Below are 504,824 nucleotides of genomic sequence, written 5' to 3'. Positions count from 1 at the left end.
AGATGCACGTTCTCAATCTGGCGTATCGTCAGGAAAATAGTTTGTAATATAAGAGAACATGCACGTAACTACGTGCGGAGCGAGGCATAAAACTGCTCTGAGAGCCGCCATGACGTAACGTGGCAGCTGTTGACCTGCTGTGCTCCTTAAGCTAACAGGTCAGCATCCCATAATATAAACACGCACCATCCCCCTGTACTGACTTGCATCCTGTCCACATGTACAGTGTCAATACTGCTCTGTTTAGGGGTCACGGTTATATTCAATTAACTTTGAGAATTTATTGTTGTAGAGTTTGCAGTGATGCAGTGCACTGCGTTTGTGCGTAAATCGGGCCGCATTGTAGCTGAGGGATAATTACGGTGTGTATTTGTGTGCAAAATATTTTCTATACCATAACTAGAAAAGAATCAAATACAAAACACTAACCAAAGCTGCGTTGCAGTAAGAGTGTAGTGTATTAGTACTTTATATTGTATTCTCACATCAAACATGCGACATCATGAGGTGGTTTCTCCCTCTTTTGTTTCATTTCATTTTGTTTCATCAAGAATCAGCATCGAAGAGAACCCACTATCATTTCAATTATTCCATCTGCAAAAAAAAAACTGAATTTGCATTAAAATGTATTCTAAAATCATTTAAACAGTTTGTCAGGACTCGTGTATTTGCGATTGTTTCATACCAAATAACATATGCAATATCACACTACAGGGAGTCTTGTACTATATATAACCACTCATCGTGTCCTGTGAAACTGTCGTGGGAGTCAGAGCTAACTGTTGGATACTGCAATACAGTACTAAATCATTCATCATGGAAAAAACTACCACCTTCACTGTGTTCACTAATTTGGGACTTGTGGCGTCATCATAACCCATATTGAAGAAACAAAACATGAATAATACAGTAGAAGGCTTGAAATAAGTATTTCTTTGTGGACCGGTTTTGCTCATCAGTGGCCTAAAAATGAGCAGTTTTCCAATTCAAAGGAGCACATTTTCGCAGCTTATTCCCAGAGAAGAATTTAATTTCACTCTTTTGAAATGCAAACTTTTAATCAGAGATGGCTTTGTGAGTTGTTAAATATGTTTTGAATGCTAATTTCTAAAATGTCTTCACTTTTGTTTTTAAACACATGAGGTTTTAAGATACTGTGGATTTTACTATGGATTTCTTATTTTAAGCTTTCTTCTTATGGATTTTGTTAAAGGACAACTGACGTCACTTTTTTGTTTTTTTAACTGTCATCAGAAAAACGTTTTATAGCATCTAAAATATCCAAAACACGCAATATGATATTTTTATTCAAATGCTAAACACCAATAAAAATGACTTAAAGTGTTCAAAATCTGCAAAAAAATGAGCTGCGAATTGGGCATTTTCAGAAATTCCCGCCCCCAGTTTGTGATGTCACACCAAGACATCTTGCATTGCTGGAGAATAAAAACAATGGCTTTAGATTCGGAGAATATGCTTTCTTGTTACACATCCAGTTATCAATATAATTCAAATAGTTCTGAAGAGGAAAGCATCCATGTTTGCAATCAATCAAAGAATTTATTTCGTGCCATTTTAAGGCAACATTGGGGGGAACTGTCTCACCCAAAAAAAGAGGCACAAAATGGCGACCTCATGTGGCCACCTCCGTTTCCACAGGCTGATAAATTCCTTATATGGAGCTTGGACGCCCTCTTCTGGCGGCTTTTGGGTGCAAAACGAGGTTGTCAGACCAACCAAGTACAGCAAAATACATTGACGTGATGGAAGGACTGCTACAATGTGTCTTTTTTTTCGGTCAGGGGCGTTCCTTTTGTGACGTCATGTACGGACTCGTCCCCAACTCAAAAACAAGACTTCCTGAATATTCAGCGCGAGTCTTAAAACGTAAAATATAGCTATATGCGGTGGAATCTTATTAAAATACGCTCAGTAGAAGTCATTTGAAGCCATTTTACAAATTATGGACACAACTTGTCCGGAGACGTCGGTTGTCCTTTAAATGAGCTCTCACTCATAAAGTGTTATTCAAACGTATCTAATGAAATGGCTGTGACAATATACGGACTAAAGATCCATATAAATATTTTTGTGTAGGCGGCAGCAGGCATTTTGTGCTATATTGGCGCCTACGTGTTCATCACCTATGACGACTACGACCACTTCTTTGAGGACATTTACACTCTGATCCCAGCCATCGTCATCATCGCCGTGGGCACGCTTCTCTTCGTCATCGGTCTGATTGGTTGCTGTGCCACCATACGCGAAAGTTCCTGCGGCCTGGCCACTGTGAGTGCGCAGCAGCGTCAGCTTCAGTTGGAAGGACCAACTTCATGATCAATTATTCAATATTTTTTCCCCTTTACTTAGTTTGCTGCCATCTTGCTGCTGGTGTTTGTAACAGAATGTGTGGTGGTGGTGCTGGGTTACATCTACAGAGCAAAAGTAAGCTTCTTGATAATATTTCAAAGCAGTTTCAATTTGCTTTCACAGTCACTGTTATGCATGTCAAATTAAAAAAAAAAAAAACGTTGAAAATCTGCAAATAATCCAAAATACTTCCCAAAAAAAGATGAGATTGTTTGAGAAAGTATGTGTGTTGCAGGTGGAAGATGAGGTGAACCACTCCATCCAGAATGTTTACAATGAGTATAACGGCACCAACACGGACGCTCCCAGTCGCGCAATCGACTATGTGCAGCGCCAGGTGAGGGCTCAGTGACCTAAGGACACTTTACAGTCACAGACAAGCATAGGTACTATAATAAATAAAATATAATCACAAAATAGAATACAATAAATAAAATACAATTATAGATAGAAACAAGACAAAGAGCGACACAGATAATGCAATTTTAAATAGGTGGGTTTTGAGATGGGATTTGAAGGTGGGATGAGAATCGAATGTTGGAAGGAAGTGAGTTCCAGAGTTTGGGACACCCAAGACATGATGTATCCGCCGTTGACTACTCCACAGATATGTGAAAATATTTCTTATTTGTATTTTTAGCTTCACTGCTGCGGTATCCACAATTACTCGGACTGGAGGAATACTCCTTGGTTTAAAGAGTCCAAAAACAACAGCGTCCCTGTCAGCTGCTGCCAACCCAACATCAGCAACTGTACTGGCACCCTTGCCCGACCGGCAGATTTATACCAAGAGGTGCCAATGATTTTTTTTTAAACAAACACACACACACACACACACACACACACACACACACACACACACACACACACACACACACACATACACATATATATATATATATATATATATATATATATATATATATATATATATATATATATATATATATATATATATATATATATATATATATTACTTATTCACTGCCATTGACAAATGTATTCAGGAATTGAAAATATGTTTTTACTTGTTTGGGTGCCGATAAAGCGCTGGCCGTGGCCTCTGGCAATGCTTTTTTCTTTTCCACAAGGGGGCAGCATTTTCCTTTTTTCCATGTTCGCGCTTTGTTCCAGCTTCAGGTGTATCTAAAGCGCTATATAAACCAATATGTATGTATTGCATTGTATTTTGGACAGCTGCCCTCATTTCAAGCTCATATAACTCCAGACCCATATAATTTAGGAATTAACGCTTTTTTTTTCTGATGAAAGAAGAGAGTCTAAGGTTTCGAATGCTGCATTGAATGTTTATGTAGTCGTCAAACCCAATATTCTGTGGGTCCTGGAATTCGAGTGACAATGACAAAAACCCTGGCACTGAAGTGGACACATTTTTGCATGTCTGGAAGTGAATGAGTCAAACCAACAATTCTGTTCTTTGAAGTTCTTCACACATACTCGTTTTATGTTATTCTATTATTGTTATTATTTTTCCTTTAGGGTTGTGAAGCTCTGGTTGTGAAGAAGTTAAAGGAGATTATGATGTATGTCATTTGGACTGCGCTCACTTTTGCATCGATACAGGTGAGGATGACTCATTTTTCAAATTTGCATCTCACTCATTCACTGCCTCTCCCGAATTTATTCTGGAATTTGAAAAGCATGACGTGGAGCGCCATTCCCGAATTTGTTCGAGTTTTGTTTTTACTTGGTGGGGGTGCCGATAAAGTGCTGGTCAGACCTCTGGCAATGTTTTTCCCTCCTCGAGGCAGCATTTGCCTTTTGTACAGCCGCCTCCATTTTAAGACCAGATAACTCCAGACACATATAACTTCGGAATTAACTTTTTTTTCTGATGAAAGAAGAGAGTCTCAGGTTTTTTACGCTGCATTGAATGTTTATGTAGTTCAAAAACTCAATATTTTGTGGGTCCTGCAATTTGAGTTAAAATGACAATAACCCTGGCACTGGCGTGGACGCATTTTTGCACATCGTCTGGCAGTGAATGACTTAAAGGTGAAACCTTGGACTGCAAAATTGGATAACCCCGCCTTGTCCGTGTGATCGCAGATGCTCGGCATGCTCTGCGCTTGCGTGGTGCTCTGTCGGCGGAGTCACGACCCGGCGTACGAACTGCTGGTCACCACCAACAGCTACGCTTGAAGGACTCGCGTGGATCGCATTGGAAGGCAAGCATTACCATGTCATGCACCAGTAGTTCTATATTTAAGCTTAGGTATATAAACTCAAGCACACCTTGCACAATCCAATGAAGTAGCAAAACACTGACGACGTGGTCCCAACACGAGGAACCGCCTATTTATTCTTATTATTGACATGCTTTGTGAGCTTTTTTATTTTTATGTTCTTTCCCTGACATGATTTCACAAGTTTGCCGTGTGAATGGCTATTAGCATTAGTTCGTCTTTTCAAAATAAAATATGCTTCATTCAGTCAGAATGACAATATAAACAAATAAAGAAAATAAATAGATGCTGATGTAAAGTGATCGCTGGAAATGTATGAGGATGGGCCAAATGAGTATTGCAAGTATGAATTTAAACACACAAAAATTACTTGATAGATGCACATCGCTCTTGAGTGTAAATCGCACTAGTCAAAAAACAAAACATAGAAAGTCAATACAGAGTACGTCTGTCTCTTTTTCAGGGGAATTTATTTGATAAAAACCAAATCCCAAATGACGCCAAATCTCAATGCGCTCTCCATCTCGGAACTCAAAATGCTCCTAGAACGCTGTTATGACACTCGAGTGAATTTCCAAATGCACGAGCGTACTAGCTAGATATCAAAAGGTTTTTCTTTGTTGGAAAATGTACAGTGATACCTTGGCTTACGAACTTAATTGCTTCCCAGACAGAGTGTGTGTAAGGCGAAAAGTGTGTATCCCAAAAATTAATTTCCCATAGGAAACCATTAAAATGAGAATAATCCGTTCCCAGGTCCCCATAAAACATAATTTTCTACTTTCTAATTTTCTAAGCCTTAAAACTACACAAAATATACCTTATTGTATGTATAATAAATGCACTATTCTATTATAATTAAAGAAATGAACTGTACTGCATAATAAAGTCGTTTTATTGACCTTTGTGATGGTCGTTGATGGCTTGATGGAATGGAGTGGCCGGTTTCATCAGCATCAAACACTTAATGAGAAACTTAACCTTCTTTCACCATCTTGAGGAATGATCCCTTGTTGGTGCTTTCTCTGTGATCATTTTATCTAGTTCCTCATCAATTGTGTTCTGTTTAGCTGTGTTGATATCTTTTTGCATCAAGTGTACAGGTGGCTTGTGCGGGTTGTTTGTGGAGCCTGATTGATGGGATATTTTAACCTTGCAGTCTACACTCTGCCTTTGAACTATCAAAGTTGAAACTCTCTCACTGTCGTCTGCCTGTCTCTTTAATGTTTAAACCACCCCCCTCACTGCTGCGTTCTTGACCAATCACATGGCTTTAACCGAAGATTGGGGGCCGGGAATAGAGGACAAGCTGCCATTTTGTTGTTAGAAGAATCGTCTCTCATTGAGGCAGCGCAGTGTACGAAAAAAGTTCGTATGCCAACGTAAAGTTCTTATGCCCAGGTAAAATTTTCATAAATTTAACATTCGTAAACCGAAAAGTTCGTAAGCCAAGGGGTTCGTAAACCGGGGTATCACTGTACATGATTTCATGGAACAAATGTTAACATTTAAGCCAGCACAGAAGATAAGCAAAATAAAACAAAACACAATCTTAAAATTAGCTAACTACTGCATCCAGTAGCTAGCCAATAAATACGCGGTTAGCGCTATCAGCTAATATCAGTGGTTTGACTCTGCTAACTGGATTTCACCACATCTTCTGACTTCTGATTCAGAAAAGCCCTTTTTTGAGACTTTACTCCTTTGAGAGCAATTTAGAAATATAAGTAAACCCAGTTAACAAAGCGGAGCGACATTAAATGCTATTTTTTTTTCCAACCAAAAAAAGCCCCAGTTTTCATTTTAACCCTAATTTGGAGTTTTTTTTCTCCATTTTTTTCCCAATGAAGTTGAAAAAAAAGGGGTGTTTGAGATGGCCATATTTGGAACGACATCTTCATCCTCTTGTACAAAATCTCACGAAATATGTGTGCGAACTGGCTGTGTGTCGTGACGATTTTCCTTATGTGCTACTTTGTACTGTGATTGGAGCTTTGAAGACATTATGTGGTTGTTTTGATGAAAATCAAACAAAAGCCAATACAGTGTTGTTTTTTTCCCCTCTTAAAAATATAATTTAGCAGCAAAGCCGATACTTTATATTTTCCTTTTTGTTTTCATCCTGTGAGTTTAGTTCAGAATCCGCTTCATTGTTGAAGCACTGAGCCAGTTGGATCCCCAATGTTGTAAGTGGGTGTATCTGTATTAAGCCTCTCTTTGTATTTTCATCTTTTTAGTTTAATCCTCAATATACTCAATCGTAGGAGTGCTGTGTTTTACAATATATATAGTTATTTTTTTGTGTGACAATTTGCGATGTTTTCATTTACACGGCATAATTACGTCAAACCCGAAATATTTTGCTGGAGCTGCAGGAGAAAAAGAGTGACAACAATATTGTATATAGCTTTGAAGAGGAAGCAAATAAAATCGTACATTTCAATTTGACTGCTCCTTTGTTCTTCTTTTTCATTCAAGGTCAACAATGCCACTTACTTTAATGTAGATCATCGTTGTCAAACATACGGCCCGTGGGCCGGAACCGGCCCCCAAGGAGGTTTGATCAGGCCCACAGGATAATTTAAAAGTGGAAAAAATTCACAGATGGCATGGAATTTAAATTTTTAATGAGGTGCAAAGATTGTTCACTAGACTGGTGCTGTTTCGATCAACGAAGAAGAAAACAGCAGCATTTTTTTTTTCAATCACATCTTTTTTTTCTATCCGCGGGGTTTCAACACCCTCATTAGCCAAAATGTCATTATCTACCGGTCGAAATCTAGCGAGAAATAATTGATTTGCAATGTGATGCAGATTTGAAGGGCAAATTTGCCTCCATAGGTCTGGACAATTTTTTTCCGTATCTACTACACGGGTACCCCAAATGAACAGCCGTGGCTGCTAAGGTTTTGTGCATATTTGGAACAACTTACTGTGATGTCACGAGAGGCTGGGAAACATATTCCCCTAAAATGGCTCCACCCAGAGAGAGTTTTGGCCCCATCTGGTAGGCAGCAATCCAAACCCCCCACACCTGTGGCTGATCACGGCTTGATTGGCAAGCAAGGCTTTTAAGGCAGAGAGCCTCTGAGTGTGGTGGCCGGATGCTTGTGAATGCCCCCTGAAACCCTTTATTAAAATCTTTGTTTGAATTCAAACCTGTCGCCCATTGCGCTCCTTGTCCTGCCCCGCTGACAGCTAGCCTCACGTGACATCACGCTACCTTTATGAACACATCTTCTCAGTAATCAATATCAATCAAAGAAAAATGTGTTCAAAGCTCACAAACAAGCACTTACATGACATTGTGAAAGTGTCAGCTATAGTGACACCTGGTATTGATGCACTTGTACAGGCCCAAAAATGCCAAATATCAGGAGCAAAAACAATGGTTTAAAAATTCCTTTCTTTATACATGTCATTTAAAATTAAAGTGCATTACTATATTTTTCGATACCAATTTATTGTTAAAGTTTTGTGCCGTTGTAGAATCATTGGTATCAGTTGCAATGCATATATGTGAATGATAAAAGTAAATTGCACATTTGCTCATGAAACGAAATGTTGTGTAAAAGGAATGCTCATTAAATATCATCCTTTTCCTAATGTTCTTGTGCTTCTTTACACCAAAAACTAATGAAAGACATGATATTTTGGTTATTAATAGCATGTAAGGCACATATGTCAAAGTCAAGGCCCGCGGGCCAAATCCGGCCCACCACATCATTTTTTTCGGCCCGCGAAAGCAAATCAAACTGGTTAAATTCCTTGATGATTGCTAAAATCTGAGCCAAAATTTCATATTTTTGGATGTCAACCACAATAAAAGTCATTATTCTTGACTTCAGATTTGAAAACGAGTTATTCATTAATTTGCTGTGTGCTCTATATGTAATATTTGAAGGGATTTAAACATTCTATTGGGTTCCCCAAATTCCTCTGGTGTAGATGCACAACTACACTTTGTTCATATAAGGCAACAAAAAGCATGTTTCTCAAACCCCCATTACCCTTTAGTGGCCCGTCCAACTCAATGTGAAGTTTTACATCCTTTAAAAATGTTTGAAACAGGTGAATACATAGTTAACTAATAAAATAAGGGTACAGGTATATTAATCCGATTCGATTTACAGTGTACGTGGAGTCGCCCCTTTTGGCATGTGTCTCACTAAATTTTCTTTGAGCATATTCATAGTTTTCCCAGATAGTTCCCAGGCACGATTCCTTCCTGTCTGTTTCTCTCCACGGTCCACCAGCCATCTTCACCGCGCTCTTGGACCTGAACAACGTCACCTCTTTGGACCGTCAGCTCGTCTTCCACCTGAATCGATCATACAATAAGCATTACCGTAGGTATGTTTAATACTATTGTGATTGATATGTGATAACATGGCGGGGCAGACATTAGACATCTATTCGTGCGCCCAACTTTTTTGGTCGTGATGTCAAAAAGCATACTAATGCCGGAATTTTCAGTTGGAAATGAAGGATATGAAATGAATCCTTTCCAGAGCACCTGTGCAATGTAGTTGTAAAGTGCAATATAGGTGTCTTCGTCCACAGCTGGCTGCTGGAGCCCCAGCAGGGATGCATACGACCCATCTGAAGAAGTCACATGAAGCAGAGAAAGAAGTGAGCACTTATCTTTTCATCACACCATAACCGTAAACGACACAGGACTGACCTCCCTCACTAGAGGGCAGCATTGAGGGCCGACTATCAACTTTGGTCTCCGGAGTAGATTCCAAAAGAGAATTTGAGGTCATCCTCATGAGGTCTTCTCCGCCCCCTGTTAAGCATACTCGGTCATTTCCGTCCCTGGACTTGGTCTCCGTCTGGTAATAGTTTTCAAAAACGATGGGCTCTGTGACAAGTAAACAAGAAATTGTTTTGGTGCAGATGGGGGATTAAGAAACATTGAGTACAGTAACTACTACATGAATGGAAGATACAGTAAAGTGTAATCATATTTGATGCCCCTTTTGAAGGGTTTAGAATTATGTCCAAATACAAAAACCGGGACTATCGATATATCCGACCCTGTTTGCATGTAATTTTCTCTGTGCGTGCATAGAAATAGTATCGATATAACCGGGACTATCGATATATCCGATATCGATATAACGAGACTTTACTGTATATATATATATATATATATATGTGTGTGTATATATATATATATATATATATATATATATATATCGTTATATATATATATATATATGTGTATATATGTATATATATATACTATATATATATATATATATATATATATATATACACAGGGTCGGATATATATATCACACATATATATGTGTGTACTCCCTATATATATATATAACGTGACTATATACTATATATATATATATATATATATATATATATATATATATATATATATATATGTATTTCAATTTATGAGGCTTGTGCCCCCAAACATACAAATGATATGCACGCTAAGTTTGTAAGACTTAAATTTCCCCATTGTGGGACGAATAAAGGTTTTCTGATGCTGATTTTCAAATAGGGTGAATGTAAGTGTAAAGTTTTTTTTGTCTCTTGTAATAGTGCATGTTAGGAAATCACCTGGTGGATGCCAGCCTGTCCTTTTCATCTCGATAAAACAGTTGTTGTCTGTGGTGATGTCACAGTGCTCCAGGTACTTCCTTACCTCCTCAAAGAACTGAGATGAGACCGTTCATTGGATATCACGGGTTATAATTATGCAATGCTTGCAGAAAAAATAGTGTTGGTCATTAGATTTCTTGCACATGTTATAAAGAGTGGATGGATTTTAATGGTTTCAGGTTATGCCTACCTCATCATCTTTGACACATTGCATGGAGATGTGATTGCAGTGGTCCCACAGGGTACACCTGAGCAAACTGATACGATCGGCTTCCATTTGCTGGAAGACCTACAAAACCACGTCTGCATTTTCAGCAATGGGATTTTGTTCCACTTTTAGCTGATTCACTGCACAATGACTCGCATTTCCCCACACGAGACGAAACGGTGTCGAGAAAGAGGAAGCGGTAGGAACTTCCTGCTTGTGACAGTGCGTAAAACTTGTCAAGTTACCTCGCACGTGCTTCTGTGAGTTTCCTCCCAGTCTTGGCGAATATTTTCCAGTTGGTCGATGTTGGTCAAGTACAATTTCTCTGTGAAAAAGTTTGGAGGTCGTTATACAAAATGCAGAGGATACAGAAAGCTTTTTCCTCAGAAATACTTCAAAATGGCCGTAACTGTTACATTTAAAAGAGCAACATTGTACCTGCTTCACACGCTGCCTGCCTGCATTGCTTGGCCCTGTGGCGTACCTGTCAGACATATTTAACAACAAACAAACATTTATTTTGCATAACCTGGTGCATCTCACAAAAAATAAATGCCATCCAAAAATGAGCCTTCTTTTACCCAAAAAGTAGTTGCCAGCTAATTAAAGGCGACACGTTTACAAACAATCATTAACACCAAGGGACAATTTAGAGCACTGGTGTCAAAGTCAAGGCCCGGGGGCCAAATCTGGCCCGCTACGTCATTTTATTCGGCCCGGGAAAGCAAACCAAGCATGTCAAGTTTCATGATGCTCGCTAAAGTCCGAACTAAAATTTCAAATTGTCCCATGTATACCACAATAACATTCATTATTTTTTACTTCAAATTTGAAAACTAGTTATTCACGAATTTGTTGCCATAGCAACAACACAAGCTAATTTTGAAGCTTTAATGGCCTTGTAACATATTTTATATTATGACGTACCGCATTTATGTTTTTTTTCTGCCATGCTTCCCGCCTGCCCATTGCGCAATGTCATACATTCAAGCAGTGTGATCTTAACACTGACCTCAGGTCGGCATTCGTTAACACATTTACTGCCAATGACGGCAACATACGTCAAATATATCTTTTAAGTTAGCATCGTACCTTTTCACCATTTTTGCCCACAATGGCGGACTTCTCTGATGTGTCGTCAGCCTCCTTGCATTTTGCCTCGTAGTTTTTCTTTGACTGTGGGTTGGAGAGACAATTTGCAGTGTTTTATTTTGACTCATAATACCATGAGCTGCTTTTAATATTGTTCAATCCTATCAAGATTTCTGGGTCAAACAATTCGATGATTCTGCTCCTCTGAGGTTTTATTTGATACGTTTTGACGAAAATTTACAAATTTACATTACATTTACATTATTGTCACACAATCAATATTTTTTTCAATATTAACACAGTAGTACATGAAATCAGTAAAAGAAGGCGCTGAAAAGGGCCGAGTTTTGATTGGCTGGTCACATGATTGGCTAGTCACTAGGATCACTCGCTAGGTGATAAGAGCATACTGGCCAGAGCTAGCACACTATCTGTAGCAAGCTGCATCAGCAAATATATTGTTGTGTTGATTTAATAGCGGGTTTGTCAACCCACAATGGCTGAAGGAGGAGCAGAAATAGATGTGGTTGCAGATTTACTGTTAAAGCCATTTTCAAGACGTACTTTTCAACAATAGATGGACATCATTAAGGTTGGACAGCTCCGAAGCTGGCAAAAATAAATAATATTGCAACTTTATGAGGTTATTATGAATCCACACATTCACAGTAAAAATATTAATTTAATGACAAGTCACAAATAGTATTCTGGCCAATCGCACCCTCTAGTGGACGTGTAGTAATATTACACCACACTCACACTGCTGATTGATTCAGACTTAGCACTACTGAAGGCCCAAGAGTGACATGCATGGCCCGCCACTAATGTCCTTACCTCCATTGTTTTCCTAAATAATGACACCTTCCTCTTCTGCACTTTCTCCATGATGCTTTCGAACTGGAATGGGGGAGAGGGAACATGGTTGATTAGAACTATGGCCTCTCGTGTGGGATATTGACACTCATCTTTCGTAGCAATTGGCCACGTACCTTCTTCCTCTGCTCTTTCTGCCTCTCTCTGAACGCCTCCACCTTTCTCACCTCCTCTTTCATTGCCTCTGACAATTGGATGTGAAAATTTCCCATGTTCTCTATCTCTGCAACCACAAACAACACGCAAGGTACAGTATGTAAAGCACGTGGCTCATTCCATGAGATAATTTCATCCATCGCTGGCATTTGCTATTTATTATCTCAACTGTAGAAAATGTCAGGTCTTTATTTGAAGTAGAAATGTTTATTGTCAGAGATAGAAAAGTATTGTGATAATAGATGAACTTACGTGTTCTTAGTTGTTCAAAAGAGTCTTTTAGAGTGCTGTAAAGGAAAATTGTACGACGAAATAATTCAGTCGTCTTTCATGATATTGTTTTCCTTCACGAGTGGACTAAATGTCGAGCCGATTACCTGATCTCTGCGTGTCCTCCAGCTTTGCGGGCGATGGTCATCAGTTCCCGCCCATATTTCTCCTCTGCTGATGCCCTGTGCATGAAACACGACCAAAGTAAACACTTAATTATTTTGCAACATTTGGAAAGTCACAGAACGATAATCAGTTGTATCCCCCCAAAAATTGCTCCATGATGAATATAATCATGCACATTTTTATATTGATTTAGACATTTGAGGACTCATTTAGGACTAAATTTTTTAAGCAAAGGTGAACGCCGTTGTGAAATTGCAGACGTAAGAGCCAGTCAAAATGTTTTCCATTACAAGAGGTTTTAAAAAAAAGTACCTTTCCAATTATGAAGTGCCAGCCACCACCAAGAAGTATCAATGTAGTATTTGCAGTATCTTGTAAATAGCATCTCCAACTATTTTATTCTGTTTGTACCTTAAAGGAAAAGGTTTATTCTAATTACTTAACGCATTCACTGCCAGACGATGTACAAAAATATGTCCACTCCAGTGCCAGGGTTTTTGTCATTTTCACTCAAATTGCAGGACCCACAGAATATTGAGTGTTCGGACTACATAAACATTAAATACAGCGTTCAAAACCTTATACTCTCTTCTTTCATCAGAAAAAGAGTTAATTCCTAAATTTTATGGGTCTGGAGTTATCTGAGCTTGAATCATGGATAAAAGGCAAATGCTCGTAGAAGGGAAAAACATTGCCAGAGGTCTGACCAGCGCTTTATCGGCACCCCCCGCAAGAAAAACAAAACCTGAACAAATTTGGGAATGGCGCTCCATGTCATGCTTTTCATTTCCCGAATACATTTGGGAATGGCAGTGAATGAGTTAAACTATTATTTTACTGTTTATGTCGAATAAATGATGCCATTATTTTTCCATTTCTAGTGACCTAGTCCATCTCTGTCACGATTTAGAAGGTGGTGGTGGTGCTGGACCACAAAAAAGCAGGCAGGAGCGAGGAAAAGGGCGTATTTGACAAATTGTATCAAATAAAGTCGATAGGAACAAAATCTCAAACAACAAAGTCATCAGAACAAAATGGTCCAAAGTAGCAAACAAAACCATGCGTAAAACATGAAAAGATGAAACAAACCTGATAGGGTGAAACAAACAATGACCCGACACTGAATGATCGTGACGGGAGTCCTTTTAACTGCCACTGTTTCAAATGACCAATAGTGACTTTAATGTGACCTTGAGAGTTTTGAAAGACGCTTATAAATGACATGTATTATTATTATGATGATGATTATTATTATTATTAGTTAGCTAGTTAGCTTTCTATGAGTGGGTTGAGTGAACGCTGGCGTATGTGGCTGCCACTGCTCACCCACAGAAAAACTTATCCTGTGACTGTAAAGTGACCTTGAGAGTTTTGAAAGGCGCTTATAAATGACATGTATTATCATTATTAATACCTGTATAGCTGCATTGTAGCTACATTGCCACCCGTTGGCGGCAAACGTGAAAATCACTCTCCTTTATAAAAGTAGAATATTTCTGTTAAGTACACATGGTATTGCTTCCCCTTCTTTTTGAAACTCATTCAGATGAAGTTTCACATGGTGCATGATTCTGATCTGCACAGTTTGAGGGGCGCTCTAGAAGTTTCATTCCATGTCTATTGCTGTGCATGTTACTGTGTAATGTGCATAATCATGTATTTTCAGGAGATAAAATCCGTACCTCATCTTTAACAGCTCTTCCACATCTTTACACATTTGTCTACCATCTCGAAGGCGTTGCACCAAAGCTTCATAGCCAGCGTGGCAGGTAAAATCGGACCCCTGTGAAAAACGGACAACGCGTGCGGTTGCGTAAATACACCGGCGCAATGATGAGCATTGCTCAACAGCTATTGCCACATGTCTTTAAAGTAATTCTGCACCCACCATTGGTTTAAAAAAAAAGCAGAACTTGTTTTTTCCAGTACCTTGGAGGGAGTGATTATGTTTAACTGCTTAGACTAATAAGATGAATATAAACCAGGGATGGGCAAAGTATATGCTGCAGGCCACAAACAACCTTTTCTATTTTATCCAGACTATCATTATTAAAGGAGAATAAACATTAAATGTTCTTTTTAATAGTTCAATTATATTAATTTTTGTTAATTTCTCACAATACTTGCCAGCACCCATTTTACTACTTTGGAAGCAGACAATTATTCATATGCACCACTTTACTTTTTGTGACATAGTTTCAAAAGACCACTTTTACAACACTCTAAGGAAATCACAATGTCTAATTCCTTGTACATGTCTTATTTTTAGCACAGGTCCATGCACCCCATATACCTGAAGACTACTATCAAACGTTCCATTCGTTTAGTCCAACTTTTCAAGGATGAAACCATAAAATATGACTTACCCAGAAAGCATCTCGAAACATTAAACGTGTCATTTTCTAGTTCCTTAAAAAGTATGTAATATTCTGCCTTCAAGATTTTCTTACAAAACAATTAAAATATTATTGGTTGAAATTGTTGAAAAGTGTAGCCTGAAGTTTGATGATTGAAGGTCACTGGGCTCTTGGTCAAGTTTGACTCCCTGACAAGTCGTGAGTCATTTTGAATGAGGAAGAGCTTCTATCCCATGATGTCACTAATCACGTGTTAGGTATATTTGGCTTCTTTCAGCACCTCATTTGAGGACTGTTTGCAGTCTGTGCAAATATTAACATTGGCTAAACGGCATCAGTGAAAATTATTTACTGATAAATGCTAATCACTAAAATGGTCAGTGTTGTAGCAGTTGCAATATGCAGTATTGTTATAGGCGCCTGAGATTCTTGGTTAAAAAATAAATACATAAATAAAATAAAAAGTCTGCCGGAATAGGCATCCTGTGCACTGCAGGGGTGACCCAATGGAGGACATGTATTGTAGAAAATGGCTTGATGGATGGTTGAGAGGATCAACACCATTTTTGGTAGGACAGTCCTGCACTAGTTTCGACTGCAACTATTTAGCTCAGCTTTAGCGCATCTGTTTTCCATGTTGTTGAAAAGACAAGTACCTTGTCGCATTGACCCACCCACCACTGTGACCTGGCTCACTAGTTTTCTCCTCACTGATGGCAAATTCACAGTCCATGTTTATCTATCAAACACTCACTGGAAACAGGAGCCCATTTGTGCTATACAATTGTATCGTTTGGTGCTGGCCACTAAGCGAGCTGGTTGGTTTGCTACTTGGTTGGTGAATTGGATTGGATTTACTTTTAATCGACTCGCAGTGGAGAAATTTACATTTCACAGAAGCAAAGTTATGAAAGGAAGGTGAAACTCGACTCTCACTCAGCAGGATGGTGTTTATATGGTTCTATTAGCGCAAAAAAAAAATCATTGAGCCACCTGCAATGTTGGAAATATACTTTTCCCGGACCTCAGGTTCCTGTGATAGCCACAGGAGGGCGACAGAGACCTAAACATAGTTTTCTTCAAGCGAACGTTCTACTCAGAAATAGTAGTTGGTGGTAGTCGGGGTGTCAGGTTCAGCGCAAAAGCCCCAAATCACTGCATGCAATTGGGATGAGCAGCACCTTGTGCCTTGGGGGCTCTTTGGGAGGACGTGTTGACACATCACATGGCACAGTGAAAAATGTTATTGATTTTAAAATGGAGGAGAGGAGAGCATCTCAACAGCTCCTGGATGGCCCATAACGCCCTCTCTCTCTCTCTCTCTCTCTCTCTCTCTCTCTCTCTCTCTCTCTCTCTCTCTCTCTCTCTCTCTCTCTCTCTCTCTCTCTCTCTCTCTCTCTCTCTCTCTCTCTCTCTCTCTCTCTCTCTCTCTCTCTCTCTCTCTCTCTCTCTCTCTCTCTCTCTCTCTCTCTCTCTCTCTCTCCCATACCCGTACCCATATTGTACACAAGCTCTGTTTCACACTAATATTTACGCCTATTTACGCCACCATTTTGGACAAACCTTGTCCTCACAGGCCCGACCTTTTTTGTTGGTTTTCCGTATGGAAAGTTCTGCGTTGACATGTTGACCGTTACCATGACCCCGTTTGAGCCCTCTAATGGAAGGACAAGCTTTGGGAATCATCTGTGCACACAAGCAGGGTTTTAGTGCACAAACGCACACACAGACACACACACTTCACAGTTGGATCCACCCCCCTCACACTCCCTGGAGTGGCAGTCATTGAACTGTGACAAACGAGCCGTGTCCGAGCAGACCCCCTCCCTTACACGGAAAATTGGCTAAATAACCTTTTCATTACCCAGCCCACTGCCTATAGGAGACCCCTCAAAGCCTCCCCAGATAGAATGGCACACACACGCAGCCCATTTACGTCAAGCAGTGACACAAGTGGTGCCACATGTCACTGTTGAATTCCCGAGAACTTTGATCCCGCAGGCGCATTTGCATCAAAACACAGCATCAATGTGAAAAGGATATTTGTATTCTGGTTGTATGAACACTAAAAATAATAATTTTAATAATTTGCTGTTGTGTCTATAAGTGCAAGTTACAATTTCCATCGTGCAAATTGCAAGCACAACCACATTGCACGTGACAGAAATCGAAAAACACTAACCGTTTTTATGTGAAGTAACAAGAAAGAGTTTTCAAGCGAGCGAGAGCTTTTCCACTAAGCAGTGCCCAATAAGTCGATCGCGATCGACCAATTGCTTGTGGATTCATTTCAAATTGATGGGAGGAAACGCCCCCCCCCCCCCAAACAAACGTGTGTCTATTTGCATGTTATTTAAATGACATATTTTTGTGTCAGTACACACATTTCGCAACCCGTAATCCTTAAAAAAGTATTTAAAAAAAATAATTACATAAAAAAAACAGCTCACCTTTAACCATGTAAAGGTGTGACCCGCAACGCCGGAAGTTGTTTGACGTCAAAAGATTGGAATTACAATTTGTGATCAATGATATCATTTAATAATAAGAATAATAATACATTTTCTTTGTAAGCGCCTTTTAAAACTCTCAACGACACTTTACAGTGACGGGATATTTTTTTTTTCTGCGGATGAGCAGCGGCTTTTATTCGCGCCAGAAGCTAAACCCGGAAGTAACACAAACTCACGCCACGAACATTTATTGTTGTCATTTTCGTCCGAAGTTTCATGTACAATTCACCGAATACCAAAATGATTTTAAAACAATACACGTGAGCGTGCCATGGCTTGCGGCAGATGACAACTCAGGTAGGCAACTCAAACTTTTGTGGATACTTTGTGGTTAGGATTCGTTCATTTTAGTGACTTTTATCGCCATTGTTCATGATAGCATGCGTTTGTAAGTGTGCGTGTTTTAACGCGTCGAACGGGAGAGTTTGGTTGATCTTTAGTCAAAAAAGGTTGGGCGCCTCAGCTCCAAATGTACTGATAACTCTCAATAGCACCCTCGCATGATTCCGGAATATGATTTGGGTGTGCAATTTTGATTGTGTGTGTGCACGAAGAGTTTGATGTTTCTCTTTATTTGTAAATTGCTAGTTGTCAGATCTCCCAGGCAAGTGACACGCAGATGTATCCCAGAGCTTGATCGTGGCGTGGAGTCGAGCAAGTCGTGCTGTGAACTCCGCCCGACGCTGTGCTGGTCTCTGCGAATCTGCGTGCGTGTGTGTCTGAGTCCGAGTGAATCTGCCCTCTGTCTCGCGACGGCTACTTTTGCCCTCTGTCCTGCGACGTATACTTAGAAGGCGCACTTCAAATGCGTACACATGCCTGCGCCGCGGTGGCACCTGTGACTATGACGCCACACACGGATGCTCCAGTGTTGATGCGCTTGCGTATATGGCTTAATTGCTCGTGTTTTTGTTTGTCTATATGTGCAGAATGTGTTTACCAGCGCTGGTGTGTTTTTGTATCTGCCCCATTTCACATTTGCTCGATTGTCAAATGCAAAAAACACCATCTTAAACGTCATCACACACTTCTAAGGAACAAGAAGAGGACGAGAGAGGAGAGAAATTATGGGATTTGAATAGAATAACCCCTATTGCATTTCCATAAGTAGGCAAGTGAAGGGCGAACTTGGCTGAATGAATGAGAACCTGTTAGAAAGTTGAAAGATGGTAGTCTAATGATGTGGAATACTTGACGCTGAGGCCATCTGTACTCACCATCATACAGTTGAAAGGCAACAGCTGAAGAAGGAGGTTTGCAACTTTGATCCTGGGTCGGCCTCAAATGAAATAAATTAGCCTTCATCCTCGGTTTTAGTGCAGGGAGGACACGACATCAATCAATTTCATTCCCATGTTTTTGCTTTTACCACATCTCAACACACACGGAAAGCCTTTTTGATTACTGTGTCGTAGTATACGTTCTACCCTGAGCACACACTGCTATGTGACCTGACATGGACACTGTGAAAATGAAGCTTAACGAGAAAATGATTCTCCACGTGTAGATAACTGGTACCCCCTGCATGACCACAACATGGGGGAATATCGATATTATATTTTTTATGAATTGTTGGTTATCAGTTGTCGCCGTTTGCAGGCTGCCAATAACGTTGTATCTCATATTGAGGCATTCAAAGTCCCTGAATGTGCATTTTCTTAACACATCCGTTCTTTGCCTGGATGGCCATCTTGTTTTTCTATCACCTCTCGGGCCTTTCCTTTCCACTAACTGGTTGCTCTCCAAGATCTTCATGTTTATGCGTGTGAAAGTCTCAGGCGACCGGGCTTTTCCCAATTCATGCTGCTCACTGGTGATTTGTGTGTGTGTGTCTGTGTCGATGAGTGTGTTGTAAAGGCAGTATGGGAACCTTTACTAATTTGCTAAATGGATTCATCCATCTGACAGAGGACAAAGATTCTGCTTGGCTTCACTCGTGTGATCCAGCCCACGAGGGGAGTGCAAGTGGGCCCAGTTGAGGGTCACACCGCACGTGGCCGTGTGGTGTGGCTCTGCTTTGCGCGCACACACACATTTTGCTTTGTTGTTTCTCTTCCAAAGAGTTGTCATTGATTTTTTTTGGAGATGTGCTTCGTGTGCACAAGTGAAATGTGGCCTGTGATTTTTATATTTCTTTTGTCATCTACCCACTTAAAACATCCAGCTTGTCCATTTTAGATTTTTTACAGTTTCCATAAATTACACAATTTTGTATTTGCAGTGAAATTCAGATTTTTTTTTAAGTTACATGGATTTCCTCATTTTCAAAGACGAAACAGTTTAAAGATGAAACAGTTTAATTGTACACAGCTTGACCATTGCTGTGTCACATGGTATTCATATTACAAAAATGTATTGGAAAGGTATTGTCCATTTAAATGGGTCATCTAATTAAATTCTGTATATATTCTCTATTGTACTAATTGGCCCCGCATCATTTGGTATTGGATACAATCACAAAAGCCTGCTTTTACAAAGAAAAGTCTATTTTGACTGAGTTTACCAGAGCATAAATTTAACAATGTGCATTGAAAAAAAACAATGCTCTATTGAATTTACTCAATTGTATATAATATTAATACAAATATTTAAAATACTATTATTTATTGTAATAATTATAAAATTGTAATAATTATAGTAATAGTAATGATAATAGTTATTTTAATGATCATAATAATGATAATAAGGATAATAATGATGATGATGATAATAATAATAATAATAATAATAATAATAATAATGCAACAACTACTACCACTACTACTAATAATAAAAAATAATAATAACAACAATAATACATATTATGTAGTTATTATTTAGTTATAATTGTTTTTTTTTTCATCAACAATTTACCGTATTTTCTGGTGTGTAAGGCGCACCCACAATGAATGGTGTATTTTCAGTCTTTTTCCATATATAAGACACACGGAGTATAAGGCGCACCTTCAATGAATGAAAAAAAGTGTTCCAAATATAATATATAAATATATAAAAGTTTTCTAAATATAAGGCACACCACATTATAAGGTGTGACAGTAGAGGCTTCTTCTACAGGGGGAAATGGAGTTGGTGGCTGCTGACTGTAGTTGCGAGACCTGCTGTGGCTCAATATTACTTCACATATAAGGCACACCTGCATATAAGGCACAGGGTCATCATTTGAAGAAAATGAAGGCTTTTAGTGCGCCTTATACACAGACAAATACGGTGAATTTAATTTCACTTGTCATCATCCCGAGAAGTGAGATCGACGTTACACAGAAAAAAATGGTGTCTTGAATTTACTAGAGGTGGTTGGACACAATACACCCACCTGATCATTTTTTTAAGTAGATGCAAAGTATAATTCAAATATGCAATGTGTATATCAGGATACTTTTATTTTTTGCAACTAATCATAATAGTATAATAATAATAATAATAATAAAATAAAATAATAATGAAATAATAATAATAATAATAAATGAAATGAAACCAATCTCCAAGGTGATTTTTTTTTCCGTTATATTATTATGCTTTTTTTTTTTTACACCTGCAACAACATGGCAACATCGTACATGAACTGCAGATGGGGGTGTTGAGCTTCTGTTTTTCCTATAGTGTCTGGATTCTCCAGCAGCTCACTTAGCTTTTACTCTGTCCGCATTCCTGTTTTTTTTTCTTTTTTCTGTTCAGTCTCAATCCAACTTGATGAGGCCTTTTGACAGAATTATCACCAAGCTGCATGTCCGTCACACACACATGCATTGCCTCTTGGCCAAAGTCAGCTGGGATAGCCTCCAGCTTACTAGCGACTAACAGGAAGCGCCATCAAAAACAAAATGGACGGCTTTCTTTGGGATTTACTCTAATTCCTTATCTCTAAACTCAAAGAAAGCATTTTAACATACACGTACATCTATTTTCTGTCACGATTAAGGCCTATCTGTGAATGTTTTGACACCAAAGCCTTCGATTGAGGCTGAACCTGTGGTGCAGACGTAACTGAACGATGCTTTCCGTAGCAGTGGGTCTTTGATGTTTTCTCTGCAGTCCTTACTTGTAGGTGATTTGTCAGACATTTCACTGCCGCTTTTGAAAAATGAGAATAACTCAGGTTTTGCAGGATTCAACATAAACTTCACTCTTCATCACCTGCTACCATCACTTCATAAACATTTAGAAATACTGTATATAACTTGAATAGTGTACTGCAGCCTATACCAAGGAATCATATGTGCAAATATATTCAACTCTTTCTGAGGCAGCAGGCCACTTCTTGGTTCACGGTGGATGACTCACGGCAGGGTGGTGCCACCCTTTTTCTGGGGGGTGGAAGCTTTCAATAAGTGTCATTTGATGATGAAAAATTAGTTTATCCAGATGGTCACCCAGATCTTGGATTAATGGTTAGCCTGGCTGCTTCAGCCAGTGTAGCTGGTTCTTTCTTCAATATTGTCTTGGTTCATTCCACATGCCACAAACACTGCGTGTTAGGTTAATTTCCAATTTTAAATTGCCCATAGCTGTGTTTCAGTGTCCAGTGTTAAGGTGGAAACCATTCTAGGTTCTTGTTTGAAATATTAAAACGTCAAAACCTTCCTAAAATAGTTTTTCAGCATTTCTGGCCACGACATTCATCAAGGAGGAGATTGTGCTGAGCGATTGCAGCATGAATATGCCTGCACTGTTTTTGATTTGGAAGGAATGTCAGCTCTGGGGCGATTGTATTTTTTTTGCGGCTGTAATGAGCAGCATTTTCACAGCCCCACTTTGTTCAGAGAAAAGGTCAGTGCTGTTGGACCATCTACGGCTGGATGTATCCATGACTTGATGAGCCGAAAGGAGCATCCGCGCAGAGCGCCGATGCGTATGTGGAACTGTCGCGGCTTTGAATTGAAGCAGATTTACATGTAACAGGAGATGTAAGACAATTTCCTTTCGTGGATGGATGCTACAGCTCAGTGTTTGGTTTCAACATTTAGCTTGTAGGCAGACATGCACATTCCACCATAACATCCCTGATCCACTGGTGAAAAGGACACTTTGATCCTCTCGTCTTTCATCTAGAACTGCTTCATATAACAAAGATTGAATGAGTGTCCTTTGTGTTGTGTCACATTATTTGTTATTTAGTTATTTCTTGTTCAAGATGGCCCCGCGAGAGTGGCTGCCTTTACAGCAAGTCCTGTATTTTGTTTTTCTACTTCTTTCTTTCCTTTCCTCATCCCTCCATCACTTTGCTGTTGTGAAATGTACATTTCTCCACTGCGAGACTAATAAAGGCTATTCCAATCCAATTCAATCCAATCCAAAATTGAACAACTCTGTTTTAAAGCACTTGATGCTGGAACGTGAACTACACCTGTGCGGTTGGATGATCACATGTCACTCTGCTGCACTGCTAATCACTCATCTTTTAAATCCAATGTCATGTCATGGCAGTGTCACGGAAAAGGCAATGGCTCGGAAGTCAAACACTGTTTTCCAGGGCATCCTCTTTCTCCCTTATCTTGAAAACATGTCTATCCAGGCAAGCCAATCACTTGAATGCCACAGTTGCTAGGAAGCAAATGCTCTGAATCTCACTCTAATCTCTTTTTTCCGACTATTAATTACTATAAACGTGCGTGTGGCTCCATGCAGGCGTGTTTGTTTATGCAGACGCTACCGGCCCCCAGGTATCAGCGTTACACTGGTGTTGGTCTGCGTTGCGACTTGCATGATTATCGACCGACGTGTCATGCAGGATAAGACCCAGTGTGCCTCTGTTGACTGCTTTGCGGTCACCACTGCAGGGAGGCAGGATTGTGGTTAGACTGCACGCGGCCCAGGATGTGGAAAAGGAACAGCTGTGTGTGTGTGTGTGTGTGTCTGCGTGTGTGTGTCTGCGTGTGTATACTGTCTGCCTGCGCATTGTCTGTATATTGTTGGGCGGCAGCTCTTGATCAATTACAGTGGAAACTTAAAGGGTGAATACAATATGTTCCAAGATGAGTTTCAATTGGTTTGGAAAAAAAGTCAATTGGATGATGATAGGAAAAATAAATAGGATTAGGGTGAGAGCCTAATGAATAGCATCCTTATCGACGTGCCCTTCAAGCAATGGACGTTTGAACAGAAATGGTGGCGCAAGATATGTAGACGGCAATAAAATAATATTAACTCGAAGCAATATTTAAATAATATTAAGTTGAAAATTACATTGATTTTTTGATTTATTTTTCAAGAGGAGAGAAGAAGAACATGATGAAAAGTGGGGGTGTGGGGTATCATGGCAGAGAACATGACATTTCCGCAAAGGCAAAAATACCGACAACTGTCCTCCAAGGATGCCCATTTCGTGTTGCATCATATTCTCCCAGACATTTATATATGACATTTTCTGATGTATTAGGCACCCAAAACACTTGATTTTATTCATAAGATGACCTTGCGCCTTATATGCAGGTGTGCCTTATATGGGAAGTCGTCACAACGGGTCTCGTAACTCCTGTCAGCAGTCACCGACTCCATTTCTCTCTGTAGAAGAAATAGTGTGTGACCCCAGCCTCTACTGTAGAGCCTTATAACGTGGTTTGCCTTATATTTGGAAAACTTTTATATGCTTGGAAAACGTGTTTTCATTCATTGAAGGTGTGACTTATAGTCCGCTGCACCTTATAGATGGTAGTTTGAAAAGTTTTGATGAAAATACCTGTAGGGGTGCACCTTATACTCTGATGCGCCTTATACACCAGAAAACACGGTTGATGGATGGTAAAAAAAACCAAACAATAATTACTAACTAAATATTTATTATTATTATTATTAAATACAATTGAGTACATTGAATAGAGGATTGTTTTTTTTTCAATGCATATTGTGAAAGTAATGCTCTGGTAAACTGGTAAAATACACCATTCATTGGGGGTGCGCCTTATACTCCGAAACATCCGGTAATTGAAAGCTGAAATGAACCTTGATATGAAAATCATCCCATCCTCTGCCGGAGATAACATGGCTAGACATTCAGGTTCTTTTTTCTTCTCCATAACCAGACACAGGCAGTTTTTATTTCTTTATTTTAAAGACACTTCCGCCTTTTGGATACGCCTTAGGCTTAGCATCCGTGCTAAAGTTCCTGTTGCGTGACTGACAATACATGCGCATCGGCAGGTGCAGATGTTCATATCAATCCAAAGCAATTTTAACCCGTATTGGTTGATTGTCTTCTTATTATCATCCACCTGCATAGCGTCCGCGACGAGGAGCGTCTGGAACTAATGGATGCTTCTCCATAAACGCTTTTGCGATGCCGAGACGCACTTTTGCCATGCTCTGATTCACCTCACTCACTTCCCCTCCCCATGTCTGACGATAGAAGCCTTCTTGAGAGCCTTCATCAATTCTGCATGGGCCCCAGCTACTAAGCACAAACAATATCTGACAGAGGTTTTGCCTCAGGCATGCCCCGAGAGCTCCGAACCTCCTCCTGGCTCTGTCCTCTCCCACTATGTTTGGCAAGCTCCACTGCTTTCCCATAGAAGGGGGACATCACATTCGACATCAAGTGGAGTGTTTGATGTGATGTATTTAACCTCGGCTCCGCTTGACTCTTGTCAGGACAAGACGCTATCGATTATTTTGCCTTTTGTTGTTATGGAGCATGCACGCAACGCTAAGCTTTCCTATTTTGTGATATCGTGATTGAGTGATTTCACTCTGAAATTACTTGAAATCAATCTGAGCGCCCAATGGGACAAAAAAGTGTTACTTTTTTTGTTCAGTTTTCTAAATTGTTTCTCGTATAGGAAATAATAGAAAGCAAAACAATCCGTTTCAATGTCCACTTGCCACCTTTATAAAAGCTTCAGAAACTGTCATGGCATTCTTATTTTTTATAGGCAGGTGCATTTCAATACATGAGAGGAGAGGTGTCAAATTCATTTCTTGCGCGTTACGGTTTCCTCTCAAAAGCCGTTATGAATTTGGAGAAACCATTAGAATGTTTCATCCCTTCCACATGTTACAGACAACAAATTGATGAATGAATACTTTTCAAATCAGAAGTCAAAAATAATAACTGTTATTTTGGTTATACATACAACAATTTACATTTTTGTTTCGGACTTTAGCAAGCATCATGGAATTTCACAAGTTTGATTTCCTTTTGCAGGCTGAATAAAATGATGTGGCGGGCCAGATTTGGCCCCCGGACCTTGACACCTGTGAATTACAGTATTATGGACCTTTTTTGTTATGTAATTAAAAAGTGAATTTAGAATCATATGTACTGTATACATACCAAAAGACAGAGTGAAATAGTTCATGATTTTGTATCATTTTAACTCATTCACTGCCATACATGCAAAAATGTGTCACTGGGTTTAGATCTTATTAGAGTTATAAAATTAAGTCAGTGTGATTAAAACTCAAATTTTAAGAGCTGTATATTATTTTAACTCATTTACTGCCAGACGTGCAAAAATGTGTCCACTCCAGTGCCAGGGTATTTGTCATTGTCACTCGAATTCCAGGACCCACAGAATATTGAGTTTTAGGACTACATAAACATTCGATGCAGTGTAAGAAACCTTACATTCTCTTCTGTTATCAGAAAACCGAGTTAATTCCTAAATTATATTAGTGTGCAGTTATATGAGCTTGAAATGAGGGTGGCTGTCCAAAATAGATATTACAGTAAAGTCTCGTTATATCGATATCGGATATATCGATAGTCCCAGTTATATCGATACTATTTCTATGCACGCACGGAGAAAATTACATGCAAACAGGGTCGGATATATCGATAGTCCCGGTTATATTGATATTTTTTCGGACTCCCTTGAATATCGATATAACGAGACTTTACTGTAGTTTATATGTAGCTCTTTAACAACAGCTGAACGAACAAAGCGAACATGGAATGAAGGGAAATGATGCCCCCTTCTAGAAGGGAAAAAAAAACATTGCTGTAGGTCTGGCCAGCGCTTTATCAGCACCACAGCAAGAAAAACCAAAACCCGAACAAATTCAGGAATGGCGCTCGATGTCATATTTTAAATGCCTGAATAAATTCGGGAATGGCATCGAATGAGTTAATCAGCACATGGGGTCAATCACAGGAACATTTGTCACAGTTGATTAAATGACTGGTGTCCACTACAGCGGGAGTAACATTACCTTCCAACCTGTTCCGTTTTTACATTGAGCGTAAGCGCTGCCTTGATTGCGGGAAGTTGAATTCGGAGCAACAATAGCGATCTCCTCTTTTTGAAACTGTTATGATCTTTTAATGGTCTTCCATTACACCGTCTTTATATCCTAAAAGCCGGCAGACACCGTTTCGGGCCTCACCTTTCATATCGCTTTCATTAAAAGGCTTGCAGTGGCCGACGAGTCATTTGCTGAGAGTTTGTGTAAACGCGTGTGTGTTTATGTGTGTGTTTATAAAAGACTATGTCTGAGATGCAGTGTATTTTTATCTGGTGCATCGATCTGTTTCGTCCTCCTCCACCTCCTGCTTTTCTGGCTGTGGAAGCTGTGACCTTCAGTGTGGGAGGTAGCACTCAGGCGCCAACATACACTCACGCACACACACGCACGCACACACACACACGCTTGCACACTACTTGCATGTGTCTTTTTTTGTTGGCAGTATGTTTGGTGTTGATTCTGTCATCATACATACAGATCTAGAACATGCTCACGCCAATGTTCTCTGTGCGTGACATGTCCTTTGAGTATGCAGGATATGCAAAAGCTAAGATGTGCTCCCTAATACAGGTTTAGATTTGTTCAATGTTGTTGTCGTTCATTCACTGCCATTCCCGAATTTATTCTGGAATTGAAAATATGACGTAGAGTGCCATTCCTGAATTTGTTGGGGTTTTAGTTTTTGTTGCTGGGGTGCTGATAAAGCCCTGGCCAGACCTCTGGCAATGTTTTTTTTCCATTCCACAAGTGGCAGCATTTTCCCTTTTTTGCATGTTTGTACTTTGTTCCAGCTTCAGCTGTTGTTAAAGCGCTATTTCAACCAATATGTATATACAGTAAAGTCTCGTTATATCGATAGTACTGCTTATTACGATACTAATTCTATGAACGCAAGGAGAAAATTTACATGCTGCAGGATCGGATATATCGATAGTCCGGTTATATCGATATTTATTCCGACTACCGAGAATATCGATACAACGAGACTTTACTGTATTGCATTGTATTTTGGCCAGCCGCACTTATTTCAAGCTCATATAACTATCGACCAATATAATTTAGGAATTAATTCTTTTTTATGATGAAAGAATTTCTTCCGCTGCATTGAACGTTTATGTAGTCCTAAAACTCAATATTCTGTGGGTCCTGGAATTTGAGTGACAATGAAAAAAACCCTGACACTGGAGTGAACACGTTTTTGCATGCCTGGCAGTCAATGAGTTAAGTGTCTTGCATACACAGTATGCTTGGCTATTGAAAAGCGGGAGCAAAAACAAAAGTGTGACTTTTCAAAAAAATATTTTGTGCACAGACGTGGAGTCTGCTGACTCGTGAATGTTGGAAAACTCCACAGTCAGCAAAAGCGTCACTTGTTATCACAAGTCAAGTGTGCTACTTTTGGCCTCTTGGATATCTATCTCAAGGGCATTTTTCTCAGACACAAAAAAGTCCCCCAATTTTACAGATGGGCTCATTGTGGAGTTGGGTGGCTTTATTTAGCAATGTGACAAGATTTGACAGGGTGTCAAAATGCTGAGTTTGGTTGGAATAATGGTCTCAATTGTGTTGAACAACACCCCAGGAATGTTGAAAAGATTTTCAGTCAAGTCAAGTATTTTTTTTGTGGTGTGAATCTACCAATGGAATCCAGAAAAAAAATATATTGTTTGGTGTGTTGGAAAACAAACTTTCTGTGGAATGTTTTTGTGAGGTATGACTTTTAAGAAATATGACCAAAAAATGCTTTCAAATCGGAATACTGTGATCCCGTACTACTCCGTGGTTTACTTTGTACAGTTTCAGTGCATTGCGGATTTTTTTTCAGGGAATAAAAAAAAAAATCCTTAATGAATCAGAGGTTTTGTACATGGCTGTCACTTATTTGCTTCCCAGCGCTGATGTCACCCAATGACAGCACGATATCCCATGATTTACAACCATGTGGATTGGCTGTGCCTCTTCTCAGCGCCGCCCAGCACCCTCTTCTGTGTTATCACGTGGGTTGTTATTATATAACTCGACATGGCGGATTTTAATCTGTCGCGGGTGGTCCTGGCCCCCATTAACCATGAAAAACGAGAGAAAATTGTAAAACTGTATCCCTTCTTTACAGACGTAAAACAAAACCCTTTCTGTTGTATTTTTAACACATTTTTGAATCTGCCTCAAATTTTGTGGAATCAGCTTCAGTTAATGAGGAGGAAGTTTTATTTTGTCAATATGTTGGAGCCATTTCTCATATTAAATAAAACTTTTGCCAGTTTTACAAAATTTGTTTTTCAATCTTAGAGGTTTAATTTGTTCCCAATTTGTAGGACAGTACTGTGTTAAGCTTCCCGTCACATATCTGGCACACACACGCACAAATGGGAATCATCTTTGTGGTCAGGACCATCTCAGACTGTGAAGGTTTCGTCTACAGTAAATCAGCTCTGCTGAAAGTGGTTCGTCTGCGAGGGTTTTTGTGTCGCGAGTGTGTGAAAGATATTGTGTGTCGAAATGTGTCTGTGTGAAGGGGAGAAGCCCGTTTTTGTTGCTGTGTGTGTGTGTGTGTGCTCAACTGTGGGGCCATGGATTGATGTAAAATGCCTCCCCCTCGAGGACCAGATCGGCAGGATTGTGTGTCAGTAGGACAAAGGCATGGCGCCATCCGTCCTGCTCCACGGGCCAGTAACTAGAATTAATTACAAACCAATCGAATCGGCTGCAGCCAATTGGCAAACTAATTGGTAATTTCAGCTGCCCGTCCAGTCACCGATGGGTATCTCGTTGAGGATGATGTGGTTACGAGGTTGGAGTATTGTCACTTGGTGACTCGACGTCATCCAAAAGAAGAACATTCAGGCTCTAGTTCAATAGGAGTTGTTTCAGCCATTCACTGGGTTTGGGATCTTATTAGAGTTCAAAAAATTGACTCAGTGTGACTGAAACTCAAATTTTAAGAGCTGTCGACTATTTTAACTCATTCACTGCCAGACGTGTAAAAATGTGTCCACTCCAGTGCCAGGCTTTTTTGTCATTGTCACTCGAATTCCAGGACCCACAGAATATTGAGTTTTAGTACTACATAAACATTCAATGCAGCGTGAGAAACCTTAGACTTTCTTCTTTAATCAGAAAAAAAGTTAATTCTTAATTTATATGGGTCTGGAGTTATATGAGCTTGAAATGGTTCCGGGTTAAGTGAACGCTGGCGCGTGTGGCTGCCTCTGCTCACCCACAGACAAAACTGATCCTGTGACTGTAAAGTGACCATGAGAGTTTTGAAAGGCGCTTAGCAATGTCATGGATTATTATTATAAATGAGGGCGGCTGTCCAAAATACAACGCAATACATACGTGCATATTGATTTCTATAGCACTTTATCAACGGCTGAAGCTGGAACAAAGCGCTAACATGGAAAAAAGGGAAATTCTGCCCCTTGTGGGAGGGAAAAACATTGCCAGATGTCCGGCCAGCGCTTTAATGACACCCAAGCAAGAAAAAACAAAACCCAAACTAATTCGGGAATGGCGCTGTACGTCATATTTTCAATTCCTGAATAAATTCGTGAATGAGTTAAATAATAATAATGTGCGAATGTCACTTTTTTGCAAGTATTTCAGGTTGAGCAGCATCACCTCTCGCAGGCGACAGCCAACTGCTGTGGAGAACGTAAATTCCACATCACGCACACAAGTGCCACACTCGATAAAACCCTTCAGCAGGAACGTTAATCGAAACAAACGTGAACTTGAATAAATTAAGGCAGCTCTTAATGCTTTGTAGTTAAATTTGACATAAAAACACATGTACATTCTTAGCAACTGCATGAATTTGGTTAGTAGAAAATGGAATTCTCCTGACGGCCAACGTGATTGAAATGGTCATATTCCTGTCTGTCCAAACATTGCTGTTGATTCACCCTCTGTCACTAACCTCGGTGTGGAAAAATAATTTTAAAGGTAGACGGCGCCAACCTGTTTATGCTCCACTGGACTTTGTGCTTGTTGCTAAGGTTGTAAGAAGTGTTTGCAACTGAGGGCCATATAATGGCGGCAACCCCTCCACCCACATTCTCTTTAAAATATTCCCCAGGATTAAGCCCATTACTTAATACTGATGACAACGCACCCCCATTCTTCCAGGCTGATCAAGGATGCACACGTTCTTTTGGTAGCTTGGCGAAAGGAACAGGTAACCTTTTGCCTCCTTACGACCTCCGGTGTCATCTTCATCTTCCTCAAAATGCCGAGTGGCTTTCTCTGTTTCAGCGAGCCGTCATCATGTCTGGCTCGCCCCCGTTTGGGAGGAAGTGTGCGCGGAAGACTGAAAGGCTTGTCAAGGTGCCAGGTTTCTGAAGGGGCATCAATCTCTCAATTATGCCTGAAATAACCAGGCCTCACCTGACACTTCCTATGTTGCAAGATACGAGAAAGAAGATGAGTGTAAAAAGGTTCAAATGAAACCCGCTGAAGGCAAATGTGTTCTGTATGTGTGTGCGGGGCGTATATTTGTGTTGCCGTGTTCCACTTCCACAGAGGTTGTGGTTAAAGAATTGGCTACATCTAAAACCATATTTTGGAATTAGGGATATAAAAACTGTATAATTCAAATGCCCTTTTTTGTGATTTAAAATTGTGAGACCCAAAAAAAGTAATTTCACAATGTGTTTTACCAAACAATACAATACAATACAATACAATACAGCCATCCATCCAGCAATATCGACCTTTAACAAAATCACAGACTCATTCCAACCCACGTTTTGCATAAAATAGTCGCAAAAAACAGAGTCAGCCCAGCATTTAAAATGCGTCAATGTGATGAGCCTTGTTGTGTTTCAACTCAAAGGACTCAACCTTGCTTCTAATGGAGCAGTATAGGTTTTAATCCTAAATGAATGGATGACATGGGTGGAAGTCAGAGTATCGAGAAAAAACTCACACAAGTACCAAGAGAACATCCAAACACCTGAAAAGATTTTGCAGGCCGAGATTCGAGCCGCAACCTCACAACTGTGGGCCTTTTGTGTGAAGCCCTTGTCGACTCGACCACCGGTTCTCCCCGTTCATATCTCAATGAAATACCTAATTTGAATATGCTGACATTTTTTTTCTTCGAATGCGTACACTGAATGTTCTGCCTGTGGTGTATTAATCCTTTGAAAATAAGAATTAAACATTCAGCTTTTGAATTAGACATTATAATTCATTAATAATAGACAACATATCAAGTGTATAGTTGGTCCAAGCATACTGTATAGGTGAGATATGGATGAAAACGTGACCATTTTGTCTCAATATGTACGTGCACACGTACTGTGAACTGCTTCATAAACACGGCTGCTCAAAGGGCTAAGTAGTATTTTAAACTAATTCTTCCATTTATTGGCTTCAACAGAATGAACAGTACACCAATAAATTGATTGTGTCATGAAAGTGCGAGCTTTTAAGTCGGTGGCCCCTCCCCAAATTGGTGCTTTTTGCACTAACCAAACATTGCGCTCACAAGCGCTAGGCATCACGTCTGGCCTTTTTGCTTCCCAAAAGAGCAATAACTCAGTTTACAAATGTAAAATGTATTTTACATGAGCTTCTGTGTAGTAACGTTGAGAATCCCTGTGGGGAGATAGCATGAACTCTCTCACACACATTTGCAGTAGTGCCAACTACGCCGCTCGTGAATGAGGATCTTCTTGATGGAATAGAATTCTTCCGAAAACCAGCGGGAACCTTCAACACAACACATTTTCAATGTTTTTTTATTTTGTTCTGCTTTTGCAAATACTAATCTCAAAGACTCCTGGATTTGCAGTGCTTGACAAACTGGACCTTTTCATGAAATTCACAAAATTAGCACCCACATCAATGACTCCGGTGTCAGGGTGCATTTTCTTGAGCTGAGAGCAGCAGCGAGATCGAGAGTTTCCACCAATTAAGTTAACACTGCTGATCTGTGCAGGATAAACAGGAATCACAAACCAGATTAAAGGCACATTCCCTTCTCAGATGCCCCGCCTGTGCTGTTAGGATCTCCCAGTTAGGCCGCCAGAGCGAGATGGATGATCGATAGCTTGGCCAAAAATCGTTTGTTTAATCGTATTTGCAGGGATTTTCTCTCCTTTGGAAACAGTGGACGGCAGGGTAGGGTGTGGTGTGTGTGTGATGGGAGTCTGCTGAAACATTGGTTCAATATGGACATTATTCTGAAACCTGAAACTGCAGGAAATAGATATTGACCATGATGACCATTTACTCACTCTCTGGGTGGTGTGTGTGGAGCCAAGCTAGATCTTCGATGAAGATGCTGAGATGAGGATCGGGTGCACAACTACATTCGAAGCTTCAGTCAATCTGGTAATGTGCTGCAGTATAGCTATTCATTCACCGATATTCATTTTGAAAGACCCTGTGATGTAAAATCAACATTTTGTTGCTAAATATCCACGATATTTCTTGAAAACATGTCAAAAGACTTGTGTACAGTCGTCTTGATATGTAATTGTGAAGTTAAAACTTAAAGGTGGGCCTCTCCCCATAATTCACTACACAGTATAAGACCTTCTTTCGCATTGTTGATAAATGAGGTTGACTTCCTACAGTTAGCTAGCTAGCTAACCCTACAACACAGGTGTCAAAGTCAAGGCCCGCGGTCCAAATTCGGCCCACCACGTCATTTTTTTCGGCCCGCGAAAGCAAATCAAACTTGTTACATTCCATGATGATTGCTAAAATCTGAGCCAAAATTTCATATTTTTGGATGTCAACCACAATAAGTCATTATTCTTGACTTCAGATTTGAAAACGAGTTATTCATTCATTTGCTGTGTGCTCTATGTGTAATATTTGAAGGGATTTAAACATTCTAATGGGTTCCCCAAATTCATAACGGCCCTCGAGAGGAAACCATAACTACAATGTGGCCCGCGGCGAAAAATGACTTTGACACCCCTGCCCTACAACATGAAAATGCTTTATCCCTTTAATATGGCCACTTTAAAGCTCCTTTTTGTCCGCAAGTGCATGAACGTCTGGGAAAGAAATATTGGATAGTTAGAAGGGTCAAAAAAGTAAGCAGAAACAGGCAAATATTGGATGAGGCCCTTGCAATGGTCTTGGTGACCTCAAAGTTTGACAGCAGTGATTATCATCTACAATGCCGAGAAAGAAGATGTGAAATGAGAAATTGTCAAAAATGAATTGTTTGGATGAAAAATTATGTATTTTCTATCAACATTTTTTTCTGACCATCTCACTCGTGGATCAGGAGCATGAAATGTTCTTCGTGTCCTGCATGTCTGTTTTTCATGGAATTCCTGAAACGGGACAGTACAAATATTATATACTACTTTTTTTGATAAATACATAAAATATAATCTAAAACAAAAATAGCAAATACATATTCCAACTGTAACCAACAAAGCTGTGGCTTGATCAACCCACACTGCCACTCTGATGTCATTGTGAAGTTCATAATTGATGTATTATTCATAAGAAAAAAAGTATGTCCTTTTTGCCTCCACCCATCCCGTTTAGGGAATTCCATCCAGCATCGATCTGAATAACACACACGCAGGACATGTACAAGACATGAAGAACAAAGCAGGGAATTCTAGAGGCGTTGTCTCAGTTAAGACTGTAAAACGTTTAGTTTTGAAGACCTGATGGCATTGATGTTCGAATCAGAAAGAGCGGCCATGTGAGAGAATGATATCAACGATGCAAATCAATAGTGCGTGTGTGTGTATGTGTTTGGTGGTGGTGATGTCTGGGGGGGCGGGTGGTTGTTTGTCCTGTTTGGGTTCTTCATTTGGCTCACGTCTCCTTCTGAAAGCTGAGAGTGTGTCTGTGTGTGGTCTGAGAGTTACCATGGAAGACAAGAATGGCGCTGAATGGGGGATTCCCGGGGTCAATGTTGCCTCTAAGCTGCGCGCCTAAGCAATTGCGCACTTCCCTCACCCTCTCTGCGCAGATGGTGCGCACTACTCACACACTACATTTCTACATTTCTTCCTTCATTTTCATACAGCTTCAATCTACAAGCATGTTACCAGACTGTCCCCACTTCCAGCTCCTGTGTTTTGCTTTTCTACTTTCATTTCTTTCATAACTTTGCTGCTGTGAAATTTTTCTCCACTGCGAGACTAATAAAGGCAAATCCAATCCAATTACAGTTTTAGTCGTGCGACCGAGGGTGTGCATTCAGTCGTTCTATGATATTTTAATGCATACACTAAGGCAGGGGTGTCAAAGTCATTTTTTGCCGCGGGCCACATTGTAGTTATGGTTTCCTCTCGAGGGCCGTTCTGAATTTGGGGAACCCATTAGAATGTTTAAATCCCTTCAAATATTACATATAGAGCACACAGCAAATTAATGAATAACTCGTTTTCAAATCTGAAGTCAAGAATAATGACTTTTATTGTGGTTGACATCCAAAAATATGAAATTTTGGCTCAGATTTTAGCAATCATCATGGAATTTAACAAATTTGATTTGCTTTCGCGGGCCGAAAAAAATGATTTGGCGGGCCGGATTTGGCCCGCGGGCCTTGACTTTGACACCTGTGCACTAAGGTCACATTCATTTTAGTATTTTACTAAAACAATTTAAGTTTAATTTGCCTCATTTCATAAGCTAATGTAATATCTAATATCTAGGAGCGTTTGCTAAACATTTATTATGATTATGTAGCTCAAATCTCACGTAAGTCAAATTTCAGTTTTTCTGATGTACAACATTTGTAATTTGTTTGAAAACAATTACCCACTGGTGAAATTTAAGACACTGCAAAGCACTGCATGAGCACTCCACTGGTTTCTGCGGCCAATTATGACCGTAAATGATAGCATCTTTTAAAACGTATGGTAAATGGAGTCTCACGGCAAAGTGTTTATAAGCAAACACCTTAACCACTCCAGCGGAGGTTTTCTGAACACAGAGATATTTTAGACTGAATTGGGTGAGAGATGAGGTTCGCACAAGTTGGGAGAGTAGAAGGAGTGATGGGGTGCGCTGTCTCTCACAGGAGACGGTGACGCCTAAACAAATTCGATAAACTAACCTTGTTACCCCCAAGGCACATGGCGCTGGCCTTCATGCTACCCCATTCAGTCTCTATATGAGGCCAGCTTGTGCATAATAGACACACTGATATATGCACAAAGAAAGCCACAAAGCAACATAAAGAATGAGTGGTTGTCAATGGATGGCAGTGTGCACTTAGCTCAGGGCTGCTACCGGTCTTCGCCCCAAGTACCCACAGATGATGAATTGACAGCAGCTTCTAGGAGTAGCTCACAGGTTCTGGACAGCGGCAGAGAAACCTGGGGAGGGTATGACTACAGAAAGAAGATGGTCTCCAGGAGGGATGGAGAAAATGCGAGAGGGAGAGAGATTGAGAGTGGGAGGGAGGGAGACAGACAGACAGAAAGAGAGACAGACGGAGAGAGAGACAGACAGAGAGAGAATACTCTCCATAGGGATGATGATGAAGCGTCCGGCTCAGGTTTCCTGTCTCTGATGTAAGACCAACCTGGATCGATGACTGCATTGGGGCCCGTCGAGCACGCTCCAACCCGCCTGCTTTCTGATACTCTCACCAGGCCTTTGTCTGTCTCCTTATCTCCTTTTCTTCTCTTCTAACTTCTGTAATCCGTCACACTGTTCCTCTGCTCTGTCCGTCCATCTCACAGTCCTCGTCGGCCATCATTGGTCATGGTCAAAAGGAATTGAGCTCAGAAAGATGGATGGATAGAGCAAATGGGTAGGATTGACTGGCTGCAGACAGAGAGACGTGAATAAGAAGTCGGGTTGCAAGATTCTATAGATAGGTGGGTTGGCTTTGTAAACACATTAGTTGGGTTTACAGGATAAACAGATTGGGAATTGTTTTAAAACCGGGAGGGAGGAACTGAAGAAAAAATAGGCAGTGAGGAAACTCGGACAGACACAGCATGCACTCGATCTTGGGGAGAAGTTGAGGCAGATCAACAGCTACTGTACATAGGTTGGTGAGTTGGTCTGACTGAAAGATGTGACGTAAACTTGGCCATTGGTTATATGGTGGCAGACGTGTGTAGGTAAGTTAAGGAGGCAGTACCAAAAGCTGTACTGGTTGCTAAAATCCATGAACAGATGAGTAGGTCATACCTGCAAATGGATTGGAATGGAAGTATGGAGGGAGATCCTTGGTTGGTTTGAAGGCCTGACAGGCAAATGTGTTTGAAGGATCAACGCCAGTCGATTTGGAGGAAGAAAGATACCTGCTAACAGTCATATAACTTTGCTTGACAAGAAGAGATAGAAAAACGAAGGTTGGTTGTTTAAGACCTGAAGATGATGGAAAGACTGGTACGTATGGATGTGGAACAGGTGTGAAGACAGATAGTCCTTTGGTCAAATGGACAGACGGAGAAGAAAAGTCAATCGACATGAAGAACAGACCCAGATTCAGGGCTCTAGCTTGGTCCAATGAACAGATGGACAAAAAAGACAAATAGGCAAGACTGGCAGACATGTGAGTAAGTAGGTATTTAGGGTGCATAGATATTTAGGAAGAGAGGTAAAATCTACCTCTCCCGAAATAGAAAGTCATCGAGCTAGACTTGACAGTCACAAAAGAAGACAGGCAGGACCTGTGGGCAGACAAGCAAACTGATATGGATGATGCAAAGGCAGACAGATGGGTCGGGACTGCCATCGTTAGCTTTGTAAGATATCAGCTCCACTGAAGGTTGGTGTCTGCTGCTGGTCTTCAGGAAGAGAATCTTGAGGGTTAACACTTTGACTGTGTATGACTGGCTGCCATTTGTATTGAGACAAATGGCTTTTTAATAGCCTTCAGGGATTGATGCTAATCTAAGGTGTCTGCTCTGAATCTTTGCAATTGGTGTGGATTTGGACACCCAATCTGTTGTCCAGGGCAAGCAGCTTTAAATCAAGTGTCTTCTCTGTCGTAAGTACCACCCATGTACAATTAATAAGTAGAAGGAATGTTTACTTTGTACAAAATGAGCACAAGCAATCAAGAGCCCATGCGGATTTTGATTTCTGGTGCAATATACTTGGAGTAAGAGAGCAAGTTTCAGATGATCCGGACTTGCTCCACGGTTGTCCTCTATTTTGAGTCAGTCTCCATCAAAATTTGTGAGACTACTGCTCTATATCACAATAATAATTGCTGATTTGATTTTGAAATATTTCATCATTTGGTTGTTGCCACTAAATACTCACATAAAAACGCTTAAAAAGTCACGGTGCTGAAGGAGGGCAATCTCTCCTCATTAGGATCCATTGCAGCCACTTGGTTAGACACCAGACGAGAGAAATATTGGAGCCTAAGCAAGGAAGGAGGGATATGATGGGGTGGGGGAGAAAATTTGGGGTTATCACCAGATCAACTCCAGTCTCTTCTGTCAACACATGGATAAGCGTTTCACAACCAAATCGACAGAGCTCTGGCAGCAACCCTCCAAAACACCTTTGGAATTTTCCATAACCACATAATAATAAATAATAAAAGTAATTAAAAAGTCCTGACTTGGAAAAAACACCCAGTTATTGCTACTACTCTGTGCAATTTCTCCTACTTGCTAATCAAGTCTAACAATACCAAATTACTGGTTTGTTAAGTGATATGATACCAGGAAGGAAAATACCCATAAGAAGGAGCCAAAGTCCAGTGTCGTTCCAACTGACTTAGCAACTTTAACACTCCTTAACCACTGTGATGTAGTTCTAAAGTTTCACCAGCAGCAGTGATGATACTTGGCGGGGTGCAGCATGATGAGATGGCCTATCTCTTACTCTCGGTCTGCAAGGAGGGCCTGAACCAAAGCATTGTGACAGGTAACATAACCATAACTGACACGACAGTGCTGATAGCCCCGTGAGGGAGCAGTCAGAGCCCATCTCGAGCAGAGACCTGCTCCCTAGAGTTTGCGGTCTAGCTTCATACCCCCCCCCCCCCCCCCCCCCCACACACACACACACACACACACACACACACACACACACACACACACACACACACACACACACACACACACACACACAGTAGTGTAGTGTGTGTCTAGCCTGCAATAATATAAATATTTGAACAACAAGAAAAAAAAAAGGAACATACGTAATTCAGACCATCTGCTATTAAACATGCTACGTTCCAAAGGACTTCCTGGTGTCATAGAAAGACACGAGAAGAGAGACTTATATTTATTCTGTGATGATTCTTCTGTGATGTTCAGTGCTCTTCGACATGTTGAAAATGTGGACCAGTGGCAATTTGCGGCTCACCTTGTGTTTTTAGCGTCCTGTTGCCTTTACCACAATAGATTTTGAGACTGTTGTTTAACTTTTTCCATGGGATGCCCATCACCACACCTACTTCTGGTGGCATTTGTAATAATCTAAAAAAGAATATGAATAATTTGTTACATTAACTAGAAATACAGATCCTGCTGACTCTTTTATGTCCCAATGCCACATTTTGCAAGACTTCATCGTGAGTTGGGTTTGCCCTGTCAAAACATTTGAACTTTTGTTCTCAATTAAATGTCATTGGAATGGCAGTAGTGGTGCAAGTGGCAAATGAGGTTTTCACTTGTACAGCACTTTTCTATCTCAGCTACTCAAAGCGCTATAACAATTTTTTTGCGTGTTACTGTAAATACATAAAAAGTGAAGTACTGGATGTTAGTGGTTCATGCATGCTTCAATCTTTCCTAGTTTCTTATTGGTAGACCTATTTGCCCCGAAACAAATAATCCAGTGCTCAAGTGTGTAAAGAAACCGAATGAGACAAAAAAAGCGGCGAGGGAGTCGGCCGCATTGGCGTGGTGAAGCGTCGGCCGTCCATGAGCTTGAGTGGCGGATAATTGGGGAGGAGAGGCTTACACAGCACTCATTCAACAGCAAGCTGGCTCTGGTGGATGCTGGACTAGTTGCCATTGAGGACTGTGGACAAGGTCTTCTTTTTCTTGGGGCCCCACTAAATTATTGAATCTTCACGTGTGCAATAATAACACCAGTCAACACCAGTCAGAAATCATCACAGGTGAAACGCTACTGGCTATTTTGTAATTCCTCTTCCAAAAATCAGATTGCCACTCTGAGCTGTGAAGCGTTGTGAGGCGTTGACATACCACAGTGTACCTTTAAAAAAAAACAAATATTTAGCTCTTTACTACACTTTGGAAAGAGGCTTTAACATGAGGCGATACAAGATGCATGTGGGAAGAACTTGGATATGTGCCACCAACATCACTTATTCTAAAAACAAAGGACAAGCCCCAAGTGCTGTTAGGAGAGGAATAAAATCAGAAGAGTACAGTCTCGTACAGTTGTTGGAACAAATTCATTCACGAATGTTACATAATTTCCTTTGGGGAAGAAAATAGCTATCCCTCAAAATCTAAAGGGTTCTTGTTTCTCTGCACATTTAATGGACAGTGCAAAAGGTACCACCTACTCCATGGATTTTGTCCTGAAACACTGATATTTATTTTCACCTCATTTCTCCCTTCTTCACCTCGCAATGGATGCTTAAAGGTCAACCGACGTCACTTTTTTGTTTTTTAACTGATATCAGAAAAACGTTTTATAGCATCTAAAATACCCCAAACACGCAGTATATTTTTATTCAAATGCAAAACACCAATAAAAACGACTTAAAGTGTCCAAAATTTGCAAACAATTGAGCTGCGAATTGGGCGTTTTCAGTCCCGCCCCCAGTTCGTGATGTCACGACAAGACGTCTTGCATTGCTGGAGAATAAAAACAATGGCTTCAGATTCGGATAATATGCTTTCTTGTTACACATCCAGTTATGAATACGATTCAAATAGTTCTGAAGAGGAAAGCATACATGTTTGCAATCGATTAAATAATTTATTCCGTGTCATTTTTAGGCAAACGGGCGGGGAGGAATGTCTCACACAAAAAGAGGCAAGAAAATGGCCACCGAGCTGTAAGGAATGAATCAGCCCGTTTCCACAGGCTGATAAATTCCTTCCATGGAGCTTGGACTCCCTCTGCTGGCGGCTTTTGGATGTAACATCAAGGTTTTCAGATAAACAGTACAGCAAAATACATTGACGTGATGAAGGACTGCTACAATGTGTCTTTGTCGGTCAGGGGGGGGGGGGGTTCCTTTCATGACGTAACGTGAGGACTCGTCACCAACTCAAAAACAAGACTTCCTGAATGTTCAGCGCGAGTCTTAAAACGTAAAATATAGCTATATGCGGTGGAAGCTTATTAAAATACGCCCAATAGAAGTCATTTGAAGCCATTTTACAAATTATGGGCACAACTTGTCCGGAGACGTCGGTTGTCCTTTAAAGTAAACAAATCCTGTCCTTTTCACAATAACACGCACACACATTGAGAGAAGCTCAGGGTAGCAGCTCTGCCAGGCAGAAATATCCCGGTTCCTAATGCGTTCCAGTCAGGAGAGCGAGGCCAGCGGAGCAGATAATCACATCATGTGAGTGAGACCTGCACAGATGGCGATGCTGCTGATAAGACCACTGTTGCGTCATGTACACTGTGTATGGTCACAATATTTGTTCAGTCTGCGTCAATATTTCTTGCTCCCTCTGCTGGTATTTATATGCAAAGTGTGTGTGAAATATACGCTGGCATGTTTGTCAGGGAGGATATTTATTGGCAAATATGTTCCACCCTTCCATATGAAAAACATCTTTATTGATCTGAGTAATCATTGCACTGAGCTTGAGTGATGACCTAAGCATCACTTACCAGGAACTTGAGGTATAGATGGTGAAAATCGAGGGCTTGCTGTGACGGCAGATTACTTACTGCAGGTGCTGTCCTTGATTTGTGAAGGCCAACATGATTCTGTGTGAGAATTATTGTGGGTTTATTCTATTTTGAACTCAAAATGTATTTATTTATTTATTGGTTTAATTTGTAATTTCCATCTGAAACACGTGAGTGGTGATTCAATCGGTCAAATCTGTTCCGTGTACACATTGTGGCTTATAGTACATAATAATCTGGAGCAGCGAGCGAGAGATTTATAGTTAAATATATTGGGTTTTGGCATACGCATATTTAAATGTGTATTTGAATACATTCAAGACAACGCAAAGCAGTCAGGATGATAAATGAATTGACGTTTACTAGTATGGAGGAGAGACAAAGGGCTACAAATCAAAACGTGCGAGCCAGTAAAATGAAATTGGTGACAGAATGAATGTCACTGGGCATTTTGTTGATTAAAGCTATTCTGGACACAGATGAGGGAGCCAGAGAGACAAAGAGAAGCATGAAGGGGGGAAAAAAATCACCTGACAGTGAAATATTACTGGACAGCATAAGCTGAAAGAGGCGAGGAGAGCGCAATCGAAAAATCTGTGAGGATCAAATCTTGTTAACACTGTGGCATGACCTTGGCCTACAGCCGACACCGGAGATCATCTCGGGGTCGCAGGCACTGAGCCACTCTGTTTAATTGACATTAGCCGCCATTTCGGAGAGGGGTCACATCGCTGGTGATGTGGACGTTCACCTTCTTGACTTTTATTTTTGAAAAATTGCAACCGGAGAACAAAAGGCCCATGCAAACAGAAAAAGTGAATACATTTAGTTCAAAGCGCCAAGTTTGAGCAAGGGAATCACATTTGGCCACTTTAGTAGATATTGTGAAAATATTCTGTATGCCTCACTTTGAGACTAGATAGTCACTTGATGGGAAATGCTCGTCTTAACTGATGGAGTCCAAACAGGGTTCTGAGTTTATGAGGTTCCCGACAGGCAGTTTCAAAGTTACAAATGGAGTACAACTAATGTGGTTGATGCAGCAACATAAGAATAGGTCATGACATCAAGGCCCGCTCACTATAATGTTTATCGTTGGATTGGTCATCATGGCTCAGAAATGTTTCTCATGCCATTTACTGTATTTTTGACTGTATACAAAAGACACAAATTCATTTTTTGTTGCTGTGCGACTGGATATCCACCTTTATAATCACATGAATTTCCCAAAAATAATAATCAACACACTGTCATGCCCACCTATGTATTTATTCAAATATCCAAAGTAAGGATGTCCGCAAAGTGGGAAGAACGATCTACTGGTAATTGACTCTAACTCATTTCGTCAGCTGTGGTCATTGTCAGAAGAAATGACATCACAAGTTTGCCTGATCGGGGAAGTTTACTCAGATGCCACCAGTGTTATTTATGACTTTGTCATGTGGTTGTGTAGGGCTAATGTTTCACAGTATGACTAAGACTGTGCATGTGCCCGTAAAATAAAGCAGGCTGTCCGGTGAAGGTCTTATTGACTAAATGTGAGTCAGGGTGCTGTTTGTCTCTCCTATCAGAGTGTGCGGCGAAGATTCCTGGAAGCTCAACATCTTTTAAGATTGCACGCATTTATAGGAAATGACTTATCGAAGGGCAAGCAGGAGAGCTGGGCCATGTGTAGATATTTCATTCGGTTTCAGAGTTAAAACCAATTTCAACTCTGCAGTCCCATCATTTCAAATTATGTCAGTCTCTTGCCAGTGTTGGACAACTTTTCCAGATGAAAGAGTTAAGAATACACTTTGTAGAGGATGGATTCTTGATTAAGTTGATCTTGGAACGACGGAGGGAACATTAGTGCACTTCTTGGTTGCAATTAACTCTCTGCTGGTGAGGATGAAATTTATTTGAATTCATTTAGATCATGATTGGTATTTGTGAATAGAGAAAGTGGAAGACAAAATAGTATATAAGGATAAATATAAGCATATTAAAAATGGTTGCTTTAGGGGTGAGTGCAGGTTTTCAGTTCTATTTATGAGACTGACACCAGTCGGCAGGAATGAACGGCGATGCTTCTCCTTTGTGCAGTGCCGATGTATCAGTCTCTGAGTGAAGGACTGCCCTGTGTAGTCTGGATGACCCGGAGAGGCTGTGAGGGTCTGTCTATTATAGCGGTTACAATCACAAGCCCCAATTCCTCCAGGGAGCACCCCTGGACAGAGCTGGCCGCCCCCCTGACCAGTCGGTCCAGTGTCTCTGTGACCCGGGAAGCCTGACCATTAGATGATTATGCATGGGTAAGGCCACCACAGGGTTCTTCCCTTATTTGCTTTTATCTTATCATGACTTGTTTATCCAGCCCTACAATTTACCTGCATATGCCGCAAGTACGAATGCATATTGGGAAGCGATTTTTGTCTGTTGTGTCAGTCACTGTTAAAGCACCACCTATTGGTATTGATGACACTTAGTACAATCATTGTCGCTGTAGTATGGTATTTAAAAATATACAGTGATACCTCGGTTTACGAACACCTTGGCTTACGAACTTTAAATTTACGTTAAATTTACGAAAATTTTACCTTAGCATACCAACTATTTTTCGGGATACACACGGAGCTGCCACAATGAGTGATGTGTCGTTCGCGAACAAGCCCGTTCTCCTAGCGAAAAAATGGCAGCCGGCTTGTTTTGGTCTTCTCTTCCCCGCCCCCAGTCGTCGGTTAAAGCCACATGGTTGGTCAAGAACACAGAGTAATATAAGTAAAAATAAGTAATATTATGTGTAGTTTTAAGGTTTAGAAAATTAGAAAGTAGAAAATTATGTTTTATGGGGACCTGGGAATGGATTATTCTCATTTTAATGGTTCCCAATGGGAAATAAATTTGTGGTATACACACCTTTTCGCCTTATACACTCTGTCTGGGAACCACTTAAGTTCGTATGCCAAGGTATCACTGTACCACAAAAACTGAAACTGACACTAAAATCAGACCCGGGACATAAAATAGTTTGACATCCCTGTGATATTTTACAGTAAAACCTTCTTCATTTCTTCTCCATCTTGCTGTTCAGGAAGCAGATCTCACTGCTGGCTGAATAAACACGCTGAGGTTGCCTGACAATTGTCGCTGCAATATGCCTGACCCTTGGCCTCACTAGCACTCCTCGGCATGGAGCTCTCTCTGCTGCCTAATCTCTTATGTCTTCTGAGCTCCACTTTAATTCATTACTTCCTCCCCTCAGTTAGCCTACCAGGTCATGACCACGTTGGACCTTGTTAAGAGCACAGCCCCGGTTTGATCTAAGGAGAACTGGTTGCTGATGCGAATGAGACATGAGGGCAATTAGGGACAAAAACGTAGAACAGAGTTTTTCCTATGGCGCCAGTCTTTTGAATTCTGGATGTCCCATTAAATTGTTAGATTAAACAACCATGGATATCTTGTATCTACTTCTTCTGAAAATGAGTGTGTTTGCACTTCCAAGCAACTGTTATGTAACCGGTTCAATTAGCCAGTGATGACTTGGTGCATGTGTTATCCATTTGAAGGCTGTAAAATGGAGGGATAACCTCCATCTCTGGAGGTTGTCTCAGAGTCAACCGGAGACTCCAATAACATCACAAAACGTCACGACCTTTGTGGCTTATCGCTCATATGTTTTTAAATAGTTGCAAGAGCACAGGTGTCAAAGTCAAGGCCTGGGGGCTAAATCCAGGCTGCCACATAATTTTTTTTGGCCCGCAAAAGCAAATCAAACTTGTGAAATTCCATGATGCTTGCTAAAATCCTAACCAAAATTTCAGATTTTTGGATGTAAACCACAACAACAGTCATTATTCTTGACTTCAGATTTGAAAACTAGTTATTCATTAATTTGTTGTGTGCTCTATATGTATTATGTGGACGGGATTAAACATTCTAATGGCTTCCCCAAATTCATAACGGCCCTCGAGAGGAAACCATAATTACAATGTGGCCCGCGGCAAAAAAAGACTTTGACACCCCTGTGCTAGAGGGTTTGTAAAAGTCGCTAAATATAGTCAGACTTCATCACATGCCCCAACTAGCTGGCAGTCATAATGTAATGTGAGTTTTATTCTGCTAACGCAGAATCTGCAATTGTGCAAAAATATGACGGATTATCAGAATCACCTTTATTGTCTTACGTCTGTGTAAACTCTCAGTCGTACAGGAGTTGTCTTAGTATTTCAAAACCTACAAGGCATTTGTCTCTGGCAGTTGGAACCACACTAATATAAGTCTCTTACAAAAAGTAAATTGAGGATGTAGCGCATCATATTTGACTGTTTACTGATGTTGGATAATGAAGAGGTATGTCGTTAAGATTGGTAAAAGTGAAGGTAACAATAGCTGTACTCAAGATATGTATGAGTTATGATGTCAGAGACAAGGTTCTTCGATCTATTAGGAAGAAGGATGCAGTCTGACGAGAAGTCTGAGAACTTGAATAAAGATTACAATGGCCAAAACCCGAACGGGTGTTTTGCATAGCTCAAAGCTACTATAAAAAAGTGACATCCAGTTTTCTTTTATGCCCATGCGTAACATCTGCATTTCAGATGTGACATCTCTTGGTTGTGCTTTGTGAAGTCATCTATAAGAAGGTAAGGTGTAAAGTTGACAGACTTATAGCCAGGTCAGCCTTTTGTGTCTCAAAATCATGAATGGATTTGCAAAAATAGTCATAGTCACGGTGATGTGTTGGATTACAGTCATTTTTTGTGGATTTTTTTTCAACTCCATCAAACGCAGACATGACATAATAAGAAATGAGATCAGTTATTCATTAATTCAAAGATTATTATCGTGTTTGATGGTTCTTATGACTGCATTGTGGTATGCGTGATCATAAAAAATATGATGTAAATTTTACAATAAATTTAAAACATTAGTGTCTTCAAAATCGAAAAAAAGAAATAAAAGCACAGACTTTACACTTCCTTTATATATGTGATTTAAAAAATGTTTTGCTGAGCTAACAGCTACAAAATTGGCTACAATCGAATCGTGAACGTTTAAAAGTATTTGACTTCATTACATTAATGGACCTTGATAACTCGCAGAGCCAAAATTGGTAAATGTAAAATGTACATTTTAGGGTCATTTCAGCTGGAATTTTGTGCTTTGCCATTGCCTTCCATTTTTTTTCCATAAAAAACAAACAAGTGCGTTATTTGAAATGAAATGCTGCTTAATATAGAAGTGTCGTCAAGGTTTAAGGAAGCCTGTTGTGAAGTGTGTGACGTAAATAAAATTCCATTGTAGTGTATTGCATTGAATTGCATTAAATAAACTCAAAATTTTCACAATGCTGTACAGTCAAACTTAAATTGAAGATTTTTTTCAGGTTAAATTAAAGTGCAGATTGCCAAAGTCTGACAGTGGCTTTTGGCTATACAATGAGCTATGGTTAACGACATCATGTCTCATCATTTCATCTCAGGTTTCATAGTTTTAATCAAGTCGGACACATGTAGTGCACGACGGCTACCTCGGAGTCCCTTTTGAGCAAATCGCATGCTGTCTCACCCATTGGCTTTGGCCGTTGCTTACCCATCATTTGTTATACGATATTTCACTCGGAAGCTGCCAGAGGCCTGAGCGACGCCTTCCATAATTCTTGGAGGCGTGAAAGATTTTTAATTAAAATGAAGAAAGCTGGCTGAACCGTGCGGACGTCACAAATAGTTTTACTCATCGAGGTCTCGGGTATCAGATTGTAGGCAATTTCGTCTTGTTTGAAGAACTTGTTAATCACGTCCACTTCTTAATTCGATTATCAACAGGCGCAGATTGATGCATCCACGGATAGCGAGAAACAGAGAATTCAATCGCTCTCCATCGGCTTATGGTGTGTCATTTGTCTACTTCCGGTATTATATATTGATATGCCGCTGACCCCGTGCATTTACTGTATTGGATTTTTTTATTACTCACCTTTTGAACCTCTGCTGAAGAATAACCACTGACCCCACAGTGTGGGGTCCCGAATATGTTTGCGCCTTTATGATTTTATTCATATTCCACACAGGCGTTTTGCAAGTGCGTCAAACTCGATTTGTCATGTCAAGAGTCTGAATGAGGGTGTTGGTTTGATGTGGTTTTGGGGTGCTAAAGGTCTTCCAGGGCTAAGAGTAGGAGCTGGAGAGTTGGAAGGTCACGTTCATAAATTGTTGCCAGTGTGCCGGGCTTAATTGAAAAGACTGCAGAAGGAATGAGACCCTGTGATCTGAGGCCCCACGCTCCTCCCTAGTGACCCCACCGGGCCTCCACTCATCACACCGCACATCTGTCTCGCTGTCTGTACGAGGAGAGGAAAAGTTTACGTATGCTTTCACACCTTCTGCGCATGTATTTTAACAAGCTTTTCATTTTCCAACAGTCACTTTTTTGATGAAATGCTGTTGTGATGTCTTTCTATAGTTGCGCCACAATCTGTTTTGAAATTTAGAGAATATATTTCGCTGCTGAATGGTACACTCATTATTACCCTTGCCAGATTTTTTATGTGACTTTAATGCACACTTTCTGAGTGGCAGTGATTACAGTTTACCATGTGCCGATTAACTTCTTTTTACAGTTCTGACTGCTGCCTTAAGCAAGCTTTCCACCCGTGCTATCCATGACTGTCAATTAAAATTATATGATGGTGACAGTTTGACCTTGGAACTGATTATTAGCATTTATTGTGACAATTTTATTTGTTTCCTATGAGAAAAATACAAACAATATATTATGTTTGACTTTCGAGCTTCCATTGTGCTCATCAGGGAAAGTAAGATACTTGGGTTGTTAACTTTTGTACAGTATGCACCTCCAATTTTATGATCTTAAAATTGGAATTGTATTGAAATTATGATTTTTTTGTTTTTTTGGCCCCTCAAATCATATGGTTTTGAATGCGGTAACCCATTTGTCTACCATCAGAATTGAAAATACAGTAAAGTCTCGTTATATCGATATCGGATATATCGATACTCCCGGTTATAACGATACTATTTCTATGCACGCACGGAGAAAATTACATGCAAACAGGGTCGGATATATCGATAGTCCCGATTATATCGATATTTTTTCGGACTCCCTTGAATATCGATATAACGAGACTTTACTATATCTGCTGACCTAGTTATTTCATCATTTTTCAGGTATGATATATATACTGACTTGATCTTAGAAAAAATATATATAGTAATTTAATTCCGATCATTCACTAAATTAGATGCATTTGTTATTACCAGTCGGATTATTTGACGGCTAAAGTTAAATTAGTTACCAGTAACTCCTGGATAATCTTGGATGGGTCTAAATTCTAACAGTCCGTCTGGATTCAAAGAACCGTTGTCAGAGTCGGAACTTTTATTCATCTTATCGACTAATTTCACTGTTACTGCCATGTTGAATTCTCACTCTACTCTCATCTCTGTTAAAAAAAATCCTCACAATAAACAGTTATGAGCCTATATCAAACAAATTATAGTTACCATAATTTGTACTAGTGTCAGGAACAGATTTCATTTGCCGAAATGTCTTCCGCGAATTAATCTCGCAAAACAAAGGTAGAAAATATTCCCTGAAGTCAAGGGGGATTTGGTTCTTTTGTGAGACACCAAAGGCTCAAGAATGAAGCAATTAGTCATCCGTCAATGACACAACAACCTGGTGTAACATAATACGTTCTTCCATAAGTACAGTGTCGATATGTCACTTTATTGATTATGATCTCACCCCATCCATCTTTTAGCTACTACTTGAGATAACCACGCTCCTGTGTTGACAAAGCAACCGCTCATTTATAAACCCGGGGTACCCACCTTGTCGTCCTTTATGGAAATCTGTCCAGGAAACAAAGCAATCATAAGCATGAATGGAAACACGCTGTGAAATGTTATATTTGACGTGTCTTCACGTTCCACACATTGACACGGATTCGCCACCTTTTGAAGCGGTGAGCTCAAGGGGGGGGGGGGGGGGGGGCTCTGTCATTTCACACGGGGAGGAAACTCATCCAGAGTTGCTATTGTGCCTCATAATAGGCAGGCCGTGCTTTAACATATCATTTTGACACGTTTGGGCATTGTGACACGGATGGTTTTGCTGTCGCCATAGGTGGAAGTGAGTAATGAAACCGCTCCTCGTGTTACGCTGAGCCGAGCCACAAAGAGATGAAAACGGAAAGCGATCTCATACCGAATCACCGGCACCTTTGTTGGTTGCTGTCAAGCATTGTACTCCATTTTGCTTGTTGCAGTTGTTTTGCCCACTGTGCTGTGAGAGCAGGTTTGATGTTTTTTTTGGTGACGCTTATCCTCATGAAGTTGAGCTGGAACTTATCTCAGATGTGTTGAGGAAATTCACCCAATTCCGTCTTCAATGACATTTTTGGAATGTGGAAATCCAGGCGAGCAATGAAAGGCAGTCAAGTGAACCACATGCAAATATTTACTTCCTGAAAACAAGGTGTTCAGAACAATAAAATGCTCTTCCACCATCTGGACGAAGAAGAAATTAACCTGCGTATGCACCCATTATCCATCTATTATACAACAACATATCAATTTGTTAAAAAGGCCCAAATTTGACTCATTCACTGCCATACGATCTGCAAAAATGTGTCCACTCCAGTGCCAGAGTTTTTTTGTCATTTTCACTCAAATTGCAGGACCCACAGAATATTGAGTTTTAGGACTATACATAAACGTCCAATGCAATGTAATGAGCCACGGACTGTGGTCTTTCATTAGAAAAAAAGAGCTAATTCCTAAATTGGACAGGTATGGAGTTATATTAGCTTGAAATGAGGGTGGCTGTCCAAAATACAATGCAATGCATACATATTAGTTTACATAGCGCTTTAACAACAGCTGAAGCTGCAACAAAGTGCTAACATGGAAAAAGGGAATTGCTTCCCCCTCGTCGAAGGTAAAAAACATTGCCAGAGGTCTTACCAGCGCTATATCGGCACCTCTGCAAGAAAAACAAAACCCGAAGAAATTCGAGAATGGTGCTCCATGTCATATTTTCAATTCCCGTATACATTTTGGGATGGCAGTGAACACTTACTCGATTTGCATGGGCATTTATCATGTGCAAAAATATGAAATTTATTTGTCTGGCTATCTCGCTGCTAGCTATCTAACTTGCTATCTATATGCTGGCTATGTAGCTGGCTATCTATTATCTTTATAGCTATCTGGCTGGCTAGCTAACTATCTAGCTAACTCTCAATTAGCTATAAGCTAGCTAGCTAGCTTTTTATCCGTTATCAGAGTTACCTGGCAAGCTAGCTAGCTTTCTATCTGTTACCAGAGTTACTCCCTGGTTGAGCGAACGCTGGCGCATGTGGTTGCCGCTGCTCACCCACAGAAAAACTAATCCTGTGACTGTAAAGTGACCTTGAGAGTTTTGAAAGGCGCTTATAAATGAAATGTATTGTTGTTGTTGTTATTATAAATATGATTTTTAACAGTAAACAATGAAAAATGTTATACATTCTTACCAGGAAACACAATCTGGTTCGGTTAAAGATAAGCACAGACAGGAATCGTGCCTGTTCTTTCAACTGGAAAAAAAGTTGTAGCTCATAGTCCAAACTTTTCTTTCATCCACAGTCAATAGCACACGACGGCCAGAAGCCTTAAAAATAAATTGACGGATTGATTATAATGACATCAATCGTCATAGATATTTGACATTCCATGTAAGCAATGAGGCAGAACCCTACCAACCTCAAACGTTGACTCTCCCAAACTAAATAACGGGAAGCAGAATCAGACCGGAACAAGCACCCCCACCCCAACCCCCTGTTTTCCACTGTTGACCTGCTGATTTCAGGTTAGAAGTCATTTGTAAAGCCGTTAATCAATTAATCCAACAAATGCTCATTTCATGCCGCCCAATGAGGCAGCTGTTTGACAGCACCTGACAACGTATTCATTCGCGGCCATAATCAGGCGTCCATATGTTGGAGGGTCTTCACATTTTTAAAGCACTTGGCAACCATCTCATCTCACCACCCCTTGTCAATATGTCAGCCATCTGTTTGAAGACAATGCACTCCACGGGGGAGGGGGGCTCACCGCTGTTTTATGACTGCGAGGTGTGAACACTCTTCGCCATCTCCGCTTCCTCGTTCCACGCGTGGTGTCCCGTCTCCCGCTGTGTCCACCTGAGGTCCCAGGACAGCAGTTACAGAGGTTGGCCACATCGCGCGAGCCTGCCGGCCGCCTCTTCTGGAAGGTGTAACAGAAACAATCCCACTAAGTGGCGGATCGCCTTTCACGCAGATTACTGAGCATCTGTCACTTTTGCTGGAGGTGGATGGGGGGAGTGGGGCAAGGTCGCTACCGCTGTGTGCGTACAGGCCGGCAGGAAGGGATGCAACCATGCACACATTTACAAATAAGCGAGAAGCAATATTATCATGTTGCTAAAATTGTGGCAATTTTATGACAGTGCAATTTGGTTCTCATCCAACTTTTGTTCAACTATTTTCAAAGAAAATGTGTTTTAGTCTCGACTGATGACATTTTAACTCATTCACATGCCAGACATATGCAAAAATCTGTCCACTCCAGTGCCTGGGTTTTTGTCATTGTCACTCGAATTCCAGGACCTTCAGAATATTGGGTTTTCGGACCACAAAAACATTCAATGCGGCCTAAGATACCTTAGACTCTATTCTTTCGGCAGAAAAAAGAGTTAATTCCTAAATTACATGTCTGAGCTTATATGAGTTTGAAATGAGGGTGGCTGTCCAAAATACAATGCAATGCATTCATATTGGTTTATATAGCGCTTTAACAGCAGCTGAATCTGAAACAATGTGCTAAAATGGAAAAAAAGGAAATGTGGAAGGGAAAAACATTGCCAGAGGTCTAGCCAGCGCTTTATCGGCACTTAAGGAGGAAAAAAAACAAAACCCAAACTAATTGGGGAATAGGGCTCTTTGTCATATTTTCAATTCTTGAATAAATTCGTGAATGGCAGTAAATGACTTAATGGACGCTACATGGGATGGAGCAGTGTTTGAAATAACGTCTGCCCGGAGGCCCAGGGCGTACAATATTTACGTCGGGCGTACAACATTCAAAACGTCTCGCCCCGGGTGGCCAACAACTTCTTCAAGAAAAAAAAAAGATTTTTTTCAAATCAAACGTTTGTTTTATTCAATAAAGCAAAAACTACAAGCAAATTGCTACAATCCACGTTGCCTCCTCTTTCTAAGCGCCTTTCAAAACTCCCAAACGAATGTTTGTTTGGCAATTTGCATACTCTGCACGGCAGCCCATCAGAAGCCTGTTTCGTGCTTCGGACTATACCGTGACTGTAAAGTGTACTTGAAAGTTTTGAAAGGCGCTTAGAAAGAGGAGTCCACGTGTCTTTGAGCAGACAACGCAACGCAAACATTGCATTGTGCACCATGACGACAAACGAAAACTGGAGCAAAATCTTCAGCAAGGGATATTTACCATAAATTAAGCAAGGGAGCATTTGTGGTAGGTACGTCCTTAAAGGACAACCAACGTCACTTTTTTGTTTTTTAACTGACATCAGAAAAACATTTTATAGCATCTAAAATACCCAAATGCAAAACACCAATAAAAATGACTTAAAGTGTCCAAAATCTGCAAAAAATTGAGCTGCGAATTGGGCATTTTCAGAAAGTCCCGCCCACAGTCCGTGACGTCACGCCAAGACGTCTTGCATTGCTAGTGAATCATAACAATGACTTCAGATTCAGATTTCTTGTTACACATCCAGTTTTGAATATGATTCAAAAAGTTCTGAAGAGGAAAGCATACATGTTTGCAATCGATTAAAGAATTATATGTGCCATTTTGAGGCAACATTGGGGGAAACTCTCTCACCCAAAAAAAGAGGCACAAAATGGCGACCTCCAGTGGCCACCTCCGCTTCCACAGGCTGATAAATTCCTTATATGTAGCCTGGATGCCCTCTTCTGGCGGCTTTTGGGTGCAACACAGTTCTCAGACCAAACATGTACAGCAAAATACGTTGACGTGATGGAAGGACTGCTACAATGTGACTTTTTTGGTCAGGGGGCGGTCCTTTAGTGACGTCACGTACGGACTCGTCACCAACTCAAAAACAAGACTTCCTGAATATTCAGAGTGAGTCTTAAAACGTAAAATATAGCTATATGCGGTGGAATCTTATTAAAATACGCTCAGTAGAAGTCATTTGAAGCCATTTTACAAATTATGGACACAACTTGTCCGGAGACGTCGGTTGTCCTTTAATTTTAGAAAATCCTTTATACATCGCATCTATGTGTTTTTTTTTTTTTTTGCGATTAGTCGTCTTATTGTATTTCAAGTTGTGAAAAAGGGGGCAGGCAACTTTATGGCCGGGCAGGCAACTTTTCAGAGTTGTCCGCTAACTTTTTGTCATAAGTTTCAGACACTGGATGGATGCCATTGTTTGTTTTCAAATTCAGTCTATTTGAATGATACAATTGTATCGAGGAATTACAGCAGCAATGTCAAATTCATTTTTTTGCCACGGGCCAAATTGTAGTTACGGTTTCCCCTCTAGGGCCGTTATGAATTTGGAGAAAGCATTTGAATGTTTCATCTCCTCCACATATCACATGCAGAATGCACTCCAAATTAATGAATAACTATTTTTCAAATCTGAAGTCAAGAATAATGATTTATTGTGGTTTACATATGACAATTTGAAATTTTGGTTTGGACTTTAGCAAACATCATGGCACTTGACATGCTTGATTTGCTTTTGCGGGCCGAATAAAATGATTTGGTTGGCGAGATTTCGCCCCCGAGCCTTGACTTTAACATCCGTGGATTACAGTATAAAGATGTGAAGTTACATAAGTGACTATCAAGACAAACCACAACAAACAACCTTATTGAAGTGTATGATGCATGACAAATTACAATTTAATGACGAAATGAAGAAGCAAATATTGATAGTTTTCCACAATTTTTTAAACACACACACACACACATACATATATATATATATATATATATATATATATATATATATATATATATATGTAGAGAGAGAGAGAGAGAGAGAGAGAGAGAGAGAGAGAGATCTGTTTTGATGAAGCTAATTATTTTTATTGTTTCTTTTTTATTTGTTGAGTTGAAATCTCTACGTGATTACTTTATATACTTGTTGAATTTTTTTTCAGTCAAAAATATGTTGCTTGTGTTACAGCAGAGAGATGAGATACGGAGCACACTATCAGCTTTGAGCCATGTACAAAGACACCAGCTTCCTTATGTAAGAAGGCCCCTCAAGTTCTCCGTTTGTAACCTCAGTGTCATCTCTCCGTGTCTCTTCTACAATGTCTCCGTCTTCTTTGCGCAGGCTGCTTTTCTTTATGCCACCTTGTGTCTTTCAGCAGCCCACTGGATCTCCTCACACAGGCCCAGCTCGTTTGTTTGGCGGGTGTTGTGTTCTGGTCTCCGCGGGGCTCGAGGGGCCCGAGCGTTGCCGCGTCACATTCACGCCGGGTGAAAGGTGAGTACTCTGAGAACAGAGCGTTCGGGTCTGCTGGAGACGACCTGCCTGCTCCTTTCTGCATGCTTGACTTTGGACTAAAGGGGGTGGTGAGAGGCAAGTGTGAATAAAAGAGGAAAAGATTAGTGCCACTGAGCAGAGTCAAAGACATTGAAATGAATGATAAGGAGGTTGTTCTTTCTTCGAAAATAGTCATTTAAAAACAACATATCATCACTCGCATACATTTTAATACCTTATTGTGGAGGTGAGTCAATGATGTCGTTGGTTCTGTATGGAATAAAGTATACATGCTATCCGACGTGTTGCTTTGTAGATGGTTATGTGAGTAGGGAGAATGTTAAGTAGGAGTACAATTGGACCTTTCCGGTTGGTAATACAGCGCTTTCCTGTAAAATGCTCCACCTCTGATTTGATATGCAGATTAAAACCAATTAAGGATCAACAAAGGTACATGTGTCACTTCTAAACGGATTCATTGTTTTTTGATTCAGTTTGATTCATATTTAAGATATTTTATACATTGACACTTTTTTGGGGGTTTTCGGATTTAAACTGATTGAAAATCCGGTTAAACTGTTTGTATATGAAGGCTAGATCAACCAAAATAGCTCATTTTTGCATGAATATCTGTGTAAACATCAGACGATTTATCAAGATGGAGTTGACTATTTAGCACAGTTGTCACATTGATTTTCCACTCTAATTAACTCATTCACTGCCAGACGTGCAAAAATGTGTGCACCGCAGCGCCAGGGTTTTTGTCACTTGAATTCCAGGACTCACGGAATATTGAGTTTTAGGACTCCATAAACATTCAATACAGCGTTAGAAGACTTTCTTCTTTTATCAGAAAAAAAGTGTTAATTCGTAAATTATATGAGTCTGGACTTATATGAGCTTGAAATGAGGGCAGCTGTCCAAAATACAATGCAATACATACATATTGGTTTATATAGCGCTCTCACAATTTTTTTCTGAAATTTTAAATATAACATAGAGCGCCATTCCCGAATTTGTTTGGGTTTTGGCCTCTGGTATTTTCCTTTCCTCAAGGGGGAAGCATTTCCCTTTTTTCCATGTTAGCGCTTTGTTCCAGCTTCAGCTGTTGTTAAAGTTCTACATAAACCAATATGTACTCAGTACATATTGGTACAGTACATTGTACTGTATGTATTGCATTGTATTTTGGACAGCTGCCCTCATTTCAAGCGAATACAACTTCAGACCCATATCATTTAGGAATTAACTCTTTTTTTTTCTGTTTAAAGAAGAGAGTTTAAGGTTTCTAACACTGTATTGAATATTTACGTAGTCCTAAAACTCAATATTTTGTGGGTCCTGCAATTTGAGTGAAAATGACAAAAACCCTGGTACTGGAGTGGACAAATTTTTGCACATCTGGCAGTGAATGAGTTAAAATATCTCATGTGTGTGGTGTCACGCTGTCATCGCAGTGTTACGTGGCACTTGTCCTCTCTGTCCATATTTCACGCAACTCACAAGTGGGACTCCTGGACAGAGCGAGGGATCCCACGAAATAACAACCCAAAAAAAAAAAGAAAAAGTTGCTCCCGTGGAAACAAAACAGATGCGCAGTAATTTATAGCCACTTTCTGTGATTAGAGAAGAAAAAGCACCATCGATCCAAGCAAGGCCTCTCTTTTTCACCTGTTAAGAGCTTTCCACCTAATTGGCCATCTCCATCACGGCGACTGCCAAAAGTGCGGCCTTCTCTAGCGCACACTAGTATGTTCAAGTACGTGTAAACTGTGTCTATTTGTCTTGCGCTCCTGCCATTGATTTTTAAATGAAGTATCAAAGAAAATCAATAGTAATCAACAAATAGAAGGCAACGCGCCGTCGTGTCAGATCTAGGGGCGCGGCTTAATCAATTTAGAGGCCTGTCACAACGAGCCTGCAAAACAAAGTTTGAAAACCCGTTCTGAATGGAAAGCAGAAAAACGCTTGAAAGCATGTGTCATTTGTCACCGGGATGCTACACGGGCTATCGTTTGATTTTTTTTTGGGGGGGAGTATTCATGTAAGGGCAGTTACAGTTTCTCGAACCCAGGATCACGTTACGTCGCTGCCAACGCCGTTGCAAAAGAGGCTGTCCAAAATGCTTCATCAATCTCCAAGTGAACTGTGAAACGGTCGCTCCACCTGCCACACACTGTCAACACCTCGCCGTCGCTCCACGCTGCCTTTCTGGCTTGCATACCTGAACGTGATAGGCCAGTCTTGCCCTCCACTCGTCCCCCTACCGTGCGCCTGCCCCAAAACCCCTTTCAAAGACCCTGATTGTGGGTTTTTTTTTTTCTTTTTTTTGATAGGTGAAGGAAGACGCACATGGGGGCCAGACAATGGGCCAGGTATCAATTTCACATTTTTCTTGTTCTTTGATTTTTGTTCTTTCTTCCTTAACTCCCCTCCTGAAAATACCTTACACGGTTAAACGTCTATTTCCATACGACTCTTTTGATGCCGTTACTTTGCTTTCACAGTTAAACAACCAATAAAGTTCACTTGTAAAACCAAGTTCAGGGTCATTGAAAATCATGTGGTTAACTGCTTCACATTTAAATAAAATGTTTGTTACCAAAAATGAATAATAATTTACAAATTGATTTTTTTGAAATGGAAATCTGTTGAAAGATTTAAGTTTTCTAGCAAGATGTGGATGCAAAATGATTCATCAGCAATTAGACCTATCTCCGTCCGATTATTCTTAATCAGATGAAGACTTGGTTTTAGTAAATACAAAAAAGAAACACGATTGTCACATCTGTACAATGCACCAATGGATGAATAATGAGAATTTAAAAATACATGACAACTTGATAGATGACATCTTTTGGTCTCTCAACCCCCTCTACTAAAAGAACAAAATTAATCTTATAAAGTATATTTTCATCGCTGTTTTTCGCTGTTTTCTTTTCATGTTACATTTTATGGTATTTTCCCATTATTATCTGTGTGATTTTTTTTTATTTAACATGTATACAGTCAGGTTCTTATTGATATGATTTTGTTATTTTCATCTTATCATTTTTTTACATTAGGATATTTTCCCATCATAATTATCTGTTATTTTATTGATTTAACATTTATACAGTCATTTGTACAGTGAGTACATTAGAGGGACAACTCATATTAGAGGCTTTGGAGAGAAAGTCAGAGAGGCCAGACTGAGATGGTTTGGACATGTCCAGAGGAGAGAGAGTGACTATATCGGCAGAAGGATGCTGAGCCTTGAACTGCCAGGCAGGAGACCGAGAGAAAGACCGAAGAGGAGATTTATGTATGTGGTCAAAGAGGACATGAAGGTAGCTGGTGTGCGAGAAGAGGATGCACAAAACCGGGTTAGATTGAGGACATTGATTCGCTGTGGCGACCCCTGAAGGGAAAAGCCGAAAGGAAAAGAGGAAGACAGCCACCTTCTTATTGATACTATATGCGTATTATATATTTTTTCAAAATGTATTTATTTTTAATTTCACGCATTTTAAATGCATTTAAATTGGATTTTTGATTTTTTTTTTCTTTTACACTATCATACCAATATATTACAATATCAGGCTAATTTATACCATTTCTAGCAAAATATTTTGTTTCATCTTGTGTGTGGGCGAGTGCAAGTGTCCCGAGTCAAATAAGTCTTCAATAATAGCCGACAGTTACATGACAGAACCCTGCCGAAATATATCTTTTGCACTGTGCTGTCATTTATGGCATTGTGCAAAGTGGAACACATTCACTTCTGCCCTCTGCAGTTCAAGTACTTTTCATATTGTAAAGGTACAGGAAACACAAGAGTGGATCAAACGACATCTGGACAATGTTCTCACAAGGATGAGATCCTCTTTGGTCAAATGGTGATCAAATCTCATCAAATCTTCATTCTCTTTGGAAAAAAAAGGCCAGCCGGCTGTGCCCCTCTGCCTGCAGGCAACAACACTCTCCATGGATATTTGAAACTCTGGTCCAGTTTTCTGGTCTGTGGCACATGCCCAGACCTCCTCCTTCCTTCCTTAGTGCTGTGCCAGGCCTCCCTCCAGGCTGAGAGCGTGATGGCATAAGATCCATTCTGTTGGCTGTCACTCACAGCCTCGGGCCCACTGTTAAATGGAAGAGGCTTTTAGCGGCTATGAATGAGCGCCGTGAGAGGAGAGGGTGGCTGCTCATAGTGGACATTTCAGTGTACGTTCGTGTGTGTGATTTTGTTCTTGTTTTTGTTGCATGAGTGCATCCGGTGGGTTCTGTGAATGATCAGACTTTTATTGTCTGTCTTCAGACTCAAAATTTTTATATAGATTTTTTTTATTATCAAATTGTTTTCCCCCTGTCAATCAGAATAGAAAACCATTTTTTTGGAATCCAAAAGTATGCATGTGTGTGTCTCTAAAGTTTATAAATGGCAGAGAAGAAGGCTTTGGTTGTATGCTGAATGATCTGAATCTCACTCCACAACACCCCCCAATTCAATTGGCATTGCAAAGCCAAACCGATTTCCAATCCCATACTCAACCTCAAGGGTGCCAAAGTCATTTTTTTTGCCAAGGGCCACATTGTTGTGACGCTTTCCTCTCGGGGGACTGCTATGAATTTGGGGAAGCCATTCGAATGTTTCATCTCCTCCACATATTACATCTAGAGCGCACAATGTCTTAATGAAATAATAATTTTCATATTTGATGTAAAAAAGACTGTTATTGTGGTTTACATGGGACAATTTGAAATTTGGATACGGACTTTAGCAAGCATCATGAAATTTCACAAATATTATTTGCATTTACGGGCCGAATAATAATGTGGCGGGCCAGATTTGGCCCCCGGCCCTTGACTTTGACACCTTTGCTCAACCTGATGCATTTTCACTGAACTATGAATTATGATCATTTAAAATATCACACTGACGCATCCAGTCTCTGTGTCAGATTGCGTGTTAAAACATACAGTGTATGTATGTACAGTAATGAAAATGTTACTTTAAAAAAAAAAAAAACTTTGTGGTCACCATGCTAAGAAAAGTGTTGTCCGTGAAATATTTTGAGGATTTACGAGGCTGGAATGTGCAATTACATACAATCATATAATTTAGAATGATTGCGTATAGAAAATTGACCTTTGAATGCATTGATTCAAGATAATGTGATAGAATTAAAGCTCTATTTATCATCTGTGAAGTATAATGTTCTGATTTTGTGATCGATGGCCTTTTTTTTCAGGCTTTGGCAAAAGTTATCTTGTTGGACATACTGTACGGTATCCAAGAGGCTAGTAAAATACGGTACTTGGGAGGAAAGGAGACAGACTATAAGTTAAACAGTCATGTCTTAGATCTTTATCTCTAATATCAAGCTGTTTGAAACTCTAGATATTTTTGGGGGCCTTTTTTGTTGCAACGTAATGTTTGATCCTCGGTTATAACAAAGGGCCTTTTTTTGTGTCACCTGTCATCTCTGTTGTGGCTGACTGATATTCTTCATGGAGGCTCATTGAAACTGCTGCAGAAATACACTTCAAACGTTACTCGTCGCACGTCGGGGTCACCAAACATTGTCTGGAATGCTTTCCACTTCGCATGCCCTCACCTTGCATTTTAAACAGATGTCCACTGTCGGTGCTTGGTAAGCAGCAATAAATAGCAAATTCCTCAGTGATCTCGTTTTATGACAAGGCTTGTGTGCGTCAAATCACACACAGGGGTGAACGTAGGGACAGTTTTGATTCATTGATCATTAGTTCGGCTCAGAAGCCTTGTGTTTTCCCCCGAATGATTACTAATATTTATAACCGGCAGCCCATTTAACTGGGAACATTCTAGGGGTAATATATCGGCGTGCAATTGGTCCTCATTTAACCTTGAGGATTGTAAAGCTGTCGTGGGGGGGGAATAGTGTGATATTCACCTTCATAAGGGGGGAAATTATAGTATAGCGCTGGGGAATTTGTATCTGTAAATTTCATTGCATGTTCGCAAAAAAAGAAGGATTGCAAAAACCATTGCATCGAGTTTCAAATACAGTACTGTATTTCAGACCATGTGATGGCGAATGCATGAAATGCATGAAAGGTCACCAGACCCGTTGGATGTTTTATTGCCTGTTGTATAATATCATTTTTATTTCTGAAAAGAGTTGGCAGTTGCTGAAAAGAAAATGTCAGTTGTAAATTGATTTTGGGATTAAACCCCCTGTCCGATGTGGGTAGAAGGAGCTCTGCTGAATTATTTAGTGTTATGCAGCATGCAGCTTCATACACAACGTACATGCAATAAAATAAAATAGGTGGACGCCATCCAGCCAGAAATTCAACCGCTGTCACCTCACACTTCAAGGTGACTTGGTGAAATTTCACATGAATTTGACAAAAGGTTTACATTACGTGTTTAGTTAGCCTATTTAGTTGAGGTTTAAAACTAGAATTATAGAGTGCATCCTTGAAGGCTGAGCCACCGTTATTTCTACAGTAAAGTCTCGTTATATCGATATTCTCGGGAGTCGGAAAAAATATCGATATAACCGGACTATCGATATATCCGATCCTGCGGCATGTAAATTGTCTCCTTGCGTTCATAGAAATAGTATCGTAATAAGCAGTACTATCGATATAACCGATATCGATATAACGAGACTTCACTGTATTTTGAATTTTCCTGCAACATTTTCCAAAACTGCTGGGACATGTGCATCAAAAGACCGGGAAAGTTGTGGAATTTGCCAAAAGCACAAGTATTAGACTGGCCTGCCTGCAGTCCAGACCTGTCTGCCATTGAAAACGTGTGGTGGGTTATTAACTCATTCACTGCCATTCACGAATTTAGTCGGGAATTGAAAATATGACGTAGACCGCCATTCCCAAATTAGTTCAGATTTTGGTTTTTTTCTTGCTTGGGTGCTGATAAAGCGCAGGCCAGACCTCTGGCAATGGTTTTCCCTTCCACAAGGCGGTAGTATTTTCCCATTTTTTTCCATGTAAGCGCTTTGTTCCAGCTTCAGATGTTAAAGCGCTATACAAGCGCTATATTTCTCCATAAACTCCAACTCGTCCAAAATTCTTCAGCCCGGATCATCACTAGAACCCCCTCCTTTCACCACATCACCCCTGTCCTCCAGCAACTCCACTGGCTACCTGTTAAACATTGTATCGAATTCAAAATACTTTTGTTTACATTCAAAGCCATCCATAACCTTGCCCCTCCCTATCTTTCTGACCTGCTTCAAATCTCTGTTCCCTCTCGGTCCCTCAGATCTTCATCCTCCCTTCACCTCTATGTGCCCTCTGCCCGTCTCACCACGATGGGTTGCAGAGCTTTCAGCCGCTCTGCTCCCAAACTCTGGAATTCTCTTCCACCCAACATCCGCAATATTGACTCCCTCCCTATTTTCAAGGCTCACCTCAAAACCCACTTGTTTACAATTGCTTTCAATGTATAGTTCTATCTGCTATTTTATTATGTATCATTTTACTTATGGTTTTATTGTTATGTGCTTTGTTTTATTGTTTTTATTGTGAAGTGTCCTTGGGTGTTTTGCAAGACGCTTGAAATGAAATGTGTTATTATTATATAAACCAATATACAGAGAATATAATGAGAATGGACAGCCATTCTCATTTCAAGCTCATATAACTCCAGACCCACATAATTTAGGAAATAACTCTTTTTGTCTGATGAAAGAAGAGAGTCTAAGGTTTGTAACGCTGCATTGAATGTTTATGTAGTCCAAAAACCCAATATTCTGTGGGTCCTGGAATTTGAGTGACATTGACAAAAACCCTGGCGATGGAGTGGACATATTTTTTAATCATGTCTGGCAGTGAATTAGTTGAGTGTAAAATAGGACAACGGAGATCATGGACTTTAGTGACTGAAGTTGTAAGTTGTAGATTCCAAACACTTATACGCGCAATTAACCAACTTCATTGAAATTGTGGTCAATTGAATGCACCATGGCGGAGGTAATTAGCCAAAGTCAAGAATGAACCCTGGCTGTTGTTTCTTACTGTGTGGTCCATCTGCCATACCCGCCATCCTCATCTTTATAAGCACTCCACCAAAATTCAAGCTCTTCTTCCATAAATCAAAGGAAAAAGGCCAAGCAAATTCCTTAACACTACATTGGAAACGGGGAGTTTCGGTGGTGACAGCAGGCGATGGATTAACTGTGGCGTGTCACGGCGTTGTCATCGGAGAGTGTGATGATGGCCGACTGAAGTGTCTCACCTGTCGCTGCTGTGGGCGACGGCGAGTGGACGACTGGCGCCGGCCCAGTCTAAACAGGAGTCGGCCCTCGCTGTCTCAACAGGTCTGCATCCCACTGAGAGAGGCCGAGAGACAGAGAAGAAGTCCAGACATACGTACATGCACGCTACACACACACCACTCTGCCGTGCGACACACATGCAGAAACTGCAACTGTTCATGAGACCCCCCCCCCCCCCCCCAATTTTTCAACCCTGCATCCTCGCTACCACCCCCTTCTCGGACAGCTTGGCAGCTCTGCAGTGTGATCCTTGTGTATGTGTGTGTGTGTGTGTGTGTGTGTGTGTGTGCGTGTGAAGGTGATGGCGGAGACAAACCATCTGCTCGGCTTACAAGTGTGTGTGTGCGTGGCTGCTCCGATGCCCTGCAGATGTTTTGGTTGTTTTTAGGCGCCGCTTTGTTTTTGGTTTTCCCTGGTGTGTTTAGAGGCAGGAGGATTACAAATTGACCGCAACAGGGCATTTTGAAGGAGTGTTAAGATGATACTGTAATATGGTCTCGATGCCAAATGCTGAAATGTTTTGGTCTGTTGAGGTTTTCGATTCAATCTGTAGTTTATTTTTAATTTGAAACTATAAAAAGTGAATTGTTTTTATTAGTGGGATCGCTGTGATTTGTTTGTAGCAGACATGGTGATATTTTTCAGATTCTCTTCTTGCTCAGCATGGAGGGATGTATGACAATCTCAGTCACGCATATCGTATTTTCCGGTGAAATGTGTATTTTCAAACTTTTTCCATTGACTGCATACCAGACTATAAGGCGCACCTTCATTGAAAAAAGGTATCCAAAAATATCAATCTATCTAAATATATAACAGTTTTCCAATTATAAGGCAAACCACATTATAATGCGCTACAGTAGAGGCTGGGGTTACACACTATTTCTTTTACACGGCAAAATGTAGTCGGAGGCTGCTGACAGGAGTTACGACACCCGTTGTGACGACTTCCCATATAAGGCACACCTGCATATAAGGCGCAAGGTCATCTTATGAATAAAATCAAGTGTTTTGGGTGCCTAATACATCAGAAAATATGATATCTAAATGTCTGGGAGAATATGATGCAACACAAAATGGGCATCCTTGGAGGACTGTTGTGGCCTAATATTAATTCACGTATAAGGCATACCTGCGTAAAAGGCGCTCAATCATCTTTTGAAGTAAATGAAGGCTTTTGGGTGCGCCTTATACACCAGAAAATGCCGTATATCGTTATAGACTCAATCTGGGCAGTTTTCATTGCGTTTATCGTATCTATTTGTCGAGGTCAGTTATGTTTATTCTGGCTGACATTGCACCCTACAGTATTTTAACGCCCCCCAACCGAGCCAGAACAAATTTGCCAATTGTTGTTCTTGTCAAAGCAGAGTAATAAGCCCACACTCGCCCCATGTGTTTTGAGTTGGCCTGAGTGGTGAGCGAGCCAGGTAGTATTGAGTCTCGGCTGAAAAAGTGGCCTTGATCCGCCCGTGGTCACTTCCAGGTCGGGCGTGAGGAGTGTGCATGCAGTGGGGGGCAGGCTTGGAAGCAGGATATCAGAGACAGGCCAAATAAACAAAGCTGTCAGCCGTAGCATGGCCCTCTGACCTGCCCTGTCCCATCTGTTTTCTTATCTGCTCCAGCGCTAATACTGAGAACAAGTGACACCTCTCTCGGCTAAGCGCTCGCTGTTTTCCTTCCACTCCAATGTTGTGTCATGCCTTGCCTGGGGTGGAGCCATCTTGACAGTTTGTCATTGTCTCATTTTATGACACTGGTAAAAATGAAGTAATCCTTATGCATTTTTAGGGATGTTGTCCGAAGACTCCTAAAAATGTTTGATTTGGTTGAGGTCAGGTTCATCTGTGCAATTTCATCAAGCCACGCCTTTTACCACTGTCGGTCGAAAGAGAAAGAGGCTTTTGGAAATTGTTCCCATAAATTTTAGAAGCATGAAATGATTCTTGGTATTGAAGTGGGTTAATTCACAAGGATGCTGAGTTGTTGACTGGATCTACTTTACTGCCTGAAGGATAGTTTAGCCAGGCTGTGTTAAAGGAACAGTTGGAATTTGGGAAGTTGTTGTGGGTTTTAACTCTGGTAATGCAAATGAAGGGAACACTGGAATTTTTCTGATCAGGAAATTATTTCTTCCAGACCTCTGGGGATTAGGCAGACCAAGGCGGCTTTATGACATTTCCTATGTAAGGCAACTCAATATGCTTCACATAAACGTACAGCATTTAAATCTGCTTACCAACAAGAGATCCAAAGACATTTAGTCAAGAAGCATTGAAACATTTCAATCATGACAAGGCGGTGGGCGGAGTGCATGGATCTTTGATGGTGCCAATCATTGGAGAGGGTGGGGATGACATGGACAGTTAATGAGTCTCCCCGGGGGATTGAAATGGAGGAGTCTGAGTGAAGGGGCGGACCAGCAAAAGTAGAGGAGGCGTGTTTGGGTTATCTGTGTCCTTTTTATTACAAAATCCCATTCACATTGAGCCTGTACAGTTAGCGCTGACAGTTGTTCTTATTTATTATCACCTATTTCTGGAAAAGCAAATAAAACACTAACCCCATGCACTGTGTGGCCAGTTCCCAAAAAAAGTTCACAATTTTCCGTAATTCCATTTACATGTGGCTACATCACAGACTATTCAATAGACTGACAGCAGTCGGCAAGAACCAATCCTTTTTGCAACACTGCTGTATCAGTCTATGTCTGAAGGAGCTGCCCAGTGCTGTCAAGGAATTATTAAAAAGAATCAAGTAAAACAAAACATTTTAAGACCCCCTTTACAGTCAAAACTGTGTGAATGGTCTTGTGTCATAAAAATGGGCGGGGTGGCTAACAAGCTGTCACCCTACAGGAAAGTCTGCTCCAGTAAGTCACATCTGCCAATGGGCATAAGGGCCATGCCCGAGGGCTGGGGGTGGGGTCAAAGGGCGAGGCTTTCCCCAGCCTCTTACTCGGATCACATATCCACTTCAGTCAATAAACTGGCTCCTGTCACTGTTGCAAATGCAGGGGATATTTTTTCTTATTTTACGATTGATTTCACTGCCCAAGAACATACAATGTCTTCAACTAGACGTTGCTATGCGAGAGTCGACATTTTATAAGCATCCACACGTGTATAAAATATTCACTGCTGGGTAAACCAAATATGTCAGTGGCAACCAATGTTCAAGGCCCTTTCACAAATGAAATCTTCTTTTGCACTGCTGTACCAGTAACGCTCTTCAAATTACTGCATTTTCCGGAATATTGGGTATTACAAAGCGCACGTTCAATGGATGACATATATTAAAACATTTTCCATATATAAGGCACTCTGCATTATAATGCGCTTGGTCAGCTTTTGAAAAAATTGAAGGATTTTAGGTGTGCCTTATAGTGCGGAAAATACGATAACTGTGAGCCATAGTTAGTTTTTAATCTTACTTGACACCAAATTTTGTCATCATCCAAGGCTATTTCAGTATGCTTTTAAATCAATTATCATCAAACCTCCCGGGATTATGGTCTTGTGTCAAAATAAGGACCACATAGCATCCAGTCATGCAACCATAGTTATTTTTGCACAATATCTGACACCACACGTTGGAGGTAGCTGAGGTCAAAAGTCAACTCACTAGGTAAATTTCATTGCAGCGCCAGACTCGGAGCCTCCTCAATCTCAGAGTTTCTACTAGTTTGGCCCAACGGTGTGACCTGGCACTGCCGCTCCCTCTGTGACCACTAATGGTTTATTTTGTGTCAAAGTGCATTTTGGTTCCCTCTGAGCTCCATTTTTTTTTTCCTTTTTTGAACAAATTCAGCCGTGGCCATGCAACTGGAGACAGCCATGAGCTCACGTGTTTACAATGCAGGTCTGCCTTTGTTTGTCACACCTTTCAAATAAAAGGTAGCCAAGATGGACAGTGTTTACTGGATGCTGGGAGCTGCCCGGTGTCCACTGGGATGGTGTTCCAAGGTGATTTTTGACTCCCTCTTCTTTCTTGTTGCTGTCAAGGCAGTTCACGGTCACTGCGTGGCTTCTATTTTTGTGTGAGAAACCATTGATAAAAGTCTTTTAGGGCTTTTAAACCGGTCGATTTCATACTGCAAAAAAAGTGAGAATGAAAATGTCATTTTCTTAGCTTCAATTTATAAATCAAGAGTGGAGACAATGGAGCTGGATGGGGCTGTATAAATAAATATGATAACATTTGCTTCCAATTAAGCATAATAGTTGGTTATAAGCTGGACATCGTCACTTGGAAAGTGGTGGCTCAAGGCTGTCTTTTTGACACTTTGGTGCAGTAGAGCCTTTTTGAAGCTCCCTAGTTAAAGTGAGGAAAGAGCGAAGGCTGATTGTTTGTGGTGCTCAATGTCAGCCATGTTTCACTGCTGCTGTCACAATGCTAAACCCAGCCAGGCCCACTTTAAGTCAGTGACTGATAGCAGGTCATTTTTCATTGCTCTTTTTGTTTTTCACCTTACTTATGCTTAGAAAAACGATAATTTTTGGGGGTAAAGATGGACGTGACACTGGGAATTTATCACAAAGATCAGGTTGGGCAGTCGAGATTTTGACTGCACACTTTTTTTGGTGAAGTTGAAGTCGTCACCATGCCAATGGTTTTTGTGTTTTTATTTTTATTTGGCTTTATGTGGACCAGGTTCAACATGGCGTCTGAAGACAAGAAGCTCTATCATTGAAGTGGTTACATGGTGTTTTGTTTATTTTACTTATATTTCTGCTTGAATGTAAAGTTATGACTCTTCAAAAAGAAACAAAAATAATGCTTTCACATTATATTTGTATGACAGTTAAGTACTGAATTTTCCGGTGTATAAGGCGCGCCCAAAAGCCTTGATTTTCTTCAAAAAATGACCGTGGGCCTTATACGCAGGTGCACCTTATATAAGTAATATTGAGCCACACCATGTCTCTCAAGTACTGTCCACCGGCTCCATTTCACCCTGTGGAAGAAGTAGCGCGTAACCCCAGGTTCCACTGTAGCGCTTTATAATGTGGTGTGCCTTATATTTGTAAAACTTTTATATATTTGTATATTTGAAAAAAAAAGATCTTAATTGAAGGTGCGGCTTGTAGTCCAGTGTGCCTTATATATGGAATAAGTTGAAAAATACACAATTCATTGGGGGTGCGCCTTGTACACCGGAAAATATGATATGTCATGTTCAATATTAAAATGTTACTTCAATTCATGACCATTTCTTGACACGATGGGTTGTGTTCAACCACACATTTGATAAATTAAAGCTTTTATGCTAATCGTCAACCGATCCTTTGTGTTCAAAAAAATGGTGATGCAGCCACAATGGTTTCGGTGCATTCATAATTTAGGCTATTGTGAATGCAACAGTCGGACTTAAAAATGAGCACTCGAGGGCGTTCATCACAGCTCCACTAAGCATTTTTCAAGTTACATGTATTCTGAAATACCAAAATGCCGGTGACTCACTTTCCATCTCACTGTGTCTATTTTTGTCAAGATTTCTGTAACAGTAGCAGCAACCCCCCAGGCCTCCACACACACGTTTTGCTTTTCACACTTGTGCTCCATCTGTTGCCTCAAATCTTCACCTCTGTTCTCCCGTTTCTCCTCCTTCCTCCCTTTTCCTCCTCCCTCGCCTTGCCTCCGCTCCATCCTCCACCTTCCATGTCGGCTAATTAGTGGGGTGAGGAAAGGGCAGTACAAAGACCCCGTCTGGCCCACCCACTGACCTTGTTCCCTCTTTTACTGAGCCATCATTTTTAGCCATTAGACTTGTCCTAGTCTTTTGATTAGGTCCATGAAGGCCCGGAGACAAAGGGCTGACCATGGGATCCAACTGGCTGGGCCGTGTCACTCACCTCTTCCCGTCCCACTCGGGTCACCTCGCTTGTTTGTCTTTGGTGTGCTGCTCAGCTCAGCGACTTAGCCTTTAATTTAGTTGCTGGTCAGTCGGGCCAGTGGTCTGTCATTAAAGAGATACTGTCTTTTGGGCCTGCTGTATGATTAGATGTTCTTTGTGTGTCTGTTCGAGAACGTCCTGGGGCTATGAGAACATTGACCTTGTGGGTCAAACAACTGGACTTTTCTTTGCTGAGATGGATCGATTGATGCACATTATTTTTTTTTAAGTACGTTTATGGGGAGCTCCATGAAGACTTATGAATGAGCAGATGGTTAAATACAAAGCGGAATGAATGACTGATGCAAAATGAATGTTTATCTTTGAATATTTTATCACTTATGTTATCTCTGATGTGTTTGTTCATCCATATATTCACTTTTATGTGCCTTTAAAGGCCTGTTCTCGCTCGCCGTTTGCATCGAAGTGTGACCAAAAACAAAAAAAGCGCTAGAGCGTCACTTTTTAACATACAGGGCTGTTGCCAATCCACAAAAGGCGATGACGTGTCTTTGGAGAAAGTTGAAGTGTCCTGCTTATGGACTGTTTGTCATTGTGAGGGGGGTGTTCCACTCATTCATAACTATATTTATTCATTCGGTTTCTCTTAGCGTCTATAAACTAGCCAAAGCATTTGAGATGGTATTTGTAACACTGAAAAAATCATTTGCAAGTCCTGACAAAGAGCTCTTAGGATGGAAAGTCCTGCAAACTGGTTAAGTATGTGAGCAATGTAAAAGGATCATGTAGCCTCTTAGCTACTACCACAGCGAAAGTCCGGCTCCTAGCTAAGCCCGTTGAAGGCGGAGGGGCTTAGTACAAGTTTCACTCATTCAGTTTTATCCTTCTTTTGGCGGGGGTCCTCCTAAACTTTTTTTTTCTTTCAGAATAGATACAAAATCTTTGTTGGCTATAGAATCTCCCTTTAGTGTTTAAATATTTGTCATCATCTCTTGTACTTTTCCTGATAATAACCTTTACCCCATTTAACCTTTTCCAACCCTGCAGGTTGTATGAGGAGCAATTTCTAGGACTCAATTGGCCAGGTTTTCGAACATTCTAAACCAATAGATACCGTTTGGGGGACATGAGTTGCTGGAAAACAATCCTGTTTGTCTCCAGCACTAATCTTTTTTAATACAGTTTCCTATCAAAATTGTTGATGCATACATGAATACATAATAAGACAAAATGTGACCCACAGTAGTGAATATAACCCTTTGTTTGCTGGACTAAATAGTTAAAATCAAAGAGTCTCCCCTTTTTTCCATTATTGTATTTTCCAATGTTTGCTTCTATTTGGTCGTCATCCTGGATCTGAGCAGACCTCCCTCACGGGCAGACCTGCTTCTTCTCAACTCCTTCATCTCACTTCTTAGCCCTGTGTGTGTGTGTGTGTGTGTGTGTGTGTGTGTGTGTGTGTGTGTGGTGTGCATGTATGCGTGTGTGAGAGAAAGCATGTTGCTGCGTGTATGGGCATTTAGCGTGTCTCAGTGTTCTCTTTTGTGCGACAAGGGGCATTGGCAGCGTGGGCTTTTGAGATTAAGTGTTTTGGGACGGTTGTGTTTCAGATTTCACCTTTGCTCTGGAAGTTGTGGCGTAACGAAAGGGGTGGGGGAGAATGTGACTAAACAGGGGCAAGGTGGGGGTGGGGTTGAGGGTTCGGGGGGTAAATCTCTTTGTGCGAATCATTTGATCCGCGGCTTGTCTGGTTGATTCTTGACTGTGTCTTTTTGAGTGCATCAGTGAACAATGCAGGCGGGGTAACGTTTCAGCCCTGATTTTGCAGACAGGTAAGCCCCCCTCCTAACCCCAGCCCCTTTCTGCTCCCCTCGCATCATTCATTTGTTTCTCCTCTCCTTCACGCAGTCAGCAGTACAATTCATGCGTCTCTGATGCCCTCATCCCGTGTTTAGTTCTCATTGTATTAATCCACCCTTTTTATCCCCTCTGGCTCCAGTCAGTTTGTTCATTGGGACCCCTGGATACTACCTACCGACCCCCACCCCCGCCAACTCATTTCTCTGGGCTTGCATGACACATATGAAGCCCAAACCACCAGTGGAACCTGCTTAAGATCAGGGTTGAATCGCTTGTATGACACTCTTTGAGAAATACGTTTTATAGGATCTAAAATACCCAAAACACGCAGGTTGATATTTTTAGTCAAATGCAAAACACCAATAAAAATGACTTACAGTGTCCAAAAACGACTTCAAAATGAAACCGGAAAAAGCATGTTTCAGAAGGTCCCGCCCCCTTGTTCGTGACATCACGCCAAGACATCTTGCCTTGCTCGAGAATCAAAACAATTTCTTCAGATTCGGAGAAGATGCTTTCTTGTCACTGATCCAGTCCTGAATATGATTCAAATAGTTCTGAAGCGGAAAGCATGAATGTTTGCAATCAATTAAAGGAGACCTCCCATATCAATTCGAGCCGTCAATGACAGCAATGTAGCACCCAGAAAATGTAGAAGATGGCGCCCAAGCTCTGTTGGAAATGGGCTGATTTGTCTGCTGGGAATTTGTGTCAGCGAATATCAAATAGTAGTCTTGGTGCAACACACCATTCACCATCGCGTTATTTATGTGTTTTCCTTCTAATTTCGCCATCAACACGGATCAACACGAAGTTTTCAGACCAAACAAAGTAGCGCAAAATGCATTGTGTGTCGCTTTCTCGATCAGGGGTGTTCCAGATGTGACGTCATGTCAGGCATCGTCATGAACTCAAAAACAAGACTTCCTGAATATTCAGCGCGAGTCTTAAAACGTAAAATATAGCTATATGCGGTATAATCTTTGTAAAATACACTCAGTAGAAGTCATTTGAAGTGATTTTACAAATTATGGACACAACTTGTCCGCAGGCGTCGGTTGTCCTTTAAATGGTTTAAAAATGTTTTCCTCTTGTTTCAATACAATCAATTGGCAAGGAACTGGTGAGCCATTTTCTGTTTAACATCATTCGTTCATATCATAATTCAACAATCTGTGAAAGTTGAACGATCTGATGAAAACAAATAGCTTTTCATCACAGACATTGTTTTCAATTGCTGTAATAAAAAAAAAAGTCTCCATCTTTTTGCCAAACAGAGTAAATCCCGGCGCAACTTTTCCAACAAACATAATATCGTCTAACTTTTTGGAGCATCATAAAAGCTCTCCTCTTTCATATCTCCCATTAGGAATCAGATCCTCAAATAAATTCAATTTTTCATGCAGGCCGCAATAAATACATCCCCCGCCACTATCCTCGCCAATGTACAGAGAGTCCATTAGCAGCATTCATCACAGTCTGGCTGTGTGTGCATTGTGGGCCCGTGTGGCCCGTGTTGTTTTTTTAATTTTTTTCTCCCCCTCCTCGCGACAACACCATCATTTCCCAGTGCTAAGAGCTCTTAATGGACTGGAATGGGCACTCTGAGGCTCATTAGCATTAGCCAGCTTCCTACTCTCTATTAATGGAGAAATGCTCTTTATATTTATAATGCTTTTACAAAGGGCTAGAGGATCAATATCATAATCTACACATTTTTTTGCTACACATTAAGACCAAAGTATTGGTTTGAGTTGCAAAACAAATGCGGTTGCCGCATGTGGATGGGTGACTGATGCCACAACAATAGACTTGATTCTTACGTCAGTAAAAACATCGTGAATGGATCAAAAGGTTTTTGATATCCGTAAAATCCAGTGGTGGGCCGTGGATTTCATCATTAGGCCTTCAGTGGTGCTACGTCTGAATCAATCCACACTAAAAAAAAGTGTGGTATGATTTACTAGAAGTTCACTAGAGGGCACCATTAGCCAGGAAATAACTGAGCGACCTTTCTTAATTATGTCGATTTTTTTTTTCTTGAAAAGTCCATCTTAAAAATGGCTTTAACAGTAAATCTCCAACCATTTCTTTTTCTCCTTCAGCCATTGTGGGTTGACAAAACTGCTATTCACTCAACACAAAAATGTATTTGCTTATGCAGCTTGCTACCGATATAGTGTGCTAGCTCAGGTCAGTATGCTCTTATGACTACCGGCTAGTGATACTATGATCGGCTAGTGACAAGCCAATCATAGTTTGCAAAAACTCTGATGTTTCCAGTGCCTTCCAGCAGGCCTTGGGTTGCCAACTCGAAATCTGATTGATTTAAAGCAACAGTTTCATCAAGATTTATTTTATAATCCAGGGCCTGCAGAACTGATTGTGAAGGCGTCCAGGTAGATTTCTGACCTCGGGAACAAATGATGGCTGAAATGTGATTGGCCCAACAGTGGAAAAGTAATGAAAGGAAGCTGAGAGACAATTTGGAATTAGTTAATAACAATTCACAGAAAAAAATATAATTAACATCAGTCCGTGATTCAGATATTTTTTAAGGCAGCAGAGAAGGCTTTGCAGGCCTTGACGGTCTGCCACTGGTAAAATCCCTCATCTTGTTGTCATGTCATTTAAAATGTATACGAGTGAAAGAAGAAAATTATTGTAAGGGTTGCAAAATCATAGGAAAGGCGCTGTTGTTTCTTGACTGTCTTTTTGAGTGTTGTTTGCATTTTTAGGGCGGGAGGACGTCACAGGTGTGTTTCCCATAAGGAAGGTGAAGAATTAAGGACTGGTTTGCCTTACATTACAGAGGCCCTGGGTTTGATTCCGGTTCTGGGGTTTCCTGGATGGAGTTTACATGTTCTTTCTTTTACATGCCTACGTGGGTTTTCTCTGGGTATTCCAGTTTCCTCCTGCATTCCAAATACAAGCCTGGCGAGCTGATTGAACTCCAGTGACAAGTCCTTCAAGGAAAGCTGCTGTTGTTTCTTGATTGTGTCTTTTTGAGTGTTGTTTGCATTTTTAGGGTGGGGACAACATCACAGGTACGTTTCACATAAGGATTAACAAATGTGAAGAATTAATTTGCCTCACATTGCAGAGGTCCTGGGTTCGATTCCGGTTCTGGGCCTTCCTGTATGGAGTTTACATGTTCATTCTTTTACATGCCTGTGTGGGGTTTCTCTGGGTATTCCAGTTTCCTCCCGCATTCCAAAAACATGCATGGCAGGCTGATTGAACTCCAGCGATGACCCATTTTACCCCTACAGCTGTTTTTTTGCCTGATAGTGTAAGCGTGCACAGTGGAAGTGACATTCCTCATATGTCAGGTAAATTGATTTAAGTTTCCTCTCCCCAAATGTGGAAGTCCCCTTCTTGTGAACAACCTTAACTGGTTGTCCGCCAGAGGTATTGAGTGATTTCCTCTCTTGCACGCATGATGTCCAAATGAAAATAGACCATAGAGGTTTTCATGTTGAAGACAGAAAACAGAGCTGATCTGTGTGTGTGTGGTTGTGTGTGTGTTAGATAAGAGTGGGTTTCCCTGCACTTCTACTTCCTGTGTGTGTCTGTGTCTTTGTATGTGAAACATCTCCACTTGTGCTATCTGTGGTGTTGAGGAGCGCAAGCCAGGTTCAGACTCCGCCGGAGGCCTGAAGATCTGACACATACTTGAGATGGACAAAACTTTCAAGGCGCACACCTAGTCAATCACAAGTTTGACATTTTCCTCTTGAATCTCAATTTTTCGTTTTGCCAAGGCATTTTGGCCGTACCTCTGCATAACTACCGTTGAAATCCTCACTTGTTCTACATCACGGAACCTTATTGGAATACTGCTGTGTTGGGAAATTCATTCAACCGTAATTTTCTGGAGAATGTACTTTTCTAATGAGCATACATTTTGAAATTTGTTCAACGAGGATTCTGACTTGTCTTTCCATCTTTCCATTTCATTTTTTGAGAAGTGGCTAGAATATGCCAATGCTTTTCGTCTGTCTTTATCCTCATCCACACACTCACGCAGTCTATACAGTATAAAGAAACGCCAGAAAGCTGAAAATAGCCAAAATGGCAGTCCGATGGGGACAGTCTAATTCCTGGATTAGTTTTATAATTGAAATATAATCTTCTTCTTATTATTATTATTATTATTATTATTACTATTATTATTTTATCATTATCTTATTTCAAAAATTAGTTCAGTAATGGATCACTGGAAGGTCCCAAATCTCCTAATTCTGACAGATTCATTTTCATTCATCCATTCAATCATTTTCAAAGTAAAGCGGGATTCACACTTAAATATTTTGTACATTTTAAAATGTCCAAAGTCCCACCACAAAACAAACGACACTGACAACCTACACTGTGTGCATGGTGTACTCCAAATGACCGAAACAGCATCACACACCACAGGATACTCACTCCTTATTGTTATTGTAGACAGATGCTACACAATCACGCTGTTCTTTATTTTGATTGGACAGGATCGAGGGGAAATCTTTTTTAGCACACTAATAACTTAATTCTTATTTCTTTTTTCCTCTCTTCACTTCTTTTTATTTATCTAGCTATCCATCTGTCTATCTAGCTAGCTACTTAGCTAACGATCCATTTGATATCTAGCTGGCTAGCTGGTTATCCAGCTAGATAGCTAGCTATTAGCTATCTATTAGCTAGCTAGCTAGCTTTATATCTATTTGAGTTATTTTCGGGTTGAGTGATCGCCGGCGCTTGTGGCTGCTCACCCAAAAAACTGACTGTTAAGTGAACTTGAGAGTTTTGAAAGGAGCTTATAATTGAAATATAATCTTCTTATTCTTATTCTTATTCTTATTCTTATTCTTATTCTTGTTCTTGTTCTCTTCTTCTTCTTCTTCTTATTATTATTATTATTATTATTATTATTACTATTATTATTATTATTTTATCATTATCTTATTTCAAAAATTAGCCTATTTATCGTCTCCACATTCCATCCATCCATTTTCCGTCCCGCTTATTCCTCATTAGGGTCGCAGGGGGTCTCCACATTCCCTACTTTCTTTTTCCCCCCTTTGTCTTTGAAAATGTATTCTGTCTGCTTTGATGTTTACTTGTTTTTCATTCACAGTCAAATTTTTACATGTCACAAATATGAAAATCTACTTTCTTTATTGCCACTCACATTGCTATGACGTGTGCATTAACTTTAGACTTTCTTCAGCAAGTTTACCTCCGTAGCGTATTGATTGGCAGCGCTTGAGTGAGTCAGACCATTAACCGAAAATAGATGATGCCGGTAGAAATCAGCCTGCCAGGTGGACAATGCAGTTTCCTTTCAGCGAATCTCTGGGGCCTGTTAATCCGGTTACTTTGCGTCAAGGTGCAACCTTGCTCTGTTTTTTTTTTCATCATTAATGTGAGGTGGATCTTTGTCGAGATGATAAATCAGGACCACATGACATGAGCTATTTCTATTTTCTTTTTTAGTATGTGAAAGCAAAATGTGCCTCTGTTGCAATATGTATGATTGTAGTCAGGGATTAGGGTGATCAATTCTTGCTAACAGCCTCTCAAAATACACTCTATCCATTTTTTCTTATTTCTTTTTTGTCTTTTCTTTGTGACTACCCACTTCTTCCTTGACCATTGTTTTTGTGGTTGAATAAAAGCAATATAGTTCAGTACATGTTATCCCGAACATCAAGTCGTCAAAGTCAACTTTATTGTCAAATATGCTCATATGCATGACATACAGCACAGATGAAATTACTGTCCTCTCAGACCCAGCGTGCAAGGCACTTATAATGACTTAACAAACATAATAAACACAAAAACGGCAATTTGCCGGGAGAGAGAGATGAGCCGCTGCATGTTCACGCGCCGCCATCATGATACCAAGTTCATTTTCCAAATGTAATATCGTGTGTAACATTTTGTACAATTCCCTACTTTACTGTTAAGTTTGCCATGTTAGCAATCAACAAACCTCTATGTCCGCTCACTACTCGGCATGTGACGAGTGCACGGAGACAACCGCTGCTGTCTCCATAAATAACCAGCTAATGAACTTGCAGCAGGGATCCACTTGTAATGTGCATGGACAGCCTCCAAGACATTGACCCTGATTGTCCTCTAATAAATAATGACAAGCACACTACATCATCTTTACATATGCGGTCATTCATATTCTGTGATCCACTTTTTTTTACTTCAATATGCGCAATAGAAAAATGAATAAACATTGATTTTATTTTTTTATTTTTTTTGTCATGTCGCCCCCACCCGTATTTCCTTGAAGTGACCTCGTGAAATATTGCTGTCATCTGATAAGTACATGCCATGTTTATGCCTTTTCTCCATTTCTATTACGCTTAAGGAAAATATGAGTTGATATGGCTTTTGTGGTTGATGCATCAGTGCTTTGGAAAGCTTTACATTTTTTTATTTCCTGCACAGTATGGTTCTAACTCATCTTCACCATCTCCTGTTTTCATTCCTTAAACGGTCCTGTCAGAATTTCGTAGATAGGACATTTATAGAGTGGGCTTTTTCGGAAGCAAAAGATCTGTCTTGGCTCACTTGTACTGTTTCTCCTGACATGGTTATTAATTTAACATAAAAAATGATTAAAACAATAAAACTCGAGTCGGTGTACATTCCAATAATTAAAGCAACAAGTTTTTTATGCTTTGTACTTTTATACGCGTATTTCACATGTACTTCTAATAATTAGAAATTATATACACACACACACACACACACACACACACACACACAAAACACATTTGAAAACCTTATACCAGTGATTAAAGTAAAAAGGAAGTGTATTACATATTATGAACGTATTTTACATATTAAGAACGTAAATATGATAATACTATCCATATGTAATAGAAGTAAAATATAGATTTTTAACATGTGCAATCCACATTTGGTTTCACAAATGACTGCTCATTCTATGTTACACTTCCTAGATTATTTTGATGGCTATAAGTGATCAACTGTAATTTCCCCCACCTTCAATACCCCCCATCCCCTGCATTAACCCTGCTTTGCTTTTCAGACTCAGTAGCTTCACATTTCCTCCAGTAGGTGATGCTAGAAAATAGCTACGCCAAAGTGCACGCTTGCGCGTGTCTGTGTTAACTTCCACAATCTGGGCTTGCCACCAAACTCCTGTCAGTGGTCCTTACCGCAAATCAGCACGTTTCCAAGGAAACCGTGGCGGAAAAAGCCACAGTAACAATGCATTGCATATTCATGTCAGAGAAACATTTGGAAAACACCGCTTTGTCAGCGCTGTTGTGGAAGTTTAAAGAGAGACAAGAGAGAGGGTGCCAATCAATGAATCCATCTGACGTTGACCAATCCATCAACTGTTGATGGATTGTATTGATGTATCCAATACAAAGCCAATGGGGCGAGACTATTGTGTTCATCGGTGAGTGAGGTCACACACCTTTTCTCGCTCACTTTAAAGAGAATCCGTACCATTCTTCAGAGCTGTTTATTTGGGGAGGTGTCTTTTATTTATTTAGTTTTGTACACAGTTTTGGAATAGCCATAAACAATGTTACCGGCACATTATTTAATTTATGGCGAGTGGAGAAGAAATTGAGTTTTAAATGGAATAAAATGATAATATTATCTTATTTTATATGAGGAAAAATGTCCATATAGCGAAAACCAAAGCAAACCTGGTGGGTGGCGTCAGTGGCGTAACTCCCTCGATCATAATCACGTGCATTATTGTCGAAAAACAGTATTAGATTAGATTAGATTAGCCTTTATTAGTCTCACACTGGAGAAATTTACATTTCACAGCAGCAAAGTCATCAAAGGAAGAGGGAAGGAAAGAAGTAGAAAAACAAAATACAGGCGCTACTCAGAGGTGTACAACGATGACAGTCAAATGGCACCGCTCAACTTCAAATTCATTAGTGGCAATTTATACCACCCCCCGCAACCTTTTTTGCCCCACAGACCAGTTTACAGGGACTGGCCTTTAAGGTGTGTTGAAGACCTCTGATTTATACCATGTTGCTATAACGTCACATCAAGGCTTATCATTCCAAATCATACCACTGCAAATTGTTTTATGGCCAACTGATCTGATCCAACATCTTATGTCTATTTATCGCAGAGGGGGGGAGGGGGGGTCGTGGTTGAACTCTAGGATCTGAACTTTGGATGCACACCCCTGATTCAGTTAATCCCCATTGATCCGTTGACGCAACAGGGACCTTTTTTTGTCTCTTTTCCATACGCAAATGACCTTATAAAGTGGCTTTAAATACATCAAATCGCATATCGGGCGTCATGTTTGACACTGGAAACATTTGCATGTTTTAAAAAGGCGTCTCTTAAGTACAAATAAATGAGCACCAGATGAGTATATTTGAAGTGGTGTCTAAAGTTTAAAAAAAATGCTTCCTATAATCCTCTTTTCCCCCCTCACTCCCAGAAACCATCTGTCCTGGAATTCCAACTTGACTGCAACCAAAGTTAAGAAAACCAAATTCCTCCAAAACATCACCATGTCACAGTCTCAAATTTTAATGATCAAGTGTAGAATTGTGAAGCACGTTTAGAAAGCTCTCACGGGAACCTACTTTGCAATAACATTTCTACCCTTGTTTGCATCTAACCTTCACTGGCCCTCAAAGATTTATAATATCTTCAAGAAGCCAGTCTTCCACCAATAGTCCATTTTCACCTTGGTTGTCACCCTTTCACTCTCCAATTCCAACCCCTTCTAGCATACAGTATAGACGCTCCCCTACTTCCGAACATTCAAGTTATGAACAACGGTACATACGAACATGTTTGTAGTGATGGAAGGACTGCTACAATGTGTCCTTTTTTTCGGTCAGGGGCGTTCCTTCAGTGACGTCACGTACGGACTCGTCACCAACTCAAAAACAAGACTTCCAGAATATTCAGCACAAGTCTTAAAACGTAAAATATAGCTATATGCAGTGGAATCTTTGTGAAATACCCTCAGTAGAAGTCATTTGAAACCTGTCCGGAGACGTCGGTTGTCCTTTAAACATACATTCCATACAAAATATAGCACTGAAGCAATTTACGAACACATTCACCTTACAAACGACCGTTCTGAACATATCTCGTTGTTAAATTGGGGAGCATCTGTACGTACTGTTTGCTTCTTGCATTGGACAAGCCACATGAAGCTGGTGTGCGAGCAGTAGTTGTTAACCCTTTGTTGCCTCATTTCGGGGTACCACTGGACCAGCAGCCACTGAGGGTTAAGCACTTTAGGAAGAGGTGAAGAGATTATGCAGTTTATTATCTACATCTCTCTCGCTCTCTTCTCTCTCTCTCTCTCTCTCTCTCTCTCTCTCTCTCTCTCTCTCTCTCTCTCTCTCTCTCTCTCTCTCTCTCTCTCTCTCTGCGCCTGCCTCCCCTGGCTTTGGCCACATGGGGCCTCTACGAAATTTAATACCTCGTCTACAACAAGATAAGGCTTTCTTATGGACAGATTAACAATATGCCCATTGTTTGCTGGCCCCTTGCAGCCTTACGAGCACGCGGCGTTGTCCATTGTGGAGTTAAGAGAGGAAGAGACCCTTCGAGTATGAGTGGCCGAAGGAAAAGACAACGAGAAAGAGAAAAGAACTCAACCACCTCCGATTGTCTTGCATGGATGAGTTGAATACGGCATATACTTCCCCCGGTAACCGGAGACCGAGGGAGGCTTGTCAGCGGCCAAATTGGCCCTCAAGCCCACTGACAAGGATTGTCAGCAAATAGGGCGGAGGGACCCTCACTCGGCATGTCTCTTGCCAGGGTCAGTCGCTGGCAATTACGAGGGAGGAGGAGGAGCAATCAAAAAAGCGCTGATGGCAAAGTTTGTGTTGGTAGTGTATGTGGTTGTACAGTACTCAGTATGACAACCTCCCGTGGCATTAACCAAACATTTATCCAATAAAAATATCAATACAAATACTTTTCAGCTAGCACCACTCTACTAACTACTAATGCTTATCCTTTGGCAAATGAATAAATAAATAAATAAAACGGGTACGACGATGTACAATTTCCAGCATAGTTTCGCTCCAAGAGAACATCTCTGCTGGCACTGGACTACATGAGCATAGCCAATGACAAAAATAAGTGCGAAAAATAGCCTGTTTCTGCGGCTGAGCTACGGACATTACACCGCACAATCTTGACTTCGATCCCACTTCCATTTTTTTTCCTGAGACATTGTGTTGAACGCAATTGTCAACAACTCATTTCCGCATCAATCCTGATGTCGTTATCTAATTATCTGATTGCGGGATGCCAATACTGACATTTGCATCCGTATTCATCTTTCTAATGTGTACACGATGCTAATGTGAGACGCTACCACAAACGTCTCAACCATAAAGACAAATGAAAGACGGAGACAAAAACAAAGCGGTAATATCCGTCCGTCTTTGTTCCGGTGCAGTTTCACCACACAGACGCACTCAGGTTCTTTTCTGGAGTCGCATTGGTGACACTTGACAGCTGTTTTGGATTTAATAAGATTTAGCTAAAGAAATTAGTTGGACCCTGCCTAATCTGTCATTTAAGGGAGGGGGCCACCTGGGGCCGGCCTTATCCCGTCCGCCCTGAATTGCCTAATCAAAGAGGGTTTCATTCATATACTCATAATAGGATAGAAAAAGGTTTTGGTTCTAAATAGTATTTTATTTATTTTAAGTCATATAAGATCCGTTTATTTAAATTCAAGAAGACTATACACTGTTTTCATTATTAATTAAATAATACTTTTCCGGATCTATATATCTCCATCTCAATACATGCTTATCCAATGTTGTAACCGTATACTGGTAAATTACAAGGATCCTTTAGAACACAGGTGTCAAAATCAAGGCCCGGGGGCCAAATCTGGTCCGTCACATTAATTTATTCGTCCCGTGACAGCATATCAAACTTGTGAAATTCCATGATGTTTGTTAATGTCTGGACCAAAATTTCAAATTGTACCATGTAACCCAGAATAAAAAACTCGTTATTCATTAATTAGTGTGTGCCCTATATGTATTATGTGGAGGAGATGAAACATTCTAATGGCTTCCCCAAACTCATAGAGGAGACATAAACTACAATGCAGCCTGCGACAAAAAAATGAATTTGCCACCTTTGCTTTAGAATTATCACTTGATAAGTCCAAAACCAAAGATGTTTCCCCATTTTTATGACAACTTCTTAATGCCTCTAATTAAAGCCACAATTACATCCCCGCGCAGGTGTACGAATATGTATGGTAAACAAGCTAATTTCAGCTAGCTGCTAAATTGCTAACATAACTTGTTTCAAAACACTTGGGGCTGTTTCTTCGTCAACGCTGTAAATCCTGCTCGGTGTGGAGGCAGGTGGTGGTCATTTCACAAATGAGCACAGGCTGACGGATCAAAGTAGAGGTCCTGGCTGCTGTGAGAGCGGTCACAGCCGGCTATAAGCATGACCAATCAAAGCGGCTCCTTTCATTCTCTTTTTATGTGTTACCTTAAGTCTTAACAAGGTGGAGCAAATGTTTGCATAAGAAGATACTTGGAGATGGTCTAAGTAGGCCCAAGTTTCGATCTACTTCCTGCCACCAAAATATCACTTTGACAGCTGCATCTCCATGAACACTTATTCCGACACAGTCTACTTGTCCAAGACTGGTCTGCCAACTTCAAAAATAGTAGCAAGCGATTGACAATCTAGTCACCTTCTGTTTACAAAGTCTCTGGTTGTCTATTCTTGTCAATGTGCAGGGGCTTTTAAAATCATTATTAGAATTCAGTTAGTTATGTAAATTGTTTGAAATGAGAGAGAATTGATTTTTTTTTAAAAGATCTTGTGACATAAGGTCGGACAGGCAGTTTTAATATGAGAAAAACCTCTTTTGGTTCCTTTTTTCTATGAATTAATTTTAACTAATTCATGACCAGACAATGTGCAAAAATGTGTCCATTCTGTCACGTTTTTACGAGGTGGTGATGGCGGGTGCGGATCCCAAGAAGCAGGCAGGAGGGAGCAGGATGTTGTTTGACAAATTGTATTAAATTAAAGGTCAGCAGGAACAAAATGTAAAACCTCAAAATCATCTGAACAGAAAAAATACAAAGTATCAAAAGAAGACCAAAAGTAAAAGTCCTCCAAGGTTAATCAAACACATGCACAGCATACACAATGCATGCAACAAACATGCAGCAAACAATGAACCGACACCGGATGGTCGTGCCGGGTGTCCTTTTAAGTGTCAGTGATTAAAATGACCAGCACCTGCGAGGCTGCAGGCAGGGCTGATGTCGCTACCCGTTGGTCACCAATCTGATCGGGACAACCAGCACCTGTGCAGGTGCAGGCGGGGCCGACAGCGCCCCCCCGTTGGTCGCCAACCAGATCATGACACATTCCAGTGCCCGGGTTTTTTGTCATTTTCACTCAAATTGTAGGACCCACCGAATAAAGAAAAAGTTTTGAGACTTCATAAACAGTCAATTCAGTGTAAGAAACCTTAGCCTCTCTTCTTTCATCAAAAAAAGTATTTCCTAAATTATGTGTATCTGGAGTTATATAAGCTTGAAATGAGGGCAGCTGTCCAAAATACAATGCAATACATACATTTTGGTTTCTATAGTGCTTTAACAACAGCTGAAGCTGGAACAAAGCACCAACATGGAAAAAAGGGAAATGCTTTCCCCTCGTGGAAGGGAAAAACATTGCCAGAGGTCTGGCCAGTGCCAATTTGGGAATTGCGCTCTACTTTATATTATAAATTTGTGAATGGCAGTGAATGAGTTAAAAAATGATTGCTATCAATTTTAACCAAAATATTAACTGTCCTTGTAATAGATGATCTGCCCTCTGATTACTTCTGATGACTATAATAAATATGATAAATATGGAAATATAAGTCTTATATAATATAATATAATATAATATAATATAATATAATATAATATAATATAGTCTTTATTTTAGGATTTGACAGGAGGTTGTAATTACAAATAGTTAACAAATATTTTTCGTTTTGTGATGTAACTGCTGAACTGAGTTGTGTGCTATTGAAATTGTAGCCACTGCTCCTTGATATCTAAAAATAGACATCAAACATGTCTTGCTGAATACAGTAAATTCTATGTACCCAGTCTTACATTCTTTTGCATTGTGGATTCAGAATTTCAGGGTGCTTGATATTTATTGCACATGTTTCCAGGTCAGGAGGCTGCGGCAAAAGCCAACAATAACGAGGAGATGTTTGGGGGTTTTTTTTTAAGCGTAGAGCGCTCTGGCACAGCTGCACAATCGGACCTTTCTACAGTGCAAATCAATGAGGCAGCCCCGGGCTTGGGCCGCTGCCCAGAAAGCACAGTTTGTGAGGGAGTCTCACTTTACCCTTGTGCAGCGGCTGAAAGGAACCCCTATTATCACTGTACCGCACTCACCCTGACACCTTTGCTTCTTTTCTTCTTCCTCCTCCTTGCCCTCCTGTCACCTCCGCCGGCTTCTCCCTTTCCACCTTTTATTGTTTCTCCATTTTGTCTTCTTCTTCTCGATCCACTCCCTTCAATCCAACCAACCGCCATCATGGGCTGCGTGGCCCTAAAATCAGTTTTGACAGTTTCCTATTACCTGCTCAAAGCCGGCGGCGGCCATACTTGAGCTTCACTCGGATCGCCTCGATCTGAAACGTCCCCTAAAGGCCACGTTTGGCGTCTTGAGGCCGATGCGTCGGCGTGGTTGTGCCCGTCGCCATTTTTTTTATCAGAGAAGGAAGGCCAGATGGAGACAATTATCATGGATGTTGAAATGTTTATGACAAGGTATAAACAGGGCCTTGGTTGAGAGTAACTCCACAAATGTAGCTTGATGCTATCACGCTGGCTCTCCGCTTGCAAGAATGTTCGTATTTCTGGTTTGGATTTTTGAGGCAGGGGGCTACAACAGGCAGCATTTTGTGCTGATTTATTCTCAATGTACAAATTGAGTTTTTGATTAAGATTCTTAATTTTGACTTGATTTTGAACGATTTAAGTTTCATGATTTAAAATCATCGCAAAAAAATATTACACTGTGGATAATTTTGACAATTTGACAAAAAGACAGTTTATGGTCAGTTAAAGAATGAATATAAATATTGCTGTGGTGGAATAAGATATTGGAATAATATTTAAGAAATAACACTACGTACTATTTGAGGTTGTGGTTTTAAAGGGTGACTTCTGAAACCAGTAATTGTTTTTTTTCTATCAAAGAAAGAACCCTATTCAATTTTTTTTCAAGCCTCTCTCGCTTAAGATGTTCAAGGTTATCAAGGTCAAAAATCAGATTACTGGTTGCAGTGCTCCTTGTGGTTGCTCTGCCTGGCACATTTTCCAGATGTGTTTCTTTAAACATTCTCGATAAAGTTGAAGTACTTTTGGTATTCGCATGACAAATGATGCTAAAAGGCGTCTTGAATGATCTGCATCCATCTTCTTGGCACAATTTTTGGATCATCTTTTGATTTTGCGTTTCGTAGCTGCCTTCAAAATAGATGCCATGTTGTTCAAATTTGATTCTTGGATTGGATTGGATTAGCCTTTATCAATCTCAGTGGAGAAATTTACAGTTCACAGCAGCAAAGTGCTGAAAGTAAGAGGAAAGGAAAGGAAGAAGTAGAAAAACAAAATACAGGGCCTTCTGTAAAAGCAGCCACTCTCGCGGCGCCATCTTAAATTCAAAACAAGGACAACAAAACTACAACAAAAAAAACAAACAAACCTAAATAAAAAATAATGTGAGACACCAAACAACACAGACAGTCATTCAATTTTAAGCACCCTCTTTGTTGTATGAAGCAGTTCTAGATGAAATAGGAGAGGATCAAAACATCCTTTTCACCAGTGGACCAGGGATGTCATGGTGGAATGTGCATGTCCGCTACAAGCTAAATGTTGAAAGCAAAACACGAAGCAGTCGCTTCCATTGACGAAACCTGACTGTCTCACATCTTCCATCACATGTAAATCCGCTTCGATTCCAAGCCGCGGCAGTTCCACATACCCATCGGTGTTCTGCGCTGACACCTCCTTTCTTTTCATGGGTTCGATCCATCCCGCAGGAGACCCGACGTTTGCACTGAGCAAAGCGGGGCTGTAAAAATGTTTGTATGGTTGAATGATTTTCGCATCAGAACTTGCGCAATATATTGCTACTTATTATTTTTATGAGGGGAACTCCACAACAACAGTTTATGTAAAGACCCTTCCTGTGTCTGCTTTCTTATCTGTGCGAACAGGTCTTGGGGCCAAAGAGATTAGATTGTTGGTTGCAAGGTAGAATTTGGCGAGTAAGTGAAACAGGTTCCTCTTCTCTCTCTCTCTCTCTCTCTCTCTCTCTCTCTCTCTCTCTCTCTCTCTCTCTCTCTCTCTCTCTCTCTCTCTCTCTCTCTCTCTCTCTCTCTCTCTCTCTCTCTCACTCTCTCACTCTCTCTCTCTCTCTCTCTCTCTCTCTCTCTCTCACTCTTCACTCTCTCCCACCACTTCCTCTTCCCCTGCAGCACCTTTTACTTATTTTTTCCTTCCCCCTTGTCAACCAGTCAGCCCACTAGCGGACAGTTACACGAATGTTACTTGTGGAATTATTAGGAGTGTGTTTATTTAGTATGCAAGTGGAGTGCAGAGGTAATAGAGTGCAATATTTAACAGAAAAAACTCATTCATTGGTTTAATTACAACATCAATTTGAATTGTCACAGATATCAACTGGATTAATCTGGTCTTTTATTGTTTTTGTCGTATACAATTGGTTGACACATTTCTCGGTTTCCTTATTTAATGACAGCTGACCCTGATTGTTTAATTTTTTGTGCTTTCAGGTATAATTGGAAATATGTATCCTTTAAATGACAACCGATGCCTCCAGACAAGTTGTGTCCATAATTTGTAAAATCACTTCAAATGAGAGACATTCTACTGAGCGTATTTTACAAAGATTCCACCACATATAGCTGTATTTTACGCTGAATATTTTACGCTGAATATTCTACGCTGAATATTCTACGCTGAATATTCAGGTTGTTTTTGAGTCACGGAGGGAATGCCCCTGACCGAGAAAGCGACACACAATGCATTTTGCAGTACTTTGTTTGGTCTGAAATTAGAAGGAAAACACATAAATAACGCAATGGTGAATCGTGTGTTGCACCAAGACAACTATTTGATACTACTTGGCACAAATTCCCAGCAGACAAATCAGCCCATTTACAACGGAGCTTGGGCGCCATCTTGTGCATTTTCTGGGAGCTACATTGGAGTCCATATACCTCAAAATTATACGGAAGGACTTCTTTAATCGATTGCAAACATTTATGCGTTCCTCTTCAGAACTATTTGAATCATATTCATAACTGGATGAGTAACAAGAAATCATCTTCTCCGAATCTGAAGCCATTGTTTTGATTCTCGAGCAAGGCAAGACGTCTTGGCGTGACGTCACAAACTGGGGGCGGGACTTTCTGAAAATCCCCAATTCGCAGCTCAATTTTTTTGCAGTTTCAGCACACTTGAAGTCATTTTTATTGGTGTTTTGCATTTGACTAAAAATATCAGCCTGCGTGTTTTGAGTATTTTAGAAGCTATAAAACGTTTTTCAAAATAATGGTGTCGGTTGTCCTTTAAAATGGACTGTAATTCAGAATCAGAAAGCCTTGAAGAGTCCCACAATGGGGAAATTAGCAATTCATTCAGCAATTTATTCTTACGTTAGGAAAGCGAGAAAGAAGTAGCTATATAGTCGACTTCAAAAATGCACCTGGGTTCAGGTGCATTTTATTTCATGCAGCCACTTGATGTGATAAAACGCAGTACATAAATCCTACAGACATCTTCTTTCAGTGTGCTGTTGATTTGGTAGCTGTGTACGAGAAATGATCCGCCTCTATCCTAAATCACTGTTGTCCCGGGTTAAGTTGCATTGTGATCCTAACCCTGATGGATGTTTTATCACAGAAGCTCATTTTGTTCTCTTTAATATTTACCACAAAGCCGCTTGAAGTCAGTGTCGATTAAGAATACAGGTGAAGCTTTCCCTCCCAAGGCTGCTGGTGACCTTGCTGCTGGTTGGTGTGGAACGGTGTTTGCACAAATCTCCCGAGCCGGGCAATTAGTTAATTGAAAAGTTATGTACTTGGCATGAATAATTGAAAGCAAGAGCTTTGGAATTAGCACCGTATGCGCAGATACAGCCCCTGCAATGCAGGACACAATCTGTTTGAGGGGTTTTAATGCAATATGAGACAAATAAATATGTTTTAAAATGTTTTTTTTACGATGATTCAACCTGTACAAATGAAGTCATGTTAATGACAACCTTTCCAAAATATCACTGTTTTCACTGATAACTTCATTAGTATCAATAATGTTATTTTTTTTCGCCGCATATCTACGCTCTTGATCCATAAGATGTTGATTTTGTCACATTGTCATGTAAAGTGAACCGTGCAGACTAAACAACGCTCGTTCACCAGAATTCGGCACACATGGTTCGTGTTTAAGGAAAAACTGCCTTTGACCTTATCACTCTGAACATGTGCAGTCACTGACATCAAGACATCCATCGTGGGTTAAATTTGACTTACAAAAATATCTCCCGTTGGATCAGATGATCACTGGCATGTACTGTATGTAGGCCGTGAGGCTTGAGAACATTAGTCCTGATTCAATGCTGTATATATTTTTAAAAATATATGCTTTTTAAAGACTCAGAAAAAAAGACTGGGCTTGTCACCCCAAAGTTATGCCATTTATAAATGTATTCAGGAATTGAAAAGTGTGACGTTGAGTGCCATTCTTGAATTTGTTCCACTTTTGGTTTTTCTTGCGCGGGGTGCCGATAAAGCGCTAGTCAAACCTCTGGCAATGCTTCCACGACGGGGAAGCATTTTCCTTTTGTCCATGTTAGCACTTTATTACAACTTCAGCTGTTGTTAAAGCGCTGTATAAATCAATATGTATGTGTTGTATTGTATTTTGCACAGCTACCCACATTTCAAGCTTGGATACTTCCAGACACATATAACTTAGGAATTAACTCTTCCCGCCATTCCCGAATTTGTGCGGGTTTTGTTTTTTCATGCTTGGGTTCCAATGAAATGCTGGCCATGCCCTCCTTTAATGCTTTTTTCTTTTCCACAAGAGGCAGCATTTCCCTTTTTTACATCTTAGCGCTTTGTTCCAGCTTTAGCTGTTGTTAGAGCGCTATAAGTATAAACCAATATAATAATAATACATTTCATTTATAAGCACCTATCAAAACTCTCAACGACACTTTATATTTGTATTGCATTGTATTTTGGAGAGCCACCCTCATTTCAAGCTCATATAACTCCAGACTCCATATAATTTAGGAATTAACTTATTTTCTGATGAAAGAAGAGAATAAGGTTTCTTACGCTACATTGAATGTTTATGTAGTCCTAAAACTCAATATTCTGCAATTTGGTCGTGCAATTTGAGTGAAAATGACAAAAACCCTGACACTGAAGTGGACATGTTTGCACATTGTCTGGCAGTGATTGAGTTAACATGCCGTTTTATGTGTCTGTCTGAGATTTGATCCGTACGCTAAAGCCATACATTACTCTGTGTTACTCCCATCGCTGATCACGGAGATATTCATTTCCAATGTCGATCATATTAGCATTCTGCTGAATTAGATCACAAATGCTTTCTGCCTTGAGTGTATTGTGTCATATTGTTAATAATGTAGACCACGAAAACAGTGTAACACAAAACTGTCCTGGATACAAGTGTCCTTAGACAGTGTCATGCCCGGCCACTCGGAGTTTAACGTTAAACTCAGCGTGCTTAATATGACGGAATAAAGTTATATCGTCCTATGTCGCGCTACCCGTTCACACCATGATGTTGTAATTGTCCTCTGGAGAGCCAACTCATTGAACATGCTTCATGCTTGGCCTCCGTGGTTATCTGAACAAGGCTAACATGACCTGCAAGGCTCTTTCACAAACACTTCCGAGACTTCTCACTTCACCTTCATTTGGCAGCCGACCACAAAGCATCTGTCACGGCGACTGCTGGCGATCGCCCTTAGCCCGCAGCTGATAAATAATAAAGGGAAAGGAACTTGTATTCGGGGTGCCATGCTATGGCATTCCTTTTCCAAATTAGATTTCAGTCCCCTGACATTTCTATTATGCTTAGAATACTTTTTCACCCCTCCTCCCACCTTCTTTCAAATTGCTGCTGTGGATTGCAAATTTCCCGATTGTGAGATGATTAAAGACTTTCTGATTCTGATTCCTATAGACTTAATATAATATCAAAACTTAGACTAAATAAAGTCAAAGACACTGACTTACAGATTTCAGTTTTGCCTCATATTGAATAAGTAGGATGAAAAACATTCACATCCACTTTTACTTAACATGCATAAAAATAAGGTTAAAAAAATCTAACTGTATAAAAATAGAAATTACTTACCACTCACCTTGACAAACTGGAAAGGAAACTAGAAGGAAGATTTTAGCAAAGTGTCGTTGCACAAGTTTTGCTGGAATGAAAATATATTTTACTTTGGACTATGATGCCTTGACTTCAGCGTTAGAAACCTTAGACTCTCTTCCTTCATCAGAAAAAAAAAGAGTTAATTCCTAAGTTATATGGGCCTGGAGTTATCTGAGCTTGAAATGGGGCGGCTGAACAGGCAAATGCTGCCCCCTCGTGGATGGGAAAAACATTGCCAAAGGTCTGACCAGCACTTTATCGGCACCCTCCGCAAGAAAAAGCAAAACCGGAACAAATTCGGGAATGGCGCTCAATGTTACACTTTTCAATTCCCGAATAAATTTGGGAATGGCAGTGAATGAGTTAATATATGCTAGAAAGATAGTATCCTGCGGTAAAGAATTAAGGAGTAATAATAATAATACATTTTATTTATAAGCGCCTTTCAAAACTCTCAAGGTCACTTTACAGTCACAGGATAAGTTTAGCAGTGGGTTAGCAGCGGCAGCCACACGCGCCAGCGTTCACTCAACCCAGAAGTAACTCAAATAGATAGAAATCTAGCTGGCTTGCTAATAGATAGCTAATAATAATAATAATACATTTTCATTTATTAACTCTCAATCTCACTTTACAGTCACAGGAGAAGTTAGATAGCTAGCTAGATACCTAGCTAGCTAGATATGGCTAATGGATAGATAGATGGTGAGTATAGTTTTGCTTTTTTGAATGTTGCTGTGCCAATGACCATTTTGTGTTTGGCAGCCTTTTACGGAGCGAGTTGCTTTTTCTGTAGCCACAAACGCACATAAGTCTTCTTGTGCCGGTCCCAAGCCCGAATAAATACACAGAATTGTGTCAGGAAGTGCATCCGACGTAAAAGCTTGGCCAAAACAAACATGTGGATCAGACCTCTGAAGATGGAGGACACTGATTCGCTGTGGCGACCCCTTGAAGGGAAAAGCCGAAAGGAAAAGAAGATAGCCAGCTAGATAGATGATAATAATAAGAATAAAAACAATAATAATCTTGCATTTCATTATAAGCGCCTTTAAGAACTCTTATAGTTAGAAGTTAGATTGCTAGCTAGATAGCTATATCGGTAATAGATAGCTAGTAAGATAGCTATACAGCTAATAGATGGCAAATAGATAGCAAAGTCAAAATTGAGGACTAAACAAGAAATTTTGTGAATAATTATCATACTGTATATGCTCCAGAATAAAACATTGTTTTGAAGACAAACTGAAACCACTATGAAACTCCAGTGCAGTAAAGTAAATGGATGGAAAGAAACTGGCATGTCTACCTGAAAGTAAATTTCATTCATTCAATCTTTTGTCAATGAACAGGGGCATGGGTGGATACATTTCGGAAACAATAACTTCCTTCAAATGGGTGATCACTTAATCGTGACGTCTCAAGTAGGAAGACAGCTTTATGTTTGTGTTACCTAATAGCGTCAGTGTGTCAGACCGCAGTCGTTTACATTGTCGCACATGTCCGCCCCTTCGCTCAATTAAAAGTCCCTCATGAATATTTATGGCTATCTACCAGCCTGTAATTCATATAAACGATGTTTCCGCTTGTGAGAACAGATTGGTCACATTGCCTTGTAAACACAACTCAGTCACGGGACTGTTGCGCCGCAGTCATTCCAAAGCTGGTGTGAATCGGGCCTCGGGCCAAGGCCTTGCAACTTGGCCACGCTAGCAGTGATCAGTTTCGTCAAAGAAGCATAGCGCCGACTCATCTGTCGCCAGAACCCGGAGGCCGTAATGATTGACGAGGAGTGCCGGAGGGGGAAAAAATAAGACCGAGGTCAAACGTGTGTTATTCTGCAAGTAAATTTATAATGATCAGTTGTCATTTTGATGTAGTAAAAAGGTGAATGGGAGAACACGTACAGGTTGTATGGTAGGGATGTGTTCCAACATGCTTAAATCACAATGGAACTGTTCCCACCTCAGAGTGAAAACGTCATCATCTTTCATGAACTAGGAAGTAGCCAACTAACAAAAGGGACAATCAATGCAAATCTGGTCGAAGTTTGCGCATGATTATGTAACCTTGTCATTATAAATGTACATGATTTTCACACTGAAACTTTCACATATTCTGGATAAAAAATCTCCCAAAACTTGATCGTAAACCATCATCATGTGTGACTCGGACTCTGTAATCAAATCAGGATTCATTACCTGAATTTGGATCTTTTTTTCTCTATTTATTATTTATATTATAAAAGGGTACCATTTACAACAAAGATAAAATAGTGCAATGAGAATGAATTCAAAATAAATTATAATTAGGAAAAAAAAAGATGAACTCATTCACCGCCATTCCCGAATTTAGTCGGGAATTGAAAATATGTCGTTGAGCGCCACTCCCAAATTTGTTCGAGTTTTGGTTTTTCTTGCAGCTGATAAAGCGCTGGTCAGACCTCTGGCAATGTTTTTTTCCCTTCCACGAGTGGGCAGAATTTGCCTTTTGTACAGCCGCCCACACTTGTACCTCATATTACTCCAGACCCATATAATTTAGGAATTAATTATTTCTGATGAAAGAAGAGTGTTAGAGCAATTCGCTATACGAACACATTTTAAACATCTTTTCATTTCCTTACAGATCGTTTTATTTTCTCAGACTTCCTGTCATGGCGTCACAACCTTTACAAAAGCTCTCCCAAACAGCTCCTCCCTCTCCTCTCGTCTCTTCCCCCCTCGGGCTGCCTGCCCTTCAGGGTCGGCAGTTACATTTTGTGCCTCTCTCAAAGGACAACCGACACCATTTTTTTGGTTTCCTAACTGATATCAGAAAAACGTTTTATAGCATCTAAAATACCCAAAACACGCAGGCTGATATTTTTAGTCAAATGCAAAACAACAATTAAAATGACATAAAGTGTCCAAAAACGACTTCAAAATGAAACCGGAAATGGCCGGTTTCAGAAGGTCCCGCCCCCTTGTTTGTGATGTCACGCCAAGACGTCTCGAGAATCAAAACAATGGCTTCAGATTCGGAAAGATGCTTTCTTGTTCCTCATCCAGTTATGAATATGATTCAAATAGTTGTGAAGAGGAAAGCATAAATGTTTGCAATCGATTAAAGGAGTCCTCCAATATCAATTCAAGCCGTCAATGACAGCAATGTAGCACCCAGAAAATGCAGAAGATGGCGCCCAAGCTCAGTTGGCTGATTTGTCTGCTGGGAATTTGTATGAACTAGTATCAAATAGTAGTCTAGGTGCAACACACGATTCACCATCGCGTTGTTTATGTTTTCCTTCTAATTTCGCCATCAACACGGATCAACACAAAGTTTTCAGACCAAACAAAGTACCCAAAATGCATTGTGTGTCGCTTTCTCAGTCATGGGCGTTCCAGACGTGACATCACGTCAGGCATCGTCATCAACTCGAAAACAAGACTTCCTGAATATTCAGCGCGAGTCTTAAAACGTAAAATATAGCTATATGTGGTGGAATCTTTGTAAAATACGCTCAGTAGAAGTCATTTGAAGTGATTTTACAAATTATGGACTCAACTTGTCCGGAGGCGTCGGTTGTCCTTTAAGGTTAATTATTAAAACTAAGGCATAAAGTGCCCCCAAAATGTCCATGGCTGTATTTGGCTAAATTGTTCTTGTATTAGTAGCGGAGGCGGCATTACCTGCAAAGCGTAATTAAAGCCATCGCACTTAAGCTCGAGTGTGGCCGCCAGCACCTGAATCCAAGATTCAATGTGGCGCCCATAGTCGGAGGCCGACAAATTGACAATAGTGAAAGCATTTAATACAAGCATGTCATAACAACAAGCTTAAGTCCCGTTGACATGCGGAGGCTGCGAGGACTCTGAGATTGGAATTATTGTCATGAGCAAAGTCACCAAACAAAGACGTGAAAGAGGAACGAGCTCAGCGGAAGGTCACTCCTCACCAGACCTGACGGGATTTGTAGACATTTACATGGGGTGGGGGTATGATTTGACAGATCATTTCCCTGTCGGAGAAGTGAACCCTTGGGCGGGGGTTGACATACCTGAGCCCCTCAGACAAGGTGAGACGGGTCCCCACCGGCCTCACTGAGCTGTTTTAAAGCGGGCCTGGCGACAGAGTAATGGGCCAATTACCAGTCATTTGTACTGAATGTTTTAAGTCGTCAGCACCAGACAAATTAGTGATATCCAGCAACTCGCATCGTGAGGGGTGGTTTAATCCTCCCATATCAAATATCAACTTAGTTTTGCTTTTTTGATTATTTTGGTATCTCCCTGAGGGAACTAGAAGGGCTGTCAGTCTCTAATGAATCTTTGTGGAACTGATTATTTTATTAATTCCTTGATCAAAATATCCAATAATCCAGATCGTCTGTGACCCTAAACTGGACGAGCGCTGTAGAGGTAAAGTATATTGTACATTCCACTATCTTTGTGACTACTTTATTTTTCCTGTATATGATAGCTGTTCATGTTAAGTGTTTTGTTACAGCTTCAGCTATTGTTAAATCGCTATATAAATCTAAATGTATTGTATTGTACATGGCTATGACCCCTTACTTGCTCTCAATGCTTTTCTGTTGGAAAATAATACACAAAATACTTATTCTCGTACCTGGTCACCAGGGTTTTACAAATATGCTGAGCTGATACTACAGTACATGGGTGCAGTAAAACAATGCATCCATTTTCTAATCCGCTTATCCTCTCAAGGGTCACGGGGGGTGAGAATCTATAGAATCTATCTTCGGGCAGCAGGTGGGGGACACCCTGAACTGGTTACCCGCCAATCACAGCCAATTACAGAGACGTATGAAGTTTTGTGCTCATAATCACGCCTAGGGACAATATAGTGTTTCATCAGCCTGCCATGCGTGATTTTTGGAATACCACAATACCCGGAGAAAACCCACCGAGGCATGTAGAGAACACGGATAGGTCTGGAATCGTAATCAAAACACTGCACTTCTGCACTGTGTAAGCTCTAAGTCGTACAGGAGTGGTCCATCGATGTAAAGGTTTCTTCAGCCGTCATCTGTACTTCTTTGAAGGTGTCATACGTTTCGCTCCTCATCCGAAAAGCTTCATCAGCGAACTAAAAAAAAAAGTTCACTGACGACGTTTTTCGGATGATGAGCGAAACGTCCGACACCTTCAAAGAAGTACAGATGACGGCTGAAGAAACCTTTACATTGTCTGCACTGTGTGGCAGGCATGCTAACCAGACATACTGTATGTCACTGCTTTATAACATTTGGAGATACAAAGAACACAACTACACGTGTAAAAGTACCCTTTTGCTGCGCCCAGAGTGGATGTCAGTAAATTCGCTGAAAAAGTCCAGGTTGGGAAATAGAAAGAAGACAGTTTTCTTATAAATGATGTTTTCCACAGAAGCCGTAGAGGTAGTGGAGCCTCGTCTCTTATCACCACGGCCATCAGTTTGGCCGTGCGCCGCCGCCATGTCAGCCCCAGCTGCTCTGTTTTAACGACAGCCTGCCGTTTGATGCTCCGCATGCTTGTCACTGAATATGTGTGAGAAACCTGTGACTTGTCACCTCATTCTTCCCACACTCCCACCAAGTTAGAAGTCAGTGAATGTGCCTTCGTTAGAAAAAAATGCACCTAAATAGTAAATTTCATCAATCGGAGTAATAGAACATCGAGCAACGCGTACCCTTCAGGAAACCTTCTGTAGTCTCTTTAATGCCACTTTACACACCCTCGCCGAGTATTCATGATGCATTGATTTTACTGAGAGGAAGGCGAAATGCGTCTTCCTTCATCCTCTCTTCTTGGCGACTCCCAAGACTGGGCAGCTCTGTGGCCGTTTTGGCATGCCGTAGAGAGAGCAAGAGTAAAATACTTGAATCTGGTATTTACACGAGGAAGTGTACCTCCCGTTTGGAGCGGAAAATGGTGCAAAAATTCCCAAGAAAAATGTTTGCCGACTCATTAGAAATCCTCACAGGGATTTAACGGCACGGCGCTCTGAAGCTGGTGTTTGTTGGCGTGAACAACTTTGACATTTAGTGGATTGAACTGGCAATTTTAAGCTAATTGTAATTACTTTATTAGACATGATCGTGTTTAATATGTCTTTCGCATGCATGTACTGTAGCCTTTCATCGGGGGACAAGACGTTCAGTTCAAGGTATGAACTGTTGCTTCCTCGGGATATGACCTGACAAGCTGCCACTCATTTGGTCTTCAATGTGCCGTCTATAGAAAATAAACATCAATCTATCCTATATAATAAAAAAGAAGTGCTGATGTAGGCTTTTTTTGTGTTAAAAGAATTGCTGATGTAGGCTTTTTTTGTATTTGTTCTATAACCTGAAGTACAAAACGTTGTTGGCATGCAGTATTTTCCCCTGTAGCCTCAAAGTCATTAGAATGGGCCGTTTCCTCCGCGAGAATAAACTTGCGTGACCGTTGACCCTTGTTAATTTATCAGAGCGACAGACAAGACAAGGCCAGTGGTTTGTGTCGGTAGCGCAATGGACCTGCTCCGCTTGATGTTATTCAGATATAAATATGGATACCAACGCAATATTTTTAGACAATGGACTACATGCCCCTCCTCAACGGTTCACATTGTATTAGTTCTCTGCTCTTATCATCATAAATTGTTTTACCTATTGCTTGAACCATTTTGTGTGAATATTGCAAATTTCCTTTTACTTAAAAGACAACCAACGCCTCCGGACAAGTTGTGTCCATAATTTGTAAATTGATTTCCACTGAGCGTATTTCACAAAGATTCCACGGTATATAGCTATATTTTACGTTTTAAGACTCACGCTGAATATTCAGGAAGTCTTGTTTTCGAGTTGATGACTATGCCTGACGTGACGTCACGTCAGGAACGCCCCTGACCGAGAAAGCGACACACAATGCATTTTGGGTACTTTGTTTGGTCTGAAAACTTTGTGTTGATCCGTGTTGGTGGCGAAAATAGAAGGAAAACATAAATAACGCGATGGTGAATCGTGGGTTGCACCAAGACTACTATTTGATACTAGTTGATACAAATTCCCAGCAGACAAATCAGCCAACTGAGCTTGGGCGCCATCTTCTGCATTTTCTGGGTGCTACATTGCTGTCATTGACGGCTCGAATTGATATTGGAGGACTCCTTTAATCGATTGCAAACATTTATGCTTTCCTCTTCACAACTATTTGAATCATATTCATAACTGGATGAGTAACAAGAAAGCATCGTCTCATAATCTGAAGCCATTGTTTTGATTCTAGAGACGTCTTGGCGTGACATCACAAACAAGGGGGCGGGACCTTCTGAAACCGGCCATTTCCGGTTTCATTTTGAAGTCGTTTTTGGACACTTTATGTCATTTTAATTGAACAGAGCTTGGGCGCCACCCTCATTTCAAGCTCATATAACTCCAGGCGTATATAATTTAGGAATTAACCCTTTATTTCTGATGAAAGAAGAGAGTTTAAGGTTTCTAACGCTGTATTGAATGTTGATGTAGTCCTAAAACTCAATATTCTGTGGGTCCTGGAATTCGAGTGACAAAAACCCTGGCACTGGAGTGGACACATTTTTGCACCTGGCAGTGAATGAGTTAATCAGATTCGACATGACTTGTTGGGAAACATGTTTCGCGGCGTGTATACCTCGCCTGATTGATGATATCAAAGTTTTACATTCAGGTTTCAGGCGTGCTTATCTTAAGGAGAAAAGGGGAGCCACCAAGTAAACAGCGGCCTTTCCCTCGTGCGCTTTTACAGTAGATAGATGTGAAAATGTAAAAGAGACAGCAGAGTGGCTGTGGGCGCTGTGTATTGTGTTCTGCGAGTCGTCTCAACATCCTCACTCAAATGTACTGCTCCTTTGATCCCTCGCTGCTCCTGACCCACTGATGTTCTGTCACGCTGACATGTTTAACAAATACTGTCGGGCCCGAGCAGGATACATCGGGGTGTTACGGAGATGTTGTTGTCCCTCTGTTCACAGAGTGATGGACGATATGGCGCTGAAGCTTCTCTTATCATTATCTTTAAACTCACACTCTCGCGCATTTCATCCATGGAGACCTCACAACTCGCTACACACGTTGAAATATGACGTTGACTGTTTCCGCCTCCCCCCCCCCCCTCTGAGGGCGACTGGCTGCCTTTGAGGTCTTCCCCTTCAATCACTCGGCACAATAGCAACAAAACACGCCTCTGTAAATATTTCAGTGGCTTCGGCACCTTGTGCAAAGTCCCGCTGCTCGCTGTCTGCCGGCCTTCAGTCTGACTCATGGTGCGTTCAATGGCACGGTTGCTCTGTTGTCCGAAGGCAACGGTGCCTGTATGCATGCAGGAGCTGAGCCGAGGATTACAGTCCATGTTTTTCCTTTCTTTTAAACTGGCTACCGGGCTTGCTCCGTTGCCTTTTTTCAGTAGGAATTATTCTCAAAAAGTAGTTGTGCTCGAGGGCACAACTATTTATGACTAATATTGTGCTACTACGGTCTACTTGCGCACTATAAGTCAACAGGATGTCATGGGATGGCCACCGATACATTTGAATTTTTGTTACAGCATCTGTTGTGGTTTCTCTCACTCAACATAAACATTGTTCACAGTATTGGAATGGATTTACCTTTATTAGTCTCGTATTAGTTTGACAGCGGCAGAGTATTTTAACCTTTCAGATACAGGTACTGTCATCTTTAGCTGTTTTCTCCAAATGGGTTCCATGATGCCTAAAAGCGCACAGATATGTAGTTATTTTCAATATCAATATCATTCTTACAAAAATGACAAGACAGGCCGCATGTTTTGCTATATTTCATTTCAATTTTACCCATATAAACACGGTAAACATGACTTCTTTCCGGGTTTGGAACTTCTTAGTTCTATTTACATTCATCTTAATGAAGAAAATGCTTTAGTGTATGACCAGAGTCTCACAACAGATTTTGTTTGTGAAGTTTAACTGTACACGAGAATGCTGAAGTGAGATACTTCTTGGGTATTCCATTGTTGTCATTGTATACAAAATATACAGTATTGACACTCACATAGACACGCTGTATATTGAAATACACAGAAATATTGCATGTTTACAATCATTCCACTATTTGCATAGACAACTGGTCGGCCCACGAAGAGCGAAAATCTATCTCTAATTGACACAGTGAAATAAATGCATGAGGGAGGGTACATTTTACCTTGGCATACAAACTTTTTCGGGATACACACGGAGCTGCCACAATGAGTAATGTGTCGTTCGCGAACGAGCCCGTTCTCCTAACAAGAAAATGGTGGCCACTCTTTTTGTCCTCTATTCCCCGCCCCCAGTCTTCGGTTAAAGCCATGTGATTGGTCAACAATGCAGCAGTTGGGGATGGGGTTACAGACAGAGAGAGAGAGAGTGAGGCCGTTCTCCAGAAAACAAAATGGCGTATTCGGTTAAAGCCACGTGATTGGTCAAGAACCCAGCAGTGGGGGGGGGGGGGGTGTTAAACATTAAAGAGACAGGCAGACAGAGAGAGAGTGAGAAAACACACACATGAAAGGGAGATGACAGAGCTTGAAACAAAAAAACAAAAGTGTGAGAGTGTGAGAATAGTGAGAAAATGGATAGAAAAAATATCCCATCAATCAGGCTCCACAAATAACCCGCACAAGTCATCTGTACACTTGATGCAACAAGCTATCAACCCAGCTAAACAGATCACAATTGATGAAGAATTAGATACAATTATCACAGAAAAAGCACCTACAAGGGATCATTCCTCAAGATGGTGAAAGAAGAAGGTTATGTTCATCATCAGGTGTTTAATGCTGAGGAAACCGGACACTCCATTCCATCAAGCCATTAACGACCATCACAAAGGTAAATAAAATGACTTTATTGTACAGTACAGTTTATTTCTTTAATCGTAATACTATAGCACATTTATTATACATAAAATAAGGTATATTTTGTGTAGTTTTAAGGCTTAGAAAATTAGAAAGTAGAAAATTATGTTTTATGGGGACCTGTGAACATATTATTCTCATTGTAATGGTTTCCTATGGGAAATTAATTTTTGGGATCCACACTTTTCGCCTTACACACGCTGTCTGGGAACCAATTAAGTTCGTAAGCCAAGGTCCCACTGTATATAACGTATTTCAAAAATCACTTAGAAAACAGTGTGATGCTGTGGGAGGTTGTGTGCTTCAAAGTACATTTGTGTAGGAGGATAAAATGACTACAACATTATTTAGTAAGAACACATCTCAAAGTATTAACTCATTCACTACCAGATGTGCAAAAATGTATCCACTCCAGTGCCAGGGTTTTTGTCATGGTCACTAGAATTCCAGGACCCACAGATTATTGAGTTTTAGGACTACATAAACATTTAATGCAGTCTAAGAAGCCTTAGACTTTCTTCTTTCATCAGAAAAAAAAAAATTCCTAACTTAAATGGGCCTGGAGTTATATGAGCTTGAAATGAGGGTCGTTGTCCAAAATACTATGCAATACATACATATCGGTTTGTATAGGGCTTTAACAACAGCTGAAGCTGGAACAAAGCGCTAACATGGAAAAAAGGGAAATGCTGTCACCTTGTAGAAAAGAAAAAAAAAACAATGCCAGAGTTCATGGCCAGCGCTTTATCGGCACCCAAATAAGACAAAACAAAACCCGATCAAATTCGGGAATGACGCTCTACGTCATATTTTCAATTCCTGAACAAATTTGTGAATGAGTTAACTTGGAATGTGGAATTATGTTGCAAAGTCTATTTTGTTCACTTAGATTCAAAGTAAAGTCATTCTCACCAGTAGCGAGTATTAGAACAGCTTTGTGGTTTGCAGAATCTTGTTAATGTCCACATCCCAAGAAAATTACTATGATATCATAAATGGGGGAGGGGGGCTGTTTTAGGATAGATTTACCCTTGATAACGGCCATGTTGGTCGCCACTCCCCCGAGCGAGTCTTTAGGGAGCGCTTTCCAATAAGCGTAATGTCCCCCTTGTGCACGGCCACCCTCGGCACAATTTACGGGCAGATTACACATTCTAATAAAATTTTTGCTACCCTAATTAAAGAATCTGCTCCCTATTTTATGGTAGTTCAGTACCCCAACGCCGCTTGTGTCCAATTTAATTATTCAGATGCGGATAATTAGCATGAGCGGGCCATTGTTCATCTCATTTGCATATTATATTGGATAATTGAATGAGAGTGGCTGATGATTAAATTAAGCCGAATGACACATGATTCAGCTTTCAATTCGGGAAAAGTTAACAGAAGGAGCAGACTGGGAATACGACGTGTGCCTTTTGAATATTTATATATTCGCCGGCGCTTCAACGCCCCTTCTCGCCCTTTGGCACTCTGCTAATTTAAAAATATGAACAGCGGAGCGCCAAGGCCGAACTTGTTGCAGGATGCTGCCGATGTCTGCGCTGAAAAAGGCTCGAGCATGATATCAATGATATTTTTTCATCTTTTAAAAACGCCATCGTCACGGCAACACGTTAGCACGTTGATAAGAAAAATGAGGCCGGTGCGGCTAAATTGGTTTTTAGGCACTTGCAATGTAAACACAGACTGCTGGTGCCTTCCTGACTGCCTCATCATGGACAAGCTCAAGCCTGCTGACGAAGGCTGTCGAGGAGCACGTTTGACAGAAAAATGACGTCAAACGTCTTTTTCTCGTACTTGGCAAAGCGCATCTTATTTCATGCTTTCTCCCGACTAACTCGTTTGACTTTCCATTCATCGCCCGGGCTAGCGTGGAGTTTTTCCATGCGAGGTTCGAGCAGGCTAAATGTTTAGAGGGAATATTTGGAACAGCTTTAGTCTTTCACATGCTAATGTAAGCACTGGCGGCACAAGAAAGCGAGCCTGACCCGGAGGCCACACGGTGACACAGGCTGCTGATTCAGTGCCGGCAGCCCTGGCTTTGTTTATGTGTGTGCGCAAGAAATAATGCATGTCATAAAACGGGGAACTTTGAAGGGGGAACCACTAGCACACATGATAAATGCCCCCTCCAGATCGTCCGCGTATAAATAACTCTTCCCTATAGTAAAAAAAAGACATCGCAAGAGCTACTATAAAAATACTGTGTTTTTTTTCTTCAGGACATTACTGAATCATCCACTGGGAATTTGGTTGTGGCAAATTTTTGAAAAGTGATAAGTCAACTAAAAAATGTTTTTTTAATATTGTCTATCTTAACCCTTGTATTATGTTGAAAAAAATCACATTGATTATGTCGCGGGTCATTTTTACCTGTATGTAAAAATCCACACAAAACAGTCAAATAATAGATGACATTAGCAACAAGTCTTTCTGGGATGTTATGCTTTTTATGGGATGTTATACTTTAAAAGAGAGACAACATATTTTCAATCGCATTGGGATATTTTAGAACATTTTTGAAGTCTGGAAAAGTAAAGGATATTCAGTGCTTTCGTCAACACAAAAATTGAAACTGATCAAATTGACCCCTTAACATAATATAAGGGTTAATATTGGTGAGAACGACATTCAGATTCTCACTGTCCTTTCTTCTGACAATGAAACGGCATACAAGCTGGCAGATGACTGTTTCTTCTTTGTGTTTGTGGCCAAAGATGATTGTGCCTCATTCTGCCTAGCAACAAGTGACATCATTTGCTTAGGTTGGGGGGTTAGAGTACGGTTTCGGTTAAAATTGAGTTTGGATTAAGACGTTGGGATTATATGGTTGAAATGAGATTTAGGGTTCTGATATACAGAGTGCTGTTATAATGTTTCATTTCCTCCACATATTACTGTATTTTCGGGTGTATAAGGCCTACCCAAAAGCCTTGATTGTCTTCAAAGGATGACCCTGCGCCTTATACGTAGGTGCGCCTTATATGTGAAGTAATATTGAGCCTCAACCGGTCTCGCAACTAAATTCAGCAATCACCAACTCCATTTACCCCTGTAAAAGTAGTGCGTAACCCCAGCGCTGCTCTACTGTAGCGCCTTATAATGTGGTGTGCCTTATTTTTGGAAAACTTTTATACAGTAAAGTCTCGTTATATCGATATCGTTTATATTGATAATACTGCTTATTACGACACTATTTTCATTTACCGTGTATATTCAAATATTATATTTGGAAAACCTTTGTCATTCATTGAAGGTACGCCTTATACTCTAGTGCACAGGTGTCAAAGTCAAGGCCCGGGGGCCAAATCCGGCCCGCTACATCATTTTTTTTGGCCCGCGAAAGCAAATCAAACTTGTGAAATTCCATGATGCTTGCTAAAATCCTAACCAAAATATCATATTTTTGTATATAAACCACACTAACTGTCATTATTCTTGGCTTCAGATTTGAAAACTAGTTATTCATTAACTTGTTGTGCGCTCTCTAGGGGATTAAACATTGTAATGGCCCTCGAGAGGAAACCACTACAATGTGGCCCGCGGCAAAAAATGACTTTGACACCCCTGCTCTAGTGTTACTTTTATACGGAAAAAGTTTGAAAATACACCATTCATTGGGGGTGTGCCATATACTCCGGTGCGCCTTATACAATGGAAAATACAGTATACTAAGTAACAAGAGGTGCGTAGCAACATGATCTATTACCTCTCCTACACTTGTGGATACTACACTCAAGTCACTTTATAAATCATTTTGTATCGTTATTATCTGCTCGACAAAGCAGCATATGATTTAAATGAGACAGGTTACATCTGGAGACAGCCTCATACCACAAAGGGGGGAGTTCTTTTATCTTTACCTCTCACAAAGATGTTGTAGTAGTCACATGAATTGTGGAAAATGTCTTGAAATTATTGATTGTGTTTTTTTAATACAGTAAAGTCTCGTTATATCCATATCGGTTATATCGATAGTACTGCTTATTACGATACTATTTCTATGAACGCAAGGAGAAATTTTACATGCCGCAGGATCGGATATATCGATAGTCCGGTTATATCGATATTTTTTCCGACTCCCGAGAATATCCATATAACGAGACTTTACTGTATGTCATATAAATCTGGCATTTTAACAGAGATGTGCCATTTTTCATACTTAACATTCCTTGTATCGGTGTGCTTATTGTGCTTGGGGCTGAATTGGCCTCACATTTTATATTGTAATGGTTTTGTTTGATAATTTTTTCCCCATTATTATTGTCCCGGTGTATTATTCGTCAATTAAAAATATGACGCAGAGCGCCATTCCCAAATTTGTTCTGTTTTGTTTTTACCTCTTTATGTGCTAATAAAGCGCTCGCCATGGCCTCTAGCAATGTTTTTTCCCTTGCACAAAAGGGCAGCATTTACCTTTTTTCCATGTTAGCGCTTTGTTCCAGCTTCAGCTGTTGTTTAAGCGCTATATAAACCAATATGTATGTATTGCATTGTATTTTGGACAGCCGCCCTCATTTCAAGCTCATATAACTCCAGACCCATATAGTTTATGAATTTACTGGTTTTTTTTCTGATGAAAGAATAGAATGTAAGTTTTCTAACGCTGTATTAAATGTTCATATAGTCCTAAAACTCAATATTCTGCAGGTCCTGGAATTCAAGTGACAATGACAAAATCCCCGGCACTGGAGTGGACATATTTTTGCGCGTCTGGCAGTGAATGAGTAAAACAAATAAACACACAAAAAAACATCAGAATTTACTCCCAAATAACTTGAGTAGAGTACTCTTACTTGGTTACAATTTTGGCTGCTCAACACACCACTGACAGCATTCCAGTTTATTTTTTAGATGTGTTGTTTTATTTGTATTGTAATCTAAGAATTCATCCAAAACAATTGTGGACAGATGTTGCACTATTTTTTTTCAACACCAAGTACAAACTCCGGTGGGTGGAGATCAATGGATTTGTAAACTCTTGGAATCAAAGTCATGAGTGTTCAATGTTGAAATGAGACCCGAGTGAATCAAAGTAGAGTGTCATGCTTCATGAGCTTACTTCTAGGGTTGTCCATTTTCAAACACACGTTGCAACACCTGAAACTCGTGTTTGTCTTAGTCGCGGGACGCTTGTAAAAAGCTCCTCTGTTCTCAGCATTATAGTACACAAAGTGCCGTCTCATTGTCTGCCCGGAGTCGTTTTAAGGCGGCGGGTGTGGGGGGGGGGAGCCCGGGGAAGGAATTTACACAGTCCTGGGGATCTGTCAGTAGGTGGTATAGGAAACTGTAAAGATAAGTCCCTGCCGCAGCTTAAGTCAGTCCACCCGAGAGCTTTCGGCATGCGTCAGATCTCTGAGCAAGATAGAAGCCGTGCATGCCCTCTGTTCTTATCTGAGACCCGAGCATGCCCACTTCCACAGGAAGCCTGATTGGTCATCTCCAGATCTGCCTTTGTTTTGTGCGGAGACAGACGTCTCGCGAGGGTGGTGTTTGGCCAAAGTGTCCGTTTCCCTGTCACATATCGGAGTTTCCCTGACAGGGAAGTGGCTAATGATGTGTCACTTCCGATAACCACATACTCACAATATACATACCTTGTCATGGAAATGATTGATTTACTTCCAGATCCCATGAAGTCAGTTTTTAAAACCAAATACAGTGATACCTAAACTTACGAACGGTTAAGCTTACAAACTTTTCGCCTTATGAACATTAAATTTGCGAGAATATAATCTTGGCATATGAACTCGTTTTCGGGAAACACACGGACTAGTTTTTGAACACCAAACCACATGGTCGAACAGTGCCACGGTGGCTGGCGGATTAGTTTTCCACACCCACTTTTTTGGAGACGTGGTGTGTTATGGAGTGCATACTTTTGCTTTTTTGGGACCGAAAAAACCACCACAGGCTAGTGTTAAGCCGAAGAGGACACAAAAGAAAATTACGGTCGAGCAGAAGAAACATGAACGAGGTGTGCGTTTGTGTGACTTAGCATCACACTACCAGTATGCTACCAGTATGCTAAGTCGACCATTGCTATGTGTGGCTAAGGGTGTTTCTGTGTTGTCTAAGCAGCGGTCTCAGGCAATAGAAGAGGCTGAAAAACTTCTTTTGATTTGGATTAACGAAAAGCAGCTAGCAGAGGACAGTGTGTGTGAGGGTATTATCGCAGAGAAAGCACGGCAACTTCACTCGGATATCATTAAGAGGCAACTACATCAACGACCATCACAAAGGTAAATAAAACGACTTTATTATATAGTACTATTTTTTCTTTAATTACAATACAATAGCACATTCATTATACATAAAATAAGGTATATTTTGTATTATAGTTTTAAGGCTTATATAGTCGAAAATTATGTTTTATGGGGACCTGGAAACGGATTATTCTCATTTTTAATGGTTTCTTATGGGAAATAAATGTTTGGCAGGCGATCTTTTCGCCTTACTCACACTTTCTGGGAACCAATTAAGTTCATAAACTGATGTATCACTGTAAATACAATGGGTAAGAAATCGCTAGGTCACGGGTGTCAATCTCATTTTTTGCCGTGGACCACATTGTAGTTTCGGTTTCTTCTTGAGGGCCGTGATGAATTTGGGGAAACCGTTAGATTGTTTCATCTCTTCCACATATTACCGTATTTTCCGGTGTACAAGGCGCACCCAAAAGTATTCATTTTCTTCAAAAGATGACCCCGCGCCTTATACACCGGTGCGCCTTATATGTGAAGTAATATTGGGCCACAACAGGTCTCGCAACTACTGTCAGCAGCGACCGACTTTTTTTCCCCCCATTGAAGAACTAATGCGTAACACCAGCCACTACCGTATTGCCTTATAATGTGGTGAGCCTTATATGTGTGTATATATTATTTTTGGAAAACTTTTGCCATTCATTGAAGGTGCGCCTTATACACTGGAAAATACGGTACATACAGAGCCAAAACAAATTAATGAATAACTAGTTTTCTAATCTGTAGTAAAGAATAATGAGTGTTATTGTGGTTTACATACTACAATTTGAAATTTTGGGTCGGACTTTAGCAAGCATCATGGAATTTCCCATATTTGATTTGCTTTCGTGGGCCAAATAAAATGATGTGGCTGGCCAGGTTTGGACCCCGGGCCTTGACTTTGACACCTGTGGCATAGGTCTTTGATTCTTCATAAAACGCTAACTTTTAACAGCTTACATCACTTTAGATCATGTTTCCGTTTGAAGAATGAAGTAAAAAACTGACATGAAGTGAGCCAAATATTGGTTTCAAATCTCAACATTACGCGGTGCACATTCTTCTATTTTTTTTTAATGTCAAAATGGTTGGAAAAAAAAGGACAGAAAGCTGATCACTGTATTCATTTTCACAATCCTATTACGTTCTAGACACAAACATCCAACGTTCCGCATCGGCTGATAAATAAATAAAAAAACAGAAAGGGTGTAAATCATACGTAGCTTCCTCTTTTCATTTATTTGTCGTGCGCTGTAGAGGAGTTGCTCTACTTGCAACCTTTGCCTTTCCTTCTGGCGTCCTCCCCGCTGCGAGCGCTTGATGAGAGGCAATTTGTTTGGATGTTTAATGCCGCGGCGCTGCGGGTGGAGGATTATACGAGATGGCCCAGTGATTTGTGGCGGCTGGTAGTGAGTGGGTCAGTCTCAGTGTGTGTGTGTATGTGTATCAGTTCCAGGTATTCGCCCTAACACAGACGTCAGTTGTCTTCTTACAAGTGCGCTTTATCTCCTAAGGCTAAAAAAAAAAAAACTCCCCTTGCGTGTTTTGTCCAAGTCTAACATCCGCTGATCGGTGAAGAATTAATAACTTAAAATTTGAGAGTTTTTACACCTTGCGTGACCTTATTTTATTTTACTTCCTCGTGATTGGTAAAAATCCAGGCAAACGATCGGAATGAAAGTCAACTTGCCGGGTCCATACGCGAGGTTACTGCTAGCTAGCCTGCACACGAATCAATGAACGGCCAGTATCATCCAATCAAAATTGTGCTTTTTGCCAACTTAGGTCAGTATCATCCAATCAAAATTGCGCTTTCCGCCAACTGTAGCCTCTAACAGGAAATGAACTGAGAAAAAGCGAGAATATGTATTTAGTTTTATCGGCGAGCCAAATGCAATCATCAAAAGAGCCATATAAGGCTCGCGAGCCATAGGTTCCCGCGACCACTGGTATATACAGTGGAACCACAACTTTTTCAATCCAATTTGTAAAAGTAGTCCAAACAAACCTGTGGGACAAAATATCATTGCACGCATTGTTTAAGCAAATGTTCTTCTTTCCCAAACACTTTTGTTTATCCCTCTCAGCATCCACCTTCACTCCATCTTCTCGAGTCTCAAAATGCCGGCAGCAACATCAAGCGACCTCTTTGAACACACATCACTCTCCTCTTTGAACACACGTCCCCCTCAGATGATAAAAAACAGTGAATTATTGGTTTGTTTATCGTGCTCTTAAAGCCTAAAGTGCATTATTAAACAGAGAGCACATTAAACGGAGAGTATTGTTAAAAGTGTTTTAAAAATCTTGTAAATCTCCATAATTTATGTCAGCGCGGTCACGGAGACTCACCCCGGACCTTCTGCTTTTAATTTGGTGCAGAGGTTCGTACCTGCGCTTGCTGCAGGCTGACCGACGTGACCTCCTCTTGTGGGGCAGCGCCCGGCTGACACTGACACAAGACAGTCAAGGCGACAACATGGGCTACTTTGCAAACAATTGCATTGGGAATCAGTCACTCATTCTCTGCTCCCTCATCACCATATCACCATGCCGTGAGGTACAATTTTCATTTCTACCTTGAAACACTGCAATCAAAATTTCCCATTTTCATCATCTAGAATTGCTTCATACAACAAAGAGAGTGCAGGAAGTGCTAAAGATTGAATGACTCTCTGTGTTGCGTCATATATTTGTTATTTTGTCGTTTTGACAATCAAGATGGCTCAGTGAGAGTGGCTGCCTTCACAGCAGCTCCTGGATTTTTTTTTTCCATTTCTTCCTTTCCTTTCCTCTTACTTTCATCACTTTACTGCTGTGAAATTTAAATGTCTCCACTGCGAGACTAATAAAGGCTAATCCAATCTAATTAAATTGAACTGAAATTGAATTTATGGATATTAGCCCCGCCCTCTAAAACAACAACAAATTTATTTGTATGATGCAAATTATTTTGTCATTGTTCAATATTTCCTATTTTCACCTCTTCTTAATGTAGTCCTTTTTTCGTCCTCGTAATAGTTTTTAAGTCATTTACTGCCATTCTCGAATTTATTTGGCAATTGAAAATATGACGTGGAGCGCCATTCCCGAATTTGGTTTCTCTTGTGGGGGGTGGGGGGTGGTCAGACCTCTGGCAATGTTTTTCCCTTCCATGAGGGGGCAGCATTTGCCTTCTGTACAGCTGCCACCATTTCTAGCTCAGATAACTCCAGACGCATGTAACTTGGGAATTAACTCTTTTATGATGAAATAAAAAAGAAAATGGGTTTCTAATGTTGCATTGAATGATTATGTAGTCCTAAAATTCAATATTCTGTGGGTCCTGCAATTTCAGTCAAAATAACAAAAGCCCTGGCACTGGAGTGGACACGTTTTTGCACATCGTCTGGCAGTGAATGAGTTAATTGTTTTCCATATTTTATTTGAAAAATGATGATAGAATCCAAAAGTATTGGAGGTGGCACGAGCTCCCTGGAAGGAATTGCGTTCGTAAGACTAATTGCATGCACTGTGTTCCAAGTGGACTATCCCTCAGCAACATGAGCATCATTATGCCTTTGGGAGCGCTGTGTACAAAAACCACAGAGTCAGGCACCCCCTTATAATCCTACTGCAACTCAAGGCACGTGTGAAAATAGATTAAAAATAAAAATACGTGCAATAATAATTACAAATGAGAAAAAAAATGTGCAGAAATTAAAGGACAACCGACGTCACTTTTTTGTTTTTTAAAAAAATTTTATAGCATCTAAAATACCCAAAACACACAGTGTGATATTTTTAGTCAAATGCAAAACACCAATAAAAATGACTTAAAGTGTCCAAAATCTGCAAAAAATTGAGCTGCAAATTGGGCATTTTCATTTTCGGAAAGTCCCGCCCACAGTCCGTGACGTCACGCCAAGACGTCTTGCATTGCTTGTGAATCAAAACAATGGCTTCAGATTCGGAGAATATGCTTTCTTGTTACACATCCAGTTATGAATATGATTCAAATAGTTCTGAAGAGGAAAGCACACATGTTTGCAATCGATTAAATAATTTATTTGGGCCATTTTGAGGCAACATTGGGGGAAACTCTCTCACCCAAAAAAAAAGAGGCACAAAATGGCGACCTCCAGTGGCCACCTCCGCTTCCACAGGCTGATAAATTCCTTATATGGAGCCTGGATGCCCTCTTCTGGCGGCTTTTGGGTGCAACACGGTTCTCAGACCAAACATGTACAGCAAAATACATTGACGTGATGGAAGGACTGCTACAACGTGTCTTTTTTCGGTCAGGGGGCGGTCCTTTAGTGACGTCACGTACAGACTCGTCAACAACGCAAAAACAAGACTTCCTGAATATTCAGAGCGAGTCTTAAAACGTAAAATATAACTATATGCTGTGGAATCTTATTAAAATACGCTCAGTAGAAGTCATTTGAAGACATTTTACAAATTATGGACACAACTTGTCCAGAGACGTCGGTTGTCCTTTAAAGCATAATACATTCTCAGGAGGACATTTCACGTCAAAATTGAAAAGCAAATATGACATTTACTCAGACAATCTGGCACGGTCAAATGCCAAAAATGATATTGGAGTCAGTGTGTGATGAAAATCCAAATAATAAAATTCAAAAAAAGAAGCAAAAGTGTCAAGGGGGCGCAAGAGGAGGAGTTAGGGCCCCGGCTGGTGATTTGGTGGTCGCTGCCACTTTAAGAAATGAAGCAATATCATTAATGGAGCCCTTGCTGGGTTGACATCCTGCTCCAATTCAGCGGACCCCGTCCATCACGCCATTACGGTGGGCCCGGCAGTATTAAAATTCAATCACTCCTCCGGCTAGTTTGATTAAGGAGGGATGCTCACAAAGAGGCCCGCTGACCCATTGTTGCCTCTGCCAGTGAGTCCCAGGAGGCAGGCTTGCTTGCCTTCCTGATCCTTCCTTGCTTGCTTGCTTCTTGCGCCTGCTCAAACCGATCCGATTTACACACTTGGACCTGAAAATACTCTCACCAAGACTGAAATACTTTTCTGAAGGAAAAAAAAACGTTTGTTATTTTTTGTATATTGTTCACGTTTAGTTGAAACATCCTTTGTTTGTGTCATTATTATTATTATTTGAGGGTGTAACACTGACTAGTCGACGGTGGCTCAAAAATAAATTACAGCCAATGAAATAGTGGGATGCACTGAAATTTAATACGGAACTTTTGCCTTTGAGCATTTCCATCTACGCAATTATGGCCTCCCCCCCAAAAAAAGATGCATATATGTCTATGAATGCATTAATTATGGTGAAGGCTGGACTGGACCTAGAATAAACCAGCACCTCCGCTTGCCCGCGAGTGTTCTAGCCGTCATACCATCCACAGTCAGGGTTTCATTAAAAAATATGCATACATATCCGGAATCTTGACCAACATACTCATTATACATCCATCCATCCATTTTCTAAACCGCTTACTCCTACGAATATTGTGGGCACACTGGAGTCTATCCCAGCTGTCATTGAGGTCCATCCTGAACCGGTTGCCGGCCAATCGCAGGGCACACATAGACAAACAACCATCCTCGCAAACACTCATACCAAGGACACAAGAACTTTTCCAACAAAAGTTATTTTTGTTATATTAATTAATGTTCCAGCTTCAAATGTGTGATATTACAATACATAAATAAATACGTTCACTGGCAAATACATACATACATACATACATACATACATACATACATACATACATACATACATACATACATACATACATACATACATACATACACACATACATACATACATACATAGTACATAGGTTCCCTCACAAATAAATAAATACATTATTTCATAGATTAATAAGTAAATAAATACGTTCATTGGTTCCATCGATAATAAATAAATAGATACATACGCTCATTGTATCAGAGGTTAATAAAAAAATACATAGGTTCACTAGCAAATAAATAAATTATTTCATAGATTAATAAGTAAATTAATTGCTAGCTAATAAATACATAGACAAATAAGCTAATTGTTTCATAGGTTAAAAAATAAATAAATAAATAACTAAATAAATACATGAATAAATACATAAATACATAAAAATATATTAGTTACTTGGTCGGTTAACTAGCTAATAAATTAATTATTTAAATAAATAATTGTTTTGTGGGTTAATAAATAAATAAAGTGATTTGGGCTTAACAAATAAATAAATGTCTACATATGTAAATAAATACATATTCAACATTCAGATAAAGAAGAAAAAAGAAACACATTTTCTGTATCATTTTGGCTGCCTTTCCAGCAGCTCATGTATTTTGTTTTTCTACTTTCATTCCTTTCATCACTTTGCTGCTGTGAAATGTAAATTTCTCCACTGTGAGACTAATAAAGGCATATCCAATCCAATCCAATTTTTTTCTTTTCCAATTTCAACTTTATACACCTCAATAATAATATTTATTTCAGGCATTATAATAGTTTTAAAGGACAACCGACGTCTTGACAAAGGATGGACAAGTTGTGTCCATAATTTGTAATATGGCTTCAAATGACTTCTACTGAGCATATTTTACAAAGATTCCACCGCTTATAGCTATATTTTACGTTTTAAGACTTGCGCTGAATATTCCGGAAGTCTTGTTTTTGAGTTGGTGACTGGTCCGTATGTGACGTCACTGAAGGAACACCCCTGACTGAGAAAGGACATACCTTGCATCAACTCAATGCATTTTGCGGTACTTTGTTTGGTCTGAAAACTTCGTGTTGATCCGTGTTGATGGCAAAATTACGTTGTATGTTAGACCAAGACAACTCTTTGATATTCGTTGTCAAAAATTCCAAGCTGAGTAATAAACCTATTTCCAACGGAGCTCTGCCGCCATCTTCTGCATTTTCTGTGACACTACACATTGATCCGTCAAAATATCCTGAAGACCTTCTTTAATCGATTGCACACATTTATACTTTCCTCTTCAGAACTATTTCAATCATATTCATAACTGGATGTGTAACAAGAAAGCATATTCTCCGAATCTGAAGCCATTGTTTTGATTCTCGAGCAAAGCAAGACGTCTTGGCGTGATGTCACAAACTGGGGGCGGGACTTTCTGAAAATGCCCAATTCGCAGCTCAATTTTTTTGCAGATTTTGGACACTAAGTCATTTTTATTGGTGTTTTGCATTTGAATAAAAATATCAGCCTGCGTGTTTTGGGTATTTTAGATGCTATAAAACTATTTTCTGATGTCAGTTAGGAAACATAAAAGTGATGTCGGTTGTCCTTTAATGTCATGATTTCAGTGTACTCTTGAATTATTTCCCTCACAAAATGGCTTTTTGCCTTTTTTTTTTCAATGTACATCATTCGACTGTAATTTTTCATTTTGTCGTAGTGTCATATTTTTTTTTCTTTGTGGTATTCTGAATTCCCCCTCCTTTCTAATCTGACTATTGTTTTCTGTGTGGTCCCAAATTCTCCCCGATTGCAGACAGACACCGATTGCACACGGAACCTGAATGAAAAGGCGTCCTCCATAAAGTCGCTGTATGTAATTCATTGTGCCGGCCGGGAGCAGCAAAGATGACACGCGTGAGTTACGACGTTGTCTTTTGACGGCCGCTGTAAATCTCCGCCGCCGTTCACATCCGCCGCTGCAAGCGTATCATTAAAGTTGGTGAACTTGTGAGTCAGAGGCTTAATTGAACTTTGGCACTAAATCTAAAAAACTAAGACTTCCTCGAGACATTCTTGAACTCGTGACCGAGTGAAGCCAACGCCGCCGAGTCTAGGTCTTGATTCCTCAACCCTCGCTTCTATTGACACATGTTTGTCTTGCCATCTCACCGAACGACTTGCTTGGCGGGGCGGGTACAGGTGGAGCCCGGCGGTGAGTCATTGTGCCAGGCTCCGTCCTCCTAATGGCGTCCGTCGCTGTGTTGTTTTTGCGACAGATTTACGTGTGGGTGTGGTGACGTGATTTACACGCACAAAGAGCTCACGCGGGCTGGCTTTGGTTCTCTGTATGTGTGTGTTTGAGATCGTACAAGTGTGACGCCCCGGGCTGCTACTTCTGTTGTCATTTCCTCTCGCAGGTTCACTTCAAGTACACGAGCAGTGATGAACTGATGTTGAGGATTCAATTCAAAAATGTTCCTTTTTTTTTTTTTGCCAAGTACTACTAAATCAGTCACCTTTGTTTAGCATAAAGGAAACAAAATGTTTTTGCTGGCTGGAATTCATCTGCAGTTTTAAAAATATCCGCCAATGACATCATTTAAAAATTTCCCCTTTGACATCATACCAAATAAACCTTGTAAATGTGTGTAAACTCTTGTCAAACGTTTTGAAGGACCAACTTTTGTTTGTGAAGTCTTTTCCTAATTTGTAAACACGATTTTCTCACATCAGCCATGTATTTAAATTTGCTTTTGCTAATTTTAGGTTTACATGTACAGTGATACCTCGGTTTACGAACACCCCTTGGTTTACATTCATGAAAATTTTACCTTGGCATACGAACTTTACCTTGGCATACGAACTTTTTTCGTACACAGAGCTGTGGCAGAGAGTGGCGAACGACCCAACAAAATGGCAGCCGATTGTTTTTGTCCTCTATTCCTCGCCCCCAGTCTTCAGTTAATGCCACGTGATTGGTCAAGAACGCAGTGGGGGGGGGGTAAACATTAAAGAGACAGGGAGACAACAGTGCGAGAGTTTCAATTTTGATAGTTCAAAGGCAGAGTGTAGACTGCATCCCATCAATCAGGCTCCACAAACAACCCGCACAAGCCATCTGTACACGTGATGCAAAAAGCTATCAACCCAGCTAAACAGAACACAATTGATGAGGAACTAGATAAAATTATCGCAGAGAAAGCACCTACAAGGGATCATTCGAAAAGAAGGTGAAAGAAGAAGGTTACGTTCCTCATCAAGTGTTTAATGCTGAGGAAACCGGACACTCCACTCCATCAAGCCATTAACGACCATCACAAAGGTAAATGAAATGACTTTATTGTACCGTACAGTTTATTTCTTTAATCATAATACTATAGCACATTTATTATACATAAATATTTGGTGTAGTTTTAAGGCTCAGAAAATTTGAAAGTAGAAAATTATGTTTTATGGGGACCTGGGAACGGATTATTTTCATTTTAATGGTTTCCTATGGGATATTATTTTTTGGGATACACAATTTTTGCCTTACACAGTCTGGGAAACAATTAAGTTCGTAAACCAAGGTATCACTGTATTTGTATGATATGACAATATAAACATGAGTAGTGTCTGTATTTTTTTTGGCGTGTATTTTTTACAATACATCCTAATTCATATCGCGCTTTCACAAGCGGTTGTAACAAAGCGATTCACATAATAGTCAACACAGAGCAAAATAATAAACACAACAGAAACATAAAAACATGAACAGTTTTTTTAATATCATTTTTTTTATTCAAGTCTGCGACTGGATGAAGGCATGGCTTGAGGAGTTCGCAATGAGAAGAAAGAAGCGTCGGCGAAGAGCGCCGATGTGTATGTGGAACTGTTGCGGCTTGGATTTGAAGCGGATTCACGTGGGACAGAAGATGTGAGACTTTTTGTCAATGGATACGACAACTTTGTGTTTACAAAACTTAGCTTGTAGCAGACGTGCACGTTTTCACAATGACGTCCCTGATCCACTGGTGGAAAGGACAATTTGATCCTCTCCTCTTTCATCTAGAACTGCTTCATACAACAAAGAAGGTGCAGAAAGTGATTAACTCATTCACTGCCTTTCTCAAATTTATTCGGGAATTGAAAATATGTCATAGAGCGCCATTCCTGAATTTGTTCTCACGAGGGGTGCCGATAAAGTGCTGGTAAGACCTCTTGCAATGTTTTTCCCTTCCACGAGGGGGCAGCATTTCCCTTTTTTTTTCCCGTGTTAGTGCTTTTTCCAGCTTCAGCTGTTGTGAAAGCACTATATAAACCAATATAATAATCATAATAATAATACATTTCATTTATAAGTGCCTATCATTAACTCTCAAGGACACTTTATGCATGTATTGCATTGTATTTTGGACAGCAGCCTTCATTTCAAGATCATATAACTTTAGACTATATATAATTTAGGAATTAACTCTTTCCTGATGAAAGAAACGAGTCTTAGTTTTCTAACGCTGCATTGAATGTTTATGTAGTCCTAAAACTCAATATTCTGTGGCTCCTGGAATTTAAGATAGAATGACAAAAACCCTGGCAGTGGAGTGGACACATTTTTGCACGTGTCTGGCAGTGAATGAGTTAAGATAGGAGACTGTTTGTGTCTTTTGTTTTGCGTCACATTATTTGTTCTTGTTTTCTTTTGTTTGTTTGTTTGTTTTTTTTACTTCAAGATGGCGCCGTGAGAGTAGCTGCCTTTACAGCTCCTCCTATATTTTGTTTTTGCTGTTGTGAAATGTAAATTTCTCCACTCTGAGACAAATAACGGCTCAACTAATCTAATCTAATACACACTGAACTTCAATTGGACCTGGTTCGTTGTTTTTTATGATTATTATTGATGGTGTTTTGTTGATTTTTACTAATTGATTGTATTGCATCCACAGCACACCAATGCTGGTTTAGGGCATACATGTCCATGTCGCACGACTCATTTTTACAAAATGTGTTAATCTCCTGTGGAAATTATCCACATCATATTTTTAATCAGCGCCAAAAATAATCGGAGGTGGTTTTCTTCCAAAAATAGTAATTGTCGCTTGTAATTGTAACTGTACCTTCAGTGGTATCAGGAAATTTTCAGGTACGTGTTAGTATGCGTCGTATCCTTCTCAGTAATTGAATCAAGCAGTTTTTAAACATGGCTTAAAGATACGAGTTGGTTTGATTCTTATGCAGCAAGTGCATGTTTTCCATTTTAATCAATGTCTTTTTTTTTAAATGCCTCGTGTTTAAATCCTTCCCCTCCCTCCCGCAATGTTGTCTGGGATGCTTTTAAGCTACGATGAACCAATGTGGATATTTACTCGTTGTGTCACTTTACCATAAAAGCCACGTTCAAGATCGATTGTGCCCACGTTCTCATTGTGGCGGTAACTTAGGAACTGTCATGATTAAATCTTTGTTACAGCACGTTAGTTTTGCCATTTCGCGGTCGCCATGAATGGATCCGTAAATTCAACACGAATAAACACCTGCTGAGCTGCCATTACTGCAGATGTTAAATCATTCACTGCCATTCACTAATTTATTCGGAAATTGAAAATACAGTGAAACCTCAGTTTACAAACCCCTTGGCTGACGAACTTTACGAATGTAAATTTTTGCCTTGGCATACGAACTATTTTTTGGGATACACACGGAGCTGCCACAATGAGTGATGTGTCGTTCGTGAACAAGCCCGTTCTAACAAGAAAATGTCCTCTATTCCCCACCCCCAGTTTATACAGTTTATTTCTTTAATCATAATACTATAGCACATTTTTTATACATAAAATAGGATATATTTTGTGTAGTTTTAAGGCTTCGAAAATTAGAAAGTAGAAAATTATGTTTTATGGGGACCTGGGAACGGATTATTCTCATTTTAATGGTTTCCTATGTGAATTTTTTTTGGGGATACACACTTTTTGCCTTACACACTCTGTCTGGGAACCAATTAAGTTCGTAGGCCAAGGTCCCACTGGATGACAGAGCGCCATTCCTTAGTTTGTTCAAGTTTTGTATGTTTCTCGTTTTGGTGGTGATAAAGCACTGGTCATGGCCTCTGGCAATATTTTTTCCTTTCCATAAGGAGGCAGCATTTCCTTTTTTTTCCCCATGTTTGCGCTTTTTACAACTTCAGCTGTTGTTAAAGCGCTCTATAAACCAATATATATGTATTGCATTGTATTTTGAACAGCTGCCCTCATTTCAAGCTCATATAACTCCAGACCCATATAATTTAGCATTTAACTTTTTTTCTGATGAAACAAGAGAGTCTACGGTTTCTTACACTGCTTTGAATGTTTATGTAGTCTTAAAACTCAATATTCTGTGGGTCCTGGAATTCGAGTGACAATGACAAAAACCCTGGCCCTGGAGTGGACACATTTTTTCACATGTCTGGCAGTGAATGAGTTAAAGGACAACCGACGTCTCCGGACAAGTTGTGTCCATAATTTGTAAAATGGCTTCAAATGACTTCTACTGAGCGTATTTGAATAAGATTCCACAGCATATACAGTAAAGTCTCGTTATATCGATATTCAAGGGAGTCCGAAAAAATATCGATATAACCGGGACTATCGATATATCCGACCCTGTTTGCATGTAATTTTCTCCGTGCGTGCATAGAAATAGTATCGATATAACCGGGACTATCGATATATCCGATATCGATATAACGAGACTTTACTGTAGCTATATTTTACGTTTTAAGACTCGGCTGAATATTCCGGAAGTCTTGTTTTTGAGTTGGTGACGAGTCGACGAGCCGAGAATGTGTGTCATCTGCGAGGGGAAATGTAGCACCGAAGAAGGCGACAAAGCTCAGTGGAAAGCTCCGTGGATACGGGCTGATTGACGTAGGGTGAGGACTCGTCACCAACTTAAAAACAAGACTTCCGGAATATTCAGCGCGAGTCTTACAACGTAAAATATAGCTATATGCGGTGGAATCTTTGTAAAATACGCTCAGTAGAAGTCATTTGAAGCCATTTTACAAATTATGGACACAACTTGTCCGGAGACGTCGGTTGTCCTTTAATGCTCATGTGGGCAATCCATAATCTCGCTGATCCTCAAATTCATACATGTTGATGCTTCGTACAAGTGTGACAGGAAGAGGTTAGGCATTCAGTTTTTGGTTTGTTTTTTTTTTCACTGAATTCAACACTCTGCCTGCATTCTCTCTTTTTCAAATATGAAAAAAAACACTGCCACTTGAGTGGCTGCATTAAGTCAGACTGTCAGGATGATCCCCGGAGAGTTTTTCTCTCTGCTGGTGCCCCCCCCCCCCCCCCCCACTCTAAGGACCACCAAGGTCACAGTGCAGCATGAACCTTACTTTTTAAAATTGTTGTCGTGAACCATCTAAAATGGTGGGGGGCGGACATAGCCCCCCCCCCTTCCCCCCCTCAGAGCATTTTACTCATGTGATTCGAAATTGTAAGTAAAACATTGTCGGAATAAAAAACACTGAACAGAGGATGCTCGTATGATAAAGTTTTGAAAGGGGTCAGCGACCCTTTTTGAAATGAGAGTTACTTCTTGGGAACTGGGCAGAATAATGCGAAACTATTGTCAAACACACTTGATGATCACAATTTGCTTCCCTTTTTTTTTTGTCTGTGCAGATTGTCAGTCATCAGGTCATCGTAGTAAGGTGCAAACATTAACTCCAGACAAGTAGGTTCTCCTTTGTCTTGACATGTGTTACCTTGTTACTCGGAAATATTCAAATATGACTAACAACTTATCTGAAGGCTAACAATTTAGCGATGGGTGTTTGTATTTTGCTGTTCCTTGTTTATATATTAATTCTCTTTTATTTCTCTTTTATTTTTTTTCATATATAACCAAAAGCGCGTCTCCTCATTTAAACACAGGTTAGTCATAGCTTGTACAGTTACACCAGTGGTGTCAAACATACGGCCCACGGGCCGGAACCGGCCCCCAAGGAGGTTTGATCAGGCCCGCAGGATAGTGGAAAAAATGCACAAACGACATGGAATTCATATTTTTAATGAAGTGCAATTCAATGATTGTCCACTAGGGGGGAAGAGTGGTGCTGTTTCACTCAACGTAGAAGAAAAGAGCTGTGTTTTTTTTCAAACACGATTTCAACACCCGCCTTAGCCAAAATGTCATTATCCAAGCGGAGAAACGTAGATAAGGAGTGTAGAATTTTCAATGAAAAATGGACCACGTCATGTTTTTTTACAGAGATCCATCCATGGGAAACCTTTGTGCTTGGTGTGTTTTCAACAAGTTTCGGTATTTTGATTATTTATAGCATGTATGGCACAGGTGTCAAAGTCAAGGCCCGCGGGCCAAATCCGGCCCACCACATCATTTTTTTCGGCCCGCAAAAGCAAATCAAACTTGTTAAATGATTGCTAAAATCTGAGCCAAAATTTCATATTTTTGGATGTCAACCACAATAAAAGTCATTATTCTTGACTTCAGATTTGAAAACGAGTTATTCATTAATTTGCTGTGTGCTCTATATGTAATATTTGAAGGGATTTAAACATTCTAATGGGTTCCCCAAATTCTTAACGGCCCTCGAGAGGAAACCATAACTACAATGTGGCCCGCGGCAAAAAAATGACTTTGACACCCCTGATGTATGGTATAATTTTGATGGTCCGGCCCACTTGACATCTACCAAGGCAATATGTCACCCCTGAGTTACACTATATTTAAAGTTGTTTTTATTTTTTGTGCAGTTGTACATCTTCTGACATTTTTTTTTCCCGTACATACAATTCTTTGTTTTATCTTTTGAGGCCCCCCTCCAGACCACTTTCAGTTTTGCTGCTGTATATTGCAAATGTCCCCCATTGTGGGAGTACAGTATAGGCTTTCTGATTCTAATTTTGTAATCAGAATCACAAAACCTTTATTCGTCCCACAATGGGGAAATTTGCAGTCCGCAGCAGCAATTTGAAAGGGAATGGGGTGGGGGTGGGGGGAAAGGATAGAAAACAAGATATTTTAAGCATAGTAAAATAAATATGTCAACTGTGGACTGTAATTGTGCAAAACTGTTTCATAACAAAACTTGACATAGTGTAAATATCAAGAAAGGCATATTGATGTATATGTAGCTGTATTGCATCAACCCATATTTACAGTACAAGTGTCCATTTTTTTTATATTTTGTGAAATCACTTTAGCTACTCTTCTTGACTGAATTATGGATACATTGTAGGCCCACCTAACAGCTGTTTAAAATGCATCTCAAAGCTTGCCAAACCAGCAACATTTTATTGTTTTAGTTGAAGTGGAATCCCCCCTGCAGCATATTTGGTCCAATGTTATAAACGAATATGTACATAAACAATAATACGTAAGACCGTAAAATCGTGCACCAATGTTTTGGAAATGAAATATGTGTTCCTGCTTTTTTTTCCCACCTAAAATTGTTTGGGGTAAGTTGACAAATCAATTACATTTCATTTACATTTAATTATTGCCAATAATATTATTGAATTTAGTTTTTCATATTTTTTTCATGAATGCTATAGCTGACCAAAAAAAAAGATTCATGTAATCATGTGACACAAGAGAAGAGTGAGGATAACGCATGGGTGGGTGTGCGCGTGCGCCTTTGTGTTGGCGTGTGTGTGCGTGCGTGATCTAATTACCCACGCCCTTTTGTCAATGACGTCATACATAAATCATTCATAAGGTCGTGACGTCACAGTGTTACTGACAGTTTCGCTTACGTGGTGACGTCATCGAGGTGAAGCCGGTTACATTGTGCAAATTAGTAACAGAATGAAGCCGTGTCGAATTGTTTGTTGTGATTTTATTTATTAATTAATTTATTATTTATTTAATTAACACGAAACGCCCACTCTGAACAAACGAAGATTAACAAATTAAAATCAAACATGGCGTTGGTTGAAATTTCAATTTTAAACTCAACAATTTAGCTGAATGTAAATTGTAATTTGATTTCGGCATTCGAGTAGTTTATTTGGAGCCTTTTTTTAAATGTCCTGTGTTTTTTTTAATAATGCTTTTATAGTGTTTTCAGCATCAAATTCGACAATATAGGATTTTGAGGTTAAAAAAAATCTGTCAGCCACCAGGGAATTTAAAAAGAATAATTACGTTTAAATGTTATAAGAACGAAACGTATTTGTTCCTACGAAGGAGCAAAAAGGTGGGTGCTGTGGGCAAGCTGTTTCAAAATAAATCCATGACATTTGGATTGTATTTTTATTCATAGCGTTATTGGTTGTTTAATTATTCATGTAAAAAAAATGTCTTTGTTTAAAACAAAAGCAAAAAAATGTAGCTTATCTGGAGGTGGAAATGGATGCTATTGCTAGAATCCATTATCATTTATGAAGGCTAAATTTAAATGATTGGTGTCTTTTTCTTTGAGAATTGAAGTACCGGTCTATATATATATATATTGTTTTAGTTTTAAAAAGCGTGGCATACGATGTGTTTTAAAATAAATGTCAATTCGAAATTGTTGTATCAAGCCATTGCACGGGCGGTTGAACAAGCTTTTGCATTCTTTGCTTTCTAACCACCATTGTTGTTATACTCTTATCTGCTTTATCTTAATCCAGCTGCATTGTTTACTTATCTTATTTTGTAGGGGGGCGGGCGGGGGAGGGTAATTACACGCCTCTTATCAACCTCTCTGTCTTTCAATACCATCTTTAAACACGGAGATTTTTTTTTAATCTCCCTCACGATCGGCGATGTTTATTAAACGCGTTTCGGTGTTAATGGTAAACGGTCCTTGCTTTTTGCGCTTTGCGTTTTATTTACGCGTTAAAAACAACTTTTTATACACATTCCTGGAAAAGAAGGGCAATGACTAAAAAAAAAAAAAAGAATAGACAACACAGGAGTGACTGCGGTACTCATGCGTGCATGTGTGTGTGCGAGTGTGTGCGTGTGCGGTTAGTTTTGTTGCGAGTCTCAGTTGATTGTGTGCCATCTGATGCCAGAAGCAGATAAGCCGCGCTGGCCGCCGTCTGCACAGACCAGAGAAACTGGACCAAGCAGAAAGCTTTTTTTTTTTTTTTTTTTTTTTTTTTTTTTTTTGGGGGGGGGGGGGGGGACGAAAGTAAAGGAACAGCTAGGTCCACAGTTCCAAAGAGGCAAAATGGAAGCAGTAGATTCGAGGTACAGCATTCATTGTTATTTTTAATGTTTTGCTAATGGGGGTGGGGGTTGATTGGGTGATGGAATAGAAATAATAAAAATGAAAATAATCCTGATAATTTGTGTGATTCATTTAAATGCAATTCAAGCCCCCCTCCCCTAAAAAAAACTCAAAAGAAATGCACCAACACATATTTGTGGATTTTTTTTTTATTATAATCATGACTTGGATCATAGTATTCCCTTTACGAACGGCCCTCCTAACAATAAATAATTTACCAATAATTTAGTTCTTCTGTTTGTCCGAGGAGCTCAAACAACCTTGTATTTTACAACACGAATAAATTGATTTTTTTCTTGTTTTTTTTTGTTTTTTTGTTTCTTTGTTGTTCATGCTCAGCGTTTTAAGACAGAGTCCCATGTATAACAACAACAAAAACAAATAAACAAAGAAAAAAAAAGACTTTGAGGAAACAAGATGACACAAAAAGATCACAATAAAGGTGACAGATGTCCATGAAGTGTTTCTGTAGTGTTCAAGTCTCATCATGGGGAAAGGGGGGGGGGGTTGCTTGTATATCCACATTGAAAGGCTCTGTACATCTTTCTTCGTGCAACATCATCGCCGGTTTGTTATCCATCATCCCCTCCACGATTGGGAATTTTTTATTGATATTGTTTTAAATAATGGTCGATGTGATGTGCTGCTCACATGCAAGAGGGAATTAAGGGGGGGGGGTCATGCTGCAACATTTGCAGGGGGTTTGGGGGGGTGCCTTGGCGGGGAGGTCATTGCTTTCACGTCTCCACAGGGCTTGGTACCATACTGTTGGGGGTGTCCGGTAACTGAGAGGATAAGGATGTGACGTCACTTCCTGACGAGTTGCCCAGAGAGCCGGACTCTGAGAAAGACACCTACAGACACAAAAATTGGAACTCATTTATCACATGTAGTAAAAATTGTCATATTCTTGTAGTCACAACAACAAATAAAAACACACCATCTCAAAATACACCATACATATTGAGAAATAATTAACATTTAATTTTAGGTGTATGTATGTTTTTTTATGTGCGTGCGTGTGTGTGTGTGTGTGTGTGTGTGTGTGTGTGTAGAGAGAGAGAGAGATTTTTATTTCTTCAACTGCTGAAACAATTGTTTGTTTTGGTGTTTTCTACCATTTTCTAATTTATTGAGACATAATCTATAGATGGGCCCGAGAGAGAAAATGAGAGGAAATGAGAGAGTGAGACAGATACAGAAAGAGAGAGAGAGAGAAAATGAGAGATACAGAGAGAGAAAATTATATATATATATATATATATATATATATATATATATATATATATATATATATATATATATATATATATATATATATACTAATAGCTAGCTAGCTAGTTAGATAGCAACTAGATAGCTTGTTGGTAGCCAGCTAGCTAACTAATAGCTAGCTAGCTAGCTAGTTAGATAGCAAATAGATAGCTTGTTGGTAGCCAGCTAGCTAGTTAGATAGCAACTAGATAGCAAAAATATAGCTAGCTAGGTAACCAGCTGATAGCTAACAGCCAATAGCTAGCTAGATAGATAATATGTTTCCCAACTCAATTAGCTAGCTAGCCAGCCATATGGCTAACAGATAGCCAATAGATCGCTAGCCAGCTAGCCAGCCAATAGATGGCTAGTCAGCGAGTTAACAGATCTATGCAGTTATCCATTTATTTTTATGAATTTATCTCATTATGTATTTATAACATCTATCTTGTGTAAGTTTTTACAGCAGTTTTGAAAGGTGCTAAGAAATGAAATGTATTATTATTATTACATAGAGAGAAAGAAAAAAGAGAGAGACAAAGAGAGAAAATGAAAATAATACACAGAGAAATGAAAAGAGAGAAAGAAAAAATGAGAGAGAGAGAGAGTGAAAATGAGAAAGAGAATGACAGGCCGAGACAGAAAATGAGAGTTCTCTCTCTCTCTGTCTAGAGAGAGAACATGAGAGAGAAAAAGATACATGAGAAAGAAAGAAAGAAAGAAAGAAAGAACAAACAAAAGAAAGAAAGAAGGAGAAAGAATGAAAGAACAAACAAAAGAAAGAAGAAAGCAAGAAAGAAAGATAGAAAGAAACAAAGAAAGATAAAAAGAAAAAAAGAACGAAAGAAAAAGAGAGAGAGAGATAAAAAGAAAGAAAGAAGGATACAAAGAAAGAAAAAAAGAAAGAAAAATAAAAAGACGGATAAAAGAAAGAAAGAAACATAAAAAGAAAGAAAGAACGAAAGAAAGAGAGAGATAAAAAGAAAGAAAGAACGAAAGAAAAAGAGAGAGAGATAAAAAGAAAGAAAGAAGGAAAGAACGATAGAAAGAACAAAAGAAAGAAAGAAGGAAAGAAACAAAGAAACAAAGAAAGAACGAAAGAAAAAGAGAGAGAGAGATACAAAGAAAGAAAGAAAGAAAAAGAGAGAGATAAAAAGAAAGAAAGATAGATAGAAAGTAAGAAATAAAAAGACAGATAAAAGAAAGAACGAAAGAAAAGAGAGAGAGATAAAGAAAGAAAGAAGGAAAGAAGGAAAGAACAAAAGAGAGAGAGAGATAAAAAGAAAGATAAAAAGACAGATAGAAAGAACAAAAGATAGAAAGAACAAAAGAAAGAAACAAGGAAAGAAAGAAAAAACCAAAGAAAGAAAGAAAGAACGAAAGAAAGAGAGAGAGATAAAAAGAAAGAAAGAAAGATAAAAAGAAAGAAACAATGAAAGAAAAAGAGAGAGACATAAAAAGAAAGAGAAAGAACAAAAGAAAGAAAGAAAAAAAAAGAGAGAGACATAAAAAGAGAGAGAGATAAAAAGAAAGAAAGATAAAAAGAAAGAAAGAACAAAAGAAAAAGAGAGGGATAAAAAGAAAGAAAGAAAGAAAGAAAGAAAAAGAGATACAAAAAGAAAGAACGAAAGAAAAAGAGAGAGATAAAAAAAGAAAGAAAAAGAGAGAGAGATAAAAAGAAAGAAAGAAAAAGAGAGAGTGATAAAAAGAAAGAACGAAAGAAAAAGAGACACATAAAAGAAAGAAAGAAAGAACGAAAGAAAAAGAGAGAGATATAAAAAAGAAAGAAAGAAAGAAGGAAAGAAATAAAGAAAAAGAGAGATATAAAAAGAAAGAAAGAAAGAACGAAAGAAAAAGAGAGAGATATAAAAAGAAAGAAAGAAGGAAAGAAAAAGAAAAAGAGAGAGATAAAAAGAAAGAAAGAAAGAAAGAAAAAGAGAGATATAAAAAGAAAGAAAGAAAGAACGAAATAAAAAGAGAGAGATATAAAAAGAAAGAAAGAAAGAAAGGAAAGAGAAAGAAAGAAAGAAGAAAGAAAAAAATAAAGAAAGATAAAAATAAAGAAAGAAGGAAAGAAAGAATGAGAAAGAACAAAAGAAAGAAAGAAAGAAAGTAAAGAAGGAGAGAAAGAAAGAAAAAGAGAGATAAAAAGAAAGAAAGAAAAAGAGAGAGAGATAGAAAGAAAGAAAGAAAGAAAGAAAGAAAGAAAGAAAGAAAGAAAGAAAAGAGAGAGAGATAAAAAGAAAGAAATAAATAAAAAGACAGATGAAAGAAAGAAAGAAAGAAAGAACAAAAGATAGAAAGAACAACTGTGAGACTAATAAAGGCATATCCAATATCCAATAAAAAGAAAGAAAAAGAGATAAAAAGAAAGAAAGAAAGAAAGAAGGAAGGAAGGAAAGAAAGAAAGAAAGAAAGAACGAAAGAAAAAGAGAGAGAGATAAAAAGAAAGAAAGATAGAAAGAACAAAAGAAAGAAAGACAAAAAGAAAGAAAGAAAAAGAGAGAGAGAGAAACTGTGTGTGTGTGAGAGAGAGAGAGAGAGAATGTGTGAGAGGAGAGAGAAAGAGAATGTGAGAGAGAGAGAATGTGTGTGAGAGAGAGAGGGAGGGAGAGAGAATGTGTGAGAGAGAGAGAGAATCTGAGAGAGAGAAAATGTGCGAGTGACCCACCAGTTGTTGGAAGGCAGGTTGGTCGAGGTCACTCTGCAAGGCAAATTCACTGAGGGCCTTCCAAGGTGGCTGGTATGTCTGGACTTCCACCGGGTTGCCCTGCACCGTGCTCTCATGCCGGATGGGACTTCCGGCCACCAGGGGCGTTCCCGTCAGACCCTGCAGGTTCTGATCAACCATTACAAACAAACAAACAAACAAAAAGACTGGCATTTGTATTATTTTTGCAAGATTGCACAAGAAAAGAGCTGCAGCGCATTTGACCCAAAAAGTCGAGATTTGACATTGAACTTCAGAAAGACATTTTCTACAATGATCAAGCCCATGCTGGATAGGACAAAATGTCCCATGATGCTAGTCAAGAAGCATCAAAGTCATTCACTCACACTTTTTCCTCTTTTCATTGTAAGCACACCATCTACATCAGGGGTGTCAAAGTCCAGTTATGGTTATGAATTTGGGGAACCCATTAGAAACGTTTAAATCCCTTCACATATTACATATAGAGCACACAGCAAATTAATGAATAACTCGTTTTCACATCTGAAGTCAAGAATAATGACTTTTATTGTGGTTAACATCCAAAAATATGACATTTTGGCTCAGATTTTAGCAATCATCATGGAATTTGATTTGCTTTCGCGGGCCGAAAAAAATGATGTGGCGGGCCGGATTTGGCCCGCGGGCCTTGACTTTGACACCTGTGATCGACATGCAAACACCAAAACGTGTCAACATGGTGGACATTTTTGGCTTATGTGCATGAAGCATTTCGGTGGCGTTTCTTTCACTCTATAGTTAGCAGACTGACTGTAGCAAATATCTGAAATGGTTTTTAGACCAATTGATTTATCAATTCACAACAGCTTGACACCACCCAATTCTTTCTTTTGTTCTTACGCTCATTCACTGCCATTTTTGGTGGGGGTGCCGATGAAGCGCTGGTCAGGCCTCTGGCAATGTTTTTCCCTCCCACAAGGGGGCAGCATTTGCTTTTTGTCCATGTTAGCGCTTTATTCCAGTTTCAGCTGTTGTTAAAGTGCTATATAAACCAATATGTATGTATAGCATTATATTTTGAACAGCCGCCCCCATTTCAGGCTCATATAACTACAGACCCCTATAACTTAGGAATTAAATCTTTCTTTCTGATGAAAGAAGAGAGTCTAAGGTTTCTTACGCTGTGTTGAGTGTTGATGTAGTCCTAAAACTCAATATTCTTGGGGTCCTGGAATTTGAGAGAAAATGACAAAAACCCTGGCACTGGAGTGGACACATTTTTGCACATCGTCTGGCAGTGAATGAGTTAACAGAGTAGTGTGTGTGTGTGTGTGTGTGTGTGTGTGTGTGTGTGTGTGTGTGTGTGTGTGTGTGTGTGTGTGTGTTTGTATGAGTAGTCTTGTGAGGACCACTAACATTTTATGCCATACGTAGTGAGGACATTTTTGACAAGTGAGGACCTTTTGGCCAGTCCTCAAAAGATTTTCGTTCTAAAGGCTTCTATACGGTCTATATATGCATCTGTTAAAGTTTCAGAGAGGTCCTCCCAAATTCACCCAAAATGATTTTTTTGGTGTGTATTTTCATTTCACTTGGATACACACGCTTTTTACTCACTGTGTTTATATATGTGTGTGTGTGTGTGTGTGTGTGTGTGTGTGTGTGTGTGTGTGTGTGTGTGTGTGTGTGTGTGTGTGTGTGAGTGTGTGTGTGTGTGTGTGTGTGTGTGTGTGGTTAATGAGAAGAAAAAGTTAATACCACAAAAAGTAAAACAATATTTTTACCAAATTCCATACAGGAGTGAGGACTTTGAATGCACCAATTCAGAAACCGCACTCCTGCTGTTATTTCAGTTTAAGGTCCAATTTTTATTTATTTGTTTTAAAAGAAGTTGAAGTGGGAGGTGGGGTGACATTTAGTGTTCAAATGTAACACTAGTTCTTCTCTAAACATATCAGCAACGGTGGTCGTCACTCCTTATCTGGAGTTATCCGGACCTCACAAATAGATTGAAACAGGAATGTGTGTGTTTTTGTGTTTTTGTGTTTTTGTGTGCGTGTGTGTGTGTGCGGAACATGCAAAATAAATACATAAAAAATAATAATTCAAAATATGTAGAGTGTAAACTTGTGTAAACACTTATGTAAACATTAATCATGATTTCAGTTTTCGTACAGACATTTGGCCACCTCAAAATATTATCGCCTTTGCTACATGATCAGGACAAATTAGTGATTGTGATGAAGCCACCAAAGGCACTTTTTTTTACCCAGAAATACAGCAGAGCAAAAATTGACACCAACTCTTTAATTTTCTTACTATTCAAGCATCATCCGATAATCGGCATCACATCATATCCAGCATCTGGTGTGCCAAATTGCGACTGTCCAGTCAGAAAGGCACAGTATAAGCTGATCTGGTCCGCGAGGGCACGGTTGTCGCTGACGTCTGGCTACAAAAGGCAACTGGCAGCAATGTGGATTTCTCGCTCAGCACAAATGTTACAAATCATGTTGATGATGCTGTTTGTTCATTTTCCATTTCAATAAAACGTTGTCGAGAATGTGAGTTGTTTAAAAATGGCAATTGTTCCATTATGTGTGCAGACTCTAGGGACAACGTGTACGGAATAGTCACAAAGGGGGAAAAAAGAGCTCTGGTTAACAGTTGAACAGTCTTAATTAGAAATGCTTTCATGTGTCTGCCAAATTACATGTTTAAAACTGGAGGGTAAAAATAAAATATACATAAAAAATGAATGGGTCAATAATTGGACTAAAGTCCGACTTGGGTCAATTTGACCCACCTTTTGTGGTTGCACATTTTTGTGCAAAAAAAACAACAATATGGACAATAGAATAAGCTGTCATCACTCGTGCACACCAACAATGTACACACTAAAACAACATCGCCTTTTCCTTCCATGAAAGGAACAGATTGACCGAGGTTGTGATTAACTCATTCACTGCCAGATGTGCAAAAAATGTGTCCACTCAAGTGCCAGGGTTTTTGTCATTTTCACTCAAATTCCAGGACCCACAGTATATTGAGTTTTAGGACAACATTAACATTCAATGCAGCATAACAAACCATAGACTCTCTTCTTTCATCAGAAAAAAATAGTTAATTCTTAAATGATATGGGTCTTGAGTTATATGAGCCTGAAATGAGGGTGGCTGTCCAAAATACAATACACACTAATATTGGGTTATATAGCACGTTAACAACAGCTGAAGCTGGAATAAAGCGCTAACATGGGAAAAAAGGAAATGCTGCCCCCTTGTGGAAGGGAAAAAACATTGCTCGAGGTCTGGCCATCGCTTTATCGGCACGCAAGCTAGAAAAAAAAAAAAAACCCCGAAAAATCAGGAAAGGCGCTCTATGACATATTTTTAATTCACGAATAATGTAAATAATGTATACTTTTTCCTTAATCAGGTTTTTGAAATATTTTCATTTTCCGTTTTAATTTTTCACAAGCTTGCTCATCAAAGATGCTCATTTAATTCATAGCTCGGACGTTTCAGGAAAAAAGCAAACACATGTAACTGAACTTAACCATTATTTCATGAAAGGACAACAGACACCATTTTTTCTTGTTTCCTAACTGACATCAGAAAAACGTTTTATCGCATCTAAAATACCCAAAACGCGCAGGCTGATATTTTTAGTCAAATGCAAAACACCAATAAAAATGAGTTAAAGTGTCCCAAAACTACTTCAAAATGTTTCAGAAGGTCCCGCCCCCTTGTTCGTGACATCACGCCAGGACGTCTTTGCCTTGCTCTAGAATCAAAACAATGGCTTCGGATTCGGAGAAGATACTTTCTTGTCACTTATCCAGTTATGAATATGATTCAAATAGTTCTGAAGAGGAAAGCATAAATGCTTGCAATTGATTAAAGAAGTCCTTCCAGATCAATTCGAGCCGTCAGGACTCCAATGTAGCGTCCCAGAAAATGCACAAGATGGCGCCCAAGCTCCGTTGGAAATGGGCTGATTTGTCTGCTGGGAATTTGTGTCAACTGGTATCAAATAGTAGTCTTGGTGCAACAAACGATTCACCATCGCGTTATTTGTGTTTTCCTTCTAATTTCGCCATCAACACGGATCAACATGACATTGTTTTCAGACTAAACAAAATACCCAAAATGCATTGTGTGTCGCGTTCTCGGTCAGGGGCGTTCCAGACGTGACGTCCGGTCAGACATCATCATCAACTCCAAAACAAGACTTCCTGAATATTCAGTGCGAGTCTTAAAACGTAAAATATAGTAGTATAAACTTTGTAAAATACGCTCAGTAGAAGTATTTTGAAGTTATTTTATAAATTATGGACACAACTTGTCCGGCGGCGTCGGTTGTCCTTTAATAAAACTAAAAAAATAATAATAATTTTGGACTCCAAGACAAAATCTGCGCTCGCATTTGACCATTCAACCACTTAAACACGAATCCATGCAAATGTTTTATCCATTGTACTTTTGCAACAACAACAAAACATAAATAAAACATCCTAATACAAACCGAAAATTGCCTAAAGTCCAATTAGTTTCAAATGTCAATGATAAATGGAGTGCACTTATATCGTCTAGCACTTTTATCTCTATCATATGTGTACCGAAACACATATCGGAGGGTACACATATGCCCCCACTGCGCAGCTGCATCAACACACGAAACGGTTTTACTTTCAAATAACCTCCAAAATACCATGCTATGCACTGGCCAAATCATAACCCAGGTTATTTTTCGTCTTTTAGTCAAGTTTTAAATCAATAGGTGCTCTATTGTACCGGTGACGTAGCGCTAAGCTAACTGTCTCTCCGGTACATTGTCCAGGTTAGCAAACCCCTTTTATGTTAGCATGCCGTATGAGACCAAAATAGTTGATCCACTGAATAAATGGGCTTTATTGACTGATTGTTATAATGCCCTTACGTACAAACTCTTCCTGGTGTTGGATCTGTATCGCAAGGTGATGTACACAACCGCACGTACATACAACGTTCTCCTGCGACACCACGACAGTATGCTTTATTCTCACTCAAATCTGAAAATGTAAGTTAATTTTTAAGTTATTCGACAAATAGTTCAAATCTCATTCAGAGTCACTACTGAGTCCTGGATAGCCCAACTCTGTTGGAGCAAATACTACAGTGTTGGTATTATTCATTGACACTTGTACTGTAAATATGGGTTGATGCAATACAGCTACATATATCAATATGCCTTTCTTGATACTTGCACTATGTACAGTTTTTGTATGAAACGGTTTTGCACATTCTCAGTATACAGTTGACATTTTTATTTTACTATGCTTAGAATGTCTTGTTTGCTATCCTTTGACCCCACCATCCCATCCCCTTTGAAATTGCTGCTATGGACTGCAAATTTCCCCATTGTGGGGTAAATAAAGGTTTTCTTATTCTGATTCCATATGGCCAATGTGCCTGGGCAAAAATAGATAAATAAATAAATAAAATTTTAAAAAACAGGCACAGATTTGGAATGTGTGGAAAAAAAATAACTACATAAAAATAATCGAAAACAGTGTACTTGCATCTCTGATTAGAACAGTTATTAAAAATGTGTTGAGCAGTGTAGGCAAACAACAGTCCAGAAGTTTAGAAAGGGGCTTTCAGACTCACTGGGGGCTACAATATTAGGTACATACACGTGTTTTCTATTGTCTAGCAGAGAAATAGGGTACACCCTGTACTGCTTTCCAGCCAATTACAAAAACACCAATTGATAAACAACCAGTCACACTCACAATCATACAAAGAGTTGAAAGCGTGTTTTTGCAATGTGGGAGCACGCCCAACTATAGCGGAAGAAAACCCACACCAAAATGTGTTTTTATATAATTTGACATATTCCAAATCTCTTTTGGGAACTATTTTCTATTCATTGCACCATCCAAAACTAACTTGCGGTTCTCCTGTTGTTTTTTTTGTGTCCGTATTTGTTTTTGGAGCCTTTCAACGTTCAACATACTTCAACACATCAGGCTAATTTTGGACGCAAGCGCTTATGACATTAACATTTAATGGCACTTTTCTTTTATTAATCCCTCGGCGCATAGAGACAAGAAGCCATTCCCGCTGGCATTCAGGGATGATGGTAAATGTAGTCTTCAATGAAAGGAACATGCAGGAGCCATACGCGCACACCACTGCCACATAATTTCATAAACATCAAATAAAAAATAAGTTAAAAAAAAAGGAACATTGTTTGTTGTGGTGTATTGAACCTTTCACATGTGCCGGTAAACCTAAAAATATTTGATCCCAGATCCTCAGAAATGTGAGGCAGACGTGCTTAACCACTAAAAACCCCGTCTGTCATGAAAATGGTACTAATCGTTTGTATCGTCAGAGATTAATTTGTTCATCTATAATTTTGCACAGCATGTTTTGATTGCCTCTCAGTTCAAATAACATTTAGCATCCAATATTCACAAGCTCAATTTTAAAAACTTTTATTTTTTTTTTGATAGACTACCTCGACAGTGAATAAAATTTGTATTGGATATAAAGAAACTCAGTGGTAGGCATAGTATGGTCCTGGATCCAAATATGACCCACTCCCTATATTTGAAAAACAGTTATTTATGATCAAACCCATCTATAATACACATGACGTTCATTCTGTTCTTTTCCCACTAATATTGGTTGTTCAAAAAATATATTATGACGAATTGATTGAAAAATAAAGCTAATATTACAAATATCGTGTTGTATGTTTCAGAGATTTCTAATAATTAATGATCAAGATCAATGCATTAAATAATTGCTTCATTAGAATTGAATGAGTAATAAATACAGTAATACGCCGGTGTCATGTTCTTATTCAAAGAAACAATTTCACTCATACATTATAACATTTTTTTCTGATTCTGCACAATTGTGACATGTTTTCGTTTATAAACTAGAGATGCGTGTGGCTAAAACGTTTACCCTTTAAATAAATGTTTAGAATATTTTTTGATATCAATCCAATGCATAGCGAGAGTCTCCATGTGTACCTAATAAAGTACCCACCATGAACACCAAATCTAAAATATAATATATGTTTTAAGGCCATGCTAAATAATGTCATTCATTACAGTCATAATATTCTCCATGCTCATTTAACTCATTGCAATATATGTTCAAATATATTTTCATATGTATCATAATTCTTTTGACAGAAAATAGATCATCTAAAAAATCACTGTCCGGTATAACTGCGCAACCCAATTGCAACTTTAAATGTAGTTTATATAATCTTATTTTGTAAAATAGGCACGGCTCTCTTTGTTGTTACTCTTCCTGTTGTTTTTTTTTCCTTCCTTTTTTGCGTGAATATCGTTTGTATGTAGCAGGATGGAACTGCCAAATCTCAACGCCCGAATTGACAACAAAAGCAAGACAGCAGCATGCACACCAATGGTCACAAGAAGTAATGGAAAGCGTGCTGGACTTACGAAGATGCTTACAGTCTTATCACTGTGCTGCTGCTGGAGCTGCTTGATGAGCAGTGACTTCTTCTTATCCTTGCAGCGCTTGTTCTGGAACCAAACGCGGATGACTCGGGGACTCAGGCCGGTCATCTCCACCAATTGCTCCTTCATAAGCGCGTCGGGCCGCGGGTTGGCGTTGTAGCACGTCCGCAGCGTGTGCAGCTGCTTCTCGTTCAGCACCGTGCGTACTCGCGTCGTCTTTTCCGACTGCTTGTGCACGTGGTTGCGATGCGGGGCCTGCCGCGCCGTCACCGGCTCTGCATGAAAAGAAAGGGCCGACGAGCTCCGTGTAAACCAAAGTCTGACCTGCACGTCTTTGGAACGAACACGCTAATGCAATAAATTCAAGGGAAGGGGAAAAAGGCCAGTAACCTCCAATTCACCTCTCGTCCACAGTAAAAATCCAGATAAATAACCACTCCTTACATTTTGATAGTTTGGTATTCATTTTTTTTATATCTAGAACAGACCTGTAGGCATGCCTGTTTAAACATTCAAAAACATTTGACAATGTGTGCTTGTATTAGTCGATCTGCAAATTTAACTATTTAAAAATCCCCAACATAATTCTGAACATAATTCTCTCACACACACACACACACACACACACACACACACACACACACACACACACACACACACACACACACACACACACACACACACACACACAGACACACATACCCTCTGATACAGATAATGAGAGCTGTACAGGAGCTTTGCCTTAATGGGATCAATTATGACAATTCGTCCCACACCCCAGGAGAGGTTGATAAACTGCACCATTCATTTTTTTAAATTTGGAAATGCCTCATAGTGACGTGTCTACGTTTACAATTTAGTATTCCCCCAACTAAATTCTAATTTAAAAATACATTTTTGACATAAAAATGTGACAATAAAAGCAGCCGGAAAAAAACACAAACAATACCACAAGCGTCATTTGTTAATCAGTACGTAATCAGTGATATATCATAACATGTATATTTCCACTGCATTTAAATAATAGTTTTGATTATTTATATAATCGAACGCACTTTCGCATTTTCTGCTCACGTGTAATCGTCCTTTTTTAAATCCTGAGATTATCAAAATGCCCTCAACGATATTAAAAATCAAAATTTTAAAAAACATTTGAAACGAAAACATCAACACTAGCAACATCATATATTTGATATGAAATCCATTTTAAAAGTATAAATACATTTATGTGATCGAATCTATTCAATTGTTTGTTATTTATGCATTACTACGCTTTTACACGTCTCCGTTTTTTTTTTTTTTTTTTGGGGGGGGGGGCAGTTGTAACCCGAGGCGGCAATAACAACTGCTACTCTTTACTGTTGCTGATCTTTCGTCAATGACAACTAAATATATAAATGTTTAGAAACGCATTTTGAAAAAAGGCTTGTATCGATAAAACGAATGGATGTGAGTCAGACGTATTCAAACATGCTAATAAAAATAAGCTAAGTGCACCGTGACGTAATACGACGGCGACTACTACTACTACTATAACTACTACTAATTGTAGTTAATAATAATAATAATAATAATAATAATAATAATAATAATAATAATAATAATAATAATAATAATAATAATCACAGACATCGAAAAAAGTAGTCCCAAGTACGATGCGAATCGGAATGTTTTCGGACCTGCCAGGTGCATGGCTCTGTTGGAGTGCATGTTGTGTGAGGGGCTGACGGGGCTTCCAGCGGAGCCTCTGTCCAGCAGAAGGCTGTGGTCGGCCCGGCACAGGAGCTCGTCCTCCCGCAAGGAGAACTCGTCGCCGGGCAGCAGTTGGCGGCTGCACACCGAACAGCGAAAGCATTCGATGTGATACACGTTGTCCCGGGCCCTCATGACCAAGTCGCTGCTACTGAAGCCCAAGTTGCACTTGGCGCACTTGATGCCGAACAACCTGCGGAATGGGATATAAAACAGACAGCTTTGAATGCCGTTTGAACGCTTTATTGTCGACGTTGCGCCGCCCCAGCCGCATTACCTGACGTAGTCTCTCTTGCAGTAGGTTTTGCCGTCCCGCACGAAACAAGTGCAGCTCTCGTCCAGGTATTGGCTGCACTCGGCACACTTGAGGCAGGCTGCGTGCCACTCGAGGTCCGGGGAGACTCTCAGGATGTACTGGTCGTGGATCTGGCTTCCGCATCCCACACACATGGCGAATCCTGGCTTCTCTGCGCAAACCACGGTCGCACCAAAGTCATTTCAAAAATTGCTTGACATGGTTGTCCTCCGAGAATGGATTTGCATTCTGCATATTTTTGCAAATGCGAGAAACGGCATTAAAGCCCCGCACGGTTCGCTGCATCATTTACAAAAATGTGTAATGTCGCTGGCCCCTTCCCGACAACCCCCAACCCAAAAATACATTAAACCCACTCTTATACTTACTTTTGGAATGATCCCCCATATCACCCAAGAAAGAAGAGCTGAAAATAATATCCACCATACAGGAAGGAGGAATGGGCGAGCTTGAGGTGCGCAAAAAAAGATGGATGTGAGGAGTGAGTGAGTGGGTGAGTGGCCCTTCCCGAGGTTGCCTCCCTCACAACTTGAGACAAACCCCGACTGACTGCAAGCAGGACGTCCACGAGGAGGTGGAGCAGGAGGAGTGAGAAAGACCAAGAGGAAAGGGAGGGAGGGGGGAGAGGTAGGGGGGTCAGTGAAGAGGCTGCAAGGTCCCACGCGCGGTGACTATGACGTCATCACGTCCGAGCCCGACCCTCCAATCCCATGCAGCCGTGCTGAAAACAATGATGGACACTTGCAGCAATATATATATATATATCAGGGTGTGATGCGTGTGTGTGTGTGTGTGTGTGTGTGTGTGTGTGTGTGTGTGTCTGTGTGTCTGTGTGTGTATGGATTGATAGCTCAGTCAGCAAAGGCATTTATCCCAGATTTGGCATGATGGCACTGGCATAATGTATGTGGGCCAAACATGGCCCAAAAGCAGCAACTTCGGCGTGAAGTATGTGAGCCGGAAATTAATTTACCACTGTGGCCCATTTATGACAAGATTACCATTATTTTTATTTTTTGGACAACATTATTATTATTAATACTACTTCTACTACTAATAATGACTTTACTTTTACTAGTATTACAACAATTACAACGACTACTACTACTGTCATATATTCTTTATCCTCACTTGTACTATTTAGCATTTGACTCAGCATGATTCAGACTTGATCTTAGTTTTACTACTTGGTGCTTTCTACTATCTTTGTGACTGCTTTATTCCTGTGTATGATGGTTGTCCATGTTCAGCACTTTGTTCCAGCTTCAGCTGTTGTTAAAGCGCTATATAAATCAATATGCATTGTATTATACTACTATTACTACTGATCCTGACCTACGCAGTTACATTGGCCAGATATTAACAAACGGGAAATTAGTTTGTCCGCCCCTCCATCTGTCCACCCTTCAATCAATTCACCTATTCATCCATCCGTTTCATTTTATTTTTACAAAACATTTACACATTTAGATATTTATTATTTAAACAAAATATAGTTTGCATGAATCTAACATACTGAGTCAGCAATTTTCAGCATCTTCAAATATGAAGCCCCGTGTTAAACGCATTGTTCATTTCAGTAAACAAAGTAAACAAAATATCGAGGAGGGTCTTACGATTATGTATTTTATGTACAATTTTAATGAGGGGGAAAAAAGAGGCAGAGACATAACTGACTTGGGTGGCTCATGGACCACCCCTTATGTACAATACTGATCTGAACAAGACTGACATCTAGTGGATTGAAATGGAAACTACACTTGATCCGCCTTTTCTCGATAGTGACATCTTCATGGTCTTGAATCAACGTTAAAGATTCATAGAAAAATATCGAGGACTATGTACATCTGTCTCATGATGGAGTACAATGTGCGTATTTTTCCAATTAAATACGACTGGTTAATTTATGTAAGTGAAAAGAATCCAAATTGTGATTGTAAAATAGCCGCCGCATTTATTCTGGGTGAGCAATGGCCTCTCTGAAGGCCACAACACTATGAGAAGCACTGACAACATACAGTGAGACCTCAACTTACAAACGCCTTATCTTACAAAGTTTTCGTCTTACAAACGTCAAATTTATGAAAATTAAACCTTATAATAAGCACTATTTTCATAATACACACCCACCACGGCTGGCGGAGTGATCTTCGGCGGAAGCACACGACCGAACAGCAACAACAAGTTACCAACAGTCCATATGGAAGGTGACTCTCCTTCCATAAGCCATCAACGACCATCAAAAAGGTAAATAAAACAGCACAGCACAGTTTATTTCTTTAATTACAGTCCTCATGTAATGCGCCTCTTTTTCCAAACAGCAATTCCCTTTGACCTTCGACCTCCAACGCCATTCCATTCCTTACAATTCCCATTCATTACAATACAATAGCACATTTATTATACATAGAATAAGGTATGTTGTGTGTAGTTTTAAAATATAAGTATAAATAAAAGTATATTTTATGGAAACCCAGGAACGGATTATTCCCATTTTAATGGTTTCCTATGGGCATTTTTTTTTAGATACACACTTTTCGCCTTACACACTCTGTCGTAAGTTGAGGTCTCACTGTACTTCATGTCTAACATTTGTTCCATGAAAATGGATGCTGCAATTTATTTTGGGGTCCAATCACATTTGTTGCCTTGTTAGATAATATTCAGAATTGGAATCAACTATCTTGGCACTCGTGCTATGGCCAGTCAGTGCGTAGAAATACACTGTATGTTGTATAAATCTTCCAAAAGTTTTTTAAAAAGTTTTTCAAAAAAGTGACAGTGTGTGTATTAATAGTGCATTTCAATATGAAATCTGTACTTTAAGGAGGACATGAATAAATTTCATGCAGACTGAATTGTACATTTCGAGAGCTGTAATGTGTTTAAGTAAAGTCTCGTCCAGTCACCTCACATTTCTAATGGCTTTTCTATTCAATTTGCATGCATTGGACTGGCTCTGTCTTATTTGAATGGAGCTCCCTGGAATAACTGGAGCTGACTGTTTTTTTTTTTATAAATCATTATTATTATTACTGAAGTCCGCTACAAAAATCATACTGACTAGGAATTGAAAGTTAAACTTGATTAACACTCACATTTGCATTTGTGTCTGTGTTTGGATGTGTGCTCCCGTGCATGTATTTTGAATGATTTTTTTTCAGTTTTGTGAGTTATTTACTAAACTAATATTATACTGTATACATGGTTGGTTGTGTTTTTTTTCAGCATTCAATTGTTACCCTTACATTTGGACACACAAAATTGCCATTTTAACAAAATTCTATCCCAGATTTGATCCAGTTTCAAGATTTTCTCAACCTTTTTTGAAATCAGTCCCAGTCGCCTGAACCTGGTCGCAGTTGACCATACAAGTTCCGCTGTACGGTACTCTATAGTATTATTCTACATTATTCATTCATTAATTTTCCAAGCTGCGTATCCTCACAAGGGTTAAGGGACTGTCATATCCACGGAGTAAGATGCAGAAATAGCGTCTTTTCCGCACAACATTTAAAAAATGTATATTTTCTGTGTGGATTCAAATATCCGTCATTGCTGTTTTTGTGTTATCATTACACAAGTGAACAAGGTTCCATTGGATTTGACGAAGAATGACGGAGTCACTCAGTGGGGCATATTCCTGTTAGTAACCTGTTAATGGTGGGGCAAACATATCTTTCAATAGCTTCACTGTCCGAATCACATGACAAAGGTCCCAAAAGAATGTCTAATCAAGCTTTGATGGGGCATTAACATCATCAAATATGCATGACACTTATCCACTTAAACTTTGGCAACTGACTCATGTCTGGACAATGTCTGTGTATGTGTGTGTTTGTGTATCTGCATGCGTGTGTGTATGTGAGTGTATGCGTGTGTGTGTGTGTGTGTGTGTCTCCCAGCCCATTTGACGGAACTTTTGTGCAGTGCCACATTCTCTTGAATGTTTTACATTGGGATGGCAATCTGCCTCCATTGTGTTGCCAAAAAGATTAGAAATTCAAAGTGGCCTCCCGACTACCTCTTGCCAAGATAATCTGTCACCATTTTTTACCAGTTGATTAGGGTGGTCTGGAAAAAAAAAAAATAGAGATATATTTAAATACATATTGGATTAGATTATCCTTTATTAGTCTTGCAGTGGAGAAATTTACATTTCACAGCAGCAAAGTGAAGAAAGGAAGAGGAAAGGAAAGAAAGAAGTAGAAAAACAAAATACAGGAGCTGATGTAAAGGCAGCAACTCTCGCGGCACAATCTTGAAGTCAAAACAACCAAAAAAAACGCTAAATAACAAATAATATGTCAAGACAAAGACAGTCATTCAATCTTAAGCACTTTCTGCACCCTCTTTGTTCCATGAAGCAGTTCGAGATTAAAGAGGAAAGGATCAAAGCGTCCTTTTAACCAGTGGATCAAGGACGTCGTGGAATGTGCACGTCTACTACAAGCTAAATGTTGAAAGCACACATGAAGCTGTAGCACCCATTGATTGTCTCACATCTCCTTTCCCATGTAAATCCGCTTCAATTCCAAGCCGCGACAGTGTTTAAATAAATAAATATATATATATATATATATATATATATATATATATATATATATATATATATATATATATATATATATATATATATATATATATATATATATAGTGCTTCCCTCCGAGATTGTATTGGTTTAAATAATTCACATGAAACAAAAAAAAATAAATCATAATTTGCATCTGATTTTGAAAAAGATTAGACGTTAGCTACAAATAGAAGCAATCAGAGGCATTCAAATATGCAAACTCTGATCATCAAAGATTTGATATGGAATCGCTATTTATTATATGTGAAAAAGACTCCCTCGTGTGATGGAAGGCCTTTGTGAGAGACAAAGCGTGTTGCAGATTTATAATTAATTACACGTGCGGAGTTAATGCGCCATTCACATGATAATTAGGATTAATTTTTGATTGTCGCCTCAGGGCGGCACTGCATTGCGCAGGCGGCCATATTATTACCTTATTAGAGTAACTGTCAGGCACCTTCTATAGTTTACAAATGCATTTCCTTGTCTCTAGTTGTTGCTTAGGAGCGTCTGGAACAAGAAGCTATGTCACTTTGATGGGGCTTGCTGCGCCCATGTGTTTGCATCAGTCACAACAACGCCGTCATTCGGCACTTTCTGTCCGAGGCATCATCGTCACTCACACAGTTATTTGTCTTCACGGACAAGGAGGGATTCCATTAAAATGAAGGTCATGTTTGTTGGTGTGTTCCTTGCGTTGTATTCTGTCATGTTTAGCAAAGCAGAAAAATAGGAAGGAAATGTTGTGGAATTAAAGCAACATTCTGCAAAGTGTTGTCTTGGGGGTTTGGCACCATGACTCCGCCTACATTTGTTCAGAGCAATTTATATATATAATCAGTGGGGGACGGTCATGGCCTGAAAAGCCTTCTTTGCTGGCCTAAAAACATCTGAATCCCGGACTGATGTTAATTATAATTTGTCCATGAATTCTAATAAAATAATTCCAAATGGTCTTTCAGCCGCCTTTCATTAATTTCCGCTTGTTGCGCTGCTTCCAGTCGTGTGTTTTCGTATTCAAGCATTTAAACCAGGGGTGTCAAAGTCATTTTTTGCCGCGGGCCACATTGTAGTTATGGTTTCCTCTCGAGGGCCGTTATGAATTTGGGGAACCCATTAGAATGTTTAAATCCCTTCAAATATTACATATAGAGCACACAGCAAATTAATGAATAACTCGTTTTCAAATCTGAAGTCAAGAATAATGACTTTTATTGTGGTTGACATCCAAAAATATGAAATTTTGGCTCAGATTTTAGCAATCATCATGGAATTTAACAAGTGTGATTTGCTTTCGCGGGCCAAAAAAAATGACGGGCCTTGACTTTGACAACTGTGATTTACAGGCATCGAGCACATTTATATTTACAATTTGTACAAAGTATGTCCGTCTGTTTCAACGAAACTTCAGTATTTGCATTGGTAACAATTGCATGGCTTTGGAGTAACAGTAATGAAAAAAGAAGGCCCTGCTGTGAGGAGGTTTTTTATTAAAGCAACCAGAATTACATCCCTGATCCACTAGTGAAAAGGATGCTTTGATCCTCTCCTCTATCATTTAGAACTGCCACAAAAAGGGTACAGACAGCAAGTGCTCAAGAATCAATAATTGTCTGTGACTTTTGTGTTGTCACATTATGTGTTATTTAGTTTTTTTGTTCTTTTGACTTCCAGACGGCGCCGCGAGAGTGGCTGCCTTTCCAGCAGCTCCTATATTTTGTTTTTGTACTTCTTCGTTTCCTTTCCTCTTCCATTCATAACTTTTCGGCTGTTTAATGTAAATTTATCCACTGTGAGACTAATAAAGGATAATCCAATCCAATATGTACAGTAAAGTCTCGTTATATCGATATCGGATATATCGATAGTCCCGGTTACATCGATACTATTTCCATGCACGCACGGGGAAAATTACATGCGCGCAGGGTCGGATATATCGATAGTCCCGGTTATATCGATATTTTTTGGACTCCCTTGAATATCGATATAACGAGACTTTACTGTATATAAATATATACATATATATTTTTATGTTTTCCAGACCGCCCTAACAAACTGGTAAAAAATGGTGACAGATTGTCTTGGCAAGAGATAGTCAGGAGGCCATTGTGAATTTCTAATCTTTTTGGCAACACAATGAAGGCAGATTGTTTCACAACTACACTTGATGTATAGTCAACTACTGAAGCCGATGAAAAGATTAATAAGAGACAAAAGTTGAGAGTTCCAGGTTTTATCACATGCTATTTGCATCTGGGTGTATTGAACAAATCAGGAAAGCATATCTTGTTTGAACATGTGAGCAAAAGTTTTGGAACGGACAGGGATTGTTCATTTTGAAATGCTTTTCCGAGACGTTACCGCAGCCCCTTTCAGTTCTCAGGTGCAATTCCATTTTCAGTGAAGTTTCTCTTTCATTGAAATGCAGTGCAGTAGGATTCGAAAGGGGCTTCTAACAGGAGTAAGTACTTTTCACTGCTAGGAATTGTGAAACTCAACAGAAAAATCTTCAACGATGTTTGCGATGATCTGTCCATGCACCACAAAAAAAGCTTTCATTGTCTTTGGCACTCACCTTTTCGGTGGCATTTCCAGATGAAGTGTCGCATGGCATGTCATACTGTGCCTCTTTTGTAGCACGTTCATGGTCTCACACCTGAGGGGAGGGAGCACAGTTGTGTGAACGGAGGCATTTGAGCATCACATTAGTTTTTTTTTTTTTTTTACAGGACAGCAGGTGTACGACGGACCTTCTCCTTCCACCAGCTGTGTGCCCAAATGTGTGTGTGCGTGTGTGCTTGTGTGTGCATGTGTGTGTGTGTGTGGAGAAAATGGCTATGACCCATAGCAGTGGTAAAATTATCAAAGGTTGGCAACATGCCCTCCCTGACCCCTCAACCACAAAGCCCTCTATTACAACAACAAATGCATCCACTTTGCCCAAAAAATAACTCTAAAGCAGTTTGTGTGTGTGTTTGTGTGTGTGTGTGTGTGTGTGTGTGTGTGTGTGTGTGTGTGTGTGTGTGTGTGTGTGTGTGTGTGTGTGTGTGTGTGTGTGTGTGTGTGTGTGTGTGTGTGTGTGTCTCCCTTTGGATCAACAGTGGCTTTCATAGTGTATTATCTGGCCCAGCTTTTAACTCTAGCAGAACTGTGTTCACAAATTGATGCTCTGCTCCAGTGGGGCTGTAGCTGCAACATTAAATTGTACTGAAATATTCATATGTGAGTGCATTTAGCTGAGAGCAATTGCTGTGCGACTCTCGAGAGGCTGCATGGAAATGTTGTGCCCCCCACCCCCCACCTCAATCCCACCCGATACACATACATACACACACACACAACACCCGGAGACCGACCCAGGACACTGATTGAGTTTGGAGGCAAGACAAATGAAGCTGAACGCAGCACAAATTTCTAATTGTATCACAATAGTGGACAGACTGAAAAAGTTAATTGGGGGTGAAAGAAAATATCAGATTTTGCACAATGAGAAGCCCAATGGAAGACCACCCAGTTCTGACATTTCTGTTTTTCCATCTTTAGTTGATTTCCGTGCACTTAAAAAAAAAAAAAAATCACAGTTGCTTTAGATGATATGACACTTTTCGCCTGTAGAGGGCAATATAGTGCAAGTTGGCTAATTATCTCTCGCCGCAGCTTTTAATAAATGAACGCGTCAGTGCACCCTCCAATTTCTTTTAAATGCCTTTTCCTGCACGGTCATTGTGTATTCATGTAAGTCAACGTGTTTATTGAATATGAATATGTAAATCAACTCAGATAAAGGGGAAAAAATACAGAATCCGACGGATGACTATTCCCCCACAGAGGCTTCGTCCTTTTTATCCTGAAATGTTCACTGATTTGGCCACCGCGTCGCTAGCCAAGCGTAAAGTACAAGCTTACATGTTGCATCGCTGAATTAAGGGCGAGGACATTATTTAATTGAGCACTCGGAATTCCCGCGGGACGGCAAGTGCTCATGGTGATCACATGACCTGACACGTGCCACAACAACAACAATAGTAATTGTTTTTTTCCTGCTGCTGTTTTTTTGGATCAGTGGGCGTCATACTTGATTTGAATCCTTTAATAATGATATATTGAAGACTATTTAACGGAGAATAATCAACACAACGTCATTATGCTGGATAATTCAATATTGATATATAAAAATATTTCCTCCAACTAACTCCACTCACTATTTTCAATGAACTGACCCACTTTTTAATCTAAGAGCCATTGCAAGTATCCAAGAAAAAAAAATCGTTGTTGCCATAACAACAGTCTCCTCAGTGAATTCTTCGCACACTTGTTGGGGAGCAGCGTGCACTTAAGAAAAATGTCGGCAAAAGGAGAACCTGAGAAGCTTTTTAAAGCGTCATGTATAATTCATTTGTATATCTTCTTTTTTCTTCTCCAACTTCGTGTGTATGTGTGAGACGTGTTCTCAATCTGTCACTGTTTGTTCTCAATGAGCCTTTTTTTTCGCCCCCTCTCTTGTTCCTACTCAAATGCCCACGCCCAGCTGTTTAGCACCACGCACCCTCAAAAATCTCTACCACGCACTCACAACCCAATCACATGATGTGAATGTTTATCTTCAAGTATGCACTCTGCTCAGCTGGAGACCTTGCAGCGGAACTCACTTTATTTTATTTTCAACATGTTTTTTTTTTACTTATAGAGACATTTCATCTGTCATAAACTGTGTACCGTATTTTCCGGGGTATAAGGCGCAGTAGAGTATAAGACGCACCCCCAATGAATGCTGTATTTTCAAACTTTTTCCATATGTAAGGCGCACCTTCAATGAATGAAAAAAAGTTAACCCTCTCATTCCCTCAGATCCTCTTCCTCCCTCCACTTCTGTGTGCAACCTGCTCGTCTCAGCACGATGGGGGATAGAGCGTTCAGCCGCTCTGGAACTCACTTCCTCCCAACATTCTTAACATTGATTCTCTTCCCACCTTCAAATCTCATCTCAAAACCCACCTATTTAAAATTAAATTCTGTGTAGCTTTATATGTTGTTTCTCTTTCTAATTGTATTTTATTTAATATTGTACCTGTTTTTTCTCTAACTTGTCTGTGAATGGAAAGTGCCCTTGAGAGCTTGGAAAGGCGCTTGAAAATAAAATGTATTATTATTAATTATTATTATTATTATTATAAATGACCGCTTCACCTGACCTTTCAACAATTTACATTATATGGAGTTCTTCTTCTATTCCTAATTTAAAGGACAACCGACGTCACTTTTTTGTTTTTTAACTGACATCAGAAAAACGTTTTATATCATCTAAAATACCCTAAACACGCAGTATGATATTTTCAGTCAAATGCAAAACACCAATAAAAATGACTTAAAGTGTCCAAAATCTGCAAAAAATTGAGCTGCGAATTGGGCATTTTCAGAAAGTCCCGCCCCCAGTTCGTGACGTCACGCCAAGACGTCTTGCTGGAGAATCCAAACAATGGCTTCAGATTCGGAGAATATGCTTTCTTGTTACACATCCAGTTATGAATATGATTCAAATAGTTTTGAAGAGGAAAGCATACATGTTTGCAATCGATTAAATAATTTATTCCATGCCATTTTGAGGCAACAATGGGGCAACAATGGATCATCAGAAAAGAGGCACAAAATGGCGACCTCCAGTGGCCACTTCCGCTTGCACAGGCTGATAAATTCCTTATATGGAGCTTGGACTCCCTCTTCTGGCGGCTTTTGGGTGCAACACGGTTCTCAGACCAAACATGTACAGCAAAATACATTGACGTGATGGAAGGACGCTACAATGCGTCTTTTTTTAACGGTCAGGGGGCGGTCCTTTCATGACATCACGTACGGACCAGTCACCAACTCAAAAACAAGACTTCCTGAATATTCAGAGCGAGTCTTAAAATATAGCTATATGCAGTGGAATCTTTGTGAAATACCCTCAGTAGAAGTCATTTGAAGCCATTTTACAAATTATGGACACAACTTGTCCGGAGACGTCGGTTGTCCTTTAAATTATATGGAGTTGATATTTGGAAAATACAGAGTGGTTTGTCTATTGGATTTATTTTTAAACATTTGTAATTTTTTAAACAGAGTTTTTCTAGTCTATTTCAATTGGACCCCTTTGAAAGGCAACAAGTGTTGAAAAATAAGCATAATAAATTACAGAATTAATTAGATTTTTATGAAATTATTATTTTGAGTGTCTATGAGACACAAAATAAGAAATGAAGTCTCAAATCCAAGTTCTTCCTTTTGTTTAATGAGAACGCAAAGACTGATCATGTAATGTTAATACGGCTAAAGTGGCTCCCCGTGTGCCATGATTAAAACATGTCAATAATGGAGCGTCTAATGGTCACTGTTCATTACCTTAGTTTTAGATGGCCGTGACAGTGAGCGGCGCATTTCCTCGTCCCAGAAGCCATTTCACTTCTTGGCACCGACAACCTGTCACACATGGACGCTCGAGTCTCACGTATTGGTATTTTGTCTCCATGTGAATTATTCACGCCGATTTTGGTCTACCTGGGACTTGGCGGGTCAGGGTTCACGATGGTGAAAGGCTCACATGAGGAGGAGTCAGAGAGGATAGAGAGGGGTGGGGGGGTCTTGAAACAAGAGGTGTCAAAATTAATCGATTTATCAACACCTGATCGATTATCAAATTGTAAAGTCTTGAGACTTTTTTATGATGCGCTTTAAACAGAAAGGGTATAAGGAATTACCTGTTTTATTTTGGCTGTTTTATGTCATCAAATCACAACACCTTGGAATTGGCAATGATATTCCCCAAACCTGTCCCACCCCCTCAAAATTCTAACCCCCCCACAAATAAAGTTTACAAAAAAATGTCTGGCCACATTAAAGTGCAAAAGAATTTGCTCGCTATTTTCAAGAAGTATTTTGCTTATTTAAGAAAATCTTGCTTATTTTTTGTATGTATAAATCAAGTCATGTTTCCAATTGAGTCGTTTGGAAATAATGTTTTAAAAAGTTATTTGTTAATCAATGCATTCATGTACACTGTGTGTCTCTATTTTTAAAAGAGAGACCATGGTGGATTAAAATTAATCAGGAGGAAAATGCTTTTGAAATCCCCTCTCGCCTCCTGACCCTTTTTTATCAGAATCAGAATCAGCAAGCCTTTAATAGACCCACAATGGGGAAATTTGCAGTTTTAACCAGTTGGAAGTCCCAAATTTGAGGAAAATCAACTTGGTTTGATTAGAAAACTAACCAGAGCCATTCACTGAAGGCTTTAAACATCCCTTTTACTGGTTTCGATTGGGAGAAAGTTTTCTGCCTTTAAGAGCAGTTCAGAGCCACTTCTGGATGTCCAACGTGTTCAATAACACGTTCAAGTTAATGAGGGACGGGTGTGGGACTGCTGGGACAGATAATTATGAAGTCAATATAATACAGTAAAGTCTCGTTATATCGATATCGGATATATCGATAGTCCCGGTTATATCGATACTATTTCTATGCACGCACTGAGAAAATTACATGTAAACAGGGTCGGATATATCGATAGTCCCGGTTATATCGATATTTTTTCGGACTCCCTTGAATATCGATATAACGAGACTTTACTGTATTTAAGTCATTCACTGCCATTTCCGAATTTACTCGGGAATTGAAAATGTGACAGAGAGCGCCATTCCCGAATTAGTTCGGGTTTTGTTTTTTTCTTACTTGGGGCTGATAAAGCACTGGCCATGGCCTCTGGCAATGTGTTTCCTTTCCATAAGGGGGCATCATTCCCCCTTTTCCGGGTTCGTGCTTTGTTCCAGCGTCAGCTGTTTTTATAGTGTGATATAAACCAATATTTATGGGTTGCATTGTATTTTGGACGGCTGCCTTTCATTTCAAGCTCATATAACTCCAGACCCATATAATTTAGGATTATTTTTTTTTTCTGCTGAAAGAACAGAGTTTATGGTTTCTTACGCTGCATTGAATATTTATGTAGTCCTGAAACTAAACTATTCTGTGGGTCCTGGAATTTGAGTGAAAATGACAAAAACGATGGCACTGGCGTGGACACATTTTTGCATGTTTGGCAGTGAATGAGTTAAAAAGGTTGGACACATTTCATTGTGAGTCGATTTAAAGAAAGCAGACATTAATTACATTGATTATAATGGGAAATGTGTCGCTTTCCGAATTTATCGGTTTTCGAAGTTTTCTGGAATGGATTACGGTCAAAAACCGATGTTTGACTGTACGTATACCCAGAATTGGATATTTCATTGCAAAATCAAACGTGATCCAATGTGACATTTCAAAATGTGTGCCATTGTGATGCCATTGATCAGCCATTCAAATTTCTCATGGCAGCAACACAAGCGCAGCCGGCAGTCAGCCTCTGAAGAAAAGTAGTTGCACAGTCGCACTGAGCCACATTGCTTTTGTGTGCGTCGGGCTTTTGTGTCACTCTCACAAAGTTCAAGTTTTCATTGAGTTCAGATGTACTGTAAGTGTGCTATGTGTCCGACACGTGTCCCAGAGGTGTGTCAGCCGGACCAAGTAGACGGTATTTCTCATCAAACGAGGACTCGACGGCGCCGCCCTGCAGGTGGATGAGAGGCTTGGTTTGCAGCAGGACGCAGCCTCGACCCCGGCTCTCCTGGTTGTTCCTCCGGTTGAACACCTTTATTCTGTTGTCCATCTCTGGGCTAGCTTTCTCGGAGCCAGTGGGACTGGGGAGCTTAAGGTTGACCGGATCCACCGTCAGTCCTTTCTGAGCGAGGCAGGAGTCCTCAGAAAGAGACGAAAGGAGCTCTTGGACCACCGTGCTTTGATCCTGGCTCGAAAAAGAAGGGGCGCAGCATGGGAGGGAGCTGTAGCTTAGGTTCAGATCGTGAGCGGCGTAGGACTGGATGTGATTGGTCGGGAGGTGGATGTCAATGGAGGCCGTGGTGACCACGTGGGGACCTAAGCCACAAGTCCTGCCATCTTTTAAGAAAAAAGGTCAAGAAAACAACAATCACGCCTTGTTGGCTTTGTTTCTGCCAGAGCCCCTTGTCCTTTCTCTGATGTGTGAGGCGGGAAAACCCAGAGCGGATTGTGTTGTCCTTTTTCAAGGATGAGTCAGTGTTGAGTGACTTACCGCTGCTTGCTTCACTGTAGTACTGGCTGATGTAGTTGTTCATGTCATCGCGTACAACTGGATCTGGTTAGGGAAAAAATATGGAATAAATTCATAAATACATTCAAAAGGCACACAATCAACTTAATTGGATTTAACGGCCGATCCATTTCAGTACAAACATGACAAACAAGCCCAAATGGAAACTATCTGAAATGTTTACATGGACTTATTGACAGAAATAGCCAGCGCCTCAGGCCACAGGTGCTGGAAAGGCTCACGCTCCGCTTGGCGCTGCATTAGCCGGATAGTGCAGCAGGTAATAGACCGGACCCGTTTAGGCTGGGCTTGGCTTGACAAAAGTGGGCCCGCATGAGAGCTCTTTGTTGGGGGAGGAGGAGGGGGTCGAATGGGGGTGATCTTGTGCTCGCTTGATTGGTCTTGAGCTCACTGTCTGCTGGCTGAGTGCGAAGCGCGAGTAGCTTGAGTGCAAGCCCCCGTCTCGCGGGACACGCTGCTGCTGTTGCAGACTCTGATGGGTAATCTCATTTATTTTTCATTCTAAAATATTAATCCCTGGGCCACCCCCGGAGAGGAGGCATTGCACTCACTAAAACAAGACGGAGACAATTGCCGCGCAATTAATAACACATGAGTGATGGAGGTGAGGCGGTGGGGGAGGGGGGGGGGTTGAATTGGCTGTCCAGCATACATAAAAAGGCTCTCGGCCCTTTTTTTGTGAGACGGCCCAGTTATCAAGCTGTCACTTGTGTGTGGAAGAAGAGAGGTGACACGCTGGGTCCTTTTAGTGCAGCCGTAGACTCCACTGTCGTTCAGAGACTTGATGTAGTGCTGCTGCACCGCTGGCCAAGAAATTACAATCCGTCTGGATATCATCATTTATCATGACAATTTTTTTGTTTACCTTTGCGTGTGAGAGATACCCTGTTAGTCATGGGCGTACGGGCGATGGGCACCTCACATTGGTTACCAATAAATCTCAAAATGTAAAGCGTCCCCTACACATGCAATTCCATCTGTAGATTTTGGGACAGTGAGGAAAATCCCTTGATAAAATGCATGCTCTATGGGGTTTAAGTAAGGTCACTTTTATTGTAATGGCTGAACCTAAGCGGTGTTTTGGAAGGGGTGAAACCAGGTTTTGGTGAAAAACTGCAAAAACGCAAAAAAAGGGGGGAAAAAACGGGTTTTGTTAAAAAAAAACGGCACTGTTTTTGGTATAAAACTAGAAAACTGAGGAAAAGCAGGGGTAAACTGGTTTTGGTTTAAACCTGAAAACGGCAAAAAACGAGGTAAAACCCGATTTCGGTGAAAACCGCAGAAAATTGGGAAAAATTGGATTTTGGTGAAAAATGGGAAAATCGCAAAAAAAATGGGTTAAAAACTGGTTTTGGTGAAACCCGTTAACAAAACAAGGAAAACCGAAACTGAAAAACAGAAAACCGCGAATAAGAGGGTAAAACCGGGTTTTGGTGAAAATTTGAAAACCGCGAAAAACTGTTTCAAAACGGGTTTTGGTGGAAAACGGAGTAAAACCTGGTTTGGGTGAAAAACAGGAAAACTGCAAAAAATGGGAGGAAAACGGGTATTGGTGAAAATCGCGAAAAACAAGGAAGAAACTGTTTTGGTGAAAACTGGAAAACTTAGGAAAACTGGGGTAAAACAGTTTTGGTGAAAACCGCATAAAACGGGGTAAAAACGGGTTTTGGTTAAAAACAGGAAAATCGTGAAAATAGGGATAAAAACTGTTTTTGCTGAAAGCTGCGAAAACCGCGAAAAACAGGTAAAACCGGGTGATGGAAAATTAAAAAAGGAGCAAAACTGGGTAAAAACGGGTTTTGGTGGAAAACAGGATGAAGTGTGTCAAATAAAATGTTGATTTTTTTGGTAGGATTCAGAGCAAAGATGAAAATTGTATAATGATAAAAAACAGCAGTGCAGTAAGTGCTCAATGACCTGCTTCTTGGAGCAGATGTTGTGCTTGAGTGACAGTGGATGTTGTGGACAGTGGATGTGACACGATTTCGTACTTGGAAGGTGGCATCAGACTCCGTCTCGAGGGACAATTGGGATTTCTGGGGCAGGGTGTCGTCGCTCAGGTGAGAACAAAGTTGGGATGCTGACTTGATTGGCGGTGACTTGACCCAAACATGCACCTGCTGGCCTATAAATTCTTCTCCCGGTGACCATGTCAACGTTGAAAAAAGGCCCACTTTGTATCCCGCAACCAAATTTGTCATGAGCATTTTGCCCCTGGGATAATATTGCGGTGGTCGATTGTGGCTTGCAGGTGAATGAGAACAGATGTTGACAGGAGCCCACTGCTCTCCTAACAAGGCCCAATGCACAGAGCATTTTGTCCCTGAAACAGCCATCGTCGACCGCATGGTGGCTGAAGCACGACAGGAGCTGAGAGTGACACTGTGTCCAAAAAAAACATGCTTGTTTTCTCCAGCGTTCGGCACATTCTGAAAGCTTTCTTTTTCTTTTTTAAACCTCTGCATTGATCCCGTGTGCCTGCGGTCAGATGGCTGCGGTGTGTGAGAATGGAGGGAGCTAAGGGGCCGCTCCAGGGCAATGTCAAGCTTACACTGCACCGGCATCCTCTTGGCCTGATGCTGCACCATTAGGGACTGTTTGTTCCACAGAATTATACACGTATGTGACGGCGCACCTCTCCTCTGGTTTGTCATTTTGCCACCTCAAGCAAACCCTCCACCTGGCCTGATCACAAACGTTGCACTTAAATTGAGTTTTTGAAAGTGTTCTATCTTGTAATATTGAAGAACGCCCTGATGTGAAAGCAATAACTTTAGAACAGGGGTCGGGAACCTATGGCTCGCGAGCCATGTATGGCTCTCTTGATGATTGCATCTGGCTCGCCGATAAAACTCAATACATATTCTCGCTTTTTCGCTGTTCCTGTTTGGGCTGCAGTTGGCGGAAAGCACAATTTTGATTGAATGATACTGAGCTAGGTTGGCGGAAAGCGCAATTTTGATTGGATGATACTGGCCGTTCATGTTGAAACAGGTAAACGGCCCTTTTAAATAAGCCCGACAAGTAAAACAAAAAAAAAAATGTGGTATCGTATACTTCAGGTTGAATGGACCCAGGATTTGCCTTTGTGGAGAGAAAAGGTTCTGATTCTCATTTGCAATGAAACAATACCATCGATGAAACTGTCGAATGGCAGTGGAACTTTGACACGCCCCATGCTACGTTATCATTAGCATCAATATACTTCTGCAGGAGACTGCAGAAAGCAACCGGGCAAGCTCATGAGCAGTGTGCAGGCTAGCGAGCAGTAACTTCGCCTATGGACCCGGCAAGTTGACTTTCATTCCGATCGTTTGGCTGGATTTTTACCAACCATGAGCCTTTCTTCCGCCGGAAGTATACGCCAAAACATGTCAGGTAATTGAACACCTAAAGAACACTGTATGTAAGAAAATAATCTGTTTTAAATTAGATATCAAGTAGACAGGATGAACTTAACAGAAACATTTATGTTAATGGTGAATACTATCACAAACTTATTTTAAATAATACATTCTGGCATTTTGTTGAAAAGTGGCCGTGCGTGCATGCCTGTGTGTGTGCCTCTCAATGATAAACATGTCTAAACATTTTACTTTTATGGCTCTCTTAGTCAAAAAGATTCCTGACCCCTGCTTTAGAACATCGCCATTAAGTGTCACCAATTAAATGGCCACAAGGAGACGCGTTTTTCTTGGGTCACTCCAATAATCCAGAACAGCAATGCATTTGAAATTTTAAATTGTGAAAATATGTGTTGTTGCCTAGGCTATGAGTTTTACTGTACCAGCTGATATATTCTGTATTTGAGTCAGAATGGAAACAAACATATAAGGTTGATCATATAATCAAAGAAAAAAATTGCCTCAAACCCTATGCTGTTGGGTTATGAATATTTCTTTCATACATGCAGTGAAAAATGTACACGCCAAAAAAATACAATGTATTAAAAGTACACATTTTGTACACGTGCATATAATTTGTCTATTTCAGATATTTTTTATGCATCTGTGGCCTCCCACCCGCAGTGATGAAAAATTGTGGCCACCAGCATTTAAGTTGCTCATCCTTGCCGCAAAGGTACCCATGACGAGTATCATCCAGGTAGCCATTAAGTACAGTGAAATGTACCTGCAGCGGCGTGCAGCTCCCTGGGATTCCTGTGAGCTCCCTCGTCGTCCGACTCCCCGGGAGTTGAGCCCTCCACAACCTGCACACTCCTGCCCTGCTTGGCCCATACACGATGGATCTGCATAGCAGCCTCGCGCTCCGACGCCAAGTCCAGGTCCTGCTGGGCCAGGTGTGCCCGTAGCTGCCTGATCTCAAACTATATCACAAAGATGAACGGATGGGATTGAAAATGAGAAGATGAAAATGATGTTGTGGGGCGCGACGGGAGGGTGTAAAAGCTAACATTCATATAGTGGAGGACAAATATACTGGATTCAATTGGTTTAATTTAGTTATGTGATTATGTTGAGGAAATAATAACTGATCGATTTGTACTTGAACATTTTTATGGGTTTTGTTTTTCATTGAGAAATTATTTTTATGCATAAAAGCGCGCAGGATAAGGACAGTGAAGGTTTTTGTTTGACTTTATCTATGAGGCGTTGCTGCCCCCTTGTGACAATAAATTGACACACACTTAATAAATTTAAATGGCAAAGATACACGCGGGCGCATACACAATTGAGAAACTGAATAATGAATACATAATTTTCATATCTAATTTTTAGACGTATTTAAAAAATACCTACGAAGTCCGTTTAAAAAAAATATGGTTGATGTCCACCATTAAGAGTACAAATTTTATATTTTTTAATGAAAACAAATGATAAAATATGTGCTTTGCATCGATCCAGTGAGGCTGGCTAGAGTGAGAACCACATCAGCCTCATTTTTGAAGTCCTTTGGTTTAATCTTGGCCCACTGCGTCTTGTCTGAAGTGAACATTCTCACCGTTCAGTACCTGTTTTTCTCCCGTTATTCCAGAAACATGCACGTTATCTTAATTGAAAGACTTGAAATTTTTCCTCTGTGTGTCTGCTGTATGAGTCTGTGTTTTCCTCTGTATGAACCAATCTCACCTAATGTATCAAGATGCCTAGTGCATGGTCTTTAATTTATGTATAGTATGTAGTGTATTAACAATGCAACCCTAAGATTTGCAATGAGGTGCCATTATTTCATTCCTGTCATTCAACTGATTTATGTTTTTTTTTGTTTTGTTTTTAATTGGGGGTGGAGAGTGGGGGTGTTAGGATTAAAGAAAATGTGCTCACAGCCTGTTCCTGGCAGATCTGAGTGAGACGCTCCAGCTGCTCCTCTCGCACTGCTTTTGTTTTCTCGCACTGTTGGATCTCCAGTTCCATCTCCACTTTGACTTGGAGCACATAAGCTTACATGGAGGGATAGCACATACAATATAGACTTACTACAAATGCATTTTAGGACAATAAGCAAGGACATCAACACTACACGCTGTGTTGTTCATGTTCTTTCAATACTGCAGTAGATACACCACTAGATGACAGCAAAGTGCTGAGGTGGGCGTATTTTGGAGGGGAGGGAGCATAATACGGTGATACCGAGGCTTACAAACTTAATTGGTTCCCAGAAAGTACAGTATGTGTAAAGCAAAAAGTTCGTCTGCCAACCATTTATTTCTCATAAGAAACCATTAAAAATGAGAATAATTAGTTCCCAGGTCCCCATAAAACATAATTTCCTACTAAATAAGTCTTAAAACTAAACAAAATACACCTTATTTTATGTAGAAAAATGTGCTATTGTATTGCAATTAAAGAAATAAACTGTACTGTATAATCAAGTCGTTTTATTTACCTTTGTGATGGTCATTGATGTAGCTGCCTCTTGATAATTTCCAAGTGAAGTTGCCTTGCTTTCTCGCCGATAATACCCTCACTCACAATGTCCCCTGCTAGATGCTTTTCGTTAATCCACATCAACATAAGTTTTTCAACCTCTTCTATTGCCTGAGATCGTTGCATAGACAACACAGAAACACCCTTAGCCACACGTAGCAATGGTTGACTTATCGTACTGGTACTGGGATGCTAAGTCACACAAACGCACACCTCGTTTGTGTTTTTCGATGATCTCCTTCTGCTTGACCGTAATTTTCTTTTGTGTCCTCTTCGGCTTAACACTAGCCTGCGGTGGGGTCTTTTTCGGTCCCATAATAGAAAAAGTACTCCACTCGATAACAAACCACGTCTGCACTCAAAGGGGGTATGGAAAACTAGTCCGCCAGCCACCGTGGGGCTGTTGGACCGTGTGGTTTGGTGTTCATCCGCCGAAAACTAGTCCGCCAGCCACCGTGGCGCTGTGTGGTTTGGTTCGTCCGCCGCAAACTACAGTAAAGTCTTGTTATATCGATATCGGATATATCGATAGTCCCGGTTATATCGATACTATTTCTATGCATGCACAGAGAAAATTACATGCAAACAGGGTCGGATATATCGATAGTCCCGGTTATATCGATATTTTTTCGGACTCCCTTGAATATCGATATAACGAGACTTTACTGTAGTTCGTATGCCTCACGAGTTTAATGTTCGTAAGGTGAAAAGTTCATAAACTAAAGCGTTCGTAAGCCAAGGTATCATGTACTGATAAAGTGCATCTTTGCAGTGAATGTGTGGCCGGTTTTTGAGGATTATTGATGAAAAGCACCTCTCTTTGTTGAAGTGCAACCAGAGTAACCTGTGTGATCAGTTTGGAGGTTTATCCCGCATGCAGCAGGAGGACCGCACTGAGGGTGACCTCGACACGAATATCGAACCAGAGCACATTAGCATAGAGGAGAACAACCACTATATTCATTATGGGCCCTGTGAATGTGCTTATCCAGATCCTACAATCAATATAGGCTGGAGTAGGCGAGTGACAGCAAATTACTTGGGGATGATCAATAGCTATATTGCTCTGAATAGTAAATAATTTGAGAGAACGAGGTTACTCATCTCCTCTCAGAGTTAAGAGGGACCAGGTGCTCCCCACACCCAAAAAGGTTAACTGGGTCCATATGACTTAATAACCAGCATGAACATTGTCTTTGACTCACCATCGATGATCCTCTTCACCCTCCAGATGCGTAAGGTGATGATGAGGCTGATGGCATCCCAGGGGCTGCTGGGCCCGTTGGCTACCGTGGAGGCCACCATGGGGGCCAGAGACAACACGATGACGGCGCCGTCAAACACCTGATGGTGACAGTGCTAATAAAATCCCAAGCTTCTGATCGCCAAGGTTTATTTACATTAAACGGGGTAATGAAAACAACACGACATGGACAAAATGTATGAGTAAACCTAGCCACCAAAATCTGCAATTTATATTTGCTTGTCTGGTCTATGGTGAGGCAATTCTATTATATATTTAAAGGACAACCGACGTCACTTTTTTGTTTCTTAACTGACATGAGAAAAACGTTTTATAGCATCTAAAATACCCAAACCATGCAGTATGATAATTTTATTCAAATGCAAAACACCAATAAAAATGACTTAAAGTGTACAAAATCTGCCAAAAAATGAGCTGCGAATTGGGCATTTTCAGAAAGTCCCGCCCCCAGTTCGTGACGTCACGCCAAGACGTCTTGCATTGCTGGAGAATCTAAACAATGGCTTCAGATTCGGAGAAGATGCTTTCTTGTGACACATCCAGTTATGAATATGATTCAAATAGTTTTGAAGAGGAAAGCATACATGTTTGCAATCGATTAAAGAATTTATTCCGTGCCATTATGAGGCATTATTGAGGGGAAATCTCTCACCGAAAAAGATTCACAAAATGGCGACCTCCTGTGGCCACCTCCGTTTCCACAGGCTGATAAATTCCTTATATGGAGCTTGGACGCCCTCTTCTGACGGCTTTTGGGTGCAACACGAGGTCCCCAGACCAAACAAGTACAGCAAAATACATTGACGTGATGGAAGGACCGCTACATTGCGTCTTTTTTCGGTCAGCTCAAAAACAAGACTTCTTCCCCCAAGCCATTAACTCTTTGAACTCTTTAAACAGTAGCCAAAATGGAACTGTATAGTGCCACTTAGCAGTTTTTTTTAACGACGATACTAGTGCAGCGTGTTCTACCAGAAACAAATTCCTTGTGTGTTCTACATACTTGGCAATAAAGATGATTCTGATTCTGAATATTCAGCGCGAGTTTAAAACATGAAATATAGGTATATGCGGTGGAATCTTATTAAAATACGCACAGTAGAAGTCATTTGAAGCCATTTTACAAACTTTGGACACAACTTGTCTGGAGACGTCGGTTGTCCTTTAAACTCCAGCTTGGAGGGAAGGGTGTTTCCCTCCAGCCGATGCACCTGCGCTGCATTTCCTCATCCAGCCTGGCAATGTATTTAAGGACTAGCAAAATGTCTGTTAATTGTCAAATTATTGACCTTGTTGATGCTCTTGCTAAAGTGTTGTTTTCTCAAGGTCGTCATACTCGTTTGTCTTCGCTTCCTTCCACTTTTTGTATGTAGAGTCATTAAGTCGATTTTCTTTTTTTTGGCATGTGAATTGGACTCTTGTCATTTCGTTTGACTTCCATTACTTTACCTTTTGTATTTTGTTGATGCCTAGATTTTTCCTGGATCTTTTTGACCAGCGTTTTCGGTTGTGGAGTTTGTTGAGTTAGTTAGTTAATAAGTTAATTAGTTGGTTGGTTGGTAGTTTGGTTGGTTATCTAGTTGGCTAGCTAGTAAGCTAACTAACAAATGAGTTAGCTAGCTACTTAGCTAGCTAACGAACAACCAAATGCGCGAGCTAACAAACTAGTTCCCCGGATATTTAGCTAGCTAGTTCGTTGACTAGTTGGCTAGCTCATTAGCTTGCTCACTTGTTCATTTCGTAGTTGGTTGTTTTTATAACCCTTTTTGTTCTCACATTTTGTCTGTGTCTATTTCTGAGATCCTCAACATTATTCGGTTCGTTTCAAACCCGCCAAATTCTCAAGTTCTTCCATTTCAAAGTCATCCACGTGTGCACCTCATTGTTGACCGGAAACAAAACAAATCAAAATTCAGGTTAAACTAAGGATGGTCTTTTCCCAATACTTTTATCCACATCATGCTTTTAGATCATATCTATGATACAGTAGAAAAGAAACACACTTACCTCGACTTTGTTCTCAATGTAGTCCCAGATGCCGAGCACTACAATTCTGAAAACAGTCTAGCATGCAGAGAGACAAATAAAAACATCAAGCTATGTGAACAACCACCTAAATCTCAATCTTGCTCTCCGCCAACGCGGTCACTTTTGGGATGCGCCTTTCTGCAGCGCCATTGATTCACCTGCCAATTAGCATGAGAGGTCACGCACAGGTGGTCCTGCAAATCCATCATGTGTTGGTGCCATTTGGACAACAGGTTTGCAGTCAATGAAGCCAAACGCTTAAGAGCTTGAACAATGTGTTCCGACTGGCCGACAATACCAAAGTCATTAAAACACCTTTTAAATGTCCCCCGGTGACTCTTCACCTATGACGTCATTGGCAAGGTGCTCGGGCAGATCATATTGCTTGAAGCCCATCCCGATGCTCATTAAATTCTACTTCAATTATTGCTCCTGCTGGCTAGATGGTAATTAACGTTTGGTTTAGGGCATTAAGGCCGGCACTGTCAGCGTAATTGTTTTGCACTGGAGTCTGACCTGAGGGTCAAACTCTCCCCACTTCATTTCGTATTGCACAAGTGTAAAGCTTTGTGTCTTGAATGACAATTTGACTTGAAAATTACAATTGAACTTCAAACAATCAATATTTTACCCACTATCAAGCCACAAAGTGGCATTTCTGAACTATCAGTCGCCATTTGCTCACAAAGAGTAATTATTTAATTGAGTGTGCGTGCGAAACAGAAATAGAAATTCAGATATTTTTGAAATATTAAACACTTGTTTGCTCGCAAGCAACGAAAACAGACTTAAATAGATTTTTTTTGAGGGGGGCGTTGTTTTTAAAGTAGCTTAATAATGGGAACGACATAAAATAACGTTATTTTACGTAAAATGACGTAAAATAACAAATCTATCAAGAAGAGCTTTGAGTCTGGTCTGAGGGAATGGCCAAGCAGCAAAATGACATAATTCCATAATATTATGACAAGGCATGGTTGTAACAATTAGTTTTCCAATTAATCAATCAACAAAACAAATTATTATGAATACAGTGATACCCCAGTTTATGAACTTAATTGGTTCCCAGAAAGTGTGTATAAGGCAAGTGTGTATAAAAGTGTGTCTTCCAAACATTAATATCCCATAGGAAACCATTAAAAATTAGAATAATCCGTTTCCAGGTCCCCATAAAACATAATTTTCTATTAAATAAGCCTTTAAACCACACAAAATATAGGTTATTTTATGTATAATAAATGTGCTATTGTATTGTAATTAAAGAAATAAACTGTGCTGTATAATAAAGTCATTTTATTTACCTTTGTGATGGTCATTGATGTAGTTGCCTCTTGATGATATCCGAGTGAAGTTCCCGTGCTTTCTCGGCGATCATTCCCTCACACAGTGTCCCCTGCTAGCTTCTTTTCGTTAATCCAAATCAACAGAAGTTTTTCAACCTCTTCTATTGCCTGACACTGTTGCTTAGACAACACAGAAACACCCTGAGCCACACGGAGGAATGGTCGACTTAGCACACTGGTACTGGGATGCTAAATCACACAAACCCACACCTCGTTCGTGTTTTTTGATGATCTCCTTCTGCTCGACCGTAATTTTGTTTTGTGTCCTCTTCGTCTTAACACTAGCCTGTGGTGGGGTCTTTTTCGGTCCCAAAAAAGCAAAAGTATCCACTCCATAACAAACCACGTCTGCACTGAGTGCACTCAAAGAAAGTGGGTGTGAAAAAGTAGTCCGGCAGCCATGGTGGCGCTGTTCGGCCGTGTGGTTTGGTGTTCTTCCACCGAAAACTCGTCCGCCAGCCATTGTGGCACTCCGTGTGTTTCCTGAGAAGTAGTTCGTATGCCAAGATTATATTCTCGCGAATTTAATGTTCGTAAAGCGAGAGGTTCATGAGCTAAAGCCGAGGTATCACTGTAATTGCTTGTTAGGTAACAACGTTTCCATCATTATCAAAATATATCTAGAGCATTATCCAAAATATTCAAAATATCAAATAGTATACAGTGGGATATTGGCTTACGAACTTAATTGGTTCCCTGACAGACTGTGTAAGGCGAAAAGTGTGTATCCCAAGAATTAATTTCCCATCGGAAACCATTAAAATGAGAATAATGTGTTCCTAGGTCCCCAAAAAACATAATTTTCTACTTTCAAATTTTCTAAGCCTTAAAACTATACAAAATATACCTTATTTTATGTATAACAAATGTGCTATTAAAGCAATAAACTGTACTGGTCAATAAAGTCATTTTATTTACCTTTGTGATGGTCATTAATGGCTTGATGGAATGGAGTGTCCGGTTTCCTCAGCATTAAACACTTGATGAGGAACGTAGGCTTCTTTCACCATCTTGAGGAATGATCGATCCCTTGTAGGTGCTTTTTCTGATAATTGTATCTAGTTCTTCATCAATTGTGATCTGTTCAGCTGGGTTGATAGCTTTTTGCATCAAGTGTACAGATGACTTGTGCGGGTTATTTGTGGAGCCTGATTGATGGGATATTTTAACCTTCCAGTCTACACTCTGCTTTTGAAATATCAAAGTTGAAATGGGTCCAAATTTCACTGTTTTCTAGCCATTTTCTCACAATTTCACTATTTTTTTCACTTTTGTTTTTGTTTTTGTTTCAGCTGTCATCTTCCTTTTGTGTGTGTTTTCTCACTCTCTCTCTGCCACCATTTTCTTGTGAGGAGAACGGGCTCGTTCACGAACGACACATCACTCATTGTGGCAGCTCCGTGTGTATCCCGAAAAATGGTTTGGATGCCAAGGTAAAATTTTCATGAATGTAACGTTCGTAAACCGAAAGGTTCGTAAGCCAAGGGGTTCGTAAACCGAGGTTTCACTGTATTCTGTTATAATAGTATATATGTAATTTAAAAGCAGAATGGTGGCAATCACTCCTTTACATTACCTCGGAAAAGAAAAGTGACAGGATGATCAAACTGATCCAGTGGATGATGCTGGCAAACTGGAAAGCATTTGTAACTGCAGAAACAAGTAAGATTATCCATCAGCAAAGCAGACAAAAACTTTGCTACTTTTAAAACAAATATCTCTCGCACTTGTAAAATATGAACTAGTCCCTCGACTAGCAAGGACGTCGTGTCCATCATGGGGCCATCATTTACTACGGTGTCAAAGTGTCCAAAGCGCTAATCTTTCAGGACACTCCCTGCAGACTGTGCTGTCATTAGAGCTGACCGCTGGCCACGAATCAATGGAGATACGTGCCTGCTGCCATTGACAAGATGTCTGCTTCATTATCGTGTTCCTGTGTTGCTGTTCATCACCATTTCAGGACATGCCCAGCCAGCGTATGTGTGATTGGCACCACTAAAAACAGCAGTGATGCAAAGAGGGGGATACTGAATTCAACTGATTGGCATCATACACCCTACTTTGTATTTCTAAACTGCTAATGTAAATTGAGCTAATTCATTTTTAACATACAGCGGTTTTACCTTCAGCATTCAGTCCATATAACTCGCAGGATGTACAAACAGAATCGGTGTATTTTATTTAACTACTAGATTTAATTCTTCATGCAGTAGAAAGGAACTATTTGGTTTCTCCTTCCCTGCAGTTACATTAAGTATTGACCGTGGTAATTACAAAGTAATGGGGCGAACTGTGCCGAACTGTTCAGCGAGTGATATTTTAATGTCCATGGGTACATTCTAACAGCTCATTTGTGCGATCACATTTTTCCAATCTACAATTGCTAAAACAACGGCAAACCTATCAACCAAGATAGCAGACAGTTTAACATTTTTTTTTAAAATATAATCTGATGAGTAACGTATTTTCCGGAGTATAAAGTGCACCGGAGGGAGTATAAGCCACACCCCCAAAGAATGGTGTAGTTTCAAACTTTTTCCATATACAGTAAAGTCTCGTTATATCGATATTCAAGGGAGTCCGAAAAAATATCGATATAACCAGGACTATCGATATATCCGACCCTGTTTGCATGTAATTTTCTCCGTGCGTGCATAGAAATAGTATCGATATAACCGGGACTATCGATATATCCGATATTGATATAACGAGACTTTACTGTATTACTATAAGGCGGACATTCAATGAATAAAAAATGTTTTCAAAATATAATATACAAATATATGAAAGTTTTCCAAATATAAGGCAGCTACATTAGAAGGCACTATGGTAAAGGCTGCCTTATACACTACTTCTTCTATGAGATAAAATGGAGTCGGTGGCTGCTGACAGTAGTAGTGAAACCTTTTGTGGCTCATTATTACTTCACATATAAGGCGCACCGGCGTAAACGGTGCATTTTTTGAAGAAAATCCAAGCTTTTGGGTGTGCCTTATACACCGGAAAATATGGTACGTATTGTTTCTTTAACCAACCTAATTATGCATGTACAGAAAATGCTATGTGCTCCATGTGAGCTCTGATGTCTAACAGATGCCGTTACAAAAATGCTGTAAAATGCCGGTGTGACCCATCCCAAGCGTCAATGCAGATTGACTCACATTGAAGGAGCTTGGTGTCGATGAGTAGCTCCAAAGAGAGGAAGAGCACCACCAGTATAACACAGGCTACCAGGACACAGTTGAAGCCGGCACTGAGCAGGCAGACTTGCCACAAGGCCACTCGTCGGCCGCAGCAAGGCTTCAGCCAGTTGGACCTGCAACACAATAACCAGAGGCCGCTGTGAGAGAGCCTCACAAAGATTGAAAATGGATGAAGGGAATTTATCTTATTCGTGTTGAATTGTTTCTGTTTTGAATAACTGCGTTTTTGTGTTGAATTTGGCTGGAAATCTGTAGTTCCCAATGTGGCCAGCAGAGAGCGGTAGTTTGCAGACATCCTCTCGAAAACGAGCTAAGGTGAGGAGAGCGTTAATACTTGAGATGAGAGAGGGCATTGACAGAGGAAGGGACAGTGAAGCTTTGTGAACTGCTGATTTGACCATTAGTTGCAAATGAGGCTGGAATCTTGATGAACTTCCTATTCAGCGGGCCATGAAGAGGACCACTGTGCCAGAGCTTGTTTGGGGGGTAAAAAGGCAAGCAGCAAAATCAGCATCTTGACAATCAAGTGTGAAGTCAAGTAAAAAAAAAAAATGAATAGATGGAATCAGATGTGCAAGTATTATTTGACAAGGAATTGCTTATTAAATTGAACGATAATTATTTTGAATGATCGATTCATGTTTGAGACACCTTGTTTTTCACTTCTCTGATTTTTTGGAATTTCAGACTCTGATTTCTGCCGACTGCTTCAATTTGTGCTGAATCAAAATGAAACATTTGCTTGACAATGAACAACATTTTAACACATTTTCTGACATAATGATAGATTGCATCTTAGTTCATGTTTCGTCATTTTCTGAAGACATTTTAAAATATCTTATGCAGCAATTAATCAACAGATTAATTGATGAATAAAATAATGGTTAGTTGCAGCCCGACAGTAAAATGAAAATCATCTGCTATCTGGCAATAAGCAGATTAATTAGCATGACAGCCTTAAATAGTCAAACATGGCGACCCGGTTAATTTTTTTCCATCATTTCAAAGGACCGACATCACTTTTTGTTTCCATCATCATAAAAACGTTTTATAGCATCTAAAATACCCAAAACACGCAGTATGATATTTGTATTCAAATGCAAAACACCAATAAAAATGACTTGAATGAATGTCCAAAATCTGCAAAAAAATTGAGCTGCGAATTGGGCATTTTCAGAAAGTCCCGCCCCCAGTTCGTGACGTCACGCCAAAACGTCTTGCATTGCTGGAGAATCAAAACAATGGCTTCAGATTCGGAGAATATGCTTTCTTGTTACACATCCAGTTATGAATATGATTCAAATAGTTCTGAAGAGGAAAGCATACATGTTTGCAATCGATTAAAGAATTTATTCCGTACCATTTTGAGGCAACATTGGGGGGAAATGTCTCACCCAAAAAGAGGCAGAAAATGGCCACCGAGCTCCTGTGAGGAATGAATCAGCCTGTTTCCACAGGCTGATAAATTCATTACATGGAGCTTGGACGCCCTCTTCTGGCTCTTTCTAGTACAACACGAGGTTTTCAGACCAAACAAGCATTGACGTGATGGACGGACTGCTACAATGTGTCCTTTTTTTCGGTCAGGGGCGTTCCTTCAGCGACGTCACGTACGGACTCGTCACCAACTCAAAAACAAGACTTCCGGAATATTCAGCACAAGTCTTAAAATGTAAAATATAGCTATATGCGGTGGAATCTTTGTAAAATACGCTCAGTAGAAGTCATTTGAAGCCATTTTACAAATTATGGACACAACTTGTCCGGAGACGTCAGTTGTCCTTTAAGTCTCAAGGTGGGAGCGCTGAGAGCTACAAAGCCTCTCAGCAGTTCTCCAGCTGGAGTGGAAAGTTGGCGACGGTGTCCATTTTTGCCTTCTTACCATGCGCCGACTCAGAAGAGGTTGGCCGACTTTCGGTGAAGCGTCTGGACTCTTTCGTCACTTCACAACTCCACCGCTTGGTGCACTACTCTTACATGCAATCACATGTACTATATTTGGATGTATTACATCATAACTGAATAAAAATATTTGATATACACCAAAGGAATAGGACATCACATTTTCTCTGCCATTATTATTTTTGGGTGTGAGGGAGACAAAAAGTCTGCAGCCTGTTTGGGGAAGAGTCATCACCATCCATTTCTACATGACACTCAAGGGATTTGCACCTCTCAGCCTGCAATAATAGACTTCCCCAACCTTCGTCAAATAATTTACAACCACCACCAGCTGTCTCATTCATCTAGAGCACTTCCAGCATCAATTTAATATTTGATATGGTTAAGTATAAATTCCCCAAATGCCCTCAACCATTAGTAGCGCTAGATTGAAAAAAAATGCGAAACATTTCTCAGCTAATAATTATCTGTAAAGTGTAATGATTCAAAAGACCTCAAAACAGTGCTAGGAGATATAATGTCAAAACATCATGAAATGATGTGATGTCTCCAAAAAGTGTCTCTCTGCCATCATTCAGAAAGCGGCAATGTAAAAATTTCCAGCACAAGCTTTATCTGTGTTTTTAAACAAGTTATGTTCACCATTAACTCATTCACTCCCAGACATGTGAAAATATGTGTCCACTCCTGTGCCAAGGTTTTTGTCATTTTCACACAAATTACAGGACCCGAGTTTTAGGACTACATAAACATTCAAGACACAATAAGAAACAATAAACTCTCTTCTTTCATCAGAAAAAAATGGTTAATTCCTAAATGATGTAAATCTGGGGTTATCCGAGTTTAAAATGGGGGCGGCTGTACAAAAGTAGTAAGGCAAATACTGCCCCCCCTCCTCCGCCCCAAGGGAGGGAAAAACATTGCCGGAGGTCGGACTAGCTTTTTCGGCACCCTCCGCAAGAAAAACCAAAACCCGAACACATTTGGGAATGGCACTCTGCGTCATATTTTCAATTCCCCCAAAAAATTCAGGAATGGCAGTGAATGAGTTAAATGTTACATTGTATTTGTTTTTTTGTAAACTGGACTGTCTTAATGTATTTTAGTAAAACAACATTTTCTCAGCTCTACTTACATGACCCATTGTGATTGATTGTTTTTTTTTTTTTGGTATTTTGGTAAATGAACCTCCAACTGCTTTCAGACCATGTGTTGGTACTGCTGTCAGTGCCTGAGATGGAGTGGTACTCGACAGGGAATCAGAAGAGAGAGATTAAATCAGGGAAGGTAAATCAATAACGGCGTGTCGATTGAGCTGCTGATTGCTCGGACCGGGAGACGCACAAGCACCCGATGATGAGCTCCAATAAAGACGTCCACTGTGCTTTTCACCACATTTCGATGGATTCCTGGTTTCAATGTAATATTATGAACAAAAAAAATATGTGGTGCAATTATTGATTTTAGCATTGACACTGTTATTTGATTGCCATTGGTGTGGATATACACTGGTTATGAAATGTCGACACACCCCCTGCTCAAATTCCAAGTTTCAAATGACTTCAGACCTATCCAGTCGATGTTTTAGAAAAAGAAATCAAACATCGAGAGAGGATGGGTGCGCGGAGAAGATTTTTTGCTGCCTATTTAACTCATTTATTGCCATTCACATATTCATTCGGGAAATAAAAATATGACGTAGAGCGCCATTCTCGAATTTGTTCGGGTTTTGGTTTTTCATGCTTGGGTGCCGATAAAGAGCTGACCATGGCCTCTGGCAATGTTTTTTTCTTTTCCACAAGGGGCAGCATTTCCCTTTTTTTCCGGCTTCAGCTGTTGTTAAAGCGCTATATAAACCAGTATGTATGTATTGCATTGTATTTTGGACAGCCATCCTCATTCCAAGCTCATATTACTCCAGATCCATATAATTTAGGAATTAACTTTTTTTTCTGATGAGAGTCTAAGGGTTCGAACGCTGTATTGAATGTTGATGTAGTCCTAAAACCCATTATTCTGTCGGTCCTGGAATTCAAGTGGCAATGACCAAAACCCTGGCAATGGAGTGGACACATTTTTGCACATGTCTGGCAGTGAATGAGTTAAACGTCTTCGGCGATGGCAGTGCAGTCTGCCCCCCCCCACCCCCAATTGTATGGTTATGTTTTATCTGAGTAATTAGGACACATGATGTAACGATTACTAATGATAAATATGACTGCTGATGCCTTTCTTTTTATACTCTGTCAATGTCAGAACATTAGCTAAAACTGCCCATTCAAATGATAATAGTGGAGCTTTATAAATACAACCTTTTTGATAAGTGGTCACGTCCGTAAGAAAAGCATCTGGATTGTTCGGATTAACCTAATGATATGGCCAATAAGCTCCACACAGAAATACATTCGATCAACTAATCAAACTTTTTACACATGTGCCACTCTGTCCAGCAGCCTTGCCTGCAGCGGAGGAATTGGAGTGCCCGTGAGATAGCATGAAACAGTCAGTCCTCGGTTACCACCTCTGACAATTTCATGTACTGTCTAATTAAAATGAGCCAAATTGACTCGACCAGCTGAGATTTCCATTTTTTCTTCTGACAAAGCTGGAGAATAATTATGGGTTAGTTTGACCTTCACGTGGCACTCCTTCAATTAGATTTAAATGAACAGGGTAAGCAACTAAACACCCAAAGACAGGCAGCATACACAATCCACTTCCGAAGACCAAACGAGCCGTATCCCCAATTACATTTTTAGATCTTTGCCCTGAATCTGGTAGTGAGTGGAAAAAATGAACTTTGCCCTTTTTAAACTATGGCTCACATCATGTTTTGAATAACCATCTGGACCCTTTTTTACATTTAGAACAGCCCCATCAGCAGCATATGGTACCATTTCAGTGTCTGGCAGGCACGAACATCTCCGACGGGATGGAAGGTGACATCATGCAACAGCTCAGTAAAGCCAGGAAGCCATTGGAGGGTAAGATGGTAATCTAGCAACAAACATTCTAAATTAGAACGCGCCTCGGCAGCACGGTTGAGAGGTGAAACTAATCCCAAAAGGGCACAAAGACCACATTCACAGATCCGGTGGAGAAGGAATACATCATCAAACTAAAATAATTGTTACTTTCCTGCTTCTATTACTGATAAAACTGCTGAAGACATATTGGTGCTCGACATTTTATGCTGGGCAACCAAGGCAGAGAGACAGTATGTGAGCTAAAGAAAAAGAGAAAGGGCAAAAACACAAATACGGATGTGATCCTAGAGTTTGCATAGACACCATTGTACTATTTAAATCAATCACTGCCAGACAATGTGCAAAAATGTGTCCACTCGAATGCCAGGGTTTTTGTCATTGTCACTCGAATCCAGGACCCACATAATATTAAGTTTTAGCACTACATAAACATTCAATGCAGCATTAGAAACATACAACTCTCTTCTTTCATCAGAAAAAAGGGTTAATTCCTAAATTATATGGGTCTGGAGTTATATGAGCTTGGGCAGCTGTCCAAAATACAATGCAATACAGTACATACATAATGGCACTTTAACTGAAGTGCCAGCAGCTGGCAGCTGAAACTGAAACAAAGCACTAACATTGGAAAAAAAGGGAAATGCTGCCCCTCGTGGAAAAGAAAAACATTGCCAGAGGCCATTGTCGGAGGCCATTGTCAGAGGCCATGGCTGGCGCTTTATCGGCATGCAAGCATGAAAATACTAAACACGAACAAATATCTGTCATATTTTCAATTCACGAATACATTTGTGAATGGCAGTGAATGAGTTGTAAAAATCCCTGTCGTCTATGGATTAAGAATAACACTGCCAATAACATACAAAAGCATTGGAACATTCCTTCAATGAACATATTTGGAGGCTTTACCCTCCTTCAAAAGCCTTCTCACAGCTGCCATGGTCAAGGTCTGAAAAAAAAAAAGAGCCTCCCAACTCGGAAGATGAACAGTACAAGAGACTGGAGGCGGGATGCAGGAATCATGGCCATCATCATCTTTATGATTGCTCAAGTTGTCACTCACTGGCTTCATCATTCAAGCATTACAAAAGTTTGAGTGACGGAGCCTTGATAGCTCCCATAAATAGCCTTGAAACAAAGGTAGGAAGAATGAAAGAAAGAAAAAAGATATAAAGTAAGACAGAAAGAAGGAAGCTTGACCACTGTGGGGGAGAGTGAGTGGCCATAAAAGTGCTGAAGACAAGCCCCACGCCACCTGGGTCCTCCCAGCATTTTCACCAGACAGGAAGATGGATGGACCCCAGTCTATTAATAAGTACACTTAACTCACCAGGGTGCCAAAACTGCTAACATTGCAATTGGCCCCTATTACGAGCTCCTACTATACCACCTCCCACAATGATGCCCACTCGTCTCCTGATTGGAGAGATAGCGTGGTTAACCGAAGCCTCCCAGCGCAACTTGGAGGCTCTCTTGGGCCAGACCACTGGAGGCTATTGATCGATGAGGCGACAAGACGAACACGATTTTCAGGAGGTTATCGTGTGCTCCCGCAGGATTCAGTTTGGTTATATGAAGGCAAGGGACGATTCCAAATAAACCATTGAAATATGTAAAAAAAAATATAAAAATCAAATCAACATTTTTAAAAAGTGGGAAAGTGAACCTATCTAAATATACAGAGGCATCAATGAAGCAATGGCGCTGTTCCTAATGAGGTGTGACAACCCAGGATAAATTGGAATATGAAGTGAAGCATGATTACAGAGGATTAGATAACAACCGCAACGCAGCTCCGGCTTTTCGCTCTCGCTCGGTTTATAAATACATTTGTTGGCGTTCAGTCGGTGCCCGCACACGGATGTCGTGCTCACTTTGGCGGCGGCGTACAGTGTGAGATAGCGGTGAGGTCAGTTCCACCTTCACAATGCTATCGGCTATGATATGCAAAAGCAATTGAGAGGAGGTGCTTCATCACGTCGACTTAGCTTGGTGCGCCAGCCTCTGGCCATGAATCATCCCTGCCGATTGCTTACCGCCATAAAACGTGCAGTTTTACATTTGATGCAAACTTTTTTCATGAGGATCTCACGTGAAACTTGAATGCCAGCTACTATGGTTCGAATCAGTCTCCCCACACCTCGATAAAAATCACCAAAATCACATTGCAGCACCGGTGCCGACACTTGCACCTTCAGTGTTAAGTTAAATCTATGGTATGTTTAGTCACCAAAGTGTGTGTCTAAAAAAACCTTCTGTCCAGTTGAATGGCCAGAAAGTAGCTGAGCTCTGTGACAACACCCAAACAAGCTAAACAAGAATTACATTGACGCAAAAATTAAGATTAGATCTGCACACACTCGGAATATAAAACCAATGTGACAAAATTATTTTCTGTTATCTCATTTCTGGACGGTGTTTTTACACAACCAGTTGGGAATTCCCAATGTATTTTTTGTGGGGTGTATTATTTGCACCTTTAAGGTCTTGGTATCTTAAACGGGTAATGATACTTTGAAAAAGTGAACATTAATTGCAGTATTTTGTGAAATCTAATGAACCCAAAATGACAGTGAACAAAACATATACTCATGCTCATAATTTTAAAATCCGGAATGAGAATAGACAACAGTGTAGAATAATTAAGGGAAGCCTGTTAAGTTGCTGTTAGCATTCTTTTTAGCATTAGCATATCATACCCCCAGGTGGCCGAAAACATCCCAGTCTTATCACTAGAACCCCCTCCTTTCACCACATCACCCCTGTCCTCCAGCAACTCCACTGGCTACCTGTTAAACATCGTATCGAATTCAAAATACTTCTGTTTACATTCAAAGCCATCCATAACCTTGCCCCTCCCTATCTTTCTGACCTGCTTCAAATCTCTGTTCCCTCTCGGTCCCTCAGATCTTCATCCTCCCTTCACCTCTATGTGCCCTCTGCCCGTCTCACCACGATGGGATGCAGAGCTTTCAGCCGCTCTGCTCCCAAACTCTGGAATTCTCTTCCACCCAACATCCGCAATATTGACTCCCTCCCTATTTTCAAGGCTCACCTCAAAACCCACTTGTTTAAAATTGCTTTCAATGTATAGTTCTATCTGCTATTTTATTATGTATCATTTTACTTATGGTTTTATTGTTATGTGCTTTGTTTTATTGTTTTTATTGTAAAGTGTCCTTGGGTGTTTTGAAAGGCGCTTGAAATAAAATGTATTATTATTATTATTATTTATGTATTTATGTATTCATTTATTTATGTATCTATTTATTTATTTTATTTGTTTGGCTTAAGAGGAAGGGCAACTACCTTAACGTAATGTGTGAGGGCATTCTAATTTTTTTAGTACAAACTAGCTAATGAGCTCAAGTGGTCGACTGTCCGTGTATTAACAATGAGCCAATTGTAAAAGGAGAAAAAAAAGTAAATAAAGTTTACCAATCTTACCACTTCCGTGAACATGTTTTGCTGACATTTGCAAAAACTCAAAAGTGAAGGGAAATGGGCAAATCACTTTCTCAGGTTGGGTCAGTGGAGCCACGAACATTCCATCTCGAAACGTTTTCATTTTTACGGTCGCGGATTGCTTCGCCACCGCCGGTGTCTCGATTCGGCTCAAACACACTTCATCACCCTGGACTGCCATAAAGAAAGAAAAAAAAATAATTCATCTGCCCCATTTCCCTTAAGGTGAGCTCAGCAATCGGTCTTTCCATTGCAATAGATGCACTCTTTCTTCGCAACTTTACTGATGACACACTTTGCAATCACAAACCGTCATGGGCACAATGTTTGACCGCTTGGTGGTAGAAATAAAGTCCACCATGAACTTTAGGAAATGTATCACCTCATTTCTTAGGTTTAATCTATAAAGGGTTAATGCATACTGTTTGCATTTCACCCTAAAAGCTACAGTATTACTATTACATAAATACATACACTAAATGACTCACTAAATGACTTTTTAATTGAATAAAAATGAATTGTCTTCATAATACTCATAGTGCTCCAATACTGTAACTCAATAAACCTTGGTGCCAAGTGGTGTACATGAATGCTTGTCATGCATATTTTGAGTGAAAATAAATAAATAAAGAAGAACAATATTAATAATTGTAATTTTGCAAAAGCATCTTGTAAAATAAGTTTTTTTCTTTGATTAAACTCATCCAAATTGTGTGATAATTTCATGTATACATCTGCAAATGCTTGCTTTTAAAACTTGGGAAAACCCGCTCTGGAAGACACCAGCACCAGTTGTCACAGTGTGCTGAAAAGAGCCAGATGCACGGAAAGGCAGAATTGAAAAAGGTTGTGTCATACGTGATATGGGCATGACTCATTTTATCTGTTTCCAATTCAGCCCTTCAATCATTCAGAATCCCGAAAATTGCATTGCTGAATAGACTACATGTCATGATAATTTTGGTTAATGTCATTTCAAAAAATGTCTAGCAAAGGTCAGTTCTCCCCATCATCTCTCTCTTCTGCCTATGTGACGACCTGACTAGAATAACCACAGACTGCGTATACACATTGGTGGAAAATTGCACCCGCTTTGATATTTAAAGATTCAAATTCAGTCACCATTTTTGTGTCAGTTTTGATAAAATCAGCCCTAATGTGATCATACGCTGTTCTGGTCCATAAAAATTTTCAAACTGAAGTGTCCTTATAATATTGAAGATCCTATCAATTATGTTGTTGGATGAATGATTATAAAATATGGATGGTCTCCTTCCAGTGACGAGGAATTAAGCAGCGTAAATTGAATTATTGGTGACGTAGCCAACATCTGACCCCTGGCTTTTAAAGTGCCACTTGTTTACGAAACATTGCCTTGCAGGTGATTTACTGACGAAGCTACAATAGGAAATGCTGCATGCATAATTAAACACTGTAGACACAGTCGTGTTTCCCACTAGCGTTTCCCGGGACAAAAAATAAATAAGTAAACCGTAGCACTAACTGAGACAAGGAGGTGAGCGCAATAACAAGATGCACAGTGTTTATCGGTGAAAACACAAATCTGTTCTTCCCAAAGATGATGCAGAGTGAGGTACAAAGTGTTGCGTGAGTACAAGTGCTGCCAACTGCGCTGCTGTAAACGATATAGTTGGACCAGACTTGTATTGTACGGCATGGGGCCATTGGATCGCCTGCATTATCTTATGGTGTCCTGGTGAGAGCGTCTGTTTAGCGGGGATGAAGTCGCAGGTGTACGACACAATGGAAAGAGATGCGCGAGAGCAGGCTGGAAAGCAATGTGTGGCAAGTGACCTCCTTTCCGTATGTCACGGCATACATAACTTTCAATGTGAGTGGAAAAATGCATTTTCATCCATCCAAACTTTGGATAGCTGGGGCATGTTATTTTCATATTGACCCAGGCTAAAAAAAAAAGCACAAAGATGTGCGATGTGATGTGCAAGCTTGCTAATCTTTGTTCCAAAATAAATATTTGTGATGTTACAGCAAACACAGCTCATTATTTGTGTGGTAGCAATCTCTAAGAAGTGTGAGAAGCACAAAAGATGATGTGCAACCAGCCTTAGCATAATAGAGAGCAAGAGTGACGATTATAAGGAACTGATTTTAAGTCTGTATGAGAGGAAAGAATTGAAGAGTTTGATAACACTGATCAAACATTGCTCATGATGCAATATTCTTTTAGTTTGACGCATACAGTCAGTGTATTTTTCACAACGGCAAAAAATACTTCAAACTAAGGTCAAAATAGTTGTTTGTGTGTATGCAAGTGTTTACTTCTAATTTCATTTCTTTACTCACCCTTCTCGACCTTCATCTTCATCAGCATTGGAAAGGAGCTGTGAGCCAGCCATCGAGAGATCTAGTGCTGTCAGCGGAAGGTCTCTGTTGCCAAAACTCATCAGTTGGACCGGAGGAGCCAAGCACTGGCTCTCATCGTCCACCTGCTGGGAGATGACTTCCAAGTCTGACATAGCTGCGGTCTCCACATCCCTATCAGACCACCGAGAAAAGACAGGACATATATTAGACCATGATCTGGTCGATTGAAAAAAAAAAGATTAACAATGCCAATGTCACGGTTTGCGAGGTGGTGATGGCGGGTGCGGATCCTAAAAAGCAGGCAGGAGGGAGCAGGAGGTTGTTTGACAAATTGTATTAAAATAAAGTCAGCAGGAACAAAATGTAAAACATCAAAATCATCTGAATAGAAAAAATACAAAGTATCAAAAGAAGACCAAAAGTTAAAGTCCGCCAAGGTTAAACAAACACATGCACAGCATACACAATGCATGCAACAAACAATGAAGCAAACAATGAACCGACACCGGATGGTCGTGCCGGGTGTCCTTTTAAGTGTCAGTGATTAAACGACCAGCACCTGGACAGGTGCAGGGGGGGCCGACAGCGCCCCCCGTTGGTCGCCAACCAGATCATGACAGCCAATAAATGCTGACTGCTGTACATCTAACATGTAATTTAAATTAAAAGATGTTTCCCCCCAAAAAATGCATTGTATGTGCCAGCACTACTCAAAACAGCACTTTGGATCAATATTACCTAGAAATATTTCATCAACATTTGAGCAGGGCCTTTTGGGGGAAAAATGTCATCAGTTAAGAGACTGCAGTCGGTGACATGATTACGGTAGCTTGTTACCCTAAAATCTGCAACTAAACTACAAAGATTAACCCAAAGAAGAAGAATAACAAGAACGTTTATAAACAAAAAAAAATAAACATTAAAATGGAAAATATACATTTGAGTTCATGTAGTTTGTTATAAGTGGATTAGAAGAAACAGAGTCAGCATCAAACATTTAAGCCGATTAAATTGCCTTTGAAAAGTAGAACGCTTGAATGTCCGGAAGCCTACCAGACACTTATGGCTCACTGGCGACAGCCAAGTGGCCATTTTCACTGGCTGAGCGCCGTGTGCGAATGGCCAAGGCAGCTAGCTGCTAATCACTAGATGCTAACACTAAAGACTGGTGAGACTGCTGTTAGCTAGCTACAAGCTAGCTATATTTTAAAGTTTGTTTATTTCAGAATAAATAATTATAGTGCATGTTTTTTTCACATTTATTTCAGCTACTAAGTAAACACGCAGTGTTTACTAAGAAGACGCAGTATACATATATATCTTTTCTGTAAATTATTTTTTCATGTTTTATTCCAGTTCAAAGTAGCAGCTAGCCAATAAGTAAAACAAGGAAAAGATGGTGCCAACACAAAGCAAGCCGTGACATAGCACAAATGCAGCACAGATGAAAAATACTTAAATTATTCATTCGGACAACATGAAGAACACATTCTTATTCACTGCCGTGCCCTCGGGGGAGCAACGCTGGGTCACTGAGGGTCACGCACAAACACCCACTCTGGATCATGAAACGAATGAGCGCTCACACAGTTTAGCAACACCAGAGAAGTTGCCGGTCTGACGTTCGCTCGGAGGGATCGTAATAACTGGGGCGTGTCTTGCTTGAAGTGCTACGCTCGCATACATTTGTGGCCACTGTTTAATGCATTTAAAGCAACGGGTAATCAGCACAATGCCGCAAGAGACACGGAGAGGCCGAGGAGAGGTTATCGCAAGACTGCTTAAAAAAATCTTATATTTTAGGAATTATGAGCACATAAAAAAGCAAAATATGCAGTCTCTACAAATATGTAATTAAAGATGCAAGCAGCAATTAATAGGTCATTTTTCATTGCAAATCCACAAAAGGATCATTAAACTTTGACGCCATCCTCTGCCGACGGTGTAAGCAGAGTATGAACATTTAGGCTTTGCATGTCAGTGGACCTTTGAAAATCAAGCTTTCAAACTCAGCGATGGCTTACAAAAGTGGCTCATTTGGACAAATTCCTGAGCAGGATTTGTCAGAGTACAACATCTGCATCTGGTGTTCTCTCAAAATAGATGCTTCAAAAACTAAAGCAGACAACTTCTTACCCAACATCTGGCCTGGGTTATTTAAACCCTTTTGGTGTATCCTCTTGTGATCACCATATAAGTACAGAATTTGGGTCAACTGGTGAAATCAATGATAAAGGCTGATTTTTTATAACTATTAGGTGTGTACTCCTGATTCAGTTTTGGATGGTCATTGTTGGATCCTCAAATATTTGATTCAACCCTCCAGCCTCTCTCAGGTGACTTTGGGGCAGTTGGTGGTGTTACACCCTGAACTGGTTGCCAGTCAGTCGCAGGGAACACAGACAAACAACCGTTTGTGCTTACAATCAAACCAAAGCACACTTTCTAGTGTTCCATTAATCTGCCAAGCATGTTTTTGAAATGTGGGAGGAAACTGTGGTATCCGGAGAAAACCTATGCAGGCGCACACAGGGAGGCCAGAGTCAAAATGGAACACTACAACACTGTGAAGCAGGCATGCAAGGAGAGACTGAAAGAGAAGCATCAGAACGGTCCATTGCAGCAAAGCGAACATTTTTCAGCCCTCGGGGGAGAAGGCATAGCAACAGGTTCACATTTATATTTTATTTCCAGGTGTATGCTCCAAAATTTTACAATGGCAAATCTGCTAACTACCAAGTGACTGTAAATAAGCATCTGATCCAGTTTTGTGTCTCTCACGTAAAAAAAAAAAAAACAAAATTAGAGCTTAATACGATGGTAAGTAAATAGCATAGCCAGTTTGCCGACAAGGCCCAGTTCTGCAAAATCTAGGGAGCCTCGATTGAGCACGGAGGAAGAAACAAGTGCTGAACGCGGCCGCAGACTGACTCTGTGCGTGTGGATGCTTGAGTTGTATTTTTAGACCAGAGCAGATGCTGGTGTATCAAGTCTGATGTGACGTCATTGCCTTTCCCTTTGTCAGCTGAGTAGATCCCCACTCGCCTTCAAACGTCAACGGAAGTCAGACGAGGGAGGGGAAGTAGAGAAGGAGCTGGGGACGCGTGTCAGGGGTTATGCAACAAGCTCAGGGGGACAACAAACAAAAAGAGGAGAGCTCTGAGCAGTCAAAGAGGCGAAATGGTGCTGAGAGAGACGGACGGGGAGGGTTGCATGTGAAAAGTGGAGGTAATAAATGAACGGAAGGGAAGTGGAGATTGGAGGAAGGAAGAGGAAGATGGATGGCTGGGGAGAGGAAAGGATGAGGGCAATGAAAGGAGATGATGAGGAACCATAAAGATGGAGCCGTCACATTCTGTTCAAGTCAGTTTTATTCACATTTATTTCAGCTACTATTCACTCGGAAATAATTCAAAACAGCAAAAAGAATTCACACATGTATGCGAATAGTGACCGGAAGATATTGCGTATCACAATTGGGCGTATTTCATTTTACAAGGCAGTATGTAAGGGAGTGCTAATTCAATACAGTAAAGTCTCGTTATATCGATATCGGATATATCGATAGTCCCGGTTATATCGATACTATTTCTATGCACGCACGGAGAAAATTACATGCAAACAGGGTCGGATATATCGATAGTCCCGGTTATATCGATATTTTTTCGGACTCCCTTGAATATCGATATAACGAGACTTTACTGGATTTTTGATACAGGAGAAATGATGCAATTTAAGAATGTAAGGATTATTTTTAACATATATAATTCGAGGGTGACATCATCTCACGATGCATCTCAGCTATGATGTTTTGATTTGCAGTAACTTCAAACAGTCTCCGTAATTAACTATTGAACATGTGTGCACAATAAAACAGACCCATAAACTGATTTGAAATTAGAGTTTTATATCCAGTTTTGTCACTATATAGTTCTTTGTTTATGCGGAGGGCTTCAAATTGTGATGACAGAGCACCAAGTGACCTGAAACATTCACGGGAGAGGCACGCAATATGAATGACTGACTTCACTGATAGATGGGCAGACAGGTGCGCCACAAGGAGAAGAGAGACAGGTCCACGCATGGATAGATGTACACACACACACACACACACACACACACACACACACACACACACACACACACACACACACACACACACACACACACACACACACACACACACACACACACACACACACACACACACACACACACACACACACACACATACACATACAGTTTATTAAAACATGCAGTGCAAAAGTAAACACTGAAAGGCTTTTGATTTAATCAGCAGGACCATAACTCTTCAAGGGCATCGCGACCTCTGACGTTAAGTGTATGGGTGTCATGGAAAAGTTTCATATCTCGTTTTTAATCAACTTGGTTAAAAATTAACTAATTCACTGCCATTCCAGAATGTATTTGGGAATTGAAAATATGATGTGGAGCGCCATTCCCGTATTTGTTCAGTTTTTGGTTTTTTTTGCGGGGTGGGAGGATGCCGATAAAGTGCTGGTCAGACCTCTGGCAGTGTTTTTTCCCTTCCATGAGGGTGCAACATTTGCTTTTTGTACAGCTGCCCCCACTTGCACCTCAGATAACTCCAGACCCATATAACTTGGGAATTAATTATTTTCTTCCCATGAAAGAAGAGAGTTTAAGGTTTCTTACGCTGCATTGAATGTCTCTGTAGTCATAAAACAATATATTGTGTGGGTCCAGGAATTTGAGTGAAAATGACAAAAACCTTTGCAGTGGAGTGGACATATTTTTTGCACGTCTGGCATTGAATTAGTTCATGTAGAGTATACAGACGCTTCCCAATTTACGGACATGTAATAAAATATATGCTCTATAAAGATATGTACATGTACAACTGGAGAGAATTCTACACATGTTGCTACAAAAAAAATCGTATGTACCGTTGTTCGTAACTCAAATGTTCGTAAGAAGGGGAGCATCGGTACAGTATATGACAGGGGTCGGGAACCTTTTTGACTAAGAGAGCCATAAAAGTAAAATATTTATAAATGTTTTTCAGTGAGAGCCACACGCTCGCGTGCACGCGCACACATACAAACGCTCACGCGCACGCGCAGCCACTTTTCAACAAAATATCAGAATGTACTATTTAAAATAACTTTGTGATAGTACTCACCGTTAACATGAATGATTTTCCGTTCCTCGTGATTGGTAAAAATCCAGGCAAACGATCGGAATGAAATTCAATTTGCCGGTCCAGAGGCGAAGTTACTGCTAGCTAGCCTGCACACGGCTCATAAGCTTCCACACTTGCTATCTGCAATCTACTTCTCGCAGAAGTATGTTGATGCTAACGTTAACATGGGGCTTGTTAAAATGTCACTGACATTCGACTGTTTCATCGATTGTATTGTTTCATTGCAAATTAGAATCAGAACATTTTCTCTCCTCTAATGTTCCGGTGCATTCACGCTGAAGTGCACTAGTTGGGCTCATTTAAAGGGGCGTTTACCTGTTTCAACATGACGGTCCTCTATCATCCAATCAAAATGGCGCTTTCGGCCATTCTAGGTCAGTGTCATCCAATCAAAATTGCGCTTTCCGCCAACTGCAGCCCCAATGGAAAATGAACGGCGAAAAAAACGACAATATGTATTTAGTTTTATCGGCGAGCCATATGCAATCATCAAAAGAGCCATATATGGCTCGCGAGCCATAGGTTCCCGATCCCTGATATATGAACTAGCAGAAGTATTGCAACATGTGGCATATTTGGAGAGAGTTTTGCATCAGGACTGGCCATTTTTAAAACTTTCACAGTTAGGTGAAAAACGTGTAATTTTTATTTTTCTCCAAACTACCTACATCATCAGGATGGAAATCTGTTATAAATTGGAGCGATATACGAGTATCTTAAGGCTCAATAAAGAATTTTGAGCCTCTTTGCTGGAGTATGCCACAGTATAGCTGGGCCATCCAAATGAAGGCTATTCAGTGTTTCTTTTAATGACTTACCTGAAAAGGTTTAAACATTGAATAATTTGGAATTGGTCATAAAATTTTAATGTAAAATAAATGTCCGAAATTGGACAATAATTCAGAACCAGATGAGAAGAAAACAAAACCCATAGTGGTTGATATGAGTACTATATTGCTTTTTAGTGGGGGGTTGTTTCCCCTCTTAGATAATGAAAAGAGCTTTCACCAAGCATTGTATGTTATTGCGGTCTTGTCTCAAGAGCTACTGGCTTTATCCCAAATTGATGGGATTATTTCCCGCAGTGAGAGGGCTTCACATTTCTTTGAAGATACACAAAAACAAAATCATCTAAGGCCATGAGGGCAAATGCAATATGTATCATGCGATTCAACAAAACACATATTGATGGGGGGGGGGGCTTTAACCGAAGACGTCATTTTGTTTTTTTGGAGAACGGCCTCACTCTCCCTCTGCCTGTAACCCCATCCCCCACTGCTGCGTTCTTGACCAATCACATGGCTTTAACCGAATACTGGGGGCGGGGAATAGAGGAAAACAACAGTGGCCACCATTTTCTTTTTAGGAGAACGGGCTCGTCACGACACATCACTCACTGTAGCAGCTCCGTGTGTATCCCTAAAAATAATTTGTATGCCAAAGTAAAATTTTCATAAACCAAAAAGTTGATAAGCCAAGGGGTTCGTAAACCGAGGTTTCACTGTACCATATATTAAATGCAGTGGTGGGCCGTGGATTTCATTGCGAGGCCTTCAGTAGTATTGTACCATGTCTGACTCAATCCAGACTAAAAAAAGCGTGGTGTGATTTACTACAAGTCCACTTGAGGGTACTATTAGCCAGGAAATAACTGACCAACCTTTCTTTAATTATGTCCATTTTTTCTTGAAAAGTCCGTCTTGAAAATGGCTTTAATAGTAAATCTCAAACCAAATCCATTTCTTCTCCTTCAGCCGTTGTGGGTTGACAAAACTGCGATTAAATCAACACAATTTATGTGTTTATACAGCTCGCTACCGATACAGTGTGCTAGCTCTGGCCAGTATGCTCTTGTCGCTAGCGGCTTGTGATCAGAGCAGTTCTCACAAACTATGATTGGCTCGTGACTAGCCAATCATAATTCTCGAAAACTCCAACATTGACCAGCGCCTTCAAGAAGGCGTTGGTACTCCTTTTGGGTTGCCAACTTGAAATGATTGGTTAGAACAACAGTTTGATTGACATATTTGATGCGACAGGGTCCGCCGAACTGATCGTGAAGGCGTCCAGGTAGATTTCTGACCCAGGTAACAATGATGGCTGAAATGTGATTGGTTAAAGGCTTGAATACAAAAAACACATCTGGAAGCAGCGCAACAGGGGAAAAGTAACGAAAGGAAGCTGAAAGACAATTTGGAATTATTTCATAAGCATTCATGGACTAAATATAATTAACATCAGTCCGTGATTCAGATATTTGTAGGCCAGCAGAGAAGGCTTTGCAGGCCTTTATGGTTCACCACTGGTTAAATGGGATTTTTCACATATTTTTGCATATTAACTTTGTTCGATAAGACACACCTAATGGTATTCAATGTTCTACTGATTGATCCTCAAATAAAGTTCAGATGGTCGATCAGGCGAAGTTCACTGCAAAATAGCAAGCTGTGTTACTATACAATCAAAGCAGAAGAAAAACATAATTGGGGTAATCAAAGGGACTTTAAATGGTGGCATATGAATGCTAATTCCCATTAAATATGAGGTGCAATCAATGTTGTCAAATCCTCAGTAAGGTGAGAAATTGCTAAATGACTTCATTACCCAATTTCCTGAATTGACTATGTGAATGCTGTAATGGACGCTGTAGGAGAGTGAAAGGCGAGGAGGGCGGGGTCTTTCATGAAAAAAAAATATGCTTGATTTATGTTGGACTGCATTGATATTTTTTTGTGTTTGCCCTGAGTAACGTTTTTATTGGATGAATAGAATATTGATAACTGAACAGGGAGAAATAATGAGACAATTTGAAATGGTAAACTTGTGTGTGCAAAGCCCACCCCACTGCCCCCACCCAATAAAATATTCCCGTATCTCATTGTTGTGCTCTCAAGTCATGACCTTTCTGAGACCACCCCACTCTTGCACAAAAAGCATCTATGTAAATGCAAATACAACATAAGCACATGTACACACTAACGAGCCGTGTACAGCCGTGAGCCATGTACACACAAAGAATGAGGTGATATTCAGGGGAGTGGAATCCCCCTGTGGGAGGCAGATAAAATTAAATAGTGGACTGTAATATTGAGCGCCAGGTAGGAAAGGTCATTACCAGACAAAAGTTGCTTCGGGGATTTCAGCGGCCGAAAACAGAAGGTCATGGAAGTAACTGCGAGGCAAATTCACTGAAGAATATTTTTCATTGAGCAAGTGTGAGCATCTCACTCATGATGACGATCATCTTTTTTTTTTTTTCAAATGAGGGAGCAATACATATTTTCTATAAACCTTATCTGGTTCAGTGTAATCACTGACCTGAAGCCTCTCAATGGAGAACATGCAAATGCCATAAGGGAGAGCATGAGCCCGGATTTGAACTCTGACCCTTTCAACTGTGATTCACAAATGCCAATTGTGTATCCAATATGTTGCTGATATATATTATGTTATATAAGATTGTGCTGGTGTATATTAAGGAACAAAAAAACTATCCAGCTACTTTGATGTCTATTCAAAACAGCTCGAGGTCAGTAAAAGTTTAAACGTGCCCCCTGCACTCGGATTATCAGTAATATAAAACAGAGATCTCGTACTGGATATAAATCATGATAATGAAAATAGCGTTGCTCAAAGAGACCCACTTGGTAAATGGCAATAAATGACAGACTGACTATTGTTAATCAAATTGAAATGGGTTGGATTTGGATTACCAAGCAAGATGTGCAGAAAATATGAGTATGATTCGTATCCGGACTCGTATTCAGAGATCTTAATCGGAAAGTTAAAAAGGACCAGCTCAGGAACATGTCTTCTCTATGTATCGTATGCACTGCAATTGCTGTTTGACAATCTGCGGCTGGATGGATGCATGGCTTGAGAAGGAAAGGGCCGTCTGCGCAGAGCGCCGATGCGTATGTGGAAATGTCGCGGCTTGGAATTGAAGCGGATTTAAGTGGGACAGCGAGACAGTCTCTTTTGGCAATAGATGCTATGGGTTAATGTTGGCTTTCACAGTTTAGCTTGCAGCAGACGTGCACATTTCACCACGATGTGCCTGATCCACTGGTGAAAAGGACACTGATACTCTGGTGAGGGTGCAGAAATTGTGAAAGATTGGATTGTATGTGTCTATTGTGTTGTGTCACATTATTTGCTATTTAGTTTTTGTTGTTTTGACTTCAAGATGGCGCTGCGAAAGTGGCTGCCTTTACAGTACGTCCTGTATTTTGTTTTTCTACTTCTTCCTTCCCTTTTCTCTTCCCTTCATAACTGCCGCTGTGAAATTTACATTTCACCACTGTGAGAGTAATCCAATCCAATTCAAAGCCACATATCTTTGACCACATTTTTCACAAATTTCCCAATCACCAAGATTGAGATATACAGTATGCGTTAGTAACCTTTTAAACCATATTGAGTGATGTACATCACCGTTTGAATGTTTTCATTTTCTCAACACACAACATAAATAGTCAATGTTTTTAAGCAGACAAGTTTCAAGAGTTGTCATACTCTGTCAAACTCAGAACCCCCAGAACCACACGTCATTAGCTCACCGCGCTGCTTTGATAGAAATTAAAGTGTTGGTTCTCACATTCTTTTCTCATCACCGCCCGCCTGCCTCACAACGCCCACTCCACATGCTAAGATGCTCAGAACGGACCATTTGATTGGCTCATTTCCCGCCACAAAGCACACAATTTGTCTGTGTATTCCCTAAATGCTTGCATTTCCTGTAACCATAACGACCAGAAAGATACGCTGTGAAGAAAACAAATCTGACTACAGTGCATCTCCAGTGATAGTTAAATTATCAGTTTGGATCAAAATAATGTACTGATGGTCTGGCCCACCATCAAAAAATATCTACAACCACAAAATACTATTACACAAATGTCATTGTTTGTATGTCTGTGGGTGGACACAAACGTAAAGATGAAATGAAGCTTCTTGGCGAAAAAGTGACAAACTGAGATTGCTTTGATTTGTGTGCGTGTATCTGTGTGCGTGTGCGTTTACCCAGCATTGGCCATGTCGTATGGTGTGGGGGGAAAAATATGGATACTTCTTATTGCCACTTTTCCAAACGCCCCGTCCTCTTGTTCTTGTGATATAATTCACCCCGTATATGCTGTTTTCATGTTAAACCTGTTGGGCAGAATACATTAATAGGAATAAGTGACACGTGAAAAGTAAACTGTTAAGTGTATTTATATAGCTTGACATGGAGGTGATCTGCAATAAAGCAAGTGTAATGGATGAGGTTAGCCTAAGGATTAATTGACGATATTCAAGTTGTGAAAGTCCCACGATGTTGGAGTATCATTGTGCCGCATGAGCCATTTTGTCCTGGAAAAAGTTAGTTTTTTTGTTTCAACTTTAGCAACAACAATGACATTGAATGTTCTGTAGCCACAGAAGGACATAAGTCTTCTTGTGCCGGTCCCAAGCCCGGATAAATACAGAGGGTGGTGTCAGGAAGGGCATCCAACGTAAAAGCTTGACGAAAACAAACATGCGAATCAAACCTCTAAGGATGGAGGACACTGATTTACTGTGCCGACCCCTTGAAGGGAAAAACCGAAAGGAAAAGAAGAAGAATGAGATTGGATACAATATTTGATTGGGAGACACTGTCAGAGAAGAAGTCATTCAAGAATATCCTTCATACTATTTTCTGATTATTTTTTTTTGTCTTTCAAAAAAAAAAGGAAAGACATGGTATCAATGGTAAAATATCGTTGGAGTTGGAGTGCGGTGGAGGAGAGCCACACATTAAGATTTTGAATGTTTCGTTCCTTATTTAAATGTCATGTATAATATATATTAAAAATCCAAATATATTGTTGTGCATTTTTGTTACATTTGATTAACCCCGACACAAAACATTTTGACAAAAAGTGTGGCTTGGTGAGCAAGGTTAGGAATTATATCGACAGTTACAAAGAGAACAGCGACAATATTAAACATTAATGAATACGTCTCCGACAGTGTCAATCTAAATCAAATAGGCACAAGCACACGGTTGGAACTTAAGTCCCTGAAGGTGCTTTTCAGATCAATGTTTTGGGGTGGGCGTAATAAAGTATGGAATAACATTCCGACGACGCCGACATTTTGTGTCAAAACTTTTGAGTACACTTCTCTTCGTCGTTCTGTGAGCGCATGTTGGATGGAAACCGCTTTTTAAACCTTTCTTTCAAGCTAATCAAAGTGTGTTTTGCGTCAGTAGAAAACGGCTACTTTACTTACCCGAGTGGGACTCACATGGTCGAAGAGAGAAAGCCCCCCCCCGGGTGAAACTCAAACTCGACGCGCATCGTGGACTGGCATCTCAACAGCAGTTCTGGTTCGATACCACCATCAATTCCACCGGAGCCATTAGATGACGCCGAGGAGCAGCAAAGGGCTTCCCCGGCGAGCTCAGCGGGACTCCCGCTGAGGAGGGCGAGGAGGAGTAAACAAGAACGAGGAGCTGTCCGGGTTCTGTAACGCGTATGCAGCTTCCTTACCCGGCAGCAATGTGGGCGAATTCTCACTCCAATGGCATAAAAAAAGACATTCGCCGATGATTCGTGTGACATTTGCCTCGCTCCAGTCACGACGTTAAAAAAACGGACGAGGTCTCGTCAATCATGCAACGAGCTGCCCTCACGTTAGTCAACTGTGAGGAACCACAAATGTTTTATGAGCTTTACGTCCGCTAGATCGCCCCACTCCGTTGCAAAAATCGTTTTTATGGTTTCCAAAAATAAAGATACTATGGGAGTAGAGGTTTTGTCTTCGCGGCAATTGGCTTAAGCGCTTGTCACTCATCGGAATTTGCCTGCCGATGGTTAGCGAGCACATCAATCAATCAATGGATGCTGACCACGTTCCACGTTCACTTCACGGCGTGAGCTGGGAGTAGAAACAAGCACGTAAACGTCTCACGATTTCTTTTGTTTTAAGTCTTCATTTATTTGAGGGCAGGATTATGCAAATCAGATGTTGGCACGTCGTGTAGAAAAGTGCACTTGCTACCCAGACGAAAATTACACAGAAGAGAAAACAAAAAACAACATACGTAGTATTTTCCCAAGGGAACTGTACTCACTGGTCATCTGTTGGGGGTCAGTACAAGTGATTGGCACAGGATGAGCATTTGTGGGCTTTTCATAAAGTCCCTTATTTTATAATTGCATGGGAGGCAACCCGTTGCCGTTACAGCCCTTGTACTAGATCTCAACAGATACTACCTAATTGGGAACATCTGGTGTTTTAAAGAAGGGGATTGTGACATTACACTTGAGCAAAACTATTGGAACTCTACAAGACAGCAGCAGATAATATCAATATTTAGGTGACAAAGTAGATACTTGCGGAAATTGCACCTTCACCATATAGGGGTCACAGTAAACATCTGAAAATACACAGGAAGCCTGTCGAACCATGGAAAGATTTGCTGACATTATAACACTCTGAAAGTACCAAAGCATTTGCCAATTATTAGGGCAGGGGGCTTACATGCTGTACCAGGTCGAATTGACCATAAAACACACAAAAGGGTCCCTCAAGTGAAAACTATTAGGATTTTTTATATATATTTCAAGGCAATTTTCTAATTTAGTGTAACTATTCACATGGGGTTTCCTTTGTGTTTCCAGTCTGTTAAAGGCATGTATGAAATTCCATGCATCCATCCATTTTATGTACTGCTTATTCCTCATTAGGGTCGCGGGGGTTGCTGGAGCCTATCCCAGCTGTCTACGGACACGAGGCGGGGGAAATCCTTAATTGGTTGCCAGCCAATCGCAGAGCACACAAAGACAAGCAACAGTCACAGTGTTCAATCTGCCTGCAATGCATGTTTCTGGATTGTGGGTGGAAACCGGAGGACCCGGAGGAAGCCCACGCGGACCCGGGGAGAACATGCAAACTCCACACAGGGAGGCCGGAGCGGGATGCGAGCCAGCGACCTCTGCTCTGTGAAGCCGGTGTGCTAACCACTCGACTACCAGGCCATTGGACTGAAATATAATTAGCCATAAGCAGAGCTGATGCACAAAGAGTCGTGAAAACAGCAGATCTGGCATTTACAAGGAACTTACCTCTAGCACTTCACACTGTGTAAAATGTGTGTTGGACACAGCGGGAGAGCATATTTCACAAAAAAAGAAGTCACCATCAAATGTCAAATTTCACTTTTCCTAGGACTGACATTGCAGAAAGGAAAATGTACAAAGTTAAAGGACAACCGACATCTCCGGACTAGTTGTGTCCATAACATGTAAAATGGCTTCAAATGACTTCTACTGAGCGTGTTTTACAAAGATTACACCGCATTTAGCTATATTTTACGTTTTAAGACTCGCGCTGAATATTCAGGAAGTCTTGTTTTTGAGTTGGTGACGAGTCGGTACGTGACGTCACTGAAGGAACGCCTCTGACCGAAAAAAAAGACACATAGTAGCAGTCCTTCCATTACGTCAATGTATTTTGCTGTAGCGAAAGAAGAGGGGGACCAAGCTCCATGGAAGGAATTTATCAGCCTGTGGAAACGGTCTGATTAATTCCTCACAGGAGCTTGGACGCCATTTTCTGCCTCTTTTTGGGTGATACATTTCCCCCCAATGTTGCCTCAAAATGGCACGGAATAAATTCTTTAATCGATTGCAAACAGGTATGCTTTCCTCTTCAGAACCATTTGAATCATATTCATAACTAGAAGTGTAACAAGAAAGCATATTCTCCGAATCTGAACCATTGTTTTGATTCTCCAGCAATGCAAGACGTGTTGGCGTGACGTCACGAATTGAGGGTGGGGCTTTCTGAAAATTCCCAATTCGCAGCTCAATTTTTTAGCAGATTTTGGACACTTTAAGTCATTTTTATTGGTGTTTTGCATTTGAATAAAAATATCATACTGCGTGTTTTGGGTATTTTAGATGCTATAAAACGTTTTTCTGATGTCAGTTAGGAAACAAAAAAGTGATGTCGGTTGTCCCTTAACTTTCTTTGCTAGAGTATAAATGGGAGTGACAAGGAAAGCAACAGACCAATGTTGGCATTAAAAAAAAAAAAAAAAAAAAAAAAAACCAATCTGAAGAAGCCTCAGGTTACACACCAAGGTCTTCTCTTCAGATGCCGGTACACACATATTTTTAAGTGTAACAGGCATGGGTGCGAATAATTTTATTTACACTGTGTATGAAAACTGCCTCAGCTTTGCAAAAGGAAAGTGACGTCTCCTCATACAGGAAGTGAAAAGTGCCTTTGCTAGATAAGAAACTATTAACCGTAAAACTAAACAATAGCTCAAAGTTATTTTTTTTAAAGCAAAAACCCTGTAAGGCGACGACCAAAAATCTGCCTGAAATGTTTACAAAATTTCAAGCTTAATATTTACATGTTTTACAAGAGTGCTACAGAGCAGAAGGATACGATAAGATGATCTAATGTTAATCAGCGGCTGCCATTAAAATGGCAGCTGAAGGGAAAACGGCACCGCTTTCCAGCTTAATTGTTCGTCTTTTTTTACCCATCAACCCAAATGGACCAGCGCCATGACCGTTGTGTACTCGTGCTGCAGGCAGTCCGTGTCTGTGTCGCACAGCGTGTAGTCATCTTTGACGATACGGTCGCAGCCGATCTCACCGTTGCCAAAAAGGCCGAACAGCGGAACTCCGGGGAAGACCTTCTGGAAGGCGTCGGCCTCCACGTTGATCTGGTTGTTGTAGTAATTCTGCCCACGGCCTACGCAGGCAAACATAAAGCCCACTGTGTTCCTTTTGGGGATTTTGGCGGCTTTCAGCCTGTGGATTGTGGATTCGGCCGCTTTGGGGTTGCTGACATCCTGGTCCAAGAGCACTGAGGCGCCCTGCACTTTGGGGCCGCTGAGTGCCAGGCCGACCACGCCGTAAGCACCCTGGCTACAACTACAAAGAAATGGAATGTTATTAAAGGTGGATGAATATGAGGAACCATGCTCGAGTTTATCAACTGAATATATTGGAGGGTGATATTACACAGCAGGGATGCATCTGGAAAATGTAAAAAAAGGGGACCATTTAGTCTGACAAAGGGGCCAAATTCTAAAATTGATGGGGCCCGATTTAACTCAATTGGAGATGTATACAACACCGAGTGAAATAAAACAAAATACATTCATTGGATCATGATATATCTAATTTGGAAATGAAAAAGCATTATTTGAGTAAAAACGTATTTTTCTAATATGTCAACAAACAATTTAAATTCAAATCAAACAATTTATTCATACATAAAATACACATATTCAATTTTCTTGAGTTAGTACATCATCAATCCTGTGCTATATTGTATTGTATTGCAGCACAGACTATTTCACACTATTTCGTGACATCACGCCAAGACGTCTTGCCCGCCTCGAGAATCAAAACAATGGCTTCAGATTCGGAGAAGATGCTTTCTTGTTACTCATCCAGTTATGAATATGATTGAAATAGTTCTGAAGAGGAAAGCATCCATGTTTGCAATCGATTAAAGGAGTCCTCCCTTATCAATTCGAGCCGTCAATGACAGCAATGTAGCACCCAGAAAATGCAGAAGATGGCGCCCGAGCTCCGTTGGAAATGGACTGATTTGTCTGCTGGGAATTTGTGTCAGCGAATATCAAATAGTTGTCTTGGTGCAACACACAACGATTCACCATCGCATTATTTATGTGTTTTCCTTCTACTTTCGCCATAAACACGGATCAACACGAAGTTTTCAGACCAAACAAAGTACCGCAAAATGCATTGTGTGTCGCTTTCTCGGTCAGGGGCGTTCCAAATGTGACGTCACGTGGGGATCGTCATCAACTGGAAAACAAGGCTTCCTGAAGTCTTAAAACGCGAGTCTTAAAACCTAAAATACAGTAAAGTCTTGTTATATCGATATTCAAGGGAGTCCGAAAAAATATCGATATAACCGGGACTATCGATATATCCGACCCTGTTTGCATGTAATTTTCTCTGTGCGTGCATAGAAATAGTATCGATATAACCGGGACTATCGATATATCCGATATCGATATAACGAGACTTTACTGTATGTACTTTGGGGTGAACAGGTTTTTGAGCTATACATTTCTGTAAATAAATGCCCCTTTGGCACTCCATGAGCAAAGATCTTTTTGTTGTTTCTTACCAGAGGTTGGCGGGAAAGACACTTTCTACAAGGCCCCCTGCGATGAGGGCTTTGCTTTTGGCCAAAGGCTCCAGGATTTGACTAAGGAAACGCGCTCCACCAGATTTGTACGCATCATAGCCAAACAGGAGCACCACCCTCAACTCTGGGTTGTCGGTGAGTCCTATGGGCACAAACCCGATAAACAAAATTCAAAACACTGAACAGTTGGACAGTCTTTGGCTGGAAGGATGCATGGCCGACGCGGATGTGGAACTGTCGCAGCTTGGAATTGAAGCGGATTCACGTGGGACGGGAGACGTGAGACAATCTCTTTTCGTCAATGGATGCTCCGGCTTTGTGTTTGCTTTCAACATTTAGCTTGTAGCAGACGTGCACTTTTCAACATGACGTCCCTGGGTGAAAAGGACACTTTGATCCTCTCCTCTTTCATCTAGAACTGCTTCATGCAACAAAGAGGGTGCAGGAAGTGCTTAAGATTGAATGACTGTCTGTGTCATTTGTGTTCTGTCAATTATTTTGTTTTTGTTTTGACTTCGGGGGCCGAAAGAGTGGCTGCCTTTACAGCAGCTCCTGTATTTTTTTTCTACTTCCATCACTTTGCTTCTGTGAAGTGTAAATTTCTCCACTACGACACTTATAAAGGACATTCCAATCCAATTTAAGAGATGATGTACGTTTGGAGCCGTCAGATGAGATTAACAATGATATCCAAAATGAAGGAGCAGTGTTGGCGTGAAATTACGCATGTGGATTATGTTGTTGATCTAAATTTGCGTCGCTTAACATCTTGGCCTGTGTGTGTCCACTCACCTGCTTCTTTTAGAGTGCTTGGGGAGAGGGACTTTTGGCAGAAATGAAAAGGTCTGATGTGGACGCCCTCCATGCTTGGAAACATGAGAGCAAAGCCAGCCTCTCCTTCCTCATGTTCCTGGGAAGGTTTGGAGCATGAGCCACTCGGGGTTACTGTAAACACACACACACAAGTGAAAAACAGCACTCACATTTCACAAAAATTGCTTTTCCATGTGTCTAAAATGAATTATATGAATTTCTCAATGTTGGCACCTCAAATCAATGGACTCGTAAATCTGGAACCCAGCAGACCTCATGAACTGGAGTAATTCATTTTTCAATTACTAAAAAATGTCAGCTCTGCTTATGTCAATAATAATCATGCACAGTAAAATAAGTCATAATCTCAATAAATTTTACTTGCAACCCCACATAGATCAAGTGAACATGCAATGCAAGTGTCTCCTAGAAAAAAAAAACAGTGCATTAGAGTTCACTCAATATACTTCAAGGGTATTTTTCTGATGTTTGAAAGAAAATGTACATAACAGAAAACATTCCACATCAGGATGTTGCTGCATTTGTTCTGCACGCTGCACACTGTGGATCATTTTTCAAATGGCCTGCAGTCCATAACAAACATGCATAAATAACTTGTACTTCGGGCTATAAGGAAACCTATTACATGTCATTGCAGCTTTCATACATTGCCATAGATAATCCAATCACAGATTTCCGCCAATTGAATTAAGAGCCACGGCGACCCCGAGCTGAACCCCCTCCCGTCCCAGCAGCAATAGCTCCAATAAATGAGCGCCACAGCAAACAGCCGGGGCCGCCATTAGGCCTGATCGACGACGGCGGCCTGACCGGCTATCATCCACGTCAAGGAGAGCCCCCCGCCTGATGGAGAGTCACTTCTTTGCAGAGTTGTGATTATGTGAAAAAATGACAAGCGTGGGGCGCCGCAGACGACGGCATCTATCAGGGGAAGGAGAGGAGGGGAATATGGCAGGGAGGCGGCAGGCCTTCCTATGACTCAGTACCAGTAGTGTGGATTAATGCCGAAACGTTTTTGGGAAAGCAGGCGCTTCCTCTTCTCAACTTGCCTGCAAGGTCTGCATTATTCCACCACAAAATTTGCAGATCCTCTCTATGCTATTTGGAGAACCTGGTGCATGGTGTTGTCAAGGAAATTCCATAGACGGTGTGAATGGTGTTTTTACCCATGTACATACCTCTCACCTTTGGCGAATAGGTAGATATAGAAGCGCGATAAGAAGAAAGGAGCGTCAGCGCAGAGCGCCGATGCATATGTGGAAGTGTCGCGGCTTGGAATTGAAGCGGATTTATGTGGGACAGGAGATGTGAGACAATCTCTTTTCGTCAATGGATGCTTCAGCTTCGTATTTGCTTTCAACATTTAGCTTGTAGTAGACATGCACATTCCACGATGACGTCCCTGATCCACTGCTGAAAGGGATGCTTTGTCTCCTTTTTCATTTAGAACTGCTTCATGTCACAAAGAGGGTACAGCAAGTGCTGAATGTGAATGAATGACTGTGTCTGTGTTGTCATATTGTTTGTTATTTGTTTTTTTTTTTCCAAAGATGGCGGCTCGTGAACACGCAGCGGCTCCTCTCTCTCCCAGCAAATTGGTGTTTTCGTGTTTATTATGTTTGTCAAACATTATAAGTGCCTCGCACGCTGGGTCCGAGAGGACAGTAATTTCATCTGCGATGTATGTCATGCATATTAGGATATTTCACAATAAAGCTGACTTTGACTTTACTAATAGCTGCCCTTATCAATGATTACAATACCCGTATAAAAGTTGTAGTATGCTGTACATTATTTGAAATGATACAAAAAACAGTAGCACAAGTGGAAATGCAGACAGCTTACCGCGCATGTGCACATCATGCTTTCATCAATCCTGCCTTACGTAGTGATAAAAAAATATATACGATTGAGGATGATTTTTGCTGGTTTGCCGTGACAATAGTAGCGATCAGCGGCAGCATTGTCGTTGGCTACCGGCAGTTGAGACAAACTGGATTGGAGCTAAAATGGTCTTTTTAAAATTGGTTCACATGTTTTCCTCCCGTATAAAAGTTCTAGTACGCCGTACATTAATTGAAATGATTAAAAAATAGTTATAAAATATGGGGAAAACATACAAGTTGACAGGTATGTGTGTATGTTTGGTTGGTTGTTGGGGGAAAATGACCTCTAATTATGCTGGGGCACAAAGTAGCGTGCCCTCCCACAATGATTAAAAAAAAAAACAACAACAACAAAAAAACAAAAACAAAAAACAAGCAACATATGTCCACGAGCCATCTTAAATTCTTCCAGAATAAAGAGGGGTGATCAATGATGGTGTGCAATAAATATTACCTCGTAGTAAGTGCCTGTGCCTGTGAGCTAGTTTTCAGGTTTAATAGAATTTATGTGGGGAAACTCACAATACCCAACAAACAAAGTCTGCTCGGTAACAATTGACTATACCTGCTACTCTTGTGACAATGCCAATGTTTTATTGGAGTTACCGTAACTGCCAAGCATCATGTGACCATGCCTGTTAGCCAGCCGACCTTACTTGAAAATGTGAACGTTGGCATATCCAGAACCAGAAAAAAAAAACTTACATACAATTCCAGGACTAGCAATGCCGATGATGTCACAATTTTTCGGGAATATTTGGAAGAGCTTCTCAACCGGACTGTGGCGGCTCCGCTTTGCTTTGAAAAAAAAATAATAATCACTTACCCAAGTTATCAATCATGCAACAAAATACAGTAAGTCTCGTTATATCGATATCGGTTATATCGACAGTACTGCTTATTACGATATGAACGCAAGGAGAAAATTTACATGCCGCAGGATCGGATATATCGATAGTCCGGTTATATCGATATTTTTCCAACTCCCGAGAATATCGATATAACGAGACTTTACTGTATGTACTGTTGTAGTATTGAATACAAACATTTTTTCTGTCTGTAGCAGTAACCTGGAACGTTGAAAGCCTCGCAATCCATCATCACCAAGACCGTTTTGGGCAGGAGAAATACTTTCTGTAAATATAAGCCAAGAACTGGGGTTAAAACATCATTAAAACTCTTCTTTTGATGTATAATTCATTTTGTGTTGCGACTTGATCTGTATATATTTTGCCATTGAATAAGACAAAGATTGTTTGTCTTGATTAATGGATAATCTGCAATAATTGTGTGTGTTTAACAGTAAATAAAATGGCTACCATATAGGATCAAATACACCATAAAAAGTTGTGGTTTACATACACTTGTGAAGAACATAATGTCATGGCTCTCTTGAGTTTCCAGTTATTTCTACAACTCAGATTTTTCTCTGATAGAGTGATTGGAACAGATACTTCTTTGTCACAAAAACATTCATGAAATTTGGTTCTTTTATGACTACTATGGGTGAACAGAAAAAAAGTGATCCACTCTGCTCGGTCAAAAATATACATACAGCAGCGCTTAATATTTAGTAACATGTCCCTTGGCCATTTTGGATTGGATGTACCTTATCCGTCTCACAGTGGATAAATTTACATTTCACAGCATCAAAGTTATGAAAGGAAGAGTAAAGGAAAGAAAGAAGTAGAAAAACAAAATAATAATAATAATAATAATAATACATTTCATTTCTAAGTGCCTTTCAAAACTCTCAAGGACACTTTACAGCAGTGGCAGCCATTCGTGCCAGCGTTCACTCAACACGTTAGTAACAGCAGCAAAGTTATGAAAGGAAGAGGAAAGGAAATAGTTTTTATTTTTTTTTAAACTACATAAATAATAAGACAAAACAAAGACACAGAGAGTCAATCATTCTTCAGCACTTGCTGTACCCTCTTTGTGAAGAGAGGATCAAGCGTCCTTTTCAGCAGTGGATCAGGGAGGTCATGGTGGCGATATGAACGCCAGAAGACTTTGTGCCTTGTTTTGGATTGGATTAGCCTTTATTAGTCTCGCAGTGGAGACATTTACATTTCACAGCAGCAAAGTAATGAAAGGAAGATGAAAAGAATGAAAGTAGAAAAACCAAATACATGAGCGACTTTACCTCAACGTCTTCAGCCAGGGTGTTGCAGAGGGCATGAACCTCCGTGGTGGAGGGACCACATGCCGAAACCCATGTCAACTGCTGTTGAGTTCTGAGAACTCGTCGGGCACAGTTGCTCCAGAGCCTGCACACACTTTTGAAGTAACCGACGTAAACATCCTGTTAGCATCAATAGCGAGAAATTGCATTTGTGTGGCTGACAACCGACTGTTGAACATAAGCATACTTCGTTTAAATAGACGCCATCAAAACAATGTCGTAGAAGTGTTTCAAACACGGTGGAACACTTTCACTACACGTAAACAGCCATGTTGAGCGCCTGTGGAGTTTGTTACTTGGGCGAGAAAACGATTCCCTACCTTGTTATTCGGAGTAGAGATTTGGTCGGAACAAAAGTGAGAATTCGTTCGACGACCTCCACAACGTTGCTCAGGACGTACGTCGCCTTGTTATCCGATGGAGAGGAGTCGAAACTAGCATTATCGTCCATTTTCCGCTCTGAATTTGTAGATTTCGCCCACAACGCTGCCCTGCGCCGGATTTTGTTTTTGACCCGGAACTGTTACAGGGAGGAATGTCAAGATGCAATACTGCCTGCTGTCGGCCAGGAGGAATTAGGTCACAAGTGACACTACATCTTGTAAGGATAAAACATTAAATCTTCTTTTCCTTTCGGCTTTTCCCTTCAAGGGGTCGCCACAGCGAATCAGTAACCTCCATCTTCAGAGGTATGATAATTGCCCTAAACGATTAATTCGGTTTGGAATGCAGTTTCAATATTTTTATGTTCTTAATATCCATCTTAGTCCGAATACGCTCTGACATCACACGTAAATTTGGACCTCATAATACAAACCTCACTTGCAAACCTTGGCTTATTCTATCAAAGGTTACCACCACAATTTAAATCTTTCATCCACTCATCTTTGCACGATAATGTAAGGGAAATTAATCAACAAACCTCACTCTCCAGAATACTCAATTGGGCTATTCCCATCCTCAAGTCAAATTGGATCCGATTGGGTGTACCTTTATTCGTACAGTGGAGAAATTTACATTTCACAGCAGCAAAGTCATGAAAGGATGATTAAAGGAAAAAAAGAAGTAGAAAAACAAAATACATGAGCTGCTGGAAAGCCAGAAATGTGAACAGGAACACACTCACCCTTCAAATAAAGCTGTACTCAATGATATACTTGATTTATTCATGATAATAAAATTGGCATGACAAAAATCATCTAAACAACAAAATGACGAAGTGAGTTCAGTGTGCAAATAGTGTGTACATTCAGCGAACTGTGTTGATACCAAGTGGGAGGACAACAGACAAGGTCATAGATTTGTTTACCGGGGAAAAAGACAAAGCAACCACAAAAGTACTCAACAGATTCATTGGCATGATTATAGCAGATGATCACTTGATGTGTTATTCCCTGAAAAAAAGTGTTTATTTTATGAACAAAGACATACAGTGAATGCTGTGCAGTTATGGAGCTCATCTACAATTAACTTATATCTTAATGTGGTGTGAAGAGACACAAATGTGTGTAGTGGTTACGGCAGACATGTTCTGCTGGAGCCCGGCCGGCCATGATGTTGGAGGTCAAATGTTACAGATCTCCCTTAGAGTCTGATCCATCAACTGCTTTAGACTCTGGTCCTCTTGTTTAGCACGATCGAGTTTATCTGTTAATATAGCATGGCAGCGTTAAAACCCGTTCAAACACAACATTGCATATACAAAAGGGAGGCTAGAGTCAGGATTAGACAAAAAACACTTCTAGTCAATGCGGTTAAAAACCAAGCGGAAACAACTGGGGTTAGTATTCAATCATTAAGGACAATTTTAAAGTTAACTTTCTAATATCTACTATTCCAGTCAGAGGCAGGGCTGTGATCACGACTGCACGAATGGACTTGATTTATTTAAAACAACTGACAGTTTAATTTGTCCACAAGCTCAATTAACATCAGTACAAGACTGCATTTTTTTTCCACCAAAGAAAAAAAAGCTCAGATCCATAACGATTTGTCTTGCAAAAGATCTACTACTTAGGCAGCACTTGTCTGAAATGAAGACTCATACTTGCTAAAATGATAAACATTCCAAAATTCAAGAAATTAAGAAACTGCGCGTGGATTATTTTTGGGGGGTGGGGTGTATTTGGCATTTGCATGGTATTCTTCCTAAGGATATGAATGGCAAAACCTAGGTGAAAATTCATATTTCTATGGGGGTTATTTAACATTTATTTACAATTTGCGTGGTATGGTTGCAGCCAGGCGCTAGTGTCTCTTTTATTTTGAGAATTTGAGCATAGACCAAGCAACACCAGGAGTGAGAAGACCATAACCATATTGGAATTCCGTAACAGCCAGGAGACGCATTACTTTTATATGTTGACAAGAGGGCAACGGTTTGAAACGCATTGCAGTGACCCCTGTTGGTTTAGAGTGGAACGACAGGAAGAACAACTTCAATGTCTGATTACGTTCTGAGTTGTCAGTGGGTTCATAGAGCGAGCGCACTTGAATCGTTCATATTAAATTTGTGTTCTGGGCGTTTTACTTTCTGAGCTTAGACCCTTCCCCCGAGAAAAAAGAAAGCACATAAAAGAAACTTTTCAGCGAAGACAAACAACAGTGTTCTTTGTTTTGGTGTTGCAGAACAGATCCTAACGAATATACGACAGCCCTGACAGTGACTGAGAAAAACAAATACAGTAAAGTCTCGTTATATCGATATCGGATATATCGATAGTCCCGGTTATATCGATACTATTTCTATGCACGCACGGAGAAAATTACATGTAAACAGGGTCGGATATATCGATAGTACCGGTTATATCGATATTTTTTCGGACTCCCTTGAATATCAATATAACGAGACTTTACTGTATCTGCGCTTTGTTAATTTTCCAGTGTGTCTGACTCTTCACCAAAAAGTCAACACGAAGCATGCATAACGGTACGAGTCCAAAACGTGTTTCTTCTCCTTCCGTTTGAAAGCACCCATTGATTGGATTTGTCTATCAAAGTCGGTTGAATATGCACATTGCATCAAAGTATTGGGATATTCGTGAAGAAGGTAAAGAGGACAGCCTCACGCCTCGTTTAAGGCTACTCGTAGCTCGTTGGTGAGAAGACGGTTTTTCTCAACCTGCTTGTAAAGGTGGTCTTGACGGTTGGAAGGCAAGTGAGAAAGAGAAAAAGGAGACACAAGGCGGGTTAGTAGCAGAAGGCAATATATTCCACGGCAGAGGTTAGTTAGTAGTTTGTAGCATCCTGAACTTTTTTGAGACATCCGACGCAGCTTTGGTTAGCGACTAAAAACATTTCACGACATAATGAATTCTTCAACGAAAACAGTCATTATATTATGTTCAATCCATTTTGTTTGGTGAAAGGCAGTGTAAATATTTTGCCGCAACAGAAGAGAACAGCGAGAGACGACCAACTCAAACGTCTTTTGCTTCATCGTAGACCCTAATTTCACCCCAAGATCTCCTACAAATCAAGTGTGAGACAGAACCAGCAACCAAATGCCACAACTTAAACCAGAATGAAACAAGTACCATATTTTCTGGTGTATAAGGCGCACCAGAGCACTAGGCGCACCCCCAATGAATGGTGTCTTTTCAAACGTTTTCAATGTTTTAGCCGCACTGGAATATAAGGCACATCTTCAATGAATGAAAAAAAAAAAAGTTTTCCAATTGTAATGAATATGGCAGACCACATTATAAGGTGCTCCAGTAGAGGCTGGGGTAACGTTTAATAGATCCAGCATAGACGGCACACTCCTTCCACAGGGGGAAAGAAATGGAGTTGGTGTCTGCTGAGTGTATCGAGAAGGTTTCTTCAGCCGTCATCTGTACTTTTTGAAGGTGTCGGACGTTTCGCTTCTTATCCAAGAGGTTTCGTCAGCGAACTAAAGTCTTACTGGTAGTATCGGCCCTATATATATATATATATCCCTAATGTCCAGACATGGCGGCGCCGGACACAGCTATGATAGGTCCCTACTCTCAGGTTGGGGGGAGCAGAGGACCACTCCCTGCGGCCCCACCGAGGGATGTATATATAGGGCCGATACTACCAGTAAGACTTTAGTTCGCTGACGAAGCCTCTTGGATAAGAAGCGAAACGTCCGACACCTTCAAAAAAGTACAGATGACGGCTGAAGAAACCTTCTCATCGATGGACCACTCCTGTACGACTGAGAGCTTACACAGACGTCTGCTGAGTAGTTGCGAGACCTGTTGTGGGTCAAAATGATTTCACATATAAGGTGCACCTGCGTATTAGGCGCAGGATCATCTTTCGAAGAAAATGAAGGCTTTTGGGTGCGCCTTATACACCGGCAAATATGGTAGCTTCTCAGGATACTTTAATTCTACTTCATCATACCTTTGATTAAAAAAAAACACATGGAAACCACTATAAATGATCTCTAAAGTCCAACGCTCACCAAGATTCTGCATCAAATTTGTCGGTATGACAACTTGTACTTTGTCACCTTAAATGTTAGCATTTGAACAAATATCAGTGGGGAAATTCTGGATTAGCATTTTGTTCTTTAGTAACTGGTGTCACAAAAGGAGCACAAGGTCACAAAAGTAGTAACATGACTAGCATTCAGACTATAGCATCACACATGTTAGTACATGTTCGAGATCTCGAGGTTTTAGAGACAACAGTGCAAGTTGTGCCATCACTGAGTTCACTAAATTTACTCATTTAAATTGTGGCTGAGATCCAGGTTGGAAGTTGTGGCAATTGCCGCAGCTTCCTAAGAGGAGTATGTCTATCTTGCGTGTACCGCAATTTAGTGAATTCATGCGTTTGTCAGTCAAGACTCATTATTTCCAGTAAAATTAAATATTTTTAAATATATCTAAGTTTCACTATTAACGCCGACTAACACTTTACACTCGTGCCCCAAGAATGTTTAGAGGCAAGATCTGTGAACAGTGTCTTTTTTACATCGATCATTGAACAGTGTATTTTTGTTGATACAAATTAAATGTCAACTTATTTTAACACCCGTGGTACTTTTAAATATTTTATGTTGATCAAAACATTAACTGTTTGGTTTATACAAGGGTCAAAATGGCAACATTTTTTCTTTTATCTTCTTCGACTTTCGGGGCTCCAAATTTTAAAGACTTGACACCAGTCCACCTCCCACACAGAAATGGGGAACAGTCACTGGGAGAGGAACTTTGGAGTTTATTCAAAAGCGACTCAACAAAATAAATTAAAACAGAGGAAAAACTAATAAAATGGACAGAATGAACGTGAGGAAAAAGATGGGGACGTGATGACAGAGATGGAAGAAGTTTTATTTTACAGCAAAGTAAAACGGCATGAGAGGTGGGCGGTGGTAGCAACAGCGGTGGCCCAACGAGCACAGAGTGGCAGTTGAAGACAGTACAGAGAAGACAGTAAATTGGGGCCTCGCTGCACAGAGAGATGACCAACCACCGTATGGCTTCTGAGACGCACAGATTTAGCTGTCGGGGGGGAAAATATTGAAGAAAGAGTGACGAAAGGGCTGAAGGAACATGCAAACTGAAGAAAAAATGCAAGCATGAGGAAGGGAAACTGATGCACTTTGAGATCCTCAACGAAAAACAGCCATGTATACAAATATATTATTATAAACTGTATATATAGTTAGTGTGCATACAGGTGCATGGCAATAAAGTAGAGTTGCAGATTAGTCCACTTCAGTAATTCATTCAAAAAATGACAGTAAAGTGGATTGAAAATTCTACTATAATTCCTACTTCATTTCTATCTCAAAACTCAGATTTGCTTCCCTTTTATTGAGCTGATAAACCAAACGATTAACTCATTCACTGCCATTCACAAATTTATTCAGGAATTGAAAATATGACGTGGAGAGCCATTCCCAAATTTCTTAGAGTTTTGGTTTTTCTTGCGGGGGTGACAATAAAGGGCTGGTCAGACCTCCGGCAATGTTTTTTCCCCTCCCTCGAAGGGGCAGCATTTGCCTTTTGTACAGCCGCCCCCATTTCAAGATCAGATAACACCAGCATAATACAATTTAGGAATTAACTTTTTTTTCGGATGAAATAAGAGAGTCAAAGGGTTCTTACGCTGCATTGAATGTTTATGTAGTCCTAAAACTCAATATTCTGCAGGCCCTGGAATTTGAGTGACAATGACAAAAACACCGGAGTGGACGGATTTTTGCACATCGTCTGGCAGCGAATGAGTAAAACATTTGAAATAGGTTAAAACCATGCATAGGGAATTGATAACATATCCATGTTTCCCATTTTGAACTGAACTATTGAAATAAATTAAGTTGTGCACATGCAAATCTATCGAGATGCACATGTCCTTTTTGGGGGGGACAAAACTAATCGACGCACAAGGTGACCGAACTAGACATGCCACAAGGGGGAGCTATTTTCTGTAAGAGTGGTTAGAGGTTGTGTGCGCTTGGGTCGACTACTAAAAAGCACGCACACGCACAAACACAAGCATCCTGTGAAATTACATTGATGTCATGTCGTTCAGGGCGTGGTCCAGCTCCTCGCTGATGGCCTTGTACTTCAGTTTCTGGGCATACAGCTCGTCTACAGTGGAGGATTTATGACCAAGGTGGTGAGTGGATCAGATTGAGACAAACAAAAAGGAAAAAATAGGGGGAAGGAAAATGAAATGAAGTCAGCCAACCAAGGCAAAAAAAAAACGCAATGAAAGAAACCATGAAAGGGAACGGCACAGTAATAGAAACGCAACAGCTGAGGAGGTAGTGACAAATTCTGAAGGAGTCACATAGAAAGCGTCCGGCCGGCCCCACACCTGCCGGCCTTAAACAGCCAGCGGATTGGAATGCCAGACATGCGGCACGTTGAGGAGCACCGTTGCCAACTCAAATAAAATAAAATCACGGCCTCACTAGCTTTTTTATTCAGCCGCGATAAACCGTTTGAAACATGCGATGCTCACAGGAGTCATCTGACACTGTATTACATTTCAAGAATTCCGGCTAAGTCACAAATTTGGGTTCTTCAGGTACTCTGTAAGATTAAAAAAAAAAAAGATTCGTACCTTCTAGGTCATCGATGGTCTTCTCAAGCTTGGCAACTGACCTTTCAGCAAACTCAGCACGGGTCTCAGCCTGCAAGGCGTTTGGAAAATAAATGTTAAAAAAAAGCAATTTCTATTCAAAACAGCTGATTTTGGAAAACAAGGAACTATATATGCTAAGTGAAATGAAACTCAGTGACCATGTTTGGCTCCTTCGTTTTAAGGTCATTTGATAATATAAGCACAGGTCATCCACTCATTCACTGTCAGACGATGTGCAAAAATTTGTCCACTCCAGTCCTGGGGTTTTTGTCATTTTCCCTCAAATTCCAGGACACACAGAATATTGCGTTTTAGGAGTAAATATACATTCAATGCAGCGCAAGAAACCTTAGACTCTCTTCTTTCATCAGAAAAAAGAGTTAATTCCTAAATTATATGGGTCTGTAGTTGTGAGCTTGAAATGAAGCCGGCTGTCCAAAATAGAATGAAATATTTACATATTAGTTTCGATATCGCTTTAAAAACAGTTGAAGCTGGAACAAAGTGCTAACATGGAAAAAAGAGAAATGCTGCCTGCCTCCTTGTGGAAGGGAAAAAACATTGCCAGAGGTCTGGCCAGCGTTTTATTGGCACAACAGCAAGAAAAACCAAAACCCGAACAAATTTGGGAATGGCGCTCTGTCATATTTTCAATTCCCGGAAATGGCAGTGAACGTGTTAACTCATTCACTGCTAGACTATGTGCATAAATGTGTCCACTCGAGTGCCAGGGTTTTTGTCATTTTTGCTTCCAGAACTCAAAGAATATTGCGTTTTAGGACTATATAAACATTCAATTCAGTGTTAGAAAACTTCGCCTCTCTTCTTTCGTCAGAAAAAAAGAGTTAATTCCCAAGTTATCTCAGCTTGAAATGGGCGCTGCTGTGCAAAAGGCAAATGCTGCCCCCTCATAGGAGGGAAAAATATTGCCAGGGGTCTGACCAGCTCTTTATACTCACCCCCGCTCGCGAGAATAAACAAAACCTGAAGAAATTCGGGAATGGAGCTCCGAGTCATGCTTTTCAATTCCCGAATAAATTCGGGAATGGCAGTGAATGAGTTGAATAGCACAAAAAATAAACGCCACCGTGTTAAAAATTGATATTATTGAAAAGTTCCTTAATTTACTTCAACAATTATCATCTGGCAGTACATTGACTAAACCCGTGCCTCCTCACCTCCTTCAGCTTGTCTGTGAGCACCTTGATCTCCTCCTCATACTTGTCCTCCTTTTGCGAGTACTGCGGTTACACGCATGGACAGAAAACAAAATGTCATAAAAATAAAAACAGCTTCAATGCTATTATGTTGTATCATTTTCCTGCTGGCGCACCTTCTCTGCCTGAGCCTCCAGAGACTTCAGGTTGTTTTGCACGGTCTTCAGCTCCTCCTCAAGCTCAGAGCATTTGCTGTTGTTTTATTATTTGGGTTGGAAAAGAGCACGCTAGTCACGAACTAACGCTGTATCCAAATATGATGAGTTTTTTGTTTGTTTGTTTTAAATTATGAGGTTCTTACCTCTCAGAGAGTTCAGCGCGCTCCTCTGTACGTTCCAAATCACTCTCAATGATCACAAGCTTACGGGCCACCTGATGTCAAACACACAGTACGAGTCAGAATATTTCAAAGTCTTCCAGAAGCATTCCAGCTAAGGAACTCGCCTCCTCGTATTTGCGGTCAGCCTCCTCAGCGATGTGCTTGGCCTCCTTCAGCTGAATCTCCTGCAGTTCCATCTTCTCCTCATCCTTCATCGCCCTGTTCTCAATAACTTTCATGCCTCTGAGGGGATAAAATTGGTCATTTAGTTATTTCCAAAGAGAAGTTACAAAAAACGTCTGGACACACACACAACACTATGCTAAGTGGCACCAACTCCATAAGACCGCAAAAACATTTTCATGACCATTAATCATCAAGTGAAAAAAAGACAGTCATTACAGTGGTGCCCTCTTGTGTCGCATGACAACAAATTATTACATCAAAAGGCCATTAGGTGTAAAAGCGACAATAAATCCAGGGTGGGCATCCTACATCAAGAATGAGCATGTCATTTAGTCTTTGGTGAAAGTCGAAAACAGACAAACCCCCAGTGGAACTGCTCCCAAAAATCTACATTCAGCTAGATCATAATATATAGCTAGATAATATATAGCATAATATTCAGTTGGATGATAATATATAGGAACCACCCAAAAAAGTTTGAATGTTTTTGTAATACATTTTTGGGGATAAGTAAATTCAGTCAAAAACAAACCACCAATTCCAAATTGGTTTTGGTAAGATAATGTGCCACAGAGAGCAAGGCAGAAAAGTAATTTTAAGCAAGTAAAAGAAAGAGGTAATAATAAAAGCAAGTCGGGGTGAATAGCAACTGAAGCAAAGATGGAACGTCAGGATGGATAAGATGGAGAAAATTTGTTCTAAATATGATTACTTTTGTCCCTCCTTGTTCAATGGTCCTTAGGGGTCTAGAAAAAAATGGTTCCCCATCCTGGATTCAACACCAGAAGGGTTCTGAGCCACAAGTGGCATCACTGAGACAATGTTAGCCCGTATTGTGTATATGTTCATACGGCATGGCGTACGTGATGTACAAGTGACCTCTGAAACTCAACACAAAACTCATAATTAGTATTTTCTAACAATCTGTGAAAGCCGTGTGAGTGTTGTTGAAAGTGTATTTCAGCTGTCATATTTAAATAGAGCGAAAGGAGTGTGCTTGTACCGCTCGCTCTCATCAGCAGCCTTCTCAGCCTCCTCCAGCTTGGTCAGAGCCGTGGCCAGACGCTCCTGGGCACGATCCAACTCCTCCTCAACCAGTTGGATGCGTCTGTTCAGGGAGGCGACATCACCCTCAGCCTGGAAGGGCAAGTCAATCAGTCAGGTGCATTTGCATAAGATCGGGTTTTGGTTTTGTTTTTATATACTCTACGGGACTTTGCAGCATCCAAGCAAATCTTGGGCGTGGTGATGGATGCAGAGAGGAAGGGTGGGGGTCGGGTGACACAGGGGATTCTTTTAGCAGAGTTTCTGTTGAATAATTTAAAATCTGTGACTGAACCAAGAGGAGATTTTAAGTGAGGGCTGCATTATGCTACTTGGGGGGGTGCCCTGTGTTGCCCGTGCGGATGTGCACAGGAGGAACCCGTCTTCAAGCTAGCGTACTCGTGACCGGGCGTTTTCTACGCGAATAGTTAATAGGGTTCATAACATACGTGAGGACATCCAATACACGACCGTGAAGCGCCGTCTGGGCCTAGCCGCCACGCTTTTTAACCAGACTTACGCCTAATGCCGTCGGCAGCCTCAACACTAATTGCCTTAAGTCATTAGCGTCGGCTTACTGCTTCCCTTGCGCTCCTTTCCAGGTTGAGTTCCCGCTGGAGGACGGCAGCCCGGTCCTCCGCCGCATCCGCCTGCTCTTGTAGCGACTTGATTTTCTTCTTCACCGCTTCCAAAGAGCTTCCACCGGCCATAATTGAGCCCCGACTCGTGTTGGTTTTGTTCCAGCTAAGCTAGTCTCGTCCTTTTTGGGCGCCGCCGCAGGACACAGGGCGAGATGCGGCGCGTTTGATCCCTGCCCCCACCCGCACTTTAATCAAGTGTTGATGAGGATTGGGACGTGCCATCGAACCCGGAAGTGACTCTCTTAGGACGGAAACGTTTCAGGCGTCAACTAAATTAAAATACGTAAACTATGAATTGTATACATTTAGACGGTTTACTTGTTTTTACAAACAATACTGTCATTTATAATTGTTTTTTGACTTACATGGATTTAATTAAGGAACGATTAAAGAACACACCCTATACTGGAATATTGAACTAACCTAAAAACTCATCTATTTCAACAATGTAAACAATGAAGCTATATTCGCGTTTTGGAATTTGTAAACTCAATAATAATAATAATAATAATAATAATAATAATAATAATAATAATAATAATAATAATAATGATAATGGTTTGTATTATTTTTTACTTGTTGTCATGGTGATGTTTTTTTAACTAACTGGGAAATTAAGGGGCATACTCACCAATTGATTAAATCACAAACTAATAAGCTAACTGACAAAGTAAAAAAAAGACTGAGTAACTGATTAAAATCACTCACCCAGTAAATTAATTAAAAGCTAATTTACTATCGAATTTATTTTCAAACTAAATAATTGACTTAAAAACTGCGTAACAAATTACCTGAGTAAGTGAGTTACTAACCGACTAAACAGCTAATTGGCTGTGCTACTAACGAACCCACTGACTGTGATTTTTCTACTTAACCGACTAACAAAACAAGCTAATTGGCTGTGTACTGTAATTATTTAACCAAACGATTTAGGACTCTCTCCTTGTGTAAATAACAGAGTGATTTCTTAACTACATTTTGCTTACAAACTAACTGACGGGCTTCGCAATGCATTAACTAACTGTAACAGACTGACAGTTTAATTTCCTTCTTGACTGACTGACTAACTCAAAATTTGATTGACTACATTACCAACTGAGTAAACTGGACCACATGTTTTTTTTTTATATTGAGACATATGACTGGACTTACAGATAACATGCAAACTATATTTTCAAAAGTCATGTTACAATATTCTGTATGGTTCATTGCATACTGTAAACGGTCCATATATATTAATGTGGATCTGAATGTTGATTTGTACCTATTCAGTCAGTTAAGAGAGGTTCCACGCTACACACAACTTATATTTTTGTTATTGTTACTATTTGAAATTTTCAAATATGTTCACAAACACAATATCTAAATTTTAAATAGCTTTGGATCACGTGAGATAAACCCCAACATTAACCATATAGTCAAAAATGTGGTAGCTTTACAACTATAACTGTCACTTATTATTTGATGTAGGCAGAAATTGATCATTTAATTTGATCTTGGGGATAAAGCGGGCCAGCATTGCAAACGGGGGCAAATGCCACCGCCCGTGGAATCCACTCGAAAAGGTTATAAGAAGTGACGTTACCATATGGAGGAAACACTAAATATAACGTTCTCCTCACAGGTGTCTCCACATGATTATTGCATTGTGTAGCTATTAATATAGGGAAACTGAGTGTTGAAAAGGAGATCATTTCAAGGTCACATGAGTGAGGCCTGAACTCACATCTGTGGCTTTCTTCTCAGCCAACTCCAGTTTTTCCTGGGCATCCTTCAAAGCTTCGGAGTATTTGTCCAATTCGTCCTCTGTCGACTTGAGTTTCTTCTGAAGTGCCACCAGGTCATCCTCAAGCTGGATAGAGTGAGAGATTTATCACATACATTCATTGAGCACCACGCACTTGAGCGTGCGCATAAAATGGAGAAGTAAACGCTCCCCCTTCGATTCAAACCTGTTTGCTTCTGTCCTCTGCCGCTTTCTTGTCCGACTCGGCCTGCTCAGCTCTGTCCAAGGCGTTCTCCTTGTCCAGCTTGAGCATCTGCATCTTCTTCTTGATGGCATCCATGGCTGCTTAAGTGTTGGTGCTTTTCACGTAAAACCAAATGATACGAAAGATGGTTGAAGAGGGGCTCGGATCGGAGAGTCTGAACCACACTGAACGCCAAGCTGGAGTGCGACTTCGCCCACGTTGTGGCGAGTCAAATGTCTTTTCGGATAGGCGGGTTACTGGACACCCAATACCTTTTTGGATACCAACCGCAGCTGTTTGCCACGGCGGGGGCCCTATTTTTCACTAAAGTCTTTGTCGATTCGCTCCGCCGAGACATTTGACCACTTGTGTGACCATATAAGGAGGATGGGTGTCAGTCTCGCAACCTGTCACGTCCTCCCCTCTTTCCTTGCGCCACCAACACGTTCAGCCCTATTTCCAACACCCGTCCACGCAGTAGCATCAAGGAACAAAGCAACATACTGTTAACTCATTCACTGCCAGGCATGTGCAACAATGTGTCCAATCCAGTGCCAGGGTTTTTGTCATTGTCACTCGAATTCCAGGACCCACAGAATATTGAGTTTTAGGACTACATAAACATTCAGTACAGCGTTAGAAACCTTAGATTTTCTTCTTTCATCAGAAAAAAAAGTTATTTCCTAAATTATATGGGTATGAAGTTATCTGAGCTTGAAATGGGGGCAGCTGTACAAAATACAACATAATACGTACATACGTATTGATTTACTGGATTGGATTGGATGTACCTTTATTCGTCTCGCTGTGGATAAATTTACATTTCACAGCAGCAAACTTATGAAAGGAAGAGGAAAGGAAAGAAAGAAGTAGAAAAACAAATATATAAAGCACTTTAACAACAGCTGAAGCTGTAACAAAGCACTAACATGGACAAAAGGCAAATGCTGCCCCCTCATGGGAGGGAAAAACATTGCCAGAGGTCTGACTAGCGCTTTATCAGCAAGAAAAAATAAAACCAGAAGAAATTCGGGAATGGCGCTCCTTTAAAATTCCCGAATATATTCGTGAATGGCAGCGAATGAGTTAATAAGGACCCAATTTGTCACTCAAACACTTCAAACACAAATACTAGCTGTATCCAATTGAATACATCACCGGTTTACAGTATTTGCACTATTATTTACTGTATTTGTGTCATTTATTTTTAAATATCTTCATGATAAAAAAATATCACTCATATTATTTTCATTATTTTCCGAGTAGTGCATCAAACTGAATATTATCACCTTTGTAAAAGAAGTTATCACACAACTAATACAGGACTTATAAAGCATCAAAACATATTTTATAATTTTTATCTATAGTATATTCAGTAAATATATGTAAAATACTGTAAATATTATTTACAGTACAGTGAGACCTCAACTTACAAACACCTCAACTTACAAACTTTTTGTCTTACAAACGTCAAATTTATGAAAATTAAACCTTATAATAAGCACTATTTTCATAATACACACCCACCACGGCTGGCGGAGTGATCTTCGGCGGAAGCACACGACCGAACAGCACCACAGGTTAAGTTACCAACAGTCCTTATGGAAGGTGACTCTCCTTCCATAAGCCATCAACGACCATCAAAAAGGTAAATAAAACTTTATTTTAGTTTATTTCTTTAATTACAGTCCTCATGTCATGCGCCTCTTTTCCAAACAGCAATTCCCTTTGACCTTCGACCTCCAACGCCATTAAATCAAGCCATAAATGACCATCACACATGTAAATAAAGTGAATTTATGATACAATTCAGTGTATTTCTTTCATTACAATACAATAGCACATTTATTATACATTGAATAAGGTATGTTGTGTGTAGTTTTAACGCTTATTTAGTTGAAAAGTATATTTTATTGAAACCCGGGAACGGATTATTCCCATTTTAGTGGTTTCTTATGGGTTTTTTTTTTTTTTGAGATACACACTTTTCGTCTTACACACTCTGTCTCGGAACCAATTAAGTTTGTACGTTGAGGTCTCACTGTATTTCGATTTATTCATTAGACAGGCAGGAAATGTAAAATTATGTCCTAATATGCCGTGCATGTCAGTTATTCCCGCTAAACAAATCTATCTGATTAAATAAGCCTTGAGTGGAAGCTACTCCCCCTGTGAGGGAGGTGTCAGGTTAGCTTGTGACACTTTATGTTTGTGTTCCAGGGATCATTTGGGAAGCGCTTGGCTGGCATACTTAACATCCTGGCTATCGGATCATCATCCAGCTTGTCTGAGTGGCTTTCTGTGCTGATTCATGTTGAAGAGTCGCGGCTCTTCAATTGGCCACCCTAGACGAAGTGGCTTTTTGCATTTCAACAGCCCACCCGCCCCCCATCACCTTGGGCCCATTTGGTAGTTCACAGGGTTATATGGCATTATCGCAGCTGTCTCAGACACACACACACACACACACACACACACACACACACACACACACACACACACACACACACACACACACACACACGAGCGGGGGGGCGAGGGGGGACAAGATGATTGTATGGCGAGGTAAAAGTAGCCCACTAAAAACTGAACCGCAAAAGGGGAATTTATCTGTAAATATTGATCTTCATATAGAAATGAAAGTACATGACATGATATATTTTAAATACAGTGGATGTTTAAAATTTAATATTGCTTTTTAAATGCATTGCTTTATTTAAATACAAAAAACTGTTTAAAATTGTATTCACACTTTAGTTTAAATCAGCTATATATTTTTTATCCTTTTATTTATGGTTTTATTGTTGTGTGTATTGTTCTTTTAATTGTAGAGTGTCCTTAGGTGTTCTGAAAGGCGCTTGGAAATTATCTATCTATCTATCTATCTATCTATCTATCTATCTATCTATCTATCTATCTATCTATCTATCTATCTATCTATCTATCTATCGATCCAACCCAAAAGTAACTAAAATAGATCGAAAGCTAGCTCGTTAGCTAGTAGATAGCTAATAGCTAGATAGTGTAGATAGATAGCTAGCCAGCTAGATAATATATTAGATTTGGAAAACTTTTTTCATTCACTGTATACACCAGAAAATACAGTACATATTTTTTCATATTATTTTCTTTTAATATACGGTCAAAGGAATTCCTTATCTAAAAAGAGTACAAGGAGCAGCTGTTGTCGGCCATAATTAAGGTGGGCTCCTCAAATTTTCGTGGCTGACAAATTTAGCTTGGCAAGCAGTTGACTGTCTGGCTTGCCCACAGCTTCGGGTTTACTGCTGACTCAGAAATGCCATCTTGTACTGACACGAAAGCAACAGAAGGACACTTAAGAGCTCTCCTTAGGAGCGGAACACAACACAACTTCTCCGCTCGGGCATTCATTACGGTGATATAAACAATTGTCATAAATCTGCCTGCTTATTTCCTTCAGTTTAATCAAAGAAACCTTGGCAGCAGACTGACTTTGATTTGTATCTTTGCCTCCAATAGTTTGGGGTTGATGCCATCCAAAGTTTTGGTGATTAGCATCAACGACAATACGCGAGCGGAGCCATTTCAGGTTCCATCAGCCACAAGTCACCATTTTTTGAGGAACAAAGTGTGATATCTAACTAGCTAGCTAGCTATCTAACTAGGTATCTATTAGCTAGCTAGCTAGCTTTCTATCTATTTCAGTGACTTCCGGGTTAAGTGAACGCTGGCGCGTGTGGCGGCCGCTGCTTACCCGCAGAAAAACCGATCCTGTGACTGTAAAGTGACCTTGAGAGTTTTGAAAGGCGCTTAGAAATCACATGTATTATTATTATTATGATTATGATTATAAATTTCAACAGAAACACAATACAGGTTGCATGTATGTTGTCGAGTTCCCCACCCCCCACATTCCAAACATGCATGCCAGTTCATTGTCCATCGGTGCGAATGTGTGTTAAGGGCATTAAATATCACACGGAACACAGTTAAGTAAATCCAGTGGCAGGCCGTGGATTTCATCGCTTCAGTAGTGCTACGTCTGAATCAATCCAGACTGAAAAAAGTGTGTGATTTACTACAAGACCACTAGAGGCTACCATTAACCAGGAAATAACTGACCAACCTTTCTGAATGATGACCATTTTATCTTCGTCTTGAAAATAGCTTTAACAGTAACTCTTCAACCAAATCCATTTCTTTTTCTCCTTCAGCCATTATCGGTTGACAAAACTGCTACAAAATCAACACAATATATTTGCGTATGCAGCTCACTACCGATACAGTGTGCTAGCTCTGGCCAGTATGCACTTGTCACTAGCGGCTTGTGATCACAGCAGTTTTCGCAAACTATGATTGGCTCGTGACTAGCCAATCATAGTTCGCGTTGGTACCTCTTTTGAGTTGCCAACTCGAAATCTGATTGCTTAGAGCAACATTTGATCGACACATTTAAAATAATAATAATAATAATAATAATAATAATAATAATAATACATTTCATTTATAAGCGCCTTTCAAAACTCTCAAGGACATTTGATGTTCCAGTGCCCGCAGAACTGATTGTGAAGGTGTCATGGTAGATTTCTGACCCTGGTAACAAATGATGGCTGAAATGTGATTGGTTAAATGCTTAATTACTAAAAAAACATGTCTGGAAACAGCGCAACAGGCTGAAAAGTAATGAAAGTAAGCTGAAAGATAATTTGGAATTATTTAATAAGAATTCATGGACAAAAAAAATAATTAACATAAGTCCATGATTCAGATATTTTTAGGTCAACAGAGAAGGCTTCGCAGGCCTTGACGGTCAGGCCACTGAGTAAATCATAATGCTCACAAAGAGGGCAGTTGACACAATGCAACACTTTATTACCAGTAAATACAAAAAAATATTTTTTTATCATGGCCGGATAAATACAGTATCTTATATATGCCATCTTTACGATCTATCTGTTAAAGGTAACACTTAGAACATCTGTAAAATGTCTCACACCATTCAAATTTTGACAAATGTTTATGTCACAGAACTTTGTATATAGGCTATCGGTTGGTATGGAAAGAAAGCTATTCATTCATACAATGCCTATGTAGTCAACACTTTAGAAGAGTACATGTTTGACAAACAAATCCAGTTTGTTATTGGTTTTAAAATCAGAGACTTCCAGATCTAGGTTTCATTCTGACGATCTGGAAAAAGGCCCGCAGTGAAACAGGACCAGCGTCGCTCAATAAGGCCTTTAAATGTCTCATAATGATGAAAGAGAAATAAAAACTATGACATTCTTATCATTCCCTAAAAAAAATCCTGGAGTCAGGATGAGAGAGCGACATCAAGGAAATACAGTAAACCACCGCTAACAAGTTTTTCAATTGTACCATTTTCAGGGACCAGTTACAAAAACAACTTACATGAGGCAGAATGGTGAAAACCTTCATGAAAATGGAGTAAACCATTTTGATCACCCGTCTAAAAAAACCTTGCCAGTATCAAAATAACGAGGAACATGATGAAAATTCCGTCAGGCAGTGGTATCATTTCTCAAAATGCTTTGCATGATTCAAAATTAACAAGCACCATGAAAATGTAGTAAAGGTATCTCTTATCTCACCAGCCACCTTAAAAAGCTTTTATATGTGTCAGAAATCTGCAAAATCATTATATTGCATTGAACCAGTTCCATATCACTATCTTCTCCCCAAAAAATAAGCCATTAAAGGTGTAACCATGATGAGTGGCTTTTTTTGTTGTAGATGCAAGTCATTCCCGACTTGGATAAAGTTAACACCCAAAAAAACAACAACAGATGACATTCAATGCCAAAAATGCTTGTGCTTCAACAGACACTCACACACCACTGTTGAGACTGGATAGGCTACGGACTAAGGCACTAATAATAAAAATAACACAATGAGCGCACGCACACACATGCACACGAAAAATGATGTCAAAATATTTGTGCATCAGAATAGATTTGAACTGTAATGGTATGGTGCACCTGAACATACAGCCTACATATAAGTTACAGTATGGTGTAATGTGACAGAGGACATTAGGTAAGGCAAAAAGCCAAAACAATCATATTTTGGTAAACAAAGGGCTCATCTATTGCAGGTACTATATTCATAAATCATACCCTTGATTTAGACAAAAAAAGATTGATTTTTCAATTCATGTTGCAGAATTGTGCTTGATTTCTTAAAGTTATTAAAATACGCAAATTTTTAAAAATGACGTTTCAATATCTTGAGGTATTTCTCATTGACAGCCAATCTAAGAAATTTCAACTTATTTCACGTGAGAAGGGAAATGAAACAAACATTTTTAATTCGAATTCGTACTGTTTATGGATCGACAAAGGACGATACTGCCCTCTCCAGCACGATTCTTATTATTGCATTGGATTCATTTACCAAAAGCGTGATAAAAAAACTTGGAGGCCTAAGATTTCCGAGGAAAAAAACAGCAAAAAAATAGAAATAAATATTCCTTCCTGGTCTCTATAAGTGAGACCTGGGCAAATTATGGCGTGAGGCCAATCATAAAAAACATAAATTAAACGGAAAAAATGTAACTTTTATTTTGAAATTTTATTTTGAAAAGCGCTACGTTGTACGTATGCACGACGTGAACTATACGGAAGAGTTTTCCAGGTTACTACCCTCGAGATGTCGGCACACCACAAGAAAAGCAAAGTTGATAACGAATGCCGTATCTTCAACAAGACATGGCCTGCCAAATATAGTTGACTTATAAATAAAGTTGACTTATTGTATCAGTCAACGGAATCAGAAAGCCTTTAATAGTCCCACAATGGAGAAATTTTTAGTCTGATTTAATGTCTAAGATAAACACGGAGATCGCTTCGCATGTTGGGCATAAAAACAAAAATTCAAACACAAAAAACGTCCATGACTCAAATTTACAGTGACAAATATGTAAAACCATCCTTCATCAATTAGTTTACGTAACTTCTCATGGGCCATTAAAGAGGCTTTCACACAACATGGGAACTTCTTCAATACGGGTAAACAATCATTTGTGAATGAATTTTACAGTCACTCCCAATCGGGTCACAATCGGTTTGAGATCATTAGCTGTGTAGTCGTACGTTTGTCCCAAAAGCCTTCGTTTTCAAGACTACACGGACCTGTTTGCTTCCAATAAGGCTCACGGCAGAGGAAACATTTCATGAGTTCGTCAGTTTATGTTTTTTTTAGTTGTTGTCCTCGCGCAGTTCACTCGGTAAGAACTTGTACTGCTGCTGTCTGATCTGAGCCAACTTTTTGCGGGCTTCCTCCAGCTCACGCTCCTTCCTCAGCATCTCCTCCTGAGCGGCGATGATCTGAATAAAAGTCAACCCAAGAATGACAGATCAACAAAGAAATTCTACACCGACAGGTTCATTTGGATCGTAACAGATTCGGACAAAGGTGAAATGATTGGAAATAATATATGGGAACACATCCTGCGTATGTGCAACTGTCGCGGCTTGGAATTGAAGCGGATTTACGTGGGACGGGAGATATGAGACAATCTGTTTTGTCAATGGATGCTACAGATGCGTGTTTGATTTCAACATTTAGCTTGTAGTACACGTGCACATTCCACCATGACGTCCCTGATCCACTGGTGAAAAGGACACTTTGATCCTCTTCTTTTTCATCTAGAACTGCTTCATACAACAAAGAGGGTGCAGAAAACTGGTTAAGAGTCAATGACTGTCTGTTCTGTGTCTTTTGTGTTATGTCACATTATTTGTCGTTTAGTTTTTGTTGTTGTTTTGACTTCAAGATGGATGCCTTTCCAGCAGCTCCTGTAATTTGTTTTTCTGCTTCTTCCTTTCCTTTCCTCCCATAACTTTGCTGCTGTGAACTTTAGATTTTTCCACTGTGAGTCTAATAAAGGCTAATCAGATCCAAAATGGTGGACATCATCAGAATATATTTAATAAGTTGAGTGTCGGTTGTCATTTACCTGTGCAATCCCTCCCACGAACTTGGTCTTGACGACCACGTTGTCTTCGTCAGCTTTGTCAAATGCCGCCTTCTGAGCAGCTCGAACTAAGTTGTCAGATGCCTTCTTGACTGCATTGCCAGCAATCTGATTGGAAATACAATGGGAAGGTCATTTAAAACTACAAGGGAATACACAAATGTTGCATAATAATATTCCACTGAAAGGTTGAAACACCCGCAAACATCTGCTGTTACCTTGGAAAAGGATATAAATATATGTACAGTGATACCTTGGCTTATGAACTTAATTGGTTCCCAGACAGAGTGTGTAAGGCAAAAAGTGTGTATCCCAAAAAATAATTTCCCATAGGAAACCATTAAAATGAGAATAATCCGTTCCCAGGTCTCCATAAAACATACTTTTCTACTTTCTAATTTTCTAAGCCTTAAAACTACACAAAATATACCTTATTTTATGGATAATAAATGTGCTATGGTATTATAATTAAAGAAATAAACTGTACGGTATAATAAAGTCGTTTTATTTACTTTGTGATGGTTTGATGGAATGGAATGGCCGGTTTCCTCAGCATTAAACATTTGATGAGGAACGTAACCTTGTAGGTGCTTTCTCTGTGATAATTGTATCTAGTTCCTCATCAATTGAGTTCTGGTTCGCTGGGTTGATAGCTTTTTGCATCAAGTGTTCAGATGGCTTGTGCAGGTTGTTTGTGGAGCCTGATTGATGGGTTATTTTAACCTTGCAGTCTACACTCTGCCTTTGAACTATCAAAGTTGAAACTCCCTCACTGTCGTCTGGAAATTCAGGAATGGCGCTCCACGTCACGCTTTTCAACTACCGAATAATTTCGGAAATGGCATCGAATGAGTTAATCATCAAAATTATCAGGAGTTGCAGCTGTACTGTGGCTGCCGCTGCTCACCCGCAGAAAAAATATCCTGTGACCTTAAAGTGTCCTAGAGAGTTTTGAAAGGCGCTTAGAAATGAAATGTATTATTACACGCAAATTAACACAAGCAAACTGGATAACTAACAGCTGGAAATAGATCTAAAATGCGCACCTGCAATCTCCTCATGGCTTCAGAGTCTTGGTCAGCCTTGACCTTGCAGGCCACCAGCAGCTGTGCAGTGGAGGCGGCCACTTGCTTGGCTGACGAGATGAGCTTCTCCTCGCTGGCGTGGCCTTGCACCGACGCGTTGGCTGCTTCGCACAGGTTGCTCGTGGCCGCTGCCACCATACGTGCCTGGGTAAAGGCACACAATTCATAATCCATCTCATCAAATTGCATCAAGCCAATCAAACGTCCGTCATACTCACAGCAGAGATGAGCCCCTGGGACCACTGCCCGTCGTCGACGGCGTTGGCAGGGATGGAGCCCACTTTGCCCTGAGCCACCAGCTCCCGCTGGGCGGCCGAGGCGGATTTGACCAGGGCGCTGGTGGCGGCGGCGATGGACTTGGCTGCCTCCAGGATCTGCTCCTCAAAGTTCAACGTTTCATCTGCCAACTGAAGTCAAAGAACAGCAACACATGTTCCCATGAAACTTCTATTGTGTAGACATGCTGATTGTACATAGTGGACCGAGAAGGGGCCGTCAAGGACATAATGTAGGAATACTACCACTAAGTACCGTATTTTCCGGTGTATAAGTCGCACCGGAGTAACTTTTTCCATATACTATAAGGCGCACCGGAGTATGAGATGCAATGAAAAAAATGAATGAAAAAAAAAAAGGTTTTCCAGATATAACCGGTGTTTGAAATAACGTCTGCCCGGAGGCCCGGGACGTACAACTTTTACGTCAGGCGTACAACTTTCAAAACGTCTCGGCCCGGGTGGCCGACAACTTCTTCAAGAAAAAAAAAAAAAAAAAAAAAAAAAAAAAACATTTTTTTTTTTTAATCAAACGTTTGTTTTATTCAATAAAGCAAAAACTACAAGCAAACCGCTACAAGCCACATAGACTCCTCTTTCGAAGCGCCTTTCAAAACTCTCAAGTACACTTTACAGTCACGGTATAGTCCGAAACATGAAACAGGCTTTTGATTGGCTGCCGTGCCGAGTATGCAAATTGCCAAACAAACATTCGTCAAGTGTACTTGAGACTTTTGAAACGCGCTTAGAAAGCGGAGTACACGTGGCTTTTAGCAGACAACGCAACGCAAACATTGCAATGTGCACTATGACGACAAATCTTCAGCAAGGGATATTTACCATAAATTAAGCAAGGGAGCATTTGTGGTAGGTACTTCCTTAATTTTTAAAAATCCTTAATACTTCGCAACAATGTTTTTTTTTATTGCGATTAGTCGTCTTATTGTGTTTCAAGTTGTGAAAAATGGGGCAGGCAACATTATGGCCGGGCAGGCAACTTTTCAGAGGTGTCTGCCCTGGTGTCCGCTAACTATTTGTCATGAGTTTCAGACACTGATATAATATATACATATATAAAGGTTTTCCAAATATAAGGCACGCAACATTATAAGGCGCTACAGTAAAGGCTGGAGTTATGCAATATTTATTCTATGGGTGGTTAACGGAGTTTGTGGCTAACAGTAGTTGCAACACCTGTTATGGCTCAAATATTACTTCATATATAACGCGCACCAGTGTATAAGACGCAGGGTAAAAATCAAGGCTTTTGGGTGCGCCTTATACACCGGAAAATACGGTGATTATCTTTACTGTTTCTTTCATTTTCCAATGTTATTATATGATACATGAACTTGAGTAAAGATGTTTGAAACTTAACATTATTATTTGACTATTTCAGTCATATTTTATTTTAACAATTAATAAAATATGTGACCAGTTATATTTTTCTTCTTATTTTTCTGCAATTTTTTTCCTTCATTTATAAAAAGTTGACATTTGAACCTCCTTCACTTACCCTTGTTGCACCCGACCCCAACTTAAGCTCATTCACTGCCATCCCCGAATTCATTCGGGAATTGAAAATATGACGTGGAACGCCATTGCCGAATTTGCTCGGGTTAAGGTTTTTCTTGCGAGGGGTGCCGATAAAGCACTGTTTAGACCTATGGCAATGTTTTTTTTTTCCTTCCACGAGGGGGCAGCATTTGCTTTTTTTTTTTACAGAGCTCCCCATTTCAAGCTCAGATACCCCCAGACCCATATAACCTAGGAATTAACACTTTTTTTTCTGATGAGGGGAGCATTTACCTTTTTTCGATTATAGCACTTTGTTCCAGCTTTAAGCATTAACTTTTTTTTTCTAATTAAAAAAAGAGAGGCGCAGGTTTCTTAAGCTGCATTGAATGTTTATGTAGTCCTAAAAGTCAATATTCTGTGGGTCCTGGAATTTGAGTGAAAATGACAAAAACCCTGGCATTGGAGTGGAGACATTTTTGCATGTCTGGCAGTGAATGAGTTAATTGTCATTTATTTTATTTACTGTTCCCTTGAATCAGGTGTGTTGCAACAGGGAGACATAGAAAACATGTTGGACGGTGGCTCTCGAGGACCAGAGTTTGACACCCGTGATTTAAACTGTAGTTCCTCATAGATAAAAACATACAGTGAGACCTCAACTTACAAACACCTTATCTTACAAACTTTTCGTCTTACAAACTTCAAATGTCTGAAAATTAAACCTTATAATAAGCACTATTTTCATAATACACACCCACCACGGCTGGCGGAGTGATCTTCGGTGGAAGCACACGACCGAACAGCACCAGAGGTTAAGTTACCAACAGTCCTTATGGAAGGTGACTCTCCTTCCGTAAGTCATCAACGACCATCAAAACGGTCAATAAAACTTTATTTTACAGCACAGTTTATTTCTTTAGTTACAATCCTCATGTAATGTGCCTCTCTTTCCAAACAGCAATTCCCTTTGACCTTCGACCTCCAACGCTATTCCATCAAGCCATCAATGACCATCACAAATGTAAATAAAGTGACTTTATGATACAATGCAGTGATTTCTTTCATTACAATACAATAGCACATTTATTATACATAGAATAAGGTATGTTGTGTGTAGTTTTAAGGCTTATTTAGTTGAAAAGTATATTTTATGGAAACCCGCGAACGGATTATTCCCATTTTAATGGTTTCCTATGGGAATTTTTTTTTTGAGATACACACTTTTCGCCTTACACACTGTCTGGGAACCAATTAAGTTCGTAAGTTGAGGTCTCACTGTACAGATTTTGTGGAATGCAAAGCGCACCTTCAACGAATGACATAAACCTTTTCCATATATAAGGTGCACCGCGTTAAAAGATGACCTTCAATGAATGACATATTTTAAATCAGTTTCCATACATAAGGCGCATCGGATTATGAGGCGCATGGTCAGTTTTCTTTTAGGTGCGCCTTATACTTTCTTTTTTCGGTTCATCTTCATCACAAAGTGTTTTTTTTTGTGGCCATTTTTGGCATTTTCCATAACTATTGTGAATCACCCATCTATGTACATTACAACATTTTGAAATGTGCTCACGGTGAATTGATGGAGGTCTACACTCACAGCAAATCAATGCTGAAGAATCTGAATGGCGCAGCAAGTGTCTACAGTAGGAGCAGTAACATGAAGTGCGTGGATGAATAACACATGTGACCGCTCGCACCCTATACACACAGACATACGCGCATTCACGCACACCACAAGTCTGTAGACAGAGCGGGACACTGTAGGAATATGTTTGATACATAGTTGGGACTGAATAACAACCTAATATATCAAACATATCAGACAGAGCCCTGCAAAGGAGGCCTCCCGATGCAGGGGCAGGCAAAGAAAGGTTTGGTGGGGGTTGTTAAAGGACAGGGATTGAAAGGGGATTAATTTGGTCATTTGCTGTGGAAAAGAGCATATTGTGTGTGTAAACGGCAAGGAGATTTAGCTCGGTTATCCAAAGATGGAAGGATGGGGGAGGAGGAAGAAACAAGGCAAAAGGGAAAACGGCCAAATCTGGTGATGGATATTAAAACTGTTTGAACTCCTGAATTGGGTCTTTATTCAAGGCGGATGTTTTTGAATTAAAGGACAACGACGCCTCCGGAGAAGTTGTATCCATAATTTGTAAAATCACTTCAAATGACTTCTACTGAGGGTATTTTACAAAGATTCCACCGCATATAGTTATATTTTATGTTTTAAGACTCACACTGAATATTCAGGAAGTCTTGCTTTCGAGTTGACGACGATGCATGACGTGACGTCATGTCTGGAACGCCCCTGATCGAGAAAGCGACATACAATGCATTTTGGGTAATTTGTTTGGTCTGAAAACTTCGTGCTGATGGCAAAATTAAAAGGAAAACATAAATAACGTGATGGTGAATCGTTGTGTGTTGCACCAAAACTACTATTTGATACTAGTTGACACAAATTCCCAGCAGACAAATCAGCCCATTTCCAACAGAGCTTGGCCGCCATCTTGTGCATTTTCTGGGACGCTACACTACACTAGTCCTGATGGCTCGAATTGATACGCAAGTACTTCTTTAATCGATTGCAAACATGTATGCTTTCCTCTTCAGAACTATTTGAATCATATTCATAACTGGATGAGTAACAAGAAAGCATCTTCTCTGAATCTGAAGCCATTGTTTTGATTCTAGAGCAAGGCGAAGACGTCCTGGCGTGACGTCACGAACAAGGGGGCGGGACCTTCTGAAACTCGCCATTTCCGGGGTCATTTTGAAGTAGTTTTGGGACACTAACTTATTTTTATTGATGTTTTGCATTCGACGAAAAATATCAACCTGAGTGTTTTGGGTATTTTAGATGCTATAAAACATTTTTCTGATGTCAGTTAGGAAACAAAAAATGGTGTCGGTTGTCCTTTAAGGGGGGCTGAGAAAATAATAAATAAAAATATTTTAGAATATCAAAATAAGCCGTTCGGAATATGGATGGAAATAAAACATTGCAGGGGCTTGGGTGAGACTACACAAATTTCGAGTGGGGTTTTCGTACCCCCTAGCACTGGTGGAGTGAAATCCCTGTTGGGTGGGGGTGGATAGGGAATATAACAACAGAGAGGAGACAACAACAGACAACATCCACATTCCTGAAAATACTGACAACCTTGGGCAAGAACTTAGGGTTGTTGCAATAACTCTGGTATGAAATTTCAAGACAAAGCTAAAATGCAGAAGATGAATTTAACGCATTCACTGCCAGACAATGTGCAAAACTGTGTCCACTCCAGTGCCAGGGTTTTTGTCATTTTCACTCAAATTGCAGGACACACAGAATATTGAGTTTTAGGACTACATAAAGATTCGATGCAGTGGAAGAAACCTTAGACTCTTGTCTTTCATCAGAAAAAAAGAGTTAATTCCTAAGAGTCTGGAGTCATCTGAGCTTAAAAGTGGGGCGGCTGTACAAAATACAATACAATACATTCACATTGATTTACATATCGCTTTAACAACAGCTGAAGCTGGAACAAAGCGCTAATATGGACAAAAGGCAAATGTTGTCCCCTTGTGGGAGGGGAAAAATTGCCAGAGGTCTGACCGGCGCTTTATAAGCACCCCAGCAAAAGAAAAAAAAAACAAAACTTGAACAAATTCGGGAATGGCGCTCCACGTCACTTTTCAATTCGGGAATGGCAGCGAATGAGTTAATTTGACCTTCAACTGGACTTTGGAAAGAACGTGTTTATCTGGTTAGTATTTCAGTATTTCTGCAGTTCTATAACAAGGAACTGACGGAAAAATTCACAATCAGGTAGGTGTTTGATGAATCAAACAATTTGAATTTTGGTTCAATAAGGAAGCGATATTTAAACAGTCCTCTTCATCGATGCGGTTTACATTCTGATATTAGAGAGCAAAATATTGATCGAACAGGATGTTCTCAAAGGGAAGTGGTCACTGACCTTATTTTATCTCAAGAAATGCACATAAAAAACGGCAATTGAATTTTGCTATTCAGCTCCTTGTTCGAGAACAGACATCTGTGCAAAAAGTACCTCGAACGTTTAGAGAAGTTCACGTGTAAAGGCGCATTTTAGGTCCACAATGAAATTTCAACCCAAAGCCCAATATCCTTAATTTCCCGTGTGGCGTCTCACCTTGGGTTTGGCTCGAGGTTTGAGTTGCTCCAGCTTCTTTGCAGCCGCCTCAATGGACGCCGCTGCTCCGAGCAGCTCTGTCTCCGCAATCACTGTCGGATCCTCGGGGTCCACCCATTCAGAACCTGGATGGGGCCATGAGAACATGCCAGTTACTGAGGGTCCTTACAAAAAAAAATACAACTTCAGCATCTTTGGATCATGCCTAACAAGACAACAGAGCATCGGCAGAGCCACACATTCACCATGTGCCATATACAACACAACAAACATGAAGTGAATTGGGTGCCTAAAACAAAGCAAATTGGATGATGTGGAATCCGTAAAACAGCTCAACTTTGAAATGGGGTGAAATGAATCAGTGTTAGCGGCCGTAAAATGAGTGGGGAAGACAAAAAAGGGTGTCAAGCATTGGGTGAAATCAATCATGGGCCAGATAACAATGCTAACTTACCCTCATCTGCGGCGACAAATCAAAACGGGGAAGACAGGAGGGTTAAAAAATGTCTCCGGGAATAAGTATTAATCATGTAGTCTGAACTAAAGAAGTGTTCATTTGGAACGTCTCTCATGAACAAAAGTCCAAGGAGCATTTCGGTTCACAGAGGAAAGGAGCGCAATCAAGGAAATTTTACTACAAGAAGCAGAAAGTGATGAGATAATGCATTTGGTGAAGCAGCTGTCACTCATTGTCCAACATCACCTTTGCACTTCCGATTCAAACTGTAAACAATTTGATGTCTTCATGGTTAGTGTAATTCGAACTCCCATGGTGGTCGGAGGACATACTGGACACTGCATTTTGTGTGTCTTTAAAGGACAACCGACGTCACTTTTTTGTTTCCTAACTGACATCAGAAAAACTTTTTATAGCATCTAAAATACCCAAAACACAGTATGATATTTTTAGTCAAATGCAAAATACCAATAAAAATGACTTAAAGTGTCCAAAATCTGCAAAAAAAATGAGCTGCGAATTGGGCATTTTCAGAAAGTCCCGCCCCCTGTTCGTGACAAGACGTCTTGCATTGCTGGAGAATCAAAACAATGACTTCAGATTCGGAGAATATGCTTTCTTGTTACACATCCAGTTATGAATATGATTCAAATAGTTCTGAAGAGGAAAGCATACATGTTTGCAATCGATTAAAGAATTTATTCCGTGCCATTTTGAGGCAACATTGGGGGGAAATGGATCACCAAAAAAGAGGCAGAAAATGGCGACCGAGCTCCTGTGAGGAATTAATCAGTCTGTTTCCACAGGCTGATAAATTCCTTATATGGAGCTTGGTCGCCCTCTTCTGGCTCTTTTTGGTGCAACATGACGTTTTCAGACCAAACAAGTGCAGCAAAATGCATTGACGTGATGGAAGGACTGATACGATGTGTCCTTTTTTCGGTCAGGGGCGTTCCTTCAGTGACGTCACGTACGGACCCGTCACCAACTCAAAAACAAGACTTCCGGAATATTCAGCACAAGTCTTAAAACGTAAAATATAGCTATATGCGGCGGAATCTTTGTAAAATACGCCCAGTAGAAGTCATTTGAAGCCATTTTACAAATTATGGACACAACTTGTCCGGAGATGTCGGTTGTCCTTTAAGTAAATTTTCCTCTGTTAAAGATGAAACTAGAAACATGGCATTCATGGTGTAGTAGTTTCAAATTATCGTAACTACACAAGAAAATTCAACAAAATATTTTTTACACACTGAGTACTGAATGTAACGGATTTTATGCCAAGTAAACTAAAGCGCAGGTATCTTTTTTGTTTTGCTTTTTTTTTTTCCTTAGCCGGAAGACAGAATGAATTTTTCTGATAATTTGTAGAGATCAGAAATTTTTTTTTGTAGATAAACAAAAAAGTCAAAATACCTTGTGTTCCGATTCTGATACTTGGATACTAACTGGATTTATACATTGTAAATAGCACAGCCACATTATGTTGAGTAAATACAGTTACATATTATATATAGGCTTTATACTGTATTTTTATACTTTGCACTATGTACAGTTATTTTCATGAAACTTTTTTTTGTGCAGTTGTACAGTTCAGTCTTCTGTCATTTTTTTGTACTTGCAATACTACTGTTTTTTTTCTTTTCACCCTCCTCCCCCACCCGCACGCCTTTCAATTTTGCTGCTGTCGATTGCTGTAGATTTCCCCACTGTGGGACTATGAAAGGATTTGTGATTCCAACTCGGATTTACCCTCCCAGGCATTACATCTTTATTATCACAAGATTTAAAGTGTTGAGTTTTTTCCCCCTCAAAATTGCTAAGTTGTCTGAAAAATGTGATTTATTTCAGCGATATATGAACTAATATGTGTGTGATTACCTTTCATGGCCTCAGCAGACTGGATCAGTTCTGTGACCGCTCCAGCTACGCGTTTTGAACATGCAGCAAGTTGCTGCTTCTGCTCAGGTGTGGGCCTCTGCAACACCTATGCACACACACACACACACACAGATAAACACACAAAAAAAAAGAAAAGAAAAAGAAAAGAATGTGATCATGACCATAAAAATGGCAAAAGGTAGTGAGATCCAATCAGTGGTGGGACGTTGGGGCCTGCAAGGCCTTCTCAGCTGGCCTAAAAAAATCTGAATCACAGACTAATGTGAATTATATTTGGTCCATGAATTCTTATTAAATAATTCCAAATTGTCTTTCTGTAGCTTAATTTAATTGCTTTTCCCCTGCTCTGCTGCTTCCAGATGTGTTTTCATATTTAAGCATTCAACCAATCACATTTCCGCCATCATTTGTTACTAGGGTCAGAAATCTACCTGTATGCCTTCACAATAAGTTCTGCAGGCATTGGAGCATAAAAATCAATGTCGATGAAATAGTTGCTCTAATCAATCAGAGTTCGAGTTGGCAACCCAAGGCCTGCATGAAGGCGCTGGAAACCTCAGAGTTGTCGCGAACTATGATTGGCCAATCACAGTATCACTAGCCACTAGTGAAGAGCATACTGGCCAGAGCTAGCAAATATATTGTTGTGTTGATTGATTTTGTCAACCCACAATGGATGAAGGGGACAAAGAAATGGATTTGGTTGCAGATATACATTTAAATCCATTTTAAAGACCCCAGAATAGATGGACATCATTAAGGTTCCGTAGCTAGCAAAAATAGCGAATAATATTGGAATTTTATGAGGTTATCGTGAATCCACACATTCATAGTAAAAAACAGTTTAATGACAGTTTCTTCAAGTCACAAGTTCTTTCCTGGCCAATGGCACCCTCTAGTGCACGTGTAGCAATATCACACCACATTCGCAGCTGATTGATTCAGACGTAGCACTACTGAAGGCCTTGGAGTGACATGCACGGCCCGCCACTGATGGAAATATGTAACATTGCTCATTTTTGATTGACACTATCGGACACATTTGCAAAGGTAACACAGACGAACGAGTGTGGTCAAATCTCATTCCAGGTGCTAAATACTGAATGGAAAAGAATTGGCAACGCAAAATCCACCCACCATGAGAACTTGTTCAAGTAGATCGATATATCCAGTGGTGCACTCTGATCCAAATCTCAGCGCCCTATTCTTCACTTCCTCGTTGACATCAGGATGATACGCCGCTTGCTACAGAACACAACACAATCAACATCACATGGGCTGACAACGCTTCCAGGGTCACAGGATAAACTCGAAAGAACCTTGCAGCTTGCAAGCATGTCGGAAATGGCCTTGCGGCTCAGGTTGGCCGTGTGGATGATGTCCTCCTGTCGGGCCGAGTTGCCGGCGGCTACAGCTTTGGCTGTCGCCATGGTGATGCCTTTGGTTATGCGGATGAACTCTTCGGGCGTGGTTGTTTTCCTTGGAGGGTCCCGGGAATGGAACAACTGCGGATGAGAGTTGACACAGGGAGCAGATGTCACTTGACAAGTGAAATAAATACACCAAATTAGTTGTCACTTTTTACAAATGTCAACAAAATATTTTAAATGATTATTAGTGCAATGAAAAAAATGTTCTCATCTTTAAATAATACAATAAAGTCTGCATAGTACAAATCATATCAGTTTATCCATTTATTCAATAATTATGACGGGCTTAGCAAAAATCATCATGTAAATGACAGCCAGGAATGTCAGAAAACGATTTGGGTCATGAGTACAAAAATCCCCGTTAAGTATATGAAGTAAGAGGGAATTACGTACTTATTCTCAACAAAGGCTCTGATTAATCCTTCTACAAATGGTGCTTTTGAGCATTAGTATTGGATTTAATCAGTCAGTCAGTCAGTCCGACGATGTTCTCTCACCGCCATTTCCTGTTTGATACACTCGATAGTGGCCTCCAGCGCTCGGGTGCCTCGTGTGGCCTCGTCCTCCACGGCCTTCACTGTCTTCAGCAGGGACGTCACATTGGTCACCATCACCTGAAAGCAATAGTGGATATTAAGCATTCATGGTCCTTGCACTGGAAACCTTTAAATCAGCGGTGTCAAAGTCAAGGCACGGCGGCTGGATCTGGACCACCATGTCTTTTCATGTGGCCCGCGAAATTAAATCAAACATTTCAAGTTCGATGATGTGTGCTAAATATTTGTAATCCATAATAACAATCATTATTCTCAATAGCTGCTTTTGAACCATTTATATGGTTTCCCAAAATTCATAATAGTGAAACCGTACATAGAATGTGACCCGTGACATGCCTGTTCGAAATCTTAATGAAATCATTTTAAACATGCACTGATCTCCAAAAAAGAAAAAAAAACAAAACAAACAAATAAATAAAATACATAAATAAATAAAACAATAAAAAATGAATACATAAATAAATGAATAGATACAGAAATAAATACGATGTATGGAGCTAACGCAAGGTTGTAGAATAATGCACAAACGATGAATATGGGTTTATATTAAACATCCAAAAACCGATCTCACAACAAAATAAATAAATAAAAAACAAACAATTAAAACAAATAATGAACAAATAAACAAATAAATAAATAAATAAATAACTACATAAATAAAATGTATGAAGCTAACCCAAGTTTGTACAATAATGCAATAAAACTATGAATATGGATTTCTATCAAACATCCAACAACCAATCTCAAAACAAAATACATGAATAAACAAACAACAAAAAACAAATACATAAAAATAAATAACAGAATAATTAAATAAATACATCAATAAATAAATACAATGTATGGGGCTAACCCAAATTTGTTGTAGAAAATGTATGGCGCTACCCCAGGTTTGTAGAATAATGCAATAAAACAATGAATAATAACAATGAATAATAACAATAAATAATAATAATATAATGATAATAATACATTATATTTTAAGCGCCTTTCAAAGCTCTCAAGGACACTTTACAGTCACAGACAAGCATAGGTACTATAATAAATAAAATACAATCACAAATAGAATGCAATAAACAAAATACAATTATAAATAGAAACAAGAGAAAGAACTACACAGAAAATGCAAATTTAAATAGGTGGGTTTTGAGATGGGACTTGAATATGGATTTCTACCAAACATCCAAGGCCGGTCAGTGATGCAAAATGTCGATAATTAGCAACTTATTTGTGCAGCAGGCTTGGTTTATTAATAAGGGTTGTAGTACCCGATTATGACAAATGGGAGGTGCACAAGACCTATATTGTACTTTCCTGTATATTAACAAAGGATTGTTTCACTATTTCCTTTGAACAAAAGCGACATTTTTTCTGGTTATTTACACGAGAAATATCCCACAATATGTGGTTATCGACCCCTGTGATTTAGTTGCCATACAAAAGTGAGGTTGTGTTTAGTTGATGCCATTCGCCCTTCTAGGAGAAGAGAAGAATGGTGTGAGCGTCACAGCAGTGGTATTTGATTGATAGTTGGCACTTGAGTGAAATATTTCATTTCAACTCATCATTTAATGAGTTTTTAATCATTCAAATTCTTAGAAGCACTCTTTTCTGTGGTATATTAAATTTAGAATACATTCTAGACATACCTGTATTTTTATTCAACAGGGACATTTAGAGTTTTTGCAGGTCGTATTTATGTCAGCCAGATGCCAACAAGTCCACAATTTTGCCTCACAAGTAACATATTGTACATGTAAATCCTTATACCACCCTCAATATTACTTCTGCAGTTTTGGCTTTTTGGTCTTTTCACTCCTTAGTATCGCCACCTCTCACCAAGGGTTAGCTGAGACTGATTCAAGTTCATTCGTGACCCTCTCAACGAGGTCACCCACAACAGAAAATGGATGGATATAATGATGCCTGTACCTTGGCCGCGCCCTTCAGCTGGTACATGGACGGGTCGTCTGCCGCTTTACCGGCGGCACACTTGGTGGCGCTGATGAGCTCTGCTAGCGCCTTGGCTACGTCTTTGACAGCATTTATCAGAACCACCTTGAGTTAAAAATAATCATTTTATGAGATGAGGCACAAAGTAAAGGAAAGTAATTTTGCTATGATACCAAAACTGACGGACGGACCTGTGTCTCTGGATCATCGGAACCAATGCTGGCTGCGCCTAGTTTGACCACATCAGTAAGCTGCGTGATGGTTTTGGCAGATGACTGAGCGGCCTGCGCCAACTTGTCCTGACCGGAAGCGGCACCTGATACCAACATCTTGGTGTCCTCCACCAGAGCTTTGGCTGTCTTCAGAATATTTTCTCTGGGAAAGAGAGAGTCATGGGAAAAGGTTTGAGGGAATAAGTTAGCATTTATGAATATTGCATTGTATCCTCATCAGCACTTTAAAATGGACAATTTCATTCAAGACAAGTGCTTTCAAGATTGTATTGTTATTATTGATTTGTTTATGGATTTTAAATGTCTTTAACGGAATACCTCATTGCATAGTGTAAAGAAATATTGATAGCTAGCTAGCTACTTAGCTAGCTAGATAATTAGCTAGGAAGCTACATACCTATCTAGATAGCTAAGTAGATACCTAGCTAGCTAGCTAAAAAGAAACATGAATGACAGTCTGATTGAACACTCAAAATTAGATGGTTGTTTGGCTCTGTGACTTTTGTCACCTTTTGTTGTCAGGGTGAGAAAATCTTTTCGAGACATCTTCAGAACAATGGAATATGTGACACATCATCTTTTAAAGCCTGAGAATAATTTGTACTTTCTGACAGCAGAAAGTATTTTCCCTCTCTTTTATCTGCAAGCTACAAAGTCATTCTATCAGCTTTGGAGAGCAGATAATCAGAAGTCATATTTTTAACTGCAGACGTGAGAAATTCATGAAGGTGAACAGACACATTTTGTCACTCCCCACCTGTGGTCGGCGAAGGACTCATCATTCTCAGCGTTGAGTGTGCCAGCCGAGGCGAACATGATGGTGGTGTCCAGATCGGCGATGATTCCAGATACGGCGCTGGCCGCTGTGATGCAGGCCTGCGTTCCCCTGTTGCCCGCCTGAAGCGCTGACAGCACCAAGGACACCTGAGGAGAGCGCACACCATGACTGCCTCTCATTATACTGGTGACATATATATATATATATATATATATATATATATATATATATATATATATATATATATATATATATATATATATATATATATATATATATATATATATATATATATATAGAGAGAGAGAGAGAGAGAGAGAGAGAGAGAGAGAGAGAGAGAGAGAGAGAGAGAGAGAGAGAGAGAGAGAGAGAGAGAGAGAGAGAGAGAGAGAGAGAGAGAGAGAATATATACAGTAAAGTCTCGTTATATCGATATCGGTTATATCGATAGTACCGCTTATTACGATACTATTTTCATTTCCCTTGCACATTTCTAGTCTTTTTATGTATAATTAGTACCGTTTAGTACGATACCCGGTTATTACGATAATCCGGTTATTACGGTGCTCCTTTTCATCCCCCGCCGGCCATTTTTGTTGTTTATATCGATATATCCGTCGCGCCATTGGTCAACTTGGTCACGTGTCTTGTTACGTGAGCCGCCATCGGTCGCGCCATTGGTCGACTTGGTCACATGAGCCTCCATCGGTCGCGCTATTGGTCGACTTGGCAGTGTGACTTTGTCACGTGACACGCCATCGGTCGCGCCATTGGTCAACTTGGTCACGTGTCTTGGTTACGTGTCACGCCATCAGTCGCGCCATTGGTCGACTTGGTCAGGTGACTTGGTTACGTGCCCAGCACCCGTGTAGCAGAGCCATTTTCATTTTCAGACGCTAGCTCGTGTGTAGCAGACGAGATTGAAGTGTTTGTGTTAAAAGGTAAAAATGGGAAGCAGAAGAAGATTGATGACTTTTTTAAATTGTATACATAATACAGTAAGATGTAAGCGTTGCAGTTTCCCTGTTGTGTTATGTACATGCCCACTGTATTGTATATGAATGCAATCGTTTTTTGCAACAATGTTTCTTGTTTTGTCTGCTGAAGCGCGATGATTTTGAAAATTATTAACATTCCATACTGTGTATTAAAGGACAGCCGATGTCACTTTTTATTCAAATGCAAATAAAAATGACTTCACGCCAAGACGTCTTGCATTGCTTGTGAATCCAAACAATGGCTTCAGATTCGGATAATATGCTTTCTTGTTACACATCCAGTTATGAATATGTTTCAAATACACTGTAGTTCTGAAGATCAAAGCATACATGTTTACAATCATTAAAGAATTATATGTGCCATTTTGAGGCAACATTGGGGGAACATCTCTCACCCAAAAAAAAGGGAGCGAATGGCCAGCTCCGTTTCTTATATGGCGCTTGGCTGCCCTCTTTTGGCGGCTTTTGTTTAATGCAGTTCGGCGCAGGATCGGATATATCGATAGTTCCGGTTATATCGATATTTTTTTGGACTCCCTTGAATATCGATATAACGAGACTTTACTGTATATATATATATATATATATATATATATATATATATATATATATATATATATATATATATATATATATATATACACACAGTAAAGTCTCGATATCGGTTATATCGATAGTACTGCTTATTACGATACTATTTCTATGAACGCAAGGAGAGAATTTACTTTTCCGACTCTTGAGAATGTATATATATATATATATATATATATATATATTTTCATGGGTGTTGAGAACCTTTGCGCACGTGGGGAAAGCTCATCTAGTCAAAATTCAGCATAATCCTGGAAATTGCTCAACTTTTTATTTCTCATTTGAACCGACTGATGATGGTCGAGCAAATGAGTTGAAAATCCAAACGCGTTTATGCTTGATTGGTTGCTTTGTGACCAATACAAGCATGAAGACAAATGCTGAGTAATGTAATTTAATTCTAAGAATAGAACAGATGACATATTGTTTAGTTCCGCTCTTGGTAATCCATCACGATAATACAAATCACACACGTGGCTCAAGAATGTGTGAGTTCGTTCAATGGGGAAGAACCAGCATGTGATTCGAAGTAATCAAATCAAATTACACGAATATGTAAAAAAAAAAAAAAATGTCTTCATGACACTGCTAACCTTCTCTGTAACGGCGCGCGCGCAGTCAATGAGCTCTCGCTTGGTGAAGCCGTCGGAAGGAGTGATCTGCAACGCCCCGGCCTTCTGCACCAGGAAGATGCAGCCGTGGCCCAATTCTTGCACTCGGGTCTTGATCTGGAAGCCGATCTGGATGAAGACAAAATTGAAAAGTTGCTCATGACGGTCTCTTTGTTTGATGATATTGACGGCTTGTGGGTCGCCGTTCGCACCTCTTCCGGCTCGGCCGTGTGAGCGGCCATCCGTCCGTCGACGGCCAGTTGGCTGAAGTCGGCTGTTACTTGAGACGCCAGACCTCCGAGCTCGTCCGGACATGTTACCGATTTAGTCATCTGAATCATAACAAAGCAAACATCACCATTCCATCCCATTTTCTTAAAAAATGTTACTTTCTGTAACATTTAAAAGTGTACTATGGTATACCATTTCCTGAGCCGTGACTGCAATAGCTTTGGAGTGCTTCACCATACTGGTCTGGTAATCCACGAATGACCCCTCGGGCTCAGGTGGTGTTCCCTCATCCAGCTGAATAAACAAGAAACATTCAGTTTGCTTTTCCCAAAAAATATACAGTAAAGTCTCGTTATATCGATATTCTCGGGAGTCGGAAAAAATATCGATATAACCGGACTATCGATATATCCGATCCTGCGGCAAGTAAATTTTCTCCTTGCGTTCATAGAAATAGTATCGTAATAAGCAGTACTATCGATATAACGAGACTTTGCTGTATATACAGGTATATGCATTTTGTATATGACAAATATGACAAAACCAAAATTACAAATGACATCAAATATGAATGATAACATCTATTGATGATGCTCAATAGCATATGAAATGGGCATCTATTCAGAAGGAAGAACAAAAACAATATTACTGAGGGAATAATTTGGCTATACTGTATGCAATTATCTGTTTAGGGGCAATCTATCCTGAAGAAATGTCTGATAGGATTTGTGGTGCTTTTTTGCGCTCAGTACAAAGCAATACATTTATAGTTTGGTAGCATGTTGTGATATCTCGAAGCCTAAAAACTATGTTGAAGCAAGCCGAAGAGCTTCATTCGGAACTTTGCATTCATCCTGTGACATCTTGGTGCCAGTAAACCATGTTCAAGTGAGTTGAGGAGCTTCGTTTAGACAAAAGTAGTACTGTGCCCCCACCTTATCGCTTGTGTAGGGAATGATAAACGTTTCACCTGCACACCCCCAGGCCACACTGTATTGAACTGCATGAGTTTAAAGGACAACCGACGTCTCCGGACAAGTTGTGTCCATAATTTGTAAAATGGCTTCAAATGACTTCTACTGAGCATATTTTAATAAGATTCCACCGCATATAGCTATATTTTACGTTCTAAGACTCGTGCTGAATACTCAGGAAGTCTTGTTTTTGAGTTGGTGACGAGTCCGTACGTGATGTCACTAAAGGAACGCCTCTGACCGAAAAAAAGGCACATTGTAGCAGTCCTTTCATCACGTCAATGTATTTTGCTGTACTTGTTTGGTCTGACAACCTCGTGTTGCACCCAAAAGCCACCAGAAGAGGGCGTCCAAGCTCCATATAAGGAATTTATCAGCCTGTGGAAACGGAGGTGGCCACAGGAGGTCGCCATTTTGTGCCTATTTTTTTGGTTGAGAGATTTCCCCCCAATGTTGCCTCAAAATCCACAAATAAATTCTTTAATCGATTGCAAACATGTATGCTTTCCTCTTTAGAACTATTTGAATCATATTCATAACTGGATGTGTAACAAGAAAGCATATTCTCCGAATCTGAAGCCATTGTTTTGATTCTCCAGCAATGCAAGACGTCTTGGCGTGACGTCACGAACTGGGGGCGGGACTTTCTGAAAATGCCCAATTCGCAGCTCATTTTTTGGCAGATTTTGGACACTTTAAGTCATTTTTATTGGTGTTTTGCATTTGAATAAAAATATCATACTGCGTGTTTTGGGTATTTTAGATGCTATAATAAAACGTTTTTTCTGATGTCAGTTAAAAAACAAAAAAGTGACGTCGGTTGTCCTTTAAAACTAAGCAAAAAAAGAACATTGCAAAGAAATAATAGAAAGAAGCAATGCAGAAAGGTCAGACAGAGCAAATTAATTGTACAACATAAAGATGAATGTGTCATGTGAGACGACCGCAAGTCTGAGTCTATTATAATTTTAATAGCAGTTTAAGAGCTATTCTGCACTCTAGATCCCCTTTAATAATGTATTTAGACTCGAGACTTTAATTCAACTGAGAGCCATTCTTTGTGCTTTGTTAGGTGCTGATATTTTAATGGCAACAAGTTTAAATGACTTCAGTAAATAACGTTGCAATGGTCATGTATGGGCTACAGCATCTAGAGCATCATTAGCGGGGAATAAAGGGGAAATATCCATTGAAGGTGTTTATTTGTCTGAAGTGGATGGCGACTAATTGGTGCTTCTAATACAAAGTCGTGCTTCTAAGACAAATTACAATGCAATTACGATCATTACAACAAGACCATTGTTAAATAAATACCAGTGCAACAAAAGTGATTATATTTGAAAAGCTATAATCGATGGTGGTATATTACAGTGCAGCTGCAGTGAAGGAAGCATCTGGTAAGTATTTAATCAGCGTTTAAAATAAGGCTTGCATGTAAAAAAAAAGCAAAAAAATGTCGTCATCATCATCATCTTGCACTGCATACATTACATAGTATGTGTGAAATTAACACATCGCAGAGAAGCCAGGAGAGGAATAATGCTGGTCGGTGACAAGGAGGGTGCAGGCTGAAAGCAGTCTGCAATATCACAGGTACTTGACGTTCAGTTATCCTACTGAAAGGTGACACTTGAGAATCTGACATCTGTGAATCGTCAGAGCTGCAGTCGTTGGATATAAAGTGATTTTCAATTTAAAATAAGAAATATTATGAACTCAACTATCCTAGCTGTGGAGATCCAGAGGCACATCAAAGCCAAAAGAGCAGCATTTTTTTAAGTGCGTGAATCAGCCATTGCCTCTGATAAGCAATGCATACTTAATTGCTTGACAAAGTTGGCAATTTAGTGAGGTTGGGGGCCGGGGGGTGTTGTGTGCCGCATGTGCCTTACACAATAATCTTTACAACCCGTCTGCTTGATTTTTAAGTGCCGCCACCACGCTTATAAATTAGAATCTATGCCATCTTGAAGAGAGGATTGCTATGATTCGGAGGTCACAGTTGCTGTTTTAGTTTATTAATCAGAATCAGAAAACCTTTATTCAAGATTTGTATTCTGTTTGAGTGATTGCTGAGAGAATACAGTTACTGGTGTAGGTTGGGAAAAAAACCTAGAACTGAATATTGTGAGTAAAAACATTACCCTTGGGGTTTTTACACAAAAAGCATGAGAAAAAGTTAAAAAAATATATCACAGTGGATTTACCTTGGCCATGGCCTCCGCAATAGAATCCACCATGCCGCCGACCATTCCAACTTCACTGGCAGCCTCGTTCAGCGTCACCATGATGTCATCTACCGCCTCCTTCATTAACTGAGCGGCCTCTGCGATGGCATCGTGCGTATGGCATGCCTGACAGTTGTCATGACAATGCGCAATCACACACCAGCCACAAAGCCAAACATGGTTGTCTTGTACGTAATTACATTTCATTCATCCGGAGACAATAATTACGAACGCAAAGGAAGCAGCTGATGTACTCTCATTTAGTCATATAGTCTCATCATGTCATATTTCCCAGCATTTTTCTATATTGTAGCTTTTTTCCTAAATCAATTTCTTACACTGTAAAGAGACTTTATGGACACCCTGAATTGTTATTATTATAAGACAAAAACAACTACGACAACGAAACAAAAACCACCAAAGAACTGACCTTGCGATTGCCTCCCCCTTCCTTGGCAGCGTACAGCATCTGCAGGGCGGATTCGGCCAGGGTCTTGGTCTGATCCAGGAAGGTCATCTGCTGTTGGTGGTCCTTCAGCTTGGAGGCCACGCCGACTGCTGCCCTGATCAGTGGGTCAAAATAGCCTGCCAGTTGGCTCACCTAAAGTCAAAATTCACATCAGTTGTGTGTGGAGGATGATCACAGAAAAAAAAAATCATTTTGTCATCACGACGTCACAAAACAAACATTTTTATACACCCCATAGCCTCGAGTGGGCGTACCTGCACGGCATTCAGGGACAGTCGGGTAGGTGTGAAGTTATAATGTTAGCTGTTTGAATATTTATTTGATATCCTACCAGCATGCCACATTATGAATGAAAGCTAATTATGAAGATTAAATATACGTAGTAGTATATGTATACACAAATATTTGAAGAATAAATTAAAACGCAAAAGAGAGCAAAGAATTGCTGAAGTCATTCACTGCCAGGCGATGTGCAAAAATGTGCCCACTCCAGTGCCAGGGTTTTTGTCATTGTCACTTGAATTCCAGGACCCACAGGCTATTGAGTTTTTGGACTACATAAACATTCAATACAGCGTTAGAAACCTTAGACTCTGTTCTTTCATCAGAAAAAAAATGTTAATTGTTAAGTTATCTGAACTTGAAATGGGGGCGGCTATACAAAACCAATACAATACATACATATTGATTTATATAGCGCTTTAACACAGCCGAAGCGGTAACAAAGCACTAACATGGATAAAAGGCAAATGCTGCCCCCTCGTAGAAGTGAAAAAACGTTGCTACGGCATCCCTTATAAGAAAAACCAAAAGCCGAATACATTCGGGAATGGCGCTCCACGTCACAATTTGCAATTCCCGAATGCCTTCAGGAATGGCAGTGAATTAGTTAAAAAATACAGGAACTGTCAATCAGCTCATGCCCAGTTACATACACCCCCGCCACACACCCTCTTGCATACACACGCATGTAATCGGACACATCTGACACCTGCTATTTTTTTGTGTGTGTTTAACTAAATTTTCAATGTGCTTTAATGAGTGAATTTCTAAAATGTGTTTTGATATGGTCCCTCCGCAATACGTTTTTTTTTTTAATCTTTTATGGCTCGGGCACGTTTCTCTCACTTCACAGTTGAAGCATTTAAGCAAAGTCATTAATGTGTTGCCCTATATACCGCACCTTGTGTCCAAGTTGGGAAGCTTCGCCTCTGGCAGCAGTGGAAACAGGGTCGATTAAGTGGCCAATTTCCTGCACGGAGGATGTCAGCTGCTCTTGGAGGGCCTGAAAAGAAGAGGAAATGAAAGTACATTTGGTTCGGTGTGGCCTTTTATGGGAGAGGTGGAATTGCATTTAACGTGCTTCACCTGGAACCTTGACATCTATTCCCTCAACAGAAATCATTTCGAGGAGGGAAGAAAAAAAAAAACGTACAATAACGTTTTGCATTAATATGCACATCTCAAAATGAATACTTGATTGCAGTGACTTTGGCATTTCTTACAGCACTCAACTTTTAGAGTAGGAATCCATCACTTTGGTACTTCACACCGCGCATCTGTTAGATTGCGACGCTATCGGCTGCATACGGTTTAGATAATCTCACAGGTGTTTCATCAGTTTTAGGTCTGGGCTTTGGCTGCCATGATGCATATCTTGTTGCCATTGTACAATATGAATTAACTTGTTAATATGGCAACAAAATTCAACAAACTTGCTGTAGAAGCATATTTGTAGCTTTAAGCTTCAAATATTCAAGCTCTTTTTAAGAATAAATAAATCATCAGCAACATCAAACAGTTATTAGGATTCATAAATGTGAAAATACATGAAAATATTTAAAACCATCCGCCTTTTCTTTGAGATACAATAAAACAGATGCCGTTATGCTAATGTACCATATTTTACAGTATATAAGGCGCACACAAAAGCCTGTATTTTCTTCAAAAATGACCCTGCGCCTTATACACTGGTGCGCCTTATATGTATGTGAAGTTATATTGGATTGGATTAGCCTTTATTAGTCTTGCAATGGAGAAATTTACATTTCACAGCAGCAAAGTTATGGAAGGAAGAGAAAAGGAAATACAAAATACAGGAGCTTCATTTAACCCTGTAGAAGAAGTAGTGTGTAATTCCAGCCTCTTCTGTCGTGGCTTATAATGTGGCGTGCCTTATATTTGGAAAACCTTCATATATTTATAAATTATTATTAATAATTGTTTGAAAAACGTTGTTTCATTCCTTTAAGGTGCGTCTTATCCTGTGGTGCACATTGGTATATATATTCATTGGCTTTATACTCCGGTGCGCCTTATACACCGGAACTTTATATCAAATTGTACATCCCCTCCTCCCCCCCAAAAAAAATCATCCAGTAGTTAGAATTTTGAAGCCTAAAACATAGAGGAGGATTGACAGCAGACTAAATCAAAACATCAAATTAAGGGACCATTTGACAAAGATGAATGTTTTGAAGGCAAAAAAAAAAGAACTATACTGAGTTCTTTCCTAACGGTTCCTTACCTCCAAAGAGATGTCGTCCCTGCTGGGTAAATTCTGGCTGACCGCAGCCAAGGAGGCCTGCTCAATGTCCCGGATACATTTGTTGATGTTATCAATGGATGAGTCGCACTCCCGCTGGCCGGGTGCTTTGTCCCTGAGAAGGAAATGGGCCGGAGAGAGAGAGAGAGAGAGCCATAAAATGGATGAGGGATTGAGAGTGGAGGATGATAAACAGGTAGTAAAGAAGACACAGATTGAAAAAGAGAGGAGGTATTAGTCATCCAAATCAGGAGACTCATATTTGTATTTAAAACCCCGCTTTCAAAGTACAGTACGGTACTTCTATTCCTCCTTTGTGCTGTAAATATGTTAACTCAGGCCCTAATTTTATGATAGTACACTCAATGTTTTTGCATATAGAAACTAAAAGTCAATTAGACGAGCTATAATAACAGTTTAAGAGCCCCGCTCCCTTCCCCAACAAACCGGATGGCCGTGATGAGACTCTTGATGGAGTCGGAGACGGTGCGGGAATGACCGGCAAGATCAGACCAAGTGGGTGGGTCTTTGGGGTTGATAACCAATGAACGGGCAGTTTTGACTAGGTCGGTGGAGCTGTCTAGCATAGAGCGTGCTGATTGGATGATTGGCTCCTGAGCCGTAGAACCCTGCGAGTGAAGTTGGTAGAAGACTTAAGGGATAAAATGTCTTTTGCTCATTAAACCACACAAAAAGCAGCTGTCTGTAACTCACCTCGTGGCTGATTTTAGCTGGGATGCTAGCAAATTCTGGGTTGGACGCAAAGACTGTCAGGTTTTCCACCGCTTCGATGAGCGGAGCCGTGGCCACTCGACACCTGTTCCTGTTCTCATCCGAGAAATCTCCATCGAGAGCCTAAAGGTGAAAAAGACATTGCCAAAAGGTTAAATCAAACAAATTTGAAATCAGCTGCTATGAATACATTGATTCTGTAGTTTAACACATACCTAAAATGATTCTGATTCTGAAAAATTAGACAAATTAGGCTCTGGCTGGACTAGACCCACCTTAATGGTTTTGACCAGGTTGGCGGTGCTGTTGGCGACCTCCTTAGCCGACTGGACAAAGTGCCTCTTGGCGACTGGGTTTGTAGTCTTGGAGGAGGCCAGGCGGCAGGCGTTGCACAAGGCGGATGTGTGCTTTGCAACAATGGTGGCTGCTGAGAGCACCTGCGGTATAATAATAATAATAATAATAATAATAATAATAATAATAATAATAATACATTTCATTCAGAAGTGCCTTTCAAAACTCTCAAGGTCACTTTACAGTCACAGGATAAGTTTGTTGTGGGCGAGCAGCGGCAGCCACACGCGCCAGCGTTCACTCAACCCGGAAGTAACTCAAATAGATAGAAAGATAGCTAGCTAGCCAATAGATATTAGGGGTTGGAGGGGGGGGGGGGTGTCACGGTCCATTAATGGTCTCACCATTTTCTCAAAAGTATCTTTGAAGTAATATCTTCTATCAGCCCTCCAAACATGAAGTGCAAATTTCCCCCCATTTTAAATCATTTTATAGTACAAATATCTAACCTGGAAGACAATAAATAAGAACAACTATTATTTTATTGCCGCTTGTACCTGGGAGGCGCTACTTTCCGGGTCCACAAGATTCTGACAGGCTGTTTGAATTGCCTGGTTGGCTTTGGCAAACTGGATGGGGTCCACCAATCCTTGGTGACCTGCGTGACTGTTGGGATCGGACACGCCCACTAGGTAGGATGCCTGATGTTAAAAAAAACAAACAAACACACAAGCAAACAAAAAAAAATATAACAACAACAACAACAACAATAATAATACTACTACTAATAATAATAATGACAATAGCATAAAAAACAAGGGGGGCAACATAGATGAAAAGCCATCAAATAGAGACACCATATTAAAAAAAACACTGATTCTTTATATTAATGTTTTAATCACATTTACACTGAAACCCCACATTTTAAACAATTGCCATAACACTATTAATATTTTAAAACCCTACCCCAAAAAAGACACCATAAAATATATCCAACATAGTCTTACTGATAACGGCATTTCAATTAATTTCAATGGGCAACATTAATTTGGGTTAATGTCAAGTCAAATAATCACTATTTTCTGTCACCTCCACCTCTGAAAAACGGTCATAACAATGCAGTAATTTCCAACGATATTTGAGCATTTGTATGTACCTGTCCAGCAGCTTCAGTGAGGCCACACAAGGCCTTAGACGCCAATCTGACGCAGTCTCCAAATGACATCACATCTCCCGTCTTGCAGTTTTGGGAAATTCCCGCCATTGACTCTCCCAAGACCTTGACAGACCACCATGAATGAAAAGAGAAAAGTAATGGACTGTTAAGAGCTCCTTGGTGGTGGACCTAGAAGACCTACCTTGGAATTTTCCATGACACTCTCGATGCAGTCAAAGTAGGAGAGGTCATTAATGGGTTCATTGGGGTTGTCCAGCATTCCTCTGACTGCCTGGAAGAATTTAGTCAACATCTTTTATGCAGACGTATAACGTCGTAACGTGTTTGCTTTAACCACAAAATCCATTGAAAGTGAATAGGCTTTTTACTAACAAAAATACCAAACAATAATCGCGGACAGCATCAAATTACAATTTGCTTAAAGGACAACCGACGTATCCGGACAAGTTGTGTCCATAATTTGTAAAATGGCTTCAAATGACTTCTACTGAGCGTATTTTAATACGATTCCACCTCATATAGCTATATTTTACGTTTTAAGACTCGCTCTGAATATTCAGGAAGTCTTGTTTTTGAGTTGGTGACGAGTCCGTACGTGACGTCACGAAAGGACCGCCCCCTGACCAAAAAAAGACACATTGTAGCAGTCCTTCCACCACGTCAATGTATTTTGCTGTACATGTTTGGTCTGAGAACCAACCGTGTTGCGCCCAAAAGCCGCCAGAAGAGGGCATCCAAGCTCCATATAAGGAATTTATCAGCCTTTGGAAGCGGAGGTGGCCACTGGAGGTCGCCATTTTGTGCCTCTTTTTTTGGGTGAGAGATTTTCCCCAATGTTGCCTCAAAATGGCACATATAATTCTTAATCGATTGCAAACATGTGTGCTTTCCTCTTCAGAACTATTTGAATCACATTCATAACTGGATGTGTAACAAGAAAGCATATTCTCCGAATCTGTAGCCATTGTTTTGATTTACAAGCAATGCAAGACGTCTTGGCGTGATGTCACAAACTGGGGGCGGGACTTTCTGAAAATGCCCAATTTGCAGCTCAATTTTTGGCAGATTTTGGACACTTTAAGTCATTTTTATTGGTGTTTTGCATTTGACTAAAAATGTAATTCTGCGTGTTTAGGGTATTTTAGATGCTATAAAACATTTTTCTGATGTCAGTTAAAAAACAAAAAAGTGACGGCGGTTGTCCTTTAATGGTAGTGGCAAACCCAAGCCAAATCATGCTCCACAAACCTGTTGCACAACGATTAAAAACGAACGCAGTTTACCTCGAGCTCTCTCAAAGCATTATCACACTCTTTCTGGCCAGGTGCCTGCTGAGTGCACAGCGTGATCAGCTGGTTGATGCTGTCAGTTACAGCTCTGAAACAAGAACCAGAAAATTATACTGTAGAGCAGTCATTCTTCAGCCTTTTTAGGCCAACTGACACCTCAAAAAATACTCAGCTCTCACAAAAACAATTACAATGATATACAGGGATATATAGTAATCCAATGTGTTTAAGAAACACTATTAATTTTAGCCACTGTAGTTTTATGGATGGTCTCATAACATTGGCCAACAATATTTTTTAATCAGAGTTACAAGTACATTTTTCGAGATATTTTTTGTGCTGATTCCAATCTGGCCTCGCTTTATTTATTTATTGCAACAGGGATTCTTCATCATCACAAGAAGAATATTGTCTTATATTTCATCATGTTTATGAATTAAGTGTTGGGATCAGCGACAGGTGATTTTTTTCATGCAATGCCATTGCTAAACTACAATGCATTATAAAATCTTTCTCATCAGAAGAATATAATTAATACATGTATAAAACAAAAAAATACCTTTTAATACTGTATCGGTGCCTATTACATTTAGGGACACATAATGACATCTGTATTTAAATTAGCAGTGGACTAATAGATTTAAAGGACAACCGACGTCTCCGGACAAGTTGTGTCCATAATTTGTAAAATGACTTCAAATGACTTCTACTGAGCCTATTTTAATAAGATTCCACCGCATATAGCTATATTTTACGTTTTAAGACTCACGCTGAATATTAAGGAAGTCTTGTTTTTGAGTTGGTGACGAGTCCGTACGTGACGTCACGAAAGGAACGCCCCTGACCGAGAAAAAGATGCATTGTAGCGGTCCTTCCATCACGTCATTGTATTTTGCTTTACTTGTTTGGTCTGGGGACCTCGTGTTGCACCCAAAAGCTGTCAGAAGAAGGCGTCCAAGCTCCATATAAGGAATTTATCAGCCTGTGGAAACGGAGGTGGCCACAGGAGATCGCCATTTTGTGCCTCTTTTTTTGTCACAAACTGGGGGCGGGACTTTCTGAAAATGCCCAATTTGCAGCTCAATTTTTTGCAGATTTTGGACACTTTAAGTCATTTTTATTGGTGTTTTGCATTTGAATAAAAATATCATACTGCGTGTTTCGGGTATTTTAGATGCTTTAAAACGTTTTTCTGATGTCAGTTAAGAAACAAAAAAGTGACGTCGGTTGTCCTTTAAATGCAAGATAAAATATAATTGAGTGATTCTTTTTCATACCACTAAAGGGAGCCCTAATGATAAATGGCCCCTCTCATGGTATGTGATGCAATTGAAAAAAAATCACTGTTCTGAGGGGAAAATTACACTTTTAGGGACCATTCACACCAGTGCATATTGCACATTGCTGTGGCACCTTGCAGCAGCTGCAAGCAGGTTCTTGGCGTTAGCTGCAGCGGGATCCACTGATAGGCTCTTAGCAGCCAGCAGCAATTTGCTAGAGGCCATGGAGATGTTCTTTAGGTTACCGATCACCTGGACTTGGTCGTCCCTCTTCTGAGATGATGAGACGCATGACAAAAAACAACAACACATGCACATTACTTTGGAGAAAATACATTCCTGTAGATCACATGTCAACACGCGGGGGCCTAAAATGAAAAAAATAAGATAGAGAAGGACCTGTGTGTGGCCTGCCATTTCGATGCCAGCGTCAAGGAATTCGTCAAAGTCTTCACTGAACTTCCCCGACGCCACCGCCAGCTGGCTGCTGGAGCCTCTGGTGGCGTGAACCACTTCACCTGCAGACTGGTTCAGGTCGGCCGCCGTCTGGTTGAGTTCACTTTGCGCCTCCTGAAATGTCTTGGAGGCTGGCGGGATCTAAATAGCACCGTAAGACTTAGGTCACTGTATATTTGTTCCCGGGATTTATTAACTCCCCGTGCTAATGAAGATTTCTCCTTTTTTTTGCAAGGGATTCTTTGTTCAACTCACATTTTCAACAAGGAGCTTCTTGCTGGCCTCCCCAATACTTTTCAGAGCCATGTCCACATCCTTCTGACCAGGCAGACAGTTGACGCAGTTGTTCAGTGAATGAGACACAGCCTTGGCCACCTGCAAGTTCAAGGACGACCGATAGAATATTAAAAACAAACCTCAAGCGCGATGATCTCTCATACAAAACTGCTATTGCATTAACCAGCAGCACCACCTTGGTGTTTATCGCAACACACGGTATTAATTAAGTTAGCAAAATGAGATGGTGAGTCATAAATCATTGAGAATGTTTTGCAGATAAAATATGACACCTGCTTCATTATGATGCTTTCCCTTGGCTAAAATGACAGATGTTGAGCTGTTTACTTCCTTTTCCTGCATGTAAATATTTATCAGAAAGGGAATTGCAGATTAAAGGAAGTCTCACCACATTTTTAAGGAAACTGAAGAAATTTCAGTGACTATGTGTGACTATAAAGACATTGTCTCACTGATTTGGTGGACTGATCCACATATGTATTTATATTTTAACATTGAGGTATTGAATCGAGGCTCATTCTAGGCACATAATTAAAGGACAACCGACGTCATTTTTTTATTTCCTAACTGACATCAGAAAAACGTTTTATAGCATCTAAAATACCCAAAACACGCAGTATGATATTTTTAGTCAAATGCAAAACACAAATAAAAATGATTTTAAGTGTCTAAAAAGTACTTCAATTTGAAACCGGGAGTGGCCAGTTTCAGAAGGTCCCGCCCCCATATTCATGGTGTCACGGCAAGACGTCATGCCTTGCTCGAGAATCAAAACAATGGCTTCAGATTCGGAGAATATGCTTTCTTGTTCCTCATCCGGTTATGAATATGATTCAAATAGTTCTGAAGAAGAAAGCATACATGTTTGCAATCGATTAAAGAATTTATTCTGTGTCATTTTGAGGCATCAGGGGTGGGAAATGTCGCACCCAAAGGAACGTGTAAGGAATTAATCAGCCCGTTTCCACAGGCTGATTAATTCCTTACATGGAGCTGTGTCGCCCTCTTCTGCTTCTTTTTGGTCCTACATGATGTTTTCAGACCAAAGTACAGCAAAATGCATCGACGTGATGGAAGGACTGCTACAATGTGTCCTTTTTTCGGTCAGGGGCGTTCCTTCAGTGACGTAGGGTGAGGACCCGTCACCAACTCAAAAACAAGACTTGCGGAATATTCAGCGCGAGTCTTAAAGCGTAAAATATAGCTATATGCGGTAGAATCTTTGTAAAATACGCACAGTAGAAGTCTTTTGAAGCCATTTTACAAATTATGGACACAACTTGTCCGGAGACGTCGGTTGTCCTTTAAATCTACCGTCTTCAATTCGGGTGCCAAAACAGTGTTATTGGGACATCTCTGGTAGCATGATCGTTTCATACAGTTCTGGATTTGAGAGTATTTTGTGCAGAAAAAAATATCAGCAGCATCACAGATGACACAAAATTCATTTCACCCAAAAAAATATTTTTATCAAAAATTGCACCCATTGTCAAGATCCATGTTAAATGCTCTCATATCTCACCAGGGCCAACCTCTGCTGGCTCTCAGCATCTCCTGGACAAGAAAGCGCTTCCTTGGCCTCGTGGATGAGAAGCGCAGAGCCATCCATGACGTCGCGGGCCGAGTCCAGCATGGCGGCGGCAGCTTTGGGATCGGTGGTGGACGCGGCTACTCCGCGGGCCGCCTGGGCCAGCGTCTTCAAGGCCTGCGCTGTCTCCCTGGCTGCTATGCCTGCCACATGAGTTATCATTAGCATCAGCGTAGTGCATGAAATGCATAATGTAAAATCGAACTGGTGGAATAAAGTGATGGTATCAATTGAATGGAGTTTATTTAGCAGGATGATTTTTTTCATGTACAGTACTTTTTTTTTGCTCTGGTAGTTGAAAGGGCACTCCAGGTGATATGCACTATAACCACCAACACAGTGGCAACCAGAGAGCTTATATTCTCGATGTTTTGGTCCCCGTTTGCAAGTTTGTATTTTTTTTTAAATTAAAGATATTTAATTCCTTTACGGTTAATGCGTTGAAAAACAACAACCTTTTTTTTGTTTTTGTCTTAAAATAAAGTAAAACAAAACGGCAAATCGTGCAATTATAATTTTCTTTTACTATAATCAATAGGAGAAAAAAATCTGACATTTTATTTAATAGCAAAAATTTGTGTTATGTATATTTCATTCACAGTACCGACCTGTATAGTGTTCATTGCCCTGTGCAGCACAAGTAAGTAGCTGAGCCATAGAAGACCCTACTGACTTGGATGTGCTGCCCAACTCCTGAGCGCATTTCTCCAACTATAAGAACCATTAAAAAAAAAACGCCTTAATTAGAGTTTGAATTGCAATTTCGGATTTTCATGAGTAAACTGACTTTTTCTTACCGTTTCTCCTGGCAGCGGTTTCAGCTGTGCATTACCGGCAGCCAGCCTGGCATCCTGCAGTTCACTTTTCAGCGTTTGGATGGCAGTGAGTGCGGAGTCGATCTCCATGGGGCCACAAGCTTCATGAGCCTATAAAAAATGCAAATAGGTACAAAAAAAGGGGGGTAGGTATCAAGTGTACATATGGTGTGATATCAACCAAAGTAAGCGACGTAGCAGGCAAAATGCAGTATAGTACTGTACTTAAATTGTTCACAGATGTCTGACGTGTTTTCTTAAAGGGTTAAGAGTTCTTCATTTTCAATTTATGTTGCGACCAATCTGTTTCAAGTTGCATCGACAACAAAAATCAAACTAAAGCACAGTTATGTTTCCCCATCTGCTATACAGCTAATCTATTGTTTTTATCTGATGAAGTCACTTGTTGCTAGGCACACTTAAGCAGCGAAGCAAATGAACTCATAAAAAACGTTAATCGGATATACAGCCCTGTATTAACTAAAAAATAAAAAGAAAAGTTTTACCTTCTGTGCAGCTGTCCTCAGCTCGGCCAGGCAAGTGGCCAGGTTCTTGGCACACTGACCCAGTTGCATGGCTGCGGCCTGATCCGTTACCGTGGGAACCGATGACTTGGCGGAAGTCACCATCTTACTACCCGGCTGTGAAGAGCATGCAACATAAATCGTTCTATTAAATCTGTTTCATAATACAAGTACAAATAAAGTTTATGACAAACCGCATTCATCCCTAATGCACACACAAAAAAAAGACACAAACGCCGCACATAGAAAAAGTGGTTAGTAGGTAACTGTATCGACTCAATTTCGTAGATGGTCTTGCACACATCTGGATGTTAAAGAATTACCGTATTTTCCGGTGTATGAGGTGCACCCAAAAGCCTTGATTTTCTTTAAAAGATGACTTGCGCCTTATACGCAGATGTGCCTTCTATTTGAAGTAATATTGAGCCACAACAGGTCTCGCAACAACTGTCAGCAGCCACTTACTCCATTTCCGCTTGTAGAAGAAATGTGTGTGACCTCAGGCTCCACTGGACCGCCTTATAATGTGGCGTGCCTTATATTAGGAAAACTTGTAGATATTTCTATATTAGATTTGGAAAACTTTTGTCATTCATTGAAAGTGCGCCCTATACTCCGGTGCGCCTTATATATGGAAAACGTTTGAAAATACACCATTCATTGGGGGTACGCCTTATACTCCCGTGCGCCGTATACACCGGAAAATATGGTACTATATATATATACTATTTATATATATATATATATATATATATATATATATATATATATTTATATACTATATATATATTTATATACTATATATATTTATATACTATTTTATATACTATATACATATACTAACTATTTTGCTAAGAAAAAAAACAGCAGCTACGTGTATGTATGTAAACAAGCTAGGATATGAATACGCTTTTCACAATAATGATTTGTGGTTCCACCATAACTTTGTGTGTGTCGAGGTTTACGTCCTGGAATGCTACAAAACATTAATTCCACCCAGACTGCCTACTTCATTTTAGCCCCTTTAAACCCAGCTTCCTTTGACATATATTGTAATGAACCGGTAACATCGTGTAATAGAAACCTTCTGTTGGGGAAATACCTCTCCCGCCACCGCCCCCAGGCTACCGTTTGTGGAAGTAGAACACTTGAATCAATGAGCTGACATCATAACTGCACCAGAGTTTAAAAAATAGGTTGTAGGTCCATTTTAAAATGAACCCAACATGGAATAATGGCTATGTATACTTTGTTCAGCCTTATTCCTAAAGTAGTCTTGACAGTTATGGGGCATCAAGCTTCAACATCCCCTTGACACATGTGTCAGCATGAGTGTGTTATGGGTTGCACCTGTAGGAAGTTCTGGCTTGCAATAATGAGGGCAAGTTGTGCACTAATGTCGTCCGGTTTGGCCTGACTGCTGCGGACCCCCTGGACTAGTTGGGGGATGTGGTCAGCCACCGCCTAAATCACATACACACAAATAAAAACAGCAGTCATTGGTTAATTTTGAATTGTCTCACTATGGTGTCCATTGGATATTGTGGTGTATTTGCTAAATATCAAAGTATAAAAAAACCAGGAATATTGTACCGGAAAGTAAACAATCACTCTCCGAACATTACTTAATATAGACATTGTGAAATTACATACAGTGTAATTCCACACACAGCAAACCTAATGATAAACAAATATGCTGTCGCATAAGGGTTGGCATTGAATTTATACATTTAACTCATTCACTGCCAGAGGATATGCAAAAATGTGTCCACTCCAGTGCCAGGGTTTTTGTCACTTTCACTCAAATTGCAGGACCCACAGAATTTTGAGCTTTAGGACTACATGAACATTCAATACGGCGTTAGAAACCTTAGACTCTCTTTCATCAGAAAAAAAGAGTTAATTCCTAAGTTATATGGGTCTGGAGTTATCTGAGGTGCAAGTGGGGCCAGCTGTACAAAATACAGTACAATACATACATATTGATTTATATAGCACTTTAACAATAGCTGAAGCTGTAAGAAAGCGCTAAAATGGACAAACGGCAAATGCCTCCCCCTCATGAAAGTGAAAAAAAAAAACATTGCAAGAGGTCTGACCAGCGCTTTATCGGCACCTCCCCCCCCGCAATAAAAACTAAAACCCGAAAATATTCGGGAATGGCGCTCAACGTCACACTTTAAATTTGGGAATGGCAGCGAATGAGTTAATTATAATAATAATTATAATAATTATTTGACATTCACTATATAATCCAATCATGCTCACCTTGCAGCTCTGAACCAACTGCTGGTGAGCGGCCGTGTTCTTGTTGGAGGCGGCGGCATTCTGAGCAGCAGCGATGGTTTGCGTGGCGGCCGCCGCACCTTGCTTCGCAGCATTCTGAAGTACAAAACACGCATTTCCTTTTTTAATTTTATTGTTATTATTATTTTTTTTTAAATCCCAAGTACTCTCTTCCCACTTAGCCATCAATGTTATCATTGCAGACCTCCAGTCTGTTGAGCAGTTTCTTCTTGATGGCGTTCTGAGCAGCAGCATTTGTCGCCACTCGAAGACCCTCGGCAGCCTCCCTCAGTCGCTGCTGCTGATCTTCATTCTCAGGATAGGCCGCTGCACCCTGAGGGAACGCACACGAATACGCACACGCAAGCAAACACACACACACACACACACACGCACGCGTGCGCACACACACACACACACACACACACACACACACACACACACACACACACACACACACACACACACACACACACACGCACACACACAGATACTTCTATTACTGCTCACAGCATCTACCAAATCAAAAGTACAATTTTAGCAACTTGAATTCCCGGACCAAAAAAAAGGGTATTCTATATGTGTATTGATAAGCAATGGTCAGAATGTCTAATTTCAAATCATTGAGTTTATTGGCCTCACTTTCCCTCGTATGACCAAAAGTATTAGGTCACAGTTGAGCCACTCTCTGGATAGCTTTTCCTCACAAGGTTAGCAATTTATTATGTTGGTTTCAGGGCAGAAAAAATCATAAAGACACTGTGGACAAATAAAACTGGTGTTTTAAAGAGCTTGACATGGCCCAGAATGAATGAATGAATGAATGAATGAACGGATAACAGACAATTCAGATATCATGACCAGCTGTTGGTAAATTTCGTTCCAGGCCAGTCGAGTGCATTGCTGCCTTCTGCCTGTTAAAGCTGATTTGACAGAACAGATCATTTCCATAATTAGCAAAATGCGCTAATCTGAGGGACTAAACTACACGACTTCCATGAGCAGGCCAACACTAACAAGCGTTTCAAATTCCAGGCACTTTCTGCTATGACAATATAACAGGAAGAAATGGATCAGGGGCGTCGGGATAAAACAATAAGCAGTGTCTAGAAGTCTTGAATCTTATCAGTTCCATCATCGCCATGACAACAGTGCCCAAATAAGGAGGAATATGTAACGGCTTAATTCAAAAGTAAATAGCTGAAAGCCATCTGTTCATTGTCATGATGGAAAGTGATTTGATCCAGTTGACAAATTAATTAATTTCCTCAATGACTCACGCTTTGTCTTATTGCAGTATGTTAACCTTTTGTCAAAGGTGTCATGCCATATGTTATACAGTGAGACCTCAACTTACAAACACCTTATCTTACAAACTTTTCGTCTTACAAATGTCAAATTTATGACAATTAAACCTTATAATAAGCACTATTTTCATAATACACACCCACCACGGCTGGCAGAGTGATCTTTGGCGGAAGCACACGACCGAACAGCACCAGATGTTAAGTTACCAACAGTCCTTATGGAAGGTGACTCTCCTTCCATAAGTCATCAACGACCATCAAAAAGGTAAATAAAACTTTATTTTACAGTACAGTTTATTTCTTTAATTACAGTCCTCATGTCATGAGCCTCTCTTTCCAAACAGCAATTCTCTTTGACCTTCAACCTCCAACTCCATTCCATCAAGCCATAAATGACCATCACAAATGTAAATAAAGTGACTTTATGATTCAATGCAGTGTATTTATTTCATTACAATACAATAGCACATTTAATATACATAGAATAAGGTATGTTGTGTGTAGTTTTAAGGCTTATTTAGTTGAAAAGTATATTTTATGGAAACCCGGGAACAAATTATTCCCATTTTAATGGTTTCCTATGGGAATTTTTTTTTAGATACACACTTTTTGCCTTACCCACTCTGTCTGGGAACCAATTAAGTTCGTAAGTTGACGTCTCACTGTACTAAGTTTTCAAGTCGGCATGTTATTAGTTGCAACGCTTTTAGGTTTAAGATGAGTACCAAGTGTAGGGTGACAGTGATTTGTTCAGGGTTAGTAACCCGGCTAAATTTGGATCAAACAGCAAGTGAGCTGCATTACGCCGCACTTGAAATGGCAATGACTTAACATTCATACACGTCAGGCACAACTTCCAGTTTGGGGATGTTTTGGGGGCTTTGATCACGATCCAGAACCAAATGAGTGGTGTCAAAGAGAGACAATGAGCATAGGAACAGTTTTGTTTTATAATCCTCTCCAGACTTAATTAAAATGTCAAACTAAAAGTGCAGTTCGGTGACAGGTCGCATATTTTTAACTCCAATTTACGGAAAGAATGACTTTATATGAGGAAGCTATTACTCACTCACTGCCTACTCCATGGGTTTTAATAGAAGAGAAATATCAAAATTACTTCATTTTGGTAGAGGTCATGAATCAAACAACAAACTTGACAGTGATATAAGAAGTATTGCATCATATACAGCTATTGCTGATCGTGTGCTGTAATGACGCAATGTAGGATGACTGGACTGGGCGGGTGTTGTGAGGAAATGTGCATCATTTTCTGTCCAGACAACTCATTCACTGCCATTCTCAAATTTATTTGGGAATTGAAAATACGACACGGAGCGCCATTCCCAAATTTCTTTGGGCTTTGTTTTTTTTTCTTGCAGGGTGTGTGTGCCGGTCATACATCTGGCAATGTTTCTTCCCTTCCACAAGGGGGAAGTATTTGCTTTTTGTACAGCCGTCCCCATTTCAAGCTAAGCTAACTCCAGACCCATATAATTTAGGAATTAAATATTTTTTTTTCTGATGAAAGAAAAGAGTCTATGGTTTCTTACGCTGTATTGAATGTTTATCTAGTCCTAAAATTCAATATTAGGTGGGTCCTGAAATTTGAGAGAAAATGACAAAAACCCTGACACTGGTGTGGACACATTTTTGCATATCGTCTGGCAGTGAATGAGTTAAATTGATCTTTTGCTGTTCAAAGTTGAATCTGTTCTATTTTGACACAGCTCCAGCCAGGCTTTTATTAAATCACCCAACACTTGCTTAATTTAGAATTTCATGTCAAAACTTTTTGGGACAGTCTCCGTGATCTTTTTTTTGGCAAAACTTAAAAACATGTGATTGGCTATTTGATGTTTTTTTTAATATCATAAATGTTAATTTTCACTCACAAACTGAAATTCCATCCAATCATTTTTCAGACCGCTTTATCCTCACGAGGGTTACGGGGTGCTAGAGCCTATCCCAGCCGACTTCGGGCTATAGGCGGGGGGACACCATGAATTGGTTTCCTTTCAATCGCAGGGCACACCGAGACAAACAACCATTCGCTCTTAGAGAGACAATTCATTCACTCTTACACTCATAGCTAGGGACAATATAGAGTGTTCAATCAGCCTTCCATACATATTTTGGAATGTGAAAGGAAACTGGTGAACCCAGAGATAACCCACGCCGGCCCGGGGAATACAAGCAAGCACCACACAGGGAGGCCGGGGCGTGACTCGAACTAACAACCTCTGCACTGTGAACCCAGTGTGCTCACTCCTCGACTACAGAGCCGCCCCAAACTGAAATTTTAAACTGAATTTTAAACTACGCATTTCAAGCGTTATAGGAGTAGTGTAAGTAGTTGAGTGGCCAGTGGATAAATGCTGACATTGAATTAAGTAAATACCTTGGCCGCTTCCACCATCCTGGCGGTGGCATCAGCCAGCAATTTAGCCGCCGCCAGCAACTTTTTGGAATTGTCCACATCCACCTCGGCTTCTGCATCCGACCTCATGGCATTCACCAAGTCTGAGGTGGCCTGTGCTAGAACCCGGGCCTGACGGACCATCTCTCCTGTGAAGAATGCAGCGGAAGATGTAGATTACCATTAGAAGATCATTTTATTGTGAAATCTGCACCGCATGATTAACAAAAAAAAAGTTTGTATTTTGGAGTGACCTGCGTCTCCCATGGAGGTGAAGATGCTCTCAGTGACGGTCATGATGGTGTCGGTGGCTTGGTCGTAGCGACCGATGGGCTCCCCTCTGGAGGTGTACTGGCGGACGTGTTGCAGCAAATCTTCCAGAGCTTGACTCACCACGCTGGCTGCTGCGCTCACCTAATCAAACGTGACGGGAACTTCTCGTGAGACTCGTTTTTATCACTTTAACCGATTCCCAAGGCAGTGTTTTAAAAATACACTACCAAGTCACCAGTAACAGAACAATGATAGATGGCAAACACCTGGCAATCTCTGTCGGAGCTTCAGAGATCCATTAACTCATTCATCAATTTATTTGGGAATTGAAAATACAGTAAAGTCTCGTTATATCGATATTCTCGGGAGTCGGAAAAAAAAAAATCGATATAACCGGACTATCGATATATCCGATCCTGCGTCATGTAAATTTTCTCCTTGCATTCATAGAAATAATATCGTAATAAGCAGTACTATCAATATAACAAGACTTTACTGTATGACGTAGAGCGCCATTCCCGAATTTTTTGGGGTTTTGTTTTTTAATGCTTGGGTGCCGATAAAGCACTGGCCATGGCCTATGGCAATGACTTTTCCCTTCCACAAGGGGGCAGCCTTTGCCTTTTGTCTATGTTTGCGCTTTGTTCCAGCTTCAGCTGTTGTTAAAGCGCTATATAAACTATGATGTACGTATTGCATTGGATTTTGGACGGCTGCCCTCATTTCAAGCTCATATAACACCAGAACCATGTAATTTAGGAATTCATTTTTTATTTCTGTTGAAAGAAGAGAGTCTAAGGTTTCTTACGCTGCATTGAATGTATATGTGATCCTAAAACTCAATATTCTGCGGGTCCTGGGATTCAAGTGACAATGACAAAAACCTTGGCACTGGAGTGGGAACATTTTTGCACATTGTCTGGCAGTGAATGAGTTAAAAGAAAACAATGTGTCAGCCTAACTAATCTATTTTCAGCATTTAAATGACTTCCAAATGGATAATGTGAAGCGGCTGCCTTGGCAAACATAATAACAACCAACCTGTTTGAGGAGTTCTCCATCCTCTGTGGCTGAGAGGCAAGCCTGGACGCAGCTCTCCACGGAGCGGTCTACAAGTTTCCCAGCTTCGATGAGCTGCTCCTGGCAAACCGGAGAGCTGATCGTGGGACTCACCACCTATAAGCACATGAAAGGAAATGTCACGTTGATAAAGAGAGGTGAACGCTGAACAAGGTCTCTTCCGGTCGATGTCGTACCTTGGCACACGCTACCAGCTGCGAGGTGGACAGGGCACATTGAGTGGCAGCGGCGATGACTCGGTTCTGGAGAACTGTGTCTTCTGCGACCTGGGCCACGTTCTTTGCCTTCAGGACCAACATGGCGGCGGCATTGGCCACTGCCTTGGCCAAGTTCATGAGGACATCCTGAACAGGAAGCAAAGCCAAACGAATCATTCACTCTATTTGAAACGTAACGCATATTTCCAATGTCCCCATGTCACACACACACACACACACACACACATGGACGGCAATATATATATATATATATATATATTTTTTTTTTTAAGCACAACCATTTTAAAACTATTTTTGCACCCACAGCTTTTCATCACAAGCTTTTTCAGAAAATTGGGGGAATTTTATAAAGATGAGTTTTGATGAGAAATAAAATCATGTTTGGAATCATAATGCAAGCTCTTAACTGATTATAGAAGATTATTCTTTATGTTCTTGCATGTGGTTTTTGGTCAACTAAATTGATATTATATCTAGCAGTTTGCTATCAATTAATGGGGAACAGGTTATCTATCTAGATAGCTGGCTATCTAGTTAGCTATTTATTAGCTCTCTAGCTATCTAGTTATCTAGATAACAATCTATTAGCTATCCATTTGTTAGCTAGCTTTCGATCTATTGGAGTTATTCCGGGTTAAGTGAACGCTGGCATGTGTGGCTGCCGCTGCTCACCCACAGATAAACTTATCCTGTGACTGTAAAGTGACCTTGAGAGTTTTGAAAGGCGCTTATAAATAAAATGTATTATTATTATGATTAATATTATTATTAGTATTATTATCTCATCTCATCTCATTTTCCGTACCGCTTATTCCTCATTAGGGTCGCGGGATTATTATTATTATTATTATTATTATTATTATTATTATAAAGTGTGGTATTCATCTTATCTTGGAATTGAAGCGGATTTACGTGGCACAGGAGATGTGAGACCATCTCTTTTCCTCCCTGATCTACTGGTGAACCGCAAGAGTGGCTGCCTTTACAACCGGTCCTGTGCTTTGTTTTTCTACTTCTTCCTTTCCTCTTACTTTCATCACTTTGCTGCTGTGAAAGGTAAATTTATCCATTGTGAGAGTAATTAATGGACAACCAACGTCACTTTTTTGTTTCTTAACTGACATCAGAAAAACGCTTTATAGCATCTAAAATACCCAAAACACGCAGTATGATATTTTCATTCAAATGCAAAACACCAATAAAAATGACTTAAAGTGTCCAAAATCTGCAAAAAATTGAGCTGCAAATTGGGCATTTTCAGAGAGTCCCGTCCCCAGTTCGTGACAAGACGTCTTGCATTGCTGGAGAATCAAAACAATGGCTTCACATTCGGAGAATATGCTTTCTTGTTACACATCCAGTTATGAATATGATTCAAATAGTTCTAAAGAGGAAAGCATACATGTTTGCAATCGATTAAAGAATTTATTCCGTGTCATTTTGAGGCAAACGGGCAGGGGGGAATGTCACACCCAAAAATGGCGACAAGCTCCCGTGAGGAATGAATCAGCTCGTTTCCACAGGCTGATAAATTCCTTCCATGGAGCTTGGACGCCCTCTTCTGGCGGCTTTTGGGTGCAACACAAGGTTTTCAGACAAACAGTACAGCAAAATACATTGACGTGATGGAAGGACTGCTACAATGTGTCTTTTTGTCGGTCAAGGGGGGTCCTTTAGTGACGTCATGTACGGACTCGTCACCAATTTAAAAACAAGACTTCCTGAATAGTCAGCGTGAGTCTTAAAACGTAAAATATAGCTATATGCGGTGGAATCTTTGTAAAATACTCTCAGTAGAAGTCATTTTAAGCCATTTTACAAATTATGGACACAACTTGTCCGGAGACGTCGGTTGTCCTTTAAAGCTAATCCAATCCAATCCAATCCACTCCAATCCAATAACTACAACTGTACAATGTCAGTTTACATTGTTTTCTCTTTCTGTCATATACCGGTAATTGGTGGACAGCCTTGGAATACTTGAGTACCATTTCAAAATAGTCATAATAACTGAAGGCGTAGACAGTACACACAGCTTGAAACACACCATTTTGACAAGTGAATGAGCGCCATTGTTACCTGGAACCTCTCATCTGTTTCGTTCTCTCCAATCTGACGGAGGATGTCTCCACTGGCTTGGCCGATGCTACCCGCTGCTGTCAGCACCGTCTGTCTGGGCTAAAACACATACACATATACATTGCTTGAAAAAGGGCTCCTTGTGAATCTGTTTGAGGTATTTCACGTTGCCTCAATTTTGCATTTCAAAATATTACAACATGAAAGAGCATCTTTAATTCTCCACCATCCTTAGACACACGCACACACACGTACCGACAGTAAAGGAACTGATAAAGGCTATGCATTTTATATTAGCTGAAAAAATGTTTTTCCTACTGCAGGAGAAACAAACACCTTTGAACAAATGTCAGGACGATCGTTACAGTCCTGCAGCACAAGTCAACTCCATTATTCATTAGTACGCAAGTCAAAGGGCCATTTGCTGTCTTCCATTTAAGACTGAAAATGCCTCGCAGCCACTGCGTCACATCGGTCACAGGTTTTTATACACTCAGCACAACAAACAAGCACGTTTAGTGAAGTGTCTAGACAGATTGAGGGATTGCACATTTCAGTCAGGCTTTCATAGTTAATTTGGACACAATAAAGACAAATAATCATATAGAAGCACTGTGTGACACAAAAAAACACATGCTTGCTACCCTTGTAATAATTTAACGTGAATTCAAATAAGGTGCCAAATAACGTATTAACCTCTAAAATATGATGCTGGGTAAAAATAAATAAATAAAAGCTAGCTAGCAAGGTAGCTAGCTAGGTAACTAGCTAGATAGATAGCTTGCTACCTACCTAGCTATCTATCTAGCTAGCTAACTAGCTAAGTAGCTAGATAGATAGCTAACTAGATAGCTAGCTATCCACCTAGCTATGTAGCTAGCTAATTAGCTAGCAAGATAGATAAATAAATTAATAATAAATAAATACAGTAAAGTCTCGTTATATCGATATCGGTTATATCGATAGTACTGCTTATTACAATACTATTTCTATGAACGCAAGGAGGAAATTTACATGCGGCAGAATCGGATATATCGATAGTCCGTTTATATCGATATTTTTTCCGACTCCCGAGAATATCGATATAACGAGACTTTACTGTAATTGTTTAGCAATAATAATATCAAGAAAAATTAAAAAAAGATTTATCGAATATAGCAGAGAAACTACATATTTTAATATTTATTAACAGCTTCATTCTTTGCCCATATGACACGATACACAAATTTCGGTGATAATCAGTTTTTAAACATGACAAATAGATCTTTGGTTTAAGGCACAGGTGTCAAAGTATAGACCCTGGGGCCAAATCTGGCCCTTCACATCATATTATTCGGCCCGTGAAAGTAAATCAAGCATGTCAAGTGCCAGACTGCTTGTTAAAGTCCAAACCCAAATTTCAAATGGTCCCATTTAAACCATAATAACAGTCATTATTTTTAACCTCAAATTTGAAAACAAGTTATTGATCAATTTGTTGTGCGCTCGATATGTAATATGTGGAGGGGATGAGACGTTCTAATGGCTTCCCCAAATTCAGAACGGCCCTCGAGAGGAAACCGTAACAACAATGTGGCCCGCGGCAAAAAATGACTTTGACACCCCTGGGTTAAAGAATAGCAAATAAAGCGGTCATAAAACGAGCGATTCCCCTCACCTCTCCTGAAGCTGGCTCCACGGCTTTAAGCAGATCAGACACGGCTCCCGCTAGTGTCCTGGCAGCTTTCATCAGGTCATTGCCGCTGCCCACCTCGTCTTCCATGAGAGCCGCCAGCAGCTTAACGCCCTTTGACATCTCGGTTAGGTTGGAAGAGATGGTGGTAATGGCGCAGCCCACTGCCGTGTAGTCCGTGTCCGTCGGGTCACCTAATGGCGAGAAAGGATTCAAAAAGTGACATTTTGAAAAAAGAGGAATTACAGCGACAAAAAAACAACATGTTGGTGGCTACTGACCAGCAGTGAGGTTGACGACGGAAGCGGTTCCTGCGGTGATGGCGTCAACCTGAGAGTGAATCTCATGTTTGGATTCATCCATCTTGTTCTGGATCCAAACCTTGGAGGCCTGCACACACCATAAAATGTGCATGGATTCATGAGATACACAGTACAGCGTCATTGTAAACTTCATACTTTTGTCCATAGAGTGTATGTGAAGTTGTACTATAGGTGCGGTCATCTTCATTATCAAAACAGGACATACCATATCCTGTCCTAATGGAGGCAGATCATCAACCTCCCCAAGGTCAACCTGGGCCTTCTGCACGGCCTGCATACTGGTGTTAATGGTTCCCATTAGAGCTTGCTGGGCTGAACTCTGCAAAGGAAACAGAAGATCTTCCAAGTCAATTTTCCAATGGTAACGGAGTAACTCCTTATCTCCATGAAGGACCTGAACCATTTTAGGACTGTTGTATATAATCATTAACTCATTCACTGTCAGACAATGTTCAAAAATGTGTCCAGTCCAGTGCCAGGGTTTTTGTCATTGTCACTCGAATTCCACGACACACAGAATATTGAGTTTTAGGACTACGTAAACATTAAATGCAGCGCAAGAAACTTTAGACTGTCTTATTTCATTAGAAAAACAGATTTAATTCCTAAATTATATGGGTCTACAGTTATATGAGCTTGAAATGAGGGCGGCTGTTCAAAATACAATGCAATAGATAAATATTGGTTTATATAGCGCTTTAACAACAGCTGAAGCTGGAATAAAGCGCTAACATGGAAAAAAGCCAAATTCTGCCCCCTTATGGAAGGGAAAAACATTGCCAGAGGCCATGGCCAGCGCTTTATCGAACAAATTCGGGAATGGTGCTCTATGTCCTATTTTAAATTCCTGAATAAATTCGAGAATGACAGTGAATGACTTAAATGGGAATTTTAAAAAAAAGTCCCTCGCTCATTCTGTAAAATTATCTCTTAAATCATTCCGTGAGGCATCATGGTCTTACCAACGGTGGCATGTGTCCACGATGCATCTGACCCATAGTGATCTGCTGCTGAGGTGACGGCATGGAACCCACGCTGAGCGACTCGGTGCCGATAGAGCCGGATCGGATCACTCCGGGCAGAGCCACGGAGCCGTGTTCCGCGCGGCCCACGCGGTTAAACTGCTGTTGCAGGATGGTGGACCTGGACCGAGCACCGTTAGTTAGTCACATGCAACAAAACAAAAGAAAGATGAGATCGCCTCCACAGGAAACTGAAACGAGGGCGGCAAAATGAGTCCCGGCGTCTAATCAGGAAATGTGTGTATCGAGTCGTCGCTTTCCCAGTGCGGCAAAATTTCCTCGAGAGATTATCTCTTGGGATAAAATCGAGATGAGGAAGCGCTATTGTGGTGAAATGAAGTCTTGGAGGATAGCTGAGTGAACTATGTTGGTATGAATGAGGAAATTGGGGGCAAAGGGACTTGGTGTGATACGTTGTTTTTGTGTTTTCTTTAGAATGCAATAACATTGTGCTATTGCCTTAATATTATCATCTCACAACTGATAAGTATGGACGGCCGCTGAAGCTTTTGCATATTAGTTATTCTTCAACATTAACCCATTCACTGCCAGATATGTTCAAAAATGTGTCTTAGTTATATGGGCCTGGAGTTATCTGAGCTGGAAATGGGGGTGGCTCTACAAAAGGCAAATGCTGCCCCGTTGTGGAAGGGAAAAAACATGGCCAGAGGTCTGACCAGCGCTTTATTTTTATTTTTGTGATTGTATTTTATTTATTATAGTACCTATGCTTGTCTGTGACTGTAAAGTGTCCTCGAGAGCTTTGAAAGGCTCTTAAAATGTAACGAATTATCATTATTATTTATTGGCACCCCCCGCAAGAAAAAGAAATGGGAATGTCGCTCCACGTCATATTTCCAGTTCCCGAATAAATTAGGTAATGGCAGTGAATGAGTTAAAAAGGTCTAAAGACTTTATGTCCTCATTCAACTGACTTTCACAGTAATTTTTGGGGGGTGGGTGGTGATGTTGATTTCCAGTTCGCAGCTGTTAAATATTTATTTTAAGTACAATGGTGTATGAATTCAATGTACTGTATTAATATTAATATTAACTAATTCACTGCCAGACAATGTGCAAATATGTGTCCGCTCCAGCGTTTTTGTCACTTTCACTCAAATTGCAGGACCCACAGAATATTGAGTTTTAGGGCTTCATAAAGCGTAAGAAACCTTAGACTCTCTTCTTTCATCAGAAAAAAAGCATTAATTCTTAGGTTGTATGGGTGTGGAGTTATCTTAGCTTAAAATGGGGGTGGCTGTACAAAAGGCAAATGCTGTCCTCTCGTGGAAGGGAAAAACATTGCCAGATGTCTGACCGAAGCTTCAAACGCACACCCCGCAAGAAAAAACAAAACCCGAATAAATTTGGGAATGGCGTTCCACGTCATGCTTTGCAATTCCTGAATAAATTCGGGAATAGCACTGAATGAGTTAATACTATAGAGGCCAGTTTGTATGAATCTAATAAAACATATATTTTGTTATTTTTGGTGTGTCGCGCGGACTTACTTTTTAGGCGATACAGATTCCTCAAGCATGGTTGCTTCCTCATCACCCTCCAGGCCGAAACGATCCTTGCTTTGTTTCTGTATTGGCATCATAAAAGAGAAAAATATGTTAATCTTTTGTTTGTGAAATATAGTATCGAGTTTGTTTTGGGTTGAAAAAAAATCCAGTTATTAATAATGCTGAATTTCGCGAAAGGTTCTTCAACAAATAGATCTTATCTCCCGTAGAGAGATAGAAGTTTTCTAGGGTGGTGAACGCCTCACCTTTTTCAGGATGATGTCGATGTAACCCGCAATGAGCTGGGAAATCTGCTCGCCTTCTGTGGTCTGCACGGAATAGTAACTCTCTTGGTATTCGCCAAAATCCTGCACAAACAAAATTCGTTTCAACTCTTTAAATAGAAAAAAAAAGAGAGCGATGACACGCAATCCTGATGCGATTATTAGTTCACAAGGAAAGGGGGTTCATCCAACCAAGCAAACACTCATCTGTATTAACACATAAATAGAGAGGTCAGTTTTGTTTGTTTTTGCAAAATGTAATCCGCGTTGCTCAGTGACATGTGGCCGCACGGGCAAGGTGGAATATCGATGAGTCGGGGGAGGCGTTCGGTCAAACAAGTCCACAAGGGAATTTAAGAAGTGAGAGAAATGGTCGGGTTGACTGAGCTCTCAGAGTGCTTGTTGGTTGTATTAAGTTCATCCGGTCTACCTGATATCTAATTTAAAACAGATTCTTACAACATGTCAGGTATTTGAACACCGACAATACACTGTCTGTAAAATAAGAATCTGTTTTAAATAAGATGGCAGAGTGCTTATTTACCAACAGAGAGTCAAGGAGGGCCAAATGTGTCTGAGGGTGAGCGGAAAGGAAGAAAAAGACAATCACTTTGCCTTTGTGTGGAGAGGAATTGGACAAACGTTGAAAACGCTAAATATGAATATAATTTCTGGTCTCAAACCGAACCGTCTCAAAGTGCTGCTACTAAAAATATACATGTACACTTGTTTGTTTACATTCAAGCTTCAGCCTAACAAAGAGAAAACGCAAGTCTCGTGAGTCAGTGGTGGGGTCTGATTGGGTCGCTAGCAATGCTAAACAAAAGTGTATTTAAAATAGTACAATGATACCGCAGTTTACGAACGCTTTAGCTCACGAGTTTTTCGCCTCACGAACATTGAATTCGCGGGCATATAGGCCGAACCAAACCACACAGTGCTACGGTGGCTGGCGGACTAGTTTTCATCACTCCTTTGTTATCAAGGATACTTTTGCTATTATGGGACTGAAAAAGACCCAACCACAGGCTAGTGTTAAGCCGAAGACGACACAAAACTAAATTACGGTTGAGCAGAAGAAGGAGATCATCGAGAAACACGAACGAGGTGTGCATTTGTGTGACTTAGCGTCCAACTACCAGTATGCTAAGTCGACCATTGCTACGTGTGGCTAAGGGTGTTTCTGTGTTGTCTAAACAACGGTCTCAGGCAATAGAAGAGGTTGAAAAACTTCTGTTGATTTGGATTAACGAAAAGCAGCTAGCAAGGGGACAGTGTGAGTGAGGGTATTATCGGCGAGAAAGCACAACAACTTCACTCAGGTATCATAAAGAGGCAGCTATATCAACGACCATCACAAAGGTAAATAAAATGACTTTATTATACTGTACAGTTTATTTCTTTAATTACAATACAATAGCACATTTATTATACATAAAAAAGGGTATATTTGTGTCTAGTTTTAAGGCTTATTTAGTAGAAAATTATCTTTTATGGGGATCTGGTAACGGATTATTCTAATTTTTAATGGTTTCTTATGGGAAATAAATGTTCGCCAGACAAACGTTTCGCCTTACACACACCTGGGAACCAATTAAGTTCATGAGCTGAAATATCACTGGATCTATTTTTCAGAAATGTATTGTATACACATTTCGACACACACACACAAACACACGCATGTGTAACGGAGTTGTGCACTTAGATTATTAAATTATGAAGGAAGTGACGCAACGGCGCACAGTGTGGCACTATGTCCCGCCCATAGTTTCCAGAACAATCTCGAGGAGATTCAGGGTGAGTCGCAATTTTCTGTTGGTCTTGATTAACGCGCATTTTCATGACAATATCTTATTTTGTTTCCCCTTTTTTACTGTCTAGTGTTATCTAATTAGTTCCCTTATTCATTTCGAGTTCAGATTACTTTTTGTGTCATTATTTACTTCACGTTTTGTCGAGTGGAACTTAGGAATATGCGCTTTTCTATCGCAGTTAATCACAAGACGAAACCCATGCGACTTCACCCATCCCTTCTGCCATACTGTGTTGCAGGTAATAATTGTTTCATTTCGTTTTTATTGAACAATATTTAGTTTCTTGTGTCGTGTTTCATTTGCCCGTGAGTGTCCGTGGCTGGTTGAACTGTGCGCCAGCCATTACAAGCGCACCGCGTGTTCTGCCGAGTCTCCGCCCATGATGCGTTCAGGGACATCTTGTAAATAACAGTGAACTTGTGTTGTATTCTCTTTTTCTGTAAATAACCACTATACGATCACACGTTGTTAATTCTGTTTTGTTATCTACAATGTTTTGCATTTGAGAACAATCTCGAGGAGAGTCAGGTTAATCACAAGACGAAACCCATGCGACTTCACCCATCCCTTCTGCCATACTGTGTTGCAGAAATAAAAGAAATAAAAAGACACATCCACGCGTCTCGTCTTCATTAATACGGCAGCATCGTGGGGATGAAGACAGTCACTGTTGTGACACCCGTCACATTGGTGCCGTGACCCGTCGATCACAAGTGACTCTCCACTTCGGACCGGGACCGCGATGCTGCACAGTGTCTTCATCCCATCACTCGGTGGACGGTGTGTCGACCCCGTTCTTTAAATTGTTTGTTGATTGTCTGAGCTGCTGTTTTGCAATTGTTGTGTTTTTTTTTTTTCCTGTAAGTTTTTTTTGTGAAGTTTGAGAATGAGCTCCTTCCAAGGGACATTTAGCACACCTCTTAATAAGTGTATTGGTAGAGGTAGAGGCATCCCGACCATGTTACAGGTGTGGAGTCCCATCCAGAGTGATGTAGTAGAGGGGAATGGGCAGGTTCTAGCTGAGGCCACTTATGTTAGTGGGGACAGAGTTCCTTCCCAGACCCAGTGTAGTACATCTCAGACGAGCGCACAGACTCCTGACACACCAGTGACAGATCCCTTACCCCAGTCACCTGACGTAGTTGGTCAGATGAGTGACATAATTAGACACATTGGCCAGCAGCTGGCAGACAGCATTGTTGCACATCTCAGCCCAACACATAACGTCCCCATGCATAACACCTCATTCCCACATGACACGCCCATTGACACAACAACACAAAGTCTTGACTCATCACAAGTTCTGATACTACCGCACAGGAAAGTTCGCGAACCCCCGACTTTCAAGGGTGACCACACTGATCAAATGAATGTAGATGAGTGGGAAGACCTAATGAGGAACTACATAAGGAGAGCAAAAGTAGCTCCTGAGCATCAGGCAGAGGAAATCCTCATGAACATCAGCGGTAGAGCTAAAGATGTTGTCAAGGTTAGCACAAGAAACAGTGGAGTTGATGTAACCCAGAACCCAAATGCCATCTATAGCCTTCTTCGCAAGCATTTTTCTACTGCCCCTTGTTCACCTCTCCCTCTAGCAGACTTTTACACCACGCTGCCCAGGGATAAGGAGGCCCCATATGACTACTGGTTGAGGCTTAACAACGCAGCTGAAGTTGCCACCAATCGTCTCAAAGAACAGGGCAGAGATTTCGACTGTTCTTCCCTCGACGTAACACGGATGTTTATTAAAAATTGTCCATCCAAAGATCTTTCCATGACATTTAGGTCAAAAACAGTGGATAAATGGTCGGCAGTTGAGGTCCAAGCCATCCTGGATGAGTACCAGACAGAAATGAGTCCCAGGACTGCCACTCCAGCTGCGGCGAACAGTCAACCCATTCATGTAAATAAAAGTGAAATGCTTCAGAATACAGCATGTCAGGACAACGATAAAATATCCCACTCAGCCAGGCCACCCGACTCCGCAAATCTTGAGCGTGTCATTTCCATGCTGGAAAGAGTTTTGCTGCAAGGAGCTAACAATCCTTCTGCCTCTGGTAGACGCAAGTCAAGGCTTCCAATGGTGGACGGTTTGAATAAGCTACCATGTGCTGTCTGTGCTAGCGCTGACCATTCTGCGCTTATTCACTGCCGCGAAAAAAGACTTTGTTTTCTGTGCTTTTCACCTGATCACTCCAGACGCAACTGCCCCACACAAGTGCAGCCCACAAGATCACTACTGTCGGGAAACTAATGTCTCCGCATCCAAGGGAGTATGATGCGGATGAAGTTCATGACCCTCCCAACAGTTCGACAGATGATCTTGATTCGATATTAGAGTCCCTCACTTCCAGTGTCCCCACGGAGAAGACTGTTATCTTCCAAGGCACACACAAGGTCCTGAAGTCAGATAGCTTGTTCTACACCACTGCCACTGTCGCAGGCATTTCCCTGACCGCAATGATTGACAGCGGCTCTACTGGTTGCACATTGAGTGAGTCGGCTATGGCACGATTGTTAGTGTGCAACCCTAACATCAAACGTTACTCTGCAGATGACGTTGTCATTGTAGGATGTGGTGGTCATCAGGTGACGCCTTCGGCCATATGTGATTTGGAAATAATCGTGTACAATTGCAAGCTAGCTGTGCCCATGTTTGTGGTGCCTGGACAAACCGACGACATAATTCTTGGCAGCAATGCCATTAAGAAAATCCTTCACCTGATGCCGAAGACTGAAGGCTATTGGCGGCTCATGTCAGAGCCCGGTAGTTCGATTGATGATGACTCCCACCACTTTTTCTCACTGCTTTCCAACACAGAGAAATGGAGGGGTGGAACGATTCCTGACAAAGTTGGCACGCTGAAGTTGCAGCAATGTGTGATGTTGCAACCAGAGAGTGAACATCTTGTTTGGGCTAAGCTTCCCGCCTGCGCGCCAATGTCAGTTGGCAGCACGGTCATAGTTGAACCAACTCAAGCAAGGTGCAGATCCAGGAAGATTCTGGTTGGCCGGATTATCACACCGATGTGGGGCGATGGATGGCTCCCAGTGAGGGTCATCAACCCCTCGACTGAAAAAGTGGTGTTGAGAAGAAACACAAAGCTGGCAGATGTATTTCCCTGCATTGCGACAGAAGACTTGTCTGAACCTGACAACATCCAAATTATGTCCCAATCTGTTCAGAATGCCACCGCAAGGCCAAGGTCCAAAGAAGACATCAAAATAGCACTGGACAAGCTTGGACTACATGATCTGGACTTGGATGCATGTGCTGTCTCCGATACGTGGAGGGACAGACTTTTCCAACTCATTGAGAGATATGAAGCAGTATTTTCACGGAACAGGATGGACTGTGGAGAGGCCTCTGAATTTGTGCACAAGATACACCTCGTGGATGAGAGACCATTCCGCCTGCCTTATCGAAGAGTGCCACCAAGTCAATATGAAAAGCTGAGAATGACTCTCAATGAGATGGAAGAAAAAGGCATTATTCGGAAATCCACGAGTGAATATGCATCTCCATTGGTCTTAGTGTGGAAGAAGAATGGGGAGTTGCGCATCTGCACGGATTTCAGATGGCTAAATGCGAGGACACAGCGCGATGCTCACCCATTGCCCCATCAGGCTGACGCTCTTGCCGCACTTGGAGGAAATGTCTTCTTCTCCACCATGGACCTCACCTCGGGATTTTATAATGTGCCCCTGTTTGAGGACCATAAGAAGTACACCGCCTTCTCGTCCCCATTTGGCCTACATGAATATAACCGGATGCCACAAGGCCTTTCGAACAGCCCGGCTACATTCATGCGGATGATGCTTTCCATTTTCGGGGACAAGAACTTCACCAGCCTCCTGTGCTATCTTGACGATCTCATGGTCTTTGGTCCGACAGAAGAGATTGCGCTTGAGCGATTGGAGATGGTTTTCTCCCGCTTGAAGAACCATAATCTGAGGCTTGCTCCGAAGAAGTGTCACTTTCTTCGGAGATCTGTGAAGTTCCTTGGCCATGTTGTCTCAGAGTCAGGGGTACGGACAGACCCTGAAAAGGTGGAAGCAATAAACAGTGTACAGGTACCAGACCTAATGGACAGTGATGGCCTCACTCCCTCGCAGAAGAAAATTAGATCTTTCTTGGGAATGGTGTTGTATTATCAGCACTTCATTGAGGACTGCTCCATCAAGGCCAAGCCCCTTTTCAAGCTCCTTTCAGGCCAGAAAACCCGTGGTAAGGCCAGACGCAGGTCGAAACCCACATCGGATGCATCAAGTCATGTGAAGTTGACACCGGCGGACTGGACCACTGAATGTCAAACTGCCTTCGAGACTCTGAAGCACGATCTGTCAAACAGTGTAACGTTGGCCCACCCTGACTTTGAGAAACCTTTCATCCTGGCAGTCGATGCATCGTTTGACGGCATTGGAGCTGTCCTCTCCCAGCTTCAGCCTGATGACAAGGTTGCGAGACCAGTGGCATTTGCGAGTAAAACGCTGTCACGAGCCCAATTGAACTACCCTGCACATCGGCTCGAATTTCTTGCTTTAAAGTGGGCCGTATGTGACAAGTTTTCCCACTGGCTAAAAGGCAGACATTTTACTGCATGGTCTGACAACAACCCCTTGACATATATCCTGACGAAGCCCAAACTAGATGCCTGCGAGCAGAGGTGGGTGTCGAAGCTGGCAGCATATGACTTTGACTTGAAGTACGTCCCAGGGCCCAAGAACATAGTGGCTGATGCACTGAGTCGAGAACCCTTCGTTCAGTCTTGCGTGAGCCATCGCCTGGTGAAAGAACCCTACCAATACCTACTCAATGGAGTCCAAGGGGTCGTGAATGAGACTGTACAGGATGCTTTCCGTTTCACCACCAACTGTCAGGCTGTCCACATGGCTGGTGATCATGATGGAGAAGTTTCCCAGGGAGAAGCTCCTGATCAGTCTTCTGGAAGTGCAATTGATGCGCAGGAGGTGTCTGCAGTTTTAGACGTCCATCAGACTGGCGGGACCTCTCGACTCCCTGGAGCAACCCCATTGTCACTACAGCTACCTGAAGAAGACCCTTCCATTGTCATTCCCCATAGTCAGTTACGTGACCTGCAGCACCAAGATTCAACAGTCAGCCGAGTCATGTTCTATGTGCAGCGACATATGAGACCTACCAAACATGAAAGAGCAGCTGAGACGAGCTGTGTTCTTTTGTTGCTGAGGCACTGGAAGAAGCTGAAAGTTCGTGACGGGACTCTTTACAGAGTAAGGAAAGATCGCCACATGAACAGAAGAGTCTTTCAGTTCGTCATACCTGGGTCTCTGAAACACCAAGTCCTACATGGTGTGCATGACGCGGCTGGTCATCAGGGCTGTTCTCGAACACTCTCCTTGGCTAGTGAACGGTTCTTTTGGACAGGGATGGAGAAAGACATTACAAAACATGTAAGGCAGTGCCAGAGGTGCATCTTGGGTAAGACTCCCGAGCCAGACGCCCGGGCACCCCTGGAGAACATCCGCACTTCGGCTCCAATGGAACTGGTATGCATTGATTTTTGGACAGCAGAGTCCGGCGACAAGAAAACCACCGATGTCCTCGTCGTCACCGACCACTTCTCAAAGTTGGCTCTCGCCTTCCCCTGCAGGAACCAATCAGCAAAGCAAGTTGCCCGCTGCCTGTGGGACAAGTTCTTCTGCATTTATGGGTTCCCCAAAAGGATCCATTCGGATCAGGGAGCCAACTTTGAGAGTAGACTCATCAAGGATCTTCTTGAGATGGCAGGGGTGCATAAGTCCCACACAACACCGTATCATCCCATGGGTAATGGCATCGCAGAAAGATTCAACCGGACCCTTGGAGGGATGATCAGAACACTTCCCCCAAAGTCTAGGTCCAAATGGCCACAAATGTTGAATATGTTGACTTTCTGCTACAACTGCACAGTACATGAGACGACGGGCTTTGCGCCATTCTATTTGATGTTTGGACGTGTCCCTCGCTTGCCCATTGACATCATGTTCCATCATGTCTTGGAGAACGCCAATGTTGTCAGTCACAATGAGTTTGTGAGCACCTTGAAGAGAGACCTTTCTGAAGCCGTGCAAATTGCTCAACAGCATGCAGCCAAGGAACAGACCCGCCACGCCCAGATCTACAACCGCAAAGTCAAGGGGTCGCCATTGGCTGTTGGTGACAAGGTGCTACTAGCCAATCGAGGCGAGAAGGGCAAGCGGAAGGTTGCGGATCGTTGGGAGTCAACCCCTTATGACGTGGTGTCTGTGAAGCCGTTGATCAATGTGTACAGGATCCGAGATGATGCCACAGGCAGAGAGAAGGTCGTACACAGGAACTTACTGCTCCCGGTTGACTTCTTGACATTCTCGGGGCAGGTGGAGCCTGGTTCGTGTTCAGAGGGGTCAGAGATGGACGCACATTGTGGGAGTGACAAAAGCTCAGTCCCTGATGATCAGGAGGACACTCAGCTGCGCACTGAGAACTGGGTCATGCAGTCTCCAGCTCAGACAGAGGAACATGAGCACTTCTCTTCAGAGCATGATTCCGCCGATGCATGTCGAGGGGATGTCAGTGAGAGAAGTCTGTCAGCAGGCCATGATATCCACACACAGACTGAACTTTCCACAGACCCGGTGTTTGACATAGCACGCTCGACCCCTGACTCACCCCCAGATGAGACTGAACTTGAGGCGGTAATTCGCACACAACCACAAGACACACAGGGCCCCATCAATTTCACGAGATGTGGTAGGACAGTTAAACCCCCTGACAGGCTGATATGTGAAATGTCCTATCAGAGAGTCGGGATGCCAACATTAATGTGGGTTTAATATGACCATTTGATTTTTTTTGGGGGTTTGTGCTGTGTGCCAATTGTCGCCATTATCTTTATGGCTTCTCAGTAACGGGTGTAGTTATGTGCTGTTTTGTGAAATGTAAATGGCATTTCTACTAGTCTGTGATAGGATGGGTTTTGAACCACCCTATTCCTTCACACTTCTGAAAGAAGAATTCCTATGATTGACTTCCTCGTACATCCTTGCCCGATAACCTTGTCTATTGTGCCTGTTGGTCTTTCTGTTGTCTTCCGTGTGTATGTTGCCTCACTTCTGCATAATTTAAGGGGGGTGTATGTAACGGAGTTGTGCACTTAGATTATTAAATTATGAAGGAAGTGACGCAACGGCGCACAGTGTGGCACTATGTCCCGCCCATAGTTTCCAGAACAATCTCGAGGAGATTCAGGGTGAGTCGCAATTTTCTGTTGGTCTTGATTAACGCGCATTTTCATGACAATATCTTATTTTGTTTCCCCTTTTTTACTGTCTAGTGTTATCTAATTAGTTCCCTTATTCATTTCGAGTTCAGATTACTTTTTGTGTCATTATTTACTTCACGTTTTGTCGAGTGGAACTTAGGAATATGCGCTTTTCTATCGCAGTTAATCACAAGACGAAAAGCCATTACAAGCGCACCGCGTGTTCTGCCGAGTCTCCGCCCATGATGCGTTCAGGGACATCTTGTAAATAACAGTGAACTTGTGTTGTACACACACGTCTTACCAGGGTGAAGCTCTTGGGTGAGGCGGCCCACCTCTTGACGGTGGTGAGCGGCCACTCTTGCACCACATCTTTGGTTTTCTCGTCCACTCTCATCACAGATTCTTTGGTGATGCCCAAGAGGCGCGGCACCAGTTTGTTCTTGCTCTTCATCTTCTCCTGTGTATGATTAAATACATGACAACAACGTGACGATAAACACTTGTAGCATGCTAGCTTTTGTGAACCGTAGAACTGCGACGCGCCATACAGAGAGCTGTTCCAAATATTTTTTTTCTCTAAAGGAGTTAACAAATTACACAGTCAATCGTGAGCGTTGTCCTCTTTTGGAGAGGACAGGTGTTGACACAGCTTTCCTCTTGGATTTGATCAGATTGAGCATGTGACGAATTCCCACAGAGCTCTTGCCTTTGACGCATTTTGTTAGCATTGCTTGATTCTCGCTTACGGACCAAAATAATTCATCCGTCAATCGGGACTGGGAACTCAAAATGGCTCCTAAGTGGAAGCGTGACTGAAATGCTTTTGATATCATCAATGTCATAGCGCTTGCGTTTATCTTTCCAGCCTGTAAGAGAAAGGATCAAGCCGTGTAATAAAAATAGATAAGATGTATTCATATGTACATCCGCCCCCCACACCATCGATTAAAACCTCCAATGACAGCCTCTATCTCGCTGAAAGGCCCATATGCGATTGTCTCCTCAATAAATTCTAAAACATTGAAAGGGCAATGAATATCACATATTGAAGGGTGTACATTATGGAAAGTTGACTGACTGTTCACAGCCAAAAGATAGAAGCGCTCGTCAGTGTTCAGTTTTGAAAGCCGCCACATTGATGAATGTTCTAACTTGACAACTTTGTGGTTGGCATTTAACAACATTTAATTCACAAGTGCAATTAAGCTGTTTCATTGTCGTATACTGCCCCCAATATTTAAAAATAAATACATAAATAAATAAATAAACAAACAAGCAAGTAAATTAAACTAGTAAATTAAATTATGTTAAATCAAGTTGAATTAAATTAAATTAACTCATTCACTGCCATTCACAAATTCATTGGGGAATTGAAAATATAACATCGAGCGCTAATCCCAAATTTGTTGCCTTTTGTTTTTTCTTGTTTGGGTGCCGATAAAGCGCTGCACCTGGCCTCTGGCAATGTGTTTTTCCTTTCCACAAAGGGGCAGCATTTCCCCCTTTTCCATGTTAGCGCTTTGTTCCAGCTTCAGCTGTTGTTAAAGCCGTATATAAACCAATATGTATTTTGGACAGGGACCCTCATTTCAAGCTCATATAACTCCAGACCTATATAATTTAGGAATTAACTTTTTTTTTCTGATGAAAGAAGATAGTCTAAGGTTTCTTACGGTGCATTGAATGTTTATGTAGTCCTCAGACTCAATATTCTGTGGGTCCCGGAATTCGAGTGACAATGACAAAAATCCTGGCACTGGAGTGGACACATTTTTTCACGTCTGGCAGTGAATGAGTTAAATTAAACAAAATTAAATTTAATTGAATTAAATACACTTCTGAGGTAAGTAGTTGGCCACTAGCATGAAAGTTATTCTCATTTTGGCACTGCATTAGAAGGAGCGGGCTGAGCAGTGACCTAGTTGTCCATTGTGAACACTGCATTTCACAACTCCGTTAATGTAATCCACACGTTTTTCTCATTTTTATGATTTTATTTGGGTGTGCATATTTCCACTTATTTTTATTGGGTTTGGTGTGCACTTCTCTTTATTGTCACTCAGGGAGAACCATTTCTTGGTGAAGGGCTGTTTTAGTCGTGTATTGCTATGTAATGATATGGCAATACGAGAAGGAAGGACGTTTGATCCCTAGATTTAAAAAAAAATATCTTTTTGTAACTTTGGAAACCGTGCCTTAGATATGCAATATTGGAAAAGGGGAGGGAAGCAGTTTGAGACACAAACTGTATTTGTCATTACCAATCACTGATCATTCTCTCAGATGAAAGTTTCAGGATCCCCAGTCCAGACGGTGAGCAGATGGACAGAACGTGACGTCGGGTCACAGAGGTCCACTTGTGTAAAAGTTATAGAGGGGAAGGTTAGTTGCGTGGGGTCTCTTGGGGGTTATGAGGTTGGGGTTGCTGAAGGCCAGGCTATTTTTAAATGCTGCTGCTCTGTCGGATTACACTCAAGGCGGACCCCAAATGACAAAGGTCGAGCGAATTCCAGGTGAAAGCTGAGACGGCGCCGAGAGTCGAGCATTTGTAAATTTCAAGATTAAAATAGAAAGGGTTCATATTTAAAAAAATATTTCCTGTCTTTTATTTTGGATTTAACACTGTGGATTTCTGATTAACGTGCTGACAACCCTTCTTTTATTCATGGTTAAGATCTGTTCTCTTGATAATAATCTTCTATGACGTTTGTCCATATTACACCATAAAAAGTGTTTTCAAGGGTACCTCTATATGATATGTTGATATGATCAAGGTAACCAGTAATTTCAGATGGAATTATAAGAACAACAGTGGCAGACCTTCTCTGATGAGATGATATTAAGAGGTGAAAGGGGACAAGGCATTTAGGGATCAAAAAGTAAATCCCTAGACTGTACAGTATATTGGATTTTGCAGTAGTCTTTGCAGAAGTCTCTGATGGTTTTTAAGGTTTTTACTGATTTTCACAGCATCCGCAAGTAAAACGGTCAGCAGGGATATTTGTTATAGGACATGAAAGGCAGTCAAAGTTGAAGTGGACTCTGGACACCAGCAGGGTAATTTCCTTCAACTTCCTTTTTATCCATTGAACCCAAAAAGCTCAGCGAAACGACATCATTCGGGAGATAAAAGACTTGCACCTCATTATTACATTTTTTTTTGCTCTTTTCTCAATTAAACCAAAACGCAATCAGAAGGTGGAACCGGAGGCGAGCCTTTCATCATTGAAATGAAACCATTGTGATCTCACCTTCACCAAGAAGAACGACACTCCGTAAGTCCGCAGGGACCTTGCCAGTTTGACATACTTTGCTTTGGCTTCGATTTCTGTCATCTCGCCACAGTTTTTGTGTTCCTGGAAGTGATAATGCAGTTTTATTAAACTTTTGGAAGACTCGTTTTGTGTCGAAAACATCATCAATAAATAACCACGTGGCCTCACCTGGAAAATTTTCTTCTCAGATCCTCTTTGCTTTATGTACTCTTTTGGAAGAAACTCCTTCAAGCTATACAGATTTCAAAAGAAACCAGAAAAAAATATGAAGAAGATTCTACATGTGGATAGACCATTTCTGTGAGGAAAAATTGAGATACGTACTCTAAGAATCCAGGTTTGTGTTTATGCTCAAGATAAGGTCCAAACTGGATCTGGGCTTGAATGCCGCCGAACTCGCCGGCCTTGTCGAAGGACACAGGGTGTGAACCATTCAAGATGTCATCTCGAGCCTAAACGGGAAGTAAACTGTGTGGTTAATATGTTACACCAAAAAGACATCCATGAATGGATAGTTACTATTCGAAATAGAACAAGGGTGATAAAATGTCAGAGTCACTGTCTACTCTGAATCAGTCCAGCCAACTTTGAGCTACACTCTGGACTGCTTGCCAGTCCAGAGTGATGGAGAGACAGCAGTCCAGACACATATTTACACCTATTACAATACTTGAGCCTTCAAATAACATAAGAAGCAGATTTTTGAAACATTGGAGGATGTAGGCTTACATGAAGAAAACGAGTACAGGAAAAACATGCAGACAATTTTTGGTTTATCTATGGCAAACCTAGCATTTAAGAGAAATGGACCGTTACCTTTCACTAGTAATAATCATAAGAAGAATAATACATTTCATTTATAAGCGCCTTTCAAAACTCTCAAGGTCACTTTACAGTCAGAGGATACGTTTTTCTGTGGGTGAGCAGAGGCAGTCACACGCGCCAGCGTTCACTCAACCCGGAATAACTAAAATAGATAGGAAGCTAGTTAGCTAATAGATAGCTGCTAGCTAGCTATTAAATAAATAGCTATGTAGCTAATAGATGGCTTGCTAGGTAGCCAGCTAGATAGTCAGCTAGACAGCTAGCTAGATAGATAGTCTGGAGTCCCTCAAGGTTCTATTCCTAGCACATTTTTGGACATTTTGCCTTTTGTTTTTTTTTCTCTATTAGACCAACTGGCAGTCTTTCTATCTGTCCGGTGGATGTCTCTTTGTCCGTCCTTCAAGCCATCCATCTGGCCATCCATACGTCCAATCGTCTGCAGACACCAAAGCAAGTTTTTTTTTTAATCCAGATTCAACCTGTTCTACAATTGGCTTTTCAATTTTCCAATATCTTGGGAAATCCCATTTAAGGTGTTACGATGTACATATGTCAAATGTTTTAACATCTTGACATGATTAACCAGAATTCTAAATTTAAAAAAACAAGTTGCCATTGCAAAAGTTTAACTAAAATCAAGTTAATATACTCTATGAAGACACCAGACAGATGCATTGCGAGGATTAGCAGTCACAATGGATGAATTTCCGAATATTATGGTTAACATGTAATGTTCAAAACAGTTTTCTTCTGATTCAATAAAATTGTACATTTGTCTAATCCATTTTATATAAAATCCCATCGGATTCAGTTGGAAATTGTTGACCTTGTGTTGGCAAATTAGAACTGTTGGGATCATCTTTTTTTTTTAATGTTTGACAGATTAATGATTTCTAATCGTAGAAACTAACTATCACCCTGAGCTGATTGATAGCCTTATGCAAAGAGTTCCTAAAACTTCACTGGATTTCCTCTCAATGATCTCACCCTCTTCTTGAAAGTGACTCAACCCGCATGTAATCGCTTGCAGTGATTCTGGAAAGACTTCTAAGCACAACCAGACACCGGCCCCACATCACGAGCTGTTCTCGACTTCTTACAAGATCCAGCTGACAAAATGTGAGGTACTCCATGACCTCACCCCCTGGCTTCAGGCTTCCATGTTCCACATTCCACTTGCTCCTAGCTTAATATCAGTCCTCCATTGTCTCCAGTGAAGTGAATACTCAATATGCAAAATCTTACAGTTTGTTCATTGTTTGATTTTACCGTTTAAAATTGTTTTTAAAAAATGATTAATGTATGATTCGCTTTTTTGTTTCATAAAACAGTCATGATCTTGGCACAATTCCAGAGTGCGTATTTTGATCTATCGGCAACTTGGGATTGTTCTGAAAGGGTTTGACATTCTTCCCTCCAAAATTTTACGACAAATAGTAGCATTGTGGGGGATTCTAAGAATGGTCCCTTGACTACAAAATCAAAGAGATGAACAGATTTGGACTTTTTTCCCCCCACCCGAGCAAGGCATAGTATGAAAATGTAAATGTCGGCTTAATGGCCTCCCAACCTGCACGTAAAGAAGATTGAGTTGGACCGGATCCCTAGAGTCGACATTTTGGTCCGAGTAGAAGAACTTGCGTCGTAGCAGAAGTGTCTCGCTCTCCTCCACGCCTTGCTCCCTGAATGTCCTGCTGTGGTCCAGCCAATTCACTGGGAAAAAAATTACATTTTTACGTAACATGCATATGAATGCACGCTAAGTCGATTTTTGGTATGAATTTAAAGATGGCGTTGCATGCGCATTAAGCCTTTTAGCTGAAAACTTCCGATGTTCTTATTCCTAACTAATTAACTGCCAGATAATGTGCAAAAATGTGTCCACTCCAGTACAGAATATTGAGTTTTAGGACTACATAAAGATTCAATGAGCGTTAGAAACCTTAGACTCCCTTCTTTCATCAAAAAAATATGAGTTAATTCCTAAGTTATATAGGTATGTAGTTATTTGACCTTGAAATAGGGGCGGCTGTACAAAATACAATGCAACACATCGGTTTATATAGCGCTTTGACAATAGCTGAAGCTGTAACAAAGCGCTAACATTGATAAAAGGTAAATGCTTCCCCCTCGTGGAAGGGAAAAATATTGCCAGAGGCCTGACCAGCACTTTATCGGCACCCCATACAAGAAAAGCCAAAAACCGAACAAATTCGGGAATGGCGCTCCACATCATACTTTTCAATTCCCAAATAAATCCGGGAATGGCAGTGAATGAGTTAAAATGCATTTTTTTAAATATCCATGTGCTTCATCGGCTGTCCCCGTTTGGCCATGCCATTAAATAAAAAAAAACAAAAGTGATCATTCACATTTTTCCCATTATTTTCCATGCCAGGATTTTCCATTTCGAATAAGGATACTCAACACCTCATCCAACAACAATTTTGAACGAACTCACAGTCATCGTCAGTGTGCAATTTGGCTTTGAGCTTCTCCATCTTCCTCTCGTCGCGTAGCAGCGTTCTGTCCTTCTTCAGTGTTCCCATCCCATCCTCTTTCTTCTCCTCCACCATCTCCTGAATCAGTGAGTACTCCTCATAGTTGGTGATGCCTGCAAGGTAAACAAAGGGTGATCACAATAGCTTAGATGTGGACTGCGGTTTATTATTCTCTTAATATTAGATGAGCTTGCTCACTATTTTTATTGCTTTTGGGCAGTCATGCAAACGTCCTTTGCTGACACTCATGCAAAATTACATTTAATATTTGTATCCCCAGGCAGTGTGGGAGCGGCGTGGTTAGGTTCAAGGTTTGAATCTCAGCCCCGGCCCACATTGTACCTATTCTACTGCATATAGTCACAAGAAGCTCCCCGACGGTTTTGGAGTCATCCACCATGATAGTTTTTATGGCCCCGTCCAACATTTTGATTTTCTGGGGCCTCTGCTTCTTCTTGTATTCAAGAATGTCCTGCAAGAAGAGAGAGCACAAAGGTAGCAGAGGGCGGAAGAGAGAGATAGAGAGGAATGAAATGAATGAGCGATGAAGCACAAAGCGAGAACAAATGTGCCCCTGGAGGAAAATGATCAAATGGGTCCAGGTTCTGGCAGGCCCGAGCTGAGCCAATAGAAAATACAAAAAGCAAATTTAGCGGCTGACTATCACAACCCGCTACCTCCTTTCGGTTCAATTACAATGAGAGGAAGATTCGGTGCAGATGGATTGGTCACAGTCATGCATTCTACTTTTGGTGCATTTAAACTAGAAAACATGAGCAGCTCCATGGTTGGTAAGTATAAAGAAAATGAAATCAAAACACAGAGCGGATGTCTCATTCAAAATGCACTTTTAAGTTCAGTTTGTGGAAACAGTTTTCCCAACTTGCGATATCGTGATTATCAAATGGAATAATTTCCAAATTAACTCATTCATTACCACCATTCACGAATTTATTAGGGAATTGAAAATATGACGCTATTCCTGAATTTGTTCGGGTTTTGTTTATTCTTGTTTGGGTGCCGATAAAGCGCCATTGCCTTTGGCAATGTTTTTTTTTCTTTTGCACAACACACTTTTTTTCCTCTGTTAGCGCTTTGTTCCAGCTTCAGCTGTTGTTAAAACGCTTTATAAACCAATATGTATGTATTGCACTGTACATATTTTGGACAACCACTCTCATTTCAAGCGCATGTAACTCCAGACCCATACAATTTAAGAATTAACTCTTTTTTTCTGATGAAAGAATAGAGTCTAAAGTTGCTTACACTACATTGAATGTTTATGTAGTCCTAAAACGCAATATTCTGTGGGTCCTGGAATTTCATTGACAATGACAAAAAACCTGGGACTGGAATGGATACATTTTTGCAAATGTCTGGCAGTGAATGAGTTAAAAATTATATGGATTGTTTCTTAGGTACAGTTATAAATGGGTGTTGGCGATGTTTTTTTTTTGCCACAAGTATGTCTATACTGTATTTGTTTAATTAGGATTTTTTTCAGATTGTGTTGTGAACCGAAATTTGTTTTTTTTTATTTTAATTGAAAGACATAAATAATTGAAGTTTTCCTCAAGACGCTGTTCTCATTTATTGGACTTCACTGTTAAGTACAATGGCAATGAGCAGAGAGAAAAAGCTCCACAGTGGAAAAAAAATATCATTTTGCCTTTCAAAAAAAAAAAAAAAAAGCAAAATTTCCAAATTGGAATTTCCAATGAAATTGCATTGGAACACCACTCAAAGTGAAATGATACTCGATATTAGCTTTGACCTCTGGACATTGCTGTAAATGTGACGTAATTCAAACATGAGAAGTGAACATCCAGCCTCATTTTGTGATTTGATATCAATTCTTTTCATTTCAGCGAGCACTTGACGATTTATTCTTTTCAACCTTCCAAACACATTTTCTTGTCCTGGAATCATGAAGATATAATGATGTGCTTGAAGATAAGTAGACTTATGACAGTAAACTTAACCTGCAAGTTGCATCCAATAGCCTCAAGTCAGTATAATCACAACATATATCCAAACAGGGTTATTTACCCCATTGCGGAGCATGTAGTAGTCCAGCGTCCTTCCAGACTCCAGCCAGATACCTTTTCTGGGATCTTCATCAGATAGGAACAGACCATAATCGGAAGCTAGAGCAGAAACGTGAGGATTTTAGTGCTCTCATCTAAAAATATGAGGAAACCATGTGAACAAATATAGTCACACACACACACACACGCACGCACGCACGCACGCACGCACACACACACACACACACGCACGCACGCACGCACGCACGCACGCACACACACACACACACACACACACACACACACACACACACACACACACACACACACACACACACACACACACACACACACCACAAAAGCAATCAAGAATGGGATAGCAAGGCCTCTGAGTTCTACCAGAATCATAATTCTTTATATTCCCAAGAAAATTCTATATGTTGCATGAGCAATTTGTGGAAGGCCCTTTTCTGTTCACGTCAAGCAAGGTCCCCTAAAGGCATGCTGGGGTGAGTTTGGTGATTAATAGCCACCATTGACACATTTGAAATCAACACCACCAGATATGGTGACCCATTTCTCACTTTGAGATCATATGGAGGTACAAACAACTAATCATCACCTTGTCCCAATACTTTTATCTCCCACCAAGTGATATGACAATTGCAGCATTCTTACCTTGCCCGGTCTGCGCCTCCGGAACTCTCTCGCGTATGATCCTGCAGGCGTCGTAGACCGCCGTGGACGGTTCGAACTGCATGGTCTTTACCACATTGCAGTGGCGGACGCAAATTTTCAGTGACAACACCACCATGTTGGCCCACGGGGCTGCAGTTTCACCTCCTGCATTCAAGAACAGTAAAGTCAAAATTACTGATATTTCATTCCCTGTTGAATATTTAATAATAACACCATCAGTGTAAAAACAGTGCTAATTTGTGTGATCTGAAGCCATTGTTACATTTCGGAATAGCAGGGCGGGGAAAACAGTCCACCAAAACGGACACTTTTGAGTAGCTACATTGACTTTGATACTTTAACAAAACATACCTCCCACTTTAGTGTGTGGTAAAATTGTGTTTCAAACAACTCAAAGACTGATATTTGGCCTTGCTTGTGGATACCATGAAGATCAGTACCAATATTTCACTTGCCCATAAAGCAGAAACGGAGCAAATGTCACAATTAGCATGATGCTAACACATAAACGACCAAAAAGCATTTTTTTTTTTGCTCAATCATCTTGTCATATAATAGAACCCATTTTTGAAGCACTATAACAGAGCATTTCCTGTCTGGACACCATTGAGGAGCCACAGGACTCCTCTGTGTCTGAAGTTGAAAGTAAAAGGTCAGTGTGGGCAAGGCACAGAGGCAAAGAGACAGGCAGGCTTGTCTTTTGGCTCGTCTGGCTGCTGACCCTGACTCACACATGGAGAATTTGCTTCCTATGTGATATGTGTTCGCACCCGGGGGAGAAGGTGTCGCTCTGCCGCTTAATCTTGACGCCCCAGAGTGGGGAAGCGCTCAGAATACGAGGGGGCACTTGAAAATGGGCTCCAAAAATTTAATTACTGATTGCTTTGTAGAGTACAAGTGTGTCACAGTGAAAATGTGTGTGCAAATTTATAAATCAATATTCACACAAAAATAACAGATCTTTGGATATGTATATGTGATATATATAGGTGACTGGTTCACGTCTCAATGTGAATGTAAAAAAAAAAGATGTCTACTCTGTGTCTGAATGTCTTAGCAAATATTTTCTCCTTTTATGACTTGTTCACGTTAAAACATGCATTATAACATGTTTTATTTTGGCAAATGGTTCAGGGAAGACAGCTTTAGATGCCCGGCGACCCTTGTGAAGGTTACAAAACGGATAGAAAGATGGAATCTATTCGATCCACGACTCTTTTTTCATTTAAAAAAAGTACTGAATAATAACAATAAAAAGAATAAAAATAAATAATAATAATAAAGCCTTTTATAGTCCCACAATGAGGAAATGTGAATAATAATAATAATAATAATAATAATAATAATAATAATAATAATCAGAAAGCCTTTACTAGTCCCACAATGGGGAAATGTGCATAATAATAATAATAATAATAATAATAATAATAATAATAATAATAATAATAAATAATCAAAATCATCATCAGAATCAGAATCAGAAAGCCTTTTATAGTCCTAAATAGGGAAATGTGCATAATAATAATAATAATAATAATAATAATAATAATAATAATAATAATAATAAAGCATTTAATAGTCCCACAATGGGGAAATATGCATAATAATAATAATCATCATCATCATCATCAGAATGCCTTTAGTAGTCCCACAATGGTGAAATGTGCATAATAATAATAATAAGTAATCATCATCAGAATCAGAAAGCCTTTTATAGTCCCAAAATAGGGAAATGTGCATAATAATAATAATAATAATAATAATAATAATAATAATAATAATAATAATAACAATAATAATAATAATAATCAAAAAGCATTTAATAGTCCCACAATGGGGAAATATGCATAATAATAATAATAATCATCATCATCATCATCATTATCAGAATGCCTTTAGTAGTCCCCACAATGGTGAAATGTGCATAATAATAATAATAATTATCTCCAAAATGACAAAATAAGGATGCTAATGGGCTTGTGTGTGCATGTGTCCATGAAACAGAACAGCATGATGTTTATGAGTTGATGCGAATGGAAAACACTGGATGTGAAAAATGATTACTAATGATTGTACATTTAATTTACAAGCACCTTTCAAAGCACCCAAGGACACTTTACAACTAAAAGAACAATAAACACCAGAAAAATAAAACCATAAATAAAACACAAAACAATACAAAAAATACAAAAAATAAAACAAAACAATACATAATACATAATAATAACATTGTTTGACTTTTTACTTTTCGCAAGTTTATTTTAGGTACAAAAGTCCCGCAAAGACAGGGGTGTCAAAGTCATTTTTTGCCGCGGGCCATATTGTAGTTATGGTTTCCTCTCGAGGGCCGTTATGAATTTGGGGAACCCATTAGAATGTTTAAATCCCTTCAAATATTACATATAGAGCACACAGCAAATTAATGAATAACTCATTTTCAAATCTGAAGTCAAGAATAATGACTTTTATTGTGGTTGACATCCAAAAAGATGAAATTTTGGCTCAGATTTTAGCAATCATCATGGAATCTAACAAGTTTGATTTGCTTTCGCGGGCCAAAAAAAATGATGCGGCGGGTCGGATTTGGCCCGCGGGCCTTGACTTTGACACATTTTTGACGGCCCTCAGACTGCACATGTTTCGAAAGGGTAAATGCCAGGAGAGCACAATTAATAACTCCGTGATGATTAATAACCAACAGTTAGCTTCTTCCTACGCTATCACCCGCCAGTACAAAGCCTCGCTTGTCTTCCAAATTCACTGGTGACACCTACACTGTTTTATCCGCTGCAGCCTCACATTGAAAAGCGCATTCTTCCTTTTTCTCTTACCCTATTGTTTGCGTTTTGAGGCAAGCTCAAAGCCATGGGGAAAAAAAACAATTATTTTCTCGCAGCAGAGACACTTATACTCTATTTTAATACCACAGTACCTAACGACTAACGTAATAAACACTAAACTATAATTTGCAAAGGCAAAGCTGAAAAACATTATTCTCTAGAGCAATATAATAATACAAAAACATTTGACTCCATAGACCAAATTGATTTGAACAGGCAGAGGGCCAACATGAGTCCTGACATGTAAACAGAGACAGAAAGCCGGAGCGAGCGGCCATTGTTCAATAGATCAATGATGCAGAGCACATCCAGACCTTATTACTCGAACATGGCTTGTAATCCAATAATAGCACAGCCCACAAGTCAGCAGGCCATTCTACACCGGTCCCGAGCCAGAATGCATCAACTTGATATTTGGCAATGGGCATGTCGCTAACCTAGTTTGTGCAAATGAACTGGGCCAGAGCACTGTGGAAATGAGTCCATCTGCCTTCTCTGGTAGGCCAATCATTTTGTTTCCGTGAAACAAATGTGTTTTTCCAGAGCAGCATTTTGTCGCTGGCATCAGGTAACGCCTACTTGGCCAGGAGAGAAAGAGAGGGAGAGATAAGAACTTGCCGTTTAATCATTTTCAGCGGGACGGGCAACCACAATTAAAGTTTTCTAGGAGACAAGAAAATTACAGTAAATGATTTCATGGTGATGAGCTTGAAGTTCCGAAAACAAAGGAATGAACAAAGGAAACGATTCGCTTTGATGCTAATGTGAACTTTTTGAACTCCACATGACTGTACAGTATTAGCTAATGGAAGACAGTATCTTTATTTTCACAGTGAAGCGTTCACCAATGTGCAGGGGGAAAAAAACTAAATGCTCAAAGCAAATAAAGTATTGCTTTGGGACCCATCTGGTGACATTTTGGGGCCAAGGAATGATGTTGAAGTGAGTTGAAGAGTATCACTTAGAGCAGGGGTTGGCAAACTAAAGTGTTGAAAGAACCATATTGGACTCAGAAATAAATAAACAGATAAATAAACAAATAAACACATAGACACATAGACACACACACACACACACACACACACACACACACACACACACACACACACACACACACACACACACACACACATACATATATACATAAATAAAGTAATTTATCAGCCTTACAATGAAGGCAAACACATGCTGCATATGTCTATATTTGCGATATTAGCCTTTCTGGTGCTTTCTACTATATTTGTGACTGATTTATTTCCTGTATATGATAGCTGTTCATATTAAGTGCTTTGTTACAGCTTCAGCTGTTGTTAAGGCGCTTTACAAATCAATATGTATTGTATTGTATTGTATTGTATTGTATTGTATTGTACAGTGAGACCTCAACTTACGAACTTAATTGGTTACCAGACAGAGTGTGTAAGGCAAAAAGTGAGTATCTCAAAAAAAATTCCCATAGGAAACCATTAAAATGGGAATAATCTGTTCCCGGGTTTCCATAAAATATACTTTTCAACTAAATAAGCCTTAAAACTACACACAACATACCTTATTCTATGTATAATAAATGTGCTATTGTATTGTAATGAAAGAAATACACTGCATTGTATCATAAAGTCACTTTATTTACATTTGTGATGGTCATTTATGGCTTGATGGAATGGCGTTGGAGGTCGAAGGTCAAAGGGAATTGCATGAGGACTGTAATTAAAGAAATAAACTGTGCTGTAAAATAAAGTTTTATTTACCTTTTTTATGGTCGTTGATTGCTTATGGAAGGAGAGTCACCTTCCATAAGGACTGTTGGTGCTGTTCGGTCGTGTGCTTCCGCCGAAGATCACTCCGCCAGCCGTGGTGGGTGTATATTATGAAAATAGTGCTTATTATAAGGTTTAATTTTCATAAATTTGACGTTTGTAAGACGAAAAGTTTGTAAGTTAAGGTGTTTGTAAGTTGAGGTCTCACTGTATTGTATTGTATTGTATTGTATTGTATTGTATTGTATTGGATAAAATTGACGGATATGCCTGCAAAGTCTCACAGTGGAGCCTTGTATGTATTGCAATGTAATGTAAAAATTCTATTGTGCAATGGATGCCCAACCATTTCAGAGCTAAAGAGCCTTATGCGTCCTCAAGCCGTGGGTTGCCGATCCTCAAATGAGATATAATAGTGCACAAAATGTCAATATCAGTTTGCCTATTCTCGTACACAAAGAACACCCATTTGTATTCACGCTGAAATGAGCTCATAAAGATATTTGTCACATCAACCGCCTTTCTATGCAAACGACTAGATGAGAAAGAGCCAGGGGTATTCCAGAGTCGGTGTTTGTGCAAACATAAGATAAGAAGGACAATTCTGTTACAGTCTTTGGCCCACATGTAGTTCAGTTCAGGTTCATGAGGCGGGAGGAGGCTGTAATTGTAAAAAGCCCATTTTCAATTTGTTTTATTATTATCTTGCTTTTTATTTTACAGCTAAGCATCTGCATCCTGCTTCTGTTCAGTATTTATGACGTGACTTCAATTCACATCTCATCTCCACTCTGCAAATGGAGCTGTTACACTGGACACGTCTTTCATGTCAGAATACAAAACATTCGGCAGTAATGGTGCTTCTTTATTTTTTGCTTTTGTGCGCACACGACGGAGGAAGAGTGAGGCAGGTGATGGGTGTGAGGTTTCGTGCAGAAAGTAGGCAAACAGTTGTTAATCACTCCGTCTGAACAAACACAGCTTCAACATTCACCACCATCCACCCATCTGTTTTTTTCCACTCATCATTTCACTGGGAATGACAGGAAATCAAATCAGTTGAGCCTCTCGAGCATAAGAGGAAATCAGCTTGAGCTTCCAATGCAAACCGCAGTCCATCTTTTTTGGCACATTTGTCAATAGTAGGCCACATTTTGACAAAAAGTATCATGATCATGTAAACATCTGCCAATTCGCACAAACACTCACCTAAAAATAAGCCTTTTACACACACACTATGTCAACATATGTCAATTGACATTTAGTAGATACACCTGAGGCTCTATTTTTGGAGATAAGCACTCATGTTCGCAGTGTAAAAACTGATGCTTCATCATTTTCAAGACTATTTTACCCTGTGTGGGAATTTGCCACCCCGTGCTAAGCCGTGCAGACCAAGGGCAGTTACGAAATAACCAGACCACAGGAAACTTTACAATTTGGTGATCTAAAGTAGACTACATGGATCACACACACGCAGATGCAGGAGTGGTGGTGGAACATACCGTATTTTCCGGTGTATAAGGTGCATCCAAAAGCCTTGATTTTCTTCAAAAGATGATCTTGCGCCTTATACGCGGCTGCGCCTTATATGTTAAAGGACAACTGACGTCTCCGGACAAGTTGTGTCCATAATTTGTAAAATGACTTCTAATTACTTCTACTGGGCGTATTTTAATAAGATTCCACCGCATATAGCTATATTTTACGTGTTGAGACTCGCGCTGAACATTCAGGACGTCTTGTTTTTGAGTTGGTGACGAGTCCTCACGTGACGTCAGAAAAGGACCGTCTCCTGACGTAAAAAAGATGCATTGTAGTGTCTTTCCATCACGTCAATGTATTTTGCTGTACTGTTTTTTTTTAACCGTGTGTTACATCCAAAGGCCGCCAGCAGAGGGAGTCCAAGCTCCATGGAAATCATTTATCAGCCTGTGGAAACGGGCTGATTCATTCCTCACAGGAGGTTGCCATTTTCTGCCTCTTTTTGAGTGAGACATTTCCCCCCAATGTTGCCTCAAAATGGCATGGAATAAATTCTTTAAACAATTGCAAACATGTATGCTTTCCTCTTCAGAACTATTTGAATCATATTCATAACTGGATGTGTCACAAGAAAGCATATTCTCCGAATCTGAAGCCATTGTTTTTATTCTCCAGCAATGCCAGACATCTTGGCATCACGTCACGAACTGGAGGAGGGACTTTCTGAAAATGCCCAATTCGCAGCTCAACTTTTTGCAGATTTTGGACACTTTAAGTCGTTTTTATTGGTGTTTTGCATTTGAATAAAAATATCACACTGTGTGTTTTGGGTATTTTAGATGCTATAAAACGTTTTTCTGATGTCAGTTAAAAAACAAAAAAGTGATGTCGGTTGCCCTTTAAGTAATATTGAGCCACAACACGTCTTGCAACTACTGTCAACAGACACCAGCCTTTACTGTAACGCCTCATTATGTAGTGTGCCTTTTATATGGAAAACTTGTATATAGCACCTTATATCCAGAAAACGTTTGAAAATATGCCATTCATTGGGGATGCGCCTTATATTCCGGTGCACCGGAAAATACGGTACATAAAAATCTATTTTCCAAATCACATACATCCTCTCAAAATCCGCCAGTTCATTCAAATATGATACATGTCTATTGTGTCTACACTTGTCGGCACTCCCACCTGATAACCTGATAACCTCCTACTCGTGCAGCGTGTTCCTAGCGCATTGTGTTCTACTGGAGACAAATTCCTTGTGTGTTCTACATACTTGGCCAATAAAGATGATTGTGATAAAAATGTGCTCATTGAAAAACACGCAGCAAAACAAGTTTGGCCATTTCAGAGACAAAACATCAAAATATGTCTATTCACATACACATTTGATTGTTAACTTTGACAACCTCACAAATTTCTACCAAACAAGTGTGGTATAAAAACTTTTTGTGTTCAATGAAACGATGACCAGCAGGCATGTGGACTGTACCTCTTCAGCACTGAACAGTATATCTACCAATCAATATTTACATAAATAAATAAAATATACATATATATAAAACATAAAACCTATCATCCAATCACCACCCCCTCTAGCCTATTTGTAAATTACATTCTATGACATTTTAAATTTAATGAACTCATTCACTGCCAGACGTGCAAAAATGTGTCCACTCCAGTGCCAGGGTTTTTGTCATTGTCAATCGAATTCCAGGACCCACAGAATATTAAGTTTTAGCATTACCTCAACATTCAATGCAGCATAAGAAACCTTAGATTCTCTTCTTTCATCAGAAAATAAAAGTTAATTCCTAAATTATATTAGTCTGAAGTTGTATCAAAATACCAAATATATATCAAATAAATAAATATAAATAAATATCAAAATACAAATTCAAATAAATATCAAAATACAATGCAATACATACATATTGGTTTATATAGCACTTGAACAACAGCTGAAGCTGGAACAAAGCGCTAACATGGAAAAAATTGAAATACTGCCCCTTTGTGGAAAGGAAAAACATTGCCAGAGGCCATGGCCAGCGCTTTATCGGCACCAAAGCAAGAAAAAACCTGAACAAATTCGGGAATGGCGCTCTACGTCCTATTCTCAATTCCCGAATACATTCGTGAATGGCAGTGAATGATCAGAATCAGAATCATCTTTATTGCCAAGTATGTAGGACACACAAGGAATTTGTTTCCGGTAGAACACGCTGCACTAGTATCGTTGTCAAAAAAACTGCTAAGTGGCACTATACAGTTCCATTTTGGCTACTGTTGAAAGAGTTCAAAGAGTTAATGGCTTGGGGGAAGAAGCTGTTTAAATGTCTGCTGGATTTGGTGCGCATGGATCGGTAGCGCCTGCCTGAGGGGAGTAGCTGGAAAAGGTGGTGGGCAGGGTGCGGAGGGTCCAGTAGGATTTTCCGCGCCCTAGTTTGGATTCTTGCAGTGTGCAAGTCCTCGAGAGTGGGTAGGGCGGTGCCAATGATTTTTTCCGCCGTCCTAACTGTCCGTTGAAGTCGGATTTTGTCCATTTTTGTGGCGGCCCCGAACCAAACGGTGATGGAAGAACACAGGATGGATTCGATGACAGCCGTGTAGAAATGTTGCAGCACCTCCTGTGGCAATGATTGATATTGCTCAACCTTATGACACATCAAATGCGTCCATTCAAACATAATATTGGAATTCACATACCCAATGTGAAAAATGGGATTGGAAAGTATATATATGTCCCCTCTGGAAAGTGAAGAAATGCGTTCATCCAGACATTCGGGTCTTATTTCACAAAGTAAATTGGATTTATTATAAATATATATACTTATTATAAATATAAATACTTGTTTTATAGGTATGCATATGGCAACCCTCATGTCCCAGATGTAGGTCAGTACAAGAATGAGTAACAAAACAAACAAATAATTGTTCTCATTTGTTGACTTAAGGGAGTGACCTGTAAACGTGCATGTGTAAAAAGACAAACATAATCATGTCAGGTGCAGTATTGACGTCGCGTCACATTATTGTGCTCCGCTTTGCTCACAATGGTAGCCAACGAAAAAAGGAACTAAAACGCACACCGTCTTGGAAAGTCGCAAGATTGGTGGAAAAGAGAGTGGAAGGGGGAAGACCTGCGGTGGAGGTGAAATCAAGCCTGTATTTTTATAGAGCTGTGTTAGCGTTAGTTATTTTAAAGTGCTCTATAACGACACTTGTGTTGAGTCAAATACCAGTAGAGGACATAGAACCACGAACACGCTTGTCAGGTCATGCAAATAACTTACAATAGAAATCAATTACGGACAAGGGTGCCAAGCAGGCCACTGCTTGTCATCCACAAGACGTAGACAGTATCCAGAAGAGGAAGAGCAGGTGATTCACTAAACAAGAGTCTGCCGGTCACGTCACTGCTAAGGATAGTCTCAAAAGTCAGACGGTTACCCGATCTACCGATCCATCCGCCGTCGCAGTGTCCTTGTGGCACTGGTAATTGCTCCCTGTGAGCAAGACTGTCTGCTTCAGTGTCAGCTTGTCAGTAAAGATCTGGATATATATCTCCATTTGTTGAAAGCCGTTTTAAACTCAAGGAATTATGATCCTCAATTAACGAAATACAAGATCCTAAAAAAAATGTAAGCTTTCTTCCAGTCAATTGAGTGAACTAATGCATCGTAACGGGCCGCCATTTGATTAGGTATCTCCCGCACCCCCGGGGTGGGTTGCTTTGGACGCCTGCAGAGCTGAAGTGTTATGAGATTCAATGATGAGTTTTGGAGACACATAATGTGATGCTTATATTGCCCATTTTGCCCAAATTGAGCAACATGAGGGAGCTTCAAATGTATTGTGCATCAACAAGAAACGAGTCATTGTTAACTCCTTGACTGCCAGACGATGTGCAAAAAATGTGTCCACTTCAGTGCCAAGTTTTTGGTCATTTTCACTCAAATTGCACGACCCATAAAATATTCAGCTTTAGGACTACATAAACATTCAATACAGCGTTAGAAACTTTAGTTCTTCTTTCATCAGAAAAAAAAGAGTTAATTCCTAAATTATATGGGTCTGGAGTTATCTCAGCTTGCAATAGGGGCAAAATACAATGCAATACATACATATTGGTTCATACAGAATAGCACTTTAGCTGAAGCTGGAACAAAGTGCTATCATGGAAAAAAGCGCTTTATCAGCACCCGAGCATGAAAAAACAACACCGGAACAATTTCTGGAATGGCGCTCTAAATTATATCGGTCTGGAGTGTTCTGAGTTTGAAATGGAGGCGGCTGTACAAAATACAATACAATATATACATATTTATTTATATAGTGCTCTAACAACAGCTGAAGCTGCAACAAAGCGCTAACATGGAAAAAAGGTAATTGCTACCCTCTCGTGGAAGGGAAAAAAAAAAAAAACATTGCCAGAGGTCTGACCAGCGCTTTATCGGCACCCCCGCAAGAAAAACCAAAGCCCGAAAAAATTTGGGAATGGGGCTCCAAGTGATGCTTTTCAATTCCAGAATAAATTGCAGTGAATGAGTTAAACATACATCAAGGAATATCAAACCCAAATTAGATCTTTGTCAGACCTTTACGAACAGGACAAAAAATAAAAAAGGGAGCTTGGTGGAAGTGCTTTCAGCATTTTTTTTTAACATGGCACGTCACTTCAAAAGGATTGTACATTTACAGCAAACACTCCTGAGTGCTGAAGGCTCAGATCTGATGAGGGGTGTTCACGCAGTTAAGCCGACAGGGGACAAACGTATGTTAGGTCAGCTCATTAAAAACACTGCAAAGTCAAGATGCGCCGCTGGAACGCCAACCCCATTTGGGCAGGAGAACCAGATGCGGCCGCTTAATTGGCCTGTGAAAAACACCTTGCCGAGTCAGCTTCTGCAGACATGCCAGGAGGCGACGGTAGTCAACACACTCTGGTTTAATTTTAGAGGGAAAATAAGTCCAAGAAGATTGGAGAGGATTGAGAAATACTGAAAGGTGACTTTATTATCTTGCATACAACAACCCATGCAATAGCAGCTGCACACCTGACGTGTCTTTCTTTTTAATTTCTGCGCAGTCACGACCCCTTATCTTCACGAAACATGAACTATGCACTCTGACTACCAAAGTTTTATCTTAACGCAGGATTTTGTTTGACTTCATCATCCTCTGATTTAATCATACCAAATCAACAGTCTAATCCACAGGTGTCCAAGTCAAGGTCCAGGAGCCAAATCGGGCCCGCCACATCATTTTACTCGGCCCGCGAAAGCAAATCAAACTTATGGAATTCCATGATGCTTGCTAAAGTCTAAGCCAAAATTTCAATTTTTGGTATGCAAACCACAATAGTCATTATTATTGACTTCAAATTTGAAAACTAGTTATTCATTAATTTGTGTGTGCATAACAGCCCCCAATAGGAAACTGTAACTACAATGTGGGCCGCAGCGAAAAATGAGTTTGACATTCTTGGTCTAATCAGTTCTTGGTCAGTATATAATAATAATAATAATAATAATAATTATTATTATTATTATTATTATCATCATATCATTATTAATAATAATTATTGTTATTATTATCATTATTAATAATAATTATTATTATTATCATTACCATTATTAATAATAATTATTATTATCATCATCATCAACATCAACAACAACAACAACAATTATTATTATTAATAATAATAATAATAATAATAATAATAATAATAATAATAATAATAATAATAATAATTATTATTATTATTATTATTATTATTATTATTATTACATTTTAAGCGCCTTTCGAAGCTCTCAAGGACACTTTACAGTTACAGTTTAACTCATTAACTGCCAATCCCGAATTTATTTGAGAATTGAAAAGCATGATGTGTTTTTTTTTCTTGCGAGGGCGTGCTCTGGTCAGACCTCTGGCAATGTTTTTCTCTTCCACAAGGGGGCAACATTTGCCTTTTGTACAGCCACCCTCATTTCATGCTCATATAACTCCAGACCCATATAATTTAGGAATTAACTCTTTTTTTCTGATGAAAGGAGAGAGTCTAAGGTTTCTCATGCTGCATTGAATCAGAATCATCTTTATTGCCAAGTATGTAGAACACAGGAGGAATTAGTCTCCGGTAGAACATGCTGCACTCGTATCATCAAAAAATTGCAAAGAGGCACTATACATGTTTATGTAGTCCTAAAACTCAATATTCTGTGGATCAAGGAATTTTGGTGACAATGATAAAAACCCTGGCATTGGAGTGGGCACATATTTGCACATTCTCTGGAAGTGAATGAGTTAATAAACAAGTCACATTATTTAGGATTGAACAGACACTCATCTATATTTGTATTTATATTCCATCACATCATCACGGAATAAAAACCAAAATATTACACACGTAGCAGGCTGATGTCTCCAGTGAGAATCTGTAGATGAGGACAGTCAGTATGTTGAGAGAATGTAAACTCCACAAGGTCGGAGATTAGATCCAAAGCTAGAACGTCACAACTGCGAGGCAGATGCACTAAGCACCTGGCAGGCACGCTGTTAAACATTGACTGGCCAACTAAAATATAATTTAAATGCTGCATCACATTTTGGATGGATTCCTTGCATCTCTGAGTTTATCAACGTGTATAAATAGAAAGCAAATAAATTTAGATTGCTCAATGAAGACAATCTGCTGTAAATACACCATCACATTTAGCAAAAAAAAAAAATCATTGTCTTGCATGTTAGAACAAGCTAATAGTATAATCATAGAGTGGAGCTATAATGGGCTCGAGAAACCATTTGCGAAAAAAGCTTTATTTCACAGTAATTAGCTTCATGTTACTATGGCAACCCTCAGACAATGGCTAAAAAAACGCACTTTTTACTTTTTTAAGTTAAGAGTGGAAAACATGATGCCTCACTAATTCTTGTATTAATTTCATCCCATCTGCGCCAATGACAAGTGCAGATACCCGAAACGTACCTTATCGCTGAATACCGAAAAGGCCGCCTTCCTTCGTTGTGCGTGTGTGCTGATCTTCACAGCTGAAATGACAAACGGTGGACTTTGAGATATCGACTCGCATACGACTGGCCGTTAAATGTGCAATTGGGATGCAAGCGCTTTAGTGAAGTGACATTTCACGATTACTCACTCACTGCAGCTTCATTGAGTGAAGCCGTGTTACCGCTCACGACAGAAACATGATGCAAATACAGTAGGAAGTTCTCCATGAGCAGCAGCTTACCCCAATAAAATATAATTACAGTATTTGATTGGAATTACAGTACATTAAATTAATTTGGGGGGATGGAAGTATATACATATAAAATATATCTGTGGTGTCTGTTTTCATGATGCTAATTGTTGAAAATGCAGAAACCCTATTGATAATTATGACATTACATACTGTATATTTTTTAGAATTTGTATACTTATGACATAAGATTAAATTAAAAATAATAATTATACAATTTAAAAGACATGCTCTACTTTACCAGATACAAATATAGTATGAGGTTCTTCATGCGCAGTCTTAAAAAACATAAAAAAGCAAATTATTTGATTGTAATTACTGTATATTAATTTGGAAGGGGAAGGAACTATATACATACAAAATTTATCTGTCCTGTCTTTTTTCATTACATTAAGAGTGTTCAAATGCAGACACAATGTTAATGATTATGACATTACATAGAGTATAATTTGTAGAATTTTTACATTTATGACAAGTTTAAATAAAATAAATACATAAATAAATACGTGAAAAAACACCCTCTATTTTATCAAAATTAATTTGGGCTATTTCTACCCTTTAATTTGTTTTATTATTATAAATTATACTGATTGTGATTGTCTTTTTACACTACAATTACAGAAACAAAAACAGATGTAAATTGCGCATAATATATTAGACACCAGATTTCCTCATTCACTAATGATGAACCCACATTCTTTCAAATGTCTTTTTTATTTATGGGTTCTTTTTTTTCTTCGAAAATGTGTCTAAAAATTCATATTTGGAATGAGCTCCAAAAGTAATTGCAAGAAAAGAAAACGACGTTCTGTTAAACGTCGACACTGGTGTAAATGAACCGGTACTACAAATAGCTGCCATATTTTCACAGCCAACTTTTTCAGGTGGCGGATTTTGAAGGGGTGTAAGCATGTGGAGCAGCGGCATGAAGACAAGGATAATTGGAATATCCAATTTTGTGCAGACTCCTCAGAAAACAGCTGCGGGTGGACGGTTAATGACATTGGACTATAGGTGAGAAAACAGATCTGAACATGCTGCAGACTCATTGAGGGCAAGAGAGATGGTCTGGACGGTCTGGAATGATCAACGATGCAAAGCGCCACACCACGGCACTGATTTGTTTTCTAAAACGTGCAGGGGGCTTCATTTTGTTTTCATGATGTATAGTCTCTCATCTGATGAATCTTCCAAATCACATTACAGAGGTGCAACAGAAGAGCAGCTGCATGCAATGACACCATACTGCTAACCGCTAAGCCCGCCTCCTGTCGACTGGACTTGGGTGGGGGGGGGGGTAAACATACGCCATCTTCCCAAGTGTCATTTACTCACAGGAAGCAGGCTCAAGTTTCCTACAGCTACTGACTCACGTTTGAGGCTAAATGATGATGGGGGTTCCCCTTGAATGTGTGTGAAACTGCCACACGATGAATGAGATGAGGGGGAAAAATGTGTTTCAGTATACATTAGCGATGTGACAAATATGACTTTGTATATGAAGCAAGATTGCAAAAGGGAGGAAAATGTCTGGACAATTTCCGTGGGAACTTAGGACAAAAGACGCCTCCAGGCTAGTTAGTTGTGTCCATAATTTGTAAAATCACTTCAAATGACTTCTACTGAGCGTATTTTATAAAGATTCCACCGCATATACAGTAAAGTCTCGTTATATCGATATTCAAGGGAGTCCGAAAAAATATCGATATAACCGGGACTATCGATATATCCGACCCTGTTTGCATGTAATTTTCTCTGTGCGTGCATAGAAATAGTATCGATATAACCGGGAGTATCGATATATCCGATATCGATATAACGAGACTTTACTGTAGCTATATTTTATGTTTTAAGACTTGCGATGAATATTCAAGAAGTCTTGTTTTTGAGTTGGACGATACCTGTCGTGACGTCACGGTAGGTGTCGTCACTGACCGAGAAAGCGACACACGATGCATTTTGGGTACTTTGTTTGGTCTGAAAACTTGGTGTTGATCCGTGCTGATGGCGAAATTAGAAGGAAAACACATAAATAACGCGATGGTGAATCGTTGTGTGTTGCACCAACACTACCATTTGATACTAGCTGACACAAATTCCCAGCAGACAAATCAGCCCATTTCCAATGGAGCTTGGGCGCCATCTTGTGCATTTTCCGGGACGCTATATTGGAGTCCAGACGCCTCAAAATCATACGGAAGGACTTTTTTAATCGATTGCAAACATTTATGCTTTCCTCTTCAGAACTGTTTGAATCATGTTCATAACTGGATGAGTAACAAGAAAGCATCATCTCCGAATCTGAAGCCATTGTTTTGATTCTCGAGCAAAGCAAGACGTCTTGGCGTGACGTCACGAACAAGGAGGCGGGACCTTCTGAAACTCACCATCCCGAGGTCATTTTGAAGTAGTTTTGGGACACTTTAAGTCATTTTTATTGGTGTTTTGCATTTGACTAAAAATATCAGCCTGCGTGTTTTGGATATTTTAGATGCTATTAAATGTTTCTCTGATGTCACTTAGGAAACAAAAAAATGGTGTCGGGTTTCCTTTAAACTCGGCAATTTAGATTTGAAAAATAATGATGATTGGTATTTTGTTTTGTCCTCAGCGTGATGCAGACATCCTGAGTTTGAACGTGAGAATGGAGGGTTGTTTTGAAAAAAAAAAAAAAAACCCCTGCACTTTTCCATTACGAACGGAAATATGTGAATAAATTCATCACATGACAAAAAAATCGTGAAAAATCAGAATATCAAGAGGAAAACAAATAATTTTCAAAGAAACATTAACACAAAACAGTTTTTTAAAATCTCGATACGCATATTAGAAAATTCCGTTGCAATCTTATGAGGAAGAAAATGGGAGAATTAAGCTGAAATGCTATGAGAAGTTGAAAATGATAAGTTATTATATTACAGGGAAAAACAACATGCAATTTTGTGAATATAAAGTTACATGATGAGAAAAAAAAGTAGAATTTAAGAAAGAATTTAAGACTAATAAAACAAAATGTATAAATAAAATCTGACTATGACAAGATATGCAGCATACAATTTACACAAATACATTTGTCATATGAAGCAAATAAAAGACAAAGTCAAACTGTCGCAATAACTCAGCTGAATCTCATGAGTTATGTGAAATACCCGGTTAGTATTCCATTTTCTTAACAAGCCTCAAAGATGCTCTCATAAAGATCAAACCTACATTAAAGTAAAAAGCAATCCCTGGAAAATGCAGACCACATTGTGATGGAGAAACACTAATCCTACTCCCTTTTGCCTTTCGGAAAATCAATGTGAGCATTCCACAAACACAAAAAAAACAGCGAGAAAGAGCGCAAGAGAAAGACAGAGACCGCAAAATCTTATCTTGAGTAACTTCACAGACATTTTGGATTCCTGAAGGAGTTTGCTTCCCAGTGCAAAACGCTGAGTTGAAAAATCGAGTGGCGGCAGCAAATCAAAATGAACCAGCGGCAAAAGGTTGATCTGGTAGTCTCCATAAGTGGGGCTCAGGCGTTCATGTAAGAAAGTCAAATATGCCACATGGGAATTCATTGTGTACACAATCTCCGTCAGACCTCAGACAACATGGTGCCCCTTTTTGCAAAAAGAAATTGGAAAATGTCCACCCGCTATGTATGTGAGGGGGAGGATGTCTGGCTCAAGGTGGGGCACATTAACGTTTATTTGAAAACATGACTGCAATACATCACTGACATCGGCTTGGAGATCTGCTTTCAGGGTACACAATATGAATATAAAATAACTTTATAATTGGATTGGATTGGATTGGATATGCCTTTATTAGTCTCACAGTGGAGAAATTTACATTTCACAGCAGCAAAGTGATGAAAGGAATGAAAGTAGAAAAACGAAATACATGAGCTGCTGGAAAGGCAGCCACTCTCGCGGCGCCGTCTTGAAGTCAAAAGAACAAAAAAAAACTAAATAACAAATAATATGACAGCATAGAGACAATATGACAAAACAAAGACACAGAGAGACATTCATTCTTCAGGACTTGCTGTACCCTCTTTGTGATGACATGAAACAGTTCTAGATGAAAGAGGAGAGGATCAAAGCGTCTTTCCACCAGTGGATCAGGGACATCATGGTGGAATGTGCATGTCAACTACAAGCTAAATGTTGAAAGCAAACACGCAGCTGTAGCATCCATTAACGAAAAGAGATTGTCTCACATCTCCTGTTCCACATAAATCTGCTTCAATTCCAAGCCGCAACAGTTCCACATACGCATCGGCGCTCTGCGCTGACGCTCCTTTCTTCTTATTGCGGGTTCCTCAAGCCATGCATCCATCCAGCCGCAGACCAGTACATACAAACATTATTTTGTAGTAAAATGTTATATTCTCTCCAGTTGTACATGTACATATCTTTATAGAGCATATATTTAATTAAATGTGTATTTTTCAGTACAAACCAATTCAGGATGTCATGGAGAGATTCGGCAACAGGTGGCGGGGCTGTGCTTCCCAGTTTGAAACACACCTGCTGCCGATCTCCTAATTATTCACCGGGATATTTAAGGAGTATCATTTTGACATTTGTTTGCGAGTGACTTATTCGTCTTGCCACTGCTTGTGCCCCAAGTTTGGTATTTTGCGATCTTGTTCTTGTCTTAGTTGTTCTTGTATCTCTCGGTCCATTGTGTTCATGATTGCGATTCCAATTATTCATCATTCTGTGCATTTGTGAATTGGGTATGTAAAATTTCATTTTGTATACCCTTGATTGTTTTTTTTTCTCCTCGCCTTTGTGCTAGTGCTTTTCGTTTTCGCGTAGTTTGTATTTCCTGGTCCTTATTTGAACAGTGCTTTGAGGTGATTTTTGTTTGTCCGGATTTACGTACCAAATTAAATGTTATTGTTCCGTACGCCTGTCCCCATCTGCTATTTTTGGGATCCAGCTACTTACGAAGCTCCCAAACGAAGCGAGACTTCTCTTCTCTTTGTGACACAGGTTACTTATACAAGCCTTAAACATATTTATATAAGCCTTAAACATATTTATATAAACCTTAAACATACTTATATAAGACTTAAACATACATTCCACATTAAACATACATAGCACTGAAGCTACTTACGAACAAATTCACCTTACGAACGACCGTTTGGAACATATCTCGTTAGTAAGTTGGGGTGCGTCTGTATTTCACTCCCCCAAAAAATAAATAATAATAACAATAATAATAATACATTATATTTTAAGCGCCTTTCAAAGCTCTCAAGGACACTTTATAGTCACAGACAAGCATAGGTTCTACAATAAATAAAATACCATCACAAATAGAATGCAACAAATAAAATACAATTATAAATGAAAAAATAAATAAATCAGAAGATCCAAAATCTTTAAAAACCGTTTTCACAAGTTCTGATACAACCGTATGGCAATGTTCACCACCTACACTAGCGCAAAATACACAACTACTGTAATGCAAAAATCCTCCACGTGTCAACCTTTTCCATTCATTTGGACCTCTAACAAACAAACCTCATCTTCTTGGCAAATCTTACTCGTTAGGTCGTTATTCTGCCCTTTTTCAGCAAATTGAGGACATCTGGAGTGCAGCTGTTGCTATGCATCAAATGCTACACATTCTTAGACACACACATACATGTATACACACACACTCATAGACACACACAGTTGCAACATAATGGACTCAGCAACAGAGGTTAATGGGTCAGGAGTCTTGTGTTCAGGCACACCATTTAATCTGCGCAAGCTAGCATACGAGCTGTGGAAATCAAACACCAACACAAGTAGAATGCTTTCACTAAAATAGGCAGAGATGCCAACGTGCGCACACACGCATACACAAGGACATTCTCACACACACACACACACACACACACACACACACACACACACACACACACACACACACACACACACACACACACACACACACACACACACACACACACACACACACACACTGGAGTACCACTCATGTCGCTTCTATACAAGGCAAGCAAACATTTGACACTCTCTTGGGACAGCAGATTCTCACTGATTAGTGCTGCCCTTGCAGGGGAAGTGTTTGTGTGTGGGGTATTTGGGGGGGGGGGGGGGGGGGGGGCACACTAATTCAATTACTGTACAGTCTTTCAATTCCTGTTCAGTCCAATTCCATGAATGGAATCAATATGTAATTGAGAACTTGCTCGCATTACCATTTGGATTGGATTAGCCTTTATTAGTCTCGCAGTGGAGAAATGTCCATTTCACAGCAGCGAAGTGATGAAAGGAAGAGGAAAGGAAAGAAAGAAGTAGAAAAACAAAATACAGGAGCTGCTGGAAAGGCAGCCACTCTCGCGGCGCCATCTTGAAGTCAAAAGAACAAAAAAACCTCAATAACAAGTAAAATGCCAACACAATGACACAGTCATTCATTCTTTAGCACTTTATGTACTCTCTTTGTTGCATGAAGCAGTTTTAGATGAAAGAGGAGAGGATCAAATCTTCCTTTTCACCAGTGGACCAGGGACCATTGATGAGATGTATTTGAGAGTACAAAAATCTCACGTGAAATTTGAGAATTTTTTTTAGATCTATGTTTTACATTTTTAAATGTTATATATTAACACCTGTCGGTATGATAGTAGTCCTCCATAGCAACCAAAATAAACATCTAAAGGCTTTCTGATTCATATCTGTGTATAAGAATGTCTGTTAATTTTAATATAATTTTGGTGATTCTTTTCCATAGTAAAAAGATCCCATAAACAAATGTGACAGAATTTGGTTCTCATCTTTCTTTTATTGTTTTTAACACTTCCATCTGACACCCATAAACTAATACATGTGTGTTTAAATTAAATAATGACAGATCCTAAAACTATGCACGCTCTTTGCAGCACTTTGCTTTTCTTCAAAACATGAAAGCTGTAAATACCCCCGGAAAAAAAAATCTAGATAGACAACGCAATATGAAAGGAGAATTAAAAAGGATGCTTTCTAGCCTCAAAGCAAATCCGAAACACTATTAAAGAGTCATTTCTTTCTAAGGGACTCCTCCTGTGAGGATATATTACATTGGCAATGCTCCAGTGTCACAATAATAAATAAAAATGAAGAATCACAGCCATATGAGAAAGGCTGCGTGGGAAACAAAACAAATGAGTTTTTCAGATAAAAAAATTGTTGAATACGATGGATTAAGTCTGCAGACATGGTTTGTCCTTTTTTTTCCTGGACAGAACCTATGTGTGAAAATAATGGAATTTAGCAATATTTGCCCTTGAAAATGTAAACTTAAAAAAAGCTAGGAAGGTAGTCATCGTTTATCCTCAGAGTAGTGCAGGAAAGTGCCAAAAAACACATTGTAATCAATTCCAAATGAGACGTGTTAACAAAACATCAAAAATGAAGGAGAATGTGTCTCTCTTGTAATTGCTTTAAGATTCATTTTCCACCAAACTCGACACTTCCATTTGATTTTACAAATGCCACAATGTTTTTCTTAAATCCAGGACTTTTTATTCTAGATTAGGGCAGACCAGAACAATTGAGATCAAATCCATCTTTAGGATTTGATGACAAAAGGACCACAGATCCTTCCTTGTTTCGGAAACAGCACAAGCTAACTTCTCCACAAACCCAAAACAACCAAGCTTCATCTCCATCCATACAAACGAATCAAGCAGCATACACAGAGGGATCGTTTCACTCGACCGAGCCCACTGCTTTGAGCCGAGCAGACCATCCCTCGTGAACTGTCCACCTAATCTTCTTTTGCATCTCAGCGGTGGAGAGTCGCGAGTACTCTAATCCGCCAGACAGCTGCGAGTTAGCGGCCAGTCAGCCAGAAGCCACGACAAAATTCCAATTTGGTGAGCAGTTAGGCATTGGCACACATTCCAATTAGGATAAACACTCTTATCGTTTTCCATTAGCGATGGTTGCAAAAGAGCCTTTCTGAGTGTTACGTGCAAAAGCAGTACATTAACGCTTTGAAGACAACTCGGGCAACTGTCGCGCCATTTCCCTCCTAAGCGTGTCGGATATGTTTCACTGTAGTTGTAATTGAGCGTAAAAGAACTTTGGGCTTGATAGACTATGATCCCATAAAGCAAACACAAAATGACAATGAATATAAAATGGTTATAAGAGAGGGTTGCACTTTGTGTAGATCTAAAAGTTTCCATCACAGAACATCATGTGGGTGAGCACTGCCAGTACACAGTGAATTTTGAAGTACAGTGATACCTTGGTTTACGAACCCCTTGGCTTACGAACTTTTCGGTTTACGAATGTTACATTTATGAAAATTTTACCTTGGCATACAAACTATTTTTCGGGATACACACAGAGTTGCCACAATGAATGATGTGTCATTCGCGAACGCGCGGTGGACGATTGTTTTGTCCTCTATTCCCCGCCACGTGATTGGTCAAGAACGCAGCACTGAGGGGGTGGGGGTTACAGACAGAGCGAGAGTGAGGCCGTTCTCCCAAAAACAAAATGGCATCTTCGGTTACAGCCACGTGATTGGTCAAGAACGCAGCAGTGAGGGGTGTGGGTTAAACATTAAAGAGACAGGCAGATGACAGAGAGAGAGAGTGAGAAAACACACACACACACACACACACACACACGAAAGGGAGACGACAGAGCTTGAAACAAAAAAAAACAAGAGTGAAAAAAACTAAAGTGAAATGGTGAGAAAATGGATAGAAAACAGTGAAATTTGGACTTGTTTCAACTTTGATAGTTCAAAAGCACAGTGTAGACTGGAAGGTTAAACTATCCCATCAATCAGGCTCCACAAATAACCCGCACAAGCCATCTGTACACTTGATGCAAAAAGGTATCAATCCAGCTAAACAGAACACAATTTATGAGGAAAAAGGTAAAATTATCGCAGAGAAAGCACCTCCAAGGGCTTATTCCTCAAGATGGTGAAAGAAGGCTACGTTCCTCATCAAGTGTTTAATGCTGATGAAACCGGCCACTCCATTCTATCAAGCCATCAACAACCATCACAAAGGTTTATAAAATGACTGTATTATACAGTACAGTTTATTTCTTTACTTATAATACCATAGCACATCTATTATATATAAAATAGGGTATATTTTGTGTAGTTTTAAGGCTTAGAAAATTAAAAAAATATGTTTTATGGGGACCTGGGAACAGATTATTCTCATTTTAATGGTTTCTTATGGGAAATTAATTTTTGGGATACACACTTTTCGCCTTACACACTGTCTGGGAACCAATTAAGTTTGTACGTCAAGGTATAACTGTATTTGAAGTAGTGTTAGAGGATGAGAAACAAACCAGGTCAAGGAGAAGAATGTGATGAGGTGTTTTGACAGTTTTGGAGCAAGAACGCACATCGCTCCAAAAAATATTCATCCACGAACACTCGCAGTTAGCACTTGGGTTTAAAAATTCATTAGCATGCCAGATCTGTACTTCAAAACGGACTGTGGTAGCTACTAGCTGACCACTTGTAGCGTTTCCTAGCGATAATATTAGCCAACTCATACCTAACAATGTCAACAGTGCCCCATTCAGAAATGCACCATAAATGAGACCTGGTAATTGTCATAATGGCTTGATATTGAGTGGTAGGAGTTAACATATGTGCCATGCATGCTTATTTAAGTAAGGCAAGGTTACTCAATCACGACTACATATGACAAGAAACACGGGACAAATGGTTGGTATTGTGTGTTTCAACTCAATTTTGTGAGCTAGCGAGCTATGATTAAAAAAAACGCACAGTTGTCATCGGTGATATGATCTGATACCTTCCTGTGATTGGCTTTTTACAAAATTAGATAAAACCTCATCCGGACTTAGCACTCCACCACGATGAACTCATCTGAACTTACACCATTTGTTGGGAAAATGTCTTATCGGATCTAAAATGGAGATTGTAGGAACAAGAACAGGTCAGAGCCAATGGGCACTTTTCTCTCCTTCAGCTACCAACTAAAGTGTTTCACTGAAGTGGACACTTCAAGATAAAAACTCGAGAAGCAGAAACTCTCAAGTGCTTAGTTCGTCCATTGTGGACATATGCAACAAGGGACTCATTCTTCACCGATGAAAAAACGTTGATGCTATCACATCTCTACTGTTGGCTTTGTTACAACAGCCAGGGGCAGGAAATATACCACTTTAGTGTCCGAGTTGGGAGATCATTTGCAGATGATTTAAATAGCAAATGAGTGATGTCTGCATTTAAAGGAACATGTTGAACAATACGGAATATGAGCCAGCGTGGTACACAACAGGAGCTGTCAGGACAGAGCTCATCTCCTCGAGGTGTGGCGGCAGCTGCCAACCAATACAATGGTGACTGGCCTTGGATGTAACCTAATGGTATGGCGTGGCTTTTGGTGCTCAAAGCAATATATTTGAGATGTAAAATCCATACATCCATTTTCTGATCCGCTTTATCCTCACAAGGGTCGCCGGGGGTGCTCGAGCCTATCCCAGCTGTCTTTGGGCAGTCGTTAGTTGCCAGTCATAACATATGGAAAACGTTATGGAAAAAGTGACTTTGACATAAATGGCTATTGCGACAGAACCCTTTCAGAAAATTGAATTTTTGGGTTTCTGGTAAGATGAAAATCAAAAGGACATGCCAGTCTGTAAATCTAGAAAATATGAACATCTATCGACAACGGATACAAGAAATCCAGCTGTTTGACAAGTTATCATACATGCTGAAATAGTAGCCTCTCTAAAATAAATACAGTATTTTCCGGTGTATAAGGCGCACCCCCAACGAATGGTGTATTTTCAAAATTTGTCAGAAAATTGAATTTTTGGGTTTTGGGTAAGGTGAAAATCAAAAGGACATGCCAGTCCATAAATATGGAAAATATGAACATGCAGTACAGTGAAACCTCGGTTTACGAACCCCTTGGCTTACGAACTTTTCGGTTTACGAACGTTACATTTATGAAATTTTTACCTTGGCATACAAACTATTTTTTTGGGATACACACGGAGCTGCCACAATGAGTGATGTGTCGTTCACGAACGAGCCCGTTCTCCTAACAAGAAAATGGTGGCCATTGTTGTGGGGGTTAAACATTAAAGAGACAGGCAGACAGAGAGAGAGTGAGAAAACACACACACACACACACGAAAGGGAGATGACAGAGCTTGAAACAAAAAAACAAAAGTGAGAGTGTGAGAATAGTGAGAAAATGGAAAGAAAACAGTTAAGATATCCCATCAATCAGGCTCCACAAATAACCAGCACATATGTACACTTGATGCAACCCAGCTAAACAGAACACAATTGATGAAGAACTAGACACAATTATCACAGAGAAAGCACCTACAAGGCATCATTCCTCAAGATGGTGAAAGAAGCCTATGTTCCTCCTCAAGTGTTTAATGCTGAGGAAACCGGACACTCCATTCCATCAAGCCATTAACGACCATCACAAAGGTAAATAAAATGACTTTATTGTACAGTAAAGGTTATTTCTTTAATCATAACACCGTTGCACATTTATTATACATAAAGTAAGGTTTTAAGGCTTGGAAAATTAGAAAGTAGAACATTATGTTTTATGGGGACCTGGGAACGGATTATTCTCATTTTTATGGTTTCCTATGGGAAATGAATTTTTGGGATACACACTTTTCGCCTTACACAATCTGTCTGGGAACCAATTAAGTTCGTAAGCCAAGGTCCCACTGTATATGGATATCAAATACAAGAATTCCAGCTGTTTGACAAGTTAGCATACATGCTTAAATATTAGCCTCAATAAAATAAATCGTATTTTCCGGTGTATAAGACGCACTGCCGAAGAATGGTGTATTTTCAAAACTTTTCAGAAAATTACATTTTGGGGTTTTTGTTCAGGTGAAAATCAAAAGGACAATCTGTAAATATAGAAAATATGAACAACAGATAAAAGAAATTTAGTTTCTTTTATCTTTAGTTTGACAAGTTATTATACATGCTGAAATATTAGTCTCTCTCTAAATACAGTATCTTCCGGTATATACGGCGCACCGGATTATAAGGCACACCTTCAATGAATGAAAAAGGTTTTCCAAATAGAATATATAAATATATAAAAGTTTTCCAAATATAAGGCACACCACATTATAAGGCGCTACAGTAGAGCCTGGGGCTACGCACAACTTCTTCTATAGGGGAAAATGGAGTCATGGCGGTTGACAGTAGTTGCGAGAGCTGGCTCAATATTACTTCACATATAAGGTGCACCTGCGTATAAGGCACCGGGTTATCTTTTCAAGGGGGCGCCTTATACACCGGAAAATACATTATTGGCATTTTTTTTACCAGGACTCGTGAAAATCAAAAGTATAATATATCACAGGTGGCTGTAATGAAACACTCAGTTAACTAACACCACCAGAGTTTCTGGTAGACTTTCCTAACACAAGACAAAGCGCTCCGAGGGAAGCCATGCAAATGCAAACTTAAATTTTACTCATAGGGAGCTTTTTGGAGAAAAAAAATCAATGACGTATGGTTGTTGTCGTAGGTCAAAACCAGAAGTGACTTGCTAGCACTCTGGGATTCTTTGAAAATTCAGTCCTGAATCTAGTTTCACATAGCAGAACACCAAAAAATCCAGAATGTTTATCATAGCACTATAGTGGATCCACCCACAAAACAAAAAGGTATCACGCAAGGTTTGAGTAACAATTGTTTGAAGTAGACATCATATTAGTATCAAACACAGACTGTACATTTGCCACCAAATGTAAAAGTTCACACGTGAATTGCCTTTTTTAGGGTTTTCAAAACGCCTGATTAAGCACCAATATTTCTACATGCACACCTGATGAAATAAAAATCCCAGATTAACCTAAAATTTGGTCTCAAAGACCTATGTCCAAAACTATTCAGGAAATCGGCCATTTTGGTTTGAAGCTGCCATTTTGAAGGGTTGTGAACGCTTTTTTTTGCCTAACCATCCAATGTGAGTGGAGCATGGGGTCAAAATGTTTCATCATTTTGCCAGTTTAACATTTGAAAAGAGGTTAGCTGACCCTTTAATAAGACTTCAACTTTCACCATCATTCCCTTTGACCTGCCAGCAGCCATAATGCTTCTGTGCTTGCAGTGATACAATATTTTTTTTGTGCTGATTCTGTTACTGGAGACCAGTTATTTTTGGGGGCTCACTTGTTGAGTTGAGGGGCAGCAGAGTTCCCCGCTACACCATTGTAAAGGTTATTGAAAATGACATACCGTCATAGTGAACACACCGTCCATCAGTTTCAGAGATGTCGTCCATTAGTCTGATATTTGTGTACGGATTCATTGCTTGGCTAAAGACGCCTTGTGTCTTCTTTCAATGCCGCCAAATGGTTTGAAGATTAAGTATCCACATGCTTTGCAAGCCACGTGGTGGAATGGAGATAGGTTGGGAAGCTGGGGGGGGGGGGGCAGACTTGAGTGGCAGAAAAAGAAAGACTGATGAGCTAATGAGGGAAGCAAGAGAGTGAAAGGGACAGCGAGAGCAGGCTGCTGTTGCTTTCCTGCTCAGTCAGCAAATTGGAAAAGCAGCACCGGAGGGACGGGGAGAGCAGACATACACGCATGCAGGAGAATGGTGGAAATGCTGCAGTCAATATGTCCTTTTAAACCTGGAGGAGAATACGTTGGAAAAGGAAAGGGGCAATAATCATTTGTGTACTGATCACTTTATTAGCATGGACCCACATTTATTATCAAAACTAACATTGTTCCATTATTTTATTCCCATCAGTTTGCTGCGCTTATTTCATTGAATTTTTTTTTTTGATGATTCCATTCCTTGAATGTTACATTATTTAATTATTTTGTCAATTTGCTATGTGAATCCAGTTTGACCAGTTGTGCTGTCTAATGCAACTTGTGTGAGTGGAATGTTTTGAGATTTTTTGATGAACTGAGTAGGGAAAATATACAACAAAAATAATTTGTACCAATTTCATATTTTTATTGGGAATGCCAGATGCCATTTTTATTTTGACTACAAAAAGAGATCTCCTTTTACAGTATTTTCCAGTGTATAAGGCATATGGGAGTATAAGACGCACCCCCAATGAATGGTCTATTTTCAAACAAGGCACTTGTAATGTAATAGATTATTATTATTATTATTATTATTATTATTATTATTATTATTATTATTATTATTATTATTATTATTATGTGAATGAAAAAGGTTTTCCAATTATAATATAAGGCAGATCACATTATAAGGCGCTACAGTTGATTGAACGCTGGCCTGGCGTGTGTGGCTGCCACTGCTCACCCGCAGAAAAAAAAATATCCTGTGACTGTTAAGTGTCCTTGAGAGTTTTGAAAGGCGCTTATAAATGAAATGTGTTATTATGATTATGATTATGATTATTATAGTAGAGAGCACTACTTCTTCTACAGGGGGAAATGGAGTCGGTGGTTGCAGACAGTAGTTGCAAGACCTGTTGTGGCTCATTATTACTTCACATATAAGGTGCACCGGCGTATAAGGCGCACAGTCATCATTTGAAGAAAATCAAGGCTTTTGTGTGTGCCTTGTACACTGTAAAATACAGTCATTCTTATGTTAAAAAGAAACAACTCAACATGTTGGTTTGTTGCCATGCGAGCGTCCAAATATTTCCCATCTTACAGAAGAGGGCGAAGGAGCACATTTTTCAAAAATTGTTATCTATGACTTTCATCTCTGGACATGCACTTTGTGTATTTCCCACTTGAAAATCACCTGCCTTTACGGCTGCTCCGAGCTGCATTTTATCCACACGGGCCACTTCATTGGAACAGCTTGAATAAGGGAACCATTTTTTTGCAAAAGGAACAAACAATCACAAAAAAAACAACTCTCCATCTGCTACTTGACTGTCATTTAAATAATAATAATATTAATAATACATTTCATTTCTAAGTACCTTTCAAAACTCTCAAGGTCACTTTACAGTCACAGGATAAGTTTTTCTGTGGGTGAGCAGCGGTAGCCACACGCGCCAGCGTTCACTCAACCCAGAAGTAACTCAAATACATAGAAAGCTAGCTAATATATAGCTAATAGCTATCCAGCTAGATAGATAGCTAATAGCTAGCTAGATAGCCAATATATAGCCAGCTAGACAGATAATAGACACCAAATAGCTAGCTAGCTCGGCAGCTAGCCAGATAGCAAATAGCTAGCTAGGTAGCTAGCCAGTTAGATAGCCATATAGCTAGGTTAGGCAGCGGCAGCCACACGCGCTAGCGTTCACTCAACCCCGAAGTAACTCAAATACATAGAAAGCTAGCTAATATATAGCTAATAGCTAGCCAGCCAGATAGATAGCTAATAGCTAGCTAGCCAATATATAGCCAGCTAGACAGATAATAGACACCAAATAGCTAGCTAGCTAGCTAGCAGCGGAAGCCACACGCGCCAGCGTTCACTCAACCCGGAAGTAACTCAAATACACAGATGAAAAGGTTTTGTCAGCCGTCATCTGTACTTCTTTGAAGAAGGTGTCGGACGTTTCGCTTCTTATCCAAGAAACTTCATCAGCAAACTAAAGTCTTACTGGTAGTTTGGGCCCTATATATATATATATATATATATATATATATATATATATATATATATATATATATATATATATATACAGTAAAGTCTCGTTATATCGATATCGGATATATCGATAGTCCCGGTTATATCGATACTATTTCTATGCACGCACGGAGAAAATTACATGTAAACAGGGTCGGATATATCGATAGTCCCGGTTATATCGATATTTTTTCGGACTCCCTTGAATATCGATATAATGAGACTTTACTGTATATATATATATATATACACTGTCCAGACATGGCGGTGCCAGACTCTGCTATGATAGAATACATAGAAAGCTAGCTAATATATAGCTAATAGCTAGCTAGCCAGATAGCTAGCTAATAGCTAGCTAGATAGCCAATATATAGCCAGCTAGACAGATAATAGACACCAAATAGCCAGTTAGCAAATAGCTAGCTAGCCAGATAGCTAGGTTGAGCAGCGGCAGCCACACGCACCAGAAATTTCCACGGTGGAGAAAAGTCACAAAACGCAAAAAATCCTCGTGACTAATATCATAGGCTTTGTAAATGATCTTATTTAAATCGGCTGTCGCAATTCAATAACGGCAGTAAAAATTTGGTATTTTCCAAATAAAATGGATCAAAAATGGAAAAAATGAAAATACTTGACAAAAAAAAAAAGCATAAATTGCAAAGTCCGTGACATGTGTTGCCCGTGGGTGGGTGAACACAATCCTCCCTCCCTTCCTCCTTCCCTCTTTGTCTCTTCTTTTTAAGTAATTTCCCTGAGGGTACGCACTGCACTAGGGAGATAAGTAACCCAACTGAGGACAAGCCTCACATTCTCCCCCCCCTCACATCGATGTGAAGAGAGGAATGTGACAATACAGCATGTCTCCTTCCAGCTGGAGAACAAGCTGCACACTGGCAACTTCGTATCAAACGTAATGGTTTGCAAAGACAACTTTGTCTTTAATTGTTTGCCAGCGTTACAAATGGCGCTGGATTACCATGATTCAGTTTCAGGAAATAACCCGCACGCACCCGGTGGGGCAAATTGAATCACATTTGACCCTGGTTTGACACCGTAACAAGTTCTCGTAATTCCAGCAGTTCATGTGTACGTGCAGTAAATGGTTTGATTTAACTGCACTCATTGTGGTGTCCACAGAGCAAATCGGAACATGCCAGGGTCATGACCCTGAAACATCTCCGGTTTTGCCCTCCAAAGCCCGACATGCAGCAACTGCACTCAGAACCTCTCACAAAAACTAGGTTTGACTGTATTTTTTTTTCCTTAAACTCGATGTTGAATTTATATTAACTCATTCGCTGCCATTCCTGAATTTATTCAGGAATTGAAAAGCATGACGTGGAGCGCCATTCCCGAATTGCTTCGGGTTTTGTTTTTTCTTGCGTGGGGTGCCGATAAAGCGCTGGTCAGACCATTGGAAATGTTTTTCCCTTCCATCATCGGGCATCATTTGCCTTTTGTCCATGTTAGCGCTCTGTTACAGTTTCAGTTGTTGTTAAAGTGTAGTGTGTAGTGTAAAGTGTAGTGTAAATCAATATGTATGTATTGTATTTTGTGCAGCCGCCCCCATTTCAATCTCAGATAACTCACGACCCATATAACTTGGGAATTAACTATTTTTTTCTAATGAAAGAAGAGAGTCTAAGGTTTCTTAAGATGCATTAAATGTTTATGTAATAGTAAAACGCAATATTTTGTGGGTCCTGCAATTTGAGTGAAAATGACAAAAAAAACTCTTATAAATGAAATGTATTATTCATTATTATTATTATTATTATTATTATTATTATTATTATTAATAATATTATTGCACGTCGTCTGGCAGTGAATGAGTTAATGAATTCATCAAGTGGAGTGCACTGTTGGCTGTAACCAGCAGTGGTGCTGTTGAGTCCGTTTTGACTAAATAGTGGCACGGAGAATGACCAGGAAAAATCAGCCTATTGACCCAAGACGTCAAATGACATCAGTCGAAATGATCTGACGCAATCACACGGCACTGAACAAGGTGCACACCAGATGCAGAGATGCAGATTTTTTACAAAATTAATTGCACTTCTTGATAAGCAAGGATGTGGTCTGTTGCAAAGCAATTGAGTATGAATACGACTGCTGGGGGACAGTGACAACTTCTGAAAGGTGAAATAGTGAGCCAAGTTGCGGTGAAGCATTTGCTTGGGATGGAGCAAAGATGAAAGTCAGTGTGATCACCGCAGATGAGTCTATTACCTTTGCAATTTCAGAAAGGAAGGGTAGGGTGACGCTCCGCAGTCGCTGGGAAGCCATACGATCATGAGCGAATATCACACACACCTTATGATATACCTCTCTTCCATTATTTTTTAATCACAAAAGAAAGAAAGTGAATTACTTGCATGTATCGTATTCAGAATCAGAATCGCAATTGAAAGCCTTTAAAAGAAAACACCATTTTTTTCGTAATTGACATCAGAAAAACGTTTTATAGCATCTAAAATACCCAAAACACGCAGGCTGATATTTTTAGTCAAATGCAAAACACCAATAAAAATGAATTAAAGTGTCCCAAAACTACTTCAAAATGACCTCGGAGATAGCGAGTTTCAGAATGTCCCGCCCCCTTGTTCGTGACATCATGCCAGGACGTCTTGCCTAGCTCTAGAATCAAAACAATGGCTTCAGATTCGGAGAATATACTTTCTTGTTACTCATCCAGTTATGAATATGATTCAAATAGTTCTGAAGAGGAAAGCATACATGTTTGCAATCGATTAAAGAAGGCCTTCCGTATCATTTTCAGGCGTCTGGACTCCAATGTAGCGTCCCAGAAAATGCACAAGATGGCGTCCAAGCTCCATTGGAAATGGGCTGTTTTGTCTGCTGGGAATTTGTGTCAACTATTAGCAAACAGTAGTCTCGGTGCAACACACAATGATTCACCATCGCGTTATTTATGTGTTTTCCTTCTAATTCCGCCATCAACGCGGATCAACACGATGTTTTAAGACCAAGCAAAGTACCTAAAATGTATTGTGTGTCGCTTTCTCGGTCAGGGGCGTTCCTGGTGTGACGTCACGTCAGGAATCGTCACCAACTCGAAAACAAGACTTCCTGAATATTCAGTGTGAGTCTTAAAATGTAAAATATAGCTATATGCGGTGGAATCTTTGTAAAATACGCTCAGTAGAAGTCATTCGAAGTGACTTCACAAATTATGGACACAACTTGTCCGGTAGGGTCGGTTGTCCTTGAATAGTCCCACAATTGGGACATTTGTGCAAACAATATATACATAACCAATATATACATATACAAGCAATATATACATATCCAAATATAATCAATTTCAACACATCCTAATAATCATCCATTACTCCAGCTGGCATGTGGTAGCAGGTGGATGGACTCCTTACAACCGGCTCTCTAAACACTGAGGACAGGGGGCACCCAAATTGAAGCCATTAGGTGGCCGCTAACATGACCACAAGATACATTAGCAAACATGGCCCCACGCGGAAGCTAGACAAATGAAAAGCCATGTCCAGCCCCATTTGACAAGCTACAAAGCTTTCTCAGAACTTCTACCAAATACCAGGAAAGGAATGTTTACAGCTCAACACTCTGAATGCTGCTGCTTCTTCTTCCTGACGTCACTTTCAACTCTCGGGCCTGGCAGCGCTCCCATGAACTTGGCCTAAACTAATAAACACGGGATTGTTTCCCTTATATAGTTCGGTTCAAGAGACAGCATCACAAGTCTTTGAGAGCCCATTTAAGACAGAATGGTTCTGGCCAAGCACCAAGTAGGGGTCGGGGCAAAGAGGCGGGGGCTGACAGAAAGACTGGGGAGCAGCCGTTCATTAATGGCCACTTAAAGCGTTATTTCTGGTCCCCGCCATCAGCAGAGGTTTGGATATGTCAAGTTGGGAATGCAGTAGAGCAAACAAAACCTTGTAAAATCCTGATAGTGTTTCAAACGCAATGTATGAAAGAGCCTATCAAAGTCCAAAGAATGCATTTTCTCTGAAATAATGACACTTTTTTATTGAAAAAAAAAATCATCTTCACGAGTAAACTGGATTTTTTCAAAGTTATGTTGACTGTAGAGCCATTTTGGTGGAGTGGGTGGTTGAGTTACAAGGAAGCACTCAAGTTCAGAAAAAAGAAGCACAATTGCCGATATACAAAATGAGAACGCCAGCAAAGTGCCAGAGTAGACGAAATTGCATATCCATAAACGTGTAAATAAATAAAACAATAAATAACGGAAACAACAATAAAATAAAACAATAAATACACCAAATAAACTTCAAAAAACAAAACAACCAATAAACAAAAGATACATACAACAAAAAATAGAACAACAAATACATAAATGCAGTACAATAATAATAAAAATAATAATAATACATTTAATTCATAAGCGCCTTTCAAAACTCTCAAGGTCCCTTTATAGTCACAGGGTAAGTTTTTCTGTGGGTGAGCAGCAGCAGCCACACGCGCCAGCGTTCACTCAACCCGGAAGTAACTCAAATAGATAGAAAGCTAGCTATCTAGCTAATAGAGATAGCTAATAGAAAGCTAGGTAGATAGACAGCTAGATAGCTAATAGTATGAATGAATGAATGAATGAATGAATGAATGAATGAATGAATGAATAAATTTACTGGCTATGCTCTTGACATCGCTCACTGGTTTGCTCCTCCAAAAAGGTGCTACCATCATGTCCCAGTTTTTAGTAATTGAAATTGTATTACAAATTTTTTGGGGGGTGGCTAGAGTGTTGAAGTAAAATTTCATTTTTTTCCAATGGGAACGTTACATTTGAAATAGACATGCTTGGTCACGCCATTGAAATACACTCTAATGTAGGTAAAAGGTACAATTGTATGTGTCGGACGTCTCAGTATATTGTCCAAATAAACACTAGTATAGAATGTTAGATTTCTCAGTCCCAGATTTACACATCCATCACAGCAAAGTCTGCAAAATTCACATGTGAACTGACAACCGAGTACGTGAAGGTAACTTCAGATTAGAAAAGTGACCTGAGGAAAAAGAATGGACGGTGCAAATAACTGTTGATAGACATTCCAGACATTCCACACAAGTCTGTCGACAAGTCAAAGGACAATGTCGTGTTGGGCACCTCTGCACCCCAAAGGGAGCATGTTTAAAAGTTAGGCTACACTCTGATATTTTGGGAACATTTCGAATTAAATACCGAACACGACAGACGGTAGAAAAATGAACTGAATCAAAGTGTCGGGCAAAATGATCTTAGCTCATTCACTGCCATTCAGAAATGTATTCGGGAATTGAAAATATGGCGCCATTCCCGACTTTGTTCAGGTTTTGTTTGGTGACAATGACAAAAACCCTGGCACAAAAATGTGTCCACTCCAGTGCCAGGGTTTTTTTTTTTCAATCATTTTCACTAAAGTTGCAGGACCCACAGAATATTGAGTTTTAGGACTACATACATCCAATTAGGCGTAAAAAACCTTAGACTCTCTTCTTTTATCACAAAAAAATTGTTAATTCCCAAAATATATGGGTTTGGAGTTATATGAGCATGAAATAAGGGTGGCTGTCCAAAATACAATGCAATACATACATATTGGTTTATATAGCACTTTAACAACAGCTGAAGCTGGAACAAAGCGCTAACATCGATAAAAAGGTTTCTTCAGCCGTCATCTGTACTTCTTTTAAGTTTCGCTTCTTATCCAAGAGGCTTCGTCAGCGAACTAAAATTTTGCTGGTAGCTCTGGCCCTATATATATCCCTACTGTCCAGATGTGGCGATGCCAGACCTCTGCTATGATAGGCCCCTGCTCTAAGGTTGGGTGGAGCAGAGGACCATTTTCTGAGGCTACACTGATTACTTCTATTGTCCTGACTAATTATACCAGAGCAAATGGGGCAATCGGGCGAGGCCTTTTCTGATGAAAGAAATGGGGCAATCAGGCCTGATTGCCCCATTTGCTCTGGTATCATAATCAGTCAGGACAATAGAAGTAATCACTGTAGCCTCAGGAAATGGTCCTCTGCTCCACCCAACCTTAGAGCAGGGGCCTGTCATAGCAGAGATCTGGCACCACACATATACACATATATACATATATACATATATACATGGACAAAAAGGAAATGCTGCCCCCATGTGGAAGGGAAAAAACATTGCCAGAGGCCATTGCCAGCGCTCTATAGGCACTCAAACAAGAAAAAAATCAAAACCGGAAAAGAGTCAGGAATGGCGCTCTACGTCATAGTTTCAATTCCCGAATACATTTGTGAATGGCAGTGAATGAGTTAAGCATCTTTGTGACAGTTACACAACGTTGGGTGAGACAACCCTAAAATGTGAACATTCCCGGTCAATTCTAGCCCAATGCTTTGCTGCTGTGAAATGTGAATTTCTCCACCGCGAGACTAATAAAGGCAAATCCAATCCAATCCAATGCACATTAGATGATCTCGCACTACTTCGTCCTCTACATTTCACTCGGCAACACCGGGACTGTCTGAGCACATTCAACAGAAAGGTGGCTTTACTCAAAGGGCCAGTTTACCGTCAAACATCCGTAGCAAGAATCTAACCCTGATGGGAACACCAAGAATAGACACCCTAAAGGCCGTGGGGGGGCAGACAGAGCGGCGAAATGGGGATCCGATACATTTCCATCACTCCCAGCAATGTTCCCTAAGAAAGCTGCGAGTGACTCTGTAGGAGAATTCCACCTGTGGATTACTTTCACACACCATGGTGTCATGGCCACTAAAATACTCCGATGACTGATACAAATGTGGAAATTTGTCAACAAACGTGCTGAATAAATGAGAGCACCATTTGTTCACAACTTTGGGCGTTACAAGCTGACAGCTGTCAAGGCAGCCGACGTGGGCGCGTTCATCGCTAAAATAAAAGGGGGCAGGTCATATACCTTTTTTGGTGATGGTCTCAACAGGCACTTTGTATGACTTGCTACTATCATATTGTGAAAGCTCTTTGGTCTTGATGTGTGGTCCGACACGCACACCCAAAGATTGCTGAGACAGCCTCAATTAGAAACCAAACGATCCGTCGGCTGCACAAGCACCTCAAGCCTACGACATGGGTCAGTTCACTGAAACTCCATCAAGCCAGCCATGAGGCATATCAAGTCTATTTGTGTGGCACCATTCATACCGATGGCAAATATTCAATGCTTGGCTTGCAAAAAAAAAGATTACCGTATTTTCCGGTGTATAAGGCGCACCCAAAAGCCTTGCTTTTGACCCTGCGCGTACATGTGAAGTAATATTGAGCCACAACAGGCCTCGCAACTACTGTCAGCAGCCTCAGACTCCATTTCAAGTAGTGCATCACTCCAGCCTCTACTGTAGCACCTTATAAAGTGGTCTGCCTTATATTTGGAAAACTTTTTTTCATTCATTGAAGGTGCGCCTTGTGTATGGAAGAAGAAGTTTCAAAATACACCATTCATTGGGAGTGCACCTTATATTCCGGTGTGCCTTATACACCGGAAAATACGGTACATTAAAAGATGCGAGGTAAAATGTTAACATAAAAGCAGATTAAATGAAAACAAAACATTTATATGGTTAGAATAGAAGGAAGGTTGTCAAAAATTAAAGGGGGGGAGAGAGAGAGAGAGAGAGAGAGAGAGAGAGAGAGAGAGAGAGAGAGAGAGAGAGAGAGAGAGAGAGAGAGAGAGAGAGAGAGAGAGAGAGAGAGAGAGAAAATGGCAGCAGACTCATTTTTGTCCTCTATTCCTCGCCCCCAGTCTTCGGTTAAAGCCACATAATTGGTCAAGAACGGAGCAGCCACGTTATTAGTGCCTTGCACGCTGGGTCCGTGAGGACATTAATTTCATCTGTGCTGTATGTAATGCATATTAGCATATTTGACAATAAAGCTAACTTTGACTTTTACTGTGACTTTGAGGTGGTTTAAAGGACAACCGACGTCTCCGGACAAGTTGTGTCCATTTTGTAAAATGGCTTAGAATGACTTCGACTGAGCGTATTTTACAAAGATTCCACCGCATATAGCTATATTTTACGTTTTAAGACTCATACTTTTGCTTTTGAGTTGGTCACGAGTCCGTACGTGACGTCACTGAAGGAACGCCCCTGACCGAAAAAAAAGGACACATTGTAGCAGTTCTTCCATCACGTCAATGCTTGTTTGGTCTGAAAACCTCGTGTTGCACCAGAAGAGGTCGTCCAAAGTCAATGTGATGAATTTATCAGCCTGTGGAAACGGGCTGATTCATTCCTCACAACAGCTCGGTGGCCATCTTGTGCATTTTCTGGGACACAACACTGCAGTTCTGACGGCTCAAATTGATACGCAAGTACTTCTTTAATCGATTGCAAACATGTATGCTTTCCTCTTCAGAACTATTTGAATTATATTCATAACTGGATGTGTAACAAGAAAACATCTTCTCCGAATCTGAAGCCATTGTTTTGATTCACTAGCAATGCAAGACGTCTTGGCGTGACGTCACGAACTGGGGGCGGGACTTTCTGAAAACGCCCAATTCGCAGCTCAATTTTTTTGCGGATTTTGGACACTGAAGTCATTTTTATTGGTGTTTTGCATTTGAATAAAAATATCATACTGCGTGTTTTAGGTATTTTAGATGCTACAAATGTTCTGATGTCAGTTAGGAAACAAAAAAGTGACGTCAGTTGTCCTTTAAGTCAGGATTAAGAAATCCACATTTGATTACATTTTCTTATCTTGTAGATCTAAGAGTCGATATCCTGCGTATGCATATGGTACAGTAATAACAACTGTTTGGCTGTGTGAGCTTCATTTCATCAAAACCATGCCAAACATTTTTCTCAAGTCGAAAAAAAAATAATTTGACCATTTGTATTTTAGAATAATTATGGAAGGTGCTTTTTAAAATGTAATTGCAATATCAACATGATTAATATGAGCAAATTTAGGAGGTAAATAAGGACCATTTTTAATGGGGGGAGCGAGCATGCTGACATGTATAAATACATCAAGACAGCTGGAGGAGATCATATGACAAATCATTCTCAAAAGCCTATCAAGAGTACACCAGAAAATAGCAAAATATAGCTGTCGTTTATCTCACAGTTCCAGTATTTCACAAGTGGTACCACCGCTTTGACTTTTACCTTTTATCAATTATACCAACTGAAACAATAGGTTAAGTACTTCTTTTTTTTAGAAGTTAAATTAATGAAGTGGATTAAATACATTACGTGGTCCAGTCAAAGGCACAAATCCCCATTAACTTCAAATCTAAAATTCATGTGTTGCTTGGCGGCTAATTGCTTTTGATGCTAGCTCTCAATGCTGGGCTCTCAATTGATTGATGCTAGCTCTCAATTCGAACTCTAAGCTAGCAAATCATTGAAAATAATTTGGTTCAATACAAAATGTTTCAACATTTTCCAAGTAGCTTCACAGAAAACCGAAACAGAGAGCAGCAATAAACAGCATTTAGCAAGCAAGCACTTGCCCTCATTTGTGAATAATTGTTTCACCATCTGGCCAGCTGTCGCTTTTTGTGAAGTTCGCTGCCACCATAGTTAGCGCACTCGACTCATATGTTTGCTCACTATTCAAAATTAAAATCACCCAGTCAGTTGACAACCGTTTACAAGTATAAATATCATCCAAATGTATAAGCTGGCATCTGCCTATGCTTTTATGGCATTCAGTTCTAAAATCTTCCAACCCTCAGCCAATGTGAGCTAGTGTCAGACATGCTAATCAGTGATAAAACCCCGCTACGTGTAGAAGACCTTTTATTTTGATTCTTAAAAAAGAAAAATGTCTCATTTGAACGAGCTTCCCCTGTTATAGATCCATTTCCTTTGTTCTTGGACTTATGATTTTTATTATCACTATGATCATAGGACTCAATACAAGGACGGCTCTCAGTGACTTGAGTGCTAACGTGTTTCTTCCGTGTCTCAGTGACTTGGTATGTTCTTGTACCCATACCTGTTAGCGAGTGCTAACGTGTTGCTCCTGTGTTACTGCCACGTCTCAGTGGCTTTTGCCGGCATGTTTTTACTTTAATTGAATGTTGCTGTGGGGGGGGGGGGCTTTTATCAAGCATCTTCTTCTTTATTAAGTTCATTAAGTTGCTTGTTCTGTAGCCACAAAGGGACACAAGCCAGTGTCTTATTGTGCCCGGATAAATATAGAGGGTTATGTCAGGAAAGGCACCCGACGTAAAAACTTGGCCAAAACAAACATGTGAATCAAACCTCTAAAGATGGTGGACAAAGTGGTGACCCCTGAAGGGAAAAGCCCAAAGGAAAAGAAGAAGTCAAATGCATTATGATGAACACTTTGGATCATTGACGTCCTTCTCCTCATGCCTGTTTTTAATGCAAGGCCCAAAATCAATAAATAAGCCAAGCACATCTAATGAGGAGTTAGAGACCACACCCCTTCACACATGCTCACTGGAGGTTCTTCATCCACCGGAGTTTCATCAATAGACAAATCGACTGAATCGTTTAACAGTCCGATGACGCTCGCGTCGACCAGGTGATTTCATCACTGAACACGTGGACAGTTACGCCGCAACCGATCACTGTTTGTTCAGGCGTCCCGCTTTGAGAACATTAAATTTAAGTGGCAGATATCGTTACTGCTCACAACCGATAAAACCATCATGGATCAGTGCTAAGGCAATGAAAAAGCTCTTCATTTGCTCCTGGCTGACAAGAATGCCCAATACAGTTAGGCCACTTGAAGTTAAGGGACAGTGAGATGCAGGCAAAAACAGCCAACATTTCACTACTACGTTTGTCAAGAAAGGCTATGAAAGTGTATTGGCGGCCGTGTATATGTAAGCAAATAAATACTGTCAATAAGAATAGCAACATACATTTAAATGCAGCTCACTGGTGCACTCATTTTAGAACACAGGTGTCAAAGTCGAGGCCCAGGGGCCTGATCTGGCCGGCCAGATCATTTCATTCGGCCCGTGAAAGCAAATCAAACTTGTGAAATAAAGTATGAATCCAAATTTCAATTTGTCCCATGGAAACCACAATAACAGTCATTAATTCTTACTTCAAATATGAAAATTAGTTATTCATCAATTTATTGTGCGCTATATATGTAATATGTAAAGGGGATGAAACATTTTCATGGCTTCCCCAAATTCATAACGGCCACCCAAGAGGAAATTGGAACTACAATGTGGCCCGTGGCAAAAAATTACTTTGACACCCATTTTAGAATAAGCCTACAGGCTATTTATTTCATCAGATGACGCCTGAATTAGATGGCTCACATGCAAGCAGCCAGGTGAGGTCGAAATAAGTTTTATTGATCTCCCTTATAAGCGCCTAAGTGTCACCATTCTGTGAAAATCTGCAGCATAAAATCTATATTGCCCAGATCATACATAACAGTACACATAGATTGGTGGGCTTAATAGTAGGCTGCTCTACGGGAAGGGGTGTGGCAGTGGAGCCATGGAATCAAACATGCATGGGAGGCTGCAGGCTGAATCCACATATGTATGTACACAGCCACTCAGCCACACAGGACACTGATAGCATGCAACAGACAGTCTCTTTTGGAGATATCAGGAAGCAATAACATGAAGTAGGGAGGATGCAAGGTGATTTATTCGGCTTGGTGATTGCAGCGTCCGTGTAGGGGGGAAGGGGGGGTCATAAAACAAAGTTGCAAACAATCCATTCAGTCATGCTTAACCCCCTCGGACATTAAAATGGCGAGGGGGTTTGCCCCCTTCAACACACCACCCACACCACCGGACAACTCTCCAAACAAAAGCCGCCAAAGACGACTCCTCGTCGGGCATTCTGAAGCACACCCGTGCCGGTAAAGACACCGGATGGACCGGCTCGTATGTACCTAGACTCCACAAGTTGCGCGTCGATTTAACGTAGCATCTCGGCGTTTGGAAGCACACAACTTCACCGGTTGATGCACACGCACGCAAGACAGCAGCAGCAGCAACGCACACGCGGCGCTGGTTCTTCTTCATATAATAAGCGCCGATAGATCGAGAAGGTCAGTCGGCTTTTCGGCGTGTGCCGCAGGGGACATGTGCACTAAGGTAATCGGATTACAATATTGCAACAACAGGAAAAACATTAATGTAACCTACCTTCAGATGCTCCAATGGCGCATCACAGAGCGCACTGTGGCGGAGAGTTCCGCTGATTTAGCGGCAAAATAAGATCCTGTACGGTGTGATGGGGGAAATTTCCAAGTGGCCAGAATCGTGTGTTTTCATGTAAGGACAGAGTGTGTAATGCGCGTGAGTGCTTGCGCGTAAAAGGGGGAAGGAGGAGGGAGCAGATGCTCCAGTGGGGGTACAAAAGGAAATGCGTCACTTTAAACGGACCACGCATTGTAGTCCAACCAGCCACTCCCAAACGTTGTCAGCTGGGGAAAATTCAAAATTAAATGAATGAGGTGATTAATATTAGTCGATAGCATCCACGTTTGCAATTTTTTTGGATGAAGTAATAGTGTACAAATGCGTTTGTGATAATTCATAAGAATGCATCTAATTGACTATGTCAAAATGACTACATTTAAAAGAAGATATCAAAATACTTTAAAATATTTTATTTTGTATCTTCATAGTGACTACCGGTACAATGTCAGCCTGGGTTAAAGTGCTGCTAAATGTTAAAAAAATAAAACATTTAATTAAACAAAAAAATCTATTGGTCCAAATATTATATGATTATCATCTACTCTGTGATTTATGGATTGGCCTTTATTAGTCTCACAGCAGCAAAGTTATGAAAGGAAGAGGAAAGGAAAGAAAGAAGTCGAAAAATCAAAATACAAGAGCTGCTGTAAAGCCTGCCACTCTCACTGCGCTATCTTGAATTCAAAAGAGCAAACAAAACATTGAATCACACATAATATGACAACACAAACATACAGACAGTCATCCAATCGTAAGCACTTTATTGACCCTCTTTGTTGCATGAAGCAGTTCTAGATGAAAGAGGAGGATCAAAGCATCCTTTTCACCTGTGGATTTAGGACGTCATGGTGGAATGTATGTGTCTGCTACAAGCTAAATGTTGAAAGCAAACACGAAGCTGTATCATCCATTGGCGAAAAGAGATTGTCTCACATCTCCTGTCCCATGTACTGAAAATCCACTTCAATTCCAAGCCGCCACAGTTCCACATACGCATCGGCGCTCTGCGTTGACGCATCCATCCAGCCGCACTCTCAAACAGCACCGACCTTTTCGCTGTACAAAGTCACCCCAGAGCGATGACAGTAATTGACAACAAAGATTTTAAAACTATTCTAAATCATGTAAAGCGCTTTAAGTTGCCAGAAGAGGGGAAAAAAGTAGCAGAGAATACCCCCTAGTCATGCGGTTAATAGATGGAAGGGAACAGTTGTCTGAGAATCCAAGTCACATACCAAACATTCTGCTGGAAGCAGAATGTTGACACATCTGTCTGCTACTGTAATCTCAACGTTTCCCACCAGCAGCCCCCCACCCCTACCCGAAAATGTGACCAGACGTCGCTGGGAAAAATTTGGATTCATTCCCATCAACTGCACATAATTCATAAATTGCGTGGCAACATTCCACGTTAGAGGCCATTAAAAGTTGATATTGATTAGTCTCCATGTTACATTTCATTCATTTAGTCAGAGCAAAAGAGTAAGAAAAAGAAAGACAAGAGATTTCACAAGTCATTTTCATCTTACTAAGGTTTCCTGAGGAGTGCACATGCACCACTTCAAGTCAGTTTCGGATTCTGGCCTGTGCACTTTAAATATGGAGACGTGTATAATTAGCGGCACGAGAAGTGATTCTGAAGCACAAACAGAAAGCGTTGCAATGTCTAAAACACCCGAAAAAGAATTTCCTCTGGTAGGACTTTTATTAGGGTTTTTTTTTTTTTTTGCCCATTGAACAATCACAAATCAGATCAAATGCTACCATCTAGTGGTTAATCACACACAGTGCGGCTATGTCATTGCAGAAGTCCCATAATATTAATACAGTAAAGTCTCGTTATATCTCGTTAGATCGGATATATCGATAGTCCCGGTTATATCGATACTATTTCTATGCACGCGCGGAGAAAATTACATGCAAACAGGGTCGGATATATCGATAGTCCCGGTTATATCGACATTTTTTCGGACTCCCTTGAATATCAATATAACGAGACTTTACTGTAATAATCCCATCTCTCATCTCATCTCCCGTACCGCTTATTCCTCATTAGGGTCGCGGGGGTTGCTGGAGCCTATCTCAGCTGTCTTCGGGCACAAGGCGGGGGACACCCTGAATTGGTTGCCAGCCAATCGCAGGGCACACAAAGACATACAACACTCACTCTCACACTCACACCTAGGGACAATTTGGAGTGGTCAATCTGCCTGCCATGCATGTTTTTGGAGTGTGGGAGGAAACCGGAGGACCCGGAGAAAACCCACGCGGGTCCGGGGAGAACATGTAAACTCCACACAGGGAGGGCGGACCGGGACGCGAACCGGCGACCTCTGCACTGTGAAGCCGGTGTGCTAACCACTCGACAACCGGGCCGCCCACTGTAATAATAATAATAATAATAACACATTTCATTTATCAGTGCATTTCAAAAGTCTCAAGGACACTTTACAGTCACAGGATATTTTTTCTGCAGGTGAGCAGCGGCAGCCACACCGCCAGCGTTCACTCAACCCAGACATTTTACATCATCATAAATAAATTACCATAATTGGAAAATATGTAGTTGGACATGTATTGTATTATTAATTGAGTATGATTTAATTTGTCCAAAAGTTAATGTCCATTATCTCAACTCTTCAGTCTCGTTGTGGACGACAGGTTTGGGCTCACGTATCTCAGACTCCATACCAGGCAAACAAGTTCTCCTCCGTGCCGCCATCTCGATTTTCTGCACAAGCTCCACCTCCCACGGGTGTGTGACGAAACTTAGTACCTGGCCCCCCTCACACCCGCCGGCCCTGCCCACCCGGCCGGCCCTGTGGATGTAGTCAGTGTGAGACTCCGGGAAGTCATAGTTGACCACCAGTCGCACCCGGGATGTGTCTAGGCCTCTTGAGGCGACGTCGGTGCATATGAGAACTTGGACCGTGCCATTCTGAAAACGGTGGAAGATACCCGCGCGAATGACAGCCGGCATTTCCCCTTGGAGGCGAGCATGCGGCACGCCCATCTCGTCCAGGGTGTACCTGTTGTGGAACATAAAACCATCTCACAACTCACCCTAAGATAAATAACACCTGAAATACATTTTCAGAGATAAAATAACCTGCACCGTATATCTTTTTCAACTTTGCAAAGTAATATTAGGTTCAAACAAAACAGAAGGTACCCTATTTTCCGGTGTATAAGGCGCACCCAAAAGCCATGATTTTCTTCCAAAAAATGACCATGCGCATTATACACAGGTGCACATTATATGTGAAGTAATATTGAGCCACAACAGATCCCGCAACTGTCGACTCCATTTCCCTCTGTAGAAGAAGTGGTGCGTAACCCCAGCCTCTATTGTGGCGCCTTATATATTTGGAAAACCTTTATAGATTTATGTCTTATATTTGGAAACTTATTTTTTTCATTCATTGAAGGTGCACATCACAGTCCGGTGTGCCTTATGCGTATGTGGAAAAAGTTGAAAAATACACCACACATTCACTGGGGGTGCACGTTATACTCTAGTGCGCCTTATACACTGGAAAAAAAACAGTAAAAATGGTCGTGATTTCTGATAATCCAGCACAAGAAAAAATATTTTGCCAAAAGGACATACAGTAAAGTCTCGTTATAATGATATTCTCGGGAGTCAAAAAATATCGATATAACCGGACTATCGATATATCCGATCCTGTGGCATGTAAATTTTCCCTGCGTTCATAGAAATAGTATCGTAATAAGCAGTACTATCGATATAACCAATATCGATATAACGAGACTTTACTGCATTTCAATAATACTAATAACAATAATATACGTATTTCATTTATATTTATAAGCGCCTTTCAAAACTCTCAATGTCACTTTACGCTAAGTTTTTTCAGAATCAGATCAGAATCATCTTTATGTAGAACACACAAGGAATTTGTTTCCGGTAGAACACGCTGCACTAGTATCGTCGTCAAAAAAAAAAAAAATGCTAAGTGGCACTATACAGTTTTTGCTGTGGGTGAGCAGCGGCAGCCACATGCACCAGCGTTCAGTCAACCAGGAATAACTCGCTAATAGCTAGCTCATAGCTAGCTAATTATCTTGTAAAGAATGAAAATCTGAGAAAAATGCCTCACGGTACTTTTCTTTAAATGAAGAGATGAACATGGAATAATTGTCTCATCTCTGTTTCTTTTACAAATGTATTGAAAGGAGTATAAAGTCACCACCTGTTTGTTTGAACACAAAGCTTTCGTTCTTTGTATAAATACCAAAATATGGAAACAAAAGTTGTTTTGTGCCTTCCACCTAGCCATGGAGTGATTACATGATTAGCTTGGTTATAAAAAGTCAAGATTTTCAATAATTGCTAAAACTGTCCAAGTCATTGAATAACGTGTGCTTCTTTTTTGAAGGGACTTGGAGGCATCGCAAGACCTTGCGCAAAGCTTTACACTTGCACTATGTACAGTCCTTTTTAGGAAACATTTTTGCAGTTATACATTTCAGACATTTCTATTGTACATAGAATACTTTGTTCTTATCTTTTCACCACCTCAAACCTTTTTTTTTGCTGCTGTAAATTGCAAATTTCCCCATTGTGGGACTATTAAAGGTTTTCTGATTTAGATTCAGAAAGTGAGATTAGATTAAATGAACCTTTATTTGTCTCACAGTGGAGAAATTTGCATTTCACAGCCGCAAAAACAAACTACAGAAGCTGCTGTCAAGGCCAAAGACTTCTACTCGTAGAAATGAGACCCTCAATAAATATACAATACAATCATTAGCTAATCAAAAATTCAATGCACTACAAAGACATGCTATTTAACGTTCAAATTCATGTTGTTTTCCACAAGTAATGATTAAGTGCAAAAAAAAGCTGGGATGGGTGGCAAAAAAATCTGACAGGTCGGTTGCATGATTTGATATAAAAGGAAATTTCCTGAATTGCAAACAAAAAAAACAAGTGAAATACGTAAGTCGTACTATAACAGATCCGATTTTCAATGACATACCCCAACCAATTGACAGTGGAGGCCTTGTTGCAGAAGACAAGCACGGCGTTCCCTCCTGATGCTCCATGTTCTTGCTGGAGCCGTTTCAGGTAATGGATGAGCTCAAGGACTTTATCATGCCCTTTCACCTTGAGAAAGGTCTGCTTCACGTGCGGCATGAGAAAGTGTAGCATCTTGCTCTTGATAACAACCAAGTTGCCAAGATCCGTTACTCGGCTGAGGACATCGCCGACCCCGCCGGGGAAGGTGGCGCCTACCACCAGCAGTTGGGCCTTACATAAGGGGCTTTGCGTCTCACCCGGGTTTATGGCGATTTCGGTGTGCCTCAAAATGTCCTCCAGCATATCGGCAAAGCTCGGGTCAAACATAGTGTCTGCTTCATCTACTACCAGGAATCTCAAATGGCTTAAGTCCAAACAGCGTCTCCGCAAGGCTTTAACAAGAGCGCCAGGAGTAGCTACTAAAATGTCAGGAATCCCTTTCTTGAAGACCCCCTTGATACGCCCTACGCCATGCCCGCCGCCTACCGTCCTCGTCACCTTGCCCAATGGGTCACAGAGGCTCCTGGACACAGACGCCACCTGTTCAGCCAACTCCCTGGAGGGCACCACAACCACAGCGTGGATTTTACGAGAGCCCTCGTCATACATTTCTTCATCCAGTTGCAATTTGTGCACAATTGGAAGCAGATAACTCAGCGTCTTCCCACTTCCTGTCTCAGCTGCACACAGGATGTTGTGACCCCTCATCACCTTGGGGATGGTCTGTAGCTGCACAGTGGTGGGATGAGTGATGTTTAGGCGTTCCAAAGTCTCCACCAGCTCACTGGAGATGTGCAGTTTGTGGAAGGTTTTCGCTGTCTTTTTAATATCCTCCTCCTGTTCGCTTCCAGAAACAAAAGGCGCAGCAGATTTGATGTTGTTGACGGTGAAATAATCCCCGAATGACTTTTTATGCTTCCATCCTTTGGAGCACAGTGTAGGTTCGTCAAACTTTCCGTGCGTGTATCCAACAGATTGGTTCAAACTGGCGTGTTTGCTCTGGATGAGAAGTTTACCAGCTTTGCTGGTGTTGATATTCCTACCCCGGGTTTGCTTCGCATTTCCAACGCGATTCTGTTTAGAGCGGGGAACGCGAATGACGGGGATCTCTTCCGGAGAGGCCGCGCAGACCGAAAAATAAACAAGATCCGTCGAGAATCTGTTAATTTTAGTCCTGTAAATTCTACAAGAAGCTAGTGCCGTGTAGCCGAACTGCAGAGACCACATTTTGACAACGTAAACTTAAGCCTGCTCCCAACTAAAATTTGCAACGAAGGAGTGTGATTAAAATATGGATTTATAGAATAAAATGCGTTGAATCGTCGGGAAATATTCATTAACTAATCCACAAAGCAAACGTAATGGGCTTCCGAAACGCCATTAAAAAAAGCAAACGAGACGACCATGCATATCTTGGTGATTGTTGATGACGTCCCTGGGCGGGCGTGGATTGATGACGTAGAGCGTACAACTTTTTTGGGGAAAAAATGTTTTACAACGAATAGAATAATTTAAATGTCATATATATTATAAATCGTGCAGCTGTAATTATTTGATTAAAAAAAGAAAGAAAGAATTGCGCTTTAACACTAAAAATTATTACAATTAATGATTTGACATTTTGCAAAATTTTGTTTTCAGGTGAAACTGACATTTAGGTCACAAGGAATCACGTAAACTAAAGTATATTTGCCTTAAATTACAGCATTCGCTTGCTTAATAAGTGTGAGTTACTTCAGTCATGTTCCTCAACTACAACAAACTTCACACAACATAAAACAACTCACAATCATGTTAAGCACGTTGATAACAGTTTCAGCTCTTGTCAAAGCGCAATATAAATCAATATGTATTGTATTGTATACACAACGCTAGTCGACATACACTAAAAGTGTTTAACCCGTGGGCAGGAAAGCAGGGCTCCTGTAGTATTGCAATGAGAAATTTCTAAAGTCAACTTTTATTAACTTTTTTCATGACTAATTAAAGCATCAAAGTCGGTTTCTTATTGTGTGCCTGTCTTGGGATTCCTAGGGGGATAATCCAGTGTTGCTGCTGTGCCATTGGGCATTTAAAATCGTAACAGGTCACTAATCTCATTTTTGTAGCCAGAGAGAGGAGTCCAAAGGGGGAGTTACTTTCCTGAATGTGTTCATCACCATGTTTCAGTCATCACATTTATGTGCTGCTGGCTATTGTAGAATTGATTGTCCACAAGCTGGTCTGCTGAATGAACTCAGTGCCGGTCAATGATTATCAGTATCATCAAGTCTGTCTCAAATTAATGGTGTCGCTGTTGGAATCTGGATGTCAACAAGGAAAACGTGATCACACTCATGAAATACAGTCTGATTTTTTTTTTATTATCATATGTTTCTGAGCCTTCAGACTGCTAGACAAACATGTTCACCCTTTGACCACTAAGGGGAAGCACAAACCAACAACTCATCAGTGCATTTTCTGGATGTCCCTGCACTCAAAATAGGAGATTTGACATTTGCTCCCCCCAAATAACTCATACAATTTTTTTCAGTGTATGACAAAATATAAATGATGATATTTACTCACCCGACACCAAATATTAAGCATATAAAGATGTTATAAAAGGGGGCACAGTATGTGAATGGTTCCCACAATTCTGAGGTTTGGGGTTTGAATCCAAGCTCCAACCTCATAGTTTGGAGTTTGCATGCGAGCGTGGGTTTTCATGGGTACTCTGACTTCTTCCCAAATAAATTAAAAAAAAACGCATGTTTTGTTAATTCAAGATTCTAACTAATTCTTGGGTGTGAATGTTAGTATGGAACTTTTTGTTCCCTTGTGTGGTCCCTTTGATTGAGTCATGACAAGATAAGGATGCACTCTCACTTCCGATCCAAAGTCATCTGAGATAAGATGCTTGACCCTGCTGAGCATATGCGATAAAGAAAATGGAGGAATGGAGGGGCTTCCCAAAAAGCTCATGAGGCCTTGGGGGGCGGGGAGGGTTCAAGTTGACTTAAATTCACACCGACTGTGTTCCTCACCATATTCGATGAAAAAAATATGGTAAACTGCAGGAATATACATGCAACAGATTTTCATGTGTGTTCAGTGAGGTTCCAAAGTACTGTACCTGATTTCTAGATTGAGTGAACCCCTGCTCTTCACTCTCTTAGACGTCTTCCACAAATAAATTTCCCTGTGTTTTATTGCCTCGGTGAGTCTGTATCTGACCACATTCTAATACAGCGCTCCATGTAACTTGATATTTGTTGACATTTAGCAAACACCTGTTGCGTAGGTGCTTACGTTTGCTTTTCTGTACCGTATGTGTGAGTGCAAATCCTTGAAAGGAGAATAATGCCTCGAAACGCCTCAGACGAAAAAAAAAATGTTTGAGGTGGGGAAACGAAGCAGCTTACATGTGTTTTTTGTCAAGAAGAACAAACCACATTGACAGCCTCCCACACAAATTGCTGTTGTAATCTTCTCCCTTTTAAAGGTCATCTGTGAAGATAACAGGTGAGGGAATAATTGAAATGTGACTTGGGTGTGTACGCACAGGAGAAAGTTCAAAACCTGTCATGTGATTATCACAAAGTAAAATATTATAAATTAGACATAATTATTTCAATATTTTATCTATCTATCTGTGTGTGTGTGTGCGTGTGTGTGTATGTGTGTGTGTGTGTGCGTGTGTGTGTGTCTGTGTGTGTGCGTGTGTGCGTGTGTGCGTGTGATTCCCCCAAACATTGCGCGTACAGCGAAATATCAGTGACTCAGGGGAAGGCAATGCAAATTTGGGTAGGTCTGTTTGTCTACACTGTAAATGTTTGAATTGGTCTGCGATCAACAGCTACAGACCGGTGGCGCTGACGTCTCACCTGATGAAGACGCTGGAGAGACTCGTCCTCGCCCACCTGCGACCGCTGGCAAGCTCATCGCTGGACCCGCTGCAGTTTGCCTACCAGCCCAGCATCGGTGTGGAGGATGCCATCATCTACCTCCTCCATACGGCGTTGCTGCACCTGGAGAATGCTGGGAGCACGGTGAGGATCACATTCTTCGATTTCTCCAGTGCCTTCAACACCATCCAGCCCAGTCTACTGGGGGACAAGCTGCAGCATGCCGGAGTCGACCATCACCTCACATCCTGGATTACAGACTACCTCACAAACAGGCCACAGTACGTGAGGGTAAAGAACTGTGAGTCGGACAGGCTTCTCTGCAGCACCGGAGCGCCGCAGGGAACAGTCCTGGCTCCATTCCTCTTCACCCTCTTCACCTCGGACTTCAACTACAACACCCCAACCTGCCACCTTCAGAAGTTCTCTGACGACTCAGCTATTGTCGGCCGCATTACAGAGGGAGACGATAGGGAGTACAGGGGACTGACAAAGGACTTTGTGGACTGGTGCCAGCAGAATCACCTCCAGATCAACACTGGCAAAACCAAGGAGCTGGTGGTGGATTTCTGCAGGAAACAATCGTCACCTGCACCATTGAACATCCAGGGTTCGGACATTGAGAGGGTGACCTCCTACAAGTACCTGGGTGTTACTCTCAACAATAAACTGGACTGGACAACAAACACGGATGCCCTAATCAAAAAGGGACAGAGTCGCCTCTTCCTCCTCAGGAAACTGAGGTCTTTTGGAGTTCAGGGGTCACTCCTAAAGACTTTCTATGACTCTGTGGTGGCATCAGCCATCCACTATGGCATTGTCTGCTGGTCAGGCAGCATCACCACCCGGGACAGAAAAAGACTGGAGCGCTTTGTCAAGCGGGCCAGTTCTGTCGTGGGCTGCTCGCTGGACTCTCTAGAGGAGGTGGGCAACAGACGGACGCTAGCTAAACTAAAAGCTATGACGGACAGCCCCTCCCACCCCCTCCTGCCCATCCTGACAGCTCTGGGTAGCTCCTTTAGCCAGAGACTATTACACCCGCGCTGCAAGAAGGAGAGGTACCGCCGCTCGTTCCTACCGACTGCTGTCAGGCTTCACAATTCCCAATGATCACATGTGAAAAAAAAAAAAAAAAAAAAAAAAAAACTGGACACTTGTAAATATGGGTTGTTGCAATATATCTAAATGCATCTCTTGATTCTGCACTATGTACAGTCTTGTTTATAGAACGGTTTTTGCACATCTACATTTGCACAGTATACAGTTGACATTTTTATTTTGTTATGCTTAGAATATCTTGTTTTCTATCCTTTCACTCCCACCCCAACCCCATCCCTCTTCAATTGCTGCTGTGGACTGCAAATTTCCCCATTGCGGGACGAATAAAGGTATTCTGATTCTGATTCTGATTCTGATTCTGATTGGCTGGGAACTGGTTCAGGGTGTCCCCTGCCTTGTGCCCGAAAACAGCTGGGATAAGCTCCAGCAGGCCCAAGATCCTTGTGAGGAAAGTGGATTTGAAAATGCATATATGGATGTTTGAGTTGAGAAAAATGCAATAAAGAACAGATACAGCTTTCGGAAATAGCTTGATAGCATTTCAGTGTCTCACCGGAAAGAAGACTAGTCGAGTATAGTTTATATCGTAAAAGTATGAATTTTAAAGGAAAATGTAACTCAGAATATGTTCTTGTACATAATTATTGGCTCCACCCTACCCACTCTCGAGGACTTGCACACTGCAAGAATCGAAACAAGGGCGCACAAAATCCTACTGGACCCTCCGCACCCTGCCCACCACCTATTCCAGCTACTCGTCTCAGGCAGGCGCTACCGATCCACACGCACCAAATCCAGCAGACATTTAAAGAACTTCTTCCGCCAAGCCATTAACTCTATAAACAGGAACCCAAATATAACTGTATAGTGCCTCTTTGCAATTTGTTTTATGATGATACTAGTGCCGCATGTTCTACCGGAGACAAATTCCTTTTGTGTTCGACATACTTGGCAATAAAGATGATTCTGATTTTGATTCTGATTCTGATTACTGCAATATATTATACCGTATTTGCCTAGATATCAATTCTTACATGATTTCAATCATACATGTTCATAATATTGGACAGCTGAGTCATGTTGTTGATGCTTCCTGACATATGGACATTGCTGCCAACTATACATTTAGAACATGGATGCAGTCCACTATACCTGTATTGATAAAAAAAAAGTATAACTAAAAGATGGCCTATCAACAAGTACAAACGCAAGGGTAGATAACTCAAAAACGTTTTGCAGGACAAACAATTCAAGAACCTTATACATCTACGTGAGCACGGGTTAAGATGATCTTTTTGCATGGAAATAAAAGACCACAGGAAATGTGATATTGATGCTTTCAAATGTCTTCTGTGCACTGAACGCCCACGTGCATCTGGCAACGGTGTCACAAATAAGCGGATGCTGTCTACTACGCATGAATCTCGCCTCAAGTGAGAGTTTTGAAATGATGCAATGTTGTGCTTTTCAACTGAAAAATAGGCAACTGGTGTAACACATACATTGGGTGGTTTGTTTGTATTACTGACTATAATGTCAGCCTTGGTTAAAGTTGAAAATGTAAAAAAAAAGAAATTAATTAAATAGAATGTCGATTGATCCAAATATTCCCAAGTTTGTCTTCTACTTTCTGATTTATGGTGGTTTATGGAGACGGAAGTTTACCACATTGCATTGGTGTCATTGTGTCGCAATTGGTAAACACATACAATATACGTATACTTCCCGATCTATGCCTCCTTTATCTGAATTGACACAAAGTTGTGTGGAAATTTGTTTTTACTGGATATAAATGTCAAAATTTATGCAATAAAAAAGATTGAGAAAAATTAAAACAAAGCTAGTTGGAGCCTGATAATTAAGTAAATTTCCCCATTGTGGGACTATTAAAGGCTTTTTTTGTTTTATCTTATCTTAAGCATTGTACTAGTTTTTGATTTTTGAACTACAAAAAAATACAACTTTTTTTTGTTTTCTTAAACACACTCGACTATCTTAATTAACCCCATAGAAAGTTACTCTGGCACCCTTCAATCATTATATTTTTATGACTGCCTGAAATAGCTTGAACGCTTTGTTGTGGTTCTTATCTGATAGCAGCTGACTGCTTGATCAAATGCAAACACGACTCACATATACACAATGATGCATAACACAACACACGCGTTGATGTTAAACAACTCATTCAAACTTTCTCTCCCCCTCTCTCTCTCTCTCTCTCTGCCTCTCTCTGCCTCCCTCTCTCTGCCTCTCTCTCTCTATCTCTCTCTGTGATATATTTTGGATATGCAAGTAGATTTTCAGGATAGTTTCTAGTACAGTAATTAAAACGCAATTGTATTTTTTTACAATATTTATCTTCATTAAAGATGTAGGAAAACTTTTTGAAATGTTTGTTTTGTGCTGATCTGTCCATGTTTTTCTCTCTGAACTTCAGGTTTTCATCGAGTAGTACGAGTGAGTAGCAGTAGAAATAACAACATTAATAATAATAAGCGAAATAGAATTATAAATTTAGTAATACGTACTTATGAATGAGGGTGACGTTCATCATCTGGTGTTTTTTTCTGAACCACCATCTTTATAAATTACAACGCATCAGTCAAACTTAAAAATATCCTGATGTGCAGAGGAAAAAAAAAATCATATACTGGACATTTTAAAATCTGATCCAGAAATAAATTTATGGACACTGAAGGGCATCCGATTCAAATTTCCCGTTGTGTTGATCCGTTTGAAAGAGTTGGCATAGCAGTCGTACACGGCAACAAGCGTTCATGTGCGTGTGCACGTGTGTGCGCGTGTCGCGTGTGTGAGTGTGTGTGTTGTGTCTGCTGACATCACAGCTGGAAGTGCCTTGTCACGCGGGGTTAGTAAAAGTTGGGATCTGAGCTCCACTGGGCGAGAGCGAGACACACAAGTGAGGCCGGCGCAGAGGCGGCGAAACCGGGCTAAAAAAACCCCGACCGTTCGCTGATTTTACGACCTATCGTCAAAACACGACCGAGAGTCCACTCTTTGTGATCGTTTGGAGAAAAGACTGGCAATTACGGCGACTTTTTCCCCCTGAGGTTCAATGTTGTTTTGGGCCAAATTAGAAGACAATTTTGGATTTGTGGAAGTAACGAAGGACACTTTGACTGCATGTGTCAAGCGCCAAATGAGGCAAAGTTGAAGTTCGGCGTCGTCGTCGTGCCACTCGGTAAATGTTGCGACGTTTTCGGAAAGCGTAAACCTGCTTCGACGGGCGATTGGCGGCGTGGGGGGGTTTCAGAGACTTCTTGAGAGGAGCTGTCAAACCCGATGACGACGGCAAACTGCCCCGGTAATGAGGAGCTCGACTTCCGACTCATCTTTGGGGAGGACGGACAGCAGCAGCAGTTGGGCCCCGCAGGTCAGTACGCTTGCCCGGTGCCCAGCTTCCTTGATTCATACTCAACCCCCGTTTTTATTTTTAAACTTGGCTTTCTATTCGCTACTTCACTTCTGTAAATTTAACCTCGTTAGTTATGCTTGAGAAAGTCAAATGTTTACACATCACTTTTCTATGGCCGCCAGCCAGAGAATAACTGCAGCTGTTATTAGCCCGACATGCTAAGTCGTAATAGAAGTGTTATTATCCGTAAATCAAAAAAAAGTTTGGTAATATTTGCTTTGCTTTTATTATCTGGTTACTAGAATATAGCTATAAAACAGAACACGTTTACTGAAATTACAGGAATAATCAGAATAAAATTCTCACTGGACTACTCATTAATTCCTACTAAATGGTAATTTGGCATTTAAATATTTACACATATTGTATAAGTTTTTAGTGCATGATTAAATACTATAAATTGTGTTATTCACTGTTTATGCAAGGTATAATCCAGTTAGAATCTGTCCTAATCAGTTCAATGTGTCTATGTTTTAGAAAAAAAATATTAATTGAAATAGACCCCATTGCCAACTGATACCTGTGAGATTAACTGCAAGACAAGTTGTGTCAGAAAAGTCCCTCAACTGGTGTCACAAAAGATATAGCTCAAAGTAAACTTGACCGTGAGTGTTGTGTGGGACCAGATGCTTAACAAGCATGTCTGCAAAAAGATCCTGCTGTGTTTGCTTCGTTTGGTGTGTGAGAAGAGGTGAGAGTTGAGGCAGGACTACGTAGTTGCTCATAGTATCCTGAGCATCCAACAGTTCCTAGCGGATAGGCACATTGTTGTGTAGGAGCAACATCAATACACCCATCACCTGTCTCTGTTTGTTTTTCTCCTCTTTTACAAGCATAAAGAGGTCATTATGGGGACTCGTTATGAAGACATGGATGACAACATTAGCTATGGGGTATTCTGTAAGAATCCTTCTTGGGGTGCATAAAGGTGTGGCAGAGAAAGCTAGGAACATGCGTTAAAATCACTTTAGTGACACTAAAACATTTCTGACACGCATGTATTTGGATTAACTGTCATTATCATACTGTAATCCTTTGACAAACATTTTAAAAACATTCTTAAATGTGTACAAAGAACTGCTGTATCAATAAAGCCATACAAAATTTCCCCTAAAAAGTAAATTATTCAATGCAATATAAAATAAAAAAGCAGATCAAGAGGCACACTGACTTCATGCATCATGCTTTTTACTATTCATTAGTGCCATACGACTGATAGAAGAAGTTAGTCGGTCTTTTCTTTAAAACAATAAACATCTCTGTCTAAAAACGCTCGATGCAGTGTGGAACACATGTTGATCAGGCCCAAAAAAGTCCTTTTGATGCCTCGCCTGATATTATGACATGTCAGGCGTCAATAATTTTTGACTCAAGAAATATATTTTTACAACTTTAATGAACAAAGTCAAAACTGACCAATAGTCTTCATCCTAACCATTTTAAGTGGACTGTCACACTTTTTATCTCTCTTGTCGTACCTTCATAAATCAAGGTCTATGGCCAAATCATAATAAAAAAACAGCTTTAATAATAATTTAAGAGGATGTGAGTAGGTGTCAGATGTTTTGCTCAGTCGAATACTCCCAAATGAGACATGTTTGCAGCTATTTAAAAACAACACATTTAAACCATATTTACATTCAGTGTGATGTGCTATTTGAGTCATGTTTGAGTCAAATCTTGCATTTATATAAACTGGTTGACACTGCTTGAAGATTAAAGGACAACCGACGTCTCCGGACAAGTTGTGTCCATAATTTATAAAATGGCTTCAAATGACTTCTACTGAGCGTATTTTACTAAGATTCCACTGCATATAGCTATATTTTACGTTTTAAAACTCGCGCTGAATATTCCAGAAGTCTTGTTTTTGAGTTGGTGACGAGTCCATATGTGACTGTCACTGAAGGAACGCCCCTGACCGAAAAAAAAGGACACATTGTAGCAGTCCTTCCATCACGTCAATGCATTTTGCTGTGCTTGTTTGTTCTGAAAACGTCATGTTGCACCAAAAAGAGCCAGAAGGGGGCGACCAAGCTCCATATAAGGAATTTATCAGCCTGTGGAAACGGGCTGATTAAATCCTCACAGGGTGCTTGGTCGCCATTTTCTGCCTCTTTTCTGGGACGATACATTGCAGTCCAGATGCCTCAAAATGACACGGAAAGACTTCTTTAATCAATTGCAAACATGTATGCTTTCCTCTTCAGAACTATTTTAATCATATTCATAACTGGATGTGTAACAAGAAAGTATATTCTCCGAATCTGAAGCCATTGTTTGGATTCTCCAGCAATGCAAGGCGTCTTGGCGTGACATCACGAACTGGGGGCGGGACTTGCTGAAAATGCCCAATTCGCAGCTCAATTTTTTTGCAGATTTTGGACATTTTAAGTCATTTTTATTGGTGTTTTGCATTTGAATAAAAATATCATACTGCACGTTTTGGGTATTTTAGATGCTATAAAACGTTTTTCTGATGTCAGTTAAGAAACAAAAAAGTGACGTCGGTTGTCCTTTAAGTGAACTACAGTATCAATCGCTTGAGAACTTTTTTTAAAACTCTCTTCAATTAGACCGTCTTTTGATGCTTATCAGTTCTGTCATTGACTCTAAACCAGGAGAACCAATGAATGCTGACACTGTTTGTATTTCTTAAACTTTGGAAGATATTCATGGAAGCTGCATGCTTAAATCTGTTTTCCCTGGTTAGAATTGTTTGAACTGCGAATGGCTCAAGGGTGTAAATCCACCACTATCAATTAAGCGCTGTAGTTAGAATAGTGAGTTTAATCATGTTTGGATGGTGTGGCTTGGCACAAAAAAGAGAGAGGGGTAGTTGGGTGGGGTGGGATGGGGATTTGGGGTTGGGGGGCATCCTGTTTAAATGAATAAGCGGAGCGTAAAAGCAGGATCACAGGAGGAAGGAGTGTCACACTCTTTTCTCCTTTCTCTGAAGGCAGCGTTCATGTCACGGCATGTTTGGTACTTGATTTTATTATATATTTTTTGTAGTAACAAGCTAGTGAACTTCTACTTTGTTTCGAACAGGTCTCGACAAAGCGCTTTTTTCTTCCATCGCTTGTCGTGGCACCATTTGGAATTTCAGTCTTGTCAAAATACAGAAGTTATGCTCTCAGAAGCGTGAATGTTACTGTGCCGATGACCATTTTGTGTTTGGGAGCCTACTGAGCGAGTTGCTTTTTCTGTAGCCACAAAGGGACATAAGTCTGCTTGTGCCGGTCCCAAGCCCAGATAAATACAGAGGGTTGTGTCAGGAAGGGCATCCGACGTAAAAGCTTGGCCAAAACAAACATGCGGAACAAATCTCTAAAGATGGAGGACACTGATTTGCTGTGGTGACCCTTTGAAGGGAAAAGCCGAAAGGAAAAGAACATGCTCTCAGAAGCGTATTTTTTTTTTTAATCAAGGGCTATGTAACAACATCATTTTTTCTAATTAAGTTTCCAAAATTGAACATTGTTTTTTTCTGTGATGTTGGTTGATGATTCAAAACCTTTCCAATTGAGACCAACGACAAATTATTTGGGATACTGTACTCCAAGTCCAAATTCTTACAAAGTTATGTATTAACTGTACAGGGAATGTTATTAAAAGTAACAGTTACCTTATTCAAGGCAATTGGAGCATCTATTTTCAATCTGCAAAAAAAAAAAACATTCAATGACAAAATTCTAACTACTCTTCAGTGATGAATTCAAAAGATCACGTCACTGATTATGTAAAATAAATTCAACCAGTCTAGTCAGCATAAAGTGTGAGACACTAACATAGCAGTCTACATTTTCACTCCCCATTTCTTGTCAAATTGGATAAACAGATGCTCTCAAAAATTTGACAAAAGTCACATGATCTCATAATTAATTTCATTTGTTCAGAAAAACAGCAGAGTCCTAGCAAACTAATGGGAATTAAAAACAATCTGAAGTAGAAACCTGTCAAAATAAAACAACTCTAAATATGCTGCTTTTTCTTAGTCATCTAACATGGCTAATGGTCAGTGTAGGTGTTCAAATACCTGACATGTTTCGGCGACTACTTCCACCTTCGTTCGACGAAGGCAGAAGTAGTCGCCGAAACATGTCAGGTATTTGAACACCTACACTGTCTGTAAGTAAAGAATCTGCTTAAAATTAGATATCAAGTAGACAGGATGAACTTAGTACAACGATGGCTAATGGTGATCATCTGCACATATCATGACATAAAACACTCACAAACACTTGTCAAAAGTCCAGTACTTAGAAACTTTCTGTTAAATCTGTAACTTTCTGTGCATATTCTACTTGTTCCCCAAACTCCTGTTCTCCAAACTCCATGTGTCACATAAAGCAACAAAACGCCGGAGACTTAATCCTTTGATGGTAGCCGAGTTCCATTTTTTGGGTGTTTTATTTGCTTAAGATTGGATTGGATTGGATTGGATTTGCCTTTATTAGTCTCGCAGTGGAGAAATTTACATTTCACAGCAGCAAAGTGATGAAAGAAATGAAAGTAGAAAAGCAAAACACAGGAGCTGCTGGAAAGGCAGCCACTCTCGTGGCGCCGTCTTGAAGTCAAAAGAACAAAAAAGATGTCACTTTAACCATAATCTCAAATCTCAGCTGTGATGCTGATTTTCTACTTACATAAGAAACCATGCGACACATTATTATTCTTTCAAATCTGAGTACTAGTGTACATTTCCTAGAAAATGCCAGAAGCCCCTGCTTTGCTTTTTCCATCCTGCTCCTCCTTGTCTAATTATATGTCTTTCTACCTTTTCTTTATCATGCTCTTTGTGTGTTGTTTGTTGCTCAGGAAACGACATATGAGGGGGAATTGAAATATGTCAGCGCTATTATTTAGATGCTCAGGCAAATTCTACAGGTGGGGATTTTCCCAGAAATTGCACGGGAATGAGGTGAATAGAGCCACCCATACTCATTAGAACTTTGCTCTCAGTAGGAACATTTACAGTACAGTATCTGGAAAAAAAATGAAAGGAAAGACGAAACAGAAGGATTTATTGTATGTATAGGCCCAATAAATTCTTTGGAGGAATATGGCAGAAACGGTTAAATGAAAATAAGGGAGTACTAACAGTGCAGTTGTTTCCATTACAATAAAACTTCCATCAAATTATTTGTAAAAGAGTTAAGCGTATGTCAGCGGATCTTGTGTTTTCCTTTTTTTCATTCTGAAAGAAAAATGAAAAGTTACATGATTTTTCTTTGCACCATTGACACCAGCAACGTGACAGGATTGCAAAAAAGAAAATCTGTTAAAATACAAAGTGTCATTTGGAAAGGCCACATTCATCAGATTACAAGACAGCAGGGATTTTGTACATCAGATGAGGTTTACTGAAGACATTTAGCTTTTTGTGAAAAATAACCTAAGGTGGGTCAGAAATAAATGGACCGATCCATTGCTTGGGTCAATTTGACCAAACATTTTAGGTTGGTTTGTTCCAAGGGACCTGATTATTTTAGGTTGCTTTCAACAAAATAAACCAGTTGGTAAAATTGAGGAACTGGATTGGTCTATTTTTTTTTTATTAAACCCAAATTATTTTTTGACTCAATTGTTTTTACAATATAAGGTTCTGGTAATATATTGGATTTTTTTTTTCAGTCCTGTTTCACTTTGGCTAGCTTGTGCAGCCAACTGCATGTTGGTGCCGTAAGTTAAGGCCAGCAAAGCTTTTTTTGGTATGGACGAGTTATCGGGGGAAAAAAGTGACTCATAGTTTTGATCTTCATTTAGTTTAAGGTGCAAAATGTTGCAAACTGTGAGGAGATTCTTGAGCCTTTGTGTATGGGCTAAAGCCTACTAAGATAAGTTGAATGCTAGCATGTGGACAGTTGTCAACATATTACAAGGTGGCAAACTAAGCATGGAAAGCAACACAGTCTATTGAAAAGGATATTATTTTGTGCGATGTGATCAAATGCTATTTCAATAAGAATTTTATACATACATTTATACATTTATACATGCCGATAGTATAATTCAATGAATTTATTGCACTCGATGGGATTTGAATCCAACGATTCCTCCGAGCGCTGTGTATTTCTGTTATTGATCCTCAGTTCTTCTGAACCGATTCCTCAACAGTCGTCCTCATTCAGGCGGAAAACTGAATGACTGAAATTACATCGCCTTCATGGTGAACTATTTTGAGCTCCCAAAAGAGAGCGACACAGGGCACACGTCAGTTTCTGGTGACACGATCATAGTCAGTGCAGTAGGATCTGTCTCGCCCTAACACGTCCAAAACCTTTTTTTTCTCATTGCGTGGACACTTCATGAGCTTAACAAGGAAAGGTGGAGAAGAATGCTCTGCGCCACGTCTCCAGGTGAGTGTCTCGGCACCTCTATACTGAAGCCAGGTGTGTGTGAGTATGTGCATGTGCGACAGTACGTGTGCAGGCTAAAATGTTGAGGGATGGTAGCAATGACTCAAAGCGTGCAAGTACAAGCTCATGAGGTCTGTACATGAGCACATAAAGAACATCTTGACAATTTGTGTTTAACATTCCTGCAAAGGATGAACTATGATGCATTTGTGTTAATGTAGCAACAATTTGGAATTTTGTGACACTCTCATACTGTTAAAATCCATCACATTTGGATGACAGATTTTCTCTTTTTCGGTAAGAATTTTTCATTTGTAAATGTGTCTTCTCTCCATTCGCCACTCATGGAATGCTTCCACACTGAAATACCTCACCCTGACAACCCAACTCTCTCTTGAAATGGTGTAATTTTTCCGACACTTATCCCCATTGTCACAAATGTAGAATTCCTCAACCAGACGTTTTGAATTAATCCACCATTCTCGCTCGGAGATATTTTGACTATATCCACAAGGCTGTTCTTTGTAAAGATTACTCCCATATCCCTGCTGTCGCCATCCAAAAGGTAGAATTCCACCCAATTCTGTCCACTCGAAAATTTCGAGACCAAGAAGTGCATCTGTGAACGTTTTGCGTATGACCATAACCTGCATGACTGAAAATCTAACAATTGGTACGGATTTTAAAAAATCATAAGAATTACAGTTCAAAGACAAGTGAAGCTGCATGAATTTTAAAAGCGACTTTAACCTTCTAGTCTCAATGGAGTTGGAGGCCAAGAGGTCGGTCGTCAGACAGTCATGCACAAGGTCAACATGTGGCCGCAGACCACCACGTGGATGCCCCTAACCTTGCTGAACTTTGGGGGTCCCAGCACCCTGTGTGATCAATGTGAGGTTTGTTTCCCTGCAGGCGAGGCATGACTAAGTATGTGAGGCATCTGTCTAGTTTAAATTTAGTGTAACTGAAGCTACTGCTGGCTGGGCTGTATCAACATATCACCAGAGAGAAAGCTGTTTAACTCCTGTATCTCCTTTCATTTGCCCCCCCACCCCCCACCCCACACTGTTCTCTTTGTACTGCGGAGCATGAGGATTATAGCAGTTTCAATCTGAATTATTTTAGGAACTACTTTCAAGATATATTCTAGTCCCCCAACCAGTTGGTCGTGTCATCCTTACCGCCAGTCTCCAATGATTGAGCCAATGCGTGGATTGTTTCCTTTGATAAGAAAATGATTACGTGTCCAGAGTAAGACAAAATTTCATTTGCCACTCTTCAACAGTGTGCCGCACCAGTAAAATTATCAATGGATGATAGTCCGCATTCCATCTGCGGCCTATAAGGTTGTGTGGACCCTGCGGTGTGGGTCATAAATGGGAATGCGGACCATGTGGACTCTGACAGCTGGACAAAAAGGGCATTTCGCGCCAACTGTGAGATGAGTTCCAACCATACGCACCACCTTTTACTCGTCATAAACAGCATCTAGCTTCCCGAACATCCATCCTTTGAAGAGTCCCATTTTATTTGAAGCAATGCATGTTGTTTATCGTGCATGCCAACCTGACGGGCGAATCTTAAATGCTTGGTTTTTTTTTCGAGGTCAAGTCTTTGGGTATTTTAGTTGTAGCACATTAGAAGATTGTATCAGATTAAGCACAAGTCTGATAAAAAGCTTTCTTAGTCTTTTTCAGAAAAAAAAACCACATGACATTAAGACAGCTGTGGAATCTTTGTGAGTATTTAGCTCAGATTGTTGTTTGGCACAATGGCTTGATCTCGTAATGTTATCCGGGCATGAGATTGTTAATTAGGAGCCTAATTTTGTTGTCGGCGTATGTTAATGTTGGCTTAGGGTGAGCCTCTGTTGGCCCGTGCATTTTCTGTGACGGCACAGGAAGGCTTTATGAAGTAAACCTCACATAAACATTACATAACACGCAAATTCAATATACCGATAAGTGATAATCAAACAGAGAGCAATAAATTAAGACTTGTGCATCTAATTCACCCAGCCTGATCTCCTACCATCACTGTCAGAGGTTTTCATTTGTATACCGACTCAGTAGAAACAGGGAACCCCAGTAGACTTGGCACGAACCCAGTTAGGAAGGTTTTAAGCCACAGGTGATGGCAAACCTTTGGAACACGTATGTCTGTGCGTCACTAGGTCCCATTTTAGAAAAGTAGGGCACCAGCCAGCCCACGAGACCTAAAAAAAACAATACCTGAAAAGACTACATGGTGGGTGATTTCTTATTGGATGATTGTGAATAACCCAACATAAATATAATCTGAACGTCAGAAATGTCAAATGAGCAGGACATCTCTGAGAGTCACAGTTAGTGGCATAATTTTGATGCGAGCTGTTGCCCAGCAGCTCTTGACGTAAATTGAAAGACGAGACAGGGCTACTGGTCAGAATACAAAGCCTTTTGTACATAGGATGTAAGCAGATCTGGTTGTAATCAAGTTGTGTGCCCACCAGAGAGAGAACCTGGGCTTAGGTTACCTTCTAGCTCCTATGCCACAAGGTTTTGTGGCAAACGGGTAATCCAAGACAGTGATGGTATGTGAACACACGTGTAGAAATGGCACATTAGGGGCTTTTTATGCCATAACTTTGTGCTCACACCGTTTCTCCAATTAACTGTCCAATATATTTGCTTCCAAGTCTGTCCAAGAGTTCTGTGTGAATTATTATATCTTCAAATACTAATTTGACAATTAACTTCAAATTTGGATATCAATTCCGTGTTGAATTAAAAGCGTTTTAGCACTTAGCAGTGGATGAAAGTGAGGGCGAACGCATTAATCTGAATCTGCCCAGCGAGAGGCTAACCCGCCATCTCTGTTGTTAACTGGACTTTCTCAGAATGCGGGCTTGTATGTCACTGCCGGTCACAGGACACTGACACAGTTTTGCGAGGAAAGGCAAGAGGAGGAGGGAGGAACACGTTGCCTGTGCCTTAACCCCAAGCAAGACTCCCCGAGCACTGTGTTAGAATCACTCTAAGGCTTACCATCAACCAGAGTGGATGCCCGCGTCACCAACGAGGTTGTCCCATAGTTACGGTTACTTTTGGGGTATATCACAAACATTGCACTTCAATGAAATGCCGTCGTTCAGCTATTAATAACGGAGGTACAGCAAAGCCTCTTAGAGATCTTTATTTAAACGGATTGGCTGTGATGTATGGACACTTGAGGAGTGTGTGACGCACTGGATTTTCAAGAACTGCACAGGAGGGATTTACATCTTAAGCCATTGATAAAAAACTGGTCCCTCATTTCTCGTTTGTTCTCTGTGACCTACTGTCTTAAGGTGAATGGGCTTTGACAGGGGGATTCCCCTTCACCCGCTACTTTCCCCACTCAGGCAGTTTTAGGTCACAGGCTAAAATTATCTGGGACCAAGTACCAAGGCCGTCAACTGTATGACCCTCGACTTTCTAACACTGCCCTTTGCCAACTGAAATTGCATCCAAGTACAAAACAGATGGACCTGATGACATTTCACTTTCAGGCTGCATTCACAAGTGTAAAAGTATAATTTGAATGCGTAATTTTAGAGGTTATGGCACTGAACGGATATCGTGAAAGATTTCTTTATCTTCAATTTGACTGGAGTCCTAAATGACAAACAAAAAGTGAATGGTCTCGTTTCTACCACTAAACAAACACAGATGTGCTTTCAGACTTTCCTTGAGCGTGTTTTTGCAAATTATCTTTTTCACCAGCCTGGCTGCACAGACAGAACTAGAGTTAGTATAACCTGTCCTTAATATCATCTGATGATGAATGATCAGATTATCTCCATAAATACTCATTGGGGTGCATGACTAGACTTGAAACTCAAATCGCAGATCTGAATTTATCCATCCATCCATTTTCCATACCGCTTATTCCTCATTAGGGTTGCAGGGGGCGCAAGGGGGGAGCCTATCCCAGCCATCTTCGGGCACTAGGCGAGGGACACCCTGAATTGATTGCCAGCCAATCGCAGGGCACACAAAGACAGTCACTCTCACACTCACAACTAGGGACAATTTAGAGTGTTCAATCTGCCTGCCATGCATGTTCTTGGAATGTGGGAGGAAACCCGAGGTCCCGGAGAAAACCCACGCGGGCCCGGGAACATGCAAACTCCACACAGGGAGGCCGGAGCGTGATGCGAACTGACGACCTCTGCACTGTGAAGCCGGCGTGCTAACCACTCAACCACCGGGCCGCCTGAAATTATGATTTTGAAAAATCAATGAGGTTGATCTCGTTTCAGATCGTTTATTTTGTGATTTTAACAGGACTGTATTTTATAAACTCACTGTAGGCTCTGGTAGTTACAACTGTTACTCTTGACATTGAGTGAAACACTGAGTGAAACAAAGTGCAATACAGTGTTTCGCTCAGTGGTCCGCTCAGTGATTCGCTCAGTGTTTCGTTCAGTTTCGAAATTTGCAGCCTTTTCTTTTTCCACACAGTGTCTTCCTTCCTCTTGCCTCATTTGTGTGTGTGTGTCTGTGTCTACGTACTGACTGTATGTTGTCTGTCAGTCAGACACTGTCAGAGGAGCCAATGCTCGGTCTTGTGACAGGCAGCCTGGCCCACTGTGAAGCTGAGCAGCTCTAAATAGAAAGCTTGCTGCGGCTTCTGCTGTTGCCGTTGTTAGGAAGGGAGGGGCAGGGGGAGGTGGTCTCCCTCTCTATCCTTTAGCCACGATATCTTCTTTGATCATCCACGGTGGTTACAAACTAAGAAGACTGTTTGAGATTGACCTCAAAGTTACAACACAACTTGCCGTTTTATTTTTACTCTCGACAGAAAATAATTTAAAATTCTCTGGAATTTAGGGAAGTATTGAGCTATCATTTGACTATGTGAGTGTTAAACATGCATCTAATAAGTGTAATCTGCATTTATTTTGTAGGTAAAAGAATGTAGCCCACCCGTAACTACCTATCAGTCACAAAGCCATGTTGTCACATCTGTACAGTATTTGTTAGCAGCGTAACTGGAAAAAACGATGTCACTGATTTTCAAAAAAGTCTAGATGTGCATCATGAGCACAAAACTGTCATGATCTGGTTGCAAACCGTGACAAAAACGAAACATTAAGATTTTTCTATGGGCCAGTTGTACTGTTTTTTTCAAGGTTTATTGGTTTGTTAGGAAGATTGCATAACAACTAAACAGTTAGTATCCACATAATATATGTATGTATGTATGTATGTATGTATGTATGTATGTATGTATGTATGTATGTATGTATGTATGTATGTATGTATGTATGTATGTACATGCACATGTGCCATGGAAGACTCTCTTGGAATAAATGAGGAAAAAGCAGTTTACTAATTAATTTATTGAAAATAGCAGCTTTCCTACTGAGTCATTCCATTCACCCAGCATCAAATATGGTCTGACCCTATTGTCCTATATAATCCTTGATTAACCCAGAAGTTGACAAGTAGCATACAGACAAGCACAAGCTAAACAGTTCAGTGAACTGGTGCGTGTCAAAGTTCGAATGAGTGCCATTCTATTTTATTATACTTGGATCGATGAAGGTCGACAGACATGACTCCTTCTTCAGTTGCTCGGCAGTAGACAAGCATATTACCACCGGCTACGGGACTGATGTGTATATGCATGTATCAACTGCAACTTATAGTAAAGTACTTCAAATTCAGAAATGCCTCAGGTGTCTTTTGGGCTTTATTCTATTCTTAGGAAACAACCTCTGATTATCTCATGTTATTGTTTGGATGATGTGGTTAAACATTTGACGTGAGACATTTTGCGGCTGGGCAGTGGGGAAACACTGCTGGAGAGTGCATCCAATGGAAGTTTATCAATATCCACTAACTCACTGGAGCCAACGTGGACAATGTGTTCTTGTCTATTTGTTTTAGTATGAGTGTGTACATATGTGTGTGTGTGTGTGTGTGTGTGTGTGTGTGTGTGTGTGTGTGTGTGTGTGTGTGTGTGTGTGTGTGTGTGTGTGTGAATATTTGTGTACATGCTGCCTGTGCTGAATGACTTTGGGTATAAATAGCCTGCCAGTGTTGCGCGATGACAGCTGACGGCACGTACCAGTGTGAATTTGTTTCCTGAGTAGTGTTGTTCAACAGTTATCCCTCTTGAAACAATGCCCATTATGGCACACTGTACGTGGTAACGCGCTCCAATTACTTTGCTAAAGCTGGATTTCCAAATGGAATCATTCTTTGACTGATTTTGTACTTGGAAAAGCGAAGGAGGAGGAAGTGACTTTGAGAAAAAACACCGTGTTAGGGGACCTTAATCCATTCTGCCAATTGATGTATTTGGATGTGGATGTCATAAGTCATTCAATAAAAAAAATAACCCATTCCTAGGTCAAACTGTTGACAATTAATTACCAGCATAAAATATTTAATAATTCTCAATTGCTATTTTTTTACAATAGCAATTAAATATGAAGAGCAATGCAGGCTTAAATTAAAAGCATCACCATTAACACTCCCACATAAAAAAGTGGTAACTCACAATCTTAGCATGAAAAAGAATAATTATACAGTATTCCCTGTCATAATTTTAATGCTTTGTTGATGAGTGATTGACACAGAAGCGGTAGAACAGGTTTGGTTTTTCAAAGAAAACTTAGGCCTGCCAAAAGCACAAACGGTGCGAGCAGAGTTCGAACCTGCGTGGTAAGATCCCATTGGATTTCGAGTCCAACGCCTTAACCTCTCGGCCATCGCAGCTGTAGAGGAGGGTCTCAATCATAATGATAGTGAAGATGCTTCAAAAAAAAAGATTTTACAGAGCCACTTCTCTCCGATGCTGTTCATCACTTGCTTTCACTCAGTTTATTTCAGACAGCAACCAAATATAAGCAAGTCCTTCTGGAATACATAAATTTTAAAAAGCAATACTGTAATAATAATAAACTAGATGTCTCTGAGTACTCTTGCTTCGTCACACATTCCCAAAACAAGCAATTCAGATGAACAAAAGAAAACAATTCTGACGTGGTGTTGGTCTCTATCTGCCCGGCATTTAATGGCGACCAGTCTGGGGTGTGTTTCAAGTATTGTACAAAGTCAAGCGGGATTGGCTCAAACTCACCCGCAACCTTAGTGAGAAAAGGAGACACAACTGAAAGATCACAGGTTCATATTTCTTTCATTCTCTTCTATCTTTTTTCCCTTTTAGATCTGGAGCCAGATGACAATACATCGTTCTACATTCTAAATGTGGGGCAGCCTCCATCGGTGGTCACGAACCACCAGTCAATTAGCCTCCCCCGTCATGGCATGCAGTCACACTCCCCGCTCATCAGCACTTCACCTTGCCTTCAGTCACATAAACAAGCACCCATGCACCTGAATTATGAAGCGCAGGACTCAAAGTATGGCACCTCCCCATTGCTCCATTCTGCCCCAGTGGAGGCACCAAAGGCCTTCGAGTGCCCCAGTATTCAGATTACCTCCATCTCCCCGAGCTGCCAGCAGGAGATGGATGCCAATCAACAAGCTATGAGGCCAAATGGCCCTGATAGGGAGTACCACAGTGAGAGACCTCTATCCAGAGACCACCTGTATTTGCCTCTCGACCACTCGTACCGGGACTCCTCTCTGAGCCCGAGCCCAGGCAGCAGCCTTTCATCCAGGAGCTGGTTTTCAGATGCTTCGTCCTGCGAATCATTTTCCCACGTCTACGACGATGTTGAGGCTGAGCTCAATGAAGCCGCCGCTCGCTTCAGTCTGGGCTCGCCCCTTACGTCGCCAGGGTGCGCCTCCCCACACACGGGCGTCGGCAATCTGGAGGAACAGCCGCAGTGGCAACACCCTCAGCCCTCCTTCGTCCAGCACTCCCACCCCGTAACACTGTCACCTCGACAGTCCCCCTGTCACTCACCGCGCACCAGTGTCACTGATGAGAACTGGCTTAGCCCACGGCCACCTTCTCGGCCATCTTCGCGACCCAACTCACCCTGCGGGAAGAGGCGCCACTCCAGTGCCGACATATGCTATCCTGGCTCCGTGTCACCACATCATTCGCCCTCGCCCACACCGGGACCTTCACCTAGGGGGAGTGTGACAGAGGACACGTGGGGTGGAAGTCCATCGACAGGAATGTCACCTTTCCAGTGCTGCCAATCTGAGGCAGACATCCCATCTAAGACCAGGAAGACCTCACAAGAAATAACAGCAATGCAGCCCTCTGCAAAAGCAGAGTTGGGAATAGATGACAAAGGAAATCTGCTTCCTACTCTAGACTCACCCTCAGAAGAGGCTCTCCAGAGCCTCAAGAAGGATGGGCCTGGTGAGCAGTTCCTCTCGGTGCCCTCCCATTTTTCATGGAATAAACCCAAGCCTGGACACACACCTATATTCAGGTAACTCACAGAAAGTCACTGAAAATGTTGTATTATAAGAAAGTTGAGTATACAGTATTGATATTGTGATGTGGCACAGGATTATCGAGAATCAAGTAATCATAATGCCTCCGTTTTACAAGAAAAACAAACATATTTCTTCAGAGAATGGATGTTGCACATCACCCACTGAATACAAATAAACAGTCCCTTTGGAGCAGAAAGTGGCAAATCATGGTTCACAAAGAAAAATCCTGCCATATTTTGGCTTCTGCCACAGGTGCTTCTACTCAATTGACAAGTAAACAAGCTCATTTCGCTTTCTGCACCTGGATTTCACACCTCTGCTCTGTGTGAAGTTTTACTGCTAGCTCCCTCCGCATTACTGATTGTACCTGATTATTATTTGGAGAAAACGTCCCACATGGGAATTAGCTTAGGTTTTGAGAAACCAACAATCACAACTTCCCTGTTTTCTGAGTTTAGTCATTTGATGTTCGACTAACTGAACCCATTGGCGATGAATCATAAATAGCCAGCAGCAAGAAAAATTATCAGTCAAAATATGTGGTCGTACAACTTCTTTCAAGGAATTCAGTCAAGTGCAAAGAATGAAATTGAATGCAGCAGCGCCTCAAGGAACATTTAGGAAGTCCTACCTTCTAACATGGGTCTACCACTATAACGATGACAACAATTACTATTGTGATACTTCCTATCATTATTGTTGGCATAATACCATAGAAATACAGTGTCATATCACACTGCAATACACATCTCCAGTAAGCAGAAAAGCAAAATGCTTTCATTCGAAGAAATATTGGGGATTTTCCTACTGTTTTTTTCAATTCCAGACCCAACAATAATCTCTTTTATGATTATGATATGTTATCGCTACTTGACTCGATTTGAAAGGCAATTAGTTGGCCAAGGCCGTAAAAGGACTGATGTTTGTGCACTGTTCTGAGGTTCCATGAAGATTGATCGTTTTGATCTTCAAGACAAATAACAAGTGCGGTGAAAACAAAGGGAACATTGTTTAACTAGATTGTCTTTGGCTGGAGTGCTGCTCCAATGTTCAATAAAGGAACTTTGACCTGTGTATAACCAGAATGAATCAGAAATTGTTAAATGAGATTTTCGGTGATGTCTCCTAAATAACATCTACATCAAAGGCCGATAAATGAAGTTGAAAAGTTCATCATGTATTATTTCAAGCTTAAAGTCTACAGTCTGTTCACCATGTGGGGGGCTCCCAGGCATGCACTGGCCATTATAGTGCTGTAAATCAGCAGAGGGTGCATATCGTAACAAGGTCAACAACACCCACCCACACAGTTGCGTACATAGACCGGTGTAAACATGTGCATCGACATAACACATCCCCTTTACTCAAGCAAGCCATTTTCAACACAACAACGTCAAATAAATTACGCAATAATTAGTCCTTTTCTTGGATACCTTGGTAGCATTGGAAGAAAAACTATAATGATGTAAATATTTCATAAAAGTTGATTCAATAATTGCATATGTGGAAAATAATAAAATTTATTCAATTGATTTAAGATATCATAACATTAGAATTATTTATATATTTAAACAAAATTCAAATGGGTAGAAACTGCATCATTATGTTTGGGCAGCCTTAATCTAGTAAACAAACTTGAACTAGAAATTAAAAAAGAACTACAACACAGATGGACTGAGCGAATGTTGTGCTTTGTGAACTTCATTGCCTAGTTTTGTCAAGCACTTTAACTGAATTGATACATTTCATTGTGCCGTGTACATCTGCTTGTCCGATGATGAGAGTTGAGATATTGGACCGGGAGGCTCAAATTTAGGACTTGGACATTTAAGAAAGCTTATGATGAGATCATCTAAAGGTCGCCCATTTGTCTCTATTCATGTTTCAGATGGACTTTTCCATAGATTAACAAACAATGATTACATCGGTAACACACAATCTGCAAAAAAGTTATATTCAATTAAATAAAAAGGACAAAGAGAAGAAACTTTTCGAAAGAGACGTCAAGTAACGGTTCTCCTGGGTAGAGTCTGCTGTTGATCTGACCCATCCATCACCCGGGACACCACATGGTCTTTCACTCTATATTTAGATTTCAGCACATTGCCTCCTTTACTTTACCTTTTTGCAACGGGCCTCATTCATCTCTTATTGTGCATCATACTTTCAGATAAATTGCTTTTATAATACAGCATGTGCTAAGAGTAGTGATGTGTTATTTGTACTGCGTTTCGCTGAGCATATTAAACGGAAGTACACAGAATTATATTACAAATCCCTTGGATTGATGACTGAATTGATATTGTTTCATGACTGTGATTGCAAAATTGAAGCTATTATTATTTGAATAAAAGAGAGTTCCCCGCTTGAGAAAGCCATATATTTTCAAGTGCAGCTGTTCAAATATGGTTGTCACTACACATATTTTCATTTTTAAAAAACCGTTGGGGGAGAACTAGTTCAGGAATGTAGCCAGTATGGCACACAACACATGAGGTGCACTTTGCACAGCAAACACTTTGACAGACGCATTATTTTTGATTGATAGCACTTCATTCGGCTTAGAAACATTAGTATGCAATAAAACCAGGGTTAAAAGCTAAAATATTATCTTATATGACCGAGTATCTTTTAGTTGGAGTGAATTGTATTTGTGTCTCTGCGGTTTTCTCTCCTTAGGACCTCCTCTCTTCCCCCCCTAGACTGGCCGCTGCCAAGTCAGTTCGGCCAGTGTGAACTGAAGATTGAGGTGCAACCCAAAACGCATCACCGAGCACACTATGAGACCGAGGGCAGTAGAGGAGCTGTCAAAGCGGCGTCAAGTGGCCATCCCATTGTCAAGGTATCACATTTTGTGATTTAGCACTTTGACACCAACATGAGTTTGCCAAGTTTTTTTTCGTATCTTATATGAATCTGCCATGAAGCCGATGTGACCTGCCATTTGAAAATTAATTTAGTCACGAGTTTAACTCCTACACCCGTCAGGGCTGGTTGCACACAAAATGGGAGCAATACACCGCACCAAAATTCAACAGCCACTTCCTTCGTGAAAGACAGTTACAAAACTTTACAGGGATTTCCTTCCGCATTTGAGACACAGTGTATGTTCACCATGAGCCTGATAAACTCTTCATTCCACTTGGAATACTTTTCATACTTGTGGTTTAGATGCCAGTAACTGATAACGTTTTGGGAGTATTTTTACTGGCTGGAAGATCCTGGTGTTCCCTCAGTAGTTCTTTCTACATCAGTTGGCTGTTAAAAATTGCACAGCTGTTTTAAGATGGTAATAACCAGCTACTGTATTTTTTCTTTTTACATGCGCACACACACTACCACTTCATTTATATAGTGCTTTCACAACAACTGAATATTTAACTCATTCACTTCCAGACCTGCAAATATGTGTCCACTCGAGTGCCATGGTTTGTGTCATTGTCACTCGAATTCCAGGACACACAGAATATTGAGTTTGAGGACTACATAAACATTCAATAGAGCATATAAACCTTAGACTCTTTACTTTCATCAGAAAAAAGATATTTCCTAAATGATATGGGTCTGGATTTATATGTGCTTGAAATGAGGATGGCTGTCCAAAATACAATGCAATACATACATATTGGTTTGTATAGAACTTTTACAACAGCTGAAGCTGGAACAAAGCGCTAACATGGAAAAAAAGGGAAATGCTGCTCACTTGTGGAAGGGAAAAAACCATTGCCAGAGGCCATGGCCAGTTCTTTATCGCCACCCAAATAAGGAAAAACAAAACCCGAACAAATTCAGGAATGGCGCTGTACGTCATATTTTTAATTCTCAAATACATTTGTGAATGGTCGTGAATGAGTTAAAATATACAGTGATACCTTGGCTTACGAACTTAATTGGTTCCCAGACAGAGTGTGTCAGGCAAAAAGTGTGTATCCCAAAAATTAATTTCCCATAGGAATCCATTAAAATGAGAATAGTCCGTTCCTAAGTCCCCATAAAACGTAATTTTTTACTTTTTAATTTTCTAAGCCTTAAAACTACACAACATATACCTTATTTTGTGTATAATAAATGTGCTATTGTATTATAATTAAAGAAATAAACTGTACTGTACAATAAAGTCGTTTTATTTACCTTTGTGATGGTCGTTGATGGCTTGATGGAATGGAGTAGCCGGTTTCATCAGCATTAAGCGGGGAGTAGAGGACAAAAACAGTCGGCTGCCATTTTGTTGTTAGAAGAACGGGCTCGTTCGCGAACGACACATCACTCATTGAAGCAGCTGTGTACGAAAAAAGTTTGTATGCCAAGGTAAAGTTCATACTCCAAGGTAAAATTGTCATAAATGTAACATTGGTAAACCGAAAGGTTCATAAGCCAAGGGGTTCGTCAACCGAGGTATCACTGTACTGTATAAAAAAAAACAGAACACATTAGATGAAACATTGTCAAAAATACAATTGTCCGAGCTATTCCGACATACGCCCTTGTTGTCTGTCGCGGTTAGAGCAGACAATCAAAGTCTCCCTTCGTCAATGGTTCAGACGTCATGATCGCAGCAGGCATGAGGTCACGAACGTGTGCTACCAGCTAAGTTGGAAAGCAAACAATTTACGTCACAAGCATCCTCCTTTGTGATTAAAGTAGAACTTGTTGTGAACCCTAACAATGGCCGAGTTCCTGCTGAGAGCTTTAATAGTGGCGCTATCGGCCTATCAGGAACACTGCACACTTCATTCCACAAACTAACAATCGTACCTTCACATTTTAACATGTTAGGGAGGGGCATCTGTAGCCTTGCCAGCATTAAATTTGTTGAGGTAAGACTTTATATTGTACGAGCGTTTTATTATGAACAGGGGTTGACTTGTTGGATCGTAAAAATTGCATTGATGTCACTTGCGAAAACAAAGGCCTCAATAGATAGTAAAGAATCGTTGTATTAAGTTCATCCTATCCACTTGATATCTAATTTAAAACAGATTCTTTACTTACAGACAGTGTATTGTAGGTGTTCAAATACCTGACATGTTTCGGCGTATACTTCCGCCTTTGTCAGAGTGTCACGAATGTTGTTGTGACGCGCCATTTTCACAGATATTTGAACACAGGTATTCAGGAGAACACATGTATTTGAACACCTACGATACACTGTAAGTAAAGAATCTGTTTTCAATTAGATAGTAAAGAATTTAAGAGGACAGCAGCTTGAACTTGTAATTGGTAAAAATCTATTTAAAAATCAGAACAAATACGAGGCTGGATCACGTGTGTGTGGGATCCGTGCCTTTGCCATTTCAATTGTCTCATCTTTTGTTAGCTGACAGGCTTTTTAAAGCTCAGCAATGCGTTAAGTATGCGACTCCAATCCAAGACTGAATTGTTATTGGCAGGTTTAGAACAATTGTAACCAAGTTTCAGTTAGAAAGCTCGAACTGCTGTTGGCATGAAATGAATTGAAAATAGCCCGGAAGGTCAGTCTTAATGTATTGTTGTTGCCGCTTAAGAAACGGCCTCTGTCTTTTCTCACACATTTAGTCAAGCAGACTCCGCTCCAGGCTGATAATTAACGATTTCAACCTCAGTGTGACCAAGATTCTATCCTCCCATATGTGACCATGCATAATTTAGCGGTCAAAGTTTGTCAACCAAGCTTTGCTCCACACTTGGCCTGATTTCTCATCATTTGTTTGGGTATTGCTCTTGCCTTCCACCCTATTGTGTTTTATACCAATATTGGACAATTTATTCTGAAGAGTAATTTATGATGTATCTCTCTTTATTGTCATTTGAAAACATCATTTGAATTTCTTTTGAGTTAACTCATCAAAGCAAATATGAAATTCTAAAGTATTCACTTGATGGCCTTTAATAATACATCAGTTCCAAATTCAGACATTAAAATTTATTCTCATCATAATGCGGCCAGCTTTCCACTAACAAATTGTTTTTACATCTAATCAAACATTCACTGTTTGTCCTTTATGTACGTGTCAGTTTGAGTCCAGATGTATCAGCCAAATCTTTTGTTTTGTTTGTTAAATATATTTTTTGCACCCCCCACTCCCCCAAAAAAAGTTCATTAACTCATTCGCTGCCAGATGTTCTGCAAAAATGTGTCCACTCCAGTGCCAGGGTTTTTGTGATTTTCACTCAAATTCCAGGACCCACAGAATATTTACTTTTAGGACTACATACACATTCAAGTCTAAGTAAGAAATCTTACACTTTCATCAGAAGAAAATAGTTGATTCCAAGTTTTATGGGTCTGGAGTGATCTGAGCTTGAAATGTTGCCAAAACACATCATACGGACAAACCAATACCCCTGCACCAATGCTTTTGCAGACGCTACATTCAGTATTAGGACGGATAGTTTCGGAATGCTCCAAAGGAAATAAAAGGTTGGCTTCAAGTTACTTGACCCACTCTACTGATCACAAGGGGGTCAAGGCACATTAGAGTGTAAACTAGCTTGTACATCTCATGTTTCTCAGGTGCACTGAAGGTGTGGGTAGTGCTAATCCCTGTAGGCACAATAACACTGCCAGAAAAATCTGATCACAGCTATCCAGCTGTGCAATTTAAATTATTATAAGGCCTAATTGATGTTACAAACAATGTTTTAAGAGTTGAGAAATGATGACACAGTGTGGGATTTTTTTTCTCCTCTGTCTCGTCGTCAAATTCCACACATGAAGCAAACTGTACTCCAGGAGCAGCAGCACTAGCAGTAGTCCTGTGCTACACACCCCCCCTCCCTCCTATGAGCCCGGACTTTATTCTCTGTAGAGCTTGACTCTAGTGGTGTGATGTCATCTGATGACGCCACGACTACCATATGGGCATGGCTGTGTGTGACTTCCTTTTGTGACTGCGCTGTGCAACAAGTGAGATGCTGTGTCAACAGAAAAACAAGGATGGAGAACAATATTTTTTTTTGTGCGTCTGCTTCGAGCGCAGATTTTTGACTAAAGGGGTTAAATGAAAATAAGATAAATTGGTTGGATAACTGCAGTTCACCCTATATTTCGGTCTATTTTTTGGGAGTCTGACTCATGCCATGTTGCGCTTAAATTGAAGCATTCAGATGTGTTTTTTCATGTCATAATATATGATGAAAATGGCCTCGTCTGTGCCCGACTGTCTTTGACTCTATGTGAGCCATTCCTCAGGGGCTAGCCACAGATCACAATCAGTACACTTGTTGCTAGGAGACATTTAAGTCCAAAGCCTCTCTGGCCGGCTGAGGTATCCTCGTGCGTATTTAACCAGCTTAATCGAGTGCTGCTGCGCCCACACAAATACAAGGAGCACTTTGGTAATACCTGCTGGGCCGCAAATGAAGGCGGGCAGACACAAGAGAAAGAACGATAGATATGACAACAGAAAAGGCTATCTTTTCATTTTATTTCACAGCACCTGTTACATGCAGCACGTGCAAAGAGTTGCAACCCAAGGATGCAAAAAAATAAATAAAAGAATGTGGAGAAACCCTGAAGGTCAAAAATAAAAAATACATTCTCGGATTGCTGCTTGCTTGCGACCTCATAATCCAAAACACGTTTTCCCTCATTACGATAAAATAATAGTTTGTACTGATAATGTACTTAATAATGAGGTTATATAAAGCTAAACTAAAATACCATGACTCACCTGGAAGTGAGACAGAAGCATGAAAAGGGAGAGTAACTTCAGACACGTCATAAAAATATAAAAGTAATTATTTCTAAAGAGTACAACAGGTACTTATCCTTCACTGCCATGACACGTGCCGGTGAGAGGAGTCTCTTCTATCATATCCCTTAACACAACTGACATTGCAATATACAGTATAAGCAATTTTTTTCCACTGAATTGTGACTAAATTCCAAATTCTCCGACTTCAGGAGCAGTTGGAAATGAAATAAATGTCTCACATAAATGGCTCCAAATATTCTGGGTGGATTTGATTTACTGTTTTGATTGTTCAGCTTCCCTCACCCCCTTTTTTATTTTGCAGCCCGTCTTATTTGTTATTTGTATATCGCAGCTCCTTAAATAGACTGGCGGCCAAAATTTGGCGTCGAGACAACAATTCAGGGCTTTTCACTTGAAATTGCTATTGCTTTGCAACCGGGCTTTATTTGATATGGACACGTTGGAAGCCGTTTGTCGTAATCAGGCTTAGTGCTCAGCGTGGAGGCAAGTCACAAGGAGTATGAGTTTTATAGAGAGGTCGAGGCAGGAGGAACTGGGAAACAGGAAGGAGCCAGTGCAGACCCATCCTCCAAGGCCATATACAGCTTTGGTGCAGCATACAGTAAATGCCTGTGCGTGTGTGTGTGTGTGTGTGTGTGTGTGTGTGTGTGTGTGTGTTGTGTGTGTGTGCGTGTGTGTGTGTGTGTGTGTGTGTGTGTGTGTGTGTGTGTGTGTGTGTGTGTGTGTGTGTGGGTGGGTGGGTGCGCACATGTACTGACCTTGTTTAAACAAACACTGAACTGGCCCCCTGGCTCCCTAGCGTGCTGGTCGAACAGCGAGTCTCTGAGATCGACACAGTGTATATGCACGATTTAAAATAAATAAATAAATAAATAAATAAATAAATAAATAAATAAATAAATAAATATGGAGAAGAGTAGCTTTCCAAATACTTTCCTTCCCAGGAAGTTAATGATCCATTCCAGGCGCAAACTGTTGGCATTATAAAACGTTTTATTTAGTGTACGATCGATGTTTTAAGGAACATAACATTACTAATCGTCACACAAGTGTAAAGAGATGCTAATCACATTATACTTTGAACTATTCAACTATCCACCATTTATAGCGCTTGTCCTCATGAGGGTCACGTGTGAGCTGGAACCGACTCTGGGGGAGAGGCAGGATACAGTAAGACTTGTAAACTAATAACAGGGTGCACATGGGCAAACAACCATTCACACTCACACTCACACTTATAAACAGTTTGAAAGTCTTATGGAATGTGGGGACAAGCTGAATTGCATGGTGAAAAAAACAATCGCACGGTGAGGCAGTTAATGCAACTACATCAAAGTGGATTCAAGTAAATCGATTCACGTAAAAAAGAAAGAACAGGAAGGTGTTTTGCAGAGACATTTTGTTTTTCTTCCCAGCATGAATGAATAAAGCCATTGACTGGATACCTCTTTAGCATTGTGGTTGTATGTTTAACATGGTACAGTGATACCGCAGCTCACGAACTCAATTGGTTCCCAGAAAGTGTGTGTAAGGCCAAAAGTTCGTCTGCCAAACATTTATTTTCCAGAAGAAAACCATTAAAATGAGAATAATCAGTTTCCAGGTCCCCATAAAACATAATTTTCTACTAAATAAGCCTTCAAACTACGCAAAATATACCTTATTTTTATGTATAATAAATGTGCTTTTGTATTGTAATTAAAGAAATAAACTGTACTGTATCATAGTCATTTTATTTACCTTTGTGATGGTCGTTGATGTAGTTGCCTCTTGATGATATCCGAGTGAAATTGCCATGCTTTCTCAGCGATAATACCCTCACTCACACTGTCCCCTGCTAGCTGATTCCCATTAATCCATATCAACAGACGTTTTTCAACCTCTTCTATTGCCTGAGACCGTTGCTTAGACAACACAGAAACACCCTTAGCCACACACGCACCCTTAATAGCTTCCTTGTTCTTAAGGATGGTAGCAATGGTCGACTTAGCGTACTTGCACTGGGACGCTAAGTCACACAAACGCACACTTCGTTCGTGTTTTTTGATAATCTTCTTCTTCTGCTCGACCATAATTTTCTTTTGTGTCTTCTTCGGCTTAACACTCACCTGTGGTCTTTTTCGGTCCCATAGGAGCAAAAGTACTACACTCGATAACAAACCACGTCCGCACTCAAAAAAAGGGGGTGATGAAAACTAGTCCGCCAGCCACCGTGGCGCTATTCGACCGTGTGGTTTGGGGTTCATCCGCGGAAAACTAGTCTGCCAGCCACCGTGGCGCCATGTTGTTTGGTTCATCTGCCGAAAACGTGTTCGTCAGCACAGACCATACGCTCGCGAATTTAATGTTCGTGAGGCGAAAGGTTCGTGAGCGTTCGTATGCGGAGGTATCACTGTAACTGCTAAACCAGTTGTAATCGTCAGATTCTATTCAGCAGCGCCAACCTTTTTTTGGTCAAATAGAGTAAAATGGCCATTTTATGGATGTTATCATAGATTTCACTTTTTATCATGGGTCAAACAAAAAAAAGCTAGTACCGAACTGTACTTGCAAAATTATTCAAATGCCATCTCACAAGGCTCGCTCAAGTCTCGCCTGACAAACTGCCTGATTAAAAACGACCTTCGCCACCATTGGGCTTGTTTCCACATCTGTCACATACACACACATACTTAAACCCAACGGTTAACCCCTAAAGGGCCACCATTTCCACTAAAGTTTATGTGCTTCACCCCCCTGCCCTCGCAACCCCTTTTCCCTCTCTTGCGTAAGTTCAAAGCGGCAGCTTATGTGCGTATGAAGCCCCTCGCTCACACACATACATACGCACACACACATACTGGATTGCATACACAAAAAGTCTCACCATGGCAACGGTGCAGCAACACAGGGAAACAACTTAGCAGCAGAGTCAGGCGCTGGATGTAAGAACGTGTCGAGTTACGGCCTGAGCTGAGGTGGACGGTGACAGAGACTTGTGACAAGAGTCGGGAAGCAAAATTTGGAAAGCTGCGCACGCAGGATGTGCAAACAACAAATTACTAGTGAACCGCCCACCTGTTTTGTCAGTATTTTCAAATCGCTGGATGTTTTATGCTTCAGAGACTTGGAAAGTTAAGCAGCCATGTTACCATGACTGTATCGAAACAAGATCAAAACAGCACCATTTCATCGAGAGCTGCAAAATGAAGTCATACTTGACTTTACTTATGTAGAGCAAATAGGTAAATGCTAAATGTCCCCTATTCCAATGTGTACCTTTTGTAGCCAGGTGCTGGTTTAAAATATTTGAATAGGAAATATTTCAATGTAGGAGCAGACAACACAATACAATACAATACATATTGATTTATATAGTGGTTTAACAACAGCTGAAACCGTGACATAGCGCTTAACATGGACTACTATCCTATACAGAAAATAAAGTAGTCACAAAGATAGTAGAAAGCACCAGAGAGTAAAACTAAATGAAGTCTGAATCATGCTGAGTCAAATGCCAAAGAGTACGTTTTGAGACGGGTTTTAAAGATGGACAGCTCCAGGTTTGCGGGAATGTTCAGTGGCAGGTCATCCAAGAGTGGGACCAGCAACGGAAAAGCCTCGATCCCTTCTGAGCCTCAGTTTAGTTTTTGGCACATCTAATGATGTCTGATCAGCAGACCTGAGGTGCCGCGAAGGTGTGCAGGGGTGGATGAGCGAGGCCATTTAAAGATTTGAAAACAAATAATAAGATTTTGAAAAGAACTCTAAAATGTCTAGGGAGCCAGTGAAGGGATGCCAGAGTATGAGTTATGTGCTCCCTCTTACGAGTACCAGTCAAGAGTCGAGCAGCAGCTTTCTGGACCACCTGGTGACGCTTCATGGAGGATTGGTTGGTTTACTTCAAAGTAAACCGCATTTCACTAATCGAGCCGAAATGTGACAAAGGCATGTGACAAAACGTATAAGTCAAGAATGTATAGCTATATTTTTATTTGAGGCATTTATAAATACAGTGATACCTCGGTTTACGAACCCCTTGGCTGACGAACTTTGCGGTTTACAAACGTTAAATTATTAAAATTTTACCTCGGCATACAAACTTTTTTTCGGGATACACACAGAGCGCAACAATGAGTGATGTATCGTTCACGAACAAGCCCGTTCTAACAACAAAATGGCAGCCAACTGTTTTTGTCCTCTATTTCCCGCCCCCAGTCTACGGTTAAAGCCACGTGATTGGTCAAGAATGCAGCAGTGAGGGAGTGGGGGTTACAGACAGAGAGAGACAGAGAGAGTGAGGCCGTTAAACCATAAAGACACAGGCAGACGACAGAGAGAGAATGAGCAAATGGATAGAAAACAGTGAAATTTGGACTTGTTTCAACTTTGATAGTTCAAAGGCAGAGTGTAGACTGCAAGGTTAAAATATCCCATCAATCAGGCTCCACAAATAACCCGCACAAGCCATCTGTACACCTGATGCAAAAAGTTATCAACCCAGCTAAACAGAACACAAATGAGGAACTAGGTAAAATTATCACAGAGAAAGCACCTACAAGGGATCATTCCTCAAGATGGTGAAAGAAGAAGGCTATGTTCCTCATCAAGTGTTTTAATGCTGATGAAACCGGGCACTCCATTCCATCAATCAGAATCAGAATCAGAATCTGCCATCAAGCCATCAACGACCATCACAAAGGTAAATAAAACAACGTTATTATATAGTACAGTTTATTTCTTTAATTATAATAACATATCATATTTATTATACATAAAATGAGGTTTATTTTGTGTAGTTTTAAGGCTTAGAAAATTTGAAAGTAGAAAATTATGTTTTATGGTGACCTGGAAACGAATTATTCTCATTTTAATGGTTTCCTATGGGAAATTAATTTTTGAAATAGACTTTTAGCCTTACACACTATCTGGGAACCAATTAAGTTTGTAAGCCAAGGTATCACTATATGCTCAAATTCAGTATTTTCACCACTTTCAATCAACCAGGCATCTTCAACACACCTCCCCTAGCGGATGCACAATAAGATGTTCCAGTGTGATGTTAACTGCATTTTTTCCCCAACTTTTCTATCTATCTTGGAATTTTCTTCATACAATGTGAATACTGTATATTTTTACCACTGTTAAGTGTAAAAGCTAAAAAAAAACTGGTCTTTACATGTTATCTTGCAATAAAATTTCAAATTAAGTGTAAAACAAAAACAACGCCTTGTTGCAATCGTTTTACTAATTCTTACTACTTGTTCGTTGAGACTAATTATCTTTAGATTAAATCTTGACTAAAATAAGTGAAGAAATAACTGATCCAAGCTACCCTTAAGCCCAGTCAGATATGAAGGTGGTTTAATTTAAATTCCAAATAATACGACCTTGAAGGGTCTACGAGTTTGACTAGCGCATACACGTAAATGGAAACCCAATTTCTGTTTAGGCCCGGGTATTACCTTGAACACATCTTTGCCGCGTGTACAATTTCATGTTTACACGCTGTGCTGGAAGATGTTTTTGCCCCCGTGCTTGTTGCCCTTATTACCGGACCAGTGGAACAGATGAAGGCCAAAAATAAATGGGGACTTTATTTAGTGGGAGCTGAATATGTAACTGTATCCAGCTGTTTTATTTTAGAGGGGAGAGTTCATCCCCATTGCAGTCTAGTCAGAAGCAGCAGCAGCGGTTCCTGTTGGTTCATGACGTTGAATATAAATGTGATTTTTTTTAAATAAGTTTCTTGCTGACCCGGCAGCAAAATCCATATGGTTTGCTGTGGACAGACAGTGAAGATGAGTAAAAGTGCAGAGACCACCCTCCCGCGGTATTTCACACTCGGCACAGATTTAGGGGTTGTCTCTGGAATGTGAGACAAGTCAAGCGTGCATGTGCCGTGTTTTTTGTCTTTGAGACGCATCTTCAACCAGGACTCCTATTTTACCCTTCTGTATGTTTACCTAAATTTCCCCCACCTCCCACTAACCCCACCAATTCCTTCTTTGAAGAGTGCGCAGTGCGCAGTCCGCCATCCGTCTTGTTGTTGTTTCATAAACACATTGTGTCCAAGTCGGAGCACCAGTGGCAGATGACTTGCACAAGGTCTAAAATTAACACGGCCAAGTCCAAACTAGGGTAGATTTTCCATTTGCCGCATAAATATCTGAAGGCTGAAGGCAAATGTTTGTCCTAAAATAGTCCATGTCATAAAAGACGTTGTGGCGTGTCTCTACCAAGTTTGATGTCATTTACAAGGCTGTCCCAATTTGATACACACATCAGCACACTAACGTGTGTCTCAATATGATGTAACTGTCTGAAGTGAGTTTTTTTGGGCACCGTTTATACTTTGGGAACCAGTCTAAGTTTTTCAGTGTCTCCATGCGCATAGATTATCACATCAGCTAATCAAATAGAGTGATACATTGGCTTATGAACTTAATTGGTTCCAAGACAGAGTGTGTAAGGTGAAAAGAATGTATCCCAAAAATTAATTTTCCATAGGAAACTATTAAAATGAGAATAATCCGTTCCCAGGTCCCCATAAAACATAATTTTCTACTTTCTAATTTTGTAAGCCTTAAAACTACACAAAATATACCCTATTTTATGTATAATAAATGTGCTATGGTATTATAATTAAAGAAGTAAACTGTACTGTATAATAAAGTCGTTTTATTTACCTTTGTAATGGTCGTTGATGGCTTGATCAAATGGGGTGGCCGGTTTTATCAGCATTAAACATTTGATGAGGAACGTAACTTTCTTTCACCATCTTGAGGAATGATCCCTTGTAGGTGCTTTCTTTGTGATCATTTTATCTAGTTCCTCATCAATTGTGTTCTGTTTAGCTGGGTTGATAGCTTTTTGCATCAAGTGTACAAATGGCTTGTGCGGGTTGTTTTAACCTTGCAGTCTATACTCTGCCTTTGAATCAAAATTCAAACTCTCTCACTGTTGTCTGCCTGTCTCTTTAATGTTTAAACCACCTCCCCTCACTGCTGCGTTCTTGACCAATCACATGGCTTTACCTCAGACTAGGGGCGGGGAATAGAGGACAAAAACAGTCGGCTGCCATTTTGTTGTTAGAAGAACGGGCTCGTTCGGAAACGACACATCACTCTTTGAGGCAGCTCCGTGTACAAAAAAGTCCGTATGCCAGTTTGTATGCCAAGGTAAAATTTTCATAAATGTAACGTTCGTAAACCGCAAAGTTCGTAAACCAAGGGATTCGTAAACCGAGGTATCACTGTACTACCAAATGTATATTGCAGAACAGGGGAACATTAGACGACTAAGGTTTCACATAATTCACTGCAAATTTGTATGTTTTGATCAAAGATATGTGTGGTGTCAAACGCGCTGTTGTTTTTTTGTGACTTTCTTTTTATACTTTTTTTTCTTTTTTTGTCCCTATTGGGCTGTCATTCTTCATGTAGATTTACCCTGATAAGCAGCACAACCGCGCTTGAGCACTTGTTAAAGTAAATGTTATTCTTACTATCCTCACATGATGGCTCACTTGCTTATTTTTGTTAACAGAGACGGTTTTTGTTGCTCCTGCTGACTGATATTTCAAGAGCCCTCCAAATTTTCAGAACTAATTATAATTATTGAATCAAAGAGAACATAAATGGAAAATAATCATCTTTTTAGAAATGGTTGCACATTTGGGTTAGCGACTAAAATTGTCCTTCTATGTGGCTATTGTTAAGCAGCAATGGAACATGAAACAAGCCTTTTTTCTTGCCTTATCCTGATTTCCTGGCTGTTTGGAAAGAAACCCTGACTGACTAAGTGTGCATTTGTCAACCAACACTCCATACCAAATTATAAAGGAATAAATTGAAGCACCGTGGAGTGATGAATGGCTGTGCACAGCCGTAAAGCCATTACAGTTGAAACGGTGGACGGCAGACATTATGCGTGTATTTTCAGTTTTATGGAATAATGAACCTCAAGAGCAGAAAGTCTAACTCACTATCGACTGCACGCATTTCAGTCGGTAGTGGCCCTATATGGGTGTGGGACCATCCTCACACAACACGTTTTATGAAGAAGTGTGTTTGAAGTTGGAAACTATGCTCTGCCTGCAAACAATGGAATACAAACTGTCAAGGATTGGTTTGCTTTTGAAGTAAAATGGCCACAAAACAAATGGATGCTTCAATCCAAACGCAAGACTCCCTTTGTCTTTTCATAGATTGATTTTTGAGACTTTGTAGTGTGTCTCCGTATAATGGACATGCCCAAAAAATAAATGGCTTTGCAGAATGCAAGTTAAATGGCAAAATAGTGGAAATTAAACTAAGAACTGCATTTTTTTTTGCTTTTGTTTCCTTGTTTCGTACCAATCTGTAGCAAAGAATCACATGAAGGTGGAGTTGACCGGTTTTGTTGGAGTTTCTCATCCTTCCACATGCAGCTTTTCGGCATATGTGCTGCTGCTGCTGCAGATAAATGATTTGCACTACGTTCGTGAGTCATCACTAACCAACTGGCCAAAACAAGTGGGATCGTGTGGTTTTGTGAATATAAAAATCATGTTGTTTACACTCATCATTCAAATTTGGGTGCATAATGACCTATTAGCTTGTTACTAGCATGATTTATGCTTTCATGTGGCGCTTGAGATCTGACGAGTGTGGTCGCCAAATATGAGCATGTTACTGATTATTATGGTAGCCACATGTTGCTACTTATTATAACTTCCTTCCCAATACATTTCAAGTGCCAAATACTGTGTTTTACAACACGGACTTGGGTTGTAGTCACGGTTTACTGCACCAGAATTTACATTCTGTGGTGTCTGTTAGACTGCTTTCAATTTCTTCGAATTGACTGTTAGCTCTTGCTTAATTACATTCAGTTCACACATGAAAGGTTACCAGTAACGCTTGCATTGCGGAGCATCATGAAAAGATTTTGGAGAGTACACAGAATCCGTCTATATAAACCTCTTGGGTCTTATCTTAACAACAAAGCCGACGGCATGGAACGTTGTAGTTCAAATCGAAACAATTTGAGCAAATTAATTGATTTAAGTGGTAAGAAAAAGAAGTTTTTGGCTGTATTTCCTGTTGAGCAGCACTAGGTAAGCTTAGCACGAATCTGTTTGAACTCTTAAAATGCCATCGCTTTAGGATAATCATAACATCATTCTGTGAGTTACATTCTATTTTCTTTTTATGGTTGTTTGTGTCTTATATAAGCAATGACTATTTGAGAGATTTCCTTATAAATAGCATATACATTTTGAGAGACGACCATTCTATGTACAGGGTCAGGCAAAATGATCTGAGACGTTTTTAGGTTAAATAAAAGTCAAATAAAGTAAAGAAACAAGAATGTGTTTTGCTTTTGAAAAAGTATTTATAATGTCATTCTGTTTCATTATGTTTTAAAAATTAAATGAAGCAGGGACATCCGGAGTCGCTAAATCGCAGTGGAAATGGTGCATATTTATTTTGATAAGTGATGGATTCCCTTTTAATTGATTAAGCATGTTATATTCACACAGGTCAGTGTGGCTCAAGGTATGACCGTGATTATTCACACAAGCCTTTTCGCTCCAGTTAGTTTTGGAACGGCATGTGACGAATCTCACTAACTCTCCCTCCAGTTACCACAATATTGGACAGAGCGTTGACGCGGTGGTGTGTGACATGAAGCTTAGAAGATGATGGGGTCAGTAACCAGCTGCAGCTCGCTTGAGGCTTGGCAGTTCCCAGGGTGCAAACAGTACTGAAAGACCTTGTTCTCCTCTGCGAGCCTCTGAAAGCTGCCCTCCATTTAAGCTGGGGACAGGCGGGGGCGGGGGTTGGTGGTCTATGAGGGCAGCACAGTGCGTGCAAATGTGAGCGGGGGTGCCATCCTGCCGTCACTGAGTCTGCCAAGCACAACATTGCAACAGTAGTGGGATTGTGCAGCTTCTGGGTTTCAGAATAAGGTCCTGCTCTTCTTTCCATCTTGCCTTCAACTCTACCAGTCACGCAACACTTTCCGCCATCAAATATCTCACCCGTCTTGAGTGAAAACCAGGGTGGCAACTCTCATGACAAATGGAGAAAGCAGCTGTTTGTGCAAGGCCAACACGGTTGGCACGGTTAGGCAACAACATTACTGTTAGCAATTTTCTCTCCTTGTCATTCTGACTTGAACCGTGAATGATCTTTGCATCAAGTCGTCTTTAGAGCAAAGTGCATTCACTAGGGCCTCTATCTATTCAATCTTTGAATATCAGGTCCATTCTCGTCATTACATCATCATTTGTATTTAATGATGGTATAAATGATTTTGTTTTTATGATGAGAGAACAATTGATTGCACTGCATGTCATTCTTTTGTCAATGTTGCCATAGTAAATTTTGCCATAGTCGCCCCCGGGTGAACTTCTGCGGAATTACTGAATTTGTGGCATGATTTGCTCTTGCGCCAGGTTTGGAATAGGAAAAAATATCAAGACCTATTAAGTCAATGATCAGTTCGACTCATAGAACGTTAAAAAGTCAAATGAATCTCCAGTGCCTCTGCCAAAACTGTAACAACCTTGAACTGACATTGCAAATCCCTTCCAAACAAAAGTAAAGACAGCTGAATGCTTCTTTGTTAACACTTTACAGCTTAACTCACATGTGCATGATTCCATTTTCTGTCATGTTTCAGTTGGTTGGCTACAGCGAGAAGCCTGTCAACTTGCAGATGTTCATCGGAACGGCAGATGACCGTTACTTGAGGCCTCACGCTTTTTACCAAGTGCACCGCATCACCGGGAAAACTGTGGCCACGGCCAGCCAGGAGATTGTGATCACCAGCACCAAAGTTCTGGAAATTCCTCTCCTGCCTGAAAACAACATGTCCGCCTGGTACATGTCACACGTATTTCCAGGTTGCATTTTTCATTTACGAGCTTCCCGCAGTGAGGAAAGGCCAGCCGTGTTTATGGGTTTTATAGCTTCCCCCCAATGTGAACTTTTATGTATTTTTAATTTAAATCAACATAAGGTGTTGAACACCAAAGGAATAGAGAAGTAAACTTCATGTGACTATTTAAAATCTCGCATCATGATTATATTTGCGAAAGGTCCTGCCACATCTGTTTACATTGGATTTAATTGGAAAGGATGTGGTCTGGACTTTCCCATTTGTGTTACATTTTAGATTTAAAAAAAGTATCTTCCAAAACCCTGCTGCGCATGTATTTGGTTTTCTCTGGATTTCACAATTTACAAGCAAACTCCTTTCACTTCTTCCTGCCGCAGTATTGACTGTGCGGGCATCCTGAAGCTACGGAACTCCGACATTGAACTGCGAAAGGGGGAAACGGACATAGGCAGGAAGAACACACGGGTACGAGTGGTGTTCAGGGTTCACATCCCTCAGCCGAATGGGAAGGTTCTGTCGCTGCAGGCGGCCTCTATTCCCGTAGAATGCTGTAAGTTCCAAACACATACAGGCGCACTATAAATGACGTTTTTCTCACTAGAAAAAAATGGAATCCAAATTTTCACCAAGCAGGATATTTTTTGTTCAGTTCTACACAAAAAAAAGGCAGTGTCAAAGTGTCCCACGCTCTTGGACACAAGAGCAAAGACCCCCTTGATGTCCTTGCAGTGGTCACAGAATCCGATCAAACCATACCTTTGTTTTGGCTGTTGCTCAGCTCGTCGTCAACTCATTATAAAAGCAACGCCAGTAACTCCCATCGTAGAACAATCACAAGTACATATTGCCGAGCTGAAGCTTTGGTTTACGTCCATACAAATGGGAAAAGGCACAAGGCTGTTTTCCAATTCTGTCACTTAGCAACCACTGCCAATTATGGGCCAGATTGAACTGTACCACTTTCATCTATGAGCCGTCTGCAGTGTCTAATTTATTTCAAGGCCTAGCATTTCAAATTAAACTATGGGGAACTGAACTGAATTGTACCGCTTGGTGAAAATGTGAATATACTCCTGAAATCAACGCCACATTTTGTCTTGTCTATGTGACAAATGATGACTAAGCAAACTCTCTTTTGTCCGTAACCCTCAGCCCAGCGTTCGGCTCAGGAGCTGCCTCAGGTTGACAAATCCAGTCTGACCAGCTGTCTGGTCTGTGGGGGAGAGGAAATGGCCATCACTGGGAGCAACTTTTTTCCAGAGTCCAAAGTCATCTTTTTGGAGAAAGGCCCTGGTAAGAGCTTTGTTGATGTGTGTTTTATTGGGGTGTTTTCGGCAGAAAATGACTGAAATTTGAGAAAAAAACTAACCTAAAATAAAGTTTTAGAAGAAAAAATATGCCATGATTCATTAATGAATTCACCGAAGAGCTATACTGATCAATGCGCACCAAATCCAGCAGACATTTAAACAGCTTATTCCCCCAAGCCATTAACTCTTTAAACAGTAACCCAAATAGAACTGTATAGTGCCTCTTTGTAATTTTTTGGTGATGATATTAGTGCAGCATGTTCTCCCGGAAACAAATTCCTTGTGTGTTCTACAAACTCTACAAATGCAATGGGACTAAAAGAGCTCTCTTGATGTTAACATTTCTTCCTCTCATCAAAACAACTGATACCCATTGCCAGACATTGAAAATGAAAATTTGAATGCACTCAGCAAAGAAGTCGCTGCCTGTCGCAACTGCTATTGTTCTTGTGTGTTAAAAATCAAGTCCACACATGGAAGAAAGTTAAGTCGTTTGAGTGGGCGACCCACGCAGAGATCTTGAAAGGAAACAAGCTTGTTGAGGGCTATGCATAGGCATCAAGACGCAGCGTGGTTGAACAGTCGACTCCAAAAACAGGAAGAAAGGTCCTCAGAGAGGAGGCATAAAGCTGGGCTCTATGAATGAAGAAACTATACTGTAGAAGAAGGGGAAAAAGATGACGATTATGATGATGATGATTGGGGTTAGTCTAAACTATCCCCTCATCTCGACTAATCGGTCAGCTTTAGTGCAAAAGGCACGGATTGGAGTAATTGTAGCAGTGGAAGAAATAAGAAAAGAATTAAAGGCAGTGACTGATATTTTTCCATTTTCCCAAACTGAAAAGAAGAGTAGTTGTGTGATTACAGGATGGCACCATAAATGGCTTCAGTCTGACTGTCTTCTCAGCCTCCAAGCACACGTGATCAAACTAGAAAAACAAATAGAAATCAGATGTAGTTTTATAATTATTTGAGACCAAATCCACACAGACTTTGGGAAGTCAAGACCAAGACATTGGGGAGTTGAGAAGAGTCCAGACCATGGATTTTTGGAGTTTAGACTGTCAAAGAGGACATGAAGACATGGAGGGCAGAGGGCATGAAGCTGGTGTGAGATAAGAGGATGCACAAAACCGGATTAGATTGAGGACACTGATTCGCTGTGGCGACCCCTGAAGGGAAAAGCTGAAAGGAAAAGAGGAAAAAGACTATGTCAAGACCAAAACTTTTAGGACTTAAAGGACAACCGACGTCTCCGGACAAGTTGTGTCCATAATTTGTAAAATGGCTTCAAATTACTTCTACTGAGCGTATTTTCCAAAGATTCCACCGCATATAGCTATATTTTACGTTTTAAGACTTGTGCTGAATATTCCGGAATTCTTGTTTTTGAGTTGGTGACGAGTCCGTACGTGACGTCACTGAAGGAACGCCCCTAACCGAAAAAAAATGACACATTGTAGCAGTCCTTCCATCACGTCAATGCTTGTTTGGTCTGAAAACCTCGTGTTGTACCAGAAAGAGCCAGAAGAGGGCGTCCAAGCTCCATGGAAGGAATTCATCAGCCTGTGGAAACAGGCTGATTAATTCCTCACAGGAGGTTGCCATTTTCTGCCTCTTTTTGAGTGAGACATTTCCCCCCAATGTTGCCTCAAAATGGCATGGAATAAATTCTTTAAACGATTGCAAAAATGTATGCTTTCCTCTTCAGAACTATTTGAATCATATTCATAACTGGATGTGTAACAAGAAAGCATATTCTCTGAATCTGAAGCCATTGTTTTGATTCTCCAGCAATGCAAGACGTCTTGGGGTGACTTCACGAACTGGGGGCGGGACTTTCTGAAAACGCCCAATTCGCAGCTCAATTTTTTTGCAGATTTTGGACACTGAAGTCATTTTTATTGGTGTTTTGCATTTGAATAAAAATATCATACTGCATGTTTTGGGTATTTTAGATGCTATAAAACGTTTTTTTGATGTCAGTTAGGAAACAAAAAACTGATGTCGGTTGTCCTTTAAAATCACACCAAAGCAAAGACTTTGAAGGGAAAGTCCCTGATCAAGATTTTATCGAACTCAAGCGAAGTCCAGGCAAAGACTCTAAGAATAAATAACTGATGAAAGTGTATATAAACGAGGCTAGGCTGTGCCTGCGCTCCACCTGAACAGTAACACACACATGCAAATTTATTTCTCACTATTTACCGACATATAAAATGCACTTTGTTTCTCTCCCTCACTCGGGGCTCTGCCCGATCCGACTCATTGTCTTCGCGTGGTATGAGCGTCTTGTTGGTGCTTGTTGTCTGACGGAGCATGTGGGGCCCCTGCTCCAGCCTGTTGAATGTCAACAAGACGTGGTGCAATAATGCGCTGCTGTCAGCTGCCAAGACTTTCAAGGTCATTTCTTCATCGGGAAAGGAAATGTCCCGCTTAATGGTGACTGTATGACCACAACTAAGGCTTTGGTTGTTTGCTTATATTGAGGCTATGGAAGGTCAAATTTCAAGAAACGTGAACATTTTAAAATATTTCTGAGATTTGAAAGTGCACTCAAGCCAGACAAAGACTTGCCCACTCTGCAGACTCAGTTGACCTTTGGATGGAATTATGAGGGAATTTTGGTTTTGCGGGGAAGACGCTATGCAGGTACAGACTATGGTACAGTCACATCATTAAAACACAAACTTCAAAATAATACAACTCAGAGCTACATTCTGTGCTAACGTAGCAAGTCAAATAAACGTTCAGTCAATGGCTTCAGTGTCTTCCAACCATAGGAGCCTGTCAGTGGTCCCCATGCTGTCTGGCTAAATAATTAGATCCAACATTGGAAAAACGGCGAAGGATGTTTTTTAGCAGTTAAAATAAATACAGTGATTCCACTGTGCTCTTTAGAGTGTCAGCCAGGCAAGACAAATAGGAGGATTATTTGGACATTTGATTCTGATTAAGTCGCCGCTACTAGGATTTTCTTCACGTGGCATCTGGGCCTCGAAAAGAAGGACACAAAGCTCGTCAGTAATAAATCCTGTGGTTCCTTAAGCACATTCATCAGTGCAGATGGTAAAAGTTATTTTTTCCCCTCTTTTCTCTACTCTCTTGTTAGATGCACGGCCACAGTGGGAAGTGGAGGCCAAAATCATCCGGGAGAAAACTCAAGGCGTGAGTACTCTGCTACCTAAGTAGTGTGGAACCTCCAGAGTGGAGCATAAATTGGCCGACCTTTGATTTGGTTGCATTTCCGAATAATATTTCCCAGTTCGATAACTTTTGGAATAGTTAGGTCAAAAATGTCAATATCATAGAACTTAACTGTTTCGAGTTAAACACGCAAAAAAACTCTACCATTTGATCACTCTTGATAAGCATTCCCAGCTTATCAGTCTGCAGCTCACGGCTAAAGCTAACATAGCCGTCTCCATTTGACTAATTAGCGCAACACCAGTCCAATCAAAGCCAAAACCAAAAGTCATTTGGTGGACACCTTAAACCGTCATGTCACTGAAACACTGAAAGCCAAAAACCGTGTGTAACTATTACCTAGTCAAAAATGAATGGATGTTAAAATTTAAAATACAGTAGTGCTTTGAAGCTGGCTGAAAATACAAGTGAGGTGGACATATATGCGATCGAATCAAGTAAATAATGAGCACTGTTTTGATTTCCACAGTCATGTATTGTGGTGGAAGTTCCTCCATACCACAGTAAGACTGTGAGCTCCGCTGTGCAAGTGCAATTTTATGTCTGCAATGGAAAACGGAAAAGGAGCCAATCCCAGCGCTTCACTTACCTTTCAGGTGAGGTTATGTTTTTTACTAAATGTAATTACTGGATAATTTTAATATTCTATGACTTGCTTTTTCTATTGGATTAATGAAGTAATTACAGACATGATGGATCCCTATTGTTTGTCTGTTTCTGATTCCTCCCACAAGAGTTGTAAAGCACACTGAAATGTATCACTAACCCATGTTGTCAGTCTAAAGAAGCTGACCGTGACACAGTGGAGTACCCCAATGTCACAAACACCTGCTTGCTGTTGATTTAGTCAAAGCTTCACTAACCCACAAGCCCATTTTTGTCTCAAGTCTTGTATTGAGTCGAGTGGTTTGTGTGTGTATCTGCGTGCCTGTACCCCTCCGCCCACCCGCCTTCTCTATTTGCAAGCACGCCCACTCTGACGGTTCCTGTTACCTTTTGACAAGATGTGGCGGCCAATGACGACAGAGCAGGGTAAACCCTGCTTTGTTTGTTCGCGCAAGCAGGTTCGGTGACACCGTCAGAGGCACCGCAGACACCACCTGCTTTATTGTGTTTGTATGCTTGTGTGTTTGTGCGTGCGAAGAAGGTGGTGGTCTCATAAGTCAAGTTCCATGTCTTTTTGTGGACTGGGTGGTTGCAATCCCTGGAGCAGACACTACATACTGAAGAATTAGCCATTCTGGAAATTACAATTAACTCTCTTTATCATGTCCTGATCTACTCTGTTTTACGAAATCATACTTCAAATAAAGTCATTTCCTATCCATACAGGCATAATCCAAGCCTCTTTTCCTCATGGGGGTCAAGGGCATGCTGGAGCCTATTTCCGCCATCAAAAACACTATTCCCATAAAATTACAACTGTATGATTGAAGAACGGAGAAAGAAATGTGTCAGTTGTGATCCAGAGTACCTGGGGAAAGCACAGCGGAGGTCAAAGAAAGAAACTGCTGCCTGAATTTAAACCGCCAACTTGCGAGCCGTGAACTGTGCCGCATTGTCGTTAAGAGTTCTCGGATCAAATTCAAATTGTTTGACTGGAAAACAATTGTAGTTCAGAGGATCTGCGGCAAATGTTTTTTCTACATATCTCTCATCTCATATTTCAATGTATTCATTACTTGTTTAGCTTTTTCACTGTTTTTGTTTTTAAAACCCTCGTCCATTCATCCCAGAGGCCCGATGGGGTGAGTCCAGGGCGTTAGATCAATGAGCTTGTTTGTTCTGTTGCTCTGATCTGTGCTGGGGGGCATTCAGGCATTCAGCTTGTCACACAGCATTTCACGTGATGCCGTCCAAACTGACCGGCAGCATATGCTCGTCCTCAAATTCTGAATCGAAGGAAAATAATTATTTTCAAAAATAATCACAATTAGGTGAAGTTGATAAATCTGAGAGCTGAAGTAACTGTCCTGTTTCTTGTGTAAAATCTGGCAATTATTGCATTGTATTGCATTGTATTGTATTTTGATCAATGTGGGTTTGAATAGGACTCCTTAGTCTCTGCACCCCTGCATTGTAATTCCTCATTTTATGACTTCTATTGGTCCGATTTAGTACACTTTGGGGAAATAAAACCAGAAACTGTTTTCCACCTATGTTCATTTCTGTGAAATGTATTTTCTTTTCTGCCTCTTCAGTGATGGTGAAACAGGAACACCGGGATGAGCTGGACCATCCCGCTGTATCTGCCATGTCAATGCCGTTGACACATGCTGCCGGTCTGGTGCGCCCTCAGCTGCCTTCCCCCGATCAGGGCCACCCATCGGAGAACCTTCTGTCCACCTCCCCCCAAAGTCTGGCCTCCGCCTCGGGCTCGGGCCCCGTCCTGCTGTCCCTGCAGGCTCCCTGCCCTTCCATCGGCTCCCCGTCCTTCCAGCACCTGCCTCACCTCCAGGGTCGCAGTTTGCACCACGCACCCGTCGACTGCCACATGACGTTCCATCCGAGCTCCTCTCCCGTCCCACTTCCCGCCTCCCCCTCGCGGCCCTCGTACCAGCCCATGCAGCGCAACCAGAGTCACGCTCACAGCCTGTCCTTCAACGGCCAGTCAAGCCTTTCTCCTCAGAGCTATGACAGGATGCCTTTCCAGCAAAGCCCCAGTGCCGCGTCACACCCGCTGGGTATGGGGCTGGTGTATTCCTCCTCCCCCTGCTCGTCCCCGTCGACTCCCGTGTCCTCGGGCCCCATCGCGGGGTCACCGCAAGGCCACCAACCCCTTCTCTCACCCTCGTCCCCACACCTCCACACGATGGGAGGCTACCACTGCTCCCCGAATCCCACACAGGTGCCCTCACCTACTGGCCCCCCACTCGTGGGGCCCCACACTTCCCAGCTTCAGAGGGCCATGGGCTACCACCCAGTGAGTCAACGCTCAGCCTCCTGCCCGACGCCTTCCACTGCCCCCCCTCCGCATCTGATCCCATCAGCCCATTCCGGGCCTTCTTCCCCTCAGCTCCACACGCTGCCCTACCATTCTCCCACTTCCTCTTCGCCAGGTAACAGTCCCTTGGGTCCCTTGCAGCATCCCCATTCAGGACAGCCTTCTCCTCAGGCGGCTAGCCCGGTCATGGCTGGCTTGTCCCCGACTTCTGCAGGACCTTTGGCACACCCACTAAGCCCCCAGGTGCCCTTTACGTCAGAGGTCGAGAGGCTGAACATCAAAGAAGAGCCGGATGATAGGGAGCCTACCTTCCGCTCGATGGGCCTACAAGACATCACATTGGATGATGGTAAGATATTCAAATGATATTGATCAATCGATATACAGTCCAACCTTGGTTTTAGAACGTTGCGGTTCTCGACCAATTCGGTTTTTGACCAAAAATTTCGGAGGTTTTAGGTCTCGGTTTACAACTGAAAATCGGTTCTCAACCAAATTTAGCGCACCTGAATACATCACTTCCTTGTGTTGTGTCCCATTGTGACAGACACATTATCCTTGTAATAGTTGTACCAAGTTCATCCTGTCTACTTGATATCTAATTAAAACCAGATTATTTTCTTACAGACAGCGTATTGTAGGTGTTCAAATACCTGACATGTTTCGGCGTATACTTCCGCCTTCGTCAGAGTGTCACCACCACATTATCCTCGTGTAGCGTTCCAATGTGAGCAGGCGTGTTTGTATTGTTCAATCACGATTTAAAAAAAAAAAAAAACATTGATTACATTAATAATAATAATGCATTTTTTTTCGGTTTTCTACCAAGTCGGTTTTCGAACAGGTTTCTGGAACGGATTTTGGCCTAAAAACGAGATTTGACTGTATTTGAATGAGCCTAACTGATTGGAATCAAAATATGTTTTTTTTCCACTAGTCATTGCAAAAAGGAAAAATATGACGAGCACAAAAAAAACAGAAATATCTTTTAGTAAGCTTGGATATCCTTCATCGTAAGCACTGTAGAAATCGTTGGGACCACTTCAGTCCATCAATACATTTGTCTTTCATCCCTGTACCTCCTGCCATTCAGATTTGAGGAGCACCCACATGCAGTTCAGGTGAATCTTTGAAGGAGACAGTCAAGGCCGTTGATAACAGACATTACTTGCAAGTGTCCATATTTAAAACAAGACACTGCTTTGGGATTCAGTTACATCATGTGACAAATCCATACCCCATGATGTAAAACAATACTTGCCAGCATCAGTTTATTTTCTGTGAGCTAAATCCTTGGTGTTTGATTCCAATGATAGTGTCTCATCTGTCAGTGTTGCCATAGACCAAGGCAGGACTTTGTATTTTGCTACGTAAGACAAACAGCTGATAAAATAAAGCATCAGATTAAAGGCTCCCATTCTGTTAGATGTATGGCGACCATTAGGGGACTAATTACCTCACCAGGAAAGAGGTTGTTGCAACGCTTAGCTTGACTTCCTGAAAATATACACAGAAATAATCGGCACTCCATGCAGAAAAAAAACACTGAGGGTTTTTGTTGAAACAAGGTAATCAAATCATTCAAGGACTTGTTTCAACCCTATGTTCCTTGATAGCAATATTGAATCATTGTAGTATAATTGCAGTTACAGATCGTGTGGGTTGTTTTGGTTATTATATCCTGTGTTGCAAGTGCGTGTTTTCGCAAGTCTAATTGGGATGCACAAAAGAACTTGTTGACTTCACAGTAAGCAGTGAAGTCAGTACAAAGCATAAGGCTTCACCCCACCGCCACCCTCTTGTTTTCTTTTATCTAAAGTACACGTCTCCGAACAGCCTCTTATCTGCCACTCGGGAACTTGGCCGGTTTGTCATATTCAAATCAGGGTCGTACGGTGAGGGGGTTAATAAATAGCCAGGCAAGGCTGGGTTGGGAGGTGTTACATTGTGTGCTCGCACGGGTCAGCCTAATTAACACAGGCAGCTTGTCAATAAGTCACGTGTGAAAATCCAGTGAAGTTCATCGGGAAGCTGCATTTATGCGACCACACGGCACTGTCAAAAGAGGCTGTGTGCATGGTTAATAAAGAAAAGAAATCTGACATTTTAATTTGAACATATGCATTATAGCTCATTTCTCATCTCATCTCATCTCATTTTCCGTACCGCTTATTCCTCATTAGGGTCGCGGGGTTGCTGGAGCCGATCTCAGCTGTCTTCGGGCACGAGGCGGGGGACATCCTGAATTGGTTGCCAGCCAATCGCAGGGCACACAAAGACATACAACAGTCACTCTCACACTCACACCGAGGGACAATTTGGAGTATTTTCTGGAATTGGGTGAAAGTACATTCGCAAGCTGTGCTATTTTCCCAAAAAGTTTGCCAGTAACACGGTTCAGTGGGGAATGTGAGCTCCCCTTTGAGCCTGTGGCTAAAAATAGCTTTGTGTGCCAGCCCAGCTCTACAGGCCATGTTTTGAAGTAGCAACGCGGAGCCTGGCCCCGGTCTGTATTTTTAAGAGGTCACTGCCTACTCACTCAGTAAGACCGTACTCACTCTATGCCTCTGACAGCCCCACATTAGTACGTGTATCCATTAGCATGATGTACAGTATGTCTTGCGAGGCTTTCTGCTGATGAGTCATGACTAAAGGTACATTTACTGTATATGGAAACGACCTTGTCCAACCTGGGATTTTTTTATATATATTTTGCATGCTTAGCAAGTATTTGGTGATGTCATTTGTGTAGAAAATCATAGCAAACGATTGTCCGTAGCAGTCTCTTGAAAGAAAGAAATGTAAATTATATCTGAATAAATTGAAGCAGTTTAAAGGTTTAAATAGGGCGTTTCAATAAAAGTGACATCAACCACTGGAACAAATAAAGATCAATATGGCTCAGGACATAATGGTAGCTCATAAACAAGAAGATGAAAAATAAAGATCGATATGGCTCAGGACATAGTGGTAGCTCATAAACAAGTAGATGACTCTCCAATTTAGGGTATTACAACTTAGTCGTAGTACGTAGTGTTAGAATTTAGTAGTCCGTGGAATGCTTTAGCTAACGAACACACGGCGCGCCACAATGAGTGCTGTCGTTCGCAAACAAGCCGGTTCTTGGAACATCTGAAATGGCAGCCGGCTTTTTTAAAGGCAGCTACTATCACACTGCCATCTTGAAGTCAAAAGAACAAAAAAAAACCTAAATAACAAATAATATATACTACTACTAATAATAATAATTATACTGTGAGACTAATAAAGGCAAATCCAATCCAATCCAATATGACAACACAAAAACACAGACAGGCATTCAATCTTAAGCACTTTCTGCACCCTATTTGTTGTATGAAGCAGTTCTAGATGAAAGAGGAGAGCATCAAAGCGTCATTTTCACCAGTAGATCACGTACATCATGGTGAAATATCCACGTCTAATACAAGCTAAATGTTGAAAGCAAACACGAAGCTGTAGCATCCATTGACAAAAAGAGATTGTCTCACATCTCCTTTCCCATGTAAATTTGCTTCAATTCCAAGCCGCGACAATTCCACATACACATCGGTGTTCTGCGCTGAGGCATTTTTTTTTTGTATTCCATTTCGATAACACTGGTCAATACCATCAAATTTTAAATATCAAAGATCATCGTCAAAAATACACTGCAACACATAATGATTAAAATGTGTTTTGGGACCAGTGTATTTATTCGCATCCCTGATCTTATGGGATAATGTTGATTAAACAGATATGCTTGCATTCAGACACAAATAAACCATTTGGAGAAGGCCTTGTTCGAATTTTAACTGAACAACTGAACAGTCATTTCCAGTGAGTCGATCCCCATTACTCAAAGAAAGTCTATCCAGCATTATTTATCCACATTGATGACATTTTTTAACAATAATGAATAAACTGCTGCTCAGCAGAAGCAGCAGTAATAATATCATAGACGAGCCAAAGTGGAATGAGTACAAACATGGAGTGTGTGTAGAAAAACTGCCCTCGTTAGCGAGCAGATGGCCCCTGTGACGTATGGGCTGCTTGTGTGTGCGTATGTTTTGTGTGTGGCACACAAACCACGGACACACAAGGAGGTAATGGGACAGACTGACAGACAGATGGGCGAACAACTTTAGCATCCAATCAAACAGCAGGGGCCGCACAGCCGAGACACTCGATCTGGAACGTTGTCCGCACCAGACATCCAAAACGAAACGCGGTTGCTCTTTTCCCAAACCATCCGCTTCGTGATTCGTCGCATATAATGAAGTGCAGTGAGCCTGGAATGATGCCAGGTGTACAATTGCTGAACCCACAAGTAGATTAAGACCCCCTGTCAACATGAGTTGTGCGGATTTTGTCGGTAAAATGAGAGTTGTAATGTTATCATTTGCGCATGTATTCATGGGTGTAGTATCTCAAAGTAATCCTCTGCGCACTGGTTCTCAAACCTTGTTATGCACGACCATCGAAAAAAAAAATCGCTCTCAAGGGCCACCAAATATTTCCGATTTTTTTTTACTCATTCACTGCCGTTCACAAATGTATTCGGGAATTGAAAATATGACATAGAGCGCCATTTCCGAATTTGTTTGGGTTTTGGTTTTTTTTCATGCTTGGGTGCTGATAAATCACTGGCCATGGCCTCTGGCAATGTCTTTCCCTTCCACAAGGTGGCAGTATTTCCCTTTTTTCCATGTTAGCGCTTTGTTCCAGCTTCTCCTGTTGTCAAAGCGCTATATAAACTGAATTATATGTATTGCATTGTATTTTGGACAGCTGCCTCATTTCAAGCTCAGATAACTCCAGACCCATATAACTTTGGAATTAACTCTTTTTTTTCTGATGAAAGAAGAGAGTGGAGGGTTTCTTACGTCGTTCTTTCCTTTCCTTTTCCTTTCATAACTTTGCTGCTGTGTTACTTCTGGGTAGAGTGAACGCTGGCGCGAATGGTTGCCACTGCTCACACCCACAAAAAAATCCCATGACTGTAAAGTGTACTTGAGAGTTTTGAAAGAGTTTTATAAATTAAATGTATTATTATTATTATTATTATTATTGTTATTATTATTATTATTATTATCGAAACCAAACCAATGATTGTGGCTTGATTGACAAATTAATGAACAAATGCAAAAAGTAATTTTTAGTTGCAACCCTACTTTATTTTAGCCCCTAAATTACTTCGAGAGGCAAATCTAGGCTGTACCAAAACATCGCAAGTTCCACTGTACACACGTAGTCAGCTCTTCAATAATAATAATACTAACTTAGGAGGAGAATGATTATATTGTCTCTCTGTATGTGTTGCTCCACCATTTGTGTTGAAACATCTATTGCTTGAAGAGTTATGACACGACAACACCAGTGCTGTTGTTGTCATTTTGCGTTATTTGTGAGTGGAAAATGATCTGAAGTGATGGGGTTGCTTGAACCGCACGATGCGTAATCCTCTGTTTAAAATTTTCTTTGGCATTAGCGAGGCACATGCAGTAATAATGTAATAAGGATATAATGACGGGTGATTATAAGTGTGAAATGGTGTTTGTCTATGTGTGCCTTGCGACTGGCTGGAAACCAACTCAGGGTGTCCCCATGCCAACTCTCCGAAAACGGCTGGGAGAGGCTCCTGCACACCCACAAAAACCACGTGAGAATAAAACGGTTCAAATAATGGATGGATGAATAATAATGTGGCGATTCTATAAAATTAATTTTTTAGCACTGCAGTATACAGTGATACCTCGGTTTACGAACCCCTTGGCTTACAAACTTTTAGGTTTACGAACGTTACATTTATGAAAATTTTGCCTTGGCATATGAACTTTTTTCATACACGGAGCTGCCTCAATGAGTGATGCGTCGTTCGCGAACGAGCCCGTTCTTCTAACAACAAAATGGCACCGACTGTTTTTGTCCTCTATTCCCCACCCCCAGTCTTTGGTTAAAGCTACGTGATTGGTCCAGAACGCAGCAGTGAGGGGGGGTGGTTTAAACATTAAATAGACAGGCAGACAACAGTGAGAGAGTTTCAACTTTGATAGTTCAAAGGCAGAGTGTAGACTGCAGTGTTAAAATATCCCATCAATCAGGCTCCACAAATAACCTGCACAAGCCATCTGTACACTTGATGCAAAAAGGTATCAACCCAGCTAAACAGAACACAATTTATGAGGAAAAAGGTAAAATTATCGCAGAGAAAGCACCTCCAAGGGCTTATTCCTCAAGATGGTGAAGGAAGAAGGTTACGTTCCTCATCAAGCGTTTAATGCTGATGAAACCGGCCACTCCATTCCATCAAGCCATCAACGACCATCACAAAGGTAAATAAAACGACTTTATTATATAGTACTGTTTATTTCTTTAATTATAATACCATAGCACTGCATTTATTATACATACAATAAGGTATATTGTGTGTAGTTTTGAGGCTTAGAAAATAATAATTAGAAGAATTAGAATTAGAAAGAAAGAAAAGTATGTTTTATAGGGAACTGATTATTCTCATTTTAATGGTTTCCTATGGGAAATTAATTTTTGGGACACACTTTTTGCCTTACACACTCTGTCTGGGAACCAATGAAGTTCGTAAGCCAAGGTATCACTGTATCTCATTTCTACGTGTGTTTGTCTGTGCGTGCGGGTAACTCTTTCATTCCTTAATAGATTTTATACCTCTTGATTGTCTGGCATTAAAGAACCTTGGAAACGGGAAAAAAAATAACATTTCCATCAAATTAAAGCCGGTAACAAACATTTGCTGGTCTGTTCCCTTGTGAAGTGGAAATGGATGTCATGTGTCAGCTTTCCTTACCGTGAAGGTTGCACAGAAGTGAATACTTGGCAGAGGTTGGGAAAAATGTTGCCAGTGCTTCCTTCCCTTTCCAGACAGAAGGATGGAAAGGCCTCAATGAACACGCTTATACTCAATTGAAACCATGCTCGTGTTGTTTTTTTTCCAATGCTGAACACATTGTTGCGACTGTTATTGCTCTTGAGGCCTTCAAGTGACAGCAAGACGATTTGAGTCCTATAAGAGCGAGAGAAATTCATACGATGAATGCAATGTGACTGTCACACCAATGTGATGCTGCGACCGTGGGAAGAATTGAAGTGTCGTCCCCCCCCCCCCCCTTTTTTTTTGTTTTTGTCTTTGAAAGATGACGTATCGGGTTAAAAAAAAACAACAAAAAACACACAGCAGAAGTTATAATTAGCCGCCAGAAGGTAGTTGTCACACACTGTTACTTGAATATGTTGTACAATGTGTGCTGAAAGGCTTAATTACATTGTTGATCATGATTACAGCTGGTGGGTAATGTTACACATGGAGAAGTAGAAAAGCACAAACGTCAAAGTTCTTCGAGGAGATTTAAAGCGACAAACTTTCAAAGCATGTTGCAATGAATTAGCTTAAGCAGTTAGTGTGTGTATTTATACTTGGGTGGACGGGCGGGCGGGCGGATAGATAGATAGATAGATAGATAGATAGATAGATAGATAGATAGATAGATAGATAGATAGATAGATAGATAGATAGATAGATAGATAGATAGATAGATAGATAGATAGATAGATAGATAGATAGATAGATAGATAGATAGATAGATAGATAGATAGATAGATAGATAGATAGATAGATAGATAGATAGATAGATAGATAGAGAGACAAATGAATGGAATGTGTAAATTGGCCTTTCATAAGGCTTGTTGCCACGTTTATGGTCGTGGTATGAAACATTTTGCTTCAACATTCAGTCCTGATTAATCTATCTGTTGCTCAATTTTATGATATAATTTGATCAAATTGTGCCGTTTAACATTTTTGCTTCATTTCTTGAACAATTATCATCTATTACAATTGTTGGATTGTACTTCAATGGACAGGTCGATTTGAATTGAAGTAAACAGTTTACATGATGTGTCTCTTATATTTATTGTACTTTGAAAACTGTATTCATGCTCCTTGAAAAGTCCAACAGTTGTTACTTTTAAATTTGCAATTTTCTACTTTGACCTTCCTGTGTGAGATTTTTGCCTGTGTGGTTTTCCCCGGGTACTCCGGTTTCCTCCCACATTCCAAAAACATGTATAACAGGTTGATAGAACACCCTATATTGTCCATAGGTGTTTGCGTGTGTGTGAAGGGAGATGGTTGTTCTTCAAAGTGTGCCCTGAAACCAGATCAGGGCGCCCCCCACGCCTACTGACTGAAGACATCTTTAGCACCCCCACCCCCTTGTAAGGCTAAGCGTATCAGAAAATGCATGGGTGTAGTCATTCAATTATTATAATTTACAGCAATTTTACTGAACCAAGATGTTTTATTTTTTAGGCACTTCTTGTATATACTGCGGTATATTATAAGGTCTGATATAATATATGTGCATAACAATAGAATCATTACAACAAAAGAGAATGCCATCGATGTCCTTAATCCTATTGATGGTTAATTTTTAAACCCCCAGGATTGCTCAATGGCTCTAAGAAATGATTTTTCTATGATGAGTAGTGGCGCGCACGGTGTTGTTTCACTGCATTTGTTTAGAACATGACATAAGCGCAAAAAGAATTTATGCTTCCCTCAGCAGCCGACAGAGAATCGTGTTCTTGCGCCGAACCAGTCTGTCCGGCCTTGACGCCGATGTGTAATCGCATGCGAACGAGTTAAAACGCTCAACTAAGGCGTGCATGCAAATATGGTATTGGAAGGGTGGGGGGGGGGGGGGAGCAAGGACGTGGACCATTTGCTCTTTTCTCAAAATGGGAAGGGGAGAATTTTAAAAAGGGTACACCACCTGTACTTTAGCAGTTGTCTTTGGATATTGGTCACAATTGTCTGTCAAACATGGGTAAAATGCTCCCAAGCTCCAAGCTCTGATTGAATTTGCAAGTAACCACCACGCCTGAGGAAAAACAACAGATCAGAAATAGTGTTACATAGGAGATGCCAATTTATCATTCACTCACAATGACCTTTCAGATTTATCAAGTACAATGCTATTTTTCTCATGTTTTCTTTTTTGTCCTCAGTGAACGAGATCATCGGCCGTGACATGTCGCAGTCCCCCAGTGGACGTGGCCCCTCCCGATCACCCCACGGCGCACAGTCGTAGTTTAAATGGCCAGACGCCAAACCAGAACACCAGGGTACATCGACTCCCACAATGCAACACCTTTCAGGAAAGCTCGATATACAGTACTGTATACACACACATCAAGAGCATCAATGTGGGTGATTTATTTTTGTTCACAAAATCATCCTTTTTGAAATGATCAAAACATTTATGATCCCAGTGAGGAGAAAGCTCAACATTCCGCAACTGTCAAGCACCTGTACTTTTCTCATCACTCACGCCCCCTGTTGTCAATATATGTAACTGCCTTACGATTTATCGTTATTTTATTTTTATGACTATTCTAGGAATATAGATGCCATAAAATGGCAACAAATCACATTTTCTGTTTATAAAAGCAATGACCCAGCTAAATAAAGCTCCCACCCCTCACTTCAACATAGTAGCTTGCCACCAGATGGAGCCAAAGCAATGTTTTTAAAGTGAGACGTAGCTCTAGTCTGAGCACAAAAATATCAGTTTAAGAAGTCAAATGCTGACCCGTGATTAAGCGGGGGTTCACTGTATTATTGGTTGTTGTTACTAGCTGTGTAGCAGCATTGAATGGCAGCAATGTTCCCTTTCTAACCAAATAAACTGAAATCTCCGGAGATACCGTTTTATTGACGAAAATATAAGATGGCTGCTCATCTTACGAAAATATAAGATGGCTGCTCATCTTCTCTGTGCAATAATGTTAAAAAAAATATTCGGTTTCCCCTGTGTGCCTTGTTTTCAAGTATTCTCAGTATTTAAAAAAGTCCACAAAATGTCGTCTGTCATGTGGCATATTTACACGAAACGAAAATAACCGCAGCAATATCGCTCGAATTGGACCCCCCCCCCCCCCCTTATGATGATAACAATGAATCTATGCATTCACCTTCAGCCGAATAAGCCTTCTCAAACCCGAAATATGAAGCTGGTAGAGCAAGGGTTGACTACATTTGGCACGTCGGCCATGTACTTTACGCAGCAAACATTAAACGAGAAGGAGAGAAACAGAGAGAGAAAGAGAGAGAGAGAGAGAGAGAGAGAGAGAGAGAGAGAGAGAGAGAGAGAGAGAGAGAGAGAGAGAGAGAGAGAGAGAGAGAGAGAGAGAGAGAGAGAGAGATTCTATACCAAATGTAGTCAAGATAACTTCTTCAAGCACACGTGTGTTAAAAGGCTATGCAACGTTAACAATAAATACGACAAAGGAGTTACTTTAACTTCATAGCAGCAGAATGATATATTTTAGGATGCCTTAACTCGTTTATGTCAGTGTGTGCTGTTCAATAAACATTTTATTTTCCAGGGGGCGGTACAAAGCGTTTTTTTGTTGTTTGTAAAGCTTTAAAACGAATCAAGTAATGATGTCATCCTTGGCCACAACCAAAGAGCGAACAATAGTGTGTTCCCAGTTGGGGGGGAAATAAATAAAAAGACTGTACTCAACTCTATTTTTGATACTTTTTTCAAATGGATGTCATTCCTAAACATAAAGAAAAAGGTTGGGGACATTTACTGTGTGACTGTTGACAGTGATATATATATATATGACAAATAAAAAGGACGACACATATATGACAACGTTGACAGCCGTTGCAGCTTTTTTCCTTTTGTGTGTTACCCATCTGTATACAAACTATTTTGTACAGACATTTTAAAAAAGGGAAATGCAGGTTTAGCTGATGTTTACCAAGCCTCGTATTGTCAACCGTTGTATATTTTGTATGTTAAAGGATTTTTCTTTTCTTTTTGTAATTTTAAAGACTGCAGTGCTTTTGGAAATTATTCAAAGGGAATAACTTGCAACATGCTTTAGGTTTTGAAAGTAGTGACTATCAATAAAAGAAAAAAGTGAGTCTTGTCTGTTTCTTTCAGTGACTTCCTCTCTACCTCCATTTTTCAAATTATATAAACATTTTAATGGCTTGGGAGGAGCGTCAACACACGTGAATTCCCCATGTTGCCTTTATGCATTAAAAAAAGTACAAAAAAAAACCTATTAAAATGCTACCAATGGATTAGCTTAATATATTTGATATTATAAATGATGGACAGTTTAATAAATTGTCTTTAAATTACATTTTGATCATTGTTCAGTATAAAATCATTAATTGTTAAATATTAACTTGTGTTAACAAGTAAATATTAACTTGTGTTAACATAAGATTGTTGTATTTACGAAAATATAAGGCTGCTTATCTTCTCTGTGCAATAATTTAAAAAAATCTACCGTTTGTGTATTTCATAAGAAAGTTAAATTAAGATTAATTTTAATTTTATGATAACTGTTCATTGAAGTCTACTTCTGATTTACACTCTGGACTGGTTGCAAGCCAAATGCTGAAAGAAATTACCACAAAGTACAACATTTAGATTATCTCAGCCTGCCACAAAACGAATTACAGTAATCCCCCGTCTTTCGTGGATAGTGGGTACTAGAACCACCCGCGAAAGATGAAAATCGGCGAAGTAGAGTTACAAAATTATAACCCACGTGATAAGACATACGGGATGCTGAGAAGACGCACAGCCAATCCATATGGCTGTAAACCATGAGATATCGTGCTGTCATTGTGATGTCAGCGCTGGGAACCAATCAAGCTCCTGCCATGTACAAAACCTTGATGTCATTCAGATTTTTTTTTTTTTAATCCTTAACTTTTTTCCTGACAAAAAAAATCCATGATGCACTGAAACCGCGATAAGTGAACCACGAAGTAGCGAGTGATCACTGTACAGTGATACCTCGGTTTAAGAACCCCTTTGGCTTACGAACGTTAAATTTATGAAAAGTTTACCTTGGCATACGAACTTTTTTCGGGATACACACGGAGCTGCGTCAATGAGTGATGTGTCGTCCGCGAACGAGCACTTTCTTCTAACACCAAAATGGCAGGCAACTGTTTTTGTCCTCTATTCGCCGCCCCCAGTCTTTAGTTAAAGCCACGTGATTGGTCAAGAATGCAACAGTGATGGAAGGTGGTTTAAACATGAGAGACAGGCAGACGACAGTGAGAGTTTCAACTTTGATTGTTCAAAGGCAGAGTGTAGACTGCAAGGTTAAAATATCCCATCAATCAGGCTCCACAAAAAACCCGCACAAGGCATCTGTACACTTGATGCAAAAAGCTATCAACCCAGCTAAACAGAACACAATTGATGAGGAACTAGATAAAATGATCACAAAGAAAGCACCTACAAGGGATCATTCCTCAAGAAAGAAAGTTACGTTCCTCATCAAGTATTTAATGCTGATGAAACCAGCCACTCCATTCCATCAAGCCATCAACGACCATCACAAAGGTAAATAAAACAACTTTATTATACAGTACAGTTTATTTCTATAATTATAATACCATAGCACCTTTATTATACATAAAATAAGGTATATTTTATGTAGTTTTAAGGCTGAGAAAATTAGAAAGTAGAAAATTGTTTTATGGGGACCTGGGAACGGATTATTCTCATTTTAATGGTTTCCCATGGTAAAGTAATTTTTGGGATACACACTTTTCTCCTTACACACTGTCTGAGAACCAATTAAGTTCGTAAGCCAAGGTATCACTGTACACCAAAATAAATAATTAAAAAGCACACACACACCCAATCGTCAATAACAGTTTTTATCATTTACATTCTTATTCACAATTCTAATATATATGACATTAAAGTTGACAAAAAGAAACAAAGAAAAAAATGTGTGCGTGTGTATTTATATAAATCCGTGACTATTGAGGGTTTAACAATAGGAGCGCCAGTGTTTTTCTCTAGGCACATTGTTGGGGGTGGCGAATTGTGGATATACGCATCAGTAGTTTTGTCACAAGAAGTCAAAAAGATTCATTGCTGTCCTTAACGTTTTTGTTTGAGTCCAAAAGTAAAGCAAAAATTGGTTCATTGCACGTTTGTTTACCAACAAACCAACATCTGGAGACTCTGTACAAATGTATCCGATCATAGAGAAGCATGCGTTCGAAATACCGTTCTCCTTCCACTTGAGTGATTTTATGGCTTTTGGCTGCCATTCCCCTCAAGTTGGGACAAAAGAATGATTGATTCAGACAAAAAAAAATATAATAATAATAATAATCAAAATCAAGTTTCAAGTGCGAACAAATGCAGCCATGTACACTGCGCTGGCTTGGACGCATTTGGAGTCTGCCAGTCAGTTGCAGAAGGTCAAATGGACCTGCTGGCCGTAGAAGACGTGACTGGAGCGCTCAGCGACGGCCCGGCACGCCGCCTCCTCGCTGGGGAAGGTGACCAAGGCCTCGCCGCTGCACTGGCCGCTGAAGTTGTACAGGATGAGGACAGCGTCCGGTTGGAGCTGTGCGGCGACATAAAACAAAAAAAAAAAAAAAAAAAAAAAAAAAAAAAGACAAAATAATCATTAAAAAAAAGGGGAAAAATAAGCCTACGTGTGCCTTGCCAAAAGGCATCAACGTGCCAAAACACCAGGGGGCGTCCCTGAGTCAAGGGAAAACTAAATAATAATAATACATTTCATTTATCAGCCTTTCAAAACTCTCAAGGTCACTTTACAGTCACAGGATCAGTTTTTTTTCTGTGGGTGAGCAGCGGCAGCCACACGCGCCAGCTTTCACTCAACCCAGAAGTAACTCAAATAGATCACGTTAGCTAGCTAATCGATAACTCATAGCTAGCTAGCTAGACAGCTAATAGATAGCAAATAGATAGCCAGCTATGTAGCCAGTAACGGTGACCGCATTCAACTTTGAATAACTCTAATAGATCAAGCTAGCTAGCCAATACATGACTGATAGCTAGCTAGCTAGCTAGCCAGCCAATAGATAGCCAGCAACGGTGACCCCATTCAAACGGGAATAACTCAAATAGATCAAGCTAGCTACCTAATATATGACTAATAGCTAGCTAGCCAGCAAATAGATAGCCAGCTAGGTAGCCAGCAATGGTGACCCATTCAACCGGGAATAACTCAAATAGATCAAGCTAGCTAGCTAATACATGACTGATAGCTAGCTAGCTAGCCAGCCAATAGACAGCAAACAGATAGCCAGCAACGGTGACCCCATTCAACCGGGAATAACTCATATTGATCAAGCTAGCTAGCTAATACATGACTAATAGATAGCTAGCTAGCCAGCAAATAGCCAGCTAGTTAGCCAGAAACGGTGACCCCATTCAACCGGGAATAATTCAAATAGATCAAGTTGGCTAGCTAGCTAATGGATGACTAATAGCTAGCTAGCTAATAGATGACCAACAGCTAGCTACTTAGACAGCTAATAGATAGCTAGTGAAGGAAATAGATACAATATTGCTCAAGATAAACATAGTACGTTTAATCAGTATAAATAAATGTATCAATTTCTTTCACTAGCTAGATGATTGCTGTTAGTGGCAAGGGTGAAAGGTTATTTTGATCCCAGAAGCCGACAGCGGATTAGTTAGGTTAGCAGAAAAATGGAGGAGCGAGGGGACACAAAAGGCTGCAGCTGCAAACGGTTGTATGCACTTTCGAGCAGTTACAAGTTGCATTCTTTCAACAGGCCAGCAGGGGGCGCTTTCTGCATGCAGCGCATTGAATAAAAGCTTCCTTCATCTCATCAACAATGAACACTCAAAATTCCTCTTAAAAAAGGGAAGCAAAGTTTCATTTTGGGGAACATGCAGGCTGACAAGCCAAACTCAGACAGCACAGAGAACGAAGCGAGGCGGCGTCTGCGTCCCGGCCCGCGGTGGGGGTTGGCGTCGGGGGCCCCGAGCCGCTTACCTTGGGGGTCAGCCCCTTAAAGGCAGAGCCATTCTTTGGGCTGAATCAGACTCCTGGCCTGTTCGCTCATCTGAACCATGCTGCCGTACTCCTCAGGGGCGTACTACACATAGCATAATAATCAACACGGTAAGCCCGACACGGTTACATCAACAATTGCGCACACGGACACATACCAAGAAACATAATAGAAAAACAATGTTCAGAGAAGCACTCACACTGCCGGACAACACCCAAATCAAAATGCGATCGTACGTTGACTTACATGTGACCCAATTTAAAAATTTGGAGTGATCGTGTGTTCAAAAAGTCCAAACGAGGTGTTTGCGTTCAAGTGGTTTTCTTTTAATGGCATTCGCCATTGAAGTAAAAATAAATAACGTCTGTAAAAGTCTGCTAGCTTCAGGCTAACAGAAAAAGTCAGAGCCGGAGAAAAGGCATTAAAAAGCCAGCGGTTCTCCGTGAAGGTACATGAGGAAGTATGTGAAAAATTTCCCGTTCAAAAATCAAAGGCAGTTTGTTGACAACCTACCAACAAAACCGAAAACCGAGTACAGTATCTCACTAAATGCAAAGAGAATCAGTTCGGTGCAATAGTTGATCTACACGGCTGGTAATTCTCTTTTATCTATTTATTTATTTATTAAATTAGTAATCAATGTATTAATTAACCAATTAACTAATTAATAATTAATCGATTAACTAATTAAATAGTTAATCACTCAATTAATGAATGTATTACTTTGCCTAATTAATTTATTCATTAAGTAATATTAATTTATTAAGATATTAATAGCTTTTTATTTACTACTTTATTTATTTATTTATGCATTTATTACTATATTTGTTTATTAATGTATTTATGTCAGCAGTTTCCTTTTTTTAAATAATATTGCTGAACATTTTGTCTATTTGTACCATGTGTATACATTTATTTTTAATTCGTTTTTTTGTATTTTGAATTTCGAAATAGCACTCTGTTTAGTCTTTTAAGCATTATACACTGAAATAACATGGATTATTATTATTACGTATTACATTTATTAACCCAGAAAAACAACTACCAGAATGGAAGCATTATACCGCCCCCTGCCGGTCAAGACGCTCACATCAAAAAAGGACTACGATGTAAATTAACCATAACATTATAATTCTTTACAATCAATGTAATTAACGTCCTTGTTAAGACCGTTTCCTGGTCATACAAACATGATTTTTGTGGGGCGTATCCTTTCATTTCAATGGAAAAAAAGAGGATTTGAGTATGGTCATGGAACACATTAAATTAGTAAGTCAAGGCACCGCTGTACTGGATGCCTGAACGCAGTAATGATGAGCACCTGAAAAACTAAACAAACAAAAAAAAGGCAAAAAAAATAACCTTTCCACTTCCGAGTCTTTAAGCATGAGAGAGAGAGAAAAAGAAGCAAGTGGATTTCAAGACACTCGTTTTGAATGATTGTGTGAAAATGGGGTTTGCACCCAAATGCACACAAAGTGACATCACGATGTGAACCAAAAAAAAATGGTTCAGGGTGACGTGCTCCTGTGTTTTTTTTGGAGCAGATTAAGAATGTCTGGGCAGCAAAATTCTTCTGCTTAAGGGTTACATTTTTTGAAATAGATAAATAATAATAAATAAGGATTTTGAAATTAAATGAGTTAGTTCTTTTATAGCTGAAAAGATAAAGTTCAAGCTCTTTTATTATTTATCATTTTATTTATGGTTTTATTGTTCTGGTGTGTATTGTTCTTTTAATTGTAAAGTGTCCTTGGGTGATTTGAAAGGAGCTTGTAAATTAAATGTATTATTATTATTATTATTTAAAAAAAAGTGTAAAATATGTAGATGTGAAAATTACTGTGCTTGATTTTAATATTTGCTACAAATTAAATTATTGTACTTTTTCTACCATAGTTGTATTATTTGTATTACAGCGGATCCCCCATTCTCGTGGTCCAACACATGCTAATTTGCATATTCATTTTCTTTTTTCCAATACTGCATTTTGTCTAGCGGGGATTTTTATCCCCATCGCCCTGCATGGAAACTGCTTCCCCACATAGTGAATGTCTCTTTGGGCACCCCCAGTGGCCATCAATTATCCACAAATTTTGGCTATTTGCAGGCTAGCACGGATTCTATTCAGGGGGAAAATTAATTAAATCATTTAACCATTTATTTCCTGTATATGATGCCTGTCCATGTGAAGCGCTTTGTTGCAGCTTCAGCTGTTGGTAACGCGATATATAAATCAATAAGTATTGCATTTAAATCCTTAATCAATTCATGATGCCCATTCCTAGTAGCAAACAGCCAGAAGCAAAGAAGCAGGAACAACACACAAAAAAACCCTCCACCTAAAATCTGGCTCGCCGGCTGGTGGCGACAAGTCAAACCTCAGCGTTCCAACCTCACTTGGCCTGGCAGCAAAGGATTATGGAAGGCAAAGAGTGACTTAAAATGAAGAGTGCAGCGACACAGCAAAAAAGGGCATGTTGTCACCGTTTACATCAGTATGGAAACAATTTGGGAATCAAACCCTCACACATACTCAATGAACATGTGCGCCTCTGTGTGTTCCCGGCAGGTACTGACCTGATATCCCTGGAAAAAACTGAGGATGTCCTTGACCCCGGTGTTGTAGGGAAGGCCCTGCATCCGCACCAGAGCCCCTGGTTGAGAGAGCACCGGAGACGAGGCGGCCGCTGCGGCGGCAACGGCCGCATGGTGAGGCTGCGCCGCCACCGCTGCCGCCACCGAAGGCGGGGCTGCGAAGTAGCTCACTGTGGAGGGAGACACTGGGGGGCTGTGGAGGGAAACAGAAAGGCGATGGGTATTGTTAAGTGTTTTGCTTTTTATTTAAATAGTTGTGACGGACGTAACATCTGTAATTACATCCATCAAGCCTTTGGTATCACTGTTCTGACAACCTTTCATCCAATTTTCCATTTTTGTTGTTTGAATTGCAACAAAAATATTGCGTAGGTGATTTTAGCAGTGGTGACCAGTAACCATCCCATGACTCATGTCAAATAAATCACAGCAGTTGACCGAGAAATTGAAGTTGTAATTGAGCAAACAGATGATGGGGGCATACCTGGGATAGTAAGCTGTGTAGTTCATGTTCATGTACAGGTGAGGCTGAGGTGGGTAGTAGGCCAAGGCGGGGCTATGTGTGGCCTGATGGGGTCTGGCAGCGGCCAATAGGGGGGGCTGGTAGAGGGCAGCCTCTGACAAGATGGCAGGAGGTGTGGGAAAGGCGTAGGCTGTTGGGGGGGATAAACCTCAAAGAGAAAAGGACAAACGTACGTTGAAGAGCACATTAAACAGTCGTCAATCATAAAGTATGATTTTAGTGATCAACTTGATAATGGATCATTTCAAAAAAGGGGGTGTGGGTGCAAGGGCATTCACCACTGTGCATGATCGGTATTTTCGGAACAAAGTTCAGTCGGTTCTTTGGGCTGCCATTGTCACAAAATAAACAAAGATAAATGGCAGCATGGACATATTTACAGACAAATAGCCTCCATCGAGTCTAAGGCTGTGGGTACCTAAGCAGGGGGGACACTCAAAGAACTGAGAGATAGAGATAGAGAGGCGATAGTGAGAACAACAGAGAGAAATAGAGAAATACAGAGGGAGAGAGAGAGAGACAGAGAGACAGAGAGAGAGAGAGAGAGAGAGAGAGAGAGAGAGAGAGAGAAAGAGAAAAAGAGGGAGGGAGACAAAAAGGGAGCCGAATTGGGACAGATAGAAAAAAAGAAAGATAAAGAGAAATCGAGAGAGAGAGAAAATAGAGACGGATAAAAAGAGAGAAATAGAGAGAAAGAAAAAGAGAAATGGAGAGAAATAGAGAAAGAAAGAGAGAGAGAGAGAGAGAGAGAGAGAAAGAGAGAGAGAGAGGAATAGAGAGAAAGAAAGACAGAGAGAGAAATAGAGAGAAAGATATATATAGAGAGAGAGAGAGCGAGAGAGAGAAAGAGACACAGAGAGACTGTTGGGTTAAAAAAAATGGTCTCCCAATCTAATCTCTCCCGGTAGAAAGGAGAGTACAAAGGGCAAAGTGCGGGTTCCCTACATACAGTCAAAAGTGGCATCATTTCTCTTCAAACTATTCATTTCATTCGTCGCAGAAATAACTGTAAATGTTTTGATTTTTCATGTATGGCCAAAATGGTCTCTGATGTGCTGTGTTCAACAATTTGAATTTGTCACCAAAGGCTCAATAGTCGTGACCTACAAGGGAGTTTGCAAGGTGGTGGAGAAAGGCCGCTGCGGTTCAAAGTTCCTCCCATCAGTACGATGCTCATCTCCTCAGTGGAGCACTGGAACACCTCCACGTAGCGATCCTTCATGGTCTTCTTGTGACACTTCTGGGACACCATAAACGCTTTATCCGGGGACTTCATCTGGATGAAGGCGTCGCCCGAGGGCCGCCCCTGAAAAGGGAACCAAGGCAATCAGCTTTGTCATCACATTTCGGGGCAAATGATACCAATGTCTCGCTGCGATCCCACCTGCTGGTTGAGGACCATGTGGACTCCGTGGGGTTTAATGTCAGCGGTGTGCTCGCCCATGAACTCCAGGATGTCTTCGATGCCGGCCGTGTAAGGCAGGCCACGCAGGCGGATGCAGTCACGACTGCTGCTAGCCGTCGGGAGGAAGGGCGGCGTGGCGAGGACGGGAACGATCGGTGAGGCGGGCAGTGTGGATATTAGAGGGCTGGACATGTAGCGTGTCAGCACCTAGCATGCACAAAAGTAAAGAACCAAAGTTGGCTTGAGCTGAGGTAGAAAGCAATCAAAGTCATAGAAAAGAATAACTGGAGTGCCGTTGCCATCAAGGTTGGGGGAGAGGGAACTTAAATCAGCCCTTACAAAAAATGTTCAGCATAATATGAACTACAGGTAACATCCGACTTACGACCGGGTTCCGTTGCAACCAACCGGTCGTAAGTCAAAATCCATTCAAAATGTTAAACAGAGTCTCTGTGCTAAATGACTTGCAAATGAAATGATTCGGATGCCGCGGGGGCGGGCGGCCGTGGGCCCGACGCGGCGTTCTCGAGCGGCAACGCCCGAACTGCCGCGGCTCTAGTCCTGGCTGTGCCATGGCCGGCGTGAGTGGACACTCCCTCCTCTGCTGCCATCACGAGGTCGATCGCTGTGCGAGAGTGAGAGAGATTCTGGGTAGCTGGCCAAAATTGTCGTACGCGTTGCAGGGCTGTTGGGCGCGTTGTGGTGCCAGGCGTAGATTTAAAATAAAAAAAATTGTGTCTGGTGGTCGTGGTCGTAAATACGGGTGGTCGCAAGTCGGATGTTACCTGTATTTCTTTTAATTTCTGTCAGTGCTACCTTAGCTTACCAGTGGAATCTGTCTCGTGACAAAAATTGGATTTACCGAATTTGAAATTGGTAAATGTTAGCCATGTTTCGATTGTCCCAACTGACCTGTTGCACCTCGGCAGCAGTGCTGCGAAAAAGTTCGATGTAGCGCTTGCCCAAGATCTGCCTGTGCTTCTTCATGGCATTTTGGGCGTACTCGTCGCAGGAAAAAAGCACAAAGGCATCACCGGTGGGTCTTCCGTCCGGGTATTTCACAAACAGCAGTCCTTCTGCCCCGTCTGTGACCGGGCTCTCCGGACCAAGGAAGTCCAGGACTTCCTGTGGCGTGGCGGTGAACGGCAGACCCCGCATCCGGATGATCACTTGGTTTTCTTTGGAGAGGAACTGTGTCACTTCGTTTGACGTGCCTGGTGAGAGAAGGACATTTTACAAAGGGGACCGAAAAAATAAAATATCGTATTTTCTGGAATATAATTCATCAAATGACACATTTAAAAACCTTTTCCATATATAGGGTGCATCGCATTATAAGGGGCACCTTCAATGAATGACATTGTAAAATGTTTTCCATACATAAGGCACAGGGGATTATGAGGCGCATGGTCAGCTTTTGAAAAAAATCTTGTCTTTTAGGTGCGCCTTATAGTGCAGAAAATATGGTAGTTGAAGAAATGGGGATGAACCCAGATGTAGCTATCAGATTCACCTTCCGAATATAAAATGGCCGTTTGCACGCAGCAATGATTTTAATACTGTATGTAAGGTCATCATTTAAAAGCAATGATGAGATTTCAGATATACCAACCAACCAACCAACCATATCTGTGAGATTTCCACATTTATCAAATATATTTCCTTCCATAAACCATCTTGTGTTCTTCAACGGTTGACTTACACGCCAATGTGTGACAATCTGCATCGATGTGAGTGCATTCTGATTAAAGTCCAGTGTGAATTTCTTTCTGAGCTATTGCTGTTGTGTTACTATTATTTAACCTGTGCACCGGAGGCCCTCGGCCCTGGCTTTTTCTCCTCACACCCCCATTGTCTCAGCACCAGGCTGCACTTTGCAGCGGTTGTCAGCCTGGCTCCCCCTTAGGGGGAATGTGGAGGTTGAGCAGAACAGGTGAGGGTACAATTTCTGTCTGGGCTGTGAGGGGTGGGTTAGGGGGATAAGTGTGGGAGGGGGGAGGTTAGTTCCTGACAAAGCATCTTTTATGAGTCCAAGATAAGGGGCTGGAGATCACTGGGATGAGACAGGCACACAGGTAACAGGAGAGAGCAAAAGAGGAAATCCTCCTTCTCAGCCATGAAGAATTACTTTTTCAGAGTAATTCATTCAGTCATTTAAAACTGAATCAATAAATAATAGGAGGCCAAAACAAAAAGCTTTTCATAATAACTCATATTCAATGTGCAGAAATGGAGAAAACATAAAATCTAACCTCCCGCAATTTTGAGGAATTCCTCTCCTGTGGCCTTGTAGACCTGAAACAACGAGGAAATGTACATTTACCATTAAACTGGAAAACGGAACATTATATAAGTGCAAACCGGAGAGATTTTATCATAGTTCAAAGACAACGCTTATACAGTATTTGAGAAATTAATTTGATAATCCCTTAGTGCGGAGGCTATCTGTGGAATATTTGTTACACCACAATCCCCAACAGGCAGAGAAAGAACGACATAACTCCAACTATGTAGATGACGGACGTTATTGGGTGTGTATCACCTCTCCTCGTAGCTCAAATGTGGTGAGAACCAATCAGAATTTAATGGTGAACCTGGCTAAACTATTACAATGCTACCATAGGGGCCCGAAGACAGCACATGTAGTGGTTCCTGCATTGTGTTGGCTTCTCACAAGTCCTGTTGTGACTGTGACATAATCCATTTTTTTAATGGTTTTGAAAATATATGGACATTAAATGTTTTATTGTAGTGACAGTTTAGGCTATTTTGAGAAAATTGAAGCAGTCACTCATCCATAAAAATGCCACCCAAATTTATATTTCCATTTTCTTCCTGGCATTTTGTATATTTTGTCATAGATAATTTCTCTTGGACCCTAAAAGCTCCTCTCTGTGTCAGATGTTTGACATACAATAGCAAAACAAAACTTCAGGGTCTTATTGAGATGCTGGGTTCCAACAGACTGACTGAGCACCTTCAGGTCAATATCTACCCTGAAGGTAAAGCTTCAACTCCCCATCAAGCTTAGAGGAACTTATAGCAAGCCAAGAGTGTGTGAAAGTTTCACTTTACACGCTGATCCAGCCCTAAAGCACAACTTACATTTTTGACACAAGATACTTAACAGATTCAGACTACCAGTACTTAATAAAGAACCCGAGAAAAACCCAAAGGTGAGGTACATATGACTACGACAAGTCCAGTGGAATACTTTCTCAAGCTGACCTCGATGTAACGGCTCCCCATGTGGTGCTTGTGGCGTTCCAGCGCCAGGTCTCTGTGTTCCGGGTTGATGAAGCGAACCAAGGCCTCGCCATTTCTCCTGCCCTGAGCATTGAGGCATAAGGCTACGCCCCCTCTGAAACACAGTTTCAATCAAATTGGTTGACCCCTCGCTCCAAAAGTCACACATTCAACTTGATAGAGAGAGAATCCATTCTCTAATCCATTGAGGGTTAACTTACTTGGCTATATTGAGGCCTTTGAAGAAGCGAGCAATGTCTTGGTCTGAAGACTGCCATGGAAGTCCGCGTGCTCTGATGATGGTCTCGTTGTCCACTGGCTCTGTCTTACTGCTGCAGGAAAACACAATGCTGGAACGTTAGAGCTAGTTAAGTGTTCAACAAAGCAGCAATCCAAAGCATATTCGTTGACATTCATTGCATTTATTGAAAACATACGAAATGCATCAAAGTAGTTAAATGTATGGTTAAAGTTGCCATTAAATCAATTATCTAAATACTAAATTTGCACACAACTCAGTTAAAGTTTTGTTAAGGGGCAGGCTCCCACTATTATTAAAGTGTGGGGTCCCGCTGAATTAATATTCTACAAACATAAAATGTATTGTTCGTTGTAGTATGGTGACCACTGTATGTCCCATAGAAACAAAACGTCTATTTTTCCATAGGCTTACCATGTTCCAGAATCTAACTTGTACTTGACCGTCTCCACAAGGGAAAAATTGTGATCTAAATGGAGAAAAAAAAAAGAAGAAAATCTATCAAAAATATAACACGGACCTCCAGTTCACAGCTCAACAAACACGTGTACATTCTTCCTCTTGAGATTCAGGTCAGGCGAGTTCTGCTCAAACAAGCAAGACAGGTTGTGTGCCAAAATGACAATTACGGTACATGGACCAGAACAATACGGTAGCCAAAGTGGGTTCACAGAAAATGCCATTTCAATAATGTACACATAGCAGAGGTGCCGTTCTGTAAATTTATGTGAGCTTGTGGATCAACAAAGGCTTGTACAGTATCTCTCAAAATGACTAATGAAGATCCCAAGAATGATTGATACTAACTGTAAGGCTCAGCCAGGATGCGCAGGATCAGCTGCACCATGCTCCTCACTTCCCTCACTCCCATCAACTGTTCTGAAACTGCATTGAGACCAACATCTGCATGCCCAGTTAAAGACATGGTACGGATTTCCTTTGCTTTAATTTAACTTCGAGAACTCAAAAACATCAAAACAAATAAAGTACAGGAACAAACATTTGTTAGGAAATTAAAAATGGGGTTGCCTTTTTTTAATCTATATTGTCCTGGAGTGAGGGTAGGATACGTTCTAACATGAAAGGAATTTCCAGTTTGTTTGCAGGGCCGGTGTTGGGGCAGCATTTCTCAAACTCTTTCCTCAAGTCCACAAATGAGAAGAAACACTCAGGAAGGACAAGATTCTGTAAAGCAAGATACCACAAGGACATGCTCAGGTGTGAGACAGTATGTCATACCAAACAACAGGACCCCAATGAGTACACAACAGGAATTATAAATTAGAACTAAGGGAACAGTTATATATTTTTTGTACATCACGGGAATATATGATCAGATAATTTCTTGCGCAAGAACTGTTACAATTTTGGATGATGCTTCAAAGCAGATCAACAAGGCACTCCTGGTGCTAAAAAATATTTTGTTCAGTATATGATGAAGGACCAAGTGTCACAAAAGCAATTTTACACATCACAACCCTCCAGAAATGTTTTAGAACCAGTATTTTACAATTCACTAAATCAAATTTGAATATTTAACATTTATGCCTGAGGTCTTAGTTCGACGCTGTGGATCATTTGTGACCCAGACACAAAGGGAAAAAAGCAGTGTTGGGGAACTCCGATCATTTAACTCACAGGTGTCAAAGTCAAGGCCCGCGGGCCAAATCCGGCCCGCCACATCATTTTTTTCGGCCCGCGAAAGCAAATCAAACTTGTTAAATTCCATGATGATTGCTGAAATCTGAGCCAAAATTTCCTATTTTTGGATGTCAACCACAATAAAAGTCATTATTCTTGACTTCAGATTTGAAAACGAGTTATTCATTAATTTGCTGTGTGCTCTATATGTAATATTTGAAGGGATTTAAACATTCTAATGGGTTCCCCAAATTCATAACGGCCCTCGAGAGGAAACCATAACTACAACGTGGCCCGCGGCAAAAAATGACTTTGACACCCCTGATTTAACTCATTCACTGGCAGACAAAATGTGTCCACTCCAGTGCCAGGGTTTTTGTCATTATCACTTGAATTCCAGGACCCACAGAATATTGAGTTTTAGGACCAAATAAACATTAATGTCAGCGTTAGAAACCTTAGACTCTCTTCATCAGAAAAAAAGTTAATTCTTAAATGATATGGGTCTGGAGTTATATAAACTTGAAATGAACAGTCTTGAAATTTCAACAGTAGCCAAAATGGAACTGTATAGTGCCACTTAGCAGTTTCTTTGACGACGATACTAGTGCAGCGTGTTCTACCGGAAACAAATTCCTTGTATGTTCTACATACTTGGCAATAAAGATGATTCTGATTCTGATGAAGGCGGCTGTCCAAAATACAATGCAATACATACATATTGGTTTATATAGCACTTTAACAACACCTGAACCTGGAACAAAGCGCTAACATGGACAAAAGGGGAATGCTGCCCCCTTGTGGAAAAGAAAAAAAAAACATTGCCAGAGGCCATGGCCAGCGCTTTCTCGGCACACAAGCATGAAAAAAACAAAACCCGAACAAATTCAGGAATGGCGCTCTACGTCATTTTCAATTGCCGAACGAATATGTGAATGGCAGTGAATGAGTTAATTTACATTCATCCTGGGTACTTTATTTGGAAACATTTGCCACTCGTCTGTATTGTAATGTTAGAAGACAAAGTTAAAAAAAATAATATATATTTTTTTACCTTTTTAGAAGCTTCAGGGTGAAGAGCCTGTCGTATGATAAGGGGATTGTTGACACAAAGCGTATAAGAGCTTCTGTCGAGACACTTCAATTCCGATGTCACAGACTGCTGGAACTGAAAAAAAACAAACAGACAAAACAAAAAAAAGTTTCTCACTTTTTTCCCCTCACAGGCATTAGTTGTTGTCACAGTCATTTTTTTTTAAATAAATCATTAGCATTCAAGGATCTCAACACATTGTGTAGCAAGGTCTTTACTGTGTTGTGCGATAATTGGTTGCCTTTTTTTGTAACATTATTTCAGGGATTGGGTAAAATTAATTAAACCACTGCGCAAACTGCAAATAACAAAGGGGAAAGTTAGAATTAAATAGGATTGAAAGGCAGACAAGTGAAGGTGGTATGACGTTTGATGCATGTATTGCGTGCGTGCATCGTCGCAAACAAGGCTCGTCTGACAGGTTTTAATGTTTGTCGACGGTGGGAGGGGAACGATTACATTTTCCAAGAGGCCATACTGGTTTAACCCGCCTTGTTCGAGTGATGCTAACACCCAATCTTTCACACCAGCATCCCGCACTTAAGCATTTGTTTTATTTAAACTCTGATACACACAGAGTGTGTTGTGTCAAGCTAATGCTATTTACCAGTAACAACATGAAAAATATAACCTATTTTATATAATTATATCCTGCCATTTTTGGCTAGCCTTTTTGAAGCCATATAAAGCTAACTCAACAAAAAGAATAAACAGAATTTTCTCATCTTTGAAAATCTTTCTGAAACATTTTAACGTGTAACCTGGCTTGTTTTCAAATTTCTAATTTGTAACTCAAGATGACAAAGTCGGTGAAACCCTGGCCAAGGGCATTCGTAGGGAAATTTGACCCCATGAATCCCCACAACAGCCCCGGATGACAACATAAAATAGAAGCAGTGAAATCTGCTGACAGGCAAGTGTCCCACATGGCCGCAGGGTACATGTGACTGATAATCAAGCAGTGAGCGCTACAGGTGCATGTTTGGGCTTGTTTCTCAGTATAACCGCAAGGAAATGCCAAGTAGCGAGCAAACTATGCAAGTATTATAAAAAAAAAGTTTCACTGATGATACAGCATTTCATAGTTGCCAAAAGAAAATTTCAAGTAGCGTTTCTTTGAGCTTGATTTCATGAGTCGAGTTAGCCACAACATGGAGTGCAAAGGTTGACTCTGTGTGTCCTTGGGTTCCCATTATCGGGTTGTCACAAACCACAAATTTTCCCCTGGGAAAATACAAGGGACACATATGTCGCATGTTAAAACACAATTTCTTTCTGAACATAGGTGGCAAGAGTTTCACACCATATGGCACACAGACAAAGACTTCCGCATATCCGGCGGGCAAGTCATGCCAAATTATTAAACTTGAAGGCAGGCGCAAGTTCTCAAGCAGCACCGACAAACCCTGATTTTTTCATTCAAACGTCATGGTTGCGTTAGAGTGTCATCAGAAATCAAGACACACATGGATAACATCCAGTCTTGAGCTACAGTATGCAGTAACAATGACAACGGAAAAACCGAGTCCAAGTTCAAAGGCAACGAGACGGTTTTCAACAATGTTTTGCATGCTGTTATAGTCACATCCATTTGATGGTATTTTTGCAACATTTCTGGGTTCTAGAAAGTCACAAGAACTGAGTGCACCAGCAAAAAGCTTTGTTCAGTGAGCCTCAAGATTTATTCTGCTTACTTATCCCCCTAACCTGTCTCAACAAGGATTTCTCAGAAAAGAACGAATAAGAAACTGACTCAAACCATACAGATAGAGAGATTTCACTCCAACATGCTTCAACCAACTGCAAGGTATTTTCAGTATTGAGTGGGAGGAAACAGCCTTTGAACGTGGTCCTATCAAAAGTCCCTCTCCAGTGGAGTGTTTTCATGCAGAAGTGAGAGGAAGGGTGTTCCTGGTGGCTACAACAAACTCTGATAAGACTGTCAAGGTGTGTCATGAAACCCTGAAAAGCATTAAAGCCAACTAAAGAACCACCACCAAGAAGTCACATTAAATGTTGTCTGTCCTTTTAAGAAACTAACAAAAAGCTTGGAGTAGACACAAACAAGATGATTTTACAGCCAATTCTACTCTAAAATGCTTTTTTTTTCATACAAGTGATCGAGTACATATCAACAACACAGCTGCGTGCTTAAAACTGCAAATACTTCAAAGAATAGATTTTAACTCATGCACTGCCAGACATGCAAAAATGTGTCTAGTCCATTACCAGGGTTTTTGTCATTGTCACTCGAATTCCAGGACCCACAGAATATTGAGTTTTAGGACTACATAAACATTCAATGCAGCATAAGAAACCATAGACTCTCTGACTTCATCAGGAAAAAAAAGTTAATTCCTAAATTATATGGGTCTGGAGTTATTTGAGCTTGAAATGTTGGAGGCTGTACCAAATACAATACAATACATACATATTGATTTATATCGCGCTTTAACAACAGCGGAAGCTGTAACAAAGCGCTAACATGGACAAAGGCAAATGCTGCCCCCTCGTGGAAGGTAAAAACTTTGCCAGAGGTCTGACCAGCGCTTTATCAGCACCTAAACAAGAAAGAACAAAATCCGGACAAATTCGGGAATGGCGCACAACGTCATATTTTCCATTCCCGTATAAATTTGTGAATGGCAGTTAATGACTTAAGCTACGATGTCATTGCCCTTGCAAAAAACAATCCTTAAATAAAAATTAAGAGTAAAAAAGTTATTTGAGATATGATTGTTTACACTGAAGCAAAAGCCTTTCAACTTTGCACAATGTGGCTTGACCGCAAGCAAATGAAAAGAGTAAACTCAACTTCAAATTATTTTTAATGCATAATGGTCTCTCCCTCCATTGCGGTTCAGCTTTCGTAGTTTATCCCAGATGTTTTTTTTAACCGCTAGCAATGCCTGTTGTTTTTTTTTTTTTTTAACAGCCATAACATCTTTTTTAAAAAGTGCTTTAAAAAAAAGACCCATCAGAGATGATTTACTGTTTGACTTTTGTTTTTTTCCCTTGTTGATTTAGCCTCAAAATCACCGTGGAGTCAGGATAAGCTTTACCATGTCGACAACCAGCTTGGTGTATTTATTGAAAAGCGGTGGAATTATTCAGTTTCGCCCTAAGAATAAGCCGCACGCATCACGACACAGGCTGAGACATGCTATCAATGCACTAAACACGAAAGCAACTTCAGACCACGTCACTGCAGGAGTGTTTCTGAAGAGACAATAGTTAAAGCTGTGACGTGTGACTACAGATTTTATGGCCACATTTCAACATTACTTACAACTATTCATCAAGAGGGCAAGTTTTAACATTTGATATGCTTACTGTCAAAGACAATGTTGTGGGACCACTTTATGGCAATTTGGAGTATATTAAATATAAGTACTGTTAAGACTGAAGCCAAACTATTATCTTCAGTTGAACAAAGTTGCCCAGAGTGAGAGTTCTGGTGTGGATGTTGTTGAACTTCCAATAGCAGCATAGACATTATGTAGACATCGAGTTTGGTGGCCTGCAAAGTATTTTAGGCCAAATCACCAGCACCTGTGTATCCGTTGCAGCTCTGGAATGGAATGCTGGGGTAAGATGGCTGACAATAGTTTGATTTTTAGTGAGCACTGAGGGATATTATGCTAGACAAAACCAAGTGGCCAAATTAAACATTAAAAGTACCCCTTTCTCACAATAAAAGAAAGAAATAGTCATTTTGGACAGATATGGAGTATGTGTCATCATAAAAATTCTAAAATACTGCATCAAATGTTATGTGCTATATGGTTAAGTACAAAATGAAATTGACAAGAACACATTCAGAGTTCATGATAGTGCGCTGGCTCACTTGCTCAAAGGGTCCTGCTAACAGGAAGTTGCCCAATCACCGTATAAGCGGGACCAGTCACTGTATTCATGAACTGAATTACAGACAAAACTATCAATTACATTGAATTTGGTCTTCTCTTGGTGAAAGGTTGTTTCTTTTTAAGCCATGAAAGGACAAATACAAAGAGATTAATGGGTGACACAAAGGAATGAAAAGAACCGAGTGATGGCTTGGGTTAATATTTGAAGGTTCAGCACACAAACTAACTTAAGGTAACCAGCCTGATTTGAAACGTTAACCGTCCCAAGCATTTCACTCTGTGGAAGGATATCGAGCAGCACCAGGATTAATTCAGTGTCAGACGTTCAAGAAATCTTATACATACTCGAAAGGGTGGAGAAAGGAGCACCAAGTGCAAACAAACACTTTAGCAAGGTTGGTCAAGAAACATGTTTGACAACATAAGCAATATTGTCTAAACACAGTGACAGGGGCAATATAAGCAAATTGTGTCTAAAAAAAACACTAAGGACCCCCCCCCCCCCCTCCTCATCCCCTTCTGTCCTCAAGCTAAGAGAGGTGCAGTCACAGCTCAACAACCCACCTTCCAGATGTCTACAGCATGCATCAAGTCAAGACAAGACCGGACCTGCGACTACACTTAATCTCCAACAACCTCAGGCGATGCACGCTCCTGAACTTCTACACGCTGTCAGAGCACCAAGCCACCCTCGGAAAAACGTCACTGAGTTACCGATTCTTGTATTCTAGTTTAAAACCTGTGTAAGAAGTGCCTGAAACTTTAATAATGTGGTTTCTAAAAAAATAAAACTATATAATACAGCTTTTTTTTTTTCATAAAAGTAGACGGTGTGAGGGGATGACAGGCACTCTCTGGGCACATTTACTGCAGAAACCCCCTCACACTCTTTTGCATGATATCCTGTGGAATAATGCCTGAGGATATGGAGAAACCCCACTCAACCATGGGGACAACATTCAAAATCCACACCAGAAGAACAGAGCATAACTAGCTAGCTAGATAGGTAGGTTTCAAGTCAAAAGTCAAAGTCAGCTTTATTGTCAAATATGCTAATATGCATGACATACAGCACAGATGAAATTACTGTCCTCTCAGACCCAGCGTTCAAGGCACTTATAATTACTTTGATTAACATAATAAACACAAAAATGCCAAAAATTTGTCTCAGATGGTGACAAAAATTCTTTCTTGACAGGGCTCACAAACACTTTCCCAGTCAGGTGAGCATTTTATACATTTTACACTTTATATCAATTGTGTTTGTCTAAATTTTACACTTGAAAGACAGTTGGGAATATTAAAAATCAACTATAACCTATAAGACTGTTTGTACAGTCAACATTATATAATGATCGGCACTGGAATAACTCATTTACCTACGGGCAACTATTTTTCAGATAACTCTGAACGCCATTAAAAAGGTTCACCTCACCAATAATAATAATACATTTCAATTGTAAGCGCTTTTCAAATGAGGATGTGCCGTTATAGCAAGCAGTCATTATGAAGATGCTCAAGGGTCTCCTCGACTCACCTGTAGCAGAGCTTTATCCAAGGGCTCAGCATTGACGACGTCATCCAAATTGAGACCAGTCTCCTCTTTACACTGATCTGAAAGCTCCAAAGTGTCTGGCTTGACAAGACATCTGTGAAGCTTGCCCACCTGAATGAAACAAACTTTTAGCATATAAAAGTTCGGTAACAAAAGACAAGGTGTTTAACAGGTTGGCCTCCCATTCGGGAAATGGACAATTATGAAATAAAATAACAATATGGTTGCAAATAGTCAAGGGCTGGGTTGACATGGAAAATCAAAAAGGTGTGTTTTTTTCTCCAAATCGGTAAAACCAACAAAAAACAGGGAGAAAATAAAATTAAACACAAACAAAACACACTGCATCGTTTGTCGGCTTATTTTGCAGCTGCACACCTGGACAGAAGGTGAGCTCGAGATAGCATTAGCACACACCGTGTTGATTTATGTCATACAGTTAAAGACACGATACCGAATGAAAATACACACAAGCACACTCGAGTACAAGAAACAGGACGAACGAACGGGCCGTACCTTTTTCTCACGTAGGTCCACAATTTGCCACACCAAGAGAATTATTTCCCTCTCATCCGAACCCAGTTTACCCCCATTTGCACCAGCTGTTGCCCCAAAGAACACCACCAGAGTATCACTGTGCGAAGCCATCAGGGACCACAAGGGTAAAAACTACAATTAAAGCAAAGATTAAACTAAAAACAACACAAGGGTTCACCTTTTTCCAAGTGATAAGAGGAGCGACCAAAATGGTCTTGAAACTCAATTGAGGTAAGGGGGAGAGCGAGAGAAAAAGAGGGGAGATTATTTTCACAGGGAGCCACGAAAGAGTTTGCGGCCAGTCACTCTACCTGTTGCTGTACTTGAGCGAATTCTATCCAGCGATACTGGTTTGACTAGTAAAGAAGGGTGGAAATCCGTGTTCGTTCACATGAACTCCATAACTAGCCTTGGAGGGGTTATTTTTTTTTTCCTAGTTACCTGCGTGTGTCTCAGCCCTTGAGCCTGACGAGTACCAAAGTGTCTTCTTATTGGCTGTTTCACAAAGGTGAGGGCGGGACAAAAGACGTATTGTGTTATATAATTGGTCAGAGACGTTTCAGTAGGAAGTAACCTGATTTAGAAAGAAAGGGCTGTGGTGGAGTCCTCCATGAGGCATTCCCGTGGAATTCTTCCGATTCGTAACTGAGAGACACGTTTAAAAACAACAACAACAACAACAACAACACCTGCTGCCATTGAAAAGTAATGTTTCAGGTGGTTTCATAGGATTAAAATGGGAACATATTCAGATAAAGTTTACAAAACTGCAAATATACTTTTCACACATGGAGATACCAAAGCCCACCATATTCAATTGAAAGAACGTTGTCATGTTGTAATGCTGGTTTATAATTTCTTTCTAAATGTGTTTTCATCACGCCGTTTCTTTCGGCACATACCATGTTGACTACACAAACTACTCACCAAGTTAACGATACGGTATTAGGTATTGCGGTAAATTCTCTTGATGAACTCGAAATGTTTTGTCATATTTACAGGTGACACTGAATTGACCTTGTATTCCACAAGTCCAACTCTTCAATGTTGTAATAGTTTATGCCCAATTTGCTCTAGCTGAGTCTGAAAATTCAGAGGTGTGTTTGAATCAACTAATATATTTCAAAAGACATCACCTTTTGCCTTTCTTTGGCACAACAATGTGCCAATTACTTGGTCTACATTAGGAGCATTACTTGTACATATATGGTGGATTTTGAAGCATTTCTTCATGGGTTTACATTGCTTCCTGGGCAGCACATGGACTACACACCAGTTTTTAAACCTGGACAATTTTTGATCAATTCAAGGATTAAACACCTGTGGTGAATTTTGCCGTTAAACTCATTGTTAGAGAATAACAATTTATGCAAAAAGCACTGAAACGTTGAACAGTTGGAATATGTGCATTTAAAATCTTAGAGAATATCACACCCATTTCACCTGTAAAAATCTCAATGATTTTTAAGCTCGTCTTGAAATTTCACCCAAAAGCCAAATACCATTTTGTGAGTATTGCGGTGTTGAGAGGTCGACTCGTACTCTAGGCCGACACAAATTTGATCTGTGGTGCCACTACATATAATTAAGGAAACTACAGTACACATTTGTAACAAAGTGTTTACACTGCCATCTACTGGTCGTATGACTAATGAGAATGATCGTGTTGACCACCATCTCATTTTGTTCTTTTTTTATTCAATTGATAGGTTGATAGAAATACTGGAGGTGTACGACTTTACTCAGGATGAAGCAACAATAGTAGCAACACATTTATTCTGCATTTGGTGTGACAACAAAGGGCACATTCATGCTGATTTGTGCAATCTTGTCATAGAGCGGAAGGAAAGACACGGACCGACAGACAGAAAGGCGGACAGACGGCTAAACAGACAGACGGACGGACGGATAGATAGATAGATAGATAGATAGATAGATAGATAGATAGATAGATAGATAGATAGATAGATAGATAGATAGATAGATAGATAGATAGATAGATAGATAGATAGATAGATAGATAGATAGATAGAAATAAATAAACATTCACTGACCATGATATTATGCATCTTTTCAATGCTGCTTATCTTCATTAGGATTTTGAATTTGATACATATTTTATTGTATTGTTTTCTGTGCTAATAAATGTACATGTAAATAGTTACATTTCAGATACAATAAACCAAAAACAGGAAACTGTTGTATTTACACAAAATTACATAGACCATTGATTGACATTGCTAGGGGAGGTTGTTTCTAGAAATGCCATGATGCTCTTTTGACTCAGAGTTACAGTGACTGCTGCTGGTCTGATTGTTTTGTCTTTTGGACACAAAGGAGAACTCCCTGTTGCCCTCACCTGGGGAGGTGCTTGAGATATGCCGGAATAACTTTCCAATGCCCGTGTCCCTTAAAGAGCTGCGGAAGGAACGGGCGGCAAACATGTAGAGAATCGGGTTGATGGTGCTGCTGATGAAGACCAGAGCCCCACTGATGTAAGCCATATTGCTGCGGACATCCTCTAAATGATCTCCAATGTGGGGGAAGGATGTTCCAGAGGCGAGAATAATCAGTGATAGTATATTTCCGATGTGGTATGGTGTCCAACAAATGGCGAACACCACCACCACACTGGCGATGAGAACCGTAGACTTGCGCTTGGACTTGAAGGTCATTTGAGTAATGCGGGTGCACAGGCAGCCATAGCACACCACCAAGATGGAGAACGGCAATGTGTAGCCAACCAGAGTTTCCAGAAGCACACACACTAGCTCCTGAGTAACTGAAGTATATTGGTTGTACAAACAGTGCTCCTCTCCGGAATCCTCGTCAAGAACCCGTGTGAGGAGGGCCGGCACACTGAACAAGAAGGCTGCGGTCCACAGAAACAGCAAGGCTTTATTTAGGGCCTTTTTCCTCTTCCATCCAGCTGAAGCGAAAGGATAACGCACGGCCAAAAAACGCTCCACGCTCATCAGGGTGATGAGGAAAACACTACCATACATGCAGGCGTTGATCACAAAGCCCATGACTTTGCAGGTGACCTCTCCGAACACCCAAGAGTGGACCAATGAGTAGATCCACAGGGGCAGGGTGACCAACACCAACAGGTCAGCGGCCGCCAGGTGAAGGATTAGCATTACCGTGTGTGATCTGTGTTTGACGTGGCGCAAAATGGTCCAGATGACCAGCAGGTTCCCAGGCATCCCGACCAAAAAGGACAGGCCCAGGATCACGCAAACTGCCACCATGCCGCCACCAAATTCTTCGGGGGCCATCTCAGCCGAAGGAAAGCGCTCGCTTGAATGTGAGGTGCTGACAGTGGTGTCTGCATGAAAAGCAAAAACAAAGTGCAACACCAGCAAGGCCTCACTTCCTCTTTTTTTCTCATGAAAAAGTAGGCAATTTCCTGTAAAGAGTGACTCATATTTTTAACATAAGATCAACATTTGGTTTGAAATATGCATTCATGCATGCCAACACAATTATGAATTTAAAAATGCATTTTGGAATATTGGTAGAAAATTATGTAGCAATGTCATCTCTCATGGCTTAGTACTGACATGTATTTATATAGTACATATGTTTATCCATCCATGATGCAAAGAATATGCCAAGTTCTCATAGCAAAAAGTCCAGTGTTGAATTGACTCTGAGTTTTTTAAGATTTTTATTCTAAATGTGTATATCGTAGCTCTACACTCCTCAAAATGAAATAAACATTTTTATAATAATTAATTACTTTAGTTAAGCATTTAACATTAGGAGGGATTACATTTTAAGTTATTTAGCAGTTAAATTAACACGACAGGACTAGTGAAATAGCTCTTCTCAGATACATTTGCTTTCCCTCTCAGTCAGTGTTAGTTTGACTCCTTCAAAGTTTACCTTGACCTGGGTTAGATCTCCAACATCCAAAATCAATGGGCCTACCACCGATCGTAACAATCTCTGCTCATCATCCATGTTAAGAACAATGAAAAGTCTGTTGTAATCTGTATAGATGTTTCACCCCTCAGTCTACTGCATCTAGCAAATTAACTGCACATCATAACATCTAGTTGGTACAGAATTCTCTTCTTGTATACCTTATCTTGCATCTATTAACATAGACTTAGTGTCACGGTTTGTAAGGTGGTGATGGCAGATGTGGATCCCAAAAAGCAGGAGGTTGTGTTTGGATTGGATTCGATTGGATTTGCCTTTAGTAGTCTCGCAGTGGAGAAATTTACATTTCACAGCAGCAAAGTTATGAAAGGAATGAAAATAGAAAAACAAAATACATGAGCTGTTTGACAAATTGTATTAAAATAAAGTCAACAGGAACAAAATCTAAAATGTTAAAACCATTTGAACAGAAAAATACAACGGAACAAAAGAAAACCAAGAGTAAAAGTCCGCCAAGGTTAAACAAACACAGGCACAGCATACAATGCATACAACAGCATACAACAATGATCCGACAGCAAATGGTCGTGCCGGGAGTCCTTTTGAGAGTCACTGATTGGGAACGACCAGCACCTGCGAGGCAGCAGGTAGGGCTGACAGGGCTACCCGTTGGTCGCCAACCAGATCATGACACTTCGGGCTCATGTAACCGACCAAAAGGTTCCAGTTCGTGTCATCATTCCAAAGAACATTCTTCTGTTTGACTGCATTTGTTTATTATGTCTAAAGAGTTTGATGTTTCTCTTTATTTGTACAATGGTAGTTGTCAGATCTCCCAGGGAAGTGAGACGCAGATGTATCCCAGAGCTTAATCATGGCGTGGAGTCGAGCAAGTCGTGCAGTGAAACTCCGTCCGATGATGTGCGGGCCTGCGAGTCTGCGTGTCTGCCTGGGTCTGAGTCCGAGATGATTAGGATCTTCTGTCCCGCGACGGCAGCACTTTTAAACCATTTTCAAGCGTGGGAAGTGTCAGGCTGAGACGCACATCAAAGGGCTTGAAAGACATCAAAGCTGTGGTGCGCACCTGTGACGCCACAGGTCCACTTATTTTGTATGCATTGCTTTCAAATCATTTTATTGAGGGGAGTGTAGATATCTATAACCATAAATTGCCTTTTTTGTTAATTAGATTATTCACCCACATATTTCAGTGATTTCTGCGATCTCAATCAAGTTTGTTAATCGCTGTAAATCTTCAGACAATGAAATAGCAAAAACGTAGCAGAAAGCGTACCAAACTAGTATAACTACTCAGATATCTTCTTCTTCTTTTCCTCTCGGCTTTTCCCTTCAGGGGTCGCCACAGCGAATCAATGTCCTCCATCTACCCCTCTTCGATCTTCCTCTCGGACTCCTGCCTGGCAGTTTAAGGCTCAGCATCCTTCTCCCGAAATAGTCACTCTCTCTCCATGTCCAAACCATCTCAGTCTGACTATCTCTGACTTTCTCTCCAAAGCCTCTAATATGAGTTGTCCCTCTAATGTACTCATTCCTGATCCTATCCAACCTGGTCACTCCCAAAGAAAACTTCTACATCTTCAGCTCTGCTACCTCCAGCTCTGCTTCCTGTCTTTTCTTCAGTGGCACTGTCTCCAGTCCAAACATCATGGCTGGTCTCACCACTGTTTTATACACTTTTCCTTTCATCCTAGCTGAAACCCTTCTATCACACATTACACCTGACATTTTTCTCCAGCCGCTCCAGCCTGCCTGGACACGCTTCTTCACCTCTTTTCCACACTCTCCATTGCTCTGGACAGTTGACCCCAAGTACTTAAAATCTTCCACCTTCTTTATATCTTCTCCCTGTAGCATCACTCTTGCACTTGGATCCCTCTCATTCACACACATGTATTCCGTCTTGCTGCGACTGATATTCATTCCTCTCCTTTCCAGGGCATATCTCCACAGCTCTAGTTTCTCCGCCACCTGTTCCCAGTTCTTGCTACAGATCACAATGTCATCTGCAAACATCATGGTCCAAGGAGATTCTTGTCTAATATCGTCTGTCAGCCTGTCCATCACCATAGCAAATAAGAAGGGGCTTAGAGCTGACCCCTGGTGGAGTCCCACCTCCACCTTGAATTCCTCCGTCACACCGACAGCACACCTCACAACTGTCTTACAGTCATGATACATGTCTTGCACTGCTCTGACATACTTTTCAGTCACTCCAGACTTCCTCATGCAATACTACAGCTCTTCTCTGGGCACCCTGTCGTACGCTTTCTCCAGATCTACAAAGACACAATACAATTCCTTCTGACCTTCGCTGTGCTTCTCTATCAGCATTCTTAAAGCAAACACTGCATCCGTCATACTCTTTTTTTTGGCATGAAGCCATACTGCTGCTCACAAAGGTTCACTTCTGCTCTTAGTCTCGCTTCAACTACTCTTTCCCAGAGTTTCATTGTATGGCTCATCAACTTTATTCCTCTGTAGTTAGTACAACTCTGCACATCTCCTTTGTTCTAAAAATGGGCACGAGTACACTTCGTCTCCATTCTTCAGGCATCTGTTCACCATCTAAGATCTTGTTGAATAACCCAGTCAGGAACACCACCGACACCTCTCCAAGACACTTCTATACCTCGATTGGTAAATCATCAGGCCCGAGTGCCTTTCCCCCCTTCATCCTCTTCAGCACCCTCCTCACTTCATCCTTGCTAATGTTTGCTACGTCTTGGTCCACAACAGTCACGTCTTCTACTCTTTGTTCGTTCTCATTTTCCTCATTCATCAATTCTTCACAAAGTACTCTTTCCATCTTGCCATCACACAATTGGCACCTGATAATACATTGCCATCTCTATCCTTAATCACCCAAACCTGCTGCAGGTCCTTACCATCTTTGTCTCTCTGTCTCGCCAGCCTGTAAAGATCAGTCTCGCCTTCCTTGCTGTCCAGCCGAGCATACTAGTCATCATAGGCCTCTTGTTTGGCCTTTGCCACCTTTACTTTAACCGTGCGCTGCATCTCCTTCTACTGCTGTCTACTCTCGTCCGTCCTCTCACTGTCCCACTTCTTCTTTGCTAACCTCTTTCTCTGTATACACTCCTGCACCTCCCCATTCCACCATGCTGTCTGGCTACACTCTCACCAACCACTACTTTGAAGTCACTGATTTCCTATAGATGGCGCCGTCGACACAAAATGTAGTCTACCTTTGTACTTCTTCCTCCACTCTTATAGGTCACCCTATGTACCTGTCTCTTCTGAAAGTACAGTAAAGTCTCGTTATATCGATATCGGATATATCGCTAGTCCCGGTTATATCGATACTATTTCTATGCACGCACGGAGAAAATTACATGCAAACAGGGTCGGATATATCGATAGTCCCGGTTATAGCGATATTTTTTCGGACTCCCTTGAATATCGATATAACGAGACTTTACTGTATTCACAATAGCCATTTCCATTCTCTTAGCAAAGTCAACCACCACCTGTCCTGCAGCGTTCCTCATCTCACCTGGAGTGCAAACCTGCCCATTATCGTAGTTGCATAATTATAAGTATTCGTAGCCTGCAATAATTGAACAGTGACATGAAAATGAACTGAAGATATTAATGTAGATGCGTTAAATCGCCGACAAAATTGAGAGGAAACGTCGATCTCTGATGATGACGTCCGCGCAAGGCGCACGAGACCGGAACTTCCCCTCAGCTTGGCTGCGGCTCGATGAAATAAACATGACGATGTTGACCATTACGATGTTTTTAATGGAGCACTCCTAAAAAACCACGACATTCGATACAACGCGTAGGTTGAATATTGCGTAGGGGATTGTGGCAAACCGTAAGTGAAAGTTTAATACGTATTTAATGCTTCGTATTGAAGCATAGAATGGTTAGCAAAGTAGCGAATGTTAGCCAACTTGGAGCTAGTGTTAGCCGATATAAGGCAATGTTAGCAATGCGAATAGGTCGGATTCAATTCTCGCTTGGTTGACGTTAAGGAAATGCATATAACTGAGTTTAATATGTTTCGAAATGGAAATAATTTGTGGTGTTGATACATTGGTAAACAGAAACGAGATCGGTGTGCTGTCAGGTAAACGTCTCACCTGTTTAACGTCATTCTCAACATTTCTAGCACAGTTCGTACGTGTTTATCAGAAGGCGCTTTTCGTCAATGTAGTAACTAATTTTAATTCATTTCACATAACTCGTGGGTGCGACTTCACTGCGTTGACAAACGTGTGCTCTTTCAAGGTCTCGAACACAGCACAGTTTTATCAAGTGGGGCGAGGGCTCGGAGCAGAAATGCCTCTGCTATTTCTGGAGAGGTTCCCTTGGCCGAGTCTGCAGACCTACACGGCGCTGACGTTGGGTTTGCTGGCAGGGAGCATCTTCAGCGCCTACACCACTGTGACCGATCCTGGTTTTGTGTCTTTGGAAGGGGATGAGTCCCCAACATCCACCGAAGTGGATTTGGAAGACTTGAATCATGATATTAGTAACACAGAACTGGCAACCACTGTCTTGTGGTATCTGGTAACAGATAGCATCTTCGTATGGGTGAGCTGCTTATTTTGTTATATACTGTATATATATATTTCTCCGGGTCCTCTGGTTTCCTCCTACATTCCAAAAACATGCATGGCAGGCTGATTGAACACTCTAAATTGTCCCTAGGTGTGAGTGTGAGAGTGCCATGTCTTTTCAGGGTGTCCTCCGCCTAGAGCCCAAAGACGGCTGGGATAGGCTCCAGCAACCCCCGTGACCCCAATGAGAATAAAGCGGTCTGGAAAATGGATGGATGGATATATATGCACACACTGACCTTTACGACACTTGTGGTACAACACACTGTGATACCTCAGAGTGATAGCAGTTTTAAAAGCTAATGCGTCTGTTTTTTCCTCGTAGGTGCTAGTGAACACAGTCTGCTGCACCTTAATGTTAATTGCAAAAATGATCCAATATGTGGTGTTTGGTCCTCTCCGAGTTAGTGAAAAACAGGTGGGTTTGGCTTATGAATACCCGAAAATATGAGCAAACGTGACTGTTTTTGTTTTGTTTTGTTCTCATAATCTCTTAACTTGAATTCCACCAGCACCTAAAAGACAAGTTCTGGAACTTCATCTTCTACAAGTTTATCTTCATCTTTGGCGTGCTGAACGTCCAGACAGTGGAGGAGGTTGTCATGTGGTGTCTATGGTTCTCAGCACTGGTCTTTCTTCACCTCATGGTGCAGCTCTGCAAGGACCGGTTTGAATATGTAAGATTTTATTGATCACATGCACCCACTTTTTTACAGACTTAGTTGTAGCACAGAAACCAAAAGACAAACCCGATTTGTTCAGACAAATAAACCAAAGTTCAGTGTATGCACACATACCAGCAAAAGTCAAATGAACACATCTGTCAGATAAGTACATTGATATACTGATGAATACAGTGAAAACTCACAAGTAAACAGTCAAAATCCAATTGAGATGTATCATAAAACCTTGATTCATTGTTTGGACAAAGCAGAGCACAACATTGAGCAATGTGATACAAGTTCAAACAGAATTAACATGTCTCCAAATGTGTCAGAAATAATCAAACACAATTTAAATAACCTCTTTCCTTTGGAGTTATCTGATATACTCCACATCTCATGGTTTTAACATAACTATCAACTCGTCTGTGTATGCTCTCAGTCGCACAGGAGTGGTCCAACGATGAAAAGGTTTCTTCAGCCGTCATCTGTACTTGTTTGAAGGTGTCGGACATTTTGCTTCTTATCCAAGATGCTTCTTCAGCGAACTAAAGTCTTGCTGGTAGTTTCGGCCCTTTTTATATCCCTACTGTCCAGACGTGGCGGTGCCGGACTCTGTTGACTTTAGTTCGCTGAAGAAGCATCTTGGGTAAGAAGCGAAACGTCCGACACCTTCAAACAAGTGAAGATGACGGCTGAAGAAACTTTGTCATTGATAACTATCAACTAACAAATTGTTGGTACAAAGGAAGACGCATATACAATAAACCCAACTTTTTGGTCACAAATTGCTTCGTGTAGAATTTGTCAATCTTTTTAAGGTGTTCCTTCCCATGAAATATCTAGAAGTCCAAATTTTACAAACTCCAAAGTGTCTTTTGAGGTAACTTTGTAATCTGGGACACCTCAAGCAGATGGAGTGCGGCTCCACAAGCATCATGATACTTTATTTTCCACCACAGGCACAACACTATCTAATACAGGAGTAAGTTAGACCGTAACAAGTGAAAATGTATCAGTCACTTAACAGGCCACAAAATTCTAGTGCTATTAATAGTGATGAAGGAGGTCATCTCAGGCCATACAGGCTTGAATACTCAAGTGTGGTTTATTTCTCTTGAGTGCAACAGCGGTACTGGTCTGCTTACTTGTGAACTTGGGAGCAGATTGGTTCACCTGAGCTTCAAGTATCAGAGTCGTCCGTCTGCATATGAACTCCAGCGCCAATTGGTCCTGGTCCATTTGCATCTGAACTTAAGTGCTATTATGTTCACTTGATATTTAAGTGGGAACACTTCAGAAACAAATAAGCCATTAATTGACAACTAAGCAAAGAGGAATCCCATATGTCCAAAAGATAAACACATGCAGCGGAATTATCATCATTGTCATCATTGTGTTCTCAAACATCCCTTGTAAATTTGACACAATAAATTATACCCAATGCCTAATCCACCTGCATTAACCCATAAATTGGTTAACTCAAGTTAACCATAAAAGTAAGAAATACAGACGCTCCCCACCTTACGAGCGAGAGATACGTTCGGAGTATCTCTCGTGGTTGTTCGTAAAGTGAATTTGTTCGTAAGTTGCTTCAGTGCGATATTTTGTATGCAATGTGTGTTTTAAGTCAAACACTGAACGGGGAAGTATAAAACACAGACGCTCTAATGTCGTAAAATAAATTCACACCTACGACTGTAGTACGACGACATATATCCTTGGGTCTTCTGTAAGCCATTACTGAAGGTGCTGGCACGTAATTACTGAATTACGTGCCAGCAGCCATTACTTTTTGTTATGTATCGCGTCCTCCTGGAGCGTCATCTGGGAAGAGGGATTTCCTCCCTGCTCACATACACTACACAGCCAATCGTAAGCTAGCGCGGCAGATCGGGGCCTGAACTCGTTGGCAACACTTTAGCGCTTATTGGTCAGTCTTGGTGTCCATCATGTAAACATCCAGCCATTAAAACCTCAAATGTGTCTGCGTGCGTGTGCGTGAAGTACAGTATGCAGCCAGTCGCAAGCAAGCTCGGCACGAAAAAGGTGCACAATACAAAATCCAATTTACAGCATCTTTGTCCAAACATTTTTCGACATACAGTACTCGCAAAAATGTTTGTATGTACCGTTTTTCATAACACGAATGTTCGTAAGTTCAGGAGTGTCTGTACTTGATTTGGTTGGGTAACAATAAATTATTCCTGGAGCAAGAAACCACACATCCGACGTCTCCGGACAAGTTGTGTCCATAATTTGTTAAATGGCTTCATTCACTTCTACTGAGCGTATTTTACAAAGATTCCACTGCATATAGCTATATTTTACGTTTTAAGACTCGCGCTGAATATTCCGGAAGTCTTGTTTTTGAGTTGGTGACGAGTCTTCACCCTACGTCACTGAAGGAACGCCCCTGACCGAAAAAAGGACACATTATAGCAGTCCTTCCTCACGTCAATGCATTTTGCTGTACTTGTTTGGTCTGAAAACGTCGTGTTGCACCAAAAAGAGGCTGAAAAGGCCGACAAAGCTCCGTGTAAGGAATTAATCAGCCTGTGGAAACGGGCTGATTAATTCCTGACAAGGAGCCTGGTCACCATTTTCTGCCTCTTTTTTGGTGATACATTCCCCCCCAATGTTGCCTCAAAATGGCACGGAATAAATTCTTTAATCGATTGCAAAAATGTATGCTTTCCTCTTCAGAACTATTTGAATCATATTCATAACTGGATGTGTAACAAGAAAGCATATTCTCTGAATCTGAAGCCATTGTTTTGATTCTGCAGCAATGCAAGACGTCTTGGCGTGACGTCACGAACTGGGGGCGGGACTTTCTGAATATACCCAATTCGCAGCTCAATTTGTGCAGATTTTGGACACTAAGTCATTTTTATTGATGTTTTGCATTTGACTAAAATTATCATACTGCGTGTTTTGGGTATTTATGATGCTATAAAATGTTTTTCTGATGTCAGTTAGGAAACAAAAAAGTGATGTCGGTTGTCCTTTAACTACTCCTTGTCATTATATGTTGTGGCAGCTGTCATTCTCGCCCTCCACACCCATGAACAGCCACGTGCGAGTCACGTGTCTTCTGGTCTCGCTCCTGCTTGACTGCTGCGGTCTGGCAGTAATCTGTGGCCTGCTGGGGGCATCCCACGGAATGCACACCCTTTCTTTCATGGCCGCGGAGGTAAAAGCAATCTATAATTTTCACTTGTTGGAACCGATATGGCGCAGACTGATTATGTTTATCTGTCTACTTTTGCCTCCAGTGCCTGATGGTGACTGTTCGCACAGGACATGTTATCATGCGGTAAGTCCATTTAAAGCCTACTTCAAGGACAACCGACGCCTACGGACAAATTGTGTCCATAATTTGTAAAATCACTTGAAATGACTTATACTGAGCGTATATTACAAAGATTCCACCGCATATCGCTATATTTTACGTTTTAAGACTCACGCTGAATATTCAGGAAGTCTTGTTTTCGAGTTGACGACGATGACTGACGTGACGTCACGTCTGGAACGCCCCTGACCGAGAAAGCGACACACAATGCATTTTGGGTACTTTGTTTCGGCTGAAAACTTCGTGTTGATGGTGAAATTAGAAGGAAAAGACATAAATAATGCAATGGTGAATCGTTGTGTGTTGCACCAAGACTACTATTTGATACACAAATTACCAGCAGACAAATCAGCCCATTTCCAACGGAGCTTGGGCACCATCTTGTGCATTTTCTGGGCGCTACATTGGACTCCAGACGCCTCAAAATGAGATGGAAGGACTTCTTTAATCGATTGCAAACGTTTATACTTTCATCTTCAGAACTATTTGAATCATATTCATAACTGGAAGAGTAACAAGAAAGCATCTCTGAATCTGAAGCCATTGTTTTGATTCTCGAGCAAGGCAAGATGTCCTGGCGTGATGTCATGAACAAGGGGGCGGGACCTTCTGAAACTCGGCATCTACGAGTCATTTTTTATTGATGTTTTGCATTTGACTAAAACTATCAGCCTGCGTGTTTTGGGTATTTTAGATGCTATAAAACGTTTTTCTGGTGTCGCTTAGGAAACAAAAAAATGCTGTCGGTTGTCCTTTAAGGCATTCATGCATGTTGGCGCACCAGTTGAACATGCAATATTGCCTCTTCAGATTTATATCCGTGTTGGTGGAGGTTAATCTAAAGAAGAGACATTGTTTTTACTGCCTTTGTTTTGTTCCACAGAGGCCAGTTAGATATACACTGTCAGTAGTAAACCTCTTGATTTTATAGCTGTTATACAGATTCTCTTTTTTTGCAACATGAGCCATAAAAAGTAACATTTTGCCACAACCACTTGTGTGAAGTGGGAAAACAGGGAAATTGGAGTCAATTATGCACTTTCTGCTGTTCATTATTACCAATGGTTTAACAGATTTTTTTCAAAAAGGAAACACTCACCAAAACTAAAAACATAGATATTTTCTGTTTGCTCCTTTATAGGTACTCCATTCACCTGTGGGACCTGAAGCACCCAGGAACTTGGGAGAGTAAAGGAACCTATGTGTATTACACCGACTTTGTCATGGAGTTGTTAATGCTATTTCTAGACCTGGTGCATCACATTCACATGCTGGTGAGATAATGAGCGGAAATTAATTAATGAATACATCTGATTCTGTCTCATCCTTCTGTCATATTTCAACCTTTTCTTTGATATTTGTCTCATCAGCTTTTTGGTAACATCTGGTTGTCCATGGCAAGCTTGGTCATCTTCATGCAGCTGCGATATCTCTTCCACGAGGTGCAGCGTCGCATCCGCAGACATAAGAACTACCTTCGTGTCATCAACAACATGGAGGCCAGGTAAAAATAAATCACTTTCGTAAAAGTATTTGATTTGCTTTTTCTTCAATAACATGCCTATAATTTTTTTTAGATTTGCAGTTGCCACTGCTGAGGAGCTGGCAGCAAATGATGACGACTGTGCCATTTGTTGGGATGCCATGGTGTCAGCACGCAAGCTTCCCTGTGGTCATCTCTTCCACAAGTGAGATTCATTTTCAAATCTTCAAACAGTTGATTCTGTGTGTGTTTTGTCTGATTAAAAAAAACTCATTTTCTCTAATCTGAGTTTTTGTGTGTTTATATGTGTGGTTTTTGTTTATTGCAGCTCTTGTTTGCGTTCTTGGCTGGAGCAAGACACCTCGTGCCCCACCTGCCGCACATTCCTCAACATCAACGAGGAAGGCGAGCAGGCGAGAGGTCAGCAGCAAGGAGCCCGCATGGAGGACAACGCCGGTCCCACCGGAGCCGCTGCCGATCAGAGGCCACACATCAATCAACACAATCACTTCTTTCACTTCGATGGTCTGTCCGCACGTACATACATGCAATTTCTACACAGTGGGGTAGCTGGTCACTTTAATTGTGCATTGTTTCACAGGCTCACGTATTGCGAGCTGGTTGCCCAGTTTTTCGGTGGAAGTGATGCACACCACCAACATTTTAGGGATTGCTCAGGCTAACAACTCTCAGCTGACAGCCATGGTAAGTTTATTATTTTAGATAGATTGATCACTAGTATAAGAGGACTCACAAAGGGTCAATAGATTAGATTAGATAACCCTTTATTAGTCTCACACTTGAGAAATGTACATTTCACAGCAGCTAAGTGATGAAAGAAAGAGGAAGGGAAAAGAAGGAAAGGACGTAGAAAAATAAAATGCAGGACCTGCTGTAAAGGAAACCACTCTCGCGGCGCCATCTTGAAGTCAAAATAAAAAAAAAAGAATATGACAACACAAAGACACACACAGTCATTCAATCGTAAGCACTTTCTGCACCCTCTTTGTTGTATGAAGGAAGCAGTTTTAGATAAAAGAGAAGAGGATCAAAGCATCCTTTTCACAGTGGATCAGGGACATCATGGTGAAATGTGCATGTCTGCTACAAGCTAACTGTTGAAAGCAAACACGAAGTTTTAGCACCCATTGACGAAAAGAGATTGTCTCACATCTCCTGTGAGGACCATCCATTGGCACAAATGGACAGAATAACATCGCGTCCAGTGTTTCATGATTCTTCTGTGTGTGTAAGGGTATACTTTTACTATGCTGGGATGAGGTTTGAAATTTCACAGGAGTTTCTTCTTCTGCATGTTATGTTGACAGCAGTTATCACTGCCTGACAAATGTTGCTAATGCTAAGTTAGAGACTCTTAGAGACTAATTGCAGTGTAAAGGACACAGGTGAATAAATGCCACTGGTTAGCATTAGCTACATGTGCGGATATTTCACAATTAGTCTGCTCTGATACCCTCTGTGGTCTTTTTTTCCTCTATCCTTGTTTTTCCTAAATATCGGCAGGCCCATCAGATCCAGGAGATGTTCCCTCAGGTTCCCTCCTACCTGGTTATGCAAGACCTTCAGCTAACCCGCTCTGTGGAGGTCACCACTGATAATATCCTGGAAGGACGCATCCAGGTGCCTTTTCCTCCACCCACACAGGTCTGTCAGCTGTCAAAATTGAAGGATTCTCACCTAGCATGCGCATGCTATTTCTATTGCCACTGAGAAACTTCTGTTTTCCAAGGTTGGCTTCATTTGTTGTTCACATGATGCATGTAGCTTTGAAATTTCAAACATTAGGCAGTAGTCTTTTAGATATGCTGTAGGCACATGTTTGCATATGCATAAGTGCTATTTTTGCACAGTTTAGGCACTTTAATCATAAAGCTAATCAAAAATGCAATTTTTAAATGCTGCTTTGATTGTTTGAGAGGGAAGGAAAAAAATCTGTTGAAATACGAGTGAAAATGTAAATGCTCAGTTGCCTGAATTTAAGAATATATGGAGCCAGCACGCCATACTTTGACCACTCCTTATTTGTCATGTACCGATAATTTCTTGAAATGATTGCAGGCCATTGAGCGCGGTGCATTGCTGGTGAGTCCCGCGCCAGAAGAACAGGCTGGGCCCAGCGGCATCAGCGGTGCCACCAAAGGCCCCAGCGAGCCTGACAACATAGAAGTCCGAGGTGGACGCTTTTCTAAATCGGCTGAGGAGAGGCAGACGATGTTGAAGCAGCGGAAAGCGGAGCTTTTACGGCAGGCGCGCAGGTACAGCAGCACATCTAAAATAGAGGAGCGCAATATTTAAACTTAAAGGACAACCGACGCCTCCGGACAAGTTGTGTCCATAATTTGTAAAATCATTTCAAATGACTTCTACGGAGCGTATTTTACAAAGATTCTAGCGCATATAGCTATATTTTACGTTTTAAGACTCGCGCTGAATATTCAGGAAGTCTTGTTTTTGAGTTGGTGACGATTCCTGACGTCACGCCTGTGACCGAGAAAGCGACACACAATGCATTTTGCGGTACTTTGTTTGGTCTGAAAACTTCGTGTTGATCCGTGTTGATGGCGAAATTAGAAGGAAAATACATAAATAACGCGATGGTGAATCATTGTGTGTTGCACCAAGACTACTATTTGATATTCGCTGACACAAATTCCCAGCAGACAAATCAGCCCATTTCCAACGGAGCTTGGGCGCCATCTTCTGCATTTTCTGGGACGCTACTCATTAGTCCTGATGCCTCAAAATTACCCAGAAGAACTTCTTTAATCGATTGCAAACATTGATGCTTTCCTCTTCAGAACTATTTGAATCATTCATAACTGGATAAGTAACAAGAAAGCATCTTCTCCAAATCTGAAGCCATTGTTTTGATTCCCGAGCAAGGCAAAGACGTCTTGGGACACTAGTAGTTTTGGGACACTTTTTTCATTTTTATTCATGTTTTGCATTTGACTAAAAATATCAGCCTGCGTGTTTTAGGTATTTTAGATGCGATAAAACGTTTTTCTGATGTCGGTTTCTTATAGGAAATAAATGTTTGGCAGATAAGCTTTTCCCCTTACACACACTTTCTGCGAACCAACCAAAAGTTTGTATGTTGAGGTATCACTGTATTTATTAAAAATAAATGAATGCATTTTTATTTGCAAATGTTAGGATAAAAGAGGGAGGGGTCCAACCCAGCTGGATGCTGGAGTCAAACCAGTTATACTGTGAACCGTAACTTAGAGGCAGGTTGGCATTTGAACATTGATCTACTATTTGCAGAACTTACATCTTAATTTTTTTTTTTGCAATTTTTGGGCACAAAAATTTCCTCAATTTTGTCAGACTATAAAATTACTCCAAATCTCTGTGCCATCTTTTATAGTCATTTGTAGTCCTTCATTCCCACATTCTTTCCATTGCTCCATTACTTGCAGGAGATACCTGACCAAGAGCCCAGAGGAGCAAGATGATGATGTTCCAAGCCTGGAGGATGAAGACGAACTTGTTGACTCAACAACTCTGAGACGACGATCCATGGCTGCAGCTGCGCAGAGACGAATGCATCAGAACACCGAGCTCTGAAAACCCGGCTTCAAACATCAGCTTCTACAGCAAAGGCATGACATGATGACAGTGTTTTTAACTCTTCCCCTTTTATACACTACAGTTGCTGGCTGCTGTCACTTATTCTTAAAGGACAACCGACGTCACTTTTTTGTTTAACTAACATCAGAAAAACGTTTTATAGCATCTAAAATACCAAAAACATGCAGTATGATATTTTTATTCAAATGCAAAACACCAATAAAAATGACTTAGTGTCCAAAATCTGCAAAAAAAAAAAGAGCTGCGAATTGGGCATTTTCAGAAAATCCCGCCCCCAGTTTGTGACGTCACGCCAAGACGTCTTGCATTTCTGGAGAATCAAAACAATGGCTTCAGATTCGGATAATAGGCTTTCTTGTTACACCTCCAGTTATGAATATGATTCAAATAGTTCTGAAGAGGAAAGCATACATGTTTGCAATCGATTAAAGAATTTATTCCATGCCATTTTGAGGCAACATTGGGGAGAAACGGATCACCAGAAAAGAGGCACAAAATGGCGACCTCCTGTGGCCACCTCCGTTTCCACAGGCTGATAAATTCCTTATATGGAGCTTGGACACCCTCTTCTGGCGGCGGTTGGGTGCAACACAAGGTTTTCAAACCAAACAATACAGCAAAATACATTGATGTGATGGAAGGACTGCTACAATGTGTCTTTTTCGGTGTTGGGCGTTCCTTTAGTGACGTCACGTGACGTTTAGTGACGTCACTCGTCACCAACTCAAAAACAAGACTTCCTGAATATTCAGAGCGAGTTTTAAAACGTAAAATACAGCTATACGCGGTGGAATCTTTTTAAAATACGCTCAGTAGAAGTCATTTGAAGCCATTTTACAAATTATGGACACAACTTGTCCAGAGACGTTGGTTGTCCTTCAAGGCCAAACTATTGAAAATGTTATCGCCAGTTGCAACTACACTACTTTGAGTATTGTGTATAGCAATGCTCTTTGTGCACGTGCCACACATTGTAAGCAGCAGCTTGAGCAGGCAGGAAGCTACAATGTAGTGGGGCTGCCAGATGAGAAAATACAAAAGCATGTGTTGCATTCATACAAACCAAGTCTTTGAAAAACTCTTCGAAATATTTTTTTCCTCTTAGGATCCTTATGTTTTTTTGGCGAGGATATCTGATGTATTTGTGCATTATTTTATGGTTCTCAACTGTGAACTGCAGTAAGTGTAGGCAAAAGACATATTTTTTTTCTTCTCTTCTAACCTTTATGTAAGAGAATGTCACTTTAGTATTTTACAGTCAGAACATGAATGTTTTTAATGCTGCAAAGAAAGGTGTTGGCAGTGTATCATTTCCATCCGTTATTTAACCATCATGGGTGTACAGGCATGTACATTTTTTGGTTTCTAATATTTTTCTCTTCTAAGGGGAAGTATTGTTTTGTATTCGTCCGATGGGTTTCCTTCCTTAAACTACTGTCGCAGTTGATAAATTATTTTCCTAAAGAGTATTTGGCATCTCATGTCTGTTTCTATTATTTTCAAAAATGAAAAGTATGTATGGAAATGTTTTGCCATTGTCCATTTAATTGAGGGGGGGGGGGTCATACCAGCAAGCAACATTGTCTTTAACTTGTTTTCCTGTGGACATGTTTTTGTCATTCATTAGAGTGCAACTAGATGGTATGCATGGTCAAGGCAAGAGTGAGTTAAAAGTTTGGGTATTTTCATAACAGTTATCTCTGACAATGTATTTTTTTTTTGAATTGCACAATGGGTTAGATCAAATGCTGTTTATGGCCCAGTGGCTCCAGGTTCACCACCCTTGTTGTAAATGCTGTCATATGATGCAGTCTGCAAACTATTTTGATGGGTTGGTTGCAGTGTGATTTGGATTGGTGGAAACAACGCATTTGTTTTCTACTCGCCGGTAGTTACTCAACACTTAATTTCTAACATTTTTCTGAATTTTAAGAGAAGAATTTATCAAAGATGCAGAGACATTTTGGACTGAACGTTACCAGTGTAAATGTGCCTACAAATGAAGATGTTTCTCTCATGGGTCATTTGTGTAAATGTAGTTTTTTGTAAATTATATACAGAATACACATTGTAATCAATAAAAGAGTGGTTTCAGCTTTTTTATCTCAACAAGATAATGCAACAGTTACTTATTTTGAAGAACATCTACAATACTGCGATTTGAGAATTTAATGTACCATATTTTCCGGTGTATAAGGCGCGCCTCCAATGAATGGTGTACGTATTTTCAAACCTTTTCCATGTGTATGGCACACCGGACTCAATGAATGAAAACAGTTTTCCAAATATAAGGCAGGGGTAGGGGATTGGAGTCAATGGCTGCTGACGCAGTCAATATTAACTCACAGATAAGGCGCCAGGTCATCTTTTGAAGAAAATCAAGGCTTTTGGGTGTGCCTTATACACCGGAAAATACGGTAGTTAAATAATAATCCATTTCATTTCATGTCAAAGTCAGCTTTATTGTCAAATTGTCTAATATGCATGACATACAGCACAGATGAAATTACTGTCCTCTCGGACCCAGAGTGAAAGACACTTATAATGACTTAACAAACATAAACAGCATTTAAACGCCGCTTTAAATGAGCCCAACTTGTGCACTTCAGCGTGAATGCACCGGAGCATTAGAGGAGAGAAAATGTTCTGATTCTAATTTGCAATGAAACAATACCATCGATGAAACAGTCGAATGTCAGTGACATTTTAACAAGCCCCATGTTAACGTAAGCATCGACATACTTCTGTGAGAACTAGATTGCAGATAGCAAGTGTGGAAGCTTATGAGCCGTGTGCAGGCTCGCTCGCAGTAACTTCGCCTCTGGACCGGCAAATTGAATTTCATTCCGATAGTTTGCCTGGATTTCTGCCAAACACGAGGAACGGAAAACCATCCATGTTAACGGTGAGTACTATCACAAAGTTATTTTAAATAATACATTCTGATATTTTGTTGAAAAGTGGCCGCGCGTGTGTGTGTGCGCGCGCGCACGCAAGCGTTTGTATGTGCGCGTGCGTGTGGCTCTCGCTGAAAAACATTTCTAAATATTTTACTTTTATGGCTCTCTTAGTCAAAAAGGTTCCCGACCCCTGCCTTATGACGTAATACGGGTGCGCCCATTTAGCGCCGGGAACTTTGCCACGTCATAGTGCGTCTGACGCAGCCGCGCTCCGTGGTGGAGCGACTGAGACCATTCAAAAATGATTCATTTCAGAAGGGAATTATATTGCTTGACCAACCGGTCAACTTGTAGAAGAGTTTAACTACAAAGGTACATTAATTTAGCACCGAAATACTAACCTGCTGTCTGTTCCTACTGGCTGTTTTTTTCGGTAAGTACTTTAGCTAGCCGGCTAGTCGCTTACTGCCAAAATGAAATGTGTGAGCTTGGAGTGATGGACGATTTTTTTGTATTTCGTGATTACTTTCAAACTTAAATCCGTTTCAATGTTTATTATTGAATAATTAACACGAGAGTCTTGCTACGATATAACATCAATGTACAGTATAACGCGTTCAATGATTTTATGTTACACGTTTGGAAATGTTTTTAATTGTAGTTATACGGATTGTAACCTAAGGAATTTACGCAAAAGTAAAAACAAATAAAATGAACTTTGAACACATTAGACGTTGAAATCGCTATCATAAACATATAAAACCCAGCCCCCCAGATGATTTTATTGTTCAGGGTTTATTGAATGTATTTGACAGGTGTAGATTACGTACAGTAATACCTAATAATTAATATCAGATTTAGAGGACGATTCATAGCTGGGATGTTTAAATTTAATATTGTTCAATTGGGGTGTAACTAATGACAATCTGTGGACTCGTCTTAATATAACCATTGAAGACAGCATTAAGGTAAAGTGTTAATGGACTCCAAAGTCAATGGATAAGTTTTTTGGAGTGGTTGAGTTGAATAAGCCCTTTGTGAGTGGGATCGACTCATATCACAGTTAGTACTGTATCCTTTTCAGGGACCTTGCCTGCATCATGTGAAGACAAAGATGATTTTATGACTTGTGGTAGTGAACTGTCAAGCGCTCCAGCTTGTAAAACAGTGTCACAGTGAAAAATGGAAATTGGAATATGTTTCACGGCCATTCATTCAAGCCCTATTGCAAAAAAAAAAAAAAAATACGAATAGAAATATGTGGTGCAGTGGTTTGAGCTAAAGACTTACAAGAAAATGCAAATGTTATGATGCCAGAAAACCAAAGCGTCATTACACAATGGTAAATTACTAAACATCTGTTCTCGCTTTACAATGGTCTTGGATTGTGACATTTCAAGTTTGTGCGGTTGTGTAAGAAGAAATCATCACACAGCATGGGAACATGCTCATTCACCATTGTATGTACAAACCTGTTTTTTTTAGTATTTTCAACCATATTTTTACTTTAATGTAGTAGCCATGCCTCCCAGGTGTGTGTCATAATATATAGGCATTTTTACAAGACAGCATGTGATTACAGACATGATAGCATATGCTACCCTAATTTCTTTTTTTCTTTGTATTTGATTGTATTGTGGGAGGAACCGAATCTAACAGGATTCTTCCATTGGTCAGAATGGGCAATTTGGAATTACTCATATTACTAATTATTATTACTGGTAATCTTGTACGCTTGTTTTGTTTATAGTCTAATACCTAGTCTTTATTTATATTGGTGTAAATTTTCAACCAAGGTAAGGTGAGCGGAAACGCTTACAAATGGCTTGAATTTCACCCCCTATGCTATATGTTCCAGAAACAGTCGGAGAATTCATGTTTGACAGGTCAGGGTTCTGCATTAAAGGACAACCGACGTCTCCGGACAAGTTGTGTCCATAATTTGTAAAATGGCTTTTTACCGTAAAAAAGACTCATTGTAGCGTCCTTCCATCACGTCAATGTATTTTGCTGTACATGTTTGGTCTGAGAACCGTGTTGCACCCAAAAGCCGCCAGAAGAGGGAGTCCAAGCTCCATATAAGGAATTTATCAGCCTGTGGAAGCGGAGGTGGCCACTGGAGGTCGCCATTTCGTGCCTCTTTTTTTGGGGGTGAGATTTCCCCCCAAAGTTGCCTCAAAATGGCACATATAATTGTAATCGATTGTAAACATGTATGCTTTCCTCTTCAGAACTATTTGAATCATATTCATAACTGGATGTGTAACAAGAAAGCACATTCTCCGAATCTGAAGCCATTGTTTGGATTCTCCAGCAATGCAAGACGTCTTGCCGTGACGTCACGAACTGGGGGCGAGACTTTCTCAAAATGCCCAATTCGCAGCTCAATTTTTTTGCAGATTTTGGACACTTTAAGTCATTTTTATTGGTGTTTGCATTTGAATAAAAATATACTGCGTGTTTTGGGTATTTTAGATGCTATAAAATGTTTTTCTGATGTCAGTTAAAAAACAAAAAAGTGATGTCGGTTGCCCTTTAAGTAAAATAAACATATTGCTCTTCAAAGTCGAAGTCACACCGTTTCTTCTTCTTTGTTTATTTATTTGTACATTTTACATTTGTAATCTTTTGAACGCACACAGTACTTGGGTGTGTATTCCCGCTTGATCTCGTTTATATACTTGTGGGTTTCCCAGGCCAAGGTTGTGGAATGATGCTGGACGAGATTCCTCTGTTCGATCCTTCTCTACTTCAGGAGTTGGACTGGAGTGAAAACAGTGTCTCCTTCTCACCCCACATCTCCCCGTCCAGCCCAGGCGACGGCCTGGTGCTGAGGCCCCTCTGTACCGCCGACTACAATAGGGGTGAGTGGCATATTTTCAACCATGCGCTATTTTTTTTTTTGTGCCGAGGAAGGTTTGCACCATCTTGTGACGTATTGTTCCTAAGGAACTATGTTGAAGTGAGGGAACGAGCTTACATTCAATCATTGCCCTGTCTCAATAGAAAAATTGTACTTTACTGACATCTTATCCATAAACATTTATAAAAACCTTTTTTGGGGTGTGTTGTCATTATCACCATCTATGCATATGTGTACATACAGTACTAAGATTTTTTTGTGTGTGCAGAATGGCGACAATTCATTCATTGCCAGACCATGTGCAAAAATGTGTCCACTCCAGTGCCAGGGTTTTTGTCATTTTCACTCAAATTGTAGGACCCACAGAATATTTACTTTTAGGACTACATACACATTCAATTCTGCGTAAGAAATCTTAGACTTTCATCAGAAGAAAACAGTTGATTCCAAGGTATTGGGTCTGGAGTTATCTGAACTTGAAATGGGGGCGACTGTACAAAATACAATAAAATGCATACATATTGATGTGTATAGTGCTTTAACAACAGTTGAAGCTGTAACAAAGGGCTAACATGGACAAAAGGCAAATGCTGCCCCCTTGTGAAAGGGAAAAACACTGCCAGAGGTTTGACCAGCGCTTTATCGGCACCCTCACAAGAAAAATCAAAACTCGAACAAACTCGGGAATGGTGCTCCGCGTCACACTTTTCAATTCCCAAATAAAGTTGGGAATGGCAGTGAATGACTTCAACACAGTGTAAACATGTTTTCCGTTTTTTGTCTTCCAGGGATCTTTAAGGTTCTTTGTCAACTAACCGAGACAGGTGATGTGACCGCAGATCAGTTTCTAAGTAAGTCAAAGTTATTTGACACCATGAAAACGGTGTTGTCGTAACTGCATCGGTGAACGGCAATCGAAATGAATTAAATTATTTTATCATTCAGAAAAGTTTGAGCACATGAAAAAAACAGGAGACTACTATGTCGTAGTGGTAGAGGACACCAATGTTGGACAAATCGTGGCCACGGCCACTTTAATCACAGAGCACAAATTCATCCACTCTTGTGCAAAGGTAAGTTTGTTTCTTCCTTCACACTAATGCATTAGAGGAGGTGACCGAATGTTGCATAGGGACTGTTGAGCTTGAATGAGAACTCAAACTTTGGGGGGGTTTGTTTGCAGAGAGGCCGAGTTGAAGAGGTGGTTGTTAGTGACATGTGCAGAGGCAAACAGCTGGGAAAACTGTAAGTACATCTACGGCTAGCCTGACATTTTTGTTTCCTTTACCCATAAATCGTCTTGATTTTGTTCCTTTCAACAAATAGGCATCATACAGTGATACCTCAGCTTACGAACTTAATTGGTTCCCAGAAAGTGTGTGTCATGCGAAAAGTTCATCTGCCAAACATTTATTTCCCATAAGAAACCATTAAAATTGAGAATGATTTGTTCCCAGGTCCCCACAAAACATAATTTTTTACTAAATAAGCCTTAAAACTACACAAAATATGCCCTATTTTATGTATAATAAATGTGCTATTGCATTGTAATATAAATAAACTGTAATAAGAAATAAACTGTACTGTATAATAATGTTTTATTTACCTTTGTGATGGTCGTTGATGTAGTTGCCTCTTGATGATATCCGAGTGAAGTTGCCGTACTTTCGCGGCGATAATACCCTCACTCACGTTGTCCCCTGCTAGCTGCTTTTTGTTAATCCAAATCAACAGAAGTTTTTCAACCTATTCTATCGCCTCAGACCGTTGCTTAGACAACACAGAAACACCCTTAGCATACTGGTCCTGGGACGCAAAGTCACACAAACGCACATCTCGTTCGTGTTTTTCGATGATCTCCTTCTGCTCGACCGTAATTTTCTTTTGTGTCCTCTTCGGTTTAACACTAGCCTGTGGTGGGGTCTTTTTCGGTCCCATAATAGCAAAACCACTCCATTCTATAACAAAACCATGTCTGCGCCAGCCAGCCAGCTGTGTGGTTTGGGTCATCAACCAAAAACTAGTTCTTATGGCAAGATTATATTCTCGGAATTTAATGTTCATAAGGCAAAAAGCTTGGGAGCTAAAGCGTTCGTAAGCAGAGGTATCACTGTACCTCAAATACATTTTTTTGCCAACCAGGTGTTGCTGTAGATCAGGGGTGTCAAAGTCATTTTTTGCCGCGGGCCACATTGTAGTTATGGTTTCCTCTCGAGGGCCGTTATGAATTTGGGGAACCCATTAGAATGTTTAAATCCCTTCAAATATTACATATGGAGCACACAGCAAATTAATGAATAACTCGTTTTCAAATCTGAAGTCAAGATTAATTACTTTTATTGTGGTTGACATCCAAAAATATAAAATTTTGGCTCAGATTTTAGCAATCATCATGGAATTTAACAAGTTTGATTTGCATTCGCGGGCCGAAAAAAATGATGTGGCGGGCCGGATTTGGCCCGCGGGCCTTGACTTTGACACATGTGCTGTAGATGTTTAACACAAGTACACATTTACACCTGTAGAGATGATTTTAGTTTTTGAAGAGGAAGTGCTGCTGATTACTATGGAGCAGCCAACGTCATGTTTCTAGATAGTTTTCATTTTGAACTCTTAAAAGTACTCATGTGAAGACAACCTTGGCTTCCTCAGTTTCCCACTGTCCATCTTTTCTCTTCCACAGGTTAATGTCCACGCTTACGCTTCTCAGTAAAAAACTCAATTGCTATAAAATCACACTGGAATGTGCACCCAAAAATGTGGCTTTCTACCAAAAGTTTGGTTACTCCGCTTCCGACGAGACTTACATGCAGTGTCGGTTTTCCCACTGACGAACTTGGAATGCTGTTTTTCACGTCACCCTCTGACAGCCTCCAAGAATATTGTGGTTTGGAGTGAGTCATTCTGAAGCTTCCAGTCGTCCTGACCTCAGAGACCAAGTAAACACACATGGAGGAACCCCCTCCCCCCACCGCCTCTTTTTGTTGTGGCAACCATGGCTACCACATAGCAGGGCTCTGAAGACTCATTGGTTACTTTTGTCTTATTTTGTTAGAATTGTGACAGAAAATTTAAAGATGATGAAATCAGCCAGCATCCAACAATTCAATAAATGATTGTGAAAGGCAAGTGACCAAAGAACAATTGATCGAACACTACTAACCAGTGCTTCGGTATAAATCCTACTGGATTCAAAATGAGTACAGGTAAGCCATTAAGTTTATATTGAGTGTAAGTTTTGTACATTTTGTATTTGGAATATTGCAGTCATCGCATTTTGTGATGGGTGGTATGGATACAAAAATGATATTTGTAAAATTAAATTCAAGTCACTTTTTTTTAAGATGGGCAATGGGAAAGTATTTAATTTAATTTATTGTTAAATATGTGCAAAAAAAATAGTACAATAAAACATAATGTGATTCTTGTGCTTGTTGGGTTGTCATGTTGAAATTGGAAAACAGCACATCCACTTGTTTGATCTTTAGAGTTCAAATCTCTGCCCTGCATTTGTTTGCTCTGCTTTTGGTGTATTGATCCAAAGTTAGCTCAAACAGGCGCCACTCACGTGGTCAAGACCTAAATAAGCAAAAGATTAACGCTGTAGAAAATAATTTACTACTGCTCCAACCTGACATGTTTTGTGTTTTCAATGTTTGAAATAACATGGTAAACTGCACAGTGCACCTAAGTCAAATACAGTAAAGTCTCGTTATATCGATATTCTCGGGAGTCGGAAAAAATATCGATATGACCGGACTATCGATATATCCGATCCTGCGGCATGTAAATTTTCTCCTTGCGTTCATAGAAATAGTATAAGCAGTACTATCGATATAACCGATATCGATATAACGAGACTTTACTGTACTATTAGAAATAATCCTCACAATCTTGAATAAGATGGAACAAAAAATTCAAATGGATTTTGTCAGAACTTTTATTAGGTAACAATTTCATCCTAGCCAAGAGTAAGCCAGCTATTAGTCGTTAATGCTATGACAGCAAAATAAAGGCATTAATTATCCCCCTTTCATCAAGTCCTCCAATGGGCGACATCCGAGCTACTTTTCCTTTTCCCAACTGCTCCCCCATTCTGGTCATCTACACAAATTCAAGTATTGAAAGTGCATAATTGCAATACTGTCCCGCTGCAAATGCAAAAATGCTTTAAATACTATAAAACTGCAAAAAAGTTTCTTATCAGTGCATACAGCTCAAGAAAAACAAAAAAGTTATCAAATGTACTCATCCCCATCAGATCATCATGTCACAGACATAAGTGGTCTTCCCTCCCCCCCTTAGAAAAATGTTCAAATGTGTACATTTTTAATCCAATTAAAAATGTAAAAAAAAAACCAAGAGTGCAACACGCCCATGGCTAAATGTAAGCAAGGCTCATCCATTTTGTGCTGCTGCCACCTGCATTGCTCCAAAGTCGTCATCTTCCTCCAAACTGCGCTTACGGCTTCCTAGTGCGATAAAAGTAACAGTTCAGTTAAACGGAGGATAGCAAATTCCGGTTCCTCGAGATCCATAAGCTCACTGTTTTAGAGCTCTCCCTATTCCAATACACCTGTTTCAAATATTTTGATATCAAATCATTCGAATCAGGTGTTTTGGAGTAGGGAGAGATATAAAAAAAGACAGGAAATGGCTTTCGATGAGCTGGAATTTCCCACCCCCTCAGAGTTAAATCAACATCAATTTGATTTATTTTGACAACCAAATTCAATGATGGTAAGGGGCCACTGTGAACGGACCCGCCATACCCGCTTGTAAGAAGGAGCGGCCCAACTGCATTGGTGACATCATCTTAATGGTCAGTTTAGCAAGGTAGATTGCTTCATACTCCTGCAAAAGAAAAACTTGCATTTTATGACTGGATATTTATGTGATTCCAAAATGGGCAAAAATGATAAAGATAGGACCCAGAATGGAATGGTTTTGGAACAATGTAGCATGCTGGACAGAGAAAAGTATCAAGTTGTCGAGCTACTCGATACAAGATGGCGATGTTGACAGAGTCACATGCATGTAACAGTGTTTGAAATAACATCTGCCCGGAGGCGTACAACTTTTACGTCAGGCGTACAACTTTCAAAACCTCTAAGCCCGGGTGGCCAACAACTTCAAGAAAAAAAGAGATTATTTTCAAAACGCAAGTACCCTTTACAGTGTACAAATTGCTTTTTGTATACTTTACAGTGTACAAATTGCCAAACAAACCTTCGTTTGGCAATTTGCATACACGGTACGGCAGCCAATCAGAAGCCTGTTTCGTGGTTCGTACTATACCGTGACTGTAAAGTGTACTTGAGAGTTTTGAAAGGCGCTTAGAAAGAGGAGTCCACGTGGCTTTTAGCAGACAACGCAAATATTGCATTGTGCACCATGACGGCAAACGAAACTGGAGCAAAATATTCAGCAAGGGATATTTACCATAAATTAAGCAAGGGAGCACTTGTGGTAGGTACTTCCTTAATTAAAAAACACATTTTATACTTTGCAACAATGTTTTTTTTTTTTTGCGATTAGTCGTCTTATTGTGTTTCAAGTTGTGAAAAATGGGGCAGGCAACTTTTCAGAGTTGTCTGCCCTGGTGTCCGCTCACTTTTTGTCACGAGTTTCAGACACTGCATGTAACCTTGACAATTTGTTTAAATGGAATTGTTACATTGTCACACCTAAGCATGTGAACATGTACCATATTTCCTGCAATATAAGGTGCACGTTCAACGAATGACATATGATATACATTACTTTAGATCAGGGGTGGGGAACCTTTTTGACTAAGAGAGCCATATAAGTAAAAAGTATTTTGAAATGTTTTTCACTGAGGGCCACACACACATATATACACACACGATTTCAACAAAATGTCAGTATAAAATAACTGATAATACTCACCATTAATATGAATAGTTTTCCGTTCCTCATGATTGGTAAAAAAAAAATCCAGCCAAATGATCGGAATGAAAGTCAACTTCCCTTGGCGAAGCTACTGCTAGCTAGCATGCACACTGCTCATTAGCTTGCACGCTGGCTTTCTGCTATCTCTCAAAGAAATATATTGATGCTAACGTTAGCATGGGGCTTGTCAAAGTGCCACTGACATTCAACTGTTTCATTCATGCTATTGTTTCATTGCAAATTAGAATCACAGCAGAACCTTTTCACTCCGCAAAGACGAATCCATCCGTCCATTCAACCTGAAGTGTATGATTCTCTTAATTTTTTTACTAGTCGGGCTTATTTAAAAGGGGGCATTTACCTGTTTCGACATCAACGGCACCTAGGTCAGTATCATCCAATCAAAATTGCGCTTTCCGCCAACTGCCGCCCAAACAGGAAATGAACAGCGAAAAAGCGAGAATATGTATTTAGTTTTATCGGCGAGCCAGATGCAATTATCAAAAGAGCCATACATATATGGCTCGCAAACGAAAGGTTCCCGACACCTGCTTTAGATCATTAACGATTTTTCAGTTTGACATCTGTCCACTGACCCCGATATTCATATTTATTGAGCTGCGCCTATTTATCGGCAAGTCTTGTTCAAAGTTGATGCTCACCTGAAGCTGATGCACGAATCCCATGTTGGGATTAATGCAGAACCTCCTCTCTTGGATGTGACTGAATGCATCCCTAGATTGAACACAAAAGGGTGGAACAGGGGTCACCAGCATGGTGGGCACCACTTCGCTGCCTCGAACCACTGGCATAGCCCGCAGGCCAGTTTCCAAAAATAGCTCACCAGGGATAGGACATTGCAATGCTGCAGCAGTATATTAAGTCATTGTTGAAAATTGTGAAAAATGATGAAATCTTACAAAATGTCCATTAGCATACCCCCCCCCCCCCAAAAAAAAAGAGCATTTAAAAACGCAGGACAAAGACTCACCTGTATTTTATTCCAAACGTTTCCATTAGGTAGGCAATCACTAAGGCAGCACTGAAAGTGAAAAAAAAAGACCTTTTTATAATAGTCTATGCCTACAAGGCTATTTAATGAACTTGTTCAATTCCTTTCAAAATGATCATTTCATATCTATTCACATTTCAAAGCTAATTTACACATAAGAACCGGTAACTGGGGGAAAAAAATCTAATTCACAACTGTGCAACCTCCAGCGACACACAGCAGATGTTCTGGTGTGTTGTATGGTCATTCAAGCTCAATGACAAACAGCCACTGTCAAATGAATGAAAAACCAAAAACAACTTAAAAATAAGTACTTTCTCATACCTTCTCGAGATCCCTGCATTACCGTGAACCAGTACCTTACCTAAGACAGAACATCCAAAAAAAAATATTTTAAAGGACAACCGACACCATTTTTTTGTTTCCTAACTGACATCAGAAAAACGTTTTATAGCATCTAAAATACCCAAAACAAGCAGGCTGATATTTTTAGTCAAATACAAAACACCAATAAAAATGAGTTAAAGTGTCCCAAAACTACTTCAAAATGCCCTCTGAGATGGCGAGTTTCAGAAGGTCCCGCCCCCTTGTTCATGACGTCACGCCAGGACGACTTGCCTTGCTCGAGAATCAAAACAATGCCTTCAGATTTGGAGAAGTTGCTTTCTTGTTACTCATCCAGTTATGAATATGATTCAAATAGTTCTGAAGAGGAAAGCATAAATGCTTTCAATCGATTAAAGAAGTCCTTCCGTGTCAATCTGAACCGTTAGGACTCCCAGCGTCCCAGAAAAAGCTGCATTGGAAATGGACTGATTTGTCTGTTGGGAATTTGTCTCAACTAGTATCAAATAGTCTTGGTGCAACACACGATGATTCACCATCGCGTTATTTATGTGTTTTCCTTCCAATTTTGCCATCAACACGAAGTTTTCAGACCAAACAAAGTACCCGAAATGCATTGTGTGTCGCTTTCTCGTTCAGGGGCGTTCCTTATGTGATGTCACATCAGGAATCGTCACCAACTCAAAAACAAGAATTCCTGAATATTCAGCGTGTGTCTTAAAACGTAAAATATAGCTGTATGCGGTGGAATCTTTGAAAAATACCCTCAGTAGAAGTCATTTGAAGCGATTTTACAAATTATGGACACAACTTGTCCGGAGACGTCGGTTGTCCTTTAAGGCTGTACTGTAAATTTACAATGTGATCTCACCTCCAGTTGCTAAACAGCCATCAATAAATTCTTTAGTCTGTCAAAGAAAACAAGAACTAGTCATTACAAAAATATGCCACCATGTGAAAACCTAACCATCAGGACATTAACGGCGTTCAAACTCACTGTAGGAAAAAATCGTATGATATTTTCCAATGGATTGTCTGCAATATCTAACACAAGGTATCTGGAAGAAGGAGAGAAAAAATGACTTGTCAAACAACAACAACTCACCATTGCCTGAATTCACAAGTCTTACCTAAATGTATGAGGGAAGTTAGGTTTGATGAAATTGGCTTCGATGTCTTGGCGCACACACACGACATGCGTGATGCCCTCTCGCTCCAGAGCCTGCAGCTACAAAGAGACCCAACATAAGACTGAAAATGCATTTTAACAAGAAATGCAACAGTGTAGAATAATAATTACCTTGCTTTTCATGGCAGCAGAATAAGGACCTAAAAACAGCCCAGGCAATATTTCCTATCCAAACAGGAGAGACACGGGCACCGTTTTGTGAATATTGTCAGCATACTGTACTCAGTTTCAATTGATTTTGCAGTTGTACCCAACGAGGCATTCACTGATTAGCAGTCAGTTTCTTCAACACCACTCACAAAAAGTGACATATTAGGCTTTGGTGCGCGACCTTTATTTGACCTTTGCAAAACTTGAGAAGGCAACGCCAACATTTCTTCTGTTTTCTAACAAGGTGATGGCAACGTTTACATGTGTTGTACGTATTCGCATGCCACAATGACAATGACGAATTTCAAACGATGGCCACTGTTTGATCACTGAACAAGTTAGTCTCATCTCCAATATAGGCCACAGGAACGAATTAGTTTACAATTATATTTATCTAGAAAATACGCATACAAATGCAAATAAAACCTACTTTCTTAAGCACTTGGAATCAGAGTCACGATACTTAGCGCTTATGTTTAGAAGTTGCTAGGTGGCTCCTGTCACATTAAACATCATTCGCGATAGGGACTGATGAACATACCTGCATTTCTCGTCTCATTGGATAAGCCCAATCCTGTAAAAACATAATAAAAATGAAACCTTGACGTCATGAATCTATCTTAAACTACAACTATGATGTAGCTAATGCTAGCATGCTAGGAGCGTTATTGTGAGCTCAACGTTAAAGGGTAATTTGACAAGAATACTCTTCGACTTGGGCAAGATGTGGCTCTCGTAACGTAATTAATTGTTAGAACATGTTGATATTTTAGTCCAAACGATTGATGTCTAGTGTACTTAGCAGCGGCTAGTAGGGGTTAGCCCGCGGTCCAGGACTAACCAGTAGCTCCTCCTTGGTGGCAGGCAGAGACGGGAACTGGAGCTTTGTATCTTCGTCCATTCCGCTGAGTCGTTCGGCCACGTTCACCGGACCTAGTTCGACACGACTCGATTTGGCTCTTGTTTCTCCGGCGTGGTTAGCTTGACAGTCCATGGTATTCGAAGCCTTTCCGTACATGCATGTCCGCCATGCTGTTCCCCACTGACACTCAGGGCGTCACGTGACCACGCCGCCCTGAGTGGCGAGAGGATGCGCAGAAAAAAAGCGACAACAGCGACCCCTGAAGGAAAATGTCGGTGATGCACCCAATCAGAAAATAACACGTCGCCAAAAAGGAAGCGGATGAAGTTGAATGGAAATTGATTCCCGTGTCATGGTTGGTAGTTTTAAGAAACTAACTTTTCGGTTTAACGTCTATATTGTTTTGTCGTTTTCCAAACAGATGAGCACGGTCATTCGTAGAGCCGACTGTTATTTTTTTGCATGTAAAATATAAAAACACATACAGGTACTTTAACAAATAAATGTAAAAATCACCGTAATTGTATTTCATTGTTTCTAATGAATTTGTATGAAGGCGAATATATATAGCGTGGGCCAAAAGTAGTTGTGCAGTGCTCTTTGAACTGCCCTAAAATTGAGCAAGATGGTACCGAATCAATTTTTAATACCCCATAGATTCCATTAATAACAGTTTCCCCTCATTCATGTCAGGGTTCAATATTTGTAACGCGTAAATAATATGGGAGTGCTGTACACATTTTTCATTCCAACAGTGTCTTTCTTCATTTCTTTAAAATTGCTTCATTCAAGAATGGCAAACGTAGTTTTCTGGCTTCCAATGTTTAGTTCATATGCTCTTCCCCTGCTTTCTGATCTATTTCCGTCCTTTCTCCCTGTTGGTTGTTTATCTTTATATTTTTCCTATGATTGTCTGGTGTACTACTATATTTCAGGGTGTGCCCCTCGTCTCGCTTTCAATCAGTTGAGACAGTTAAAAACTCATCAATAAGTGTAATTAGGGCACGAGAATGGGTTCCCTAGTTTTTAAATTGAGTCACTGTTCTGTATTAAAAATAAAATAGATAATAGCTTTTTGCTATTCTCAGCAGGGCATCGGATTATGCCCATAAGGATACATTTGAGGAGGTAGAAGCATATTGTTCATTGGAGGGATGAAATAATGGTGCTCTGATACACGGGCCCTTAATTGTGCTTATGGCTCTGTTTTTGGAGGAGGACATCAATCCCCTGGCTGCTCGTGAGGAGGCATCCCATAAATCCTTCTTCATTAAGGACGCAGACTATTGAATGTCAGACCACTTATGAGTCAGGTCTCTGCAGAAGAGTACGTTCAGGAAAGAAATGTTGACTAACTTGATTCATTTTTTGCTTCCTGTTGCCTTAGCGTTCATTTACTTGCACACTACTGACAGCATACACAATGTCATGTTTGTGCACTCAAGTAATTTGCTCAGATTCCTCACCATGGTCATCCATCCATCCATCCATCCATCCATCCATCCATCCATCCATCCATCCATCCATCCATCCATCCATCCATCCATCCATCCATCCATCCATCCATCCATCCATCCATCCATCCATCCATCTATCAGTCTGTCCGCATGTCTGCCTGCCCGTCTTGCCGTCTGTTTGTCACCTCATGTTAAAATAAAGGAGTAGTTTGGCAGATAGTGAAACAATTCTTCAAAAATGAGATTTCAAGCTGTTTAATGGCACTCATTGTTGAAATGCACCCTTTTAGAATGTACCGTATTTTCCGGTGTATAAGGCGCACTCAAAAGCCTTGATTTTCTTCAAAAGATGACCCTCCGCCTTATACGCAGCTGCACCTTATATGTGAAGTTATATTGAGCCACAACAATTTCAACACTACTGTCAGCAGCCACAGACTCCATTTCCCCCCTGTAGAAGAAGTGGTGCGTAACCCCAGCCTCTACTGTAGTGCCATATAATGTCGTGTGCCTTATATTAGGAAAACCTTTATGTGATATTTGGAAAACCTTTATCATTCATGATGCTATATACTCCGGTGCGCAGTATATATGGAAAAAAAATGAAAACACACCATTCTATGGGGGTGCGCCTTATACTCTGGCGTGCCTTATACCAGTGTCTGAAACTCATGACAAAAAGTTAGCGGACAACAGGGCAGACAACTCTGAAAAGTTGCCTGCCCGGCCATAAAGTTGCCTGCCCCATTTTTCACAACTTGAAACACAATAAGACGACTAATCGCAAAAAAACATTGTTGTAAAGTATTAAGGATTTTTTTATTAAAGATGTACCTACCACAAATGCTCCCTTGCTTAATTTATCGTAAGTATCCCTTGCTGCCGATTTTACTCTAGTTGTCGTTTTTCCATACACTGTTCGGCATGTTGCACAATGCAATGTTTGCGTTGCGTCGTATGCTACAAGCCACGTGAACTCTTCTTTCCACGATGCTTTTAATGTACGTTTACGTTTTGTAGCGTCATAAATTTTGTTAGCTTCTTTTGAATCTTTCTTCTGGGGATGAGTTTCTGTGCATCTACTTTGGAAAATCATATGCAAATATATATATATATCCCGATTATATATACTATATATATGCAAACAGGGTCGGATATATATATATATATATATATATATAATGAGACTTTACTGTGTGTGTGTGTTCGTATATATGTTCGTTCGTTCGTTTGTGTGTTTCTTTGTTTGTTATTTCTTTCTTTCTTTCTTTCTTTCTTTCTTTCTTTCTTTCTTTCTTTCTTTCTTTCTTTCTTTCTTTCTTTCTTTCTTTCTTTCTTTCTTTCTTTCTTTCTTTATTCTTTCTTTATTTATTTATTTATTTATTTATTCAGTTATCTGGCTCTTTATTTACATATGTATATATGTATTTATTTGGCTATTTATTTACATATGTAGATATTTATTTATTTATTTATTTATTTATTTTAGAATTTAGAATTCTTTCTTTTCTTTTTTATTTATGTATTTATGTAAATTATTTTTATCATGGACACATGTGTTGTGCACTTACAATGCTTGGTCTGAGCCGAGAAAAAGTGAAACAAAATGTTATACCGATTTTTTTAATTGAAAATTAGGGGTGCGTGTTATTTATTTATTTATTTATTTATTTTTCTGAGCATTCCTACTCAATTTTTCCTTTTCTTGAGCATTCCTATTCAAATCAAGCCGAGCTCAGAGGCCCCGCCCCGTGTTGATCACGGTCGATGAAAACATCGTCCCCCCTCATAATCAGCCACTTGCCTGCGCAGCTGCTCCTCTTTTACTAATTAGCTTCTCAGTGTAAAGGAGCCACTTAGGCTAACAGGCTCTGCCAAATTCTTGCTAAGTAACGATTAGAGCATATCAGGGTCGACCTGTAGCAAGGGGCTGCAAATATTTGTGCAATTAACGCAACTCATTGAGGAGTTGAAATTCTGTTGGGGATGATTTACTCAAATGCCAATGGGTGAAGGCCACTGTGGACTGGAGGTGATTATTTCTTCAAATGTTTAATTTTTAAAACAGTGTGACTAATATTGCAGATGCTGCCGTTTAGGTTAGCAAAGGAGTTTAATCATATGACAGTAGACTGGAGTGCCTCAAATAGTCATTTGCTCAATTTGTTCTTAGGGGAAAAATAGATCCCAAACTGAATAAAAAAAAAAGATACCAGAATATCTTTTGAAACTTCAGATCACTTTGTATCAAAATCATTGACAGATTGGATTGGCCTGCATAAAAGCCAATTAAAAAATTCCAACACGTCCAGTATATATCGCAGGAACGTACACTTCTTCTTCTTTTCCTTTCAGCTTTTTCCTTCAAGGCGTCGCCACAGCGAATTAGTGTCCTCCACTTTCAGAGGTTTGATTCGCATGCAGGAAGGTACACTAACCTTTTGCAACCCCATGCTGTTCCTTTTCATTTATTTATCACTGAGGTGTCTTCAAAGAATTTACCAAATGAAAGCTTAGTTACGATATAAGTCAACGACTATCATTCGTTTACGATTTGTCAGTGTGTCCACATCGTCAGTCTGCCAATACCCTCACATATGGGCAAGGAGAGCTTTCTATTTCACTGGCATAGTTAACAAACACAGGAAAATGTTTGAATGTCATTCCTTTCCATTATAATCCCCTTTCTTGACATGTTCCAAATGTTCCCAGATTTACTTTACCTCAGGGCAATTGTGAATGTAATTCATTCACTGCCAGACGTGCAAAAATGTGTCCACTCCAGTGCCAGGGTTTTTGTCATTGTCACTCGAATTCCAGGACCCGCAGAATGTTGAGTTTTAGGACTACATAAACATTCAAGACAGCGTTAGAAACCTTTGACTGTCTTTTTTCATCAGAAAAAAAGAGTTAATTCCTAAGTTATATAGGTCAAGATGAGGGTGGTTGTCCAAAATACAATGCAATACATATATATTGGTTTATATAGCGCTTTAACAACAGCTGAAGCTGGAACAAAGCGCTAACATGGAAAAAAATGGAAATGCTGCTCCTTTGTGGAAAACTAAAAACATTGCGAGAGACCATGGCCAGTGCTTTATCGTCACCCAAGCATGAAAAAACAAAACCCAAACAAATCCAGGAATGACAGTGAATGAGTTAAAAAAGTGTCTTTGGTCAGACATTATTTTATTCATTGGAAAGAATTGAGATGTATTTATTTATTTCCTTATTTATTTATGTATGTATTTATTTATTTTTTTCTGTATTTATTTATTTTTGTATTTGTGTATTTTTTATTAATCTATTATATTATTTATTTATTTCCACAAGTATGTCGTTATTTACAAAAATATTCATTTATTTATTTATGTATTTATAAACTAATTAACTAATAAATGTATTTGTTTTTTGATTGTTCATTATTCATTTTCACCACTCAACCGTTGTCATAGAATGAATTGTGTCTGACTTCGGAGGTTCCACTCTAATTGGATTAAAGTCGCGTTGTTGAGTGTTTAATATCCGTGGACGACAAGCTGTTTTATTCCACTGTTTATGTTACTCCCCGCGACTCCCCCCGACTGCCTCTCCCCTTCTGGACTACTGTCAGTCGTCTGCTAGCAAGCAAATCATTAACATGTCTTGACACACTGCTCTCGGCACATACTCACTTCCTAAGCTTTGACTGACAAGCGGAGCGTCGGGGTCTAAACCAAGGGGATGCTAACATCTTTTTCTGATCGTGTATGCATGCTTTTGCTGTTTGCTTGTTGCTCAACTTGGCCTCTGCTCCTGTTTTGCTACAGCGGGATGCCGCCAAAGAACACAGTGAGAGCTTTGAGCCCCACCCGCCCCCCTCCACAAACAAACCCACGCTCCCTCTGGCCCTCCCTGATGCCTCCTGCTGCCCTCTTCTGCCTTATCTTCTTCTTCTGTAGGTATTGTAGACGTTTTTGTTGTGCTTTCATCCTCCGAAAAGGCAACACGAGTCACATTTAGTGTACGTTTTTGAAATACAAAACACTTCATCGTTATTCCTCGGGTGTATTAAAAGAGTAAAACAATATCCACAAAGCTGGAAGCGAATACAAACCGCCCTCTGACTAATAAAAGTGATCAAACAAACTCATACTGGAGGCTTTAATTAGTCCTGAAGCGTCGGCACAATAATAATGGAGAACCCGAGAAGTTCATTAGATGTGTTGTCATATTTAGTGTCGCCCACTTGTCCACATGAGATTCACTTGATTGGAATAACGGAGGAGGTGTGCAGTTTCGTCCAGATTGCTTGTTTTTGGTTTCATCAGTACGCAGCCCCTAAGTGGACGTCGTAAAAAAAAAAAAAAAGTTTTGCATTCCCTCACAAAACTTTGCATTCCCTCGCAAAGAATGCGAGATCTTGCAATCTTTTTTTTTTTTTAATGCGCGTTTATGTACTTCCGGTTCATCATCCAGGTAACCGAAAACAACATACATGGAGCCTTTTCACCCGTTCGCAGCCCATAAGGGGACATCGAAGGAAAAAAAACTGAGATTTCGCAAAGTTTTGCAAGGGAATGCAAAACTTTGCGAGATCTCACAGTTTTTTTCCTTCGATGTCCCTTTAGGGCAGGGGTGTCAAAGTCATTTTTTGCCGCGGGCCACATTGTAGTGATGGTTTCCTCTCGAGGGCCGTTATGAATTTGGGGAACCCATTAGAATGTTTAAATCCCTTCAAATATTACATATAGAGCACACAGCAAATTAATGAATAAATGGTTTTCAAATCTGAAGTCAAGAATAATGACTTTTATTGTGGTTGATATCCAAAAATATGAAATTTTGGCTCAGATTTTAGCAATCATCATGGAATTTAACAAGTTTGATTTGCTTTCGCGGGCCGAAAAAAAAGATGTGGCGGGCCGGATTTGGCCCGCGGGCCTTGACTTTGACACCATGCCTTAGGGGCTCCGTACATCAGCACTGTCATGAGGTCACATCTCAATCGTGTTGCTTTTGATGAATGCTCATAACAGATAATGCAAATTCCTCAGACAAATGGGCAGCAAGTGAAAAAACAAGAGCAAAACATCTTGTTTGGATTAAGTATTTAACTACTCTTGATCCAATTTAAGGGCATCATTGGGTTTTATGGATGGGGGGGATGTCAATGATGTGAGCGAGAGCAGCAAATGAGCATAAAATTTTCAATGGCAGTTGGGAGACTGATTTTAATGAAGTTCATTAATTCCCTCTGCTTTTTATTTTAACCCTTTCAGGGACAGCGGTTATGATAGTGGACAGTTTATCATGTTGCCAGTTTACGTTTAAAGGACAACATCTGTGTAAGCTCTCAGTCGTACAGGAGTGGTCCATCGATGAGAAGGTTTCTTCAGCCGTCATCTGTACACAAGTTTTGTACAGATGACGGCTGAAGAAACCTTCTCATCGATGGTTTAAAGGACAACCAACGTCTCAGGACAAGTTGTGTCCATAATTTGTAAAATGGCTTCAAATGACTTCTACTGTGCGTATTTTAATAAGATTCCACCGCATATAGCTATATTTTACATTTTAAGACTCGCTCTGAACATTCAGGAAGTCTTGTTTTTGAGTTGGTGACGAGTACTTACGTGACGTCAGAAAAGGACCGCCTCCTCACCGTAAAAAAGACGCATTGTAGCGTCTTTCCATCACGTCAATGTATTTTGCTTTACTGTTTTTTTTAAACCGTGTGTTACATACAAAAGCCGCCAGCAGAGGGAGTCCAAGCTCCATGAAACGAATATATCAGCATGTGGAAACGGGCTGCTTCATTCCTCACAGCTCGGTGGCCATTTTATTGCCTCTTTTTGGGTGGGACATCCCCCCTGCCCGTTTGCCTCAAAATGACACGGAATAAATTCTTTAATCGATTGCAAACATGTATTGTTTCCTCTTCAGAACTATTTGAAACATTTTCATAATTGGATTTGTAACAAGAAAGCATATTATCCGATTCTGAAGCCATTGTTTTTATTCTCCAGCAATGCAAAACGTCTTGGCGTGACGGCACGAACTGGGGGCGGGACTTTCTGAAAATGCCCATCTCGCAGCTCAATTTTTTTCCAGATTTTGGACACTTTGTCATTTTTATTTGTGTTTTGCATTTGATTAAAAATATCACACTGCGTGTTTTGAGTATTTTAGATGCTATAAAACGTTTTTCTGGTGTCAGTTAAAAAACAAAAAAGTGACGTCGGTTGTCCTTTAAGGTGCATGAAAGAGTGAGTTCACTACACAAACACAGGGACACTCCCTGTGTTGCAGAATTAGTAAAAACAAAATGTGCGCAAGACATTATTATTGGGCATTCAAAACTTCATGAAAACTGGTCACCATGTTGACGTAGAGTAAACATTTGACAAAAAAGTTTACCATTCAAAAGTTTGTCATGTTCAATTGTTCATTCACTGCCAGACGATGTGCAAAAATGTGTCCACTCCAGTGCCAGGGTTTTTGTCATTTTCACTCAAGTTGCAGGACCCACAGAACATTGAGTTTAAGATTACATAAGCATTCAATGCAGCGTAAGAAACCTTAGACTTTCTTCTTTCATCAGAAAAAAAGGTTTAATTCCTTAGTTATATAGCCCTGGAGTTATCTGAGCTTGAAATGGGGGCTGCTGTATAAAAGGCAAATGCTGCCCTCAAGGGTGGGAAAAACATTGCCGGAAGTCTGACCAGCACTTTATTGGCACCCCCTCTCCCCGCAAGAAAAAGCAAAACCTGAACAAATTCAGGAGAATGGCACTTCACGTCAGGCTTTTCAATTCCCGAATAAATTCGGGAATGGCAATGAATGAGTTAATAATTTGGATTATAAAATAAATAAAAGGGAAAAAAAATCGGATAGTAGTAGAATTTTCAATCCATTTTAGTGTCATTTTTTAACATTTATTACTAAAGTGGACTAATCTGCATCTAGAATGTATTGCTTTGCACCTTCATTTGCAGTAACTACAATACGTACAGTAGTTGCCAGAGGTCTGATCAGCGGTTTATCGGCACCGTCCGCCAGAAAAACCAAAACTCGAATAAATTCGGGAATGGCAGTGAATGAGTTAAACAAAAGAAAACATTTGAGATAAAAGTTTACCTTTCAGAAGTTTGTCATGTAATTAAAAGCTAATTCAGCCCAAGTAAAATAGAGCAAACGACACCCCTGGTCCAATTTCAGCTTGATCTACTGAACAGTCATGGTGGCTGTGGACATGTTCGTACATTGGTTTGTTTCCATTTGTCTACATGTATCACAAGTCGAAAATCACAACACTTGTAGCTTGAATAATTGGACAATCAGTGTAGTTGTTTGGTCAGCGGTGTGCTTCTTGCAATCAGAGGGCTGATGAAGCAACAGGAGAAGAGTCTTGTCAAGGAAGACTTGCTGCCAAGAGTCTATTTGCTTCGCTTCTCAATGGCGGCGAGGGCGGCCGCCTACTCGCACGTCCGTCTGCATCCCACCCCGCCAGCACCGATACACTGCGGACCTCCTTCTTGTTTGCGTAAAGTGAAGCTATCAAGTGTGAGCTTAAGTGTCGCAATCAGTGAATTCATCATCAATGTATCTTTTGGAGGACAGAAGCGAGAATGTGACAGGAAGCCAAACATACGCAAAGCGGCAGTCATTATCGTTACATTTTACAAAAGGCCGACTGTTGCTTTCACTCTCTCTGAGAAATAAAACCTTCTGTTATTTTCTGTATTACCATAATAAAACACCAAGGGGGCAATCCATCCATCCATCCACCCATCCATCCATCCATCCATCCATCCATCCATTCCTCCATCCATCCATCCATCCATCCATCCATCCATCCATCCATCCATCCATCCATCCATCCATCCATCCATCCATCCATCCATTCCTCCATCCATCCATCCATCCACCCATCCATCCATCCATCCATCCATCCATCCATCCATCCATCCATCCATCCATCCATCCATTCCTCCATCCATCCATCCATCCATCCATCCATCCATCCATCCATCCATTCTTTTTCCGAACCAGGGGGTAAGGCAAAATAGAGCATATCCCTGCTGTCTTCGGACAGTAGGCAGGGGACACTCTGAACCGGTTGCTAGCCAATCACAAGGCACACAGTAATGAACAATCACTTCAGATTCTTTAATTCTTTTTTACCAAAATGTATGTATGTATTTATTTATTTATTAGTTTATTTATTTATTTATGTATTTATATATGTATTTATTTATTTATTTATTTATTTATTCAGCGCCTATTTATTAATTTATTGGCGGATCTCTCTCTCTCTCTCTCTCTCTCTCTCTCTCCGACCGACCGACCTACGTCTGTCTGTCTGTCTGTCTGTCTGTCTGTCTGTCTGTCTCTCCCTATCTCTCCCTCCCTCCCTCCATGGCGTCCGTCCGTCTATCCATCGATCCATCCAATTGAGCGACGAGTGTTTGCGCTTTTCACTCTACAGTCATTTATTGATTGCCACAAGCCTAATAACACGTGAATTAGATCATCAAAAGAAACATTAGTGTTGTTTTTTTATGTATGGATTAAAAAAAACACATTTTTCTTTTTTCATTAACAGTCGGGACTTTTTAAGTCATTTTAAGCTTGAATAGAAGAGTAAATAAAGTCATGCAAGAATCATTTCACGGCCAGTGGCGCCGCATTTCACGAGTGGCAAGGAGGCAGAACATTTGCCATTTGCCAGCTTGAGTGTAGACAAGAGTCAGCCATTGCTCATGTTGCTAAACGTTTGTGCAGCTAATACATCCACACCATCAACGGCCCCCGTTCCCTTCCCATCGCATGCTGCCGTGCGACACCTCCACAATTAGCGCCCTGATAGCATCCACCTTAATGAGACGACTGGTTGACAGCAACACACGCTAATGATCATTGAAACGACGGCAATCATTGCACCCCCCCCCCCTCATTTGCATTCTCTGCGTGCGTTATCCCGACTCTCACGATGCCACTGTGACAGAAAGGTTACCCATGGCGATCGTTTTTGAGTGCGTTTGTAGGTTGGGAGTGTGTCGGTTCAAAGGCTTCAAGCTGAATATTATGATGTTTGGCAACGTGACGCCGGGAAGCGTAAAGCGTTAGCGCTCTCCGGAGCCTTCGCTGAATTGAGCTGTTGTTGATTGTTAGTTCTAGATTAACATTGGCTGGTTTTTCGATGATAAGGTTTCTTCGACCGTCATCTGTACTTTTTGAAGGTGTCGGACGTTTCACCTCCTATCCAAGAGGCTTAGCGAAAGAACATAGATGGTTTGAAAGGGGGGTAAAAGAAGCGATTCTCATAAAACAACTAAATCCTTCATTAAACCGGTCTGGTGGGGTGAGGTTCAATTTGGATCGTTCATACAATAGCCTGCTTAAAGGACAACCGACGTCTCCGGACAAGTTGTGTCCATAATTTGTAAAATGGCTTCACATGACTTCTACTGGGCGTATTTTAATAAGATTCCACCGCATATAGCTATATTTTACGTTTTAAGACTCGCGCTGAACATTCAGGAAGTCTTGTTTTTGAGTTGGTGACGAGTCTGTACGTGACGTCAGAAAAGGACCGCCTCCTCACCGGAAAAAAGACGCATTGAAGGGATATATAAATGGGGCCGATACGACCAGTCAGACTTTAGTTCGCTGACGAAGCCTCTTGGATAGGAGGCGAAACGTCCGAAACCTTCACTTTTGTACAGATGACGGCTGAAGAAACCTTCTCATCGATGGACAACTCCTGTATGACTGAGAGCTTACACAGACGACGCATTGAAGCGTCTTTCCATTACGTCAATGTATTTTGCTGTACTGTTTTTTTAAACCATGTCTTACATCCAAAAGCCGCCAGCAGAGGGAGGCAAACTCCATGGAAAGAATGTATCAGAGCTGTGGAAACGAGCTGATTCATTCCTCACCGGAGCTGCTCGCCATTTTTTCTGCCTCTTTTTGAGACACCCCCACCCCCGCCCGTTTGCCTCAAAATAGCCCAACTAAATTCTTTAATCGATTGCAAACATGTATGCTTTGCTCATCAGGACTATTTGAATCATATTCATAACTGGATATGTAACAAGAAAGCATATTCTCCGAATCTGAAGCCATTGTTTTGATTCACCAGCAATGCAAGACGTCTTGGTGTGACGTCACGAAAGGGGGCGGGACTTTCTGAAAATGCCCAATTCGCAGCTCATTTTTTTTTGCAGATTTTGGACACTTTAAGTCATTTTTATTGGTGTTTTGCATTTGACTAAAAATATCATACTGCATGTTTTGGGTATTTTAGATGCTATAAAACGTTTTTCTGGTGTCAGTTAAAAAACAAAAAATTGACGTCGGTTGTCCTTTAAGCAACACAGGTTAGGCAACATTCGTAATGCTGATGAGGTGATACCGGTGGGAGTGGGGCAAATAGGCCAGCCGTTAGTCAGGAATGTTGGTACAAAAAGTGGGGCCACAGGGAGTGATCCTCTGCTCCCCTCAACCTGAGAGTAGGGACCTCTCATAGCTGTGTCCGGCGCCGCCATGTCTGGACATTAGGGATATATAAATACAACCGATACGACCAGTCAGACTTTAGTTTGCTGACGAAGCCTCTTGGATAGGAGGTGAAACGTCCGATACCTTCAAAAAGTACAGATGACGGCTGAAGAAACCTTATCATCGATGGATCACGGCTGTACGACTGAGAGTTTACACAGACGTATTGGCCTCTTTTGCAAATTTTCCTTCTCCGGGAGGTGTTTTCTTCACTGCTTCATTACTTAGAGAAAATACATAATCCAAATATTGTTTTATGCTTTTATTGATGTTTTTTTAGGCTATTAACTCGCATCCGCGGTCCCCAATTCTGACAGGTTGCAGAATTTTCACACCGCCTTCCACCTCCATATGTATCTTCCCGTCTCCATTTGTATTCCTTTTTCCTGTTCATTGATGACGATTTCCCTCAACACAAACTGGCAGACAGGTGACAAATCAACATCTCTTTAACGTTAGCACCACTTAACTTCTATTGTGCTTATACCGCAGCTTGTTTGCAGTTGTGAGAAAGGAGGCGGAGTGTGATAAAGCAATACGCTGTTGTAGGGGTGGCGCGCCGGCTGCTCCCGGCAGCGACTTAAATCAGCGCCATTGCGCCAGGCGCGCCGGCTCTTTATGAAATACCGTCATCAACTTGCTGTAACACAGACAAATTTCCTTTGAGAGCCGACAATGTGCTCGGTCATGGAGGGAATCACTGTTCGTTAACTGCTTAATAGTTTTAAATAAAAGCCTAACACATGGAATTCATGGTTAATTGCTCAGCTTGTGAGAGCTAACAGAGGCCGTGGCATGTCGAGTTGCTCATTTTTCAACGGCATTGATATTTTGACACTTTCCGCAGATGAGATATTCAAAGTGACACAGATTATCGTAAAGCAAGGGTGTTAAAGTCATTTTTTGCCGCGGGCCACATTGTAGTTATGGTTTCGTCTTGAGGGCCGTTATGAATTTGGGGAACCTATTAGAATGTTTAAATCCCTTCAAATATTACATATAGAGCACACAGCAAATTAATGAATAACTCGTTTTCAAATCTGAAGTCAAGAATAATGACTTTTATTGTGGTTGACATCCAAAAATATGAAATTTTGGCTCAGATTTTAGCAATCATCATGGAATTTAACAAGTTTGATTTGCTTTCGCGGGCCGAAAAATATGATGTGGCGGGCCGGATTTGGCCCGCGGGCCTTGACTTTGACACCTGTGTCGTAAAGGGACATATGTTTCCTCTCAATATGTTTGTACAGCAAAACACAGAAACGTGAGCTCCATTTTTTCTGTTGTCAGACTGGCCTAGCACAGTGGAAACCGCTTTGATTGCCAGCAAATGGAGTCATGTTCACGGTCACACCGGCGCAAACCACCCTTTTTCAGAATACAGCTTTCATTCATGTGCGAAATTGTCATGTTCAGATTTCGGCAGCAGGTGGCGGGGTTGTGCTTACCAGCTTGTATCACACCTGCTGCCAATCTCATAATTATACACCGGGTATGTAAGGAATGTCATTCTGTCATTTGTTTGCCGGTGAATTATTCCGCCTTGCCACTGCTTGTGCCTCAGGTTTGGTATTTCGCGATCTTGTTCTCGTCATAGTTGTTCTAGCACAGACATGGGCAAACTACGGCCCGCGGGCCACATACGGCCCGTTAGGCTTTCTAATCCGGCCCGCCGAACTTGCCCAAATTATAGTACAAACAGTGTCTAAAACTCATTACAAAAAGTTAGCGAACAACAGGGCAGATAACTGAAAAGTTGCCTGCCCCATTTTTCACAACTTGAAGCACAACGAGACAACTAATCACATTAAAAAAAACATTGTCACAAAGTATAAAGTTTTTTTTTAAATCAAGAATGAACCTACCATAATTGCTACCTTGCTTAATTTACGGTAAATGTGCATGGCTGTAGATTTTGCTGCAGTAGTTGATTGTCATTGAGGTGCACAATGCAACGTTTGCATTGCTTCCTAGTAGCCACTAAGCCCCTTTCATAAGTCTCACGTACACTTTACAGTCACGGTTTAATGTAAATTTACGTTTTGTAGCGTCACATATCTTGTTAGCTTCTTTTGAATCTTTCTTCTGGGCTGAGGTTCTGTGCATCTATTTTGGAAAATGACATGCAATTGCACGACTTTATAACGCTTGCGAAAGTCCGGAAGAAAGAAGCAGGCTTCTGATTGGCTGCCGTGCCGAGTATGCAAATTTCAACTGCAGGTAGTCTATGTTTGTGTGCTCGGCGACGGTACACGTGTATTGTTTGCGCGTGAAGGCGAGGGCGTCAGTGAGGAGTTTGTTGAGCGCGCGGTCAGGACAAACCATCTATGATTTGGCGGAATTTAACACAAGTAGGTATTATTGAGCTTGAATATTTCGTTGTGTAATAATATGTTTTGAATGTTGAAAGTGATTCCATTTTTCAATAAATGTTGATTTCTTTAACTTTGCCCCTTCGATGGAAACTTATTAAAAACAGACGCAATCTTGATAAATCACAGTGCATATGTTATTTTAATCTATTTCCATTTCCTCCTCCAAGTATCTGCGAAATAGTATGTAAACGCCATATTCCTTGAGACAAATTTATTAACTGATCAGGGATATTTTTCACATTTGAAAGACAGTTAATAAATTGGGTTGTAGTGTTCTTACTGTGCTATGAGGTTTGTACATACTACATTTAAAGGACAACCGGCACCATTTTTTTTTGTTTCCCACTGACATGAGAAAAACGTTTTATAGCATCTAAAATACCCAAATCAGGCAGGCTGATATTTTTAGTGAAATGAAAAACACCAATAAAAATGACTTCAAAATAAATCCGGAAATGGTCAGTTTCAGAAGGTCCCACCCCCCTATTCGTGACGTCACGCCAAGACGTCTTGCCTTTGATCGAGAATCAAAACAATTGCTTCAGATTCGGAGAAGATGTTTTCTTGTTACTCATCCAGTTATGAATATGATTCAAATAGTTCTGAAGAGGAAAGCATAAATGTTTGCAATTGATTCAAGGAGTCCTCCCATATCAATTCGACCCGTCAATGACAGCAATGTAGCACCCAGAAAATGCAGAAGATTGCGCCCAAGCTCCGTTGGAAATGGGCTGATTTGTCTGCTGGGAATTTGTGTCAGCGAATATCAAATAGTTGTCTTGGTGCAACACACAACGATTCACCATGGCGTTATTTATGTGTCTAATTTCACCAATAACACGGATCAACATGAAGTTTTCAGACCAAACAAAGTACCCAAAATGCATTGTATGTCGCTTTCTCGGTCAGGGGCGGTCCAAACGTGACGTCACATGGGGATCGTCATCAACTCAAAAACAAGACTTCATGAATATTCGGCGCAAGTCTTAAAATGTAAACTATAGCTATATGCTGTGGAATCTTTGTAAAATACGCTCAGTCGAAGTCATTTGAAGTGATTTTATAAATTATGGACATAACTTGTTCAGAGTATTTCCGGCCCAAACACTCCCTCCAAATGCTCCTGGCCCCTCTGTCAAATTTTAGAACCCAATGCGGCCCGCGAGTCAAAAAGTTTGCCCACCCCTGTTCTAGTAGCTCTCGGTCCGTTGTTGTTTATTAGTCCGATTCTGATTGTTCTTCTTTCCCCACCTCCTCCTGCCCTCCCTGATCGCACTGGGCAGCTCCTTCAGCCAGAGACTATTACACCCGCGCTGCAAGAAGGAGAGGTACCGCCGCTCGTTCCTACCGACTGCTGTCAGGCTTCTCAATTCTCAATAATCACATGTGAAAAAAAACTGGACTCTAGTACTGTAAATATGTGTTGATACAGCTACATACAGTTTTTCGTGAAACGGTTTTGCACATTGACCGTATACATCTCAGTCTCCTGACATTTATTCTATGCTTAGAATATCTTGTTTTTCTCTCCTTTCACCTCCCTGTCACACCATCCCCTTTCAAATTGCTGCTGTGGACTGCAAATTTCCCCATTGTGGGACGATTAAAGGTTTTCTGATTCAGATTTTCTATGCATTCGCGTATTGGGTACATCTAATTTCGTTTTGCAGTCCCTTGTTTGTTTTTCTCCTTGCTTTGAGGCAAGTGCTTTGTGTTCTTGCGTAGTTGGTATTTCCTGGTCCTTATTTGACCAGCGGTTTGAGTTTGATGTTTGCCGCTGCTCTTTTACGTCATCAGATTAAAACGTTTTAGACGGTACGCCTGTCTTCGTCTACTATTATTGGGATCCAACTTGTCATGATGCCAAAAGAAATGTTAAATAATTTCATGTTTTCTGGATTTTGGATGGTAGAGAGGTGCGCATTTCTCCCCATCCAAAACAGTAGAGTCAGGCGACCACTAATTGTCCCTGAGAAGGTGATTGCAACCACCTGGGACTGGCCATTGCCACTGGGACCTGATTGGCCAGAAGCTCAGGTGAACCACCATTAAAACCAGACTGAGGAAGTCACTTTGAGAGGAAGAAGAGGGAGAAAGGACAGCCTGGAGAGCGGTGTTACCTGTGGTCTGCTGAAAACCGACATCCACCACGACTTCAAATAAAGAAAACTCAAAATATCCTTCATGGATCTGGCTGAGTGGACTTGTATCATTCTTTCCCCCTGCTTGCTGTCTCGCCGCATAACACAACTACTCACTTCGCTACAAACAAAACGTGATGTCTCTCCGCTTCGTTTGCGACGTGACACGAAATTACCAGCACTTGGTCTAACACACCTCTGCGCACCGCTCCAAACCTCCATATGTATGATATTTTCTAGTGTACAAGGCGCACCCAAAAGCCTTAATTTTCTTTCAATGATAATTCTGCACTTTATACGCCGGTGTGTGAAGTAATATTGAGGAGAACAGGTGTCGGAACTACTGTCAGCACCCACAGACTGACTACATTTTACTCTGGAGAAGAAGTAGTGCGTAACCCTCGCCCCTACTGTAGCGCCTTATAGTATTGTGTGCCTTTATTTGAAAAACTGATATATTTTTATATTTGGAAAACTTTTTTCATTCATTAAAGCTGCGCCTTAGTCCGGTGTGAAAATACACCACTCATCGGGGTGTGCCATATACTCCAGTGCGCCTTTTACACCGGAAAAGATGATAAACACCACTGTCACCATCACGCACGCTTGATAAGCCCAGAAAGTTACTAATGCAACAACAAGCCGAGTTTGTGCAAACTAAAACGAGGTGAGTCGTTCCACCTCAATGACAGAGAGACACAGTGACATGTACATAGTGAATGAGAACGCCTGCAAGAGAAAGAGAGGAATGATCTTTGTGCGTGTGTGTGCATACGACAAAAAGTGTGCATGCTCACGCATGCATGTGTTTAAGTGTGTAGGTGTAGTGTCGATGGCCACCCATCCAGCGAAGTCAAGACCAGGGCTGACAGTGATAGAAAGGTTCAAGGGAGGAGGGGGCGAAGGAGATAAGTGTGGCGACAAGAGCGTCGAGGATGACAACTTAGTGCAGTCGATGACTCTGGGAAGAAAGGGTGAGAGAGAGAGACTGGCAAAAAAAGCTTGGATGATTCCATTACTTGCGAGAAGTTATTTGTCTTTGAAGGCTGCAGAGTACAAATTGAGTCACTTGCCTTCAACCTGAGCCTTCGGAGTTGTGCGATACATAACTTTCAAAATAAGACCGACCAGTGGGTGAACACCAGTGTACAGTACAGTGAGACCTCAATTTACGAACTTAATTGGTTCCCAGACAGAGTGTGTAAGGCGAAAAGTGTGTATCTAAAAAAAACTTCCCATAGGAAACCATTAAATTGGGAATAATCTGTTCCCAGGTTTCCATAAAATATACTTTTCAACTAAATAAGCCTTAAAACTACACACAACATACCTTATTCTATGTATAATAAATGTGCTATTGTATTGAAATGAAAGAAATACACTGCATTATATCATAAAGTCACTTTATTTACATTTGTGATGGTCATTGATGGCTTGATGGAATGGTGTTGGATGTAGAAGGTCAAAGGGAATTGCTGTTTGGAAAGAGAGGCACATTACATGAGGACTGTAATTAAAGAAATAAACTGTGCTGTAAAATAAAGTTTTATTTAGCTTTTTGATGGTCGTTGATGGCTTATGGAAGGAGAGTCACCTTCCATAAGGACTGTTGGTAACTTAACCTCTGGTGCTGTTCGGTCGTGTGCTTCTGCCGAAGATCACTCCGCCAGCCGTGGTGGGTGTGTATTATGAAAATAGTTCTTATTATAAGGTTTAATTTTCAGAAATTTGACGTTTTTAAGATGAAAAGTTTGTAAGATAAGGTGTTTGTGAGGTCTCACTGTAGTTTACTTTGGAGAACCAATGCTCAATTTCTTTTCAGTCTGCGCCTTTAAAGAGATAACCATGAGCTTGAGGAGCTCGCGATGAGAAGAAAAGAGTGTCAGCGCAGAGCGCCCATGCATATCTGGAACTGTCGTGGCTTGGAATTGAAGCAGAATCACGTGGGAGCTTCGTGTTTGCTTTCAACAATTACCTTGTAACAGATATGCTCATTTCACCTTTCAAGCAACTCCTGTATTTTGTTTTTCTACTTCTTCCTTTCCTTTACTCTTCCTTTAATAACTTTGCTGCTGTGAAATGTAAATTTCTCCACTGTGAGACTAATAATTTGACAATAAAGCTGACTTTGACTTTGACTTTTGATAAAGGCTAATACAATCCAATCCATCTGTCACAGATGTTCGTTCGGACACTGTGAAGAAAGGCTCGAACACAGGAAGAACGTCTTTTACTGACGACAGCGGACGCAGTTTTCATGAAGCCGCGTTACGTGAGCCTATTCGACCAACGCCCAACCTCTGCAGCCCTCTGCCAAGCTATTTATTAAGAGTATATGAAAATTTAAGTGATACATTAGTAAAACACAGTCTTCTTTATTGGAATACCACGCCCGTGAATGTCCCAAGGTACAAGCACCAACCTCCACAAACCAACAGAACATAGACATTTTAAGGGGTTGTCTTTCCACAAACTGATATATTTGTAACCTGGCTAATGTGAAGGAGTTTACCAAGTCCTAAATTCCACTCAAGGCTAGATTTCTTACCCGAGGATGAGAGTTTGACAGGCTGTGACTGTTCACTTCAGATTGACCCTAGATTTCATGTACTTCCATTATGGGCCTTGTATTTGTCCGACTAAGCATACAACTGCATGAAACATGATAACTCTTTTGTATGAATATTGTTGGACTAATATGCTGCTTTTGATGTTGTTTATCATAACATGTATGTCCATTTTTGTCATTAAAAATATTTTCACGGGATAATTCTGTAAGTACGACAGAAACCTAGAAAATGGAAACAACTTGTGTGTGACACCAGATTTTCTACTTCATTTCCGTAGTGGGGTGGAAGAGTTTTGTATATTTCGTCAAGCGAATTTGGATGTTTTGGATTGCTAAATGTTGGATCGTCAGTCAATTCTATGCTGACAGGCTATATGCATTCATCAGGAAGATTTGACTTCGACATACATAGAATGAATATTAATATGCGACAGAGAAATGTTTTGAAAGGAGCCCAACAAAATAGACAATGCATTTTCCTTCCTGCTGTCAATCCTCAGCCCATACGAATGACATGAAGTCATCCTGACAAGCACGATGTTTCAAATGCTATTAGAAGTATTTCAAATATCCCTGGAGATCCCCGCGATAGAAGCAGAGAATGCATGATGCTGTAAGATGTTGTTAATTATGCTAACAGCACAGCAAGATTGTTTGCTTTCTAGAAGGAACGCTTCTACTCTTGCTTTTTGTAATCTCGATGAGTGATTTTCAAAACCCTCTTTTAGATGTCACACCGCATCTGGTCGCGAGACCTTCACTTCCCTGTGGGTCTCCGGTGGGTCGTATTAAATCAGCTCTGCCCCAGCTGAGTCATGGAGCAAAGTCTGCCTGCTTGGCTTGGTTTAAAACAGATGCAGTTTACCTAATGGAGTAAGTGAGTAGCCACCGGAAGTTATGAGCCACATAACAAGTCTGCCAGAAGATGGCGCTGTAAATAAACAACGCTGTCGCCTTTACAATCCCTGCGTCCGCAGTTAACAGGTCTGTGGTGATGTACTGTAAAACTTGGTTGCTGCCAACTGGGGATTTCTCAAACATTAGATCGAGGGAGAAGGTTAAAGCGAGACCCCAATTTACTATTAGAAGACGGCTATTGATTGTAAACGACCACCGTGTGCCGTGCGTTCATTGCTGAGAGATTTTGTCTAACGGTTTTGGTTTAAGATTTAGAAGGGATCGAAGCTGTCGATGAATATTTAAAGTCTTTAAAGCAAACTTCTTAACCGATGTCAGTATGTTTGTCACTCGATGGCGTCAATTATGAAGCTAGTGGGGAAAAGTAGATGAAGTGAAGGACTGGCGAGGCATTTCAACTTAATAAATGCTCAAGGCTCAAACACAGGAAGATTGTCTTTTAGTGCCGGCAGGGGTCGCAGCCATTCATGACCGATGCCCAAACCCCGCAACCATCTGATTGAGAGCATATGTATATTTAAAGGACAACCGTCGCCTCCGGACAAGTTGCGTCCATAATTTGTAAAATGGCTTCAAAAGACTTCTACTGAGCGTATTATACAAAGATTCCACCGCATATAGCTATATTTTACGTTTTAAGACTGAATATTCAGGAAGTCTTGTTTTTGAGTTGGTGACGAGTCTGTACGTGATGTCACTAAAGGACCGCCCCATGACCGTTAAAAAGACACATTGTAGCGGTCCTTCCATCACGTCAATGTATTTTGCTGTACTTGTTTAGTCTGGGGACCTCGTATTGCACCCAAAAGCCGCCTGAAGGCCAGAAGAGGGCGTCCAAGCGCCATATAAGGAATTTATCAGCCTGTGGAAACGGAGGTGGCCACAGGAGGTCGCCATTTTGTGCCTCCTTTTTTCGTTGAGACATCTCCCCTCAATGTTGCCTCACAAAGGCACGGAATAAATTCTTTAATCAATTGCAAACATGTATGCTTTCCCCTTCAGAACTATTTGAATCATATTCATAACTGGATGTGTAACAAGAAAGCATATTCTCTGTATCTGTAGCCATTGTTTTGATTCTGCAGCAATGCAAGACGTCTTGGCGTGACATCATGAACTGGGGGCGGGACTTTCTGAAAATACCCAATTCACAGCTCAATTTGTGCAGATTTTGGACACTTTAAGTCATTTTTATTGGTGTTTTGCATTTGAATAAAAATATCATACTGCGTGTTTTGGGTATTTTAGATGCTATAAAACGTTTTTCTGATGTCAGTTAAAAACAAAAAAGTGACGTCGGTTGTCCTTTAAGTGATACATTAGTAAAACACAGTCTTCTTGATTTGAATACCACACCCCTGGACGTCCCATTATACAAGCACCAACATCCATAAACCCACTGAATGTAGACATTTTAATTGATTGTTTTTCATGAACTGATAGCTTTGTAACCCAGCTAATGAGCTCTTCATATGAAGGAGTGACCAAGTCCTAAATTCCGCCAAAGGCCAGATCTCCTACCCGAGGATGACATTTTAACAGGCTGTGCCTGTTCAATTCTGCGCTTCCATCGTGGACCTTGTGTTCGACCAACTAAACATACAACATGGAACGTTTAAATATGATAATTTCTACTCTGTCTATTCTCTAGCACTGTCTCAATGAGCAAATATCATGCCAAACATAAATTGGTTATTGATGATGTCGTTATCATGTCAACCATGATGGATCGAACCGAATAAACAGGAATGTGTGAGGGGGGAAAAGACAGTGCCTGTCAAACAACAAAAACATTTTCAATCATGGGTGCAGCACTTTATATGCAACTGTATTTGGCAAATGGATATACAGTAAAGTCTCGTTATATCGATATCGGATATATCGCTAGTCCCGGTTATATCGATACTATTTCTATGCACGCACAGAGAAAATTACATGCAAACAGGGTCGGATATATCGATAGTCCCGGTTATATCGATATTTTTTCGGACTCCCTTGAATATCGATATAACGAGACTTTACTGTATCAGAAAATCCCGGCCACTCGACTGATAACATCACTGAACAATCAAGTATGCGCCTCCTGTCAGAAGCTAACACAGTTAGCTATTTTTCTCTCTAGTTATTAATTTTCGAAACCCACTTTTAATTCTTTACCGACTAATCTGTTCCTTTTCTACATATAAGTAAAGTTTGTATAGTATAAGCAGAGTGTGAATTATTGCCATTTAGGCTGCGCATTGTGAGCCACAGTGCAAATGCAGCTGTTTAAAATGGCTGCCAATAACTCTAATCTAGCTCCTCCAGCTACTTGTCAAGTGCGGGCCGAGATAATGTCGCATTCTTTCGACTCGGTCTGCTCCTTTCCCTCCTAATCTCCTCCATGCTGACGGGCTGCCCATTAAGCAGCATCATCTCTCTCTGTCTCTTTTACAGGGATCTTTGGCAAAAAGCGTACCCTTCCAAAAAAACGGTGTAGGGAATTGCTTTGCTGCTTTTCTTCAGCCACTGCAAGGTACGCAATTTACACCCAGGTGTCCCCTGGCTTCCACTTGACACAGGGTGAGAAGTGCATTTTGACAGAGAGCGAGTGAGGAGGAAGACAAGTAGAGAGAGAAAGCGATGAGCGGGCGACTTCATTTCTGAGTGACTTAAAGATGGAAGGCCTACGGTGCTGGATGAAAAGGAAGACAATAAATAACTAGAAGGGCAAGTATCCCATTTTTACCCTTTGCCACAATCTTTCAGGGTTTTTGTGAAGGGTCCAATTTTTTGAGTTGTTTATTTGTCAACGTTGATGAGCTAAACCCTGAAACACATACCATATTTCCGGTGTATAAGGAACACCAGAGTATAAGGCACACATTCAACGAATGAAAAAAGTCATCAAATATTATATCGAAATATATCAAAGTTTTCCAAATGCATCCAGTGATGATTTTTTTGGGGTATTTGTGCAGGCGAACATGCTCTACAAAACTCAGAGATTCCCCTCTTTTTCCAGTGTCAATGCAAGTGTTGTATATAATGTATAGAATTACCATATTGTCCAGTGTATAAGGCGCACCAGAGTATAAGGCGTACTCCCATCGAATGGTGTATTTTCAAACTTTTTCCATATAAGGCGCACCAGAGTATTACCCCTTTAATGAATGATACGTTTTCCAAATATAATACATTAATATATAAAAGCTTTCCAAATATAAGGCAAACCACATCATCGGGCAATACAGTAGTAGAGGATGAGGTAACGCATCTCTTCTTCTACAGGGGGAAATGGAGTCTGTGGCTGCTGATTGTAGTTGCGAGACCTGTTGTAATCTATCTATCTATCTATCTATCTATCTATCTATCTATCTATCTATCTATCTATCTATCTATCTATCTATCTATCTATCTATCTATCTATCTATCTATCTATCTATCTATCTATCTATCTATATATATATATATATATATAGGATATGCCTTTATTAGTCTCACAGTGGAGAAATTTACATAACAATTTACATATATGCCTTTATATATATATATATATATATATATATATATATATATATATATATATATATATATATATATATATATATATATAAAGCACACCTGCATATAAGGCGCAGGGTCGTCCTTTGAAGACAATGAAGGCTTTTGGGTGCACGTTATACACCGGAAAATATGGTACATTTTTGTGAAAAAAATATTTTAAAATCTTAGCAATTACACACTGCAGAGGACTGACATTGCCCTCCCTCAGCCCCCCCCCCCACACACACGCTCACACACGCTCACACACACAGACACACGCACACCTTGATGACATTATTGCATCTTTACACATATTACGGAACGCACACACACACACTCACACGACACATGGGAAACAACGTCGAGAATGTTTCCAACAGTTTTCAGACTGTCACCGAATCCCCCGAAAGGCGAAAACACCTGTCACTAATCGTCAGTCATTTTTTCATGCAGGTGGTGTTATTTGATGGTGTGAATTCACAAGTACTTCAACACTGCAGAGGGTTCATGGTTGCAATCACAGTTTTCTATACCTCCTCTGATATCTAGCAGAAACATGCAAGTTTGGTTTATTGAAGACCAAATCAGTAGCAAGCCTCACGAGGATAAAATTGAAATTATTCAAGGTGCTTGATGTGTGTCATTTTTTTTCTGGCAGAGGATATGATCCATTGTGAATCAAGTCACAATTTCACACCCAATAGGTTCATATAAAAATAAATAAAGCCAAGAATAAGGATGCAATCAAAAGAAAATATGACACCGCCTATTTTGTTTTGCTCAAAATAATTTCAATAACATCTCAATGAGTGTTTTTGGCCGAGAGATGTTGATCATAATTGCAGCGTTTTGTGTTCCTATTTTGATAAGTAACTGTGATAATTATGATGCAACCGTTGACAAAAGAAGACGTCCTAAAATCTCGGCCGCGGTTGAGGTCGAGAAGGTTTTTAATGTTACCATGACGATCGTTGGGTTGCTTCCTGTAGAATGTTTTCACACCACATCTGCTCGCCATCGGCTTGCCAGTGAGCAAAAGCGTAGCAGCAGACGCTCCCATCTCTTGCGATTGTTAGCTTGTTTGTGGAATCTGTCTCGTAACACACAAAAACACCCCTGCGACCTTTGTTGTTTTTCCAATGAGGTTGTTGCAATCTGCTTTTAATTGGGCTCCCTTGTTTGTGCTGTGACTTACTGACTCGTAATGTGACCTGTGAATGTCACATCATGTGAACGTGAGACACATTGAAAGTTTCAAAGGATGGATGTTTATTCGACGGACACAAAGGCTGACCAATCAGCGCCCGGCTATACTGAGTGTTTCCAATGAGTTCAATCCCGGATCGGCCTAGATCGTTTACGATTGGCTCCATAGACTATGGGGCGGGAAGGAAGTCCCTTTTACCTGTTGAAGCTCGGAGGAGGAGGTGCTAAACTCGTTTACGATTGGCTGCGTAGAGTATGTCGGCGGGAAGGAAATCCCTCTTCCCTCTTGACGCCTCCGGACGACGCGATGCATAACAAAAAGTAATTTTATGCAGTAATGGCTTACTGAAGACCCAAGGGTATATGTTCTCGTACGACAGTAGGTGTGAACTTGTTTTACGACTGTTAGAGCGTCTGTGTTTGATACTGCCCCTTTCGTGTTTGACTTAAACATACGTACACTCCATACAAAATACTGTATCGCACTGAAGTAATTTACTATCCAATTCATCTTACGAATGACCGCTCAGAATGTATCTCGTTCATAAGGTGGGGAGCGTCTGTACAAGGATGAACATAGGAGAGAGCAACTTAATTCTGATTGCGGCTTCTTTAAATGTTTGAACAAACCAATCTGTCATCTGGCAATTTATTTCTGATTGCGGCTTCTTTAAATGCTTGAACAAACCAATCTGTCTTCTCAAGCACAAGTGACAACATACAAACGCAACATGGGAGGTATTTGAGCCCAGAAGCTTTTGACTGTGAGGCAGATATGCTCACCACTAGGCCATTGTCCTGCCACTGATGCTTTCAAAAACACATCATTTGTTAGCTGACTCGCTGTAGTAACAATCCAAATAGGAAATGTCTCCCTTGGTAGAGAACCCCAGGATCATGTTTTTAAAGCAGCAACAAAATAACAATAAAACCAAGTTGCCTTGAGGCACACTGGGAGCTACGTTGGGGGAATGAAGGAAATGTCACAAATCTTTCTTACGCTCTCTTGGGTGGTATAAGAGTGATGGGCGCCGGATAATAGGGATCACAAGGCGACTGGTGGCATAATGAGGATCTGCTCACACGTCATCCCTTCAACCTTCAACCATCCCTGGCTAATTTTGCGACAGCTTCCTTTTTTCCCCCATCTCCAATGAAATATATCACCTTTTTATTGATTACTTTGGGGAGCCTTTGCTTTTTCATTGGATGCCATCAACACAATTGCACATAGGTATTCTTAATTGGGTTTTTTCCCTTCTGCTTCGGTGTTCATTCATTTTTCACTCAAATTTTATTTACGATAATGAAAAAATACCAGTGCAAGTTGTAATTTTGTTTTCTTGTCTTCCAAAAATATTGTCACGCCCTGTTTGTTTTTCTTGATCATAACCCTCCCTAAACTTATAAAACAACCCGATGAATTGTTGAAGAATGCAAAGGACAACAATTAAAGACACAGGTGTCAAAGTCAATGCCTGGGGGGCAAATCTGGTCCGCAACATCATTTTATTCGGCCTGCGAAAGGAAATCAAACCTGAAATTCCATCATGCTTGCTGAAGTCCGAACCAAAATTTCAATGTGTTCTATGTAAATGTAACCGGCCTCGGGCCTAAGGGATACCTGGGTCGGTCCAAATGAGTCACAGGCAGGGAGCACTGTGAGTCAATAAGGTATTCTGTGAACAACGAGGAAAGACGAAGTGTGTATTATTGCCTTACTCAGCCGGCAGTGATTTATTACTGACTACATATTTACTAATCAAAACATCAATTCGGCAATCTCATTATCAGAATACAATTCAGTTCATACTTTCAATAATACCCGCTCCTGGTATCAATATAAACATCAATTTGTAGGCCTATACATTCAACATATATTCATAGTAACTCATCCACATTCGCACATGCGTACGTAGGTATGCACTCTCGTGTGTGTTGTGCAGTAAACTACCAATCAACATCCAAATCCAAACTTCATCAAAGCCACAAAACTACGGTTTCATATGTACTTTTGGCACATCCGAAGCATCATACAATATGTCCCTGATTACTTTAACATCATCAGGATGTCTAGAAATGATCATTTTGAATACCTGTGAACGATGAGGAAAGACGAATCATATGTTATTGCCTTACTCAGCCGGCAGTGATTTATTACTGACTGCGCATGCGTGGGCTGAGCCTATGTTGGCATCCTCTGTTCCATTCACAGGAGCGAGCGCCATCTACTGACTTGGGAGTCTAATCGAATAAAAATACGGCAATGGAGGTCATTTTCTAAACCCCCTACATAAACCACAATAACAGTCATTATTCTTGACTTCAAATTTGAAAAGTAGTTATTCATTCATTTGTTGTGCGCTCTATATGGAATATGTGGATGGGATTAAGCATTCTAATGAAACCGTAACTACAATGTGGCCTGTGGCAAAAAATGAGTTTGACACCCTTGGTTTAAGAAAACACTTGTGGCTGTTCCTGCATGAACATATTAAGGATAATACGAAGTCCCCCGACCAATTGTTGTTCCCCATTAAAACCCGGGAGTGCTGATTTTTGGTGCTCTGTAAAATGCTAAAATTGAGTAATTAATTTAAGTATCAGTAACTAATTTAAGAAAGGCATTTTAGTCAAAGAATACTTTCTCTTAATCATGACTTCATGTAAAAAAATAATCATGAAACGTGAGCAACAACAAAGTTGGTTTCCTGAGGCCATACATACTTTGAAGTAAGAACACGGCAGTCAACGTTCGACCTTAACGGCCTCAGCCCACTCAATGTCTTCATTCATTTACCTTTAGCGCTTTGATTACCCCGCCGCCGGCTCAAAAGGTTCTCTTCAAACCCCCCGAATTGTTCATCCTCAACAATTCTTTGAGATCCTCACTTGCAATAGTACTGACACGATATTCTTTCATGACGTTCACGATTCTTCCCACCTAGCAGTGTTGACATATCAAAAACTGACTTGTCCGTGACCCGAACGTCATAAATGTCGCATCTAACAAAATAAGGCCACATACATGGAAGCAAGCACGCAACTCACAGGCGCCAGTCAGTGACACAACCTCTGGCAGACCAAATGGTTCTTGTCTCGCGCTCCAGTACGACTGCTTTCACAGTCTTGGTGTCAGTTCGCTCTCTTTCTCTGTCGACTCATTACACAAATCTCAAACAGAATTATTCAGTCATAGCCTCTGGCCAAGGAGACAAAGCCAGAAACAGGCTGATAACTGGCTGGACTGAAAAATAGATGGATGAATTGACAGATAGTTTAAGTTGTTTTGTCGATCGCTCTTTATTCTTTAAAGTGTTGTCTTTGTCACTTTTGCTGGATGAAAACATCTCTAAAATATTTTCCCAGGTTTTTTTAAACCTTAAAATGCCACTGAGGGTCCTGAGAAAGCAGACATTTCCGATTTTCCAATTGACTCTTTGAACAAAATGAAATCTCAACCAGTAGAGTCAACAGAGCATCAGGTGAGACCCTTGAAGATGTGCCAACAAATAAACTTCCTGCTTTTTTTCTGAAAATGGGAGGCAAACAAATACAGCTCCCCAAAGTTAAGGCATCATCAATTATCCAGATCAAAATATGTCAATCAGGATTATGATCCATCATTTTGGATTTTTACATTTTCATTCTAATTCGTGTTTTAGATCGTGTTAGAGGAGTTTAGCATGCTGGTTGTATTTGTGAAAGGAGAGTTCAGCCCGGTCTTTCAAAGTGGAGGAGGCCAAGTTTTCAGACACATTTTATGCCATATATCCCACAATCTGTTTAAGAGTCCCTCTCGGTAATATATTTTAACTATAGTGCACGGAATACACTTCTAGATTTAAAGACTGGAATGCACAAACCACAATGTCATGGTAATGGATTGGATTAGCCTTTATTAGTCTCGCAGTGGAGACATTTAGATTTCACTGTGGCAAAGTTGTTAAAGGAAGAGGAAAGGAAAGAAGAAAGTAGGAAAACAAAATACAGGAGCTGCTGAAAAGGCAGCCACTCTCGCGTCGCCATCTTGAAGTCAAAACAACAAAAACACTAAATAACAAATAATGTGACACAATACAAACGACACTGTCATTGAATCTTAAGCACTTTTATGCACCCTCTTTGTTGTATGAAGCAGTTCTCCCAATCAAAAACAGTGCTGGCATATTCGTGCTGCCGAAAAGGTGCAAACCGCTAAGGACAGTCTCCTCCTTAACTTATGTTGTGGCTAAAAATACTGAAAAACAATCTGTGTCCGTGTCACACGACGCACAACAACGCACAGTGACAAAAGAAATACAAAAGCAACAAAAAAAAAAAGCAAGTCTCATGAGATTTGCTGCCGACTGCCCATTTGGCCGCCATCTTGGACTTGGAAAGGGATTTATCGCCTAAAATGACTCCCATTTGTTACTTTTTACTTTTGCTCTGCAAGTCTCGTTTGAGTCCACTCCAGTGCATGGGTTCCTTTCCCCAGATAGTGTGAGTGTTAATAGTCGGTCTCTGTACATGCTCTGTAATTGACAGTCAAACGGTCCAGCGGTGTGCAGTCTTTTTTTCCACCAATCTGACCCTGCAGAGAATAAACGACACAGATGGATGGATGGACTAAATGGGGCAGTGACTCAAGCAATCCATCTTGCTGTGCGTGTCACTTTGCACGATTTCCGAGGTAAATTAGTACTCCTGACAAAACGAGAGTCAAGCCAGCATATCATGATTGTTTTCAAATATAAAATATTACTGTGAGAAATACTCTCTTGATGATATTGACATCTCAAACACATTTAACAACTCAGCTCCTGAAGAAAATCTAATGATTCATCCAAACTGAGCCCATGAAATCATCAGCTGTCAAATTAACAGAAAGTCAACGACCAAAAGGTCTTGGTTTGTTGTATACAAACAATTATTTTGCCTTTGTGACCTTTACTTGTGAGTGAGCCTTGTGGGCTGGTGATATTGTAAAAAGGTATTAAGCGTGTTTGCTGCAGGCAACGAGATGGGCTCCACTGATTGCGAAGAACGTGCACACGCCTGCATCGAAGATGTGTCAGAAAAGTCCCAAGACTGGCTTCACAGCTGATATATTCCAAAATCAAAACTACAATCAAGAAGCTCTCCTCTTCGAAGGTATCTCTCTAGAGTCTCACTGCGGAGGATTCTTTCTGGATCCTGCGCAGCTCCGGTGTCGCTAACATTTTTATGTGGTTTTGTATCCTCAAAACAGGTCCTCTCGATGACCCTTACTTGGGAAAGAAGAAACGAAAATATTACACAGAGCCTGATCAGGTGAGCTGAGATGCCATATAGAACGGTTGTGCAGCCATTTAACGCTCACAACTTCTTGTGGGTTGAACATAGCAAATGATGCTGATTCGGACATTAGTTTGAGCAGAAAATGTTATTTTTATTTTCATTTTTGCATCACGTATTTGGCCACTTGTTGCTTGGAAGTATAGAAAGGCCTCGATGATAACCACCCCATTGCCTATCTCTGTGACTGCTTTATGTCTTGTACATGATAGTCGTCCACGTTAGGTGCTCTGTCACATTGTATTGAATTGTATTAGCCAATGACAAAAAGAAGTTTATTACAAACAACCACAAGCTTTTAGAATAGCAAATGAAGGCTGAGTGCACCTTTTATTATTTATATCTACACCAAGATGGAAAAAAGTCTTTCCTTGATTCATATATTTTATTTTGTTATGCTTAGAATATCTTGTTTTCTATCCTTTCACCCCCACCCCAACCCCATCGCTTTTCAATTGCTGCTGTGGACTGAAAATTTCCCCATTGTGGGACGAATAAAGGTATTCTGATTCTGATTCTGATATCACCCCTAACTTTGGGCAAAATTAATTGGATTGGATTGGATTTGCCTTTATTAGTCTCACAGTGGAGAAATTCACTGTGTAATTCAGCTGTTTTTAAGCATTGCTTTGTAACAAGGCAAAACAACTCTACCTCCCGTCAAGGAGGGGACATAAACAATGAGTCTAGGGATCATTTATGAGCGCTTGTAGAAGCTGCAGGAACTCCATCATAAAGAATCAACTAATTGGCCTCACATCCTTAATAAGGGTGCATGCCTCGAGGCACATCACAGTGTGCTTAATGAGATGGCTGAACCAAGGAAGAATGCCACATCGTGTTCGACTGGGCCGTTCAGCTCACCTTATCCCGACGAGTGGCTCACGTATCCCATCGTGCATTATTCTGCTTCCTTTCTCAGCTTTCTCAGCAAAACATTTTAATGGTGGCTTTATAATTTGCTCGCTTTTTAATAGCGGAAACTTGTGACAGGTATAGATCGGCTTTGTCTTCAAGGGAACCTACTTTTATAGCTTTTGTCTTAAAAAGCCATATGAAATCTAAGATGCAATCTGATAGAATTTTAATATGTTCATCTAATGGGATGCTTCATGTTTGCCAAAGTAATATCAAAACTTGCCGTCAAAAGTTCAATGTTGCTGTAATAACGTTCAGAGTTTTACAATCCTCAGAACCATCAGTGACACCACACCGACTGTAGCTTGTTGACCTGTCATTCGCTCTAATTAATGCTTTGCATTTATATACTGAGCAGCTTCCATTAAATGGACCAGTGAATTGGTCTGGAGCTTGTGTATATTTTCAAAAAAATATAAGAAAAAAACTGCTTCCAATTCATATTAACTGATTCACTGCCATTCACAAATTTATTCGGGAATTGAAAATATGACGTAGAGCGTCATTCCCGAATTTGTTCGGATTTGTTTTATCTTGATTGGGTGTCAATGTTGTTCCTTTCCACAAGGGGCAGCCATTCCCTTTTTTCCAGGTTAGCGCTTTTTTTACCTTCAGCTGTTATCAAAGCGCGATATAAACCAGTATGTATGTACTGTTTTGTATTTTGGACAGCCGCCATCATCTGTTGAGAAAGAAGAGAGTCTAATGTTTGTAACGCTGTATTGAGTGTTTATGTAGTCCTAAAACTCAATATTCTGTGGGTTCTGGAATTCGAGTGACAAAAAAAACCCTGGCACTGGAGTGGACACATTTTTGCTGGCAGTGAATGAGTTAACAATTAAATCTGATTTTTATTCAGGACAGGTAATGTAATGATTCCTCTTTTAGGTTGATCGCTGTTGGTGTATTGTGTGATAAGAATTGATGAGGCTCCACGAGTGCTCCAGTATTCATTTTGCAATATGTTGTCAATCTTGGTGAATTAAGTGTCAACACTAGAGGTGTCTCGAATGTTTTGACTTTCTAATGGAGAGTTTCACAACTAGGTTGTTACCCCACCATGAAAGTACCGTATTTTCCGGTGTATCAGGCAAACCCAAAAGTCTTGAGTTTTTTTTCAAAAGATGACCCTGCGCCTTATATGCTGGTGCGCCCTATATGTGAAGTCATATTGAGCCACAACAGTTCTGTCAGCAACCACCAACTGACTCCATTTCCCCCTGTAGAAGAAGTGGTGCGTAACAACCTCGACTGTAGCGCCTTACAATGTGGTGTGCCTTATATTGGGAAACCATTTATTTATTTTTATATTATATTTGGAAAACTTTTCATTCATTGGAGGTGCGCCTTATAGTCGGTACGCCTTTTATATGGAAAACATTTGAAAATACATCATTCAATAGGGGTGCGCCTTACACTCCGGTCCGCCAAATACACCAGAAAATACGGTATTTGGAAATATTACTTCATAGAGAAATGTACAAATACCTTTGTCAACAGTTTCCTTGAAAATGACTCTTGAGCTTTTGTCGCAGCGTAGAAACTCGGTGTGTAGGACTGTTATTACATACGTTAGTCTGACCGGTGTGTAAAAATGAAGAGAGTCTCACTGTCTGACATATTTTCAGAAATAGGCGTATGGCAAACGTTTTGCTTGACTGTTTAATTTCACATTTTATAGTTGGGCAGGCATTCCCGAGAGGATTTGTATCCAGGAAAATCAACGAGTAACATTTTTGTATATCAGAAACTCTTCCTTTGAGACAGTCAAATCTCACACAGTACCTGAAGCAGCAGACATGTTCACACACGAAGATCCAGACACCGAGTCATCCGAGGGTCACAGTCACTTTTATGAATTGGCCTCCTGGTCACTTCCCGGCTGCCAGCTGTCCTCAGGTAGCGCTTCTATTTGTGAAGACCCTAATTGCTCGAGTGTCTGGGAAACGGTCGCTGAGAGTGTGACTGGCTAATGAGCTCCCCGGGAGAGGATCGATAGTTAGCTGAAGTAACACCGAACTCAGCTTCTTGATAAAGGTTACATACCTCAGAGGGGGCAATGTCACAGTGTGAGGTCTGGGGGATTAGCCGGCGTTTCGCACACCCAGTTCTCTCGCAGGATATTTTAAAGTTCTGTCACAATAAGGTGGCGTGATTCTTTTGGAAGTGTCTGAGTTGACTACCAACTTTTTTGATGAAGTCATGACTCACAAGGCGAGAATGGAAAAAAGACCTATAATCATGCATCTGTTTATTACAGCCTCACAGGGTTGTTTTAGATTTCATTGGGGGAGAAAGTTTCAGATACATTTATTTGCGTTCCATCCATCCATCCATCCATCCATCCATCCATCCATCCATCCATCCATCCATCCATCCATATTATATATATATATATATATATATATATATATATATATATATATATATATATATATATATATATATATATATATATATATATATATGCCTAGAGCTACCAGCACAACTTCAGTTCCCTGACGAAGCTTTTCAGATGAGCAGAGAAACATCTGACACATTCAAAGAAGTACAGATAACAGTTGAAAAAACATTCTCATCGATGGACCACTCCTGTACAACTGAGAGCCGACACAGTCGTAAGACTAAGAAAGAATGAGAATGTTTTGTCTTTGACTGCGCTTGTTAACAATGAGCTAAGCTTGGAATGGATGATCCAAGAACCCCAAAGGGGTATACTTTGTCAGGAAGATTGACATAATGAAACTAAAACACAAAGACAAAATAAATCTATTTCTCTTCATGTTTTTGTTTTAGTCTGGGAAGTTTCTGGTTTTACATCGAAAGTCTGAGGACATGTTATTTTGCCAAGGTTTTTGCGGGCCCATCTTATTTTACCACAATGTGTGTGCGTGTGTGTGGGTGTGTATTGGCAAGGTGAAGCAGAGATGTCATCAGTAACCATCTGTAAAACCCATTAAGCCCATTAGAATAGAACATAGTCTCACTTGGGTGTCCTTTTATCTAAGTCTTTTTATTATTTAGACACTACGTTTATCTCTTTCTCCTTATTAAGCTTTCACACATGGTGAACTAAAGAAACAAAAACAGTCCTGCCGCTTGGATTTGTGCGAGGCGAGAACAATAATAGGAAAAGTAAAAGTCCCATTTGCTGTACTAATGGAACGAATGGAAAACACTGAAACTCTTACTCTCTTTGCCTTTCTTCAACCTGACATCGTTTCGCTCTCTCTCTGTCGCTCTCTCTCTCTCTGTCTCTCTCTCTCTCTCTCTCTCTCTCTCTCTCTCTCTCTCTCTCTCTCTCTCTCTCTCTCTCTCTCTCTCTCTCTCTCTCTCTCTCTCTCTCTCTCTCTCTCTCTCTCTCTCTCTCTCTCTCTGTGTTAATTACTTTATTACTTGTCTGGCATAAAGTGGATTAAATGCCCACATGGATTGTTTTGATTGCGGTATTTGATTCCTCCTATAATGATTGAAAAGTGTTTTATTTGTTCAAATCTGCATTTCACTCTCGTCCACAGCATTGATATTGACCAACTGTAATTTTGAAGAAGACAGCGCTTTGATTGTCTGTGGTATGTTGATGCTAAAAACTACATAATTAACAAAAAAAATGCATACATAAAAACACTCTCATGCATCTCTTTTCCTGGCGCTGATTTGCATGAGGGTCATGTATAAGACATGCACTTCAAGGCGCTGTTAGCCGGTGGCTATGCTAAAAAGGAACCATTTATCTCCTCTGCATCTCCTCATGTTGATGATCATGTGTGCTCATGGTTGCTAAATGACCCTCGTACCGGCACCGACAACAGTGAACCAAAATCTCATTGAACAAGTAAGAAACCAAGGTGATGGTACGAATCTGACGTGATTTAGTGGCATCATCAAAAGCCAGGCAAGGATTATCATTTAGCATTTCTCGCTAGAGAAATGAGATTTGCAGAACTGGACAATGAGGAATACAAGGATAGGGGTGAACTAAAATGAAGGGAAGAAAGATGACTACAGGATTTGGTGGCCTGACGTGATGGATTGGTTCACAGTTGGCCAAGCCATTCTGAGATATAGCAGAGGGATTTTTTTCAAACCATTGCAGGGATAAGCTTCTGGCAGGTCTGTCACGGAAAAAGTCTCAATTTAATGTAAGACATAGCGTTTAACTCCCATAATGCAATGCTGCTTTATGGAGCAAAATACAGAACCGATGTTTAAACTCGATAAAATCCCTCAAGAACAACTATAACACCACATCCAATGGATGGTGCCATGGTGAACAGACCTCACTTCTTAATTCATTTTGTTTTCATTTAAGTGACATAACATGCTTAACAAGTGTGTTAATCCTCTAAACTTTACAGTTATGCTGTCAAATAATTTCATTTTTTTCTTGTTTCCGACATGATTTTGCCAAATCTCTGAGTCCTGTTCACAGAATTGTTGGTGTGATCAGTTTTTAACAAATAGTTTTTGCTTCGGTTTTCTCGCATTCTGCCTAGCAACAAGCGGAGGATTGAGTTACATTTTACTTATGTTGTTCCAAAATAATTATGATAATAACTAGTCATCCAATTAAAAAAAGGGAAATAAGAGTAGAGTTTCAAATGATGAAAAAAAAATCCTTGAAGGCACATTTAATTTAATCTCCATTAAGGGACATCGTATACATATCCTGAGTTGCTGCAAACTGAGACTGTTTGTTTAAAGATAATGTGTGGTATTTTTCTTTTGCGCTTCCTCCATTTTGATTATTCCTCATTTATTCAGATGTGTTTAATCTAACCCACACATACATATGCGAAGTAGCACACGTCCACATCCTGCATGTGCAAATGTCAGGTCATTAATTGGGCTTCTGTCTGCTCATGTCTAAGTAGACCATCATTACTAAAGCAGTCCATAATAGATTTCTGCACATTCTGCTCATCCACTTTCTTCCCCCTCTGCTCTGGACTTACAGTTGATACCAATAGGGGGCAGTGGTGTTGACTACAGTGAGACCTCAACTTACAAACACCTCATCTTACAAACTTTTCGTCTTAAGAACCTCTAATTTATGAAAATTAAACCTTATAATAAGCACTTTTTTCATAATACACACCCACCACGGCTGGCGGAGTGATCTTCGGCGGAAGCACACGACCGAACAGCGCTCCAGCCGGCGCTACTTTGCACACCCCCTCTCATTGAATGCACACGTCAATCGCCTACTTGGAGCTTTTTGACGATAATTTTACTATGATGGGACCGAAAAAAACCCACCACAGGCTCGTGTTCAGCCCAAGAAGACACAAAATAAAATCACCGTCGCTGAGAAGAAGGAGATAATTGAAAGACACGAACGAGGTGTGCGTTTGTGTGGTTTAGTGGCCGAGCACGGCTATTTTAAGTCAACCATTGCTTCCATTCTCCGGAACATAGAAGCCACCAAAGGTGCGTCTGTTGAAAAAGGTGTTTCTGTGCTCTCAAAGCGACGGTCTCGGGCAATCGAAGAACTTGAAAAAAACTTTCTTTTACAGCACAGTTTATTTCTTTAATTACATTCCTCATGTAATGTGCCTCTCTTTGTGACTTTATGAGACAATGCAGTGTATTTCTTTCATTACAATACAATAGCACATTATACATAGAATAAGGTATGTTGTGTGTAGTTTTAAGGCTAATTTAGTTAAAAACTACATTTAATGGAAACCTGGGAACGGATTATTCCCATTTTAATGGTTTCCTATGGGATTTTTTTTTAGATACACACTTTTCGCCTTACACACTCTGTCTGGGAACCAATTAAGTTCGTAAGTTGAGGTCTCACTGTATTTATTATTACATGTAACCAATGACAATGAGTCAAAGTGCATCGGACCATGCCAGGAAGCATAGTAGTTGCTACATAATATATTCATACCTACTGTGTTCTTAGCCACATTGTTGTTCTGCGAGGAGAATAATTTGGAACCAGAAGAAGACAGGACACAGTAGTGCAAACAAAAAAAGTCTATTCTTCTTTTCTTTCGGCTTTTCCCTTCAATGGGTCGCCCCAGCAAATCAGTGTCCTCCATCTTGCGATGCAATAAAGGCATGAAAGGCATGTTGAAAGGCAATTGTCTTCAATTCACTGGGTCCTTTTTTTTTCTTTATGTCCGTGACAGAAGAGATGATAAATGGATATAAAAATCTCCATTGATGTTCACTACTGATCGCGTCATTCGGTCATCACTGCTGTAATATAAATGAAAAATGTAACCTCAAATATTTAGAATTTTTACATTTTGAAGCATAATGGAATATGTTTATGGAATACTCTACCCCACAGGTGTCAAAGTCAAGGCCCGCGGGCCAAATCCGGCCCGCCACATTCTTTTTTTCGGCCCGCAAAAGCAAATCAAACTTGTTAAATTCCATGATGATTGCTAAAATCTGAGCCAAAATTTCATATTTTTGGATGTCAACCACAATAAAACTCATTATTCTCTACTTCAGATTTGAAAACGAGTTATTCATTAATTTGCTGTGTGCTCTATATGTAATATTTGAAGGGATTTAAACATTCTAATGGGTTCGCCAAATTCATAACGGCCCTCGAGAGGAAACCATAACTACAATGTGGCCCGTGGCAAAAAATGACTTTGACACCCCTGCTCTACCTCTTCGTATGGTTGTTCTAGTCTATAATTATATATGTATTTATTATGTATTCATGTATGTATTTCTGTATTTGTTCATTTATTTATTTATCAGTTTATTTATTTCATCTATTTATGCCCTACATCCCAAAGCTCCTCCCCCATCCATCCTTCGATCCATCCATCTGCCTGTTTATTTATTTATTTATCTATTTAATCAATCATGACAGGACCAGTCATATTCATTCCCGGATATTTTATTTAATTATTTTTGTGTGTGTTGTGTAGTGTTCTATTGACATTGTAGTCTTTGAGACGGCTCCATTTACAGTTGTCATAACAACCCTTCAGTAAAAAAAGTCATACACAAAAGAAACTACAAAAAAAACAATTTGGCAATATGTCTATTCGGAATATTGGTTATGTATGACTTGATACAACATACAGTGGGCCCAACTATGTTTGGGTTTGTGAAGAGCTCTTGGCGGTCGCAATATGTTGACTTAAAATATTTATATGGTCTGAGAAAATGAGATTTTTTTTTTTTTACTTCAGCATCATACCATAACAAATGCAGCAATTGTTTTATTGGAAAGGGACATTTCTGGGGACAAATGCCTGTGGATTACAGACATGTTTTACTGTGCATGTGTCTATCCGCGTGTCTGTTTCAATTATTTCCTCACTCTGCTGGCTGACTACTGTTGCATTGTAGACACAACCAGCATCACATCAAAGTGAACTGGGCCCGCAAGGACATATTTAAAAATCAATGAAGTCTTGGATGTTGCTAAAAAAAATATCCTTCTCACTGGTGTGTGTGTGTGTGTGTGTGTGTGTGTGTGTGTGTTTGTGCGTGCGTGTGTGTGTTTGTGTGTGTGTGTGTGTGTCTCTCTCTCTCTCTCTCTCTCTCTCTCTCTCTCTCTCTCTCTCTCTCTCTCTCTCTCTCTCTCTCTCTCTCTCTCTCTGTCTGTTACTCGTCACCCACAGAAAAAAAAATCTTCATACAATGCTGCGAGTATAACGGTACAAAATGTTAAATTGTGCCAAAAAAAAGAGTTCCAACACTAAACAATATCTGACCCAATATGGCCTAAAACGGTCTCATGTCAAATCAATGGTCATGTAACTGTGAAATAACATTACATTTTCTGTTTTAATGACTGATTATCTCCTCTCTAATCCATAATTGCTTCAAACAACAAGGAGTATGCTGGAATAGTGGTTACGATTGTATTCTTGTCCATTTGCTCTGTTTTTTTTTTTAACTAGTCACCATTGCTCTGGCCTTCTTTCCTACCAAATGTATACATCATCCGGCAACATCCATTTCATTCATGTACACTACTCAAGTGTTTATTTATGGTAATAGTTTGTCATTCACTGCAATTTTACAGCCAGCAAGAGAGTCGTCATTGGTCTAACTGTGTTAGACACATTCATTTCATGAGTGACTCCCAGCAAGGCAAAGCAAGACAATAACTATGAAACAAAATCCACTTATCACTTGAAAATCAAATTGTTTGCAGCAGCGGGACCGTTTTGACAGAGCTTTAAGTCTGTTTGGATGCTTTGGTATTGTGTCTCAAATCAATATTCCGGACTACATAAAACAATTGCACAAGGAATAAAAATATAAGAACAATGCAATCCTCTATGAAATTGGATCTGACCTGGATCAAAACAATTTTTAATGTTAAAATATATTCACTGAGGTCTGCGCTCAAGGGAAGCGAGAGAATCAAACACGTCATGTGTTTTACATATTTTCAAAATGGTAATTTTCTGAAGATGCTTCAAGAGGCAGAGCCGACCATCTCGTCCATTGATGTAATGATGAAAAGTAATCAGAAACAGGTGTGTTCGCCACTGTTGAAGGGCTGCGGGATTTCCAAAAAAGCACACCTCTTCCACTGCGATGATGACTAAAATCAATAAATAAATGAATACACGAATAACCAGAATAAACAAAAATTATATAAATAGATAGATAAATACATAAATAAACAAACAAATATATACATAAATGAACAAGTAACCGAATAAATAAAGAAATAAATTCACAAACATATAAACATATAAATAAATAAATGAATAACCAAAATAAACAAATAGATAAACAGATAAATAAATAACCACAATAAATAGATACATGAATAACCAAAATAAATAAACAAACAAATAAATACATAAATATAAAAATAACGATATAACTAAATAAGTAACCTAAATAAATAAATAACTACATAAATAAATAAATGCCCCTGGTACGGCAATGCCAATTGACACACTTTCATCTGGTATCCAATTTTCATATTTTTACTTGCACCCCTGGTTACACAACTTGTAAGCAACCTATTGCAATTTTCTTGACCCAACGTCATCACAATGGTACCTTTTTATAATGTAGACTTCGATAGTCATTCTGGTAAAAACTATTCATCATTTTTTTTGCATCCAAAAAGACTGGCTGATAACATTTATGAGAATATCAACAGGATATTACTCACTTTCCATTGAATTGTTATTACTGGGAGGGAAAGGGAGCCACAATGTCACCAAAGGCAAATTCTGACGTAGGGGCAATATCACAGCATATTATTATTGTGACATTGTAAATAACAGTAGAATTCATGAAACTTAAAAAATGTCAGATGCTGCATGTGATCAGAGGCTTTCATCATTTTTCATATCCTCTCTTGAGTTGCTAATGGCAAGGAGTTCACTTTGTAGGTGTTCAATTTGCCTCTGATGTAAATTCCAATTGTTTCACTACTGAGTGCTACTCTCAGATGAAACGTATGGGCTCTTTTATGGCCATTATGCAGTGCAGACAAGCGGGAGAAAATGTGGACGTGGAAGACCGAACGAGTGTCGCGATGTTTGACATTAAAATCATTGTGTTTGCATGATAATCAAGTGCGGTCAGAGGCCATCTGCGGTGTTTGTCTCCCTAATTGTGTTCACGTCCTAATAGACTCAATTTCTGCGCGAGCAAGCGGATTGCTTGAGAACATGTGTGCTTTGCACTGCATTGGTATGGGAATTTCCGATATTAACTCATTCACTGCCAGACATGCAAAAATGTGTCCACCCCAGTGCCAGTCATTGTCACTCAAATTCCAGAACGCACTGAATATTGAGTTTTAGGACTACATAAACATTCAATACAGGCTTAGAAACCTTCGAGTCTATTCTTTCATCAGAAAAAGAAGAGTTAATTCCTAAATTCGGAGTTTTATAAGCTTGAAATGAGGCTGACTGTCCAAAATACATGTACAATGCAATACATACATATTGGTTCATATCGCGCTTTAACAACAGCTGAATCTGTAACAAAGCGCTAACGTGGAAAAAGGGGAAATGAAGGCCACTTGTGGAAAAAAAAATATTGCCAGAGGCCATGGCCAGCACTTTATTGGCACCCAAGCATGAAAAAAACAAAACCCAAACAGATTCGGGAATGGTGCTCTACATCATACTTTCAATTCCTGAATATATTCGTGAATGGCAGTGAATGAGTTAAGTCTTTTTTTTTTTACAGTAATATTTTGGCCATCGTGTGACAATACAAACAAGTGCAAAAAAATTGACTTCTTAAGTCCTGATTGCTCCTTTCAGGACTGTCACTAACGTGCATCAGGCCAACATATTTTTATATGGATGTGCAGTGTATTCTGCACTTGCAGTGTAAGCACACGTGTCAAAATGACTGTCTGTTTGGCAAATTTGACTTTCCACCTGATGTCAGATTAAACATGTCAACTTCCATGATGCTTTCTAAAATGTCTTTCAAAAATTTAAGCTCTCACATGCAGTATATCGGACCAAACCCCCATGATAATAACTGAAACACGAGTTGAATCACCAGTTATTTTTGACTTCTTTAACATTTTTCAGTCATACGTTTTCAGTCATAAGGACCCTTGCAGGGAAACGGTAACCAAACTGTAACCAATGACAAAACAATTAGTTTGAAACCCCCGCCGTAACGTTAGATAACGTTTAATAGAATCAATAAATAAATGAATACATGAATAACCAGAATAAAAAAAATATATATACATAGATAGATAAATACAGAAATAAACAAACACATACATAAATGAACAAGAAACCGAACAAGAATAGAACGCTTAATTTCTTTCCACCAAATTGAGCAGTCACATTCCGCGAGGGGTCTTAGTTGATAGTTCAACAATCTCTTTCTCTTTATCTTTCTCTTTCTCTTTCTCTTTCTCTTTCTCTTTCTCACTCCCTCCCTCTCTCTCTCTCTCTCTCTCTCTCTCTCTCTCTCTCTCTCTCTCTCTCTCTCTCTCTCTCTCTCTCTCTCTCTCTCTGTCTCTGTCTTTTTAACTGATAAAAAGGTAGATCTTTAATCATCCCCCACAACCCTCTCAAATAACATTTTGGATACAACTTTGCTTGTGGGCAGATTGGCTTTACTGTACCTGCAAAAGCCAAGCAAACCCTATTGCTATTCGTGCTTTCTGCTGCCAAATGGCCTTTAATTATTCAACTGAATAAATTACCTATAAAGCAGAGAGTGGAGTCATTGCATTGCAGGAGGGAGCCGGCCTGTCAGCTTCAAAGGACCAGAACCTGCCCAGATCCTGTGGGCTTCATTCCACTTAACACCAGTCACTAGGCATATATGTCTTGGCTTTCATAATCCCGTTTTAAATGTCAGGAGGTTGCGAGCTCCCCAAGCGTGGGCGCCAATATTGAATAGATCTCTCTTTTAATTCAGCCTTTGTGGCTTTAGTGGCTTTCACTTGAAATTAAGGGAATAGAGGTTGAGGGAGAGGTCAACATGTCAGACAATCAAAGATGAATATCGTTTATCCTAATGTGGTGGCAATGAGCAAACACCAGTGACGGCTTGGAATTAATGACTCGGCTGACGGATCATTTTTTTGAGATGGAAAACCTTTTACACTGCGCTAGTAAAGAAGTTTCTCAACAGTCCCATCTTGTAAACTGAGTGTCCCCGTGTGTCCCTCTCAAGGAGCTTTGGCGGCAAAACACTATAACCCTCAGCTTCTGTGGTGGCCTCACTTGAGTCAAAGACAAAGAGCCGAATATTGAGTGGCTGTAGCGTTTATGTGGTGGGCAAGCACTTCGTTTATCATGTGAATGTGAAACGGGAAGTTACAGAAAAAAATAACAGTTTAGTTCATCAATAAAATGAGAAATTAACTCATTCACTGCCAAATGTGGATAAATGTGTCCACTCCAGTTCCAGGGTTTTTGACATTGTCACTCAAATTCCAGGACCCACAGAATAGACTCTCTTTTTTCAACAGAAAAAAAAAACAAGTTAATTCCTCGATTACATGGGTCTGGAGTTATGAGCTTGAAATAAGAGCGGCTGTCCAATATACAATGCAATTCATACATTGGTTTGTATAGCGCTTTAACAGCAGCTGAAGCTGGATCAAAGCGCTAACATGGAAAAAAAGTGCCCCCTTGTGGAAGGGAGCAGCATACGTCATATTTTCAATTCCCGAATAAATTTGGGAATGGCAATGAATGAGTTAAAAACAAAAAAATGTTTATTTCTTCAACCTTCTGGACTTGTCTTCCAGACTTTGTTTTCGAATATTCTCTGCTATCAGTTTTTCTTTTTGGTTCTTTTTAAAGGTTGCCAATGAACACAGTAAATACCCCACATATGCTTGCAAATAGCTGAGTAGCATTGATACCAAAATGACATCTGTCCTTCTCTTGAGCTTGGATTTCAACTTTGTGCGCGTGTGTTTGAAAGGAAGCTGAATGTGATAATGTGAAATAAATATCAACATTGGCTCGTGCTGTTGCTGTCACGGCCCCTCTGCGTCATCGTGCACTGTCAGATTGTCGCTGACAAGTACATTGCCCTGCTAAGAGCTATTAGCCGCGAGGGCACTTGGAATCAAGCCAATTTCCAAGAATTGAATACGGCTGAGCAAAGAACATGATATATAAAGAACATGACGTTCATGCTTATTTTTTTTTCCATTCTAGAAACTACATGTGGACATTTGTTGCCGGTGAGAGCCAATTATAATCATCTGTAACATGATATCGTGGTTCAAATGGCCATCCATCCATGCGTTTTACGAACCCTTATAAGGGTAGCGGGGAGCAGTTGTCAGCCAATCGCAGGGCACGTACAAACAAACAACCATCCACGCTCACACTCACACCGAGGGACAATTTCAAGACCATGTTTTTGGAATGTGGGAGAAAACTGAAGTACCTGGAGAAAACCCACACAGGCTCATCGTAAACATACAAACATCATCAGCCAGGCTTGAAACCACGCCCTCTGCACTGCGAGGTCAACATGCAAACCACTTTTACCACCGGGCTGCTGAGTTCAAATGTTCCTTATGTGAACTTGAGCTTTTCAAATCGGTTCATATGACTTGTACGGGTAAAGTGGCAGAGTTTTAAATGTAACTGACTATTGATTAAAAACGCTGATAAATAAACAAACAAACAAACGGACGGACAGACAGACATGCTAACCTGCCAACTAGCCAATTGAGCGACCGACATGCTAACCTGCCAACTAGCCAATTGACCGACCGACATGTTAACCTGCCAACTAGCCAATTGACCGACCGACATGCTAACCTGCCAACTAGCCAACTGACTGACCGACATGCTAACCTTCCAACTAGCCAACTGACTGATTGACATGCTAACCTGCCAACTAGCCAACTGACTGACGAACATGCTAACCTGACAACTAGCCAATTGACCGACCAACATGCTAACCTGCCAACTAGCCAACTGACTGACCAACATGCTAACCTGCCAACTAGCCAACTGACTGACCAACATGCTAACCTGCCAACTAGCCAACTGACTGACTAACATGCTAACCTGCCAACTAGCCAACTGACTGACTTACCGACTGACCGAACAAACAAACAAACAAACAAACAAACAAACAAACAAACAAACAAACAAACAAACAAACAAACAAACAAACAAACAAATACAGGCTGTGCTGTTCATATCAGAATCTTTTTGCATATAGTGCGTCGGAGCTCCCTCACCTCCCTTGTATGGCGTGTTGTTTTCATGCTTCTATGTCTTTCTTTACCGCCAGCTTTCTTGTGAAGCCGTTCAGCACGGTGGGCTTGATTATAATGTTTATTACCAGCCAACAGCTCCCGACACACTGGCCATGCGTGCCTGCAGGCCACAGTTTGGTAATAGGATTTAGATGAATTTCGCATGCTGACGTGTCACCGCCGTCTACCCTCGTTGCTCAAGTGACAGTCTCTCATTACGCGGCACACCACCGTCAGCCCGCATCGCCAGCGGGCACGGTGTTTTTTTGACATCAGGACACCCCGTTTATTCGCCGGTGAAATGATGGGGAGGAATGATGAAGGCTATGAAAGGGAAAAGCTTGAAAATAATCATACGAGAAAAAAAAATACACTGACTCCTGGTTTACAGCAGACAGCGTGTCGAGGGTGTTTCGATTTGTGTGCAAGTAAAGTTTGAGGGAAGAACTGCAGCGAAACACGACAATGGTTCTGTTAGGATCTCGGCCTCTGCTTTGCAAGCACACTCGTATATTTCGTGGATAGTCCGATAATCAAGCCAGGGGTGATTTATGAGTCAATGACTTGAGTCATCACTCCGGATGAGATTTTGTCATCAACTGGATGAAAGAAGCTTGACTTGGTTTTGGATTCTAAAATATTACTCACTCGATTACTTTGAATATTATGGAAATGAATCACGAGAAATCCATTTTGGTCAGATTCTAAGAGGCTAATCAGAGGCATGTTTTATAAATCTATTGGTTTCCTCTTATTTCCTGGTACAACCGCCTTTTATCATCCAATTCATTTCACTTTATAATAGCGGCAACGTCTGTATTTGTAAAAATTCAACACGGTTTTTCTGCGACCATGCTAACAGTGCTCCATGCCTCTCTTTGCATCTCGGTTGCAAAGATTGCCGAAAATAATGTTTAGGTTAGACTTTAATTCATGATTTATGACATAATCATAACTCGATATCCTTCTCTAGCTGCAGTTAGGTGGAGATAGAGAACATCTGTATTACTGACAAGAACCTGTGGCCATTGAATGTGAAGATGAGCTAGCTTGAAATGTTTTTTTACTCCGAAACGTATATTTTTCAAAGAAAACTCATTTACCTAGGAAGAATTCTTAACTGTGAATACAATGTTTTCACTTTATGAAGAGAGTAAGTGTAAACCTACTGTTATTGAATAAATGGTAAACAACCTACAATTTCACATGTGTTGCACCCATATCGTAACACTATTTGTCAGCACATAGCAGACCTAATCTTTTGATGCTAGCTAAACTGTGGTCTTGTGAAATTCCATGCTGACCCCCACCCCCCGCCTCGCCAAAAAAAAAAAAAAAAAAAAAAACAAACAAAAAAAGCCTCATTGTTTCCTTTAGGCTGACTGAATGAACAATAGGCTTCACATTGGAACGGACTATAGTTGAATATGGTGTCAGCGTGGGGGTTACACTGTGTGTTTAATGAATAATATTCCAGACGAGGACAATAAAGCAGCAAGTGACTTGCAGTCAAGTTTCATTAACCCTACAAAAACACTCCATGTATTAGAGCAAATGAAATCAAACAAAAGCAAATGGCCAATGGTATTAGCTATTGCAGCATCTTCATTCCGCTCCATGAGCAATAAGAAAATATGGTTAGCAAAGTGCACTTTGAGAGCGAAGCCAGGACAAAAAAAATTATTTTTGCAATCATAGAAACTGGCCGGTTATCTTCACCAAGCAATTATTTGATTAGCCAAAGGAAGGGTTTAAATCATTTAGGCCACATAATAAGGCAAGGACATGTGGATCCCAGAGATCTGGCAAACAGAATGGGGCTAAGCCTCAGTATTAAGGAATATAATCCCCCTTTTTCTTCAACGTCTAATACAGAGAATTTCTCCAGTCCATGTCATAGTTGTGCAGTACTTTTGAAAAACCTAAGCAATTCAAGTACTTGGTGCTTAACTCATTCACTGCCATTCACAAATTTATTCGGGAATTGAAAAGTATGTCGTGGAGCGCCATTCCCAAATTTGTTTGGCTTTCGGTTTTTCTTGCGGGGGGTCCCGTGAAAGCACTGGTCAGACCTCTTGCAATGTTTTCCCTTCCACGAGTGGACAGCATTTGCCTTTTGTCCATTTTAGAGTTTTGTTACAGCTTCATGTTGTTAAATATACTTTGTACAGCCGCCCTCGTTTTAAGGTCAGATAATGCCAACCCGATATAATTTAGGATTTAACTCTTTTTTTCTGATGAAAGAAGAGAGTTGAAGGTTTCATACACTGCATTGAATGTTTATGTTGTCCTGAAACTCAATATTCTTTGGGTCCTGCAATTTAAGTGAAAATGTCACTGGCACTGGAGTGGACACATTTTTGCACATCGTCTGGCAGTGAATGAGTTAATGTACATGTATTCACATACTGTACCTTGATGTACTATACTTGTCAAGACACGATGTGTTGATCATGCACTTTCACACAAAGTACTACTTTTTGAAACATACTTTGATATGCTATGCTATGTGATATGGTATGCTATGTAAAATGCCCCCCTCCTAATGACATTTGGTGTTTTGCTTGATTAGTAATGACAGACACTGCAGCTCATGGCAGCAACTTGTAATGATAGGACCACATTTGTTTCATTTGTGAAATTGTGGCAACCACAAGTACTGCAGACTGCTGTTAGTCATACTGCTGAGTGCCTTATAAGCAAACTCGAAAGGTAATGGCTGAAGCTTTAAACCTTGTGCCTTTTCTTTTATTAATCATCCAGTCAGATGCAAAAGAACTTTGAAACTGTCTATAGCTCGAGCCTCATATTTTTGGATCTGTTTCTGGAGTTGTCCTTGAAGACCAATTAAAACTGGCGTTTTGAATGATTTTCATTTCCTTTACTCGCTGTCATGAGATCTATTTGAAGGTTTAGTAACATGATATCAATTACAAATCTGTCTCATAGAACTTGTCTGAATGCATCGGGATCATAAAAGGCTGCAAAGCTTGAGCAGAGGGCAAAAATGGCTTTGACTGAGGGGTTAATTGAAGCTTTAGCCCCAATTATAATGCCTAGTGTCTTAATGAGGTTATTGTCACACAGTGAGAGCATGGGACATTTGAGCAAAGGTATAAATTTGTGGGTAATAGATCGACATAAAACTATTTATTAGTGCTCACCGCAGACACGATGACGAAATGTGCAATTTAAAAAGTTGTCAATATTGAATCCATTGAGCAAAAACACCCAAAGACTGGGACGAAACAAACAAGAAAAAACTCCTTGATTAAGGGGTAACGTCTCGCCTTTCAGCATCACAAAAGTCTTTTAAAAAACATTGCCATTAATGCTCGGTGACAATTCCGCCACCCACAAAGGCTGCCTGTGATGCAGTCAAATACCGTGTTGCAGCCACTGATGGACTATAATGAAATGGGTAATTATGCAAGCACACATTTCACACTGATGCTAAGCTTGTCAACAGACAGAATCGGTAATCAGTCACCAGCTCTGAGGCCCCCGGGGAGAATGCGCTACTCTAATGAAATCAGAGAGGGGAAAAAAACGTGAAGCCTCAAAGAATAGACACCGGCTGTCTGCAGATATTTTCTTCAATTTATCCTTTTTTTTGGGGTGAAGCGCGCTGACAACAAACACATGCCACGTGTCCTGCGACAGGGCTGTGCATCATAATAGTAAAATGGAGAAAGCTATTTTCAGTAAATGTTTGCGCCGCTTAAGCTTTTATGACATGCAAAGAGGAGAAAATTATAAAATGGCAACGGCTGAACGAGCGAATGATCTTCGCCGTGCTCTGACATCAGCATTACCTGGGGGACAGACAGCCAGGAGCTAATTAATCATCCACCGATAACAATATGCAGCACACGGTGCAAGATAATTAACGGTAACGTTCTACATCAGAGTGTGATATGTCGCTTGAGAGCTGCCACAACCCGTTAAATGGCGAGGCCAATCCCGCATTCATATGGCCAAGTCGTATTGAATTAGGGTCATACGGTATAGTTCCCTTCCATTGACTCTCATTGATCCACCGCTGCCACCCCATCACTTACCATTAGGCTGTCCTGTTTCAACAAAGACGTTGCTGATTCGTACCATTGACCCCCACCCCAAGAAATAATACATTGACAACTTTCTCAACCTCCTTGGATCAGATGTCATTCAAAAGCAATACAGTGAGACCTCAACTTACGAATTTAATTGGTTCCCAGACAGAGTGTGTAAGGTGAAAAGTGTGTATCTCAAAAAAATATTTCCCATAGGAAACCATTAAAATGGGAATAATCCGTTCCCGGGTTTCCATAAAATATACTTTTCAACTAAATAAGCCTTAAAACTACACACAACATACCTTATTCTATGTATAATAAATGTGCTATTGTATTGTAATGAAAGAACGACACTGCATTGTATCATAAAGTCACTTTATTTACATTTGTGATGGTCATTTATGGCCTGATGGAATGGCGTTGGAGGTCGAAGGTCAAAGGGAATTGCTGTTTGGAAAGAGAGGCACATTACATGAGCACTGTAATTAAAGAAATAAACTGTGCTGTAAAATAAAGTTTTATTCACCTTTTTGATGGTCGTTGATGGCTTATGGAAGGAGAGTCACCTTCCATAAGTTCCTGTTGGTAACTTAACCTCTGGTGCTGTTCGATCGTGTGCTTCCGCCGAATATCACTCCGCCAGCCATGGTGGGTGTGTATTATGAAAATAGTGCTTAATATATGGTTTAATTTTCATAAATTTGACGTTTGTAAGTTGAGTTGAGGTGTTTGTAAGTTGAGGTCTCACTGTAGTTTGTTTGTAGCCCAAGTGTGAGCAGATCTTCAGGCTGAAGAGCCACTTTGGTGTTTAAGAGGCACAGAAACAGCTGTTATTTAGGTTATTTTTAGACAAGTTTAAAAACGTATATAAAAATATCCATTCATTGATTATTTGAAGGGCTTCTCTTCATGAGGCTCATGGGCGTGCTATAGCCTCTCCCACCTGACTTGGGGCAGTAGGCGAGCTACACCGTGAACTGGTTTCCTGCATTGTAGCTGATTAAATGAATATGTGAAATACAGAGCACATTCAATTTTAATAACAATTCATTTAGATTTCATAAATCAGTGAGAATATGGAACATATCTCGAGATTAACAGCTGTAACTTTTGGAGGCACTGATAACAGGACATCCGAGGTAGCTTAGCCATCTTGTGTTGGAAGCAATGAAGGGCTTCGACAGAGACACTGGACCTCAAAGTTGAGACATAAAAACAGTTATCAGTTTATAATCCAACAACGTGAAACAGGTATAAAAACGTAGACAATTTAACAATGAGAAGCTACAAAGTGATCATTATCTGCTTCTTTTCTCCAGGCTTTCTTCCAAATCTTTTGAGATTTTCTATTCAGTTAGCATATCCCTCATCTCCAACCCACAACCAAGTGCTAATTTAATCATAGATGAAAGCTTTTAGGAAGAACTTTCTTCATTATTCAAACAGAATTCTGAAAGCTGAGAAAAACATGATCGCAACTGCCCAGAAGAACTTTGGTAGAGGTTCCAGGGCTCTCTGGTCAATTTGTAACACTGTGCATCAAATCAAAATGCGGTCGGTCGGTCGGTCAGTCAGTCGGTCGGTCGGTTGGTCGGTCAGTCAGACAACAGAGACTTTACAAGTGACTGAGTGTGAAGTTGGGAGGTTTTCTTCACATGGGAATTGAACTTTGTCTGTCCTCCATCTTCTGTATCTGTGCCAGTGTTTCGGACATGGCCCCAGTTGTCTCGACTGATGTGTACTTCTGGGGGTGTGCTCTGCCCGTTTTCTCTTCTTGCACACAGCAGGGACCCATCACTTTAGTTGCCAGGGCACAGTGGGAGCGTATTGTCCAGATGCTTCTCTTCCTCTCTCTCTCTCTCTCTCTCTCTCTCTCTCTCTCTCTCTCTCTCTCTCTCTCTCTCTCTCTCTCTCTCTCTCTCTCTCTCTCTCTCTCTCTCTCTCTCTCACACGCACAAACCGCGACCCTCCCTGCCAGAGGAAAGTCAGTGCTCTAATTTTTCAAACACTATTTTCCCCACTGTGTATGTGCGTGGGTGTATGCACGCCTTCTCAAATGTTTTCCCCATAACTACTGATGATTTGAAACACAATTATGTAGATACACTGCATACCGCTTTATGCCCCGGTGTTGAGTGCAGATGAGTTCAGGATGAAGCCTTCTAAAGTCACTGGTTTTGAAATCAGAATTACCCGGGTAATAAGTATGGACTGGTTAGCAATCAACGCAGGACATATAGTGTATATGTAACGGAGTTGTGCGCTTAGATTATTAAATTATGAAGGAAGTGACGCAACGGCGCACAGTGTGGCACTATGTCCCGCCCATAGTTTCCAGAACAATCTCGAGGAGATTCAGGGTGAGTCGCAATTTTCTGTTGGTCTTGATTAACGCGCATTTTCATGACAATATCTTATTTTGTTTCCCCTTTTGTACTGTCTAGTGTTATCTAATTAGTTCCCTTATTCATTCGAGTCCAGATTACTTTTTGTGTCATTATTTACTTCACGTTTTGTCGAGTGGAACTTAGCTTCATAGTGCTTTTCTATCGCAGTTAATCACAAGACGAAACCCATGCGACTTCACCCATCCCTTCTGCCATACTGTGTTGCAGGTAATAATTGTTTCATTTCGTTTTTATTGAACAATATTTAGTTTCTTGTGTCGTGTCTCATTTGCCCGTGAGTGTCCGTGGCTGGTTGAACTGTGCGCCAGCCATTACAAGCGCACCGCGTGTTCTGCCGAGTCTCCGCCCATGATGCGTTCAGGGACATCTTGTAAATAACAGTGAATTTGTGTTGTATTCTCTTTTTCTGTAAATAACCACTATACGATCACACGTTGTTAATTCTGTTTTGTTATCTACAATGTTTTGCATTTGAGAACAATCTCGAGGAGATTCAGGTTAATCACAAGACGAAACCCATGCGACTTCACCCATCCCTTCTGCCATACTGTGTTGCAGAAATAAAAGAAATAAAAAGACACATCCACGCGTCTCGTCTTCATTAATACAGCAGCATCGTGGAGATGAAGACAGTCACTGTTGTGACACCCGTCACATATAGACAAACAGTACAATGTTGGAAGAAGCCCATAAAAGAACAGTACTTTAAGTGTGCTGTTGGGTGTCAAAATCATCTGAATTGTTTTCATAGTTCTTAAACAGAAATGGAATGATCTGCAAATGTGACAGACTTGTTATTTCCATACGAGTGGCACAAATGATCTTTCTGCTTTTCTCCCAGGTACATTATACCTAATTAGTCTTGTCATATTCGTTTCAAAGTATTTATGAACTGCATTTGTGTGACAGAGGTGTGCCTTTTCATTTCTTCAAAGTGCATCACAGCTAATTCTTATTCAGTGCAGCGCCGTTTCATGCTGACTTACAATGGCTGTTTATTGTCTCAAGCAGCATTTTCCTCTTTCTTCATTTTATTGCTTTACCTCACTTTCTCCTACATTCATTGTCCAAATTCCCTAAGGTGGTTTTACCAAGCAAGTGGTGGTCCAAGGCTTTAATCCGGGACTCTGTGCCGTCATTTTCTATCAGGGGAGTGACTATGTCCCTTCCAATTTCCTCCCTGAGTCCATCTAACAGACTTTGAACTCTCCCTGTGCTGCCGTCGCCTTGATGAATATTCAACACGCACGGCCGAGATTTTTACGCACAGTCCGTCACCCCCCATCATTTCTACACCTGGACACATTGACGTTGACGTTCCTCTCTGTCCTCATCTGTTGTCCTTTGTCCTCTTCCTATTTGTTGAATGACCTGTCACCTCCTTTACTCTTCCCACATCTGCATCCCATTTCTTTTAGTCACTTTAAGTGATTTGTTTGAACTTTTACGAACAGAAGTTTGAGGTTTATGGATGTTACTGAGGAGTCACACAATTATGTCTTTATGCTACCGCACATGTAAAGTTTGTAATTGACTGATTCAGTTTAATGCTGACATTTGGGTGATAATGCAGCTAATTATGTGCATCCAACAACACTACAGCTCTGCTTGGACATGTCTGCCGTGTCTGTTTAACCATCGCCTAAAAAATTACTCATGTTGTGCAGCTCTGATTAATTGTGTGAAACACTCCAATGTCATGAAAATCATTTGTGAGATTGGGTTTAATGATCAGATTTGTAGATTCTAGGAGGACACCTTACAAACATAAACTTTAACCCGGAAACAAGATAAAACTAATCTGTTCAATCAATTCCCCTAAAATGGAGATGCCTGCTTTTGATTTTCACCTCTTCTTTTAAATTACCTTATATTTTCCCTTAATGGTTACAAGCACTGTCTCTTTGAACTAAACTGCAGCACAGAAGCACATGAACAAATTCTCAGCTCTATTTAAATGTTGGAGTGAAACACGCTGCTGTCCAATGAATAGGGGACAAAAAAAATCATTGCCAGGTTCTGCTGATGTAGTGTTAAATTTATATATTACATAAATATTACCATTCAGCTTCCTCAGCCTGTGGTTAAAATACGAGTCAGATCAGTGTTGGAGTGTGGACAAACTTTGACGTCTCACTGTCATAGACTGCTACACGATCTGCGTATTTGCTGAAAGTGTGACAAGTGACTTCTGAACTCATCTGGCAGATCTCATTGCTGTATTGTTTGTCAGGAAGACACACACCACCTTGTCACTGTTATTTTATTTCAGCTTCTGCATTCTTGTGCTGCCCAATCCTCGATAAATGGTCTCTGTCATTGGTTTGGCCCTTCATGCCGAAGCTTTTCCCCCCTTTTGATGCCTGTACAAACATCGCAGCTGAGCCTGCGGCCTCCAAAAGCTTTGATGCAATTAGCCAACAAAATGTGATGCAGAAACCCTTTGTAGCTGTGCACAAAAACAAAGATGTACGTCTACACGCGAAGATGGCAGATGAGTAGATAGCGGTTGAGGCTCATTCCCACCCCCCAAGAGGACAAATGGTGCCGATTCTCTCTTAAACTGGGATAAAAGACTGATGAGGGATGCTTTAATGGGACCAATGCAGCCCTGTGTTGTGATTTACAAAGCGCATGAACATAGGAGTCTGAATGAGCACTTTCGTGAATACGCAACATAAGGACAGCTCAGCAACAAACATGGACGAAGTGCTCACTCACTTGCTGCTATCTTGAACAAATAAGTATATCCATCCATCCATTTTCCGTACCGCTTAGTCCTCATTAGGGTCGCGGGGGGTGCTGGAGCCAATCCCACCTGTGTTCGGGCACGAGGCGGGGGACACGCTGAATTGGTTGCCAGCCAATCACAGGGCACACAAAGACAAACAGTCACTCTCACACTCACACCTATATTTATTATGATCGAAACCCGCTCCGGCCTTCCTGTGTGGAGTTTGCATGTTGTTCCTGGGCCCATGGAGGGTTTCTCTGGGTCCTCCTGTTTCCTAGCCAGATAGCCAGCCGGCTCATATGATAGAAATTAAGATATGATCAAAAAAAACATACATGTAGAAAGTAACTATCATATCCTAAACTCCATTCTGCTTCAAGGCACCATTTATAACTAATCTATCCAGTTTTTTTTAATCCACAAATTGCACAGTTGCAAAATTAATCAATTTTACCATAAAGTTATGTAAGAACTAAAAAAAAGAGCTGGCTTCGACTACAGTATCTTGTATGTTGTGAATCATCAATTATTCTGTTAAAGGTCATGGCTCTTCTGTCGAGTCGGTCAATTAATTCCCCATATACTTGGAAAAATAATTTCCCAGAGGGATGAATTATAAATGTCGAAATTGTCAGAGGCAGCATAGTGCCATGGCAGCCTCACAATATACAGCTCCAAGGTTTGATTCTGGGTTGCATTCCTTCCTGTGTGTAGTTTGCAAGTGTGTATAAGCAACTTTGATAATGGATCCTCCATGCCATTACCCGGACAAATCATGGAAGCCTCAACCAAAATATCTGGAATGTGATCAACGAACAAATATACCGCCCCATTCGTCTGTGTAAGCTCTCAGTCGTATAGGAGTGGTCCATCGATGAAAAGGTTTCTTCAGCCGTCATCTGTACTTCTTTGAAGGTGTCGGACGTTTCGCTTCTTATACAAGAAACTACCGCCCCGTTGTTGTTCCAGTTGAGCCCAAAAGTAGCACTACTGAGTCATGTTTGTGACTGTTAATTTGACAGCAAAATGAGAAACGATACGGTACAGGAAGAAAGAAGATAATGAGGAGAGAAGGGAGATGCAGCAAAGTGAGGGAAACACAGTGCGGGGAGAGTGTTTGGCAAGCTAATTCCCAGATATCGACACAGCTTGGATTACTAACTGGAGGGAAGCCTTTAACAAGGGGTGTTCTTTAATCAACAGAACGTAGCCCACCCGGCAGCCTCTTACACAACCAAACCTGCTGCTCCCTCTGTGAAGTTAATGTCTTGGACATTCAGATATTAAAGTAATTTACTACCTTTAGCACTGATATGACCCCAGTTTAAAATCTCCTCTCTGTGAATTTCCCAAGACTATGTCTACAATGAAGCAGTAACTCACTTTTTTTTAGAGAGATTGTTGTTTTGCATTGTTGGAGGTGAAAATGTGACACCAACGGGGACACACAGTTTAAAGATTTTGCGAAAGCAAAATCATGTAATGCTAAAATTTGTCTTGGGTGTCTCCAGTGCTCTCATTAGGAGGCCGCCAATGCTTTTTCGAGTAGCATACAGCAACCACCCCTCACCCTGTCCCCGGCCCCTACAACCCATCCGCACCCTATAACTTCCCAAGAGAAAGAAATAAGCTAATTGGAGGTCTATTCTGTTGCCTGACACAAGTGCTTCATTTCTGGTCAGTGGAACTCAGCTTGGTGTGTGCATGAGGGAGCAAGAAAATGTAAATGATGAAAAAGGATGTTACGCAACACTTAACACGAAGGCTCGACACATAACTCCTAAATGACAACCGACGTCTCCGGACAAGTTGTGTCCATAATTTCTAAAATGGCTTCAAATGACTTCTACTGAGCGTATTTTACAAAGATTCCACGGCATATAGGTATATTTTACGCTTTAAGACTCGCGCAGAATTTTCTGGAAGTCTTGTTTTTGAGTTGGTGACGAGTCCTCACCCTACGTCACTGAAGGAACGCCCCTGACCAAAAAAAGGACACATTGTAGCAGTCCTTCCATCACGTCAATGCATTTTGCTGCACTTGTTTGGTCTGAAAACGTCGTGTTGCACCAAAAAGAGGCAGAAGAGGGCGACGAAGCTCCGTGTAAGTAATTAATCAGCCTGCGGAAACGGGCTGATTAATTCCTTACACGGAGCTTTGTCGCCATTTTCTGCCTCTTTTTAGTGCGACATTTTCCCCCCCCTACTGCCTCAAAACGGCACGGAATAAATTATATCAGAATCAGAATCAGAATCATCTTTATTGCCAAGTATGTAGAACATACAAGGAATTTGTTTCCGGTAGAACACGCTGCACTAGTATCGTCGTCAAAAAAACTGCTAAGTGGCACTATACAGTTCCATTTTGGCTACTGTTGAAGAGTTCAAAGAGTTAATGGCTTGGGGGAAGAAGCTGTTTAAATGTCTGCTGGATTTGGTGCGCATGGATCGGTAGCGCCTGCCTGAGGGGAGTAGTTGGAAAAGGTGGTGGGCAGGGTGCGGAGGGTCCAGTAGGATTTTCCGCGCCCTTGTTCGGATTCTTGCAGTGTGCAAGTCCTCGAGAGTGGGTAGGGCGGTGCCAATGATTTTTTCCGCCGTCCTAACTGTCCGCCATTTTCTGCCTCTTTTTTAGTGCTACATTTTCCCCCCGTACTGCCTCAAAACGGCACGGAATAAATTATATAATTGATTGCAAACATGTATGCTTTCCTCTTCAGAACTATTTGAATCATATTCATAACTGGATGAGTAACAAGAAAGCATATTCTCCGAATCTGAAGCCATTGTTTTGATTCTCCAACAAAGCAATACGTCTTGGGGTGACGCCACGAACGAGGGGGCGGGACCTTCTGAAACTGGCCACTTCCGCGTTCATTTTTTTTTGCAGATTTTGGACACTAAGTCATTTTTATTGGTGTTTTGCATTTGACTAAAAATATCATACTGTGTGTTTTGGGTATTTTAGATGCTATAAAACGTTTTTCTGATGTCAGTTAGGAAACAAAAAAGTGATGTCGGTTGTCCTTTAAGATGATGATTGTTCTTAACTCATTCGCTGCCATTCCTGAATTTATTCTGGAATTGATAAGTGTGACGTGGAGCGCCGTTCCCAAATTTGTTCGGGTTTTGTTTTTTCTTGCAAGGGGCGCTGATAAAGCGCTGGTTAGACCTCTGCCAATGTTTTTTTCCCCTTCAATGAGGGTGCAGCATTTGCCTTTTGTCCATAATTGCACTTCAGCTGTTGTTAAAGCGCTATAGAAATCAATATGTATGTATTGTATTGTATTTTGTCCAGCCACCTCCATTTCAAGCTCATCTAATTACAGATAAATATAACTTCGGAATTAACTCTTTTTCTGATGAAAAAAAGAGTCTAAGGTTTATACCGCTGTATTGAATGTTTATGTAGTCCAAAAACTCACAATTCTGTGGGTCTTGCAATTTGAATGAAAATGACAAAAACACATGTTTGCACATTGTCTGGCAGTGAATTAGTTAAGAATTACACAGATTTTGCAGGGCTAATTGTTGATTGCACAGGGCAACATCACATTTTTATCACACTTAACTTTATGTGTCCTACAATGGATTTTTGATTATATATTCTTGGCATTTTAAAGCGATTGAGGCTTTAATAAGTGCAATACTTGGATATCATCAGCAGAGATGCTGTTGATTATGTCTGAATACATTTACTCAACAAAATTGTGTCAGCTTCAGATAGTGTGGTGCTGTATTTGTGAATTGGATGGCTTTTGTATGTAAAATAATATTGCATTGGTTGAGTGGTTAGCACATGACAGCTACTCAGTCAAGTGTTTTTAGTGGGATTTGCATGTTGTCCCTCTGCTGAGATCGGCTTTGTCTGGCTTCTTCTCACATTTTAAATCCATATGGTACAGTCAAGATTAATTGACCTCCCCACATTTCTATTTGTATCACCTTAAATGGTTCTTTGTCCAAATCTGTTAGCGTGTAACAAAGTGGAAGCCCAAAGTCAGTTGGGCTAGCATGTTGCTCACTCAAATGAGGATGGAGACGATGAGAAAAAGCACAGACGGACTAGAAATTAATTAGGGAATATACATTGTGTATGATTTCTAAATTTCTGATTTAGCCTTTCTCTAAAAGTTAACTTTGATAGGATTCATGCGCTATAGAAAAGGGATGCATGAATGATGTATGGATTAGCCATATTGTGGAATAACACACGAAAATATCTGTTGAGTCGTCCCTTATGAATCAACCTTTCCAAAGCCCTCGTAAGTACTTTATAGTTAATCAAAAGTTAGCTGTTGCATTGATTGAATCTACACCCCTTCCTGGTCTACCTACATCCTTTTCAACTTTAGAAGACTGCCTCATTCATCCTTGCAGAAGCTCTCCCTGTGAAGCTATTTGATTAGATCTCAATAGTCTTGCCTCTCTATTACCTCCCCTCACAAAAAAACGATTTCATTGCAAAGTGTTTGTGTGCACCGGGGTTTGTCTCCGACAATTAGAGTGCCATTGGTGTTTTCATTGATTGTGACACTAAGCTGCACATTTAACAGAGCGCAATTTTGACATCTTGTTTCACTCACAAATTACCAATGAATGAAAAGTGTCAGTGATGTAGAAAACAGAGCTTGTTAGTCGAGCTTGTATTTCTTCGAACTATACTGAAACATCAACTGAACACAAAGTATGGTCTCATCAGCCGTCTATTTGTAAAGAAAGAACTGGACTCCACATTAAGAAATGTGTTCATAGCATGCAATTAAACGTTGAGAGGTGACATCTTGAATTTATCTGGCAGGCATTTAAATCCCAGTTTCAAGAACAAAGCACACAGTAGTGGAAAATATGTTGTACATTATTCTGTTAAAAATAAGTTCATGACATTCACAGAGTGGTTCTCCCTCTTTGTGTCAGTCCATCCATTGCATGTATTGCTCGCACTGCTCGTATTGGAACCTTTCCCAACTGACTATGGGCAAGAATTGAACTGGACTGTTTATCAGTTGCGGGCCACAGTTTTCGGAGAGCAAAAGCTTAAATTAAGATTTAATGCTTTGCCCTTTTCGAAAAGCATCCGGAACACAATTGCGTGTATTGTGCAACAAATGATTCAGAGTTTCAGCAGGTCACTGATGCAATGCAAGCTGCAGCCTGCCTTTTTGGTATCATTCAAAGTGTGTGAAAATATAGTGTTTCATTATATTTTTTATTGAATTCCCCATATGCCATCTCTCACTGTGACACAGCGGTCCAAACAGGCTGATGAACACACAACTGTCTTAACATCTAGTTTTAAATAGCAAATGCAAAGTTTTATATTGTGGTTTATTGTTATCAGGTTCATTATTAGGCAATATGGCTCTGACCATTTATCCAATTTCACTGATGATTATTATTTATTAATAAAAAAATCTATCTTTGTTCAACTTTCCATAATAATAAGATGTACTTACAAGTAGAAAAGGTTAACTGACCAGAATGTAAAATTACCTGTAGATGCCCCTGTTGTCATTCATACAGGAGTATCAGCTTTGTATGAAGATGACACAGATTACACACTAAGATGAATTTGTGAGCGAATTGAGACAAGAGCATCTTTATTTTGGTGTTTTACTTGTGGTGACTTTTTTTGTCATACTGTTCTATAAGTTTATCTGCATCTGCCTTTTCTCTTTGGTACAGATAAATCACATGGCTCAACCACCTTAGAGTGATGTGTGAAGTTATGATAAGGAGTCATATAGTACTCTATGTATTGTGCATGTCTCAACAATCCTGAATTTAGTGTCAAATAATTATGTCATAGCAGGGTGGAAATGTATTTTTTTCACCTAATATATATATACAGTATATTGCATATATGACACATACATTTACATACATTACATGTGGGGACAAAACAGAAGACAGAGGAAGAAATCATTGATAACGTGTGTGCGTATGTGTGTGTGTGCATGTGTGTGTGTGTGTGTGTGCATGCGTGTGTGTGTGCGCTCGTGAGAATAGGAGCAAACTTCAAGGTCTATATTGAGTTGGCGGTGGCGGCGCCAGAGGACCTGAGCAGAATAGCCTTGGCATTGCTTCCTTGGCCAATTAATGTGAAGCCGTTTGGGTCCAGGGAAGCTATTAGACTCTGGAAGAGAAAAACACATTAAAAAGGAAGAGAAAGAAAGTTCAGCACGACCCCCCCCCCCCTCCCTCAGCGCTGCCTCTATGTAAAGCCCCTTGTTTTTCTTGACTGAATAATAGTCAAGAACCCCTTCCTTCCCCTCCCTCAACCCTACCCCCTATTTCAAAGCCTGTGGATGTGGGCAGAGCATCTCGCCTTTATTAACCATCTCACCAGAGACAGGACAAGCAGACAGGCGCCTTTATTAAAGGATGCCGCCCGAGTGGAAAGGAGTGAACGTGGAGATTCAAATTGAGGCAGACAACAACACACTGAGGCCGTCGCTTTGCTTAGTTAGACGAGAGGCGGAATTTGTGTTGATGTTAATCAACAAGCAACTGTTTTTCTTATTTAATAAGCGCAACTTGAAGTGTGTGCACAAGATAATTGAGTGTGTGCATGTGGGTTTGTGTGTGTGTGTGTGCGTGTGTGCGTGTGTGTGTGTGGGGGGGGGGGGGGGGGGTAGATGGGAGGAATATGATGCCTCCATGCACACAATTACTATGTACAGTTCTCTGGACTCAGACAAAATGCAAATTGGAAAGCATTCATATCACTCCAAGCTATAAAACGAGTTCATTCTGTGAAACTTAACTAGATACGAGATTTAAGCGAGTTAATGCTAATTTGGATTATCTGTTATGTTTCCGTTTAGTTACGTTTTGTGTTCCCTTCATGTGCCCTATTTGTCACCACCTGTTCTCTGTCATCACTGTTCATTGTGTTGAACCAATCATCTCACTTAAGCCTTTGTCTTATCCAGGTGTTTCCTGGTTTCCTGTCCCTTTGCTTGTATTTAGTACCCTGAGTTATGTTAGTCTTGGTTGGATCATTGCGATATATGAGCTGTGAGTATGAGAGTGTCTGTGTGCTCTGCTGCAGTGACGTTTTGTTACTTTGGCTCCTTGTGATTCCTGAAACGTTGTCTAAGCTCTTGTAGTTACCGTAATTTCCTGGACTAAAGAGCACACCTGATCATTGGCCTCACCCAGTACATTTTTAGAGGATATACTGTTGTGTACATACATAAACCGCACCTGTCTATAAACCGCATGTTTATAAAGAAAGACGGTACACAGGAAAAGTTTTAATAATATACCCTAACTTTCCTTTCAAGACAATGCCTGTTATGCTGCAGCAACACGACAAGCATTACGGTAGAAACACAGCCTGAACAGTGCTGGTTAAAAAGCAGCCGGTAAAAGTGAGGCACGGAAGAAATATGTTAGCACTCACAAACAGGGCCGGTTACGAAGAAAAAAACAGCAAGTCACTGAGAGCCATCCTCATTTTCCTCCTGTAAACTGAAACCATAGAAGTCTTCCTCCTGCGTGTCGGATTGAAATAGCGTCAGATATTCCTCGTCACACACACTCTCGTTCACACACTCTCATTCTCTCTTTCTTTGTTGCATGAAGTGTCACTTTTATACTGAGGTCGTCACTCCCGAGCTTGTACTGTCCTCTCCGTCACGAAGCAGACCGGCTTTTATATACGGCCAGTTTTGATAAATGATTTCGTGCCGCTGGTCAACTCGGAGGGCCACTTTAAATGCACGATTTACACGCAAAGTTACATTAAAATTGTGTCTTTTCCTCAGCACATATATTCACCCTTCTCACTCTTACCTTTAGTGCTCGAGCGCCACTGGCGGCATCGTTGTATAACCTGCAGGGTTGAAAGCTTGTGACAAAAGTCGTAGTTGATAGTACGGAAATTACAGTAGTAATTTTGCAACGTACTCCTTTTTGCATTTTTGTTAAAAACGTCTTGTTCAATCCACCTCGCTTCTCCCTGCCTCCCTGCTTTTTATGGTCCTCCAACTACTCCACCATAGTGCAAAATGTGATAGTATCCATTTCAATATCTGTACAGTGCTAATGTGCTTACACAAGTTGAAAGACAAGATTTGAACTAAACTTGGCCAACCATTTTTTCATGTCATCCCGATGTCAACAAACACTTAGAAGATTTCCGTTATCCCAACCGGACTTGCAAGTTAGTAGGTATGAAAATAAATGAATAATTGGCTATTGTTTTTGACAAATAAATAAAATACTACATGTGTATATGAATGTAATCCCGTATGAAAACATTCATACAATATTAATGCATGGACGGCATCTTCTGTCATAGGTAGCAACAAATAATGTTGCTGATACAATATTTGGTGAGGCCGACAATGCATTTGAACTACCAGTACCTTAGCACGAACAATGTAGGACACAAATATCCAGAACATTTCCCTGTACAATCATCGAATGTATTTGAATTAACCATATTTCTATGTCAGATCTCAGTCGTACAGGAGTGGTCCATCGATGAAAATATTTCTTCAGCCGTCATCTGTACTTCTTTGAAGGTGTCGGACATTTCACTTCTTATCCGAGATGCTTCGTCAGCAAACTAAAAGTTTGAGTTTGCTGCCAAAGCATCTTGGATAAGAAGCGAAACGTCCGACCCCTTCCAAGAAGTACAGATGCCGTCTGAAGAAACCTTTCCATCAATGGACCATATTAACACTTTCAGAAATAGAGGTGGATAATGACTACTCTAATGTACAGTTTTTGTATCATTCCCATCTGTCTCCTCTTTGCTGTGCCCAGCTTCCCACAGCTGACTAAGTGAGGCACTTTGTTTTGATCCCTGTTTTTCCTTTACTTATTCTTTTTTAAGGATTTGATTCTCTGCTGTGGTGCAAAGTGGGGAAAAAAATCTTATTTTAGAACACTTTATAGACACACAAACACACACGTACGCACACACACACACACACACACACACACACACACACACACACACACACACACACACACACACACATACACACATGCACCCCCCCCCCCACACACACATGAACACACACAGGTTTTATCTAGTTCATCTTGGACTGATTGTCCACAGGATTAGGAGATTATTTGAAGGGTTTGGGCCTCAGGTGAATTATATTTTCACAATGTTGTGGAAAGTGCCTGATATGTTATCACTGGCCATCTGTTCATTTTGTCTTTTTAATCTCAAGGCAGATATTGTGACAAAAACTGAAAAATTAATAGATATTAATGCAACATTCTGGGAGTAAGTGATACTGGCCACTAAAGAGCCAAAAAAAGTGTGACGAAATGGAAAGGGAAAGGTAATAAACTAAAAATATCACCCTGGCGAGGTGAGTAGAATGAATAGTAATTTGGAAAGTGCCAAACCAACAGAATCATGATCATAAAGTGGTCCAAATTAAAAGGTTAAATTACTAAATATAAACAAATAGTGATGACTGCAAACCACCATTGCAATTGAGCAAAAAGTTTATTATGTAGAAGTGTTTAGAGTAGTTGTGTTTTTGTCTGTTATTCTAACAACTCCTGTGTTGTATCTGACCTTACAATGATGTGTTTTCACAACAGAACCTTTTGCAAACATTCTTGTAAGGCTCAAAGTACAAAGTGTCTCAATGCTCTAAGCAAGCCAGCGTGGTTTGCTACTTTGGACTGGTCAATAAGTCAATTTCTTCTAGACATGTTGATATACACT

General features: G+C 40.4%; 14 protein-coding genes, 3 long non-coding RNA genes and 1 other non-coding gene across 40 annotated transcripts in view; 7 read left to right on the top strand and 11 right to left on the bottom strand.

Moving 5' to 3' along the window:
• The window catches only part of tspan3b (tetraspanin 3b), a 7,274-nt gene extending 249 nt beyond the window's left edge, over positions 1–7,025 (top strand). The window contains exons 2-7 of the mRNA XM_088992855.1: positions 2,098–2,289; positions 2,371–2,445; positions 2,606–2,707; positions 3,011–3,163; positions 3,871–3,954; positions 4,441–7,025. Of these exons, the coding sequence (XP_088848981.1) occupies positions 2,098–2,289; positions 2,371–2,445; positions 2,606–2,707; positions 3,011–3,163; positions 3,871–3,954; positions 4,441–4,533 (699 nt within the window). The 3' untranslated portion in view covers positions 4,534–7,025. The remainder of the gene's footprint in view (positions 1–2,097; positions 2,290–2,370; positions 2,446–2,605; positions 2,708–3,010; positions 3,164–3,870; positions 3,955–4,440) is intronic.
• A 245-nt stretch (positions 7,026–7,270) lies between these two features.
• Positions 7,271–15,472, bottom strand: pstpip1b (proline-serine-threonine phosphatase interacting protein 1b). Of its 2 annotated transcripts, none has more exons than XM_088992853.1 (14): positions 15,297–15,472; positions 14,613–14,713; positions 12,912–12,986; positions 12,787–12,821; positions 12,495–12,601; positions 12,340–12,402; positions 11,506–11,589; positions 10,852–10,897; positions 10,659–10,738; positions 10,396–10,494; positions 10,164–10,260; positions 9,262–9,441; positions 9,094–9,179; positions 7,271–8,898 (listed from the first exon to the last, which is right to left on the bottom strand). In XM_088992853.1, the coding sequence occupies exons 1-14, from the start codon at positions 15,327–15,329 to the stop codon at positions 8,767–8,769; spliced, it is 1,218 nt and encodes a 405-aa protein (XP_088848979.1). In that variant the 5' UTR covers positions 15,330–15,472; the 3' UTR covers positions 7,271–8,766. The 2 variants fall into 2 exon arrangements, with proteins under 2 accessions (XP_088848979.1, XP_088848980.1); XM_088992854.1 differs by having other exon boundaries at positions 9,262–9,366.
• A 2,508-nt stretch (positions 15,473–17,980) lies between these two features.
• Positions 17,981–135,156, top strand: LOC148900848 (uncharacterized). 6 transcript variants are annotated; one of them, XR_016114518.1, is made up of 8 exons: positions 17,981–18,097; positions 54,974–55,039; positions 55,161–55,279; positions 57,616–57,654; positions 109,280–109,457; positions 114,378–114,478; positions 116,351–116,480; positions 120,217–121,371. It is a non-coding gene; the product is annotated as an uncharacterized LOC148900848 (long non-coding RNA). The 6 variants fall into 6 exon arrangements; XR_016114516.1 differs by lacking the exon at positions 116,351–116,480 and having other exon boundaries at positions 55,164–55,279; XR_016114514.1 differs by lacking the exon at positions 116,351–116,480.
• On the bottom strand, positions 123,771–148,634 carry isl2b (ISL LIM homeobox 2b). 3 transcript variants are annotated; one of them, XM_088992851.1, is made up of 8 exons: positions 148,373–148,634; positions 148,217–148,294; positions 144,414–144,494; positions 137,223–137,412; positions 136,873–137,138; positions 135,176–135,468; positions 127,705–127,872; positions 123,771–124,633 (listed from the first exon to the last, which is right to left on the bottom strand). In XM_088992851.1, exons 3-8 carry the CDS (start codon positions 144,445–144,447, stop codon positions 124,517–124,519), a joined length of 1,068 nt encoding a protein of 355 aa, XP_088848977.1. In that variant the 5' UTR covers positions 144,448–144,494; positions 148,217–148,294; positions 148,373–148,634; the 3' UTR covers positions 123,771–124,516. The 3 variants fall into 3 exon arrangements, with proteins under 3 accessions (XP_088848977.1, XP_088848975.1, XP_088848976.1); XM_088992849.1 differs by lacking the exons at positions 144,414–144,494; positions 148,217–148,294; positions 148,373–148,634 and adding an exon at positions 137,630–137,799; XM_088992850.1 differs by lacking the exons at positions 144,414–144,494; positions 148,217–148,294; positions 148,373–148,634 and adding an exon at positions 137,630–137,799 and having other exon boundaries at positions 123,772–124,633; positions 135,188–135,468.
• A 61-nt stretch (positions 148,635–148,695) lies between these two features.
• On the bottom strand, positions 148,696–189,686 carry LOC148900845 (transmembrane protein 266-like). 2 transcript variants are annotated; one of them, XM_088992844.1, is made up of 11 exons: positions 186,868–186,999; positions 185,635–185,763; positions 175,407–175,598; positions 164,686–164,840; positions 163,098–163,171; positions 160,158–160,214; positions 158,092–158,230; positions 156,284–156,399; positions 155,130–155,325; positions 150,960–151,022; positions 148,696–150,805 (listed from the first exon to the last, which is right to left on the bottom strand). In XM_088992844.1, the coding sequence occupies exons 2-11, from the start codon at positions 185,646–185,648 to the stop codon at positions 150,333–150,335; spliced, it is 1,479 nt and encodes a 492-aa protein (XP_088848970.1). In that variant the 5' UTR covers positions 185,649–185,763; positions 186,868–186,999; the 3' UTR covers positions 148,696–150,332. The 2 variants fall into 2 exon arrangements, with proteins under 2 accessions (XP_088848970.1, XP_088848971.1); XM_088992845.1 differs by lacking the exon at positions 185,635–185,763 and having other exon boundaries at positions 186,868–189,686.
• Positions 178,635–187,156, top strand: LOC148900846 (uncharacterized). The gene is made up of 2 exons (XR_016114513.1): positions 178,635–178,790; positions 186,848–187,156. It is a non-coding gene; the product is annotated as an uncharacterized LOC148900846 (long non-coding RNA).
• On the bottom strand, positions 189,682–197,198 carry fbxo22 (F-box protein 22). 2 transcript variants are annotated; one of them, XM_088992846.1, is made up of 7 exons: positions 197,016–197,198; positions 196,657–196,789; positions 195,554–195,641; positions 195,213–195,305; positions 192,580–192,732; positions 191,767–191,929; positions 189,682–190,532 (listed from the first exon to the last, which is right to left on the bottom strand). In XM_088992846.1, the coding sequence occupies exons 1-7, from the start codon at positions 197,144–197,146 to the stop codon at positions 190,139–190,141; spliced, it is 1,155 nt and encodes a 384-aa protein (XP_088848972.1). In that variant the 5' UTR covers positions 197,147–197,198; the 3' UTR covers positions 189,682–190,138. The 2 variants fall into 2 exon arrangements, with proteins under 2 accessions (XP_088848972.1, XP_088848974.1); XM_088992848.1 differs by having other exon boundaries at positions 195,578–195,641.
• Positions 197,199–197,863: 665 nt separating this feature from the next.
• On the bottom strand, positions 197,864–209,386 carry LOC148900843 (tropomyosin alpha-1 chain). Of its 6 annotated transcripts, XM_088992837.1 has the most exons (10): positions 209,126–209,382; positions 208,900–209,025; positions 206,492–206,625; positions 205,428–205,545; positions 205,285–205,355; positions 205,100–205,175; positions 204,945–205,007; positions 203,746–203,815; positions 203,189–203,267; positions 201,981–202,172 (listed from the first exon to the last, which is right to left on the bottom strand). In XM_088992837.1, the coding sequence occupies exons 1-10, from the start codon at positions 209,237–209,239 to the stop codon at positions 202,169–202,171; spliced, it is 855 nt and encodes a 284-aa protein (XP_088848963.1). In that variant the 5' UTR covers positions 209,240–209,382; the 3' UTR covers positions 201,981–202,168. The 6 variants fall into 6 exon arrangements, with proteins under 6 accessions (XP_088848969.1, XP_088848968.1, XP_088848963.1 ...); XM_088992842.1 differs by lacking the exons at positions 201,981–202,172; positions 203,189–203,267 and adding an exon at positions 197,885–198,342 and having other exon boundaries at positions 209,126–209,386; XM_088992840.1 differs by lacking the exons at positions 208,900–209,025; positions 209,126–209,382 and adding an exon at positions 207,111–207,347.
• A 4,594-nt stretch (positions 209,387–213,980) lies between these two features.
• Positions 213,981–322,681, bottom strand: LOC148900842 (talin-2). 2 transcript variants are annotated; one of them, XM_088992835.1, is made up of 58 exons: positions 322,534–322,681; positions 294,531–294,592; positions 281,431–281,595; positions 280,775–280,872; positions 279,068–279,197; positions 278,686–278,838; positions 277,795–277,937; positions 275,724–275,851; positions 275,568–275,631; positions 275,376–275,480; positions 272,426–272,581; positions 263,028–263,129; positions 262,765–262,841; positions 261,194–261,374; positions 260,437–260,550; positions 260,190–260,298; positions 259,894–260,102; positions 258,237–258,335; positions 256,116–256,283; positions 255,901–256,035; positions 254,841–255,000; positions 254,569–254,735; positions 251,069–251,197; positions 250,846–250,959; positions 249,928–250,041; positions 248,560–248,694; positions 248,036–248,164; positions 247,847–247,949; positions 247,173–247,381; positions 245,609–245,728; positions 245,297–245,494; positions 245,031–245,170; positions 243,612–243,705; positions 242,510–242,599; positions 242,308–242,430; positions 241,709–241,852; positions 241,133–241,294; positions 240,840–240,980; positions 240,573–240,754; positions 240,108–240,240; positions 238,764–238,865; positions 237,542–237,712; positions 237,091–237,237; positions 234,102–234,203; positions 233,891–234,010; positions 233,661–233,807; positions 231,458–231,624; positions 230,659–230,842; positions 230,447–230,572; positions 228,455–228,571; positions 227,847–228,032; positions 227,665–227,772; positions 226,507–226,612; positions 224,166–224,290; positions 218,425–218,613; positions 218,168–218,350; positions 217,104–217,229; positions 213,981–216,471 (listed from the first exon to the last, which is right to left on the bottom strand). In XM_088992835.1, exons 3-58 carry the CDS (start codon positions 281,564–281,566, stop codon positions 216,343–216,345), a joined length of 7,629 nt encoding a protein of 2,542 aa, XP_088848961.1. In that variant the 5' UTR covers positions 281,567–281,595; positions 294,531–294,592; positions 322,534–322,681; the 3' UTR covers positions 213,981–216,342. The 2 variants fall into 2 exon arrangements, with proteins under 2 accessions (XP_088848961.1, XP_088848962.1); XM_088992836.1 differs by lacking the exon at positions 294,531–294,592 and having other exon boundaries at positions 322,534–322,679.
• A 1,014-nt stretch (positions 322,682–323,695) lies between these two features.
• ddx28 (DEAD-box helicase 28) lies at positions 323,696–329,050 on the bottom strand. Its single transcript, XM_088992834.1, has 2 exons — positions 327,594–329,050; positions 323,696–325,619 (listed from the first exon to the last, which is right to left on the bottom strand). Exons 1-2 carry the CDS (start codon positions 328,859–328,861, stop codon positions 325,217–325,219), a joined length of 1,671 nt encoding a protein of 556 aa, XP_088848960.1. The 5' UTR covers positions 328,862–329,050; the 3' UTR covers positions 323,696–325,216.
• A 6,384-nt stretch (positions 329,051–335,434) lies between these two features.
• On the top strand, positions 335,435–387,772 carry nfatc3a (nuclear factor of activated T cells 3a). The gene is made up of 10 exons (XM_088992833.1): positions 335,435–335,974; positions 349,579–350,764; positions 353,451–353,613; positions 369,119–369,318; positions 369,715–369,887; positions 370,490–370,630; positions 373,763–373,818; positions 374,327–374,453; positions 376,059–377,150; positions 385,844–387,772. The coding sequence occupies exons 1-10, from the start codon at positions 335,884–335,886 to the stop codon at positions 385,924–385,926; spliced, it is 3,312 nt and encodes a 1,103-aa protein (XP_088848959.1). The 5' UTR covers positions 335,435–335,883; the 3' UTR covers positions 385,927–387,772.
• On the bottom strand, positions 349,046–349,127 carry trnas-cga (transfer RNA serine (anticodon CGA)). The gene has a single exon. It is a non-coding gene; the product is annotated as a tRNA-Ser (tRNA).
• A 1,755-nt stretch (positions 387,773–389,527) lies between the features above and the next one.
• On the bottom strand, positions 389,528–408,869 carry esrp2 (epithelial splicing regulatory protein 2). Of its 3 annotated transcripts, none has more exons than XM_088992829.1 (16): positions 408,729–408,869; positions 408,397–408,549; positions 407,863–407,991; positions 402,418–402,531; positions 400,793–400,907; positions 400,530–400,625; positions 400,137–400,191; positions 399,685–399,795; positions 399,446–399,578; positions 398,470–398,512; positions 397,130–397,431; positions 396,197–396,424; positions 395,920–396,118; positions 394,774–394,960; positions 394,272–394,482; positions 389,528–390,244 (listed from the first exon to the last, which is right to left on the bottom strand). In XM_088992829.1, the coding sequence occupies exons 2-16, from the start codon at positions 408,526–408,528 to the stop codon at positions 390,083–390,085; spliced, it is 2,217 nt and encodes a 738-aa protein (XP_088848955.1). In that variant the 5' UTR covers positions 408,529–408,549; positions 408,729–408,869; the 3' UTR covers positions 389,528–390,082. The 3 variants fall into 3 exon arrangements, with proteins under 3 accessions (XP_088848955.1, XP_088848954.1, XP_088848957.1); XM_088992831.1 differs by lacking the exon at positions 408,729–408,869 and adding an exon at positions 391,673–391,775 and having other exon boundaries at positions 390,106–390,244; positions 408,397–408,720; XM_088992828.1 differs by lacking the exon at positions 408,729–408,869 and having other exon boundaries at positions 408,397–408,720.
• Positions 408,870–409,019: 150 nt separating this feature from the next.
• Positions 409,020–411,746, bottom strand: LOC148900837 (leukotriene B4 receptor 1). Its single transcript, XM_088992832.1, has one exon. The coding sequence runs from the start codon at positions 411,693–411,695 to the stop codon at positions 410,658–410,660; it is 1,038 nt and encodes a 345-aa protein (XP_088848958.1). The 5' UTR covers positions 411,696–411,746; the 3' UTR covers positions 409,020–410,657.
• Positions 411,747–416,015: 4,269 nt separating this feature from the next.
• On the top strand, positions 416,016–428,049 carry LOC148900836 (E3 ubiquitin-protein ligase AMFR-like). Of its 2 annotated transcripts, none has more exons than XM_088992827.1 (14): positions 416,016–416,164; positions 416,581–416,886; positions 417,238–417,330; positions 417,425–417,589; positions 420,618–420,770; positions 420,853–420,893; positions 422,071–422,203; positions 422,300–422,433; positions 422,507–422,617; positions 422,741–422,937; positions 423,014–423,117; positions 423,937–424,053; positions 424,492–424,688; positions 425,856–428,049. In XM_088992827.1, exons 2-14 carry the CDS (start codon positions 416,632–416,634, stop codon positions 426,001–426,003), a joined length of 1,848 nt encoding a protein of 615 aa, XP_088848953.1. In that variant the 5' UTR covers positions 416,016–416,164; positions 416,581–416,631; the 3' UTR covers positions 426,004–428,049. The 2 variants fall into 2 exon arrangements, with proteins under 2 accessions (XP_088848953.1, XP_088848952.1); XM_088992826.1 differs by having other exon boundaries at positions 416,017–416,164; positions 423,937–424,077.
• A 740-nt stretch (positions 428,050–428,789) lies between these two features.
• On the top strand, positions 428,790–435,220 carry gnpnat1 (glucosamine-phosphate N-acetyltransferase 1). Of its 3 annotated transcripts, XR_016114512.1 has the most exons (7): positions 429,169–429,360; positions 431,624–431,791; positions 432,579–432,641; positions 432,736–432,863; positions 432,974–433,035; positions 434,474–434,729; positions 434,846–435,220. XR_016114512.1 is itself a non-coding variant. In XM_088992825.1 (6 exons), the coding sequence occupies exons 2-6, from the start codon at positions 431,638–431,640 to the stop codon at positions 434,619–434,621; spliced, it is 555 nt and encodes a 184-aa protein (XP_088848951.1). In that variant the 5' UTR covers positions 428,790–428,932; positions 431,624–431,637; the 3' UTR covers positions 434,622–435,220. The 3 variants fall into 3 exon arrangements, 2 of the variants coding, with proteins under 2 accessions (XP_088848951.1, XP_088848950.1); XM_088992825.1 differs by lacking the exon at positions 429,169–429,360 and adding an exon at positions 428,790–428,932 and having other exon boundaries at positions 434,474–435,220; XM_088992824.1 differs by having other exon boundaries at positions 434,474–435,220.
• A 492-nt stretch (positions 435,221–435,712) lies between these two features.
• styx (serine/threonine/tyrosine interacting protein) lies at positions 435,713–441,462 on the bottom strand. 2 transcript variants are annotated; one of them, XM_088992822.1, is made up of 11 exons: positions 441,241–441,462; positions 440,941–440,973; positions 440,361–440,414; positions 440,191–440,288; positions 440,058–440,118; positions 439,932–439,968; positions 439,040–439,079; positions 438,695–438,745; positions 438,366–438,438; positions 436,554–436,644; positions 435,713–436,262 (listed from the first exon to the last, which is right to left on the bottom strand). In XM_088992822.1, the coding sequence occupies exons 1-11, from the start codon at positions 441,415–441,417 to the stop codon at positions 436,189–436,191; spliced, it is 789 nt and encodes a 262-aa protein (XP_088848948.1). In that variant the 5' UTR covers positions 441,418–441,462; the 3' UTR covers positions 435,713–436,188. The 2 variants fall into 2 exon arrangements, with proteins under 2 accessions (XP_088848948.1, XP_088848949.1); XM_088992823.1 differs by having other exon boundaries at positions 436,563–436,644; positions 441,241–441,460.
• Positions 441,463–466,246: 24,784 nt separating this feature from the next.
• LOC148900833 (uncharacterized) overlaps positions 466,247–504,824 on the top strand; it is a 92,643-nt gene continuing 54,065 nt past the window's right edge. Inside the window, exons 1-4 of the long non-coding RNA XR_016114511.1 lie at positions 466,247–466,382; positions 470,534–470,678; positions 471,001–471,139; positions 471,237–471,298. This is a non-coding gene — a long non-coding RNA (uncharacterized LOC148900833). The remainder of the gene's footprint in view (positions 466,383–470,533; positions 470,679–471,000; positions 471,140–471,236; positions 471,299–504,824) is intronic.

The sequence above is a fragment of the Hippocampus bargibanti genome, linkage group LG03, assembly GCF_051943395.1.
Source record: "Hippocampus bargibanti isolate YZ-2025 linkage group LG03, ASM5194339v1, whole genome shotgun sequence".
NCBI classification, from domain to species: domain Eukaryota; kingdom Metazoa; phylum Chordata; class Actinopteri; order Syngnathiformes; family Syngnathidae; genus Hippocampus; species Hippocampus bargibanti.
The sequence above is the reverse complement of the archived record's forward strand: the minus strand, read 5'-3'. Positions and strand labels throughout refer to the sequence as shown.

Coding starts and splice junctions, on each gene's coding strand:
- pstpip1b (XM_088992853.1), bottom strand. CDS start 15,329: ATGACACGTTTAATGTTTCGAGATGCTTTCTGG. Junction 12,602..12,786: donor TTTTGAACAACTAAGAACAC/GTAAGTTCATCT, acceptor TTGTGGTTGCAG/AGATAGAGAACATGGGAAAT. Junction 10,495..10,658: donor CTCACAGAAGCACGTGCGAG/GTAACTTGACAA, acceptor GTGGTTTTGTAG/GTCTTCCAGCAAATGGAAGC.
- isl2b (XM_088992849.1), bottom strand. CDS start 137,687: ATGGTGGATATTATTTTCAGCTCTTCTTTCTTGGGTGATATGGGGGAT. Junction 135,469..136,872: donor CAGAGCCATGCACCTGGCAG/GTCCGAAAACAT, acceptor CTTTTCATGCAG/AGCCGGTGACGGCGCGGCAG. Junction 124,634..127,704: donor AACCTGCCTTCCAACAACTG/GTGGGTCACTCG, acceptor TTGTGTCTGTAG/GTGTCTTTCTCAGAGTCCGG.
- LOC148900845 (XM_088992844.1), bottom strand. Junction 163,172..164,685: donor CGACACCAAGCTCCTTCAAT/GTGAGTCAATCT, acceptor TTGTTTCTGCAG/TTACAAATGCTTTCCAGTTT. Junction 151,023..155,129: donor GGAGCTGCACGCCGCTGCAG/GTACATTTCACT, acceptor TTCCCTAACCAG/ATCCAGTTGTACGCGATGAC.
- fbxo22 (XM_088992846.1), bottom strand. CDS start 197,146: ATGGACGATAATGCTAGTTTCGACTCCTCTCCATCGGATAACAAGGCG. Junction 195,642..196,656: donor CCCTGGCTGAAGACGTTGAG/GTAAAGTCGCTC, acceptor TTATATTTACAG/AAAGTATTTCTCCTGCCCAA. Junction 195,306..195,553: donor CTGCTACAGACAGAAAAAAT/GTTTGTATTCAA, acceptor TTTTTTTCAAAG/CAAAGCGGAGCCGCCACAGT.
- LOC148900843 (XM_088992842.1), bottom strand. CDS start 209,239: ATGGATGCCATCAAGAAGAAGATGCAGATGCTCAAGCTGGACAAGGAG. Junction 205,546..206,491: donor GCTGCTGATGAGAGCGAGCG/GTACAAGCACAC, acceptor TTATCCCCTCAG/AGGCATGAAAGTTATTGAGA. Junction 205,356..205,427: donor CTGACCGCAAATACGAGGAG/GCGAGTTCCTTA, acceptor GTTTGACATCAG/GTGGCCCGTAAGCTTGTGAT.
- LOC148900842 (XM_088992835.1), bottom strand. CDS start 281,566: ATGGTGGTGTTGTCACTGAAAATTTGCGTCCGCCACTGCAATGTGGTA. Junction 256,036..256,115: donor AGCTGGTAGCGTGTGCCAAG/GTACGACATCGA, acceptor ATGTGCTTATAG/GTGGTGAGTCCCACGATCAG. Junction 230,843..231,457: donor GAGTCCTTCGCCGACCACAG/GTGGGGAGTGAC, acceptor TCTCTTTCCCAG/AGAAAATATTCTGAAGACAG.
- ddx28 (XM_088992834.1), bottom strand. CDS start 328,861: ATGTGGTCTCTGCAGTTCGGCTACACGGCACTAGCTTCTTGTAGAATT. Junction 325,620..327,593: donor TCCACTGTCAATTGGTTGGG/GTATGTCATTGA, acceptor GTTCCACAACAG/GTACACCCTGGACGAGATGG.
- nfatc3a (XM_088992833.1), top strand. CDS start 335,884: ATGACGACGGCAAACTGCCCCGGTAATGAGGAGCTCGACTTCCGACTC. Junction 350,765..353,450: donor GGACACACACCTATATTCAG/GTAACTCACAGA, acceptor TTCTCTCCTTAG/GACCTCCTCTCTTCCCCCCC. Junction 377,151..385,843: donor AGACATCACATTGGATGATG/GTAAGATATTCA, acceptor TTTTGTCCTCAG/TGAACGAGATCATCGGCCGT.
- esrp2 (XM_088992829.1), bottom strand. CDS start 408,528: ATGGCTTCGCACAGTGATACTCTGGTGGTGTTCTTTGGGGCAACAGCT. Junction 400,908..402,417: donor ACCCTGAAGCTTCTAAAAAG/GTAAAAAAATAT, acceptor CTTGCTTTACAG/AATCTTGTCCTTCCTGAGTG. Junction 394,483..394,773: donor TACACAGCTTACTATCCCAG/GTATGCCCCCAT, acceptor TTCCCTCCACAG/CCCCCCAGTGTCTCCCTCCA.
- LOC148900837 (XM_088992832.1), bottom strand. CDS start 411,695: ATGGCCCCCGAAGAATTTGGTGGCGGCATGGTGGCAGTTTGCGTGATC.
- LOC148900836 (XM_088992826.1), top strand. CDS start 416,632: ATGCCTCTGCTATTTCTGGAGAGGTTCCCTTGGCCGAGTCTGCAGACC. Junction 417,331..417,424: donor TCCGAGTTAGTGAAAAACAG/GTGGGTTTGGCT, acceptor GAATTCCACCAG/CACCTAAAAGACAAGTTCTG. Junction 422,434..422,506: donor ATCAACAACATGGAGGCCAG/GTAAAAATAAAT, acceptor AATTTTTTTTAG/ATTTGCAGTTGCCACTGCTG.
- gnpnat1 (XM_088992825.1), top strand. CDS start 431,638: ATGATGCTGGACGAGATTCCTCTGTTCGATCCTTCTCTACTTCAGGAG. Junction 432,864..432,973: donor TCATCCACTCTTGTGCAAAG/GTAAGTTTGTTT, acceptor GTTTGTTTGCAG/AGAGGCCGAGTTGAAGAGGT. Junction 433,036..434,473: donor GGCAAACAGCTGGGAAAACT/GTAAGTACATCT, acceptor TCTCTTCCACAG/GTTAATGTCCACGCTTACGC.
- styx (XM_088992822.1), bottom strand. CDS start 441,417: ATGTACGGAAAGGCTTCGAATACCATGGACTGTCAAGCTAACCACGCC. Junction 439,080..439,931: donor TGGCTGTTTAGCAACTGGAG/GTGAGATCACAT, acceptor GTTCTGTCTTAG/GTAAGGTACTGGTTCACGGT. Junction 438,439..438,694: donor ACGTTTGGAATAAAATACAG/GTGAGTCTTTGT, acceptor TGTTCAATCTAG/GGATGCATTCAGTCACATCC.